This window comes from Monodelphis domestica, chromosome 2 (genome assembly GCF_027887165.1).
Source record: "Monodelphis domestica isolate mMonDom1 chromosome 2, mMonDom1.pri, whole genome shotgun sequence".
Classification (NCBI taxonomy): domain Eukaryota; kingdom Metazoa; phylum Chordata; class Mammalia; order Didelphimorphia; family Didelphidae; genus Monodelphis; species Monodelphis domestica.
Genome location: NC_077228.1, coordinates 104792260 through 105247259, shown reverse-complemented (window position 1 = coordinate 105247259; position 455000 = coordinate 104792260). Strand labels below are relative to the sequence as shown.

The 455000-nt window shown below is 39.0% G+C and overlaps 4 protein-coding genes and 2 long non-coding RNA genes across 17 annotated transcripts in view; 4 read left to right on the top strand and 2 right to left on the bottom strand.

Annotated features, from left to right (window-relative positions):
- Positions 1-16209, top strand: part of SYT2 (synaptotagmin 2) — a 190831-nt gene extending 174622 nt beyond the window's left edge. For all 3 annotated transcript variants that reach the window (XM_007481157.3, XM_056815734.1, XM_001364066.3), the window contains exons 9-10: positions 7032-7165; positions 9839-16209. In XM_007481157.3, the coding sequence (XP_007481219.1) occupies positions 7032-7165; positions 9839-10045 (341 nt within the window). In that variant the 3' untranslated portion in view covers positions 10046-16209. The remainder of the gene's footprint in view (positions 1-7031; positions 7166-9838) is intronic.
- Positions 16210-19004: 2795 nt separating this feature from the next.
- On the bottom strand, positions 19005-335467 carry PPP1R12B (protein phosphatase 1 regulatory subunit 12B). 6 transcript variants are annotated; one of them, XM_007481151.3, is made up of 26 exons: positions 334982-335467; positions 245152-245282; positions 232558-232676; positions 228689-228848; positions 221983-222127; positions 221398-221472; positions 217843-217922; positions 216842-216978; positions 208414-208526; positions 202942-203145; positions 196625-196707; positions 187200-187325; positions 184011-184193; positions 178309-178491; positions 134447-134537; positions 118781-118987; positions 117489-117672; positions 117278-117390; positions 114902-114943; positions 48238-48254; positions 43447-43582; positions 41945-42049; positions 38799-38849; positions 37516-37566; positions 31164-31344; positions 25767-25903 (listed from the first exon to the last, which is right to left on the bottom strand). In XM_007481151.3, the coding sequence occupies exons 1-25, from the start codon at positions 335273-335275 to the stop codon at positions 31210-31212; spliced, it is 3165 nt and encodes a 1054-aa protein (XP_007481213.1). In that variant the 5' UTR covers positions 335276-335467; the 3' UTR covers positions 25767-25903; positions 31164-31209. The 6 variants fall into 6 exon arrangements, with proteins under 6 accessions (XP_007481214.1, XP_001364022.1, XP_007481218.1 ...); XM_007481153.3 differs by lacking the exon at positions 31164-31344 and adding an exon at positions 37268-37300 and having other exon boundaries at positions 25787-25903; XM_007481152.3 differs by lacking the exon at positions 31164-31344 and having other exon boundaries at positions 19005-25903.
- On the top strand, positions 139989-274674 carry LOC103098735 (uncharacterized). Of its 2 annotated transcripts, XR_461510.3 has the most exons (5): positions 139989-140131; positions 174035-174163; positions 254008-254189; positions 261360-261461; positions 274358-274674. It is a non-coding gene; the product is annotated as an uncharacterized LOC103098735 (long non-coding RNA). The 2 variants fall into 2 exon arrangements; XR_008916157.1 differs by lacking the exons at positions 254008-254189; positions 261360-261461; positions 274358-274674 and adding an exon at positions 202963-203098 and having other exon boundaries at positions 139992-140131.
- A 44383-nt stretch (positions 335468-379850) lies between the features above and the next one.
- UBE2T (ubiquitin conjugating enzyme E2 T) lies at positions 379851-392383 on the top strand. Its single transcript, XM_016430072.2, has 7 exons — positions 379851-379993; positions 387416-387578; positions 388950-389019; positions 389750-389855; positions 389941-390039; positions 390144-390227; positions 392004-392383. The coding sequence occupies exons 2-7, from the start codon at positions 387470-387472 to the stop codon at positions 392127-392129; spliced, it is 594 nt and encodes a 197-aa protein (XP_016285558.1). The 5' UTR covers positions 379851-379993; positions 387416-387469; the 3' UTR covers positions 392130-392383.
- Positions 392384-399637: 7254 nt separating this feature from the next.
- The window catches only part of LGR6 (leucine rich repeat containing G protein-coupled receptor 6), a 167799-nt gene continuing 112436 nt past the window's right edge, over positions 399638-455000 (bottom strand). For 3 of the 4 annotated variants that reach the window (XM_001368959.3, XM_007481145.3, XM_056815733.1), the window contains exons 5-18: positions 452706-452921; positions 449003-449074; positions 426872-426940; positions 425165-425236; positions 424829-424900; positions 421561-421629; positions 418880-418951; positions 418000-418065; positions 415781-415852; positions 415010-415081; positions 411757-411882; positions 409509-409669; positions 403811-403891; positions 399638-400977 (exon numbers count right to left, since the gene is read on the bottom strand). In XM_001368959.3, coding sequence (XP_001368996.1) covers positions 399737-400977; positions 403811-403891; positions 409509-409669; positions 411757-411882; positions 415010-415081; positions 415781-415852; positions 418000-418065; positions 418880-418951; positions 421561-421629; positions 424829-424900; positions 425165-425236; positions 426872-426940; positions 449003-449074; positions 452706-452921 — 2461 coding nt within the window. In that variant the 3' untranslated portion in view covers positions 399638-399736. The remainder of the gene's footprint in view (positions 400978-403810; positions 403892-409508; positions 409670-411756; positions 411883-415009; positions 415082-415780; positions 415853-417999; positions 418066-418879; positions 418952-421560; positions 421630-424828; positions 424901-425164; positions 425237-426871; positions 426941-449002; positions 449075-452705; positions 452922-455000) is intronic. The other variant, XM_007481144.2, reaches the window with a different exon arrangement.
- LOC103096813 (uncharacterized) overlaps positions 400876-455000 on the top strand; it is a 100299-nt gene continuing 46174 nt past the window's right edge. The window contains exons 1-2 of the long non-coding RNA XR_001627830.2: positions 400876-401008; positions 405460-405715. This is a non-coding gene — a long non-coding RNA (uncharacterized LOC103096813). The remainder of the gene's footprint in view (positions 401009-405459; positions 405716-455000) is intronic.

Below are 455000 nucleotides of genomic sequence, written 5' to 3'. Positions count from 1 at the left end.
ATTAAAATTGATGGGAAAGGTCTTAGGACATCACAGTTGGGTAAAATGAGGTCCTACTCTACCAAGAAATGGCCTGGAAGAGCAGGATGAGACTGGGTGGGAGTGGGGGGGAGTCAGTGGTCCAGTCTGACTAGTTTACTGAATAAAAGAAAAAGAATGGAATGAAAGAAGACCAGTGGGAGCCAATTTGTGGAAGGGATTGAATGCCAGGAAAGAAGTGTGTAGTTGTCAGTTCTTTTACCCCATTATGTCTGGGAAGCCATGGCAGAATTTTAGCGTGGAAGTGATGTGGTTGGGTTTATGCCTTGTTAGAAATATTTTGACAGTTGTGTAAAGAATGGATTGGAAGTGGGAAGAGACTAGAGGCAGGGAGACCACTTAGGCTATTCTAATTGTTCAGGTAGGAGAAATAAAACATGGATGAGGACAGTAGGTGAGTGAGTGGGACAAGGAGATGAACAAATGTATGAGAGGTTGTAGAGGTAAAATCCACAAGATGGATGAGATGTAGAGGGATTCTGGGAGGGCAGGGTTAAAGGGAATATGCACTTAGTCTCAGACATATTAAGTTTGAGGTCCTGGTGGACAACCACAGCTGCCATTACTACAAACACCTGTGGGTAGACTGAGTTCTGCCAATGTGAAGCAACTATGGGCAAAGTGGTTTCCCTAGGAGAAAATGCTGATACTAGGTGGGACAATGGGAAAGCTCCTGCTCACCCTATAGTGCATATTAGCCCCCAAACCAGCATTTATTAGGCACCTCTTGTGTGCCAAGCACTGGGGCTACAGAGAAGCATGACAGTCCTTGGGCTCAAGGAGTTCAAGTTTAATGGGAAATACAACAGGTAAACAACTGTGTACAGACAAAGTATACAAACAGGAGAAGTTGGGGGTAGTCTCAGAAAGAGGGCACTAGGATTAAGGATGGAGCAGTTAGTTAGGTGGCACAGTGGACAGGACACTGGATTTGGAGTCAGGAAGACACATCTCCCTGATTTCAAATCTGGCCTCAGATACTTCCTAGCTATGTGAGCCTGAGCAAGGCACTTCACCCTGTTTGCCTCAGTTTCCTCATCTGCCAAATGAGCCGGAGAAGGACATGGAAAACCATTCCAATATTTTTGCTAAGAAAATTCTAAATGGGGTCACAAAGAATCAGACACAACTGAAACAACTGAACAACAATCACAGTCACAAGAATTAAGGGGCTGGGGAAAGTTTCTTGTAGGAGGTAAGATTTTAACTGTGACTTAAAGAAAGTCAGGGAATTCAGGAAGAGAAGATGAGGAGGGAGGACATTCCAGGGATGGAGGAGAGCCAGAGAAAGTGGCCCAAGCCAGAAGATGGAGTGCCACGTGTGGGGAAACAGAAAGGAGGCCAGTGGATCACAGAGTACACAGAGGGGAGTAAGCTATAGAAGATGAAGAAGAGGAGGCAGGTGGCGGAGGGTTTTGAATTCCTAACAGATTTAAATTGATCCTGGAGATAATGGGGAGCCACTATAATTTATTGGACGGAAGGAGGTGATGGGGTCAGATCTATATTTTAGGAGAATCATTTTGACACCTAAGTGAAGGATAGAATGGAGTGAAGAAAGTTTGAGGCATGGAGACTAGCCAGCATGCCATTTGCAATTGTCCAGGTGAGGGCTGCTGTGTCATAGGAGACAAAGGAGTGGACACAAGAGACCCTGCCCTGGGGGGGTGGGGAGGCTTCCATACAGCCTAGCAGGGGAAACAACAGGTGCACACCTGAGTCAGAGCTACAACATCTAGACAAAGAATATATAAGGTGATTTCAGAAGGATGGAGGCAGCTGGGGCTGGAGGCAGGAGGTGGCATTTGATTGGAACTTTTGGGTGAGATTTCCTCAGTGGGCAATTTCTTCCCTTTCCATAAATGAATTCATTTTCTACTCTGACCAAGACAGTCACGTCCTGACTCTAACTGGCTATCAGGGTCCCTGGAGGTGGTTCATGTTGTTAGTCTGTCTTATTTTGTTTCTAGAAAAATGGACATTGCTGGAGAGGCCTATGGGTAGACTAGGTCCTGCCAAAATGAAGAAACTATAGGGAAGGGGGTTCCCCAAAGAAAGCATGCTGCCATTGGGTGGGACAAAGGAAAGCACCTGCTCAACCTGTAGGACATGTTTCCAGGATGCTCCAATCACAATTGGGTTAGTCCATCCTACTGGCCATGTCGCCATGTCAGCCTCCTGACTTTTAAGTACTTCCTCCTCTCAGCATTGTACTACTCCACTCCCAACCGCACCCCCCTTCGGTCTATTCTTTGTCTCCTCAACCTAGTTGTAGAGCTATTAATTGGTCAGCCACACTCCACTTTGTGGGAGAACATGGCTGTGAGATCTGTTTGTGTGTCACTGGGCTTCCCTTGTGTATATAAGTAATTAAAAGGATTTGGCCAAACCAGGAGAATGTAAAGTGCTGAATTAATTATTTGACTTTTGGAAGGGACTTAAGCAATTATCTGGCCGAACCTATAGCTGAAATGAATTGTGACTGCAATCTAAATGACAAGTGATCACGTAGTCTTTGCCTGAAGACCCCAATGAGAAGAAATCCACTGGTTAGAGACACAACTCATGCTCTTTGGGGGGAGTTATAATTGTTAGGAAGCTTTTCATGACACGAAATCCAAATTTGCCTTTTTGCAGTTTCCACCCATAACTCCCTTTTCTGCTTTTCAGGGTCAAACTGAACATCAAGCAGGCCAGTTTGATTGGAAAGGAGAATATGCAAAGAGGAGCAATATAGAATAAGAGTAGAATATTCGATGGAAATCAGCTAGAGAAAATTTGAAACTTTCCAGGCTAAGTTTGCATATTGTTCCAGAGGCATTAGGGAGCCATTGAAGATTTTTGAGTATGGGTGTGATAAGGGTCAGATCTGTTTTGGTCAGATCTGAGGAATATTAACTTGACAGCTGCATGGAGGATAAATTGGAAAGAGGGACTAACAATGTTACAAGCTGGAGAAAAGTTAAGAGGGATGAAGATTGAGAAAAGACCATTTTACTTGGCAATTAAGAGATGACTCTAGAGAAAGTAATTTCAGTAGGGTAGTGGGGTCAAAAACCAATTTGTAGGGGGCAGCAGGGTAGCTCAGGGTATTGAAAAAGATGGGAGGTCCTAGGTTCAAATCTGATCTCAGACACTTCCCAGCTGTGTGACCCCAGGCAAGTCACTTAACCCCCATTGCCTACATACAGCTCTTCTGCCTTGGAACCAATACACAGTATTGATTCCAAGATAGAAGGTAAGGTTTTTTTTTAATTAAAAAAAAAAACAATTTGCAAGGGGAAGAAGGTGTGGATAGTAAAGAAATGGGCATGAGGCAGTGAATGTAGATGAAACTTATCATTGAGGGGGTGGAGAAATATAGGTCAACAACTTAATCTGAAATATCACTGAGTCATAGAAAATGATGAAATGGACTGTTTCAGAGGAAACTGGGATAACCCATGTGAACTGGCACTGTACAAATTGAACGGAGACAGGAGAACAGTTTGTACAATAATATTATATAGAAAAGCAATTTGGAAAGACTTTAGATCTCTGATCAGCTGATGATAAATCATGAGTCTGGAAACATTAAGATGAAATATGCTACTTATCTTTATGAGATAGGTAGTGCAGTGATTAGAGTGCCAGGCTTGAAGTTAGGAAGATTCATCTTTCTGAGTTCAAGTCCAGTTTTGGACACTTACTAGTTGCATAACCCTAGGAATATCACCTAACCCTGTTTGCCTCAGTTTCCTCATCTGTAAGATGAGCTGGAGAAGGAAATGGCAAATCACTTCAGTATCTCTGCCAAGAAAATCCCAAATTGGGTCGCAAAGAGCCAGATATGACTGAAAAGGACTGAACAACAACAAACATCTTCAAACAAGAGGAGGCTGTGAAAAAAGACCCCCCCAAAGGAGGTATCTATGTTACTAACTTAGCAAAAGATGACATACAGCAAGCATACACACATCCATAAAATTATGGGGCATGATTTTAGCTCAGTGTGGGGAGGAGTCATCCAGGAATGGCATTGGTTCTCTTGGGAGGTGGTGGGTTCTCCCTTGCTAGAGGCTTACAAAAAAGGGTTCAGTAATAACTTGTTGGGCATGGGAGAGAAAAGATTGAATTGAATAGCCTTCAAGGTTCCTTTGAGCCCTGGGACGCTAATTCAATTCTATCTGATGATGGATTCTAGCCATTTTATCTCTTTTCTAATCCACTCTGTCCTTGTAAGGTAGCCACAGAGTTCTCCTTTTCAATAGGCTTGCTTAGGAGCATATGAAGCCACTTCTAGGAGTTGGGTTTAGACTCTACAGACCTTTGCTCCTTTATACCCAACAGAACAATGCATACGTAACAATTAGAGCTGTCCTTTCAGAGGTAGGGGCTTCCCTCTTCTTAGAGGTCTTCAAGTAGAAACAAAACAACAACCACTTGTTGGGTATGTTATGGTAAAGAATACTTTCATGCATGGATTGGACTAATGACTAATGAGATCCTTTTCAGCTCTCAGATTCTGTGATTCTGTAAACCTTAGCTCAATTGTATATCCAGTGGCCAAGGAATTGTTCTTCAGTGTTTCAAGGAGAATTTGAGACAAGCTACAGAGGCAGGAGACAGTGAAGAGAGGGGGAAAGAGAAGGGGGTTGTAATATCTGGTTTTCCTCCAATTTTTCTCTTCTTCCTGTTTTTTACTTTTAATTTAAAAAAATTATATAATGTATGGCACTTTGGGAAGAAGAAGGGTACAGAAGGAAATCTGGGAGATATGAAAACCAAAAATATAAATAAAAATCTATATGGTGTGTCCCAAAGATCTTAAGTGCAGTTGTAAGCTTTATTAGCTTCATTAATTTAATTATGTTAGCAGTGCAGTAAGACTTTTGAGACACTATGTTTTTAAAAAGACAGAATATGCAATACTTCACGCCCATAAGATCTCACCTCTGCAAAGAAGAGAGATCTATTTTCTCATATCTTCTTCAAGGATAAACTTGGTTATTATAATTCTATGGCATTCAGTTTCTTTTGTTTGTTGTTATTTACTTTATCATGGTTATTCTATAGATTGTTTTCCCTGGTTCTGTTTAATTCACTTTGCAACGGTTCATAAAAGTTTTCCTAAGGTTCTTTGAATTTCCTGTGGCTTCATGTGAAAGGTTTGGACTAAATGGCCACTAAGGTCTGTCAAGGGGTCCCAGAGGGGTAAGAAGAATGAGGTGGTAGGAAGGATGAGATGAAACACCTCTGCGGGGTCAGAAGGACTGGAGGTGCTGATAGCAACCAAAAGCAATTTATTGAAATTTACATCTACTTTTATATGGGGAGAAAAACAAACTGGGGATTTTGCACAAGTTTCCACTTACACAATGAGAGTAAATGATAACGTGGCACAATGGGATCTCCTTTACCTCACTGAGTCTACACAATAATTTCTATAGGTCATAAAATCAATATATTACAACCTGGCTTAGATTCCCAAGGAAATACATACATCAGTGATTTTTGTAGGTATATTGGGTACAGAGAGGGGGGAAGAGCTGGAGGCCACATGCCTCAGGGTGAAAAGGTAAGATACATGCCAAACTTCAGCTGCCTTATGGCTCAATAGGAGTTCAGACTTTTGCCTTCTATAGCTCCAGGGCTTTGCTCCACGGAGTTCCAGGATTTTTGCCATCTATGGAGGTCTCTCACAGCTTTAAATCTATGATCCTAAGCTTCATTTCCCTTAATGGGTAAGCTCATATTGGAAAAAAGGCAGATGGCTTGTAGTTCAAATTCTAGTCTCTATAGTTATTTCCTGGGCGACATTGGGAAAGTTTCCTAGATGATAGATTTGAACTTCCTCAGTGGTTTTTTACCTTTTGGGGGGCCCTTGACCCCTTTGGTACTCTAGTGAAGCCTAGCAACCCCTTCTCTGAATAATGTTTGTAAATGCATTAAATAAAATACATAGAATTACAAAGGAAAGAAATTCTGTTTAAATATAGTTATCCAAATAATAATAATTTTTTTAATGTTTTGGAAACTTGTTTTCTCAGTTACATGTAGAAACAATTTTTGACAATTGTTTTCTGACATTTTGTGAGTCAGATTCTCTCCCTCCCTTTCCTTTCCACCCAATTTCATTTTTCATTATGTTCTCTATGTCTTGTTTGGGCATAAATTCTTCCCTTATCCATAAGTCGGACAAGTAAACTTTTCCATACTTCCCTAATTTGTTTATGGTATTATCTTTTATTTTTAGATACAATTTCCAATTTGACTTTATCTTGGTGTATGGTGTGAGATGTTGTTCTATGTATTTTCTGCCATAAATAATAAAAAAAATTTAAAGTTCATAGTCCTGAGTTAAGAATTTGTAACAGAATGAAGTTGTCTCATTTTTCATCACCCCATTTGGAATTTTCTTGACATTCTATCCACTGCTTCACCTAGCTTTTATGATCTCTTTGTTTTCATTGTGCTAGGTGAATGTGTATATAAATGGATCGGAAAATATGGAGTTAGAAGGGACCTCAGAGACCATCTAGGCTAGAGGAATATTTTTTGTGTTAAATACAATTTTATTTTTCAGTTTCCTATTTCTCCCCTCACCCCCAATGAGAAAGCAAGGAAAACAAAACAGAAACCCAATACAAATATGTATAGTCATTAGTTAGCTAGGTGGCATAGTGGATAGAGCATTGGGCCTAAAGTCAGGAAAACTCCTTTTCCTGGGTTCAAGTCTGGCCTCAGACATTTCCTAGCTATGTGACCTTGGGCAAGTCATTTAATTCCTGTTTGCCTAGCTCTTACCAGTCTCCTGCCTTAGAACTTATACTTAGAATCAATTCTAAGACAGAAGGTACAGATTATTTGAAAAAGAAAGAAAGAAGGAAAAGAGAAAGGAAGGAAGGAAAGAAGGAAGAAAGAAAGGAAGGAAAGAAGGAAGGAAGGATATTTAAACAGTTCCTACAGAAGTTTGGGAAGCTTTGGGTAATGACGGGCTTTTCCTTCTATAGATCCCTATGTGAAGATTCATTTGATGCAGAATGGCAAGAGACTGAAGAAGAAGAAGACCACAGTGAAGAAGAAGACCCTGAACCCCTACTTCAATGAATCGTTCAGCTTTGAGATCCCCTTTGAGCAGATCCAGGTTATCTTGGTTCCATCTGGACTTTGGGTCGGCAGTATTGGGTGGGGGTAGTCACAAAAGGAAATTGGGTACAGTTCAAGGGAAATGACTCTGTAGACCAGTGACCAACTTTCCTAAAGCTTTTAATGGAAACAGGGATGAGGGAGAGAAAGGGAGGTGCCATTCAGTATATCTGAAGTGACAAGGAGATGAAGAGATAAAGTTCAATAAAAGAATTATCTCCAAATCATTTCAGTGGGGTTTTGGGACACTATGTGCAAGGGGTTGGGTTTGATGATCTCTTTTGGATTTCACAACCCTTCTTCCCCCAAAACACAGCAGACTCAAGAGGAGGACCTAGAGAACTGGTTGATCTGGATTTGAGTCTGGCCTCAGAAACTAGCAGTGTGACCCTGAACAAGTCATTTAATTAATTTAAGTTTCAGTTTTCTCATCAGTCAAATATGAAGCACTGTGTAAACCTCAACATACTATATAAATGTTATCAAATTAGCATCTTGTCCCAAGCTGCATCTACCCTGCCCAGCCTCAGCATATCTCTTCCTGCTTTACTTTCCCTGCCAGGAATAGACAGATAGCATCCCTCTTAAAACTATCATAGAAAACCATCCTGGCTTGCCAATTTGCCTTCTCTTCATCCTTCCCCTTCCCTTTTCCCCTTATTTCTTTGCTTTTACTCCTGCCCTTCTTCCTTCCTTTCTTGTTTTTCCTCTTCTCATCCATGTTTCTTCCCATGCTGTTTCCCTTCCTGTGCTCTTTTTTCTTCTCTCTCTTTCTTGGATTCTATCTCTGTCTCTCCTTTCCACCTTTCCTCCCCTTTCAGTTTACTGCCTAGCTAGCTTACATGTGGTGACTTGAGAAGAACCAAGAGATTTGGGTTTGTATTCCTGGCCCTGATCTTTATTAACTTTTGTGACCACAGGGCAAATTATGACATCTCTTTGAGCCTCAGTTTCCTCACCTATAAAGTGAGTGTAATACTACTAGCACTACCTAACTCACAGGACTATTGTGAGGGGAAGACTTTGTAAAACCTTTCAGGGCTATATCCATGTGAGCGATTATAACTGTACCTTCTCTAGGTGTGGGGAGCTGGGATGGAGAAGGAGGGGAAGAGATCATCAAATGTTTGGGTTTTTAAATCTCTTGTTGGGCTACAGGTTGCAAGTTATAAATGAAGAATGAAGGTAAATGAGGTCAGTGATATATCAACTGAGCATTTTAATTAAGCAGAGCAGGTAGGATGCCAACCAGAACTTAAAGGCAGGATGTGACCTGACTAAACTCTAGTGTTTTGGGGCCAGCAATGAGCTGACCTCACTTCGCTGGTGGACAGATGCTCATGTCAGGGGATGGGCTTGGTCACCAATGATCGCTCTAGAGATTTGAAATGAATTTACTCCTCTTCTGGGAAGAACTAAGTTTTATTTTTGGCACTGGGTGATCCAAGGAATACCAACAAGGTCAGAAATGCACAATAAACACCAGACTGGGAGTTGAGATGCCAGGAATGTCCCCCATGCCATGACAGTAATCTCAGACATGACTTAAAATCAGTCCTTCTTCCTTGTCTCTCATTATCCTGTCCTTCTCATCTTCATGGTCCCAGGAACTTGAATAAAAGGTCCAAATGAGAATCTGAAGAGAGAATCTGTTTGTGTAAAGGAATTGTAGCTCTCTCTAAAGAGAATAATAAAGAGGCAGGGGGACAGAGTCCTTTTTGCCTCTAGAAGAGTCAGAACAATTGATGAATAAATATTTATTAAGCACCAACTGTGTGCCAGGCAATATGATGGGCACTAAGGCTATAAAACAACTAAAACCATCACTACCACCAACAACACTAGCAGCTGGGGGGGGATCAGGAAAGACCCCATGGAGACAGTATCCCTTAAGTTGGACTTTGTAGGAAACTAGGGCTGCTAAGAGGCAGAGATGAAGAAGGAATGTAGTCTGAGCATTCCAAGAAGAAAAGGAAACAATGCCATTTCTGAGCTGTAGATTAAAAGGCCTTCTTCACTATAAGAATAGCTAGAATGGGTTAAATGAAAAGAAGAGACACTGCTTCCTTCTTTTCTCCATCCCTCTCCCTTCTTCCAAATGATTGGGGTTGTGTTAGATTCAACACTACCTAGAGGAAAGGAAGAAAGGAAAGAAGGAAAGAAAGAAGGAAGGAATAGAGGAAGGAAGGAGGGAGGGAAAGAGAGAAAGAAGGAAGAAAGGAAGGAAAGAAGGAAGGAAGGGAGAGAGGAAGGAAGGAGGGAAAGAAGGACAGAAGGAGGGAAGGAAGGAGGGAAGGAAGGAAGGAGGAAAAGAAAGGAAGGAAAGAAGGAAGGAAAGATTCATTAAGTGCCTATTATGGACCAGACTCTTTACAAATATTATCTTATTTGATCCATTCAACAACCATGATAGGTAGGTATTATTATTATACCTGTTTTGTGATGGAAAAAGTGATTTGCCCAGTCACCCCACTAGTAAATATCTAAGGACAGATTTGAACTGAGGTTTTCCTGACTCCAAGCCCATCACTCTATCTACTTGTCATATAGCTCCCTCATATAGAGAACTTTAGTAGAACCTTTGGACCTGGTAACTTAGAGACAGAGAATCAGATGGACAAATGGCTACTGTTTTCTGGCCCTCAAATTCCTCTCTTTGTTTCTCTTGCAGAAAGTCCAGGTTGTGGTCACAGTGCTGGACTATGACAAACTGGGTAAGAATGAAGCCATCGGCAAGATCTTCGTAGGCTGCAATGCCACAGGCACGGAGCTCCGGCACTGGTCTGACATGTTGGCCAATCCGAGGAGGCCAATTGCCCAGTGGCACTCTCTCAAACCTGAGGAGGAGGTGGATGCCCTCCTGGGCAAGAACAAATAGGTGGCCTCTGAGCCTGGGTTCATCTTACGAACACTGACAAGACCCAGAGCTCTCAATACCTCAGTTATGCAACTCTAGAGTATTCTTTTGGTTTGTTGCCATCTCCTTTCTTTCCCTCTTTTCTTTGTCTCTTTTTTTTAAAAGACAAATTTCCCTCTGTTGGCTGTGCAAGGAGAATCCCCTAATAGGAGAAAGAGAAAGCTGGCTCTTATCATTCTTCCTCATAGCTGCCCTGTGCTGCATGCCCTCTCTGTTTTCTCCCTTGCTTTTTCAAGGCTTCACTCAAATTCTACCTTTGGGGCCTCTTATGGTGGACCCACAAAGGGTAGCATTTCCCATTTCATGAATGTTTGGGACCAACAAAATGGTGGCACTTCCTGTTTCTTAAATGTTCTGGACCAACACAATGATAAAACATGTAGTTTCCTGAATCATGACTTAAGGAGAGGGCCCTACCTGCCAGCGGAATCTTGGGATAGCCCAGGTACATCTGTATGAGGAGCTCAGCTTTGGAGTGAACCAGCTGAATGACCTTGAGCTTCTCCATTGTTTCTGGAACAAGCAAGGACATTGAAAGGAATGGAGAGGGAAGATCCTTCAGGGACAATGAAACTCAGAGAGTCAAGGACCCAGAACCCCAAATATCCAAATATTTGATGTGGGTAGTTATTTGGGAAATGTCAAGTTGAGAAGATTGGATTTGGCCAGAGCCTGGACCAAACCCCACCCCTGCCCCCATGCCACCATGGACCTTTGCCAGCTATGCTCTCTTCCAAACAGCAGCCTCTTGGCGTAGTCATGCAAGTAACCCACTCTGTGAAACTTGCCTTGGCTTGGGGCAAGGGGGATCCACCAATGTGGGGAACTCACTCCCATATTAGCAGCAGCAACAAATCAAGAGATGGAGGCTCTGTTTCCCAGAAAGATTTAAAAAAACAAACAAGACAAAGTCCATCATTCTCCATTCCCTGGAGAAGAAAGCAGGTATTGGCCCTCCTTCTAGGAAAGGCACACACTTTGCTTTGACTCAATTTTCCATAATGCTTTGCCTTTTTAAAAGGACACAACTTTGGAGTGGAGACATGTCATTGATACAGTCAGAGAACTTTAGCCATAAAAAGGTTAGAGTGATCTTAGGTCTCTGAAGTCCAGCTAAGAACTGGAAGTAGGTAAGAAAGACATGGGGAGTGGACACTTTTGATCTGAGTAGCAGAGACATTTCTTGGTGAGAGACAAAAGCCAGCAGTGGGATTTTTTTTTCCTTTTCAGTTCCTTAGGTTATCTCCTTCATTCCTCATTTCTGTGCTGGAGGAAGGGAGAGGTTATTTTCAGATGGAGGGACTGCAGAGAGGCTTGCGAGGACGTCCCCTGACGTATTTTTCTATAAGGAGTTGCCTCTCTGGATTCCAAGAAGCATAGAATATCCATTCCAAATGGGCCATTGGAAGCCTGTTGGGGGAACTGCCCCATTGCCTAGCCCTGGCCCTGATCCTGTTAATCCCTTACCCACAGCATTGATAAAAGCCATATATTTGTTATCCAAGATTGCACTGAGTCCCCTTCCAGGCCCTCCAGCCCATTCTCCCACCTACCAAATGAAGCACAGGGACCTCATATCCTTGTTGCCTCATCTCCTTTCCAACCCCAAGCCTTTTTTTTTTTTTAAAGCAGGAGAAAGCCACTGTTGGCCCAGGAAGCATGCCCTCTGATGAGCACAAAATGGCAGAACTTCCTGTCTCACCTGATCATGGCCACAACTGTTTTCCCTGGTCTACAAAACTAGGTGGGGGAGAACTAGAAGGAATCGAGACATAGTGGTGGGGGTGGGGTGAGGAAAGGGCAGGTCACATCTCTAGGTTTCACTGAAGATGGACATAAAGTTACTTTTTAGGTTAAGCAAATGAGGAGGGATACTTCCTAAGAAGCAGGACCGAAGCCTGCTGGCCTTGAAAAGTGCATCAGGCTTTCTGCTAGTGTTCCCTGGTGGCTAGGAGGCTATTTTTATACTAGAGATTATTTTTTTTAAATGAAGGAAGAGTTGGACTGTAATAAGAATAATGGTTTTTAGTCTTTGCTGACCAGAACTGTGATCTTGGAAGCAATGGTGGGAGAATTAGGGTTCTTTAGATAGGGCACATTGTTTGATGGGAAGGACCATGGTACTCTTCCCCTCTTGCAGAAAGACATTTGCAGTTTTTAGTGCTTTCTAAGCATCTCTTTCCCTCCCTTCCACTGTTCCCATTTCTCTCTAAACATAAGCCCATTGATCAGCTCTTCTTTTAGCTTTCAGGTTTTCTTCTATTCTTTTCTCTTCATCTTCCCCTCCTATCTGGACTTTTCTTCCCTGAGAAATCCAGTCTCCTTACAGTACCTTCCATTACGATCTTCCCCTTTCCCCCCAGTTTCAATAGTGCTGCCACATAGGAAGCCTAGATAAAACAGGCATGTTGGCTACTCTGGCTATGTACCCACTCAGAGGCCAAGCAACTAGACTGGAGCCCTTGGAGTCCCTTCCTGTGCCCTTAGAGGGGCTCCATACTTCAGTGAGAATCAAGTGAATTTGAAATTTGGCCCAAAGCCAGATCTGATCCTGTTAGATAAAAGGAATGGGCAGTCAGGGGTCAACTAGCCCCTGAAGAGCCAGGGAGGCTCCTGAAGTGGGAGGGGGATGGAAGGGGTTGTAATTCTCTCTGGTTGGACAAGCCAACCAAGCAGATTAGCACCTCCTGCTGGCCTTGAGTTTTTGGAGAGGTTCAAGAGATCAGAGTATGGAGTCTCTCCACACAAGCGAAGGTTACTGTTTTTTCAGTCCATGGGACACTATTGGAAACCCTCGTTTCCATTAAGATCTGATTCTGGGGATCCCCAATCTCACAGTATTGCCTGTGACTGGTGTTGGGTTCATAGCTAGAGAAAGGCCGTGTGGGCCCAATGGGACCTCTGTTCATTTGAGGGACAGCTGAAGCTCCCACCCTCTCTTCCTCTTAGGGATTCAATAAACCTGACCCTCCCCCCTTGTTTCCTTATTCTCAAAGCCCTTGCCATCCCCGCCCCAATTCCACAGGGAACCCTTAGTTCCATATCCTAACCCAAAGAACCATTTTTTAAATCAGAAAAGTAAGATGCTAATTACTTCCCCAGTCTAGAGCTTTGGAAGGCCGAGGCCATGAAACCACAAATCTGGTCAGTCTGGGAGATGGGGCAGAACTCGATGCCCTCTTTTCCTCCCTCGGCCAACAAGGAAAAATGGAAATAACGGGAAGTCCCAGACTACCCTTTCCAAAGGAAGTTAGAGGGCGGGGAGAGATGACTGATTGGACCTTCGGAAGGTTCCGTTAGGGCAGAATCTCCGAGGGAAGAGAGTCAGATACCACAGTCCGTTGCCTTATGGTTTTCTGAAAGAGTTCCTTTGCCTCTATTGAGTGGGGAAACACGGGATTCTTAGAGTGGTGATAGAGATATTTGGAGGAAGGTTAGAGATTTCCTACGACGACAGTTCATGGTCTGTAAGTGGTCTTGTAGCCAATTCGATTCCCATTTACCGAAGGTTCCCCATATTCGAACCCAGGAACAACCCTCTGCGATTCAACCTCCCGCAGTCCATATTAGGACCCGAGTGCCATCTGCTAGGTTCCGTGGGCCCTGACCCTAGAGCGTTGGGCGGGCTGGGAGAGACGGTGAGGCCACTCTGTCCCGAGGGAGATGCCGTAGAAGAGTCCTGGTGTCTGGCTGTGTGGGGAGAGGGTGGCTAAGTTCCCTCCGTACCTTTCTCTCTCCGCCTTCTCCACCACCCTCTCCCCTGGAGGGCCAGAGACTGCACACAAAGAATTTCACTTCCGGTGTTTTTCAAACTGCAATATTAAGAAGGGGACACTGTGATTGAAGACACATGAATATAATTCATTTTTTTAAGGGACAAAAAAAAATTTGAACCAACTGAAGCCATTCGAGCCTCATCTGATGCCCTTTCTGTTTGTGGTTAGTAATATATATATATATATATATATATATATATAAAAGAAGATTATATATATAATATACATCTGAACAAGACATTTAATTAAGGTGCATGTTAATAAGCCTTCTGTACATAGCCGCATGACAATGCTGAGATTTTCTCCCTCCTGATCCACAGCCCATTTTACAGAACCCATCAAGGCTCTGACGTCATTTTTTTATGTGGTATGAATGAGTCCTGTCTTCCCCACCCAAAAAGAGAAAACCCTCCATCGGTGGCCATCATGTGACTGAGAGCTCCTCCAATAGGGGAGTTGGCCTTTTGCGCATGCGGTCTGTCTACGCTGTAAGAAAATCAGGACCCACCTCCCTCCCTGGCCCCTGCCCCGTGCCGTCGCCCCCAGCCCCTTGTCTGTCTTTGTTGGGTTTTGTAGAACCAAATGTATCCTGTTGCACTGTACCCTAATCTGATATTTAGTGTAAATGTGGCTTCTGTGTTTCCTGTGTAACGTATCTGTCCCTCCCGAAGTCTGAATTAACTGATAAGCCATAATAGGGCCGGCCTGTCAGACACCTGCCCTCTAGCCCCAAACTTGTCCCTTCCAGTGAGTTTCCTGAGGATACTCGTGAAGGGCTCACCTATTGCCTCCATCCCCTCTCCTACACCTTCCTTCCTTAGAGGTAGTCTCGCTCTCTTTCCTTGGGGTCCTCAGGAGATGATCTCTGGCGAGCTTCGGCATAAGCTTGAAACCATTGCTATGGTTTCAAGGTTTGGGGTTCTCGTCTTCCTTGACGTTGGATCTCCATCCCTTTCGGGATCAAGATCAGTTCTTCCGGAGCAGCAAGCCAGTTGTTCTGGTCCTACCTGCCCCAGTTTCCCCCCCTGTAAAAATGTGTGTGCGTGCGTGTGTGTGTGTGTGTGTGTGTGTGTGTGTGTGTGTGCAAATCCCTGCTTTGCTGTCCTTGGAGGGTGAGTATGAGGATTGGATGGACTTGGGTGAAGTACTGGATGAGAAAACATCTGGTAAAACATTGCCAAGAACACGCTTCAAAGGGCAGGGATTAGCGCGACTCTTTTGCCCTCTCCTGCCCTGCTAGTCGGGGCAGCTCTGGTTGAGAGGGGCTTAGAATAGGAGTCAGAACCGGGAACTTCCCTTTGGTTAAACCTCTGCCATGGAAACCTCCATCCTGGAGAAGGTATGAAGAGGGAGAGATGGAAGGAAGGACTTGGATGCTCGGGCTGGAAAACTCTTGGCATGATGGATGGCTTCGTGGGCTTCCCAGCTCAGGGTTCAGCAACTTCCTCCTGTAGGGCCACTATTAGAGCAGGGTTACGGCATGGCATATAAGTGGCATTAGGGAGTGGCTGAGATCCATCCAGTTAGTTCACACTCCCATATGCCCTCACTCAGCCCATCCCTGATAGATAGGCACATGGAAGAAAAGGGAATCCCCACTGAGGGAGAGCTCAGGACCTGTCTCAAGAATGGGATATGGCAGAAGTTGGGGGGTAATTATCATTCTAGAGAAGGCTGAGGACAGCCCCCCATCCTGAGATACAAGGCTTGGGGAAGATGGCATGGGGATGGTATGGAAGAGTAGAGAGTGGGGAGAAGAGAGGAGGGAAGCCTGGTTCCTCTCTAGTCCAGGCTGGGTGGATGTGGAGAATGTTCACACTTCTCAAATCCAGAGCCAATTGGCAATTGAACTAGTCGAGTTACAGAGAAGGCCAACGCATTGGACTGGATGAAAGGAGGGGTGAGTGGTCAGGGAATAGGTGAGCAGCTCCATCCAATCTGCCTTGAGGGTTAGGGTTCTGGAGCTTCTAGAAATGATTCCTTACACAACTCTGAACCACTGTTTCCAACCCCCAATCCAGAACACTGGCTTGCTTCTTCCCGAATATCCTGGGACCTACAGAACCAGAGCTGGGGTGGACCTAAGGATACCTCATTGTCCACCCCTACCCCAGCTGGTCACTAGACATCCTCCTTGTCAGATATCTCCCCAACCTTGTCTCACATGAAATGCACAGATGCTGTCCCTTGCCCTATCAGATCCCAGTTCCTTCTCTTCCCTACCTGCCTTTCCCAAGCTTGGCGCGATCCTCCTACCCTAGTGTGGACTCTTGTTTTTGTCTGATTTCTTGTCAAATTGTTATTTTGTAAAGAGCTGCGTCTCCTTATTAAAGAAATGAGCTGAAAGAATGCTGGGGGTGGGGGGAGCCTCTGGTCTGTTTTTGCTGGGTTGGGAGGGGAAGGGATGGGGTGCTGAGGTTCTGGGGTGTATTGTCTACTCCTTGGCACCCTGTGGAAGGCAGCCACACAAGGCCCATTCCCCACTGATGAGGGAAGGGGAATAGATGCCCATGCTGGAAGGTAGAACTGAAGAACTCTACTCTAGATGTCAGGACAACTAGCGTAGCATTCTGGCATTTTCTTGGTGGCCCAAACTTTTCCTTGAGGGTTTAGGGGTGGTGGGCTGGGGATGAATGATGACACTCACGGGCAGTGCCTTCCAGCAGGCCAGGGCAGAGTGTGTGGCCAGGCAGCCAAGGATCAAACCAAGGGAAGCAGTACCTGGTTCAGGGTCTAGGCATTGAAGCTGAGGATTTTCCCCCCCAAACCCTCAGTTGCAAAGGGGTTCAGATTATTCTGCAGGTAGCTGTGAGAGGTGCCTTATGCAAGAGTCAGGGCTCATTGGGGGAAGCCAGGTGGCTCAGTGGATTGAGAGCCAAGCCTAAAGATGAGAGGTCCTAGGTTCAAATCTTGGCCTCAGACACTTCCGAGCTGTGAGACTCTGGGCAAGTCACTTCACCCTCATTCATTCAGCCCATACCACTCTTCTGCAGTGGAATTGATACACAGAAGGTAAGGTTTAAGGGAAAGAAAAAAAAAGTCGGGTCTCAGGCACAGGATCTCAAAAGCGATTCAGAGAAATGGTTAAATCCTTGCTCAGCTCCCTTTTTGGCCTTCCTCCTTTTTCACTTTGAGGACGAGTCATTGCAGTAATTTACATCGAATGTCTTCTGTGCCCCCAGTCCTGGAATGGGGCTGTGAGATTCCAATTATCTTGAAATGGCAGAATTGCTCTCCAGCTGAGAAAGAGCCAGCAAGGGAGAGGGGGAGGGCAAAGGAGGGGGGTCCATGATGATGACAATGAGGCTGCCTCAGCTGTTCGAAGAACCACTTGTCCCCAGGAGACCAACCGGCTTCTGGATTCTGTCTTTACCCTCCATCCCCAGCCCAGTCAAGTGAGAGTTTGTGTTTGGGTATGACAAGGACAAGGCATCAGGGAGGGGGCAACTGAGGAAGGACACAGGACTCTAAGGGCTTCCTAGGAGTTCAGGAAACTGGCTTTGCTTCCAATTCATTGGCTAAAAAAAGGAAGAGGGATTATGGGGAGAACCAAGCATCATGAGACAGAATATGGGGCGGATGAGAAATGAATGCTATAAAGGGATAGTCTGCCGACAGTCCCTGGGGTTGGGCCAAAAAAGTCTGAATGATGGGAAGGCCAGGTGGAATGAGCTTAAATACCAGCACAGGGACTGAGAAGAAATTTCCTGCCTACAAATTGTCATTGGGGGAGGCGGGGAAATCCCCCACCATGGGGAGGTTTTAAGAGAAGGTATTCTTCTGGTGAGAGGCAGGTGGCTGAATGGTATGGTCCTTCCTGAGCCTCTGCCATATTCCTGTGAAGTACATTATAAGAAAAGCACTCAGATCATTCTTATATGAAGGAGGGGACACAGAGGCCCAGAGGTGAAGCAACTCCCCAGACCCCCAATATCATAGGCTAGGAGGGAAAGTTAAAACTGCAGGCTCCAAGGGGGCTCAGTGGATTGAGAGCTAGGTCCAGAAATGAGAAGTCCTGGGTTCATATTTGGCCTCAGACACTTCCCAGCTGTGTGACCCTGGGCAAGTCACTTGACCCCATTGCCTAGCCCTGACTACTCTTCTGCCTTGGAACCGATATCCAGTATTGATTCTAAGACAGGAGGTTAGGGTTTAAAGAAACAAACAACCCCCAAACTCCAGGCTCCCAAGTTTCCCTCAGGGACTTGGGCTGCACCCATTATAACATCCCAAGATCCTTCTACCCCTGCCTCCATCCTTGAACTCCCCGTTTTGTCTCCAAGGATCCCCTTTTCTGACCAGACCTGAACTTTTCAACTATGACATCATGTGTGTGAAGCAGGCTGCTACATTGGCCCCAAGCAGCATGACTGCAGGGGAAAGGAATTCTTCCTCTTTGTCCAAGTGCTGTTTGCTCCAAGGCAGTGACCAAGGATTTCCACTTGGGAGAAAGGAACAGGCTGAATAAAGCCAGAGATGGTGCTGGAAGTAAATTCCTGTCGAGGCAGGGCAAATCCTGGCCGCCTTCACCTTGGTAGTAGCCACCCCTAAAGTGGAAGACTGGAGCTTGGGGGGAGGGCGAGATGCAGCAGTTTGTTTTCAGTGGAGCATTCCTTCCTCCCACTGCTCTCGGCTCTGCCACCTCTTCTCCCCAGCTATTTTTGCAGTATAGACAGCTTTAGGGCATCAGGAACTCCTAAATCAAGCGAAGGGCTCATGGAAGAGAATGCAAACTGCTTGAGGTCAGGGGCCCGCTTCTCCACTTTGCCTTTGTGTCCCCAGCACCTAGCAGATGCCAGCTGACCAACAGACTGGTCAAAGCTTGCTGGGTAAGCTGGGAAGGCAAGTCCTTGACCCTGCCCTTCGGGCCCCATGCTGCCCAGCTACAATTCATCTCTTCTGCCTGATCGACCTAGTCTTGGTCTCATTCTCCCTTTTGGTCTTTCTCTCATGCACAGGACCCAATCCTGGCATTTTTATTGCCTGGGCTCCTACCTGAGCTTGGGAAAGCCCTGTAAAACTAGATGGGAGGGTGACACTTCTCAGTCCCAATCTGTCAGGAGGAGCCTCGATTGGAGGCCCATGGATGAATGAAATAATTCTGAGAAAGCAGCACGGGTGCGAGATCCCAACAGATACACATGCAAAGTTAAAACACAGTTTTATTTACTCATTTATAAATACTGTTGTGTTTACAGGCATCATATAGATGTGAATATTATTATCTCAAACTTTCAAACACACAATAATAATACTATATAGTGACAACCAGTAAAACAAAATCATTCATCTCAGGGTTGAAAGGCCACTCAAATTTGCATAAAAATACATTCGGGTCACAAGAGTCCCACATCCCCACTCATTCCCTCCCCCCTCCCCCAGTGTATTTACAGTTGACTGAAGTTAGTCCATACAATTCAGCTGAAAAAAAAAAATGGTTATATCCAGTGCTTTAATAGTGGTGGAAGTAGGGTTAAGGGATGAAAATATGCAGAAGACAGAGTGCTACCCTCCCAGGGGGAAGGCAGTGCAGCTGTCCAAGTGATTCTGGCCATCTCCATCAATTTAGTCTAGGTAGGGCAAGAAGGAAAGAAGCCACAAAGCCCATCTCTAAAGCATTCAGGAAGAATGGGATTGTGTTCTCCCCACATAGCAAAATGGGCAGGGGGGAAGAAAGCGCACTCCAACCAGTCTGGGGAATCAGCCACCAGCTAAGGACAGAGCTACTAGCTACTGGCAAGCAAAGGAAGATTAGGGCGACTCAGACAGTACTCTAGACCTTCCAGAGACTTATTTCTCTACCCCGATTACCCTTGGTGTCCTGTTCAAGAGCAGCTTCAGATCTTTCCTGTTCTCCATTAGATGCTTATTTGGCCTTCCTATTCCCAGGCTTAGTATTTTGTGAGGAGGAGACAAGGAAGTCTTAATAAAAGTGGGGGTCTGGCTTAGTAAGGAAGACCGTTCCAGCCCAAGTCTGGTCCAAGCCTCTCCCAAGATAACCGGAGAGATCCTCTTAGTCCTCCCCTGATACTTGAAATTCATTAAAAACAGGCTCCCCCTAACAACAGCTCCTGGAATACTCTTGTTATAACAGATATTCACCAAGTGACTGACAAGAGACATGTCCAGCCCTCGGTAAGATTTCTATTAGTTGAATTGGAAAATGTCAACCAAATCCAGATATGTTTGTGACCAAGTGAGAAATACTTGAGTCGCCAAGGACAAAACCTTGATGAATTGGAGAATGATCTTTATTTCCCCACCAGCCAGAATTCTGAAGAGCTGGTTACCAATGAAAACCCTCACTGGCTTCACTAAAGGAGAGGCAGGGAAATTAAGGGCCTTCCAGGACATATTCATCACTGATCCCAGGAAAAACTGTCTGGAACATAATCCTGTGCCTTCCTACATGTAACAGAAGGATATTCTGAACAAAATCCCTATAGGTTAAATCTATCTTGTTAGGACTTCAGGGGCTCCTGAAGCTCAGGGAGTTCTCTGGGGAAGCCTCCCAGCAAACATCTTCCACACAGAGGCATTCTTGGAAGTTTCCTTCCTAAAGTAACATCCGCTCTAAAAGGCTTGCAACAGGAGGAATCAATGTGGGAAAGAAAAAGGAGAGGTAGTAATTTCTGAAGGATATAAGGGTATCCTGATTCCTGATGTAACCCTTATGTGACACTGCAAAAAGGAAAATGGCTTTCATGGGGGAATCAAGATTTGAGAAGAGATAATCCAAATGACATCACTTCCAGGGTCCAAAGTGGGTGAAGAGATTATCAGAGGTGGGGAGGGAGGGTCCCAAGATAGTTCCTTGAAGGGGTGAGGTTCAGAAGGGATAACCTGTTGAAATCATTGAAGACAATGGTGTCCTATGATGGTATTTCCAATTGTGTCCCACATCTTTGCAGTGTTGATATCAGTTTAGCAATTCCCAAACCCCTGTGTTGCGAATAAAAGAACAATCTGAAAATCATTCATATATCTTAGATGAAGTCAGAACAATTATCAATGGAAAAATAAGATCTCTGTCTCCTCAACCAGATTTTATCTGCAGCTCTTTTTTGAGAATGGAAGAGCTATAAATTCTAAGTGACCTGCAGAATGCCCAGGGAGCGTTCTTTGACTCCCACTCCTTGAGGATGGGTAACAGTTCCTCTCATGTGGGCAGACAGGTTTCCTAGCTGAATTTTTCTGCAGTAAACCGCTTTATTCATTGATAGCTGTGATACTAACACATCCTTGGCTGCAGGAAGAAGTTGGTCTGTTTTTCCAAAGTAATCAGAGTGCAGGTGATCAATACCAGCCACATCGTTGGGCTGAAGCTCCTAGAGGGTCAATAGCCATTAAGAATGTTGATTAAAATCTGAAACAATGCTTTTGGACTGCAGGCTGAAGATTCTATGTCTCACTTTCTCCCTCAATGTCAGCCCCAGCCTCTATTTACTATAGTACTCAGTCCCACTGTTTAGGTCTTTTTTCCTTCCACTTATATATGTCATCCTCCCATTCTGGGCCTCCAACCTGCAATCCTACTCCAATTTCTCTCTCTTACTCACATGGGGCAATTTGCTCAGTCAGATAGGGCCCAGCCTGCCTGTTTGCAAATTCCTTACTGACCAAGTGGTCCCTTCTACAAACCTTTTACTCTCATGGGAAATGGCTTTGAACAAAATCTCAGCTCCTCTTTTCTCATATCAAACAGTCCTATCTCTACAGAAGCTCTAAGAAACCCAACTTGGGGGTCTCTGCAAAAGGAAATTGTTCTCTTTTTGCTATAAAACTTGGGTCCATCTGCGAAAGAGCTGGTGCATGGAGAATACAACTAGACTATGGGCCTGGAGTTAAGAACAGTGGAAAGGGCAACTAGGTAGCTCAGTGGATAGAGAACCAGATCTAGAGAAGGGAGATTCTGGGTTCAAATCTGGCCTCAGAAACTTCCTAGCTGTGTGACCCTGGGCAAGTCACTTAAGCCCCTTTGTCTAGCCCTTACCACTCTTCTGCCTTGGAACCAATACTCAGTATTAATTCTGAGATGGAAGGTAAGGGCTTAAAACAAAACAAACAAACAAACAAAAAAAAAACAGTGGAAACCAAGCAAGAGGCCTTGGATCAGGCCTACAAAGCGCTCCCCCCATTTCCCATTAAAACCATCTCTCCCAAAGCTACTTGCCACAAATTGCTTTCTGCCCATCTCTCCATGAGCTTCAATTCACACCTCTGCAGGCTGTAATACTTACTGAGCCATTTGGAGGAAGAGCGATTGCAATACCATTCCATCACCCTTGGTATTAAAATCACTTTCCAACAAGGCTGACAAGCTGACCCTGACACCAATGCTGAAAACTCACATTCAGAAAACAATGATGCTCTTGTGCTAGAATTTTCCAAGTAACAAACAGCAGTGGTTCTGCTGAGGGTGGAAAAATTCTTGAATCTTCTAAAAATTGTCATAGAATCTTGGTGATCATCTAGTCAGCCTCCCTCATCTTACAGATAAGAGAACAGGTCCAGAAGGATTACATGCCCAAGGTCACACAGGTGGTTACAAAATGGATAACCCCTTCTATGGGGTTTTCTTTTGATGATGCTTTTTTGGTGGGGAGGGGTACAAAGGGACTCTCTGTGCTAACATGTGACCATTTCTGCAAGGCTCCTGCATGGGGATTACTAGCTGGAGTTGGGACCAAGAATTTCATGAAATCTTGGTATCCCCTTTATGCTAAAGCTAACCTAGCAGAGATGTAAGACAAGGGAAGACCCCAGGGTTAATAACCAGGACATCTCCCAACTTGCTCCTCTTCACAGTTTTTGTTTCCTTTTAATTGCACCTGGGAGGCTGACCAAAGCTAAGGGCTAGTCAGTAGGCAAATATGTTTAGGGAGGCAGTATTCTGAGATGTAGCAAGATAGTGAGGATGTAGAATTTAGGAATGAAGAATTAGTAAGACCCAAAGAAATGCTCTCTCCCTACAGTGTACTAGTCCAGGGGCCCTCTCATTCTGTCTTTGTCTATTTGGCCCTCAGCACAGTCCCTTGTGCATGGACTTAACATTTGCTGAAATGTTCATTTACTTGCCAAGGGATGGCTTAAGGAGCCTTTTGATACATTGGCATCACCTTTAAAGTCCAATTTGCAGCAAGAAGTGACCTTGAGTGAAATGCTGCCACTTCTGAGTAGAGACTGTGATGGGATCCAGAAGCACTGCTCCACAATTCTGGAACAATGGTGGTGGTAGTCACTGAGAGGGTTCACAATAGTCTGAGGTAATGCAGTGGAGCGTATGGTATTCATGAGCCCCCCTCGCTTACCTTCATTTCAGTAGTTTTTCATTCAAATAAGGAAGATTCTTTCCTAGCTCTGGGTGCAATGGAGTCTGTCTCACTCCCTGGAGGACAATGTAGCCTAGGTAAGCATGTGTATTCTGGGGACTCAGGGTATGGTAGTGAGCTGTATGAAAAGTTGAAAATTCATCAGTGGTTTCAGAAACCAAGTAAGCCCTCGTGCATCTCCTCAACAAAGTAGGCTAGAAGTTGGAAATAGGGGTCAGAAGGTCAAAGAGGGAATCAGACATAGCCTCCAGTCAGAACGAGGAGAGGGAGAATTTCTGGAAATGGCAGTTGAAGGAGACTGCCCCAAAATAAGAAAATCTAAGCAGTCCTTTTTGACCTCACTCTATTGAGATGGTCAGATGAAGAATTTGATTTTTTCTTCTAGGAAGAATTCCCCAAATAACTAAAATATGGCTAGATAATCCTCCAGTGTCTTATATAGTGATAGACGGTCTCATTGATTAGAATAAGGTAAATGCTTACAGTACAAGTCATCTTCACACTCATTACCCTGAAGGGAGTACTTTCACAATTCTGAAAGGCCATCCAAGTTATGATAGAGGAATGGCTTCCCGTGACATGTTGTTAGAAAAGGAATCACTTTGCAGACTATAAAAGTGAGTTTTGGCAAGGAAGACAAGTTTGCAACCCTTGAAGTGTTGATTGCCTGTTAACTCCTGATTGCCCTTGATTGCTTGATGCTTCAGACACCAATGAAGAATTTCTCTACTTTCATGAAAAGAGAAGAGATTCACAATGGATAGAGGTGGTGTGTGTGTGAAAACCGATCACTGGACTTCAATGCAAACTTAATGAATTTTATATACCAAGATTACCCCCAGTCATGCCTGTGAAGAAGACCAGGGGTGGTCTTAGTCACCTGAAAACTCAATATGAGCCAATAGTGTAGTGCAGCTGCTCGAAAAGCTAATGCTATCTCAGGCTACATTAATAAGGACACAGTGTCCTGATCAAGGGAGGTAAGTTTTACCTTATGTTTCAATAGTCACCCTACAGCTAGGGCTAGAGTATTATGCCTAGGAGATGGTGACCAGGATAGTGGAGAGCCTGGAAACTGTCATGAGGAACAGTTGGAGTTGGGGATATTTGGCAGATAGAAGACACTGCAGGGGGTTTGTATAATTGTCTTGAAATATTTAGTTGTAATGAAGCATCAGAATGTGTGGCTCCAGAGGGCAGATATAGTATCAATGAGTGAAATAGTGTTAGGTTTAGGAAGAACTTCTTAAAAATTCAAGCTAGCTAATAATGGAACATACATTTTTAGAGTGAGCTTCCTGTCACTGAAGTGTTCAAGTAGAGGATAATGGATCATCTGTCCTGTCCAGGATGTTGAAGCATTAGCTGGTCGAACTAAATGACCTCTGGCCTTTCTCAGCTCTAAGACTCTTACGATGTCATAACTCCCTTAGTTTGAAGATACTCCATCTTTCCTTGTTTCTTTCCTAAGTGACTTTTCCATTGATTTTAAAGGTGAAAAATGCCTCTAAGAGCTGACCACCAGGTCTTTCCAATTCTTAAGTTCCTTTAGTCCTCATTCTGGTAGCACAATGAGTTACTTTTAGTCTTGTGCCATTCACCTGCAACCTGCTCCTGGAGTCTCCTTGCATTGTGCTCATTTCCCACCAGAGACGTACAGGAAGGCTGAGAAGAAAAAAACTAAAATATCTTCCCTGGAATGGAAGTAGAGTGGGGCTTTCACAGCCTAGATAGCATCTAGACTGATGTGTTGGGTGCTCGTGTGTGCCTTGCATGGTATGTTGCCACCCTTGGACAGGGAACAGGTGCTGCTGGCAGACACGGTAATTCTTTTTCCTTGACAGCTTCAGAAAATACTTTTCTAAGTAGCTGAGGCCAATGGAGCTCAGATGCTGCAATATGGATTCTAGATAGGTGGCAAGTGAGAAGGGAAAAGGGGAAGAAGAAAATACCAAGTAAAGCAAGGCCCCCTGGGCTCTGGGGAGATGACCAGACAAGGCAGAGTGGAGGCTGAGGCTTTTCTGCAATGTTACCAGACAGACGTAAAAACCATGTAGGTACACCATGAAAAGATGGTTCCTGGGAGGCTGGGAACAGAGCCTCACCGTGAAACAACTGTCACTCAACTCTATAAAAACATGACCTGGTGGATGTCTGGAGATTAAATCATAGTCCAGTTCTCCTTGGGGGCATAGCACTCCATGGGATCCATGGGCCAGGCCAGCAGATGGCAGCCTCCACACTGGTCCACTGTCCTCTCCCCAAAACATCCAGGGCCAATGGACCATTGTGTTGGTGCTGTGTATGAGCCTTTCAGATCTGGCCTGAGTCTAATGTGAACAAAGTGGTAGAGCAACTAGGAGTGCCAGGGACCCACTTCTTGGCTCTGGGCACTGCCCCTTGCCCTCGATGGCCATCTCTCATTGCCACCATTATGTTTCCATGAAATATCTCCTAAAACATGGGAGTAGATGAGATCTGGGATGTGCAGGGAAAAGAAATGCTTGGGGTAGTGGGGCAGGGAGGGATCCTTCAGTCACAAACACTGACACTTTTTGGTTGGAAGGAGGCAGAGGGGAATGGGTGCTGGGGACAGCAAGTGCTTTCCCTTCCAAAAAATTAGTCTATTTGGACAGCTTGCTGATAACTCTGATGAGGGCACCATTTTCATCTTTCAGCCTCTGGTTGTCGGACTTCAGCTCTGTCAAAACCTGCAAAGATAACAAAGGTGTTGGAGTTTCTAATCAGTGTTCTCCCCTCCTACATTAACATCCCTGAGCAGCCTTAGGCCAGCTCCCTGAGTTCCACATGTCTCACCTCCTTAGGAGTCACCCCAATAGAAGAAACTCTCATCCCCCATAAGTAGTAGAAGTATAGCCTCTTTGTAGTTTCTGATTAGCCTGGTGACAATAATATTTAGGGACAAGTCAAACATAGCACTCCTGCCTTGTTATTATGGACCAGCACTGTCACTACCACTTTAGACTCAGCATGGTATAGTAAATAGAGATGTTGGACTTGTGGCTAGGAAGACCTCAGGTCAAATCCTACCTCAGACACTCCCAACTGTGTGACCATTTTACCTCCCTGAGACTGTTTCTTTCACCTGTAAAATGAGAATTGTAAGTTACACTACATAGTCCCTGACTCACTGTAAGCCTTTGTATGCCAAAATGTTGGCTATTATTTTTAGATTCCATGGACTTCATGACTCCTTTCTAGTTGCTGATGATTTGCACATCTCCAGCCTAGAGGGATGAAGAAATAGGAGGAACAACAATAAGGAGGGACAGGGGAGGAGAGAAGGGATAGGAAGGGAAGTTAGTCAGGATCTGGGATTTAAGAAAAGCATCGAGAAAGTAACTGACAGGTTTCCTGTTCACAGTGAAGGTAGCTGCTATTCCAGGACCTTAGAGGCTAGAGAACCTTCAGTAATATGACTGAAGAAAATGACATCTACTCACATGGCACATATTAATTTCTAACTGTTAAATCCAAGGGTATATCACAGGTGAGAGTTGGCCAAGTACTCTGGTAGGGAGATCAAAAACTCAGCACAGAATTAGTTGTATGCGATTCTTGCAGAGGGTCCCTCACTTCTACTCCACTGATGGCCATCAAGGAATATCAACATCTCCTTGGTATCAGGAACACAGGCTCCATGGCTATTTATTTATGTTTTTGGTCCAAAGACTGATGCTCTAAGGTTCACTAACTTGGAACTTGGCCCTACAGAACAAGTTCTGTTACTCTGGTTTAGGTGGTGATGGAAAAACAATAGTTTGAAACTGGTGAGTGCATGAGAGAGAGAGAGAGAGAGAGAGAGAGAGAGACAGAGAGACAGAGAGAGAGAGAGACAGAGACAGAGAGAGAGACAGAGAGAGAGAGAGAGAGACAGAGAGAGAGAGAGAGAGACAGAGACAGAGAGACAGAGAGATAGATAGAGAGAGACAGAGAAAGAGAGAGAGAAAAAGAGCGAGAGAGAGCGAGAGAGCGAGAGAGAGCGAGAGAGCGAGAGCGTGAGAGCGAGAGCGAGAGCGAGAGCGAGAGCGAGAGCGAGAGCGAGAGAGAGAGAGAGAGAGAGAGAGAGAGAGAGAACTGTCCCAAGGCATAATGATGAGATGGCAAACCCTAATAGGTCATTTGGGAAATACTTACTTTACATAAGGGCCTTGGCTATCTCGGAAGACATTTGGATGAGAGTTGAAAGCTTGTGAAGGGTATAAAAGAATGGATTTAGACTATAGTTGGGTAATATTATAAGGTTGATAACCATGATGACACAGCCTTCTAATTCCAAAGGACACATCCAGATGCTGCTGCCTTCCATACATGGCCCAGTCTGCTTCACATCTGGGTTCCAGCACTGTCTCTCATACTGACCAGCTGTATGAGTCTCTATGAGGGCCTCAGTTTCTCTATCTGTACAACGGAAAACAATGTTTTCCTTCCCTAACAGAGTTGAAGATAACAGCTAACATGATAACCCATTGAAAAGTACAAACATAAGATTATAGAAAAAACAAGAGGCTGTTATTAATGTTACTGTTATTCAGCATGGAATTTAGGAAAGAGCCCTGCCCTAAGATTTATGTAGAGGCCATTTTAATTCTGGCTTTGTCACTCCCTACTGATGTGATCCTGGGTGAATCACTTCACCTTTTTCAATTCCCTTGTTTGTAAAATGAGGGGAATTCCTATACTATCAATTTCCTCAAGACAACATGAGAATCGCATGAGCTAACAAATATGAATGTGTGTCAAAACAATGAAACACTTTACAAATTCAAGGGATTCAGCAGAAGCATTATTTTTGAGTTCTTCCTTGAGTAGAGGCAGCTAAACACTGCCCAAGAATTCAGAAAGCTTTTGTGAAATATCCTCATTCCAATAACATTTTTTAAAAGTACAAACTCTACTCTTTGGTTTAGTCTGAACCCAACTAAGAGCAGACCTGGACGCCATCTATTTTTATACCTTTGCCACTTGACCAGGCTATCTTCCTGGCCAGAATTTGGTATTTAGACTCCATTCTAAGCATGTTTTTATAATAGCCAGCTCTCCAGCTCTCTTGCAAGGTGGCCTTGTACCTCTGAACTTTGTGTCTGCTAGTGTCTGACATCTCATCCTCCAGCCTGACTCTGTGTGAGTTTGAAAGGTGTTCTTGCATCATGGAATTATTCTATAGGTAGTAGAGAAGTTATGGATAGTAGTGAACTATATTGTACTGCTAGCTGCTCATAGCCAAGCCCTGATGGCTGTGTGTGTTTTAGGGGTGGGGTTGTTTTTAATGGACATTCTGCCAAGTCTCAATAACTTATTTTCATATCAAGAACCCATTTTCTCTCTCTCTCTTTCATTGGAAAGCTAATTTCTCTGCTGTAACATGCTACAGCTGACATCCAAGAGTGGTATGCTTAAGTACATTAACTGGAATGCAGGATGGAGGAAAAAAATATGGCCACTTGGCCTCCCCCAATTTCATTTTCAAGAGAAAGGAAGGAAGAAGACAATGCTTTTTTTTTTTTAAACCCTTACCTTCTGTCTTGAAGTCAATACTGTGTATTGGCTCCAAGGCAGAAGAGTGGTAAGGGCTAGGCAATGGGGGTCAAGTGACTTGCCCAGGGTCACACAGCTGGGAAGTGTCTGAGGCCAGATTTGAACCTAGGACCTCCCATCTCTAGGCCTGGCTCTCAATCCACTGAGCTACCCAGCTGCCCCTGACAATGCTTTTTTAATGCTTGTTTGGAGTTAAGACACCTACAGCAAAGGGGAAAAAAAAAGAGCAAAAAAAATATTTTTTCCAAGTGTTGTCACAAGCTCCTGTTCAGTAGTAATTTAAAGGGAAATGTTCCAGGCTTTATTTGCTGCAAAGTTATGGGATGGGACATTTACAAGGAATGTAGCAAAGTGCTACATCTCCCATTTCTTAAAGTGTTCAGAGGAAAGGGTGCATACAGCCTTGAGGCAGTATGGGGGTGATGTACAGAGTGTTGGACTTGGGAGTCAAGAAGATCTGGGCTTTAATTCTACTTCTACCACTTTCTAGTGGTGTGACCCTGGGCAAGTCACTTAACCATTTTGGGAGTCAGCTTCCTCATGGGAGGGATTGGACTCAATGATTCTAAGGGCCCTTCCACAACTAAATCCATGAACCTCTGACTTATGTTTTCTGGGCTCATGGCCCATGAAATAAATGGAGAGGAGAAATAGATGTCAACAAATCAGGGCAGAATCAGGTTATCACTTTATTAGTTTGGTTTCACTTCTACGATGACTTTTCCCACCCAAATTAATGAGTAATGAGTGGCACTGTGCCCTAGAAGAGTTGTACCATGGTCACAATGGCATTGTGTTAACCTTCAAAGGGTAGTCTATAAGTAGCAGCTTCTTCTATAACTATATGTGTATTTAAATATGGCAGGTAAATAGCTCTCAATAAATGGTACTTGAGAGCAGAAATCATATCTTGCTTGTCTTTGTATAGTCACCTGGACTTAGCAGATTGCATGGGACATTATAGAAATGTTTGTTAAATGAATGAAATGAACCTTCAGTGTAGTGAAAGCAGAGAGCTGAACTTTAGTCTTCAGTCATAGTGCTGGCATATGGTAGACACTTTCTGAATGGAATTAGATGAGCCAGTTTATATAAGATAACAGATAAGAACAACCACTGGAAGCATGAGAACCAGCTTTGTCCCTTATCTTGTAGTACCTGAAATACATGAGGGAAAACACTTGGCACTCTTCTTGGGATCCACACTCATCAACTGGACCTACCATCTTGAGGTTTAGCACTTGTGGTATTATATGGATACTTAGCAGAGAGATGAATACTTAAGGGGAGTAACTAGGCAGCTCAGGGTTAGGCTGTGCAAACCCTTCTGTTTCAATTTCCTTTAATCTGTGATGGTATCTCACAAAAAATAATAACTCAGCCCTTAGGATAATTTGGGTGCTTCAGAGATTGTGGGTATAAGTTGTTAGCCATTTACCCCGATGGCAAAAGCAAATGGAAGGAAGCAAAAGATTGGCTCTGACAGGGTCTAATTATATAGGGAACAAAAATGAAATGGTTTTTTTCTGAGTAGGCTGGTTTTTTGGCAGCAGAGACCCCCATCATGCCAGCTTGGGAGATGAAAAAGAGTCCTTGTGAACATGTTCTTCAATTGTGCTAGTCACTGGTCATCAATATCAACTCTTTTTTGCAAGGCTGAGGCCCTTAAAAGGGGAGGAATATGGAAGGTCTTTCACATATTTGGACCACAGACAGATCCTGAGAGATTTGGATTGGGGATGAGAAGTAAGCAGTGGCCCCTTGCAAAGAAAACAAGGGTCAAGAGCTGACTGAATAGGCTGGCACATTGCATTCTTCATGCTAGTCCATCTTGACTTGTGGTTACATGGAATTGGCTAGAGGGTGAGGAGGTTGCACTGGTCCTAGAACATCTAGACTCCCACTCTTCAATAGATTCATGAATTGGGTTCATTTTGGAATACCACAGAGTCTCTCAGACCACTAAAAAAAAATCCCAATACTCGGGATCTAAATCCACCTCTTTGAGGGCTGGGCATTTGGTCCCTTCTCTGGGCTACTACTCACTGGAGAGTCAACCAAAGGGATGCACACACATGTATGAGCATGTGTTTGAGTGTGTATGTGCACACACAGTATATGTGTGTGTGTGCACGTGTATGTGTGTGTGTGTGTGTGTGTGTGTGTGTGTGTGTGTGATGGACCAAGTGCAAATCCATTTGTTTTGTGTTGATCTGATCACTCAGTTCAAATACACAGCCTTCTGGGTCTTTGACATCATTTTACTTGGCTTCCTGTTAGTCCACTTCTTGCTCCTCTTTATGGCCCCTTCTGCCCCAAGATTACCATATTTATTAGGCATTCATGTGGAGAGGCTCCAAAGTCACAGAGGTGTACAATGCACCCCCAGACCAATAAGAAGAGTAAACCTGCCTGGAGTGGTGGAAGAGGGAGGTGAGGTGGAGAGGAAGGGATAGAGCTAGAGCTCTTGGGTCTCCGAGGACTCCATGGACACTGAGAGTCTGGCCACCACCCGAGTCAGGGCCCTGTTCTCAGCCTGCAGCTGTTCATTCATCTGCTTCAGGGTTTGAATCTGTTTAAGCTGGTGGAGGTTCTGCAGAGAGTGAGACATGGAGGGGACACACACAGACAGACAAAACAGACCAAAGGAGATAAAAAGTAGGACAAGGAAATCATGTGACTTTTTGTTTTTTTAGTTTGCATGCAAGAAAGGAAAGAAAAAGAGGAAAATGGTTTGAATGAGAGCAAAATGGAATAGAGTAGAAAGTTAAGAGAGATCAGAGCTGTGCCAAGTGACTCTTAGCTAACACAAACACAATAAAGACTCTTTTAATAAAACCAGAGACCACCTCAAAGAGCACATGTGGACTGTAGTTCTGGACAGTAGCTCCACTGTGTGGTTCTCAGGTTTTCTGAAGATGTATAGGGTAAGTTAACCTCTTGATAATCCCTATTCACTCAGACCTTCCTTCATCCACCTCTGCATCTCAACAAAGTTAGTTTTCTATCCAGACTAACTGCTCTGCCTGTGCCTAAGGGAAAGGATTACTCTTTGCTTCTCTTTCTTTCTTCCACCTTTTCCTTTTGTGATCATCCTTCATTATCTCTTTGTTAAACAGAGCCACGAGCTGAATGATGGAAAGGAGCTATGATATGCCAAAATGACAAAGAACTGGCACTTTTTTTTTTAAACCCTTACCTTCTGTCTTGGAATCAATACTGTATATTGGTTCCAAGGCAGAAGAGTGGTAAGGGTTAGGCAATGGGGGTTAAGTGACTTGCCCAGGGTCACCCAGCTGGGAAGTGTCTGAGGCCAGATTTGAACTTAGGACCTCCCATCTCTAGGTCTGGCTCTCAATCCACTGAGTTACTACCCAGCTGCCCCCAGAACTGGCACTTCTGCAGGTGGTTCTCCAACTCTTCATAGGAACCAATATGAACACTATTAGTTCTATTCTGAAGTTCAGGCTTTACTGACCTATTGTGTATCTGTATCACCAAATTAACCACTAATGGTTGCGCTCCTTGCTCCCCATTCATTCAGAGGCTTGGGCTCATTAAAACTATTTGTAAAGATACTAATGCTCTGAAAAATATAGCCACATTCTAGGGCACTCATAAATATTTAGCAATAACAGAGAAACAGCACTAGCTGACGTAAGTGCTAGGGCATCCCCAGACATGTGGGGCCATGGTCTGGGATGGCACCCGAAGCTATGTTAACTACAGGTTCCTGTTTCTTCTTTCTATTCTGGGTCTTTTCTGAGACAATGCTGCCAGAAGTACTATTCTGGGAATCCACTGATTGACTCACATGGAAGGAAAGGCATTTTTCTACCTTGGTTCCAAACTAGTACTTGGGATACTTTTGTTCAGTCTGTTGGGGAGTCAACATTTTAACAGTCCACAAAATTCCCATGATACCTCTTACCGTAGCAGGGAACTAAGGGCCACAAAACAAACAAAATCCAATGCCCGCACTGAATCCAGTGAGCCTAAACTACACAGTTGCTTTTCTTAGGTGAGTGGTAACATATAAGGCTAGTGTAGCCTTGGCCAATCAGCTCTGTGTAAGTAGGCAGAATGCTTTTGCAATGCAAACAGCAAGAGTAGATGAGCAGGTACACATCTGTTAAGGTTTCAACAAGCACTGGAAAGTCATAGGGTAGAGAATGGGAGAGAATTTTGCCTAAAACCAGCATGGGCATGAATGGATTAAATGAAAGATTAGAGGAGTGACAATTAATCAGGGGTGAAGAAGAGGAGGACTAAAAAGACAGTGGGAAGTAAGAAATACAGGAAGGGGAAGAGACGAACAGACATAACTGTTGAGCATCCCTTTCCCCAAAAAGGGAAACTCGTTATCCTGAAGGGGAAGGTAGGGCAGCGAAAAGGATGGCAGGGCCTGGGCTAGCCTTTTTACTCACTTCAAGCAGTTCAGCCAGGGGCACAAGAAGGGTATTCATGAGGTGTCGTGCACAAAATTAAGAGGATAGGAATAGGGGTTGAATCCAAGAACCAATGGAAAATTCCCTACTTTGATCCAACATTTGAGCACAAGGCACAATCAATGCCATTGTACCAAGTGGTACCTGCTCACATGCTAATGTTTTGAATTACACAAGATGCCTAATTCAGTGTGCCAGTGTTTGCAGAGTGAGATGTAGTCGAAGGCACTGGAAGGAGAGATTCTGATGAGGGAAGATCTAGCTGAATGTTCTAAAGGAAGCAGCACCAGGGGTAGGTAATAGGGAGCTAGGAAGGAGGAGGAGGAGGAGGAGGAGGAGGAGGAGGAGGAGGAGGAGGAGGAGGAGGAGGAGGAGGAGGAGGAAGAGAGGGGGAACAGAGACAAAATGAGGACCAGAGCTGAAAAGAGGCTGGAGCTCAGACAGGATCAGGCTGGAGAGATTCTAAAGCAAGTGGAATAAAGTGATTTAAGACCATCCATTCTCTGGCAGTATTGGATGGGTTGCTGGGGGGGGGGGGGAGGAGGGAGAAGAGAGGTATCAAACCCTTCAAGGAAGCATATGAGTGCAGGGCAGAAAACCAATCAATTATTGTTGATATAGTGCAATACAAATGCTCCAGCACTGCTTAGGCAGACATGCAGACCTGCCTGAAAAGCTCACAACCCTAACTCAGGCCAGGCTCTGGGGAACAAATTATACAGGAATGAATCACTTACCTTTCCAGATTGTGGTCAGCAATAGTTCAATCAAGGTCACAAAGGACCGGACTTACATCCTTATGTGGGAAATACCTAGTGTATGCCTCCTTCCCCTTGGTTTTTTAATCACCATTAAAAAACAGCTACCATATCTTTCCATTGTCTTCAAGCATACCTGGAAGGTATGATCCTGGGCAACTTTAATATTTTTCTCCCAATGACTTGTCTTAGGATGTTTGGATGTATGTTTAGAAACTGGAGATGTATGCTCATTAGACATGGGCACTGCTGGATTCCTGCTTTGACCAAAAAAATTTTTTTTAAATGTCCCTTAAAGGGAGGAATGAAACTGCATGCACTGGGTGACCCAGATATCTCATCTTTGGCTACCAACTCTTCTGTGATGTTGAAAGGGCCCAGTATTAGGCACCATTATCATCTGGAAGAGCAGTTTCAATTGCTAATAATAATTTTTAAAAAAGCATTAGCCTTAAATTCAGGAACACCAGGCAGGATCCCAATCTTTCTTCAGATGCCTTCTAGCTGGGCAGCTCTACGCAGGTCATTTAGCCTCTCTAGACCTCAGGTTCCTCTGGATGGCTTCAAAGGTCCCCTGTAGCTTTAAATCCATGTTCCTATGAACCTTACTGGGCTCTTTTAGGCAAGGAACTAGATCGGTTGTATGTCTGGACTTTAAAATTGTTGTTGCTGTTTGCCTAATGTCAAACTTGGCACCATGGCCATAAGGAAACCTATGAGGGCAGCATCCTCAGGAACATCGGGAGTCAGAGGATCCCCATTTCTCTGAGGGGGAGACCTGAAGCTTTCTTGGTCTGCTAATAGGATCTCCTCTTTAGGTTTTAGCAAATAGAATTTGAGAATTTTAAGGTAAGATCCTTTTTTCTTTGTTGTGATTTAAGGAAGTCTCTGGGCAGGATTTTGCTTCATTAAGGCAGTAAGGTGGGACAGTGGGTAGAGCATCAAGCTTAGAGTCAGGAAACCTTGAGTTTAAATTTAGTCTTGGACATTTATTGGTTGTGTGACCTTGAGAAAGTTGTTTAATCTATGCCTGCCTCTGTTTCCTCAACTGTAAATGGAGATAATAATGGGACCTACTTCCCAGAGTGAGGATCAATTTAGATAACATTTGATAAGTGCTTAGCACAATGTCTGGTGTATATATCTACTTAAGTGTTTATTCCCTTTCCTTTTTCCCTCTTCCCTTCCTTTAACTGATAATTCCATTTCAAACAGGTTTGAAAATTTTTTTTTGGTTTAGAAATAAATTGAATACTTACTCTAAGGCTATATTTGGCTACTTAAAATTTGTATATGTGCACTTATATGTATATGAGTACATTTCTCAAGGCTCTTCTCTAATTCATGAAAGAGAAGGTCTTTCCTTCTACAGTCTTTGGGGAGGACCTGAGAGAACAAGTTCCGTATTTTAGTCAGCTGTTTGGAAAAGAAGGAAGAGGAGGAAGCACCCAAACTTCAACCTTGGTGCACAGAATTAGGGCAAATTCGATGACTAAATAGGCTCCCACACCAGTTGACTGTGCTCCTGTTACACTGACCTCTTCATCAGAGTATCCTATAAGGCTATTTCTTCAAAGGCAGTGCATGAGCCCCTTCTTCCCTACTTGTCTGCTTGGCCCTGTGGGTAATTCCAAATTCAGGCCATTCTCTATGTGAGAACAGCAACATTTCTAATTTCAGGTCCTTGTCAGTGTGGAGATAAACCCATTTGACTGGGAATCGACAACTACCATACTTGAGTGGGCTGCCCCCTGTTCCGAGGGCACTCCTCAGAGGCACCAGCATTAGACCCCCTTCTCTAGTTCAGCACTTGACAACAGAAAAAACAAACAAACAGAAAAAATAAACCTTATGCCCTAACAACAGAGTATAGATGACGCAGCTGGGGGTATTTCAAATACAGGCAGAGTCTGTGGGGCACTGTGGGACAGAAGAGATCCCTTCATCACAGATCAGGAATGGGATACCACGGTTCTTACCAATGCAGAGTTCCTGATTGAAAACAGTAGCTTTGGGAACACAGTAGGGTCTGACCTTGTTGAGCCACAATGGATCATGATTTCAAAGGAGGTAATTATTATTTTAGTTTCTATTGTTTTGAGTGAACCAAAAAGACCTGGTGTGGCATTCTATGGATTCAATCAATGAGATGTAAGTGGCTGTATCTGAGACTAAGTTTGGGTGTTGTAGATGTTACAGACCAAGGGAGATAGAAATTAGTTTCTCCCCCATTCTCTGAAAAATGAAAACTGAGTGGAACATTGAATAATAATGCCAAAGCACTGGAGCTAGTGAATAAGTTGTGAGCTGGGGCCAGAAGAATCCTTTAGATTGTCCAAGAAACATTTGACAAACTGATAGGCAGTATGGTATTTTGGAAAGAGCACAGAACTTGAAGGCAGAGGATCCAGACCCAAGTTCTGGCTCCACTATTTAATATCTAAGTGACCTTGAACAAGTCATTTAGCTTCTTCTCTGCTTCAGTTTACTCAGTTGTAAAGTAGAGATGAAAATAGTAACTGTCCTGTGTTACTGTGAGGAATGGGAGTCATTCTTATTCCTGTACCAGTATCCTGAAAGGTCAAGCCAAATTCTCTCCTCATAGGGGTGGTAATATGCTCATTCAATTTTACTTGAATCAATGAATCTCCACTTTTTCTAGCTTGATATTCCTGTTCTCTAGGTGAAAAAACCCCTACACATCACAAAGTTGCCTCTAGGTGTCATAACCAATAAGAAAACAAATTATGAATAGAAAGAACAAAGCCAAGCACTGGGTGGCCAAGGGCATGCAGCATATTGTGGGACCAGGCACTCCCCAAACCAAATCTTAGGGGCCTCTTACTTTCTCCTTCTGGGGGTGATGACTTCTTTAGAGGTAGTACACCAGCCTCTAGAGCTCAAAACAGCCCAGAAGTACAGCTCTCCATCAGGGTGGCTGATGACCATATGGGGCCAGGGAAGGATAAGGAAGGACAAAGAGAAAATGCAGTAAAGCCAAGAAGTGTTTCTGGTGGCCTGAGCTTGCTGCATTGGGAGAGTGCCAAGCATTCCTGAATATTTCAGGGAAATGGTCTGGGACAGGAAATCGATATGGGAATTCATCTCTATTCTGTTTCAGAATGACTCCTCTGTGTTTCCTCTAGCATGTGCTGAAATGGGGAAGGGATGTGAAGAAAGCTCATGGCCTCTGCCAGGTTGTCAGGCTTGGAGCATGCTGCCACACTGAGTCAGAAGACCAGCCCTGGCCCTACTGCCCAGTCCTGTGAGGGTGAAGCCATTGCCTATGGAGCCTAAAAGTTCAACTCACGTCTGTCTGTCTCCTGCCTGCGGGAGATCACCCCTTCAAAACAAAGGCAGTATTAGTTCCAAGAAACACTTGGGGGTGGTCACAATGGGTGCAGTTTGACAAGTCTTTGTAAAATATCCTGATGGGAGGAGCATCCTCCTTACCTCAGAAGATCTTTCTCAAGGATGATGAGTAAACAAATCAAATTTGTTAGGCTTTTAAAAAATCAGAAATACAGAAGGGAGAAAAAACCATAAAATCTTCTGTACCTTCATCTCCTCCTCCATTTCTGACATTTTCCTCTCCAGGGCTCGTCTTTCCTGTTTAAAGAAACAGTGAGTTTGTTTTAGGAGGGGGTCAAACTATTCTTTCTTCTAGCTGGTCTCTTCTTGTGTGACTTGTAAATAGCACTTTCCTTTAATTCACACTCAAAGGGTTCACCTGCCTGTTTGGGCACTCATACCGCAGGTTCAGGATTCAGGGTTCTGTGGCAGTCGATCTCTCTGAGCATAGGTTCTTCACTGAGGAAGCCAACATTATGGAACAGCAGAAAGTTGTATAGGGAAACTGCATGTAATTATATGAATACAGCAGTGCCAAAGTAATCTTAAGTCACAATACATATGTCAAAAATGTCCTCAAATTTAAAATAATTTTAGGTGATCAGCACTCTGTTTTTCCTTTTACCTGAGGAATAATAACCACTTCAATAATGCTCCTTCTTCATACTGTCCCTCATGATAGGGAACAAGTATAAAGTTTGCCCTTGATAGATAACTCCACCCCACCCACATATCTTGTTTCTTTTCATTCTGAAGATGAATCCCTACTGATCCCAGTAAAAGAACCCTCACTGGGATCAAATCAGATAAAATATCAAAGAGGTCTGCATACAAGGGGAATAATATAAATTAGTCAGTTTCCAAATATAAATTAATAGAAGAATTGGGGGAAAAAAGATAGTCAAAAGCTAGCTGAACTTATCTATTTAAGTCAATCATAATTCAGGTCTCTTATACAGAAATTCCAAGTTCAAGGAATGTCCTCAAATTTTTTAAGCAAGTGCCTCAGTTAACCCAGAGGAAGGGCAGCAACTAAGCCAGAGATTTTTCAATCAGTTTCAGGGAATGGAGGGCTCTGCTGGCTCATATCATCAATATGTGACTATTTGACAGAATCCTGACAAATGCCTCTTTTCTGTTTATGAGGCTGAGAAGGGACTAGAGGCCTTGGATGGGGTGTGGGTGTGAGAATATTTTCAGCTACATGAAATGCATTTTTTACAGGATGATGTGGCAGAGTGGAGCCTGGAAGCAGGGTCATTATGAGGTGGCCAAGAAAGGCACAACTGGAAAGTTTTGGCCAATCTGGGGATCCCTTAAAGATTAGAAATTAAACTCAAGCAAAAAGAATTTCTCATCAAGTTGAAGATAGAATATGGCAGGACTGATAATGCCTTTTTAAGATGAACTTTTTCTGTTGGCAAGAACAACAAAGCCAGGGAGAGTAAAAAGAGAAAGAGAGAGAGCAGAGGTGAAAGGAATATACATACCCTTTTCTCCATCTCCAGCATTGTTGATCGGTCAGAGGTTTTTTCTTGTTTCTGTTGATACAAATGAAAAACCCAGATATTACTGTTGAAAAAATAAGACACATAGAAAGTACAGTCTACCCTCACCTCTGAACTCAGTCTGATATTCAGAGACAGGAAGTAGTGCTTCAGAGGTTCCCCAGAGCAGGGGTCCCCTAAATGATACAAAGAGACTATCTGGAAGAGGGTTAAGGCCAATACAGCACATCTAAGTCAGTTGCCCTCACACCATCCTGCTTCTTTCTCCCTTTGATGTGGTTTATTAGGATTCCCAGAGATATTTATCATGAAGGGAGGATGCATAGCCAGGAGTGGGAACCATCTCTTTCCTGCTTTACTTCAGCACCTCCCCATCCAGTACTCCTGGTTCTTTCCCAACTCTCCACCTGTATCCTTCAGTATGGGACCTTGTGAGTCTCAAAATGAGAAAATAGCTTTGAAGTCTATTCTTTGCCCTAAACATCCCCTCCCAGTCTCTTTGCTTCTAGTATTCAAAGGCATTTTAGATAAACTCTGCCTTACACTCTAAAGTATATCATGCAAGAGGCCTAAAAGGAACCTTTTTATAAGCAAAACTGAACATCCTTATTTTTTGAAGACTGCTCAGTTGTAAGGGAGGGACTAATCAAAGTCTCAAGCTCCCTTTAGTGCCACTCAGTCTAGTAAGGTGTCATTATATTGGTGGTCCACAAAAAGTATCTGTTAATTGATTTTACTCCTGAACCATGCCATGTTCAGGCAGAACTCAGACAATATGGAGGCTACTCAGCCAGAGTGAGGCTCCTAAGTTAACATCCAATGCTAGCTAGTTGGGGGCTTCCAGGGTTTTACCATTATCCTTTCATCAAGTCCTTCTTGGGAAGGAGGGTAATGGGAAAGCAGAAGTGGATCTTTCCTCTGTGGTGGTTTACTAAGGTAGATCTTGTGAAATAGGAAAAATACTGGCAGATGGAGGACACTGATTCTGGTCTTGGCCTTGCCACTGATCAGCATGCTCAGGGCATTTCCCTTCTTTGGGCCTTAACTTTGGGATATAAGCCCCTCCCTTAGCCTCATCTGTACATGAAGGATTTGGATTAGATGATTTCTAGGGTCTGGTCCAACTCTTACATACTCTGATCTGAATTCTCACTCTCCCAAGTTTCACACTTAAATCACATCATCTCATAAGACAGCATCTACAATGAGAAGTAATAACATTGGCTTTGTCGATAAATGCCTCTGTTTTGCTTTGAAAGCCCTCCTCCTTTTCTGATTCTAGCCTTTCTTTTAGGCATTGTATACACATGTTCCAGCCCCACTCAAGACATTACATCTCCTGCCTTTTGCACAGGCATTCTCCCCTGCTTGAGATACCCTTCCTAGTCACCTCCACCTCTGGGCATCCCAAGCTTCTTTCAAAGCTTCACTTAAGTGTCACTTCTTACAGGAAGCATATCCTGATTTCCCACCGATGTTACTGTCTTCCCTAGAAGTTACTTTGTATTTCTCTCTGTCTCTGTCTCTATATGTATATATATGTATGTGTGTGTGTGTATATACACACACACACATACATATATATACACATACACACACACATTTATATATGTATGCTGTTCCCAAAGAACAGAAATAGTTTTGTTTTTCTATTTGTATCTCCAGCACCTGGGTGCAATGCCTGGCATATAACTGGTGCTCAACTGTTTGTTGAATGAATGGATACAGGGCTGTTGGATACTTAATCAGGACATGCTGTTTCTTTTGAAAATGGCAAACCCTATTTTTAAAAAAATTGCAGGTTTGATTAAAATTTCACAAGAAGAGTTTATAGTTTCACTGTCTCTCCAGCATTTTAGTCGTTTTGTGGATTTGGCAAAAAACACTTACAGCAAGCAGCCCATCAAAGAGCATGGGCTTTCTCTCAGGGATCAGACAGGGTGAGGCACTTTATAGCACCCACCTTGTAAGTCCACATGTGATGCTGGCTAGACTGCTTGTCAGATGTGAAACACAGACTGGAAGAGAAACCAAAGGCCACAAGAAGTGCTATTTTTTATTTCTTAAGGGGAGCTGGGTCTCTCCACTGTGAGGTTTAAGCTTTTCTTTTGAGTCTGAATCACCATTACATCCCACTCTATGTCCATGCTGGGGGCAAGATCTCTGACAAGGACAAAGATTATTGCCAGAAAAAAAAAAACAGTTTCTAGCAGGGCTGCAGGCACATTTCTTGGGAGCCGGTAGTCTTTCTCTCTTTGGCAGTGGTCAAGGTGCTATGCCTAAACCATGAAGCCTGCTTGGGTTCTCTCTCCTGGACTAGGATTTCTACCCTTTCTCTTTTGGGGGTAGCTCCAAGCAATAAGTTGAATGAGCATTTAATAAAAACCAACCTCTACTAACTGACAATATATATTGCTAGAATTCTGACCACTGCCCTTTATCCACTGCCCAGACCTACTAAGCCTATTTATTATTTTTATTTTTTCATCTTCCAGATTCATTTTCAAATCAGTTCAGCTTTCTAAATCCTTAGCCTCTAGACATTTCAGGGAGGGCAGTAACTCCATGGGCTTCCTGTTAAGTCTACAATAACCCAGGGCAGTACATGCTTCAGCTTTCAGCTGCAGGATTTGTTTCACTGGGAATGAGGCTACTACCTCCAGCACCTTTAAAAAGCATCATCTAATTAAACCAGGCTTAGCTCTAAGAGGAGAGTGGTTTACTCTAGTGGGCTGCTTAGTTTATGGGACAGAACCTTGGCTTCAGGTGAAAAGGGCCTCATAGCAATAAAGGTCTTTGCCCTTAATCTGCTTCATGGCCTTGGCTGAAAACATCCCTTATCTCTGGGCCTCAGCCTCTCTATCTGTCTCAAATATATGGTGAGAAGGTGGATAGAGGATGAGTCACCAATGGGATGAAAACTATACAGAACCAATGCGGCAGTGGAGGGGGCAGCAGTGTTAATAGTACATGGATAATCAGAGAGAGATATTTGCTTAATATTTCATTTTTCCATTTTAGGCAAAGCACTAAGTCTGCACATCAGATAAGGATCTCCATGGATTATCTTCATCCCTTCCCACTGGTCTGACCCCTTTGTTCCCACTCCTTGCCCTTTCCCACATTACCTGGGCTACTTTTTCTAATTTAGATTTGACTTCTGCCAGTTCCTGCTGGGCCTCCTGAAGTTTGGTTTTCAGCTTCTGGTTTTCTGTCAGAGCACTCTCATAGAGCTTGGGAAAGAGAAAAAGAGTATTGGCTACCCACTCATTAACACTGCTGGGAGGAGAGGGTATAGTGGACCTTTGATTCAACTAGTAGAGTCCCCTGCAGATACAAGGAAATTTTCTCCCCAGCGCAGACCAACACCTTCTCTGCAAGTGCAACTTTGGGGAGGGCCAGAGGCCTTTAGAGGCTAAAGGACTTATCCAACATCACACAATGCCAGTGTGTGTCAGAGGTAGGACTGGAACCCGGATCTTCTTGACACCAAGGCCATGTCTCTGTCCATTAGGCCATGTTTCATCTAGCAAAAATACATGGGAGAGAATAAAAAACTTCAGGGAACAAAACAGATGAAGTTTTTTTTTCTTTTTGAAAGTTATAGAGATCTAAATGATGAACACACAGGAAAGGGAAGATGATATTCTAACATCAACCAAATTATAAAAAATTTTAAAAATATACTACTTGGAACATAGTAAGTTTGTAATCCTTTTTCCTTCCCTCCCTCCTTTTCTCCTTGCCTTCCTTCCTCCAGGGACAGCTAACAAATAAATCAATCTTGAGGCAAAATATTTCTTTTGCTTCTTTCTAGAATATTTGTATCCCCTGGTACCAATGACCCTTTTTTACCCATACCAAAGAGAATGTTTCAGAACCAGCTTCAAGGGTATGTGTATTCCAGCCAGGGGTTAAAAGGAAAATATCACTTTGCTTTGTATTAGTATTTTTTTAACCCTTACCTTCTGTCTAGAATTAATACTAATAAGTATCTACTGCAAGACAGAAGAATGATAAGAGCCTGGTAAACAGGGTTAAGTGACTTGCCCAGGGTCACACAGCTAGGAAGGATCTGAGATGAGATTAGAAACCCAGATCCTCCCAACTCCAGACCTAGTACTCTATATTCACTCTACCACCTAGCTGCTCCTAAGCAGTACTTATCAACACTTGAGCTAGGGAGGTATCACCAATCTCATTTTACAGATGAAAGGTGGGGGCAGACAGAGAATTCAAGAGGTGGGAAGGGTCTGAGATGGGACTCTGCCTCCAAGTTGAGCCTTCTATCCACTGGGTCCTACTACTTCTTTTATACTACTTAGAAAACATCTAAGCTTGTTGAAAAACATCAGGGCCAATCAAGGAACTTCAGGGGCTTTCTTATGTTTCTTGACATTTCTTAAATCCCTGAAGACCTGATACCAGAGCACATATTGCATGGAAAGGTGTAGACAGGGACCTCCTTAAACCTTATAGAGAATTAAAGAAGACCAATGAAGGCCCCCAGAAATGACTCTTTCTTCTCTGAACCTCAAATCCCTTCCCTTCTCTTCCAGCTCACCTATATTTCACTTGGGAGGTTTAGTCCTTATAACCCAAAAAGGAGAGTGATTGAAAAGGAGCCTACCCTTTTATAATCCCTTTGGCTGTCTTCTTCCACACGACTTGTCAAAGAAGCTATTCGGGCTTCCCTTCGGGCCTTGGCTGAAGCTCGGTCACTGTAAGTATCAGTGGAGGTGAGGCTACTGCTTCCTGATTCCAACCTATGGAGAAACAAAATCAAAGGCACAATTTGATTTTGAGAACAAAGAAAAGAGGGGAGAAAGGGGTACTCTTTAAGGGCTGTCCTTTATTCCTCTAAGGAGCACTTAAAAGAATTGGCCAGAAACAAGGCAAAGCTTTCTTCCCCTTTAATCTCTTGCTGCTACATTCCACAGGCCTCACAGAAAAGCTTCAGGAGCTTCTTGGGAGGATGGGGGTGGGGACATTGGAGTAGCTTGCCAAGTTTGGAGCCTACTTGAAAAATTGGTGGTTTGGAGTTTTGTACTAAACTTGAATTTTCAGGGCTTTTCAAATTAGTTTAACTTTGAGCTGCTTTCCACACTAGTGAGAGCTTTAAAAGGAAAAGTTTTTTTGGATGCCAGTGACTCTTGCAAAATCTGACTCCAATGAAGTGTCAATGAAATAGAAACATATGTGCTTAGAGATCTGGCCTGGAGGTTTCAGGGTGTGGAGCTTGGCAGAAGGTGGCCAAACTGTTTAGTAAGTTGCTTCATAGGTTTGTTTGAACTACAAACATTTAGAGGTGCTCCCAGAACACAAACACAGATGCCCCTCTTACTCTATATGGCATGCATGGGTTGTTATGCTGGGGTCATACCCTCTAGCAACCCAGCAGTAATATCCAGAAACTCAAGATGTTTTAGAGTTGGTGTTGATTTTCTGTTCCGAGTATCTCTGGTCAGTCTGAGCCCAATGAAAGAATGTTAGAAACAAGAACAGCTGCAACACCTGGAACCTGAGATCCTACACCTTCTTCCTTAATAAAAGTGTTCACACCCACCCCAGACTAAAAGGTTGCCAATTGTTTAAAATGCTGGGGAAAACCCAACCCAAGCAACTCACTCCTAGCCTCATTCAAAGTTCATCATCAAGTGGCTCTGTCTTGGAATATGCAGAGCATATGTATACATTTCTGCATATTTTGAGGTTGTCACATCTTGAGGAAAAGTTGAGAAAAATCCAGAAAAGGGAGACAAGAACTTGGGGAAGCGATTGTCGAAGAGGACACGGGCCCATGATACCATTTTAGTTTATTTATTTACTTGTTTGTTTGTTTTAATTTTTAGTGGCAAATTTCCACATCAGTTCTCCAAAGTTATATGCTCTACATTGTCTGACATCATGTTAAACCTTAATGCTCCTTTAGGATTATAAGGGAGTCACTACTCCATAACTCCACTACTCCAAAACACTACTCCATAAGACAGCTTCTTTCCAACTAAGTGAGGAGTAAAGAATGTTTACTTTATTTGGTTTCTTCCCTGTCAGTACCTGTTAGGATGGTAATCTGGGCTAATGTGTGGACTGGTACATTTTAAAAATAAATCTTCAAGGCAGGGAACTAATCCCAACTTTCTCTTGAGGTTGACCTGTTGATATAGCTTTTTGGGGGGAGGAAACACTGGGAAATTCGAGTTTTCCAAGGTCTTTCTTCCTTATGGTTTGGGCTGTTGCTTCTTAATGCTACTACTCTCCCCCACCACATCCTGAGTACCTTTAGATATTAGATTAGATTAATGTTGTCTAAGTCTTAAATAAACATTATCAGGAAAGAATTTGTTTTTATTTCTCTCCATAACTCTTTAGGAATTTGAAATTTTTCAAATTTGCTGAAAGTTTATTCAGTGTAAGGCACTGTGCTAGAAACACTGAGGGTGGGGTGGGGAAGTGAGAGATATGGCAAGGAATATATAAGATTATTTAAGAAAGTCTCTGTTTTCAAGAAATTAACAATCTACAAAGGATTATAAAACCCTAGATTTAGGCCTAGAAAGGACCTGGGAGGTCATCTAGTTCATCCCATTCCCATATTACAGATAAGGAAATTGAGGCCCAGAAAGGGGCAATGATTGGCCCAAGGTAATCCAGAATAAGGAGGAGAGTCAGGATCTGAATCAATATCTTCTAACTCCTAGTCCATTTTTCCATTATGCCATAATGCCTCTCAACACTTCATGGATTGGTGATTTCTTTAGTATAATAATTATAATACCTCTGAGGAATGCACCCCAAAATTATAAGAGAGGGGTGTGAGATTTGTGCTTTAGTAGTATGTAGAAGAAAAGGTTTCATTTTGGCCTGGGAGGAAAAGGAGGTAAGATGGCAGCTTCTGTAAAAGAAGTGCCTTTGAAATGAGTTAGAGATGTGGGGTGACATTTTGATAAACAAAGTTGGAGTAGGGGGAGAGAATAAATCAACAAACAAGCATTTATTAAATTCCTACTGTGTACCTACGGGCCAGGGAATACAAAGACAATAATCAAACCATCCCTGTCTATAGAGAGGTTGCATTTATTGGAGGAGTCAATATATGTATGTGGGTATACATAATTATATAACATTATATGCATAATTATATACATACAAATTAAATATAAGATAAATTTTCAAGGGAGAGAACAATTTGGGGTGTGTGTGTGTCAGGAAGGGCTTCATAAAGATGTGGCCTAAGCTGAGCTTTGAAAGAGGCTGAGGTGAGCTGGCCAGTATAGCGGGTACAAAAGCTTGGGGACAGGCATTTACTGAGGATCCATATACACCAGGCGCACTGTACTAGGCACTTAAATGAAAAGAAAGCACAGTTCCTGTTCTCAAGCTCTTGCACTTTAAATTTGACCACATAAACATTCTCTGTGTGCCCTATTAGATCAAGAACTCCTCCATGGCAAGGGGTATCTTTTGCCTCTTTTGAACTCCTAGTGCATAACCCAGGGTCTGAGGGCACATAGTAGGGGATTAATAAAAGTTTGTTGACTGACATATAAGATACAAAGGTTGTTTTAGTGGAAAGGTATTACCACTGGAGGGGGCTGGGAAAGGCCTCCTGCAGAAAGTGGAGTTTGGACAAAGTCCTGAAGGAGGCCAGGGAAACCAGGGGTCAGAGGTAAGGAGGGACAGCATTCCAGGCTTTCTGAACAGCTGGAAAGAGGGTCTGATGTAAAGACTGCATGTCATGGGCACTGAGAGCTAGACTGGATAAAGAAGAGAGTAAAGTTGAGGCATGCTGAAAATGCAGGAAAGCAGGTGAGGAGCTTTCCCTGTCAAACAGGGCATTTTCTATTTGAGTGGATGTGGGCATATGGCACAGTTAGACTCGTGCTCCAGGTTATAAAGGGCTTTAAAGCTAACTAGAGAAGCTTATATTTGACCACAGAAGGGAAGTGATGTGATCTAAGTTGTGCTTTGGGAATATTAATCTGAAAGAAACTCCTATTATATGATTTTCTCCATTTCTATTCTAGAACTGTTATGTATCACTGAAAAAAAAATCATTTAGGGTCCATAACCTCAACTAGGTCTCACTGTTATCTGATAATCCGTCTATTGGATCAGATTCTTATCAACTTTCTACCTCACTCCTTATATATTTCTTCTTTCCCCTACAAAGGTCCTGGTCCTACAATTCTAGCAGATGACCATATCTAGTTCCCAAATTGAATGAGAGAGTGTAGCCATCTATCTTGAGGTCTTCTTGGCTCGTCTTTTCATTTCATAAAACTCAGTATCATCACTCACTTTCTCCTCATTTCTCCTAATCATAGATGAGATGATCTCTTCAAGGTCACCACTGACTCCCCCAACTGTTTCCCAGTCTTTATCCTACTTAATCTTTTGTGGAGCTTTTGACATTGTGGATCCGACCCTCCTAAAGGAGCTCTTTCAGCTCTCCTAGAGTTCTTCCTCTGTCTTCAACTGCTCCTCTTCTCCTTTATAGGTTCTTCTATTTGTGATTCTTTTATTTGGACATTCCTCTTGGGACTGCCCTTGATCTTCTTAGTCTTTCCAACTTACCCTTTCTCCCTTAGCAATCTCATTCACTCCCATAGCTTCAATTACAACCACTCGTCAAATGACTTCTAAATGTTCATTTCCCATCCTGACTTTTCTTCTGAACTTCAGACACAGACACCCCCCCCCCCCAACACACACCCAAGCTGTCTACTGGATGTTTCTATTTATATTTTTCCACTGGCAATTTAAGTCCAACATGCCCCAAACTGGTCATCAGTTTTGGCTCTAAAGCTGCTTCTTTTTTTTTTTTATGACTGTGCTATTTCTGTCATAAATACCATTTCTGAGCCATGCTCTTATGTGTGTAATCTTTGTCTCTTTTCCCTTCATTTTTCATATCCAATCAGTTCCTGGGCACTGATTAAATGTCTACTATGTGACACACTTATGCTAGGTGCTAGAGTCATAAAATCCAAAACAAAATAGCTTCTGACCTCAAGAAGCTTACATTCTATCAGGGGAGATAACATGTACACATATAAGTAGATACAAAATAACAGGGGTAGGGAGTTAAATAAGGCACTTGTAACTAGGAAGATCACAAGAGGTCTCTGTGTAGAAGGTGGAACTGGAGTTAAGGTCTTGAAATTACATATGCAATGGATTTAGGAAAAGGGAAGGGAGAGGGAGGAAAGGAGAGTGGAGAGAGAAAGGGGGGGATCAGCTAGGAGAGTATCACACCAGTTGAGGTGAGAATTAATAAGGGTCTACAGTAGAGTAGTGTCAGTAGGAATAAGTGGCACATTAGGGAAACATTACTAAACTGTGTGAAAGAAAAAGATCAAGGCAAAGCATTCTCACACATAAGTATTAAGCATGCATATAAAATAGGGAAAATTCTTACCTAGAAAGCCTTTCATGCTAGAGAAAGAGGGAGACAAAAGAAAAAAAACCATATTAGCAAGGAATGGATTCATTATTTTCATTTATACAATTGTACCCTTGACAAAAGATCCATCTACTTCACAACTGCATTTGAGAATAAATTTGACAACAGCAAACACTTAACTAACTTTTTAAAAGGTATGATGCTCAGGTCTGTTCCCAATGCTCTTTGTGGCATTTATTTTTCTGTGATACCCTAAATTTGGGACCTTCTGGGCAGCATTTTCTAGCTAGCAGGGTGTTAGACCAAAAGCAATAAAATACCCTACCAGGATTCTAGTAATGTTTCTACCATTGACAGTTCTACTATAGCTGGTTACTGACCCTGGGTAAATTACTCAAGTTCTTGGGGATGAGGAACCTACTTGTCTTTCTTGAAATCTTTGGGATGTTACAAGATTAAATGAGTTCTGAGAAGAAAAATACTCTATAAATCCATGGGACAACTGGTCAATTATTTGTGGTCATTAGAAACGTTTTATAGATATCAGTAAGGTTTTCAATGTTTTCAGCAATGAGGTAAATTTTATTTGGTTATAGCTCTATGTGTGTGTGTGTGTACACACAGACACAGACACACATACATGAGTTTCAGTTACCTCTGCCATTACTTTTACCAGTCAAATAAAAAGTTCCAGTGATTTGAATTTCACTTCTTTATTCTGACTCTGTTCAGGTGCTACTAAGTAGCAAATTTGTAAGAAGTAAAACTAAGTGCTAGAATAGTCTATAAATGGGGAAGATCAATCCCTAAATAACTGAGAGCTGGTTGTTTCTGAGGGTTTGATGATTTTTCTAAGTGATGAACCAAATTGCTTTGTTACAACCTTTTAATTGTGTCTATGCTCACAAGTGATTTGATATTTCTAGAACAAACATCCCTCCTCCCCTTCTGAAGAAGTCTCTTGCCAACACTAGGAAAACCATATACCAAAGTATGTGCAGCATTATAGTTCTTTAGGGTTTTGCTAAAGTATATACAGAATTACTCCCAGAAACAGAATCTCAGAATAGGAAGGTTTCTATGACGCCATCAAGTCTATCCCCTTTCTATATAAGAATGCCCTCTAGAGGGCAGCTGGATAGCTCAGTGGTTGAGATCCAGGCCCAAAGATGGGAAGTCCTGGGTTCAAATTTGACCTCAGACACCTCCTAGCTGTATGACCCTGGGCAAGTCACTTGACCCCCATTGCCTAGCCCTTACCACTCTTCTGCCTTGGAACCAATACACAGTATTGATTCTAAGATGGAAGGTAAGGGTTTTTTAAAAAAAAAATAATGCCCTCTACAACATTCTTAAGTAATTACTCAGGCTTTGCTTGAAAAAATCCAATGAGGGAAAACTCATTACTTTGTGAGAAGCATCTCATTGCACTTTTTGGATAGCTCTAATTTTTAAGGGCTTCTTGATTTCAAACCTAAACCCATTTCCCTAAAACTTCTACCTACTGTTCTAGCTTGGCCTTTTGGTGCCAAGCAGAAGAATACTAACCCCTTTTTCATATGACAACCTTTCAGATATCTGAAGATGGGTGTTAGATCCCCAAAGTTTCTTCTACAGGATAAAGATCCTCAGATCCTTATTCACCATGACCTTGAGGTTCTCCCTCATCCTGGCTGACCTCTTTTATACACAGTCTGGTTTATCCAAGTGGTGCCCCAATGGACTATATCATTCTAGATATGGTATGAAGAGGGCAATTTGATGAACTCAAGGTGGGTGTTCAATGCCTTCCTGGCTTTCCTTGATCCATCTTGCCTTACCGTTTCCTCAGGATGAGTATGGGTAAAGGCCTGTCTACTGTAAAAGATAATCTAATTAAGCAACATTGGTTTATATTCATTGTTTTATGACTATAACTATATATTCTCTGCATGTAATCCTATTAGATAATCAGTATTTTAGTGCTAAGTTGTAAGGAATAATCTCAATTATTAATTGATTGAATAATTATATATAAAATCAGTAATCAGTAATCAATAATCAGATTGTGAGTAAAATAACAAGGAGAATCTCTTGAAGCACCTTACAAAATGCCTTTACTAAGATGAGTTGTGCACAACCTTGGCTATTTTTTATATTACCATGTATGAGACAAAGGCTATGTAATATCCTCCCATAAGAAGATGAGAAGATAAACTTTACTTTCTAGAAAAAACCTTTTAGAAAGGGAAATTTTGGTTTTCTGACTTAGGAGAAATATTCAACTGACCATGCCCCCCATTTGTATTATCTGACTCTCTTGCATAATGTATATAATAAACCAGTCATTTCCTCATCTCTGGGTCTCAGATGATACGTACTGGGCGAATGCCTTTGACCCTACCATTTGTGATTTACAGCTTCTATGATATAAATGTCAGTTTGAGTTGCTACCCAGTATTTATTTTTCTACTACCCTTTAAGAGCTAAACACCATTTTCAATTTCACTGACTTTGCTTCTATAATATTGTTACTTCACATATAAGGTTTTTTAGTTTTCCTTTCCAGCTTAATCACTTATATTTTCTGGTAAGGTCTTAGCTAAATCTGTATTAATGTATTATATTAAGCTTTCTTCATAGGATCTGGCAGTATCTTCTACAGTCAAGAAGTAATCTTTTCTTTTCACCAAGACAGGGGAATTAGGAAGGGATTAGCAGTTCTCTTGATGGATATTAATTCTTGAAGTTTATGTATCAAAGCTATGCTAATCCTTTCTACTGACAGTCTTTTTTATGAGAATAAATTATTATGATAATAACCCACTTAATATATAGTTGCACAGGTAGCATAACAGGCTATTTGGATCTTATAATCACATAGAAGAAAGTCTTCAGACAGACATCAAGTCATATAGTAAAGAAAATGTGAGAGGCAGCTGTGAGCCACCAATGGAATTGGTATGAAATACAAAGATGAGCTGGCACAACTATGTAGCAATGAGAGCCTGGCAAATCTGGGTTTCTGGATGAAGAGTCGCAAAATAATTTTTCATAAATGAGTCAGTGTTAGCATGAGGCAGGAAGGCAAAGTGTCAATAAAACAAATCTTGGTATGCCACCACAGTTACTCCATTAGATTTACTGTATTAGGCATTTCAGAAAGGCAGAAGTCAAAATGGCTGTTTACAAATTTTCTAATTTTTACTTGCTTTGAGTCATTATGGACAATTAATACTCCTGAAGAAGTGAAATGGCAAGTGTGATAATATCCTTTGACATCAGCTGGTTTTCGAGAAACATAAGTTTTCAGAAAAATATTTATGTATGGAGTGATACAGAAAATAAGAGAAATCAGAGAAACAGTTCTAGATACAGAAACAAGATTAAGATTGAGCATTCAAAGCTGTGCCAAGAATTCATACTCTCTCCTATCTAGCTCTTGCCCCAAATTTTTACCCAGGCCCTTCTTCACTTCCTTCAACTCCCCAAGAATGTGGACTTGCTTCCTTTCAGCCTTTCTTTGTTATTTGTGGTGGGCTCTTGAAGTTCAACTCAATTCACCAGAGAGTTTCACTATATAAAAAGTTGGGGGTCAACCAGGGGAGAAGATTAATGATTTATCACAGTGTAAATATCTACTTTTCAAGAAAGGCAGAAATTTCATGTTTCTAAAGGGAGGAAAAATGTCTTCCCATGCTATGAATGTTTCTCTTAACCCTTGGCATGGCCTAAGGAAAATTTACTGTCAGTGTGGGAAGCAAGAGAGCCTGACACTGAGCAGGGATTTGGGTTCAATTCCCTAGTTTTTAGCAAAACAGGCTCAAGTTTATAATACATCAAATGCATCTTCTGAGCTGCTTCTTTCCTTGGTGCAATGTCTCTGAAAATTCCTCTTTTTTCTGGATTTCCTGATATACTAGATAAGCTGGGGGGTTGATGACAGAGTGCTAATTCATTTTATTGATCCATCCTTCTATCTCTTAGTCAATACCATATTGTTTTAATGATCACCACTTTAGAGTACAATTTGAGATCTGGTACTGCTAGGCTTCCATCCTTCACATTTTTTTTTGCAATAGTTCCCTTAATATTCTTGATCGTTTGTTAATTCAATTTAGACAGAAAAGTTAAGGAGAACAGATGAATTGTCACAAGAGATTTACTTTAAAATTTTCCTTTCTATCCTTTGGTGACTGAGAACATGTTCTAGTTCTGCTGGAGGCCATCATACCCTCACTGGCTGACAAGGTCACAGTCTGGGGAAATGGGGTCTGCAAGGCAGCCCTCAGAGAATGAGGTCCCCACTGTCACTCTGTGACTTCTCTCTCTCCAACTTTCCTAACTAATGGAATTGTTATAATTATTATTCTCTCCCCAATACAGGAGAAATATGAGAGCAAATACTTATAGGATGAATACATATATATCCCACTTTAATCCCCCTAGGTTATTACCCCAAAAGATTGCATTTACAGAATTAAAGTCCAAAGATTATTGCCCATTACCCCTCCTTTCTCTCACTCAAGCACAGATTCACTTCAAGGCCCCACAATAAACACTGGCCAATACTTGAACACTATAATAAATCCCTTACAGTTATCACACTCCAATGAATTTGTTTGGACAGAAAACAGGACAGAAAACAACATTGCCAGATGCTTTAAAGTAACACAAGAAAAACAGAACTTGTAAATTGAGGAAAACTACAAATTTGGTCTGTCATTAAACTGCCCTCTAACCTTGTACCTAGCTATGAAATGTTTTGTTGCCCATCTCCTAAGTTATTGTGATTGTGAAAGCTGATCAAAAGTAACAATGATTCTCCTTAAGTCAGGGAGAACTAACCTCTAGATCACCCTGTTTATGTCATTCATCTATAGCAACAATGTTTCATTGACTATCTCCTTAGGCTATGTGTCTTGTTGTTAAGTTCCATGGAAACATATATGTAGAAAATTGATTGTGTGCCAAAGAAGTATGTAATCACCAGCCTATATAATAAACGAACCTCCATGCTATGGCAGAACACTGTGTGACACCTAAGCACGTGGGCCTGAGCACACAGTGTCTCTCATCTCCATTACTCGACCAGATCGTCACATTTAGATGGAGCAAGCCCTCACCCTCAGGGAGACCTCTGGATGGCTCCCAAAGAAGTTCATGGCATATGTAGACAGTGTCATTCTTTAAATGCCCTGGCAATGGGACTACTGAGAGAAGCCCATGGAGCGATATAAAGCAGAGCATGAGAAAAAGCATTCCTAAGTAGCTCTACGGGGGGCAATGGCAATTGAAAATGGTGAGTTAGAAAGCAAAATAATAAAGAGGAGACCTCGGGATGGTGAATTTATTTATACCAGTAACTGAAACTCACATAACTAAAGCTAATCTCTTTCTCTTTCCTTCCTTCTGAATTTTTCTGGCAGCCTACTCCTCATGCTCAAAACCACCTTTTGATTAATTACCACTGCCTGTTAATTTTCCCTCCAAATCCCTTCTATTTTTACCCTCGTTCAGAATCTCATCACTTTTCACTTGGACAAGAGCTTCCAAACTGATATTTTCTACTCATATCTTCTTCCCCTTCAATTCATCCTACACACTATTAATATATTAATCTGAAAGTCATGGGCCTTAGAACTGGAAACCTCAGGGATCACTTTAATCTAAGCAAGGTCATGAAGCAATAGAATCTTGACACCCAATGCAGAACTCTCCATTGTACCACATTGCTCAAAAACAAACTGCTTTTCTATTAACCTGCCCAAGTCAGCCTGCCATTAAACACCTTTTACAATAGACTTCCCATCTTTATTCTTTCCAAGCTTATCTTATACTAAATTATATATAAACTTAAGAGTATCACATTTTAGCACAACTGGCATATTTACCCTTTTCTGAACACATTCTGTTTTCCTTCCTTAGTGCCTTTGCTTATGGCCCTTTTTTGCCTAGAGTGCTTTGTTCCATGATTGTCACTTGCAGAAACTTACTTTAAAGATCCACCTCAGATGGTATCTTTACCATGAAATTACTCAGATCCTTAGCTACAAATGATTCTTTCCTTCTATGAACTCAGAGTATTTTGTACCTGTCGCCCTCTCTTTTGTAATGGAGTTATTTTTCTACCTTGCTAAATTTCTATTATGTGACCCAGGGTCAGTCCTATTTAACCTCTCAATGCTCTGGGAAATTGTAAGATGATCAGTTATAGGAGGTGCTGCCCTATGGAGGCAAAGGAGTTTTCTTTTCCTGAGAGTTCCATATATGAACGAAATCACAGGTTCAGTCCTTCTCCCTAAATTTCCACATTATATTTACATAAATTCCTTCAGGTCAGGGACTCTGTTGTTTAAATAGTTATCTTTGTGTTCCTTTTAGCACTTCAATTATAGTAGGTACCGGATGTTTACTGAATTCTTCAGGAAAACTGATTCCACATAATCCAGAAAGAGGATAGATTATCCAAGGGTGATATCCTAGAAAATAAACCCAGGCTCTCCTAATACTTTTAGGAGATTTTGGTGATGCTGAGGAGTCAATCCCAACAATGATCAGTCTAAAACTACTCCCCCAGTGGGTCCCATTTTAAATCAGACCTGGTATATCAGTCACACCAGTGCTGTCATGCAAAACATACATATTTATTTTCACTAACCTCTAACTGAAATTTAATTTTGCCTTCAATTATGAAATAATATTTTTCTGAGAAGGCGTCCATGGACTATCACTTGATTGCCAGGTAAAAAAGATTAAGAACTCATAGTTATTGAGCATCTTCTCAACTATGAAATTCTATGATTCTGACATCTCTTTAAAGAAGATATTTGATCAAATATGACAGACTGCTACTAACAACAATACAATGATCCAGGACAATTCTGAGGACTTATGAAAAAGAAAGCTATCCACATCCAGAGAAAGAACTGTGGGAGTAGAAATGCAGATGAAAGCATATGATTGATCACTTATTTATTTGGGTATATGTTTGGGAGATTTTGGTTCTATAAGATTATTCACTTACAAAATTGAATAATATGGAAATATGTTTTGTATTATTAAAGAGATTTTCTTAATCTCTCCCACTGGTGAAGTAGTTGGAAAGCATGTCATCTCTGAGAAGAGGTAGTAATATTCCTCTGCAAAATACTGGAATGCTAAGTAGTGATTGATCACAACCAACAGCATGATAATACATGTATAATCCAGATTGAATTGCTTGTTAACTCTGGGAGGGGAGAAGGAAAAAGGGAGGGAGACAATATGGATCATAGGACTTTGGAAAACTTATGTGGAAATTTATTATTAAAATAAAAAAAATTTAAAAAGAAGGCATTTGAGCTTCTAGCCAATATATGTACTTATACAGATGCCTCCAATATTTGCTGCAAAAAGAAATACAGTTGCTGAAGGGACTTTCTCGAGTGTATAATCTAGAGGTCATCATTAAGATTCCAATAGAAAACAATACATTATCACCTTAAAAACTAGGTTCTCTAATTGTGTGACCCTGGGCAAGTCATTTAACTCCCACTGCCTAGTCCTTACTGCTTTTCTGCTTTGGAACCAATATATCCTGGAAAGTAAGAGTTTAATAAAAAAAACCCAACAACCCCAAACTAGGTTCTATTATTTCTCTGATGGGATTAAAGGAAGTTTAGAGAAAGAATCATTCTCTCTGTTCTTAACAGTTCAAATAGGGACAATGTATATATGTATTGAGTATAGCAGAACAAGATCTCACCATTAGTTCCAATGGCAAAACTGAAAAAAGGTAGGAACTATGGCTGGTTTTGATTTGTAAAATGTGTAGAGCTTACAAAACAGTATAGACAGACTTAGGAGAGAAACCCATAAAAGCTTTTAACTTGAAAGTTATCAGAAGTTCAGGAAAGCACATAATTAAAACCAAACTCTTTCAATAAAGTTTAAAATAAAATTGTGACTCTGGAAGGTTGGGGAGGAGGGAACTGCTGAAATTGGTTTAACTTGTGTTCTTCTGGAGCCAAAGCTTGGCCCCACAAGGATGGGGAGGGAAAAAAAAAACCCAAACAACTCATATTTACATTTCCCCTGAAGAGAAACTAAGCAGCAGGAACATTTTATATCATGTTCTGGTGCATTAGCTAAGCCTGGGGAAATAATCTGAACTATTCTGGGATGAGTTAAGGAGAACTATTTTTTTTTCAGATTATTTATTCATTCACTAATGACTGATGATGACCAAGTAAATGATCTGAGCATGGCTGCTGCCAAAATTTTGCTAAGGTCAAGTGTAAACAATATAAACCTGAGTTAATCACCTGCCTTTTGGAGGCTTAACAGTATTTCTTCTACTAAGTATCAGCCTGCTGCCTCTAGAGCAGGGGTCCCCAAACTGTGGCCCCTTGAGGCCATGTATCCAGCCCCCACTGCACTTCTGGAAGGAGCACCTCTTTCGTTGGTGGTCAGTGAGAGAAGCACTATATATGACAGCGCCACAAAGTGCAGCATCGCTCACGTATAGTACTACTTCTAGTGATATAATCCTTTGTGTGGCACCTTGGAACAAGGCACTGCTCAAAGGATTATGTGGCTACACAATGGAAGATGTCAGCACGGTGAGCCGCGATCTGGGGGAGAGGATTTTGCACTGTGTATACTGCTGCCTGGTAAGGGTTAGGGTTAGATTTTTATAGTCCGGCCTTCCAATGGTCTGAGGGACAGTGAACTGGCCCCCCTGTACAAAAAGTTTGGGGACCCCTGCTCTAGAGTCTTCCTCTAATCTAATCAAACAAACAGAATCTTTCCTTTAACTGAAAAACTTCAGGGAAGGCTATTCTACCAATTCCCTCAACTCCCTAATTCAGAGTTTCTTATTTTGTTCTGAACTGCTCTTTCTGGGCTCTGGATGTTTTCTAATGAATATAAATGGTAATGGTAAAAAATTATAATGATAAGTTATTTTTTAAAACTTCATATTTTGAAAATGCTTTGAGGCTTATCAAGCACTTTTTTCACAATCCTGTGAGGATAGTACAATGTAATTATTCCTCTTTTACAAAAAATCCTGTATCTCAAAGAAGTACCATGATGAAAAATAGGAAATGCAGGGTTGAGAATAAGCTTTTTGTTAGCTATGAAGTCATGTAAAGGTAAGGCCACTGAAGGACGCTACAAGAACACCTAAATTAGCCACAGGATCTTGGGAGTAAACAACACATGCTCTGTATTCCTCTTATGATGCACAGGGGTTGGTCTCAGTTACTCATAACTCAAAGGGATGGGATGGCGGATGGAAATTGTACCTTTCAAGCCGGTTCAACCTTAAAGGAAACCTAAGTAGAATAAACATCCAGGAACAAATGACTTTTCAGTTTCATTTTCTCGTTTTGGTCATTATTATTATTTAGTCTACACAGAATTTCATTAGCTGATCAGGAGGCACAGGAAGTCCAAAACTTGAGAGGTTAATAACATAAATATTTGTGAAGCTTCTCATCTGTTAAGGCTAGGCCATTTGTGCCAACTAAGTGAAGCCCATAAGATCTAAGGGCAGAAAATCCTTTAAAGATCATCTTGTCTAAAGTTCTCATTTCACAGATGAGTACACTGAAAGGTAGGGAGGCAAATTAATTTGCTCCAGATTATACAAGTGATCAAGCAGATTTAAGATTTGCCACTAAGTCTTCTGATCTCAAATCTAGTATTTCTACCACCACACTATTTTGTTTCCTCTTAACATTTTATGTAAAAAGAAGTTATTTTTACTGCATGTCATAAATTCTGGTACATCTTCCTCTCACCATTATTAGGGCAGGCCAAATGGAAGCTAAGATTGTTTCCTTTCTTCCTCTTTACAAATGAGGAAACTGAGATACAAAAGTATCTTTAAAGTTTGTTCATACGGAGGTGGGGCCACAACTACGATCCAGTCTCCAGACATGTACCATTTACTGTATTCCTTATATCTTGTTGCTCTCCAGCGTTTATTTTCAATCCAGAAATTGCTTTGAGAAATCTCACAGGCCCCAAGAGAATTTCAAGCTCTCTTGAAGACTCAGAAACTCTGTGTGTGACAGTGGTAAATCTGAGAAGAGGTTAAGAGTCTCTCAAAGCATCTGAAGCAAAGGCCATATTACACTGATAGTTCAGAAGCTCTGCTTTTGGGTCCAACCTAAACATCTGCCTTCAGACCCTCTTTAGGCTATACTGCTGTTGTCCCCACAAGAAGTTCCTGTACTATGCCCCATAGCCAGGTGCTTTCTTTTGGTGGGCTCTTCCCCTATTAGAATGTTGGCCATCTGCTCATATTTGTATTTTTGGTGCTCAATAAATGCTTGTTGACTCAACTGGTTAGTCTGACAGACTCTAGTCACTAACCTTTCCTATAATTGACCTAGATAAGATTAAAGCAGTAGCTTAAAAATTCAGTACATTTCTGAAGTCACATCTCTAATGTTCATGCTCTTTTCCCTTTTTCTTCCCTGTTCTGCCTCCAGTCTGATTTATTTGGAGACACAGCCATATTTTGGGCAAATATTGATTTGCATGGTTTTTGTTTTTAACTTTACAACAGCCAATGAAATTTGCTCTCAGGAACATAAAAACAAAAACAAAAAATCTAGTTGCCATATCTCTCAAGAGATCATTGCCTCCAAAAAGGTTGACAGATAGATGCACAAACTGCTAGCAAAGGTTTCAATTCCACTGCCTGAATGAATTTACAATTTTCATTCCTACCTTGATTTTATAGTCTTTTGCCTCTCCTCCTGGACATGACTCTTGGACTCTGCAACAGCTGCTGTTGGTTACTACCACCACCACAGCCTTAGGCATTAAACTTTCCATGTCCACAGTGGTGGTGGTGGTATAGTTTTAATATCATAAAGGCCAAAATCCAGAAACCTGCTTGGGTCATAGTTATTTTAATTTTCTTTGGATTAGCTTGTGAATCAAAACCCTTGCAAAGAGGTTAAAGAGTCTCTGCTGAAGTCCTGACAGATTTCAAATGGAAGTAAATGGCAGGTACTTCAATAAAATAAGGGAATCTTTTCATTTATAAGGCACTACAGGAGATCAGGCTCCCTCCTTCTCCCCTCCCCCCCTCACTTCTTTCCTCTCCTACAGAAACTTAAACAAAACACTACTCTTAGGGCTCTATTAGTGACAGGTAGAAAACTGGACTAAGCTAGTCTTCTTTTAGAGGTAGCAAAAACTCTTTGGCCCTAAACCAAGGGGTTTTAGACCAAAGGATATCATGTCTTGGTCAGATAATAGTGTTAACTCTGGTTGGGTATATTCCAAAAGATGTTAGTGAAAGGAGCACTGGCAAATTATGACACATGATAATTTGTCATTTGATAAAATATTTTCCTAATCTATAAAATGGGTATGACAACAGTACCTCCCTTCCAGGGTTGTTGTTAGGATCAAATGAGATAATAATTGTAAAAGTGCTTAGCAGTGCCTGGCACATAGTAGGGATTATATAAATGTTAGCTTATATGTAATCATAATTATTACTATTGTTGTTATAAGGAAAAGACTAGTCATAAAGAAGCAAAACAATGTAACCATTTAAACAAAACTGGGTTCAGAGAAACAGATTTTTATGCTTTTTGTGTTGCATTTTAAAAGGACAATGGTGAGCATTTGAAGCTTAAAGCCAGTAAAACCACATGGTTTTTCAGCATTAATCAGGTGGGTAATCAGTAGGAAGCCAGGGCTTAAAGAAACAGGATTCTTGGCTCTCAGTTCTTTCAAATGCTATGAGAGCTCAAGACTAATACATGATTTTTTTAGGAAGTCTGTTTTTGCCTCTTTCATTCTCATCTTTTTTTTTTTTTGGTCACAGGCCCCTTTTTGGTAGTCTGGTGAAGCTTATGGAACCCTTCTCACAATTATGTTTTTAAATATATAAAATAAAATGCATAGGATTACAAAAAAAATCAATTACAATTAAAATGTAATATTCTCCCCACCCAAGTTCATGAACTTCCTGAAATCTATTGATCCATGAACCCCAGGCTAAATACCTCTGCCTTAAATATTTGTGTAATTTAATACTAGAGTCATCTCAAGCTGTTAGGAAGAGATCAGAAACAGAACCTTTAACAATTTTCCAGACTAGTTTCCTTGTTCAACATATGGCATAATATGCAGTCCAAGAAGAATTTGTAATTTGCATGATGCTTTTTTTGTAAATAGAGAATTTATAACATCTCCCTTTAAATCTTAATAACAGTTCTCATCTTTGACATGGAATATTTGTGTCTTTCATATCAGTCAAAATTCAGAAAATAATATACATATATATAGTATAAAATAATCCTAGTGACTGAGAATGTCACATATGACTTGTGCATATTATGTGATGCTCACTACTTCAAAATGATCTCATTTGTTAATAATAGTTCTACTTTGTTTGGAAGTTTGATATTTTTTCTGGTGAATAAATAATTGACCACTTGTTTGAATTTAAATATGTAGAATGAGACTAAATAAAATTTGCCCATATTAGATTTTTAAAAATTCTCCCTATAATTCCCCATCCACAGTATATTCCTTTCCAATGTGAACAGAAGAAACTCTCCAAATAGGTTTAAAAGAGAGACAAATACATTGTAGAGTCTGAAAATGACAGTGGAAAAGTCTAAACTGTCTCTGCAGGTCAGGCCCTGTGATGAAAAGTTGTAGATGTGAGACAATTATCAATTCCTCCCAACATATATTTATTCTGTGTCTATAATGTTCAACGTTCTGTCCTAGGGACCATGGAAAATATAGCAGAAACAGGAGACAAATCCTATGCTCATGAGCTTATATTTGAAGAGAAGACAAATGGATAAAGCAATCAGTCTAATTCAGGTCCTCATACGGGACAAACAAAAAGAATACAGTAAAGCAACAATAAGAATAGAATCTAAAATGTGTGGTATAAACAACAGATACTTCTTATGGGCTATTAGGAAAGGGAAAATAATTGCCGGAGTTATTAGAAGGACTTCATGGAAGAAACTGGATAATTTCTATGTGATGTATAAAAGACCCAAATAGGCCTCATCAAGAGTGAGCAAAGTCAGGCTGTATGGCTTGGTTTTGATTTACATTATGAAAAGCATGGGAAGAACTTGGAAGGAATGAATGCAAGATACCTTCTTCAGGACTTTACTAACTATAAAGTATTATGAGCTCTAAGCAGACCTGGGAATATTCAAAGCTGAGGTTCTGTGTGTTTTAGTTTCTCATTAAACCCTCAGCCCTTTTCGTCTCCATATATGCGAATCTTGTACTTTCAGATCCTGGAAGGAATAATTTGGATTTAGGAATTTCCTTTCAGTTCAACAGTAAGACAGTGTAAAAATGTTGATAAGGCATCCAACCTGGAGTCAGGTTCAAATCCTTCCTGAGACATGAACTCCCTTCATGATCTGGCAGTCACTAACCCCTCTGGATCTGTTTCTGTTTTCTCATCTGTAACATAAGGGCACTGGGACCTGATGGTCTCTGTGATCCCTTTCAGATCTAACTCCGATCCTATAATGCTGTGGATGGTTTAAGAATCACAGGAAAACACCTGGGAGATCATCATTATCCAAACTTATTTTATCGATGAGGAAACTGAAATGCTAAGTTTGTAATATATAGGTTTTCTGACTCCACATTTAATACTTTCTACTATAGCACGGGCCATTAAATAAGTATTAATTCAAAATTCCCTAATTTAGAATTCATAATAAAACGGAATAGGTATCGGTTTGAAATATGCAGTTCTGTGAGAATAAGGTCTGACAAGTAAACTAGTAGGGTAAACAAAATGATTTCCTTAAAAAAAAAAAACTGCTTCAAGGTCTTAAAAATCAGGAGCAACACCATTTACATATACAACTCCTACACTAATTTCAAATGGTACATATGTACTTACTAATTAATAAGCATGGACAAAGAAGGCCCTCAACTTGGAAAGACCCTGTTAGTTATTATTTCTATAACTATACATTTATTTTAAAAATAATACAACTAATAAAAACTAAATTTGCCTTTTCAACTACCTTTTGGCCAGATAAAAATTTTAAACAGGTTTGCTTTACTAGATTTTCCCAAGATATCACAACATACACATGGACATATATACATTCTGCTCCTAGTTAGATTTAATACTCAAAATAATACATTATAGCCCACAATTCAGTTAATTCTAAAATTATCAAGATAAGGGTTTTTGCAAGGCTATCAAGAGATTCTTCCTTTTTATTTACTTATTTTATTTTGTGCTTATAGTCTTTGTACTGAGCACAGTGCCCTAAAAAGCACTTAATAAATGCTTGTTAGAAATTCTAGAAGCAGAGGCCCAAATCAATTTGTTAGCATTTTGAGAAAAAGATTTGGTCAAGGGCTAAATGGCCAGAATGAGATGTTAGGATCACTTTCAGATTTTGTTTAGTTAATTCTTTCTCCCTATTTCCTTGGATAAATATTCAAGAGCTCTACTGTCTCATTTGGCCAGAGAATGAGAATTTGTTTTCCTACCACATAAGCCTTTCAAACAAGTTTATATTCACATATATATAAAAAAGCAAACCATTAGAGTGAGGGAGATTGCAGATATGAGATTTTGTACAATAGTTTTAGTTCAAATATGGCAATGGTATACATTTTTATAATCCTATATAATGGGTAAAGTTCATCATAAGAAGAGCCATCAGTCACTAGGTGCATGACTACAGCCACCAGACTTCAACTGCATTGTTTCCCTTAACTATTGCTGTTCAGTCATTTCAATCATATCCCACTCTTGTGACCCCATTTGGGGTTTTCTTGGCAAAGGTCATATGGTTTGTCATTTACTTCTGCAGCTCATTTTACAGATGAAGAAACTGAGACAAAGAGGTTAAGTGACGTGTCCAGGATTACACTGTTAATATCTGAGATCAGATTTGAACTTAGATTTTCCTTACCCCACCCAGTCCTATTATTCTACATTATACTGCATTGCCTAACTGGCCATCCCTGGCTATGACTATGCTAATTAAAAATTAGAAGATTCTTTGGTAAAACTTGTAAAATGAAAGATATGATAGCTTTTACATCAAAAAAGGTATTTCCTAGAACAATGGCAATGCTAGAAAGCTCCCTGACACAGTAATCAATCTGATATATCTAGTATCTACTTTTTGGCTGTTTTACTGGTACCTGAGTGTTGTAACTTTTAAAGAACACTGCTGGGTTTCCTGGCTGAGCTATGGAGCCAACACTAGGCAATGAACAGGTCAAATTCACAGCCAAAGAGCAGGGGTTGAGTCCTTCTGTAGAGGCCATCTCTGATCATTAAACCTTTTGTCTTAAAGCTATTCTGCAGATCTGTTTTTAATTGTGTTAATCCAATGAAAGATACTGGCATTTAGAATAGATAAGAAATAGGATTTTTAAAAAATTTTTGATGAGTTTTCATTTTTTGTTACTTTTTTCAATTATCAAGCATTTATTTTTCTCCCTCTCAGCCTCACCCAGGGGTGTGCTGTAGCCAGCTAGATAAAAACTAGCTCTTGGAAGAACATCATTAAGTTTTCAGTGTGAACATTTATACTTCATAAATAGGAAAACACTAGAAATTTGAGCTTTTTTTTGTTGTTGATTGTCTCGGTTTAATAAAGTGATAGAGAAAATGTTACAGTGCAGATTAAACTTAAAACTGTGTCAAACACATATCCCTGCTCCTTCCAGTTTGATTGCTAAACATTTTACAGCATATCCTTGCTCCTAGTCCACTGAGGAAAAAAAAACCCTTTTCTAACAAATATATACACTCACATACACACAGACACACACATGCAGTCAAGCAAAATAAATTCTCATATTGACTGTGTCCAAAAGTGTGTGTCTCACTCTACATACTTGGCCTGTATATTTTTTTTGTTGTAATTGTAATCTTTTACAATTCTTTTCTAGCATGTTTACTTCTTTCGAAATATTTCCATATCATGTTCACATTTTATTTTCTTAATAGCTCTCCAAGTTGTACATAAGCAAAAAGATCATATAGTGCCTAAGTAAAAAGCAGGACTCAAGATTTTGAGCCTGAAGTTTCTTCTAATAAGCTATACACATGCACATGAATAGATACAATTAATAACTTGTTTATACTTTGAAAACTAGAGCTAAAGAAATGACTACATTCTATAACATATAACTAAAGCAATATGTGACATATATGTTATACTTAACATAACTAAAGAAACAAGGAAACAAAAAGGCATAGGATTTCCTGATCATCCCATCTCACCTGATTTTAAGAGGGAAGATTTTTCTTGATGATAACTGGAGGAAAGAGGAAAGCTCCATCTACCTCACTTTTTACACAGTTCTGTTTTTCCCCAGACTGGGAAATCACTCTAAATTTGATAGAGAGGATCAAAGAAAGGAAGTGTCTGCAGGATTTTCTTTCCCTTAAAGAGTGCAGCTCATACAAGGTCCAAGCTTTTTTAATTATAGGAGATCTCCCATTTAAAGGGAATAAGGACAGGGTCTCTTAAACCTGTCATGAAAGAAAAAAAAACCCAACCCAAACTCTGGGGAAGTAGCTGCTGTCTTCATAAACTTTTCCTGTGTCTCAATGGAACATAAGTTTGGCTTCTACCTAGTCCAGCTCTATATGGAACTATGTGTTTTTTGTCCCTCTTTCCTGGAATGTTTTCTTCCTCATTTTCACATAGAATCCCTAGCTTTCTTCAAAGCTCAGCTCAAAGGCCACTTTCTACATAAGGTCTTCCCTGAATCTTACCATATATTAGTGCCTCCTCCCCACTCTAAAGTACTGAGTACTTACTTGGTATATGTTCTGTATTTACTCATATATATTAATACATACTCTTTCTGCAATAGAATATAATCTCCTTAAAGGCAGAGACTATTTTGTCTTTGTACCCCTGGTGAATAGAATAATGCTCAGAACATAGTAGATACTTAAATAAATGCTTGTTATTTGATGGACAGATGTTAATGCTAGCAGTTACAAAATCATTCTTGCCTATGAAACTGTCCTTGGTTTAAAGAGTTATTGCATGTTTAATTTTCTTGACTGGAGTTAAAAATGAGGTCCACAGTGGTTTAATTAGAGAGAAAACGGTTAACAGATTGCATCCCTCATTAGCATTTATTCAACCAGACAAATGTTTCTCCACATATGACAATAGATTATAAAGCGGGGGGGGGGGGAATGAATTCCAGATTAGTGTTGCCCCAGATATAATGTTCAGAGGTTCAAAGGATAAGATAATAAGTTGTGAAATGCTTTATGTTTTCCAGAGGGGAGATATATTGCATGCTCAAAGAATGATCATCAACACTGAACATCTGAAAAGATGATAGCTAGGATCTAGTGACACTGAAGTCCCTCAGTATGGATGAGTTCTCATGGAATTATCACCCAAATGTTTATCAAATATATTTTTGTTGACTTTAGGGTTACAAAAATAACACAAAATGATTCATGGTTCCTCATTTTAGAAATTTTATGGTTTTTATGAAAAGAAGGGGGACAGCTAGATGGCACAGTGAATAGCACTCGGGGCCAAGAGAGTCAAGGAGATTTCTCTTCATGAGTTCAAACCTGGCCGTGGGCACTCTTGAACGTGTGGCCCTGGGCAAATCACTTCATCCTATTTACCTCAGTTTCCTTATACATAAAATACACTGGAGAAGGAAATGGCAAATGACTCTACCATTTTTGCCAAGGAAAACCCAAATGGAATCATGAAGAGTTGGACACAATTAAAACATCTGAATGACAACAGGAAAAGACACTCACTGATACCTACATCTTGGCATTTTTTGTTAAGAATATTGGCCATGAATGGTAGCAATTTTAATTGAAAGGAAAAAATGTCATTCCTCTTGGCTTTAAGATACAGGTCAAATCCTATTGCTACAAATAAGTTTACAATGAAAACTCAGAACTTATGCAAAGCTTTTAAATGCCCATTTTTTCCCACAATTTTCGAGAACGATATTGATATTTGTGAATTTCATGTTAGTGAACTTAGAATATAAGGCTACCCCTTCAAATTCTCATTAGCAACTATCTTGTATGTTTTTGCACAGAAATTTGCAAAGAATCTTAAATCCATTCTGATTTTCTGGGCTACTCTTTGCAACAGCTCTAAGATAAAATCAAACTTTATCCTTCCCCCATCCTTATCTCTGCCCCATCCCCATCTCCTCCCCCACCCCCCCAAATAGAAACCTAAGAAACTGCCATCCCTAGATTGAGGGCCACCTGGACACAGTTTAAAAGAATTGGTAGAAAACTATGATTACTGGAGACCAACACTAGAATATCAATCAAAAACACAAAGTACCCAGCATTTCTATATCTTTGTATAAAATGTTAGATACTTCAAGGGATTTTACAAAGAAAGAAAAGGCAGCCTCTGTTTCTAAGGTACTGACCTAATGCTAGTTTTAATGTCACCCACATTGTTTCTGCCCTTGGTTTGTTTATGATTTTATTATTTAAAGTTCAAAATAAAATCTTTTGTAGTTTAAGTTACAGTTATTCTGAAAAATGTATTAAAATATTGGCTATGTGAATGTACATTGTTTTCTAATTCTCTTTCAAAATATTTTCCTTATAAGGAAAGAAGCTTTTCCTTTGAGTATAAGGGACTTTGAAAAACAACTTAAGAAAGTTTAACTAATATTAACCGGAAAACACAGTCAGGAATGTCAATATCATAAGTTCTTTATTTCTCTCATATTCGAATATGCAGGGGGTATACTCATTTACCTCTTTCTATACAATGACTAAGCTGGAATAGAATATTTACTACAGGCTTTGGATGACACTAATGAGGGACTCTGTCTATGTTTTGATCCTAAAAACTGATGAATTCACCTTCAGAATAATACACCTCTACTATGAACTCTCTAAAATTCAGTCTTTGGAATTTGTAGACTGAGGAATACAGGTGGGAATCTCATGTGAATCTTATAAAGTTCAACCTGGATGTGTTAGTCCCCTTGACCCATTTGGTGACAAACAGAGGGTCCAAACACTGCCCTTGGGCTGTAAATCCAGGCCTTCCCTGAAACCCTCAGCTCTAGCTTCCAGAGCTTCTCACATTGTCTGGGCTTTGAACTCCCATGGCCAACTCTGAAGCTTTTACTTTCCACCTTCACCCTTAAAATGAATTTAACCTTGACCTACATATGATGTAAATGTTTTACTGCCCATTTGTGACTGATTTTATAGCTTTACTTTGTTGCCTCTGATAAATTCACCGTTTATATCAGTGTGCTAAGTTTGTTTAGTCCCTGCGGTGGTGCTTGTACAATATTGCTAATGTACTAACTTCTGTAACTCTATGCTAGGCTACTCATGGCACCTCTATGGTAGCAGCAGGCAACATAAGCACAGGAATAACCAAAAAAAGTGCTTGCATTTGTAGAATATCTTTGTTCTTACAAGCTGAAAGTCCTAGACGTGGGGTGGGATGATCCAAGCCTACTAAGGAACCTAAATAGTGAAATCCTGATCTTCTAACTAGTCTTTGATAAACATTTATTTTCAATAGCCCTAATCTTGCAAACCTTTCACTTAATCAGACAAAAATAAACAATGAACACAGAAGATAAGGGGTAGGAAAAAAAAATTCTTACCTAGTCTAAAGCAACATTGGCCATAAAAAACTTATTATAGTACATTGCTATTTCTGTGGTTCGCCATAGCCGCTATTAACTATCAGAAGTGGGGATCAGGAGTAATAATACATTTTTAGCAAACCTATCAATTGTTATGGTTTTTATAATGCACTACTTTTAATTTTTTCTACCACTATTCACGCCACCTAAAAAGATGTCCGAAAAAGATAATGGTGGCAGTAGGTAAAAGGAAGGTTTGCATCTAATGGAGAATCAATATGTGCTAATAACCTTTAGAATTGTAAAGGGGATAAAAGTGATCATTATTTTTCTTTAAAAAGGGTATTAGATGTTTTGTGATTAGCAAGCAGTAGCTATACCAAATATGCCCAAGTATTCTTTGTCTCCTTCAGAAAGTAGAGAATAAACTAATACTATCGAGAAATATCTCGGATTCAATCAAAGCAATTTTCTACACTGGAACTTCATTATAATATTTCCAAGTACAAGGTATCCCAAAAGTCTTAGTAGAGTTTTATGCCATTAAAGCTTAGAGGGCTAGTCCACAGCTAGGCAGAGCCTGGAAGCTTCATTCCATCAATGCTTCCAAATCAGCCCACGGGTGCCCAGGACTGGCAAGCACTTTAAGCTTTTAAAGTTTACAACTGCATCAAAACTATTGGGGCTCCCTGTATATACTACAGTTCAGCAATATGGGTGAGACTGACTTATACAAATGGGTTCTTTTGCTATTTTAGTAACTAAGCATCAAGATGGGATCAAAGACCAATGTCCCTTATATAAAATTCTACTGTACACGCAATACTGTATTATAGGAAATGAAACAGAAAATAAATGATGCTTGGTAAACATTTCAAAAGTAATAGGCCATGGTGAATTCTTCTTGCTACTCACAGATCAATCAATTTCCCTAGAGATTCCAAAAGAAAGAAACAATGACCTTTCCCTTTCTTCTTCTGATGTAAGTCAAGTTAGTTCTTTAAAGAAAGGATTACTACTGCCTCTAAAGTTCACCACAGTTTTATATCTCTTAGGATAATTAGTAGTTTTTTAATTTGTTGGAATTGGAAACTCCTAAATTAGCTACAAATCCTAAAGTATGATTTATTTTAATAGTAACATCCAGAAGAAAATGTAAAGTCATATTAATGTGCATTTCTTTGGGATGTCAGTCACTACTAAACTTTAGATAGACTACTTTTCCAAGCTGCCTTGCCTCTGCCTAAGGGTCTATTTTAGTATAAAAACCTTCTAGAGACTGATTCTTGGTAGGTTGAGGATCAAAGTTAGAGTCCCATAGCTCACTTCTCTTCTCTGTCTCTCTCTCTCACACACTCTTAATTATTAATTTCATAATCAGAAAAGGTTCAGCTTCCTTTCCATTTGGAGACCTCTCCTGGAACATGTTCTCTTCCACATAATATTCAGAAAAGACAAAACTAAGGAAAATGTAAATGTCTCACAAAATACAGTGACAAGTGATTAACAATCCTGCTGCTAAACAAATCATGAAAAGGTACAAGATAGTACTTGAATTCTGATGTAGCTAAAACCTGCTTTTACTTAGGACTTTATTAAATATTTTGAACTATAACTTCTTGAAGAGAAGCTAATAGGGACTTTATTTACAAAGTCAACCAGTTGTTTTTTTCCTTCCCTATTGACTTCATGTGCCCTGGAAATTCTAATTTCTGGAGAGAAAACAAGCACAAACAAGCACACACATACATATACTCCACTTCTGATACAACTATGAACATACAGTAAATAAAAATGCTGCTTACTCGGAGTGTCTTGGCAATTGGGGAGGGAGATGCCGGAGGAGAATCAGACTGAGACTTCCTATTTCTGGTGAACTCTTTGCTTCGAGTATATAAGGAAGACATAGTTCCTCAGGATTTGGAGAGACACCCAACCTTTTCAATCTTCACTCAAGGCTGGGAAATCAGCCCTGGGAGCTGCCCTTCCAAAACCCCTCCTTCTGATACAACTAAATAAAGGATGCAAACTGCCTGGTAATTATAGTCTTGAGCTCTGAACCAGTCGACAGCTAGGCAGAGTCTGTAAACTGTGCTCCATCAATGCTTCCAATTTAGCTTTGACCACGGGTGTCCAGGACCGGCAGGTACCTTTATGGTGTAGGATACTGTGCTGAGACACCTCCCTGTGCCCAGGGGTGGTTCCTTGATCTTCCACAAAAGGATAGTTCTTAATGAGGCTTTAAGATGCTCGCCCTTTAATAAAGCCTGACCTAGGCTCCCAAAGAGCCTAGATGAAAGCACAGCAGAACAGCCTCTGTCCTTGCCGAAGAGAAATCTGGGGAACAACTATTGTCGCTTTTTCCAGAGGGAAGAGAAACTCCCTTGGACTCCAAAAGTACATGGAGCTGCTGTGACAAGCTCAGGCTGGGCAACGTGAAGAAACCCAAAAAAGTACAAATAAGGAACCAAGATTTTACCAAAAAAAAAGAGGCCGCCCCAAGGAAGTTAAGTTTCTCTTAGTCCTTCCAGCCGGAGCTGCTTTCACATATAAACACACACACACACACACACACACACACACACACACACACACACACACACACACACACACACACACACACACACATCTTTTCCCCTCCCTTTTGCTATTTTCTGACATTCCAAATCCCTATTCGCTTAGAGAGAGGAATGCTGGAGTGGGGCCAAGGGCAAAGATTCACTTTCAACTTGGGATTCGGGTTGCCACTTGTAGGAGGAAAAGAAAAACCCTCTAGCTCTCAGGATCTAAGGGGGTTATGGGGGAGATTTTAGGGGAAAAACTATAGCCAAACTCCACCTCACTGGCGTACTGGCTGGCTTGGTCAGGGATTAAATGGCAGACTTGTGTCTCAAGACATTTCTCTTAAGACATCAACAAAGGGATTTTAAACTAATGGAACATTTTCCTAATAATAAAACACTACACAGAAAGGCATCAGCCAAAGCACCTTTGAGTTCATGATGTTCATTTTTTAATGGCATGGTTGCTGCTTTACTAATGCCCAACTAGAAAAGAAGCCAGTCTGCCTGTCAGGGGTTTTCTTGGCTGTGTCGTCAAGTGAGGAGTTTGCTAGGCTCTGTAGTCCAGGAGGCTGTGACCAGGAAGGAACAGGATAGGGGAGAGGAGATAGGAAAAAGAGAAGCAGAGAAAGGACGAGGATCACAACCATTGGGCTCAGAGAACCAAAGGGAAGTCAGATGATTAAAATGAAATACATTTCTTTCCTTGGTGTGGAAGGATTCTGGATATGACTTTAATGACACATTGCACTGTGCTGATCTTTTGAACTCTGTTGTCAACACTACATCACTTAAGAGTTCCTGTGTCGGAATTTTTCCAAGGAAGGGGGTTTGTACTCAAACTGACAGTTCACTTTTTTTAAAAAAACCCATACCTTCTGTCTTAGTATCAATTCTAAGACAGATGAGTGGTAAGGGTTAGGCAAACATGTTTAAATGACTTGCCCAGAGTCACAAAACTGAGGAATGTCTGAGGCCATATTTGAACCCAGGACCTACTAGTCCTGGTGACCTATCCTCTATACTAGTTATCTGCCCCCAGTTAGTTCACTTTTGACTGGATTCTTGGTACCTTTGTATTGTCTTCTATTTTTTCCACATAATTAAAAATATTTTTCCATTCAAAATCTCGAACCACTAGGTCCTCCCCACCCCCCACTAAAATAGATCCATTATTTCCTTCTTTCTTATGACCTTCTTGGTAAAATCAGATTGAAGGAGGTGACCAGATGCATCTTTAGTTCCCTACCTCCTCAAACCAAAATTTCTAGAATGATTTGGGAGATTGGTGGTTTCAAAAGAAATTAGGCATCCTAATCTGGCAATAGATTATCCCTAGTCTGAAATTTTCTAGGGAGATTCAGTCTGATCTGGGTCAATTTCTAAATGAGAAGACATGTTGGAGCTGTGAGAAAGACCACAACATTAAAGCAAAAAATTCAAATTAAGCCTGGAATGAAACTGGCAAGTTCTGGCTACCCATGTGATTCTAGTTAATGGGTGATACTACTAAGTTACTATGTCTAACTATATAGTTATCATCATTTGATCTAAACCAAATCACTGTTAATTGCTTATTTTCATTAAAAATTATATATTTATGAGTTCAGAGAATAAATACTATCTCTAGAGGGGACAATAATAGCATAGGTGGTTCATACAAAGACCAAAGTCAGTATGTCTGACTGATGCAGAATTAGGGATACATTTTCAAAATGATCAATCCAGATGGAAAACAGGTTACTAAATTCCTAAAAGAGAAGGCAAGAGTAATCTTGATAAGCAACAGACTTCCTGTCAAGGTTTTTATATCCAATTCACATCGATAATTTAGATGAAAATGTGAGTCTTTGTTTCCCTTGATTTGTCTTTTAGTCTCTCCCCCCTCCTCTCACACTCCAGTCTCTGCATGAATGCTGCCTGAGAAAAGAAACTTTGGCACTAAAGATCTGAATTCATCTGCTGTCCCAAGGTCTCTAAGAAGATTCTTGGAAATGAAGTAGTTAATAGAAACATGACAGAGGTGTGGGAACATAGACAAGCTCTCTGAATATGTGGTTTTAATTATTTTTTTCATTTGATCTTTTAAAACATATTAGGGACTTAGTACATATCTACCACTCCCTTGGTGGTTTTGTTATAACTACTTCTTTTATTCCATTTGTTCAGGGAGACAATATAAAATTATTACTCAGTAATGAAAAGGAAAGAATTGAATAAACCTTAAAATACTGTTTGCAAACATTTGGCATAGATAGAAAGTTTTATTAAATAATAATCAATGGGACTCTGGGCATGAGTTTTCCAGGTAGCATACCATATTTAATAATTCACCTTTCAGAGTAAAATAAATTACCTTCATGCATCTACCTTCATGGCATCACTGGCCAAGAACAAATGATTATGTACTTGACAAATGGGCAGGTAAACACTTAGAATTCAATTCAGTAAATATTTATTAAAAGTATACTATTTATAAGACTAATCAGCTATAGGCTAGGTTTGTACCAAAAATTCAGGAGAAAAATGTCTACATGTAGGACTCCTTAGAAACAGACACTTCTGCCTCTTCAGAGGCATCTTCTTGCTCCTTGATAACAGGAGTTTCTTAAATCAACACTCAGCAACAAAGGGGCTTTGGTAGAGCAACAGACCTTAGTGAGATGACTTTGAAATCTGCAGACCTGAAGCAATTAGCCTTACAAACTGCCAGTTGTTGGGGAAAGGATTTATTCTAGATAAGCAGCATAGAAGGCTGGTTCCATATGTTTTATTCCTCTTGGGGGAGGCAGATTGGGGAAAAATATTTGTAAACTTTTGGGGTTCATTTGTGAGCAATGAATTAAAGTACTAGGCTGATCCTCTAATTCTAGGATACAAAGTAAATATGAAAGTCAAATGAATGGGCCACAAATGTTTATTTGGCTCTTAAATTTCATACACAAAATGTGCAAGCATGCCAATAAAATGCATCATGAATCGAATAATGTGCCCAGACCACTGAATCTCACTGGAATGTCTCAATGTTATATCAGGGGAAACAATGCCAAACAAGAATGGGGAAATTCTTTTAACATTCTTGAATAATCATTATGCCACCAAATTGTATATATTCAGACAGTTCTTACTTTAAGTAAGTAGGCCATTCCTCAGATTTCTATATAATGTGTTTTTTATGAAATGAGAATTTGCCCAGTAACTGAAGAGAGATGGTACATGGTTCAAGGATATGTGGAACTGGTGACAGAGGAGGATGAACATATGAGGAGGAAGCCAAGGGGGTTTGGGGAATGGACATGTGACACACAATAAGAGAGGACAGGCTACAGAAGTGGGGCCAGACAGATGTGCAATGCTCCAGCACAGAGGGATTGAAGACAGACACAGCAGGAGTGAAGGGAGAGAAAGATCTCCTTTCTGGTCTTCGAGGTCTCAGGCCAAGCCCAAACACCAGGCAGCAATATCCATTCTTCTGTATTTTACTTGAAGGTTTTTTGGTTTTGGGTTTTTTTTTTTTTTTTTGTTTGCTGGGGGACGGAGGGTTGTGGAAGGGTCTGGAACAGAGAGAGTCCAGTACTGTACAGTAAAGTTAACATAGGTGTTTTTTGCAATATGGATTTCTTTTGCAATTCTTTTCTAAAGTTAAATATGCATTATGTGAATTTTATGTAAAGTGAGAACTGTCTGCAATTTGGTTTCTTGTTCATCATATAAAGTACAAAATACACACAAAGGGCCAACAAAATGGAAACAAAATAATGCACCTAAGACTAGATTTAACATTCTTAACTACAAAGGGAATGAGAAAATAGAAGGCATGAAGAAAGAGGTTCTGGTCTCTTTTAATTAAGAGAACGTTAAACAAAAAAGACTAGTATCTAGGTGTTTAAGGGACAGTGCAGAATGGGAATGAATAAGGTTTTCTTGCTTCATGTATAATAATGATAACTTACTGATACTCCATAAAAGCCTAGCTTTAACCTCATGAGAGCTAGAGTTTTCAAAGGCTATACCAATGGAATCCAAGCTCTAACAGATTTTGGCATGCTGGAATTATTCTGAATACAGTTCTAGTGACAGACTACATGTGTTTTTGAGGAACACCCCAGCTGAATGCAAAAAATCTCATTACCACTATCACCATGCTGGCCACAAGGTGATGAATTCTTTGATCTTAACCCATATACAATTTGTTCTTAGTCTTATGTTTCTCAGCTTCTACAGCAGGGGTCCCCAAACTTTTTACAGAAGGGGCCAGTTCACTGTCCCTCAGACAGTTGGAGGGCTGGACTATACAAAAAACTATGAACAAATACATTGGGATTCTGTCAAATCTTACATAGGCCCATCACCACCACCACTATACTGGGCAGCAGTATACACAGTGTGGAATCCCCTCCCCCAGATTGCCACTTACCATGCTGACATCTTCCATTGTGCAGCCACATAATCCTTTGCGTGGTGCCTCATTCTCATTCAGAACAAGGTGCCACGCAAAGGATTATGTCACCAGAAGTAGCAATGTCGCCACATACAGTACTCCAGGAGCACAGGATGCAACCTGTGCTCCTCTCACTGACCACCAATGAAAGAGGTGCCCCTTCTGGAAGTGTGGTGGGGCTGGATAAATGGCCTCAGGGGGCCACATGTGGCCTGTGGGCTATAGTTTGGGGACCCCTGTTCTACAAAGTAGAAGAGGAAAAGAGGGTGGAGTGTAGAAATATTCAAACAGTTTTTACACTAAGAACATTAACTCAACTGTTATGAGATTGCTTGTCCAGTGACCAGTGAGTGGACTTACTACTGGAGGAATCAAACCATATAAATATAGATATTTTTACTAAAACTTAAATGAAGAACCAAAGGTTGTAGCTAAAAAGAAGGATGCTCATATGTTTTCCTCAGAGACAAGAAAAGAAATTGGCTTTGTTGGGCATTTAAACGAAATAAAAAAAGACTTCATTTAGTATTCATCTTTTATCAATGTTCAAGATCATAGTTTTCAAAAAAAAGTACAGGGGGCAGCTGGGTGGCTCAGTAGATTGAGATTCAGGCCTAGAAATGGGAAGTCCTAGATTCAAATCTGGTCTAAGATATTTCCTAGCTAGGTGACCCTGAGAAGGTCACTTAACTCCCATTGCCTAGCCTTTACTGCTCTTCTGCCTTGTAACCAATATATAATATTGATTCTAAGACAGAAGGTATGGGTTAAAGAAAAAAGTCCACTAAGAAGATAATGAAGTCTTGTTGCATAAGTTGAAGAAGGAGAGGAATTTACAAAGAATCTTATAAGGCATCTCATAACAAATTCCATAAACTTTAATAGTGAATGACTTAAATAAGTGAGCATTGGGAGATCTGCAAAATATATGTTGGAAAAAATAACATAGGATTAATAGAGATAAGAGGACAAAAGCTTGTAGACCAAGAGATTATAAACCTTGTGGTTATAGATCATGGACACTTTCTTTAAGAAAGGGAAGAAGAGAGTTGGAAGGGTCAAGATATCACAAAGTATAAATGACAAGCTGGGAAATGACTGATTACTTACAGGGAAGAGTCACTTACAAATCATCTATTCATGGATGTCAGAGCACTGATTTTTATTAGAGTAAAAATTAAAATCAATACCAAGTTAGAATAAAAATGAGATGGTAATAATAGTTGATACTGACATAGCACTTTAATGTTTACAAAGCACTTAATATATCATCTTAATTGATCCACACTATAATCCTGTGAAATACTACATTTATTATCCCCATTTTACAGATGAGGAAATGGAAGTCAGAGGTTTCATAATTTTTTATTGCCACATAACTAGTAATTGCTAGAACTTATTTTCAAATCCAGATCTCTTATTCCAAGCCTAGTTCTCTTACCATAATATATGCTACCTTGTAATCAAGTGGTATACAATTAAAATGACTCCAAGCTGATTATTATTTAAAGCTGTTGTTTAATTTAAATGGAAAAACCCAACAAAATAATAAAAATGGAATGCCTTAGAATTATAGAGACCAAGCTTGGCCCCAAAGAAAATAAATAAGTAAATACCTCCCTTCTTTCCAGAGGTGGGGATTATGGATATGAAACAAAACAATTAATGTCAGATTTTTTTTTTAATGAGTTGGTTAGTTTTATAGAATTTTCCCTCTTGTTTATTCTTTTTATTAATGTAAATCTTAAAAACTACTCAGACTCTACTTTAGAAGATTTGGTTTTAGGTATTCTCTTATTACAACAATATAGATACTTGATCAGGAATGTATTGGGAACTTTTAAATTACTCCACCCCACTCAGACAGTGCCTTAGGGGAAGATAAAGTTGTAAACTCCTGATTGAACAATGAAAGTCCCCAACTCATACCTTATAGTAAAGCTAGAACCTTAAGCTAGGTCTATTTTTAGATCTAATATAAAAAGGTGTTAAGCACCTGTAAAGGTTAAATTAGTACTAAAAGGTCAAATAACTTACAAAAGGCAAGTTTAACAAAGAGGTGTGAAGTACTCAGAAGATTTAATCTAACCAGAGAAGGTAAAAACCAAAGAAGGTGAAAACTAAGAATGGGCAGTCTTGGAAAAAAGTGTCTACTGTGATTGGTAGATGTGAAAATTTAGGGGAGGTGACATAAGAGAAAAATCTCTTTAAAAGGAGGTAAAGGAACAATTCAGGGAGAATTGAATTGAGTTCACAATTGAATTCAGTTTGGAGAATAATTTCAGTTCAGAGTGGAAGAACCCAGCTTGGAGACGATCTTGTGGTGAGTGATAAAGACTTGCTCTCCCTTAGGCTCAGGCCTAGGCCATTTTGGCCTAGGCCCTTTTATTATTGCTTGGCTCAGCTTGAGACAAAGCAGTTCAAATTAATTCTCTCTCTCTCTTTCTCTCTCTCCTTCCCTTAATTCCTTCTCTCTTTATTAATTAAAATCTCCAGAAATCCCAGCTGACTTGGGTATTTTCATATTTGGGAATTTCCCATGGCGACCAATTATTTAGAATTTAAGTCAAAACTAAATTTATCCTTTACAGTTTTGGCATTTACATTAAGGATGGCTCTCTAAGAAGAACAGAAGACACATTAGGAAATGTAGAAACAAAATAAATAAATAAAATAAAAAAGATATTGATACTGAAAAATGGGAAATGAACAAAAATTGACTACCACAAAGAGAGACCAAATGAGTTTAGAATCTACTTTAACCAGAAAAACCTTTGATTTTTTTTTTACCAAGAAGAGATGCAAACCAAGAGCAATATCACTTTAGAATAGGCACTCATTTGTAAAATCTTGTGGAAGAGGAAGGTAGAAGGTTGTGAGCAATATCATTTCACATAAAAGTGAGAAGTGGTGGAATGAGAACACTTTTACAAAAAAGCTTGGTAAGAAATCAATTAGATGAAATGAGATGTTTGTGCACAATGATGTTCCAAGGAACTCATGCTAGAAATTCTTCAATAATGCTTTAAACAGTAAATGATTGGCAATTATATTGAAAATATATTTTCCTCTGTGATAATAAGCATATGCATATTTGAAGAATGATAGCTTTGTTTCTACAGTGATTAAAAATTGTCAAAAATGTGTGTACAGTGATTTTTGTAGTTCTCATGGCAATTACATCAAGCTCTGACCTCTTCTGACTAGTTATGATGCATTCATGCAGTTTCTCAATCTATTATCAAGGTTTCTAAACAGTCATAAGAATTTGATTTTTGGAACATAAATCATTCCCAATGGATGCTCAGATGCACATGAACATCATTCTGTGAGTTCTATGCACCACACTAGAGTATGCCTTCATTCCTCTGTTTCCCTACAATTGTACTTTATCAATTGTACAACCACATGATCCAGATGTTTTCATTCTCTGAAGAGCATATGTCTAGCTGTTCGAAAACTATGATTGTTGGGCATTGTGTCAAGAAAGTTCATTCCCTCCCCCTCCTGGAGGGCCAACTGATTGATCTACATTCTCCCCTTGCCAGAGTTTGTGTCTGTGAACGTCCTGTATGTCAATAAAAGAAAGGGGGCAGGAAATCACCAGGGCTTTTTGGGATGGATGGCTGGCAGAGAGAGACAGGTGAGGAGGAGAGCAGAAAATGCTTGCAGACTAGGCAACGTGGTCTGAGAACTTAAGAGTAAGGATGAGATTTAACTCTGTTCTTATTTACCTTTTCTATTAATAAACTTTATGAAAAATAATAACTGGTAGATATATTAATTTTAATTTTAACATCATGTACACAAGTCATCTTCAAATCAACATATAGCATTTGTTATTAGTAGAAAACTATTTTATACTGTAACTAGTTATTGAAAGATGTGGCTTAGTAGCAGTAATTGTCAACTCTGACAATTCTTCCAAACCAATCTTTAAAAAGTGCTTCAAAACCACAGGAATCATAAACCAAGATGAACCAGGAACCATAAACTCCAAGATGGAGTGAGGGGATACTCCTGCTGAATACAACTTGAAAGGTAAGCAGAGAGAGTCAATTTTCACAGAGTAAGGGGGAACTAGAAGCAAAACTGCACACAGAGGAATGTAGCTGACCCCCATCCCAACCCCCACCCACTGTGTCAGGTTCCAAGACTGGAGATAGGTCAACTTTGGGATCCTAGGGCCTTGACTACACAAGCAACAGAGTACCACACACCCCATCCCACCCCTTGAAGTCTTAGGCCTTGGCACCACCCCTGTAGTGAGACCCAGAAATCCATAGCACTTGGATCTTTCAAGTCAGAGCTGCTATGGTGAAGACATATCTCCAGGGTAAAATAGCTGACAGGAAGCCATCAGCAGAGGGGACAGAACCAGCAACTTTCAGAATTCCCAGTCCACAGGCAAAAAAAAAAAAAGCTGGGAAAATGAGTCAACAGAAAAAGATACATCTAACCCCAGAAAATTTCTATGGAGACAAAGAATGAAACACAGAGCCAATAGGGGACAATAGCGATCTAAGCAACCACATGTAAAACTTCAAAGAAAAACAGAAATTGGTCTCAAGTGCTGGAAGAACTCAAAAAGGAATTAAAAAATCAAATAAGACTGGTCAAAGAAAAATGGGAAAAAGAAAATAAAAGTAACACAAAAAAAGAAAATAGCTTAAAAAACGGAATTGGCCTACTGGAAAAAGCAAAAAAAAAAAGTGAAGAAAAGAGTTCTATGAAAAGTAGAATGGACCAAATGAAAAAGGAAGATCAAAAGGTCATGGAAGAAATTCATTCTTTAAAAATTAGAATTGGGCTAACAGAAGTTAATTATTTCATAAGACATCAAGAAACAATAAAACAAAATAAAAAATATGATAAAATAGAAGAAAATAAGAAATATACCATTGAAAAGCTGACCTGGAAAACAGATCCAGAAGAGACAATTTAAGAATCACTGGACTACCTGAAAGTCATTATCAAAAAAAAAAAAAAGGGGGCCTAGATATCATATTATGAGAAATTATCCAAGAAAACTGCCCTGATATTCTTGAACAAGAGGGTAAAAAAAGAAATGGAAAGAATTCACAGATCATCTCCTGCAATAAATCCCCAAACGACAACTCCCAGGAATGTTATTGCCAAGTTCAAGAGCTCCCAGGCCAAGGAGAAAATACTGTAAACATCCAGAAAGATACATTTCAAATATCATGGAGCCTCAGTCAGGATTATACAGGATATGGAAGCTTCCCCAATGAAGAACCAGAAGGCTTGGAATATGATATTCTGGAAAGCAAGGAAACTAGGTTTACAACCAAGAATCACTTACCCATTAAAATGGATTATATTTTCAGAGAATAGTTATTTAATAAAATAGAAGATTTCTAAGCATTCCTGAAGAAAAGATCAGACTTAAACAGAAAATCTGATATCCAAAAACAAAATTCAACAGAAGCATAAAAAGGTAAATAAGAAAGAAAAGAAATTTAAGGATTTCAGTAAGGTCAAATTGTTTATATTCCTATATGAAAAGACATCTATAACTCTTAAAAATTGTTATCATTATCATAGTAATTAGAAGTATACATAGACAGAGGGTGTGGTAATAAGTTATTTAGGATATGTAATTAGCTATTCCCTTTTGCTGACTGATTAGGTGGCTAAAATGAAAAATGAATTTCCATTTCTCAGAAAGAAAGGTCATAAAATTTTTCTATCATTTTCTATCATGTATTTGTGAGCAAGTATTATCACTTTGCCTTTGTTTTAAATTTGAATACAGAAATAAACTTGATATGGAATCAAATTTAAAACTGTTTCTGGTGGTGAAGCAAACATATATATTTTAAATTTATTTATTTGTTAAAGCTTTTTTTCCCAATGTTTACATAATTCATTTTCTTTCCCTTCCCTCTTACCTCACCTCTCCCAGAGCCAACAAGCAATTTCACTGGGTTGTACAAATATTGTCACTTGATACCTGTTTATTGATATTATTGATATTTTTTATATTATTCATTTATGCTATAGAGCGATTTTTTAAAAGTCTAAACCCCAAATCACACACCCATATATACACGTGACAAGTGATGTCATATGCTTTGCTTTTGCATACTCCCATAGTTCTTTCTCTCAATGTGGGATAGCACTCTTTTACATAAGTCCTTCAGGAGTATATTGGTTTGTTGCACTGCTACTAGTAGCAAAGTCCATTACATTGGATTGTTCCACAATGTTTTACTTTCTGTATACAATGTTCTTCTGGTTCTGCTGCATCAGTTCACTGTTCTCCCAGTGTTGAAGCAAATATTGAAAAATTTTGTTTAAATAAAAAAGTCTAACACTGAAATTAAGTTTACATGTCATTATTATGCTATATTAAACATCTTCTAAGTTGTCATTAAAATTATTTATCTTCAACAAAATTTGGAAAAGAAATTAAATATGAAGTCTTGTAGAAGCAGAATGTCCTATATAAAATATGCATTTATTTTTATAACTAGTTTTAAGTTATATTAATAGTTTTCATAATAAGAGGTAGATTGAAATTTTTAATTTGGAGTTCTTCTGGACAAAAGTTTTTACCAGTTATTTTAAGCATTTAATGAATAAATCTAAAATAATATTAGTAGCAGTCTATTAAATTATCCTAGGGATTCACCATACATTTCTTGTTGTTGAAAGAGATTCAAAGAACAAAAAAAAATGGAAACAACAAGCTTGTTCAATTTGAGAACATTTAAGGATGAAACTGGAGGGACAAGAAAGAGATAAAAATGGAAAAGATCTGCCAAGATTTTTATAACAAATTATTTTCTTTTTTAATGGGAGTCAAGTTCCATTTAGCTTTTAATATCCCACTCTCTGAAGTGTTGTTATGAGGAAGCAGACATATCAGGAAAGACCCTAAAAATGTAAAGAACATTAGCACCAAACCATAAACACACTGAGAAGGTCTGTCTTGGTGATGACACACTTTGACAATATTGAAAAACTGATTGTCAAGACATATGAAAGAAAGGAGGATATAAAACACTTATAAAGACTTATGAGCATTATTATTACTGATAAAGGTAATCAAGAAAATCATTAATACATCTATGAAATCTTCATGAGAATAACCTATAAACACATCAAGGATGTATTTATGAAGTTATAAGAAGGAAAAAGTTTTTTTCTATAGTAGGTTACATCTTCATTGTCATACAATTGACTGAAGGATGTGAGAAGTACAAACTCCTATTCTGCTTACTGTTTGTTAACTATAATATTTTTTTGATTTGGAGATAAAACATCATTTTAAAGGTTCTCCTCTAATAACAAGGTAATTCATGGTCTTTTTTTCCCTTTCAGTCTGTGTCTGACTGTTTGTGACTCCTTTTGGGGGTTTTCTTGGCAGAGATACTAGAGTAGTTTGCCATTTCCTTCTCCAGTTCATTTTACAGATGAGGAAATTAAAGCAAACAACGTTAAATGACTTGCTCAGGGTCACAAAACTAGTTAGTTGTCTGAGGCCAGATTTGAACTTGGGTCTTTTTGACTCTGGACTCTGTGCTCTATCCTTTGCAATATTTTCTTATTTGATTCATACAACAATACTGGAAGATAAATGATTTATCATCGACTCCCTTTTGCAAACTGAGACAAAAAGACTGTAAGTGACTTGCCAAGGGTCACAGCTAGTAAGTGTCTATGACAGGATCTGAAATTCTTGTCTTTTATATTTTGAGTCCAGGATTTTCTAACCACTGTACCATTTAGCTGCTAATATATAAAACTATAAATAGATACTGTGTATGTAGGTATATGTATATGCATATACACATATTATGTCTATATAATCCCTATTCATAAGGAGCTCACATTCTAGTGAGGGGGGTGACAAGGAGTATGAGTATATATAGAGTAGAAAATAAATACAAATAAACACAAAGTAATTAACTAGCAAATTGTTAGGGGTGTAGTATGCTAGCAGTAAAGAGGAAGAGGAAATCAGGAATAGGTGGTGATGCCTGAGCTGTGTCTTCCTTCAGGAAGAGAAAGACACCATGCCGCAGAAGTAAGTTAAAAGTGATTCTAGGGATGAGGGATGGTTAGTGCAAAAGCAAAGATGGGAGAAGTAGTGTTGTGTTGAGGGACAAAGAGCCAACTCAGGATTGTTAATTGCAGAAGGGGAAGTGAAATCTGAGGAGCTGGAAAGATAGGTTGGAGCTGGGTTGTGAAAGGCTTTAAAAGGTGACCAGGAATTAAATTTTACCTGAGAGGCAACAGGGTATTATTGGAGGATTCCACACTAGAGTCCAAATAGAAAAGGAATTCCTTAAAATGGTAATAGTAGTGGTAGTCTCTCGGTGACCGAGGATCCCCAAATGTTCTTATTTGTCAATGATTTTGTGATGATTATATCAATACTCTGGAATACTGCTAGGTCTCTGAAATGGCTCCATAATCACTCAAGAGATTTAACTGCTCTAAGGAAAGGCCACAGGGTTGGAAAATACCAATTTTCCAGGCTATGACATGAAATGGGATAGACAGTCCATAGAGCAGGCCCAGGTGAGCTTATTCACTATATAGACATTTTAGCTGGCCCCAGAACTGAACATAAGGAAGACAACAACTGAATTACTGGCATATTTAAGAAATGTAGTATTTCCTGTGACTCCTATGGAGGATTTATGAGGAAATGGGCAAACACTGCCAAGGATGAGGTGCTGAGTAGCTGTGACCTGCGCTATTGGAGCTCAGGCCCACTTGGAGGAGATTACAAACCTATCAAAGCACTGGCAATCCAAGAAAGTACTATTTATAGAAGCCTTTGAGGTCTCAAGGTATTAGATGGCTTTAAATTCTGAATTTATATTTACAAGCACTCTTTCCCACTGCCCTCTAAATGAACAACTGAAAAATTGAAAAAATAAAGCCATCCTACATATATGCATAGTCCAGCAAAACAAATTCTTACAGTAGGCACTGTTTAATATTCTGAATTTTAAGTCCATTGTCTCCCTGGCAAGAGCTGGGTTAAGTGGAATATTTCATTTTCCAGATGAAAGTCCAGAGAACTTAGGGTTCATCATTGCAAGGATTGAGTTTTAAAGTCTTTCAAAAGTTGTCTCCAAAATGTTATCGTTTTATAATTGCTCCCTAATTCTGTTATTTCATTCTGAATGAGATTAGGGAAAGGAAAGGGGATAAGAATTTATATAGTACCTTATATCCCAGGCACTGTGCTAAGTACTTTACAAACATCTCATTTGATCCTTATAACAACTCTATGGGGAAGTAGTACTGTTACTATCCCTATTGAGTTGAGGAAACTGAGACCAATAGCAGTTAAGTGACTTGCTCAGTTAGCCAGCTTGAAAGTGGTCTTCTCAATTCCAGTCCAAGCATTCTATATACTGTGGCCCAATTTCCTCAGAAACTGTCCATTTCATAGAGATTTTTTATGACACTATCCCATTATATTCATATTCCATAGACCCAATAGGAGGGTACACCCTCAGTTTCTATTTTGGATTATTAGGAAAAGAGTTGTTATAAATATTTTGGTACATATAGGTCCTCTTCCTCTTTCCCTGATCTAAAACTAAACATTCAACTAGGATTTTACTTTGCAAATGGCACATATTGCAGTACCCTCAGATGGTTAGGTAGGGCTGGCCTTGTTCATCTAGTTTGAGTTCTTCACTGATATTTTTGGAAACTCCAATCATAACACAGATTAGCCAAAGAATTTACAGTATGCATTTGGATTATCTGAATATATACATGGAAGACTGTGAAAGTGAGATTTGTGATGCTTTTAGTGATTCATTAATGCTGAAAATCCAATTTGTATTGTGTATCATGTTGTTTATCTACCAGACCATAAGATTACAATAAGCTTTCCAAATGGACAGTCAGTAATGTTGTTCATCACTTCTAAGTTCACTTGGTGGCCAATCAATTTTGTTTCTGACTGAGTAACATTTGGCAGTATTATTGACTCATATCAATCAGGTTGAATAAAGATCAAGTCCAGCTTAGACCACTAGGCATTATTCACCTAAAAGATTCATTTATTATACCCACACAGAAGCAAATATTACCATTACTTTACCCATCAATGGAGGAATGGTGTTCATTTCCTCAGTTCCAGGTTCTCACAAATGACTCAAACATTTTTCACAGAGCCTTCCATCACAGTGTCTTCCACTGCCATAGTTATATTCTTTGTGCAATTGTCAGAAGTCCAAATTAGCCAATATTCCTCTGAACAAAAGAATGTTAGGAATTGCATGCCAATTATTTACCAAATTAACAGCTAGGCATTCCAAACAAAGTGGCAATTCAGGATTAGCAGTGATCACTGCCACATGAAGGAAAGAGGGACAGTTGTGAGGACCTACTTCAGAAGGTCCAAGCATATTAATTTAATGGTATCATTCATAGTATGTATAATGATTAAATTTCTAAAAAAAAACACAACACACTAAAACCAAACTTTACTTCACTGAAGAACACAGTGCTTGCCTTACTTTACACAAGTGTGGGATCTACCTCTCAGCTGAGGACAAGACAGTAATGCACAGCAAGGAAACTGTGATAGAGGCTGGCACTAGAGAAAAAGTGCCAGACTGAAGAGTATATGAAATTGATCACCTCGACGGGGGAGGGGCCCCAGGAGTGGAATTCGGAGGAGAGAAGACTCTGACAGGAGAGCAGTGAGGGTCTCTCTGTCTTGAGACAAGAGAAGGTAGATAAGACTTTCTCCTGAGGGTTACCCACTTTTCCTGCTGGTGAATGGAAATCTTTCCCCTCAACGCTTCCCAATTGAAGGGACTTTCTGAAGAGAAACCTAAGCAGACTTTACCTCAGCTCCTGTTGCCCAGGGGTGAGTCAACCTGACTTTCTCTCATGGGGTTCAGGCTGCCAAGGCCTGAGTTTCCCCCAAACTCAAGGAGGGGGGGGAAAGGGCTTTAGATAGAGACAGGGACCCCCTTTTCCCACATTCCTTTTCCCATTCTTCCCTGCCCATTATTATATATACCTGATTGAGTTAACATTAAAAGCTATCTGTTCCCCAAGCTGAGTGTGAGTGAACGGATCAAGGGGAGACCTTTTGGTCTTGAGTAGTAGAGGGGGGACAAGAGGGACAAGAGCAAATTGGGGAGAGCACCTTTAGCTAAAGAGGGAAGGCAGAAAGGGGGAAATCTTCAAACCCCCTCTCCTCTCTCTGAGCTGACCTGTTGCATCTGCTATCTCCCTTGAACCCTGTTTTTTGAGGGGGTTCTCCTCTCATTCTCTTTCTCTCTCTTTATACTGAAAGCCCAAGCCTCCCCTTGGGGATACATTCCCTTCTCTTTTTTCTTTTTTTAAAACAAAACAGAATGTAATGCCAATCAATATGTTTTTTGAAAATAGCATCCAATAAGAATGAAATATTTGAGGAAGTTAATGACAGGGAGGGGAATTTGGGGGAAGGTAAGGTGTAGGCAAAGTGATAGGCTGATTATGAAAGTTCATACTGGTTTATTAGCTTAAAATCAATTCGATTTTTTTAAGTGAACAAGGACAGGATACATAACTATGGCCATATATGAGGAGAGTGGGCTAGACAATATGTATAGGTACAACAGATGAATACTTTTCACTACTGTAGGATTTTAATGCTGATACACTGATTTTCTCTAAAATGCATACAAAACCCAAATTCTCTTGGAATTAGGTATTCTTAAATCATGCCTCTTATCTGTGAGAAATTTCCCTATTGTAGATAGAGTTGGACCATATACCCAGCCCTGCAAATTTATATACTATAGAAGAAACAAGAGCTGGAGAGTAGAATAAAATTTTGATGTGAAAGTAAGCCTATATGCTTTTGGTCAAAGGAGATAGTTCGAATGTCTCCTCAGGATTTGTGAATGCAAGCTTGAGCCTGTTTAAATTATAATTGTCAGTAGATGTTTAAGTTAATACCCAAAACAAACACTAGATGAATAAAGTCAGACATTTCAGCATTAATAAAATCCAAAGGACCTCCAACTTGAAATCCATTCAGTGGGAACTGCAATGTCTAAGATTCCAATCTCAATAGTGCCAAGAGAATGTTCTACTCTTCCTTAATCTATCTTGGCTATTGGAAATGAAACGGAATAGAAAATTCCTTTGTGAAAGGTGAGATTTACTTTCCATGCCATAGAGTTTTGGGAACCCAATCAAACAAAAACTTAAAAGTGCAGCAGAGCATTTTCTTCCAGAAAGCAAGACCACCAATTGTCTGGCTTTCCCTTGGTATCTGCAACATATATTGTTTTGTTCAGACTTAAGTAGAAGAACAAGAAGGTGATGGACAAAGTGATTTGCACTCTGTTCAACAAGAAATTTCTGCCACTGAAGAAAGGGATGGTGGAAGTTCAATTCCAAATCTGTCTGAGCTACTTAAAATTTTGATTGCCATGACATGGCTAAAAGAACTAACAGAGGATGAGGTCCCAAGGAAAGAATTTTCAAAACTCCCTAGCTTCCTTAAATTTTAGCGAAAATCTCGTATTTTGCAAGAAGCTTTTCTAAATCTCCATTAAGGCTAGTACCTTCCTTCTATTGACTATCACCAATTTATTCTGTCTATATCCTGATATGTACATAATCATTCATATATCATCTCTCCTATTAGGTCTTGAGCTCCTTGAAGGAAGAGAGTATTTTTGCCTTTTTAAAAAATATCTCCGGGGTTTAACATGGTGCCTGAAATATAGTAAAGGCTTCATAAATGCTTGCTTACATTAAGTATATCTATACTGATTAGGTTCACTATCAATTTGTTACAAAATCCCAAATAGGCCCTCACTGCAGCAAAGAAATCCTTTTACATCTCCTTTATGATTCACTATCCTACTTACCAGAGTAGCTTTCCCAAAACTTTTCAACTCTTCTAACCCTAGGTCTCTCCCTTTCCCACCTTCTTATATGAGACCCTTGTCCATATATTTCATTGAAAAAATAGGTAATTTGCCAGGAGTTCCCTCTTCTTTCCTCCTCCTCATTTCAAATCACTCAAATGATTTCCGCCACTCTCTCCTTCATATTTGTCTGCCCTAAGGTGGCCCTTCTTGTCAGTAAATCTCTCTACATACACAAGGGATCCCAATCACCAGCAGCCTTCTCTACCTATCATGCCTATCTTAGTCATCTTCAATTTCTCCCTGTGTACTAGCCTTTTCCCTGTTGCCTATGTGTACTCCCATGTCTTCCTCACCTTCAAAAAATTCTCACTTGACCCATCTATCCTCAGAAGCTATTATCCTATGTCTCTCCCTCCTCCCTTTCATGGCTACACTCTTTGAAAAGAACATCTACAGTCAGGGCCTCCATTTCCTTTCCTCTTGTTCCCTTATTAATTCTAGGCAATCTGGCTTCTGATCTTATCATTCAACTGAAACAAAATACCCTCCTTTTATCTTTTCAGGCTTATTTCAAGCTATTTCTTAAATGTTCCATTTATGAATATTACCCTACTCCTGGTCTCCCAAGTCCACTCTATCCCTTACTCTTGGAATGTTCTCTTTCCACAGTCCCCTGCTGAAACTCTTCCCTCTTCCTTCAAAGAAGGAAGGTTCAATTCAAATGGTGCTCCTTCATGAAGAGATTCCTTAATCAACCATAATCCTAGTTCCCTCTCTAAATCTCTGGGGTCTTTCTGGGTATGTCCTATAAATTTAGCCAACCCCAAATACATGTAGCTCATTCTCTATTAACCTGTAAATTGCCCTGGGCACAGGACAATACTGCTTTTCATTTTTGTATCCCTGGCACTCACAGGCACATAATCAATGTAGGATGGATTAAATTGAATGTGAATAAGGGACATGATTGTCCTTCAACTATCTGAAAAGCTTTGTTTCCACAGTGTTTCTTGAGGCAGCTAGATAGCGGAGGGGATAATGTTAGAGCAGAAGTCAAGGAATTCAAATCCAGCCTTAGACACTTACTAGCTCTGTGAAGGCACTGAACCTATCTGCCTTAGTTTCTACATCTGTAGTGAGGATCAAGTGAGATAATTGTAAAGGGCTTAGCAAACTTTAAAGTGCTTATCATTATAATTTCACTCCAGAGGACACAAGAAGGGAGTAATGAGTAGAAGTTACTGGAAGGGAGATTTTGGCTCAATATAAAAAAGATCTAACAATTTAGAACTGTCCAAAAATAGAATGCACTTCTGCCTCAGAATTCAGTGAGTTCATTACTAAAAATGATCAAAGATAGGCTGGATTACCATTTCTCAGGGATAATGTCAAGGATTCATACTTCAAAGAAGATCTGTAATTTTTTTTGAAATCCAAGACTCTATTAACTTTATTTGAATAACCTTAGAAATATGTTATTAGTTGCCGAGTTTCTCCTTTAAGAGCTAAGAACACAAAATAGACTAGCAATTTGTAAGCATAGCTCTCAAATTTTCAATTACATGAAGTATCTACTATCTAGAAAGCAGTGGGATACAGAGTTGGAAAAGATGCAGGAACTGGAGTTTATAATCTGAGAAGTGTTTACGAGTTATTTATGTCACCTATCCTGTCATGAAAAATTAATTTGATTTCTTTCTGTGTACTTCCTAAACAAGATGAGTTTAACTTGTGACCCCCCCCCCCATGTATATTCCACCATTGTTTTTATTAGTAATCAAAATACTTATAAGGGGTTGATTGTAGTAGGATGAAATTTTCCACTACTTGCCCTTTGCCTTTAATTTCTACACCATAATAATTTATTTTTACTTTGTGTGAATTTGAAGATCTCTCCTTCTTAAGGGGAATTTAAATATGATACTTAGAAAGTGGTTTTCAGGGACCAGAGAATGTACATTTCCATTTAGTAAGAACTACAGTGTAGATTCCAATTTGAAGAAAGAGTTGCTAGTAACCTGACACAAAAAGAATCCCTTCCATCCTTCAAATTGGTCACTTCTTTGAAATGAATCATCCCAAGATAAAGAATTAGTAATACCAAGAAATGAGGAATGGCTGGAATCGTGTGACTATGTAACTAAGAGAATACCTCTGACATGTACTCTTTTTAACAAGCAATAAAAAGTGAAAATTGAAGCAATACCTATCATTCATTAAAGGTATGGGGGTGGGGATGATACTCAACAGAAAAGTTAATAACAGGTGGGGCAAGACTTTTCTAAAAGAGACATAGCTATTTTCCAAAAATCTAAATGCTCAGCAAACTTTTATCAGCCAATAAAATGTTCCTATCCTTTTTACACATGTTTATGGGACTTTGTTCCTTAATGGCAGTGTCACAGCACATGTGAAAATTCCAGTTTATAAGCTATGTTCTGTGCAAAAAATATAAGATCTTTACAAAAAAATCTATGGAAAGAACTTTTTATCTCAATGAATTAGGGAGTCCCAAGTATTGCTATAAGAAGTGGCATTATTTAAATGTGCAGTTTAGTTGAGCTCTAGTTAAAGAAGAAAATAGCAGGTGAGTAAGGGCTAATTCATTCTACTCTTTCCCAAAAGAGTAAAGAGGAAAATTATCTTTTCATAATTGGGGGGGGGAACCTTATTAGGAAGTTAATGTGCCACTAAGTAGCTTCTTTTTTGGAGGTGTGGAAGGAAGATACTAGAGTCAAAAAGAGCATTCTGATTTCTGATTAGTTTGGAAGTAGTGAAAAGAGACCCATTACTCAAAATATATTCAAATGGATCTCTGATCTCGTTGATATGATTGTTCTCTTCAATGATACAGATTCCAATTCATCAATGTCTGTCTGTTCTATGTGACTGTTATCTATATCCCCCAAGAACAGTGGGTCCACACATTGTGCTGGGTGCCTTCCTTAATTTCTCCTGATATCAAAAGGATACCAGTAGAACAAATAGGTCAACTACAAGTTTATACTTCACTCTTGCCATGTGACTAGCATATTTCCTTCTTATCATACTTTGATGGCACTTTTACTCCAATTCATCTTTGGAGTTCCCTATTTGTTACGGTGGTCTGTTCACATTTACCATGCACTAACAGTGGTGTTCATTTTTAATTATAATGAAAATGCAATATTTTGTAAGTAAAACATAGGTATTCTTAAAAGATAAACTTTGTTTATTGGAGAATTTGAAGGCTATTAAAGGAGCTTTGCCATCTCCCCAAATTAATTCAGGTTGCTCCTCTCTAATTGTTTAATTCTGGGACCAATACATTGCATTGTCTATCCAATATGTATGTTTTGAAAGAAAAACCTATGGGTTTTCCATTTAACTGTATGTCAATAGACATTTTTATAAACTTGTTTTTTCCCTGTTTGTTATAGTCAAGTCAAACTCTCAAGTGGTTACATAGCTCTTTGAAGAGGCTCTACTAAGGGGCTTGCCTTGCCAGCATGATATCATCTGTAAACAGGAGTAGCATATGGAAGAATTCACCTAAAAGATAAGATTCTCATTAAATTAGTTAAGGGTTCAAATACTGAGGAACAAGCAGCATAGAGTACCTGATCAAAGTAAAGTCAAAACTTAAAGGCAAAATATAAAAGACCTTTGATCATAAGTTAAGAATTCAGGTTAAACTAATAAAAGAAAAGGTAAGTATTAGTGAAAAAAGTTCATATTAAGTTGTACTTTAAAGACATTTCTTTAAAAGTTGTCTTTAAACATAACATTTTTAAACAAAGTCTGTTCATTAAGCTCAGCTGTTTAAAAGACAGAAAATTTCCCCTAAAGATTGCTTTGGCTGAACCCCATAAATTTTAGTATATTGTCTCACTGTTGTCATTACATTTACTGAAATTATCATTGGTATGATTTGTTCTTTGACCTAATAATGCTGTATGATTAAATTATTTAGCTTTTAATTTTTAATCCAATGGTTCCTTAATAAATATATTTTATAATTACATTGAGGTTATGAAATGATGTGCTTAAAATTATTGCTTTTCTGAATTTGTAAGGTTTTTATGCTGCATGGTAAATTTTAATAAAGGTACCACATATAGCTAAGAATATTAATCTTTCTTTGCTTCCATTCAATAATCCTCAGAGATCTATAATATTGAATTTTTCTAAAATTCTACTCAGGACTTTAACCTCTTTCTTGTTTATTTTTTGTTTAGAGTTGTTAACTCTGAGGCATACACTGAGGTAGCCCATTATTATAATTTGATTATTTCTCATAAATCATCTACCTTTTTCTTAAAGTATTTAGGTGCTATGCAATTTAGTACAAATATGTAAAGTATTTAAATTAATCCACTATGGCACCTTTCAGCAAAACGTAGTTTTCCTATTTTATCTCTTTTCATTAAATTAATTTTTGCTATTGTCTTGCCTAAGATCATGATTACTATCCATGCCTTTTTGAGTTCAGCCGAAACATAAACTTTTTTCCAGCCTCTTACTTTAACTTTATATAAGATTTTATGTTTTAAGTGTGTTTCTTATAAACAGCATATTGTTAGATTTTGCTTTCTATACACTCTGTTAGACATTTCTGTTTTAAAGGTGAATTAATTCAATTCACAATGACAGTCATGATTGTTATGTATCTCTCTCTCTCTCTCTCTCTCTCTCTCTCTCTCTCTCTCTCTCTCTCTCACTCATACTCTTTCACTCTTTCTTCCCCACCTCCTTGCTATCCCAGGTTATTAAACTCTCTTTCTTTCCTTTCATGACTCTCTAAGTTTAGAGTTTATTTTGCTTTTGACTAATCCTTCCCTGAATCTACCCTCCCTATTATTTCCCCCTTTCTATTTTCCCTCTTTGCTCCCACTTCCCCTCCCTTTCAGTTTCTGTCTTGAGTTAAACATATTTCTGTACTAAACTTATATTTTATTATTTTAAATTTATATTTATATTTAACTTTATATGTGTGTATTTTGCCATTCATTGATCAGTTCAGTGAAGTTCAAATCATGTCCACTTCCCCTATCTCCCTCTCATTTCTTGTCTGTATAGATTTCTACCTGAACATCCTGACTATGTGAAGTAATAAGTTTGCCCACCCTTAGATTTCTTTATCAGTACTTGGTACTTTATACAGCACTCTTCTCTAATTGTGTCAGAGAAATTGAAGAGAAAAGTTTGGATAAACCTTTTCTTCCTACTCTACTATCTTGAATAGCCTCTTAAGTTTAACTATTTTAAAGAGTTATTTCTGATAGGCAATTTCTGTAAAATTTGTGTATGAAAGTCAAATCAACATCTTTGAAACTAAGGAGAAAGGGGGGGAAAACCCTATGTCATCTATTGCCACCTAGTGGAAGCACATCTAAATTGCAGGCCCAAAGGTCAAGAGAGCTACTTGAATGGAGGCAAAGTTCAGCTCTCACATACCAACAAAAACCTGAAATTCATACCAGATTGAGTAACTACCAAGAAATCCAATGAGAAACTATCAAAAATGACTTCTTTCACATTATCTGAAAGGTTCTGTTTCCAGAGGCAAGAAGGGTAAAGAAGAGAAGTCAGAAATTCTGAGGGTTACCAAAAAGAGCAGGGATCTTTGAAGTCACCAAGAGTAGCAATAACCAATATAGTTTGCCAGCACTCAGGCTAGGAAATTCCAGGTACCCAGAGTCTCTAAGGTCCCTAGTACTCTGTTCTGAAATTTTATAGAGAACTCAGAACCTCAATGATCCAGAGAATATTGACCCTGGATCCCACTAGCTCTAGTTAATAGAAGTCAGTGTAGAAATCCAGATGACATGGAACAAGACTAAATAAGGCCATTCAAAAATGCAAAAGGGTTAAAAGCCTGGTTCTATACAAAGCCCCAGTTTTAGAACTAAGACTGCAAAGGTGAGTAAACCAAAGACATCTATCACTCTATAGAATTACTGTAGATCAGAGCAGTCTAGAAGTTGGGAGGAACTGGGTTCAAATCTGAACTCAAGACATTTCCTAGCTGTGTGACCCTTAGCAAATCACTTAACCCCAACTGGATAGTTCTTACTTCTCTTCTGCCTTACTATTAGTTGTATACTATTTTTTTTTTATAGATTCTAAGACAGAAAGTAATGGTTAAGAAAAGAATTATTGTAGATTCAGTGATATTTAAAAATTCAAAGTAGGAAAAAGTAACTTTATAACAACTGCAAACAGAAATCCAAAGGAAAAAATGAGCATCAGATGAAACAGACAGTGGAGGTTTGAACATACACAATCGAAAATGCAAATAATTTGGTAAAGAAATATATTAAACACAAAAAAGGAAACAAAACAGAAAAGTTTTAGAGGGAGGACAATATTAGGTAAGAAAAAGTAAAACAAACTTACAGGTCCCAATCATTTGCAAGGAGTGGGGGAGAGTTTGGGAGAGTATGGAGGATTAGAAGGGGGAGGAAAGTAAAGAAAAATGAAGAACTAGAACCCGTGGATGTGCTTATCAATTAGGGAACAGGTGAACAAACCACAAAGTTTAATAGAACAATGTATACTATTCTATAGAATATTACTGTACCCAAAGAAGTGATAAAAGGGATGAAAATTCTGGTAGCTGTAGAATGAAATAAGCAGAATCAGGTGAATAATTTATAGATAAACAACATTATAACAAAAAACAACTCTGAAAGACTTATGAGAACCTATGACAAAGTATGTTATCCACCAGCTTATAGAGAGGTAATAGACTCAAGGTTTAGAAAGATGATCTTGAGAATATGACCATTGCATAGATTAATTCTGCTTGACTATGCTTATTTGTTATAAAGAGTTTTCCATCTTTTTTCCCTTTTTCTTTTTTCATTCATTCATTCTATTTATCTATTCATTCTATCTCTTTTTAAATTGAAGACTCTGTTCTGATTAAACTTGTCTTAGTTTTTAGATTTCCTGGGTTATAGGGTAGAGGAGGTTAACAATAGTGATGGGAAAAAAAGAGAGCTGCTGAATGAAACATTTAAAAAATGCTCAGAAGACAACAACAGGAAGTTCAAAAGGAAATATAGATAAAGCAGGATAGTTTTGAACATAATGTATAGAAACATGTTTTTATAAAAAATGAAGCTATCTGAAATGGAGGTTCACTGTTTCACATACAATCCATTTTGGGGTTCTGTATATATGGAAATGCTCTTCTTTTGGTGTTTAAATTCAGACTTTTTAAGAGGTAAATTAGTTATAAGCTCAAGGTTTGTGAAATGATTAAGCCCCATGAAAGCTGAATCTTATAAACCTACAATGAAAAGGTAAGAATATCAGAAGCCTACAAAAGCATTAACATTATCATAGATCATATGTTTTACTTCAATTTTATATTAATTTCAATAAATTTCTATTAGGTACTGCACAAAAGTTTCTCTGATTGTACCAGACGTTGAAAGAAGTTCTAATTCTCATGATTTCAAAATGTATAGAGGATAAAGAAAAAGGTCTCTTTTGGCAAAAACAAAACAATGAACTAACTAGACAATTTAGTTCTACTTTGCACTTTCAAATTTCCACAAATTAAATAATTATTAAATCCACTCTTCTAAAAGAGATCCAGAAGTGTTATACTTTAAAAATGGCAGAAATTTTTGGGATCCTCTGCTTTCAAATACTAATAAGCATATCATCTGCTTTCTCCACCTTTCATCACTGCTCCCTGAACATGAGAGTCACTGTGGCTCTGCCAAGATAGAAAAGTCTCTATGTACTGATGAACTGAAGGTATCTTCAAGAAATGACTGAGTAGGTGGCAGAAACAGAAAAAAGTCAAAAGTATAGGAAAGCCCTAAATAAACAGCCAGCATAAAAGAAGAAATCCCCAAGGAAGACAGCTATGGCATACCACAGGTCTTCAAGGATCCATGATTTTATCAGTGTGGAGACTGCTTCCATTTACAGATTACCTCACCTCCAAGTCTTAGCAAATGGTTACTGTGAACAGTTGTGGCTTAAAATATGTCAAATGATTGCTCACTCTCATTAGGCAGGTTAGTCCATGGATGACAGTTCATCAGGTCTATACTCAGTATCTGCACAAAGACCTTGTTTAGAAGAGCCAATCACATTTATGATCCTTGTTTGCTCTGCTGCTCTATATATCATTTCCCACTGGTTAATATCTGCATTGCTTTGCCAGATGAGCTCTTTCTTAAAAGATTCTTTTTTTTATTTTTATAACCCTTGCTTTCTGTCTTAGAATGGGCATTAAGTATTGGTTCTAAGGCAGAAGAACAGTAAGGGCTAGGCAAATGGGGTTAAGTGACTTGCCCAGGGTGACATAGTGAGAAAGTATCTGAGATCAGATTTAAACCCAGGACCTCCAAACCTGGCTTCCTATTCGCTGTGCTACCTAGCTGTCCTCTTCAGTGATTCTTTATAAGGCATCTTCTGCTTCCATCTATACTTCACCCTCTGGGAGGGGTCTTGTTGCCTCTCTCATTGTGGGGAATACAATCATCAGGGCTCCAAGGCTTTGTGGGTAAGGAGACTATCTTGCTATTTGATGCCTGCCCCTTTCTGCCATTAGTGCAAGTGACCAAGGTGCTTAGTAAGGCATCAGAATAGTTTTCAATTTCACCACCTGCCAAAGTTTCTACTTTTGAGTTCTAAGCAGTTGCTCTTAAGTTTAATATAACTAATGCCACTCCATCTCCCAAATAATGTATTAGGATTCTAGGAAACAATACCAATAAGGTGGTCATGTGTATTAGGGGTGAGAAGAAAAGTGATAGGTACTTCGTAGCTACTTCTTTCCTTAAAGGGTACTTGAGAAATACAAGGCTCCAAATCAACAGCAGTCAATAGGATTTGTGCCTTACTCTACAAAGTATTTCTTGTCAATAAATAGTCTATGAGAATTTATGAATCACTGTTCCATAGCATAAAGGTAGGAAGACTTTTCTTTTCAGCTTCAATAAATCTACCCAGGATGTTCTGAGAAATTCAACCAAGACAGAGAAGACAAGAGATTCTTGGAACGTTAAGAATCCTCAAATCATTACCAAAATGATCTGTATTTTCATGAACTTTCATTGTTTTCTGAACTTTTCCTACCCCATAACAGTTCCTAGAGATCAATACACTAATAATAAATAACATCTTATGACCTAAGTAACTTCATAGAACATATATGTATCTTCCTCTTACTGTCTGTATTTTCAGGATACATTTATGATACTAAACACTAGAATCTAGCATTTCTAATGCCACACAAATCCCAGTAAGATTTTACATCTGAAAGCTTTTTAATACAAAACAGATATAGTAAAATTTCAAAAATGGAGAAGAGAAGGAAAAAAGAAGGTGAGGTCTTTGAATTGGCAACAGACTATGTAAAGAATATGATGTACATTATTCCCTATTGCCATTTTACATAAATGGAAGATAGACTGTTCAAATGAGGAATTTGCTGTCTGAGGAAGCAGAGGTCAGGCCTTTCTGACTACATGAATTAGAAAGAAAAGGAAAACTGTCAAATGTGGTAATACAAAGGGGAAAAGATGAGGCAAACCTACAGCATGGCTCTCCTTCAATCCTAGAAACATATCCTATTGGGAATTTAGTATAATGAATTTGAAAGATTAAAAAAAATTGAGGAAGGTAAGGCCTAGAGTGAGAATTTTATCGAACTGAAATGGAAGTTGAAGGAAAAAAGGTACAAGGGTGAAATATGGGGTTTTTAGAAGTTGGCTATAGGATGAACATTGGGTACAATGTGAACCTTTGGAGATAAAAATCTGAACATTCTAAAAATTTTGTTTTTATTATCATGCAAAACACTTTCTTATTGGTCATTGTTGTGAGACAGCACAAACATTTTATACCCAATTAGTTTATTCTAGATAGGTCTATGGAATGAATGAGGGATTGGCAAAACCCAGTCTGTAATCCTGTGAGGCCTGAAGATTCTTTTCCAGCAGCACGCTACTTACTTCTCTGGGGAGGTTGGGGAGGTTTTCTTAAGACAATAAAATCCCCCAAGCAAACTGTCCCAATTCTAAAATCTATGGAACCCTGCTAGGCTTGTATTCCAAAGAGATAATAAGGAAAAAAAAACTTATACAAAAAATATTTATAGCCATACTCTTCATGGTGGTAAAAAACTGGAAAATGAGGGGATGTCCATCAATTGGGAAATGACTCAATAAATTGTGGTATATGTTGGTGATGGAATACTATTGTGCTGAAAGGAATAAAGAACTGGAGGAATTCCATCTGAACTGGAATGATCTCCAGGAATTGATGCAGAGCAAAAGGAGCAGAATCGAATGTAATAGACTTTTCTACTAGCAGCAATGCAAAGATCTAAAACAATCCAGAAAAACTTATAAGAAAGAACACTATCCACATCCAGAGAAAGAACTGTGGAAATGGAAATGCATCAGAAAAATATGTGATCAATCATATAATATGATAGGGATATGATTGGCATTTTGATGTTAAAAGATCGTGCTACTGCAGATATGAATAACACGAAAATAGGTTTTGAAGAATGATACATGTATACATGTATAACTTGGTGGAACTGCTTGTCAGCTTTGGGAAGGGGAAGGAAAGAGCCCAGGGGCAGGGGGGGGGGACAGAGAATCATGAACCATGTAACCATGGAAAAATATTCTAAATAAAAAAATAAAAAATAAAAAAATAAAGTATATGGTACCATTTGTGGGACTCAAAAGGCACATTTGCTCTATGTAGAAGGGCAAATAGTCTTCATGCTTCTGTTGTGAGTGACCCACTGCTGGAGGTCTTTAAGTGGAGAGTAGGGGTCCATTGATTTTGGACATCATAGAGGGGTTTCTTGCTAAGACTAACTAATCTTTGAGACCTCTTTCAACTTCCAGATTCTAAGGTTTTAAAAATATTTCATTCTTCAACATCTGCTATAAGAGTCTAGGATGACATCCATTGGCAGGGGAAAATAGTTCTCTGAACAAGACCTTTGTGAATTTCCTGCAAGGCATCTGTTTAGAGATGCAGACTTTATTTCATAGATCCTTGCTCTACCACTGCAGTATTTTAAAGTATGGTCCCATCATCTTTCACAAACACACTTCTTTCTTGGTGTTCAAAAGCACCTTTCATCAAAAGAACTCAAAGCACTTCAAAATGCAAATAAAATAAGTAGAAGCTAGAGACCATTAGCCTCATCATCCATATCTGAAACACATCACATCCACAAAACAGAATCTGGCTCTGCCTCACTGAAATATATCATTTCAATCTTAATAAGGGCTATAAGAGTTGGAATAGGGTACATCCTTTAAATTTAGGCTAATGAAGCCCAGAGAAGTTAGGTGATTTCCTCAAGGTCAAGAAGTGAATCAGTTATTCATCTCAGATCAGAACCACGAGTTTCTGTTTTCTTTTCCATGCTCAAAAGAATATTTGCTCTAAAAAAAAATTTTTTTAAGAGTGTGTGTGTGTGAGGAAAAAAGACAGATGGAGCAATTCTCCTGAGAGAGAAACCTCTCTTCTAAAACCTGATTTTTTTAAAAGGAAACTATTACTGCTTATTCAAAGTCTATCATCTCTGGAGAACATTTTTCCAAAGTTCAGTCCAATTGTTTTACTAATGCATTCTAGGGAAACTTCCTGGGCTGATATCATCTGGAGTGACTTATTAACAAAATTTTGCTTACCCCCAAACTAAAGACTCCTACCTGAAAAATGTCTATAACCAAATAAAGGAAATTTGGAAAGGAAAGAGAAAGGTCAAGGCAGGCTAGGACAGACTGCAAGATGAGAACTGAACAATGGCTCTCACATCACTGTCTTATCCATGATCTGTGTCCAACAGACCTTTTATAACACATCCTCCTCTAGGATGGAGGTGAATGTGATTCAGTCCCTCTCTAATATTTGAATAAAAGTAGACACAGAATGAAGGCCTTCTAGGGGGAAAAGCAGAATTGTGGGGAAGAACTGTTTGGGGAAGAGGTGCTTAAAGTGCAGAATCAAATTGACAGCATAATTTGTAATCTAACAAAATGTTGAGGTCTGTACTCTTCAAGGCTTTGCATGGAAATAAATGGCAAACTGACTTGGAGCTAAGCCTACAAAGCAAACCACAATTAACAAGAGACTCACAATACTTTTAACCAAAGAATATCCATCAAAATATAAAAGGTTGATGAGCCACAAAGAGAGAATAAAATTCCATAGAGAGCTGAGTACCATTCTTGTGTAACTTCTATCACTTTTCTGATAAACTCCCACAACCAAAATCCCATTCTTTTTTAAAAGAATGGGAAAGGCAACTAGTCAGTCAACAAACAATATTAAGTACCTACTATGTGTCCAGCACCAGGCTAAGTAGGTATTAGGGATATAAAGAAAGATAAGACAGTCCCTGCTCTCAGGGAACTCACAGTCTAATGGAGAAGACATTGAAAACAACTTGAAATTGAAAGTTGAAAACAGCTACATTAAAAACACCACATATACAGGATAAACTGGAGCTAACCAACTAAGGGGAGGCACCAGAATTAAGTGGAATAAGAAAAGGCATCCTGCAGAAAGTAGATTTAAGCTGGGACTTAAAAGAATTGAGGGAAACCAAGAGGTGGAAATGGGAATGAAGAGAATTTTAGACTTAGAAGGATAGACAGTAAAAATGCAGAATTGGAAAATAGAATGTCTAGTTTGAAGAACTGCAAGGAGGCCAGTGTATATGCACTGCAGAGTTCATGGAAGAGGTGGTGTGTAAGAAATAATAAGACTGGAAAGCCTGGAAGAAGCATGGTTATAAACAGCTTTAAAAAGCAAACAGAGGATTTTCTATTTGACTCTGGAGGCAGTATAAAGTTAATGGAATTTATTGAGTGAGGTAGGGGGAGGGAGAATAAAGTAAAATTTGTGCTTTAGGTAGACCATTTTGACAACTGGGTGGAGGAGGGTTTGGAGTAGGGAGATAATTGGGGTAGGCAGACCCAAAATCAATATCCAATCGCAGGCTATTGCAATGCCCAAGAATGAGAGGACTGTATCAGGGTGGTGGTAGTGTCAGAGGAGATAAGGGAGAGTATCAAGAGATAAGAATAAATGAATAAACAAAATAAATGAAGATAAAAATGACAGTTTGGGGAACAAATTGGATATAGAGGGTGAGATAGAATGAGGATTTCAGGATGACACCTCAATTGTGGGCTTGGATGACTGAGAGGATAGACAGTGATGCCCTCAATAGTAACAGGGAAGTTAAGAAAATGAGAGGGTTTGGGGAAAAGATCTAGGACATGTTAAGTTTAAAAATCAAACATTTTTGTGCCAACACCAACAAATTTAGTTTTGCTAGGGAAATGACAAAACCAGAAAAACAGTTCTAATTTTGGAAATAACCTACCATTTACTAGAACCAATCAATTTGGTTTCTGCTACATTCCTGATGCTCCTAGAAATACAGGAACACAGGGTAAAAATGCATTTTTTAATTTTCTATGAAAATTACTGCTATTACTAGGTGTCCAATTCAGGAGTCAGTATGAATCATAGTCCACATTAACTTCAGTCTCGGCTTAAATTTTACAACCTATTCTTATTTGTTTAATCACTGTAGACAGAGCTGGACTTAGAATCAGGAAACCCTGGGTTTGAGTCTGACATCAAGTGTTGCATAATCCTGGGTAAGTCATTTACATTATCAGAGCCTCAATATATATAAATCTATAAATGAGGATAGTGATGAAATAAACCTTACAGGGATTTCCATATCAAATGAGAAAATATATATAAAGTGCTTTGCAAACCTTAAAATGCTAAATAAATGCAAACTGTTATTATTATAGCAAAATAAGGTAGATCCTACTGTGTAATACTAGAGCTACTCCTAAAAGAATACCACACATTTTTGGAGGAGAGCCAAAAGTGGCAGTAGCTAATTATTGAGCTCCAATCCTATCCCAGTGCAAATCCTGCTTCTTTGATGAGGTCATTAAGGACATCCCCAATACCACAAAAATCTATATCCAGAAGCTCTGCCTCCTAGTATGGTATCAAGGGAAATGGTTTAGAGCCTACTAGATTCAGGGAAACTAAGCCTTTTTCTAGGTTGAAGTCAGGTATTTGGGGAAGGGCATATAAACTTCTCAGATGCCAATACATTTTTATTTTTAAAAGTTAAATGTTACCAGAGTAACCTAAAGGAGTCTCTACAAAACTGTCTACTTCATATCAGAGACCAGGAAGAATCTGGTCTGGTCTCTTCTGGAAATGAACACTCTGTGCTTAATTTCTACTTTGAAATGGGTTATATCACTGTGACAACAGTTACCATGGAGGAATGAGACTAAGGGACTACTCCTGGAGTCTGCACTTCAGGAGAGGGCCCAGGCTAGTCATCGATTCATCCCCCACTCAGCTGTGTTCCCCCATTCTTATTCAGGGACCTCCATTCCATTCTCCATCTTAGCAGCTTTTCAGTTCTATTTATTTGGGGCCTTTTTTAGTATTCTCAGTGCTCAGTGCAATGCCTAGCTTGTAGCAAGTACTTAATAAATGTTAAAAACTGACTGACAAAAACAATGAATGACTTCTCCCCACTGAAAAAAATCAAGTTAAAATTAAGCCAATAAATATTGTTTAAGGTCTAAATATGTTCAAGGTCTGGTTCCAGGTGCTAAAAAAGATCCAAAGAAATAGAAGGCAGGGTTCTGCCTTTCAGGAACTTCTACTTAGATACTAACCATCTAGTTCAGCAGGAAAGCCAGAGGTGAAAATCTATCTTCTCCTTCCCCTTTCTGTATGGGGGACCTCCCTCCAAAGAAGTTCTCATATTTGGGACAGAGAAAGCTGACGAAGAAAAAAATTAACCATGTAAATATCCTTCTGACTTACGAATTTGAATGACAGCCCAGCAACTACAGTGAATGACAGCAATGAATAGCACTCTGTCAGGTGCCCTTCCAGGAAGCTACAAAACTTAAGTGTAAAATGTCATAGAATCCTTAGTGCTACAGTTTCAGCCTGCCTAGAAGACAGACCTTTGGGAAGGGGTGGGGGCAGATGAAGAAACAGAGTGAGGCACTAAGGGCCACTTCTGATTTTTCTCTTCAAAGGGTAATGAGCCAAACAGAATAGAGGGATTTCATCTAAAATGACAGGAGACTACAGTCATAAAGAACATATAGCAGCAACACCCTGCCCCCCACCCCCTCACACACCACACACCACACACACACACACACACACACACACACACACACACACACACACACCAAGCTTGAAAGTTTGTTTCTTGCCTCAAATAGCATGACCAAAACTCATCAAGGTTTCCCCAAGTGTGAACAAATGCCATGTAACCTCAACAGCTGGCTTTACCTTACCTCCTCCAGACTGTCAGTAATCAAGTTAACAGAAACAACTGTAAAGATGTTCCATTACTAGGCCAAAAGAAAACTAAAATGTTGGCCAGTGATCTCAAACTCAACAACCCAACAGGGACACATGAGTCAAAGATGGCAGTGGCAAAGGGGCTGATTGCTACTCCCATGTTCTACTTTGAGTGTTGCTGCTTACAGAACTGATTCAGATATCTCTTGTTACTAGAGAGAATTAGAGTATGGTCGACCTCTTCTCTTCCCTCCAGTTAACAGGACACATATATTCTATTCCTTTGCCTGCCCATGTGTCAGTGGATCGCCACAGATAACCCCCATATAATACCAGAACAGGGTTCCCAGTGGGACACAACAGTCCTGAAATGCTGTTGACCTAATTCTAAACAAGGCATTTTCTTTGAGCTTAAAATGTTTTATTTGCTAGCATGTTATTTTCATTTAAAAATTTTTTATCATTTGGAATCATTCTGGAAATGTAAGCTAGTGCTGAAAACACCATAGGTATTGTAAAAATTCTGTCTTAAACTGTCAAGTTACTAAAGCCCCTTTAAAAAATGTCTTTATTTTTCTTTCAGTTCACAGAACATAGACTACCTTCAAGTAGATCCAGTAGCAAAGTAGAGAAGCATTTATGAAGCATCTACCATGTGCCAAGCACAAAGAAAGGCAAGAGGTTCACAGGGCTCACAGACTAAGGAGGGAGACAACATAGAAACAATTATGTTCCAAAAAGATATGTTTAGGATACGCTGGAGGCAGTCTTAGAGGGATAGCACTGAAGTTAAGAAGGCAAGATCTTAGCTTAAACCTAAAGGAAGCCAGGGAAGCAGGGAGGAGTAATGAGGAGGGAGAGCATTCCAGGCAAAGGGAAGAGCCCACGATAATGCGCAGTCAGACACCCAGGAGCTGGACAGTCTCGTGTGAGGAATGGCAAGGTCTTTGTTACTAGATTACAAAAAAAGGGGAGTAAAATGTAAGAAGGCTGGAAAGTCAGGATGGGGTCAGATGATCCAAATAGATCTTATATGTGATCTTGGATGTGTCAGGGAGCCTTTGGAGAGATGTGTGTGTATAGAGAGGTGAGACCAGCTCTGGCTACACTACCACAATAGTCCAGGTGTGGTGTGATGAGGTCCCAGCATCAGGGTGGTGGCAGTGTCTAAGGTGAAAAGGGGGTGTGTAGTGAGATCTGTGAAGGAAAAAACAACAGGCCTGGCAAAAGCCTGGAAAGTCAAATGTGATGGACTTCTCTACTAGCAGCAATGCAATGACCCAGTACAATTATGAGAGACTTACGAGAAAGAACACTATCCACATTCAGAGGAAGAATTGTGGGAATAGAAACAGAAGAAAAACAACTCCTTGATCATATGGGTTGATGGGGATATGATTGGGGATATAGACTCTAAATGATCACACTAGTGCAAATATCAATAATATGGAAATAGTTTTTGACCAATGATACATGTAAAACCCAGTGGAATTGTGCATTGGCTATGGGAGGGAGATGGGGGAGGGGAGGGAAAGAATAAGAATCTTGTAACCATGGAAAAATATCCTAAATTAATTAATTAAATAAAATTCCCCAAACTTACAAAAATAAAAACACACATTTAAGTTGGTTATATTTGTGTAAACATTTATGAGCCATAAATGAATAAATGTACATTCTCTTGGGCTATTAATAACATAGACACACAGTCAAAGCTGATATACTGATGATATCATTTTCACTAAATAGCTACAAATCTTACTCTTCCACTTGAATAAATCCCGAGCTGCTGCATAATGAAGATTGGTAAGATGTAACAGAGACTCATTTTTCCCATAGCTATTCCACCATTTAATGTCTCAAGCCTAACAGTCTTACTGGTGGCAAAAACTTGTCTGAGGACTCTGAATATACCACACCTTATTCGCTGTCTGTATCACTTATCAGAACCTCATTATTGGCCAAACCCACACTATCATTGCTAAGTCTCTTCAGGGATGGTGACAACATGAGAAGCTGTAACTCTTAAAAATCAAACAAATTCTCCAATTCATATGAAAGGGAAACCGTTATTGCTAAAGACCTACTTCATTAAGGTCCCTGCCAGGCTACTCTATAAAATAACTCCATTCTTTTACAAACAAATTTGTTAAAATGTCATCATGGTAATAATAGAGTCCCAGAAATGTTCAAAGACAGATATGTCTGACTCTTTTTTAAGAATACCATCTCACTAGGCACAGCAAAACTAGCTCATTTCTGTCTGTCTCGAGATGGCTTAGGAGAGGTTAACTGTTATAGGAGGTCACAGATACTATGGTAAGTAACTACAGACCTGAGATGAGAAAAGTCAAAAGAAAGAAGTTCAAGAAAAAAAGCTATACAGTCTTTAAGACAGTGGTTCTCAACCTTTCTAATGCCATGACCCCGCAATACAGTTCCTCATGTTTCAGTGACCCCAAACCAAAAACTTATTTTGGTGGCTACTTCAAAACTGTAATTTTGCTACAGTTATTTGGAATGTAAATACCTGATATGTATTATGTAGTCTCATTGCTACAAATTGAGAGGTTGAGAACCGCTGCTTTAAGAGATCAATCTTTTTACTTATGGATGAAAATGACCCCAAACAGTTACTCTGGAGTCCAGATTACATAATCTTTATTAATTTTGATTCTTTACTGAAGAGAATTGCTTTATGTAACAATCAATTGAAATGATTAGTTGTGCCAATAGGTGATTGTGCCTCATATCAAGTAAATCTGAGCTTTGGTTACCTGGCTGTTCTTAGCAACCACAAATCACAAAAGCTTTGAAAGGGATTATGCCCAAAACAACTTTGTTCTTGCAACAGTTTACAGAACTCATGGCTAGAAGGAGACACAAGTATGACCCATATATAGAAAATCAGAACATGCTGGAGTATTTTAAGAAACTCACTGTTCCAACAGAGTGAGTCTATGGAGAGAGGAATGACCTTTCTGGGCCAATGTGGAGTCAAGAAGTACAGAAGAGTGTTCATTGCCCCCTGGCTAGATTGTAGCTTTTCCCACAATAAACTGGTTTGCTGCATTTCTCAGCCTCTTCTGTTTCCCACTACTCATAATTCTTAACTGTAGTCCCATCCTAAATTCCAACAGGTAGAATATCTGCACAAAAGGATTGTTTATAAATGTCATTGCTTACTAAATCTATTCTTATCCTGCATATCATTAAAGTCCAATCATTTTAAGGAATGTCTCCAACTTTTCCCAATAGTCCTCTTTTTCTTTTTTTTTTAAAGAGATAGCCTGGGCTTGCCTCTCCCTGGAGCATACTGACTGATCTGTTTAAAACTAAAGAAAAAAGAGCCATTGTTTTGTAATCTTTTCCCTCCATTTACTAGCAAGAAAAATTTCCACTTTTAAAAAAGATCATAACAGTTAACAGAAAACTTTGGGAGGAATAAAATTTTACCAAAAACAATCTAAACAAACCATTTTCCCTTAACAAGCACCTCATTTCCCCTTGTCTTTTTCCTTAGTGAAGTTGTTTCCCTATCTCAACAGAGCAGGCTATGGCTTGGGCATACCTTACCATATTAGGCAAGCAGGCCCAGGCAAACACAAAGCAGTCACAGAATTTACCTAAAAGAGTGCAAGCAAAGATGTTTTCCAAAGTGAGAAGGTTGCTGGGAAATAACTAGGTGCACTTTAGGGGAAAAGAGGCAGCCACAGAAAATGCTGCTTAATTTTCAGATGAAGAAATCAAAACTATAAATAATCACATGAAAAAGTGTTCTAAATCCCTCCTGATTAAAGAAATGCAAATCAAAACAACTTTGAGGTATCACTTCACACCTAGCAGATTGGCCAATATGACAATAAAGGAAAGTAATGAAAGTTAGAGGGGATGTGGCAAAATTGGGACACTAATGCATTACTGGTGGAGGTGTGAATTGATTAAACTATTCTGGAGAGCAATTTGGAACTATGCCCAAAGGGCATCAAAACACTGCCTGACCTTTGATCCAGCTCATACCACTGCTAGGTTTGTACCCCAAAGAGATTTTTTAAAAGTTTGTGCAAAAATATTTGTAGCTGTGCTTTCTGTGGTGGCAAAAAATTAAAAAACAAGGGGATGTCTCTCGATTGGGGAATGGCTGAACAAATTGTGGTATATGATGCTGATGGAATACTATTGTGCTATAAGGAATGATGAACCGCTTGATTTCTACATGAACTGGAAAGGAATTGATGTGGAGTGAAATGAGCAGAACCAGGAGAACACTATACAGAGAAAGTGAAACATTGTGGAATGATCAAATGTAATAGACTCTGCTACTAATAGCAATGAAATGATCAAAAACAATTCCGTGGAACTTATGAAAAAGAATGTTATCTATATCTAGAGAAAGAACCATGGGAATGGAAATGTAGAAGAAAAGCATATGATTTATCACTCAGTTATATGGGTATAGAATTGGGGTTGGGGTTTTTAAAAGGTTACTCTATTACAAATATGAATAATATGGAAATAGGTTTTGAGTAATAAGATATGTATAAAACAGTAGAATTGCTTGTCAGTTCCGAAAAGAGGAAGGGAAAAGGGAAGGAAGAAAACATGAATCACGGAACCATGGAAAAATATTCTAATAAAAAAAAATTTAAATGCTGCTGAAGAAAGGGAAAAGAAACCAGACTAAGAAGAATGTCAGAAAAAGTTGCAGTTCTCAGAGGTAATGAGGACAATGCTTTTTTCAGTATGGAAAGACGTGAAAAGCTCCAGCCAAAGGTCAAAGTGCCCTGTGGTTTCAAGAGCAATTGAGTTGGGAATCAGAGGTTTGGATACTAACTTGCTCTAGGTGAAAGTTTCTGGGCAAGTCATTTAACCTTTATGTGCCTATGTTTCTCCATCTATAAAATGAAAGATTAGGAATAGAGGGGGAAATGGAGAAATAGTAACAGGAAGGGCAAAAGAAGACTGAAAAGTGTAGTTAGTAGTTTAGACATTCCATTTGGTCATAGGCTCAAGAGATCTAGAGAAAAGCAGAATCCTTTGGGTCCTGTTTCTTCTCTGCTCTTTCATTCCTTTTGCCTATTTCAGCATCTCAATGAACTTGAGACCTTTGTGAACAATAATCAAGATTCCTAAGGTATCCATCAAAAAAAGGCATGTGGAAATGAGAGATTGTTGTTCTACCTCCCAAATGTGCCAATCTACAAGGTAAAGGAGCTTTGGACTTAAGAGTCAGGAGACCTGGGACTGAGTTCTAACTCTGCTACTTGTGGCTATTAGCAAGTCTACTTACTCTCTATTCATTTTAAGGCTACATGATTTGGAGCTAGAAGGGACTCCAGGAGCCATCTAGTTCAACCTCCTCATCTCAAGTGAGGGAGGTTCAGTGACTTACTAAACGTTGAGCAGACACTTGGGATCAGAAGTAGGAATGAAACCCAGATCCTCTAACTCTAGAACCAATATACTTTCTATATTATGCTGCTTCCTTAGATTTCCCATCTGTCAAGTGGGGATGATGATATGTTTTTTTTCCTGCTTTACTAGACTATTGTACAGAAAATGTTTTGTAGATTCTAAGGTACTATATAAATGTGGGTTACTATTAAAAAAACACCTATGAAGTAAAAAACCAAGGTTAATAGAATCCCAAATACTTTCATCCTCATGATAAGATGAAGAATGAGGTACTGTAGATTTATAAAGACATCAAAACAGGTTTATAAAGATATCAGAATTACAAAATGACTACTATGCAGAACGAAACATACAGTTTTGGACCTGATCAGGTGATGAAATAAAAATCCTTCCTAGAATCAGTTGTGTTTGACCACACTAATTTGTTACAAGGGTTTCACATTTCTTTTTTTTTTCTGGGTGAGAGAAAAAATAGATGCTAATAATTGAAAATATATAAATATAAAAATGTTTAAAATGGTGTATAGGAAATAGGAAGGATGGGACTGAAAAGAATTAATGACTGGGTGTATTGTCATGGGGGAAAAAAGGATCCTCAGTTATTCAGGTGACAGAAACAGAAAAACTACACAGGCTTGGTACACATTGATGTAGCTAACACAATCTTTTTATACAACTTTAATTGTCTATCCTTATATACTCATATTTTATACAGTTTTACTGTTTTTCTTCCCTTGTGAATAGCCCTTAGTGACAAAAAAAGCATTTAGTGTTTAACTGAAATGAAATCTACACATAAAACACATGAAAGGTATGAAGTCGAAGATGAGATGGCAGAAAATGTAGTGTAGTTGGTCATGGGGGAAATGTCACTATAATGTATACAAGAAGACCTGCCACCCTAGGTATCTAGGAGATAGATCCAACTGGGGTACAGTGACTAAAGATAAGAATTTTCAAAGGAAGTACCTTCTTGACTAAAACAGCAGTACTCCCTGTTCCCAAGCTGAAATAGAACTGAAGATAAATTGGGCAAGGCAAGAGGAACAAAGAAGAGAGACCACTTAAAAAACATTTGCAGCTACAGTTTAATCAATGGAATCCCTCTGATGCAGCAGGCAGGAGTATAGTCTCATTACACCCTTGGACTTCAAAGGCAGTCTGGACATGGTCTGAGGAGCAGAAGGGAGCAGGAGATGAATATTTCACCGGGTACTAAACAATGCACAGGGACACTGGGCTCCCTGACACCCAAGTATCTCTTTTGTAGATAGGATTAACAGATCTTGAGGGTACCATTTCTACAATGAGTCAAGGTCAAAAGTTATAAAGGGTAATTTAGTTGATATAGGAAGATAGGAGGAGGTGAGTAAGAGTGATGGTGATTAAAAACAGAGGGAAAAATCTCTTCTAGAGTCAAGTTCAAGGACTGAAGAAGAGATGAAGCAACAAAAACTCATGAATATGTTTATCCTCTATTCCTATGACTTAACTCAGTTTTATAAAATCACTCTGACTGGGAAGTAAAGGTACTGCAAGATTAGTAGGAAATAGGTCTACCAACTCAAAAATGCCAGTCTACCAAATCTAATTTGTAGACTTAGGAGTCAGAAGAAACTTAAAGGTCAACTTTTCCAATATCCTTAGAGGGAAGAATATCCCTAGTAGTGGTTTAGGTCTTTACAAAATTATTTCAGTGACCAACTAGCTCTAATTACATATTACTCTCCCCCTCAAAACTATTTCTTAGAACCAAGTTTTATTTTTGTTCTTTTCTTTCATTCAGTTTGAATTTTAAACATTTTTAATATTCACCTTTTGGGGCATGCATTTTTCTTGAAGGGTCCTTCTCAGATCAACTTATGGCTTAAACTCAGAATCCATTTAGATTCAAGAAGGGCAGGTGTCCTGGATATCAGTGAAAAGATGCATTCTTTGCCAACATCTACGATCTATATAAAATGTGGGGAGCGTTAGCAGCCCAGAGATAAGCCAAAGGGACATATTAGTTCCCTTTGAAGTCCTGTTTTGAAACTTTGGAGCTGATCTGTCTGAACATGATGCTGATTTTTGAAACTTTGTCCGGGTCCAGAATGACAAGGATTTGCCTAAAAGCAACAGAAATTTCAGAAATAAGGAATAGGTTTCCCTATTAAGGCATGAAAATACTGAATTTTTAACACATGTAATTCTAAACCTCCCTCAAAAAAAAGCATGATAATACTGATGCCACATGAGGAGGCTTTCGGTATTCTTAGGGAGAAAATGCTGATATTCAATTGCTGAGCAATTTTAGAGGCAGCCCTTAGATAGCTCAATGGAGAGAGCACTGGTCCTGGAGTAAGAAGGATTTGAGTTCAAGTTCAGCCTCAGACAGTGACCAGTTGTGTGACCCTGGACAAGTCACTTACCCTTTGACTATACCTTAGCTATATAATGTACCTCCCATGATTGTTATGAGGATCAAATGAGATAATTCTGGTAACGTACTTAACACAATGCCTGTCACATAGCAAGTTCTAGAGAATGCTAGCTTTTCTTCTGTTGATAATGATGATAAAAAAAATCAAATAATATTGGGGACTAAGTTCTATGTGAGTTCTAATTTAGGATCTGTATCCTTAAGTCTAAATAAAAAGGGAAAGGTGGTAGAATACTGAACTGGAAGTGAGGAGATCTGAGATCTAATAGTAACAATAACAATAGCTCACATTTCTACAGAACTTAAAGGTTTGCAGAGCACTTAACATACATTCTCTCAGTTGATTCTCACAGTAAGTCCATGACGTGAGTGCTATTACTTTTCCCAGGTTATGCCTAAAGTAGGCAAGGCCTAGAGTTATAGACATCTTATTCAAGATGAGAACCCTGTCTTCCCAACTCTGAACCCACTTTTCTCAATATTGCTGCCTTCTACTCTGGGTTCTGCTTGCTACAAGTGAGTCATGTGATCTGGAGGAAGTTACTTAAGGTTTTGGGCTTGATTTTTCCTGTTCTAAAAAGCGAAGGGTCAGACTGGATGATCTCGAAAGTCCTATGGAACTCTAATACTTTATAAGGTAGGAAACAGTCTGATATCTCTTGGTAGTAATGTTCTTCAGCAATTCCTTTGAAATAAAAGCAGTTTTACCTCCACTCAAGTTCCCGAAGGCACCTTTCTGCTTTCACCAACATCTTTTCTCTTAAGCACTTATGCCCTCTAGTGAAGAATTCAAGTATGCAACCCACATTGGCTAGAAATGGTATACCCAGGAGTAAATCCTTAAGGTGGGGAGAAAAGGCAGAAGAAATACCACAAACTTTTTTAAAAAGAAATTTTTAAAAAGATTAAAGGCAGGTAAAAAAACAGGGAAAATCTAAATAGTCACTTTCTGGAAGTATTTTTAAGGCTGTATCTACACTAGATATTCAGATATCAGATACTCAAATAAGTATCCTGATTTCTTTAAGACTGATAGAGAAAACACTATAAATGAGCAAAATTTTATCCCTGTACATTTTCATGCATAATTGAGACTAGTGTCCTCTTCTAATGCTGTAGATCTAATTTCTACTTTACCAAATTTGACACAGGAATAGAGCTGGCTGGAGAAAACTCTTGTCACAGATGAATTGCCAATGTAGATGATGAAGCAGAATTGCTGTAAGAAAGGGCTCTATTATGGAGTCAGCACTTCCTAGAACAAATATGCTTATCTTTAGTAAGCAATTCAAGATTTTATAAACGGGGACATATTTAGATGAGAATTATGTGGTTTACTGAATTTGAACAAAGTCCAGCTCTCAGTAGTAATGTGCTTTAACATCTACATTAAGTAATACATGACTGTAGCCCTGCACATTCTGACTTAGATAATTTTTTTGATGACAACCAGTGGTCACACTGTCATCCCTGAAGGATGGTGCAGATGTGAAAAATTATAACATTAAACAAACCCTGAGCAAGACTGAGGCCCAGAGAGTTACTATGCAGAGGATATGAATTAGTTACTCGCTACTTGAGCACAGAGAAAAGAAACAGGCTTAAATGATACCATTCAGGATACAAATTAGTTAAAAAGAAGGATTTGAATGTTAGAGGTAGAAATAAGTGGCAGACAGCAAATGTTCTTAGGAGAGTTTCTAAAATAGGGAACACCTCCAAGTATACAGGATAGTGGGGCTAGGTCTAACCCTGGCTGGGTGCAGAGGATTATGAAGGCTGGAAGGGAGGACACTTGCGATGTGACTCCAGAGCCAGCATTCTATCTCTTGTGCCACCTAGAGCCTTAATGAAAATAAGTAATCCCAATACCTAATCTAAGACAGGCCAGGGAAAGGGAATGGGAAGTGCACTTGCCTCAATAGCAGCTACAGTTTTTCTGAATTAAAAAAAAAAAGATTAGAGAGGAAAGAACAATGCTCATTTTGATCAGCCAAAAGGTCATTTCCATCCAAGCCTAGCACTTGGCATGCCCAGTTGCCAGGCTTCTCTTCTTCTTGACAGAACAAAGCTGGGGAGCGGCCAACACTGACACTTTGATGGATAGACATGCAGTAAGGGAGGGAGCAGTTTTAAGATGCTGCTGGCTACTTGTCTTAGAGTAGAACTGAGGTAATTTAACCTGGGCTGTGACCAGGCATGCAGGCTGGGAGAGTGGCTTCATACCTGCCAGCACTGGAAGGGAAGAGAAATGGGAATAGAGGAACCAATAATTAATACTTTTACTAGAATGCACTGTCTCAAAGACAGGGGTGAATGTAGGGTGGATAAAAACATTTTTTTAAGGACTGTGTTTTTAATTTGTTGAAATAACAACAACTTCACAGGGGTTGATTCTCTGAGACCTAAACCATGTCCATTTTCACCTATCATAATACTGGCACTCAAAAGTAAACAACTGAGAGACTATCCTAATTAATTTGAACTTCCCTTAAAAGGTATATGGGGCAAACATTTGGCATTTGTTGGCAAGTGCTCCAGGGAACTGGGTGAGTGCACTCTTTTCCAGGTTGTCAAATAACTTTCCTCCAGTCCATGCTTGTCTTCACCAGCTAGATCAATTCTTTAGTTTTAAGCCAACAAACCTAAAACGAAGCTTCTTAAGGCCATCACTATACCCAGTTTTTTTCAATTCTGCTTATGTGGAAGTCCAGGCAAGGGCATCTTGGAATGCATGGATTATACTATCTGGTTACTTCTAATGCCAAGAAGTGCAGAAAAGTTAAGTAGGAAAAACCAGAATGTCACTGAAAACAGACTTGTCCCATGACACCAAAGCCTTCACCCACTGGACTGGGTTCACTCTCAATTCTCTTCATGGACTTAGACTTTGGTGCCATTGGCTCTGTCACTCTATTAGGGTATTGTATCTCTTCCCAGAAAAATTTCCAATATATCACATTCCCTTTACCACCCCTAAGCCCCTTAATCTAAACCAAGAGGGATTTTCACTAGCATGCTACAGCATCAAAAAGTTGTTGGCAACCTGACATTCACTGCTTGCTTCCATTGTCCTATACTCCATCAATACAAGTAAGAAGGTTGCTGCCAGTTGTGGAGATGGCATTGGAGCTACCTTTTTGTAACCTAGGCTTAAATATATTAGTAAAAGTATAAGGCATCTGTTCCACTTGCTTCTACATTTGTTCACATTGACTCAGATGCTGATTTTCCATGTGGGATTCTAAAGAACTTCTGAGACTATGATTTGGTTGTGAAAACAAACAAAACGGATAACAATAAATCTCCATTACACACTATTTTTCATAAAAAGAACTTGTGTGGTAGTCTTTAAGTCTTTTAGCCAACATACAAATCCTTCTTTTTCCAAAGAATGACTGCAAGAACAATATAGCTAATTCCCTATTATACTCAAGAAAATTATACCCTTTGTGGTTTATGTGTGGTGAGCTGGGGTTTTCCCTATCCTCTAACTAGCCGGGAGACCTCTAGACCTCTAACTATAATGTCAGAAGGTCATGTTTCTTGAGTGTCTGATTATATTTTCAAAGTCAAGTAGGAATGGCTTTGGAGTTATCTGAAGCTTTTCATTATTTCTTCCTCCTCTCCAATAGTATAGTTAAAAAGGAATTTACCACATTATTTTTCTCCCAAAGAGTTAAAGAATTTCACATGATCTAATAATATTTCTTTGAGAAAGAGAGAAGACAGGTATTATCATACTGTTGCTGAAGGACATAAATCTAATTCAAGGTCATAGCTTTGGAGATCTTCTTAAGAACAGAGAATAACTAATCTATAATGTCTCTTAGTGAGATGGCTGTTTCCAAACCCCCATGGATAGCTACCTTGAACCTAGACATTTTCATTATCCAACTAAACTACATGGGACTCATTGCTCCCTCAATTAAAACTTCCTGCTTATGAGTATAGCTGACCTTGGAGGGACATGCCTCACTGGCCTGTCACTTACCCATGACTCTTTTAAGTCTTCTGTGCCATCAGCTTCATCTCCCTGAAAAGGAAGGGAGGAGAAAGAGAGGACAGTCATTGTCAGCACTCATGGCAGCAATGAAGAGCCCATCACTTACACAGTCCAGCGTTCCTAGCAGGAAGTAGCTTGATGGACATCAAAATGATGCTTTGCTGCCACTGCTCCCTTTCAATAGCCCCAAGGTTTGGAAGGTAAGGAATATTAACTACAGACAAGCACTTTAAATGATTTTTGTGCAGAAGATAGGTCTTGTCAAGCAAGAATCATCAGCTAACAAAGAATAACAACTCACTCTTCCCGTACCATTCCTTATATCATCTTTGGAAAGAATAAGAACTGTAGAAGCATTATCATTTATAAATAGCTATCTCACAATACCCTTGTGAATTAGGCAAAGCAAATAAGATTATACTCATTTTACAAATGAGGAAACTGAGGTTCAAAAGTTAAAAACTTTCATAGTTAACCAAAGTAGCCATCACCAGAGCTCAGGTTTTTTGACTCCTGGTCCAGTTCTCTTTCCTCCAAAGCAAATAAAGATCTCTAACCAGAGAATAGCTTTTAATAGATGAGTATTTTATCACTGTCATCTTCTTATCCATTAATGGAGTGATTTTAGCTTATTTTCCATGGTAACCAGGAATCATTGTCCACCCTGATTCCACAGGACCAAGACAGGAAAATGTTTGAGTATAGTCTGCCTCCTAGAGCTTGCTTATATCTATTCTCAAAATGACTCTGTAATCATCCATGCTTTTATTTATTTATTTTATTTCCTATGCATCATAGGGAGTAGTGGAGTGGAAGGGACACTACAGAATATAAAGGGATCCTGAGTGTTATTTCCAACTCTACCACAATCTGTGGAACAGTAGGCAAGTACTTCACTTGTCTGAGGCTTCAGTTTCTTCATCTGTAATCTGAGGGTGTTGGACCAGATGATCTCTAAGTTCTCTTCCAGCTCTCACAGTCTATGACTAGGAATATTTGAATTGATTGTATTCATATGAATCCATGCTTATGCAGTCCCTCCTTTCTCCCCACCATAAGTTCCTTATGGCCTGTGTATTTCTTTACAAGATCTAGTACAGGGTTCTGTATGTATAAATGTGGTTTCCTGAGAAGTGTATATAATCTGAGGGAGGGGGAATGAACTAAGCATTTATATAGTATATATTTTGTGCCAGGCACTGTGCTAAGTGCTTTAAAAATATTTCCTTTGAACTTCACAATAACTTTTCAAGGTTAGCTGTTATCCCTACTTTACTGCTGAGGAAACCAAGGCAAACAAAGGTTAAGTGAACTTGCCTGGAGTCACACAGCTAATAAGTATCTGAGGTAAAATTTGAACTCAGATCTTCTTGGCTCCAGGTCCTGGGATTTGTCCATTGCATCACCTATCTGGCTGATCTAGTAGAAAAAGCACTAGTCTTAGAGTTAGATGATCTGGGTTTAGGTCCCAGCTCAAATATTTATTAGCTGGGCAAGTCACTTAAACACTTCTGAGTCTGAGTTTCTTTAACTAAAAAAAGAACTTACAACATTTATTACTCTGCCCTCTCTTTTGGGGTAAACACTTTGTAGACCCTCAAGTGATACAGAAAAGCCAACTGTTATTATTTCATTGGATTCTTGTGAGGAAATGTGGTGAGGGAAGTTCATTCCCTCCCCACCTTGTGGAGGGCTGGCTGATTGACCAACATTCCACAAATACCACAATTATGCCAGAGCTGCATCCTGAATGTAAATAAAAGAAAGGGGGCAAAGCTCACCTGGGCTTTTTTTTTTTTTTTGCACAGACACAGGGTTGAAGAAACAGGTGAGGGAGAGAAAAAAAAGATGCTAAGAGAATAGGCGACACATGGTCTGAGAACTTGGAGGATGAGATTTAACTCTGTGCTTATCTACCTTTTCTATTAATAAACTTTCTGAAAAATAATAACTGGTAGACATATTAATTTTAATTATAACAGAAAGCATAATGAAAACTTTAAAGAACAATATAATGGGTGAATTATAATTATTTTAAATATCCAAAGAGAAGCAGACTATAGATAGTTAAAATCAAGTGAGTCAGCTACCTCTCTGCACTAATCCCTAAATTCCCAGAATGATTTTCTATAGTTTTGCTTTAGAGGCATGGAATTTTCTTCTTCATGGATATTTTCTAAGCGACAACTGAATGTATGATATCAAACTGAAGCTAATCACAGAACACAACCTGTCATTGTAGATACCATTGCTTCTATAAAGAACATCAAGGAAGAGAGCTAAGTGGTATTGTGACATGTACTTCCTTAAACACACACACACACACACACACACACACACACACACACACACACATCTACTTACATCCTTTGTCCAAAAGTTTATGCCTGTCCCTCTTCGCCTTTCCTTGGGTCGGCGCCTCTCTCGGATGGATGTCTTATTGGAGGATTGGTCATCCAAATCTGGATCTTCACTTTCTAACCACCAAAAACAAAAGATATGGTGGGCCTTTAGAACATACGTTTGTGAGGACTGGAAAGGGTTAGCCTTATTTATTTTGTAACAGTCTACATACCATTTTTTTCCATATCCTTTGTGGTGCTTGTAGCAGTTTCTGAACTCTCAGAGTCTAAGCCAGAGGACCTACTTGCCCGGAGGAGATGGGATCCAATAGAAAGGGAAGATCTTGATTCAGAAGGAGAAACTGGTATTGTGGATTTATCTTGCTGGGTTAGGTTTCTCAGTCGTCCATAAGAAGGCTACAAATAATCCATAGGGTTGGATATTAGAAGTCAATTCTCAATACACAAAAGTACTGTAGATTTTTCCCAAATGAGCTTCTCTAAGGCTTTTACTGAAATGAGAGGTTCTCTCTACCAAGGACATTTATATAAACTGAAAATCATAATGTTAACTGCTCTAAACAAGTACAATCTTAGGATTCACATATGGTTTGTATCAACCTCATATTGAAAGCAGTCCAAGAATATTTTTCTTGAGCAAGATAAGGGACAATTAAATTGTATTTGCCTAAAGTTCTTTTGGTGAAAGAGTTAAAATGATAGGGAAGATGGTACTTTGGAGTTGGGAAAATGGTCAGAAAATTAATATTTAGGAAAATTAAAAGATCAATAGGTATGTGAAGCCAGATGCATGAAAACATGAGTATAGAACCCAGCAGCTATATCTGAGCATTCTACCAATTTTCAAGAGTTAAGTTTTTACAGTATTTTTCCAGCTCTCCTTTTTCTTTCCCATTTGGTTTCTTACCCTAATGAATAAGGCAAAAAACTGAAACCTAAATTTGTTCATTTAGTAAAATCTTTGCCACAGGAGACTCTAGCTTCCTGCTATGTACAAGGTAGTATTTCACAAAGGAAGAACACTTTTTAACAAAGTGCTCCCAAGAACTGGCCCTGAACTGGCCAGGCCCAGTCACTCAGGATTGGAGAAAGAAGTGGAAAAGTTATTTCCAACCCTAGTCCTCTATTCATTTCACCTCAGTAGAAAGTAGCAGTGCATGAAGAATGTCTTACTAGTGAGTGGCTTTTCGTGCTCTCTGGAACAAAAGCTGATCTTTAAATTCTTGGATTTGCTAATTTTATTATACTGTGAGGAACATCTCTCCTTTGGAGGACTGGACATTGTACAAAAAGTATTAATAACCCCAAAGAGAAGAAATTGCTCATAATTGGTAGACATTTATCTTGCTAAATCTTTCAGAAACAAAGGTTTATCCACAGAAGTATATCTTCTTCAACTACTGTTCCTTCCAGGTATAAATTAGCACTCTGCAGTGGGGGAGCAAATACCCCAACTTCATTATCACTATTTCAAGAGAACCTAGATCAACCCAGATGAGTTTACCTCTTCATCCAAGTTCCTCCTCCCACGTTGCCGGGTTTCCCCAGTTTCTTTTGTCAGTGCTGTGGGTGGCTCCTGTTTTTCACTGCCACTTTCAAGATGCTCAGGACCACTTTCAGTCTTTTCACTTAGCTGTTCTTGAGATTGCCTTTCTGCTCGGGATCGGCTAAAAGTTCTCTCTGCTTCCTGAAGATCAGTCAGAGTGACACCCTGGGAGAAGACAAGGAAACCTTATTAGATTCAGGGAGAGTAAATCTGACCTTTAAATCAAAGCTTTCCTGCCTTAACTTATGGAAAGTGAGACCAGAAACAAAATTCAGATCTTTGAAATCTAGCATTCTGGCTATTGTCTCAAGTCCACAAAAAATATCCCTCCAACAAAGATGGTTGGCTTTTGGCTGCTGAAAAGCAAAACTCAACTAGAGTTAACAACAGGCTCCGATAAAAGGCAAATGGCTCCTAAAATGAAAACCAATAAGCTGAGAAGGGCTGACCAGAGACATGACCTTGAGGTGAGAGCACGAAGCCCAATTTACCAATCATTCAGGTCTGTGTTCTAAACAATTCGGAATCCATACCCTGGCTTTTCACACTCTCATTCATAGGAAATAGGTTACCATGGGGAATTGCCTGTCTTAACAATACCTGATCCATGGTTAGTTTCTCTCAGAACCATCACTAGAACAGCCCTAGAGATCCGAGAGGTCAAAGAGATACTGTGACTGTAGCTGCCAGGATGAAGTAGAAACAGGAGCTTAATTTTCGTCCTAGCAAGAAAGTCAGGCTTAAGGAAGAAAAAATCAGACTCAAGGCTTAAATAGAAAAATGGCCAAGATTTCAAATGGAGGTTTTCAATGGCACCTTCAGATATTTGTTAATCAGTCAATAATCATTTATTAAATGCCTACCATGTGTGAAGCATTTTGCTAGTTACTGAGGAAACATATTAAAAAAATGAAACTGTCATGGAATTTACATTCAACTGGAAAAAACAAAAACACATATAATTACAAATAGAATAAGCATAAAGAGAATAAATATAGGGTATTTTGAGAGGAATAGGACTAAAAAACAGGAGGATCAGGAAAGGAATCAGATAGATGATGATGCTTTAACAGTATCCTGAAAGAAGATAGGAATTTTCTTTCAAAGGAGGAGCTGAAGAATTAGTGCATTCCAGGCATGGTGAATAGCCACTTCAGAGGCACAGAGACAGGAGATGGAACTGCATGTGTGAAGAATAAACAAAAGATCAGTTTGACTGGATTGAAATATATGAGGAGAAAATATACAAGATGTTCCAAAAGCTTTAGTGTAATTTTAAGTTGGTAAAGTGATCAAAACAGCACCAAGACTTTTATGGCATCCTATAAGATGAAGCTGAAAAGAGGTTGGGATCAGGTTGAAAATGGTTTTAAAAACTAAACAAAAGAGCATATTTTAGCTAGAAGCAATAGGGAGTCACTGGGGCTTATTGAGAAGGAACATCCCATAATCAGACTTGTGTTTTAGGATTATCACCTTGGCAACTGTGTGGTGGACATACTGTAGTAAAGAATGACTTGGGACAGAAAGATCAATTAAAAAGCCAAAGTAATTGTCTAGGCAAGAGAAGATAAGAGACTGACCTAAAGAAGTGGTCCTGGGAGTAAAGAGAAGAGTTAAGATTCGATGGGGGCAGCTGGGTGGCTCAGTGGATTAAGAGCCAGGCCTGGAGACAGGAGGTCCTGGGTTCAGTGTGACCCTGGGCAAACCACTTAAACCCCATTGCCTAGCTCTTACCACTCTTCTGTCTTGGAGCCAATACACAGTACTGACTCCAAGACAGAAGATAAGTGTTTAAAAAAAAAAGATTTGAGGCATGTTGTGGCAGCAGAAATAGCAAGTTTGGGCATTTTAAATGTGGAGTAAGAGGAGTGAGGCAAACATATAATACATAGTTTCAAAATTGAGAGACTAGCTGAATTGTGGTATATTTGATAGAAAAAGGTAAAATCTGGAAAAAGGGGCAGACTTGAGGAAAAAGTAAAAAAGGTTTGATATTGAGCTAGTAAACTAGGAGGTCCAATGGGTAGTTGATGATGAAGCTCAAGGAAGAGACTAGGCTTAATATATAAAACTGGGCATCATCTGCTTGAAGATGATGATTAAGTGCTTGGGCTTTAACGAGATCTGAAAGCAGGTAAGTACAGAGAGAAAAAAGGGTCCAGGATAGAACCTTTGGCTTCCATTTAGGAGGTATGATATATAAAAAGTCAGCAAAGGAGATTGAGAAAGAGCAGTCAGGCAGATGGGAAAACCAGCAGAGAACAATAAATGTTTTTAAAACTCCAAAAGAATATCCAAGAGGAGAGAGTGGTCAAAAATGTTAAATGCCACACACACACACAAAGCCAAGAAAGAATGAAAAAGAGACTATCACATTAGGCAATTAAGAGACCATGGGAAACTTTGGAAAGGACAATTTCAGTTGAGTGTTAAGTTGAAAAGTCAAATTGCAGAGGACTGAGGCAGCACTAAAGGCAATGGATATAAATAGCTTTTCCTTGAGTTTGGCTGTGAAAGAAAAGAGACAAATAGGATGATTGAGAGAAGGGGAGAAGGACTGTTAAAGATGGAAGAGGCTTAGATGCATTTAGAGCAGTGGTTCTCAACTTTTCTAATGCCGTGACCCTGCAATACAGTTCCTCATGTTGTGGTGACCCCAAACAAAAAATTTATTTTGGTGGCTACTTCAAAACTAATTTTGCTACAGTTATGATTCAGAATGTAAATACCTGATACGCATTATGTATTCTCATTGCTACAAATCAAACATAATTTAAATATAGTGATTAATCACAAAAACAATATTTAATTATATGTTAAGAAATATTAATCCAGCAGGACGCAGCCTGAGTGCTGGGACTGGACATAAGTCCTGCCTGGGGAAGGGGTCCGCAGACGCTTCCTTCTTCTTCCTGTCATCTCCCTCCAGCTCGAGCTGAGGCTTCACTTTGCTGGGGTTACTCTGCTCCGTTATCCGCTCCAGGACTCGTTCTTAAGCCCTCCAGAGCCAGCGCCCAGGTGCTCTCTCTGGTCTCTGTTTGAGTCCGGTCTCCAGGCAACAGGGTAAATCCATCCCCCCTCATAGGGGGAGGGCTGCTGATAGGTAACTAATATTAGAACAAGGTGCGGGCACAGCAGGGTCCCCATTATTTCCAAGATCTTGCTATAAAGTAGCATGATTTCTTAGCAGCTAAAGCCATCGGAAATATGCATTTTCTGATAGCTTTAGGCGATCCCTGTGTTTTGGTCGTTGCGACCCACAGGTTGAGAACCGCTGATTTAGAGGATGCTACTTTTCTCCTCAAAAGTCTTTAGCAGCTCCCTATTGATTCAGGAATAAAGGACTAGCTCCTTAGCCTTCCACAACCCTGCTTTAATTTTCCTTTCTGACTTTCTTACTTCATTTCATGTGCTTTATGTCCTGCCTAGACTATTGTCTAGATTAGCATTTGATCTTCCACCTGTCTTAGAATAGTAAATACTCCTTGCTACAAATATGCTTTCTCCTCCTCATCACCACTTGGAATCCTTGTTTCCTTCAAGTACCAGCTCAGGTACTACTTCCTACTCACTGATCCCCTTCACTGATCCCCTAAATTCTAGTCCTCTCTCCCTCTCTTCAGATTATATTATTTTTATGTATCTCATGTTCTCATATTAGGGAACTTAAACATGAATATCGACTCTGCCTCAAACTCCTTAATCATTCAGTTCTGAAAATTCATTTCCTACAACCTACTTCTCCACTTCACTTGTCACCCACAAATGTACCACTTCCATGCTCAAAATTCCAATATTCTCTCATCTGACCACAATCTATTGGCTTTCTACTTCTGCCTCTGCCTTCCCTTACGAAACTCAACTCTTCATCTATCCTATGACCTATAATACCTTAAATCCTTAGGTCTTTCACAAATCATTTAATTTATACTCACAACTCTCTCCTTTTTTCTCTGTCTTGAACAAGTTTAACTTAACCCTATCTTCTTCTCTTGAGTCCCTGGCTCCCTTATTATATTGCAGATTTTGCCTTGCCAAGCCTCAGTCTTGGAAAGCTTCTGCTATCTACCATCTTCAGTTTTATACATGTCCTGCTGAATGTAGGTAGAGAAAAATCACACAAATGATGGTCCACACCAAATTTATACAATCTACATGTTGTATAACATATAGCACACATTGTATAACACATATGTTATGTAACAACATATATGTTGTGTAACCTCATCTGGGCCTACTGCTACTAAACAATCCTACTTTACTTAGCTTATCAATTCCCAGTCTCCAAAGTAGCTCTTCCAAACCTTTACATCCTTCCCCCAAACCTACTATGGTTCCCTCTGTCCCCAACCTCTCAACTGAGAATTTGCCTCATGTTTTATGGAAAAAAAATCGAAGTCATTTGCCTTGAGCTCCCCCTTTTCCACACTTCTTCAACTCATATCACTCAGGTGCCTACTGCCACTATCTCCTCATCTCATGTCTCAAGAGGTAATCTTATGCCTTACCAAGACCCATCCCTCCATCTGCACACTCAATTTCATTCCACTCTGTTTTCTCACTTTCTTTTTTATTTTTTTAAAACGTTATTTTATTTGCTAATTTCCAAACATATTCATTGGAAACAAAGATCATTTTCATCCCCCCCCCCCATAGCCGATGTGCAATTCCACTGGGTATCACATGTGTCCTTGATTCGAACCCATTTCCATGTTGTTGGTATTTGCATTAGAGTGTTCATTTAGAGTCTCTCCTCAGTCATATCCCCTCCACCCCTGTAGTCAAGCAGTTGCTTTTCCTCGTGTTTTTACTCCCACAGTTTGTCCTCTGCTTCTGGATAGTATTTTCCCTCCTAGATCCCTGCAGATTGTTCAGTGACATTGCACTGACATTAATGGAGAAGTCCATTCCATTTGATTGTACCACAGCATGTCAGTTTCTGTGGACAATGTTCTCCTGGTTCTGCTCCTTTCGCTCTGCATCACTTCCTGGAGGTTGTTCCAGTTCCCATAGAATTCCTTCAGTTTATTATTCCTTTGAGCACAGTAGTATTCCATCACCAACATATACCACAATTTGTTCAGCCATTCCTCAATTGAAGGGCATCCCCTCATTTTCCAATTTTTGGCCACCACAAAGAGTGCAGCTATGAATATTCTTGTACAAGTCTTTTTCCTTATTATCTCTTTGGGGTACAAACCCAGCAGTGCTATGGCTGGATCAAAGGGCAGACAGTCTTTTATCGCCCTTTGGGCATAGTTCCAAATTGCCCTCCAGAATGGTTGGATCAATTCACAATTCCACCAGCAATGAATTAGTGTCCCTACTTTGCCACATCCCCTCCAGCATTCATTACTTTCCTTTGCTATCATGTTAGCCAATCTGCTAGGTGTGAGGTGATACCTCAGAGTTGTTTTGATTTGCATCTCACTGATTATAAGAGATGTAGAACACTTTTTCATGTACTTATTAATAGTTTTTATTTCTTTGGCTGAAAACTGCCTGTTCATGTCCCTTGCCCATTTATCAATTGGAGAATGGCTTGATTTTTTGTACAACTGATTTAGCTCTTTGTAAATCTGAGTAATTGAAACTTTGTCAGAGGTTTTTATGAAGATTGTTTCCCAATTTCTTGCTTCCCTTCTGATTTTAGTTACATTGGTTTTGTTTGTACAAAACCTTTTTAATTTGATGTAGTCAAAATTATTTATTTTACATTTTGTGATTCTTTCTATGTCTTGCTTGGTTTTAAAGTCTTTCCCCTCCCAAAGGTCTGACATGTATACTATTCTGTGTTTACCCAATTTATTTATGGTTACCTTCTTTATGTTTAAGTCACTCACCCATTTTGAATTTATCTTGGTGTAGGGTGTGAGGTGTTGATCTATTCCTAATCTCTCCCACACTGTCTTCCAATTTTCCCAGCAGTTTTTATCAAATAATGGATTTTTGTCCCAAAAGCTGGAGTCTTTGGGTTTGTCATAAACTGTCTTGCTGAGATCATTTACGCCAAGTCTATTCCACTGATCCTCCTTTCTGTTTCTTAGCCAGTACCAAATTGTTTTGATAACCACTGCTTTATAGTATAGTTTGAGATCTGGGACTGCAAGTCCTCCTTCCTTTGCATTTTTTTTCATGATTTCCCAGGATATCCTTGATCTTTTGTTCTTCCAAATGAACTTAGTTATGGTTTTTTTCTAATTCAGTAAAGAAGTTTTTTGGTAGTTCAATGGGTATGGCACTAAACACGTAAATTAATTTGGGTAGGATTGTCATTTTTATTATGTTAGCTTGTCCCTCCATAAGCAATCAATGTTTTTCCAATTGTTTAGATCTAGTTTTAACTGTGTGGAAAGTGTTTTGTAGTTGTGTTCATATAGTTCCTGTGTTTGTTTCGGCAGATAGATTCCTAAGTATTTTATATTGTCTAGGGTGATTTTAAATGGTATTTCTCTTTCTAATTCTTGCTGATGAAATGGGTTAGAAATCTATAGAAATGCTGATGACTTATGTGGGTTTATTTTGTATCCTGAAACTTTGCTAAAGTTATTGATTATTTTGAGTAACTTTTTGGTTGATTCTCTAGGATTCCTTAAGTAAACCATCATATCATCTGCAAAGAGTGATAGCTTGGTCTCCTCATTGCCAATTTTAATACCTTCAATTTATTTTTTTTTCTCTAATTGCTACTTCTAGTGTTTCTAGTACAATGTTAAATAATAGAGGTGATAATGGGCATCCTTGCTTTACTCCTGATCTTATTGGGAAGGCTTCTAGTTTATCCCCATTGCAGATGATGTTTGCTGATGGTTTTAGATATATACTGTTTATTATTTTTAGGAAAGGCCCTTCTATTCCTATATTTTCTAGTGTTTTCAATAGGAATGGGTCTTGTATTTTATCAAAGGCTTTTTCTTCATCTATTGAGATAATCATGTGATTTTTGTCAGTTTCCTTGTTAATATGGTCAATTATGTGGATGGTTTTCCTAATATTGAACCATCCTTGCATTCCTGGTATGAATCCTGCCGGGTCATAGTGGATGACCCTTGTGATGACTTGCTGGAGTCTTTTTGCTAGTATCTTATTTAAGATTTTTGCATCTATATTAATTAAGGACATTGGTCTATAGTTTTCTTTACGTTTTTGACCTGTCTGGCTTTGGGATCAGTATCATGTTTGTGTCGTAAAATGAATTTGGTAGAACTCCTTCTTGGTTTATTCTGTCAAATAGTTTGTTTAATATTGGGATTAGTTGTTCTTGGAATGTTTGATAGAATTCATTTGTGAATCCATCTGGATCTGGGGATTTTTTCTTAGGGAGTTCTTTGATGGCTTGTTCAATTTCTTTTTCTGATATGGAGTTGTTTAGGTAATTTATTTCTTCCTTTTTTAGTCCAGGCAATTTATATTTTTGTAAGTATTCATCCATATCACCTAGATTGCCATATTTGTTGCCATATAATTGGATATAGTAGTTTTTAATGATTGCCTTAATTTCCTCTTCATTAGAGGTGAGGTCTCCTTTTTCATCTTGGATAGTGTCAATTTGGTTTTTTTCTTTCCTTTTTTTAATTAGACTGACTAGTACTTTGTCTATTTTATTTGTTTTTTCAAAGTACCAGCTTCTAGTCTTATTTATTAAATCAATAGTTCTTTGACTTTCAATTTTATTAATTTCTCCTTTGAGTTTTAGGATCTCTAATTTAGTCTTCATCTGAGGATTTTTAATTTGTTCACTTTCTAATTTTTTAATTTGCATGACCAATTCATTGACCTCTGCCCTTCTTAATTTGTTAATATATGAACTCAAGGATATAAATTTCCCCCTGAGTACTGCTTTGGCTGCATCCCATAGGTTTTGAAAGGATGTCTCATCATTGTCATTTTCTTCAATGAAGTTATTGTTTCTACGATTTGTTCTTTAACTAACTGGTTTTGGAGAATTGTATTGTTTAATTTCCAATTAATTTTCGATTTACCTCTCCATGTTCCCTTACTAATTATTATTTTCATTGCATTGTGATCTGAGAAAGTTGCATTTATTATTTCTGCTCTTTTGCACTTCTTTGCAATGTTTTTATGCCCTAATACATGGTCAATTTTTGTAAATGCACCATGTGCTGCAGAAAAGAAGGTATATTCCTTTTTGTCCCTATTTATTTTTCTCCACATGTCTACTAACTCTAATTTTTCTAATATTTCATTCACTTCTCTTACCTCTTTCTTATTTACTTTTTGGTTTGATTTATCTAGTTCTGATAGGGGAAGGTTCAGGTCTCCCACTAGTATAGTTTTTCTATCTATTTCGTCCTTGAGCTCCTCTAGTTTCTCCTTTAGAAAATTGAATGCTATGCCACTTGGTGCATACATGTTGAGTACAGATATTTCCTCACTGTCTATACTGCTTCTTATCAGGATGTAATTACCTTCCCTATCTTTTTTAACTAGATTTATTTTTACTTTGGCTTTGTCGGATAGCATGATTGCGACTCCTGCCTTCTTTTTGTCAGTTGATGCCCAATAGATTTGGCTCCACCCTCTTACTTTCATCCTATGCGTATCTACCTTCCTCATGTGTGTTTCTTGTAGACAGCATATGTTAGGGTTTTGGATTCTAATCCACTCTGCTATTCGCTTGCGTTTTATGGGTGAGTTCATTCCATTCACATTCAGAGTTGTGATTACTAGCTGTGTATTTCCCAGCATTTTGATTTCTGCTCCTGTTCCTGCCTTTTCTTCTTTCACTATTTCCTTCTACACCAATGTTTGCTTTTAAACAGTCCCCCTTGTTCCCACCCTTATTTTACTTCCCTTTCTATCCCCCTCCCTTCTTATCCCCCCCTTATTTTCTCTGTAGTCTTTCTAAAATTAACCCCCTGCCCCCTCCCTCCCTTGTATTGCTTCCCTCCCCACCAGACCATTTGTTACCCTTCTACTCCCTTATAGGGCGCAAATCTATTCTCTGCCCCCAGTGGATTGGAATGTTTTTCTCTCTTTGAGTCAATTTCAAAGCACATAAAAGTTGAGTATTTCTTGTCTCCAACCTCTTTACCCTTCCAGTGTATTGAGGTTTCCCCCCTCCCAACATGAGCTTCTTTGTGACATATAAATTTACCCCCATTTGTTTCTTTACCCATTTATTTTAATATTAACCTATTTTTAAGCTCTAGTTATATATATGAATATATATATATGCATACTCATGTGTATGTATTTATGCATGTATATATATATATATATACCTATTTATGTCTTGTCCCTTCATCCTATACAGTTTGTCACTGTTCCCTCTAAGTGTACTTCTTTTTGCTGCCCAGGTAATAACAACAGTTTTTAAGAGTTACAAATGACCTCTTTTCTTATAGGGATACATATCATTTTAACTTATTGAGTCTCTTAAAAATTTTTTTGTTTTGTTTTTCTTTTTTCCCTCTTTTTAAATTAATTAATAATTAATAAATTATTATCTATATGTTATATATTATTTATATATATAAATATAATATATAAAAATAATAAATTAAATAAAAATTTTGATGATTCTCTTGAGTTCTGTGTTTGGACATCAAATTTTCTATTCAGGTCTGGTCTTTTCTTTACGAATTCTTGAAATTCTTCTATTTTGTTGAATGACCATACTTTCCCCTGTAAGAATGTAGTCAGTTTTGTTGGGTAGTTGATTCTTGGTTGTAGACCTAGTTCCCTTGCTTTCCGGAATATCATATTCCATGCCTTTCTTTTTTCCAGTGTGGATGCAGCCAGATCCTGCTTTATCCTTACTGTGGTTCCATGGTATCTGAATGACTTCTTTTTGGCAGTTGTAATATCTTTTCTTTGGTCTGATAGTTCTTGAATTTGGCTATAACATTCCTGGGTGTTGTCAGTTGGGGATTAAGTACAGGAGGTGATCTGTGGATTCTTTCAATCTCCACTTTTCCCTCTTGTTCTAGGATATCGGGGCAGTTTTCTTTAATAATTTCCTGTAATATAATGTCCAGGCTTTTTCTTTTGTCATGGTCTTCTGGTAGACCAATGATTCTTAAATTGCCTCTCCTTGAACGATTTTCTAAATCCTCCATTTTGTGAATGAGATGCTTCATATTTTCCTCAATTTTTTCATTCTTTTGGTTTTGTTTTATAGTGTCCTGCTGCCTTGTGAGCTCACTTGATTCTAGTTGTTGTATTTTGGTTCTTAAAGACTGGATTTCATCCTTAGCTTTTTCATTGTCCTTTTCCTTTTGGTCTGATTTTCTTTGGAGGTCATCTTTCATCCTCTTTACCTCGTCTTTCATCTCCTTTTTCTCATCTTTCATCTTCTTCACCTTATCTTTCATCTGCTTTGCCTCATCTTTCACCTCCTTTGCCTCATTTTCCAGCTGGCTGATTTTGGCTTTCAAGACACTATTTTCTTGTTTTAGTTCAAGTGCCTCTGTTTCCAGATGACTTATCTTAGTTTTTAAGTTCTTTTCCCAATTGTCTTCAGCCTCTCTTAATTGTGTTTTGAATTGAATTTTGAGTTCTTCCAAAGCCTGTATCCAATTCGCTGGGATTTCTGATTTTTCCTTTGCTGATCTCTCCCCCTCTGTTTCGTTCGCTCTTTGCTCTACCTGTGCAGAAGCTGTCTGTTGTAATTTCTTTCTTCTTTTTCTGTTGTTTGCTCGAGTTTACCCCTTCTTTGCTCCCTGTAATTGTCTGTGCTCTTGCTCCTCTCATTTTTTTTGGTTTTGGGGCTGTCAGTCTCCCCTCTTGGAGGTTTGTCAGATCTCTTGGTACAGTCTCTAGGGGAGGAATGTTAGCTTCCCTGTCCTCTGGAGGCTTTTGATCAGATTAAGTTCAACTGGGTTGGGCTGTATGTGCTGTGAGGCCGAAGACTCCTGGAAGGCTGGGCTGCTCAGGCTCTCTCCAGTTCTCTCCAGCTGCTTCTCTGCTGTCTGCAAGGTTCCCCAGTGCCTTTGCCCACCCCGAGGTTCCTGTCCTTGCCAGAGGCCTTGCACTCTAGGGGGGGAGGGGTCCTGGTCTCCCTGAGCTCTGAGGAGTCCTGATAGGATTAGGTTCAACTGGATTGGTATGGATATGCCCCAAGGCAAAAACCTCCCAGTGAGACTGGAGCCAGATGGAAGGACTCAGCCATGGCCCGGTCTCTCCCTGGCTTCCTTCCCACTGTCCACGCTGGACGCTTCGAGCCCGGTGCCCTGCTGCTCACAAGGTAAACCCTCCAAACCAGCACCTTTGCCTGCCCAGAGGTTCCCGCTGCTGCTGGGGGATCAGCCCTCTGGGTTGGGGGGGGAGGGGTCCTGGGACCTTCCCTCTTCCTTCCCCTTAGACCCAAGTGTTCTCAGATTCCGGCTTTTGGGGAGCATACCTTTTGATTTGAGTCCAGAAGGAGGGTTCCCCGCCTCTGTCCTATTGTTAAGTTTGAATTTCAATCCCCTAGGAGCATTCAGTTTGTGATCGGTAAGGAAGGGTTTTCAGAGGTCTGAACTTTTGCTGCTTCTAAGCCGCCATCTTGACTCTGCCCCTGTTTTCTCACTTTCTGATTGCCCACTCTGTCATCCCCATATGTCACTTGTTTCAATCTCTCCTTGCCTACTAGTTCCTTTTCTACTATCTATAAACATGTTTATGACGTTTCCCATCCTCAAATACTTTCCACTCAGTCCTTCTTTTCTCAATATCATCTCTATTTCTTCTGCCCTTTGTGGCCAAATTCCTTGAGAAAATCATCTACAATAGGTGAATTTGTTTTATCTCCTATCATCCTCTTCTTAACTCCTTATAATCTGGTTTCTGATCTCATCACTCCACCAAAACTGCACCCTCAAAAGTTACTAGTAATCTCTCTTTTTTTCTAAATTAAAACTCTTACCTTCTGTATTAGAATCAATACTGTTAACGATTCCAAGGTAGAAGAGTGGTAAGAGCTAGGCAGTTAAATGGCTTGCCCAGGGTCACACAGCTAGGAAGTGTCTATGGTCACACTTTAATCCAGCACCCCGTCTTGAGGACTGATTCTTAATCCATCAGGTGTCCCCCAATTATCATTTATCAAATCCAGTGGCCTTTCCTTGATCTTCATTTCTACTGACCTCTCTGCAACCTTTGACACTCTTGATCACCCTCTTTTTCTTGATACTCTCTTCTCTCTACATTTTTAGAACATCATTCTCTCTTGGTTTTCCTGTTACCTACATGATCACTCATTTTCTGTCTCCTTCGCTATATCCTCATCCAAGTCATTCCCTCTTAACTCTAGCTATTCCTTAGGGTTTTGTCCTGGGCCTTCCCCTCTTCTCTCCATACTATTTCAACCTCTATATCCAATCTGCTATCAAAGTCAGACTTCACCTTTGAAGCATCTCTCAAACATGCCTCCTTCTCTTCTATGACACTGCCACTACTCTGGTGTGGGCTCTTACCTCACACCCGAACTACTGCAAGAGCTCGCTGGTGGGTCTGCCTCATCAAGTCTCTCCCCCTCCAATCTGACACCAAAGTGCAGATCTTACCATATCACTGTCCTACTCAATAAACTCCAGGGGCTCCCTATCAACACAAGGATCAAACATAAAATCTTGTGGCATTCAAAGGCTTCACAACCCATAGATCCCCATCCTACCTACCTCAATCATTCTAATCTGTATTCTTTGATCCAGTGATGTTGGATCCAGGCTGTGTCTCACAAGATACTCCATCTCTTGGTTCTGAGCATTTTTTCTGACTGTCCCCTGTGCTTGGAATGGTCTCCCTTCTTGTCTCCACCTATTTGCTTTCTTTTGAGTCCCATCCTCTATAGAACGCCTTTCCCAGCTTCCCTACTCCTAGTGCCTTTCTTTTACTTAGCTCCTAGTAATCCTGTATAGAGCTTGTCCATGCACATTTGCTAGCTTGCTGTCTCCCTCATTAAACTGTGAACCTCTGGAGGGTAGGAACTATTTTTCCTCCTTTTTCTATCCCCAGTTGTGACAGATGCTGGCACTAAAGAAAAAGTGCCAGGTTGAAGAGTATGTGAAATTGATCACCTCAATGGGGGAGGGGCCCCACGGGATTGGAATCTGGAGGAGGAGAAGACTCTGGCTGGTAGAGGAGTTGGTCGCTCTTGGTCTTGATAAACCAAAGACAGAAGGTGAGAAAAAGATTTTCTCCTGAGGGTTACCCACTTTTTCTGCTGGTGACTGGAAATCTTTCCCCCCAACATTTCCCAATTGAAGGCTGAAGAGAAACCTGAGCAGACTTTACCTCAGCTCCTGTTGCCCAGGGGTGAGTCAACCTGACTTTCTCTCAGGGAGCTCAGGCTGCCAAGGCATGAGCTCCCCCCAAAACTCGAGGAGGGAGGGGAAAGGGTTTAGAGAGAGACAGGGACCCCCTTTCCCCACTTTCATTTTCCCATTCTTCCCTGCCCATTATTATATATACCTGATTGAGTTAACATTAAAAGTTATTTGTTCCCCAAGCTGAGTGTGAGTAAACAGATCAAAGGGTCTTTGGTCTCGAGTAGTAGAGGGGGGACAAGAGGGACAAGAGTGAATCTGGGAGAGCAGCTTTAGCTACGGAGGGAAGGAAGAAGGGGGGAAAACTTCAAACCCCTTCTCCTCTCTCTGAGCCAACCCTAAACATCAGCTGTCTCCCTTGTACCTTTGTATGCTTTGAGAAGGGAGGTTCTCCTCTCTTCCCCCCCATACTGAAAGACTGAATCCCTTGAGTACAACTTAACCTCCCTTTATAATACACAGTGCTTCACACAGCATCTGGTACATGACAGATACTTAATAAACGGTCACTGACTAGTTATGTACATGCTGCATTCCAAATAGAACATACTACATGTATAGAAATTAGTAAACACAAAATAAATAGAAGGGCTTAGAAAACACTTACTGGAAGGAGGAAGATAGCAATAATGATTATAATAATAGCACTTTAAGGTTTGCACAGCATTTAAAAATATTACTTGATTTGATTCTCACAATAACTCTTCAAGGTAGGTACTATTATTATCTCCATTTTACACTCAAGGAAATCAAGGCAGACATAGTTTAAATGCATAGCCAAGAGTCACACAGCTACTAAGCATATGTGATAGAATTTGAACCCAGATTTTCCTGACTCAGGTCTAGTGTTCTATCTATCTTACCATGCAGGTGCACCATCTGGGGAGGCTTCCTGGAGGAGACTGAACTTGAAATGAACCTTAAAGGAAGATAAGGACTCTGAGAGGCAGAGTAAGTTATACCACATGCCAGCCATGGGGGACAGCCTGAGCAAATGCAGGAAGGCAGGAGATAAAAGTATTGGGTTCTAAGATTAGTCAGCAGTCCAGTTTGACCGGAACATAAAGTATGTAGAGGGAAGTTGCATAAAATAAGGTTAAATGGTAGGTAGGCTGGAGTAAGATCACAAAGAGCTTTAACTGCTAGGATGAAAACTTTTAGACAATGGAAAGCCACTGAAAATTTCTGAGGAGAGCTACATAAAATTTAGGGTGAATATGTGGAAGATTATTGGAGAAAGGAGAGACCAAGGGTAAGAAGATCAATTAGGAGGTGATATTTGTCAATAGGCTCTGAACAAGAGTGGTGGCCATGTGACTAGAGAAGAGGATGGATCTAAAAATTACTGTAAAGGGGCAACTAGGTGGCTCAGTGGATAGAGCACCAGGCTAAAGATGAGAGGTCCTGGATTCAAATATGGCTTCAGATGCTGTGTAACCCCGGGTAAGTCACTTAACTCCAATTGCCTAGACCTTATAGCTCTTCTGCCTTGGAACTAATAATTAATATCAATTCTAAGACAGAAGGTAAGAGTTTAAAAAATTATTTCAGTTAGAATTACTAAAAGTTAGCAACGATTTGATATGGAAAGTGCAGGGGAAGGGAAGAATCAGACATGGCTCAGACTGCCAAACTGGGTTACTGAGGTAATGGTACAATTTCAACAGAAATAGGAAATGTCTTTAGTAGCTGCCTATTGCTTCTAGGACAAAATATAAACTTCTAAGCCTGGTATCTAAAGCCCTGTGCAATCTGTCTTCCACTTCCCTTTACATAACATACTACTCCCATTAGCACTATCTACAATTTAGCCAAAATGATGCATTAGCCATTCTAAGGTCTCATCTCCATCCTTTTGGCACAGGTTGTCTTCCATGTCTGGAAAACAATTCTTCTTCACCTGTCTCTCAGAAGTCCTAGCTTCCTTTCCTCTTGTGAGAAGCCTTTCCTGAGCTCCTGACCCAGTTCTCAATGCTCTCTTTCTTCTTTAATTTGTTTGTATCTAGGTGCATATATTGTAAGCCCTCCTGGAAAGCAGGAAGTCTCCTTTTTTGTCTTTTTAGTTTTATAACATAGTACAGTACCTTGAACATATCAGACATTCACTACATAGCTGCATAATTGAATTCCAGTGGTCATATACCAATGGTCAGATCCTCAAACCACACTGAAATGTAACAGCTCCTAGATAGTAAGGAGGTTTTATGAAGTGCCTACTTGACAATTTGCTACTTTGCTTACAGACAGTACAAACTAATCACCATAGATGGACTAAGAAACAAAGGTATGGAAATGAGGTGAGAGACAGATGAGTTTTTATGCTCTTGCTTGTTGATTTGACTTGATTCACCTGTGTAGATCTTCGAGTCTGCCGAGCTTGTCTAGAACGGGCTTTCCGCTGGGACTCTGCTTCCTCGTCCCGTACAGGTGTTAGATAAGACCTGATAGGGAATTAAAAATCAACATTAGAATAACAGCAACTTGCTATATACATACAGAATCTCTTATATTTCACTATCAAATAATCAAGCATCTACTACCTTCCAGGCAATGGGCTGGGTCAGTGATGGAAAACCTATGGCATGGGTGGCCAAAGATGGCACTCAGAGCACTCTCTGTGGGCACCTATGCCATCACCTGCCAGAGTTAATTACTAGAAAGGTAGAGGGGGTAGGGGAAGCTGCTCCCCTCCCCCTCTCCACCATGCCTGAAGACATTTTTTCAAATCCTCCACCCCTCTGCCCAGCAGCTCAATGGAAGCACACAGGGGTGAGGTAAGCAGCTCACAGGTGACAGAGTTAGAGGGGAGTGGAGTGCTCACTATCTGAGGACATTCCTCACTTCACCCACCTCTCCTCCCAGTGCCCAATGGGAGCACTTTCTGCCTCCCCTGTGTGGGGTGGGGATGGGGGCAAAGTGAGACTGACACTCAGTGGGGGGGAGGGGGAAGTGCGGCACTTGGTCTGAAGGGTGGGACCCAACACCCCATTTCTAAAAGGTTCACCACCACTGGACTAGGTGCTGAGGACACAAAGACAAAAATGAAATAGATTCTGGTCAAGAGAAGCTTACATTCTTCTGGGGAAGACAATGTGTACATATATAAAAGTATGTAGACAATCTACACAAAATTAATTTAATTAATCTGCAGGGCGAAGGTACTAATAACTAGGAGAGAGGGGGAAGATGAGGAAAAGGTTCTCTTAGAAAACTGGTATTTTAGGTCAAGTTTCAAGGAAATAAATGCTTCTAAGAGGTGAAAGTGAGGAAGGAGTAAATTCCCAAGCATGGGAGAAACAAAGGCATGATGATAGGAAATGTATTAACAGTGCTGAGTTGTGTCTAACTGGACCAAAGACTGCAGGAAGTGGGGTAATGTATAACAAGGCTAGAAAGGTATGATAGCTCCAGGTTGTGAATGGCTTGAGGAGTTGAAGAAGAGTTTAATCCTAAAGACAATAGGGAGTCACTGGAACTTAATGAGGAGAGTTACTTGGTCAGATTTATCCTCTAGGCCAGTTATGGCAAACCTTTTAGAGACTGAGTGCCCAAACTGCAACCTTTATGCTGCATGCCTTACCCCAGACAGGGAAAGGAGGAAACATTCCCATTGGGCTGCTGGGCAGAGGGGCAGATGAGAGAAATGTCCTCAGGCAGACATGGAGAGGGGAAGGGAGCAGCCCCATCCAGCACACTCCAGTATGAATGCCATAGGTTCATCAACATAGCTCTAGGCTATAGAGTGTAGAGGACAGAGTGGGGAGAAACTTGAGGCAGAGGCAACACTCTTCAGAGATGATTGCAATAATCCAGGCAAGGACTTCCGGTTAAGATGGCGGCTTAGAGAAAGCTGAAGTTCAGATCTCCGGAAAACCCTTCCCGACCGATCTCAAACTAGAAGCTCCTAAGGCGCCGAAATTCAAAACGATCAACAGCACAGACCCTGGGAACCCTCCTCCTGGACCTGGACCCGGTTCAAAAGGTACGGCTCCCCTTAAAAGCCAGAACCCGAGATCCCTCGGACCTCAGGGGTAGGAGCGCAGAGTCCAAGGCTCCCGGAAGCGGCAGCCGCGCCGGGCTCAGAGAGCAGGGTCTGAGGAACAACAACCCTCAGGGTCTTCTACCCAAGTCCCAGTCCGGGTGAAAGTTACTGCCTGGGGCTTCCGCTGCAAAGAGCCGGTCGGTCAAAGAGCCGGTTGGTCCGGGTGAAAGTTACTGCCTGGGGCCTCTGCTGCAAAGAGCCGCTCGGTCCGGGTGAAAGTTACTGCCTGGAGCCTCCGCTGCAGAGAGCTGGTCAAAACAACAGCAACCCTCAGGGCGGGCAAGACAGCCTCACGGGCTGGATCCTGCTATCCAAGTCTCAGTGAAAGTCTGTGCTCTCGGAGCTTGGGGAAGCGGCAGCCCATCCCCCCGCAGGCCGACGAAACAGCCTCACAGCCAGGGATTCTGAAGGCAACTTCCGGAAATCGAGCCAGGGGGAGAGTGTGGCCTCGTGGTCCGACCCTTCCCAGTTCCAGTGAGGCATATTCAGTTTAACCCAGGGAACGCTCATAGAACCAACATCTGCCCAGGACTAAAGCCTCTGATCACCAGACAAAGACAAGAAAAGCCAATCCTCCACATTCAGAGATGACAAACTCCACAGAAGCACAGAAGCCCCAAAATACCAAGAAAAATAAGAAGAAAGGGGCGACTCTGGACACATTCTATGGAGCCAAAATACAAAATACAGAGCAGATAGAAGAAGATATACAAGAAAATTCTCCAAAATCTTCCAAAGGAAATAGAAACTCTCCACAAACCCATGAAGAATTTGAATCAGAAAGGACCAAAAAGATGGAAGCCCTCTGGGAGGAAAAGTGGGAAATGATGCAAAAGAAATTCACGCATCTACAAAACCAGTTTGACCAAACTGTAAAAGAAAACCAGGCTTTAAAGCAAGAACTAATAAAGCAAAGCCAAAACACCAAGAAATTAGAAGAGAACATAAAATATCTCACCGACAAGGTGATAGATCTGGAAAACAGGGGGAGAAGAGAAAACTTAAGAATAATTGGACTCCCAGAAAAGCCAGAAATAAACACCAAACTGGACATGGTGATACAAGATATAATCAAAGAAAATTGCCCAGAGATTCTAGAACAAGGGGGCAATACATCCACTGACAGAGCTCACAGAACACCTTCTACACTAAACCCCCAAAAGACAACTCCCAGGAATGTAATTGCCAAATTCCAAAGCTATCAAACAAAAGAAAAAATCCTACAGGAAGCCAGAAAAAGACAATTTAGATATAAAGGAATGCCAATCAGGGTCACACAAGACCTTGCAAGTTCTACGCTGAATGATCGTAAGGCATGGAACATGATCTTCAGAAAGGCAAGAGAGCTGGGTCTCCAACCAAGAATCAGCTACCCAGCAAAACTGACTATATACTTCCAAGGGAAAGTATGGGCATTCAACAAAATAGAAGACTTCCAACTTTTTGCAAAGAAAAGACCAGAGCTCTGTGGAAAGTTTGATACCGAAAATCAAAGAGCAAGGAATACCTGAAAAGGTAAATATTAAGGAAAGGGGAAAAATGTTATCTTCTTTTACTCAAACTCTCTTCTATAAGGACTACATTTATATCAACCTATGTATACTAATATGTGGGGAAAATGTAATGTATAAATAGGGGGTAAAGAAAGACCAAATAGAATAATGGTTCTCACACAAAGATTCACAGGGGAAGGGGAGGGGAAGAAAACTCCTATAAGAAGGAGAGGAAGAGAGGGGGGGGGTTACTTAAACCTCAATCTCAGGGAAATCAACTCTGAGAGGGAAAAACATCCAGATCCATTGGGATCTTGAATTCTATCTTACCCAACAAGGGTAAGGAGAAGGGAAAACCAAGGGGGGGAGGGGGAGAGGGAGAACAAAAAGGGAGGGAAAGAGAGGGGGGAGGGGGAGGGAACAAAAAGGGAGGGACTAAAAAGGGAAACATCAAGGGAGGGGACAAGGGGGACTGATTCAAAGTAAATCACTGGACTAAAAGGTAGAGCCGAAGAAGAAAAGGTTAGAATTAGGGAAGGCAATCAAAATGCCAGGGAGTCCACAAATGACAATCATAACTTTGAACGTGAATGGGATGAACTCACCCATAAAACGTAGACGAATAGCTGAATGGATTAGAATCCAAAACCCTACCATATGTTGTCTTCAAGAAACACACATGAGGCGGGTTGACACCCACAAGGTCAGAATTAAAGGATGGAGTAAGACCTTCTGGGCCTCAACTGATAGAAAGAAGGCAGGAGTGGTAATCATGATATCTGATAAAGCCAATGCAAAAATAGACCTGATCAAAAGGGATAGGGAAGGTAATTATATTTTGTTAAAAGGGACTCTAGACAATGAGGAAATATCATTAATCAACATGTATGCACCAAATAATATAGCACCCAAATTTCTAATGGAGAAACTAGGAGAATTGAAGGAAGAAATAGACAATAAAACCATACTAGTGGGAGACTTAAACCAACCATTATCAAATTTAGATAAATCAAATCAAAAAATAAATAAAAAAGAGGTAAAAGAAGTGAATGAAATCTTAGAAAAATTAGAATTAATAGACATATGGAGAAAAATAAATAGGGATAAAAAGGAATACACCTTCTTCTCAGCACCACATGGCACATTCACAAAAATTGACCATACATTAGGTCACAGAAACATAGCACACAAATGCAAAAAAGCAGAAATAATGAATGCAGCCTTCTCAGATCACAAGGCAATAAAAATAATGATTAGTAATGGTACATGGAAAACCAAATCTAAAACCAATTGGAAATTAAACAATATGATACTCCAAAACCGTTTAGCTAAAGAAGAAATCATAGAAACAATTAATAATTTCATCAAGGAAAATGACAATGGCGAAACATCCTTTCAAACCTTTTGGGATGCAGCCAAAGCGGTAATCAGAGGCAAATTCATATCCCTGAAAGCTCATATTAACAAACAAGGGAGAGCAGAGATCAATCAATTGGAAATGCAATTGAAAAAACTCGAAAGCGATCAAATTAAAAACCCCCAGCAGAAAACCAAATTAGAAATCCTAAAAATTAAGGGAGAAATTAATAAAATCGAAAGTGATAGAACTATTGATTTAATAAATAAGACAAGAAGCTGGTACTTTGAAAAAACAAACAAAATAGACAAAGTACTGGTCAATCTAATTAAAAAAAGGAAGGAAGAAAAGCAAATTCACAGCATTAAAGATGAAAAGGGGGACAGCACCTCCAATGAGGAGGAAATTAAGGCAATCAATAATCCAGGCAAAAAGCGAGGCCTACTTGAGTAGACAGAAGGAGATGTATGTGGGAGCTGTTGTAGAGGTAAAGATGATGAAATTTAACAATTGACTTTACATATGGAATAAAGGAGAGTAAAAAATTAAAAATAATGCTGAGATTGTGGACTTGGGTAATTGTGAGGATGGTGGTGTCCTTGACAAAGATAGGGATTTTGGAAGAGGGAGGAGTTTGGGGGAAAAATAAAGAGTTCTATCTTGATATGCTGAATTTGAGATGCCTAGGGGGCATCCAGTTTTAAAAGTAGGAGATATAGAACTTTGCTCAGGGAAGAGACCAGGGTTAATATATAGATCTGGAGTTATCTTCATTGAGATAATAATTAAACTCATGGGAGCTGATGAGATCACTAAGTGAGAGAACATAGAGAACTCTATGGGCCTGAGGGCAATTAGTTCATTGAGGAACATCCACAGTTAGGGGTATGACATGAATGATTCTCTAGTAAAGGGTAACTAAATAAATAAATAAAAGTCAAGAGGGGCTGAAAAAGGATGAGTCATAATGAAAAGCAGGGAACATAGCAATGTCACAAAGACTGGAGAGAAGAGAAGGTAGCCAATAGTGTAAGTGTTACAGAGAGATCAAGAAAAATTCAGAGAAAAAGCCCATCAGATTTAGCATTGAAGAGATGATTACTAGTTTTGGAGAAGGCAATTTCAATTTCAACAAGTGATGAGGTAAGAAGCCAGATTATTACTGGTTGATAAAAGAGTGAGCAGAAAGGAAGTAGAAACATAAATGTAGGCAACTTTATTTAAGAGCTTGGCTAGGAAAAGGAAGAAGGATATAGAATGTTTGTGAAGAGTGTGAAGGTATAATGGGGTCAGCTATGGGTTTTTAAAGATGAAAACAGGAGTGTCCATAGACAGCAGAAAAGAATTTTAAAAAAAGAGTATTGACTCCAGGGCAACTGCTGAAGAAGATGGAAAAGAAACAAGGGTACATGTAGAGTAGAATAGATGGCCTTAGCACGCAGAAGAGTCACCCCTTCATCAGAAACTGGGATAAAGTAGAAGAGAATGAAAGGTAATGTAAAGAGATGAATAGAAAGGAAGAGGGGGAGCTCATGGGAAATGGTTTCTCTTTTCTCAGTAAGTATGAGGCTAGATCCTCAAATGGAAGGATATAAGATGCTCAAATTAAGAAGGTTTGGAATAATTTTTAAAAGGAGTGGGATATTAGCAACTCTCAGCAAGACAATGATCTAGGACAATTCTGAGGGACTTATGACAAAGAATGCTATCCACCTCCAGAGAAAAAATTATTAGAATAGGAATATGATTTTTCACTTGTTTACTTGGGTATATGTTTTGGGGTTTTTCTATTATAGGATTTGTGATTCACAAAAATGAACAATATGGAAATATGTTTTGCATGATAATACATGTATAACCCAAATTGAACTGCTTGCCAGCTTGGGGGGGGCGGGGCAATTTGGATCGTATAACTTCATAACATTCATTTGGAAATTTATTATTGGATGTAATTGGTAAAAAAAAAATTTAGAGGAGTGGAATATAGAAATAAGTTTTAAACAATGATATATGTATAACCCAGTGGAACTGCTTGTCGGATTTGGGAGGGGGAAAAACACTGTGTGTGTGTGTGTGGGGGGGGAGATCATGAGTCGTAACCATGGAAAAATATTCTAAATTTTAAAAAAGGAAAGTTCAGGAACAGCAAGCATAGGTTTCTATTTTTTTGCTTGTAGGTTTATTTTTCATATTAATTTTATTTTGTTTTACTTCTTTTGGATTAAAAAACATAGAAACAGCTTAAAAAAAAGAAGTGGAATAGAGAATCAATTGAGGAAGAGAAGTACAGTTGGTTCTAATGTTTGTTTTTAAAACTCAAATCTGTTCCAAAGTGACATATATTACATATTTTTATAGATGTTTTCTATTAGGGAATATTTTCATCATAATATGAATTTCAAGTTTACTTCTAGGTAATTTATTTCTTGAAAAACTGCAAATATTCAGAAAACTGCACACTGCCCAATAATTCACAAGCTGCAACCCTTCCAACACCCACTTCCAGAAACAAATTTCCAGGTCTTTGTCAAGGCAAAGTACTATATTTAATGCATATCTTCTGGTGCTAGGAGCTATGTGTGCAGGAAGGCCCCAAACCACCCCCACTTCCTTCCACCACAGCCTCAGGCACAAGCTTTAGCCTGCCCAATTTGCTCCTGAGACTCACCTAGGGACACAGGCTGAGCAGCAGCTCTAAACTAAGCTCCAGGCCATGACAAGTCATTATTTATTGTAGTACTTTAGATAGTCCATAACTATTTAACATGTATAAAATTATGTTACCAGTTCCTTAAAAATTAAATTTATTTTTTATTTAATGCATCACTAATAAAGTTTTCAGAGTTTGTACTCCCATCCCCATTTTCCTCATAAGTTCGGAGGTTTTTGCCATGAGATTTTTAAATGGTGTGCTGCTTTTTTGGGAAGGTGTATGTTGTGTTTATAGCAAAACTGCCTGTATTATCTTGTTATGGTTAAGGACAATTGAAATTAAATTACATGAATTTGCAGTGGTCCTAGTAAAGTTGCATGGTTTTTCCCAGCTTTGTTCAACCAGACATTAGTAGGAGTAAAGGAAGCAGATGGTGAGAGTCATACAGGGTTAGAGTCTGGTATGGTATAAAATTGAGAAAGAAGGAAAGTGAAATTTGATTTAGGGTCATGATCTGGGGCAATACTGAGGCACAGAGGGACTTTTATGGTGAAGACAAAAGATAGCTGGATATGATCTGATAAAGGAATGTTCAAGTTTCTGACTGTGAAAGTGGAACACTTAAGAATGAGCTAAAGGGCATGACCATCCCTATAATTGAGAATGAAATAGTAGAATGGTGGGAGATGAGAAAAAAAAATTTTAATGGGTAGATTATGGTGTTTGAGTAAAAAACAATATGCATTTGGATGTTTACTGGGAGAAGGGTAAAAGTTAGGATGGAAAACTGTAAAGGATATACTAAACTCCTTGGGAAAGGAGGTAGAATGATCTGTGATTGATAACCAGAATGAGAAGTGGGTGAAAAATTTGGATAAAGTAAACATTAAAGAAAAGGAGGTTCCTGAATGACAGAGCCAAAAAGAGATTATGGAAGTGGCAGTAAAGAGCAAGGAGTAGTATTCCAATTTCTTCCACTAGGACTAGTTGGGAAGGAGGCATGATAGAAAGGACAGCCAGTGTTAAAGAGGGCAGGTAGGACTGCACTATCATTTGAGGGAAGGCAGGTCTGTGTGAGTGCCAGGAAGAAGGAACATGAGAGAAAAAGAAGTCCACAAATGATGAGAAGCTTGTTAATTTTACACCAAGAATTCCAAAGGCACAATGGAAGGGTCGAAGAATATATGTAAGGGGCAAAACAAAAGGAATAATAGGAGCTTATGATCCAATAAAGGAATTTCAAGCTGTAGAAGTAGAAACCTTGTGGGTGACAGCAATACCCAGGGTTCACTCCCATCTAAAATTATCATCCAATCCAGATCCTAATGACAGTTATTTAGAAACATTTGATTGCTATTTTTAATTCAAGAGGGAGTTATCTATTTACTTTATATGCGGTATGAAAGCAATAGTGGAGATAGTTGTTGGTCAGTCATTTTCCGTCATGTCCAATTCTTTGTGATCCCATTTTTTTTATTGTTGTTATTTTGGGGGTTTTTTTGGGCAAAGATCTTGGAATGGTTTGCCATTTCCTTTTCCAGCTCATTTTATAGATGAGAAAACTGAGACAAACAGGGTTAAGTGACTTGTGGAAGTGTCTCAAGCCACATTTGAACTCAGGAAGATGAGCCTTCCTGACCCCAGGTCCAGTACTCTAACCACTGTGTCACCTAGTTGAGGAGAGAGATGCAAACAGAAAAGGAAAAACATTGTACCCCCCACCCACCCACCACTCAACCCTCTAACCCCATTCCTAACAGTTTCCTGTTCAATTCATACTCCTTCTGTCTCATCTAGAGGACTCTAATGGAGTTCTAAAAGGATAAAGAGAGGGCAGCTGGGTAGTGTAAACCTTGAAATTTCCCAGACCCTACTTCATAAGATTGGATTAAGACCATTCCCCATTTGGGCAGTGAACTCTACTTAAAGCAGGAATGTGAGAATTCTACTTTACCTACTTGGGTCTGCCCTAGGGGAAGATAAAGTTGTAAACTCTTTTCTGAACAATGAAAAGTACTTAAACCCATACTTTTCTTAAGCTAAGTACCTATAAAGGTCAAGCAACTTGTGAATTTACAAGGAACAAAGAACTGGAAAACTTACTCAGAGCTTTCCTGGTGTGAGTTACTCAAAAATCCACACCTTCTTAGGTGTGGACTAAGAATGGGCGGTCCTTTAGAAACATCTACAGTGATTGGTTGATGTAAGGACTTAGGGGAGGTGACATAGGAGATTTTGCCCTTAAAAATAAGAGCTCAGGGAAGAGCTGGGAAGTCATTCTGAAACATTCAGATTGGAGAGACTCATTCTGAGAAGTCTGATTCTGAAACATTCAGATGGAGGAGGGAGCTGGTGAAAGCAGCTGAGATGCTGCTGGCCTGGTGTCATTAGAAATCCTTACTTAGACAGATCTTATGGTGAGTTATAAAAAACTGACTGATTTCTCTTTTAAGACTCAGGTCTAGGCCATATTGGCTTTGAGGCCCTTCATATTTATTCCTTTCTTACTCTCTCTCTCTCTTTCTTTGATTACTCATTGTATTGTTAATTAAAATCTCTATAAAACCCAATTGACTTGGGTATTTGAATAATTGGTAATATTTCCCTGGCGACCACCTTATATTTGATTTTTGAAACATATTTCTGCGGTCAAATTTTACTCACCCTCTCTTATATCTATCACAATTTATATCTTCCACTATTTTAAATCACTACAGTTTAAGACCTCAACCATTTTAAATCTCACAGTAGTTCAGTGGATTGAGAGTCAGGCCTAGAGATGGGAGGTCCTAATTTTAAATCTTGGCCTCAGATACTTCCTAGTTATGTGAACCTGGGCAAATTATTTAATCCCCATTGCCTAGCTCTTACCTCTCTTCTGTCTTGGGACCAATAGATAGTATTGATTCTAAGATGGAAGGTAAGGGTTTTTTAAAAAATTAAATAAAAAAAAAGGATAAAGAAAATTAGTATGCACTAGACTATAGATGTAAATCTGGAAGAAACCTTAGAGGTCATATTGTTCAAACCCCCTCATTTTACAAATGAAGACACTGAAATGCAGAAGTTGAATGACTGAACTAAGGACACAGTACTAAGAGGAAGTACTCTGAATAAGAATATAACTTTTATTTTCCCACTGTAACACATATCTAAGGGATAACTATAAGGAAGAACTGGTTTGTTTTTGAAGATTTCAAAGCATGTTACTCATTTAAAAAATGCCACCAATATGCTATGAATCCAGATATCTCAGAAATGTAGGGAAAAGGTCTATTTAGTAATCCTTCTTTTCTTGGTACTCTATGAGAATAATAAAAGGGAAAGAATAGGCATTATATCACAGCACTGCCAACAGAATTGGAAGTCAAGGTCCTGGAAGTCAAGCACTATCTTTCCTAGATAGGCTCTATTTCACAAACCAATCACTCCTCCTGGAAGGAAACCCAACAGATGGGGAATATTGTCCTGAATTTCCTTCCAGACACAAAATCTGTCCATTTCATGTATAACTGTCATGGTTTCTATTACCACATGGTAATAGAGAGACACCTATAATTCCCCCATTTATCTGTATATTTCATTGTTTCTCAGTGCTAAGAAGTAGAATGTATCTTTGTTCACGATACAGAAGCAAAAACTTCTAAATTATGCCAGAGTTATTAACAACTCATCCCTAAACCTTCTGGCATATAGATGAAACTATTTCCAGGCAACTCCTTTAAGTTTACCATTAAACAATTACATAGGAAGAGACTGACGAGATTTCAAATCTGAAATCTACTGGTCCTTCTCCTGTTCTCTCTTTGACTCCTTCCTTTCACACACATGCATACCAATATTTTCTTACTTCCTTGTCTTAGTGATGCTTACACCTGACTAAATTCCACCCCTGAATTATTCTCACCATCTGCTCCCTCTATTCTTATTCACGTGCAGCTGAATGGTACTAGAGAAAGTAATGCAAGTTGGTTGATTGAGATCAGAGCATATACACATACATATGACAGTGTATATCTGGGTTTTTTTTTCTTTGTAGGAGGCCAGGAATATATCTTCTCGCATTGGCTATGATTCTAACCTCTATTTAGACAGTGGATATTCAACATGTATCTTTAAAAAATTAAGTCTGTCCTCAAAGTCTAACACTCTTTTCTTTCTACAAACAATGGTCATCTTTAATATATCAGAAGCACAGGGAAAAGGTAGAGCAACTCAATACAGTTTTAAGAGGCTGAATACAATATTTCTGAACTTAAGAAATAAATATTAACAATAAGTAAGAGGACACAGCTTTTTTTTATTAGAGGACATAGCTTTTAGGACTCTGTTGTGATGACTTGAGCAAAGACTTACTGTACTATATAATACTTAGTGTACCTTAATTCCATTTAGATGAAAAACTTTCAAAAACCTTTAAATTTGGAAAAGTTTCCCTTTCCAAGAAAATGTTTTCTAACCTGGTTCAAAAGATCTAAGTAAGAATATTCTGAGGAAAGAAGAAAAGAGGGAAAATAATACTAGGGAAGGTTAAGGTTGCCTCATAGGAATATAAAAGGAGAAAATGTTTTCTATGGAGACAAAGGCATTGTGTTTTTATAATGCTGGTCAAGGAATCCTATAACATTTTTCTCTCATACAAAGAAAGGAAGAAACACTTTAAGTACCAGTTATTAGAAGACTAGGAACACATAAGAAATAAGACAAGGGCAGGCAATAGGAGGGAGGAAGAAGTAGAGGGTGGTGATTAAAAGCAAAACATTTGTGAGGTGGGACAGTGAAAGTAGAAAGAGTAGGATCAAAAGGGGAAAATAAGATGGAGGGGAATACACAGTTGGTAATCATAACTTGGAATGTGAACAGGATGAATTCACCCATAAAAAGGAAGCAGAGAGCAGAGTGTATTAAAAACCAGAATCCTATGATATGTTGTTTACAAGAAAGACATTTGAGGCAGAGACACACACAGAGAAAAGATAAGGGACTGAAGCAGAATTTATTGTAGCATCATCTGAAGTAAAAAGAAGTAGGGGTAGCCCTTATGACCTGACAAAACTAAAGTAAAAATAGATCTAATTAAAAGAGATAAGGAAGCAAATTATATTTTGCTAAAAGGTACCATAGACAATGAAGTAATATCAATACTAAACACATATACACCAAATGGTATAGCCTCCAAAATTTTAAAGGAGAAATTAAATGAACTTCAAGAAGAAATAGTAAAACTATACTAGTAGGGGATCTCAATCTTCTCCTTTCAGATCTAGATAAATTGAACCAAAAATTAAAGAAAAGAAAAGGAAAGGAAATGAATAAGAAATCTTAGAAAAGTTAGAACTAATAGATCTCTAGAGAAAACTGAATGGGTATAGTCAGCAGTACATGGCACATACACAAAAACTGACCATATATTAAGGCATAAGAACTTCACAACCAAATGCACAAAAGCAGAAATAACAAATGCGTCACTTTCAGATCATAATGCATAAAAATTATAATCAATAAAGGTCCAGAGAAAGACAAATAAAAATTAACTAGAAAGTAATATAGTGCTAAATAAAGGGTGGATTTTAAACAAATTTTAAAACAATTTTATTAATGAGAATGACAATGAAGAGAAAACATATCAAAATTTATGGGATATAGCCAAAGCAGTACTTAGGGGAAATTCTCATCTCTAAACACATATATCAATAAAACAGAGAAAAAAGCAGACCAATGAATTAGGTATACAACTAAAAAAACAAAACTAGAAAAAGAACAAATTCTCTAATTAAAGACTAAATTGGAAATCCTAAAAATCAAAGGAGAAATTAATAAAATTGAAAGTAAGAGGACTATTGAACTAATCAATAAGATTAGGAGTTGGTTTTATGGGGAAAAATAGAATATTTGTTAATTTGATTTAAAAAAGGAAAATAGGAAAGCAAATAACCAGTATCAAAAAAGAAACTAAAGAATAAATTAAAGCAATCATTGGGAGTTATTTTGTCCAATTATATGTCAATAAATCTGACAATGTAAGTGAAATGAATATCTACAAAAACATAAATTGCTGAGATTAACAGAAGAGGAAATAGAATTCTTAAATAATTCCATCTCAGAAAATGAAACTGGACAAGTCATCAATGAACTCCCTAAGAAAAATTCCCCAAGGCCAGATGGATTCACAAGTGAATTCTATCAAACATTTAAAGAACAATCAATCCTAATATTAGATAAACTATCTGAGAAAATAGATGGAGAAAGAATCCTACCAAATTCTTTTTATGACACAAATATGGTACTGTAACCTAAGCCAAGATAAGAAAAAGCAGAGAGAAAATCATAGGTCATTATCATTAATGAATATAGATGCAAAATTTTTAAGCAAAATACTAGCAAGGAGACTGCAGTAATTATCACTAGGATCATTCACTATGACCAGGTGGGATTTATACCAGGAATATAGAACTATCAGCATAACCATATCGATAACCAAACCAAATCACAAGATTATCTCAATAGATGCAGAAAAAGCCTTCAACAAAATACAACACCCCTTCCAATTAAAAACTAGAAAGCATACAAATAAATGGGCCATTTCTTAAAATGATAAATAGTATCACTTCAAATCATCAGGAAAGTATCATCTGTAATAATAAGTTAGAGCCTTCCTACTAAGATGAGGGGTGAAGAAAAGATGTCCATTATCATCACTATTATTTAATAGTGTACTAGAAATACTAGTGTTAGCAATAAGAAAAAGAAATTGAAGGAATTAAACTAGACGAGGAAACAAAATTATCATTCTTTGTAGATAATATGATGGTTTATTTTGAATATCCTAGAGAATCAACTAAAAAACTAGTTAAAATAATAACTTCAGCAAAGTTGCAGGATACAAAATAAACACAAATAAATTACTGGCTTTTTTATATATTACCAACAAAGTTCAGCAGGAAGAGACATTGAGAGATTCTATTTAAAATAATCCTAGACAATATAAAATACCTGGGAATCTATTGCCAAGACAAACACATAACAAACATTTTCACACATTAAATAATGTCAAACCTAAACACATGGAAAAATATTAATTGCTAATGAGTGAGCTGAACTAATATAATAAAAATGACAATTCTACTTTAATTAATTTACTTATTCGGTGCCATACAAAATTACCAAATAATTATTTTATAGAACTAGGGAAAATAATAACAAAATTCATCTGGAAGAACAAAATGTCAAAAATATCAAGGGAATTCATGAAAAAAAAGTGAAGGTGGACTAGCAGTACCAGATCTCAAAAAAAATAAAGCAGTAATCATCAAAACAATCTGGCATTGGCTAAAGAATATAATGTTGGCTCAATGGAATAGATTAGATACACAATATTCAGAGGTAAATTACCTTAGCAACCTACTGTTTGATAATCCTAAAAACCCCAGCTTTGGGGATAAGTACTCACTGCTAGAAAAAATTGGAAAACAGTATGTCATAAACTAAGTACAGACCAATATCTTACTTCCTATACCAAGATAAGGTCAAAATGGGTATATGATTTAGCTATAATGATACCATAAGTAAATTAGGGGAACATTGAATAGTTTGCCTATCAGATCAATGAAGAAGAGAAGAATTTATGACCAAACAAGAGGTAGAAAGCATTATAAGATATAAAATGAGTAATTTTGATTATATTAAATTTAAAAGCTTTTATTTAAAAAAAAGTAACCAAAATTAGAAGGGAAACATTAAACTGGGGAAATATTTTTATAACATTTCTCTGATAAAAAGTTTAATTTCTTAAATTTATAGAGAACTAAGTCAAATTTATAAGACTACAAGTCATTCACCAACTGACAAATGGTCAAAGGATATGAATAAACAACTTGCAGATGAAGAAATCGAAGCTATCAATAATCATATGAAAAATTATTTCTAATCACTTTTGATTAGGGAAATGCAAAACAACTCTGAGGTACCACCTCACACCTATCAGATTGACCAATTTGACAGTAAAGGAAAGTGATAAATGTTGGAGGGGATGTGGCAAAATTGGGACACTCATGCATTATTGGTGGAGTTGTGAACTGATCCAATCATTCTAGAGAACAATCTGGAACTATGCTCAAAGAGCTATAAAACTGGACATATCCTGTGATCCTATAATACCACTACTGGGTCTATACAGACTAAAAGATCATAAAAAAAGAAGAAAGGATCTGCTTATACATAAATATTTGTAGCATTTCTTTTTGTGGTGGCAGAATTGGAAATTGAGGGGATGTCCATCAATTGGGCAATGACTGAACAAACTGTGATACATGTTGGTGATAGAAGACTATTTTGCTATATAAGAAATGACAAGCAAGATGATTTCAGAAAAAGCTGGGAAGATCTTCATGAAATGATGCAGAGCAAAATAAGCAGAACTGGGAGAACAGGGTACACAGTAACAGCAATATTGTATGACGATCCACTATGAAAGATAGCTACTCTCAGCAATACAATGATCTGAGACAATTCTGAAAGACTTATTACAAAGAATGCTATCCACCACAAAGAAAGAACTGCTGGAGTTAGATGTAGATCAAAACATACTACCTTTCACATCAGGCTATTTACAATTTTACTTTGGGGTTATGATTTTCTATATGAGTATTCTCTTACAACAATGACCAATATGGAAGTTAGTTTTGCATGATAATACATGTATAATCTAGATGAAATTGCTTTATCATTTCTGAAAGGGAGGAGGGAAAGGAGAGAGGGAGACAATTTGGATATTATAATTTCAGAAAAAAACGTGTTGAAAATTATTACATGTAATTTGGAAAATAAAATATTTTTGAAATTAAAAAAGATGAGGAACACATCACATAGTGTGCAAAATACTGCACACAACAAATGACTCTACAAGATTACATTCTTGAAAGTAATTTGGAATTAGGCCCTCCTAAATTACTAAATTGTGCATATCCTTAGACTCAGTGATACTTCTACTTTGCCTATAAAGAGATCAAGGAAAGAGAAAAAAGTTCTTTATACATAAAAACATTTACCACTACTCTTTTTGTAGTGGCAAAGAACTAGGGAGTGCTTCTTAATTGAGGAATGTCTAAACGAATTATGGTTTATGAATGTCAAGGAACAATACTATTGTGTTATAAGAAATGACAAAAAGACAGTTTTAGAGAAATCTGGGAAACCTTGTAAAAAGTAATGCAGAGTAAGAAGTTCACATTATTGTGAAAAACATTTATACTATATCAACACTATAAAATGAATAGTTTTGAAAGACTTAACTCTAATCCAATGCAATGTTGAACCATGATTCTAGAGGAATAATAATCAAACTGTTGTCCACTTCCTAACAGAGAGATAATAAATTATGCAGAATAAGATAAATAGTTATTGACAAGGCCAATGTGGAGATGTTTTGTATGACTATGCATATCTGTTTTGTTTTACTTTTTTCCATGAGGGTAGGAGGGAGGAAAAAATTGAAAATAAAATAAAATAAGTAATTGTCAATTGGAAAAATTAAATTTAAAAAGATTCTATAACATTTTATATTGCATAATATATATAACTATATATATAATTTATATATGTAATAATTTAATTCTATTCTAATAAATCCTAAATGAGATATAAAGGATAATATAGTTTAAAATATAAGATAGTACCTACCCTCATAGAGCTGAATTATCAAAGACAGACTCAAATACATACCCACCATTACCCTATAACAATCCTATAATGTACAATACTATATGTGATGCGGGTTAAAGAGGTGGCAACAAAAAAGCTAGAAGAAGGTTTCCCAGAGGGGGCAGTATTGATTTTGATTTATTCAGCCATTGCCCAATTGATGGACATCCCCTCAATTTCCAATTCTGCCACCACAAAAAAAAAAAATGCTACAAGAATGATTAGAAATTCAACTGGAAATCAGGAAAAGGACATTTCAGAGAAAGAGAATAGTGTGAGCAAAGACAAAAAAGTTAGGAAATCCCAGAATCTACAAGTTGAAGGGAAATTCAGAGATCTTCTGGTTCAAATAGTACATCTCTAAACAAGATTGGTAGGGGCAGTTAGGTGCTCATTTGATCAAGAGTTAGGCCTGGAATCAGGAAGTCTTTGGTTCAAATCTGGCCTCAGACATTTCCAAGCTGTGTCAATCCCTATTGCCTAGTCCTTAACTCTCTTCTAACTTGGAACCCATGCTTAGTATTGATTCTAAGATGAAGGGTAAGGGTTTGTTTGGTTGATTTTTTAAGTCCCTAATGGACAATCAACTCATCTTCACTTGAAGATCTCTAGTGAGGAAAAACCCACTACTTTTTTAAAAAATGACTTTTATTTTTTGTATCATTTAAAAATAAATAGTGTTTCTCCATACCACACCAAATTTGAACCCAACCTCATAATTAAGGAAACCAGTTCAGCAAAGGTAATGATATAGTGACTGTGTTTGACAATATATGCAATATTCTATCCCTAGAGTCTTCATTACATTACATTATCTGTTTTCCTTCAATGAGATTGGTTACTAGAATTACTTTTGGTATTCTTTCCATTTATGACATGGTAAAATAAATACAGGTCCTGCTCTTGTGATTTCATTCATTTAGGGAACTCCTAGACAACTTGAAAGTTTTAGAGAGTTGCCTAGAACAATGAGAGGTTACATGACTTGCCCAGGGTTACACAAACTATTTCTTACTGCACAATAAATATTTAATTCATCCAAACACTACAGTTTGCTTAGCCAGCCATTTCCCAATCAAGAGCAACTACTTTGTTTTCAATTCCTGGCTACCACAAAAAGTATACACCTGGTGTGTGTATTAGATTTCTGTGTTTTTGATGTGCTAGGGGCACATGCACAGTAGCAAGATTACTAGAGCAAGAAGTATGAGCAATTTTAATCTTTTTTTTCCAGAGATGTGCTGCAGCCAGCTTAAATTGGTTCTCAAGAAGTGATTGTTAAATTATCAATATGAGCATTTACATTTGAAAAATTGGCAAGTGCTACAAATCAAAACTTTATAATAATTTTATTGATCATCTATACTTAAGAAATTGACAGAAAATGTTAATAATGCAGATTAATCTTTAAAGTATGTTGTGCATACATTTTTTTCTCATGGACAATTGGTTGTTAAACATTTACCAAGATACTGACACTTTTCTCCCACAATTTCAGAATGACAGCTCACCAACAATATATTATTGGTATTCTATTCCCCATAGACCCTTCAACCTTGCTTAATATCAGTTTCTATCTTGGATTTATCAATCAATAAGCATTTATTAGGTATTTTCTATGTGCAAATTTTATTGATATCTTTTTTAAAATATCCTATTATGCCCCATTCCCAGTAAATTCCCTTTAATAAAGAAAAAGAATTATTCAATAAAACTAGACAGACATCTTTTTAAAGAAGTGAATTTCTACCAGAGTGTTTCTTTATCATCATAGCTGGCATGTTTCTAATAATTTAAGGCTGGCAAAGTGCATTAAATATGCTATCACATCTGAAAAACTCCATGAGCTTCTCCTGAAGACTTCCCCTTCTTCCAATCCCTATTTTTGTTGAGGGCACCATCCTTCCAGTCTCAGGTTCATAGCCTTGGCATTATTCCAGATTCTTCACTCTACCTCCCTTCTGGAATCCAATTAATTGACAAATGTTGCCATTTCTACCTTCACATCATCTCTCACACACATTTACCATTTGAGGTCAGGCCCTCATCATCTGTTCCCTAGGTTCTAGACTATTACAATAGCCTCTTAATTAGAGTCCACGCATCAAGTCTCTCACTACTCCAGTCCTTCATCCACATGGATACCAAAGTAATTCTCCCATGAGTGCAGTTCTGACCATGTGACTTCCCTACTCAACCAACTCCAGGGATTTCCTATTACCTCAGGAATAATATAAACCCCACTGTTAGCTTTAAAAACCCTATACAATCACCTTCCAGCCTCACTGGATACCAATCCCACTCTAGCACTCTGTGATCCAACCAAACTGGCCTTTTCTTTGTTTCTGTGCATAGCACTCCTTTGTTTATTTCTGTGCCTTTTCTGTTCTCTACTCCACCCCACCCTTCTCCCTCCCTCCCTCTCCTTATTCCTCTTTCTATTCCTCTTTTCTCTCTTTTAGAAACCCTTACCTTCTGTCTTAGAATCAAGAAAAGTAGTCTAAGCTGTCAGAGTTAAGTAATTTGGCCAGGGTCACAAAACTAGGAAGGGTCTCGGGCCCTATTTGAACCCAGGTCCTCTGAACTCCAGGCCTGGTGCTCCATCTCTGTGCTATCTAACTGCCCCTACCACTACCTTTCTTAAGGATGCAACTCAACACCACTTTCTGAATGAAACCCTTCCTAATTACATTAACTGTTGATGTTCTTCCCTCACAAACTACCTTAAATTTAACTACCTTGTGTTTGTATTTATTAACTTTATGTATATATGCATATATTTATATATACATATATGTGTGTATACATTTGTATATGCATTTATTTTCTCTCCTATCATAATGCAAAATCATTGCAGATAGAGGTTATTTGACTGTTGTATTTGGATCTCAGGCATTCAGCACAATGCCTGATCCACAGAAGACTAATAAATGCTTGCTGATTAACTGATTTATTGACTGATTTCATCTTCATAACAACCCTGTGAGGCAGGTGTTACTATTGCCATCATTTTACAAATGAAGAAACTGAGGCTGGATCTGGATCTACCCAGAGACACATAACTAGTAAGTGACTAAGGCAGTAGTCCTACTCCAAGTCCAGTACTCTATTAACTATACTGCTTAGCTGCCTCATCTGTCTTATAATTTTTCCAGATACATTTAAAGAGTAGAGATTTATTTAAAGTTAATTTGTGTGAATAAGTTTTGTTGTTGTTGTTTAGTCACCTCAATCATGTCTGACTCTTTGTGACCCTTTTGGGGTTTTCTTGGCAAAGATACTGGAGTGATTTGCCATTTCCTTTTCCAGTATGAATATATGGATGGTCGTAAAAAAAAACCCTGGAATAAAAAGAATATTCTATCTTAAATCTAAAATGGATCTCAAAAGGTAATCTGGAACACCCCCCAGCCTTCAAGCAGCCAAGTATTATTTATAGTTCACAGATGAAGCAACTGGGGTCCAAAGTCACACAATGTGAGTTTTAGAATGGGGATTCTTGCTTTCCTGCTACTGGCTCTGTGGTTTTATGATGTAAGATACCAAACATAGGTACAGTAGAAGTATGTTATAAAGTTAACTCAAACTGCTCTGGCTTCTTGCATCTTCCTCTGTTCATTTCCCTGTCATAGATGAAACCTGGCAATCACATCTCCAAGTGCCATCACTAATACTATATGGAAGGGATGATAAAGAAAACAAGATTTTTATTTGTAGAACACAATTTGCTGTTGTATCCTTCTACCAAGGCTTTATCAGAAAGATTTTGGTCTTAATTCCTCTCTGGTGCTTTTCTTAGTGGGCATTAAATACAAATACTCCATATACTGACATGGAACACACTGCAGTTTTTGTGTCCCATCATAAAGTTAGTATCACTTAAGGAGGTTGATTAAGTGCTGGTGAAGCAAGAAACCTTGATATTCAGGAGTCACTTCTCTAGAATGCTAAAAACCTGATCAAAAGATACTGTTTCAAGCCCTCCTCTTAAACAAGAAGACCAGAGAGTTCATTTAAACTTATTAGAATTTTGTTAAGTTTGCTACAGTGGCCAAGTTACAAAGTGATTGAATTTATTTTTTCTTCATAGTAAATAAAGTTTTTCTTGCTTTCCTGCCTTTGCCCCTCAAAAGTTTCACCTCACTTCTAGTAATTTTAAGGGTGGCACTTTTAAGTCATATGAGGTAGTTAATACTGGGCTCCATACTTTCCAAGATATTTATAGTCATAACAATAGGCACAAATTTAGAGAACAATATCCTGAACAAAGCACTTTCTTCCCAAATGTGACTTATGCAGTCTGCAGCCCCTTATCCCTTCCTTACCCCACCTACCCCAGTGTGTCCTCTGTCTGTTGACAAACTATCTCTGATAAAATGCATTCAGTTACCTCCTTGTGTAGGCCTGCATAGCAGAATGAAGGTCAAGAGAACCGTAGAGATGGATAGGGAAGAAAGGTAAGCAGCTGCCGGCAGCAAAGACTGCAATCTCAGCACCCAGTTTCCCTTGGAAACTAGGGAAGGCTTGTACTGTCACCACTACCCAGAAAGCCTGAGGTAAAGCTTTGCAATTTGCTAAGAAGCTGTCTACAAAAGAGGGGGAGGAGAAGAAAGGGGGGGGGGGAGCCGGTGTAATCTTAGGGCGGTGCAGAGCCAATGATGGTAACAGTTGCCCAAATAAGATTCCATTAAATGCATATTTTATACACTGTACCAAGCAAATCAATATTTCTGATTTGGTATAGAGGAAAGGGATCTATATTATTTCCCTTCATTGTAAGAGAGTACAGGACAGGCCAGGCCAGATTCAGCTTTTTCTAAGCATCATTTCCTCTGCCCTTGGGCTAACCCCTGTTACTATATCCTTTCAAGTAAGCTATAAGTACTGTCTCAATTGAGACTGAGGAAAAGCCAGCTGGCAAACCCCAAGGGTAGCATGGAAGTAAGTAAGCAGACACCCAAGAGACAGAAATTCAGAGATATGATTTCAGATTTGGTGTAAATGTGTTAGACAAAGAAGGAGGGAGCCTGCAAATACTGCCCAATTTGATAATCTTTTTACAAGCCAGCAAGATTTCTGGAACATAAACACTTATTTCTGTATGCAATTTGATTTTTAGAGAATTTAAGGTCAAAATACAGCTAGGTCCCAATTAGTATGAATGACAACTCCTGAAAGTAGTTGCAGACATTCATATTCATACTATGCAAAATTATAATTAAATAAAACATGGTGATTGCTTCTAGCCTAATGGAAACATGCAGTTCGAATTTGAATAGTGCGACCACTTTGGGGGGAAGCATAACTATTATTCCATACTCATGGTGACTTGGCTGTACTTTTAAATAATATACCTTTCCTATTAACATTGAGTCTGAAGCTAAGAGTTAAATTATTATTTATGAAAGGAAGCTGTCACAGACCAAACCCTCAAACACCTCTGAGCTCACATATAGGGTAAGTCAAATGTCTCTTTGACCTACCTTACTTAAGTGACAGGATGCTGGAGCATCTGCTCTGCTTCTCCTGTGGGTGTCTTTGGGAAGGCTGCTTACCACTCCAGTTTCTTCACCTGCCCCACGAGGGAGATGCACTGGAAGATCTCTCTCTACATTCTCTGCTAGCTCCTGAATCTGCAAGTACTTCTTTACTAGGGGACCCTTGAGCAACACTATGCAATCATCATACCAAAACATTCCAGCCACAAGTGATTTTCATTTAAGACAATGATTTTGTTATCAAGGTCATGGCATGTTTGGGTCAATACTAATTTCAAGTTTGCAAGTCCCACTTGGCAAAAGGGAAGGAGAGCCTTTGCTTACTTCCATGGCCATAGACTATACCAATTAAGGAAATCCAAATGTGTGCTTTTGGTTATACTAGATAAAGCATATAGCAGAGGTGGTAGGAATTCACCCATTTTTTATCAGGAGAAAATAAAGCCACCCAGAGAATCTAATTATGAAAACACTAAGTGATACAGTACGGCAAATAGGTGACACTATGGATAGAGCTCTGTCTGGGCCTGGAGTCAGGAAGATTCATCTTTCTGAGTTCAAATCTAGCCTCAGATACGAGTTATGTGACTCACAGAAAGTCACTTAACATTGTTTGCTGCAGTTTCCTCACCTGTAAAATGAACTGGAGAAGGAAATGGCATACAATTATAGTTTATTTGCCAAGAAAACTCCAAATGGAGTCATGAAGAGTTATGCATGAATGAAAAACAACAATAAGTGGTAGAGTGGAAAGAGTGCTACAGTTATAATCAGGAAGACTTGAGTTTGAACCCAAACTCAGACACTTAATAATTTGATGTTCCTCAGTAAGTTACTGAATAATAGTTCTACCTCTCCTGGTTGTAGCAAGTTGAACCCCAAGAGTACCCCCCTAAGCCTCCTTCTCTCTTTACACTCTTTGGGTGACCTCACACGCTCCCATAGATTTAATTATCATCTCTACACAAATAGCTACCACATCTATATATCCAGCTCTAGTCTCTCTCCTTGGTTACGATCTTACATCAACAACTGTTTATTGGGCATTTTGAACTGGCTGTCTCATAAGTATTCCAAATTCAACATGTCCAAAACAGAACTCATTATCTTGCTCCACATCCATCTCTCTACTAAATTTCCTTATTTTCTTTTAAGGGCAATACCCAGCTTCACAACTTTAGAATTGCCCTTAACTTTTCACTTTCACTTGCCATGCTGCAAGACTGGTTATTTCTACCCCAATAACATTTTTCTTCATTCTCTTCTATCTTCCCACATATCCATCAGCCTAATTCAAGCTCCTGCCACCTATTCCTAGAATCCTGCTATAGTCTCCAAATTGGTCTCCCTAACATAAGTCTTTCCCTACTCTAGTTTATCCTTCCCACAATCACCAATAGGATAATCCTAAAGCACACGATCTGTTCATGTTCCTCCCCTACTCAAGAAAATCCTGTGGCTCCCCATTAACCTTAGAATTAAATATAAACCCCTTTGGATTTTTTAAAAATCCTTCACAACTTGGCCCCAGCTTTTTTTGTTTTTATTGCATATTACTCAGTTCTACTCACATTGAAATTCCACCAAACTGGACTTGGACACTATTTCCTATGCCCATGCCTTTGAGAAGGCTAACATTCTCTGTGCTTGTAGTGCACTTCTTTCTTACCTCCATCTTTGAAAATCTTTAGTTTTCTTCAGGGCTTTATTCAAGAACCACCATCTTTGGTTGGTGCTCCTGATCCCCCAAATAGCAGTGCCATTCTTTCCATAATCACCTTGGATCAACTTTGATATTTCTAGATATGACCATGTTGTCTCCCCTCAGTAAAATGTAAGCACCTCATGGCCAAAATCTGTTTATCTTTTGTCTTTGTAACTTCATTACCTTAGAACAATACCCAGCACTAAATATGTGTTCTTGATTGACAGGGTCATAACAATTAAGTGTTCCAAGTAGAATTTGAATCCAAATCCATCCAACTCTGAGAAACAGAATTTAAGAGTTGAAAAAGACCTCAATAACCACCTAGTCCAACTAATCCAAAAAATGTATTTATATTAAAACATACCCCCAAAGGTGACCATCCAGGCCCTCCTTGGAGTCCTCCAAGAAAGGTAAAAATCAGCTTTTAAGAAAGCCTATTCCACTTATGGACCATTCTAAATTCTAGGAAGTTTTTCCTGACTTCAAGCCAAGTCATCTTTACTTCTCCCCGACCTTCTACTACTGCCACCCCTACACACATATATCTTATTTATCATTTTAATCTTATAATCCCCTGGTTCTGCCCCAATCCCACTCACAGACAATTTCAGATCTCAAAACCAGCTGGGATAATTTCACACTCAAGGATGTGAAGAAAGATCAACCAACTGGGTCTCAGTAGTCAGGCTCTGCTCCATGAAGAGAAGGGGCTCCTGGAAAAGGCCACATGGTGAAACTCTCAAGAAGAATGTCCAGAAACCTGGGACCTGGCGTACCTCTGCTGCCACCTTATGGGCATGAGAAGTTCAACATAAATATGAAAAGTAAAGAACTTTTCAAGAAGTCTCTGACTCACTGAGAAAGCAAGAATGATGGAAATCAAATGACCTGAGTTCAGATCCTGTCTCTGATGTGCACTACCTTTGCAACCTTGAATAAGTCACTTAATTTCATCTGTAAAATGTGGGGTTCAAGCTAAATAATCTCGGAGGTTTCTTCTGCCTCTAGATCTAGGAACCCTGTGATACACAGATTGTGTGCCTTGCTGGTCATTACTAGGATTCTCCTAAAGCTTCACATCTGACTTTCATCCAGTACATTTGGCTTTTATCAGATGGTACCACTTTAAAACTGTTCATCTTATATTCAAAATAGCATTTCTTTCCAGAAAGGTAGAACCAAACCCTACAGGTTATAATGGCTAATAGCCTCTGACTCAAAGAGCTCTGAAGTATCTTTATTACAGTGTGCAATTTCTTACTCAAATGCTAAGCCAAAAGCATTCTACCTCTCCACCAAATTCCTGCCACACAAACATGCACTCATAGTTTTTCCCCAAAGAGGAGATACCAGGAAAAGCTGGTATCAGAAAGACTTCAAACTTTTCATCTTGTATACTTTTTACCCTGATTTTTTCCCCTTATAGAACTTGAACAATCAAGCCACAAACCATCACAAAAGGAAGGGATAAAAGATAATTACAGAAGGATTAAGTGTCTTACATTAAAGGAGTTTTACCTGATGTTACTGACTCCTCTTGTCTGGCTCTCAGCATACCTGAGTAACTGGTTTACCCTAAGGAGCTTCTTGAGCACAAAAGGTGCTGATGTGCCATGGCAGCAATTTGTTGGGTACCTGCCTGGCATACAATAAGCCAATCCCCTCCAAGCAAACCCTGGCTTCTTTGCTTTCTACAGAATCAGCACAGGAAGAGGACCAAGTGTTGGCTCCAATCTTCACCTCAGCATACCCCAGAACACTTCTATCTGCACGATATACTTTGCGTATTGTGGATTTCCAGGAAGCACAGCTATCAATAGCCAGAGTGCCCCACACCTGACTTTTCCCTATCCCTAATAAAATACTGGACCCCTCTCTCTTTCTGATAAAGCCACTGGTAACCTTCTCAACTCAACATAGGAAAATCAGCTGTGGGAAGAAGGCAGAAAGAAAAAAAACATTTTGGGCCCTCCCACATTACACTAACAGTCACTGCTCTGAAAAAAGGATCAACTATCTATAAGTAGATTAGCTACAAAAACATGGCTGATAGGAGCTTTGAGTAGTAGGTGTTAGTAAATTGCTCACTTTTCTCTGAAGTGCTCAGGAACCTGAGGATGGAGCTACCAGAAGTTAACTTACCCTGAAGAAATATTTCCCTCTCTCTTCTAAACAGGAAAGCCCTAAACAACAGAATTTCAAAAGAAAACTGCAAGGTCTCTTTCTCTCTGAAGTCTCAAGCATTCTTACTTTCTTGGAGAAATACATTGGGGTCATTTTGTTATGCTTTTCTTTTCAGAGAAATATAGATGTTTGTTTCTTCTAAAATTTCAATGAAAAAAATTTAAAAATATTACACTTTTTAAAATTTCAAAGCCTTGGTTCATGCAGATTTAACCTCTGACAATCCAAGTTTTAGGTACTCCAGGTCACCTTTGTTAAAATTCTTCAATCCAGCCTAAGAGGTAGTTTTGTGATTGTTTTAATGTATGAAGCCTGTCTTATGAAGCAGGGTGAACAGGAAGGAGAAGTCAAGCTCAAACCAAACCTCCCCATCAAGGTCAGCTGTTCCCATATTGAACTTGCTAAATATAGCCCCAAGTAGATTACAAAGTGTTTAGATTCTTGGAAACATCTTATCACTGAGATAGATGGAAAGTATCAGAAGGTAGTTGCCTATAACTGTCATTTACTATTTCACCCTTACAAAAATTTCCCTTTCAGTCCACACCCTACTTAAAAAGGAGACTGATCCAGTGTCCCTAAAACCAGAACATTCTAAAGTATAGGAAGGAAAAAAACTAGGAAACCCAAATAGATTGAAAAACAAGAATTTGGCCTTAGAGTCAGGAAGGCCATCTTCTTTAAATATCACCTTTAACACTTCCTAGCTATCTGACCATAGGCAAGAAATTTGAACTTACTGAGCCTCAGTTTCTTCATCTGAAAACTGTAGATAATAACACATTTAATATCTATACCAGGGAATTGGTGAAGTTTAAATGAGATAATGAATGTAAAATATTTGAAAGTACTATGAAAATGACACCTATTATTTTTATCCCTGAAACAAAATCCCTACAACTCCTGGATATACTTTACAAAAATAACTTAATATTTAGCATTCTTTGTCCCTTTATCTTATTTTAAATGAACTATCTGTGAGCAACAGATTCTATTGAAAATACCACATATACCAAAATATTTTTTAAAGCATTGAAGGTTTTATAGGGTAGCAAAGAAATGGAAATAAAGTGATTATTAATTAGGGAATGACTAAACAAATTGTGATACACAAATAGAATGGAATACAAATGAACCACAGTAAACAAGGAAAATGATGAATTCAGAGAAGCATGGGAAGACTTAGATTAACTGATTCTGAGTGAAAAAAAGTAGAACCAGAAAAACAACACACATGATAACTACAAAATGTTACTAGAAGAAACAATATAATGAAACTGAATGCTTAATTGTAATTTTAACGTTTATACCTGGAGAAAAGTTGAAAAATGTTATTTTCTTCCCTTTGTTGCAGAGATGGGATATTATGGGTATTCAGTATCATATATGCTGTCAGATATAACTGATGTATCAGTTAGTTTCCCTAAATTATTTTTATTTTTTAAACCTTTACCTTCCATTCTGGAATCAACACTACGTATAGGTTTTAAAACATAAGAATACCTTGCATGGAATAGGCAATTAGAATAAGTGACTTGCCCAAGGCCAATCAATTAAGAAATGTCTGAGGCCACATTTGAATCCAAGACATTCCATCTCTGGGTCTGGCTCTCTATCCACTGAGCCTCCTAAATTATTTTTTAAAAGGATGACACATCCCCCAAGTGGTAACTGTGCAAGAGATATGAATAGGCAGTTTTCAGATAAAGAAATCAAACCCATATACATGAAAAAATTCTCTAAATCACTACTTTTTAGAGAAATCTGAGATATCACCTCACACTCATCAAAATAGCTAAAATGACAAAAGGGCAAAATGACAAATGTTGGAGGGGATGTGGAAAAATAGGGACACTAATACACTTTTGGTGGAGCTGTGAAATTACCCAACTATTTTGGGAAGCAATTTAGAATTACACCTAAAGAGTTATATTATAAAATTGTAGACCCTTCAACTCAGCAATACTATTGCTAGGTCTGTTTCCTAAGGAGATCAGAGAAAAAGGAAAAGAATCCTTATGTTCCAAAATATTTATAACAGTTCTCTTTGTGGTGGCAAAGAATTGGAAACTGAGGGGTTGCCCATTGATTGGGGAATGGCTGAACAAATTGTGGTATATGGTTATGATGAAATATGACTGTGCCATAAGAAGCAATGAGTAGACTAAGCAAAAATCTTGGAAAGAATTACATGGAATAATGAACAGTAAAATGAATAGAACCAAGAGAACATTACACACAGCAACAGAATTAATACTGGAATAATAAATTGTGAATGTTACCTCCAGAGAGTGAACTGAAAGGTGATAACATGAAAGACTTAATTTGTATCCCCAACTCTGTGATACAGGCTGGGACTTATGTGGAAATTATTTTTACATAGACATAAAGAAAAGTAAGCTAAACATATAAGATTTTTGTGATTTGATTCACATATAATCCGCTTTTTCTTTACATATGGAAATGCTTGTTTTATTTGGTTTTGTAAAATTTGGATTAAAAAATAAATAAATTTTAAATAAAAGATTTGGCACACTAGGTTTTGTGGGGGAAGGACAAGAGGGATAAAAGAAGTATTGTCAGAAAAAATATGATATAAACTGAAAGACATCAATAAAAAAGGTTTGGTTTTGTTTAAAAAAAAAAACGAATGGGTGGCAGCTCTGTGGCACAGTGGATAGATCATTGGTCCTGGAACCAGGAAGACATCTTCATAAGTTCAAATCTGGCCTTAGAAACTTTTAGCTATGGGCTATCACTTAACTCAGCTTTAGCTTCTCATCTGTAAAATGAGCTGGAGAAGGACATGGCAAACCATTCTAATATTTTTGCCAAGAAAACTTCAAATGGGGTCATGAAGAATCAAACAAGACTGATACAACTCAACAGCAATGATAAAAGAACAGTTTAATAACTTAGCATCAGGAAAAAGAAATCAACTAAGTCATGAAGGAACTCCCAAAGGAAAAAAGCTTCAGAACAGATGTGAATTTTATCAAACATTCAAGGAATAATAAATGCAAATACCACACAAACTGTATATAATAATAAGAAAAGAAGACACTTCTGATTTTTTCTATAATATAACTATAATCTGAATATCTAAACCAAGACAAAAGATAAAGAAACCTATTAATATCTCTAATGAACATTAATATAAAATATAATATTAGCAAGTAAACTACAGTCATGTTTGAAAAATTATACACTATGACTAGATTGGGTTTATGCCAGGAGTATAAGGGTTGGTTCAACATAAGGAAGGTTACAGATATTTTTTAAACCATGTTAATACAAATAATAAAAACTATATAATTATGTCAATAGATGTTTTCAAAGGGTTTTTAACAGAATCCAACATTCATTTTTATTTTTTAAAAGCTCTAGAAATCACAAGAATAACTGCAGCTTTCCCTAATATGGTAAATCATTTTAAATCTAAATCCAAGAGCAAACATTATATGTAATAGAAAAATGTCAGAGGACTTTCCAATAAGATCAGAGGTAAGGCAAGAATATCCATTTATCACCACTATTATTTAACAGTGCTTAAAATAAGACAAGAACAAAGACAATATAGCTATAACAATAAGACAATAAAAAGAAATTAAGGTAATGGCATCAGCAAAGAGAAAACAAAAGCACTGTTTTTTTTTTTTTTTTGCAGAAGGCATAATGATATACTTTGAAAATCTAAGAGAATCAAAGAAAAATTAACTGAAATGATTTAATAACCTCAGCAAAGTTGCATGATAGAAGTTTGGGCATACACAGGCACACACACACACACACACATTCTAGTCAAGCAAAAAGAGAAATTCCTTTAAAAATAACTACAGAAGCTATAAAATACTTGGGAGTGTATCTTCCAATATTCACCGAAAGACTATGTAACTCTAACTATAAAGTATTCTTTGCAGAAATAAAGACATACTTTAATAATTGAAGAAACATTAATTCCTCATGGGTAAAGCAAACCAATATAATAAAAATAACAATGCTACCTAAATTAATTTGCTCATTCAATGCTGAATGAAACTCCCAAGTGTATTTTATAATACCTAAAACAAACAAACAAAAAAAAGGAATCTTACATGGCAGAATAAAAGGTTAAAGATCTCAAGAATAAAAGTGAAAAAAGTGAAAAGGAAACATATCAAGACCAAATTTCAAATTGGGCTAAAAAAAAAATCCCAATAATCATTAAAATTATTTGATACAGGTTTAAAAAAAAAAGAGGTTGGCCAGTAGGACAAATTAAGTTGACAAAACCTGAAGCAATCACAGTAACAGATGTTTAACAAAACCAAGGACCCCTATAACTGAGGAAAGAACTATTGGAAAAACTGGGCAGCAGTTCAGCAGAATTAGGTTTAAACCATAACTTTACAACAAACACCAAGATAAGATCTAAATGAATATGTGACCTAGATACTAAAAATCATCATAAACAAATTAGAGGAGGAAGGAAAAAATATTTTTGGTATGAATAGGGAAGAATTAATAACTAAATGACAAATATGATCATACAAAATAAAATGCATAATTTTGATTATATAAAATTAAAGTTATGCACAAATCTAATACAATGAGAATTAGAAGGGAAATGGATTAACTAGGGGGAAAAGTCTTTGCAACAAGTTTCTCTGACCTTGTACTCTATCCACTGTGCCACCTTGCTGCCCCATATTTGTGTGTATACATATGTGAATCTAGATGTATGTAATATAAACAAATACACATTTATGCATATGTATGGGGGGATTGTATGGATGTATATGTGTGTATATCCATGTATTTTCATGTGAATATGAGTGTGTTAATTCCTCTTTGTTGAAAGAGTGCTGACTGTTACCTGTAAATGACCACTATAGCTTTCTGGCTTGGAAGTAGTAAGAATGATACTCTAGTTGTATTCAGAACTCATCATATTGTACAGGAATAAAATTGGGGATTTTCTCTGGCAAAAATAAATAATAAAAAAGAAGTCTCTCTGATAAAGATCTCCTTGCCAAAATTTAAAAGGAATCAATTCAAATGTCTAAAACTAAGATCCATTACCAAATAAACAATTAAGAGATGAAGAGATTGTTTCCTTTTTTAAAATTTTTATTTAGTTAGTAAGTTAGTTTAGAGTATTTTTCCATGGTTACAAGATTCATGTTCTTTCCCTCCTCCCCTCCTTCCCCACTCTGGAGTCAACTAGGAATTCCACTGGGTTTTACATGTATCATTGTTCAGAACCCAGTTCCATATTATTCTTATTTGCAATAGAGTGAAAGATAGTTCTTTCACTCACACAATAGAAAGAACACTATCCCCATCAAACCATATGATCAAGGAAATGTTTTTCTTCTGTGTTTCTATTCCCACAGTTCTATCTCTGGATGTGGATAGTGTTCTTTCTCCTAAGTCCCTCAGAATTGTTCTGGATCATTGCTTTGCTGCTAGTAGAGAAGTCCATTACATTCGACTGTACCACAGTGTATCAGTCTCTGTGTACAATGTTCTCCTGGTTCTGCTTCTTTCGCTCCTCTTCCTAGAGGTCTTTCCAGTTCACACGGAATTCCTCCAGTTCATTATTCCTTTCAGCATAATAATATTCCATCACTATCAGACACTACAATTTGTTCAACGATTCCCCAATTGATGGACATCCTCTCAATTTCCAGTTTTTTGCCACCACAAAGAGCGAGGCTATGAATATTTTTGGACAAGTATTTTTCCTTATTATCTCTTTGGGGTACAAAACCAGCAATGGTATGGCGGGATTAAAGGGCAGGCAGTATTTTAAAAAAGCCCTTTGGGCATAGTTCCAAATTGCCTTCCAGAATGGTTGGATCAATTCGCAACTCCACCAGCAAGGCATTAGCGTTCCAATTTTGCCATATCTCCTCCAACTTTCCTTTCCTTTTCTGTCATATTGGCCAATCTGCTAGGTGTGAGGTGATACCTCAGAGTTGTTTTGATTTGAATCTTCTAATTATGAGAGATTTAGAACACTTGTTCATGTGCTTATTAATAGTTTTGATTGAAGAATGTTTTCTAAAACTCTAATTTGTTAATAATTAAAGAAGTACAAATTAAAACAACTTAGATGTTCCACACAACACCTATTCTATAGGTAAAGATGATAAAAGAAAAAAAATTATATATGTTAGGGGGGTTGTGGAAAACAGATACACTACTACCTTGTTGGTGGAGCTCTGACTTGGTCCAGTACTTCTGGAAAGTAATTTGGAACAATTCCCATAAAATTACCAAAATGTTTACACTCTTAGACCCAGGCACACCACTACTAGGTTTAAACCCTAAAGAAGTCAAACTAAAAGGAAATGGGTCTAAAAAAATAAAATATTTATAAAATCTATAGGTATTAATTATTTTTTAAATAATCTATATTTACAAAAATATTTATAGCAGCTCTTTGCAGTAAACAGAAAATGAAATTAGAAGGAAGTCTTCCTGTGTGGAAATGACTAAACAAATGAAGTAGATGAAGATAATGGAATATTATTAAGCTCTAAGAAATGATGAAATGGACAATTTCAAGAGGAGAAACTGGGAAGACCTTTATGAACTCAGATCAAAGTGAGCAGAACTAAGCAAACAATTTATACAATGACAACATTATAGAGAAGAAAAACTTTAAAAGACTAGAACCTAAATTAATAAATTTATCTTTTTGTTTTTAAGCTAAGTTTTGGAGTCTTGCATTCTTGCAAAAGGTTCTTCCCAAACTGAAGGGGTACACATCTGAACTTCATAACAGGTTGAAGGGATGTGGTTGGGGATGTAGACTCTAAATGAACATCCTAATGCAAATACCAACAACATGAAATGGGTTATGATCAAGGACACATGTAAAAACCCAGTGGAACTGCACATCAGCTATGGGAAGGGGTAGGGGAAGGGAAGGAAAAGAATAGGATTCTTATAACCAAGGAATAAAGTTCTAAATTGACTAAATTAAAAAAAAAATTTAATCTTTAAAAATTTAAAGTAAAATAAGTAAAAAAAAATTTTAAATAAATTCCTCCTGGGCAAGGCTTGTTTTTATTTTTATATGCTCAGCACCTCAGCAGTGCCTTTAACATAGCAGGTACTTCATAAATGATCAATACAATAATAAAAGAATGAAGATGAAGCATAATAATCACTTCCTAAAGAGAGAAGTGAAGTTAAAATGCAGAAAGAGACATTTTTTGAACATGGCTAATACTTTGCTGTATAACATAAATATGCATTATTAAGAGATTTGTCAGATTTTTAAAAAATTTGCTCAATTAGGGAAAGGAGAGCAATGAGTGAGACAGATTAATTAAAAAAATACTTGTTGGGCAATTTGGAACTATGCCCAAAGGGCGACAAAAGAATGTCTACCCTTTGATCCAGCCATAGCACTGCTGGGTCTGTACCCCAAAGAGACAATGGACAAAAAGACTTGTACAAAAATATTCATAGCTGCGCTCTTTGTGGTGGCCAAAAACTGGAAAACGAGGGGATGCCCATCAATTGGGGAATGACTGAGCAAATTGTGGTATATGTTGGTGATGGAATACTATTGTGCTAAAAGGAATAATAAAGTGGAGGAATTCCATGGAGACTCGAACAACCTCCAGGAAGTGATGCAGAGCGAGAGGAGCAGAACCAGAAGAACAATGTACACAGAGACTAATACACTGTGGTATAATCAAACATAATGGACTTCTCCATTGGTGGTGGTGTAATGCCCCAGAACAATCTGCAGGGATCTAGGAGAAAAAACACTATTCATAAGCAAAGGATAAACTATGGGAGTGGAAACACCGAGGAAAAGCAACTTCCTGACTACAGCGGTTGAGGGGACATGACAGAGGAGAGACTCTAAACGAAACTCTAATGCAAATATTGACAACATAGAAATGGTTTCGAATCAAGAACACATGTGACACCCAGTGGAATCATGCATTGGCTATGGGGGGTGGGGGGTGGGGAAAAAATGATCTCTGTCTTTAATGAATAATGCTTGGAAATGATCAAATAAAATATTATTTAAAAAAATACTTGTTACTTGGAAAGTAAAAATAAGCTATTAGAAAATAAAGAAGATTTAGCATATATTTTCCTAGAAAGTTGAGTATTTGATTGGTAGCATAATATTCAGAAACAACAAAAATTACTATCCCTACATTTTTCAAAGAAGATGCAAATATGAGATAAAAAACAAAATAAAAAATAAAACAAAAACCCTTGAAACACTGACACATCACTGATTTCGATTTTACTTGAATGTATTCACTAAGCCTGCTGATACTTGCTGTCACTTAGCTTACATGAGATTCTGTGTTACCATTTATACTCAAGGAGGTAACAGGATTTTTCTTTCAGATCACAGGATTGGGAACTTGATTCTGTATTACCCAAAGAACATGGGAACTTCTAAAGCTAGAATGATGAGAAATATGGCTTCTGCTATACATAGTGATCATAGTATTTAGAGCTGAAAGAGACCTTAGATGTCATCTAAGACCAACTTCCAATCTTCACTCTCAATTTAAAAGACAGTCCCAAAGAAGTTAATGGACTTGTTCAAGGTCATATGAAAAACAGCAGAGACAGGATCTGAAACTAGGTTCTCTGGGGGCAGCTAGGTGGCTCAGTGGATAGAGAGCTGGATCTGGAGATAAAAGGTTCTGGGTTCAAATGTGGTTTCAGATACTTCCTACCTGTGTGACCCTGGACAAATCACTTAATCCCAACTTACTGGCTCTTACCACTCTTTTGCCTTGGAACCAATACATAGTATTAATTTTGAGACAGGAAGTCAGGATTTTAATTTTTAAAAAGAAGAAATTAGGTTCTCTTACTCTAAACCCAGTGTTCTTAATAAACCACCTGTCTCTCATTCCCATCTTCTTTCTGTTTACAAACCTCATACAGCTACCAAAATACTTCTTCTTAGACATTTTGAAAGAATCAGTAACTGCCTTTAACTAGTCTCGCTCTAACAAATCAACTAATTTTTTGCTCCCTTCACTCAAATAGACTAACTTCTTCAAGCTTAACATAAAGTATATGTTCTGCCTCTATTTCTTTTATCCCTTCTATACTATACACACATATTCCTTCTAAGGGCAGGGGATGAACATGGGTGAGTGGAAATGAATTTTTTCCCCTAAAATATTACACTTTATAGCAAATACACAAAACTACACACTTCACTGCTTTACTGTGACATGGAAAGTTTTCTGGGACCTCAGATTGTAGGCTCTATAAACACCAGAGAGAAATAGATGGTGCAGCATTACCATTAGACTTTTATGTAAAAAATGAAAATCTTTGTTTTAGAATAAGAATAAATCTGGAGAGAGTGAGTTTGTGGAATTTCTTTTCACGTTCCCTCATTTGAACCAGGCTTGCATGGCCAAATTTATTCCTCCCCCCCTTAAATTTACTTTCTTTAACTTTGCATTTCTTCTAATGGAAGTTTGGTCCCCACATCCAAAACCTTGGTGTTAATTACCTGTCTAACTTTTCCTTCTCATCTGCATCTTAGATTGAAATAGTTAACACATCTTATTAATAAACTAATATGCATTTATTAACTGTATAACATATATTTCAATCCACATAGTAGACCATGAAGTATCTTATTTTAACTTTGTATTTCCCTTAGCTGATTCAGCATAGTGGTCGGTACAATTTAACTATTGTGGCTTGAATGAGACCACGATGTAGTAGCAAAGGAACTAAGTTGTGTCAGAGAGAAACATACTGAATGTGAACTCCAATTCAGTTTACTTCCTGCACAATGGCTTCTCTTGATGTCAGTTACCTCAATTTGTAAAATGTATTAGATGGTTCCTTCTTGGATCCAATGACTTTGATACATAAGTATTCTTTCCAAAGTTCATGACTTAACAATGTAATTTAATTTTTAACAACGGAAAGTATTCTGAGAAGGGGAGGGGAGAACTATATTTAGAATTGAAGGTGATATAAAAACCAAAGATATTTTTTAAAATATGCAACTGAATTTTTTCTGGCAACCAAAACAATGGTCTCATCATCATATGGCATGATGGAATTAGAATTTCAATGTTTTCCACTCAACTCCATTAGAAGACATTTGCATTGATTGAAGCTATATTGATACGGTGTCCATTTCAGTCACTGATTAAATACTGACTTGGCAATGCTAACACAACAGCATGTGGTAGCTGTCAGGGAGCCAGCAAAGGTCAGAGGAAAAGAATTGTCTCATCCATTCATTTCTCATGAGCCTATCATTACCAGTATCCAGCATAATTTCACCATAGAGCTGAACTTCAATTCAATTCAAGAAGTGTTTGCCACATACAAGTCACTCTGCTAGGTACAAGAAACATGAAGAAAAACTAAATGTCCTTGCTTTCTTAGGAGACAAAACAAAGAATACTCACAAGAAAGAAGCAGAGAAGTAGGAAGGAAAAGAAAGTGGGGAGAAAGGAAGGAGGGAGAGAAGAGGAGAGAGAAGTAGGAAGAAGAGAGAGGTGGAAATGAAGAAAAGGAAGAGAGGAAAAGAGAGGTAGGCAAGGATGTGTATACAAAGAGCAGAAGGGGACAGAGTGGAAAAACAGCAAGAGACTCAAATGCTGTTACAGACTAATATTAGCTGAGGGCCTGTTTATAGTTTGTTGCTAAGGAAAACTTCAGGCTTTGGAAAGTGAACCAGCCCACTACACCATCATAACAGCTGCTGTTCAGACTTGATATCCATATAGGCTTATCTTCCAACTGGTCACCACTTGCCATTTCCAACCTACTGTCAGCTAGCCAAATCAATCCCTCTACAATCGAATGACTACACTGGTTTTTGTAATCTCCCTAAGAACTATGACATTTGTGTGACAGCCATTAGAATAGAGGGTTCAGTTAAAGGTTAAATAACAGGTAGTCCAACAACCAGAACTTACCTTCTGAATTTAACAGTAACTATATCTAAAGGAAGAAAGAGTTAAACAATTCAGTGTAGAATCTGAGGAGAACCAAGGTGTTTAGTTAATCCTTTGTCTGTTACTAACTCACTATGAAACCTTAAAAAAAAATTGCTTCCCTCTTTTAGGGCTCATTTTTCTTATATGTAACATAGAGAGAACAGCACCTACCTCTCTCTACTTCAAACAAACATAATGAATAAATAAAACATAACAGTATTTTAAATGCTTCCTAACCTAAGGTGGTAAATGTTACAGCTAGTGGAGCAGTGGATAGAAAGCCAGGCCTAGAGAGAGAGGAGAAGGTTCTGGGCTCAAATCTGGCTTCAGACACTTCCTAGCTATGTGACCTTCAGCAAGTCACTTAACCGCAACTGCCCTTCTTGTTTTCTATCTTCGAACCAATATTGGTTCTAAGACAGAGACGGTAAGGGTTTTAAAACCTCAAGTAATAAAATAATGGACCTGTTTCAAAAGTTTGAACTCTGGGTTACATTATCTACTCAGTAGAGTAAATCATCTAGATTCCCATGAGATTTAAAACCAGTCATTTGATTCAGTTTATATTCATGAATGCTAAAGAAGCTGAGAGGTCATCTTAAAACTTTGCACAAAAGATATTTTAGTTCCAGTAGTCAGCAAAACAAATAAAATTATCACCAATACTAAAAGTATAAGCTAATGGCTATCTATATTCACACATAGATTCAGACTGCTTCTCTAATCCAATATTTTATCTCACTCCTAGTGAAAATGAGATTGCTCTAATAAAGCCCATGTTTCTGATATTTAGGAAGCATAACATATTCTCCCTTCTAAAAAAAATAGAATTACACTAATTACAATTAGAGCCAATTATTTCAGGAATGCCTTCCACTGACCATATATCTTGCCCTTACTAGAGATATAGTCTCTTCAAAGCCAGTTTTAAAGTCCCATTTCCCCAATCATTATGAGCTTCATATTAGATATTTTGAAAATAGACTCTATGTCTGCACTGGGTCCAGCAGAAGCTAAAATGAGGCCTTTTATAGTACAACAAAAGGCTGATTACAGAGAATGTTGCAGTTTTAAGGAAATAATTAAGCAGCAGCACATCCTCTTAGAGAGAAGAACAGGTTGCATACAAAACATTTGATTGGGGGGGGAGGGAGGGAGGGAGTGCAAAATCATGTTTGGGTGAAAAGAGAAAACAAATTGACTTTATCTTATCAAAAGCCAAAATAAAAATGTTTTAGGAGTACAGGTTTTTCATTCCCAAGAAGGTAGGCCTTCTCAAGAGATAGCATACTTGCAATATCCTAAAAACATAAGCCACATTTGATCCATTTAGCATAATGTTCTTAGGAATAATGTCACTCATATCCTTAGTGCTACTGGGTAGACTAATAGCATCATTATTCAAATCATGATTTCATGTTTCTATTCTATTCCAGAGAATACCTGTCTTATACATACATACATATATATGTATATATGTCTTTTATGTGTTCTTCTGTGTCTTGTCTGCTTTAGAATATGAGTGCCTATAAAATATAAAGCATTCCCACCCAGAACCACATTAAATTAAACACTAAAGAAAGATTTGTGTGAAAGGGTTTGAAAAGAGGAGGCTGAGGATGATGGAAATGTTTACTCAAAGACATCAAATAAAAGTCCCTTCAGTTTTCTCACTTTCAAACTCCAAGTCCTATTCAAAATCTCCTTCTTGTACTCACCTCATTGCAACTGAAACATCTCCTCACCCCTAACCTCTCTAGCAACTGATTTTCCACAACCAAAAAAAGTCCTAAAACTTTCATGAAGACTTTCTCGCTTTTTCAGACAACAAGATGACACTTGTCCCTCTCAATCGAAGGTAGAATGTTCTACTTTCTCTCCTTCCAAAATGCAATTCATTAAAAAGGTGGTAGAGGGGGCAGCTGGGTGGCTCAGTGAATTGAGAACCAGGCCCTGGGATGGGAGGTCCTGGGTCCAAATTTGGCCTCAGATACTTCCTAGCTGTGTGACCTTGGGCAAGTCACTTAACCCCCATTGCCTAGCCCTTACCACTCTTCTGCCTTGGTACCAATACACAGTATTGATTCTAAGATGGAAGGTAAGGGTTTAAAAAAAAGGGGGGTGGTAGAATATAGATACAGAATTATCAGATATGATCAATGCGTTGAGGTGTTTTAACTATTTAACCTTATAATAAAGGAGGTCTCTTCTGGGGTAAAGGGAAATAACATATTTTTAAAAAGCATTAATAAGATTTCATTAAAAATAAAACATAATTCAAAATTATGTTTTGTACCTTTCAGAGACACTTATTAACTAGTCACACCTTGTTCTACATCTTTTCAGGATATAACCAGTCTATATACCAGTGATGGCGACCCTTTTGGAGGTGGAGGGCCAGGACCCTCCCCATCCCCAGACTGAGACAAAGAAGGGAAGAAGCACTCCTATTGGGCTCCTGGGCAGAGGGACGGGGTGAGTGAGGAATGTCCTTGGGCACATGGAGAGGGAGAGGGGAACAGCTCCACCCTGAGTCCCTCTGGCTTTCTAACAATGAACTCTGTTGGGTAACTGTAGGTGTACCCACAAAGAGGGCTCTGTGTGACCTTTTTGAATAACGAGCTGTGTTTACCATCACTGCTATATAAAATATAAATATAAAATATATAAAAATCTGTACTCAAAACTTCACTTTCATCTTTTAAAAGATAATTCCTATGTGCTATATTTCTCTAGCTTGACTGCAAACTCCTTGAGGGCATCTTCATCATTCATTTCCCAATCCATTGAGCCACCTAGCTGTGCCCTCTAACACCTTTTTAAAGAATTGCATTTTGGAAGGAGAGAAAGTAGAACATTCTACCTCAGATTGAGAGGGACAATGAGAAGGACATCTTCATGATTCATTTCCCAATTCCTCAGCATCTACTATCCCCATTTCTGACATGCAGCACTGTGTAGAACATACAGCCCACCAGAAGTGCTAGCATATGCTGAACCATTCCTACAACTACTCTCCACATATTTGCTTCCACTTACCTCCCACCCCTAAAATGCTCTTACAAATCATTCATGCCTGGATTGAATGTTCTTTTTCTAAAATCTCTACATCTGATATATGTATACCTGAATGTGTTGTTAGTCTTGGGCTAACTAAATTATGATTTCCCAAAAGGCAAAAAATGGTCTTATTATTCCCTATAATAACTCAGGGTATCAACTTCCCTCCCTTTCCATTTTCAACTCTTATAGTTAATCAGTTCAATATTATACTGTTCTCTATTTTTGTAACCTTTGTCTCTCATGTCCTATCTCCATTCATTTGTAGCCAAAACCCAAAACAAGGTAACTACTACAGTCCTGTCTCTTCGGCTACTACTCTCTTGCTGCTAGAATCTTGCTAATTGGGTCTACCACAAATTTATATTATCTAACCTCAAACGAGACCTCACAGATGCAAGAAAATAATTTTATTCTTCCTTAATTGGTTTTCCATTGTACTTTCAACAGTCTGCTCTTCCAAACTTTCTCATCTCTCAAATCTCCCTCACTACTCTATCACTGTCTTCTCAGCTGGGGAATTCAGTTCACATTTTAATGAAGAAATAGCCAAGCTTACTCTTCTTTCCTTCTCTACATTTCAAAACCTCAGACATCATTTGCCCTTCTCTCTTCCATTATTCCAAACCTTGCTGAAGAAGTGGTCCTTTCTCCTTGCCAAAATCAAAATCTTTACACTTGCCCTACCTCTCATCTCCACTTGTCATCTCCAATAGACTACTCCCCACTCTAATCTTTAACCTCTGTCAACTTATTCCTTTCCTGCTGGCTTACAAGCATGTATAGGTCTTCATTGTGAGCACCCACACCCAAAATATATTGTGCCTTTCCTCCCTTTTACAGGCAAAATCTTAAGAAAAAGTAGTCTCTTGTTGCCTCCAATTTTCTTTGCTCAATCATTCCTCGACCCTTTGAAAATTGAATTTCCAACCTCATTATCCAACTGAAGATCTTCAGGAAACTAATCTGCTCTCCACAAAGTCACCAATGATGGTTTACCTGCCAGATGTAATGGTTTTTCTGTCATCCTCATCATTCTTGACACAGTTCAATATTCTCTTTTCCTGGAAACTTCTTCCTTTCTACTTTGTAATACTATTTTTTCCTGGTTCTCCTACCACCTGTCTGGCCATTCCTTCTCATTGTCCCTTTCTAGATCATCATCCATATCATGTTCTCTAATTTGGAGTGTGATACTAAGCCTCTCTGGGCCACCTCCTTTTCTTTCTCTATATTCTCCCATTTGGTAGATAATTTGTCAACTTCCATGGGACTAATTACCATCCCAATGTAACGCTACTCAGTTTCCTAAGCTCCAGTTCTACAACATGAAATAACTATTGGAAATTTCAAACCGAATGTTCTATATCCCATCTTAAACTCACCAAGTCCAAAATTGAACTGATTCTTATTCCAAATTTTCCTATTTCTTAGGAAAATTAGTTAAGAACACCATCATCCTTCTAGTCAACCAAATTCAGAACCTAGGCCACCTAGACTCATCTCTCTAACTCATCTCATATATCCAATCAGTTGCCAAACCATTTATCTAGACAACATCTCTCCCAACCATTTCCACTCCCAATCATCTCTAATGATATAGTCACCATTCTAGCTCAGGTCCTTATCATCTCTCACCTGGACTAAAAAAACCTTCCAACTGGTCTCCCTGCTTTAATCTCCCTTTTCTAATTTCATCCTCCAGATAGTTTTGCCTTCTAGATTCCTTCAAAACTCAGCTCAAATCCCACTTTCCATAAGAGGCCTTTTCTGGTCCCCACCCCACTTCAGCCACTTGTGCCTCTCCCCTGAGATTTCCTTTCCTTTACATTGTTTATCTCTTGAATTTTTACTGAGGTTTTTTTTTCCCCACATTACCTCCCTGCCAAGAACATGAGCACCGTCAAGTCAGGGATTGTGGCTTTCCCCCCCTTTTTATGTATTCTCAGTGTTTAACACAGTAGTGACTTACAATAGATACTTATGACAAGGAGAAGGTCCTTCTTGATCCTAGTTAGCTTCTCATTCCTCTTCCCTTTATCCCTTGCCAGATCCCCTTGAATTTGCTTTTAGACACTTGTACATACTTATATTGCCATCTAGGAATTTCTCTTATGTGGAAATATCATCATTTTATTTATCAAGTTTTCACCTAAAAACTGTCTAAATTATATCTGGACTAACATTTAGACATATGTGGCATATCCAACATTGATTTATTAATATTTGCAGGGAGGGGGGCAAACCAACGTATAAGAAGAAATGATAGTTACTAAAATAAGTGTGTTTACCAAGAAAATGAACCTTCTTCATTTAATATGTTTTCTGAAATGACTGGTAAAGAGAAAATATCTATTTCCTAATTCCATATTACATCTGCTTTTGTCTCCTTTCTCATGCTAAACTATCTATTTCATTCCCCCTATAGTTTCAGATATCATTTAAGAAACAGAACAAAATGAAAATGTCCAAAATAATCTTCTTTCTAAATTATTAAAATCTACACCAGTGCTGCTATTCCATCACAGTGAAAACCACCTTTTGGAAACGGAAGATAGGCAAAATTCAAATGTTGGAAAAAGTTAGTCACCCTTTTTGTTTATGTTATGAGGTTAATAATTAGTAAGGGTCTTGGAGATCAGCAGATCTGTCTTTGAGCCTTCAAGTAGAGTTACACATGCTCCTGGAAAAGTAGAAAGCTCTTCTTTCTCCATGACCTATTCTATGGAATTTCAATTCTCACTTGCAAGAAATTCTTAGTGTATACCCTAAATCTTTCCTTCTGCAGTCTATAATAATTTTCTCTTATGTTACCTCCAGTGGAAAAGCAAAACAACTCATCAAAATAGCTTATATTTATTAGTATAATACTTTTAAGTTTAAAGTGCTTTCGCATATAGGATTTCATTTGACATTCCTAACAATCTTATGAGTTAGTATTATTTTACAGATAAAAACTATAAGCAAATTAGGTGAACACAGAATAGTATACGTGTCTATTATACAGATAAGAAAATAAGACTCAGAGAGTCTAAATAACTTAGCCAAGGACATATGGCTCCTAAGTTATAGAACTCGGGCTAGGACCTAAAACTTATTGTTCTTTCTACTATAGCATACTGCTTCATATCCTACTATGTCTTGCTCTGTCCATACCTTTTTTGTATGGAACAATCAAAACTTTTCTTCATTGTTCTTATTCTCTAACTCCTCTATTTTAATGTACTCCTTTCAACTTGTTCCCAATTTGTTGTGTGATCTTGAAAAGATCACATTTTGGGGTTTCTGCTATTTTAAAAACAGGTAAAATATCACCTTCCATTTATTTGGTTCATATACCAGAAAGATAATAGGGTATATATAGATCACAGCACTTTCTAATGTATTACGGTCTCAATCTTCCACTCCTCACCTCCCAAATCCCCAAACTTCCCTGAGCCTGAAGACAAGCCCTAGACTATATGTAGTCATTCAACATAAATCATCCTAAAGGTGGATGCCATGTCCCTCTCCTGTCTCAAAGCAATATTCAATAGATGAAAATAAAAATTGTCACCCACCGCCTCCTTTCCCTGGCTTCTGTGGAGGAGTCTGTCCCAGTAGTTGAGAGCACATTGGCAGCTGTAACTCCGTTGGCAGTGCTAGGCGGGGGTCGATTGGTGATCACACACAGTGGGGTGCTAGAGGACACATTGTCTGCAGCTTTTTCCACAGCCGGATCTGTATGGAGCTTGTAAGGAGTTCTGAAACCAGAGAAGATGCAACATAAAGAACACTTAGGCATCTCCCCCAATAGACCCCTGAGAGAATATAGAGTCAAGTCAGATTTCACCACAAAACCTTCTGGCTCTACTTTAATTCTGAGCTTTTTAAGTTTAAAAAGCTTATCTACTTGGGAACACTATCGCTGTGCCTATGCACCCCTACTTCCCCACCCGCCATCCAAGGGGCTACATTTAATGAAATTCCTTGTCTGAAATAAAAGATGTTAGTTATGGCACAGCCAAGAGACTGACATATGTAATCATATTTTGAAGAATTTCTTGCTGCCATCTGTACCCCACACATGCACTCGTAAGCTGGTTTTGGACACACGTGAAAGGGACAGTAAAGTCACTTACAATTCCAGTTTCCATCTACCCCACTCCCCACCTCCAATCAATACCTGGGAAAGGGAGTCTTCATGGGAGTCTTGAGCCAGGATATGATGGTGAGTTCCTTGTATAAATATTTAGTATATTTAGCAAATCTTTGGCATATTTAATTCTCCCTCTCCTAGTTCCTTCTTTGCATTTGAGCCAATTACCTTGCTGTTTCCATTCAGGTTAGGATAATATATTTCTGATAAAAAAGGGAATCAGAGGACAAATAATATTTGGCTTAAAACGGGAGCCTAGTAGGATTTAACTACAGATTTTGTAACTACAAGATGTATAATTAAAGTCATTTGCATGAGAACTGGATCTTTGTTTCTTAAAGGGATGGGCTCTAATTACAGGCTCTCTCCCCAAAAAGCTATTATTTGTGACATCACAGCTTGTTGCTAGGGTAACAAAAACCCAAAATTGAAAACCACACTTATCAAAGAAGCATTTAGGGGCATGAAAACTCCTAAATACCTGATTTTCACTATATGCTTATAAATCCAAGGGAAATTTACAAGTGATTACAAATTCATTGTCAAATATATCACATTGGATGAATAATAAACTTCAAAGAAAAAATGCAAATTTTAAAAATATGAATACATTTCTAGATCCACTCCAGCTCTTCAGCAAACATTCATTATGCAACTACTATATGCCCAAGTACTGTGCCAGGTTTTGAGGTTACAAAGACAAAAAATGGAAAAATCCCTGACCTCAAACATCTGACATCCTATTGGGGGGAGATAAAGATTATACAAAATGAATGAATAGAAAGCAAATTTTAGGGGAGGACATTGCTAGCTTCTGGAATCAAGGAAAGCAGATATAATTCTCTCCCCCTCCCCTTTTTTTCCCCTTTAGAATATTTTTCCATGGTTGCATGATTCATTATTCCCTCCCCACTTCCCTGCCCACTCTTGGAGCTGACAAGCAGTCCCAGTGGATTATACATGTATCATTGTTCAAAGCCAATTTCCATGTTATTCATATTTACAGTAGAGTGATCTTTTAACATCAAAACCCTAATCATATCCCTATCAAACTATGTGATCGATCACAAGTTTTTCTTCTGCGTTTTAGTTCCCACAGTTCTTTCTCTGGATGTGGATAGCGTTCTTTCTCATAAATTCCTCTGGATTGTCCTGGGTCATTACACTACTACTATTAGAAAAGTCTATTACATTTGACTGTGCCATTATGTTTCGGTCTCTGTGTACAATGTTCTCCTGGTTCTTCTCCTTTCACCGGCAGATATGATTTTTTAATATGAGGAATGCCACACAAATATCTTCCCATGAAAGGCAAGTAGTGTGAGTCATTGAAAACATAAGCGATTTAATTCAATATTTTAAGACCTACATGGGAAGTGAGTCCACAAGAACTAGAACCTAGGGTCCATGTTTTACTTTTAAAAATAGATATTCTTCCTACTTATATATTTTACCAAATCCAACTATTCTTCTTGATCATCTTCTTAGGCATCATTGTCATTTTCTCAAATAGTACACTTGATATTGAAATAAAAGACTTTATATATAGTGGTTTCACTGCTATCATTGAAGAGGATATAAGGAAAATCTTCTCTACAACTAGAATTGTTTCCAAAGTAGAATAGATTCCTTAATAAAAAAGTGGAGCCCCCATCAGTGGAGGTCTCCAAGTGGAAACACAAAGGTTGAACAAGAAGAATTTTGAAGATCCTTCTAATTTAAAGATTCTATCATTCTTGGTAACATTATTATTATCATCACAATTTCAAAAATTAGATTTAAAAAGTAACCCAAGCCAGGAATGTCATTTAAGTTTGTATTCAATATAATTTAAATGTAAACAATAATTTAAATGTAAACTAAGACAGCTATGTGGCTTAGTTAGTTGGTAAGAGTACTGGGCCAGGAGTTACAAGACTTGAGCTCAAATCCAACCTCAGGTACTCACTGGCTGTGTGATCCTTAACAAGTTACTTAACCTATGGGCCTCAGTAGAGAAAAAAATAACACCTACCTCCTAGGGTTGGTGTGAGGATCAAATGAGAATATATGAATAAAACACTGAGCATAGTACCTGGCACATAATAGGCACTTAATAAAATGTTTGTTTCCTTCTCTTCCCTCTAATTCAAACCTCTTCACTATTACACTCCTAGTACTAATATAAGCATAAAATCAAATAAAAGAGGTAGAACTGCTAAAAGCTATACCTATAGAAATGTTATTTTTTTAAGTAATACTGGAATTTAAACACTAGAAGGGATCAGGAGCATCAATTTATGCAAAATAATTACAATTTTACTTTGAAATAAAACTTTTGATTTACAATATCTGTTTTCTTTTCCTTATAGATTTAAAAATGTGCTCTATGAATTAACAATTTTGAGGTATTCTTAAATTCTTGTCTTTCTAGTATTAAAATTATTATTCTTTTCTAATATCATATGGATCTTATATGAGCTGGAAGGTAGTACAATATCAAATGCTTGCAACTCTAGGTCAGAAACAAATGACCTGGGTTCTAGCCCTGATTATGGTGCCCAGTTCCTGTCCACACCATGGGATCTCTCTGACTCTCAATGTTCTCAAGTGTCAGATGCGTTTGAGCATACCTACCCCCTGCCTCCCTGCAGAGGAAGGCTCAAACCAAAGGAGGATCACAGGATCCACTCTAGATTTTAAAACTGTAAAAGTTCATACCCTTTCAAATAAGAAAGCTGAGATTCAGAAAGGAAGGGCCTTGCCCAGCGTCATGCCAGGTGGGATTCAAACCTCAGTTTTCTTGACTTTCAATTCTACACATTTATCTACTCTACAATGACACTTCTCAGGAATAACAGAGCTACAAAGATGATCACTCTTGATAGTAATAATTATTAATAATATTGCTATTAATAATAGTATATCAAGAGAGACTTCATCTTAAATAATAATCACCTACATGGGAAAGTAATCTCCTAGTGACTCAGCAGGTGTCAAGAATAGTATAACAGGAAAATGCTGAGCTGGGAGCTGGGAGTCTTAGGACCTACTTATAAATGATAGATTAAGAGAAGTTATAAATTATAGATTAAGAGAAGTCAGAGTCCAAATGTCTCATTTTATAGATGAAGACAGTGAGGTCCAGAGAGGAAATGGGATTTGTCCAAGACATTTCTTGACATAGTAAGTGGCAAAGTCAGGATTTGAACCCAGACCTATAAACTCTCAATCTAATGCTCTTTCTACTGTACCACGCTGCCTCACCTTCTCGCTCTGCTAACAACTAGCTATCGGACCAATGGTGAGATACTTTACCTCTCTGAGTAGAGACTATAACTCAACCACAAAATATGTGGGCTACTGAGTTATTTCCTAACATCTTATAACCTGCCCACCATCATCAGTATTGCCCCAGTGTTAGAATTATTACTATCATCATTTTCCTATTTTCTCTTAGTTATTTGTAAAACCCAGGCCATAAAAAGTAAGTATCCACTGTACTAACGAATAAGATCATCTCTAGAACAAAATCATAAATATCAACGCTCTAAAGAAGTATTGGGCCTATGAGTGTGGAACACCAAAGAATTCAGAGTTTTTCAAAAGGGCTGGTTAGTTTTATTGAACTGCTTTTTTCCCCTTTTTTTCTTCTATTATAAGGGAAGACTCCCTGGAAGGGAGAGAGAAGAAGGATACATTGGGAAATGTAGGTAACATAAAAATCAACTTTTTTTAAAAGTCACTGCTGGGATTGGCTAACCTGACAGCAAAGGAAAGTAATGAATGCTGGAGGGGATGTGGCAAAGTTGGGGCATTAATGCATTGCTGGGGGAGTTGTGAATTGATCCAACCATTCTGGAGGGCAATTTGGAACTATGCCCAAAGGATGCTAAAAGACTATCTGCCCTTTGATCCAGCCATAGCACTGCTAGGTTTGTACCCCAAAGAGATAATAAGGAAAAGGATTTGTACAAGAATATTCATAGATGCACTCTTTGTGGTGGCAAAAAATTGGAAAATGAGGGGATGCCCTTCAATTGGGGAATGGCTGAACAAATTGTGGTATCTGATGGTGATAGAATACTATTGTGCTCAAAGGAATAATAAACTGGAGAAATTCCATGTGAACTGGAATGACCTCCAGGAATTGATGCAGTGAGAGGAGCAGAACCAGGTGAACATTGTCCACAGAGACTGACACACTGTGGTACAATCGGATATAATGGATTTCTCCATTAGTGACAATGCAGCAATCCTGAACAACTCGGAGGGATTTGTGAGAAAGAACATTATCCATATTCAGAGGAAGAACTGTGGGAATAGAAACACAGAAGAAAAACAACTGCTTGATCACATGGGTCGAGGGGGATATGATTGGGGATGTAGACTCTAAATGATTATCCTAGTGCAAACATCAACATGGAAATAGGTTTTGATCAAGGACACAAGTAAAACCCAGTGGAATTGCGTGTTGGCTATGGGAAGGGGTGGGGGGAAGGGAGGGTAAGAATATGATTCTTGTAACCAAGGAATAATGTTCTAAATTGACTAAATAAATTTTTAACAAAAAGTCACTGCTGGACTTTCACACAATCATCCTTATCTTGCTGCCTTTGGACTTACAACAAGCCAAGAAGAGATTACATGGAAATAAACTTCAAATGAACTACAACATTCTCCTTCCCATATTATTTCCTAGTAATTCCCTGTCTCTATCCAGAAAACAGAAGCCTTTTTGCTAGAGGCTGCCTTTTAGAATAGGGTGGCACTTTTCATCCTGACTGAGTTCACATTCCATCTTCCATCAAGACTGAAGAAAGGGTATTTCAACTTTTATGTATCTGCAAGAAAATTCATACCTTGCAAATGGGGTAGAGACATCATTTTAATATTTAATCTAACACATACTGGGAGTATACCCTTGAATTCCAATTACAAATGACAAGAGAATCAGGTGCAAAAGTCAATGATGTTAATCAAACATTTTCCCCAGATGTTTTATATATATAGCCATATACCCTGGGAGTATATCTAACTTTGCAGATAATTTCCATCAAGTTTGAGGGCTAAGTACAATTTTCATCTGGGTTTCAACAGCAAAAATTTGTTAAACCTAATACAAATGGCTCCAGTAAACCTTACCTGCCATGGTGAACAGATGCAGTAGTATTTGCACTGATTGGTGTAGGGCAGGAAGAGGCTGGTTGCCACTGGCTGCCTCGAGAGGTAGATGAACCAATGGTAGTGGGTGAGGTAGCAGGAGATGAATTGCGATTGGCTGAAATGTAGGGACTGGTGGGGTCACTACTTCTACCAAATGAAGCACTGCAAAACAGCATACAGGGTCACTTTGTCACTTCCCCTTAGGGCATGCTATGCACACAACAATTCCCAGCCCTAGCCCCCACTCAGGTTGAGTGCTTTGCATAAACATGAGCCAATAAAGAAAGGTTAAGGCAATGAAGAAATGATCAAATTGGGCTAGTACTTAAACACTGGTAGGGGATGTTATAGGTCAGTTCCTACTGAAGAGAAGAGGAATACATGGGGCAATGAGAAGACAAGTAAGTTAAGACAGAAGGAAAATGGAACATATGGCTAGAGGAGTATAAGAAAAAGAAAATTATTGTATTCATAGAGAGACCTATCTTATTAGACTCCAAGGCAAGAAATATTCCTTCCCCAAAAGCTCATGTGAAATAGAAGTGACAGAACAGAAGAATACACTGGGCAATGAAAAAGAAGATGGATAATATGGGGAGAAGTGGGAGATATGACCAGTACAGAGGCTAAGAAAGGAAAAGGAAATGACGATACTAAAATAGGCCAACCCTATTAGACCCCATGGTTAGAAATAGTGCTTTCTCAAGAGTTTAAAAGAAATTGAGTTAGCCCTGTAGAAAGCCCGTGACAGAGAAAATAATTTGGAAAGGTTCCAAAGAACAAACACTAAAATTATTAAAGTACTGGCAGATAAAAACAAAGAAAAGCCCAGAGCACAGGGAATTGGGATAATTTAGTATAAAGAAGTGTTGTCAAGGGGACTTAAGCACATTTCCACCTAAGATGCAATGAACAAGGTAAAAGTTAGCTTTTCTTTGTTTTCATTAAATATAGGAATCAGCTTAAATTTCAGCAAGAAGAGTCTGGATTAGACTCATAAGAGTTGTAGAGACATTGGATTGTATTAAAAAAGCAGTGGAAAACAATAAAGAAAGGGGAAGACAGGTATTTTTCTGGGGGATATGAATACATCCTGACTGCAGGGAGGTGTTTCCCCCCCCCCAAAAAAAATCTCCTCATTAGTCCCAGGATGTCTTGAATTGTGACCTAACTTTTCCTTTTAAATCAGGATTCCACATATATCCTCCTGATTGAAAATTATATCATATAAAAGAAAACAGCATGGGCTTAAAAGTCAAGAGGCTTATTCCGTAATTCTAGCTTCACTGCTCTGTAACCTAGAACAAGTCACAATTTCTTTGGGCCTCATTTTATAAAATTAAGAATACTATTTTCCTATTTACCTCCAGGCCAGGTTTTGAGAATAAATGAAATCACAAAGAAAGTACTGTGAGGTCTTACAACTAGAAAAGCTATAAAAATCCAATTTCTGATGAATCTTGAATATATTTTCTTTCAAAATGCTCATTAATAAGCATGCTTTCCATCTTGATCTGACAAAGCCTTTCTCCCTGCTGCTCACAAGAACTATGCCAAATAAATTTACTGCATCTGTCAAACCAAATGGCATTCATTTAACCTATTTAGAAAGAGTCAAGTTCATAAAATCAACATCCCATAATGCAGTTTCATGTACCTAGGCAAAAAAAATCATTATTGCTGTTTTACATTAAAAAATATTGACTTCTAACATACCAAATAAGGTGCACCAAGCCCTTGATAAATAAAATAATAAAATAAAAAAATTCTTGTATCATATGTGTCATATCTTAAAGCATGTATCTGCAGAAATGAAAACCATTAAAAAGCTAAAGAGGCTATTTATTTCTTAAGCTTATAATTCTAATGAAATATTCAAATATTCTTCAGCAGGTGGAACTCCTCACTCCATATTAGACAGTATAATGAGTGAGAGATAGAGTGGAGATACTTGCTACCAAACAAATATGGTCTGTCCTGCCTGGGTAAGCTACCCACACAGAATCTCTCTTTCTAAATCTGAGATGTTCCTAAGTCAGAGATGGCCCATCAGTCAACTAATACATTAGACTATGATGGTGACAGTATAAAATGGGAGTTGTGAATAAAAAGAAAAGAAACTCTCTAAGAAGTCAGAAAAAGAATGAAAAGCAGACAAACCAGAGAGAAGGAATCTTCTAAATCAGCGGTTCTCAACCTCTCAATTTGTAGCAATGAGAATACATAATGCATATCAGGTATTTACATTCCGAATCATAACTGTAGCAAAATCACAGTTTTGAAGTAGCCACCAAAATAATTTTTTGGTTTGGGGTCACTGCAACATGAGGAACTGTATTGAGGGGTCATGGCACTAGAAAGGTTGAGAACCACTGTTCTAAATCAACAACTCTCAAGGGCCAAAACACAGCACTAGTCAAGCATTCTCCATAGGCTAAGCTAGAAGCAATTTTGCCAAAGAAGTTTCTTCACTCGCTAACAGTAGCAATTAAAGTAACTATGGAAAAGGGATTGTGAGAGCTAGAAGATAAAAGAAAATACAAATATTCACTAAATTGGTGAGTTCCATAATTCTGAAGAGTCTAAAACTACCAAACAAAATAAGTAATTTGCCTATCAAACTGCTTGTTCTAAAAATATCTTTTTTTTAAATGAAAAAATAAAAGCCCCAAACATTTAAATTAAAGATGCCTTTTGAGGGCTCTATAGGAGTGAAGGGATGGAAATGGGGGCAAAGGTATGGGAATGAGAGGATGAGAAAAAGGATATAAGAAGAAAAATTAAATTCTGTGGCAAAGGATTGAAAGTAGTTTAATTTCATTCAGCTAATGTCAATTGCTTTTCACTTAAATTAGCCAAAATATCCCTACATTTTAGTGATGCTCCATTCCACATAATGAAGTAGTCACTCTTTTCTCTGCAGTTCAGGGAAGTCAAACATGCAGTTTAACTTCTCCAGGCAGACCACAACACTCCTGAGTACAGTTTGAGTCAAATAAAAATGTAACCGGGAAATATTTAATAAAATAAGAAAAGACAAACTTGATAACACATTCTAACACTAAGTCAATATGCAGCCAGCAGAGATCCTCACATAGAGTTTAGTGGCCCTGTTTGTCTTTGACACCACTGCTATAGTCACTATGAATTCCTCCCCAAGGCCTCTACCTTTTCAAGTAGGTTGATACATAGGTGGAAGGAGCACCAGTCTGAGAAGGTTCATTTCCCTTTGCTTCATCCCTCCAAAGCTGCCGAGTGTAGGAGCCACTTCGAACTAGATTAACAGCAGATTCTCTGTAGAAGCAAAAGAGAAAAGAAAAATACTTTTGGCTTGGGAAAATCTTCAACCTTTCAGACTCCTAATCCTGTGCTGCCATAGTCTTCTGACTAAAATGCAATACAAATTGGGAAGGAGAAGCAAGAATGAGAGTCCTAGGACAATAACTAAAGGCAGGAAAACAGCAATGAGGCCACTAGGTGATAAAATAGATGAAAGGCATGGAGTCAGAAAGACCCAAATTCAAAGGTAACGCCAGACACTTAAATAGCTGTGTGATCCTAGGAAAATCACTTAGCCTGTTCCTGCTTCAATTTCTTCAACTGTAAAATGAGAATAATAACAACACCTAACTTTCAGAGCTGTTTTGAGGATCAAATGCTCAATGCCTGGCATGTAATAGGCACTTAATAAATATTTGTTCCCTTTTCAATTTCAAATGTCTTTCAACCTTGCGTGACTATCTCCTGGATATATAAAGGAAATCACTAGATACTGTTATGTGCTTTCATCTGACTTCTGAATTGACTGGCCAGCACCAAATCCTTAGAACAGAGTTCTCTAAATATTTTGTTTATTCTCACTTTCCAAGAAGCCTTTCCCTGAAGATCAAAACATGTGATTTTTCACTTTAGTTCATTTGGGTTTGGGTTTGGGTTTTACATGATTATTCTCTTACAAAATTGATCAAATGGAAATATGTTTTGCATGATAATACATATATAACCCAGACTGAATTGTTTGCCAGCTCCAGGAGGGAGGCAGGAAGGGAAGAAGAGAGAAGATTTGGATCATATAACTTCAGAAAATTTATGTGGAAATTTGTTATTACATGTAATTGATAAAATATCTTTATAATTTTTAAGAAGTTTTTTATAAAGCCTTTCCTTGTCTCCCTCAGTGCTAGTAGAATCTTCCTTCTGAAATTAATCTGCAATTTACACTGTATACACCTTAAATTATTTCAAGAGTTGCTTGCATGCTATCTCTCATTAGCATGTGAGATCCTTGACAGCAAGGACTGGTTTGCATTTCTTTTTGTATCTTCAATGCTCAGTATCCTCCAGTTCAGAGTGAACTTCATAACAGACTCTAGGCTTGAATTGATATGGCTTGTAGTAAGGAGAGAAGACAGAGAAATTAAGGATTAGGAGGAAGAGGTACTTATGGGGAAGTTCGTGCACTGCAACTGACAGAGAAGTCCTGGAGACCAAGGGAATATATTTCTGGCTTTCTGAATTTAGCAGCTTATCATTTCATATCTCTTCTCTATGAATAATAATAATAATAGTAAAAACAAAAGCTGCATTTATATAGTACTTTAAGGTATACAAAGTGCTTAAAAATATTATCACATTTGATCTTCACAACAGCCCTGGGAATTAGATGCAATTATTATGATCCCTATTTTACAAATGAGGAATCTAAGCCAAAGATGAAATGACCTGCCCAGGCCCAGCAATCTATCCAGCGGACAACCTAGCTGCCCAACTGTCAGGAAGACTTGAGTTCAAATCTAACCTCAGACACATTAGCTTTGTGACCCTGGGCAAGTCATTTCACTTCTGCCTGACTCAGTTTCTTCATCTGTAAAGTGGGGGTCATCATAGCACCTACCTCCCCCAAGCTGTTGTGAGGAACAAATGGAATAACATCTGTTAAGTACTTACATGGTGTCTGGAACAGAGAAGGCCCTATATAAATGCTGTTATTATTATTATCTCCAGGTCCAGGGTTCTTTCTACCTAAGAAAGGGGATGAGGACAAGTAATGGAAAGCTTCATACCCGTGAGAGACTCTTACTAACCAGATGAGAGTCCAAAACATTTTTTTTAGTTTGGTCTTTGAAATCATTTAACCCAGGTAAAGAATTCCACCAGATCAGGTTTTCCTCTGAGATATAGTACCTCGGGTTAAATATAATTGAATAATCAATATGAAAAATCATGATAATTCTGAATTTTGTTCATTTTTTAACTAATTGATACATATAGAGGGAGTAGTATATTGTGAATATACTACAAAAACTGTAAAATTCCAGATCAATGTTTTAAAAATAAAAAATCCATTTAAAGACCTCAGATAAATTTTCTAGCACTTTTGTTCTACCCCTCATCAACTAAGAGATGCTTTTGCAAGTAAAAATAAAAATCTTAGTGGATACTCTGAAAGAGGAGTTTGAAATTCAAAAATATTCATTAGTCTGACAATTTAAAGCCTACATTTTAACAGCCAATTTTTATTGCTCTTTAGCTTTAAATTAATGGTTTTTAACCCACTGAATTTCTAATCATCTGTAGTGTACTTATAAGAATATATTTATCCAAGATAAACATTAGACCCAAATCAATATGACTCAGTGAAAAGTGACTCTCTAGCCTGAGAGAAGGTCTAGTCCTGGCTCTGCCATTTCATAACTATGTGACTTTGAGGAAATTATGTCTCCTCTCTAAGCCTTTATTCATCTATAAAATGAAAGGACTGTAATGGATAATCTTTAGTCCCTTTCAGTTCTAAAGCTGACTCCCTAGCTTCTTTCAAAGCCCAGTTCATATGCTACCTTATATAAGGTCTTTCCTGATCCCCCAATGGCTAATAACCTCCATTAACTCTGAAATTACCTTGTTTTCACTTTCACTTATATATATATATATATATATATATATATATATATATTAGTTCCCCGAAATAAAACATAAGCTCTTTGAGGTCAGGGACTGTTTCTTTTTGTCCTTGTATCCTGAGTACCTGGCACATGGTAAGTTGTTAATGAATGCTTATTGATTCTTAGGATGATATGGATCTATGAAACTTCCCTACCTATACTGCTATTATTCTTGCTCTAAATTCCTCCAAACCTTAAGTGAATAATCTGTAGCAAGGTATCTTCACTTGATTATATGAGCAGTTCAAACCCAAGAGGGTTGTGTTCTAAAAATTCAATTGTAAATTGGCTGTTTAGATGAAAAAATCCCATAGGAGGGAAAAATTATGATTAATAGTAGTCAAATTCCCAGATAAAATATTATAAAAAGTGGTTAAATTCCCAGGGCAGCTCACAGAGGTCCATTTCATTCATAATATAGCTAAACTAATAATGCTAGTCTAAATTTTAGAAAAATGGAATCATGCAAGTCATGCAGATGTGAGGAAAATTAGGAAGAAGAATATCCTCTCTTTCCTTAGCAGAAGGCTGGCACTGGACAAATACTGAAACAAGGAATTAGATCTTTTAGATCTTCCTCACTCTACTTTCAACTCTTTCTGCTTCACTGACAAGATATTCAGGACCTCCATGTTTTTCTGGATACTTCAATCTTTCACACACTTACATTCAAACCCAGGATTGTTCTAACTGCCAAAGTACTCCATACTTCAAAAGTACTGACTTCAATCAAGATTCTGAGCTCTCACCTATGTATTACCAACCAATTAATCATTGCTTATTACTTCCATGAACTGGGCTCAATACTCAAGATTGAAAGAAGAGTGGCTGATTGAATCTTTTTTGTTTTTATTCTTACCTTCTACCTTTTTAACAACTCTAAGACAGAAGGGCAAAAGCTAAGCAAACCGGGTTAAGTAACTTGCCCAAGGTCACACAACTACGAAGTGTCTGAGGTCAAATTTGAACAAAAGTTTTCTTGACCTCAGGCCTGGCATTCTATCCTTTGTGCCACTTAGTTGCTCCTTGATTGAATTAATTCTTATTGTGAATGACAGATCCTTAACCCTCTGAGAAATACTTATATTTTGTAGAAGAGGATATTTATTAGAATTTCAGGCAATATGACAAAACTTTGTAAAAATTTTTGGCAAGTCTGGGGAAAAAAATTTAGGGTTATTGTTTTTGGGTAGCAGAGGGTTAGAATTTCAGTAAGTAAGCTAACACTACCTGGAGATTTGACATCTACTACAGTCCAAGCTATTCTTCCTCCTTTCTCAAGAAATTCAATTTCTAGATTAGTTTTCATCTCTATCATGAACCCAAACCTTTTCACCTCTCTTGTTTCCTATATATCACCTCCTACTTCACTGAGACAAAAAAATAAAATAAAAAGTAGGAATACCACTTGAATTCCCTCTTCTCTCTTAATCCATCCCTGAAAATGCGTCCTTATCATCCTCCATTATCTCCTCTTTTGCTATAGGCTCTGATGAAGAGGTGGTCCTTCACTTTGCCAATGTCAATGCCCTCTCTATTCCCATCCATTCTATTCTCTTCTAAAAACTTGATCCTTCAAACATCACCTCTTTCATTTTTAATATCTCCATTTCAATTGGTTCTCTTCTGTGCTCCCAACTCCTCAATCCTTCAAAAATAGAAAAGCCCTTCACTTGACTCTGCCATCTCCCCAAGCTATAGCACTATATATCTTTTCTCTTACATAATAAAACTCCTAGAAAGTATCACCTATAATCTGTTTCTATTTTTTCAAGACCATGTAATTTGATTTTCAACTCCAACACTTGATGCTTCCAAAGTTATCAACCACCTCAAAATTGCTTCATATGATCTGATCAGTTCCCAGATGTTCAATTATTGCTGGTGGGAAGATGGCTATAAGATCAATATACCCAGCCCTTACCTCCTTCACTTTCAGTGCTGCATCTCTAACTGCATCATGGCCACATCCACTTAGGTATTCTATAAACCTGTCAAATTCAAAAAACCCCAAAGATGATCTACTCATCTTATCTCCTAAACTGTCCTTCCTCTAAACTTCCTTAATTCTGTCAGGAGCATCACCATCCTTCTAGGTGCCCAGGTCTCAACACCTCGGTGTCATTCTTGACTCTTCCCTCTCCCTCAAACCTGATGTTCAATCAGTTGCCAAGTCCTGTCACCTCCACACAATGACTTGTATTCATCCCCTTCTTTCACCTGCATACCCACCTTCTGACTTCAGATTCCCTCTACCTCTTCTAAGGACTATTAAACCAACCTCCTTATTGCTGTCCCTATTTCGAGGATCCTCGCCATGCCATTCTCCATAGTTACCAAAATCATCTTTCAAAGGTACAGATCTGAGCCACTTACTATCCTGCTCAAAAATCTTCAATGCTTCTTTTGCCTCTAGGATAAAAAATAAACTTTAAAGCCCAACAAAACTAGGGTGTCACCTGCCTTTCCAGACTTGTTTCATATCACTCCTTCTTCATGTTAACTGTATTCCAGTCAAACTAGCCTCCTCGTTCTCCAGACTTGGCATTCTGTCTTCCATCTCTCTGCCTACATATAATCCCTAGAATAAACTCCCTCTTCACTTCCAAACCTCTTTTTATTCAACCTTTTAGTTCTTCCTGATTCCCCAGTTATGAGGATTCTTTCCATCCTCAAATTATTTTGCATTTACCTATCTGTATATTTGTATACAAGTTGTGTCCCTCCTGTACATAAGCACTTTGAAAGCAGGGGCTGATTTGTTTTGTCTTGTGTCCTGAGCACTAAGCATGGTGGTTTACACATGAATGGGATCTATGATTTCATTCATATAGGGAAATTTCCTTTCCCTATGCAGACTGGCATCTACTCTGCAACTAATAATCTTAGATAATTGCCTGGGGCTAAGCAACTTGCCCAGAGTCACCTGGACAATATATGTGTGAGAAGGAGGTCTTCTTGACTGACTCAACTACATCATACTGCCTTCTCACCCTCTGTACACAATACTTGCTAGCTACATATTGAACTGAGTTTGTCCGTTTGGATTCAGCTCACCTCTGGGATTCTTGCTTCTCTGACACTCAAAGTCTATCACAACTTAGTTCCTACCTAATTCCTCTCTTTATTATATTGTATTCTATTTTCTGTTTCCTAAATGATTATCCTGGCTGGCCTCCCCTATAAGCTGGACCTTCTTCTCTTCTCCCTTGATTAACGATCCCATCAGCTACCCAATTAGTATCTCCAGGCAGATGTTTCTAAGAATCATATATATCCAGTCTAAACCTCTCTCCTGGGTTCCAGTCTCCCATTATCGATCTCCTTTTGCATATCTTCAGGTTATCAGTGATCTCCAATGTCAAGGTCACTTTGTCTATATCCTGTATTAACTTATCAGTAAATAGGCTTTACCACCCCCAACCCCTGCTCTTGATAAATGTTTGTTGATTGATCATCCTCTTTTCATGCTTAGATTATTGTAGCAATTTCCCTGTATCTAGTTTGTCCACATTCTTATACTGAATAATAAGTCCACCAGATGACTACTAGTAGTTGTTTTTTTAATCCTCATCTTCTGTCTTAAAATTGATACTAAGTATCAGTTGTGAGGCAGAAAAGCAGTAAGATCGAGGCAATTGGGGTTAAGTGACTTGCCCAGGATCAGTAATATGTGAGGCCAAATTTGAACCCAGGGCCTCCTATCCCTAGGCCTGGCATTCTATCCACCAAGTCACCTACCTGGCCATGCCTATCATTTTCTATCACATGAATTCTGAGCCCAACTGGGCTCTCACTGAAGCAAGGACAACTTTTTATTCCTTCCTGACTCTCTATTACTATCCCCACAGGGTTGTTATTCAGGTATTTATTAAGCACCTACTGTGTGCTAAATCCTAGGGGCACAAAGCATGGTAAAACACAATCCCTGTCTTCCAGTAGCTCACAATGGAGTATTTGTTCCACAGATTTTCTTCTCTCTTTGAGCTTCCACAATATCTCCTTCATCAATCTTTCAAAAAAAAAAAATAAGAGACCATTTTCCACAACCAGCTCTTCTCCACTTGCAAGAGATTTGTAGCTGGTCTCCCTGTCTTTTCTTTTCCTGTTTTCCTTTCTCTTATTCACACTCCACACCACTGCCAAAATAATTTTCCTAAAATCTAAGGCCTATCATATTATTCCCATAATCAATCAATTCCAGTGGCTCCCAATGACCTCCAGTTAATCAAGACAAACTCCAATTTGGTGTTTAAAGCCCTTTACATATTGGTCCCAACCCTACCTTTCCAGACTTATTATACATTACTTCCTTCATGCAAGCCACACTCCACTCAAACTGGTCTTCAAATATAACATTCTACTGACTGTTGATTTAATCAGCTACTGATTTTGTTATAGCCCTACTCAAAAACATTTAATATGTTCTGAAAACTCAAAAGACAAAGATTAAGTTCCAGGACATGGCTTTTGAAAGTCTTCAAGAAGTAGTTTCTCCACTCCTGGCCTGAATAAAAAATTTGAGTTCTGGATTTGAAAATAGCCTAAAGAAGTAAATCAATATTTAAACATCTCCAATAACAAGAAACTAAATACCTTATAAGGTAGCCTATTCCATTTTTAGAAAATTCATAATTATTAGGAAGTTATTTTTAATACCACCTAAAATTTACCTTCCAGGAACTTCCATTGGTCCTTCTTCTTTCTGCAGGGTTTCAGGGTAGAAGAAAACTAGACCCAATTGGCAGAAGTTACAGTAAGGAAGATATTGGGTCAATCTAAGAAAATAATTGCTAGCTCTACTCCAATGAGGCCAGTTTAACTTCTCTGCCTCTAAAGATATCACATTTATTGAGGGTTCATACTATTCTTCCTACCTGAACAGTCCACTTGGAAATACAGCTCAAGTTCTTCTGCCTCCTTTCTGCAATCACCTCAACATACAGTGCTCCTTCTGTATTATGAACCTGCTTGTCTGTACCAATCACTGTAGTACTTAGTCACATACTTCCTTTTTTTTCCCCCTTTAAAAAATTTTTCCCAACTACATGTAAAAACAATCTTTATCATTTTATGCGGTTTTTTTTTGAGTTCCAAATTCTCTCCCTTTCTTTTCCCCTCTCTCTCACTGAGAAGGCAAGCAATTTGATATGGCTTATCCATAAATCATATACTTTCTTGCAACAGTTATCTGTGTTAATGTATTAGTAGTCTTGTATCCCTTGTAAGCTCCTGAGGGGTTCAGATCATAGTATCATACATCTTTGTATCATCCCTTTGAGCTTTGTGTTTGTGGAACTAAAACTAAAGATGACTAACAAAATTCTGTGGTTTCCCCATGACATAGTAAGTGGAATAATACAAGAGGAGGTTAGTGAGCTCCCAAAACATGAAAAGAGTTCTACCCAATTAAAATAATCATATAAAGAATTTCAGACATTGCATTTCCTAGCAATAGCATTCCCAAACTCACAGGAAAGTAGATCTAATAAAGGAACGTTAACAATCCCTAGGTTGAAATCTTTGTTTAACATATGAGAAAATGAAACCTTGGGAAGGGGACTTGCTCACAGTCATACACTAGGAAACAACAGGGGGCCATATTCAAACCCAGATCTTCTGATACCAAATCCAGAGCTCTCCACTTCCCCATGTGTTCACTTCTTGGGCCTTTCTGCAATTTGGTTATTAGGGGGCCATGAATCAGAAGTCACTTTGGCTGGGATCTAGATCTGGAGGTACACAGCAGTCACGTGCAGATGATTTATAATTGCACAGACCTTCATATGGAGGAAATAATTTGTTTTATAGTAGTAACAAGGACCATTTTTAACCAATGTGCTAAAATGCCTTTTTAAAGATCTGTACTAATATTTCACATATATGAAAGTACTGAGGTTATCTGATATAAAGTAAGAATCAAAATCCTTCAGAGACTGTAAGTCTGGAACCAATTCAACAAACATTCATTAAGTATCTTCTACATGCAAGACAAACCTAGAACGCAAATCACACCTCTAAATCTAGAATACAAATATAGTGGTTTTAAGAAGGGAGAGAAGGAAAGGAAAGGCAAAGGAAGGGCAAGGCAGGACTTACTAAGTTCCTACTGTGTGCCAGGAATTGTGCTAGGTACTTAAAAATATTATTTTATTCTCACAATAACTCTGGGAGGTAGATACAATCATTATCCTCATTTTACAGTTGAGGAAACTGAGACAAACTGGGTTGACTTTTCCAGGGTTACATAATGAGTCAGTATCTAAAGCAGGATATGAATTCAGGTTTTCCTAATTCTGGGTCCAGCACTCCATCCACTGTGCCACCTAGCTGCAGAATGGGAGTTATTTATCATACTAGAAAAGAAAAGTTACTCAGAGGAAGAAAGTGAACCAGATGCAGGGCATGGTGAGATAAACATAAAAACTAAAAGAAAATTTTCACAAAAAAAGGTGAGAAAAGTGAAGAGAAGCAAGGACCAGGAGCACATGTGATATATATATATATACTGTGCAGTGGGATGCTGCCAAGAAGACATTCAAAATAGATGACAGATATCTAACTACTTAGGGCAAAGAAAGAAGAACTTAGGACACCTTGCTGAACAATAGCATTAAATCAGGGCAATCTGTTAGCCTGACACAACCATACCTGTTTTCCTTTTCTTCAATATCACTTGCAGTGTTGAGCCTCCGCGGTGTTAGTGAAGAAAAATAGCTTTTATTTTCCCTTTCCTGCAAAACCAAAATAAGGAAAGTGTTGGACAGGTATAGTATTGATATGGGAGATAAAGCCTGAGACTAAATACACCACTTCAGAACATAACCCAACTATATACTGCTCAGATAGCAATTCCATTTGCAGGAATACATGAGAATGGTAAGTTTTCAGTGGTTCAGAAATTCCTGGATCCTTTCAAAAAGAAATCAGTAGCTATGGAGCAAATCACTAAAAGGGAGGGATGATCAGCACATGGATAAAAGCATCCCAAACTGCCCATCTCTGGCAGTAAAGTAGCTATGTCAGAGGGGGGAGAGGAGGGGGAAAAGGACTGTTCAGAAGCTAAATTCCAAATAGTTCTAAATACCAGAGGAGCTAGTAATATACCTCTCCTCCACCCCCATCTTAACTGTTTTTGAACAATTAGACCTCAAATATAAAGGACAGATAAGCTAGGTCGTCCTTGGAGAGTCATCCTGTAATTAAAAAAAAATGTAGATGCTCTTTTGGAGGAAAAAAAAATATTACTGCAGAGACAACCAAGTCAGCACACCTCCTTCTATCTCAATGTTCTCAGATGATTAAAAAACCATTCAAGTTAACTGAAATAACAGTTGGTCATGAACTCAGAGAGAAAGAATATCAAGTGAGCCCATTTAAGATCTGGGATAGGGCAATTTAAAATGAACAATTTTTACTCATCTTGGGTGAGGAGCTCCTTGTTTTTTGTTTTTTTCTCTTTTCTTTTCATCTATTCATGTATTTCTCTTATTTTCTTTATATTTCTAATATTTTTCATTTCAGTAACACAATACAATCCATTATATCCAAATATCACAATCTATTCAGTCATTTCTCCCATTCATTGCATTTGTGTTATTTCCAGTTATTTTGTCATAACAAATAGTTTCCAAGAATTTTCATAAAAATTTTGTTATAGCAAATAGTTTCCAAGAATTTTCATAAAAACACAGTTTTTTACCCTCTAAATAATGCCCTGAGGTCCTAATCCTAATCATGGGGTCTCTAGGTCAATGAGCACAAACAGCTTTAAAGCTCTTAATGTATAAATTCCATCTTGTGTTCTTAAAAAAAAAAAATTCACAGGAGTTAAGATGGCGGCATAGAAGCACCAAAAGTTCAAACTTCTGAAAACCCTTCCTTACCGATTACAAACTAAATGCTCCTAGGGTACTGAAAATCAAACCTAACAACAAGACAGAGCCAAGGAAGCCTCCTGCTGGATTCAACTTAAAAGGTACTATTATGTCCAATTATATGGCAATAAAGATGGCAATCTAGGTGATATGGATGAACATTTACAAAAATACAAATTGCCTAGACTAACAGAGGAAGAAATAGACTACCTAAACAACCCCATATCAGAAAAAGAAATTGAACAAGCCATCAAAGAACTACCTCAGAAAAAATCCCCAAATCCAGATGGATTCACAAATGAATTCTATCAAACATTTAAAGAACAACTAATCCCAATATTATACAAACTATTTGACAGAATAAGCAAAGAAGGAATTCTACCAAATTCCTTTTATAACACAAATAAGGTACTGATTCCAAAGCGACCAATCTCCTTAATGAATATAGATGCAAAAATTTTAAATAGTGTCAAGGATAATTTTAGCACTGTGACTTAAAATCTAAATAAATTATTGGTCGCCAGGGAAAATCCTAAATACTAAAATACCCAAGTCAGCTGGAATTATGGTGATTTTAATTAATATAGAGAGAAGGAATTAAGGAGAAGAGAGAGAGGGAAAGAAAGAGTTAATTTAAATTGCTCTGGCTCAGGCTGAGCCAGGCAGGAGTTAAAGACCTTGGTCAAAGGGGCTTCCCTGAGCCCAAGGGAAAAGGAAGTCAGTCTTACCCAAGTCACCACGAAACTGTCTCAAGGAAGCTGTCTGAGGGAGCTCCTCCAGGCTGAGTTCCACCATTGAACTGGCATCCAGGTTCCTCATATAGACCTTTTCACCCTTCTGTCTCCTCTAAATTTTCACATCTATCAATCACATCAAAAGCTTTCTCCAGGACTGCCCATACTTTAAATTCTCACCTTCTTTAATTAGAATATATCTTTAGAGTTACTTCACACTTATTTGTTAAGTTTACCTTTTGTTAGTTACTTGACATTTTTGTGATTGATTTAACTTTTATAGATACTTAACATCTTTTGTATTAAGATACTAAAATTAGACTTAGCTTAAAGTTCTAGCTTCACTATAAGGTGAGAACTAAGTACCTTCATTGTTCAATCAGGAGATTACAACTTTATCTTCCCCTAAAGTACGTCTAAGTAGGGTGGAGTAATTTTTAAAGTTCGCAATAGGATACAAGCAAAAAGACTCCAACAAGTGATCACGAAAGTTATTCACTATGACAAGGTAGGATTCATACCAGGAATGCAAGGATGGTTTAGTATTAGGAAAACCATCCACATAATTGACCATATTAACAAGCAAACTGAGAAAAATCAGAAAAAGCTTTTGACAAAATGCAATACCCATTCCTATTGAAAACACTAGAAAGCATAGGAATAGAAGGGTCTTTCCTAAAAATAATAAACTATATATATACATATATATAAAACCATCAGCAAACATCATCTACAATGGGGATAAACTAGAAGCCTTCCCAATAAGATCAGGAGTGAAACAAGGATGCCCATGATCACCTCTATTATTTAACATTGTACTAGAAACACTAGCTGTAGCAATTAGAGAAGAAAAAGAAATTGAAGGTATCGAAATACGCAATGAGGAGACCAAGCTATCATTATTTGCAGATGATATGATGGTCTACTTAAAGAATGCTAGAGAATCCACCAAAAAACTAATGGAAATAATCAACAACTTTAGCAAAGTTTCAGAATACAAAATAAACCCACATAAGTCATCAGCATTTCTATATATCTCCAACACAAGAATTAGAAAGAGAAATTACATTTAAAATCACCATAGACAATATAAAATACTTAGGAATCTATCTGCCAAGACAAACACAGGAACTATATGAACACAACTACAAAACACTCTCCACACAATTAAAACTAGATCTAAATAATTGGAAAAACATTAATTGCTCATGAGTAGGATGAGTTAACATAATAAAAATGACCATCCTACCCAAACTTATTTACTTATTTAGTGCATACCCATCAAACTACAGAGAAACTTTTTTACTGAATTAGAAAAAACCCATAACAAAGTTCATTTGGAAGAACCAAAGATCAAGGATATCTAGGGAAATCATGAAAAAAAAAATGCAAAGGAAGGTGGCCTTGCAATCCCAGATCTCAAACTATACTAAAAGCAGTGGTCATCAAAACAATTTGGTACTGGCTAAGAGACAGAAAGGACGATCAGTGAAATAGACTTGGGGTAAGTGACCTCAGCAAGACAGTCTACAATAAGCCCAAAGATCCCAGCTTTTGGGACCATAATCTACTATTTGATAAAAACTGCTGGAAAAATTGGAAGACGGTATGGGAGAGATTAGGCTTGGATCAACATCTCACACCCTACACCAAGATAAACTCAGAATGGGTGAATGACTTGAATATAAAGAAGGAAACTATAAGCAAATTAGGTGAACACAGAATAGTACACATGTCAGATCTCTGGGAAAGGAAAGACTTTAAAACCAAGCAAGAGCTAGAAAATATCACAACATGTAAAATCAATAAGTTTGATTACATCAAATTAAAAAGCTTTTGTGCAAACAAAACCAATGCAACCAAAATTAGAAAGGAAGCAACAAATTGAGAAACAAACTTCATAACAAAAACCTCTGACAAAGGTTTAATTACTCAAATTTATAAAAAGCTAAACCAATTGTACAAAAAATTAAGCCATTCTCCAATTGAGAAATGGACAAGGGACATGAATAGGCAATTTTTAGTTAAAGAAATCAAAACGATTAGTAAGCACATGAAAAAGTATTCTAAATCTCTTATAATTGGAGAGATGCAAATCAAAACAACTCTGAGGTATCATCTCATACCTAGCAGATTGGCTAACATGACAGCAAAGGAAAGTAATGAATGCTGGAGGGGATGTGGCAAAGTTGGGACATTAATGCATTGCTGGTGGAGTTGTGAATTGATCCAACCATTCTGGAGGGCAATTTGGAACTATGCCCAAAGGATGCTAAAAGACTGTCTGCCCTTTAATCCAGCCATAGCACTGCTAGTCTTGTACCCTAAAGAGATAATAAAGAAAAAGACTTGTACAAGAATATTCATAGATGTGCTCTTTTTGGTGGCAAAAAAATTGGAAAATGAGGGGATGCCCTTCAATTGGGAAATGGCTGAACAAATTGTGGTATATGTTGGTGATGGAATACTATTGTGCTCAAAGGAATAATAAACAGGAGGAATTCCATGGGAACTGGAATGACCTCCAGGAATTGATGCAGAATGAAAGGAGCAAAACCATGAGAACATTGTACACAGAGACTGACATACTGTGGTACAATCGAATGGAATGGACTTCTCCATTAGTGGCAATGCAGTGATCCTGAACAACCAGCAGGGATCTATGAGAAAAAACACTATCCACAATCAGGGGAAAAACTGTGGGAGTAGAAACACAGAAGAAAAACATCTGCTTGAAGACATGGACCCGAGACGATATGGTTGGGGATGTAGACTCTAAATAAACATCCTAATGCAAACACCAACAACATGTAAATAGGTTTTGATCAAGGACACATGTAATACCCAGTGAAATTGCACATCAGCTATGGGAAGGTTGTGGGGAGAGGAGGGAGGGAAATATATGATTCTTGTAACCAAGGAATAATGTTCTAAATTGACTAAATAAATTAATTTAAATTTTTAAAAAATTCACAGCTACTCTTAACAGTGCAACACTAGACCTGTTTCTCCACGTTCCTACCAATATTCAGTTTGATCACTCCCCTCCATCTGGTTCCCAGCCAACACACATCACCAAGACCATATCTCACTATATTGGTCCCTATGCAGCAGACATAATCCACCACCAGAACCATACTCCCTCCAAAACAAGCACCTCTAGCTTGGTTGTACCTAGTAGAATCCCTTTTCCAGTGCCGCAACCCCTTAGAAATGCAGGACCAGCTCCATAGTATGATGAGTGCTAAGACAAGACCTCTGCAGAATATCCATACTTTCTAAGCCATTGCTGTCCCAACACTTGGACCATGCATACGGTCCACCATATTATCTCCACCAACAACCTCAGGCAGATGTGGTTGTCATCCTCATACAGGGGACTCTCTAGATATCCATTTTATTTATCTTATCTAAGGTGCTATTCATCTCCCTAACCTCCTTCCTATTTATCCTCTAGTTAGATCTATCTATTTCTGAGAGAGGAAAATCAAAGTCCACCCTTATTATTATTTTGTTATTTATTTCCCTCTATATCTCACTTAGTTTTTCCTTTAAAAATCTGGATTCTCTAACAACTTGATCAATATAAGTGCAATATTGATAATGTTTCATTATCCGTAGTAACCCCTACTCCCAACATAATATATAATTAGCCTGTTCTTCCCTTTCAATTATATTCATCCTAGTCCCAACTCTATCAGACATCATGGCCATCAGCCCTGCCCCCTCTGGATCAGCTGAGGCACAGTATATTCTGCTCTGGCCCCTCACCTTCATTCCATGTTTGACTCTCGTTTTCAGCATGTTTCTTATAAACCCCATATTGTCAGGTCCTGGTCTTTGATCTGTGAGGAGTTATCTGTGAGGCCTGCCTAAGCACTACAAAACAGATTTTTCTTTACCTTTATCTTTTATAAGTGAAAGTTTCTGGAGCATTTTCTTCTCAAAATTCTACTCCTACTAAGATCTTTGGGCTTGGGAGCCTAAACTAAGAGATTATGTCCAAATATAGTACAACTGTTTTGCTCTCAAGTCCTAAAAAGATAGGCAAGTGGTATTTTTCCAGTAAAACCTTTCAGGCCATACCTAATCCTGGATACACCTCATACTGTTATTGTCCTAAGTGGAGAAGGTTAAATATAAGTAAAGTCAGGAGGAGAAGATATGCAATTTGTAGAGCAAGAACTACTGCAGCTCTTGCCAACAATTACTTATCTACTGTAAGTTATGATTTATCTCAAATGTTAAGATGCTAATCTGTTTTCAATACCTGTGACTTTTTGGGGCCAGCAAAGGTTTTCTATTTACCCACAGGCTAGATTTTCACAGAAGGACCTCAACCCTCTCCAAACAGCACCTTTTCTTTGTTGTCCAGCAGGGCAGAAATCCGAGGGCTCGATGATGAGCGGTAGATGGAGGAGCCTCGATCCCTTAAAGCCTCACGAGGACTGGCCACCTCACTGAGCATGTTGTGGCTGCCAGTCTTCCGGAGTCCAAGTCGCCACGAGGCAGGTGATTCATCCTTAGGTTCCTCTGCCTTACTGAAGAAACTAGAGGAGAACTACAAGGAAAGGAAGTAATAAGGAGAGAGTTGTTAAAAATATTTTTGTACAGACAGATCCTTTTCCCCGATCACTGATCTCTTTGGGATATAAACCCAGTAATAGTATTTCTGACCCTAAGTTCTTGAAGGCTGTGTAATTCCAAGTTCTATCAACTGAAAAGATAAAGAATATAGGCTCACCAACAGACCATATATCTATCAGCTAGGATCATTGTAGACTAGTTCAGATGGCTCATACCATCAGAAATTTGGTTAGTATATGACAAAAATTTTTCCCCAATGATAGCACCTGAAGAAAAGTCAATTAAATGGATGTTAGATTAGATGGCCTATAAGATCCCTTCTAACTCTAAATCATGATCCTTCCTGTGTAGGTCAAGAATCTAAGAAGTATCAAAGTATTATATTTTTTTAAATGAGTAATGCAGGGATCCCCAAACTGTGGCCCCCAGAGGCCATTTATCTGGCCTCTACTGCACTTCTGGAAGAGGCACCTCTTTCATTGGTGGTCAGTGAGAGGCGCACAGGAGTATGGCATCACTCACATACAGTACTACTTCCAGTGACATAATCCTTTGCTTGGTGCCTTGTTCTGAGAATGAGACGCCAAGCAAAGGATTATGTGGCTGCACAATGGAAGACGTCATGGTGAGTGGCGATCTGGGGGAGGGAATTCCGCACTGTGTATACTGCTACCCGGTATAGTGGTGGCAGTGATGGGCCTGTGCAAGGTGTGACAGGCTCATCACAACCAGTGCTGCAGCCTCTGCTATCCCAGACAGCGGTATACAGTGTCACAGTCCAGCACCGCCTCCGGTACTGTATACAGGCATCGGATAGCGGTGATCTGGCCTGTGACATCAGCGATGGGCCTCTTCTGTGAGAAGCCCACCACTGCCACTAGGTGTTTTATAAGACATCTGACAGATGTAGCAGAGCTACTCAACAGTTTCAATGTACAACTTCAAGGAAAAGGGAAGTTCATCTGTGATATGCAATCATATGAGAAAGAATCTGAAGTAAAATTAGGCCTCCTTATCAAACAAGTGAAGGAGGAAAATTTCTGTTTTTTGGGGGGTCAAGTTAATATAAGATAGCGTCTTATTTTCAGGGAAACACAGTAGTACAATGGCCCCCATACTCCTCTAGATGTACAACATAATGGCATTATTTGTGCATCTAGGGGAGTATGGGGGCCATTGTACTGTGTAGTAATGTGCAGAGAGACTTTTGGGCAAAGGGAGGTTATAGGTGAAATAGAATATAAATTGAGGCAAATCTGGGGTGCCACTCTTCATGCCTCTTCCACATAGGGGCCATTATGTTGTGCATCTGGGGGAGTAAGGTTGCCATTTTACTATGTGGGGGAAGTGAGGCATGCGTTTTTCATTTTACGGTCTATAATTACAGATCCATAAATACGGACCGCAAGAGGACACACACTAGTGTCATGCCTTCTTTTTTCCTGCTGTGGAATCTGATCGCATGGGTTTTACCCATGCAATCAGATTTCTCTGTGAGTTCACAGATAGAAGTGCGGTTTGCACAGGGTAGTATGAACTGGAAAGGTGGTGGAGGAACCGGCTTTGTAATCGTGCTGGTTCCCAGTGTGAGCCTGGTTCCCAGTGTGAACTCTAAGTGGAGTTCTACCAATATGGCCACTGTTGAGGTTGAAATGATGTGGGCTGAGAAGGCTGCATTGATGGACACAGATCAGACTGCATTGATGGGCAGTGCAGTCTGTATACCTCTGTATGGGAAAAATTATTGTTGGTATATTGTTTTGGTAGGGATATATATATGTGTATATATACATATACACACACATATATACACATATTGGAATTTTACTAATAGCAATTTGGAATCCCTAGGAAACTGACATCAAGAAAGAGAAAAATTGATTCAGAGCGTAGGATATTCAAAGAACAGTGGACTTATGATTACTTTTTCATACAGTACAAGGAAAGAGCTGTGTGCTTGATAGGCCAGAATATAGTGTCTGTGTTCAAAGAATACAATTTGCGTCGACACTATCAAACTCAACATAAAGATAAATATGGTTGTTTGGTTGGAGATGTGAGAAAAGATAAAATATTAAAACTGAAAAATACATTGACAACTCAGCAAAATACTTTTGTGAAACAGAAACAGCTAAATGTTTCATCACTATGAGCAACTGCACTGGCAGACCGCTCGTGGAGAGAGAATTTGTTAAAAAGTGCCTTCTTTCTGTTGTCAAAGAGATGTGTCCAGAAAAGGCAGACTTATTTAGTACAGTTAGTCGTTCAGGATCTTCAATTACATGAAGGATTGAAGAAATGGGAGACAATTTGCATCAGCATTTGCAAAACTCCACAAGAAAACTTTCCTATTTTTCCTTGGCACTTGAGGAGAGCAATGATGTTCATGATTCTGCATAACTTCGAATTTTTATTCATGGGACAAATGACAATTTCAAAGTCACAGAAGAGCATGCTGCACTGCAAAGCGTCAAAGGAACAACTATGGGAAAGGGTATCTATGAAAAGGTTTCCCAAACTGTGAAGGATTTGGAGCTGGCCTGGGCTAAACTAGCCAGTGTGACAACTGATGGTGTTCCTAGCATAGTGAGGTCTAAGAAAGGAGTAACTGCTCACATTAACCAAGAGATGGACAAACATAACCATTCTCATCCAATAGCCATACACTGCCTCATCTACCAACAAGCACTGCTATGTAGTAAATCACTGAAGTGGGACTCTTATGAAAATTGTGGTATTTTGTGTTAACTTCATTAGAGCTAATGCACTAAACCACAGACAATTTCAGGAATTTCTGTCTGAGCTAAATGTTGCCTAAGAAGATGTTCTGTACCACACAGAAGTCCGTTGGCTGAGTTGAGGGAGAGTTCTGAGACATTTCTATGACTTACTTTTACAGATTATAGCTCTTATGCTTTCAAAAAACAAAGAAGTACCAGAGCTCAATGATACAGAATGGAAATAGCACTTCGCCTTTCTGACAGATGTAGCAGAGCTACTCAACAGTTTCAATGTACAACTTCAAGGAAAAGGGAAGCTCATCTGTGATATGCAATCATATAAGAAAGAATCTGAAGTAAAATTGGGCCTCCTTATCAAACAAGTGAAGGAGGAAAATTTCTGCCATCTCCCCTTAACTCAAAATCTGTGAGCAGAAAAACCCTTGATTGCATTCCCAAAAGAAACATGTGTAGATTCACTGGAAACATTGCAAAAGGAGTTCCAAATAAGATTTAAATAGCTTCATCTCCATGAACGGGACATACAGCTTTTTCATAACCCATTTTCTATTGACACTGAAAATGTGGATACAATTTACCAAAGGGAAATAGCTGAACTGCAGAATTGTGACTCTCTGAAAGATGCATTCAAGTCAAGCAGCTTGCCTAATTTCTATGCATCTCTCCCCTCTGAGACATATCCTAATCTCAGGAACCATGCACTCAAAATGGCAACCATATTGGCAGCACTTATGCCTGTGAACAGACTTTTTCCAGAATGAAACATTTGAAATCTCCAACCAGATCTAGACTAACTGATGCATACTTGCATCACTTGTTACAGCTAGCAGTGACAAATATGGAACTGGATATTGCCCATCTTATTAGCCAAACGCAGGCCCATAGTTCCCATTGAAATACAGGTCAGTTTGTTAATTTAAATTTACTTATTCTTCATTTTAAATATTGTATTTGTTCCTGGTTTTTTTTTTTTTTGCTTTAAAATAAGATATGTGCAGTGTGCATAGGGATTTTTTTTATAGTTTTTTTTTTTTGTAGTCCGACCCTCCAACAGTCTGAGAGACAGTAAACTGGCCCCCTGTGTAAAAAGTCTGGGGACCCCTGGAGTAAGTAGTAAAATATGTAAAAATGTGCAATCTTCACAAAAATCCATTCAAAATTCTCACTGCTAAACATCTCTCAGAGGACTTAGATATACCTTTTGCAAAATGCCTTGGGCTCCCATCTGTAATAAAGGATTATTTGAGTGATAAAAGATAACTAAAGATCAGATCTGCTAATCTCCTCCCTTCCTCCCTCTTTCCCTTCAACCACTATTTACCTCCGTCCTCCCTTCTTGTCCCTCCTCTCTTCATCCCTCCTATTTCCCGTTGATTCCTGTTGGTCTCTCTCAATCAACTCAAAGTAATGTATCAAATAAATCACTCTTTTTTCTTCTCTAAGATAGGTAAGGGATTTATTGGAGAGAAAGGTAAAGATAAGAAAATGGAGGGAAAGAGGGGTTGGAGTTTCCCTAATACTAGGATAGTTCCTAGGTAGGAAGATGGTGGAATATAATTCAGATTGGGAAAATGGGTTAACAGATCTAGAAATTCAGTCACTGTAACACACCAGAGAAAATCAGAGAGCTGGACTTTGACTTCTTTCTTTCTGTCCCCAAGCCAAGAGACGTCTTCTCCTTTCTGTCTCCAAGACCCCTTCTCTGTTCTGTCTCAAAGGCAAAGAGGACCCCTTCTTACTTTCTGTCTTTAAGGCAAAGAGACCCAGATTTCAGTTTATTCTCATCCTTCTCAACAGTTTTTTCTGGTCCCCATTCTAATTAGAGTGTTCTCCTTGAGTGACAGCTCTGGAGTCTTTGCTTTTCCAGCCTTTTCTGCAGACTTCTTTTTCTCTCCTCCACACATCCCTGCCAAGCTATCCTTACCTCTCTATCAGATAGAGTATGGGTGCCATAGAGTGCCATGGATGTCATGTTTAGTCTCCAAGGTTCCCAGGGAACTAAAGGTATATGAAGCAATTGGTACTTAACATTTCCATAAGTTTTTTCTTATCTTCCCATATTACCTTATTATCTTCTTATTAACTTCCCGTAAAGCACAAAGATGGAAGTCTCATCAAAGAAACTTTAAAGCATGGGCAAAAAGCACATAATGGCTATCAAAAGAGTCAATACTGGAAATCTTGATCTCCTCTAGACTACTGCCCATAATTATTTATAGGAAAAACTAACTTTATCTTAAACAATAGGTAACAAGCAATTTCCCACAACAAAGGCTCCTTTGGTTCAGAATACTAATACTACTATCTAGTAGTCAGCTCTATGGTTTTACAGACTTAAACTCAAGAGCATTTATATAAACCCTAAATCATCATAAATACAGTATCTATCAGAGGTTACATTAATATTATTTTATAAAACTTCATTCTAAAGCTTTCCTCGTGGTCTTACACAAAATTACACAATGTTGGAGCTGATTTTATGGTTTTCTCAAAGTACTCACCCTTCTGGCAGGAGAAGCAGAGAAGATATTCTGAGATGGTGGTGGTATCTGCTCCATGATGCTGCTCTTTGATTCAGAACTAGAATGGTTGACAACAGCCTCCAGCTTTTTATCTAACGTTTGACAATGGAGAAGAAATAAAAATATTAGAATTTTGCTTCTCTCAAGCCATTCTCTGTTAACTGAAAGGGCAATTATCCAACAAAGCAGTTAAAGCGAGAATCCAAACAAATCCCTGAACTCAAAACAAATAAAAAAAACACTAATGGAGTGCTAGAAATAGAAGATAATCAAATTGGTGTTCCATGAGCTTTAATCTAACTTTTTATGTATAGAAAGTATTAAAAAAATTTCATTTTATCTGATGGGTTAGTTATTGAGCAATACAATTATTAAGCATCTACTAATGCTTAGCCTATGTGCTAAGCAATATGGGAGAGACAAAAGTATAAGACAGTCTTTGACCTCAACAAATTTATAATCTGGCCAAGGAGACAAAATTAGCATAAGTAAAATAATAACAAAGCAAAATTTCAAAATCCCAAAGTACAACATAATTAAATAATTGGTTTGACCAGAAAGAATGGGATAATGTGCGGGCAGCACGGGATTTGAAGGCCTCTTCACCCAAAGAACCTACTGGCTCAGGTAAAGGCGATGTTCTGAGTCATCACAACAAAACTGAAGCCCCTCACTACCACTAAGCACCAGCAGAAGGGGTTTCCACAAACACCAAAGAACTGGCCCTAAGATTAGCACAAAAGAGGAATGGGTACCCTCACTGGGTAATGAACTTCTACTTCCTGAAGGTTTCCAACCAGAGGTTGAATGACTGCTTATTGAATATGTTTTGGTAGGGATTCTTTCAGGTAATCAACTGGATTAGATCAGAAGTCATTAACTTGAAGTTGCAATGCTCCCCCCCTAAGGGACACAGATATATTTTAGGGGATCCATAAACTTGGATGGTAAATAATGTTTAGAAAACTGTATTTCAATAGTACTGAATTATTTTGCAATCTCATATATTTTATCTAATATATGTAAAGAAGCTATAGGAGGAGGTCATAGGCAGCCAAGGAATTCATGGCAAAAAAAAAAAAAGGTAAGGAACTCCTGGCCTGGACAAAGACTGAGGCTCCTTCTAACTCTAAATTCTATGACTCTGTAATCTCCTCCTGAAACTATCACCCAGAATGATATTTTGAAGTCTCCTTACCACAGAAGGGATGGGTTGTCATTTCAAAGAAAAGCTTATAATCATTGAAAGAATCAACTTCCCAAAGTTAATTTTCAGTGTCTGTTCCATTTACATTAAATGAGGGGTAAGCTCAATAGTTTGGCCATACAATAGCATGTCATAATTTAGACAAAGGAGGAACATGGAGGAAGCTAAATGGTACAGTGGATAGCACTGTTAGTCAGGAAGACTTGAGTTCAAATACTGTCTCAGAAACTCTGTAGCATCTGGGTAAGTCACTTAATCCTCTAAAGATTGTTGTGAGGATCAAATGAGATAACCTGTATTCAGCACTAGGCAAACCCTGAAGTGCTATATAAATGCTAGGGTTATTTTTATCTCGGTTATATAATTTTTTCTTCAACTTGACTTTTCTTGCATGGACAGTCATGTCAAAACTCTCTCAAGCTATTGTAAACTTCATATGGGAAGCTCTGCATTGCTCCAAGGCTTGAATCAATAGGCACAATGTCATCCACAAAAAAGATCAGAAGGAGATTGGCTAACATAACAGCAAAGGAAAGTAATGAATGCTGGAGGGGATGTGGCAAAATAGGGACATTAATTCATTGCTGGTGGAGCTGTGAACTGATCCAACCATTCTGGAGGGCAATTTGGAACTATGCCCAAAGGGTGCTAAAAGAATATCTACCCTTTGACCCAGCCATAGCACTGCTGGGTCTGTACCCCAAAGAGATAATGGACACAAAGACTTGTACAAAAATATTCATAGCTGCGCTCTTTGTGGTGGCCCAAAACTGGAAAATGAGGGGATGCCCATCAATTGGGGAATGGCTGAACAAACTGTGGTATATGTTGGTGATGGAGTACTATTGTGCTAAAAGGAATAATAAAGTGGAGAAGTTCCATGGAGACTGGAACAACCTCCAGGAAGTGATGCAGAGCGAGAGGAGCAGAACCAGGAGAACATTGTACACAGAGACTAATACACTGTGGTATAATCGAACGTAATGGATTTCTCCATAAATGGTGGTGTAATGTCCCTGAACAACTTGCAGGGACCCAGGAGAAAAAAACACCATTCATAAGCAAAGGATAAACTATGGGAGTGGAAACACCGAGGAAAAGCAACTGCCTGAATACAGAGGTTGAGGGGACATGACAGAGGAGAGACTCTAGATGAACACTCTAATGCAAACACTATCAACAAAGCAATGGGTTCAAATCAAGAAAACATCTAATGCCCAGTGGACTTACGCGTTGGCTATGGGGGGTAGGGGGGGGGGAGGAAAAGAAAATGATCTATGTCTTTAACGAATAATGCTTGGAAATGATCAAATAAAATATATTTTAAAAAAAAAACAAAAAAAAAGATCAGAAGGACCTCAGGGATCCTTCTCCAACTTGAACTCTGTGCTTCTATGTCTGCAAAAAAAAACTCTTCTATGATTTCTTTATAATTCATTTGGTAGTAATAACCAGAAAATCACAAAAAAGGTTCTCTGTTACATCTTTTATATATCAAAAATTTTGTATAATCTATATATATAAGAGGCATCTTTTTGGAGGAGAGCCTTTAAGGCAGAATTTTGTTCTACTGAATTTAAATGCTTTTATAAGAACTCAATAAATAGTAAGCACACTAGGATCTTATAGCCTTTAAACCTTTCAAAAAAACTATATGATTATAAAGATGGGGTCTACTGTGAAATATTTTCTATGAAAATCTGTTTGTTCTATTCTAATAAAAATTCTAATCCAATAAACATTTATTAAGTGCCTACAATATACCAGGCACTGTAGTAAGCCCTGGGGATACAATTAATAAGACATTTTCTGCCCCCCAACATGCTCATAATGTAAAGAAAAAGAAGAGATAACATACAAAAAGAAAGGGGAGGAAGAGATACCAAAGGCAGGGCCATCCTATTCTGGGAGTTGAAACTAGCCATGGCAACAGATGCAAAGTAGAGTATGTGTATACAAGTCCAATTTTTGACTTCTATAAGGAAAGGCATTGGGAGGAGTTTGATTCTCTGCTCTCCAATCAGAAGGGGGAGAAGGCTGAGGGAGGTAGAGTCAATCAAATCTTGAGTTAGCAGTATGATGATAAGTTTATAAATGATTAACTTATCCAGGAAGGGTATCTTGTTATGGGGAGCTGAAACTGAGCATAGCAGCAAATATGAAATGGGGTACAATACTCTTATTAAAGATGCTCTTAATCTGTGTTTAGATTTATCTTCATAAAAATATGTATAGGCATATGGATAAGCACTTACTGGTATCACTTAGTCACTTCTGGGGGAAGGGGGGTAATATGTAGGTCAGACTTCTTCCATGACTTTGAAATTATTCTCTATTTGTTTTCCTTAAGAACTGATCCCTCAATGCCATCAAAGCTATCATCTTCTGTTTAGATCTCTTCTGGGCGTCCTAGGTCTAGACCTATGTTGGCAAACCTATGGCACATGTGCCAGGGTGGGGGAATATATGCTCCCCTCCCCCTCTCCACACATGCCTGAGGACATTTCTCACTCCATCTGCCCCTCTGGCCAGCAGCCCAAAGGGAGTGCTTCCTCCCTCCCCATCTGGGGTAAAACAAGCAGCTCATGTGCAAAATGAGGGTTGCAGTTTGGGTACTTGATCTCATCACTACTCTAGATAATGGCTTTCTTCAGGGCCATTCATTTCTTGTTTTGCCAATAGCATGTGTAGAATAATAATGTTAGGAGTCCAAATATGGAGGCTCTACCATAATTAATAGCTAAAAGAGCTTTTGGGCTCTTTTAATTTAAATTTTTTTATTATCATATAAAACATACTTCTATATTGGTCACTGTTGTAAGAGCATAGTCATACAAAACCAAAACCCCAAAACAAAACCATAAATACAATGATGTGAGAGATAATATGCTTTGACCCATATCCACCTGACTCTAACAATTCCTTTTCTGGAGGTAGATGGCATTTCTCATCATGAGTCTTTCAGGATTATCTCAGATCACTGCATTGCTGAGAGTAGTCAAGTTTTTACAGTTGATCACTGTACAATATTGCTGTTACTATGTACAATATTCTCCCAGTTGTTATTTCACTCTAAATCAGTTCATGCAGCTCTTTCCAGCTTTTTCTGAAATCGTCTTGCTTATCATTTTTTATAGCACAATAGTATTCCATCACCAACATGTACCACAATTTGTTTAACTATTCCACAACTGATGAACATCCCCATAATTTCCAATTTAAGGAGTTTGTTTTTTAAAAGTACTGATGAAAAATCAAATGAGAAGAACCAGGGAAACAACTTATATAATAAGAACAATTTTATAAAGAAAAGAAACTCTAAAAGCCTGATCAATGTAGGGACCAACTACACAGTTCCAGAGGATGGAAGATGAAGCATGCACCCACTTTCTGACAGAGAAGTGATGGATCCAAGATGTAGAATAAGAGAAACATATTTAGATATGGCCAGTGTGGGAATTTGTTTTGCCTATGTTTATTCATAAATTCTTGTTGACTTGACTTTGGTTTTCCACCCTTTTTTTCTTTCAATGCCAAGGGGAAGGAGAAGAGAGAGTAGGAAAAATATTTTTTAAATGTAAGAGAACAGAAGGAAGATAAGGAAGGAACAGACAAGTAGGATAGCTTTGAAAGTTAATTGTTAAATTTATTATATATGTTAAAATAAATGCACGTCATATGTAATAAAAGTGATAGTTTTTAAATGAAATGTTCCTTTTCTGTTCTACTATGTATAAGGAAATATCCATTCTATTTGATGTTTAATTTCAGAGGCAAAATGTTTTGTTTTGTTTTTTAATTGAGAGGGCTTATCAAGTTCTTTTCAAATTTGTCTACTTCCTCATCTTCTGCAACGAATGCTCAAACATATTATTCTTACTGTAAATTTTTTTGCAAATGATTATCATAAACATTGTAGTATAAGGTGAGTATCCCATGAAATGTTATTTCTTGTTGTCTTTGGATTCACAATAACTCCTTTATTTGCCTTTCCAAAGATAGCCTATGACCTATCTTTCCTTTTATCTACAACTTCCTTTTGTTTTCTGGATTGCTTTACATAGCAACTCATAAATAGAGTAAAGAAGATAAAACATGCTATATGCAACTAATTACAACATAGAGCTTATTGATAAGTATCATAAGAATAGTACTATAAGAAGTTTACAAGAATAAAGGTTTACATCCAGTTTTGGTTTATCAGGAAAAGTTTTGCAGAGGAAGTGGCCTTGAAAATGTTTAAGATTTGAAAAGCCATTGAAGGGGGTTGTGTGAATCTTAAAAACTACTCAGACTGTACTTTAGAAGATTTGTTCTAGCTATTCCCTTATTGTAACAATGGAGATACTTGGTCTAACAAGAATCAGGAATGTATTAGGAACTTTTAAAATTACTCCACCCTAATTAGACATACTTTAGGGGAAGATAAAAGTTGTAAACTCCTGTTTGAACAATGAAGGTACTTAACTCATACCTTATAGTGAAGCTAGAACCTTAAGATAGGTCTATTTTTAGATCTAATACAAAAAGGTGTTAAGTACATGTAAAGGTTAAATTAATCACAAAAAGGTCAAGTAACTTACAAAAGGCAAGCTTAACAAAGAGGTGTGAAGTATTCAGAAGATATAATCTAACCAGAGAAGGTAAGAACCAAAGAAGATGAGAACTAAGAATGGGCAGTCCTGGAAAAAAGTATCTACTGTGATTGGTAGATGTGAAAATTTAGGGGAGGGGACATGAGAGAAAATTTTCTTTAAAAGGAAGGGGTAAAAAGTCAGGAGGCAATTCAGTTCAGAGTAGAGTTAGATTCTGAAGTCAGTTCAGGATATTCAGTGGAGGACTGGAGCTTGCTCGGAGACGGTCTTATGGTGAGTAATAAGACTGACTCCTCTTTCCCTTAGGCTCAGCCTGAGCCAGAGCAGTTTAGATTAATTTTCTTTCTCTCTCTCTCTCTCTCTCTCTCTCTCTCTCTCTCTCTCTCTCTCTCTCTCTCTCTCTCTCTCTCTCTCTCTCTCTCCCCCCTTAATTCCTTCTCTCTTTATTAATTAAAATCTCCATAAATCCCCAGATGACTTGGGTATTTTCATATTTGGGAATTCCCCATGGCAACCACTTATTTAGATTTTAAGTCAAAACACTAAAATTATCCTTATGGGGGGAGTGGGAGTCAAAGGGTTACAGTATTCCAAGTTGAAGGAACAGAATGAGGAGAAGCACAGAGTTAAGAATATGCAAAAGACACACTCTGGTACAAGAGAACGCAATGGACTTCTCCATTAATGGCTTTACAATGTCCCTGAACAATGTGCAGGGATCTACGAGAAAAAACACTATCCTCAAACAGAGGACAAACTGAGGGAGTAAAAACACCGAAGAAAAGCAACTGCTTGACTACAGAGGTTGAGGGGACATGATCGAGGAGAGATGCTAAATGAGCACCCTAATGCAAATACCAACAACAAGGAAATGGGTTCAGAGCAAGGACACATGTGATACCCAGGGGGGGCGGGGGGATCTGTTTCCAATGAATAATGTATGAAAATGACCAAATAAAATAATGTTTTAAAAACTTAAAAAAAAAAAGAATATGCAAAATATGTTCAAGGAGTCTGAAGCATAGGATATATGGAGGAAAGTGCTATAAAATAAGGTTGTCAAGGTTGCTAAGGACAGATTATAGAGGGCTGTGATTACTAAGCTAAAGAGGATGAACTTCATTTCATAGAGAGAGAGGAACCATTGACCATTTTCTAGCAGAAGAGAGATGTAAATGAAGCAGTATTATAGGAAGAATAAGCTGATAGAATTGTGCAAAGTAGACTGGAGATAGAGAAGAGACTAAAGCCATGAAGATCAGTTAAGGGATTATTGCAGTAGTCTAGAGAGGCCCTTCTATTCTTCTAATTCTAGAATTGTAAGTATATCTTAACATGTAAGCTACCAGAAGACTGTTCTAGATAGATAGTGCCTAAGACATTGCAGATACTGAATAAATATTAATGTATGCATATATTAGAGTCATTTGGGTCAGCATTTGACTAGCATTTCTCAGCACGCTATCCTTCCATCTGAGTGAGCAAAAAGAAATCTGATGTGCCATAAATTTAGCTACCATTTATGTCCTTCTCAGGCCTTCAACTGTTCAACTTCCTGCACTGAAATTTAATGGGCCACAGAGAATCAGGCAGGGAGAGAGAAGAGAGTGCCTTATTTCAAAGTTGCAGGGTCTCTAAGCCAAAAATGAGTAGGACATGATCCTCAGCAAAGGGCCAATGATTTTCAGACTTCAACATCATTATTATGGGTAACCTGGCAAAATTAGTATTTAGGAGAAAACAAGTTCCATCATAAGCTACCAAAAGGCCTTTTCCCCTCCAACTCAGTGCTTCTGGTCAGAAATGCTATGCATACATTGGAATTATTCTGCATTCACGATTCTGTAGTGTTCCAATGCATGCCCTCACAGAGAAATGCAGTCTGATGATGAAATACTAAGTGTATCAAGTTAATGGTCTCATTTTATTGGATGAAATATAAGAACTTTTTCTGTTTTATGAATCTTCTACACTATTCAAAAAGATCCTTAGACCCACAGGAGTGGGCAAAATGAAATTAAAGTATGTGTGAACGAGTCTCTCCAAATGTATGCCTGACTGCATAACAAAACTGCACATAAATTATTTTTCAATTAACCTACTGATCTTTTTATTAAAGATGAAAAACACACTATCTCTTTCTTCCTCCATGTGACACTTGCCTTTCCCATCTTACCAATCACAGAATTGAGGGAAACCAAAATGCTGAAGTAAGATTTCAGCTGCATTTAAGGAATCATATAGATCAAAATATTAAAGCAATTTTATTCACAGGAGAAACAAGAAGTATTTGCCCCAAGGTGTACTTGCAAGCTCTCTTTTCCTCCATCTTCCAATTTGGAATTTGATCTTCACATCATCCACCAACTCAAGATCAGGACATTTGGTTTCCTCATGTAAGAACCCTACCTACCTACAAATGACTAAATATACTCTGACAGACACCAGGGCTCTAACAGCAAGTTTCTGCTATGAAGTCCACAGAATTGTAAGCCAAAACATAAAAGTTTCTTTGGGAGTACTTAAAAGTCTGACAGCTTTCAAAAAAGAAGAGGTCTCTCAGCTTCCCCATTTGAGTACAATATTCTTAACATTGCTGTATTACCTGACTCCTTCTCAGTGTCTGACTCAGAAGCTTCCTCTTCACCTTCTTCTTCTGAGCTAGAGCTGCTAGAATCCTTAATCTCTTCCTCTGCTTCCTGAGACTTCAGTGTTTCCTCATCATAAAGAATCTTCTCTTTGCTAAATCAGAAATGAGACTAAATGATGTTAACAAGGCAAGCGATTTCTGAGATTTACTTTAATTCAAGATTAACAAGGGTACTGACACTTCAAGACACTTTGCTTTCCTATTTCCTTCTTCTGAAACATTAGCTCAAGTCTGCCTTATTTAACTCCCTTATCCAAGCACATTTAGCTTAACTAGCTCTGGGACAAAACCAGCATCTTGATGATAAATATCACCATCATCAATGTAAATGGGCCAAGATCTCTTCCTCAGAGAAGAAAAATACTAATAGGCCCAACTAATTTCAAAGCCTCAAACATTTCACTCATTCTCAATGACTCCCTCATTATTAAATAAATAATTCAAATAGCTCTAAATAATCCAAAATCAAGTATCTGTAGTCAATCACTGAGTATATGCCAACCTCAGAAGGTTCCTGTAAGGAAAACACTTGCAAATAATATGTGTGTTATATTTATTATTCTTAGTGATTATTGTGATGATGATGATGATAATAATAATAATAAAAAGAAATTCCCACAAAAATATTCCTAAGAGGTCACAGAAAATTAGTAGAACTTGTTATAATTCTCTTAGGCCCTATGTAGGGCTGTGGGCATGCAAAAAGGTATAAGGATTAATCTTTGCTTTACTGTGCTTTTAATTAATCTCATTTTTCCCTTATATGACATAATATGCTATATAGAAGAACTAAAAGGGTAAGGAGCATAAGTCATGCTGAAGTCCCATAATCTCACATCACTCAAAAATATGCATTTTCAGTGTCTAGGAAGGAGTTGCTACTCTAAGTGCCTCCTAAACCTAGTCAGATCAAATCCCATTCCTCCCATTTCTATCCCTTTTGTAGAATTCCTTACTTTTTAAAGAGTCCACTCTGCAACTTTCCATTCAGGTCTGCTTCAATAAGTTTATTTCTTGTCTCTTTCTCACTTCGAAGCTAACAGAAAAAAAAAAAAGAAAAATAGCTTGTTGATTATTAAACATCAGCAGCAATGGGAGGCTCTCAAAATGGCAAGACTATCCTGAAGATGATCATTAGAACTGAAGGGGAAATGTTGGAGAGATGCTGACAGGAGTTAGGTATTTTTAAAGGATCTCACTATAGAGTCACTTTTTAGGATAGGAAGGTAAAGGACAGCTATGCAAAAAAAAAGATGGATGGAGTTGAAGCTTTGACTCAAGAAAGGCACAAAAGTTTAAAGCTAACCCTGCCAATTTGCCAGACATTTTTTTAATTAAAAAAAATAAGAATCTGGAAAGGGCTAAGTAGATAAAAGTAAAATTAATCACAGAATTATATCATATAAAATATTAAAGTGTCCTCTAGTCCAACTCTCTCATTTTAGAGATGAAGAAACTGAAACCCAAAAAGGGGAAGTGACTTGCTCCCAGTTATACAAGTAACAAGTGACAGTCAAAATTGGAACCCAGATCTTGTAGACTCCAATTTCTTGCCTCTGACTCAAAGAGATCATGCCACTATAGGTTAATTATTATGAAAAAGCAGATTCGATATATTAATTCACTTATTCCAAAAAGAAAAAAGTTAAGAAGGCTCAGCATCTAAGACAAAAATAAAAGGCCTTGACCAAAGGATATTCATAGACCTACTAGCTAATTCAGCAAATACTACTGGAGGATGCAAAGAAACCAAAAGGAAACCTCAATTTACCAGTGAAGAAATTTAAATTTAATTATAATGTATAGCTCTATGTGGCTATCCAGTTATACCCAAACCCAACCATACAAATTACACATCTGTTTTAGGAATACTATTGTGGTTATAGTATTAGTATTTGTTATTTAGGAAACAGAGGAATTTAGTGACCTGTTATATGACAAGAGAGAAAAAGAGTTAGCAATTAATTCTTCTGCTTAGAGCATAATTTGGCATAATATTGCTACTATGTCTTAAAGCAAACTGAAACACAAGAATCACTAGTAAGAAGAAATGCACCAAAGGGGCAGCATAGGTATCAGTGGACAGAGAGAGTGGACAGTGTCCTGGAGATAGGAGGTCCTGGATTCAAATCTGGATTCAGACATTTCCTACCTGTGTAACCCTGGGCAAGTCACATAATCCTGACTACCTAGCCCTTACTATTCTTCTGCCCTAGAACTGATACTAAGACAGAAGATATGGGTTGTTTTTTTAAGTAATACATTATAAAGGGGAATACATACTCCTTAGAGCTCCCACAATAATATATGTATGTGTACATATCCCAATATCACTAGCAAAGGAGAATGAGGCAAAGAGAATCTCTCCATTGAGATGTTTTCTCTTCTTTCCAGCTAAAAAAAAGGAAGAGGACCTCACTGAAAATACTTATTAAGTATTGCACTAGATATCTTATATTTTATTTATTTATATTTTATATTATATATATATTTATATTTTATAAGGCACATATCCCAATGTACATTAGTCTAAATTCTAGACCTTGCTCTATTATTTAAAAAATATGGGGGGGGGGGGGGCCGCAGCTAGGTAGCTCAGTGGATTGAGAGCCAGGCCTGGAGATGGGAGGTCCTAGGTTCAAATCTGGCCTCAGACACTTCCCAGCTGTGTGACCCTGGACAAGTCACTTTACCCCCATTGTCTAGCCCTTACCACTCTTCTGCCTTGGAGCCAATACACAGTATTGACTCCAAGACGGAAGGTAAGGGTTTAAAAAAAAAATATGGAAGATATTTAAAATGAGGAACATGGCTCAGAGCAGGATATCTTAATCTTTCTTGTATCATAGACCTGTCTGACAGTCTAGTGAGCCATTTGGATCTGTTCTTAGAATAATATTGTAAAAGACATAAAATAAAATAGATAGAATCACAAAGGAAGCCAGTTATGCTGAAATAGTTCTCAAAATTTTCTTTTAAATTTTCTTTTAAAAATCCATAGGTTCCAGTTTAAGAAACACTGATTTAGAGGAAGCCTTATGACCTTCCCAGTTTTAAAAATCGATGTTCTTTGAGACTTAACCATCTATATTTATTTGTTTAGTTACTCTTTTTTTGTGAGTCTTTTCCCTCTCCACTCAATAAATATCAATAGCAGGACTCAATACTGTCTAAACACCCAAAAACAAATCCTTCTTTTCTTACTTCTGGAGGTCTCAGGATCTTGGAATACATTTGCTAACCACTCCAAATATGTATTTCTATTTGAACTCTCACCTATATTTCTTTTATCCATACTTGCTCTAAGCTCAATTCAACTATGTTGATTATATATACATAAACAGGTTTGTGTGTATGCTCATGTATGTGTGTGTATACATGTGTGTGTGAGAGTGGAATTTAGTGTTTGTCCTAAAATTCTGAACAGTTTACTCCCTACCTGACACTAATTAGAAGGTAAAAAAAAAAATATCCCAAGATGGACAAGAAGAAAGCCAGTAGTTTTTTTGACCCCTACTTTTTTTATTTGGAACACCCATGGCTACTACCCTTGTTCTTCATTCCAATTATACAATGATCATTATTCTCTTTTCCCAAACCATCCAAAATCTTCATATGTATACAATGTCAATTATCTACTGTTTATTCACAAATAATTTTGTAGCTTTTATTCTGCCATCATTATGCACCAGGCATATGTTTATGCACTGCTTTTACTGGTTTTGTGAGGGGCAGAGTGAAATCAGAAAAGATTTGATTTCAAATCCCACAACACATGTTCCCTAGTGGTATATGTCCATTAGCAGGTTATATACTATAGTGGAGCCCCTCTGTAAAATGGGGATAATCATACTTACTTCACAACATTGTGATGAGGATGAAAGAGACAAGGAATATAAAACTGTTGGAAAACACTAAAATCCTTTATAAAGAGTATTGCTTGGCATGTTTATGTTATTTTTGCAGAGCAGGAGCAAAGTAACACACATAGTTAAATACTTAGAGCAATAGGATAATTATGATGATGATAAAAAAAAATCTTCAAAGGGTATAGTTAAAGTTTCTGAAATAAATGTTTCCAGCTCTCTAGTGCCCATGATCTAAAATGCAGTGCTTCTTTTTTTAATTTCAAGTAACAAAAGCTTCCAGATCTTTTCACTTTTTACAACAATGACATCCAACTTGTGAGGTACTTAGGTACTTTCTGTGGGAAAACTATGATTTTGATATATCATAACCATTGTTTAAAATTCAGGGACCATCAAAAGCTTAAAAACTCTAGCAGTTACATTATATTGCTATAATGAACAAAGTTCAACATTAGGGGTTTCTGGCATACTTTTCTATAACAGGCTGTCTGATAGTCCCTGAAGAGACCAAATACCATCTCAGGAATGCATATTTGTTCATTTTTCATTCTCAGTAGAGACATAACTAAAGTAAGTGGCTAAGATGCCCAAAGTAGATAACAAACAGCAACTTAAATAAAAAGGCACTAGCTCTAGACTCACCACATTCTGTTTCTTCTGGAGCATCTCCAAGTGTTCCACAAGTCCTTCATCTGCCACATCAAAGGGTGTTTGGCCCTGGCAGTGAGAAGGGGCATCAAGACCAGCAGGAATCAAAACAACAACAAAATCAGTGGTCCCTAGACCAAACTCAGTTTACATGTTCTGCTTGCCCATAGAATCCCTATTTTATGATACTGTCCTTTCTAATACAGAGAAGCACATAAATGATAGTCCCTTTAATATGTTACAAGATTTGGTTTTGGTCCTTCCCCCCACTTCTGTCAAAGGTAGGGAACCATGGGTGAGGAAACACTATATAATTGATATGCTTGTTAGTTTTTGCTGAACTATTTTTCCTACTCTTTTTTTAAATTCTCTGTTATAAGGAATGGCTCTCTGGGAGGGAAAGAAGAGATATAATGAAAAGCATAAGTGATGTAAAAATAAAATACATCTGTGAAAGTTAATTTTTAAAAAAAGATTTATTCTTACTCCCATAATGTGATGCTCTAACTACTCACAGCTTCCTGACATGTTTCTGATCACTATGCCCACTACTGACTACTATATGTCTGTTTCACTGACCAGTTTGTTCCTGATATCCATGTCACAGAGTGCTTCTGCCAGAATGGAACAGGCCTCTTTCACCCCCCAGTGTGCAGCAGCATGAAGGGGAGTCCAGCCATCATAATCCTGAACATTCAGTTCATAGCCAGCCTGAATCAAAAGCCTAAAAAGAAAAACCAAATGTGAAATGCTTAACACTGTAGTTGTGTGCAGAATGATTCCTAGCTCATTTCTAGATTGATTTTGGGTGCTGAAATTCTACACATCCCTAGGGCCTACCAAGTACCTAACTTATAAAAGAAAGGTGTTTAATAAGCATTCAACTAAAATGAACTGAATGATGTCCTCCACTCTATAAGGCAAAGTTCAGGTATCAAATTCTATTCTGTAGGGGCCCATCATAAGCTCTATTGGCCAAAGAAGTACCTACTAAATGCTACCTGCCATTTTCCTGGCATACTCATGTTGTTCCTATAAACAGAAAACGTTGGAAAAGTGAATCCCTACAATATGTATGCGAACTCAAGACTGATTCAACTAGCTATAAACATACCAGAAGAATGAGTTTTCTTTTTTCTCAAGCAAGGAAAAGAGATAATATAAACTACAAATCCAATTACCTTTTTTAAATTTTTCTGAAATTTTGACTTTAAATTCTTGTCAATATGCTAACCCAAAAACATTCTAAAAAGCTCAGTTAGGATACAGCAAAGAATTTAGAATATTGACAAATCCACTTAGAATACAATGGATAAGATAAATAGTATGTTGTGGAAATAAAAAATTATAGACTTTTTCTCCATGCAGAGAAAAAGAAAAGAGAATTATTTCTTTTTTTCCCACAATGTGGCTTGTCTTTTGCACACTAATGATTAAAATTCAACCAGGAAAACAACAATCCCAGTTTTTTTAAATTTTTTAAATATATTTAGTAACCACCACCACCAAAAAAAAAAACCACATATAAATAACAAATGCAAAAAAACCCCAAAAGTACGTACAAAACCAAACTCCACATCCTATATAATTTGTTTTAAAATATGAAAATTTTATGTGTATGCTAATATAACCATCCTCTGCTTCTGAGTTCTCTTTGGATTTGTTTTATTTCAATACTTTTCTCTTGATTTTGTAGCTGTTATTTTTTTAATGTAATTATAGTATATACCATTTTTATTCTTTTTTTATCCCTTCATATATTTTCCTTACTTTATATTTCTAATATTTGTCATTTCTAACAACATAATACAATCCATTACATCTACATCACAATCTATTCAGCCATTTCTCCTAATCATTGCATTTGTGTTGTTTCCAGTTATTTTGTCATTACAAACAAAGCTTCTATGAATATTTTCATACATACAAAGCTTTTTACCCTCTCAATAATGCCATTGGGGCCTAATCCTAGTAACTGGGTCCCTAGGTTAATGAACATGAACAGCTTAACAGCTCTTAATGTATTTTTTTGTTTTCTAAAAAACAGTTCACAGCTGGTCTAGTAATATAATATTAGATCTGTTTCTCCATGTTCCTATCTATTACCATTTAATTTGATCAACTTAACCAGTCTGGTTCTCAGTTAATATACATTACCAGAACCATATTCACCTAGACTGGTCCTTAGGCAGCAGACACAATCTATTGCCAGGGCTATACTATACTCTTTCCAAAGCCAATTCTTTCCAGGTTGGTCATACCCAATGGTATGTTTTTTTTTGTTCCAATGCTTCAACCCCTCAGGAATGCAGAATTACCTCCACAGTATGATGAGTGTTAAAATAAGACTTTTGCAAAATATTATGCTCTTAAACCATTGTTATCCCACCAGAAACTGTTTTGACATGTGTATGCTCAGGGTTAGATATACTGCTAACCTCATGCAGCTATTTGGGGGCTCTCCAGATATCTACTATATTTAACTCATTTAAGATTCTATCCATTTCTTTAATTTCTATTTTTTATTAGATTTATAGTTGAGAGGGAAAATTTAAAGTCTCCCACTATTATTATTTTTTTTATCTATTTCCATGTGTGTCTCATTTAATTTTTCCTTTAAAAAGCTGGATGCTATTTGGTGCATAGAGATCCAATATTCAAAATGCTTCATTATCCATAGTAACTCCACCCTTCAACATAATACAGTTACCCTATTCATCCCTTATGATTATATCCATTTTAGTCCCAACTCTGTCAGAGATCATAACTGCTACCCCTCCCCTCTCTGGGTCAGCAGAGGAATAGTATATTCTGCTCCAGCCCCTCACCATTATTCAATACGTATCTTTCTTTCATTTTCAGTGTATTTCTTGTGGACATCACATTGTTAAGTCCTAGTTTTTGATCCCTGCTACTATTTTCTTCCCATGGGAGAATTCACCCCATTTATACTCAATATCATAGTTACTAGCTGTGCATTTCTCTCTACTCCATTCCTCCTCACTGTTGGTTTCCCTCTTCTCTTTTTTCCACCATATCCCTCCTGAAATATCCAATTCCCTTTGATTAATTCCTCTCCAATTCACACACTTTCCCCAAAATTCTCCTTTATCCTCTTCCAAATTAGCCCACTTTTACAAAGCATCCCTCACTTTCCCCTTCTGCCTTACCTTTAATTCTTATTCTATTCACCTTTCCAAAAATCCCTTCCACATCCCTTCCAACCATGCCCTCCTACTTCTTGATATAAGTTTGATTCTAAAAATCCTTCCCTGTTTTGTACTAAAAGTTTCTCACTTATCCCCTCATCTTACCACCCTACCTCTTGATATGTATTCCCTTCTAGGTATCCCTTCTTTCCCTCCTTTTTTTTATTCCCTTGCCCTTTTTTCTCTTGGTCCCTTCCTTATCCCGTCTTCCTTTACTCCTGTTTCTCTATATGTTAAGAAAAATTTTATCTTTCTAATTGTGTATCTTTATCCCAGGTATGATGATAGCAGAGTTCTAATACTATCAACCCTCTACTCCTTCATGGTATTTCCTCCATCTATTCCTATATCCATATGAGATTCCATCCTACCTCCTACTGTTCTACTCCACTACCATTTCAGCTCATTCCATTCCATTCACTTGAGTCTTCCATCCATATGTATCCCTTCAAAATACCCAGGCAATAATGCCATTCCCGGGAACCATAGATGACATTTTCCCACATAGGAATCAATGTGACTTTTTTGGATTGCTTATGATTAGTCTTTTGTTACCTTTACATATTTCTTACAGATAGGTTTTTGTCCAGGACTAGTTGAAATTCCTTTAGTTTGTTAAATATCCATTTTTACCTTTTATAATTATGCTCAGTTTTGCTAGATATGTTATTCTGGTTGTAAGCCGTTTTTTTGCTCTACAAAATACTGCGTACCGTGCCCTGTGATGTTTTAGTGTTTCAGCTGCTAAGTCTTGTGTTATTCTGACTGTACCTTGACAATATTTAAATTGTTTTTTTCCTAATACTTTTAGTATTTTCTCTTTAACCTAGGTACAGAACATAGCAATGATGTTCCTGTGCATTTTCATTTTGGAGCCTTTTTGAGGTGATAATTGGTGGTTTCTTTCAATTTCTATTTTACTCTCCAGTTCTAGAATATCTAGACAATTTTCCTTTAATCATAACTTTCTGGGAGTCCAATTATTCTTATACTCTCTCTCCTTAATCCATTTTTCAAATCGGTTGTTTTTATGACAAGATGTTTCATGTTCTCTTCTATTATTTTACTCCTTTAATTTTGTTTTATTATTTCTTCTTGTTTTCAGAAACTGTTAGCTTCCCCTTGTTTAATCCGAGTTCTTGATAAATTCTTTTCTTCCATGAATTTCTAGATCTTTTCTCCATTTGATGATCTTTCTTTCATAATTTTCTTTGCTTTCTTGCATTGCTTTTTTTCCCCTAATTTTTCCTCAACCTCTCTCATTTGGTTTTTGAGGTCTTTTTTAAGATCTTCCAAAAGCTCTTTTTGCACTTGTAGTGATTTATTACATTTGCTATTTTTGAAGTAGATGTTTTTACTTCACTGTCCTCTGAGTTTGAGACAAGGTCTTCTCTGTCCCCATAATAGCAATTAATAGTTGGGTTCTTCCTCCTTTGCTTGCTCTTTTTTTAAATTATTATTTTAGTGGCCAGGTCAATAGACTTAATTATTGGCCTTTTGCTGGAGTCCCAGGATTTCTACTATGCTGGCAGATGTTTTAACAGGTTTCAGGATTTTTGTGTGTTTATTTTTTTCAGAGTTCCATTTAATTATTCCAGGTTTTATAATCCAGGGTCTGATGTATTTCCCAGGTCCTCCACTGAAGCCCCAGTCCATGATTTACCTCAGGTGTTCCAATATGAGCCTATAGGTAGTTCTGCCACTGCAACTGCAAGCAGTCCATTTCCCTCTTTGGCAGGAACCAGGGATTCAACTCTCCTGGGAGTGGCCACAGTTGAGAGGGCTATAGGCCTTCAGCAGCTATTCTCGCAGGTGCACACTCCTTCCTTACTCCTCCTCTCCTACTGCCCAAGATACAGCAGGTATCTAGTTTTCATTTCTTGGAACTCCAAAGTCCCTCCTTTGTTAGCACTGAGACTTGAGTACCCATCATTAGGGCCTGGTGCCTGGAGACTTTGTGGTTTCTTTCCACTCCAATACCCAGGTGTGAGCCAGTGGAAGTCTCCAAAGTTAAGGTCACAGCAGACACAGCTGCTCCCAGGACCCTCCATCTGGGGATTCCAGTATATCCTCAGGGATGCAAGCAAAGAAGGTGTGGTTTCTTTGTTGATTGCATACTATTCATTCTGGTCCTATCCCCAGGACCTGAAGCAATGGGGTTGAGGCCAGGGAAGTTAGAAACCTTTCTCCCTAGTTATCCCTAGCTGTTCAGCTTCACTCCTAACTCCCATTTGTTTTTGCTGCTTTTAGCACAGATTCTGTGGAATTGGTTTTGATTGTTTAAGGAGATTAGGAGGTCAAGGATAGTTCACATCCTACACTGCCATCTTCCCTCAGTGTATACTCCCAGCAGAATATTTTCTAAAAAATTTCTCATATATTTTAATATAAGATGTATGACACTCAAATACCCTTACTCTACAAATGGATCTACCAAAAAATCCTGAACAACCAAAATCTACAATCCAAACTTGGGTGGCAGGGAAATCCTAAAGTCCAAAATTATTAGAGGGTAGCTGAAGATCTCTGGCTCCCATCTTTAACCCATGAATCACAGAATTTGGATTTGGAAGCATTCCAAGAAGCATAACCAAGAATTCCCTCTACAACACAACTGACAAGTAGACATTCAATCTCAGCTTGAGCCCACTGCCTCAGAAAGCAGCTCATCACAATGTCAAGAATGATTTTCTTAAATGCAATTTAAAAACTTGACAAGTATTTATTACATATATTCTGTAAGCCAGGAATTTTGCTGGGTAAAGGAAACAGAACAACAAAAATGAAACTTCATGCCTTCAAAAACCTTGATTTCAACTAGGGGGAGAGAGAATAGCATGAACACCAACATAAATATGCAGAATCTCTCCATGTAAATAATAAGTAATTGGTGAAAAGGATCACAGTAAGCCAAAATTTGCTTCTCTGCAACTTGCACCTATTGTTCCTATTTGGTCCTTTGGTGCCAAAGGTAACAAATTTAATGTCCCTTCCAAGAATCCTACCCAAGAACTAAGCAAGTTATGCTTGTTATCTCCACAGAATGACAGAGAGTCCCCACTTTACTATAAATCACCTGCCTCATAGGCGGCAATCTATGGAATTCATGGTCCAACCATTTAAATTTTTAGGGAAGCTTACCTAATATCAAACATCAAAAAGATACATCTATTGTGTAGAGATGAAAGGATCAGGAGGACAGGTAAAATTTTAAAGCCCTAATGTATTACATAAAAAGAGTCTTTAAAGAAATTTTATACTTGTATCTAATTGGAAGTCAGGCAATACAGTGAATAGCAGTTCACCCATATCTATATAATTAAATCTCTCAAAGTCATTACCAGAGATAACAACCAAAATGGTCACAGATTTATACTCTGTTATGTATAAATGGAGATTTTGAAACTTTGACTTCATTCCCCAGAAGTCCTTAGTATTTCCCAAAATTCCCTATAATCTCTCCTGTATCTCCACATTGGCAGGATCATGTTATTGGTATTTAATTGGCAGTAACTCCTCCCACAGGCACTCTTTGGGTATACAGCAATCAGCAGTGATGCTGGTAAGTGGGGATTTTGAAAATGGCTAATCAGTCATGAGCACATGGTATTTTTATTGTGTATCCTCTTTATTCCTTGATTTCTAATGATCATTTAATAAACCTCATAAAATATAATATTTTCATTATTTGAGATATAATTTTAAATTTTACAGTTACAGGATACAAGAAGTAGTAGTTAGATGTTTTTATTTGTGATGAATGTATGAAAGGGGTCTTGTGGGGTCTACGAGGCTAATACTTCCCAATATTTTTTAATATTCCTTAACATACTCATTATATAACATGCTTATGAAAATGCATGCCAAGGGATGCTTTGGAAGAAGAAAAAAAGAAGAAATTTCATGAATAATGGCAGACGGTAGAGAGTATATTCTGATGCAGCCTAGTGAGGGGGCAAACACACACCAACTGAGAAATAAGGGCATCTTCATCCTCCTTTCAGAAGTGTCAGTCAAAAGAATCATTGTTCTATTTTTAGCTGACAAAGCTTGCTCAAGGTGACAAAGGATCCTACCTGAGAACTTCAGAGTAGCCCTTGGCAGCAGCCACATGGAGGGCAGTGGCCCCTGAGCGAGCTTGTCTCACATCTTCAATTTTTCCGCTATTGAGCCACTGACGAGCATCCTGCAACATCTGCTGCTCCTCTTCTTTTCTTGACTGCTCCAGATCAACCCCTGCAGAAACCATCAGAGAATGAAACCCCGCAATTCAGGCTGATGTGATATTTTCTTTGTCTAGATCCTAAACATAACACAAAACACTAGCTAAGTCTTCAAGCTTTGAATTTTTCAATTTTACTCCTAGCTAAGAATGTAAATGACACTGAAACACATGCACACACACACACATACGTATGGTATGGTATGGTGTAAAATGCACTGAACTAGAGTCAAGAGATCTTTTCCATTTAGTAATTATTTTCTTCAGCAAGTCTCTTCATCCCTCTCATTTCTTTTTCCTCATTGGGGAAGCATGTAATAGTTGGTGAATACTAATTCTGATACTTTCTAGTTGTGTGATTTAGACAAGTCATTTGTTATGAGAATAATACTTGCATGTGCCTACCTTAAAGGACTATTGTGAGACTCAAATGAAATAATATATATATATATATGTGAAGCACTTTGAAAATCTCAAAATGGTATACAAATTATAGTTATTATTACTATTACTTGTAAAATCAAAGTAAGACTATATGATCACTAAGATTACTGTTCTAGAATCCTTGTGTGTGTGTGTGTGTGTGTATGTGTGTGCATGTGTGTGTGCATACACATAACTGTTAGCATTTAAACTGATGGATAACTTCTGCTTCAGGAACTAAAATTTGACATAAAAGAGGATTAATTGGGAAAACTATGTTACTCATAAGAGAAAAACAGCCTATACACCCAATGCCATTCATTTCCACAATATTTTCCAAAATATATTTTTCTATACATTGTTAGCCTCACAACACAGCTCTCTGATAGGCATGACAGAGGTTATTATCCTCATTTCATAGGATGAGAGAAATATGAAATCAGGTGTTTTCCTGTCACATAATTTGTTAGTGGCATAGAACCAGGTTTTCCTGAATTCTAGTCTAGTGTTCATTCCTCTACAGCTCAAGAAATATAACACATTTAGTCTCAAGTATAACTTACAAACTAAAAATGGAAACAAAATGTCCTTAAATAAAACAATTTCCCAAAAGCTATACCTTAACATAAGGAATATGACTTTGGGCTGGAAAATCTCTAGGAGCCAAAGACTGCTTACTCAAATATTATTAGTAAGTAATACAGTGGCTACTGGAGTTAAATGTGTCTTACTTCTGAAGAAATGCAATCAAACTACAGAAAATCCATATGCCATTTAAAAATAGTGTGGGGACACCTGATTGGGAAATTCTTATAAGTTACTTAATTTTATATTACATGCTTTTGCAGAGGCATTTTCCCTCAGCACAGTAAAATTCAATATTCATGCACACAAATCTAGACACATTCATTCTGTTTGGTCTGACATCCTCCCAGCTCAGTTATACTACTGGCAATCTGCAATGCAGCTCAACTTGAGTAGGAAGGGAGTGATTTATTGTAGAGATCCTAGATACAATAAATGATCAGTCACTGACAGGAACTCAAACCTAATATGAGCAAATCATCTCTCAAAATGCTCAGGACAGTGGACATATACTGAGATTTTGCCTTCACTCATACTTGAGACAACAAAAGGCAAACATTTCAATCACAGATAGACTCATCATCCAAAACAATATCTTCTTCCTCTACCTTATCTCAGAAAAAAGGACCCATTTTCCAAAACTAGCCTCTCTAACTGGTCCTTCTTTTCCATTCTCATTCTCTCTCTCAACCCTGGCCCTTCTGTCACCCACCCTTGTCTCTTATCCTTCTGACCTGGTCAGTTTGCCTTTGGTCAAAACTATTCCTTCTAATCTGAATGCTTATCATATGACATAGGCTCTTCCTATACAATTCCTACCCAACCTTACAAGACACAAGGCATAAACACAGACTCCCTCAACAAATTTCTGATTCGCCCTCAGTATTCCCTGGTTTACAAATCTGCAGGGCTTACCATTGCTTTTAAAATAAAGTATAAACTCTTTGGCCTATCATTTCAAACCATCCACCATCTGGTTCCAGACTAGGATTCCAGCCTTCTTTCCTATCACTCTCCTTTATACACCTTATCTTCCAGCAAAACTAAACTACTTGCTGCCCCTGACCTTGGCATTCCATCTCTTGTCTCCATGCATCCACACAAGTTGTGCCCCAGTCTAGAAAAATCTTCCTCCTCACCGCCAACTCTTAGAATCTCTTAGAAGATCTTACAATCTTCCTTTAAGACTCCATTTGGGAGCTGTCTCTCCACAAAAGCTAGACCTTCTCTTTCACTAGATGCATGTTCTCTCTTGCTGGACTATTAGTCAGTGTTTACTCATTTATGTACTCATTGTATCCTCTCAGTTGGATGATGCAAACTCCCAAGAAGAAAGAACCATTTTTATCTTTGTTTCTATATCCCCTACTCAAAACATAATGCTTTGGGCATTGCAGACAATAAAAAAAAAATTATTTTCAGTCTGGACTTAATTAGGGGAGTACTTGTTTGGGAATTACTCTGCCAATGCCATCTAGAAACTTCACTGTAACTGGCAAAGTTAGAGAACTACCTAGGGCACTGAGATGTTAAGGGACCTATCCATGGTCACACAGCTAATATGTAATGGGGTCAAAATCTGAAGGCTTTCCAACTTCAGTATTGGCTGTACCAGACTGCTCCTCAATAACTGTCCAATAAGTATTTATTAAAAAATGAAAAAAATGCTCCTTTTCATTAAATGAAGCAAAGCATGTCTCAATATCCAAAACTGTGTTTGTGCATTAAGATAGGAAAAGAATCAACTTGGGACACAGCTAATGAATATTAACAGGATCTTCTGAAGTAGAATGTCCATTCATTAAGATACTTTGCTGGCCAAAGTATGAATAAAGTCTAATTGAAGCATTCTAAAACTATTCTAAACAAGGAGTATAAAGAATTAGCAATAGTCTCACCCATATTTTTCAAAGCTGTCCTTCCCTTTGTTACTTCCACAAAACAAGTTTTAAAAAGCTAAATGACTTAGGATTATCTCAAGTGGATAAGGTCATTCATGATCATTAAATCTAACCCCCTCATTTTAGAGATGAGGAAATTGAGGCCCATAAAGACTGAGTGACTTGCCCAAAGTAAAACAGTTAGAGATGAAACCAGAAGCCAAAATCTCCTACACCAAATATAGCACTCCTCTCTCTGTGTGGAGCAGAAATATCCCCAGATGCTGGCTTTCCTGAACATCTAAAGTGAGGTAAAGAAGTAAAATTTATTCTCTGCCTCTTCAATCTACTATCTTATTTCTTTGTGTTTCCAAGCATTTGACCTGACAAGTGTGACTATTTCAAGATCATCCTAGAAGTGAGAAATAAATGGCTTGTCCAGGATTATTCAAAGCTCTCATTAATGGAAAAAAAGAGAAATCATAAGTGTCCCTAACTTGCATTAGGAGAATCTGCCTTATCAAAGAATAAATCAGTTCATACAATAAGGTTTGTGTCTAACCTTAAGAAGAGACACAAAGACTGATCATATTTGTGGCATTTGGTCTTCTCCTGCCTGAGTTATTAAGAGGATCCAGGATGCTGGTAATTGGTATCTAATGCCATGCAGACAGAGCTAACCCGTCCCCTCCCATCACACATTAATGAAAGGCTCCCATAAGATGAAAGGATCACTTTTAAAGTGTTAATGTGTTCCAGTGGCAGCTGCTGCTTTCTCTCACACCTCTCACTAGGAGAGGGCATTGGATTTCCCACAGTTCCCCAGATGTGTTACCTTGTTTCTTCACCTGCTCCAGGAGCAGGTCCTTCATTGCCGCCTCTTCTGCAAGGTCGGAGGGGACTTCACCTTCACTATTCACTGTAGCCACACTGGCTCCATGGTTAATGAAATACCTGCACAGACAAGACCCAGGAGTAACGTTATCTATCCCAGGTTGGGGTCAATTTACACTCATGCACCAAAGGTTAGAGGAGCTTGAAAAACTAAAAAGGCATCTGGTCTGGGATTCTAAACTAGTCTCAGATAAGGCTTAACCCTTTGGATCGCCAAGAATTTCAATAGCTCAGGCTCAATCAAGATTTTTTCCTTCCTTTCTAGATTCCATGGCAACAAGTAGGGGGTTTACAAATTGAGAAAAGGAAGTAAGGGAAGAAGGCAGGAAGGGAGGGAGGAAGCAAAAGAGGGAGGGAGGGAGGGAAAAACTTCTAAGGTTGGATAAGCAGCTTTCTGAAGACAATATGAAATAAAATCATATTCCCCTCCAAAAAGCAAGTTTCCAAAAGGAAAATTCCTTGCGACATCTTAGAATAATTTTGGCACATAAGTCAAATGAGATATTTTTTCATTTCAAGTATGTATATTTAAGGTATCTATTCAAATCTGGACATACTGCTACGGCTACCACCACCACCATCGCTACCACTACCACTATCATTGTCAACCATCCACAAAGTCTTTTACACACTCCAGAAGAAAATTATCATTTCAAACATTAATATGCTATGGCCCCATCTGGACTGTGTGAAGGAAAAACCATCAGTAGAGATTTCCTTCTACCAAATTTCCCTTTGCCTCTCCCATGAGAGATGTCCTGACCTCATTGGACAGCTAGGTAAGAAGAACTTCCAGAGGAGGGTCTGCCCTCCTCTGAGGCTGCCCAAATCCTCTGGGGCAGCCAGGTAAAATAGTAAGTTGACTGCTCACACCACTTAGGTGAGCTTGGAGTCACAAGACAAAAGCTTATCAGACCCTATCATCTACCTTGCCCTTCTTCCCTCCAGGCCCCTGGGCACTATCATTAAACCTTCAGATACACAATAAAGTACCTTAGGCCTCACAATGCAATCCAGAACCATATTCAGGACTTTAAGGCATTTCAACCTACCCTATGGCTGAACTATCTTCTGTGTTTCATTTCCCCAGATATATAAGCTTCTAGAGAGCAGAGACTGTCATTTTTTCTGTTTGTATCCCCAGCATTGAACACAGAGTTTGGCACATAATAAATGCTTTTTCTTTCATTAATATGTAATTGTGTAATTCAAAGTCTGTGAGGAATTTAATTAGCCTCAAGAATTAGATTCCGAATCAACAAGAGGTCCAATAATGGCTGGAGTTAGCAATTTGGTACTTAGAAACATCTGAAAGAAAAAAGGACTTTTCGGTTTGGGTTTTCCCTCTACAGTCCTCATAAAGATATTTGGACATCTAGAAGTACTGACACATCCCTATTAGCATAATATGCTCTTTTGAAAATAAGAGCCACATTCTTATTACTAACATGTCATTTTGGTTACTATTGCTTTAAAATAATGAAGAAAAATTAATTATATTTAAGAGTTCAAACTGAATTAACATTCCATTCATGAAGACAAGCTATTAGGTGTACCCTTGGGCTGGTCTTCTTGGTATGGGTTAAATTCTTTATTTGGAATGAGAATGTTTTCCTTTCAGCTATCCAGTATTAATCCTGAACTCTAATGAGAGAGAGCAGAGACAGCACACATGAAGGACAAAGACAAGAAATATAACTAAAGCCAAGCCTTTCTTCCTGTCTTAATATTCTTCTCCAGTGTAAAGATAAGAAGATAGGAACACACCATTTAAAATGGACATGAACTTGAAATGGAAAGCACTTGAACACAAAATTTTCTTGGAAACATAAAACAGATTTGTTTCTCATTTTCTTCTCCCTTGAAAATAAGGGTTCATCGGTATCTTTTCCAGCAAAATTACCAAGTCCAGCATCATTAAAATATGAAGAACAAAATAAATACAAGTAGCTAATCAAGAGCTGACAAGTTCTGAGAGAGTTTATGTAATTCTAGGCCTAAAGCAAAAGCACAACTTTTTATAAATGAAGTTTTCCATTTTTTGAAAAATGACTATATACAATGGAAAAGGAATAATAGCAGTGAAATTCAAAGTCCCTCATAAGAATAAGTCTAATAAAAATGAATTACAGCCTAACCACAAAGAACTATCTAAGTAAATTTTATGTGAAGTCAGCTCATCATAATTGGTCTTACAATGATACACTGGCCGAGGGTTTATCCTTGAAATGGTAAATTAAGTAATTCACTTCACTCCAGGCAATCATTCTGAGGGGAAAAGGGTTTCATAGTTATTTCTAAGAAATAAGTGTGTTTACCCAAAATATCAAGTTAAAGAAATCATTGTGCCTGGTTCGTGTGAAATCCAACATGTAGAACAAGAGTTCTGATTTAAAATTATTATCCTCTGTGCACTGATTCCTAAAGGAAAGAAGAAGAAAAAAGGAGAGTCCATGAATGATGCCAACAGGCATGTTCCTGATTCAGAGCACGGACTCCACTTGTTACTTCATTCTGGCTCCACTCTTGGCTCTCTGGACTTTTCCACCTGCTACTTAGTAGCCTGGAGATATCTGTAATGTAAGAAAGAGAGATCCAGGGGGTTGCAATGAGAAGCCAGGCTGAAGGAGAGATCAACTGAAGAGCATCGGAGGAGGGGCAGAGAGAGAAGCCAGGAGTACTAAAGGGGTTAAAACTCTGAAGCCAAGAGTCAAAGGTCTTCCAGCCTGGGAGGTGGAGGAGAAAGTTGGTTTTCCTGGAAGCTGAGAAAGAGCCCATCCATTTGGAACCTGTTATTCCTTCTGGGATCCCAAAAATACCTCTACTAAGGCTCTTCAAGAATAGCTACCTGAATTCTCAAGGGGGTTTTGGATTTGGACTCACTCTGGTCAGAACCATCCAGATCTTTCCCTGAGATTTCTCTCTCCCTGACCTGTTCCTGGACTCCTGAATTAAAAGCTAGTTAGCTGAGGGATAGGGATCAACCAGCATCTGGCCAGAAGAGGGTTCAAGGTGCTCAGTCTTGAACCCCAAGAATTTGGGGGGCCAGTCTGCCAGAGAAGTTAGGGTTTCTTACACCCTACTTTCCTTGCCTGACACTTCTATCTCTCCTTCCCTGTGTGAACCCAAATAAATTGTTTACTACTTTAGAATTAGGTCTGGCTGGTTTCTGACTCTAGGAAAGGGGACAGAAGATTTGGGGAGAATCACATCTCTCCCCAAAAGGGGAAGGTTAGCTCAGGATTTCAGTAATCCCAACTGCCTAACCCAAAGAACAACATCTCTCCTTGATAGTGAGGTGACCCCAGGTTTCTGAATGGAAGGAACAGTGGGTGTCCCTAAGGAGGCCAGAGGCAGAAGAATCCATCCTGCCTCTCAACAATAGCTGCGACCAAAGGGGAGGCAGCGGGTCATCTTACCAAAGCCAATCTCTCTAGGTCTTGTCTTCCATCTCCCAGAACTATTCTCTGAGGAGACATATTCCCTCTGTCAGGGATACAAGACTTTACTACCTCTCCCAGAAAAGAGAGGGGAAGAAGAATTTCTTCACTCTCTCCCCATTTCTCTCCTTCCATTCCCCCTGTTCCTCTCTCAATCCTTCTATTACATATCTCTACCACTGGGGCCCTCTCTTCTGATGAGTGAATCCTTAGCCCTGGTGGCCATGTCATACAGGGCCTTGGCCATCCACACTCACTTCACTCTGGCCTTGACCCTGACTTCAATCAATAAATATTCCCCAAGTGCATATCATTCTCTGTCCACCTGTCTCTCCTTCCACCTTGCTTTTATATGTTGTCCTCTCCTATTAGAATGTAAAGTTCTCCTGTGCAGGGGCTGTCTTTTTTTGCTTATATCTATATGCTTTATATTTAGCATAGTGTCTGGCACATCAGAAGTGCTTAATCTATGTGCCATATATCCATCTATCTATAGAAAGGTAAAAAAGGTGCTAAATTTAATAAGATTCTATAGCCCAATATCATAGATATAGTCTCTGACCAAATTAAAATGCCAGCAGTAAGAGTTTGGGTTTTTTTGTTTTGTTTTTTAAACCCTAATTTTTCATTTTAACATCAATACTATGTAATGATTCTAAGGCAGAAGAGCGGCAAGGGCTAGGCAATAGGGGTCAAGTGACTTGCCCAGGATCTACATGGTTAGGAAGAGTCTGAGGCCACATTTGAACCCAGGACCTCCTGTCTCGAGGTTTAGCTCTCAAACCACTGAGCCACCTCACTGCCCCCAAGGAGTATATTCCATAAATTTATCAAATTTTTACTAAAAGCATCCGCCAAGAGGAAATCACCTTCCCTCTTAAACACCAAAAGCTAGCATACTTGAGCACACTAGAAATTCAGAGCCGTTTCTGTGAGTCTCTAAAAGGGAAGCAGCCTGAGTGATGAAGAGGTTGCCAATTTTCATGAAACTGAAACAAAGGGAAGGATCCAAGAGTGAATAAAACTATACTGTTCGTTTCTGTTTGCTTTGGAGCCAATCTAGGCTGCTTTTCAGAAAAAGCAGCCCAGCCAAACACCAATGCCACTGCTCAATATTTTGCTGACTGACTCTTCTTTTGTTCAACTTCTCCCACAAAGTATCACAATAACCCTTCAGGGCTCAGAGGTGAATCCAATGCTACAGGATCTACAAGATAAACCTAAGATAATCAGATTTGGTGGGAAGGGAGTCCCCTGGTCTCCACACAGCTGTCTACAGCACTTTCACAAAAAAGGTATAAGAAGCTCTAATCACATTAGAAAAAACTTCCAATAAACAATCTTAATCAATATTCCTGTTCTCTTTTTCATTATAAAATATACCTAATCATGATCTGAATTTATATTTACCTAAGATAAACCCAAGCATCTTATTTTGAAGGTGATTTTCAACTATACTGTTCTCCTCTAAAAAACAAAACAAAACAAAAACTATTCTTCTAGTGATCCCTCCTTGCCTAAGGAAGGCCAGGAGGTATCTCAGAAGTTAATCCTTGCTCTTCTTCATGAAACACAATTATGTGACTAACACAGAAAATATCTGTTACTGCCTTGTCTTTTGCTCCCTATGTTTAGGATTATTTCTTTTAATAATGACAACTCTGACTTTTATGATATTTAGGCAGCTGTCTTCACATCTTGAGACCTACTTCTTTTGCTTTAAAACATAATTATCCAAGGGGCAGCTAGGCATAGTGGATACAGCACCAGGTCTGGAGTCAGAAGGAATTGGGTTTGAATTTGACCTTAGACAGTTCCTAGCTGTGAGATCCTGGGCGAGTCACTTACCCCCAAGTGCCTAGCCTTTGTTGCTCTTCTGTCTTAGAATTGATACTGAGACAGAAGATAAAAGTTATAAAAGCAAAATAAAACATAGCATAATTATCTAAGCTTATCTCCACAAAATCCTATTCTGAGGTTTCATGGTGGGATAAAGGTATCCCTTAGTTTGGGTTTTTTTTTTCCTCTCCCCAGATGAGTAAGCTAAGGCTGAAAAATCAGATTGAATGACTTGCCCAAGATCTAATATCTAGTAGACAGGAGAGAAGGAATTTGAGCTCAGATCTCTTGGTTCCTTGTCAAGATTCCTTCCACAAAACCCACACTGCCTCTCTGATCCACTCCAATTCAATATCCCTCCCTTAAGGTATTACAGTCCCAAAACTGGAAATAATACTGGGTTTTTTTTTTATTATTATCCCAGCAGCAACTATGACCTTGCTAGAAAGACTCTAGCTCCAATATAAGCAAAAGACTTAATCTACTTTCCAAGGACCAGTCTAGCTAATTACGAAGTGGCCTTATTAGCAATAAAATGAGCCAAGCTGGACACTTAGTTATGATTTTTTGTGGGGCCATGGCAACCCATGAAACAAGAGAAAAAACAAAATGGTCTTCAGTTGTCAATAATCCACTTCTACTTCTATAGTTAAGAGCGGGGGGGGGGGGGGGGGGCGGAGATTAAATAGGCAATGCTAAGAATAACAGTTTTTTGACTCTATAAGCATTAACTTAGCGCTTAGTACTCTAAATACAAGATCCTTATTCAATGACCAAAGAAACGACATACACGAGGAAAGGAATCATCTGTCTTTATTTTCTTGTGATAAACAAAACCAGAACACAGAAGCGAGTTGCAATTAAATAAAAGGACATATCACAAAATCTCCAGGGAGAGGTAAAGTCTCTAGTTTTATTATATAGCCAAAGGCAACAAGAAAAACTTTTCCTGGGACATTTGATCATCTCTTATTACAATGCTCACCATAAATATTTGCAAAAAGATCACCATAAAAATAGCTGAATTTATTTTCCAACATTGGCTGCAAGAGAAATACTACTAAAACTCAGAAAGACCCTCCAATCTAAATCAACATATGCTTTGATACATAATGACTTCAATGTTAAGGTAAAAATTAGCAAGAGTGAAGAAAAATATGTTGAGGGTAAAGAAACAAAAGAGGTCAAAGACTTTTCTACTACAAAGTAGCCTCATTCTTAACTGTCATGAATAACTTCATTAAAAATTGAGAAAGTTCACAAAAAAAGGAAATTGATTATATTTTAACTGGCAGCAGGAAATGACTCATTACTAATATGGAAGTTATTCCTAAATCAACTGTCTCTGTGTAAAGATCAAAATTAGTTGAAACAAGAAAAGGCTGTGGTATTCAAAATTAACTGAACTCCAACTTGCTACTTAAAACAAGTTACAGATGTTAAAAGAAATAGGAAAGAAAGAAAAACAGTATTAATTAAAGCAATTTATAGTGAATTTTATCAAAGAAATCTAGGAAGTATGGTAGATAAAGCACTTGATATGACCTATGTTCAAATCAATCCTGGCACATTATTAGCAATGTGACTCTGGGGAAGGCCTTAACTTCTGCCAGCCTCAGTTTCCTAATCTAAAATGTATAATAATAGCACATATAGTATGAGGATTAAATAAGATGATATTTTAAGTGCTTTGCAATCCTTTAAGTGCTAGGAAAATGCTTGCTATTAATTAGTATAACAGAGTCCAAAAGAGCCTAAAAGTCTTAGTCAGTAAATACTTGATCCATTTTCCAACTGGGAAGATATGGAAGCCATGGTCAACACTGGTTTAGAACATAAACTAGTTTGTAAAAATTTATAGAGGACAGTGAAATACTATAGGCAGCTGCCAAAACCTTATTATCACATAAAAAATAAAAAATAGTGGAAGGAAAAATAAGTTGAAAGAAAGTATAATGGGAACCATAAGAAGAACAAAAGTAGGAGGGACAGCAGAATAAAAGAGCTGATCAGACCATCAACAAACTCTCTTCAGCAGTGAGGCCAGGGGACCCAGCACATATGGGTTCTAATAGTAGTTCTGATGTGTAGGAACATTTCCTGGGATGATGATGTATCTCCTTCCTTTGTTAGACTGAACACAATATTAAAGTCACTGAGGGATTGCTTCTTTAAATATCTGAAGGTAAAGGGAAGGAAGGGATAGTTCTTAGTCTTATTTTTTTAACAAGTGACTTAAGAGTCCATCAATAATTAATAACCCATAGCTACTTTCCTAGCTATTTAAAATTTTTATGAAGATAATCACAGATTATTACAAAGGCATTCTCGATAGGGGTGTTAGAAGGTAATCAGCAATCTTTGACACAATCTTTCACACTCCACAGTAAAGCACACCTTAACCATAACACAAATAATTAGTCTTAAGGATGGAAAAAATATAAGATCACATTGGATATGTCTGTTTATTATTATTATTTTTTAAACCCTTACCTTCCATCTTAAAATCAATATTGTGTATTGGTCCCAAGGAAGAAGAATGGTAAGGGCTAGGCAATGAGGGTTAAGTGACTTGCCCAGGGTCACACAGCTAGGCAGTGTCTAAGGCCACATTTGAACCTAGGACCTACTGTCTCTGGGTCTGGCTTTCAATCCACTGAGCCACCCAGCTGTCCCCTGTTTATTAATTTTTTAAACAGTTTAATGTGGTACAGCACAATATTACATTCTACTCCAACAAGATGTTTCCTGTGCATGTCAAAATTATAGATTACTCACTGAACAATATATATTCAACCTCTGATATTAATATTAAAAAATAAAACAGGGATGCATACTTGCTAGGAGAAGTATTTCTACTTATAAAAGACATTGTGCTGATTGTATGAAGCCCTAGAAATTGCAGAGCCATGAAAACAAGATCCATAATCACTCTAAAGAGTTTGTTCTTACTATCCACAAAAGGAAAACAAAATGGATGAAAACTGCTTAGTGGTTAGTCTACAAGATCCAATTAAATGGAAAATCAGAGACTTCATCTAATAGTACAGGTAAATTGAATGGATGTAAATGGACAAAGAACTGGGCCCAGAATAGAATGAATAGAGCATACGTCACTGTTTTTGGGAAATTATAAAATTCTTTAAATGACGCAAGTTTCTCCCTCAAATAAATGCTCAGCATTCTTCTGGTGTTTTTATATGACTAAAAGCCACACAATATTACAGTCTCCAAAGAACTGAAATTGAAGTATAACCAAAGTTCAACAACCCAGTTACATGGTTAAGGTAAGCAGGCTGAAATACATGGCAAACACTGAAATACAGAGGATCAGTATAAAGGACAAAGATGTACACCAGAAAAGAAGATGTAGTGGTCACGTGACAAGAGCAAGACATTACCAATGGACTGCAGTCCATGCTCTCTACAGGTATTCTCACAAATGGGGGGGGGGGGGCAGTGAGGGGGATGTCAAACTGGCAAAAATGTATAAAAAAGGAAATCTCAGCATTGAAGGGGTTATAGAATCTAGACAGGTATAGTCATACACTGTTGGTAGAATTATGAATTGAAACAATCATCACTGAAATGTAATTTGGAATTATACAAAGAAAATACCTAAAATGTCTATAACCTGTGACCCAGATATTTCTTTGCTAGGCACACACTTCCAAAAAGGACAATGGCAAAAAGGAAGTCTCCATACATGCCAAAATCTTTATAGCAGTACTTTTTGTGGTAGCCAAAAACAATAAAGTAAATGCTCATAATGAAGGCAATTCAAGAGGAAACACAGATAAGCAAAACAGCTTTAAAAATGTTAAATTCATTATTAAAATTTTTTAAGCAAAAAGGTAACAGATTTGTGGTTTTATGAATCTTCCTCTTTTTCTATTCAATTTTACATATGAAAATGTTTCTTCATTGGTGTTTGTTAAATTCAGAACAAAGCAGATGCCCATCATTTGAGGAATAGTAAAACAAAATGTGATGCAAGAATTAAAGAAATATTGTGCTATAAGAAATGACTAATTCAAAGCAGCATAAAATTTATACGAACAGAGGCAAAATGAACAAAGACAATAAGGAAAACAATATATACAATGACTATAGCTATATAAATGGAAAAAAACAAAAAAATTGAAATTGAATGTTTAAGAAAAAGAAAATTTAAATGAAATGTTTTATTAGTATCACTAATAATAATAATGACTCACACATAGTTCTTTAAGGTTTGCAAAGTGCTTTACAAATACTATCTCATTTTATCCTCTCAACAACCCTGAGAGATAAGTGTTATCTTTATCACCATTTTGCAGCAGAGAAAACTGAGAAAGATAGAGGTTAAATGATTTGCCCAAGGTCATATACATATGAGGTGAGATTTGGACTCAGGTCTTCAGATCCAGATCTATAATCACTGTGAAATTTAGCTGACCTAGATGTTGGGCATGACTCCAAAGAAGAGATTTGTGAAGATAAATTCTTTCCACTCCTTTGCAAAAAATGGTCTACCTGTGTAAAATGTTGTATATAAGGTGAGATTTTTATGCATTTTAGAACATATGAAATGGGTCTCTGGGAGAGAAAGGAGGAGGGATAAGTAGGGATACAAGGGGAAATGTAAGTGATGTAAAAACAAAAGATATCGATATAATAGGGGAAATATTTCAAATGAAAAACTATGGAATCATTAGCTGTCTATAAATTGAGTCTCACAATTTGGAACTATACCCAAAGGGCCTGCCCTTTGACCCAACCATACCACTGATAATAGGGGAAAATACTTGTACAGAAATATTTATAGCTGCTCTCTTTGTGGTGACAAAAAACTGGAAAATAAGGGGATATCCATCAATTGGGGAATGACTGAATAAATTGTGGTATCTGATGGTGATAGAATACTATTGTGCTAAAAGGAATAATGAACTGAAGGAATTCCATGTGAACTGGAAAGAATTCCATGAACTGATGCAGAGTGAAAGGAGCAGAACCAGGAGAACATTGTACACTGTGAAAGGAAATTCTTGGTTCTCTTTGTCTATTCTGAGTTTGCACTTGTGAAAAGGGAATCCTTTGTTCTCTTTGCCTAGTTGGAGTTAACACTTTGGAATAACAATAACTTAAGTACCTTTACTTAGTACCTCATTAGACTGAAGACAGGATTAACTCTCTTTTGTCCACTTTTTAATTAATCAACAAAAGCAAACACACCCATACTTCACCCTAAAGAAAGGGAAGTCCACAAACTCTTACTCCCAGGAGGAGAGTTAACACCTTTAGAGGTAAGAAGCCAGCAAGATACTTGGAAGAGCTCTACACTTTTTTCTAACTCAAACAGTTAGAATCTTTTGAATTCTTTTAAGAGTTCACACACTCAACTATTGTGCTAAAAGGAATAATAAAGTGGAGAAGTTCCATGGAGACTGGAACAACCTCCAGGAAGTGATGCAGAGCGAGAGGAGCAGAACCAGGAGAACATTGTACACAGAGACTAATACACTGTGGTATAATCGAACGTAATGGACTTCTCCATTAGTGGCGGTGTAATGTCCCTGAACAACTTACAGGGATCCAGGAGAAAAAAACACCATTCATAAGCAAAGGATAAACTATGGGAGTGGAAACACCGAGAAAAAGCAACTGCCTGAATACAGAGGTTGAGGGGACATGACAGAGGATAGACTCTAAATGAACACTCTAATGCAAATACTATCAACAAAGCAATGGGTTCAAATCAAGAAAACATCTAATGCCCAGTGGACTTACGCGTCGGCTATGGGGGGTGGGGGGGGAGGAAAAGAAAATGATCTATGTCTTTAACGAATAATGCTTGGAAATGATCAAATAAAATATATTTTAAAAAAAAAAAAGAGTTCACACACTCAGAAATGTGTGGTTACAAAGGTGTGAATCCTAGGAGAAGAGTTGCTTCCTTCAGGAGATGAGAGGTATGACAAATTTGGAAAACTGTGATTGGTCCCCATGAAGAGCGGTGAGGATAGGAAACCACCATAAAAGCCACAAAATACTTGGGCTGGCAGTCTGGTGAAGTTGAGTCTTGTGGAAAGTTTCTCCTGGAGATAGCCATTGAGAAAACCTCAATGGAGACTGCAGCATGGATCCTGACTTCAATTTAGACTTTAACTCCTGAACTACTTGATTGGGTGAGTGAAAAGGCTGACTCCTTTCCTAGTTTCCTAAAAGACTAGCTTCCATCTTGGAGGAGGCCATGTGATTACTCACTACTGGCCCTCCTGGCTGAGGACTAGTATAGATATTTTCTGTAACCTCTTTCACATTTCTCTACTTTATTGTTACCCCTCTATTTTGGTAAATAAACTGCATCCAAACATTAAATTTAACATTTACAACACAGAGACTGATACACTGTGGCACAATCAAACATAATAGATTTCTCTACTAGCATCAATGCAATGATACAGGACAATTCTGAGGGACTTATGGAAAAAGAACACTACCCACATCCAGAAAAAGAATTGTGGGAGTAGAAACACAGAAGAAAAAACATCTCCTTGATCACATGGGTCAATGGGGATATGATTGGGGATATAGACTCTAAATGATCACCCTAGTATAAATATCAATAATATGGAACTAAGTCTTGATCAATGATACATGTAAAACCCAGTTGAATTGCTCATTCGCTATGGGAGGTGTAAAAATAGACTCAAACTCTGGACTTCAACCCCAGAAGCCCTTGCTCCACTTCCCCAGAATGCTTTGAATTCTCACGTGGGCCGAGATCGAGAAGGGATTTAACCTGATTGCAAAGTTTTTTTTTTTCTTTTGGACTTCAGCTTTGGGGCAGACGCAGCTCTTCCATGATGTGAGATTATCTTGTCTAGGCCTCTTTGGCCTAGGCACATTTTTCTTATCCTGTATTTTCTTTAATCCTTAACTTTTAATAAACCTCTAAAAAATATAATACTCCTTACAGAGAGAAACTAATTTCTACCTGCCTCAGTCTCCCCTAAATTTTAATCTTTACAGAGGGGGAGGAAAGAGGGGAAGGAAAGAACATGAATCATATAACCATGGAAAAATATTCTAAATTAATTAAATAAATAAATTTTTAAAAAATTTAATTGCGCCTCAATAATTCCTATTTACTTTTGTTACTTGTGAATGATAACGGTTGAGTCCATTAATGATTCTAAAGTTCTGGAAACAAAGCAAAATAAAAGAGAATATATAATACTACAAAGAACCAGGACCCATTGAAACTCACTCACTCTGCTATGTTAAGATAGCCACAGGAAGCTGCTGCATGAAGAGGAGTCCAGCCCTCGTTGTCCTGCTGGTTTACATTGGCTCTGTTCTCCACTAGGAACTTCACCATGTCCAAGTTTTCATCAATACAGGCCTGAAAAGAGGTCAAAGCAAAAAATCAATTTTGGTTTCCAAATATTGCTTAAAACACTAAAATTCTCCTTACCCTCCCCAATTTGCTGATCTCTGTCTCCCACTTATGCCTCAGATGCAACCAATCTAATTTTATTCCCATTCCATTTTCAAGGATGAATATATCATCTTACATTTCAGATTCCTCCAAAGATTCACATAAATTCTGGTATGTTAAATTTTGGTGACTATGAAATCCTGTAGATAGTCAAAAAGCATTCTGTATTCCAGAAAATACTTCTGGAAAACTCAGTGACTAATAATAATAGTAATTGGCATTAGTAACACTTCAAGATTTATAAAGCATTTTAATACTTTATCTCATTTGATCTTTACAATAATCCTGTGAGGCATTACAGTTATTATTATCCTCATTATATAAATAAGGAAAATGTATCTTAGAGAGATTAATATATAAGTTTTTTACTTGCTCAATCACAAAGTTGTTGTCAAAAGTGGGATTTGCACTCAAGTCTTTCCTAACTCTTAACCCAAGCTTCCTCCAGCAAAGCACAGAGAATAAAAACTAAAATTCCCTCAAACAATCAACACTTTTTTAGCTATCTTATATGATGTACAGAATCACCCAGTGCTGATTCCTACCAAGATAAAAAGCAGTTTAATTCCAATATCCAGCTCAATCCAACATACTTTAGCACTCACTCCATCCAAAATTTGTATATGAGACCAATATAACTAGGAATCATCCAAGGATGGAGGGTGAGGGGTGTGAGTGGGGTTCCCCTCTTGGTTTTGTACTTGAGGCCATTTCTGTCTATGTAGGATACGGATTGGGTGGGAAGGATCAGGCTATAAATCTCCCACCTATCCCAAGATTTAAGCCTCACCAAAGTAACTCAACTAAGGACATGAAATTTGAAGAAAGTTAAGTACAGAACTCAGAATGTGTTATATTATCAAGGCTGACATTATGGTTAATAGAATTTAGTGTTTGTGGAAGATATATTGATCTTATCATCTTACCTTTAGTCAAGAGACCTAGTGCTCTTGATTGAGAGGTTATATGATTTGCTTTGTTAATATCTGAGGTGGAACTTGTATCCCACACATTCTATCTTTAAGACTTATAATATACAAGTCCCACATCAGATACTGAACAAAGCAAATCATGTAACTTCTCTGAGCCTCAGATGATCATAGCACATAGCTCAGAGGATCAAATGAGATCATGTATATAAAGAACTCTGCAGATCTTAAAGCACTATAAATGTATATGCTAGTATCATTATTATTAATCCTAGATCTATTACTAACAAGTTGTGTAACTTTAAGCAAGTTTCTCATTTATAAAGTAGGAATGCTATCATGTGCTCTTCTTCTCAGAGTTGTGTAGGAATAAAATGAGATGAGAGGTGTGAAAAGTTTTTGAAATTTTCAAGTGCTGGACACATGGCAAGGTACTGTTTCAAAAGCTCTAGGATATTCAAACTTTGGCTCAGATTTGTCTGATTTTTTTTTTTAAGAAAATACATAAGGAATCAAATACAGATTTCCTCAGTGGGAAGTTTCAATTGTAAAATAATAAGTCATCTAAGGGAGATCTTGATTTGAAGAAATACTTTAAGGATGTCCTGGAATATGACTTTAAATGATGCCACCAAAGATGTTTATTTATAGCCATAGATGGCTAAGAAAACCTGGCAAACTACAATCACAGATAGAGAAATTTTTTGAATAATGGTTCTGTTACCGAATGGTTCTGTTATGCCAGACTCACAAGGAACAGAATCTTGGGGGGAACATTCATGGCTCTAAAGAAGAATGGTACAGAAAAACATGATTAGAAAATCTGCACTGATCTTTTCAGTGATAGGTGAACATATGGGAACCCACCACCATGAGTTGTGCCACACACAGTTGTGCTATTTTGAAATATAGGTTTGTGGATATACATGGGGGGGGGGGGGCAGGGATAACAGAGAAAAAGAAGAGAGAAGAAGAGAGAGGAGGCAGATGGTGAGGGCAGAAGCAATTTTTCCTCTGAAAAATCTGCCTGTCTATAGGTAATGATATCTAAGCTGGTTCTATAGTGATTGGGAGAATCAGTCTAAAAATGCAGCTGGGAAAAGTGCTGGTGAATTTGGAAAGAAAAATGCCTGAATAAGCCTCAGGTATCCCAAGAAATATTACAGTCATAAAAAAAAAGTTCTCTTCCATACTCCCATCCCAGAAAAAAAAAGATTAAGAGGCCAAAAATGTCTTTATTCCTCTCCATTTTGTACACCTGACTCTCCTGACTTTCTTTACCATGCCACAAAAACCTTTAACCTTTTATTTTATTCCTGAACTTCACACACTGTAAGTACCCTCTTCCCCACAGTCTCTCTCTGATTAGTTGGTCCTTCCCATTATGTCTATTTTAAGAAAGATGTCCAGGCCAATCAAGTTTTTATTTCTCTCCAGGCTGTACTCCTGACTCTACCAGATTTTTTCTCTGATGTTTCTATGTCAGGCACTCTCATCTCTTCCTCCAGTGAACTTTTTATGTGTTGTATGCCTCTATTAAAATGTAAGCTCCTTCAATTCTGAGGGACTTATGAGAAAGAACACTATCCACACTCAGAGGAAGAACTGTAAGAGTAAAAACACAGAAGAAAAACAACTGCTTGATCACATGGGTCAATGGGGATATGATTGGGGATATAGACTCCAAATGATCACCTTAGTGCAATTATCAATAATATGGAAATAGGTTTTTTGGTTTTGTTTTTTTTTTTTGCACATAGGCTGGGGAGGAGGGGACATGAATCATATAAGAATAGAAAAATATTCTAAATTAATTAATTAAATTAAAATTGTTCAATTAAGAAAAATAAAATAAAATGTAAGCTCCTTGAGGTCAGACACGCTTTCTTCCTGTTATCTATATTGCCAGTGCTTAGCACAGTGTCTGGCACATAGTAAGTGCTGAAATAAATAGCTGTTTACACACACACACACACACACACACACACAAGTACAGAAGGGATTCCTGTTAGGCCTCCAGTAGACCAATCTTCCTGACCGTAGGAGTTCAAAGACAGATGGGATATGTAATAAAAGGGATTTCTTGGAAGCTCCATCTTGGGATGGCTTAGTGCAAGTACTTCCTGGAAACAGGAATGATGAATCTTCAGTTCAGTAAAGATCAGAGCTAAATCAAGAACCACAAACCATCTATAACAAATAGATTAGAGAATAGTCAGCATTCACTTTCACATATTACTGAAAAGAGCTAAAGTCCTTTCAACTAGCTACTGTGTACTTAGTCTGATACTTCAGCATTAATTCATTCATTCTCAATGATTTCTCACAATATCTTGTTCTCCTTCAAATAACTGCCAAAATCTCAATTCCTTCATGAAGAATTCATGCAAATATATCACTCCCTCCAAAGATATCTAATTCTCCCAAAGGGCACCTGACTTTTACATTTCTGCAACATAAACATTTCTTCTCATTTAATTTGTTTCTTCACTCACTTGTTACTCGATTGTCTGTATGCTTTATGTTCTTATTTTAGAAAGACTGTAACTTGAAGAGAACAACTACTCTATGACTTATTTCATAAACCACCAAACAAAATCAGTAATGAAAACTTTTAGGTGAGAATGGCTACAATGGGTACTGGCCCCAAAAGAAGAAAGTCCTTCTGGAACTACAACTAAGAAAGATACAAGTAAAACTCACAAACTTTCTCTGTCCATGAATATGCCTCCAATATCACAGAGGTCAAGTGTACAAACTCCTTCCAAGTAACTGCAGGCCAGAATGGTCATTAATGGCATCAGTTGCCATTTGCTGGCCTCTGACACAGTCACAAAATTTCCTTCTTGGCTTTCAATAGAGAGCTTCAAATACTTAGTTTCAAATGGCCATAATAATGTCAGACAGGCTTTTAAGAAGTAATACTATCAGGATCTTCACTGCCCTTTGGAAATGACAGCTTCCAAGGTTCAAAGTAATGAAGACATAATACCCTATCATTACAAGTATAATACAAAGGAAAAATATATCATCCTATCTTTCCCCTTTCCTCTTTCACTCATTCTCTGAGTGTGTCCCTCACCCACTCCCCTTCTTGAGGAAATGTGCAATGGAATTAATAAGTACTGAGTTCACTGGGAAGAATATTAATATTATATGGGCAGGAAAAAAAAAGGACTCATCTTGGAGAAAATGAAGGGCCAAATGCTTTAGTCACTACCCATATACTTTCCACAAACTAAAATGAAATCTGTTATAGTCGTTCCAACAGTCCTGTACATAACCATTTGCACTGAGACAATTGATTTTATTTTTTATTTCCTGGGCATCTCTTCCAGAATATTGAATTCAAAATGTCTTTGGGCTGGTACGTTTTTCAGTGTTTATTTTCAAGGAAATGCCCTAACTTGTTAAGATGTTGTATGTTTTCAAGTGAGTTCACCTACTATGATGGTTAAGAGAATAATAGTTGTATGACACTCTCATGAAATACCATAGAAAATATATTGTCCTCCTGTTTCTCCTCTATCCAGAAAGAGGAACATGACTAAAGCCATTGGGAAGAAAGGAATGGTTCCCTGAAAACCTTCTCAAATGAATAACTCCTAAATTTAGATGCCCTTCCACCCACTCTATTCACAGCTGTCCTGCTAACTCACTGACTGACTGAAGCATGGCAAAGTAAGCAGCCTTGCCCAATCTACAAAATCAGACTGAAAAAGACAGTTTAGTGGCATGTAGTTTGATCTCTTGCCTTCACACAGGGCTATTCTGAACCATTAAAAACAAATGGATGTCTTGTATTTATTAAAAATCTCCAGCAAAGGAGATGCAACAATTTCTATTACTAGTTAAGCATCTTATCTTGCCTGCTTCTCAATACTGAGCAAATCCTTCCTTGAATTTGAACCAAATTCCTCTGGCTGAGGGTTTAAATCTATTTCCTCATTTTCTGCCACACTAAGGATTACTAACTGACACCCAGAAGAAGAATCTCTTACCTTCAATTTTCTTTAACTTCCTTTAAGAATCCAATCACTAATTCTGAAGAGCTTGCTAAGTCAGAGAAGTGTTAACTGTCTATAATTCCCAAATTAACTTCTCTAGCCCTAGCCCCTCTTCTAAACTCTCTGGATCTCCAAAAACCACTTCCAGATCGCTAATGGATATCTCCACCAATCAGATGCCCCGTCAACATCTTGAAGTCATCACATCCAAAAGTGAATTTGTTATCTTTACCATGAGTTCTTGATTTCTACCATTTGTAATACAATCTTTCCAGTTACTGAGGTTGGAAAAGTCCTCTTCAGCTCCAATGATCATATTTTAATCTTTGTATTAAATTCACCACCTTGCATGTAATCGATTTTCAAATTAGTAAAGTAATAGTTTAATCTTCCTAATTAATATGACACATTTTTCCTGTCGATGACAAACTATTTTCTCCAAGGAAAAACGTTGACATTAAACACAGAACAGGTATCAAGCCACATCTACTGTACCTGGTACACACTTCTACAACCAAAGGCAAAGCTGCTGACAATTAATCAGTGCCAGGGTTAAATCTAGGAGTGCAAAGGAAAAGTCTGCACAGAACAAAGCCTCCTACTTTCTCAAAATAGCCTGCAACTGTCACCACCAACAAGTGCTGGCCTGAGAAGCTGACCTTGTCATTGTGTCTCAGGGCATTGCTTGTCCTACCTGCTTCTGCCACAAAATCTATCTCCTCTTTCCACCAATCACTGCTCCAAGGTGCTAAGACATTGCTAGTCATGGCTTGGCATAAGAGAAGCTGCTTTATGTAAAAAAGGAAGCCATCATTTTCCTTACTCTGACTTCTCTGATTAGAATTGTCTCAGTATCAGCAGATTATATGGCTAAAAGGCCTTGGGAGAAAATGCTTCCTACATGTCACCTTTCTCACATCTTTCTACTATTCCATCCTATACTCTGGGAAAATTCAAAAGTTTCACTGCATTACCACAATCTTAAAAAAGCATATAAACGAAGAAGAAAATATAATTCCTTTCATTAGCCAGACACAGAATTCCTGAGCCAAGTTAGTAAAATCAACAGGATAACCAGTGCCTAATTAAGATAAGACATACCTTGAACTTCTGGTCAATGACCCATCCTGTTCAACCAATTCTATCCATGTGGACGGCAAGGCCAGGGCTAACAGAACATGAATTTTATGTGTTTTCAATCTATCCTAACTTTTCATGATCCATGCTTTTTCCCCATCACTTCATGCATCAATATAGAAGAGAGGTCTGCAACCTACAGCAAATTTAATTTTCACATTGTTTGCTGTTTTCACATCCCATTTCCTGCTGACCAAGTTGGTAATGATACATTCCTTGACTCTTCCCCATCCCTACTCATGTATATCAGAAAGAAAGAGATCAGTGCCTTGACATATCATTTTAAAAAAGCTACCAACTCCTGGCACTGACAATCAAAAGATTATAATTTTACCAGAAGACTGTGGGAAGTTTGGGGTCAAACTGAAACCCAAATGGTACCCTGAAAATCAACAATTAATCAAAAACTACATTTCAATATAACTCGTTCCCTTTGCACTACTATGTACTTTATTTCATGTACTTCTGAGAGGAAGCCCATAGACTGCACTAGACCACCAAAGTTGTTCATGACAAAAAAAAAAAAGATGAAGAACCTCTGTTCCAGGAAAATCTGGTCCTAGTTCTTCAAATATGTCCTTCTCTGAAGGCATTCTGGCTAAAGCTGGGCAAAACAAATGAGTGAGATTGTTCTTACTAATGATGAGTAAGCTGTGAAACTCAACACCAATGAACCCAAAGACTCCTTGTTTCAAGTCTAACAAAGTCTTCTATTCTCTAGTTTTCATAAGCCATGGAAGTTTCCAGCCCCAAAGCATATTTGTCAGTCATTAAACATTTAAGTGCCTATCATGGGCCAAGCACTATGTTAAAGAGCAGAAACAAAGAAAGGGAAAGATAGTTCCTTCTCTTGGAGAATCCACAATTTAAAAGAAGTCAGCATGCAAACAAGTATATACAAACAAGCTAAATACAGGATAAATTCAGAGATAATCAAGATAAGGAAGGCAATAGCATTAAAAGGTAGCACAAAAGGTGTATTATAGAATGCAGGATCTTAGCTGGGACTTGAAGGAAGTCAGGAGGAGAAATGAGGAGGAAAAGCATTTCAAGCATGGGAGAGAGCCAGTAAAAATGCTCAGTAAAGAGATGGAATGCCTTATGAAAAGAATGATAGGGGGCAGTTAGGTGGCTAAATGAATTGAGAGTCAAGCACAGAGACCAGAGGCCCCAGGTTCAAATCTGGCCTCAGACACTTCCTAATTGTGTTACCCTGGGCAAGTGACTTGCCCCATTACCTAGCCCTTACTGCTCTTCTGCCTTGGAACCAATATACAGTATTGATTCTAAGACAGAAGGTAAGGAAAAGAAAGAAAGGGAAGGAGGGAAGGCAAGTGTCACTGGATCACAAAGGTGGTAGAAGAGGGAGAGTGGGGAAAAAAGTGGAAAGGGGAGCAGAGGGCTGGAGAATTTGCACTTCAAATAGAGAATTTTATATTTGATTCTAGGAGAAATGGGGAATCAGAGTGAATGAAGGGCAGGAAAAGCATGGTCAGATTTGAACTTTATGAAGATTTCTATGGCAGCTGAGTGGAAGATGAACTAGAATGGGGAGGTCTTATGGCAGGAAGACCAATCAGTAGGCTACTACTACAATAGTTCAAGTGTGAGGTGATGAGAGTATGTTGAATTCCCCTCATATAAGGGCAAAAGTTAGGGTGGAGAGAAAAACTGTGGATAAAATAAAGATGTTAGCAAGTTGCAAGGCTTTCACTGAGAGAAGTTAGCACACATGCTGCTATCCAAAGCCACATTCTTTACCAGCTGATCTCTTCTTCAAGTTGTAAAATACTGCAACGATAGCTTAACCCATACATAACATCAGTGCTCCTCATCTATGGCAAGGGCTTCTCCCCATATGAGAAACCCACAAGCTATGTGTGGCCACAATGAAATACTCTGCAAATGAGTCAATAAGTCAATCAAGAAGCATTTAAGTGTTTAGGCACTGCATTGAGCACTTGTGATATAAAGAAAGGCAAAGCCTGCCCTGCCACCCTGGCCTGGAAGAGCTCAGGAACTATAGGAAGAGGCAACATACATAAAAACTGTATTTTTGTATGCAAAATCTCCATGATGTAAATGGAAAGTCATCTCACAGAAAAGGCACAGCGGGGCAATAATGGTTGGGGCAGCAGGACAAAACACAGAAACAGGGCTGTGCTTGAGAAACATCAAGGACAGTGTCACTAGATCATGGAGTCCACAGAAAGAAGTAAAAGCCTGTTTGGTTTCCAGATGGAAAGCACTACATCTGATCACGCATGTAGTGGTCAGGCAGGCTCCGGACACAGGAGAGAGAGAGGGCCAAAAGATACACAGAGAGGAAAGAATTTTCCAGATAACGTCACTATGACTAGGATTTCTGTTTCCAGTTAGCACTCTACCCCAAGGCTACCTCAGAAAATACCACTCTAGTCTTAGGGACAGTAGGTATTTGCATTCCCCTAAGTAAAGGCACAGATATCATCTGCATAGAGTGTCACATAATAGTCTGATGTTTCAAATGTTCAGTTAACATCCTGCTAACTTTTTTACTTTGTGATCTTTCTCTAGGGACTCCATGGCTGACTCTTGCTGACCATATTTGTGAAGATCAAATGAAAGCATATTTATCAAGAACTTAGAACAGAGCCTGGCATACAATTGACATTTAAAATACTTGTTACCTTTCTTCTCTCCTTCTGTACTTTCCATTTTGTCCACCTAAACCAAATGAAGCCTGTATATTTCATCTGGTAAGCACCACTCCCAAATTACTTCATCTTACTATTTAGTTAGGGTCTTCCCTAAGGGGAATCAAAAGAGAACTCAAAGAGAGAATAGGGGAAAACAGGGAAGGAAAGGGAAAGAGGAGGGAGAAAAATGTGAACTTCATTAAGAGGAAACTGCAACCCAGTATATTTCACCATCAAAGAGCCAATCAATGTCTTCAATCCTAATCTCAATCACCTTGCTATTCATCTACCACCCTCATTCTTAAGAATAATAATGAAGTACATGTGCATCTATGAAAATGCCTTATGTATCAGGCACTAGTGTGTATATAAAGATATCAATGAAACAGTTCCTACCCTCAAAGAACATACATTCTACAAGAGGAAAGACCACAGTAAGCACTCCCATTTACATAAAACTATAAGGTTAACATAGAACTTGACCTATAAAAAATGAGATACAAGAGTATTATTATTCTAATAATAACTAGAATTTATTTAATACTTGAGGTTTTGCAAAGTGTTCTGCAGATAATATTTTATGGGGGCAGCTAGGTAGCACAGTGGATAGAGAGCCAGGTCTAGAGTTGGGAGATCCTAAATTCAAATCTGGCCTCAGGCACTACCTAGCTGTGTGACCCTTGACAAGTCACTTAACCCCATTTGCCTAGCCTTGCCTTTTTGTTGTCTTAGAGTTGTTTCTAAAACAGAAAGTAAGGGTTTAAAAAAATAGCTCATTTCATTCTCATAACAACACTGAGAGGTAGGTGCTATTACTAGCCCCATTTTCACAGATGAAGAAACTAAGGCAGACACTAAGTTACTTGCCCAGAGTCTTGTTATAACAGTTATATAGTTATAAACAGGTCTTCCTGACTCCAGGTCCAGCACTCTCTCCCCTAGCTGCCTCATTATTCCCATTCTATGTATGAGGAAATTGAAGCCTGGAAATAGAAATTACCTGCCCAAGGTCCAACAATTCACACATATCACAGCTAAGACTCAAGTCTATATCTTTTGACTTGAACTCTCACCCTCTAACAGTCAAAATACTAAAACCCAGTTCTGAAGGTAACAAGCCCTGGGAAAGGGGACAAAGGGAAAAGAGAGAAAGAACTTGTTCTGTTTGGCCAAAGGGGATGGAACTAGTCACAATGGATAAAAGGTAGAGATTTAGATATTGGTTCAATGTCAGGACAAACAAATTGTCCAAAAGGAGATAACATTGCCTCCTTCCTGTCGCTTCTTTTGCACTGGCTGCTTCCCATGCCTGGGATATTTTCCTTCATCACCCCCTCCTCTCAGAATTCCTGGCTCCCTCAAGGCGCAGATTAAATGCCATCTTTTCAAAGAGATGTTTTCCAATATTACAGCTTCAAGTAGTGCCTTTCACTGTCAGATCTTTTATCTCTTCTGAATGGATCTTGTATATAGCAGTTTATGGCATGGAATCTACTCCATTAGAATGTAAGCTCTTTGAGGGAAGGGTCTGTTTTTGCTATTTCTTTGTATTTCCAAAGTTTAGTGCAGTGCCTGGCACTGCAAATGCTCCATAAATGCTTATTGATGAACTGACAAAATGGGCCACCTCAAGAGGTCATGGGTTCACCATCATGAGAATTCTTTAAGTGGAGGCTAAACTTCCTTGCTGGTGAAGCAATAGATAGTTCTATATAAATGTCAACTGTTAGCAGCTATTACCATGAACGACTCTGTTGGAGATGATGTAGAAGAAAATGCCACAGGTTGAACTAAATGATCTCAGAGGTACCTTCTTACCCTGAGCCTTGAGGTGATTCTGTGGAATGTGTGCATAGCTCGTTTCCTTTTTTATTATTTAAATTAATTTATTTAGTCAATTTAGAACATTCTTCCTTGGTTACAAGAATCATATATTTCCCTCCCTCCTCTCCCCCCAACCTTCCCATAGCTGATGTGCAATTTCACTGGGTATTACATGTATCCTTGATCAAAACCTATTTACATGTTGTTGGTATCTGCATTAGGATGTTCATTTAGAGTCTACAACCCCAACCATATCGCCTTGGGTCCATGTCTTCAAGCAGTTGTTTTTCTTCTGTGTTTCTACTCCCACAGTTTTTCCCCTGATTGTGGATAGTGTTTTTTCTCATAGATCCCTGCTGGTTGTTCAAGATCACTGCATTGCCACTAATGGATAAGTCCATTCCATTCGATTGTAACACAGTGTATCAGTCTCTGTGTATAATGTTCTCCTGGTTCTGCTTCTTTCACTCTGCATAAATTCCTGGAGGTTATTCCAGTTCACATGGAATTCCTCCAGTTTATTATTCCTTTGAGCACAATAGTATTCCATCACCAACATATAACACAATTTGTTCAGTCATTCCCCAATTGAAGCACATCCCATCATTTTCCAATTTTTTGCCACCACAAAGAGCACAGCTACGAATATTCTTGTACATGTATTTTTCTTTATTATCTCTTTGGGGTACAAGCCCAGCAGTGCTATGGATCAAAGGGCAGACAGTCTTTTAGTGCCCTTTGGCCATAGTTCCAAATTGTCCTCCAGAATGGTTGGATCAATTCACAACTCCACCAGCAATGCATTAATGTCTCAACTTTGCCACATTCCCTCCAGCATTCATTACTTTCTGTTGATGTCATGTTAGTAAATCTGCTAGGTGTTAGGTGGTACCTCAGAGTTGTTTTGATTTGCATCTCTTTGATTATAAGAGATTTAGAACACTTTTTCAAGTGCTTATAGTTTTTGTTTCTTTACCTGAAAATTGCCTATTCATGTCCCTTGCCCATTTATCAATTGGAGAATGACTTGATTTTTTTATACAATTGGCTTAGCTCTTTATAAATTTGAGTAATTAGACCTTTGTCAGAGGTTTTTGTTATGAAGATTGTTTCCCAATTTGTTACCTCACTTCTAATTTTGGTTGCATTGGTTTTGTTTGTACAAAAACTTTTCAATTTGATGTAATCAAAACTATTTATTTTACATTTTGTGATTTTTTTCCTAACTCTTGCTTGGTTTTAAAATCTTTTCTTTCCCAAAGATATATACTCTTTTGTGTTCACCTAATTTACTTAGAGTTTCCTTCTTTATATTCAAGTCATTCACCCATTCTGAGTTTATCTTGGTTCAGGGTGTAAGATGTTGATCCAAACCTAATCTCTCCCATACTGTCTTCCAATTTTCCCAGCAGTTTTTATCAAATAGTGGATTTGGGTCCCAAAAGCTAGACAGTCTTGCTGAGGTCACTTACCCCAAGTCTATTCCACTGATCCTCCTTTCTGTCTCTTAGCCAGTACCATATTGTTTTGATGACCACTGCTTTATAGTACAGTTTGAGATCTGGTACTGCAAGGCCACCTTCCTTCACATTTTTTTCCATGATTTCCCTGCAAGGCCACCTTCCTTCACATTTTTTTCCATGATTTCCCTGGATATCCTTGATCTTTGTTCTTCCAAATGAACTTTGTTATGGTTTTTTCTAATTCAGTAAAAAAGTTTTTTGGTAATTTGATGGGTATGAAAGTAAATAAGTTTGGGTAGGATGGTAATTTTTATTATGTTAGCTCATGCTACCCATAAGTAGCTAAAGTTTTACCAATTGTTTAGATCTAGTTTTAATTGTGTGGAGAATGTTTTGTAGTTGTGTTCATATAGTTCCTGTGTTTGTCTCAGCAGATAGATTCCCAAGTATTTATATTGTCTAAGATGGTTTTAAATGGAATTTCTCTTTCTAATTCTTGCTGCTGAGGTGTGTTGGAGATATATAGAAATGCTGATAACTTATGTGGGTTTATTTTGTATCCTGCAACTTTACTAAAGATGTTAATTATTTCAATTAGCTTTTTGGTTGAATCTCTAGGATTCTTTAAGTAGACCATCATATCATCTGCAAAGAGTGATAACTTGGTCTCCTCATTGCCCATTTTGATACCTTCAATTTCTTTTTCTTCTCTGATTGCTGCTGCTAGTGTTTCTAGTACAATGTTAAATAAAAGAGATGATAATGGGCATCCTTGTTTCACTCCTGATCTTATTGGGAAGGCTTCTAGTTTATGCATAGCTAAGCAAAATACTTGTCTATAAAATAAATGAGGAAATCTCTGCAGCTACATCATGGGAAACAGCATACATGTATTAAATATTGAATTATGCCAAAAGACAGCAGGTGAGTGAGATTGGGGGAGGAATACTTTCTATGTTCTAGGCACTGTGCTTATTAGCTAAGCACTTTACAAATATCTTGTTTGTTTTAAGGTAATTAGGAAAGGTTTCATAAGGATATTTTATGAATAAATTTTTTTAAAATAAAAGGGACATATATGGTGACTTAAAAAAGGGTACAGGGACAGCTAGCTGGTTCACTGGATTGAGAGTCAGGCCTCTTAGAGTTGGGACAATCTGGGTTCAAATCTGAGTTTAGACATCTCACAGCTTGGGTTGGGTAAGTCACTTAACCCTAATTGCCTAGCCCTTGCCATTTTTCATCTTAGAACTGAAATTAAGAAAGGAAGGGTGTGTGGGTGGGTGTGTGGGTGTGGAGAGAGAGAGAAAGGAGAGACAGAGAGAGAGAGAAAGGAGAGACAGAGAGAAGAGAGAGAGGAGAGACAGAGAGACAGAGAGAGAGAATTCAATTCACTAAGCCTAAGGTCACAAAATGAATCAGTACAAAGCTACTCAACCCAATGCCCACTGTCTACTAGACCAGAGATATCCAACACATGGCCCATGGGTCAGGGGCAGATTATTATCTGGCTTGTGGAATTTAAAAAAAAATTTTAAGCACTTAACATCATTTCATTAAAAGCAGCTTTGGTTTTTTATATAAAAAAGAGCCCAGTACACCAGCATTTTTATAAAAGGAATGAAGTCCATCTATCAAATTGGGTTGGCCACTCCTGTCTTAACTAAACACCAAACACAAAGCCTTCCTGCTGCCCTTATGAAGAGTGCTTTGGTTACCAACCTGTTCACTAACACAAATCTGCCTTACAGAATGCCTTCACATTTGGCTACCTGGCTCAACCTCAGCTTCCCCACCCCCCCCACCCCCCACCCCCCCACCCCCCACCCCCCCACCCCCGCAAAAGGCTATAGTGCTGCCAAAATGGCATTTGAAACAAATTGCTATCCCATGGAGAAGGCTTTTTCAATTTAACTTCAGGTCACTCTGTGCCCATAAACAAGTGTGTCACACACCACAAAGGACAGCTTGAAAACTATAAGATGAGTATTGTGGGACCGCTGCCTCAGGGAAAAAAAAGGTCAGCGACAGAGGGTCCCAGAGTGTGTAAAAAGTGAAAGTCAATTTCAATTAGAGATAGAAAAGAATAATTTTTTTAAATGTTTATGGCATTTTATAGCTTACAAAGCTTTTCCCACATTTATCATTTCATTTGACTAGAATACTTTTTTGTAAATTTGACTGTAGTGAACAGAAAGCACTTTCTTCATTCTCCTGACAGTGCTCCTTTTCTGTACTGGCTCCTCTTGTCCTCCACACCTCCCTAAATGTTGGCGTCAACAAGCATTTCTGATTACCTAGCTTATTTCCAGTACTGTACACAGCCCAATTGTTACCTTTTATCCAGAATCCAAGTCCTACATTTACAACTGTCTCTTAAAAACTTCTACCTGAACTGTCTTACGGATACATCAAATTCACCATATCTAAAATTATAAAGTATTATCTTCTACTCCACTTTCTGTTTCCTTATTTTTGTTTTTAACTTTGGTGTCACCTAATTGCAAATACTGATCCTTCTAGCTGCCCCTCTCATTTTCAATTACTGCTGTCACCAGACCAGTTTGGACCCTCATGTCCAACTGCCAGAACTTGTGTTAGAGCCTCTTAAATGATACTTGTTCTCCAGCTGTCTTTTCTTTCCTATTTAAAAACTTTTTATACACGTTACACTCAAATAAAACCCTATTACTATATTTGCTGTTGCCCAAATACATCCTAATATTTCTGCCCCTAGGTCTTTGTTCATACATTCTCTTTCTGTCTAAAAGTTCCTCCCTTGTCCCCCAACCAACAATACTTGCCCAATTCCTATTCTTCAAGGTCTATCTCAAATGCGTCCTTTATGAAGCCTTCCCAGATCTCCAAATCCCAAGTGATCTCTATCTCTCTCTTCTTGGAACTCTCCCAGCATTCTTCACTTCTGCTATGTAATTATGATGTACTTTGAGTTAGTTATTTATATAGAGCACTAGGTCTTGTTTTTGTATCTCCTGAAGAACCTAACAAAGTGTTTAGTAATAACTCACATTTCACACCTTGAAGTATACAAAACACTTTACCCACAAGAAAGAATCATCATCCCATTTTGCAGAAGAAATTGAGGTTCAGAAAGACTGAAGGATGTGTCCAGGGTCACAAAGGTCATATTGGAGCTAAGGTTCAAACCCAGTTCTCTTGACTCCATGGACTGCCTCATTTGAAGGAAAGTTTCCAAATTTGCTCCTCCAAAGATTTCAATAACAGAAGGAACTCTAATGACAATCATAACATCTACCCAGAAGACCTTTTCAACTCAATGATTTCCTAAAAGTTCATAACAATTTCAATCAATTAAATGAAAAGGGAACTTATCTTAACTTAGAGCAGCCCAATAGCTGCATAAAAGTCAACATATCACCTGTTCAGAATTAAAGAATCCTAGTATTAGACTCTGCCAACCATCCAACCTCCCAGCTGGTCACCAGCCAGAGCAAAGCCCCTAACCAGGTCTGGGTGTCTTGGACCAAGCAGTCCTGGCAAGCATTCTTCTCTCACAAACCACAGCCCGGAAGCTGGAGTTGGTCTAACCTGAACCAAGACCTTCTGATCAGTTGTCACTGCAGATTCTGGCTCCCAAATACTTACAAAGGGAGTGGTTACATTTCCATTCAGACCACTTCCCAGCTAAGGTCTGGTTTTGCTCAGTTGCTATATCACTGTTAGAGAATTGTCACACTTTAAGAAGCATCTTAACTCCGCTAAGTCACTGAATTCACTCTAAGCCTCAGCTTCTTCATCTGCAAAGTGGGGATGATCTCTCTCCCTTTTAATAGGGTTAAAGGACTGAAATCAATTCAACAAATACCTCTAAGTGCCAATGTCAAATGAAAATGTAGATGAAAACTGCTTTGAATATTGCAAAGTATTATAGAAATAAATTTTTATTGTCCTTGTTTTACAGAGTCCTATAGCAGTTGAAGTCTGGTTAATTCAAGATGTCTTCTCAGTTCATTCTTTCCCTTGTGAATATACTCCATGGCTAAGACTCTCTGTGAAGATGCAAGTATGTATACCAAAGCTTTCAGAAGTTAAAAAAAAATTATCCTGCAGGCCCTGAGCTCAGTGGCAAAAAAGCAAAATATGACAACCCATGAAAATTACAGTTAATTATTAATTATCAATGCTAACAGAAAGGATCAATGGTGTAGATAAATCCAAACAGCAGATAATACCAAAAACCATTTTCTGTAGATTAACACACAGTTGCACACTATCTTCCACACCCAAGTCTAAGTGACAAGGGAAGCTTCTAAAAGTAGGGAGAAGTAGCCCAAAGACCTGGTGGCCAGGGCAGCAAAGAGGTAGAAACCTCATGTCCAATGGATATTGGAGAGCTTACTACCTGAAAAAGAATTAAAAGTTTTCTTAAGAAAATGGATTTTCTGAGGGGATGCCCCTCAATTGGGGAATGGCTGAACAAATTGTGGTATATGTTGGTAATGGAATACTATTGCACCCAAAGGAATAATGAACTGAAGGAATTCCAGGTGAACTGGAATGACCTCCAGGAATTGATGCAGAGTGAAAGGAGCAGAAGCAGGAGAACATTATACACAGAGACTGATACATTGTGGTACAATTGAATGTAATGGACTTCACTATTAGTAGCAATGATCCAGAACAATTCAGAGGGATTTACGATAAAGAACACTATCCACATTCAGAGGAAAAACTGTGGGAGTAGAAACACAGAAGAAAAACAACTGCTTGATTACATGGGTCAAAGGGGATATGACTGGAGATGTAGACTCTAAATGATCCCCCTAGTGCAAACATCAATAATATAGAAATAAGTTTTGATCAAGGACACATGTAAAACCCAGTGGAATTATGCATTGGCTATGGGAGAGGGTTAGGAAAAGAACGAGATTCTTATAACCATGGAAAAACATTCTAAATTGACTAAATAAATTTTTAAATGGATTTTCCTATTTGGCTATTCTCAGCAATGATCTGGGACAATCCTGAAAGACTTATGACAGGGAATGCTATCCATCTCCAGAGAAAGAACTGTTGGAGTCATTTTCACTTGAGAGTTTTTATAGTTTTATTTGCGGTTTTGGGTTATATATGACTTCACTCTTACAACAATGAGCAATAAGGAAGCATGCTTTGCATGGCAATAAGAATATGAAAAAATTAAAAGGGAGGAAAAGAAAAAGAAAATGGATTTTCCTAAAACCTGAAAGGAAAATAGGAAACTTTCCTATCACCTCCAAAATTGAATGTTTGTCTTCAATGAAATCCAAACCACTTAATGCCCAAACTACTGATGGCATAATCAGGATGAGGAGAAGTTTTCCAGAACTGGGAATTACAGACATTACTGCAAAGGTATTGAGGGAACAGGAAAGGGTATATGTCACCTTGCCCTTCTGAGGAGCTTCTACTGCACAAACAGCTCTCCATATAGATCAGAGATAACAAGCCAGCACCAGAAGCTGGTCATTTTGGAAGCAGGGAAGCAGAAAATGTCTTCAGCTGGAAGTCAGGCCACTCAGGTGCTCAGGCACCTCTACCTGAATAACCACAGTCTAAAAGGCACTTCATCTCCACAAGGTTTTCATCTTTTTCACTCTGCACCCATTGTTGTCCTTCTCTCCTTTCACATAGGCCTAGATTTCCCTGAGATATGAAACTCCTGGAGGAAAAGATCCTTTTACCAATGCAGCACAACATCTGGTCTGTATCCTAGAGTTTGAAAATTGCCCAGAGCTCAGTGAAAGAGCTAACAAATAGTCCCACAGCCTATTTAAGCCACTTCTACTATCACATTCTGCCAGATGAGAACAAATAATCCAGATGTGCATACTTTGTATTCTCTCTTATATTAACATGATTGCAACCATGACCATCAATTTAAAATACAAATATGAGTTAAGTTAATAAGTTTAAGGAGTTAAATCAGCAATATGTGACATAAGAATATTTGGCTTATGTGGCAGATGTATCTTGTCCCACAATAATAATTTTAAAATACTAGTATGTCACTGAATCATCAAATTTTAAAACTATAAGGGGGCTGAGCTTACCTAATCTAAATTCTCATTTTATAGATGAGGAAACTAAAAATCAGAAAATTAACAGTGACTGACTGTTACCAAGGTCCCAGAGACAGGGTCAGGCTAAGACTAAATTGAGGACCTAATCCAGGGGTCTCACCACTATACCTCTACTGCATCTAGTACTACTATCACAGTTAATGGTATTAATAAACACTTTCTGACTTCTCCAGAGAATTGGTTTGTCCAAACACCACAGAAAACAGAGAGGCCAAAATCCACAAGGAGAGTGACAATTCCAATATTGAATAGTACAAATACCACCCTCAGATCTCTTTTCACACCAAAGAGTCTGTGGCCTAGGATGGGAAACTAATGAAAAAAATTCAATGCATAAGCATTGAATTCTCATATAGCATAAGTTTAAAAAAGAAAAAAAAAGTCAAAGAGAATTCTTTGTCTGGCCCACCTTTCTATACTCTCCAGGGAACATGAATCAATGTATCAAGAGAATTTTCCTGGGCCAATGGCAACAGGAAGAAATGTTTTCTCAGGAAGGCAAATACTTAATTAACCAATTTAGAGTTATCTGCACAACACAATAAACCGCCCTTACCATTCTTGGACTGCTGGTCTCTGCAGGGCAATAGAGTTCTACCCCTCTGAAGAGCACTTTGAAGGCCATCTATGACATCGTGCCCAATTGACAATATGCCACACACAACATTTTCTCCACTAACAGAAGGTTCCTTGTACCAAGTAATGCTATGCTAACTGGAGCCTGGCACACCACCACCAAAAAAACCAGTGGGTTCCTGAGAGAGGACAAGGAGGGAGAGGGAATTGTTAACCTTTAAAAACAGCTGAAAGAGCTCCCAGAGTGAAAATTTTTCAAACAGTGATCTATATGTGACTGTAGTTCTCCAGGCACACAGTAAAAGCTGTTAAACAACCCCATGTAAGAGCTTAAATCCTGGATGATCAAGTACTAACACAAAAGTAAGGCTGAAGCAGAAATCTAAGTGCCCAGTGATTAGAGATATTTCACAAACTTGAACTGGCTGCTATGAAAATGATGATGTCAACAGTATGATCTCAAACTGTCTTTCCTTCAAAAGTTAATTTCTATCCTTTAGGAAATGGTAACATCAGAATTGGTAGAAGATATAATAGCTATAAGAAGGAAATCAAGTCTCCCTGAAGTTTATTTTTTTAAGAATGTTATTTTTTTCTCAATGACATGTAAAAACAATTTAACACTTTAAAAAATAATTTGAGTTCCAAATTCCCTCCCTCCTCATCCTCTCCCCTCCTTGAAAAAGCAAGCACTTTACTATATAGATTATACATGTGCAGCCATGCAAAACATATTTCCATATTAGCCACATACAAAAGAGAACACAGACAAAAACAAAGCAAAATCAAGAAATATAAAGAAAGCCAACAAAGTTTGCTTCAATCTTCACTCAATCCATCAATTATCTTTCTGGAGATGGATAACATTTTTCATTAAGGGTCCTTCAAGATTATCTTGGATCATTGTATTGGTCAGAATAGCTAAATTATTCACAATTGATCATTATACAATAGTGCTGTTACTGTGTACCTTGTTCCCCTGGTTCTGCTCACTTCACTTTGAATCAGTTCATATAAGTCTTCCTAGGTATTTTTGTCCATGAAGTTTAAAAAGCAGAAGGTTTTATTTACATCAAGGCTGTGGCCACCGTGAGAAAATGCTACATCATTACGTCAGTATATCAAAGGCCTGAGACCTACCCACTGGAGACACTGCCTCCAACTACAAGGATTCTGGCCTTTCGACAGCTCAGGAAATCATCTTCCAAATGCTGAGGCAGAAATACTCAACTCTGGCAGTCAAGCTGGTGATGAGCCTTTTCTGATTTAGCTAAGTTAGTCATTAGACAACATACATAGATCATCACAGATCCCATATTCAAACCTTTGGTAGGGTATGCCAGGGCTCACAAGTCATTAGCACGGCCTCCTACAACTCAGTCACCTCTATGTTACAACAAGGCATTAGTGGAGAACATGAGTAGAAGTGAAGGTAGCAAGCTGGCAAAGTGGATAGAGCACTGGGCCTAGAATCAAAAATTCATATCCAGCCTCAAACATTTACTAGCTGTGTGACCCTGGGCAAGTCATTTAGCATCTCTAAGATTCAATGTCTTCATTTGTGAAATGAGAATAATAATAGCACTGACCTCCTAGGGTAATTATGAGCATCAAATAAGATGGCATATGTAAAGTGCTTTAATAACCCTAAAACATTTATATATGTGTATACATATACACACATATATGTTATTTATTATTATTACTATTACTCTTAGGCTGCAATGCTTTCACATAAACTAACTGGTTATCTTACAGAATAGTTAGCATTTTTTCAGACTTTAGTGCCAATAAGGAAGATACTTGACCTTTCAGCAACCAACTATCACCTGTACTATTACATATGAGGGCCAGATTCACTGTTCCTTCTCTATAGTCATAGCTAAATGTATACTCTATTCTTCTGCTTCTGCTCTTTTTGCTTTGGATGCTGTTTAAAAGTCTTTCCATATTTCCTTTTATTCTTCATATTTACCAAGTGAATTATAGGATTCCATAAGATCAAGTCAACAAGCAGAGTAAGAAAGACCTGTTGGTTTGAATTCTACCACCAACACTTGATGGCAATTTGATCTTCAGAAAATCACTTAATTTTCTAGTGATCTAGACAATGCTTTTAGACTACAGCTAGGTTGGTAATTGAAATAATGTGAAATTTGCTTTAGTACAAATTACAAAATGATACCAAGTTGCATTTGATGCCAGTAGAAAATGCAGGTGCAAACTAGTTGAGGGCATTACCCAGTCAGTCTGCACTTGCCTGTCAAAGTTGTCAACTTTGTTGTCGAAAGTCAAAGATATAGGGGGCAGCTGGGTGGCTCAGTGGATTGAGAGCCAGGCCTAGAGATGGGAGGTCCTAGGTTCAAATCTGGCCTCAGACACTTCCTAGCTGTGTGACCCTGGGCAAGTCACTTAACCCCAATGCCTAGCCCTTACCACTCTTCTGCCTTGGAGCCAATATTGGCTCCAAGACGGAAGGTAAGGTTTGGTTTGGTTTGGTTTGGTTTGGTTTGGTTTAAAAAAAAAAAAGGTCAATGATATACCAGCACAACTACAAGAAACAGATATGTTATAATGTCAGAAATAGCTTTATGGGCTAAAGACAACAATCAAAAATGTTTTCATATTAGCAAAACAACCCTTCAAACAAAAGCTTCAAATTTACAGTATTCAGAGCAGTAAATAGAAAATGGGAATGAATAGTGAAGAAATTTTTATTTTGAACAATGGTTGGCTCAATGGCTTTAAAAATCTAGTTCAACTGCATAATGTTAAAATGAGCAAACTAGCAGCCAATGCAGATGAGGATATGATAACTAAATATTGTTTGGAAGAAAATAATCAAAGAAAGTATATACACTGATCAACAGATTTTTGATGTGGATGAAATAGCCTTATTCTGGAAATGGATGTGTTCCAGAATTTACATTTTCTAAAGAAAAAAAAAACAACTTGGATTTAAAGTATCTAAGAATCATTTAACACTGGAATTTTAAATTAAAATCAATGCTTTTCAGTCAAAATAAAAAAAGTATTAGTCACTAAAGCTGTTTTTGAGGACAAGTTTTCAAGTTATTTTGGCCAAGCTATTCAAAAATATTGCAAAGACAATAATAATATGTTTAAAGCAATACTGGTTTTAAATAATGCCCCAGATCATCAAACTACATTTATTTCATTAAGGGAGAATGTAAGTATGCAAATTCTTAGAGATGTGGATAAAACTATTTACAATTATCAGAGTATGTAATGAATAAAGAGAAGACTATTAAGTCTACATTGCCAAAATATTTTAAACAGTAAGAACATTTTCATCATCTCATCAGTATCAGGTTTGCCTTTAAGTACCATATATAGTATTATTTAAAAATCTTTCTTTAACAATTCTATTACTGTGTGAAGTATGCAGGATGTTCACAGATAACTAGAACCTCTGGTGTGAGGGTTTGCCAAGCCCTTTCCAGAAAGGACCGTTTTCCTCCTTTGGTGTCTACCAGCCACCCAAGAAGCTATAAGTGCAGCCTCCCAGTAAACCATCTCAGCAGGCAGGCCATACCACATTGAAGGTAACTGACAAGCCTCAAACCCATATGTTAGTTAGGGAGGTATCTAACCCAGGAATGGAAAGACTTCCCCTGGCAGAAAGAGCAGCTGAGAACTATATGTTTCAATAGGCATGAAGAAAGTGGGTGCTGTTGAGGGTTTAGAGCTGTGATGGCAAACCTTTAAAGACCAAGTATCCAAACTAAACCCTCACACTGCATGTGAGCCACCCCCTTACCCTAGACAGGGGAAGGAGGAACCTCCCCCATTGGGCTGCTGGGCAGAGGAGTGGGTCATAAGAGAAATGTCCTCAGGTGCAGGTGGAGATGGGGAAGGTGTAGCACCCTCTGGCATGCATGCCATAAGTTTGTCAACATGGGCTTAGAGCTTGGTTGGACATCAAAAAAGTCAAAATAAATTCACTGCACCTCAAACCATCACCAGTTGTCTTGACTTTGTCTTGCCCCTGGACTTGGATAGACTCAAGAAGAAAAAGTAAGGCTTTGTGCAAATCTGCCTCACTTCAATCTAATTTATGTATGAATCAAAAGATATCACCAGTGATGTCATTCTGGTCCTGTTCAAGCACAAAGGACAACAACCAATTCTGTGTAGTAAATAATAATCAGAAATATATTTTTCTTATCCTTTGCTGGTATGTTATGTTAATAAACAAATAAAAAAATTGTTCTTAAATCTTTCATTGCATATTTCCATGGCTAGAACCAATTAACATATTTTACATATAATGTCAACTAGTACAAATTTGAAAAATGTGAACTGAGTATTTATGGGGTCTAGCTGCACAAAGGACAGAGAATCTTTATTGGTATAGATTTCCTCACACTGCTGAAATCAGCAGTCCAATCATCATCATCACTAATATTGATATAGTGCTGTAAGCTTTGCAAAATGCTTTACAAATATGAGTTATTTGTGAAGATAGAATTAACTCTCCCCTTGTCTATTTTTAGCTAAACAAATCAAGAACTTAAAGTACCTCTACTTGACACTAAGTAAGAGAGTTTGCAAGTCACTTACTAGAATGAGCTCACACCTCCAAAGGTCACTGCCCCCCTTGGGCAGTACTAGGCAAATTGAAAGATTACAATTGGTTCCTGTAAAGTGGGGGAACAACAGGAAGTAAAGTGGAGAAAACTGCTTTAAAAAGGCTAGCTCAAGGATTCAGTCTTTCTCTCTGAATTAGTGAGCCGAGATGGAGATGGAGACTCTTTCCCTGGATCCTGCGTCCATGTGCAGTGGTGAGTGGAGTGATTCCTTCCTTGGTTCTTCAGTGAGGAGACCCTCTCTGCTTATTGGCACTTTGGTGGAACTTCAGTGTGAGTTCTGGTGAGATTCTTGGTGGTCTTAGCCTCATGTTCACTGAAGGTTCTCGGAGGATTCTTCAGCATCTCCTGGTTTTTCCGATTTCAGTTTTCTAATTAGGACTTTGTATTCTAGTGAGATTCGCTTTCAGATTCACATTTGTGGTCTGGAGACAATAGGATTAAACTTAGGGTATTTGTAGCTAGGAAGTACTTTCTGTCTCTATCTACATTTCCCCACTTTTACTCTTTCCACCTCTTTGTAAATAAAGTTGCTAAAAGTCATTTTGACTTAAGCTGTAATATTTTTAAGTCGGCGACCACAATGTTAGTTTAGAATTCTCATATGAGCATAAAAATCAAAATTTAAATCCTTACCTATCTCAATTAAGAATAACCCTGCTCTGAACAGAGGCTATTATTGTCTTCATCTTATAAGTGAGGAAGCTGAAATACAGAGAGGTTAGGTAAGCTACCCAGAGTCAGAGCCTGAAAGTGTCCATGATGGATCTGAACGCATGTCTTCCTGACTCCACAACTTGCAAAGTCCAGCTTATATGCCACTTACTCCATGACAGGTTTCCTGATCTTTCTACTCACAGGATTCTCTATGATTTTCATGGTGCTTATATCTTGTCTTATAGTATGGTTATTTGTGTATAGGTATTATCCATTCTACTAGACTACAGATTCTATCAGGGGAAGGATCATGGGGAAAGACCCTAAGAACAGAAGAAAGAGGAATGAAGTTAGAGTCAAAAAAACAGAGTTAAAATACTTACTGTGTCAACTTGGGCAAGTCACAGTTAACTTTTGGGGGCCTAAATTTCCTTACCCTTAAAAGGAAAATGTTGGAGTAGATGGCCTCTGATGTCTAAATTCAGGATCCTGTTCCTTTCTGTGCAATTAAACACCAAACATAGCATTTCACACAGAGAAGATATGCAGTAAATGCTTAGAAGAAAGATAGGTTGATATCAGCAAAGATCTAAGACCCATATTTCACTAACTGAAGCACAGAAAAGTCTAGTCCAAATGGATAAGGCAGTAAGAATCCAAAGTGTTTTTTCTGTTTTTGTTTTTAACAGCCTAACAACCACTGACCTTTAGAGAAATCATTGAGGAATCCTTTTCTAGGTAGATGAGAGTCAGAGAAAATCCCAGCACAGCTGAAGTATTAACCAGGACAAGCTGGAGGCACAGGCACATAGCAGACAAACTTCCACTCTCTTGGTGTTACAGGTTAACACTTTCAAATACCATCCTACATGATCCAATACAGTAATGGGTAGGTGGGTCAGAAACTGGCTTAAAATAGCAGTAAAGACACTCAGATTTCATTCTCTAGGCTTAGAGAACCCTAAGGCTTTTCTTCAGTACTAAATTAATTATATCCCTGGTCTATTCCCCCAGGCCAAGGTTTACTTTTAACAAAACTACAAAGAAAACTTAACTAACCATACTACTAGCCTTTTCTTTATAGTAGAATTCACATTACTAATGAACACTGACCCTTTAAGTGATTATAGCAGCTTTGATATTTAAACAGTCAGATTTAAAGAAGTTGTGGTTAATATAGTTATCTAATTCCAGGAGAAAAAAAAAGGCCAGAGGGAAAGGAAAGTAGCCAAACCATGTTTTAAAAAGCCTAAATTAAAACTGGGGGAGGGAGGGGGGGAGTAAAGGATGGAGTGGGAGGAAGCAAAAAGTCTGGTCAAGAGATGTAGAGAGCTTTGAACTAGTGTGGTAAATAAATGAATAGCATGAAGGGGGCAGATATAAAAGATGTTGTGAAGATAAAAATCAATAAGATTTTGCAACTAATTGGATGCACAAGAATAAAGAAAGTAATAATTACACAATAAATAATGTAGATAGATTACTTATAGATCTATATATTTCATCTACAGCTATAAGAGATTCTGTGTGTTTACTTTAAGGTCTGAAAAGTGCTTTTATACATAATCTCCTTTGACCTACATAACAGCTCTATGAGGTAGGTGCTATTATTAACCCCCATTTTGCAGGTGAGAAAACTAAAGCTGAGAAGTTAGACTTGACCAGGGTAACATGGTCAGAATGTGTCTAAGGACTGAAATCCAGCGCTCTTACTGAATGCACCACCTAGCTGCCTGTGTGAAAAAAACAGATGTAATCAAATTCCCTGACTGCTCTTAGAAGTCCCATGGCCTGCTCCTAGATCACTGAATTTATAGACCCTTTCAGGAAGTTGTCAGTCCTCTGTGTATTCTCTTGGTGTATCAGCTCACGTGGCCTTAATTATCATCTCAATGCTAATAACTCTCAGATTTATAAATCTAATCCTATTCTCTTTCTTATAACCCAGTCTTGCTCTGTCTTTTAGATAGTTCAACCTGGATATTCTACAAGCATCTTAAATAAACATGTCCAAAAGAACTCACTAGTCTATCATTCAAACTGACCTCTCTTCCAAACTTTATGTTTAAGGCACTACTTTCTTTTCACTTTCCTAGGTTCAGGAGCTTGATTCCTCACCCTCACTCACCCCAGATATCCGACAAGTTGCCAAATCTTAACATTTCTATCTACACATTTTACACATATATTCCCTTCAATTCTCCTCATTTGGCCACCACTCAACTGAATTATTGAAATTGTTTCCTAATAGTTATCCTACTTCAAGTCTCTCAACACTCCAATTCATCCTCTATACAAGTGCCAAAATGATTTTCAAAGAATACAGGTCTGACCATGTCACCTCCCCCATTAAATAAATTCTATCAATTGACATTTCCTGTTTGGCATATAAAACTCTTTACAATATGATCACAACCTTCTTCTAGAGCCTGATTATAAATGTCTTCCCTTCGTGCTATGTACAAATTGGTATGGTCAAACTGATTCTTCTACTGCTGCTCACACAAAGCAGCACTCCATCTTCCTGCCTTTGGACCAGCTTCCCCCATGCCAGGAATGCTCTCCCTCCTCATCTCGGTCACCTTCCTTCAAAATTCACCTCAAAGTATCACTTTCTACTTGAAGTCTTTCCTGATCCCCCAACTATTAATAGTACCTTCCCTCCAAAACTGTATATTTTGTCTATTGTTTTTCAGTTGTTTCTCACTCTTCATGATCCCATTTGGGTTCTTCTTGTCAAGGATAATGGAATGGTTTGCCATGTTTTTCTACAGCTCATTTTATACATAAGAAAACTGAGGCAAGGAGGGATAGGTGACAGGGTCACATAGCTAGTGTTTAAAGCCCGATTTGAACTTATTAAGATGAGTCTTCTTAATTCTAAGCCCAGTGTTCTATTTCCTGTGCCACCTAGCTGTCCCAATATTATACATACTTATTCACATATTCAATTTCTCCCCTCCCTAGACTGTAAATTCTTCAAGGGCAGGACTTTTTTTGGTAAACTCTTGTCTTTGTATACCCATCTCCTAGCACAGAGAAATCACTTCCTATTTATCAATTTGATTAAATGATTTTTAAAAAACCATCACAAAACCATCATTGTGATTATCATTATACCATACTGTATGTAAAGCCTAAGCTTTTTATTCCAATGACTGATGATAGTGACACATAAAATCTGCCAGTTTATCTAGTTTCTTTTATTTAATTATGAAGTCCTTGAGAGAGGGAACTTGGCTTCTCATGGCATCTAATTCTGCCCACAGCTCAATACATGATCTCCTACACTACCAATTACCCAAGAATCAACAAAGGCCAATAACTGTCCTTTAAAAGAGCTGTATCCAATCAACTGATTCAGATCTTGCAGTATCTCTTCCTTGGTTGGACACTTATTATTCCTTTATCTGTCGGGAAGCAAAAAGGGTGGGTACATCAAATGGACATTTTGTTCTGTCCTCTCTCCTGACAGTGTTATGTTGTGTAACTACCTGCAACTCTCAGTGAATCAAAACAAAGTACCTCCACTCCCTGCCAGCACCAAGATGTTGGTTTGTTTTCTTAACAGACTGGTCAGAAACAAGAAGAGAAACTAGGAATCCAGCCCAGAGAGAGGTTTCTGAGCACTGGACTTGGACTCAAAAAAAATCAAGGAAACCAAATAGTATCCCCACTTCCCATTAGGGCAAAAATTAAATTTATCAATTTTCTACACCCGTTCTATTACACAGTCCAAACCAGTCTAACATGATTTTACTGCTATGCATTAAGCAATCCAGATAGCAGTAGTCAACAATCCTTTATAAATAGCATCAGCCTGCTGGCAAAGTCCGGAAATGGACAGTAAGTGATCAGAGTCACATCTAAGAATATGAGCAGAGAGAGAACCAAGCTTAGTTTTGGCCTGAAAAGGCAATGACATACAAAAGGCTGGCCAGGGCAGGTGGCTATTCTGCATACTGTACATTGCTGGAAACTTTGCAACCAAGGTTAAAGGCTGGGAAGCTACAACCTAGAGAGATTGCTTCTCCCTGCGACTGCTCAACAAGATCAGTTCATTAGAGTGAGAAAGAACAAGTTTAGAAAATCAGATAAGACTCCCTGCACTCCTAGCTTTTCAAGATTTCAAGGAAGCTGCAAGCCCAGAGTTATTTGTTTTAAAGGATTGGTCATACAAGTAGTCTACCTGGATCATGCAACAGGAAGAAACAATCTTGCAAATTTCAAATATTCAGAAGTTTGACCATTGAAGCTAACAGTCAAATACCTAACAGCCCAATATGGTATAGTAGAAGGAATAGTGGATTTGGAATCCATTTTGAGTCCCAGCTCTTATATTTACTTGCTCTTTTTCCATTAATATGTTTCTTAAACTCTCTAAGCCTCAGTTTTCTCTTCTGCAAAATAACAATGGTTGTAGTGTCAACATGAAATCTAGAAACCTCAAACTTGTAGCCTAGTAAGATGATGATGATGAACCCCAAGTTTTAGAACTAGCTTGTAAGTTGGAGACCCCAAAGCTTGTACTTGTTCACTGTTATCGTGAGAATCCATCCTGAAGGGAACAGGGTACAAATACAACTTACAAGCTAGTCCTAAAACTTGGGGCTCATCAGATCTTATTAGGCTACAAGTTTGGGGTTTCTAGATTCCATGCTGACACTCCCTACCTTGGACGTTCTTTTGGAAGGAAGTACTTTGTAAAATATTTTCATTTCACTGATAAAGGGAACTCCCTGTGAGGATATTTGTCCTACCAATGCTGACTGGAGTCTATTCAATAACTTATAATCTTAGACTTATGAATTCTGATCAATGCAATGGCCAAGCCCAACTCCAAAGGTCCATTAATGAAGAACACTCCCCACCTCCTGGCAGAGGGGATGAACCAAAGATATATAACGAGACATACATTTTTGTGTATGGCTAATGTGGGCATGTTTTGCTTGACTATGCATATTTGTTATGAGGGTTTTTGATCTTTTTTTCAGTGAGGAAGAGAGAAAGAACATAAATGTTGGCTGAAATAATGAAAAGAATTCTTTGAAAATCTTACAGACTCAAGAGAATTAACTACAATACTGCAAGGGTAAGGGCCTTACCCAGAGTCAGTCAGTCAATAAATCTTAAACACCTACTGTGTGCTAGATACTATGCTAAACACAGGAGATACAAAGGGGGAAGGCAGTCCCAGAGATTAAGGAGCTCCCAGTCTAATGGAGGATATGATATGCAAAAACTATCTACAATCAATATTCAAGGTAAATAGGAAACAATTAACAAAGGGAAGAAACTTAAGAAGGGTTGTGGAAGTCTTCCTGTAGGAAGGGGTATTTTATCTGGGTACTTGGAAAGCCAGGGAAGCAAGGAGACAGAGATGAAGAGGGAGAACAGTCTAATATAGTCACCTATCAGAGTCACAACATGACAATGCAACTATTCTTGGGTTCCAAGCATAGCTCTTTATCCACACCATGCTGCCTCTCATAAAACGTTTAAAAAACCTCCAGTATTCCATACTGCCCTCCTACCTCACCTTCTCAGCTGAGGAGATCACCACATGCTGCACCAAAAAATTAAGTCATTTACCAAAGGCTCCCTTTTCTCCCCTCCTCCTAATCCACCCCACATCACTCAGACATCTCCCTCTGACCCCTTTAATGCATTATCTGATATATAAAACAGTCTATTTGCCAATTTGCCAAAGTCAATCTACATTGCACCTTTGATCCCACCCCTTCTCATTGTCTCCAGAAGACTGTTTCTACTATCACCCCACTCTCTAGTTTCAATATCTCCATGTATACCAGCTTATTCTCTGTTGCTATGTTCCCTCTCTTTAAAAAAGTTTTTTTTTAAACAACACACACCATTCATTTGATCCTACTATCTCTATGAGTTATCATCCTTTATTTCTCCTCTCCTACTTGACTAAACTCTTTGAGAAAGCCATTCACAATTGGTGGCTCTACTTCCTCTCTCCTCCCTAACTTCTAAACCACCTATAACTGTGATAGTGAACTTATGGCACACATGTCAGCAATGACACATGTAGCCATTTTTGGTGACATGTGGCCACATGTGGGCTCAACGCACCTCGGGGCTTGCCCAGGGTACAGCATGCCCACAGCCCTGGACATGGCCATAGCCCAGCCCAGGGGGGGGGGGGGGAACTGCTCCACATCTGGCCATGGGGGCGGGCGGAGTGAGCCAGGCCACTGGGGTGCATGGGGCTCCCACTGGAGTGGGGACAAGGAAAAGGAGCCTGGAAGGAGCATGCGCAGGCAGGCAACTAATGCTCTCCAGGCACCCACCCACCAGCCAGCTGGGGAGGAGTGGGGTGGTACCAGACCAGTGGAAGACTGAGCAGGGCTCTGGCCCACATGCAGTAGAGGAGTGCCTGGAACCAATTACCACATGCTTTTAGCACCCTGAAAAATATAGTAATGGCTTTACTCACAATTTTTCCCTCTACATACTTTAGTGAGACCTTATTCTCAGCGTTAAATAATATCAAAACCTACAAAAGAAACAGATTTGACAGATGAAGTTAGTAGTGCTTGCTTAGGCTTGAAGTGTACAAAATACCAACCTTCAATTGGAGATTTAGCCAATGAAATTCAGCAACAAAAAAGTCACTAATAGGCAGGTAAGTTAAAGAATTTCCCCTCCCCTTCACTTATCTTAGTTCACAGAACCCCACACAAGTTAAATAATATCAAGACCAACAAAAGAAACCGACTGACAGATGAACAAAGAAGTCACTAAACAGGTAAGTTAAATAATTAGTTTTGGGTTTATTAAATACAGTTATATATTACAATTATACATTTTTGTTATTTAAACTATAACTATCGTGAAATTATGGGGTTTTTTTCCAAAGTGACACACCATCTGACTTATGCTTGGTTTTTTGTCAAATTTTGACACAACAAGCTCAAAAGGTTGCCCATCACTGACCTATAATCTGGATTCCATTGTTATCATTCAATAAAAACTGCTTTCTCCAAAGTTATCACTGATCTCAATGGCCAAATATAATGGCCTTTTTATGAATCCTCTTTTCTCGACTTTACTGAAGCATTTGACACTGTTGCTCACCTTCCCTTCCTTGATATTCTCTCGTCTCAAGGTTGCTGTGACACTGCTCTCTCTCTCAGGTTCCCCTTCTACTTGTCCAAGAGGTTGGTATACTTTGCTAGGTTTTCATCTATGACACATTCACTAAGTATGGGTGTTCCCCAAGACTCTATCCTAGACCATCTTCTCTTTTCTCTCTGTTTTGTCTTATTTGGTGATCCCATGGATTCAATTATTTCTATGCAGATAATTCTCACATCTAAATATCTAGTCTAGTCTAATCTCTTGAGCCACAATCATCCATTATCCTAAATAAAATTTGTTAGTACATAGTTGTTTATATATTATCTCCCTCATTAGACTATGTACTTCTTGAGACCAAGTACTGTCTCTTGAATCCTTAGTGGCATGATACCTGCCACAGAGAGAGGTGCTTAATAAATGTTTTTTGATGTAATGACTTTTTGCATAACAAATGTCTTTTGGACATTTCAAACAGAAAAATGTATAAAACAGAACTTTTTTCCTAACACCCTCCCCTTTTAAAACTTTCCTATAACAGTGAAGGGCACCACTATCTTCCCAGTACAGGTTCACAACATTGGCATCATTCTCAATTTCTCACTCTCACTCACCCCACATATCCAATCTGTTGCCAAATCTCATCATTTCTACTTTTACAACTTTCTTCTATATTACTTTCTCTCCTCCATCAGTTGCCAATCAAGTTCAGATCCTAATCATCTCTCCTCCACACCATATTGAAATCACCTTCTAATTTGTCTTTCCGCTTTAGCCCTCTCCCCTCTCTAATCCATCCTCCTTTCAGCTGCTAAAGCAATTTTCCTAAAATGCAGATTGACCATTTTACTCCTTTATTCAATGATCTCCAGTAGTTCTCTATTGTCTCCAAGATCAAATACAAACCACTGTGTTCAATAGCTCATCATTACCTGACCTCTTCCTATCTTTTAGGCTTAACTTCCCTCAACTAGCTCTGTACTCCAGTTCCACAGGTCTACTTGCAGGTCATCTGAATCTCTGGTCTCTTGGGCCTCAACCAACTGTCCTCATGCCTGGCATCTTCTCCCTGCTCATCTCTTTCTCCTCACTTCCCTGCACTTCCTTTAAAACTCACTCAAATCCCCGCTTCTGCAGGAGCCCATTGTGGATTCCCAGCTATCTGTGCCTTTTCTTCTATCTATGTCCCTGGGTATGTGTCTGCTTACTGTCTTCCCAACTAGCATGTATATTCCTAAAGGGCAGGGACTGTTTTTGCTTTTCTTTGTATTCTCAGCATTTAGCACTGTGCCTGGTACTTTTAAAAAGTTTAATAAATTTGTACTTGTAACTTCACTTCCCAAAACCTACTTTTGACCTTTGAATTATTTTATCAGTCCTTCTACTAGAATATAGGCAGAAGCCAGAAAGTAAAATTCAAACTGGTCCAGTAAGTGATTTAATAACGGAAATCGTTAAAAAAGTCTTAGTGAATACCCAAAGGGTAAAAGACTTCCTGTCCTTTGATACAGCCATATCACTGCTGGATTTGTACCCCAAAGAGATTTAAAAAAAATATATATATATATATATATTCATAGCCACACTCTTTGTGGTGGCAAATGAAGAAATACTAGTGGAATCTTATTAACCACAGCTGAAAACATGGCAGTTGCAACATTGCTACCACTACCTACTATGGATAGAACTCTGGTTAGACACCACTATCTCACATTTCTGGACAAAGGCCAAAAGCAGCAGCTGGGGAAATCACAAAGAGCCTCACTAAAATGGGTCTCATCTTTCATTCTGATGTAGCTTCCTCTCCTTCCCATCATCCATAGTCACACCTCCATAGACTTATACAAAATGCCCAGGTCAGATGTGCAGCTTCAAAAGAAATTTTTCTTTGTCCCTTGACTAGGGGGAAAGTTTGCTGCAGGAAGAGGACAAGATAGCATCTTCTAGTTCACTGAAGTGGCCAAGAAATGGAAAAAGTTTGAGAGCCCTTGTTCCTATATTATGTAACTATAAATATGATGGTAGTTCATTGCCCTATTAGTAAATTTGAGTTATCTGGGCTAAAATATTCAGATTGAAAAATGAGTCTTTTTAATGGCAGTGGTGACAAAAATTTTACCCATTGGACAGACCTAACTGTGAATTAAGACATGCTTATTCACCTACAATTAAACAATTTTCTACTTCTTTATAAATCATCACTTATCTTAATTCACAGCAAGCATTCGGAGGGTTCCCTTAAGTAAATAAAGTCAGTTATTACTAGACAAACTAGAAGTATTGTTTGATTCAATAGTAAGAAAGTGTGTGTTCATTGCCTTTCAAAAACTACATCCTAAACATCAGTGGACTAAGCCCTTGAGTTGCTTAGAGCAAAAGATGAATCAAACTGATACTGTTAACAGCATTCAATTCTTGCCCCAGGGATCCACAAATGCTATTCCCATAAACTTCTATATTTCCTTCAAAAAGGAAGAAGTTGTCAACAAAGCCCAGAAGGAACATAGAAGAAAAGAGAGTCCTATGGGGCAACTCAAGCAGCTATGAATATTTGCTAGCATTCTGAGGACAATCCCAGAGGAAACAAAGACAAAAGGAAAGAAGGAATAGAATAAAGATTTGGAGCTACAGAGCTCCATTGCTAAGCTAACACATAGGAAAAGTGGATACTTTCTCAAAAGGAAAGATAAGAATTGTGATTATCCGAATCTCAAACCATGTTCAATGAACTTTTTAAAAACCCATTTCCCCATCATCTGCAATGGGGATAAACTAGAAGCCTTCCCAATAAGATCAGGAGTGAAACAAGGATGCCCATCATAACATCTATTATTTAACATTGTACTAGAAACACTAGCAGTAGCAATTAGAGAAGAAAAAGAAATTGAAGGTATTAAAATGAGCAATGAGGAGACCAAGTTATCACTTTTTGCAGATGATATGATGGTCTACTTAAAGAATCCTAGAGAATCAACCAAAAAGCTATTGGAAATAATCAACATCTTTAGTAAAGTTGCAGGATACAAATTAAACCCACATAAGTTATCAGCATTTCTATATATCTCCAACACATCTCAGCAGCAAAAATTAGAAAGAGAAATTCCATTTAAAATCACCCTATATAGACAATATAAAATACTTAGGAATCTATCTGCCGAGACAAACACAGGAACTATATGAACACAACTACAAAACACTGTCCACATAATTAAAACTAAATCTAAACAACTGGAAAAACATCGAATGCTCATAGGTAGGATGAGCTAACATAATAAAAATGACAGTCCTACCCAAATTAATTTACTTATTTAGTGCCATACCCATTGAACTACCAAAAAACTTTTTTACTGAATTAGAAAAAACCATAACAAAGTTCATTTGGAGGAACAAAAGATCAAGGATATCCTGGGAAATAACTTTTTAAAAATGCAAAGGAAGGTGGCCTTGCAAAGTGCCAGACCTCAAACTATACTATAAAGCAACAAAACAATATTGTACTGGCTAAGAGACAGAAGGGAGGATCAGTGGAATAGACTTGGGGTAAATGACCTCGGCAAGACTGTCTATGATAAGCCCAAAGATCCCAGCTTTTGGGACCAAAATCCACTATTTGATAAAAACTGCTGGGAAAATTGGAAGACAGTATGGGAGAGATTAGGTTTGGATCAACATCTCACACCCTACACCAAGATAAACTCAGAATGGGTGAATGACTTGAATATAAAGAAGGAAACTATAAGTAAATTAGGTGAACATAGAAAAGTATACACGTCAGATCTTTGGGAAAGGAAAGATTTTAAGACCAAGCAACAGTTAGGAAAAAATCACAAAATGTAAAATAAATAATTTTGATTACATTAAAAAAGTTTTGTACAAACAAAACCAATGCAACCAAAATTAGAAGGGAAGCAACAAACTGGGAAAAAATCTTTATAACAAAACCTCTGACAAAGGTCTAATTACTCAAACTTATAAAGAGTTAAACCAATTATACAAAAAGTCAAGTCATTCTCCAATTGACAAATGGGCAAGGGACATGAAGAGGCAGTTTTCAGATAAAGAAATCAAAACTATTAATAAGCACATGAAAAAGTGTTCTAAATCTCTAATAATCAAAGAGTTGAGAATCAAAACAACTCTGAGGAATCACTTCACACCTAGCAGATTGGCTAACATGACAGCAAAGGAAAGTAATGAATGCTGGAGGGGATGTGGCAAAGTTGGGGCATTAATGCACTGCTGGTGAGGTTGTGAACTGATCCAATCATTCTGGAGGGCAATTTGGAACTATGCACAAAGGGTGCTAAAAGACTGTCTGTCTGCCCTTTGATCCAGCCATAACACTGCTGAGCTTGTATCCCAAAGAGATAATAAGGAAAAAGACTTGTACAAGAATATTCATAGTTGTGCTCTTTGTGGTGGCAAAAAAATTGGAAAATATGGGGATGCCCTTCAATTGGAGAATGGCTGAACAAATTGCGGTATATGTTGGTGATGGAATACTACTGTGCTCAAAGGAAAAATAAACTGGAGGAATTCCATGTGAACTGGAACAACCTCCAGGAACTGATGCAGAGTGAAAGGAGCAGAACCAGGAGAACATTGTACACAGAGACTGATGCACTATGGTAAATTCAAATGTAATGGACTTCTCTACTAGTAGCAATGCAATGATCCAGAACCATTTGGAGGGATCTAAGAGAAAGAATGCTATCCACATTCAGAGGAAGAACTGTGGTAAAAGAAACACAGAACAAAAACAACCACTTGATCACATGGGTCGGTGGGCTATGACTGGGAGAGTGGACTCTAAAAGATCACCTTAGTGCAAATACTAATAATAAGGAAATAGGTCTTGATCGATGGCACATGTTAAACCCAGTGGAATTGTGCGTCATATATGGGAGGGGGTGGGAGGAAGGGAAGAAAGGAACATGAATCTTGTAACCATGGAAAATTATTCTAAATCATCTAATTAAATAAAATTTAAAAATAAAAATAAAAAAGTTTTTGTACAAACAAAACCAATGCAACCAAAATTAGAAGAGAAGCAACAAACTAGGAAAAAATCTTCATAACAAAAACCTCTGAAAAATTCCAATTACTCAAACTTATAAAGAGTTAAATTAATTGTACAAAAAATCAAGTCATTCTCCAATTGACAAATGGGCAAGGGACATGAAGAGGCAGTTTTCAGTTAAAGAAATCAAAACTATTAATAAGCACATGAAAAAATATTCTAAATCTCTTATAATTAGAGAGATGCAAATCAAAACAACTCTGAGGTATCACCTCACACCTAGCAGATTGGCTAGGGATAGATAGATAGACTTCTCCATTAGTGGCAATGCAGTGATCCTGAACAACTCCCAGAGATCTATGAGAAAAAACACTATCCACATCCAGAGGAAAAACTGTGGGAGTAGAAACACCAAGGAAAAACAACTGCTTGACTACATGGGTCGAGGGGGATATGATAGGGGATGTAGACTCTAAATGATCATCCTAATGCAAACACCAACAACATGGAAAAAGGTTCTGATCAAGAACACATGTAAAACCCAATGGAATTGTGCACTGGCTATGGGAAAGGGTTGGAGGAGGGGAAGGGCGGGAAAGAAATATGATTCTTATAACCAAGGAATCATGTTTTAAATTGACTAAATAAAATTAAAAACAAAAAACAAAAACCTATTTCCCATTTACAGGCCAAACCACAATAGTTTGATTGATGTCTCCTCTGGGGAAGAGGTCCTAGGCTTAAGATGATATAGTTAAATAATGAGGCTCCTTTCTCTCCAGAGCTTTATATTTGGCTTCCCTAAACAGATTTAACAAATAGCCTGTGGAGCTGAAGGACTCCATTTGTCTCCAGGATTCAATTCTGGTTCGTGGGGAGTTAAAGAAAATTTATAATAATTAAATCTACTGAATGTCCAAGTTGAAGTCTTAGACTAGATCTTCTCTCAAACTGTTACCCCACCCCCATGTTTAAAACAGTCTTTCAGTTGTATCAAAACCAATGAGACCTGGAAAACAAGCCAAGTAATAAATCACCCCCTCTTTGCCAACCTGGGGTAAATATAACATCCCCTCAACAAGAGGTTGAACATATGCAAAATTTTAGTCTGCTAAAGGGATTATTGGTGACTCATTAAAAGCAGAGTAAATGAGAAAAAGACATGGGAAACCCTGCCCATACCCAGCAACAGTAACAACAAACAACAAGAAGAATTTGGATCAGGGATTCATTCCATAAATCAGAATTTAGAACTAGAAGGGACTTTAGATTCATCTAGTTCAGCAGTTTTCAAACTTTTTGGTGTCAGGATCCTTTTCCACTCTTAAAAATTACAAAGGATTCTCCCCCCCCCCAAAAAAAAGAACTTTATTGACATCATACACATACACACACACATATGCATACACACCTTACTTACTATATTAGAAATTTAAATGTCTTTGTGTTATTATGAACATGGTGTTAACCTCATAGACTCTAAGAGTGATCCCAGACCATATGTTGAGGACTCTGATCTAACCCAACTCCAAACTATTTAAATCAAAATTCTATTTAAATTACAATCCTCAATGGACTGAGTAGAGCATTGTCCCTCTTCCCCTTAGTAAAAATCCTCCACAGTCCTGGACTTAGTGATTAAGTCCTTCAAGACTTCTATTTTTCAGGAGAAAAGGATGCCTCACCAATAGAGTAGAAGTGTTTATTCCAGATCTCTCTGGGAAAACTTTTTGGCAAAACATTTTGTTATCATTTAAGAATTCTTATTTCCTTTTTTACCATTTTAGAAATATGTATGTTTTTAGGTTCTCAGTATTTTATATTTTCCAATTTTCATTTCCAAGTAATGATACATTATTCTGTTTCTCCTAGCTTTATAATCATTGTTCTTTTTCTTCTTCCTTCTCCCTATATATGGCATTCCTAAAGCTTCAGTCCCTGGTCCTTTGTTCTCTTCTTTTGAGATCACATGGATTCATTTATCACCTCTAAGTGGATGATTCCCAATTCTAAACTTTAAACCCCAAATTTCTCTTAAAAAAAAAAAAGTGCTGGACACTTCTATTTGGATGTCTGTCATTTCAAATTCAACAAACTAGCCTATTAACTATCCCCAAGATAATTCTTTCTCTTTTCTTCATCTATATTCATGGCATCTACATTTTCCCAGAGTTTTCTTGGGTTTCCCCCCACCCTATTTTTATTCTGCAAAGCCAGCCCCCAAATCCTGGTGATTCTTCTTTCACACTTCCTCTAGCATACATTCTCTCTTTACCATTTTTTGCCACCACCTTAATTTAGGCCCTTATTGCCTCATATCTAGGATATTGCAAAAGTATCTCTTTGGCTCCCTTTTTACAAACATTTCTTCCTTTGATCTATCCAACACACTTCCAGCATATTTCTTTTGAAAAAATCATGCTCAAAAATGTTTAGTACCTCCTGAATGCACACCATTGTATCTAAATTCTTTAACCTATCATTCTGGGTCCTGCACAAACTGGCCTTAATCCTAACACCCTTATTTCTACTACATGAACCATTCATATAGTATCTCCAAGACATGTCTTATTGAGTCATTATTTGGTATAGCTTGGCAGAAAGTATTCTGGACTTGGAGTCAGGAGTTCTGGGTTCAAATTCTGCTTCAGATATTTAATGATTATGGGTCTAGAGGCAAGTCATTTAACCCTTCAGAATCTCATCTGCCAAATAGAGATAATGTTTGTACTGCTTCTTGGGGCTATGAAGAAAGTACTCAGTAAATCTTAAGTTCTATATCAATCAGTCATGCCACTCCCTCTTCCTGAAATGCTCTCTTCCTCTCCATCAGTTTAAATCCTACCCTTCATCTTTCAAGGTCAACTCAGATTCCACCTTTTTTTTACTCCCTTCCTAATTCCTGTCTTCTCTCCAATGATAGGATTGTCCTCTCCTTTTTATTTCAGAATTATTTTATTATTTATTTTATTCACAGAGCATTTATTTATTGCATATTATTAGTAGGGTTTTTTTTCTTCCATATGTACATTATATCTTACTAGATAGACTGCAGGATCCCTGGGGACAGAGGCTAAGACTTTGAGCTTTTTGTATTATTTGTGCCTAACAAATAATAGGAAATTATTGAATATTTTATTATTATCCTAGCACCAAAAAATGGAAAAGCAGCAGGATTAGGGAGAGGAAATAAGCACCATCTGACTCTAGTTCTATCAATTATCATATTATTTAATATTTATGATCTATTGAACTCTAAGGGTCTTTTCTTTAGCTTTGAAGAAAGTAATCCACGGGGATAATAATCTATGTCAGGTAAATGGTAAAAAAAAAAAGATTGAGCTCATTTTTTCTTTGAACACTAAGTAGCAGAAAAAAGGAACTGAATTTCTGTGGGCTAGTAAAGTTTTTATCCTTATATATAAAGCAATTTTACACATGAAGCCATTGTCCATACTCAAAACCTAACTTACTTTAAACTGAGTGACTTAAATCGCAACCTCCTGGTATCATTCAGTTACAGTGCAGTTTGCTGTATTCAAATCTATAATACTTAGGAAAAAGCATCAAGGAGTCTGCAAAAACTTTCAATACCATTATTATTATGAAAACTATTCATAATTGGAATGTTCTTCAACCCATATTCTCTGAGGCCAAGGATCAAAATTTTAAACATTGTTCTATCTTAAATCCTGGTTCTCTCTCTTCCCAGATTTCTTATTCTTTAAAAGGTAAAAGAACATGTCATGCAATCCTTAACATCTATACTATGCACCTAGATGAAAGATGACTAGTGAAAAATCACAAACAAGAATTAGAAATTTAAAAAAAAAGAAAAACATACTTTACATACAAGAAGTCTGTGATAATTTAGACAGAAATTAAACTAAAAATGCCTTCCACCTGGATACCGTCATGAAAAGATCAGGTGGTATGACCAACAGTACTTCTTTTCTTAACTCAATTTACATCATTATTCCATGCAAAAGCAACCTTGGGGAAAGCTATACTGGAATAACTTGGCTCTGCTTTCAGGAATACTTTTTCACTCCTTAATCCTCTCAACCTTTTCAGAGACAGGGAGGAAGATTCACCTTTGCTCTTGTCAAGTATAAATACTTCTTTGGACTTTTTGTTCCTTAATTTGGGTTTCTAAGATGGTCATTTCTTCACAGTAGCTCTATCACATTAAAATTAGCTTTGAGGAAGTAAAAGCGGGGAAGAGCCTTGGTAAAAAAAAAAATATATATATATATATACATATATATATTTTGTAATATGACCTTGAATTTAATGTTTATCGCAAAAAAAGCCTCAAAGTACTTTTATCTAAATCTAATATTCATTCAAGAAACTATGTTACTATTGAACACCTACCTTATAATCCTTTATATCAGTATAATGTTTCATCATCATAAAGTGTTTAATACCTATTATGAGGGAAGTAGTACAAGAATTATCATCCTCACTAAACATGAGGAAACTGAGGCTCTAAGAACCTAAAAACTTGCCCAGGCAGGTTGAAACAGATATCATCAGGCTCAGAACCAGGTCTTCAGACTCAAATGCAGAGCTCTTTCTACTCAGCCACTACTCCCATGCAAGCCACTTCACATGGAACTGTTGGAACACATAAGGAATGAGATTCAGTCCTAACTCCCAGTTTTGAATATGAGAGGGAAGCATACAAAATACGATAACGGGCATAAACAAAGCAGTAAGCAATAGAATTGGGCTTCACTGTCTATAATGAAAGAATCTCTAACAATTAGAGCTGTCCAATTGTGAAATATGTTGTTCCTAGAAGTAATAAATTCACTATCTCTGGAAAGCTTCAGGCAGAAATTGGTAACCACTTGTCAGGGATATTGTAGGAGGGATTCCTACTGTTAGATGCCATATAAATGTACGCTTTTATCACTAAGCCTGAATGGACTAAATCACTCTCTGAGGTCCCTTCTAACTCTGAGATTCTAAGTACATGATGAATGGTACAGATAATATGTACTACAGGAGTTAAAGTGAGAAGATCACTTACATTTTTGAATTACAGAGTTGATAAAAGCCAGTTCTATCAGTACCTTCCCCCAATGGAGAAAGAGATGGAAGAAGAGAAAGAACCTGAAGACAGAAGCAGCTATAATGACTGAGAAATATCCATGAATATGCAGCCCTTGCCTCCAAAGGAATTCTACTTGCCCTAGATTGAGACATACTTTTCTCTACCTCAGCATAAGCACTCTTCAGGTCCTGCAGTTTTTACACTACTTTTTTTTTAATTCTTACCTTCCATCTCAGAATCAATACTGTGTATTGGTTCCAAGGCAAAAGAGTGGTAAGGATGAGGCAAGGGGGGTTAAGTGATTTGCCCAGGGTCACACAGCTAAGAAGTGTCTGAGGTCACATTTGAACCCAGGACCTCCTGTCTCTTGGCCTGACTTTCAATCCACTGAGCCACCCAGCTGTCCCCTGGTTTTTACACTATTAATATGCTCTATGGGTAGATCAACTTGGTATGAAGCTTGTTCCATATTATCTGAAATCTTCCAACCTAGCATAGAGTCACTTAATGTCAGAGCTGGAAGACACATGAGAAAATCATCAAGTCTTATGAACTGATACACACTAGAATAAGGAGAAGCAGGAAAATAATTTACACAATAACTACAACAATGTAAATGGAAAGAAAATAACAAAAAATAATGCTGTGTGATTAGAATGAAAGAGCCCTGTCCCAAAGAGTTTGAAAAAAGAAAACTGTAGTTCCTCCCTTCTTTAGGAGAGGGAGGGGAAATGAGCAAGGGAAGACTATGAGGTATGAAATAACATAGCCTTCATCATCAGATTCAGTTGCTATTTTAGTTAATTTTGCTGAACTTCTTTTTTATTCCTAATTATAAGGAATAACTGTTGAACAGGAGAGGAGAGGAATATATTCAGAAATGAAAGTGTTGTGAAAACAAAAATATGAATTTAAAAAAAAAGGTTAAAAGAAATCACTTAGAAGGCAACTAGGTAGCACCAGACCTAGAGTCTGGAAGACTTGGGTTCAAATCTAGCCTCAGACACTTCCTAGCTGTGTGACCCTGGGCAAGTTACTTAACCCTAACTGCCTACTTACCCATTGCCACCCTAAGACCAAAGGTATGGGGTTTGGTGTGTTTTTTTTTTTAATCATCTAGTTTAAACCATACCCTTCCCCATTTTTAAGATAAACAAAGTGAGGCTCAGTGGGGTTAAGGGAATAGCTCATGGTCAACTCCTGAAGGGCAGACCAGGACTTGATCCCACATCAAGTTCAAGGCTCTTTCCACTACAGTTTGTTGGCTCCCACTTGAGACAACCTTCGTCACTTCACAAAATTCAGTGGAATACTTAAAATAAAAGGGTTTTGGGGAAGGGAAAGAAAAGAGAATGAATATAAAGGTTAGAAAAAGAGAAAGGTTTTTAAAAAGTATTTCAAAAACAAAAGAATATCCTATTTGTCATTATGATTATATTTAGATTAAAAAAACAGCTAGCATCTACTTGTGAGATTATAAACACACAACCTAACCTTGGTAGATAAATATGATCTGCCTTTTACAAATGAGGAAACTGAGATCTGGCAAAGACAAGCTCCTGACTCAAGCTAACCCATTAACAAGAATAAGAGTTGTGAGTAGAATTCTGATCTTTCTGCCTCTCCAACTCAGTATACTCTACTATACCACAATGCTTTGTTTAGATTAAATCTGCAAAGAAAAGGGAGATAAGGAGTAGTCTGAGCAGATGCCTGGAATCTCCAGATATTACTTAATATTACTCATTGCAATTCCCCTAGAAATCCTTTGCTAAGCTAATTCTAAACCTTTAGAAAACTGAGATCCAATTTCTATTGGATTATCATCAACTAGTTTTTCCAGATATAGTCTCCCTTAATATCACAGATTACTATTTTAAAATGTCATCTCCATCACCTGTCCTTCAAACATATGGCAATTGTATTATGGTTACTTGTTTATTTATTACACATCCCTAGTGGCCTGTAAACTCCTAGAGAGCAGGGACTATGCCTCCTTATACCCCAGAATGTCTTGCACAATGCTTTACATATAAAAGTATTCAATAAATATTTGAATTAAAATGAGTATCCCTATATAGACTCTAAATGATCACCCTAGTACAAATATCAGTAATATAGAAATAGATCTTGAACAATGACATACATAAAATCCAGTGGAATTGTGCGTTGGCTATGGGAAGGGTGGGGGGAAGGGAGGGAAAGAATATGATTCTTGTAACCATAGAAAAAATATTCTAAATTAACTAATTAAATAAAAATTTCCAAAAATAAAATAAAATGAGTATCCCTAGAAATAAAAGAAATGAAGGCCTAGGTAGAGAAAGAGATTTTTTCCAAGGTTTCCTTCCTGCAGTAAACTTCAACTTAACTATGTTTAATCTCTTTGAGCTACAATGTCTTTATTCATAAAATGGGGATAATAATAGCTGTACTGTCTATCTCCTATAGAAAGGCAGTGGAGTATAGTAAACAGAGAACTGGCCCTGGAGTCAGGAAGTCCTGGATTCAAGACCCATTTCTGACACTGCACCTGTGTGACCCTGGAAAGTCACTTATTTAATCTCAGTATACAGGCAGTAAAGATTAAACTGCAGAGAAGTCAATCTGCTGCCTCGGTAGAGGGAGCTTCCTTATCTGGGATTTCCCTATATCAGTGAAATCACAGGTCCAATCCCTATCAACTACCCATTCCACAGGATTGCTGTGAGGAATATTATTCAATAAACATTAAAGTGCTCCATGATTGTGAGTTAATATTATTCCTTATAAGAATATGGACACAAGTAAAATCAGTCTTTCTATGATACCAAAGACTAGAAGGTAGCAATTACTTACAATATACAATGTCATCTTTACTTTTCAGGATCAAGTAAAAAAATAAGCCAAAAAACATAATAAGAAAGGAAATATTTCCAACAAGAAATATTATCTCAACCTAGATACTTATATTAATTCCATATTACCAATGTTGGCACAATATTGGCCTAAAATATTTTTATTTATTACTAACAAGATGCTTCTTGCTATGCTATCCTATAAATAATAAAAGACTCTAAATTCAAATCTTACCTTTTTTTCTTCCTCACTCAATTGCTAAATATGGCAAGATTATATTCACAATCTAGAAACACTAAAATTTTAGCAAAAGAGACAGCTGAATAGCTTGGTGGACAAAAGCCAGTTCTGGAATCAGGAAGTCCTGGGCTCAAATCTGAGCTCAGGCATTTCTTACCTGTGTGACCCTAAGCAAGTCACTTAACTCCAATTGCCTAAACTTTACTGCTCCTCTGCCTTGGAACAAATACTTAGTATGGATTCTAAAATAAAAGAGAGAGATTTTAGAAGTGGGAAAAAATTTCAGACATCTAAGTTTTACTTCATGTGTTCACTCTTTGTTCACTGGGGGGAGGTAATTCTTTTTATTAAATGTCTACAAATAATGGTCTAATATTCAAAATACACAAGAAACTAACACAAACCTACAAGTTCATAAGCCATTCTCCAATAAGTAAAGGATAAAGGAAAAGGAACTCAAAAGAAAATCTGCAAACTAACAACTATATGAAAACTGCTCCAAATTCCCACCTAGAAAAATACCAATCAAAACAAATCTAATGTTTTACTTTGTGTCCAAAAAATTGGCAAAAGTTTTTTGGTTTTTTTAATGGGCAAAGACAATGCTAATTACAGACTAACAGTCCTGATAAGATTACTTTTGCTGGAGCTCTGAATTGGTCCAACCACACCAGAAAGAAATCTGGGATTATACTGTGAATTTTAAAACTACTCCACCCTACTCTGACGTACTTTAGAAGATCTGATTTAGCTATTTCCTGATTAGTAACAATGAAGATACTTGGTTTAATAGAATCAGGTCTTGGGAGCTCTACATTTGCTCCACCCTACTTAGTTTAACAAGGTCAAGAATGTCTGCACCATACTCAAGGATTAAGTATCTGAGGAAATGGCCTTCAAAAGACATGTGCAGAAACAGCGGACATACCCCTGGGCTGTCCTAAGTCAAGCTAAGCTATCATTGGTATAGATGGACTCAGGAAAGTGACGTAAAACATCTATATAAGACACATCACTTCCTCTCTCTCCCTCTTTCCACAGAGAGGTGACTCTGGCTGGAAGCATGCTAAGCGTTCTGACATCTTGGCATGGTGGCAACTATTTGTCTGGGTTTGGCGGTGAGTTTGCCCTTGAGCTGATTCAGGTTCAGGCATCTTGGCTGAGCCCTTTTGGAGTTCAGGCTGATTCCTTCATCCTTACTCACCAATACCTTACCTTCCTAGAGCCTCTGGTCTTCCTCCTGGCACTAGCCAGGCAGGAGAAATCCTACAACCCTTTCCTTCTTCCTTCTTAATTTCTTTCCACTATATCAATTAAATCACCATAAATTTCCAGCTGACTTGGTTATATTTCTTTTATATTTGGGATATTCATGGCGACAAAATAATTAATATAGTTTAGGTCACAACGCTAAAATTATCCTTTACAATACTAACAAAAGAGACTAGAATGTTCATACCCTTTGACCAAAAAAGTTCTGATACTGAGCATATGCCTAAATATGCTCAACCTAAAATATGCTTCAATCTAAAGGTTGAAGACAAAATGAAAGGTTCACATATAAACTGAAATAATTGTCATAGCATTTTTTTTGTGTTAACAAATGCCAAACTAATTAAGGTTTTCGTTAATTTACCGAAGAAATTGTTGCCTACCCAAATAAAATTGTTGCCTACCCAAAACACACACACACACACACACACACACACAACACATACACACACGAGTTTTGTGTTTCCAAGACTCATTATGGATCTGAACCCTAGTCTAGAGCTTTTTTCCACTTTTTCCTTTTCACAAACTCTTCTAAACCTTCTAGCAGTTGAGCCTCCAACATCATCATTCAACTGAAAGTATTATTTCTAAAGTTATCAGTGATCTCTCACTTGCCAAATTTAATGACCTTTTCTGAAAACTGTCTTCCCCAAGGGTCTGTCCTGAGCCCTTTTCTTTCAATTTTATCCCACTTGATAATCTAATCAATTTCTATGGTGTGGTAAAATTAATATCTAACAAAGTTTCTCCATAACCCTGGAAAGGCCGATGTCTCCACCTTCCCCATCTTCCATTCTCTCCCCAACAAGCATTAGTTTTCTCCAAAAGAAAAAGTTGTCCCCCACATGTAAATGATCCCTGCCTCCCTTGACAGCACTTCCTGGTCACCTAAGGGGGGAAAAATGGCCCAAAAGTCCAGGCCTCTCAGACTTGATGGGTGTTTCAAGACTACATGAGTCACTGTATCTTGTCCTAAGAGACAAATTTCCATGAGGAGATGAGGGACTAACACTGAAGCTGTTTTACTGTATCCATGCTGATCTCCTTTTACCCTACAGTAATGTAAATCCTTTTTTTATTAACTGTTCAATGACCTATATATGTTTTATTTCCTCCCAAAATCAAATCTCAACAGGGGTATAGACATTAGATCAATTCCTAACACATGGTTTCAATGATCATCTCCATGCAGATGATTTCTGGAGCTATATTCCCAAGCCACAATCTCCTTCCTGGGCTACAGTCATGCATCACCAACTACCTTTGGAAACTTCAAACTGGATGCCCCAGAGACATCTCAAACTCAATTTATTCAAAAAGGAACTCATTTTTCTCCCCAAACTTTCTCCTCTTCTGAATTTCCCTATGGCTGGCCAGGGCTCTACAATCCTCATGGTAACCCAGGCTCACAACCTCAAGGTCATTCTCAAATCCTCTCTCTCATTCACCCTATATAACCAAACTAAATCTTGTCATTTCTTCTTTCATAATGTCTCTTTTATATCCACTTCTCCCCATTCACACAGTAACCACCATAGTTCAGAACTTCATTATCTATCACCTTTCTGTACAAGTAAAAACTGGTCTCACCATCTCAAGTCTCTTCCCACTGAGCAGCCAAGGTGGCTTTTCTTAAACATAGATGGATCATGCCACCCCCTAGTCAAGAAGCTCCAAACATCCTCTCTTGGCTCCAGGACCAAATACAAACTCCTGTATTTGTCATGGCCTTTTCTTACCTCCCCATTTTTCTTGTACTGCTCTCCACACTCCCTGTGTCCCAGCTTCACTGTCCTCCTTTGTTCCAGTAATTCAAAGAGATAGCAAATATTTATAGAGCATCTTTAGGCTTACAAGGGCTGTATCTCATCTGATCTCATCACCACTGAGAAAATAACAAAAATATTCAATCCCAGAATTTCTCATATAGTAATTCATCTTTCCTACAGGGCATAATTTTCTCCTATTGCTTTTCAGGATTGTATCTCATCAGTCCCTTTATCTCCACACAGCTCCAATCCTAATCACTTCTCCAAAGGATTATTGCAGTGGCCTCCCTAATTGGTCTCTCTGTAGTTAAATAACTTCCTTCTCCAATCTATCTTCCTTCACCCAGTTGCCCAAATGATATCTGTAAAGCTCAAGTCTGGCCATGTCATTTCCCTAATCAATAAACTTCAGTTACTCCCAAATACAAAATCCTCTATTGGGTATTTAAAAGCCTTCAAGAACAGTCTCTAACCTCTTTCCAGGTTTATTATAGATTACTCTCCTCACACCATAGTCACACAATTGTCCCTGCCATTAGCATATAACCTTCTTGAGGACAGAGTCTGTTTTAGCATTTTCTTTCCATCACAGTATCTAGCACATAGTAAGCATTTAATAAATTCTTTCTGACTAAAAAATTTTTTTTTTACTTTTGACTGAATGGCTTAAGTCACTTTTGTTGGAGGGATACCAATAAGAAGTCTAAATAATCCAACATTCCCCTCCAAAGTTCACAAAGTAGTCCTCTTCTAACCAAGGGGAAAGACCAAGAGGAGAGGTCAAGGCAGAGACAACTGCCACTCATACTGTATATTAGAATTAAAAAACAAAAGACTGATACAAATTGGTGTGTTTTATTATTATTACTTCTTGCCCAGTTCTTATTTGTATCATTAGGCCTTGAGGAAAATACCTCTTAAATTCATACTTGCCCAGGATAGCTACAACATAAAAGGATATCAGTACAAGTAAAGTAACACTTAACTTCAGCGTTAGTTCCTTATATTGGTCCCATATCTGCCAAGTAAAGTTCATCTCAACAAAATTTCTGTGCTTAGCAACTGTATTTCTACATGCCAACCTCAGACCTCCCCAGTAAGAAAAGAGGAAAGGGCCAAAGGCATCTGAAGAAGACTCAGAGAGACAAAGAAGTGCCTGTTAGGACATCTGGCTTTAAATAACTCTGAGATAAGTGTTTCTAATACCACTTGGTACTTCATCCTGGATTTCCACTTTCTAAATATCTGCAAAGAAGGCTTTGCCTGAAATATCACAGTCGAGTTTGCCAATGTAGTGTGTGCTCTCTTCAACCATCATTTGGCACTGCTTGACTGGCTCTAGAGAACTCTTGAGGTCTGGCTAGGGCGTGGGGGGAGAGGGAAAGTGTCTTTCTACTGATATTGGTCATGAGTCCCTACTGGTGTGTCATCATATTCCCTTCCAACACTGTGCCCCTCTTTTATATTTTTTGTATTTCTCCTTTATATAGTTTCCTTAAAAAAAACAAAACAAAAAAAAACCTTACCTTCCATCTTGGAATCAATACTGTGTATTGGTTCTAAGGCAAAAGACTGGTAAGGGTTAGGCGATAGGGGTTAAGTGACTCACCCAGGATCACACAGCTGGGACGTGTCTGAGGCCAGATTTGAACCTAGGATCTCCCATCTTTAGGCCTGGCACTCAATCCACTTAGCTACCCAGCTGCCCCCTATAGTTTTCTTTTGAAGTAACAAATTGGGGGAAAAAAATCTTTATAACAAAAACCTCTAACAAAGGTCTAATTACTCAGATTTACAAGGAGCTAAATCAATTGTACAAAAAAAATCAAGTCATTCCCCAGTTGATAAATGGGCAAGGGACATGAAGAGGCAACTTTCAGATAAAGAAATCAAAACTAGCAATAAGCACAGAAAAAGTGTTCTAAATCTCTTGGACTTGTACAAGAATATTTATAGTTGTGCTCTTTGTGGTGGCAAAAAATTGGAAAATGGGGGGTTGCCCTTCGGTTGGGGAATAGCTGAACAAATTGTGGTATCTGATGGTGATAGAATACTATTGTACTCAAAGGAATAATAAACTGGAGAAATTCCATGTGAACTGGAATGACCTCCAGGAATTGATGCAGAGTGAAAGGAGCAAAACCAGGAGAACACTTTACACAGAGACTGATACACTGTGGCACAATTGAACATAATGAACTTCTCTACTAGCAGCAGTGCAATAATCCAGGACAATTCTGAGGGACATATGAGAAGGAAAGCTATTCATATCTGGAGAAAGAACTGTGGAAGTAGAAACACAGAAGAAAAACAACTGCTCAATTACTTGAGTAGATGGGGATATGTTTAGGGATGTAGACTCTAAGAGATCAAACTAATGCAAATAATAATATAGAAATAGGTCTTGATCAATGACAAATGCAAAACCCAGTGGAATTACTCATTGGCTACAGGAAGGGGGGAGGGAAGAGGGGAGGAAAAGATCATGAATCATGTAACCATAGAAAAATACTCTAAATCAATTAAATAAAATTTTTCAATTCTGAAAAAATATATGCATATATATAGTTCCCTTTTGTAATCATCAATCCAGAAGCACTCATTTAGCACCTACTATTTGCCTGGAAATATCAGATTCCAAAGATACAAAGATAAAAATTAAATCACTCAAGAAGTCCAAGTGATATATAAGTACATAAAAATTAATAAAAATTAATTAATAATTCTTTAAAATTTAAAATAAGATATTGGGCCAAATTCACTGACCTATAATTTTTTTGAGATATTTTATTTTCCCAATTACATGTAATAACAATTTTCAACATACATTTTCTGAAATTTTAAGATCCAAATTGTCTCCTTCCCTCCCCTATCCCAGATTGATGTGAGTTATATATGCATTATCATGCAAAACATACTTTCATGGTGGCCATTACTATAAGAGAATATGCATATAAAATAAAAACACCAAAATAAAAACACAAATAAACTAAAATGAAAAATAGTATGCTTTGATTTGCATTTTGACTCCCAACAATCCTTTCTCTGGGGTCTCCTGATTTCTAAAATCTCCTTTCCTTTTTTTTTAAAAACTTAGAACATTTCTCCACTCCAGTCAGGTAGCATCGATATTATTCTCAATGGCTTTTCAGAAGCTCAGGAATCACTATCACCAGTTCTCGTGATACCTGAGTATCCATAAGTATCTTAATTCACCTGAGTTCACTGAGAAATTATGTGCTCCCTTACCATATAAATCTTCCTCTTAATCATTTCCCTCTATACCTTCCAATACAAGATAGTTCTCCTTGATAGTGACAACAGAAGCAAATAAAAAAATTCAGTAGGTAAGACATCTCTCTTATTGGATATCATCCTTCTCACCCCAAACATGAAGTATTCATCTTCCTCTTGTGCCAACTAAAAAGTTCCCTTTTAGCATTCAACACCAGCCCCAATTCCTTCTGATCATTAACTTTCCTGAAACTATACATACAGGATAGTGCCACTGCTTTGAATTCATCTTTAGTTCCTGATCTGGCTAAACTAGCCAGTAAGTTCTGATTCTATATGGAAGGAGAGATACCTGGAAATACTGACAACCACAACAGTTTTATTAGCCTTACAGAGAAAGAGCTCAGTCCAGAAGTAGAGAGCAGGGTCATCTGAAACAACAGCAACCCTCAGGGCTGGCAAGACAGCCTCACCAGCTAGATCCTTCTATCCAAGTCCCAGTGAAAGTCACTGCCCTCGGAGCTCCGGGAAGCCGCGGCCCATCCCCCAGCAGAGAGCAGGGTCCTCTGAAACAACAGCAAACCTCAGGGCCGACAAACAGCCTCACGGCCAGCTATTCTGAAGGCAACTTCCGGAAAGCAACCCGACCCAGTCCAGTCGACGGGGCACCTTAGCAGCAGGGAAACAGAGAGAACCGGGGGAGAGTGTGGCCCCCTGGTCCAACCCTTCCATTCCAGTTCCAGTGAAAGTCATTGCCTTAAGGCATACTCAGTTTAACCCAGGGAAAGCTCATAGAACCGACAATCTGCCCAGGACTAAAGCCTCTGAACACCAGGCAGAGATAAGAAAAGCTAATCCTCCACATTCAGAGATGGCAAACTCCACAGAAGCACAGAAGCCCCAAAATCCCAAGAAAACTAAGAAGAAAGGAGCGACTTTGGACACATTCTACAGAGCCAAAATACAAAATACAGTGGAGATAGAAGACGATACACAAGAAAATGCTCCGAAACCTTCGAAAGGAGATGGAAACTCTCTACAAACCCATGAAGAATTTGAATCAGAAATGACCAAAAAGATGGAAGCCTTCTGGGAGGAAAAGTGGGAAATAATGCAAAAGAAATTCACGCATCTACAAAACCTGTGTGACCAAACTGAAAAGGAAAACCAGGCTTTCAAGGCCAGAATCAGGCAAATGGAAGACAACGATCGTGTAAAAGAGCAAGAATTAATAAAGCAAAGCCAAAATACCAAGAAATTAGAAGAGAACATAAAATATCTCACCAACAAGGTGACAGGCTTGGAAAATAGAGGGAGAAGAGATAATTTAAGAATAATTGGACTTCCAGAAAAGCCAGAAATAAACACCAAACTCGACATCGTGATACAAGATATAATAAAAGAAAATTGCCCAGAGATTCCAGAACAAGGGGGCAATACAGCCACTGACAGAGCTCACAGAACACCTTCTACACTAAACCCCCAAAAGACAACTCCCAGGAATGTAATTGCCAAATTCCAAAGATCTCAAACAAAAGAAAAAATCCTACAGGAAGCCAGAAAAAGACAATTTAGATATAAAGGAATGCCAATCAGGGTCACACAAGACCTTGCAAGTTCTACTCTGAATGATCGTAAGGCATGGAACATGATCTTCAGAAAGGCAAAAGAGCTGGGTCTTCAACCAAGAATCAGCTACCCAGCAAAACTGACTATATACTTCCAAGGGAAAGTATGGGCATTCAACAAAATACAAGACTTCCAACTTTTTGCAAAGAAAAGACCAGAGCTCTGTGGAAAGTTTGATACCGAAAAACAAAGAGCAAGGAATACCTGAAAAGGTAAATATTAAGGAAAGGGGAAAAATGTTATCTTCTTCTTTTACTCAAACTCTCTTCTATAAGGACTACATTTCTATCAATCTATGTATACTAACATGTGCGGGAAATGTAATGTATAAATAGGGGGTAAAGAAAGACCAAATAGAATAATCTTTCTCACACAAAGATTCACATGGGAAGGGGAGGGGAAGAAAACTCCTATAAGAAGGAGAGGAAGAGAGGGTGTTTTTTACTTAAACCTTAATCTCAGGGAAATCAACTCTGAGAGGAAAAAACATCCAGATCCATTGGGATCTTGAATTCTATCTTACCCAACAAGGGTAGGGAGAAGGGAAAACCAAGGGGGGGAGGGGGAGAGGGAAAACAAAAAGGGAGAGAAAGAGAGGGGGGAGGGGGAGGGAACCAAAAGGGAGGGACTAGAAAGGGAAACATCAAGGGAGGGGACAAGGGGGACTGATTCAAAGTAAATCACTGGACTAAAAGGTAGAGCCGAAGAAGAAAAGGTTAGAATTAGGGAAGGCTATCAAAATGCCAGGGAGTCCACAAATGACAATCATAACTTTGAACGTGAATGGGATGAACTCACCCATAAAACGTAGACGAATAGCAGAATGGATTAGAATCCAAAACCCTACCATATGTTGTCTTCAAGAAACACACATGAGGCGGGTTGACACCCACAGGGTCAGAATTAAAGGATGGAGTAAGACCTTCTGGGCTTCAACTGACAGAAAGAAGGCAGGAGTGGTAATCATGATATCTGATAAAGCCAAAGCAAAAATAGACCTGATCAAAAGGGATAGGGAAGGTAATTATATTTTGTTAAAAGGGACTTTAGACAATGAGGAAATATCATTAATCAACATGTATGCACCAAATAATATAGCACCCAAATTTCTAATGGAGAAACTAGGAGAATTGAAGGAAGAAATAGACAGTAAAACCATATTAGTGGGAGACTTAAACCAACCACTATCAAATTTAGATAAATCAAATCAAAAAATAAATAAGAAAGAGGTAAAAGAAGTGAATGAAATCTTAGAAAAATTAGAATTAATAGACATATGGAGAAAAATAAATAGGAATAAAAAGGAATACACCTTCTTCTCAGCACCACATGGCACATTCACAAAAATTGACCATACATTAGGTCACAGAAACATAGCACACAAATACAGAAAAGCAGAAATAATGAATGCAGCCTTCTCAGATCACAAGGCAATAAAAATAATGATTAGTAATGGTACATGGAAAACCAAATCTAAAACCAATTGGAAATTAAACAATATGATACTCCAAAATCGTTTAGTTAAAGAAGAAATCATAGAAACAATTAATAATTTCATCGAGGAAAATGACAATGGCGAGACATCCTTTCAAACCTTTTGGGATGCAGCCAAAACAGTAATCAGAGGTAAATTCATATCCCTGAATGCTTATATTAACAAACTAGGGAGACCAGAGATCAATCAATTGGAAATGCAAATGAAAAAACTCGAAAGCGATCAAATTAAAACCCCCCAACAGAAAACTAAACTAGAAATCCTAAAAATTAAGGGAGAAATTAATAAAATTGAAAGTGATAGAACTATTGATTTAATAAATAAGACAAGAAGCTGGTACTTTGAAAAAAACAAACAAAATAGACGAAGTACTGGTCAATCTAATTAAAAAAGGAAGGAAGAAAAGCAAATTAACAGCATTAAAGATGAAAAGGGGGACATCACCTCCAATGAAGAGGAAATTAAGGCAATCATTAGAAATTACTTTGCCCAATTATATGGCAATAAATACACCAATTTAGGGGATATGGATGAATTTATACAAAAATACAAACTGCCTAGACTAACAGAAGAGGAAATAGAATTCTTAAATAATCCCATATCAGTAAATGAAATCCAACAAGCCATCAAAGAACTTCCTAAGAAAAAATCCCCAGGGCCCGATGGATTCACCAGTGAATTCTATCAAACATTCAGAGAACAGTTAATCCCAATACTATACAAACTATTTGACATAATAAGCAAAGAGGGAGTTCTACCAAACTCCTTTTACAACACAAACATGGTACTGATTCCAAAACCAGGCAGGTCAAAAACAGAGAAAGAAAACTATAGACCAATCTCCCTAATGAATATAGATGCAAAAATCTTAAATAGGATACTAGCAAAAAGACTCCAGCAAGTGATCAGAAGGATCATTCACCATGATCAAGTAGGATTTATACCAGGGATGCAGGGCTGGTTCAATATTAGGAAAACCATCCACATAATTGACCACATCAACAAGCAAACCAGCAAGAACCACATGATTATCTCAATAGACACAGAAAAAGCATTTGATAAAATACAACACCCATTCCTATTAAAAACACTAGAAAGCATAGGAATAGAAGGGTCATTCCTAAAAATAATAAACAGTATATATCTAAAACCATCACCTAATATTATCTGCAATGAGGATAAACTAAATCCATTCCCATTAAGATCAGGAGTGAAACAAGGATGCCCATTATCACCTCTACTATTTGACATTGTACTAGAAACACTAGCAGTAGCAATTAGAGAAGAAAAAGAAATTGAAGGCATTAAAATAGGCAAGGAGGAGACCAAATTATCGCTCTTTGCAGATGACATGATGGTCTACTTAAAGAATCCTAGAGATTCAACCAAAAAGCTAATTGAAATAATCAACAACTTTAGCAAAGTTGCAGGATACAAAATAAACCCACACAAATCATCAGCTTTTCTATATATCTCCAACACAGCTCAGCAGCAAGAACTAGAAAGAGAAATCCCATTCAAAATCACCTTAGACAAAATAAAATACCTAGGAATCTACCTCCTGAGAGAAACACAGGAACTATATGAACACAACTACAAAACACTCTCCACACAACTAAAACTAGACTTTAGCAATTGGAAAAACATTAACTGCTCATGGATAGGACGAGCCAATATAATAAAAATGACCATCCTACCCAAACTTATTCATCTATTTAGTGCCATACCCATTGAACTACCAAAATACTTCTTCACTGATTTAGAAAAAACCATAACAAAGTTCATTTGGAAGAACAAAAGATCAAGGATATCCAGGGAAATCATGAAAAAAAACACATATGATGGGGGCCTTGCAGTCCCTGACCTTAAACTATATTACAAAGCAGCAGTCATCAAAACAATTTGGTACTGGCTAAGAAACAGAAAGGAAGATCAGTGGAATAGACCGGGGGAAAGCGACCTCAGCAAGACAGTATACGATAAACCCAAAGATCCCAGCTTTTGGGACAAAAATCCACTATTCGATAAAAACTGTTGGGAAAATTGGAAGACAGTGTGGGAGAGACTAGGAATAGATCAACACCTCACACCCTACACCAAGATAAATTCAAAATGGGTGAGTGACTTAAACATAAAGAAGGAAACCATAAGTAAATTGGGTAAACACAGAATAGTATACATGTCAGACCTTTGGGAGGGGAAAGACTTTAAAACCAAGCAAGACATAGAAAGAATCACAAAATGTAAAATAAATAATTTTGACTACATCAAATTAAAAAGCTTTTGCACAAACAAAACCAATGTAACTAAAATCAGAAGGGAAACAACAAACTGGGAAAAAATCTTCATAGAAACCTCTGACAAAGGTTTAAATACTCAAATTTATAAAGAGCTAAATCAACTGTACAAAAAATCAAGCCATTCTCCAATTGATAAATGGGCAAAGGACATGGATAGGCAGTTCTCAGATAAAGAAATCAAAACTATTAATAAGCACATGAAGAAGTGTTCTAAATCTCTTATAATCAGAGAGATGCAAATCAAAACAACTCTGAGGTATCACCTCACACCTAGCAGATTGGCTAACATAACAGCAAAGGAAAGCAATGAATGCTGGAGGGGATTGGCAAAGTAGGGACATTAATTCATTGCTGGTGGAGTTGTGAACTGATCCAACCATTCTGGAGGGCAATTTGGAACTATGCCCAAAGGGCGACAAAATCTACCCTTTGATCCAGCCATAGCACTGCTGGGTCTGTACCCCAAAGAGATAATGGACAAAAAGACTTGTACAAAAATATTCATAGCTGCGCTCTTTGTGGTGGCCAAAAACTGGAAAATGAGGGGATGCCCATCAATTGGGGAATGTCTGAGCAAATTGTGGTATATGTTGGTGATGGAATACTATTGTGCTCAAAGGAATAATAAAGTGGAGGAATTCCATGGAAACTGGAATGACCTCCAGGAAGTGATGCAGAGCAAGAGGAGCAGAACCAGGAGAACATTGTACACAGAGACTGATACACTGTGGTATAATCGAACGTAATGGACTTCTCCATTCGTGGCAGTGTAATGTCCCTGAACAATTTACAGGGATCTAGGAGAAAAAAACACTATTCATAAGCAAAGGATAAACTATGGGAGTAGAAACACTGAGGAAAAGCAACTGCCTGAATACAGCGGTTGAGGGGACATGACAGAAGAGAGACTCTAAATGAACACTCTAATGCAAATATTATCAACATAGCAATGGGTTCAAATCAAGAAAACATGTAAAGCCCAGTGGATTTATGCGTCGGCTATGGTGGTGGAGGGGAGGAAAAGAAAATGATCTATGTCTTTAATGAATAATGCTTGGAAATGATCAAATAAAATATAAAAAATATATATATTAAAAAAAAAAGTCAAGCCTAAAGAAAGGAGGTTCTGGGTTCAAATATGGCCTCAGACACTTCTTAGCTGTGTGACCTTGGGCAAGTTGGTTGACTCATTGCCTAGCCTTTACCCCTTTTCTGCCTTGAAAATTTCGAGATGAAAGGAAATGGTTGGGTTCTTCATTTTTTCATTTTTTAAGAGAAAGTCTTTCCTTTGATAAAGGCAGGCTGACGGCTATTTAGTTGTCAGTCTGCCTTTATCAAAGGAAAGGCTTTCTCTTAAAAAAGAATGACCCCAAGATTAGATGTATTCTTTCTTTATTGATTTAAAGGTTTATGACAGATGGCACAACAGTCTGTCCCAGGCAACTCTGTGACTTAAAGTTAACAATATCCAAGATCCTCTGCAAATGAATTTGAGCTAGAACAAAAAAGAAACAGTCATATCTGTCAACTAGTCAGGAAACATTTATTCCAGGACCTACTATGTGTCAGGCACTGTGCTTATTATCTCATTTGATCCTCACATCAACTCTGGTAGGTAGTTGCTATTATCATCTGCCTTTTTTAGTAATAGAAATTGAGGTAAATAGAGGTTAAATAATTTATCCAAGGTTATGCAACTGGTAAATGTCTACGGTCATATTTCAATTCAAGCCTTTCTGTCTCCAAACCTAGCCCTCTATGCACGGTATCACCTACCTTCAATACAAAATGCAGAAAGGCAAAAATAAAAATGGCTATTTTCAAGGAATTCACAGTCTGGTGGAGAGTACTCCAAATGACTAAGTACAAGCAAGATTCATACAGGATAAATTGAAGATATTCAGTAATGGGAAGATATCAGTGTTAAGGGGGATCAGAAAGAGCTCTTATTAAAGGTGAGATTTTAGCTAAGACTTGGGAGGAATCCAGGAGACAGAGATGAAGGAGAGAACTCCAAGCATTAGAAGATAATTGACTTATACTTAGTTTCTGCCCAACTACTTTCCAATTATACAAGCAATTTTTAAATAACGACTTCTTATCTCAAAAATTTAGATTTATACTTTTGTCGAATACAAAGTTACTATAATCTTTTACTACTGTTTGTTGTATGCCTATCTCATTCCACTGACCTTCCTTTCTATTTCTTAGCCTGTACTCTTTACATTTTTTATTAATTAATTTTTATATTCTTAATTTTTTATTCTTCCATTTTTTATTTTTTCTAGCACAATAAATACATGTTTGGTGATTTAGTTGGGATTGCATTGAATAAAAAAAAAAAAGAAGAAAGATCATCTCTAAAGTTTCTGCTGATTCCAAAATTTTAGGAATAAACAAAAATGTCCTTAAACCTATAAGGAAAACCAATTAGTCAAAAGGTATTACTTAACCTAAATGATATTACTCCAAGCTAAAGATATTGTTGACCCCTGAAACTGTGCTAAGTAGCCATATACATGGAAGAGACCTCACTATTTTCAATCTCTACCTACTGAAATATTACCCTTCCTTCCAGGTTCATTTCAAGTGCCATCTTTTCCTTGAAGGCTTCCCTAAATTGCCGTAAATGCAGTTCTCTTTAAGTACTCTATCCATTATCCAGCTAGAAGTAATCTCTCCCTCCTCAAATAAATCATGGCACCTTATATTCTTCCATTCTATTCACATTCTAATTTGAACAATGCTTAATTTGTTCATATTTCATTCAGTCTATTAAAACATAAATTCTTTGAGAAATGGAACTGTTTTACTTCATCTTAGAAATATCCTAGCAGAGAATCTTAAATATAAACAATGTACTGAGGCATAAAAAAGCAGCTATAAAGTAGTCTTATTAGTCTATTCAACATTGGCCTAAACTGTATCTAGATTTTAGATTTGTAACTTAAGAGATCTGAAAAACTTGGAATTCAGAAAAGGGCAACATTGTTAAAGGATTTAGATACTGGCTTTATAGCAAGAAATTAAAGAAACATTAATTTAATTTGGAGAATAAAAGGTTGGGGGGAAAATACTCATTTATTTCAGAATGCATAAACAGAAATTATAAAGCTGATTGCCAGTACCTTTTTGTTCCATTTCTGCTAAAGACAGAACAAAAGGATGAAATTAAATTGCAAGAGAATGAAGAACTTCTTAATTATTAGGCTTTAAAACATCAAAAAGTATTATCAAGACAAGGCAGAAAAAATATTTCCCCAGAAGATGAGGGATAGATAGGACCTTTCTAAAATTATTCAGGTGCTCTGGAAGCTGAAGAATCAAGTCTATTAATCCTCACAGAATCACAAAGTTACAAGGGATTTCAGAGGTCCTTTAGCCCAAAACTCTTCTTTAAAAAAGAGCATATCCACAAGTGATTCTCCAATAATTGGAGTCAGTGAAATGAGTGTGAACCCCAGTTCTGCTTCCCTTATGACTTCCAGGAAGTCCCTTAACTGCCCGGACTTTAGTTTCCTCATCTAAAAAATGAAGAGATGGATCTAGATGGTCTCAAAGGACACTCCCACCTCTTAACCCTCTGACTCTATGACTTGTTTTCAAACAGAATGTGTGCTGGCTTAATATCTCAGACCTTAGTCCTAAGCCAATACACAGCAGAATCCTGGGTTACATTAGACTCTAGGTATGAATTTGGAAGTCTTTTGCTGCCAAAAGCAGAATAGTTAACATTATATAGCTACTATATAGGAGGTGGGGATAGTTAGCTTAGGGAATGAAGTTCTCTCTCACTAGGAGAAGGATCAGAGATGTCTTCAAGTATTTAAAGGACTGTCACATTACAGGGATTTGACTTTTACTCCTTGGCTTCAGATAATAGTCAATAAACTTAGAAACAGTATTGAGCACATACTATGTACAAAGTACTGTGTGCTAAGCCCTAGGAATACAAAGAAAGGTAAAAGACAATTGCTTCTCAAAGACCTTACAGTCTACAACTATGAACAAATTAACTCTCTCTCTCTCTCTCTCAATATATATGTATATATACATGTATGTATATGCATATATGCATGTATACATGTGTGTACATACATATACACACATATACACACAGGAAAGAATTTAAATAATATCTTTAAACCACTAGAATTAAGGGGCATCAAGAAAGACTTTCCGGGGGCAGCTGGGTAGCTCAGTGGATTGAGGGCCAGGCCTAGAGATGGGAGGTCCTAGGTTCAAATCTGGCCTCAGAAACTTCCCAGCTGTGTGACCCTGGGCAAGTCACTTAACCCCCATTGCCTAGCCCTTACCACTCTTCTGCCTTGGAGCCAATACACAGGAAAGAAAGAAAGAAAGAAAGAAAGAAAGAAAGAAAGAAAGAAAGAAAGAAAGAAAGAAAGAAAGAAAGAAAGAAAGAAAGAAAAGAAAGAAAGAAAGAAAGAAAGAAAGAAAGAAAGAAAGAAAGAAAGAAAGAAAGAAGAAAGAAAGAAAAGAAAGAAAGAAAGAAAGAAAGAAAGAAAGAAAGAAAGAAAGAAAGAAAGAAAGAAAGAAAGAAAGAAAGAAAGAAAGAAAGAAAGAAAGAAAGAAAGAAAGAAAGAAAGAAAGAAAGAGAAGAAAGAAAGAAAGAAAGAAAGAAAGAAAGAAAGAAAGAAAGAAAGAAAGAAAGAAAGAAAGAAAGAAAGAAAGAAAGAAAGAAAGAAAGAAAGAAAGAAAGAAAGAAAGAAAGAAAGAAAGAAAGAAAGAAAGAAAGAAAGAAAGAAAGAAAGAAAGAAAGAAAGAAAGAAAGAAAGAAAGAAAGAAAGAAAGAAAGAAAGAAAGAAAGAAAGAAGAGAAAGAAAGAAAGAAAGAAAGAAAGAAAGAAAGAAAGAAAGAAAGAAAAGAAAGAAAGAAAGAAAGAGAGAAAGAAGAGAGAAAGAAAGAGAGAGAAGAAAGAGAGAAAGAAAGAGAGAAAGAAAGAGAGGAAGAAAGAGAGGAAGAAAGAGAGAAAGAAAGAAAGAAAGAAAGAAAGAAAGAAAGAAGAAAGAAAGAAAGAAAGAAAGAAAGAAAGAAAGAAAGAAAGAAAGAAAGAAAAGAAAGAAAGAAAGAAAGAAAAGAAGAAAGAAAGAGAGGAAGGGAAGGGAAGGGGAAGGAAGGGGAAGGGAAGGGGAGGGGAGGGGAGGAGGGGAGGGGAGGGGAGGGAGGGGAGGGGGGGGAGGGGAGGGAAGGGGTGGGGAGGGAAGGGAAGGGGAAGGGAAGGAAGGGAAGGGAAGGGAAGGGAAGGGAAGGGAAGGGAAGGGAAGGAAGGGAAGGGAAGGGAAGGGAAGGGAAGGGAAGGGAAGGAAGGGAAGGGAAGGAAGGGAAGGGAAGGGAAGGGAAGGGAAGGGAAGAAGGAAGAAAGAAAGAAAGAAGAAAGACTTTCTGTAGAAGGTGAGACTTTGGCTGGAGCTCCAGAAGACATGAGGGAGAGCATTCTGGGTATAAGAGACATTCAGTGAAAATACCAAGTCAAGAGATGGAGTGTCCTGTGCAAGGGACAACAAAGAAATTTGTGTTACTGGATCACTGATAGCAGATGGAAAGGAAAAGAGGGAAGATATAAAAATACTAGAAGCAAGGAGGGGGAAGGTTATGAAGGGCTTTAAATGCCAAATAGAGAATTTTCTATTTGATGCTATAAGTGATAGACAGTCACTGGCATTTACTGAAAAGGTGGGGGTGGGGTGGGGGTAACATGATCAGACCCAAGCTTTAAAATCTTTGACAGCTAAGTAACATGGAATGGCATAGGGAGAGACTTGTGGTAGGCAGATCAACCAACAGGATATTTTAACAGTCCAGGCATGAGGTGAAGAAGGCTTGAACCAGAGTAACAAAAGTATCAGAGGAGAGAAGGGAGTACATACATGAGACATGTTGTGAAAGTAAAATCAACAAGCTTTGACAGTGGATTGGTTGAAGAGAGGGAGAAAGAATGAAGCATCAAGGATGACAACTAAATTGCAAGCCTGGTAGACTGGAAGGATGGTGGTGTCCAATGAAGAGGAGAGGGAAAAGTTAATGAGTTCAGTTTTGGACATATTGACCTTAACAGGTCTATGGAACATCCAATTCAAGATTTCTAATAGACAGTTGGAGATGTGAGACTAGAGGATGGCAAAGAGGTTAGGGCCACATAAATATATATGAGAGTTAACAGCATACAGATAATAATTTAAGCCTATGGGAGTTGATGAGATCACAAAATAAAATAGTAGAGGATAAAGAGAAAAATGATGAAGAAAGGGCTGTTTCAGTACCTACAGTTGATGGGTGTGCCCTGGATGAAGAGTCAACAAAGGAGACTAAGATGTAATAGTCAGACAACTAGTAGAATTAGGAAAAAGTGGTCAAAACCTAGACAGAAGAGAGTATCATGGAGAAGAGTAATCAACAGAGATCAAGAAGGAAAGAGACTGAGAAAAGGCTATTAGATTTGACAATTAAGAGATGATTAGTAACTTGGGGAAAGTTGAATGATAAGGTCAGAAGCCAGAGAGTTAAAATGAGAGTGAGAGAAAAGGAAGAGGAAATACCTATTGTAAGCAGGCTTCTCATGCATTTTAGCCACAAAAGGAAGCAAAAGCTAACAGGTATGGATGGGTAAAGATAGACCTTTTTGACTATAGGGAAGATATGGGCAGATTTGTAGGCAAGTAGCAAAGCAGTCGGTACATAAAGAGAGAGTAAAGAAAATTTAACCATCAACTTCTGGTGAAGATGGCAGCTTAGAAGCTGCGAAAGTTCAGACCTCGGAAACCCTTCCTTACCGATCGCAAACTGAGTGCTCCTAGGACACCGAAATTCAAGCTGAACAACAGGACAGACCCGAGGAACCCTCCTCCCGGACCTGGATCAAAAGGTACGGCCCCCCAAAAGTCAGAACCCTAGATCACTCGGATCTAAGGGGCAGGCAGAAGGAAGGTCCCAGGACTCATCCCCCCCAACCCAGAGTGCTGAGTCCATGGCAGCAGCGGGAACCTCAGGGCTAGCAAAAGGGCCTCAAGGCTGGCTATTCTGAAGGACTCACCTTGAAAGTAACCTGAGCCAGTCTCCGGGGCGCCCAACACAGATGGCAGGGAAACATAGAAAGAAGGGGGAAGCCAGTAGCCCCCTGGCTGGGTCCTTCCATCTGAGTCTCAAGGGAGGTTCCAGCTTTAGGGCACCAGCTGAACACAATCCTATCAGGAGTCCTCAGAGCTACTGAAAGGACAGAAACCTCAGGGCCGGCAAAGGGATTGCTCTGAAGAGCTTACCTTGAAAGTAACCTGGGCCAGTCTCCAGGCATTCAACACAGACCTTAGAGGAGAAAGATTTTTTGTTTGTTTGTTTGTTTGTTTGTTTTGGTTCGGGGATCATTCCGCCCACACCAGCTGAACTTAATCCCATCAGGAGCCCTCAGAACCCAGGGAGGCCAGGATCCCTCCCCACTTAGAGAGCAGGGTCTTTGGAAAGAACAGGGCAGGCAAAGGGGTTGCTCCAAATGGCATTCCTTGAAAGCAGCCTGGGCCAGTCTCCGGGCATTCAAAACAGATTGTGGAGGAGGAGGTTTTCTGCTTCAGGGCTCATTCGGCCCAAACCAGCTGAACATAATCCCATCAGGAGCCCTCAGAACCCAGGGAGGCCACAACCCCTCCCCTCTTAAAGAGCAGGGTCTTCTGAAAAAAACAGAAACCTAGAGGCGAAGTCAAGATGGCAGCCTAGAAGGAGCATAGACCTGGCAGCCTGGCCAGAGCTTTGGAGATCCTCCATATTTGCTCCAGCCGTCCAGGAAGTTTAAAACTCAGAGTAAACCCAGCCCAACTAAGCTGAACTCAATCCCAATCCCATCAAAAGTCTCCAGAATGCAGGGAAGCCCAGGCTCCCCATCCATCCTCATTGCCTGCTGGACTTTAAGCCAATCAAAAGCCTCCAGAGGACAGGAAAGCTCAAACCCCCAACAACCCTCCCCCCAGAGATTACACCAAAAGATCTTCTGTTAAAGCTCCAAGAGGGGAGACCGATAGAAGTCCCCAAAAAACAAAAAAATGAGAGGAACAAGAGCACAGACAAATACAGGGAGTAAAGAGGGGGTGAATTTGAAAAACAACAGAAACAGAAGAAAGAAACTACAATAGACAGCTACTACTCAGCAAATGGAACAGAGGGAGAGAGATCAGCAAAGGAAAAATCAGAAATCCCAGCGAATTGGATACAGGCTTTGGAAGAACTCAAAACACAACTAAGAGAGGCTGAAGACAATTGGGAAAAGAACTTAAAATCTAAGATGTCATCTGGAAACAGAGGCACTTGAACTAAAACGAGAAAATAGTGTCTTGAAAGCCAAAATCAACCAGCTGGAAAATGAGGCAAAGGAGATGAAAGATGAGGCAAAAGAGATGAAAGACGTGGTAAAGAGGATGAAAGACGATCTTCAAAGAAAATCAGACCAAAAGGAAAAAGACAACCAAAAAGCCAGAAATGAAATCCAATTTTTAAGAACCAGAATAAAACAATTAGAATCAAGTGACCTCACAAGGCAGCAGGACACTACAAAACAAAACAAAAAGAATGAAAAAATTGAGGAAAATGTGAAGCATCTCATTCACAAAACGGACGATTTAGAAAATCGTTTAAGAAGAGACAATTTAAGAATAATTGGACTACCAGAAGACCACAACAAAAGAACATAATGGACATAATACTAGAGGAAATTATCCAGGAAAACTGTCCCGAGATCCTAGAACAAGAGGGGAAAGTGGAGATTGAAAGAATCCACAGATCACCTCCTGTATTTAATCCCCAACTGACAACACCAAGAAATGTTATAGCCAAATTAAAAAACAATCAGATGAAAGAAAAGATATTACAAGCTGCCAAGAAGAAGCCATTCAGATACCATGGAAACACGGTGAAGTTAACACAGGATCTGGCTGCATCCACACTGAAGGACCGAAAGGCAAGGAATACGATATTCCGGAAAGCAAGGGAACTAGGTCTACAACCAAGAATAAAATACCCATCAAAACTGACTATATTCTTACAGGGGAAAGTATGGTCATTCAACACAACAGAAGAGTTCCAAGCATTCATAAATAAAAGACCAGACTTGAACAGAAAATTTGATGTCCAACCACAGAACTCAAGAGAATCATCAAAAGGTAATTTAAAAAGAGGAGAAAAAACAAACAAACAAAATAACAACAAAAATTTTTTAAGAGACTCAATAACTTAAAATGATATGTATCCATATAAGAAAAGAGGTCATTGTAACTCTTAAAAACTGTTGCTATCACCTGAGCAGCTAGAAGAATTACACTCAGAGGGAACAGTGACAAACTGTATAGGATGAAAGGACAAGACATAAATAGGTATATAGATATACGTATGCATAAATACATATATACATGACTAGAGCTAAAAAAGAAAAGAGGTTATGACTAAAAGAAATGGGAAAAGAAACAAATGGGGGTAAATTTATATGTCACAAAGAAGCTCATGGCGGGAGGGGGGAGAACATCGATACACTGGAAGGGTAAAGAGGATGGAGACAGGAAATATTCAACTCTTACATACTTTGAAACTGACCCAAAGAGGGAAGAACAATCCAATCCATTGGGGAAGAGAATAGATTTGCGCCCTATAGGGGAGTAGAAGGGTAAAAAACGGACTGGTGGGGAGGGAAGCAGTACAAGGGAGGGGGGGGTGGATTTTAAAAAGACTACAGGGGAAAATAAGGGAGGGAATAAGAAGGGAGGGGGGTAGAAAGGGAAGTAAAATAAGGGAGGGAATGGGGAGGACTGACTATAAACAAACATTGGTATAGAAGGAAATACTAAAAGAAGAAAAGGCAGGACCAGGAGTAGAAATCAAAATGCTGGGAAATACACAGCCAGTAATCACAACTCTGAATGTGAATGGAATGAACTCACCCATAAAATGCAAGCGAATAGCAGAGTGGATCCAAAACCCTACCATATGCTGTCTGCAAGAAACACACATGAGGAAGGTAGATACGCATAGGGTAAAATTAAGAGGATGGAGCCAAACCTATTGGGAATCAAATGATAAAAAGAAGGCAGGAGTAGCAATCATGATATCAGACAAAGCCAAAGTAAAAATAAATCTAGTTAAAAGAGATAGGGAAGGTAATTACATCCTGATAAAAGGCAGTATAGACAACGAGAAAATATCTGTACTCAATATGTATGCACCAAATGGCAGAGCATCCAAATTTTTAAAGGAGAAACTAGAGGAGCTCGAGGATGAAATAGATAGAAAAACTATACGAGTGGGAGATCTGAACCTTCCCCTATCTGAACTAGATAAATCAAACCAAAAAATAAATAAGAAAGAGGTGAGAGAAGCAAATGAAATCTTAGAAAAATTAGAGTTAATAGACATATCAAGAAAAATAAATAGGGACAAAAAGGAATATACCTTCTTTTCAGCAGTACATGGTTCATTCACAAAAATTGACCATGTACTAGGGCACAAAGTCATTGCAAGCAAGTGCAAAAGGGCAGAAATAATAAATGCAACCTTCTCAGACCACAGTGCAATAAAAATAATAATTAGTAAGGGTACATGGAGAGGCAAATAAAAAATTAACTGGAAATTAAACAATATGATACTCCAAAACCAGCTAAAGAACAAATCATAGAAACAATTAATAATTTCATTGAAGAAAATGACAATGATGAGACATCCTTTCAAAACCTATGGGATGCAGCCAAAGCAGTAATCAGGGGGAAATTTATATCCTTGAGTTCATATATAAACAAATTAAGAAGGGCAGAGGTCAATGAATTGGGCATGCAAATTAAAAAACTATTAAAAGTGAACAAATTAAAAATCCTCAGATGAAGACTAAATTAGAGATCCTAAAAATCAAAGGAGAAATTAATAAAATTGAAAGTCAAAGAACTATTGATTTAATAAATAAGACTAGAAGCTGGTACTTTGAAAAAAGCAAATAAAATTGACAAAGTACTAGTCAGTCTAATTAAAAAAAGGAAAGAAAAAAACCAAATTGACAGTAACCAAGATGAAAAGGGAGACCTCACCTCTAATGAAGAGGAAATCAAGGCAATCATTAAAAACTACTATGCCCAATTATATGGCAACAAATATGGCAATCTAAGTGAAATGGATGAATACTTACAAAAATATAAATTGCCTAGACTAAAAGAAGAAGAAATAAATTACCTAAACAACCCCATATCAGAAAAAGATATTGAACAAGCCATCAAAGAACTCCCTAAGAAAAAATCCCCAGGTCCAGATGGATTCACAAATGAATTCTATCAAACATTCAAAGAACAGCTAACCCCAATACTATACAAACTATTTGACAGAATAAGCCAAGAAGGGGTTCTACCAAATTCTTTTTACGACACAAACATGGTACTGATCCCAAAGCCAGGCAGGTTAAAAACAGAGAAAGAAAACTATAGGCCAATCTCCCTAATGAATATAGATGCAAAAATCTTAAATAGGATACTAGTAAAAAGACTCCAGCAAGTCATCACAAGGGTTATCCACTACGATCAGGTAGGATTCATACCAGGAATGCAAGGATGGTTCAATATTAGGAAAACCATCCACATAATTGAGCATATAAGCAAGCAAACTGACAAAAATCACATGATTATCTCAATAGATGCAGAAAAAGCCTTTGACAAAATACAACACCCATTCCTATTGAAAACACTAGAAAGTATAGGAATAGAGGGGCCTTTCCTAAAAATAATAAACAGTATATACCTAAAACCATCAGCAAACATCATCTGCAATGGGGAAAAACTCAAAGCCTTCCCAATAAGATCAGGAGTCAAACAAGGATGCCCATTATCACCTTTATTATTTAAAATTGTACTAGAAACACTAGCAGTAGCAATTAGAAAAGAAAAAGAAATTGAAGGTATTAAAATTGGCAATGAGGAGACCAAGCTGTCACTCTTTGCAGATGATATGATGATTTACTTAAAGAAACCCAGGGAATCAAACAAAAAGCTAATCGAAATAATCAACAACTTTAGCAAAGTTGCAGGATACAAAATAAACCCACATAAGTCATCAGCATTTCTATATATTTCCAACCTAGTTCAGCAGCAAGAATTAGAAAAAGAAATTCCATTTAAAGTCACCCGAGACAATATAAAATACTTAGGAATCTATCTGCCGAGACAAACACAGGAACTATATTAACACAACTACAAAACACTCTCCACACAATTAAAACTAGATCTAAACAATTGGAAAAACATTGATTGCTCATGGGTGGGACTAGCTAACATAATAAAAATGACCATCCTACCCAAACTTATCTATCTATTTAGTTCCATATCCATTGAACTACCAAAAAACTATTTTACTGAATTAGATAAAACCATAACTAAGTTCATTTGGAAGAATAAAGGATCAAGGATATCCTGGGAAATAATGAAAAAAAAATACAAAGGAAGGTGGCCTTGCAGTCCCAGATCTCAAACTATATTACAAAGCAGCGGTCATCAAAACAATTTGGTACAGGCTAAGAGACAGAAAGGAGGATCAGTGGAATAGACTTGGGGTAAATGACCTCAGTAAGATAGTCTTTGACAAACCCAAAGACCCCAGCTTTTGGGGCAAAAATCCAGTATTTGATAAAAACTGCTGGGAAAATTGGAAGACAGTGTGGGAGAGATTAGGTTTGGATCAATACCTCACACCCTACACCAAGATAAACTCAGAATGTGTGAATGACCTGAATATAAAGAAGGAAACTATAAGTAAATTAGGTGAACACAGAATAGTATACATGTCAGACCTTTGGGAAGGGAAAGATTTTAAAACCAAGCAAGAGCTAGAAAAAAAATCACAAAATGTAAAATAACTAATTTTGACTACATCAAATTAAAAAGGTTTTGTTTGTACAAAACCAATGTAACTAAAATTACAAGGAAAGCAACAAATTGGGAAATAATCTTCATAACAAAAACCTCTGACAAAGGTCTAATTACTCAAATCTATAAAGAGCTAAACCAGTTGTACAAAAAATCAAGCCATTCTCCAATTGAAAAATGGGAAAGGGACATGAATAGATAATTTTCAGTTAAAGAAATCAAGACTATTAATAAGCACATGAAAAAGTGTTCTAGATCTCTTATAATCAGAGATGCAAATCAAAACAACTTTGAGGTATCACCTCACACCTAGCAGATTGTTCAACATGACAGCAAAGGAAAGTAATGAATGCTGGAGGGGATGTAGCAAAGTAGGGACATTAATGCATTGCTGGTGGAGTTCTGAATTGATCCAACCATTTTGGAGGGCAATTTGGAACTATGTCCAAAGGGCGATAAGAGACTGTCTGCCCTTTGATCCAGCCATAGCACTTCAGGGTTTGTACCCCAAAGAGATAATAAGGAAAAAGACTTGTACAAGAATATTCACGGCAGTACTCTTTGTGGTGGCCAAAAATTGGAAAATGAAGGGATGCCCTTCAATTGGGGAATGGCTGAACAAATTGTGGTATATGTTGGTGATGGAATACTATTGTGCTAAAAGGAATTCCACGGAGACTGGAACAACCTCCAGGAGGTGATGCAGAGTGAGAGGAGCAGAACCAGGAGAACATTGTACACAGAGACTGACACATTGTGGTACAAAAGAACGTAATGGACTTCTCCAGTAATGGCTTTACAATGTCCCTGAACAACCTGCAGCAATCTACGAGAAAAAAAAAGAGAAAAAAAAAACTATCCTCAAGCAGAGGGCAAACTGAGGGAGTGAAAACACCGAGGAAAAGCAACTGCTTGACTACAGAGGTTGAGGGGACATGATTGAGGAGAGATGCTAAATGAGCGCCCTAATGCAAATACCAGCCACAAGGAAATGGGTTCAGAGCAAGGACACATGTGATACCCAGACGAATCGCGCGTCGGCTAGGAAAGGGGTGGTGGGGGGTTGGGGGGAAGGAAAAGAAAATGATCTGTTTCCAATGAACAATGTATGAAAATGACCAAATAAAATAATGTTTTTTAAAAAAAGAGAGAGAGAGACTAAAGATAAGTGAGAGAGTGGGGGACAGCAGAGAGGACAACCTTTATGAGATGGGATGCAATGGAATCATTTATACAAGTAAAAGAGTTTGCACTGGCAAGATCATCTACCTTATTATGTAGAATACAGGCAGAGAAGATAGTGGCAGAAAGCATCTGAGTGAGTGATATGAGATGAGGAGGAGGGAAAAAAGAGGGGGCTCTCAATGAATAGATTCAATTTCTTCAGCAAAATGTAAAGCAAGGTTCTCAGCTGAGAGGGAGTAGGAACATCTTGGAGGTTTGAGAAGGAATGAAAAGATTTGTAAGAACCACTATGGAAAACTATATAGTAGGTTAATTAGACAATAGGTTCCAGGGCTCTTTTCATTATTCTCATTCCTGAACTACATTACAAATGCTTGTTGGACAATGCTGCTTGAATGTCCTATAGGCACTTAAAACTCAATGTGTCCAAAATAGAGCTCATTATCTGTCCCCCTTAAATCCATCATTCCTCAAAACTTCCTTATTTCTGTTGAGGGTACCATTCTTCTAGTGACCCAAAGTTTCCCAACATGAGTTATTCACAGTTTTCCCATATCCCTCACCTGGTATACTCACAGTTAAAAATGTATTGTCAAATATTCATAGCTGAGCTCTTTGTGGTGGCAAAAAAATTGGAAAATTAGGGAATACCCTTCAATTGGGGAATGGCTGAACACATTGTGGTATATGTTGGTGATGGAATACTATTGTGCTCAAAGGAATAATAAAGTGGAGGAATTCCATGGAGACTGGAACGACCTCCAAGAAGTGATGCAGAGCAAAGGAGCAGAACCAGGAGAACATTGTACACAGAGACTGATACACTGTGGTACAATTGAATACAATGGACTTCTCCATTAGTGGCAATGCAGTGATCCTGAACAACTTGGAGGGATCTATGAGAAAGAACACTAAGATGGGTGAGAATAATGTTTTTATTTCCTTTTTTCATCTTTGTTTCCTCAGTGTTTACTTTCAGTACCTTGTACATAGCAGGCACTTATACAATTAGGCATTAGGCGGTCATTACAACCCATATTTAGATGCAGTATTATTGCTTTTATAGGAAAGTTCTCCTAACACTGCCATACTATGGTACCTGGCAAAATATGAAGCAGACTTCTGTGTTCACAAACTGCCCAGAACTTCATGCTGGTAAGATGACTCTGAGCTGTGGAATTCAACCCAACATTCCTTCAAACATATACTTCAATGTTCCTTTCCATTTAGATTATATATATGTATATATACACATATATATATGTAATATATATATATTTATATATTGTTAACTGAGTCATGTTCTTCCAAGCTCATTTATCATGTTGTTACTTAAGTGTCAAACAGGATAATCTGAACATAAGAAAAGTATGAGAAGTTGATTTAAAAGTAATAGGACTATTTCCACCTATCACAGAAAAATAATTTTATTTTATAGCTGTACCAAAAAGGAATGGCAAGATGAGGTCCAGGAACAAGTGAAAAGTGATATTATTCCCAAGAAAATGTTCATATATATTTATATATGTATATTTTTTAACCTACAGTTCACAAAACTCACATACCCTACTAAGAAATCCACAGTGACCAGAATGGCAGACATCACCAGAGCCTCAAAGTTCAGCCCAGAGCCAGGGAATTCAGTCTCCATTTGAGTGTTCCAAATGTCACTTTCATTTCCCAAGAAAAGCCTATCACTTGCCCACACCTGAATGTTGCATTAAGGAATGGAAAATCTTCTCTTTCTTTGTTATTATTCAATCATTTTTCAGACATGCCTGACTCTTCATGACCCCATCTGGGGTTTTCTTGGCAAGGATACATGGTTTGTCATTTCCTTCTCCATCTCATTTTCCAGATGAGGAAACTGAGGCACTAGGAAAGATTTTAGTAAAAGATAATGTTCTGAAGTAAACCTTAAAGGAAATGACAGAAGGAAACTAAGAAAAGAGTGTGAGTAACTGGCACATTCAAAGCAACATCAGTCTATGCAAAGAAAGACACAAAGGAAAGATAGAATAGCCAGTTCACGGAATCAGAAATAGGCCAATTTAGATGGAAAATTGAATGTGTATGAAGGGGAGTAAAAAGAACTATATCTAGAAAAGTAGGCTAGTACCAAACTGTGAAGAGATTTAAATGCTAAACTGAAGAGTTTATATCTTATTCTAGAGGTGATAAAGCACTTCTAAAGATTCCTGAGCAGGGGAGTGATATGGTAAGATTTGTTTTTTAGGAATAGCAAATTTTGGCAACAGTGGAAATGATAGGATGGAGAGAAGGGGCTTGGGAGCTCATTTGAAAGGCTATTGTCCAAGAAAGGTTGAAATGGAGGAGTCACCAAGAGAGCAAGGATTTGAAAATTGCTCTAGGCATAGAATCATCAAAATTTGGCAACTAATTGGACATGGGGGAAAGAAGGAGTGAAGGAGTTAAAAACCAGTCCAAGGGGGCAGCTGGGTAGCTCAGTAGATTGAGAGCCAGGTCTAAAGACAGGAGGTCCTAGGTTCAAATCTGGCCTCAGACACTTCCCAGCTGTGTGACCCTGGGCAAGTAACTTGACCCCCATTGCCTAGCCCTTACCACTCTTCTGCCTTGGAACCAATACCCAGTAATGATTCCAAGATGGAAGGTAAGGGTTTAAAAAAAAAAACCATAACCATTTCAAAATTGCAAATTTGGGTGCCCTAAAGATGTTTCCCTCAAAAAAATTAAAAAGAATAGGTATGCTTGAGAAAAAGCAAATTAAGGGGTGGGATGGGGGATAATGAGTTGTTTTAGGCATGCTGAATTTGAGATATCTAAAGGACTTCCAGATGAATTTCATGTTGAAAAGATGAATTCCAGCTTTCTTTTGTTCTCTATTACAAATCTATACCTAGGTTTCACTGCAGAAAGAATTATCTCTGAATGTAATAAAAATAATTTTTAAATCACATTTTTGGAAACTTTCTGTTAAAAAATAATGATATTTAAAATATTAGCAAAACTTATGAGAACTTAAAAAGCTAGATAACACCTTAAAGGTAATCTCACCCAGCCCCTATTCAGAGTATGACTACCTCAAAAAAAAACTTCACAACTATTCATTTGAATAATATAAGTAATAAGAAAGTGCCTATTGCATGTGATAGGCCCTTCCATTTTCAGAAAGCATCGATTATATTGGGGGCAACTGGGTATCGGATTGAGAGCCAGGCCTAGAGACTGGAAGTCATAGGTCCTAAGCTCAAATCTGGCCTCAGACACTTCCTAGCTGTGTGACCCTGGGCAAGTCATTTAATCCCCATTGCCTAGCCCTTACTACTCTTCTGCCTTGGAACCAATACCCAGTATTGATTCCAAGATGGAAGATAAGGGTTTAAAAAAAAGGAAGAAAGAAAGCATCAATTATAAAGAAGTTCCTCCTCATACTGAGGGGAAATCTGCCTCTCTGCAAATTGAACACATTCATCTAGTACTGTCCTCTCAAGACACACAGAAAAAGTAAAATATTTCTTTCATATCATAGACTTTCATACATTTGAAGATGGTGACTATGTTCCCTCTAAGTTTTCTCTAGGCTAAATATGCCAAGTTTTTTCAGCCATTCCACACATTACCTAATTCTTAGTGCCTCATGACTCCTATTATAGGCCAAGTAAAATGCTCCAATTTGTCAACAAGCTTCCTAAAAGGTAGTCCCTAAACCACAGGGATCTGATTAGCTTAAAATCCTCAGCAGGTCCCCCACATCCAATCAGTGGCCAAGTTTTGTTGATTCTACATCCACATCCTTCAAAATCCAGCTCACTTGGTGTCTGTCCACTCCAGTTTAAAATCTGATCAGCTTTCCTGGACAAAGGCCTTCCAAATAAGTCCCCTTACTTTTGACATTCAAGTTCTAAGAGTACAATGAGGCAGACAAGTGGCAGAGTGAAGAAGTCTTGGATTCTTCTTTAAAAAGGCCTTGATTCAAATCCTGCCAAATTGTTGTTGAGTCATTTCAATTGTATCTGATTCTTCATGACCCATTTTTGGAGTTTTATTGGCAAAGATATTAAGTAGTTTGCCATTTCCTTACCTAGTTTATTTCTACAGATAAGGAACTGAGGCAATGGGGGTCAAGTGACTTGCCCAGAGTCTAGTAATCTAGTAAGCTAGTAAGTGTTTGAGGCAGGGTTTAAACTATTTAAGGTAAATCTTTCCAAGTTCAAGCCCAGGGTTCCATTCACTGCGCCACCTAGCTGCCCATAGTAATTAAATAGACATGTCATTTAACCTCTGTTAGCCTTTCAGTTTGTCTGTAAAATGGGAACAATAATAGCAACTACCTTACAGGTCTGCAGTGAGCATCAAATGAAGTAGCATATATAAAGCATTTTGCAAATCTTAAAGTGTGGGACAGCTAGATGGCTCAGTGGATTGAGAGTCAGGCCTAGAGATGAGAGGTCCTTGGTCCAAATCTGGCCTCAGACACTTCCTAGCTGTGTGACCCCTGGGCAAATCATTTAATATTATTTGTCTAGCCCTCTCTTCTGCCTTAGAAATAATACTTAGTATTGATTCTAAGACAGAAGATAAGAGTTAAAAAAAAAAACAACCTTAAAGTGTTATGTAAATGCTGGCTATTTATTACCGTAAACAAAGTTTAAGAGTACATTAGAGTTTTTGCAGCTAAATTACTACCAATATGCTCATATTGTGGCAGTCAACTAAGGCCCCCACGGTCTTTTTCACATGAACAATTGATGAGGCCAATCTTTCCCATCATATATGTGTGCAGTTGGTTTTGGACACCATCAGACTTTACACAGCATTATTATAGCATGGCAGAATCTCAGAACTGAAAAGGACCTCATAGGCCATCTAGTTAAAATCCCATAAACAAATAAGAATTCTGCTGCAATATCCACTGGTCAATCAGTCTTTACTGGAAGAACTTTGGTAAGTAGGAACCCATCGCCTCCCACAAAGCAGCCCATTCTATGTCAGAATAGCTCTATTTAATTTAAGAAAAGGCTCTTGAATAAGCTCAAATTATTGATTTTTTAAAACCCTTACCTTCTGTCTTAGATCAATTTTATGTATTGGTTCCAGGGCAGAAGAGTGGTAAGGGCTAGGCAATGGGGGTTAAGTGGCTTACCCAGGACCACACAGCTGGGAAGTGTCTGAGGTGAGATTTGAACCTAGGACCTCCTGTCTCTAGGCCTGGCTCTCAATCCACTGAGCCACCCAGCTGCCCCCAGTTCAATTTATTTTTAAAACTTCTCTGCAACTTCTACCCAACTGGTTCTGGTTGCGGGTTCTTAGTTCTGCTGGGTAGTACAATGGAGAGGGCACTGGGTCTGAAATCAAGAAAACCTGAGTTCAAATCTTAAGATGCTCACTAGCTATGTGACCTTACACAAGTCATTTAACCTCTGCTTGTCTCAGTTTCCTCAACTGCAAAGTAGGGATAACAACAGCTGTGACTCTAGCAGGTTCGGAATGAGATCAAATGAAATATCTATAAAGTCTTTAGCACAGGAGCTGGTGCACAGTAGGTGCCATATACTTGTTCCTTTCCCCTTTCTCCTTCCCCAAACAGAACAAGAACACTTAAATGTAGTTATCTTGTTCTTTACCCTCAAGTCCTCTCTAGTTTCTTCAATCGATCCAGAATTATAGAATGATCTCAAAGCTTCAATTCCTAGACACTCTTCAAAATACTCACCAACCAAGCCTGTCCTTCCCAAAATGTGACTCCCTAATCTCAACACAATAGCCTAGAAGTGACCTGATCAGTACTATCAAGAGAACTATTCCCTCTCTCATTCGGAACACCATGCCTCTCCTAAAGCAATGTTAGATATTAACTTTTTTATCTGCAACGTTACACTACTGACTCCAATTAATCTTGCAATTCACTAAAAACCTCTTTTCTCTTTCACATAAACTTGTCCTAGTTATGTCTTATATTATAGTGAAGAAGTTCATTCTTTTTTAAACACATGTACAGGACTCTGCATTTAGCCCCATGACTTTTAACATTATTAGGTTCAGCTCATCATTCAAATCTACAAGATGTTTTTGCATCCTGAGTCTGTAATCCAACATATTGCCTTTCTTCTAGCCTTGCATCAACCCTAAATTTGACAGGCAAGACTTCTAATCTTCCATTCAAATCAAGAGATAAAAATATTAAAAACAGTGCAAAGTCAAGGGCAGTTTCCTAGAGCACACCACTAAAGAGCTCCCTCCAGTGATAGTAATCCATTAAATGACTACTCTTTGGTCCCAGTTGTTCAAGCAGTTTTGGATCTACTTAAACTCTACTATCATCTAATCTACATCTCTCTCATCTACAAAACAAGCATGACTTTGTCAGCTGCTTCCCTAAAATCAATAAAAATGATATCTACAATATTCCCCTTATCTATCGATAGCCTAGTAATCCTATTAAAAAAAAATAAGGTTAGTCCAATTCTCAAAAACATGTTAGTTCTTTGGGATACCCATTTCCTTTCTTATATGTTTACAAACCATACCTATTATATACCATACATTCTATGATTTTACCAGGAAGTAAAGTCATTTATTGGGCTATAGTTTACACATTCCATTTTCTTCCCTTTTTTAACGCCTAGGACATTTGCCCTAAGACCTTTGGTACTTAACCTCATTCTTCATCAAAAATGGCTGACAAGGGCTCAGCAATCTCATCCATTTATTTTTTCAGTATTCTGAGATGTATTCATGGGCAACATGGCAAACATATTAAAGACAACTTAGTATTCTCTTTCTAGCTTCTTATTTATCAGGACTTTAAATTCTTTATTAAACATTTTTGTTCTCTCCAAAAATCATTCCCCTTGAGAGAAAACAGAAGCAATACTATAGTTGAATAGTTCTGGTTTTTCTCCATTATTCATTATCATCATCATCCCTTCGGACAAAACTGCACTTCTATCTTTTCCCTAAAAACAGATTTTAAAGAGAAGACAAAGAAAAAAGGAAGTTGCTGTTGGAGATAAGAAGATTTCCATTCAAGTTCTAACTCTAATACATATTGGCTGTATGAACTTGGGTAAATCACCATTTCTTAGTGCTACCAAGATAACAACAAAAATTAAAGGATAGGTACTGATCTGTACTGGTAGGCATTACTCACTGAAGTTCCTTACACCAATGAAATTACAGGTCCAGAACAACTACAAGAAGTGAAAAATATGTTTTGATAACCTCAGCTTCCAAAAATGTTCAGTGAATTTTGAACTTTGACATAATTTTAGAATTCTTGATGATTTTCTAACAGCACCATATCAGACTTTCAAATATATCTTCAATTACCTTGGACTTTAGGTCTTCACTTTTATATGAAGTTCCTGTACATGAACATTGGTCTCTTTTCTTTTTTCATTCAAATTGTTTGTGGTTTCTTGAAAGTTTCATTATTCTTATTCTTTGTGGACTGCTTTTCCTGTAGAATTTTAGGCTATTAGATTCTACCTATCCTTTCTCTGAACCCTGTGAAATCTGCTCTCTCAAAAATCTAGAGTGTATTGTATGTCAGATTATGCCCAAATGATTGTAATTATATTCCTCAAAGGAATCAAAACATTACCCCTCCTCCTCTGTGCTCCTTTATACCACAAATACCTAGTTTAGAAAAATAGCCTTAGAAAAGGAGTCAATCCAGGGAGCCTATACAGATGACTATACCATGAGGCTTGATTGCAGGTACCTCTTGTTACCTAGTTACTATAACCACACCATTGGATAGTCATAGGATCATAGATCAAGAACTGGGAGTGACCTCAGAGGTCAAAGAGTCCAATCTCCTCATTTTAAAAATTAGGAAACTGAGATCTAGAAGTGTTAAGTGATTTGCTCAAAGTCATACAAGTACTAAGTGTCAAAGTAGGATCTGGACCCAGCTCCTTTAAATCTGGAACAAGAGCTTTTTCCACTACTCTACACATTTTAATGGGCACTATTTTACTCCAACTTATTAGCCATATTTTAAACATTTGAGTATAAAGATCAGAAACCAATGATTGCATTGCTGGAGATAGACAGACACATACACACACGTGTGCACACACACACAGTTTTCTTCCATCAGACTCAGTCATGTCAAAATTTTCCAGGATCCTGATTCTATCACTCAATATCTTGGCCATTCCTTCTACCTTTATGTCACCAATAAATATAATAAGCATGCCATTTATTTCTTCATCTAAGCCACTGATTAAAATGTTCAACATAACTAAAAAAACCTTCTAGTTTGAACATTAAGAATGATACTATACCACAAACACAAATTGGAATGTTCATGATGAAAATCAAAATGCTGGTAATGAGATTATCTTAGCTCACAAAACATCTCAAATGAGAGTGGTGGCAATTATTAAAGTCAAATTTTATATCTAAAACAAAATTTTTCCCTTTTAAAAAGATCAATTTCATCAATGATACTCAATTTTATGATTTTCATTTAACAGAATCTAACCTGGAACAAAGAGATTATAATCATATTTAGCCTCCTACTATCATCCTTACATACTAAATGTCTGATTTTTATTCACTTAGATTGGTATTAAATAGTTATTAAACTGAGGCAAAGAGAGTTTGATATTTAAATTCTATCAGAAGGCTTAATACACAAAAGGAAAACCCAATCATCATCATTTTATAACAACTTTGTTAATAATTTTAACCATATGGAAAATAAATTAAGCAGAACCAGGAGAACAATTGTATACAGTTAACAGCAATATGGTATAATGATCAACTGTGGATGATTTAGCTATTCTCAGCAATACAATGATCCAAACCAATTTTGAAGGACTTAACCATGAAAAATGCTATCTATTTCCAGAGAAAGAACTGATAGCATATGAGTGAAGATTGAAGTATACTTTTTTAAAATTATTCTTATTTTTTATCCATGTTTTCTTTTATAACATAACTAATGGAAATGTTTTACATATCTACACATCTATATCAAACTCCTTGCCTTCTGGGAGCGGGAAGGATGGATAGAATTTAGAACTCAATATTTTTGTAAATGAATGTAAAGTTTTTTACTAACATGTAACAGATGAAAATATTTAAATTAAATTTAAAAAATAATAAATTTAATCACACTCAAGAACAAATATATGATATCCCTCTATAAAAATCATTCAGCTATAAAAGCTCCCTCAATACATTAATAACACTGTTCTGGGACAAACTGTCTCCTATAATGTCTCTTCACCTAACATCATGTGTTCGTGAAACTAATTAATAATATTGAGTGGGTATGCCTTATTAAAACCCATTAAAAAGTAACTCACTACAAATTCAATTATATGAGGAGGCTTACTTACCAAGATGTCAGTATAGTTCCAAATAACATGGGCAATATCTAAGACAGCATCAGTTTCTAATGATATTCTAAGATCACAGATTTAGATCTCAAAGGAACCTTAGGAGGTGCCTTAGGCCAATCTATTTATTTTGCAGATAAACTGAACCTCAAAGAAGTTATGTGTCTGTCCAAGATTACCCAAGCAGTATAGTAAAGCCAGAATATGAACCTGTGTCTTCTGACTCCAAATCTACTGCTCTTTTCCATAGTTCGCACTGCATTAAGGGTCTATGAAAGCACCATAGAAACAGAAGGTATTCTGAAAAGTATAATAAAAAGAATATAAACCTAGGAGTTTGAAAACCCGAGCTCTAGACCCAGATATGCCACTAACTGGCTACCTAACGGTCCTTAAGGATACTACAAATCTTTCTAAGCCTCAGTTTTCCTCTTTTGTAAAATATAAATAACAATACCCACTCTACTTTACAGTCCAAGTATATAGTTTGAGGATATAATCCCATCTCTTCTACAGGAAGTCTTTCCCAACACCTCTTAATTCTATTGTTTTCCCTCTCTTAATTCCCTCTTTATTCTTTAAAGAGAGGATATGTTCGTATATATAATATATACTTTTATGTATTTGTTTGCATACTGTCACCCTATTAGATTGTATGGCCCTTGAAGGAAGAGATTACTTTTTGCTTCTTTTTGTAACCCTGGTACATAGTACACAGTGTCTGTACAAAGGATTTTAATAAATGTTTATTGATTGATTGATGTGAAAACTATAATATTCAAATGTAAGATACTGTTACTGATATTTACCCAAACTTTTATTCAAAGATTACAATATTTTGCATTGTCATATTAAAAACTTTAACACCAACAAGATACAACTATTATCAAAATTCTGCACATCCTTATACCACAAATTACATATAAGTAATACATTAAATAAGAGGTTAACATACATATGAAATTTAAATAGAAAAAACTAAAATAATGAAGAATTAGTCTGTCTCACAAAACTAAAAGCAAACCATAAATTTCTGTTTAAAATCCATACCAAAAAACAATATGTAAAACTCCACAAAAGTATCCCATCTACTATTGATCATTCTTGTTTTTAATCTAAAAATCTAAGAAAAATGTTTTAAAAGACAAATAAAACAAACCATATTTATAGCCAAAGCCAACAGAATAAGTATTCTTTCAATTCAAAGTCTCAATTTTTTTTTTAACCCTTACCTTCCATCTTAGAATCAGTACTGTGTATTGGTTCCAAGACAGAAGAGTGGTAAGGGCTAGGCAATGGGGGTTAAGTGACTTGCCCAGGGTCACATAAGCCAGAAAATGTTTGAGGTCACATTTGAACCCAGGACCTCCCCCCAGCCAGGCCTGGCTCTATCCACTGAGTCACCCAGCTGCCCCCTCAATTCTATTTCTTAAATTATATAGGTATCAGATATCATCAGATATACATATTAAGATCTGATGATATCTGATATATAACCTACCTATTACTATTAAAACATGAATCTTTTCAATACTATAAATTGTTACTGATACCTAATTCTTCTCTCATTATATACATATGTGTGTTTATAATTGCAAATTCTGTGAGAACAAAGGCTAATCCATTTACCTATTTATTTTAGCCCCAAAGCATGCAGAATATTTTTGAACACAGAAGCTTGCTTGATTTTTTTTTTTTTAATTAAAACCCTTACCTTCCATCTTGGAGTCATTACTGTGTATTGGCTCCAAGGCAGAAGAGTGGTAAGGGCTAGGCAATGGGGGTCAAGTGACTTGCACAGGGTCACACAGCTGGGAAGTGTCTGAGGTCAAATTTGAACCTAGGACCTCCTGTCTCTAGGACTGTCTCAATCCACTGAGCCACCCAGCTGCCCCCAAGCTTGCTTGATTTTTTTACTATAAATGCTACTTTATCACTTTTATGCTAATGTTGCCTAACAACAAAGAGAAGCATTCCCACATCTTTAAATTAAACCTTGGCCATAAATTTCAAGTAACTCACAATCCAGAAGGTATGATTCTCAAGATGTTCCTTATCTTTTCTGGATAGGTCCCAACCATTAAGCAAATTGCACAAGGCAGTTATTTAATAAGCATTGGGGGGGGGAAGGGGGGATTGATCAACTGGAATGAAAAAAGAGTGAAGATTAAAAATACAGTCTGGAAGCATCCTAGTCCAATCTTTAACAAACAGTAATCTAGACCCATTGTCTTGAACAATCCCCATGGGGTTAGTCACCTTTATTCTATCCCATAAGTACTCATCATTCAGTTCATTAGGTGGCACTAGTCACTTAAGAACTAGATGAAAGGAGATCATTACAACCTATTATTACAACTGGGAAAACAGCTCAAACAGCATCTCTTCCCTCCTGGGTGCTCACCTGGACACCATCATTGTCTCCAAAAACTACTTTTCATGCAAGACCACAACCCGGATATTCATACCTTCTCACCCTCGGCTCCCAGGCCTCCTCTTTCCCTCTAGATAGAATGGGTGGAGATGAATGTAGACCATCTCCTCCCAAATTCTCCATTTAAGGAGGGCCTCAGGGCAGCCACTTCACTTCCAAAATGGCTTCAAACTTTATCATGCCCCTCCACTGAGGCACCCCTAAACAGTTCTCCTTCTCTTCAGCTTTTTTCTTTGTTGTCTTCCCCATTAAATTGGGAGCTCGTTGAGAGCAGGACCTGTCTTTTACCTTCTTTATATCCACAATTCTTAGCCCAGAGCCTGGCACATAGGAAGCATTAATACATGTTTACTGACTGAAATAGCAGTCAGTGCAACTATAGTGTCATTAGGGAAGATGAACAAGTAAAAGGAGAAAAATTGAAAGGAAGGATCTGAACACAGATCCAGAGTTAATCATTAAAGGGGTCAACAGCGATTTTTAAATATACATTAAAAAAACTAATATCTCATTTTTTGGTTAAAGATTCAATAAGAAAAGTTGTTTCCCAATCCTAGATCAATCTGATCAAGGAAATCTAGGAAAGTCATCTAAGCCCAAACCCCTATCAGAATTAAAATTAAACTATCTAAAAAAAAGTCATACTATTTTTAAGAAGTTCCAAAAAAAAAAAAAATCCCATAAATCAGTATGAAAATATACAGCCATTTGGCAGAACTTTACTAATAAAGCAAGAATTTGGCTAGAAAGAAAATGCAAGCATAAAGAGTCGCTTATAACTATCTCCTCAAAAACAAAATGCCCTATTCCCAATGTTAGCTGTGCTCTAATGTCAAAGATCTGGAAACATGGAGTTTTATCATCTAACAAAAAAAGGAGCCAGACATTCAATATGGTACCCCCCAAAATCATAAAAACCAAAGTGGAGAGATATACTGAATAAATTACTTTTCTGGCCCCACCATAAGAAAACAGCAGAAAGATTTTCACTTAGAACATTTACTTTTCCTATGCCCTGACATTAAAGGAAAATGTTAGAGTGAGGTAAAATTCATTATTGTTACAAGTATATGTTTACAAGACAGAAATGCTGTTTAGGAGAAAGGATACCAGTCAGGGCTAAAGAAGGAATTTATTTTGCTTAATTATACATGTCTGTTATGGGCATCAATTCTCTGGTTTTCTCAATGGGGGGACATGGAAGTGGGTGAAAATTCAAAACTAAAAACAAAATTAAATTTAATTTAAAAAGAGAGAGAAAGGATATGCAAGAACCCGAGTTTGCATTCTGTCTTGAACACTTTCCTAGCTATGTCAGCAGGGGCAAGTCACTTAACCCTTCTATTTCCAAGAGTCAATTCACTTCTAAATTAATTAAGAAGCAGCATGGCATATAAAATGACAAGATCCCTGGATTCAAATACCAGTTCTGACATTCATTAACTATATGAGACTGAACAAATCACTTCAACCTCTCTAGGGTCAAGTTTCCTCATTTGCAAAATGAGGATCATACCACAAGAGACAAATGGTCAAAGAATATAAAGATTATTTTGCTACAGGAACCTAAAACTGCTTATTGGTAATGGAAGTAGGAATGAGAAATGCTGAACTACTCTGGGGAATGCTCTGGGATTTGCCTACTGATCCCTACTGATGGCTGATGGATCAGTATATCTTTCTAAACCTCCTCCCCACTTCACTCCCTCCCTTCTCCAACCCTCTCCTCCCTTGCCTCCCCCACCTCCCAATTCTTCTTGAAGCCTTTGGCTTCTTCCCTCCCCCCTGAGTGAACTATAAAATACTCTAATTTTCTTTCTCAGGTAAGGAGTTTATTAGAATAACAGGATGGGAAACTGAGGTGAAAGGGATGAGGATGTCTCTAATCTAAAATGAGGATTATGAGGGCTTGGGAAAGGAGTCTAGTCACAAGCTGTGATTCTAAGACATTTAGGGAGATGGAGGACAACAGCTTTTTAAATCTTCTTTCTTCTTCTTCACAAAATCAGCAAGGTCTCTCAGCTTAAACTCTGAAGACCACCCCCCCCAAGGGTCCTTCAGTCTGAGACAATTCTCTCAAAAGAGAAAACAAAGTTCAAAGTCTCTCAGTTTCTCCTGACCAGCTCAACTCTTAAAAAGACCACCAACTCAAAAGTCAAGTTTCTCCTTCTTGTCAACTTCAACTGTCCAAAGCCAGAGAACTCCAAAACCAAGTCACCCCACCAGGGTCTTTCAGCCAGGTTCCAACCTCCAGAGAGAGTGACTCCAAGTCAAGTCCCCTCCTCTTGGTCAGCTCAACTGCCAACTCCTGGGAACATTCCATTTGGAACCCTGGTTCTTGATTGACAGGCACTCTACTACAAGAAGAATGGTCAAAGATCATACACCATTCTCAAAAGAAGAAATGATAACCATCAACAACCATATAAAAAAGCTCCAAATCCCTAATAAGAAAAAGTCTAATTAATATAACTCTATTTCTCCCCCACACTCATCAAATTTGCAATGATAAAAGATGGAAATCATTTATTTTGGAGGATCCTACAGACCCCAGGATTCTTAATCTGGGGAAAATGAACTTGTTTCTTAAAACATTTGAATATATTTGGTTTTCTATATGTAATATATGTAAGATATGATTTATATGATATGTATGGTATTTTATATAATTGGATTCTTTGGTAATCAGATATTTTATGTAATGCATTTAAAAATACTGTTCTAAGAAAGGGCACATAATGCAAAAAGTGTTAAGACCTCATAGTCTACAGAAAGACTAATACATATTAATATAATGTTGGTAGAGCTGTTAGTCTATCCTTCTGGAAAAGTCATTTGCAATTATCTAAGAAAAGTGGGTACTCTGTTCATATTGTTTTATCCAGCAATCCTGCTCCTAGATGTTTAACTCAAAGAAGTTAAAGACAAAAATAAAAGTATTAAATATATCAAAATATTAATAGCAGCACTATGTATTGGTTCCAAGGCAGAAGAGCTAGGCAATGAAGATTAAGTGATTTGCCCAGGATCACACAGCTAGGAAATGTCTAAGGCCAAATTTGAACCCAGGACCTCCAATTTCCAGGCCTGAATCTAGGTGGCCCTTGTAGTAGAACTGCTTTGTTTGTTGTTGTTGTTTTTTTAAACCCTTACCTTCCGTCTTGGAATCAATGCTGTATATTGGTTCCAAGGCAGAAGAGGCTAGGTAATGGGGGTCAAGTGACTTGCCCAGGTCACACAGCTGGGAAGTATCTGAGGCCAGATTTGAACCTATGACCTCCTGTCTCTAAGCCTGGCTCTCAATCCACTGAGCTACCCAGCTGCCCCTAGTAGCAGCACTTTTGCAATAGTAAAAACTAGAAACAAAGGGAAGTGTACATCAATTACAGAATGGCAAGGCAAGCTAGTGTATGAATGCAATGGAATATTACTGTACCATTTTAAGTGGCAAATATGAGGAGGTTAGAATAAAGCAGGAAGACCTATATGAACTGACAAAGTCCTAAAGAGAGTAGAACCAGAACAGGAACTTAATCTAACTAAATGACAAACTGATTACCCAACATGACAGTAGATGAAGAGAAATTTCTATAAGAAGTAACTGGCTTGCATTCCAAGAAAAAAAAAAGATGAAGAAGGTTATGATAAAGCCTCTATAAATGCCAGAAAATAAAATAAATATTTCTACATGTTATAAAATGAAACATTATCCAGACTATACTGCCAATGCCACACCTGCCTTCTGTTTCCATTCTCGTGAGTTTTTACTAGAATCTCCACTTTGGGGAAGAGTCCTAAACCAGTCATTCCTCATTGTCCAAACAGCCAACATTCCCCAATACCAAGACTACCTCTTTCCTCATCACAGCCAATTATCAAATTCTCTTTTATGTATTGGTTTCCCCCATTAGAATGTAAGGTCCTTGAGGGTTACGAACTATCTTTCTTTAGTACTTGGCATAATGTAAATACTTAAGAAATGCCAACAAGCAAGCAAAATGACTAAAACAATGTAAACGAAAACAACTTTAAAAGGCAGCTGATCTTAGATTAAATATAATGATCAATCTTAGTGCTGGAGGCCAGATCGATGACATTCACTTCTGTACTCTACACAGAAAGGTAGAGGGCTAAGAATGCTATATATTCTAACAAACAGCTCTGTATGTCAGTTTTGCCAAATTGTTTTTTTATTTCAATGATTCAAAAAGTATTAATAAAACAGAAAAAAAAATAGAAAGGAAGGTATAGATTCAATGATCTCTAAGATCTCTTTCAACTCTAAATCAATAATCCTATGAACCAGGGGGCTCTGGGCTCAAATTAGAATAAGTCTAGTAGGCTAAGCACTGATAAAGGAACAGGGTCCATTTAAAGGTAGGGTTAATTGAAGGGTCTGTAGTTGATCCCAGAAGTAATAGAGAGTTATTGGGAATTGAACAGAGAAGTAATGAGGCTAGATCTGCCATTCAGGAAAAAATTGTGTCCTGAATCGCCTTGTGGTTCTACGGATGAGTTGGGGTTATTGCAGGTAGTCATTTGCTTCCTACAGGTCCAACACCTTCTAGAAACAGGAAAGAACTCTGTCCTTCACCTTAATCTGGCATACAGTAGAATTTACTCTCTTTTTTTCCAGTAAAATCACCTGCCCAGTCACAGCAGACTGATAATTTAACAAATACAGTCTCCAAGGGACTGTATCCTAATATCCCCAAACTCACATCTTCTAGAGCCACAATATGAAGGTTTTCACATAAGATATTGCATGTTAGTCACAAAGAAATACTCCAAATTTACCAACCCATAAAGAATTATCAGCCCAATCTCCCCTAGGAAATAAATAAATAATTAAACTAATGAAAAAGACCCTCTTTTGCATGTACCCAGCATGAACTATGTGTTTATCTTAGGCAAGTGGTTATCTGTAACACCTATTATCAAGTTTTTAACCCAATTTTTTAAAAGACATTTATAAGGGGCAGCTGAGTGGCTCAATGGATTGAGAGTCAGACCTAGAGACAGGAGGTCCTGGGTTCAAATGTGGCCTCAGACACTTCCTAGCTGTGTGACCCTGGGCAAGTCACTTAACCCCCACTGTCTAGCCCTTACCACTCTTCTGCCTTGGAACCAATACACAGTACTGATTCCAAGAAGGAAGATAGGGTTTTTTTTTTTTAAATAAATAAATAAAAAGACATTTATAGATACAAAGAAAAATGACAATCCATATCATCTTAGGTAAAGCTGTGAGTTTCTTGGCTTTTGATGATATAGTTAAGGTGTTTTCCATCCACACCCATTTCAAGTTATATTAATAGTTTCCCTAGTACTTGTTATCTTGGACTCAGGCACCTTTGGGCCTTAGTAAAGACTGCCAAGAAAAGTATGTCAGAAGTACAAGGACAACACCTACAAAGAATTACTAGCATGGAGAATAAAAAAGTTTGCTATGACCTTGTGGGACAAGATGGAAACACAGTAAAGGAATTTCAAAATTAAGTGATTCTTTAAGGTGTCTTCCTTCTAACCTACCAAGAGGAGAAGCCACAGATGCTACATTTGGCCAGAGCTCTATGGCAAAAAAAGTAGGAAGAGAAGCAATTATCTAGATAATTAAAGTCAAATCTGCTGCATAACCAAAGAATAAACAGGGCTTTTAAAACCTGAATTATCCAGATAATTATAACCATTCTCCACTTCATCAAAAAAGGATCAGTCTATAAGGCAAATTGTTCAATTTCTGGCTGCCCTTGACCTTCATTTTGAAAATAATCTTCTGTTTACCTTGAGAGTGATTCAGACCATGGAGAGACATAAAGTCACTTTGCCGGAAACTGACTTACAAATAGGTTCCTGTGCCAATAAAGGCCCCTTGTCTAGATGTTAACAAAGAGAAGGGCTCCTCAATAGAAGGCTGTTTTGACCTCAAAGCCTTGAGCCGCTCTAACTTATTAGCTGAGTTCTTTCCAATATAAACTGGTGCTACTACCTACTTAGTTGGGCTTGCTATTGGCCCTGTTGATAATACAAGAAATGCCCACTTTGAATTAATAGATATGAGGAAAACAAAATCCCATTCACCCATAGTCATATTTCTAGAGTACACTAAATGTTAAGAGCTATTGATCAGTAATGAGAAGGATTATACTGCTGAATGTATATAAAGGAGTTATAAAGAAATAGGGATATATAATCATTAGAGAGTTGAGTTATCAAGCAAAGAGAAGGGACATTATTAACTTATAAAATTAAGTACAATGTTAAGTATGGGGCAATGTGACTGGTTGTTACTTTATAAGAAACATTATATTACACTGAGAAAACTTTCTGCCATAGTGATCCAACCAATTATGTACTGGAAAGAATATAGGAAAAGTTTAGAGATCACTGGATGATTCCTTCCCAAATAAATCTACTAAACAACAGTCCTCCTGGAAACCAAATATCTCCCAAGGAATTCCAAAGACAAAGAAATTGAAACATTTTTGCCCATCTGAGCTACCAGCTCAAATTGCACATTCTTTCATATATAGACTAGTAGGTGTAAATATGGGTAAATGTATATTCTTCTAACCAGACTACAACAGCTATATAAGGGGTAAAATGGCACCAAGTAACGTAAGTTATTAGATGATATTATTTAGGGAATTGTAATGTAAAGCAGTATTTTCACAATAAATACTTGTTTGAATCATGTGTATGTAAACACTTATGAAAACCATATTAAGCAAAGGCTAGATAATGATTATTAGAGAATGGTATGGATGAGATTCCTGTTCAAGTATATCCAAATTTTCCATGGTGGTAGGAAGAAGAGAAATGAGAAAGACACAGTGGATGAGATACAGGCTCACCAAACTGCCTGGTTAAGAAACATCTGAAAAGGTGGAATTAGTTATCCTCAGCATTATATAGAAGCCTGGCATAAGGAGGAAGGAAGGGTGCTATCCCCAAGAACCTGTCAGTGCATCTAAATGCCACATAACTAGACTGAAATATAGAAATCTATTTCTATGGTAGGCCTTACACAGTATTAAGAACTCTGAGGTTCACAAAATGAGAATAAGAGAGGTCATTTTATATGTCACAGAGGACACAAGTGACAGAGTAAGGTCTCCCTGATGGACAGCACCCAGGTCACCTACTGGTTGTGCCAGGGAGGAAACAAAGCATTAAAAACAATGAGTTCAGGGATGAAAAGAAAGGGCTCTGTGCAAGATAAAGTTTGGTGACAGTAACCGAGGCGGACTTTTGGGTCCTAGCGATGTTCTACGGGCTACTGATCTGGTGGAACACTGTGGGTGACCACATTACGAGCCAGCTAAACCACAGAAGTTTCAGCAGGGCTACTGGAAGGCAGGTAAGGCTGTCCTGAGGGGCTTACCCCTGAAATGATCTCAATTATTCTATAGGGGGCAGCACAGACAGGAAGCTTTTCTATAAATGTGCATCAGACAAGTGACATTGACTCGGCACCTATATGACACTGCTCCTTGGAACAGTAACAAAAACAAAAACAAATGAAATGTTGTCAACGAAAGGCTGGCTCCACAGGCAGAAATATCGGTGCCCCTGACAACTTTGCGGGGAGAGGAGAGGGCTGTCGAGGAGCACGGAGCAATAAGCAAAGACCAGACACACCTGAGCAGTGAATGACACTGGTCCCAAGGGTGGTGGATGTGGGACTGGGGAGATCCTTGGCTGCCAAGAGGTGATTGCTCAAAGGTGAGGCAGATAGAGCAGCCCCAAGGGGATCCTCCTGCCTGCTCCGCTCCCTCGGGGGGTGGCGGCTCGCAGGTGCCCCGGGTTACCTGGTGCAGGGCTGTCAGCCCGTCGACGTTGACCGTGTTGATGTCGGCTCCCCTAGCGAGCAGCCTCTTCACCTCGTCGGTGTCCCCGCTCGAGCAGGCTGCCAGGAAGACGGCCCCGTCCTCAAAGCGGACCCGAGGCCCCCCACGGCGGGACGACTGCAGCTGCCGCCCGGAGCCCCGCCGCTCCGCCGGCTCCTGTTCAGTCAGCGAGCCCCGCCAGCGCCGCAGCTGCTCAGCCCGCCGCACCCGCGCCGACTCGGCCCGCTTTCCACCCAGGTGCTCCAACTCCGCCATGGCCCGGGTCCCGGCTGCCGCCGCTGCCGCTAGCCTGATCGCCGCCGCCCTCCCAGCGATTCAACCGGGAGCAGAAGGCGGAGACCCCCGCGCAGCCATCTTTACTCCTCCCGCCGTCACCGCCGACCGCTCTTCCCCCAACTTCGACGCAGGCGCTGCCCAGACCGCAGGGCATCATGGAATGTGTAGTATTCTGTGGCTCACCTATGAAACCTTTGAGGCTGGACTGAGAACTACAAATCCCTGGATGCATCACAAAAGAGGCGGTAACCGGTTGGCTCCTTTCCTCGCCGAGGTACCCAACAGGGTCACCTTTGCCCTGAAGTGTTCCAAAAGCTCCAACAGTCTCTGGGACTGGAGGTAGGGAGAGAATGTGCCAGCCTTTCCCTCGATGTATTTTGGGAGTTGTAGTTTATTGGGAGTGTTATTTTACTACCAATTCTATCACTTTTCTATTCTCGCTTGGAAGTGGGAAAGAGGCAATCGTTTTCCCCCTTATGTAGGATGAGAAAGTAAGACATTAAAATACGTAAAAGAATAGAGGTGTCCTGAATAATGCTTTAATATTATTCAATAGATATCATAGTAGGTATGCGTGTTTACCCTTAGTAGGGAAACGGCCTGTAATTGCACTGACATAGGGTACTGTAGAACAAAGATGATCTCTCTACGAATGCAGGTCAGCTCTATCTCTGAATTAACAATCTGGTAGTTTCCGCCGTCCTGGAGAGGTGAAGTGACTTTTACCCAGGTTCAGATGGCTAGTATGTGTCAAAAAGACTTGATCTGAACCCAGGTGTTCCCGGCTGCCCTAAAAGAAAGCAGCTCTCTAGCCACTGCAACTCGTAATATCCATCTGTTTAGCTATCCATCCATCCATCATAATACATAAATGTATATTTTCAACATAATGGTAAATGTCTAAAAAAAAAAACGCTGGAAATGTGACAGCAGAGAAAATATAACATCCTTTGATTTATTTTGAAAGTCTATGGTGTATATATGGCAAAATAAACATTCCCAATAATCAGGGAGGCTATTTTCAAGTGCATATTATGTCAGTTATAATATACATAGTGAACTTGACAGTCTATGTATATTTCATTTATTAAAAATGCAGTACCCTCAAAGTCCTAGTTCTTTTATTAAATATAGTTAAATGTTTTCCTAGAGTCAGAAAGCATCTAATGATTAGAGCACTGGACAGGAAGTAAGGAAGCCTTAAGACTGTTCACTAGATATGTAACCTTTCACAAGTCATCTTATACCTCAGTTTTCCCTAATATAAAGTAATAACCTAATTCAATCTCTGCCTCAATTATATGAATTATCAAATTTAGATCTCACTTGGAAAGTTATAACATGATTGCAAAATGATAATTTTATTTAATAATGTGCTTTCCTACAATGTGCATTTCAAAAGTATTTTTATTACTTCAAAAACACTAATTAACCTTTACAACATCTTGGTCAAGTATCAATAAACATATGTAAAAAAATGCATCTCTAATAATATATGCTGCTCATACTGATTATTATGAGCAGCATATATTATTAGAGATGCATTTTACATAGTCTTGTACATCCCTGCTGTATGTGCTGCTTTATTTGTCATATCAGTTAATTATTATGATTAAAATTCTTTATGATATTTACCTTATGACTTTATCAACATAGCATCTCCTGTCATTCTATCTTGGGATCTTGCTAGAGATTAAATTGTCACAGAAACATAAAATCTCAGATTTGGAAAAGAATTCAGAGCCATCTAGTCTAACCTGTACTTGAACAGAAATACCATCCAAAGCATACCCCCAAAAAGTCATCTCTAGCTTTTCCTTAGATTTCTGTTGAAAGAGATCCACTCCCTCCAAACACAGCCAATTCTGCTTTTTTATGTCACTGATTCATAGGAATGTTTTCCTCCAGAGAAATCTAAACAGAATTGCTACCTTTAAAGAATAACACCTTTTAAAAAGAAGAAAAGAGACTTCCGGTCAAGATGGCGGCTTAGAGAAAGCTAAAGTTCAGATCTCCGGAAAGCCTTCCCTACCAAACTCAAACTATATGCTCCTAGGGCACCGAAATTCAAAACAATCAACAGCATAGACCCCGGGAATCCTCCTCCTGGACCTGGATCAAAAGGTACGCCCCCCCCCCAAAGACAGAACCCGAGATCACTCAGACCTAAGGGGTAGGCAGAAGGAAGGTCCCAGGACCCATCCCCCCCAACCCAGAGTGCCAGAGTCCAAGGCAGCAGAGGGAACCTCAGAGCCTCAGGGCCAGCTATTCTGAAGACCTCTTCCTGAAAACAACCTGACTCAGACGAGGGAGCACCCAGACAGCAGGGAAACACCTTCTGGCTGGATCCTTCCATCCAGTCTCAGGGAAGGTCCCTGCCTCAGGGCATACTCAGTTCAACCCAGAGAAAGCTAATCCTATCAGGAGCCCTCTGAGCTCCAGGAAGCCACGGCCCCTCCCCCCTCAGAGTGCTGGCTCTCCTGGCCCACTAAGGCACAGAAACAAACACCCCGTGGAAAGGGTCGGGCCAGGCTCAGAGCTTGGAAGTAAGGCAACGGAGAAGCATCGGGAGGGAACGGAGGAGGGCAGTAACACCGAAACACCAGCAATTCCTGGCTTCCCCAGGAAGACAGAACAACAACTGCATAGAACAGACAATCTGCCTAGGGCTAAAACCTCTGAACACCAGTCATAGATAAGAAAAGCTAGTCCTCCCCCTCAGATAGATATGGCAAACTCCACAGAAGCACAAAAGCCCCAAAATTCCAAGAAAAACAAGAAGAAGGGGTTAATTTGGACACATTTTATGGAGCAAAAATACAAAATACAGAGGAGATAGGAGAGGAAACACAAGCAAATGCTCCGAAACCTTCCAAAGGAAATGGAAACTCTCCACAAACCCATGAAGAATTTGAATTGGAAAGGATCAAAAAGATGGAAGCCCTCTGGGAGGAAAAGTGGGAAATAATGCAAAAGAAATTCACATCTACAAAACCAGTTTGACTAAAGTGAAAAGGAAAACCAGGCTTTAAAAGTCAGAATCAGGCACTCGAAGACAATGAGCAAGAATTAATAAAGCAAAGCCAAAAGACCAAGAAATTAGAAGAGAACATAAAATATCTCACTGACAAGGTGACAGACTTGGAAAATAGAGGGAGAAAAGATAATTTAAGAATAATTGGACTACCAGAAAAGCCAGAAATAAACAGCAAACTCAACATCGTAATACAAGATATAATCAAAGAAAATTGCCCAGAGATCCTAGAACAAGGGGGCCGCGGCTTCCCGGAGCTCTGAGGGCTGGTGATAGGATTAACCTCAGACTGAGTATGCCCTCAGGCAAGGACCTTCAGTGAGACTCAGATGGAAGGATCTGGTCAGGGGGCTACAGGCTCCTCCTGTCTCTCTCTGTTTTCCTGCTGTCTGGGTGCCCCCTCGACTGGGTCAGGTTGTTTTCAGGATTGGGCCTTCAGCTCCGAGTCCCTTTTGCCAGCCCTGAGGGTTACTGTTGTTTCAGACGACCCTGTACTCTGAGGGGGGAGGTGCCGTGGCTTCCTGGAGCTCTGAGGGCTGGTGATAGGATTAACCTCAGACTGAGTATGCCCTCAGGCAGCGACCTTCAGTGAGACCCTGGTGGAAGGTTCTGGTCAGGGGGCTACAGGCTCCCCCCACCCCCCATCTCTCTCTGCCTCCCTGCTGTCTGGGTGCCCCCGCGACTGGCTCAGGTCATTTTCAGGGGGCAGTCCTCAGAACAGCCGGCTCCCGAAGCCCCCCTGCCTTCCCTGAGTTTCCTGCTGCTGCCTCGGACTCAGCACTCTGGGTTGGGGGGGATGGGTCCTGGGACCTTCCCTTTGCCTTCCCCTTAGATCTGAGTGATCTCGGGCTCTGACTCTTGGGGGGCCGTACCTTTTGATCCAGGTCCAGGAGGAGTGTTTCTGGGGTCTATTCTGCTGTTTGTTTTGAATTTTGATGCCCTAGGAGCATTCCGTTTGAGATCGGTAAGGAAGGGTTTCTGGAGCTCCGAACTTTAGCTTTCTCTAAGCTGCCATCTTGACCCCTAACACTTATTTTTAAAGATAGCAGAATAGAAGCCTGGAATGCTTCAACCACTATGAGAATGTTATTCAACACAACCTTAAAATAACACCTCAAAACAAATAGTAGAATGGAAAAACAAATGAGACAAGAGTAAAGCAATTTTCATGCAGAGAATAACTTGAAAAATAGACAGAGAGGGTCTTATTCACTGGGGTGAGAAGGGAGCATAACCATCAAGAGGTTGCACCAAAGAGTTCTAGAACAAACCAACAGCAACCCTGCCTCTCCCTCCATCTACTGTTTCAGGTTCTGCACCTGAGACCCTGAAACCCTGCCTAAACCAACAGCAGTGAAAATCCATACCCATCCCTTAAAGTTCCAAGCTCCAGGCCAAGCCTATAAGGAGGCCCCAAGCCTGAGGACTGGGCAGTCTGTGGTGTGTCTGGCGGCACAGACCCAAAAAGAGGCTCTGAACCCCAACCCAAGTCTAAACTGAAGACCCAAGTCCCAGGACAAGACAATTGGCAAGGCACCTAGCTGATGAGAGCCCAAGGGGAGGCCCAGAGCCCTTGCCCAAGCCTTCAATGAGGCGGTCCACATGGCATTCCTGGTCTGTATAAGTTCAGAGTGAGGCCAGGAGCCCCAGACCAAAACTGCAGTGAGGACCTGAATCCCAACACAAGGCAGGCCATAGCTTGCCTGGCCTGTGTAAACCCAGACTGAGCCAGGAGTTAGCCCCTAACCAAGCTCAAGGTGAAGTTACAAGGCCCAGGGCAAGGTAGTCTAAAGTGTTTGCCTGTTCTGATTAAGCCCCTGTCCAGCCTGAGGCTAGAACCTGATTCCAAGCAAAGGGTAACTCTCAGTGCTCTGGGCTCTACAAGCCTTCAACAGTCCCAGGGATGATTGAATAAGTAGTGGCTCTCAGGTCACAGGCTATCATACCACCTTGGAAAAACTGAAACTTGCAGAAACCCAGGAATACAGCTAGCATCAAAGAACTGAAGTTTAAGAAAGTGCCTTCTCTGCCTGGTGAACAGAGCCTGCCTTTAAGATAAAAGTAAAAGTCAAGGAAAAGACTGAGAAAATGAGCAAACAAACAAAAAAAAATACCTAACCATAGAAAAATGTTATGGAGACAAAGAAGATCAAGGAACACACACAGAAGGGGACAATGATAGCAAAATAAACACACACAGAATTTCAAAGAGAATATGAATTGGTCTTGGGCTCTGCAAGAGCTCAAAAAGGATTTCAAAAATCAATTAATAGAGGCAGAGAAGGATGTAGGTAGGAGGCTCAGTGGATTGAGAGCCAAGCCTAGAGATAGGAGGTCCTAGATTCAAATTTGGATTCAGACACTTTCTAGCTGTGTGACCTTGGTTCACTTAACTCCCATTGCTTAACTCTGACCACTCTTCTGCCTTGGAACCAATGCACAGTATTAATTCCAAGATGGAACGTAAAGGTTTTTAATTTTTTTTAATTTATTTATTTAGTCAATTTAGAACATTATTCCTTGGTTACAATAATCACATTATTTCCCTCCCTCCCCTCCACCCACCCTTCCCACAGCTCATGTGCAATTTCATTGGGTATTACTTGTGTCCTTCATCAGAACCTATTTCCATGTTGTTGGTGTTTGCATTAGGATGTTCATTTAGAGTCTATATCCCCAGTCATATCCCTTCAACCCATGTATTCAAGCAGTTGTTTTTCCTTGGTGTTTCTACTCCCACAGTTTTTCCTCTGAATGTGGATAGTGGTTTTTCTCATAGATTTCTCCAAGTTGTTCAGGATCACTGCATTGCCACTAATGGAGAAGTCCATTACATTCGATTGTACCATAGTGTATCAGTCTCTGTGTACAATGTTCTTCTGGTTCTACTCCTTTCACTCTGCATCAATTCCTGGAGGTTGTTCCAGTCCCCATGGAATTCCTCCAGTTTATTATTCCTTTGACCACAATAGTATTCCATCACCAACATATACCACAATTTGTTCAGCCATTCCCCAATTGAAGGGCATCCCCTCATTTTCCAATTTTTGGCCACCACAAAGAGTGCAGTTATGAATATTTTTGTACATGTCTTTTTCCTTATCTCTTTAAGGTACAAACCCAGCAGTGCTATGGCTGGATGAAAAGGCAGGCAGTCTTTTAGTGCCCTTTGGGCATAGTTCCAAATTGCCCTCCAGAATGGTTGGATCAATTCACAACTCCACCAGCAATGTCCCAACTTTGCCACATCCCCTCCAGCATTCATTACTTTCCATTGCTGTCATGTTAGCCAATCTGCTAGGTGTGAGGTGGTACCTCAGAGTTGTTTTTATTTGCATTTCTCTGATAATAAGAGATTTAGAACACTTTTTCATGTGCTTATTAATAGTTTTGATTTCTTTAACTGAAAATTGCCTATTCATGTCCCTTGCCCATTTATCAATTGGAGAATGGCTTGATTTTTTTGTACAATTGGTTTAGTTCTTTATAAATTTGGGTAATTAGACCTTTGTCAGAAGTTTTTGTTATGAAGATTGTTTCCCAATTTGTTACTTCCCTTCTAATTTTGGATTCATTTGTTTTGTTTGTACAAAGACTTTTTAATTTAATGTAATCACACTTATTGATTTTATATTTTGTGATTTTTTTTCTAGCTCTTGCTTGGTTTTAAAATCTTTCCTTTCCCAAAGATCTGACATGTATAATATAATATTAATGTTCATTTACTTTGCTTATAGTTTCCTTCTTTATATTCAGGTCATTCACACATTCTGAGTTTATTTTGGTGTAGGGTGTGAGATGTTGATCCAAGCCTAATCTCTACCATACTGTCTTTCAATTTTCCCAGCAGTTTTTATCAAATAGTGGATTTTGGTCCCAAAAGCTGGGATCTTTGGGTTTATCATAGACAGTCTTTCTGAGGTCATTTTCCCCAAGTGTATTCCACTGATTCTCTTTTCTGTCTCTTAGCCAGTACCAAATTGCTTTAATGATCACTGCTTTAAAGTATAGTTTGAGATCTGGGACTGCAACTCCTCCTTCCTTCACATTTTTTTTCATGATTTCCCTGGATATCCATGATCTTTTGTTCCTCCAAATGAACTTAGTTATGGTTTTATCTAATTCAGTAAAATAGTTTTTTGGTAGTTCAATGGGTATGGAACTAAATAGATAGATAAGTTTGGGTAGGATGGTCATTTTTATTATGTTAGCTCGTCCCACCCATGAGCAATCAATGTTTTTCCAATTGTTTAGATCTAGTTTTAATTGTGTGGAGAGTGTTTTGTAGTTGGGTTCATATAGTTCCTGTGTTTGTCTCGGCAGATAGATTCCCAAGTATTTTATATTGTCTAGGATGATTTTAAATGGAATTTCTCTTTCTAATTCTTGCTGCTGAGATGTGTTGGAGATATATAGAAATGCTGATGACTTATGTGGGTTTATTTTGTATCCTGCAACTTTGCTAAAGTTGTTGATTATTTCACCTAGCTTTTTGGTTGATTCTCTAGGACTCTTTAAGTAGAACATCATATCATCTGCAAAGAGTGATAGCTTGGTCTCCTCATTGCCTATTTTAATACTTTCAATTTCTTTTTCTTCTCTAATTGCTACTGCTAGTGTTTCTAGTACAATGTTAAATAATAGAGGTGATAATGGGCATCCTTGCTTCACTCCTGATCTTATTGGGAAGGCTTCTACTTTATCCCCATTGCAGATGATGCTTGCTGATGGTTTTAGATACAAACTGTTAGATTTAAAATAGTTTTGAGTGTTAAGTAGTTGTAGATAAGAGAGTGGGAGCCATAAACTGTGATAATTAAAATGTTTGGGAGCAAGGAAAATATATATATATCAATTACGACTGCTGAAATATGTTTTCTACTGTGTCTTGGTTTTATATAAATATAAGATGGTCTCCAGGGAATATATTCCCAATTTATGAATATGCCCAAGCCAACTGGGTTTTATAGAGAAATTTAATTTATAATACACTGATTAATCAATAGAAAAAGAGAGAAAGTAAGAAAGGAATAAGAATGAATAAATCAGTCAGTTGGTTTTATCACTCACCCCAAGATCTCTCTAGGTAAGGCTTCTCATGCCAACCTCAGGCTCCACCTTCAAGAGAGCCTCCTTTCAAGAAATGTTTCCAGAGAATTCTCCTCCTTCAGAGCCAGCCTTCTCTCCTGGTCCTCCCACAGAGCAAAACCTCCTCAGAGCCCTCTCTCCTCAGACCCCGCTATCTTTAAGGAAACCATCTAAGTTCCCTCCCCTCAGTTTTCACATCTACCAATCACTGTCGATGTCTCCCCTGTGCCAATGGTGGTTCTAGTTTAACCCAGGACCGCCCAGAGGTCTGTGGCTTTGCACATGTCTGTTGAAGGTCATACTCTCAAATAATTAAATCTTGATCCTTTGCTGCAGCCCTTCCTAAATCCTGTTACTCTAAGTAGGGTGGAAATTGTATTTTCCAAGACCTGATTCTGTCATTCCAAGTATCTCTATTGTATCAATTCTAAAATCAATCATGACTCAAAGAACTTCCTGTTCTATGCTTAAGCATAGATCAAAGCCCTTTCCATTGTTTAGCAAAAGGTTTCTGTCCTAAAGTAATCTTAAGTAGGGAGGAGAAGGACCATCCCATGCCAAGGGTTTTCACATTCCAATAGAGTTCTTACTATCAGTAGGAAATTTTTTCCAAGTATGAAATTTTCCAATGGTGAAATTTCCAACATTCATAAATCTAAGAAATTTTAAGGTTTGCAATACTGTTTATTATTTTTAGGAAAGGCCCTTCTATTCCTATACTTTCTAATGTTTTCAATAGGAATGAGTGTTGTATTTTATCAAAGGCTTTTTCTGCATCTATTAAGATTATCATGTGATTTTTGTTGGTTTGCTTGTTAATATGGTCAATTATGTGGATGGTTTTCCTAATATTGAAACATCCTTGCATTCCTGGTATGAATCCTACCTGATCATAGTGAATAACCCTTGTGATGATTTGCTGGAGTCTTTTTGCTAGTATCCTCTTTAAGATTTTTGCATATATATTCATTAAGGAGATTGGTCTATAGTTTTCTTTCTGTTTTTGACCTGCCTGACTTTGGAATCAGAGCCATATTTGTGTCGTAAAAGGAATTTGGTAGATCTCCTTCTTTGCTTATTCTGTCAAATAGTTTGTATAATATTGGGATTAGTTGTTTGTTTGATAGAATTCATTTGCTCATCCATATGGACCTGGGGATTTTTTCTTAAGGAGTTCTTTGATGGCTTGTTCAATTTCTTTTTCTGATATGGGGTTGTTTAGGTAATCTATTTCTTCCTCTGTTAGTCTAGGCAATTTATATTTTTGTAAATATTCATCCAGATCACCTCGATTGCCATATTTGTTGCCATATAATTGGGCATAATAGTTTTTAATGATTGCCTTAATTTCTTCTTCATTAGAGGTGAGATCTCTCTTTTCATCTTGGATACTGTCAATTTGGTTTTCTTCTTTCCTTTTTTAAATTAGATTGACAGTACTTTGTCTATTTTATTTGTTTTTTCAACGTACCAGCTTCTAGTCTTATTTATTAAATCAATAGTTCTTTGACTTTCAATTTTATTAATTTCTCCTTTGATTTTTAGGATCTCTAATTTAGTCTTCATCTGAAGATTTTTAATTTGTTCACTTTCTAGTTTTTTAATTTGTATGCCCAATTCATTGACCTTTGCCCTCTCTAATTTGTTAATGTGTGAACTTAAGGATATACATTTCCCCCTGATTACTGCTTTGACTGCATCCCATAGGTTTTGAAAGAATGTCTCATCATTGTCATTTTCTTCAATGAAATTATTGTTTCTATGATTTGTTCTTTAATCGATTTTGGAGAATCGTATTGTTTAATTTCCAGTTAATTTTTTATTTGCCTCTCCATGTACCCTTACTAATTAGTATTTTCATTGCATTATGATCTGAGAAGTTTGCATTTATTATTTCTGCTCTATTGCACGTTTGCAATATTTTTATGTCCTAATACATGGTCAATTTTTGTGAATGTACCATGTACTGCTGAAAAGAAGATGTATTCCTTTTTGTCCCTATTATTTTTCTCCACATATCTACTAACTCTAATTTTTCTAAGATTTCATTCACTTCCCTTACCTCTTTCTTATTATTTTTTTATTTGATTTATCTAGTTCTGATAGAGGAAGTTTCAGGTCTCCCACTAGTATAGTTTTTCTATCTATTTCATACTTGAGCTCCACTAGTTCCTCATTTAGAAATCTGGATGCTATGCCATTTGGTGAATACATGCTGAGTACTGATATTTCTTCATTGTCTATACTGCCTTTTATCAGGATGTAATTACCATCCCTATCCCTTTTAATCAGATCTATTTTTACTTTGGCTTTGTCAGATATCATGATTGTGACTCCTGCCTTCTTTTTTTTCAGTTGATGCCCAATAGATATGGCTCCATCCTCTTAGTTTGACCCTATGCATATCTACCTTCCTCATGTGTGTTTCTTATTGACAGCATATGGTAGGGTTTTGGATTCTAGTCCACTCTGCTATTCATTTGCTTTTTATGGGTGAGTTCATTCCATTCACATTCAGAGTTATGATTACCAGCTGTGTATTTCCCAGCATTTTGATTTCTACTTCTAGTCCTGCCTTTTCTTCTTTCACTATTTCCTTCCACACCAATGTTTTGTTTTTTAATCAGTTCCCCTAATTCCCACACTTATTTTACTTCCCTTTCTACTCCCCTCCTGTCTTATTCCCCCATTATTTCCTTTACAGTCCTTTTAAAATACCCCCCCACCCTCTCCCTCCCTTGTACTACTTCCCTCCCCACCAGTCTGCTTGTTACTCTTCTACTTCCCTAATTCTCTGCCCTAATGGATTGGATTGTTCTTCCCTTCTTGGGTCAATTTCAATGCATGTAAGAGTTGAGTATTTCCTATCTCCAACCTCTTTACCCTTCCATGTATTGATGTTCTCCCCCCTCCCACCACATGCTTCTTTGTCACATATAAATCTACGTAAATTTATATGTCACAAAGAATTTTTTAAATAAATAAAAAAGGGAGCAACATAGGAAAAATGAAGGAGATAAATGAAAGCAATACAAGATAAAAGTAACAACAGAATTGGCCAAATGAAAAGGGTGGCGCAATAACTCACAGAAGGAAATCATTCCTTCATCATGAACATGATGATTTCAGAAAGATCTGGAAAGACCTACATGAACTGATGGAGAGTGAAATAAGCAGAACAAGAAGACTATTATACATATTATTGCAATATTGTGGAATGACCAAATGTGATAGACTTTGCTGCTAACAGCAATACAATGACCCAAGACAATTCTGAGGGACTTATGAAAAAGAATGTTATCTACCTCCAGGGGAAAAAAAACTGTTGGAGTAGAAATGCAGATGAAAACATGTGATTTATCACTTGTTTATTTTGGTATATGTTTCGGAGGTTTTGTTTTATTATTCACTTATAAAAATGAATAATACAGAAATATGTTTTGTATGATAATACATGTATAACCCAGAAAAAAAGGAAATTATTCCTTAAAAAGTAAAATTGGGCACTTAGAAATGAGACATCAAGAAACAATAAAACAAGATTAAAAGAATAAAAAAAACAGAATAAAAAACATGAAATAGCTCATTAAAAATACAATTTAAGAATTATTGGACTACCTGAAATCCATGGTCAAAAAAAAGCCTATATAGTTGTTCCTCACAATATCATGGTTCACTTATTGTGGCTTCACTGTATCACAGATTAAAAAAAAAAAAATATATATATATATATATATATATATACACACATATATATATAATTCTGTATTGCAGAGTTTTCACTAAACTGTGGGATTTTTTTTTTGTAAGAAACCAGCAGTTTATTGAATGTAAAATCCAACAGCAACTCCCCCCCCACACCTATGGCCCAACCAAGGGAGCAGTTGAGCCCAGGCAAGGTGCTTTGAACAGCAGGATTGAATAATAGGACCTGGGGACATAGGAGGGCTAAGAAGGGAGAATATTTTTCTGTACAAACCTCTGGAATGGTGATAAGCTCAGGGGCAGAAAGGGGATCTCAGTGGACAGAACACTGACTGGAGGGCTGAGGCCTGTAGCCCTAGCACCTAGTGTTCAATCCCCACCATCTTCAGGGTAGGAAAGGGGAGAACTAGGGCTCAGATGTGCATTTGCCACAAAGAAGAATGAGGCCTGTGGACACACAGCCAGGCTGGGGCAAGAACAAAGGGTGGAGGGATCCTGGCAGGGGCTTGCCTGATCTGGGAGGCTGCCCACAGAGGGAGAAGAGGTGGGAAGGAATAGGTGCTGGGGTAGGAGCCTGGAGGAGGCAGGACTAGGCCAGAATGTGGGTGAGCAGGAGTGTTGGGAGCAGAGAAGCTGGAGGCGGCAGGGCCTGGCACACAAGGGAGTTACACCAAACAAAGAGAAGAGAGCAGACCAGAGCAGGGTGGTGGGAACAGAAGTCAATAAGTTCTCAAAGACATATGTGCAATATACACAGGACACTTCTGAGGACACTGGGGATACTGGGCAGGACCCCTAGAAGTGGGACCCAAGGACAGGAGCCTTTCCCTATCCTGCCCAGTTAGCCAGAAGATGGAGAGGCTTGATCACCCTGACTGCCCCTTTCATGCTGAGTTGCTGGCTGGCTCCATCCCTTTGACCTTAAGCCACCTCTTCTAGCCCCCTCGGGAAAGCTGAGCTGACTTGAGATGGAGATGACTTTCCTGGGGTGGGGGTTGAGGCAACTCCTAACCAACAGCTGGGGACCCATGGGTGCCCCTCACCAGTGCTGTGTTTTGTATCCTGGCCACTGATTGGCTCAGTGACTATAGCATCAGTCTGTTTGCTCTCCCACTAATTCACAGGGATGTCTGAAATGTAATTCCCGCGATAGGTGAGGGATCACTGTACATTATAATACAAGTAATTATCCAAGAAAAATACCCTGATATTCTTGAACAAGAAAGTAAAATAGAAATTGAAAGAATCCACAGGTCAGCTCTGGAAATAAATCCCCAAATGACAGCTCCCAGAAATATTATAGCTAAATTCAAGAGCACCCAAGCCAAAGAGAAAATACTGCAAACAGCCAGAAAGAAACTATTCAAATATCAGGGAACTACACTCAGGATTACACAGAACTTAGTAGCTTCTACATTAAAGAAATAGACAGCTTGGAATATGATATTCTAGAAGGCAAAAATCTATGTTTACAACCCAGAATCACCTACCCAGCAAAACTGAGTATATTCCTTCGGGGGGGGGGGGGGAGGGCCTTTAATAAAATAAAAGATTTCTGAGCATTACTGATGAAGAGACCAGATCCAAACAGAAAATTCGATGTCCTAACATAAGATTCAAGAGAAGCCTAAAAAGAGTCATCAAAGTCCAGTGGCAAGACAAAACTTAGGATGACTGGTGATGGTCTGGGATGCAGTGGATGACCTTGGCATCTTCCATGTCTGTCTAAACTCTAAGCACTCCACAGTGCCTGTCAACATATTTTATCATGAACAAATTGTTCTAATCTGCCTATTTGGTCAGAGAGTCTTTACATACTTGGAGTAGATATACCCCTAACTCACTAACAGGTCTGAAGCCTGTCTCTTATGCTAAACCTGGTTTAGCCCATATGTCTAGATGGTTTTAATGGGATGTGGCTACTATTCAGGCCTGTTGAAGCCAACAATAAATGTCGGGAAAAAGGTGGAGACCAAAGGTTCGAGCAGCCATGAAAAAGACCATTAAGCCCTCACACCAGAGATGTTAGTGTTCCCTGAACTACACACACAGATTCTCACATGCACACATATGCACATACATATATAAGAATATGTACACATATGTGCATGTGTATATTCTATATATATATGTGTGTGTGTGTGTATAGCCATTCTCCAATTCATAAATGGCGAGCAGAATAAAATGAGCAGAAAAGGCACAATTTATACAATAACAGCAGAGCTGTAAAAACAATTATGAAAGCTGTAAGAACTATGATCAATATTATATAATCAAATTCAAGGATGGAAATTACTAAAGATAAAATAAGCTATCCATGACACATATCTACTTATATAATTCTATTCAGCTATTGAAGGAAATTATTTTGCTTGACTATACATATTTGCTATAATTTTTTATCTTTGCAATTTTCCAGTGGAATAAGAATGAAAGGAAGAGAAAAAAAATTAAATACAAAGGTAAGGAAGTATTACAGCTGTGATATATTGCAGGCACTTTAAAATAAAGTCATTGAATTATAAGCCATTTTTGTTATTTTGGGGAAATGATGAAATAGAAATAGTATTTTGGATTGATGGGACAATAATAATTGATAAAAGAGAAAAAAAGTTATTTTAACATAGTATTACAAGTTGTCAGAGCACTTTTTCCAGCTTTTAAAGTCTTTTTGATACTGGTATGCTCTCTTCCTGATTGATTTTATCAATATTTTCTACATCTTGTGCACATTACACTTCTTCTACATATACTTTAAAAGTAGGTGCTATGTACAACTATAAAAACTGATATATTTGAATTTGAAAGATTTACAAAGAAATATATTAATTTTGTGGAATTTAAATTTTAGAAGAGTCATACATACCTCTAAGAGTTAAATGATTAAAGGTATGAATGGGCAGTGTCAAAGGAAGAAAATCAAGCTATATCCATAGCTACATGACTATGCCAAATTACCAAGAGAATACTTTACAAAACTTGCTGAAATCATAAAAAAATTCATTTGAAAAAACAAAAGATCTGGAATATCAAGGAAATTTTTTAAAAGAAGATAAGAGGAATCTTACTTTCTGATCTCAAACTACATTTTAAAGTAGTAGTCATCAAAATCATGATATTGGTTAAAGATTAGAGTGAACACTGAGAGGAACAGATTAAGGAAGAGAGATTGAGAAACAATAGAATTCAATAACCCAGGGTTTAATAAAGTAGAAAAACATAAATTTTCTAGGGAAAAGCCTATCTGATAAAAAAAAAAAAACTTCTGGGAAAACTAGAAAGCAACCTCTCAGAAATTAGCCTTAGACCAATGCTTTACACCACACTACACTACACAATATATTCTAAATATATTGAATATATTCAAAAGGAGGGAGGGAGGGAGGAAGGAAGGAAGAAATGGAAAATAGTAAATGTTGAAGGAATAACAGAAAAATTTGTTCATTGTTAGTGGAGCTGTGAATTGGACAAACCATTCTGGAAAGCTGTTTGGAACTTTGCCCCCAAACTGTGTGTATCCATTGACTTCACCACTGCTAGCCTCATGCCTTTAGTTCAAAGAAAGATGAAAAGGGTCTGTACAAAAAATGAAAAAGATATATACAAAAATATTTATAATAGCTCTTTTCAGAGTAGCCCCCAAACTGGAACCTCTTGGGGTGCCCTTCTATTGAAGAATCATTAAATAAATTGTGGTAAATGAATATAATAAAATATTATTGACCCATAAGAAATGATGAAATGGATATTTTGGGGGGAAACTTGGAAGTCCTCAAAGAACTGAAAAAGAGTGAAATGAACAGAACTAGAACTATTTAGACAATAACAACATTAGCAAGAAAGGCAACTTTGAAAGACTTTAAAACTCTGTTTAATTCAATGATGAACCATGAGCCATACCACTTCCCTCTGTAAGAGTTAAAATAGTTGAGGTCTTAAACTGTAGTGATTAAATAGTGGAAGATATAAATTTGTGTAGATATAAGAGTGGGTGAGTAAATTATGACCGCAGAAAATATGTTTTCACTACAGTGTCTTGTTTTAAATCAAATATAAGGTGGTCACCAGGGAAATATTCCCAATTATGAATATACCCAAGTCAACTGGGTTTTATAAAGAATTTAATTAATAATACAATGAGGAATCAAAGAAAGAGAGAGAGGGGAAAAAAAGGAAATAAATGAGAAAAGAACAGGCCGGCCCAGGCAGCCCTGGCCAACCCAGGCCTAAGCCCTAAAAGAAAGATCAGTCAGTCCTTATATCTTAATCACTCACCATAAGATCTGTTCAAGCGAGAATTCAGAGAGACAAAGTCTCCCCAAAGGGAGTTCCAGCCAGAGTCAGCCTCCCTTGAGAGACCTCCTTAGAGATTGTCCTTCTCTCAACAACCTCCTTAGAGACTGTCTTTGAGAGATCCAGAGATCCTGTTTTTCAGCTTTTCCTTTCCTTATAAAGGGAAATTTTCCTTTGTCACTTCCCCTAAATTCTTACATCTACCAATCACAGTAGACGTTTTTCAAAGGACAGACCATTCTTAGTCCACACCTAAGAAGGTGTGGATTTTTGAGTAATTCACACCAGGAAAGCTCTGAGTAAGTATCCCAGTTCTTTGTTCCTTGTAAGTTCACAAGTTGCCTGACCTTTATAGGTACTTAGCACCCCTTTGTATTAATTCTAAAAATAGGCATGGCTTAAGTATGGGTTTAAGAATTTTTCATTGTTCAGCAAGGAGTTTTCTCCCCTAAAGCAGTCTTAAGTACGGGTGGAGTAGAGGTCTTCCCGTTTTTGATCTAAGTAGAGTTCTCACATTTTAGATCAAAGTAGCTTCACTGTTTAAAATGGGGAATAGTTCCAATAGGGAATTGTCCCAATAAAAAATTCCCCAACGGGGAATTTTTTAACATTCACAAGTCTGAGAAATTTCAAGATTCACACCTCCTGCTAGAGAAGTGAAAGATTTAAAATGAAGAAAGAGATATACATTTTTGGACCCAGTCAATGGGAAAATTGTCTTGCTATTCTATAAAATTTTTGAACCCTTTCTTTCTGTCTTAGTAACAACTCTAAGAGGGGCAAGGGCTAGGCAATTAGGGTTAAGTAACTTGCCTTGGGTCACACTAAAAAATATCTGAGGCCAGATCTAAACCCTGGTCCTCCCAACTCCAGGCCTGTGGCTCTATCCACTGAGACACCTAGCTGTCCCAATACATATTTGTTATAAGGCTTTTTTCCCTAGTTTTTAAAAATTCTTCATTTGGTAGCAAGGAAATGAGAGGGAATTATTGTATCTAAAATAAATATTTATATAATAAATTTAAATTATGTAATTATATTTTAATTTTTTTAGTCTTTGTTCTGATGACTTTAAATAAGATTGATCCAGTAATCAGTGATGGGAAATCCTCCACTCCTCCCAAAGGAAAAAGGAAAGGAAAAAAGAAAGGAGCCAGGACAGCCACACAGTTCAAGGACACAGAGGGGCCAGGGACAGAGAAATGAGAGCAAGGAGGAAAACACTAAGTAATGACAGCCACACAGGGGACTGGACAGAACTGAGAGGAGGAAAGGACCAGGGCAGTTATGTAGGGGTCAGACACAAGAGTAGGTGGGCTAGAGCTGGGCAAAGGTCTCCTCTCTTAGCTCCAAAGGTCTCAAGCCAAGTCCCTGGTCTAGCAACTACAGCAGAGTTCTCTCCTGGGTCTCTTCTGCTTTTACTTGGAGGATGTTTTTTAGGGATGTTTGGGGAGGAGATGGTAAGGCAGATCACACAGTTAGTGCCTGTCTGAGGCTAAATTTGAACTCAGATCTTCTGACTCTGGGCCCAGTGCTCCATCCACTGAGCCATCTAGCTGCCTCCAGAGAGAGCTCAGTACTATACAGTAAAGTTAACATAGATGGGTTTCTTTTAGAAAGCAGATCCTTTCCATAAAGTCAAATTTGCCTAATTAAAATTTATATAAAGTAAAAATTCTCTCTCTCTCTCTCTCTCTCTCTCTCTCTCTCTCTCTCTCTCTCTATATATATATATATATATATATATATATACACACACACACACATACACATAGATATATAGAAATCACATCTATTATATATAGTATACACACATACATTAAATTATATACATACACATATAATATAAAAATATAAAATAAAATATAAAAATACAAAAACAAAGTACACTATCAGGTCAGTCGACAGTGCCTAGCAGTGTGGTATATGTAGCAGCAGGGCTAAAGGTAAGGCTAGGTGACCCTCCATCCTTCTTACAAAGGCTTTGTAGCTGGTCACTCCCACTTGATTCCAAGTGGTATAGATGGTCATGCTGCTTTTCCTGCCCTGCTCAAGGGGAAAGGTCTGAAACTAGAATAGAGTGGGGAGGGAAGAGAATCCTTGAAGGGACAAAGGCAGGCAAGGGCATGCTGACAAAAAACACATGACCCACTTTTAAATTAAATCTGTAGAATTAACATTTTCTCCATTACTTTCTCAATAAACAATATAACACATTGAGGCTTCATCAATTTCTGACACTGAAAATTTAACAATTGGCTCTTAAGCTCTAGAGGTTCAAAATGGCTCCAGAATGAAGGCCCTTGGATGAAGAAGGAGCAAGGGGAAAGGAAGCCCTTGATGGCTATTCTTCCTGTCTGGAGAACCAAGATGAAATAAAAAATCTTTTCTGCAGAGACCCCACAAAGTGACCATCCAGCCTTTGCTCAAGGACCTCCAGTGATGGGAAATCCCCCACTCCTCCCAAAGTAGTTCATTCCATTTGGGAACTACCCAAAATTACTTGAAAATGGGAAATTCCATCAAGCTTGGATCTGTTTCTCTACAACTTCCACCAAAGCTCCTGAATTTTCCCTTGGGGATGAAGCAGAGAAAGTCCATTTCCAGGACTGCTAGATGGTTCAGTGGGTAGAGAACCAGGCCTGGAAAAGGGAGATCCATAATTCAATTACTTCCTAGCTATGTGACCTTGGCCAAGTCACTTAACCACATCTGCCTAGTCTTTACCACTCTTCTGTCCTGGAATGGATGCTTAGTAATGATTATATGAACTCCAGGATTCTTTCCAGATATAAAGCTATAATCCTTTAAAAAAAATGAGAGAAGGGTGCTCCATTTGGGGTGGTCTGTGGGGTTTGTAACTTTGTTTTGTTGCTGAGTACTAAGGCTGGCTAATTCAAATATCATTATTATCAAGTTGGAAGAGAACCTGAGAGATCATATTGTGGATAAGGGGAGGGAATAGTCATTCACATAGTGACATAGTGTGTCAGGCACCTTGATAAGCACTTTACAAATATATCATTTGATCTTCACAACCCTGTGAAGTAGGTACTGCCAGGTACCCCATTTTATAATTGGGGAAACTGAGGCAGATACTTAATGGTTTTCCAAATATAATAAAAGAAAGATAATAGAAATAAATATTAAGTCTTACATTTGAGATAAAAAAGAAAACAACTTTACTTGTGAAGGGAAGGATGTAAGTCAGAGGAGTTACAGCTAGAAATAGTTTCTATGGAAAAGATCTGGGGCATCTAGGAAGTGAATAAGATCGCTATCTCTGGAAGCAGGAAGACAAATTCAAATCCATCTTCAGAAAACTATTAGCTAAATGACCATGGGAAGTTCCTTTAACTTCTCCCTCAATTTACAAATGAGAAAACTAAAAAGCTCAATAAGCAAATAAGGAACTTAGCTTTAATAAAAATCTGAAGTTTATTCACTTTGGATGGTCCCAATTCTCCAAGATCTCTGAGAGTACAAAAAGCATATTTTTATAAGATATCCATACCCTTTGAACTAGAGAGTCCAGTCCTGGATTGGTACTCCATGAAAGCTATCACTACGAAGAAAGTCCCCACATACAACAGCATATTTCATTAATTTATTTTTAGTTATTTTTTCTCCTCTTTAAAAAATACTATTTGTTATCTCTCTGAAAGGGGAAGGGATAATTATGAGGATGTAAGAAATAGAAGACATCAATAAAAACTCATTTAAAAAATATAGTTAGTACTTTTAGCAATGACATTAGCTAAAATTCCCTTAATTAGAGATTCTATCCTCAGGAAAGTATCACTGTTTTTTAAAATTTATTTATGTGATAGCAATGGGATCTTTAAAAGAAACCCATCATAAGCCCTTTAGTAAAGTGTAAAATTCTTTTGTAAAGTAAACAATAATCTAATGTGTTGATTTTTCAGATTCCTAGTCGGGTAGTATAAAGACCATTTTGGCAATTGCTTAAAAGCTGGAGTAAAGAGGATCATGGCAAACATGCCATAAGGGTGTAGTGAATGAGACAAGAAATCTACACAAACCTGATAGCTATCATCAAGAGTAAAAAGGATTTCATGTAGAAAAGCCATTAGACTTATTTTGCTAGGTCCCTGGGGAAAGACTCACTATGTGAAATTTGCAGGGAAACAGAAATAAGTTAATTTTTAAAAATATTTTCTATAATAAGAGCAAAATCCAAAAGCAAAATGGGCTGCCTCAGGCCTTCAGGAGAAGCTGGATGGTCACTTACATACATCCCTGTATAATGAATTCCTGTTCTGATATGAAAGAGACAGCCGGGCATCAAATTGTCTTTCAGTGCCACAATTTTATAATCCAGGGAGATTAGTTAGGCAGATATTAAAAATAGTTACAATAGGAAAGAGGGAAAGAGGGAAATGAACTAGATTCAGGCATTGTGAGCAGAGAGTAGGAAAAAGAAGCAATTCATGTGGGGACAAAACTGACTGGACTTGATAACTGAGGAAGACAGAAGAGTTCAAGAAAACTCTAAGGTTTTGATACAAGTTTTTAAAAGTGAGCAAATATTGGCACTATCAACAGGAAAAATGAAGCAAGATCATGGAAAGACTGAGGGTAAAGAGAAATAAAACACTTGAGGGACACCCACACTAAGGAGCAAGAAAGGGAGGAAGAAACAGCAAAAGTAATGGCAAAAAAAAGGGGGAGAGGAAGAAAGGAAGGCAGGAAGGAAGGAAGGAAGGAAGGCAGGAAGGAAGGAAGGAAGGAAGGAAGGAAGGAAGGAAGAAGAGAGGGAGGGAGGAAGGGAGGGAGGAAGGGAGGAAGGAGAGAAAGAAAAAAGGAAGGAAGACAGAAAAAAGAAGAAAAGAAACAAGTCAAAGCAATATCACCAAGATCAAGCAATGAGAAGAAGATTCAGTTGTTAACAGTATCAAAAACTGCAAAAAAGATTAAGGAGAATAAAGACCAAGATCAATGTGTTCAGTAGTCAGGAGGTCAACTGGATTACTAGCTGAAAACTAGTTTCAATAGAATAAAAGGGTCAGAAGCCAGTTTTGTTAGGGGTAAATTTAGGGGTTATTGACTGAATATATTATACTAGTGGTCACCAGGGATTAATTCAAATCCCAATAAAAATACTCAAGTCAGTTTGGGAATTTTATGGTGGTTTAATTAATCTAGAGGGAAGAAATTAAGAAGAAGAGAGAGAGAAAAGGGTATAAGATTTCTCCAGCCTAGCCTAAGCCAAGGGAAGTTCAGAGAACTCAGAGAATGAGGCCTCCTCAAAAGATTAAACTAGCTTGGCTTCTGGCCACGAGGTCTACTCCGAGATGAGGGGCCTCCTATGAGGATAGTGCTTTTAGGAGATAAAGGAAAAAGGAATTAGCCTAAACACTTATGCAGGTTGCTCAGGGAAGACGCCTCACCTAATCCACACTAAAGAGCTTCTCCCAGTTACCTCACCGGCAAGCTGCAACCCGCCAAACTGCCAGGATGCCCAGCATGCTGCCACGAGCCACACCAGCCAGAACGAGAGCCATGTCTCCACAAAAGAGAGCCAGAAAGAGGAAGAGATGTGAAATATATAGACTCGTTTTTTACATCACTTCCTGCATCTCTCATGTACCAATGGTAGCTTACGCTTGACTTAGGACAGCCCGGGGGTCTGTCAGCTGTTTCTTATTTGTCACTTGCTAGCACATGTTGGTCATAGGCCATCCTCCTCAACACTTAATCCTTAAGTAGGGCTGTAGACATTCCTGTTTGTTAGGATTTTAAAAACTAATCAGGGAATAGAAAATCTAAAATTCACAGTTTGGAGAGTTGAAATATAGGTGGGGAGGAAACAGAAACAGGAAAGTATCTTTTTTTCCCGTAAGTTTAGCAATTCATAGATTTAAAGCTCAAGTTCAAACCCTTCACATTACAAATAGGGAAACCACTGAGATCAAGAGAGCTTAAGGGATTTGTTCAAGGTCACACAGATATTCAATGGCAGACCTGAATTTGAACATAGGTTCCCTAACTCTAAATGCAGAGCTCTGGAAGACTTCTGGTCAAGATGGTGGCTTAGAGAAAGCTAAAGTTCAGATCTCCAGAAACCCTTCCTTACCGATCTCAAACTATATGCTCCTAGGGCACTGAAATTCAAAACGAACAATAGCATAGACCCCAGGAACCCTCCTCCTGGACCTTGATCAAAAGGTATGGCCCCCCCAAAAGCCAGAACCCAAGATCACTTGGACCTAAGGGGTAGGCAGAAGGAAGGTCCCAGGACCCATCCCCCCCAACCCAGAGCACTAAGTCCGAGGCAGCAGAGGAAACCTCAGAGCCTCAGGGCCGGCTATTCTGAAGGCCACTTCCTGAAAACAACCTGACTCAGTCGTGGGGGCACCCAACACAGACAGCAGGGAAACAGAGAGAGACGGGGGGAGCCTGTAGCCCCCTGGCTGAATCCTTCCATCCGAGTTTCACGGAAGGTCCCTGCCTCAGGGCATACTCAGTTCAACCCAGGGGAAGTTAATCCTATCAGGAGCTCCCGGGAAGCCACGACCCCTCCCCCCTCAGAGTGCAGGTTCTTCTGGCCGGCAAAGGCATAGAAACACCTCGTGGAGAGTGCCAAGCCAGCCTCAGCATGGAAGTAAGGCAACGGAGAAGCATCAGGAGGGAACTGAGGAGGGCAGTAACACCAAAACACCAGCAATTCCTGGCTTCCCCCGGAAGGCAGAACAACAACTGCATAGAATGGACAATTTGCCTAGGGCTAAAGCCTCTGAACACCAGGCAGAGATAAGAAAAGCTAGTCCTCCCCACTCAGATAGATATGGCAAACTCCACAGAAGCACAAAAGCCTCAAAACTCCAAGAAAAACAAGAAGAAGGGGGCAACTTTGGACACATTTTATAGAGCAAAAATACAAAATACAGAGGAGATAGGAGAGGAAACACAAGCAAATGCTCCGAAACCTTCCAAAGGAAATGGAAACTCTCCACAATCCCATGAAGAATTTGAATCAGAAATGACCAAAAAGATGAAAGCCTTCTGGGAGGAAAAGTGGGAAATAATGCAAAAGAAATTCACGCATCTACAAAACCGGTTTGACCAAAGTAAAAGGAAAACAAGGCTTTAAAGGTCAGAATTAGGCAACTAGAAGACGAGCAAGAATTAATAAAGCAAAGCCAAAAGACCAAGAAATTAGAAGAGAACATAAAATATCTCACTGACAAGGTCATAGACTTGGAAAATAGAGGGAGAAGAGACAATTTAAGAATAATTGGACTTCCAGAAAAGCCAGAAATAAACAGCAAACTCAACATCGTAATACAAGATATAATCAAAGAAAATTGCCCAGAGATCCTAGAACAAGAGGGCAATACAGACACTGACAGAGTTCACAGAACACCCTCTACACTAAATCCCCAAAAGACAACTCCCAGGAATGTAATTGCCAAATTCCAAAGCTTTCAAGCAAAAGAAAAAATCTTACAAGAAGGCAGAAAAGAGACAATTTAGATATAAAGGAATGCCAATCAGGGTCACATAAGACCTTGCAAGTTCCACTCTGAATGACCATAAGGCATAGAACATGATTTTCAGAAAGGCAAGAGAGCTGGGCCTTCAACCAAGAATCAGCTATCCATCAAAACTGACTATATACTTCCAAGGGAAAGTATGGGCATTCAACAAAATAGAAGACTTCCAAGTTTTTGCAAAGAAAAGACCAGAGCTCTGTGGAAAGTTCAATATCGAAAAACAAAGAGCATGGAATACCTGAAAAGGTAAATATGAAGGAAAGGGAAAAGGAGAAAAATGTTATCTTCTTCTTTTACTCAAACTCTCTTCTATAAGGACTATATTTATATCAATCTATGTATACTAACATGTGGGGAAAACATAATGTGTAAATAGGAAGAAAAGAAAAACCAAATAGAATAGTCTTTCTCACACAAAGATTCACACAGGAAGGAGAGGGGAAGAAAACTCCTATAAGAAGGAGAGGAAGAGAGTTTTTACTTAAACCTTACTCTCAGGGAAATCAACTCTGAGAGGGAAGAACATCCAGATCCATTGGGATCTTGAATTCTATCTTACCCAACAAGGGTAGGGAGAAGGGAAAACCAAGGAGGGTAGAGGGGGAGGGAACACAAAAAAGGGAGGAAAGAAGAGGGGGGTAGGGGGGAGGGAACAAAAAGGGAGGGACTAGAAAGGGAAACATATCAAGGGAGGGGACAAGGGGGACTGATTTAAAGTAAATCACTGGATTAAAAGGTAGAGCGGAAGAAGAAAGTTAGAATTAGGGAAGGATATCAAAATGCCAGGAAGTCCACAAGTGACAATCATAACTTTAACCGTGAATGGGATGAACTCACCCATAAAATGTAGAGGAATAGCAGAATGGATTAGAATCCAAAACCCTACCATATGTTGTCTTCAAGAAACACACATGAGGCAGGTAGACACCCACAAGGTCAGAATTAAAGGATGGAGTAAGACCTTCTGGGCCTCAACTGACAGAAAGAAGGCAGGAGTGGCAATCATGATATCTGATAAAACCAAAGCAAAAATAGACCTGATCAAAAGGGATAGGGAAGGTAATTATATTTTGTTAAAAGGGACTTTAGATAATGAGGAAATATCACTAATCAACATGTATGCACCAAATAATATAGCACCCAAATTTCTAATGGAGAAACTAGGAGAATTGAAGGAAGAAATAGACAGTAAAACCATATTAGTGGGAGTCTTGAACCAACCATTATAAAATTTAGATAAATCAAATCAAAAAATAAATAAGAAAGAGGTAAAAGAAGTGAATGAAATCTTAGAAAAATTAGAATTAATAGACATATGGAGAAAAATAAACAGGGACATAAAGGAATACACCTTCTTCTTAGCACCACATGGCACATTCACAAAGATTGACCATACATTAGGTCACAGAAACATGGCATACAAATGCAGAAAAGCAGAAATAATAAATGTGGCCTTTTCAGATCACAAGGCAATAAATATAATGATCAGTAATGGTACATGGAAAACCAAATCAAAAACTAATTGGAAATTAAACAATATGATACTCCAAAATCGTTTAGTTAGAAAAGAAATCATAGAAACAATTAATAATTTCATTGAGGAAAATGACAATGGCGAGACATCCTTTCAAACCTTTTGGGATGCAGCCAGAGCAATAATCAGAGATAAATTCATATCCCTGAGTGCATATATTAACAAACTAGGGAGAGCAGAGATCAATCAATTGGAAATGCAAATTAAAAAAACTCAAAAGCGATCAAATTAAAAAACCCCAGCAGAAAACCAAACTAGAAATCCTAAAAATTAAGGGAGAAATTAATAAAATTGAAAGTGATAGAACTATTAATTTAATAAATAAGGCAAGAATCTGGTACTTTGAAAAAACAAATAAAATAGACAAAGTACTGGTCAATCTAATTTAAAAAAAGAAAGAAGAAAAGCAAATTAACAGCATCAAAGATGAAAAGGGGGACATCACCTCCAATGAAGAGGAAATTAAGGCACTCATTAGATATTACTTTGCCCAATTATATGGCAATAAATACACCAATTTAGGGGATATGGATGAATATATACAAAAATACAAACTGCCTAGACTAACAGAAGAAGAAATAGAATTCTTAAATAATCCCATATCAGAAAATGAAATCCAACAGGCCATCAAAGAACTCCCAAAGAAAAAATCCCCAGGACCCAACGGATTCACCAGTGAATTCTATCAAACATTCAGAGAACAGTTAATCCCAATACTATACAAACTATTTGACATAATAAGCAAAGAGGGAGTTCTACCAAACTCCTTTTATGACACAAACATGGTACTGATTCCAAAACCAGGCAGGTCAAAAACAGAGAAAGTAAACTATAGACCAATCTCCCTAATGAATATAGATGCAAAAATCTTAAATAGGATACTAGCAAAAAGACTCCAGCAAGTGATCAGAAGGGTCATCCACCATGATCAAGTAGGATTTATACCAGGGATGCAGGGCTGGTTCAATATTAGGAAAACCATCCACATAATTGACCACATCAACAAGCAAACCAGCAAGAACCACATGATTATCTCAATAGACGCAGAAAAAGCCTTTGATAAAATACAACATCCATTCCTCTTAAAAACACTAGAAAGCATAGGAATAGAAGGATCGTTCCTAAAAATAATAAACAGTATATATCTAAAACCATCAGCTAATATTATCTGCAATGGGGATAAACTAGATGCATTCCCAATAAGATCAGGAGTGAAACAAGGATGCCCATTATCACCTCTACTATTTGACATTGTACTAGAAACACTAGCAGTAGCAATTAGAGAAGAAAAAGAAATTGAAGGCATCAAAATAGGCAAGGAGGAGACCAAGTTATTGCTCTTTGCAGATGACATAATGGTCTACTTAAAGAATCCTAGAGATTCAACCAAAAAGGTAATTGAAATAATCAACAACTTTAGCAAAGTTGCAGGATACAAAATAAACCCGCATAAGTCATCAGCTTTTCTATATATCTCCAACACAGCTCAGCAGCAAGAACTAGAAAGAGAAATCCCATTCAAAATCACCTTAGACAAAATAAAATACCTAAATGCAGAGCTCTGTTCACTGCACAGAAGAAACATATGATGATAACTTGAATGTCAGGGTAAAGTGAGTACATTCTTAAACATAGTGAATGTACCAGCAGAGAAGAAGAAATTTAAAATGAAAGCACAGCTGTGGTATGTCAGCAATGTTTGATAGACAGGTAAAGTTACTCAGGAGAGGGAAAGGATGAGCTACCTTGACACAAGCACCCCTGTGATCCTTTGGGAGACCCTTCTCTCCAATAGATCATTTAAATATAACTATTGTATAACTCTAAATACCATCTAGCTTAAAAGTACATACAAAATTGCATTTTTTAAAGAGGGAGTTACAATAGGTAGAGATGGGAGTAAAATACAAAAACTGATTGATTGACACATTGACAAAATGCCAACTAGGGGGCAGTGCCCATTGGCATAAGAGTTTACATTCAGAATAAGTATGTTCAACTCCCTTCAATTTAGTTCTTTATATCTCAAAGTTCAGTCTGGATCTTTTGATGCAGTGTGTAGCTTCTTCAGGCAACTTTATAGCACCTCCAAAAGGATCCACTTTCTTGATTTGGGGTGTTGGCTAGTTGCTTTTCCTGAAATTTCTCCAAAAATTTTTTAAACCTTGAATTTTTAGGATAATTACACAATCCCCCCTGAAGAGGGTGTTAACCAACACTAGAATTACACTGGGATACATGACTGAGTTATGAGGAATATGAGACAATTGTCAAAAGAAAAAACAAAACAAAAACAAACCACCCCCCCCCCAAAAATCCCAAAATAAAAGAGCAAAAATTAAATCCTGTATAAAAATAAGAAATACAGAAATGTTAAAAATAAAATAAAAATCTTATGTGTATAAAATTCTGAGTAAAAAATAAAAACAACTAAACCTGTAGTGGGTTCTTGAATCACAGGCAAGGCCCTATTAAAGTGGCTTATGTTTCAGGGACAATAGCAGCAATACAGCACTTTACCCATTTGCAGTCAGGACTACAGAAAATTGCCAAACTATAAGAAAGAAAGGACTAAGTTTCAGCAGCAAATGTGAAAAATCATTCTCTGGTCTGATTGTACCTTCACTGTCAGAGACAGGGGGAGCCAGGATGATAGCCAAACTGAGGTACTTGAGTCAGAATATATAGGATCAGCCAGCAGCTCCTATATAATGAACCTGTGGGTGGTGACCTGAGAAGGAAATTGAAGGCTAGAGGAATATGGATGTAGGATAGATAAGGCAGTCAGAGGAAGAGACACAGGAATAAAGACTCGGAGACCACAAGTTAAAACACATGGGGAGTCGTGATCTCTGTAATTACCTCTCTAGAAAAGAAAGCAAGTGGAGAAATTACAAGTATAAGAAGCAAGAGAACATGCATGGAGCTTAGAACTCTGGGATATCTCCCATGGACCAGGTGGTCAAGAGATTAATAGGAAATATGCGGGGCAGCTGCGCTGCGTAAATTAGTCAGACATGAGGAACATTATAGGCAATATCAAAATCAAGATTGTAAGAGGCAAGGGAGAAAGCAAGGGCAAGGGAGGCAAGGCAAGAGATGTAAGAGCAAGAGGAGTAAGAGAAGAGGAGGCTTGCACATGTTCCCCAGTTTTTATTGGAAAATTTAGGAATGTCAAGTGGGAGATGATTAATGAATATGTGACATGATATAGGGTTTGACATTGGTTGATTTGACAATGACAGAATCAAATAGGAGGAGATTAATTCAACCAGCACTTTGTAAAGGAATGTAGTCTGAGCCAGGGCACTGTGGCTGTCAATGCCCAGCCCAGGAATTTGCTAGTCCTTTGCGCTAGTCCTTTGGACTGTCCCTTTCCATACAATGAACATTAAGTGATCTGACCATGTGTCTGGTAAATGAATATATAGGATACAATATCAATACATCAATCATACTTCCAAGATGCTAACATGCCTGGTATGCTACAGAATATTGCACATGGAGTGTGGTACAAGGAGTCCTGCATCTTAACATATGTCAAGCTGCAATCTCGATTCTCACACTAGGTTCAAGTCCTTTCATATTGACCTAGAAGTTCAACAATCCTCCCTGGATTGGGTTTGGTCCGTTTTGACCTCATGTTACTTGGCACTTGGCTCTTTTGTTCCCTTCTCTTGAAATCAGACAATCATTAAACAAAGTCCCATAACATTTATCAATAAATGGCAGGTTTCCATAAAAGCCTTTTGGTATGCATATTACTAGGGCAAATAGATACTGTAAACTTTATCCTTCAAGTAAAAAAACCATTAATAATAATTCCATGTACTTCAAGCATCACCAATGTTAGAAAAAAGAAAAGAAATCAAATATCCTATTACAAACATAAAAAGAAAAAATAATTTTAAAAACCCATAATTTTACAGCTCACATTCCATGTGACAATGTGTTAGTGAAGCAGAAGCACATCACAAAAGTTGCTCACTCAAAAATGAAATATCATTCTTAACTTGGCCAGGATCCACAGTGTGAATATACATAATTTTTTCACCAGGTAAAAACCTTTTAGAAACAGTAGTACAACAACTAATACAGATTCTAAAAAATACCAAAATCCCCAAAATTATAAGAGCCCATTTAAGGATAACTGCAAATAAGCCCATTCCTTGCAGCCATGAGAGGTTCCACCAGCTATCATTAGGATTCACATGAGACTCTATAGCTACTTGCTGTGTGTCATTAAAAAGCTTATGAAGCTCATGGATATTTGCCACAAGTTTTAACCAATCTTTCAATGTTGGCAAAGATATTTTTAACAAAGTCTATTATTACCATCATCCCAAAATTTTGTGGGAGAGAAACCCAGAAAAAACTTTTGCACAGTTAATGAAGAATTATAAAATATAATAAATCCATTTAAAAGCTACAAGGCCTCACAGGAAAAATCATTCCCACCTACTGGATGAGATTATAACACATCACAAGTTACTAAGCCACTTGGGCACCTCCCTCCCTCTTGGTATGATACTGTAACAGTGTAACAGAACTGTTTCTAATATGTCCCACCCATTTTCATGTGGAACCAGGGACTAAAAAAAATCATTTCAGGCATGTCATCCATTACATTTACAATAAATGCTGAGATGGGAAAATACAATAATGCCAATGCACCTTACTTCAACTACAAATGGATCCTTACCTCTTGTTACAAACAACTCAAGAGGCAGGCAAATAAATGATCAGAGGTAGGGATGTTCCCAGATATCTGAAAACCATGTCTGAATACCCATTAAAATAAATTTAAATCATTAGACAAATAAATTCTCCAAAACTTGTATACAGGTTGAAACAAATGTAATGTAGTCCATCCATCATCTCTGTGTGACAAAAGGCAAAAAAGAAACAAAATGCTGTTTATGGGCTTTTACAATAATATTCTTCTACAGTACAATCACAGTCATAGGGGAGTTACAAATTAAGACAATTTAACAGGATATGTCAATTTTGATAGCTTATGAAGTGGTTAACATTAAATTATATACATCTTGTATTTAGAAATGAGTTACAGAGACTTCTTCATTCTGGGGAGGGGAACAAACTGAAACAGTTAACATCAATAAGTCAATTAGGTCTGAAGAGGCTTAAAATTCACCTCCAGACTCTGAGGTTCCTTCCCCTCCCAAGTACCATCATGCATCACAATCCCTTAGTCCAAACCTCTGGGGTCCTCCTTACTAAGGGGACTTCCCACATTGAGTACAGGTGTTTGGGTGTGAGGTTTGATTTTCCTCATTGGAATAACTATTCCTCCTATTAATATCATTATACCTGAAACTACTAATCCAATTTTCCTGATTCTTCTTCTTACAATTCAAAATTACATGACCCACTTTTCCACAGAAGTAACATGTTAGTGGTTGTTTTGTGGATTCATGTAAGGGAGCTATGATCTCTCCTTGCTTTATCTTTACAACTGTTTTAGTTAATTCTTTTATTTCCTTTCTCAGTGTCTCTACTAAAGTAGCATTCTCTTTACCCTTCTCACCCTGTTTAGAAGTTAAGTCCTTTATTTCCTTCCTTAATGCTTCCACTAAATCAGTGTTCTTTTCCTTTTCCTTATGTCCCTCAAAAAGCATAAACTGACCCTTTTCAATTTTTCAAGGTCCATAGTAGGCCAATTTGGACAGCTAGTCATAAAATAATTCCTAACTACCTTACAACTGTTTTTTACAAATTGTATTCTGATTTGTCTAAGGCCCCATTCTCTATCAAGATCAAGCTCAATATATCTTCCTCCCAGATCAATAAGCCTATTCATAAACTGGGTGGGATTTTCGCTATCTTCTTGCTTAAAATTTTCAAATTTAGTCCATGTACCAAGCCTATCAGAATAGGCTTTCATAGCTTTTATCAATGCATTCCTAGCCTGGCACAGTTGTAAGTAATCTTGCTCTGAATTTGGGTCCCATTTGGGATCTTCAGTTGGCCAATGAGCTGTTCCCTCTACTTGGACCTAATTAACAAGAGGAAGAATTTTATTTCTTTCCCTTTCTGTTAGCAAAGCCTGGAGCAAATCTTCTACATCAAACCATGTGGGATTATATGTGTGAAAAATGCTTTCAAACTTATTTATCACCACCACAGGTTCAGCTTTATATGAAGGTGTTTTTTCTTTGAATCTCTCAATATCCTGTGGAGAAGAAGGTATATGATGTCTAATGCTTACTAAATCACCACATCTGTTATATGTAGGGACAACTCTTAGAGGGAAAAGACCTTTATTTGAATCATCTGTGGCAACTGCTGTTTGGCCTGTATTCTGGAGTTAAATGGAGTGGTTTGTAGTGAGGCTTGTAGGGAAAGGGAGTGGGGTAGTTGAATGGAGCTGGTCAGCAGGTGGGGAGGCAGAGCAAAAAGATCGGGGGTAGGACTGGGGGCAGAGTGGAGAGGAAGGGGGGTGGAACCGGGTACAGGTGTTGTAATAAAAGGATACTTCAGGGTGTAATTGATCAATACTAGAGGGGATACTAGAGTTTCTATTGATTATGCTGGATGGCTAATGGATCAAGATTTTGCCTACTCTCTTCCCTTAATATCTCCCAGTTTCCACCCTCTCCCTCCTGCCTCCCTTCCTCTCCCTCCTCTTAATCAGCCACCTTCTAAGTAACTCAAGGTGAACTATGAGGTTTAGAGAAGATACTCTTTCCTCTTGATATCTCAAGTAAGGGGTTTATTTGAGGAAGACAGGACAAGGATAGAGGATGAGGTAATAGGGATGGGTTTTCTCTAGTCTATACAAGGAGGGTTAAGAGAATATTGGGGAAATGGCAATCAGTCACTAGCAGGGACAGTCAGAAAGTTTGGAAGACAAATATTTTTCTTCTTTCTTCTTTTAACTAGCCAGATAAACATCAGTCAGTCAGCAAAAGCTTCAGGTCACAAGCAGCTACAACTTAGTCCAACAGCCAGAAACCCCAGCTTCTTCTCCACCACTCTGTCAGAAGCCAAAGAGGGGTCTCTCTCAGCTTAGGTCAGAAATCTCTCTGACTAGGTCAGAAGTAAATTCAGCCCAGTTCAGCCTGGCTTGGCTCCAACTGTCTCCCCCCCCCCCAACATTCCAAATGGAATGTTACCTTTTGATTGACAGATGATGTCCTTTGCATGCATTACAGATTCTCTCTTTTACAACTCCTCCCTTTTTTGTCTTAATTTTGCAACCAGCAAAGACCTTGCTGGTGACAAAAGAAACATTTCCTAATTTCTCTCTGCACTGGTTTTGGTTTTGTGAATCTTAAAAACTGTTCAGACTCTACCTTAGAACATTTGGCTAAGGCTATTCCCTTATTGTAACAAATGAAGGTACTTGATCAGGAATGTATTGGGAATTTTAACATTACTCCACCCATACTTAGACAGTGCCTTAGGAGAAGATAAAGTTGTAAACTCCTTACTGAACAATGAAAAGTCCCCAACTCATACTTATAGTGAAGCTAAAACCTTAAGCTAGGTCTATTTTTAGATCTAATACAAAAGGGTGCTAAGTATCTATAAAGGTTAAATTAATCACTAAAAGGTCAAGCAACTTACAAAAGGCAAGCTTAACAAAAGAGGGGTGAAGTTTTAGTCTACCCAGAGAAGGTGAGAACTAAAGAGTGGTGAGAACTAAGAATGGGCAGTCCTGGGAAAAAGGGTCTACTGTGATTAGTAGATGTGAAAATTTAGGGGAGGTGACATAAGAGAAAATTTCTTTAAAAGGAAGGAACTTATTGAATTTGAGTAGTTGGAGTTCATAGCTCAGTTTGGAAGTTCGCAGTAGTGGGACAAATCTTGTGGTGAGTGATTAAAGACTGACTAGTCTCTCTTAAGGCTCAGGCCTAGGCCATTTGGCCTGGGCCCTTCATACTATTTACTCTCTACTCTCTCTCTTCCTTTCCTTAATTCCTTCATTTGTATTAATTAAAAATCTCCATAAAACCCAGCTGACTTGGGTATTTTCATATTTGGGAATTTTTCCCATAGCGACCACTTATTTTTGATTTAAAACAAGACACTAAAAATTATCTTTACAATTTTTGGCAATTCACAGTCTTGAAACCCACATTTTCATGGTTACAGTTTGTAACTTGGTTTTGTGTAACTAGATCTTGTGTAAGTCTTAACCATGTTTAGTTTCTTGATTTCTTCTATCTCCTTTTTCTTTAGATTTTTCTCTGTCTTCTCTAATTTGTCTCTTAGGTCTTGTACTTGTTTGATTTGTTCTGACTGATTATCATGCAAGTAACTTGATGTCTCACATAATTCTATGAGGCTAACCATATCATACTTAGGGAAATAATGCCTAAAGAAGTTCTTTAAATGAGGTGTGCAACCCCTTAAAAATTGCCTTCTTACATGACTTGCAGATTCCTCACTATTTGTCTCTATACCCAATATTGATTCTGCCATTTCTGATAGTGGGTCATGTTTGTGGCAGGATGTTACCTGCTGCTCTACATGATCTTATCAAATCTAGCCCATGCATTTGGCTTTGAGCAGCACAGTTTAATCGCTTGAATTAAGTCTTCCCTGCATTTCCTTAGGTAGGACATGCTAGTAGGGTTTTCAAAGTCTAGATCTGCCCTTTGCTCCACAGTGGGCCAACTAGTCAGGTTACTATCAGTCCTGGTCTTTTCTAGGAATTGTCTTTGTTCATGGGGGCTGAACAGTTCTGAGAGGAGAAACTCAACATCCTCAAAATCAGGATCAAAAATCCTAAAAGCTTCTTTCAGTTCCTTTGAGATTTGAAAGGATGTTATACAAAATTTGGGAAACATCTTTTTAGGGATTCAAGTTCCTGTGAGGTGAATTTCCTGTGAACCTTAGACTGGAATATATCAGTTGTACTGGATAGCTTGGTGACCTCCTTTAATGGACAAATTTTCTCTGGTTCAGTCAGGCTTGTTGTCATTGTCACCTTCATTTCCCTTATGTACACTATCTACCTGTCCATAGTCCTTGCCCTCAAACTTGTCTAGCCCTTTTTCCTTAATCAATTCCTCAAACAAGTTCTTTACCACAGTTTCCAAGTTATTATTATCAATAACCAGTATCTTTTCTGCCTTTAGGGGAATCACAAATCTAAAGATCTTCTTTAATTGGGTCAGAGTCTGAAGGGCTGCCATTAAAATCACATAAACTTGAGCCAGGATTTGCCAGAGTATTAATTCAATTTGAAAGGGTAACTACAATATAGACATGGTTTTGTTGCCAATGTAATCAATAGAGTCAAAGTTCATATGGGTCATTTTACTGTAGATTGTTGTAGACCCAGAAACAAGCAATGGCTGCTATAACCACAAATCCATAGACAACCTGCTTAAACATGTCTTCTACTTCTCTGCCTTTCTAAGGATTGTGGGGTTCAGTCTGTCTTAAAGGTGCCAGTTGTAATAGATGGATACTTCAGGGTGTAATTGATCAATACTAGAGGGGATACTAGGGTTTCTATTGATTATGCTGGATGGCTAATGGATCAAGATTTTGCCTACCCTTCTCCCTCAATACCTCCCGGTTTCCACCCTCTCCCTCCTGCCTCCCTTCCTCTCCCCCCTCTTAGTCAGCCACCTTCTAAGTAACTCAAGGTGAACTATGAGGTTTAGAGAAGATACTCTTTTCTCTCTTTTCTCAAGAAAGAAGGTTTATTGGGGAAGACAGGACAAGGATAGAGAATGAGGTAAGAGGGATGGGGGTATCCCTAGTCTAAACAAGGAGTTAGGAGGGGATTGGGAGTATGGCAATCAGAGACAGTCAGAGAGTTTGGAGGACAAATATTTTCCCTCTTTCTTCTTTTCCAAACAGCCAGATAATCTCAGCTTAATTAATTCAAGTCCAGAGACACAATTAGCTCTTCAGGTTCAGTCACCACCCTCAGCCACACAAAAACTTCTTCCCTCCTCTCTCAGAAGCCAAGAGAGGCCAGTTCAGTTCAGCTGTGGGGTTAGCTTCAACTGTTTTTCCCAGTAACATTCCAAATGGAATGTTGCCTCTTAATTGACAGATGATGTTCTTTGCATGCATTGCAGATTCTCTCTTTTACAGTGGAGAAGAGTAAGATGGGTGAGGTCTAGAGGGGTCACAGTAAGATGGGTAGGAAGGAGGGTACAGAAAAGGATTGAAGTAGGGATGGTATAGGTGGGGATGTGGCAGATGGGTGGGCACAGGAGGGTAGTTAGGGTAGAAAGGTAGATTGGGGGGAAAGGGGGAAAGGAAAGATGGGAGGAGTAGGGGATGAGTGAGGTCTGACAGGGAGAGGAGCTGAGGGGCTCAAGTCTTGGTTTGGGTCAGTATGAGGAGAAACCTCCTCACAGGCCAGGTGGGATGATAGAACAGGTTTTTTTAAGTCTTACACTTCCCCTAGCTGAGAGTATGAGCAAAGGAAGTGGATTGTTGGGATGTTCCAAGACTAACCATTCAGTACATGACCAGTGAAGAGGAAAAGGAAGAAGAGATCAAATGATTGATGAATGAATGTATGGAAGTCCCAGTCATGCTTTTTAGACAGGCTTGTCCACTTACCTGTTAAATCCACAGTATATAACTACCTCCCTCTGGTGGATAAATGGGTACTTTACATTTTGTTTATTAACTTATTGGTGTTTCTGCCATCAACCTAATTGCCACTAAACAAACGATGTGCTGGGGTTACAGCCACACCTTTGTTTTCAGATGAATTGTACATATTCAGAAGGAAAAAATAAACTTTACTAGCAGTGTGCTAGCCTAAAGGAAGATCGATTCTCCTTTTGAAGCCAAAAAGACTAAAAGAAGCTATGAGACATATGGGAAAATGAGAAGGGTGTAGATTGGAGGGGGAAGACAAAGAAAAAATCGTAAGTGAGATCAGGAACAAGCCTCCATAAACTGGAAACATTTCAACACAAATGACTAAATAGTAACAAAAGCTTATTCCACAAGCTGGTTGAGAAGGCCTAAGCCAGTTCTGACTGAAATGCCCACCCTGTCCTAATTGGTTGGCTTACCTTTTTGCTAGTGATTATTGACAGGTATTCCTTGGAGCATTGGATGCCATCCTAAAGAGTACATGCCTCTCCTAGAAGATTAGACAAAAATAGCACATTTCTACACTAGGCAGAGATCATAGCTACAAAGTCAACAGGCTGGCAGGCAGGCGTGTCAGATTAAAAGAAAAAGAAAAAGAAAGGACCTATTATTTCATCAGGTTTGGATAGAGATCCTTGGAACAGGAATTCCCTCCAGCAGCACAGATTGTAACCAATGTCTCTCCCTGAAGGGAAAACTTGGAGAATCTCCAAAGGAGAGGTTAAGTACCCTGTCCAGGGTTACCCAGGTAAGAAATGTCAGAGAAAGTATTTGACCCCCCAGTCTTTCTGATTCTAAGTCCAGGATGCTATCCATTATGCCATTTTCTCTCTTTTCCTACCATAAAGCGTAAATCTGATTTTCTTTAGCTTTTCCTCATTGCTTCTAGTTCTATCCTGTAGAGTCAAGCAAGAAGAATCTCTGATCCTTTCCCAGGTCTTCTTTTTTTTCTAAGTTAAACACCCCTACATTCCTTCTGATCATGTTATGACATGATTTGGAGGCCTTTACCAATGTGATGTCCAGAATGTGGCACTATTCCAGATATGGTCCAACATCTAGATATGGTGGCAGCTGGTGTCACATAGTCATCTGTAGCGCCAGACCTGGAATCAGGAAGAGTACAAATTTGACTTCAGATACTTATTAGCTGGGTGTCCCTGGGCAAGTCACTTACCTTCTACTTAACTCACTTTCCTTAACTGTAAAATGAGAATAATCTACCTCACAAGGTTCTAAGATCAAATGAAATATTTATATGGTACTTTGCACAGTGTTTGGTGTGTAGTAGGGGATTAATAAATAAATGCTTGTTTCCTTCCTTCCTTCCTGAGTGGGCAGAGAAGAGTGGGACTACAAATGCCCTCCCTAGTCCTGGACTGTATGCCATTGCTAATTCTGCTTGAGATCACATTACTTTTTTTGACTGGCATGATGCATTGCTGACTCACTAAAAATCACGGGATCTTTTCAAGACTAGCTGCTATTAACCAATCATTGAGCATTTATTATGTGGATTAAGTAGAGCAAAAAATGAAACAGTATCTGACCTCAAGAAGTTTACATTCTATAAGGCTGACAATAAGTACATATGCATAAACAATTAAATGCAGAATGAACAGCTATAGTTAGGGAGTTAAATGGTGCCCAAGTTCAAATCTGGACTCAAATACTTACCAACTGTATGACCCTGGGCAAGTCACATTTTGCCTTAGTTTCCTCATCTGTAAAATGAGCTGAAGAGGAAAATGACAAACCACTTCAGTATTCTTGCCAAGAAAATCTCAAATATGGTCAGGAAGTGTAGGATGTGATTGAAACATCTGAAACAACAACAAAAATTACAAAATGGCATTTGGGGGGGATTGGGAAAGAATTATGTAAAAACAGCTAGAGCAAAACTTTGAAAAAAAGATTCTAAGAAGTTGAAGTGAGAATGAATGGGCTACCTTCCAGGCACAGGGGTGTGTGTGGGTGGGGGCAACCAATACAAAGGAGAAGAAAAGGGAGATGGAGTAGCATTTCTAAGGAACAGTTAGGCCAATGGACTGGATTTGAGAGTCTAGGAAGAGGAATAATATAAAATAAAGATTGAAATGTAGTTTGGGGGCAGGTTGTTAAGAGCCTTAAAAGCCCAATAGGGAAATTTCTATATGATCCCAAAGGCATTAGGAAGTCATTGAAGATTTTTGAGTAGGAGAGTGGCATGGTAAGACCTTTACTTTAAGAAATTCACATTGGCTATGATGTGGAGGTTACAATGGAAAAAGAGAGAGATTTATTTCAGGGAAGCTAATAGGTAGACTATTGCAATAGTGCAGATAAAAAGGATAAAAGCTTGAACTAGGATGGTACCCATGTGAGTAGAATGAAGGAAATGGATGGGAGAGATCTTATGAAAGACAAAATTTGACCACTGATTGGAGATGTGGGATGAGAGATAGGAGTTGAAGATGACACTAAGATTACAAACCTGAGTTATGAGAAGGGGGCACCCTCTTCAAAAATAGGAAATTCAGGAAAGGATTGGGATTAGGGAAAAAGATAATGAATTTAATTTTGGACAGGTTGAGTTTTAGAGGTCAACAGGACATTAGGTTTGAAATTTCCAACAGATAGTTGGAAATTCAGAATTAGAGCTCAGGAGAAAGACTAGGACTGGACATGTAGGCTTATATAATCAATAAAAAATATACCATATCTTTACATGTGATATAGATAGCCATCTGCATAGATTTGCTAAATAAACCCACAGGATCTAACAAAGTTGCCAAGTGGAAGAGTATAAAGAATGAATAGAAAAGAGACTGGGACAGTTTTGGGGTACACACATAGTTAGGGAGGTAATGATCCAGCAAGAGATAGAGGAGTAGGAGGAGAATCAAGAGAAAGCAATGGCACAAACAACCAGAAAGTATATAGGAGAAATGCTGGTCGATACTGTCAAATGTAACAGAAGTCAAGAAAGATGAGAATTGAGAAAAGGTTATAAGAATGGGCAATTAATAGATCATTGCTGGTCATATACATAAAATTATTTATTGCAATACTTTTGTAACAACAAAGAACTGAAAGTGGGTGTAAAAAGAGAAGTAAAATCCCTTATAGATGATGTTATTTGTTAGCTAGCCTTGATGGTGTTTAAATCTAGCTGGGTTATCTTCCTTCTTAATCAGAAGGTCTGAAGAGATTTGTCCCTGTGATGAAACTTCAGTACAGGGAGAGACAGGATCCAGTATTCAGATAAGAAACAACTATGGGGTAAAGTATTGGTGGTTTGCCAGGACTTAGCAGAATACCTGACACCCCTAGATATCTTTTCTGATTACAGACCCCATCAGGATGTCAGTAATTGTGGCCGACCTCGGGTTTGACTTAACCAATGTCTCTTAGAACTGACACCCTATCACCCTCTCTCTTTGATATATTCTAAAAACTTATCTGACTTCTATATAAATTAACAGTGGTTTATTAATGTGACAAGTAAGGGAAAGGTTTAGGAAAGTGGGATTCAGGAGATCCTTATGCTAATCTATTCAGACTGATCTTGAGTCCTTGGCTGTGACCACCAGCTAGGATCAGTCCAAAAGAAATTCTTCTTTTCCCCTAATCTATATTTAACATAACTAAACTCCTAAGTATAAGTTTGAGTCTTGACAGGTGGCAGAGATAGATGATTCTTCTGGTCAGACACACAGACTGCCCTCTTAGGATAAATCCTTCTTGGGTCAATCTCAAATGTCCTGCCTGGCTATCAAAGTTTCACAAGATGATCTTAAAGATGACTGATTCGCACCAGAGGCACAGCACTGTATTTGGGACACTTCAGGCTATTCGATGCGATAAGATTTCCCAAATCAGAGCTCAGGATCCTCCTTCACTCTCTCAGGGCTCAGGAATCCACTCCCCTCTGTGTCAACTGAAACCTCCCCAGCATCCCTCTGTGCATTCCGACTCTCCATCCATCAATCATCTCTTCTCCTGTGTTCTATCTCCCCTCTCCATTTACACCTATTCCTACATGGGGGAAGAATTTGATTGGAAAAACTAAACAAATTGTAGTCCGTGAATATTATGGAATATGACTGTGTTTTCATAAAGGATGAATAAAATACAGAGAAGTACGGGAATATATATGAGTTGATGCAAAACAAGAAGGAAAACAACATATTCAATGACTATAACAAAGTGAAAGGAAATAATAAAACAATAAAAAATGAATGTGAAATTATAATGTACAAGTTTAGCCTCACAGAAGAGAGATGAGAAAGTATGTCCCCCACTTTTTTAGAGGTGTGGCATGTTATATAAAATATCAGATTTCTTCAATGAGTTCATTTTGCCAGGATAATTTCCTTTACTTTTTTTTTTATTATAGGACCTAACTCTTAGGGAGAGGCAAGAGAATAGACACACTGGAAAAGCTGGGTGATGTGAAAAAAATGTGTAAAAATTATTTTTAAAAAATGATAGTTCATTGGCAACTCTGATTATTATTATCTTGGTAGAGTTATGAAATCAAAAGCCAGATTACAAAGAATTGAAGAGTGAGAGTAGAGGAAGTAGAGACAATGGATGTGGGCAGCTTGACGGGTCCCTAGACCACGAGATTAATGCCAGGATCCAAAAGGCCAGCCAGGCACTCGGGCGGCTGCGCTGCAAAGTCCTCCAACACAGCGGTGTAAGCCCTGCGACGAAGCTCAAAGTGTACAACGCAGTGGTCCTCAGCTCGCTCCTGTACGGTTGTGAGACATGGACACTGTACTGGAAGCACATGAAACAGCTGGAGCAATTCCACCAACGCTCTCTCCGGTCAATCATAAGGATCCGATGGCAGGACCGAATCACCAACCAGGACGTCCTCGACAGAGCCAACTCCACCAGCATCGAAGTCCTGGTCCTCAAAACCCAGCTACGATGGTCTGGACACGTCATCCACATGGACCCACAGCGAATACCAAGACAGGTATTCTATGGTGAACTGTCAGCTGGACTCAGGAAACAAGGCCGACCAAAGAAAAGATTCAAGGAGCAGCTAAAGTCCAACTTGAAGTGGGCTGGCATGACACCAAAGCAACTAGAACTCGCTGCCTCTGACAGAAGCAGCTGGCGAACCCACATTCACCATGCCGCCACCACCTTTGAAGATGAGCGATGTCGACGTCTTGCCGCTGCGCATGAACGCCGACACCAGGCCACAACCGCACCTCCTGTAACAACTGGCATCCCAGGCCCCATGTGCCACAGACTCTGCGCCTCAGCCTTTGGACTCCAAAGCCACATGAGGGTACACCGTAGATGAAACTGCACAAAGACAATCATCATTCTCTGTCACCGAGAGACTACCACTGACTGACTAACTGAGTTGTAAAAATAAGGAGAAATATAGTTTGAGAGGGTGGTAGAATACCGTGACGGATTTTTTCCCCCATAATAATGGAGACTTTTTTTTCTTAATAATAGAGACTTGGGTGTATAGGGACAATTTGCTGGAGATGGGACAATATGGGATCAAGGGTACCCAGAGGGGAGTTGACCCTTGTAGAAGAAAAGAATCACTTCTTCTTGAGAGACTAAATTAAAGGAAAGGAAAATCAGAGATAATGTCAAAGAATTTTTGAGGTGTAGAGAAGATGGAACTTAAGCAAATTATCTTTATTTTCTTAGTATGAGACAAAGTTCTTGGCTAAGAGGGAAGATAAAGAAGATTGTATGGGAAGCTTGAGAAGAGATGTTTGGAATAGCCTCTGTAAAGAGTAGAGAATAGATTAGGTAGGAGAAATGCATTGCCTAAGAGCCCATTTGAGATTAATGCTATCCCTACCTTGTACTTAGGATATTCCTTTTTTAACCCAAATACATGATTTTGCATTTATCCCAGTTAAATTTGATTTAGACTTGTGTTATCTTTTTAGCTTCTCAAATTCTTTTGGAATCCTGACTTGTCATCAAATATGTTACTTATGCTTCCTTACTTAGTGCCAACTGAAGCTTCAATAAGGAATTCATTTTCGCCTTTGTCCAAATCAATGATAAAAAGTAAAACATGGGACAAAGGAGAGAAATACTCCACTAGAGCTCTCTCTGAAAGAAAGGAAGGAGGGAGGGAAGTAAGGAAGGAAAGAAGGAAGGAAGGGAAAAAAAGGAAGGAAGGAAGAAAGGAAAGAAGGAAAGACATTTATTAAGTGCCTACTATGTTTCAGGCACTATGCTAAGTGCTTTATAAATATTATTTCATTTGATTTTTCCAACAACCCTGAGAGGTAGGTACTATTATCTTCATTTTATAGCTGAGGAAATTGAGGCAAAAGTAGTTAAGTGACTTGTCCAAGATTACACAACTAGTAAATGTCTAGACTGGATTTAACCTCAGATCTTTCAGTTCAATGGACCACCTATCAGTTATATCCCCTTGTCAATATCACTTCAATTACTTCATCCATCTTGCTTTCCACAGCTGTTCACCTCTCCAATACCTGCATTTATTTACATGAACGTTTTTTAAATGTTTATTTATTTATTTAATTAATTTAGAATATTTTTCATGTTCTTTCCCTCCCACTCTCTCCCATAGCCAACAAGCAATTCCACTGAGTTTTACATGTGTCATTGATCAAGACCTATTTCTATATTATTATTTGCACTAGAGTAATCATTTAGAGTCTCCATCCCCAATCATATTCCCATTGAACAGAGATGGCATGGGCGTTGTACCCCCAGAAACTCAGGCAAACTATTAGCACAGAAATTCCCTTACACTCTAGTGACTCCCAACTCAAAACATCTGACCTTGAGAGGATTATCCTTTGATTGTCCCATTGACTTAAAATGGTCAAAGAGACACACCTCATCCATCTGCCCTTCAAATTGTGAGGACCACCCCCTATGTCTTTAGGCAAACCTCCCCCCACCACTTGCTTCAGTGCATACCACTCTAGAGTCAAGTCTTCACTGTTGTAAAGAATATAAAAACCCCAGAATTGATATCTGGGACAGCTTTTCCATTCATGCAGTCCTCCCAAGGAACAACTTTCCATCTATACTGTTCTACTTAGGAGGTAGGTTTCCACCTATGCTGTCCTCCTGGCCAGATTCAACATTACCTTCCAAATTGATACATTTCTCTTTTTATTTTTAAGATAAGTTTCGGAGTCTTGCATTCTTGCAAAACCCCAGGAGCTTACCTCTAGCACCCCAAATGTAATCAAGCAGTTGTTTTTCTTCTGTGTTTCTACTCCTTCAGTTCTTTCTCTGGATGTGGATATCATTCTTTCTCATAAGTCCCTCAGAATTGTCCTGGATCATTGCATTGCTGCAAGTAGAGAAGTCCATTTCATTAGATCAGTGATGGGCAATCTTTTGAGCTTGGTGTGTCAAAATTCGACAAAAGCCTGAGCATAACTCAGATGGTGTGTCACTTCAAGGAAAAAAAAACATAATCTCAGGATATTTATAGTTTAAGTAACAAAAATGTATAATTGTAATATGTAACTATTTAATAAACCAAAAACTATTTAACTTACCTGCTTAATGACTTCTTTGTTCATGTCAGTCAGTTTCTTTTGTTGGTCTTGATATTATTTAACTTGTGTGGATGCTGTGAACTAAGATAAGTGAGGGGGAGGGGAAATTCTTTAACTTACCTGCCTATTAGTGACTTTTTTGTTGCTGACTTTCATTGGCTAAATCTTTAGTTGAAGCTTGGTATTTTGTACACTTCAAGCCCAAGCAAGCACTACTAACTTCATCTTTCAATCTGTTTCTTTTGTAGGTTTTGATATTATTTAACGCTAATGCTGAGAATAAGATCTCATAAAAATACCTGGATGGAAAAATTGTCAGTAAAGCCATTGCTATATTTTTCAGGGTACTAAAAGTGTCTTTTAATCAGTTCTAGGCACTCCTCTCCAATCTTCCCCTGGCCCTGCCCCACTCTGCCCCTCCCCAGCCTCCTGGTCTGAAGGCACCACAAGAGCAGTGGCTGCCACCCCCTCAGCCTGCCTGCCTATGCCCTCCTCCTCCCTGCCCCCTCTTGAGCTCATGCATCCCACGGCTTGCCTTCCACCCCAGCTGCCAAGGCATGGAACAGCTCCTCACCCCCACCCCTGGGCATGGTGGGTGTGTAGCTCCCTCATGGCTCCCAGGCCCAGTGGCGAGTTGAGCCCACACTCCGTGCACACACTGATCCAAGTTATAGGTTTGCCATCACGGCATTAGATTGTGTCACAGTGTATCTCTCTCTCTGTATAATGTTCTACTGGTTCTGCTCCTTACAGAAACATATTTTAATAATAAATGCTATTCCATTATTCCCTTACACTTTATTTCTTTTTAATAAAGTCCCAATCTTCTATATCCATAGCTATATTATAATACTATTTTTATAATCATTAGTCCCATCAAACCAGGTCATAGTGCCGTCAATCTGCATCCTTGCTAAAGGGTCTAAGATTCAATTTGTTGAGTAGCCTTATCTGGTGCACTTGTGCAAAACCAAATGAAGTCATCAATTTTATTTAGTCTATTTTATAACATTTTGCCAACGAACTGGATCCAGCATTATTAAATGAACAATTAGTCTTCCCTAACCTAAAGGGAAGCTAGACCTTGTCACACCTTAAGGTCATTCTTCCCAGGTAAACTAGTGGGATATTCTCGTGGGAAAAGATAGTAACAGGTTTCGGAAGCCCAGCTCCTTTCTCGAACTGTTTGCACCTCCCCCCCGCCCCTAGCGCGAGCTGTTTCGCACTGCAGCTGCGCAGATAGTGGCCCAAACGCGTGAGCCAATAGCTGGCCGCGCTTCCTCCCTGGGCTGCTCACTTGGAACCAATCCGGTTAGCTCTTTAGGTTTTACAAATTGGCGCCCTCGTGGAACTCCGCTACTCCTCGCAGAAGAGCTCGCGAACTTCGTTCTGGTAGTTCAGGTAAGACAGACACACTTTTTTCGAACCTCTACGAACGGGCCATTCCTACACCTCCCTGCCTTGCCTTGTGAGAATGAGCCCTGGAAGAGACCACTGTGGAAGATGGGGGCGGGAGGGGCGTCCGCTTCTTTCACGGACTTGAAGTGTAGTTTCTGGCGTCCCCTGGGGAATTTGGATTCTCTCAGGAATGAGGCTGACCCAGGGAAACGTTACTGCCGGGGTCTTTTTGAGCTTCGCTGTGGTTTTTGAATTGTCCCAGGAAAGTTTCTATTGGGTGGAGAAGTTGTCAATCAGTAGTTTCTACCAATCAGTGACGCCGCTGGGACCATAGGTTCTTAGGTTCAAAGATGGAAAACTTGGGAACGGAAGGGTTCTAGTACCTTTCTCTCTTGGATCTCCCTTACGCTTTCTCCAGAAAAATAAGAGCTTGCTCCGTCTCCCTCCCCTCTGCAACCCACTCTGTTTATTTTCTCATTTGCATATTTATTAGCGCTTGCCGCTTTAGGATACTTTTCCTGTTTTCCAGCCTTATGATTAAGAGTGCTTCACAGGCTATGCTCCAGGCAGTGGAGATCTTTTTAAAATGTAGGTCTGACCACTTCACTTCTCCATTGTAGAAGCATCTTCGGCTTCCTTTTTGCCTCAGATATTGAAACACCTTTTTGCACAGCATTTAAAGCCTTTCAGGATCCTATTTCAAACTGTCATGCCAGACTGATCTCACATCATTCACCCCTCACACTCTATTATGTTCCAGCCAAATTGATGGTATTTGCTGCTTCTTGGATGTGTTATTCCATCTCCATATCTTTGCCTTCACACATTCTGCCTCTGTCAGTGACTAGAATGTTCTCTTTCCTTACTGTCAACTCATAGAAACGTTGTGTTATGAAAAACACAGCTTAGGGTATATATCTTGTATGATCTTCAAAGTTCTTGGTGTTCTCTAACACCCCCAATTTGTTTAATACTTATAGGTAAATATATGTGTATAAAATATATTTATCTTCATACATATTGTTTTCCTCTAGTAGAATATAAACCCAAGGAAGACAAAACCTGCTGGGAGTTGGGGAATGGTAATCGTTTATACCCCCAGGAACCTGCCTAGTGGCTTGTACATAGTTGGCACCTAATAAATGCTGAATGAATTGCACGGAAGGTTTTTGAACAGAAGAGTAATATGCAGTCAGACCTCCCCAGAAAGTTTATTTTGGCGGCTGTGTAGAGAATAGATTGGAGAAGGCAAAGTCTGGAAGCCAAAGACAAATTAGAAGGCTATCCAAGCAAGAGGTGTTGAAGACTTCCACTCAGGTGCAAACAGAGAAAAAAGAGGAAGCAAGGAAAGATGGATGGGAAAACTGAGAAAACCTTGTAAGTGATTAAAGGTGGACAGTAGGAGATGACCTAAAGGACTTGGGTAGGATAGTAATCCTGTCAAGAAAAATAAGAAAGTTCCTACAAGTGATAGGAGACAATTTAACTTTGGACACTGAATTAGAGATGCCTTTGATTCAGAGATATAGCAGGTCTGTACTGGGTTAAGTTTAAAAATTCAGCTTTCCTGCCTAATGTAATATAGGGCCCTTATTCCTCTCTCTTACATTAATCAGGGAATTTAGCTGATGTTGGGGAATGCCTGTTAAAGTGAGGGAGACCCTTCAAATACCTTTATATCCTCAAGCTACCCTTGAAGGGTGTCTGATTTGTTATCTTGCACTTGAACTAAAATAATTAAATATTTCTTAGGCACAGAAGGGAAAGGAGGGGGTTGTTGCTAGCCCCCATTACCAATCTTTCAGCCTCAGCTCTGCAAAGAGTCCTGTACCTCAGGCTCACGGTGTCACCTACCTGTTCTGTTCTTTGTTCTGAATTCCCCAAAACCTAGAAAGGGGGAACTGTGCTTTTATTTGGGGTCTTTGAAATAAATGGAAGCAAACCATTGACCCATTTATTGACAGGAAACATGTCCCTGCTAATAAACATTATCTTGCTCAATGAATTGCCCCAATTTATTTATTTATTGTTATATTTTACGGAGATAGGAGGGACATCAACAAAGATGGCTGTAATACTCAGTAGGATATGATATGTGAATTAGAAATTTACAAAACAAAAATAGTGAGCAAAGGAACACATTTGAGACATGCTTTAAAGATAGTTGGAAGTTCGATGTGTAAAAAATGGAGAGGGACAACTAGGTGGCTTAGAGGATAGAGCACTAGGTGTGGAGTTGAGAGGACTTAGATTTGAATCTGACCTCAGATACTTCCTAACTGTGTGGCCCTGGGTAAGTCACTTAAATCAAATTGCCTAGTCTTTGCTGCTCTTCTCTCTTAGATTTGATATCAAGACAGAAGGTACGGGTTTAAAAGAAAAGAAAAATAGAGAGGAAACACATTCCATGGCCTAGGGAAAGGCCTGGGATCAAAGGATTGGATCTAGAAAAGTTCATTACTTATTAGATTTGGGGGTATGGTGTAGGAACCTGAAAATCTTCCAGTTTGCCTAGAACATTGAGTGTGCAGAGAGGAGTAATATGAGAGAAAGCTGGAAGGAAACACAGTGCCAGGTTGTGAAGGTGCTAGAATGCCAGCAGAGGGATTGAGACGTGAAGATCATGGCTGCAGCAGGCTCTCCAGATTTTTGAGCAGAAGAGTGATCCTACTAGATCTGAGGGTGTGAAAGATTACTCTGGCAGCAGTGTGAACTGCAGGGAGGAGATGAAAAGTAGGAAGACCTGGTAAGATATTACTACTGCAGGAGCCAAAGTGGCTGGTGATGAAGGCTTATACTCTCATGCTTGCTTTGGGAATTGATAGGGGATGGATACAGAAGAAGTTAGAAACGGAACTGCCAAGATCTGTTGCCTAGATTGACATGTGAGAAAAAGATTTATAACCCAAGGTTATAAGTACGAAAGACTGGGCACCCAGTGACAGAAATTGTAGAGTCAGAAGGAGAGACAGGTTTATGGAGAATGATAATGAATTCAGTTTTAAATATGTTTAGTGTTATGTGGGAGTAATACAGCCAAGTAAAATTCCCCTCCTAACTGAAGTCTATGAACTTGTGTTTGTTTCTAATTACACCCTTACTTTCTGTCTTAGAATTGATACCAAGGCAGAAGAGTGAGATGGACCTAGGCAATAGGGGTTAAATGATTTGCCCAGGTTCATATTTGAACCCAGGACCTTCTGTCTCCAAGTCTGCATCTCTAACCACTGAGTGACCTAGCTGCCCACATGAACTTGATTTTTAAAAAAATATTTTGATAACTGCATTTCAGTATAACTTGTTTCCACCATAATGTTATATATCTTATTTCCATTATGATTTGTTTACTTTGTAATCCTGTGTATTTTATTTGTGGATTTAAAAACATTTTTCTGAAAAGTGTAAGCTTCACTAGGCAGCCACAGAGAGAGGTCCAAAATACAAAACTAGTTAAGACCCCTCATGGAGCTTAGAAGATAAATCAGGGTAAGAATCACTAACAGAAGGGAAGTGGCCAAAGCCATAGAAGTAAATAAGATTGCTGAGGAAGAAAGTACATACTAGATAGAGACTGAAAGGGGGCTAAGTGTGGAACACCCACACTAAAGGGAACTGAAGAAAATGAAAAGCCAATGAAGAAATTACTGTAAGTATGAGGAGAGCTATAAAAGATGATATCTCTGAAGTTTGGGGAGAAAAGGGTAGGATAGAAGGGAAGGAGTAACACTATAGAGAGGTCTAGAACAGTAAAGATTGTGGGGTGGAAGGGGAATCATCAGAGTGGAAATTGGTAGAAAACAGGGCTAGTGCTTAATAAATCTCAGAAACATAAATTACTGAGGGAAGAACCCCTTCTGATAAGAAGCACAAGTATCCCACGTTGAGGTGTACTCTTCCTCCCCCTACCCCAAGATCTGGAAAATCTGCACAAGATATTTTGACCCTCTCTTTTGTGTTTGTGATTTGAATTTTTTTTATTTAATTAATTTAGAATATTTTTATTTAATTAATTAATTTGGGATATTTTTCCCATGGTTACATGATTCATGTTCTTTCCCTCCTCTCCTCCCAATCCCCCCCCCCCATAGTCAATGAGCAATGTCACTGGGTTTTACACGTGTCATTGATCAAGACCTATTTCTATATTATTAATATTTGTACTAGGGTGATCGCTTAGAGTCTACATCCGCAATCATATCCCCATCGACCTATGTGATCAAGCAGTTGTTTTTCTTCTGTGTTTCTACTCCCACAGTTCTTTCTCTGGATATGGATAGTGTTCTTTCTCATAAATCCCTCAGAATTGTCCTGGATTATTGCATTGCTACTAGTAGAGAAGTCCATTCCAATCGATTGTGCCACAGTCTGTCTCTGTGTATAATGTTCTCCTGGTTCTGTTCCTTTCACTCTGCATCAGTTCCTGGAGGTTATTCCAATTCACATGTGTAAAAATAGACTTGAATCCAGGACTTCAATCCCCAGAAGTCCTTGCTCTACTTCCCCAAAATGCTTTGTAATCTCACTGAATTCTCACCTGGGCTGAGAGCAAAATCATTATTTAAAGGGTCTCCGCCCACGGCAGGGTCTCTTCTCTTTCTGGCTCCGCTGGCAAACAGATGAGTCTCATGATGTGAGTGAAATTTGGGTGGGCCTCATGGCCCACCTAGCACATGCTTCTCTTGCTTGCATTTTTTTTAACCCTTGACCTTTAATAAACCTCATAAAATAATACTTCTTGCAGAGAGAAACTAATTTCTACCTGCCTCAGCTTTCATGGAATTCCTCCAGTTCATTTTTCCTTTCAGCACGATAGTATTCCATCACCAACAAATACCACAATTTGTTCAACCATTCCCCAATTGAAGGGCATCCCCTCATTTTCCAATTTTTTGCCACCACAAAGAGTGAGGCTATAAATATTTTTGTACACATATTTTTCCCTATTATCTCTTTGAGGTATAAACGCACCAGTGGTATGGCTAGATCAAAAGGCAGACATTGACCCTCCCTTCTTACCAGAGAAGAAGTCTGAATTTTTTTCTTATTCTTTTATGTGGTGTTTACTGTGAAATTTGGATGAAGTATTTGGTCATAGACTAAATTTTTTGTGTGTTGTCTGTGGCTTCCACAAAACTCAAAATTTCAATATATCAGAACTGTACTAGAGAAAGTTGCAATGTGGAAGGGATACATGAACTAGAAAATCACAGGCTCCATTGACCAGAAATTACGGTTAGCCCAGTACCATATAGCATAATATGCTTAAGTGCCTATTCAATACCGATATAAAAGATTACAACACTTTTAAAGATTATAAGGATAAAATCATGTTCCTTTCACAACTGTCTAAGAGGAAAATTTGTAGCCAAATAAATGATATCATTATTTTCAAAATATAAAATAGATATTCTCAGTTACATGAAATCAAAAGGTTTTTGCACAAATAAAATCAGTACAGTTAAGATAAGAATGGAAACTGCTGTTTGAGGAAAAAAATATTTGCATTGACAACATGTGAAAAGATCTGATATCCAAGCTATTGGGGAATCAACACAAACATATACTAAGAATCATTCCTCAGTGTATAAGTTGTCAGGATATGAACAAACAGTTCTAAGAAGGAGAAATGCAAACTATTAACAGCTATATGAGAGATTTACACATCACTGAAGAGAGGTGCAAATCAAAACAATTCTGATGTTTCACCTCACCTTCAAGAAACTGGTGAAGAAGGCAATGATACATAGAATGTAAGTTCCTCAAGGACAGGAGTTGTCTCCTTTTAGTATTCCTAGAACAGAGCCTGGCATGGAAGAGGGAAGCTGGCATGATTCACAGCTCTTCATTCAGCATTCTTTATGCTGCATGCTATGTGCAAAGCACTTTTAGGTGGAGGATCTACAAAGACATATACTAAAATAGAGCCTTGCCTTCAGGGGATTTATGTTCTCCATCTAATGGCTTAAATCTTAGAGAAAAAGAAGTCCAGATCTTGTGCTTTTGCTAGGTTAAGAAGGGAGACAAAAAAGTAAAAAGGTTGTTGAGATTTCTGAATGAGAATTTAGGTGAGATTGGATATTATAAAGTTTTAGTAGATAAAATCAGCCCAGTTTTGTAGTCTTCAGGATGCCTTGCATCTACCAGAGTATGCAGGGATTATAATCTGTATCTGCAGTGACTACATGGATGCAATTGCTGGTCCTTTGAAGGATTAAAGGGATGCTTTCTTCAAGTCTTTGACAAAATTCAGACAAGTGAAAAAACTTCATACCAGTTAGAACAGTGGGGAAATTGGAATAATGTACCCCAAAGTTCTATCCTGGCCCCTTTTTTTTTCTATCTGTCTCTCTTTCCACATACCTTCCTCTCTCCCTTCCCCCAGTCTTTGTCTTCCTTTTTCCCTCTATTTATCAGTTCCGTGCATTCATTCATCATCTCAATGAGATGATTCCCACATCTATGTGTCTAGACTTCATCTCTCCAGGGTTCCAGGCTAGCATCACCAGCTGCCAGTGATGTGGATGCCTCATAAAGATATCAAACCTACCATCTTTGAAATGGAACCTCTTATCTTTGCCATAAAAACCTATTCCTCTTCCAGTCATCCATGCTTACAATCTGGTAGTCCTTTTAACTCCTCCCTCTCACTTCTCACCTCCTGTCCATCTGGTCTCTCACCAATTCTTATTGATTTCCCTCCCACAACATCTTTCACCTCCATCTGAATCTCTCTATCCACAACAATTGCCTGGACAATGACCCTCCTGATTGAAGTCACTTCCCTTCTCAATCTGTCCCCCCCACTGCCACCAAATTGCCATTCCTAAAGAACAGATTTGATGATGTCTTCCCCTGCTTAAAAATCTTCCAGAGCTCCCTCTGGCCCCTGGGGTTAAATTCAGACTCCTTCGATAGTTAAAGTCCTAACAATTCTAGCTCCAGTCTGCCTTTCACAATTCACCTTCTCAAAAGCATACTTTCTAGCCAAACTAACCTGCTTGCTATTCTCTGTCAATGGCATGGGTCTCCCATTTCAAAGCCCATATTCCTGAAATGCTCCCCCTCCTCATCCAGTCTGCCTTTTGACATGCCTGTGTCCCTTAAGACTTAGTTCCTACATGAGCCATTTCCAGATCCCCCTAATTATTGTTAGCATTCCCTTCCCCTGAATTTCCTTTGTATTTGTTTTGCATTTAGTTAAGTGTGTACATGCTGTTTCCTCCAATCATCTTTAAGCTCTTTGAGGACAGGCAGCATTTTCATTTGTCTTTTTACCCCTAACACTTAGCCCAGTATGACAGCAGGTGGAGATTCTGGTTCCATGGGTTCTTATGCCAAACACTCTACAAGAAAGATTGCTGATTGTTTATTTCTTGACTCTTCCTTTTCCTTTATTTCTTGACTCTTCCTTTTCCCTCCCCGTAGATCTTCCCCCTCAACACTTCTGTCATAAAGTGCGCCACCTTCACTCAGAAGACCATGCAGAGAGCCTCACGCTTAAAGCGGGAATTGCACCTGTTAGCCACAGAGCCACCCCCAGGCATAACTTGCTGGCAGAATGCAAGCCAAATGGATGATCTCCGGGCCCGTAAGTATGCCCCTCTCGCAGTAAGAGCTTGCAGATGTTGTGCCAAATTTCAGGAGTTGGTCTTCTCTTCAGAATTTAGCAAGAAAGACATCTTAGTCCCCTGATAGGCTAAAGTTTTGTTTTCATCAAAAGGATGACATTCCCTCCTATTTTTCTGGATATGAGAACAGCAACTTTTGCTTGTTTTCCTTTGTTGATTAAGAAATTAACAAAAGCACTTGGGCATTAGCTCTAAGGCACATTTCTTTTTTTCTTTCTTTTTTTTTTGGAAAATTTTATTTAGTCAATTTAGAACATTATTCCTTGGTTACAAGAATCATATTCTTTCCCTCCCTCCCCTCCCCGCACCCTTTCCCAGAGCCGACTGCGCAACTGCACTGGATATTACATGTGTCCTTGATCAGAACCTATTTCCATGTTGTTGATATTTGCACTAGGGTGATCATTTAGAATCTACATCCCCAGCCATGTCCCCTCAACCCATGTGATCAAGCAGTTGTTTTCTTCGGTGTTTCTACTCCCACAGTTTTTCCTCTGAGTGTGGATAGTGTTTTTTCTCGTAGATCCCTCCAAGTTGTTCAGGATCACTGCATTGCCACTAATGGAGAAGTCCATTACTTTCTATTGTACCACAGTGTATCAGTCTCTGTGTACAATGTTCTCCTGGTTCTGCTCCTTTGCTCTGCATCACTTCTTGGAGGTCGTTCCAGTCTCCATGGAATTCCTCTACTTTATTATTCCTTTGAGCACAATAGTATTCCATCACCAACATAAACCGCAATTTGTTCAGCCATTCCCCAATTGAAGCGCATTCCCTAATTTTCCAATTTTTTGCCACCACAAAGAGTGCAGCTTTGAATATTCTTGCACAGGTCTTTTTCCTTATTATCTCTTTGGGGTACAAACCCAGCAGTGCTATGGCTGGATCAAAGGACAGACAGTCTTTTAGCACCCTTTGGGCATAGTTCCAAATTGCTCTCCAGTATAGTTGGATCAATTCACAACTCCACCAACAATGCATTAATGTCACATTCCCTCCAACATTCATTATTTTCTTTTGCTGTCATATTAGCCAATCTGCTAGGTGTGAGGTACATATTAACTGAGGCACATATTAACTGAGACTGGTTACTGCAATAGACAGAGAACCTGGTTTAGAGTCAGGAAGAAATGGGTTCAAATTCTATCTCATCCACTTAATAGCTATGTTGCCTGGGGCAAATCACTTTGCCTTATTTTCTTTATCTGTAAAATGAGGAGGATCATCACAGGAATAGTTTCTCTAGCTTTGGAATTTTAGATTTACAGTGTTGAGTGGCACTAAAACTATATAATTCATATCTTTTCCCTTTTATTTTTTTTCCTTTTAAGAGATCTTAGGTGGGACCAACACACCCTATGAAAGGGGCATTTTCAAGCTGGAAGTCTCCATTCCAGAAAGGTCAGTGCAAATTTGATTCCAGACCTTCAGGGTGAGAGACCCTTTGGGAAGGCAGCTGTGGGTAGTAAGCAGAGCACTGGACTGGGAGCCAAGGGAATGAAATTCTAAAGTCTGCCCTGCTACTATTTATCTATCTATGTGGTCTTCAGAAAGTCAAGATTTCTCTGGATCTCATTTCTTTCTCTACATAATGAGATTAGACTAGAACATCTCTAAGGCTCTTTCCAGCTCTTTAAGCCTTCTAAATAACTGCTTTATCAGGTAAACAGTGATAGTAAACAGGATAGGAGGGGAGGTTCTGAGGATCCAAATAATTATTCAAGATCTCACCAAGCTAGACCTTGCACACTTCCTACCCAATATCCTGGGAAGAGGAGATTCACCATATGATACTTCATCATTAGTGAGATTCTAGGTAAGAAGCAAAGATGTATCATTTCCATTCTAAAGATTATGTTTTCCAGAAATTTCTGAGCCAGAACTGAATGCTGGTCTTTCTGCAGGCCCACTTTTACTTGTGCAGATATGAACAAAAGGTGATCCACCTCTTCAGAATTCAATACATTTGTCAAATTGAGAGGCTGGATGGTGTGCTCTCTTAGGGCCCTTCTTGAGCCTGTAGTCCCCTCCTTTTGGGATGGTGTTAATGGGAAAACTTTGGATACTGCCACAATTTATAGCAGCAGCAGCCGTAGCAAAGTCCTGAACTTCCTGTCCTGTGCTTTCAAAGGTACCCATTTGAACCTCCAAAAATACGCTTTTTGACTCCGATCTATCACCCTAACATTGACTCTGCAGGGAGGATCTGCCTAGATGTTCTTAAACTGCCCCCAAAGGTAAGTGAGGTGTGGATAGGAGGCACCTACTTTCCTATCAGAGACCTTGTCTTGTAAATGTGATTTATTTTCCATCCTCATGCAGGGAGCTTGGAGACCGTCCCTGAACATTTCCACTGTGTTGACCTCCATCCAGCTCCTCATGTCTGAGCCCAACCCTGATGACCCCCTCATGGCTGACATAGTAAGAGTTTCCTCATCTCTGGGGCATCAGACACTCACCCCAAAGCTGCAGTAATTGCAGAGGTAGGACACTCCCATTCATTGTCTTCTTGGCTTCCTTCCTAGTCTTCTGAGTTTAAGTACAACAAACCAACCTTCCTCAAGAATGCCAGACAGTGGACTGAGAAGCATGCTCGTCAGAGACAACAGGTAATTCTCTGAATGGCTTTCTATTCTCTTTCTGTTCAACAATGGATTTATCTTATCTGACATGTCTGAATTCAGGAAATGTTCAGCTTTTCTCCCACTTTTTTATTTTGCCTCTTGCCCAGAGTAAGATGGGAGGAAGGGAAGGGCTCCTTCCCTTAAAGACCACCATGATAGTACATTGTATATTCTGGGTGAGGAATGAGAGGGCCCAACCATCTGTTGACGAAGGGGAATCGCTCATTAAGTTCTCCATTGTCCTGTGTGGCACTCTTCTCCAGGCCCATGGTGAGGATGCAAGTTTGATAAAAATCATAGATTTAAAGCTAGAAGGGACCTTAGAGTCCATCCTGTCCCCTCATTTTACAAATGAGGAAATTGAGACACAGAGGGACTTATCCAAAGTCACACAGCTGTTGATACAAATTCAGGCCTTCTTGTTTCCAAATGCAATGCTTTATCTATGTTACCTACTGGTGGAACAGGAAAGTGTCATCAGAAAGTCTTAGAGGTCAGGAATGTTTGGGTCAGGAAAGGAAGGACACCCTCCACAAAAAGGTGTTGGGGTTCATCAGTGTAATCTATTCCATGGAGGCCTCAACATAGTGCCCTCTCTAGAATGACTAGATGACCTTTTTTCTAGCTGATTTTTAACTCATCATGAGCTATGGAGACCATCGCCTTGGCCTTCACTTGCGTGGCTAATACTTACCAGTCACGCTCCATCAACAACACTAGAGGGCAGGCAGCTTCTGCTTACCAGGATGCCTCACTTGGGATGGGGTAAAGATTATTTTTTTTTCCCAATTCCCTTAACACTGGTGGTATAGAGGTAGGGGAGGGGAGTTGGTTTGGGCTTGACAGCTTCTTTTGAAATAGTCTGGCTGAGAAAGAAGCGAACCCCTGGCAGAATTCTCTAAATTCACCCCATTAGTTTCAATTAGTAACAAAGTTCTTTTTAACACGTGAAAATTCAAATTGCTGAACTACAGGACCCTGCAGAATAAAAGTTCACTACAGCCTCTGGTTTTATCCCTACTTCACAAGCTTGTTACAGGAAGTACACCATAAAGCATGACTTGAATTTGGGCTGCTGGGTTGGACTTTCATTTATTTATTTATTTGTTTGTTTGTTTATTCATTTATTTACTTATTATTTTTTTTATGCAGCAGTTTGGGGGAATGAATGAATGAATGAAAAAGCCTTTTCTATATGTGGAGCACTATTCTAAGCATTAGGGATAGAGACAAAAGGGGACAGTTCTTGCTTCTAAGGCACTCACACTCTGTTTTTAGCATAAGACAACACCAAAAAGAAGATTGATTCCCCCAAGGCTGATGACAAAACTCAGGAATCCTTTGTTTGCATTAGTAGATCAGGTGGCAATACCCCAGAGCCTTCAAGTGATAGAGGCAGGGTGGATGATAAAATCTGCTATTTCTTATCTCACTGGAAGAAGTATACTTGGTGGCTGCCATCTCATCCAAGTGGTATGAGTAGCCCAGATAGCTTCTGTCTCCCCTTGACACAGGGGTGTGGGGGTAGCAGGAGGGGTAGGAGGTGAAGGGGAGTGCAAAGAGAGAGCACCCCAATGATGAAGGGGTCTTTTGCAGAGAGGCCTGCCTACATAGGGAAAGAAAAGGTGAGAGGGGCACTCTCTACCAGTGAGAATTTGTGAAAGGAAAGCAAAGGGAAGAGAGCACTCTGAGTCATGCCATTCTGTTCTTTGTTTACCCCAATATCTCTGTTCGTTCCTCTTCTCTGCGTTTTTTTTTTAGGCTGAAGAAGATGAGGAGATAGAGAATCGACCAGAGCCCAGTAACACCAAAATTGCAGAAGCACCACAGAAAAGAAAAGGCACCAAGCTGGGGGGCCTGGAGAAGAGACTTTGCCCGGATGCTTAGGGGAAACCCATTATTAGCTGTCTCAGTTGATATCTTTTTGTTTCTGTCAAGGGTTCTGATCAGGCCTGGTCCTTTGGAATGTTTTTCTTGGCCTTTGATGAGAGTGGCATGGTTTTTCCTGCATAAAACAGGCCTTGTATATTTATGTTTACTGCAGTAGAATAATTCTCTGAATGTAATTTGTTATATTTATCTTGTACATATGTATTTTGAAACCTTTTAACCCAAAAAATAAATAATCATTAAACATTGGATATGTGTTTCTATTGTGTGTATATTTATGAGTGAGCTGGTATAAGAGAATAAATAATCAGAATGTTAAAATAGTTAGCTTTGTTGTCACTGCCTCCTACTTTCCACTCTTTTCACTATCATCAAGGAAACTTTGTCATAGCTACAGGATGGCTGTAACAAACAGTTCAGTTATCACTGGATTCCAACATAGTGTGGGAATGGTGATACTGAGGCTATTTTCTTCCTTATTTGCTCCTGTCAGCTTCTTAGAGATTTTTGCATAGCTAGTAATCAGTTCAGTGAGGGGGGGGGTGCAGTGAATAGAGTGCCAGGCCTGGAGTCAAAGAGAATCGTCAGCCAGAGTCCAAATCTAGCCTCAGTTACTTAGTAGCTGTGTGGCCCTGGGCAAACCACCCCAGTGTCTCTGCCAAGAAAACCCTAAATGGAGCCCCCCAAACTCAGAAATTCCTGAACAACAATTTCAAAATTAAAATGAAACTACTTCAAAACTTGCTGTTGTCTGAGAACAATCAGAGCAAACTATCATGGAGTCAGCTGCTTTAAAGCTGAATTCAAGAAACTTAAGGTTTCTAAACATGGAAAAGTTTATCTTTCAGACTTACAGATAAGGGAAGAATTCGACCGAACAAGCTATAGAGAACATCATGAAAATTTTTATAAATAATTTTGATTAAATTAAAATGGTTTTGAACAAATAAAACCAAAGCAACCAAGTTCAGAAGGGAAATAACGTATTTGGGGGGAAAAGTTTATAGCAAGTGTCTCTAACAAAAGGCTCATTTCTCAAATATATAGATAACCAAGTTAAATTTATAAGAATATAAAACATTCCTCAGTTGAAAAATGGTCAAAGGATATGAACAAGTAGTTGTCAGAGGAAGAAATTAAACCTATTCAGTCATATGCAAAAATGCTGCAAATCACTATTGATTAGAGCAAATTAAAACAACTCTGAAATACTACCTTACTATCAGATTCATTAAAGTGACCAAAAAAGGAAAATGATAAAAAAAAATTGGTGAGGATGTGGGAAAATGAAAAATACACTAATAATTAAAATTAATTAACATGCTATTGGTGGAACTGTAAACTCACACAACCATTCTGGAGAGCAATGTGGAGCAAGGCTCAAAGGGTCACAAAACTATGCATACCCTTTGACCCAACAATACTAGCTAGTGGGTCAATATCCCAAAGGGATCAAAGATAAGGGGAAAAGACCTACCTATACCAAAACATTTTTAGTAGCTATTTTTGTAGTGGCAAAAAATTGGAAATTGAGGGGTTGTCAATCACTTGGTGACTGGATGAACAAGTTGTGGTATATGATTGTAGTGGAATACTATTGTACCATAAGGAATGATTAACAGGATGAGTTCAGAAAGACCTGGACTTATACGAACTGATGCAAAGTGAAGTGGGCAGAACCAGAATAATGTATACAGTAACAGAAATATACAATGATTAACTGTGAAGGACTAAACCCATTCTTCATCTCATTTCCTTCATGAGTTTTTTCTTGCATGTGCAATATATGTCTTGCTACATGAGAAATATGAAAATATGTATTGCATGCCAGAACTGAAATAATCTATATCAGATTGTTTACCATCTCAGGGAAGGGGAAAGGGAGAGAGGCAAAGAGGGAGAAAATTTGGATCACAAAGGGCAAGAGGACAATTTAAAAAATTGTTTGTGTAATTGAAAACAATTTAAAAGGAATAGCCCCCCAAATTATATTTTAATCTGGTTGTCAAGGGAGTATTGCAGGCCAGCAATAGGGTCTTGACCCTTCTGGACTAGAGCATAAGTATATAGATATAGATAACAGTTTAAGCAGAGATTTTGTTTTGGATGCATAAAAGGGATGGTAGACAAAAACTTTTTAAAAAATTTAACATTCTTAAAAAAATTTTTTTTGCATTCCAAACCTCTCCCCCTCCATCCTCCCATTGAGATGGCAAGCAATGTGGTATCATTTATACATGATGGAGGCAGCTGGGTGACTCAGTAGGTTAAGAGCCAAGTCTAGTGATAGGAGGTCCTGGTTTCATATCTAGCCTCAGACACTTCCTAGTTTGTGTTATACTGGGCAAGTCACACAATCCCCATTGGCTAGCCACATAATCTCCATTGGCTAGCCCTTACTTCTATTCTGCCGTGGAACCAACACACAATAATGATTCAAAGGTGGAAGGTGAGGGTTATAAAAAAAATCATAATATGAAATAATGCAAAACATTTCTATATAAGCCATGTTACAAAATAAAGTGAAAAATGTATGTTTCAAGTTGTACTCAGATAATCTCTGGATATGGATAGTATTTTTCATCCTATTCCTTTGGAATTGTTGTGAATCATTGCATTGATCAGAGTAGATAAGTTGCTCACAATTAATCATCCTTACAATATTGCTGTCACAGTGTATAATATTCCTTTGGTTCTGCTCACATCCTTTTGCATCAGTTCATGTAAGTCTTTACAGGTTTTTCTGAAGTCATCCTGCTTGTCATTTCTTCTAGCACAATAGTATTCCATCACAATCATATATCACAACTTGTTCAGACATTCTCCAGCTGAAGATCATACCCACAAAATGGATTTTAAAGTTCTCTTCCTGTTTTTCTGCTTCCTTGATGTAAATTTACTGATTAAGAGTTAGCTTCAGGAACTTTAAGGTTTGCAAAGCACTTTTCAAATAAATCATTTGACCCTCACAACAGCCCTGAGAGGGAAATGGTATTATTATTCCCATTTTACAGATGAGGAAACCAAGGTACCAAGAAGTTAAGTGACACACTCAGAGTCATAGCTAATAAGTAATGGTGGATTGGAACTCAGAACTTCTTCATTCCAAGTCCAACATTATCACCTAGCTGCCTCCAAAGAGCTTAAAGTCTCAAACGAGGAATAAGATATACCAAAACAAACAAACAAAAAAACAAGCAGAATGTGATAAATTCTGTAAGTTATAAAATGGGAGTACGGAAAAAGAGAAAGTATGCATCTGCTTGGAAGGGAGATATGTCAGACTTTTTCAGTGGATTGGGTTTTTTGTTGAATTTTTCTCTACGTGATAAAGGAGGAGAAGAAAGAAAGCCAAAAACATCAATAAAAATAAATTCTAAAACAAAACAAAGATGGTAACCTCTTTCCTTGACCTTTCCTTTTTTGGTTAGAGGAGTGGGTTGGAGTAAGATCCGAAAAGTGAGAAGAGGGGTAAGGATTAGCATTTTCCCTTCCCCCTCCTTTACCTCCCATCCAGGCACGGAAACTAGCCGTCCCTCAGCCCTAACCCCCGGAGCTGTCCATCCAGCACCTCTAAGGCCTTTTCCAGTCTCTAATAATGAAGGCACCTCCTAGTTCTCTTATCTGGAGTGAGGGAGGGAGATAGGGGAGGGGAGGGAGTAACTGCAGGAGAGCTCCAGAGAACTGTTTCATCTCCCTCCCCAGTAGGCATTTGGTTCTACTACCCTTAAACTGTAAGCTGAGGGTTTCCTAGCCTAGGGAAAAGTTTCTCATCTCGAAAGCCCCTAATTAAAGAGGAAAGATGACATCCATGACTGATCTTATAAACACTGTGGATTCGAAGCTCCCCTCTCCAGCTGCCCCACTCCCTTCACTGCCTTTCCCCGCCACTCCCCCAAACTAGCTAAATAAGAACAGATTTTACCACCCACCTTGTGGGCAGTCGCTGAGCTGAGCCTGGGCACTGGCTATTTATCCTTCAGCTGCTGAGAGAATTCAACACACACAAATAAAACTCTTTTTCCAGCCCTAGTGTGTATTTTTCCATCAGCATGCTCCCTCCCCCTCCCAGGTTGGCTTGTTTGGGTTGAGGAAGCCTGAGGGAGGTGGGAAGAAGGAAGGAAGAGGGGGAGAGGGAGGGATGGTGGGGAGACGTGGAGGACCTGCTCACCACTATGGCTAGGATGCAGTTGACAGTGTTGAAAGGCCAGTCCAGGAGGAGGCTGCTAGAAGGATTCTTGGTGAAGCCTCTAGAGACTCCAGGCTGACTACATACTCTCCATAGCGTTTAGAAACCTTACCCACCTCGCCCCAAGCCCCCTGACCAGCTGGGTTCTGTCTTCTTACCAGGGGCCTCATATTCCTAAGTCCTGAGATGAGGTGGAGTGTCTAAGATAGACTTTCAGGGTTATCTGTGTGTTGGCTTGAATTATTCCGATTGAGGGATTATGGGGAAGAGCTTCTTTTTTTCCTTTTTATAGTGATTTATTAATTTTTTCTCATTCTTACATCATTATCACTTTTCAATGACTCACCTCTCTCCCAGTGGAACTCTCTCATGTAATAAATAAATGGAAATGACCCATTTACTAGTTTATATTCCCTTTTTTTCCCATGAAGAGAAGTGGAGCTACAGTTATATTACATAACAAGCTAAATAAGGGAGTATCTTTGATGGCTTTGATCCAGGATCACCTAAGAAATTTAGCCTCATTTTATTCTGGGACTAGCTAGATTTCTCTTCTACTCCTTTCTAATGACTTTACTATGGTGTATTATTTCTGAGTGTGGAAATTCTCTTTTTCCATATTAATAGTTTCTGAAAGACAGCCTTGTGTCTGAGGTTTTAGAAACCAAAGATAGAAAAGAAAGAGGGAATGCAGTCCCAGGAAGGGCACCTGGAAACAGTGGCATCAGCAGAAAATGGGAATGCATGTAACTAGGGTGGTTGTTCAGTTGTCCTCTGAATTTCAGGAACCACTTCAGCTCAGGGACCAGGCAGGGCTGCTGGATTTGAGATTCAGATTGGTCTGAGACACATTGGTCAAATAATCAACAGTCAGTCATCAATCATTTATTTAGCATGGTGGTAGGTTCCGGGGCTACAAAGACAGAAGAGAATAGTCCTTCCCTTTAAGAAGTTTACATTCTAACAAGGGAAGCCATGTATATACATAAAGATATCTATGAAATGTTACAGGGGAGCTCACATGCACACAAACATCTCTCTCTCTCTCTCTCTCTATATATATATATATACACATATGTATATATATTTATGTGTGTGTATGTGTGTGTGTGTGTGTGTGTGTGCAAAATATGTGCAGATCGATGGTAAGATTGTAGGGGAAAAGCAAGAGAAGCTAGGAAAAGCAGGAAAAGTCTCATGAACTAAATCCTGAAGGAAACCAGGGACTGGAAGGTGCAGAGGAAATAATTCTAAGCACAACCAGTGCAAAACCACAGAGATAGAAGATAGAATATCATGTGTGAAGTAACCAATCAGTCTCTGCCCTCAAGGAGCTTACATTCACCTGGGAAGTGATGGAAGATGGAATATAACATACAAAAATATGTAAATAAAAATATTATACAAAGTAACTTCGAGAGAGAGAGAGAAGGGAGTGGAAGGGAACAAAAGATAGTACCAGAGTCCTGTGCTTTGAAAGCAGATTGAGATTGTACAAGGTAGAGTCAGGAAGAAAAAGGAACAAACAGCTCCTAGGCAGAGATACAGAATTGAAAGACAGAAGCTCTTGGGCAGGGAATAAATAATAGTCTGAAATGAAGAGTCTGAAAGGTAGACGGGCTAGGGGGGTGGACTGTCAAGTGCTTTATATGTCAAGGTGAGGATTTTGTATTTTATTCTGAAAAAAGGTAGAAAGAATTGGAAGCATCAAGGTTAGATCTGTGTTTCAGAAATATTAATTTGACAGTCTTTTGTCACATAGAATCCAAGTTCAAATCCCCGCTCAACTGCTCACTACTCTCTGGGCCTCGGTTTCCCTTTCTGTACAACAAAGGGGTTGAATCAGATAGTTTCTAGGATTCCTTCTAGCTCTAACTCTATAATCCTCTGACCTTGGGTCCAGGGTTCTTTCTTATTCTTCCTTTCAATAGTAAATGTTGTCTGGGATTGGCTAGGTCATCACAGGTTGGACTGGATCTGGCCCGAGACAAGTCTGGACCAGCTTGGCATTTTCTCCAGGCAGCATAGAGAGGCCACTCATTCCCAGGTGAATTTTCTCCCTGTCCTGACTGGCACCTTTTAACATTTACCTTGTTCTTACCTTATTCTCCACCCTTGTTGAATATTACCTCAACTTTTAACCTGAGGTCTGGGCTTCTTAAAAAGGCTGAGCTCTCGCAAGTTGGGAGGAGAGAACCGATTTCCCTCTCAGCTTTGATATTGTGATTTGAGGCTTGGCATGACCAGTTGGTATGCTTTATCTCAGCCTGGGTAGAGAAGGGAAACCTTGGGTACCATGGTAATAGACAGATACCTTCTGGAGACAGGTAAAGGTAGTTCTTCAAACACAGATATGGTAATGGGTCTGAGAAGGAGGATTTTCTATGCAACAGTTGATTACTTAGGATGGTAAGGCAACTTGTACCTAAGGGGATGGCCTACCCAGAGCATAGGGCAGCTGCCGTATTTAAAAAAAAATGTATTTTCTTATACTGCATATGGATAATAATTTGAAGAGGCAGAAGAGTGGTCAGGGCTAGGCAATGGGGGTCAAGTGAGGAACCTAGGACCTCCCATCTCTAGGCCTGACTCTCAATCCACTGAGTCACCCAGCTGCCCCCTCCTTTTTTTTTTAAACCTTGGGAAGTGAAAGCTGGAAAGTGTTCTGAGGTCAGATTTGAATCTAGGTCCTCTTGTTTTCAGGCATGGCTCTAAATCCACTGAGTGACCCATCTGCCCCGCCTTTGTCTTATTTTTTTAAATTGCTCCAGCCACACCAACCTTTAGCAACTACCACCCTGAACAGCATAGGCCCCCTCACTGTTATTCCTGTCTGGGACTCCTCATTTTACCATTGTAAGGTCAATCAACTATCCCTCTCATCCTCAACCCCCATGTTTCACCTAGAAAGGTATTTAAGTTTCCCAACTTTAAGGGCTCCTTGGAATTGTCCAATCTAGCCTGGTTGGCTTTCCCAGGGGTCAGTGTCTAGAGCAACCAGAGTTCAGTCCTGGGACTCTGCTAGGCATAGGCCTGTGGCGAGCAGCTCTGTGTAGAGGCCTACTGTCACACTGACCCCCTTTTCCTTGATTAAAGAGTGAGTTTTCTGACTATTTAATAGTTCTGTGCTTTTCATCCTTTCCCCAGCGCCCACTCTCCTCAGTTCTTTCCAGGAGGCACATTGCCCCACCTCTGAGGTTGTTCTCCAAAACTGCAGGTGGGATGAGGAGAGCCAATAAGTCAAGATGGCCCTGGGAGGGAAGGCGATCACTCAAGCCAAGGCCTGGGGTATCCTGATATGGATCACATGATTTACTTTTGTTTTGGATTTATTTATTTAATAAGCAGCAATTGTACATGGAGAGATGGTGATAAAGGGATGGAGAGGGAAGAAAAGGGGAAGGGCCCTGGGCAGTTATAGGTGGGAGGCAAAGGCTGGGAGGGAAGGCCGGAAGCTCCCCGCCGGTGTGACCCCTTCTGCCCCCAGCAGCAGTTCTCCATCAGTGGCGTGGGCCTGAGGCCCCCCGAGACAGCCATTCTCAGGCCCTACGAAATGGTCACCCTCTAACCTGGGGCCCCCAGGCTGCTGACGGGAGACAAAAGCGACCGAGGGAAAACCATAGGCCTCCAGCCCCGGGGGATGGCCCGCCCCAGAGGCCTCAAGGACGAGGTCCACATCGGAAAAGGCAACCAGGGCCTGGGTGGAATCGCAGGAGCTCTTTTCTAGCTCGTCAGCTACGCCATAGGCCAGCGGCCCCGGAAGCCTCCGCTGAGGGCGCAGGCGCCGGAAGTCCTCCCGGAAGTGGGGATTGAAGAGCAGGTATAGGAGGGGGTTGAGGCAGGCGGGTAGGGGCAGCACCACGAGCAGGACGGACTTGACAGCCTCCGGGGTGACTGGGAAGAGGCTGAGCATGGAGGCAAAACTAAGGAAGGCCACGGGGCAATAGAGGAGGCCGTCGGTGAGGATGAGCCAGGCTACGTGCCGCACCATGGCGCAGTCCCACACAGCATCGAAGTAGTCTCCCCTGGGCAGGTGGCAGTACAGTCTGATATATGCCCCCGTGACCACCAGGAAGCACAGAGAGTTCATCATCACCAAGGCCACAGAGAAGCCCAGGGCTACAGGTCGCCCCTCGGGAGGCGGGTAGGGCAGGCAGAGAGGAGAGGCCCCATACTCCCCCACTGAGGCCAGGGGCAACGCCGCTGCCAGCCCGGCCACGATCACGCAGCCCAGCGCCCCAGCTTGGACGCTGCTCAGGGAGGGAGATTTCCCGAACGCCCGGACGCAGGAAATGGAGACGCTACACTGGACAGCGGCCAGAGTGAGCAACAGCACCGAGGCCTCGGAGCCAAAGACGGCCAGGAAGCCCGTGGCTCGGCAACCTAGCCCCGTCTCCCACCGGGCCCCGTACTGGGCAAACTGGCCAAACGTCAGTGCGTCCACACAGGCCAGGAGGCCGCAGGAAATGCCCGTGAGGATGTTGGCTCCCGCGATGGCTCCCACCACAAACTTAACAGGGGACAGCGGGGCAGGCCCGCCCACGAAGATGGCCAGAAGGACCAGCCCATTGCACAGCAGAGAAAGGAGGACGATGACCCACATGGCCAGCCGGATGCCCCAGCTCTCCAACAGGTGTTCACATGGCTTGAAGGGGCCTGTGGGGAGAATCAGGTCGTCAGCTTCCAGGTCTCAGCCCCATTGTACATTCAAAAGGCATTAGATCCAGCTGGGTGGCTCAGAGATGGGAGGTCCTGGGTTCAAATGTGACCTCAGACACTTCCTAGTTGTGTGACCCTGATAAGTCACTTAACCCCCATTGCCTAGCTCTTACCACTCCTCTGCTAAGGAACCAATACACAATATTGATTCTAAGAGGGAAGGTGGGGGTAAAAAACCCACATTTATTAGATACTATGTGTTTAAGGCAATCATTTAGTACAAATAACTCCCAAGTACAACTCCCCTCTTCTGATAGCCTTGCAGGACACTAGGAGTGGATGTGGGGTGGGGTTGCCCTGAGGAGAAGCCCCCAGTATGAAGGGGAGAAACTGTCTTGGCCCTCAGGGATCTCCTAGTCTCCAGGTAGGAGAGAGAGGTCAGCCTCTGCCCTTAGGATAACCTAAGACTTAGAATCATAGACTTGGAGCTGGAGGTCATCTAGTCCATCCTCAAAACAAGGGGCAGCTAGGTGACTCAGTGGAGCTAGTCAGGTCTGAAGATGGGAGCTCTTGGGTTCAAATGTGGCCTCAGACACTTCCTAGCTATGTGACCCTGGGCAAGTCATTGAGCACTCATTGTTGAGTTCTTTCCACTCCTCTGCCTTGGAACCAATACACAGTATTGACTCTGAGATGGAAAGTAAGGGCTTAAAAAATTTTAAAAAAGGTCCTATGGGGGAAGTTAGGTGGCTCAGAGGATAGAATACCAGGCCTGGTGTCAGTAGGACTTGGGTTTAAATTTGGCCTCAGACACTTCTAGCGTTGTGCCCTTGGGCAAGTCCCCTGACTCCCTTTGCCAAGCCTTTGCCCTCTGTCTTAGAATTGATACTGAGCCAGAAGATAAGGGTTTAAGAAGGAAAAAAAAAGATCCTTTGAGATTAAATGACTTGCCCAAGGACACACCAGTATTAAATGATAGTGGCAAGTTCTGAACCCAGGCCCTCTTACTCCAAACATGGTACTGAATTTTATCCTGCAGTGCTTGGCACACAGTGGGTGCTATATAAATGCTTTCACCACCTCCTCCTACTGTTCCAAGCTACTATGGGAGCCATTTAAAATAGCAAGTTGGGAATCTCTTTTTTCCTTCCTCCTCCATAGCTGGGACAAGGCAGGAAGAGTACTGAGGTGGCAGCTGTGTGAAACCACTCGCCCAGGAGCTCCTCCACTGGGGCCCATGTCCTGGCCCCTCACCAGCGCTAGGAGGCGCTGTTCTGCTAAAGCTTGGGAGCTGGAGGCTGCAAAGGCTTAACCCACAGCCGTGCTGGAAATTCCGGAGAGACGTCTGCCCAGGAGAGTTTAAGGGACGACAGGAGATGGCATGGGGTGGACGGGAAGTGACATGGGGTCTGGCACTTCGAGGATTCTCCACCTCCAGAGAAAGAGCTGGTGGAGTGGGATGGATGGGGATGGAGGCCGACTCTTTCACGTCTAGGCATTAACGGTTTTATCTGGGGGGTTGGTTAGGTATGAGGGGCTCTTACAACAAGGACCCACATAATAAAGATAAAACAATGACCAAAAGGTCATCCTGTAACTGGCTCCAGACAGCAGGTGCTCATCTGGGTGGGCAATTGGTACTGATTCCCCCAAAGGAGGCCCTTTCCTGGCCTTTGAACCTCTTAAATGAATTGCAGTGGGCAGAGAAAAAGAGGTTTGAATTGCAGCAGGAATGATTTGGGCTAGATTTAAGAAGAGTTGAAGATGCAGTATGGTAGAACAGACATTTAACTTGGAGATGGCTTTGGGTTTGATTCCCAAGCCTGCCACTTATTACCTGAGTGACCTTTCTGTGGACCTCAGTCTTCTCATCTGTAAAAAGAGGGAGTTGTAATTGGGAGGTATTTATACTAATCGCCCTTTGAGGATCCTTTGATGCCGTATGTTACCCAGGGAGAGCTTTTGGAAAGGAGCTGACTGAACTCTTTCCAGGTTTAAATGTCATGTAACATGGATGTAAGGGAATGGACTTGGTGGCATTTAAAAAATGTCTTTAAATTCCATTCTTTTTTTTTTAATCCTTACCTCCTGGTTTAGGATTGATACTAATATTCCAAGGCAGATGAACAGTAAGGATTAGGCAATTGGAGTTAAGTGATTTGCCCAGGGTTACCTAGGTAGAAAGTCTCTGAGGCTAGATTTGAACCTAGGATCTCCCATCTCTAGGCCTGGCACTCTGTCTACTGAACCATCTAATTGCCCCTCCCCCCTTATTCTTTTTTACTAAAAACATAGACAAAAATTCTTGCTTTAGACCACCTTTCCTGGTCCCCAAAGCTGCTTTCAGATTACCTTCCATCTTCTTTGTATCTATCTTGAATGTACCTAATTATTTAACTGTTACTCCCCCTGTTAGAACCTATACTCCTTGGGGCAGCTGGGTAGCTCTCAGAGAGCCAGGCCTGAAGATGTTCAAATGTGACCTCAGACACAGTCTAGCTGTGAGACCCTGGGCAAGTCACTTAACCCCAACCACATTGCCCTTTATAGCTCTTCTGTCTTAGAACTGTTACCAAGTATCTCTATTCTAAGACAGAAGGTAAGAGTTATTTTAAAACATTATATACATTTATTGAATGTTACAGTGCTGCTGGGTACCATGTTTTCCCCAGGTACCATATTTAAAGAAAAGCAAAAATACAAAAAATAATCCCTGCCCTCATATTATATATTTACATATAACATATATTGACCTGTTACATAATTGCATATTAGGTGTACAATTTCCTTTCACCCCTCTCTTACTACCATGACCAGTTTCTTGTCTCACCTGGGCTAGGACTGCACTGGATGCTCGAGTGTGGCTTGGAGTCCTCCATCTCCAGCTGGAACTCATCCAGGTCAAGATCATCTGGGATTGGAAATGAAGGGGTATATTAGAGTCCTAGGCATTAGCATTAGTTGAACCTTTTCTCTTTCTCCCTTCTTGCCTCTAAAGATTTCTCTGATTAATTCCACCCAAGCAAAATAGCATCCTCTCTCATTCATTTCTATCTCCAGACAAATCAGCCTCTCTCCCTGCAAATGATCTTTAATTCCAATTCATCAAATGATTCTTCTTCAAAGCCTCTCATTTCTGTCCTCCTTTTCTCCTCTCCTCTGATTCATGCTCTCATCACCTTTTGCGTGGACTACTGCTGTAGCATCCTAACAGGTCTCCCTGGTTCCAGTCCCTCCCTTTTCCATCCATTCGACATACCACTGCCAAAACAATGTTCCTAAAACAGATCTGACCAAGTTACTCCCCTTCTGAATCCTCCAGGTCCCACTTTTGCTTTAAGGATGAAACACAAACTCCTCAACCCAGTATTGAAGCACTCCACTATCTGGCTCTCACTTGTCAGTCTATTCCTAGCTCATCTTATACCTCTCTTTGGGTCCTCTCCATGCATGTCAAAATGACCTTGAAACATACTATTTCATTTCCCACCTCCATGTCTTTGTATAGGTGGTCCCCCATGGCTGGAGTTCACTTTGACCTCACCTCTGCCTCCTAGAATCCCTAGCTTCCTTCAGAACTTGGCTCAGGTGCTCCTTTCTATTCAAAGTCTTTTCTTGACATAACATTCATCTCCACCCCCATTCCCAGGTGCTAGTTCTTTTTGCCTCTTCAAATGACTTGGTGTATAGATTTTGCATTTATCATTTATTTGAGGTCATACCACAAACTCCCTGAAGGAGGGACTTTACTTTGATTATTTTGTGTATTAATTTTTAAAAATGTGTGTGTGTTTTTCCAGGGCCTACCAAAGTGCTTGGCAGAATTTCTATTGTTGTTGTTGTCCGGCTATAGTATTACATTGGTATGGGAAACTTCCTCTCCTAAATCGAATCAGCAATTTATAGTCTTAGAGAGTTGCCAGGGGATTGAGAGGTAAAGTGACTTCTAATCATTTAAGTCTGCTTTTCCGAGGCAAGACATGTAGCCAAGACTTCCTGATGCCAAGCCTCGGGTTCTATCCACTATGTCCTCTCTACCCACAATGCCACAGCTGATTAAAAATAATGATAATAATAATAATGTTCAGTGCTGTCTGACTCTTCATGACCCTATTCGGGTTTTTTTTTTTTTTTAGCAAAGATACTGGTTTGGTTTGCCATTTCCTCCTCCAGCTCATTTGACAGATGAAGAACTGAGGCAAACAGGGTTAAGTGACTTGCCCAGGATCACACAGGTAGTAAATGCCTATGGCCAGGTTTTCCTGACTTCAGGCCCAGTGCTGTATCCACTGAGGCACCTCGCTGCCCTGATAATAATAATAGCTAGCATTTCTACAAAACCTATGTACGGTTTAAGTTATTAAAGCTTTTGGGACACCTTGTATAGAATTTTAAAGTTTAAAAAATACATAGGTTATCTCATTTTGCTTTCCATAGAAACTCTGTAAGGTAACTGTTATTATTCTCTCCATTTTACAGATGAGAAAACTATGATTGAGAGAAATTCGGTGACTTGGCCAAGGCCACACACCTTATAGGCACCTGAGGCAAAATTTGAACTCAGTCTTTCTGACTCCAGGTCAACACCACCTAGCTGCCTCTAGTTGAGAGGAAATGAGTTGGCCAGACTTCATCCAGGAGACATCTTTATTCCTCTCAATGAAGTTTCAGTGAGCAAGTCTACACCCTCCTTAGGGAGATCCTCAGGGAATCCCAAACAAAAGTTCAGCACCTGGTATGTAACTTGTTAAGTTTTTGATCAGGGAAATAATATTGGAAGTCACTGTGCAGGAGCACCTCAGGGGAATGAAGGCTGCTTTTAATAAAGGAAGCGATGGTCTCTGGCCTCCTTGTCCGTCAGACCACATCTGGAGTATTTGGCTGACAGTATCCTATTTTATAAGGAACACTGACCGACAAACTGGAGTGTATTTAGAGGGGGGTGACAGATTGAGGAAGGAATTGAAAACCATTCCATGTAAGAGATGGCTGAAGGAGCTGGATGTTTAGCCTGAAGAAGAGAGGGCTGCAGGGAGAGATGATCTGCTATCTAAAAATGTTTGAAGGGCTGCCATGCGGGTATTTTAATGTTGTTTTAGAGGGCAAAACCAAGACCAATGGTTAGTAGTTCAGGGGAGACATACCTCAGCTCAGTCTTTTCGAGCAATTTAAACTGTCAGAAAATTTTAAATGCTGCTTTTTGTTTTGTTTTCCTAAGCAGTGCTTTTTCTGTTGCTAAAGGGGTCATGCATATACTGGATGGACCTCTGTCAGGAGTGTTGTGGAGGGGACTTGTACATTAGGTGGGAAGTTGGTAAACTCTCAATCCACTGAGCTACCCAGCTGCCCTTTTTTTTTTTAAACCCTTACCTTCCATCTTGGAGTCAATACTGTGTATTGATGCAGAAGAGTGGTAAGGGCTAGGCAATGGGGGTTAAGTGACTTGCCCAGGGCCACACAGCTGGGAAGTGTCTGAGGCCAGATGTGAATCTAGGACCTCCCGTCTCTAGGGCTAGCTCTCAATCCACTGAGCCACCCAGCTGCCCCCAGTCTTTACATTTCCTTCCAACTCTTAAGACTCAGCAATTGAATAGTATTGTCAACCCGTGTGAAATATCTGTAGGAAGGTAAATCTGCTGCAAACCTAAATACATAATGTGTCTGAATGTTTAAAAAAAGGGGATTTAATACTATCCACCTCCAGAGAAAGAACTGGTGGAGTCTGAATGCAGATTGAAGCAGACTCTTTTCCACTTTATTTTATTTGTGTGTGTTTTTGTTTTGGGGTTTTGGTTTTATGTGAGCATTCTTTCACAATATAACCAATGTGGAAATATGAAAAAAGTTGGGGAACAGGATAAATCCTATAGCTAGGGACTGCTAGGTAGCATGGTGGATTAAGAGCTAACCCCTAAGACAGGAGGTCCTAGGTGCAAATCTGGCCTTAGACACTTCCTAGCTAGGTGAACCTGGGCAAGTCACTTAACCCTCATTGCTTAGCCTTTACTGCACTTCTGCCTGGGAACCAATACACAATATTGATTCTAAGACAGAAGGTAAGGGGTTTTATAAGAACAAAACTCCCAAAACATCAATAGCTGCAGATTTCGATGTTAGGGCCCCCTGTCCACCTGGGCAGATAATTAAGAGTATATTGTTTTTATTTTGGGTCTCGTGTCTCTTATATAAGTAAGTTCAGTCTTTCCCATTTGAAGCCAACCTCCCTTCCCCACTTCTTCCCAAGGAGAAAGTGGTAACTAGAGTTAGGGGAAAATTTCCAGAGCTATTCCTAGTTCCTGATCTTCTCTCCGGATGCATCTATCAATAACCCACCAAGGGACCCCAAAGATCTCTCTTTGTTGAGGAGGCTTAGCAGTTCAGGCAAAGAATATTGCCTAGAGGCCTTACCCACCCTCTTTTTTTCTTCTCTTCCCTCTCCCTGTCTGTCCTCACTCCCTCCTTGGGCTCAGTAATCCTTTGAAGCCAAAATGCATGAATGAAACACAAGTGAGTGTAATAGACTCATTCTGAAGCTGGGAAAGTCACAGCCTAGGTGTTAAGTAACCATTCCTGCAACAGGAAGGAAATCGAACCGGGCTGCAGTGATAGTTTCTGGCTTTTCTTCCAGGGGCTCATTAGCTCTCACAGGAAGCTCCAGGCCTCTGCCTCAGCTCCCGTTACAGGCAGCAGGGAGCCCAGGAACCTGAAGCTCCACCGTTCTACTACAGAGCTTAGAACTGGTGGAAAGTTTCCCTTAGGGAAGGAAAGTTTCCACTCCTCCTTCCAGCCCCCAGAGGGAGTGTATACCAGACATCCGGAAAATCCTCCCATGGACAGCCGTCTGCTGGGACTAGAGCCAGACAGGCTGGGCCCCTGCCTGACAAGGGTCCTGCCCCCCTCCCTCCAATGCTGCCCAGGGAGGAACTCTGAACGATCAGCAAAGGACATTTGGGGCCCATGGCCATTTTAAAGTGCTTTCCACACCCTCCCTCCTTTTCTTCTTCCTCCTCCTTCTTCTCCCTCCGCCTTTCTCTTTCCCTCTCCTTCCTCTCCCTCTTTTCATAAGTTATGCACCAGTCTATCCTCTTTCATTAAAAGGTATGTTTTTCTTAAATCACCTTAAATTACATTTGTTCTGCACTGAGCCTCTGTGTGTGTGTGTGAGAGAGAGAGAGACACAGAGAGAGAGAGAGAGAGAGAGAGAGAGAGAGAGAGAGAGAGAGAGAGAGAGAGAGAGAGAGAGAGAGAGAGAGAGAGAGAGAGAGAGAGAGAGAGAGAGAGAGAGAGAGAGAGAGAGAGAGAGAGAGAGAGGGAGAGAGAAAGAGAAAAAACCGTTTCCCCTCCATCCTGAAGCTGCTGGCCTTGGAGCATCACTTACCTCCCAAGGGAGAACACTTTCTCAAATCATTGAACAACTGGCTGAAAAGGCTGTCTTTGATCTCAGAGCCCAATCAATGAAAAGGTTCTGAGCCATTCTCTTTTCCCTAGCCCCACCCAACTTTTCCTTTCATCTCAACTACTCCAAAGGCTACTCTAACTTGACCCAAAAGATTCGCACTATGATCACCATCCATGCCATTATCACTGTTCTCTCTGGTAAGAATAGTGACTATACAGTAAAGTCAACTCCAGACGATGTTTGATAAGGAATAGAAAGGAGGGGCACAAATCATCCCAAAGAGCAAACCCTAGGCCTTTTTTTCCTTCTCTATTTAGCTCTACAATGTATTCTATGGGATTGGAGCTTGTTGTTTGGGTTTTACCCTTTTGGGGAGGAGGGGCAAGTAGCTGTAACATAATTCTGATTGACTCGGGTTGAGGCTACAATGAGTGTATTTTCCTTAAGTCTACAGATCAACAGTGGAAGGAAAAGAAGAGGCAGTATAGTAGGAAAGGCTTTGGGTCTGGAATCAGGAGATCTGGGTACAAATACTGGTTCTGCTATTAAGTACCTGTGTGACCTTCCCTTGTCCTTTCTATTTCCACATCTGTAAAATGAGGGAATTGGACCGAAGCAAGGCTTATAACATGGACACCTTGGATATACTGGGAAGTTTATGGACCCCCTTCTCAGAATATCTTGAATGCATAAAATAAAAAACAGGATTACAAAGGAAATCAATTATCTTGAAATACAGATATCAAAATATTAAATAGAAAAGTTTACAGACTTTTAAAGGTTAAGGATCCCTGATATACTTGGTTTCTAGCTCCTCTAAAATCCTTTGCAGTGAAAGGCAGGCACCCTGGCATTCAGCATTGGCAGCAGATAAGTCACAAGTGGATAACTGAGACCATCATGTTGCTTGTCTCCTTTGGGGTAAGGAAGGGGAGGGGCACCGATATTCTTTCCCCAACTGGACAAAGTCCAATGATTCCTCCCCAGATTGTAGAACAGCACTTCCCGAATAGCCCTCCTTTGGCAGGAGCCTCCCTCTTTCCCTCCCTTTAGCTTGTACCCTGACTCATTCTCCCACAGTCACTTTCCTACAAGTCCCATATCCAGCCACCCAGCTCACTTCACTCACAGTGACTTTCTGTATGACTGCCAAGGAGACCAGGGGGCTTCTTCATGGCCTCTTCCTCATCCACGTGACTGTCCTCAGCCTCCCACTGGCCAGAAGCTTTGAAGAAGCCAGCACAGGTGCTATACGCACAGCACTGATAGGCATAGGGCACCTCTAGGATCCTGAGGAGGAAACATTGGGAACCTTGGAAAAACCTGGGTCAGTCTGGATCAAGAGTCTTCTAGCTCAAGTACCAAGCACCCATGACTCTCCATCTCAAATCTTACACCGTTCAGAACACCTTGTTCATGGTATATGTTTATAGGGATCATTTTGGAGCTGAGCTGATAGCCATTACAGGGTATTGGGTTTCCAATATAGTAGAAAGAATTCTGGATTTGGAATTAAGGAAGTGGAATTCAAATCTCAGCCCTGCCATTCGAGATCACTATGTCCTAGGGCAATTCATTTCTCCCCTCCAGTTTCTCTGTTGTATAATAAAACATTGGACTAGATGACCTCTAAGATCCTTTCCCTTTCTCAGTTAATGATCCTAGAATTTGGATAGCTCAAAAGTCCTTCTGTTCCTTTTTTGTTGTTGGTGGTGGTGATGTTTTTTAAACCTTTGCTTTCTGTCTTAGAGTCAATACTAAGTATCAGGCCCAAGGCAGAAGAGTGGTAAGGGTTAGGCAGATGGAAATTCAGTGTTTTAGTCAAGGTCACAAGCTAGGAAGTGTCTGAGACCACTTTAGAACCCCAAACCTCCCAACTCCAGGCCTGACTCTCAATCTACTGAGCCACCTAACTGCCCCAGTCCTTCTGTTCTTTTCTCCCTCTCTTCTTAGAGATGAGACAGGGAACGAGGAATGGCTCTGATTATTATCTATAGAAATAGGCCTAGAGGGAAGAAGCAATTAACCAATAGTCATATAGCATCTCAAGGAAACCACTAGGAAGCATCCTCAGGAACTCTCACCATCCTACCTCCCAGACTAAAACTCCTTCATGGTATTTGAGTATGGCTGAGATGGAGGGTATGGTATTCTCTATCTTCTCCCTTAGAAACCTCACCTTTCCAACTCTGCCCTGCTGGGCACCCCGGAACTGGACTTTGTCCCCTCTGCAGGCAGCATTGTTTGGCTTCACTGTTTAATTAGTGCCCAGCAGGCACCTCATTAATCTGTAGCAGACAAGACCTGGGCCACACAGACTGCACTGTCCTGAATGGAGGAGGCCTGGATGTCATTAGCAGAAAGGGACTGGTTTTTTTTTAGCATGTTTTCCACTCATCCATTCCCTGGGCTCTCACCCTGGTTCCAGGTACTCAGCCACGGCCAGGGTGAGGATGGGAAGCATGAGGGCACAGAGCTGATGAGAGACTCAGGAAAGGTCCCCTGGGATTCCTAATTAGGGCAGCTCTGGACCACCCAACACAGATGAGTGCCATCATCTCTAAACCATTAATCAATGGGTAGGTTGGAATGGTAAAGAGATAGGAAGGAGAAAAGGCAGCAGGCCTTAAATGGATCGTATTTTTTTTTAATTCTTACTTTTCTTCTTAGTATCAATACTATGTATTGCTTCCAAAGCAGAAGAGCAGGAAGGATGAGGCAATGAGGGTTAAGGGACTTGCCCAGCTAGGAAATATCTGAGGCCAAATCTGAACCTAGAACCTCCCATCTCCATTACCTGACTTTCAATCCACTGACCTACCAAGTTGCTCCACCCCCCTTAAATGGGTCTTAAGGAGAAATTATCAAAAACAATAAATCTTGACTTATCCCATCTCACACAAGCTCAACCAAGACCCAAGAGGTGACCAAGATCACTTACTTAATCCTTCTCAGTGTCTTTGCTTATGAAATAATGCTAGTAATATTTGTACTACAAACCTCATAGAGATGAAACAGGATGTAAATGTTATTAATATCAATAACAAAAGGCATATTTTAAGCTCCCATCGTCCTCCCCACCAAACTTCCAAGCCTCAGAAAAGGATGGGATAGTAAAAAGAGATCTAGACAGGAAGAAACTCCTCTGGTATGGATTCTACTGAGTTCCAACACCATTACACTAGCAGTGGGACCTTGGCCAAAACACTTTCCCCTTGTAGGCCTCAGTTTACTTGCTTGTAAAATGAACTAGATGGGGCCCAAGAATCCTTTCAGCTCTGATGGCCTAGTTTTCTATAGCTTTGACACTTAGTGGACATTCTGGATGTCCTTGAGGGAAATCCCTTCCAGACTGGGAAAGAAGTAGGGCCTCTCACCTCAGCTGCGGGAAACTGTCCTTGGAGAAGGCCTCAGAGAGAGATGGGTTGCCTTTGAGCTTGAGATGTACCAGTCCCCCAAGTCCAGCCAGTGGGAGCGTGGTCAGTCGATTGTGCGTCAGGTCCCTATCATAGGCAGAAGGAAAAACAAATAGTATGACAGGACTGTTCCTTCAGCTGTAAGGTGGAAGAGGCTGGTTATCAGCAATACGATGATCCAAGACAATTCCAAAGGACTCAAGAAGAAAAATACTATCCATCTCCAGAGAAAGAAGTGATAGAGTCTGAATATAGGTCAAAGCAGACCATTTTTCACTTTATTTTCTTCATGACTTTTTTTAGTGATATATGACTTCTACAACATGATGAGTATGGAGATATGTGTAGCAAATTGCTTGCTATCTCCAGGAGGGGAGAAGGAAGGGAGAGAATTTGGAATTTAGGGTGGGAGAAAATGAATGTTAAAAATTGTTTTTACATGTAATTGGGGGGAAAAGAAAATATTTGTTTAAAAAAAAGTGGAGACAGCTTTTAATGAACCTGGGAAGAAGGGCAAGGTTAGGGTTATCATGGGTCCTTCCCTGGGGTAAGTGCCAGGGAGAGGGCTTTGAAAATGTGAATAAGGATTTATTCTGAGTCCTATGTGGTCCTCACTGAAAGCAATTTAAAATGTCCCCTGACTCCACAAAGGCAGCAGTAGGGATTGAGAGACTAGGAACTGAAAATAAGAGGAAGCTAAGGTGCTTGGAGAAATCTAGTCAGGAATCTAGTCCCTTCTAAAACTTCAGAATCTTTGGGCCTGGGACACACAAACTGATTTATATCGTCAGATGCTGTAAGTCCCCCATCTGGTGTTGCCAATCCTCAGGGCCCAGATCCCATTGGAGGTTTCCTGTCCTTCCTAGGAGAGCATATGCTAATTGGAAATGTTCCTATTTGTGTTATAAAATATGTTATTTTTCCATCCCATCCTCCTGTCAGAACAAGAGGTCACTGTCTGTGGTCTCATTGGAAGCCCTGATCTGAAGTAAATGGTCTGGGAATCCTTGTGCAATGCAGTCACTTTCAGAGGCAAATAGCATCAAAAGCCAGGAACACCCATGTTATTCTACCGGAGGAACATAGGGGGCCAATGCTCCAAAGCAAACACCACATCCACAGACTCTGTCTGAGAGGCAGGCTGGAATTATGGGTAGAGCCCCAGGCTCAAGAACCTAGTGGCCTGGGTTTTGATGCTGCTTCTGCCACTGATTTGTGGCACATGTATCCTTGGATACTTTACATTATTTAAAAGCTTTAAGGGGGCAGTTGGGTGGCTCAGTGGATTGAGAGTCAGGCCTAGAGACAGGAGATCCTGGGTTCATATCTGACCTTTGACACTTCCTAGCTGTGTGACTCTAGGCAAGTCCCTTAACCCCCATTGCCTGGCCCTTACCACTCTTATGCCTTGGAACCAACACTTAGTATTGAATCTAAGACAGAAAGTAAGGGTTTTTATTAAAAAACAACAATAACAACCTTAGCTCCTCATCTACAACAGGAAAAAATGTAATACCTACTATGGCCACCATAGGATGATGCTTGTGAAAGCACTTTGAGATGTAGAAAGCATCTTAAAACTCTAAGGTAGGGGGAAGCTGGGTAGCTCAGTGGATTGAGAGCCAGGCCTAGAGAAGGGAGGTCTGAGGTTCAAATATGACTTCAGACCCATTGCCTAGCCCTTACCACTCTTCTGCCTTGGAACCAATACACAGTATTGATGCTAAGATGGAAGGTAAGGGTTAAAAAAAACACTAAGGGATTTCATTTGTCCTTGGTTCAGAAAGTCACTTCACCTCAGCCAGGAAGAGCATCAGTTTATAAGTAATACCCAGAAACCTTTCCATTTCCATAGAAGGTATTATCTCTAGTGGCAAGATGGTACAGCGGAGAGGTCAGCCTTGGCTTCAGGAAGTACTGCCCTGGCACACAATGGCTAAGTGCACCTGGTCAGTCAATCAATAAATGTTAAATGCCTACCATGTGCTCTGGGGGATGCTATAAGTGACTGAGCCATTGCTGAGCAGCAGTATGGAGGGAATTTTCACACTCTTATCTATATAGATGAAGTCCTGGGTCTAGACCAGAGAATGAGATAGTGACTCAAATAGACAAAGACAGAGAAACACAAAGAAAGTTAGTATGAGGGAGGGAGGGAGGGAGGGAGAGAGAGAGAGAGAGAGAGAGAGAGAGAGAGAGAAAGGGAGGGAGGGAGGGAGGGAGGGAGGGAGGATAAGAGAGGAAGTCAGGAGACAGAAAGAAAGGAGAAAGGAGAGAAGAAAGGAAGAGGAGAGGGAAAGAAGGGAAAAGAGGGGGGAGACAGAGAAAGAGAGAGAAATGATGTGGCATAGTGGATTTGGCAACAGAAAGCTCTTAGTTCAAATCCTACCTTGTATACTAATGAGCTGTGTGATCCTAATTAAGTCATTTAACTTTCCCAGCCTTAATTTACATAACCCTAAGGTGGTGGTGGTGGTGGTGGTAGGATGGGGTGTTGAATTCAGCTAAGGCTTGTAAGCTCCTTTCCTGCTCTAAACCTATGATCCTATGATCTTTGTAAAAATGTAAATTCCTTACAAGTAGGGACTATTGTCTTTATCTCCCCATAATCTAGCACAGTTCTTGGGACATAGGGCACTTAATAAATGTTTGTTGATGAACTGACTCTTTCTACTTTAGAACGCACAGTTTATCAGGATGGTAGCCTCCAGGCAGTCCTCTCCTAAAATGGCACACACTAAACAAACAGTGGGCCCCTGGCTACTTTGGGGACCGGTTGGCTTAGCTCCCATATAGGTCAAAATGTTTCCATCTCTGTGAAGAAATCCTACTAGGAGGAATCCCAAGTGTACTGAGATTCTTTTTGGTGAGGGAATGGCAGGAGAATAGTTAGTGAGAGGGGGTAGATGTGTACAAGGAGGGCTGGTAGTGTGGAAATGTTAGAAAATGTTTATAGATAATGTTCCTAGCTTTACAGGAGGTCATCCCACTGTTTATCTTGCCTTCTGGACTATCCGAGGGTCTGGCCAAATGAAGGATTGGGCAAAGAGTCCACCACTCAGTGATCATGATCCAACATTTACAAGTACTCCCTCCTTGGGGCATGTATCCCTCCCTACCCTGCCCCCCATACCCCCCACCTGATTGACTGGCTTTAAGTCCTAGCTCCTACCCCAGGTAACCAGAGAAAGAGGAAGGCAAGCTGAGTACTTACAACTTGATGAGGGAGTGGAGAGTTACAAAAGCTTCAGGGTGAATGAATTGGATGGCATTCCAGCTCAGGTCCCTATAGTATCAGAAGGAAACAGTGGAGGTGAAGTTAAGAAAGTGATTGAGGCTGCTATCCAGCTGACTCAGTTTTCCTATCTGCTATCCTCAGGGCTCTTCATAAGACTAACTATAACTTATTCAAGCAGGTTCATATCTGGTGCCTCAAGGGACAGAGGAGGCAATAGCTGGTCTCAAAGGCCCGCAGACCTTTGGGCGCTAGCCCAAGAAACCGAGAAATCATCTCTGTGGTTAGCACAGACAAGTGGTTCAGGACCAGATGGGTAGAAGAACACGTGAGGCAGTCTAAATCGTTGTCTCAGTCTCTAGAAGCAAGAGAAAGTATGTGTGTATTCCCTGCTTAGATATAGGTGTCTATATGCACATGTGTGTCTATAGGAGTGTATTGTATGTATACAGATTTTATCTGGCTATGCATGTCCCCATATATGTAGTGACCATCTGATTATCCATATGTGTATAAGCATCTGTATATAGAAGTGGGTATATGCATCTGTGTGTGCACCTGTATATATGGGTATATGTACTTTGAATGTTTATGTGGTCATTAGGGAGGGGTGCCTTCTTATGCTATGCATGTGTATGCTGGGGGCATGGGGAGAGCAGTACCTGCTGCCAGAAGCATATTGCCCTTCCTGAGAACTCCCCAGAGCATCCTAGGCTATAATCAAGGCACAGGGAATTATCTAGTACTCACAGGGCTCGAAGGGCACTCAGCTGGCTGAATGTGTCAGCACCAATTTCCCACATCTGATTGTGCTGGAGGCCACTAGGGCAGCAAGAGAAAACAGGGTGAGAAAAGAAAGGAGACACTGGGGACACTCAGGCTCTGGTCCCCACTCTAAGAGGAGGGAGGAAGCTCCCCATTTCTCTTGGCATAGGAAGAAAGGGCCCAGCCCAAGGAAGTCACCAGGATTAAGTGGAGCAGATGGGTATCCGGTTGCCTTGAGTAAGTGGGTCAAGAAACAAAGCCACAAAAACCACCAGTGTGGCCCCGAGGAGTCAGTTTTCAGAGCTCCCACTGGTTCTGGCTCCCAGCCCCATCCCTTCTCTGTCACTAGACCCTCCTACTCTCTGGACAAGGTATCCTCCCTAGATCCCCCACTTAGGATTTGACTGAAGTAGGGGTTCCCTGAATTAATCCATCAATTAAAATGTCCCTTAGATTATAACAATCTTTCCCACTTTCAAGGATTTGTTTGTCCTTGGATCACTAGTGTGATTCCTAGGCTCCTTGAATAGCTGGGTTCTACCGTCCCATAGACAAATTAGTGCCCCTTCACAAGCCTTGAGCTTTAGGGAAGTTGTCTTCAAAGCATGGACCAGGGAACCCTGGGGAGGGCAGGACCTCAAGGGAGCCCTGATATGAACCCAAGGGACATGTAATTACCTCCCACTCTTCTGGAAAGAGTCAATTGTGAGATTGGTCTTCAGCTTGACTATACCTGTTCTTCATTCATGGTAGTCTAACACGTTACCACTTTGTCCCTTTCTACTTCAATACAATCTACCAATCTGCCCTTTTCTGAACTAGGCTTTAGCCTTTCTGTGAAGTTATTAAACTAACCCCAATCTGAACAGTCATGGTAGTTGCACAGTAGCCACTGGAAAAATCCCCTTGTCACGAGCCACCTTCTCCCCTCAGCATACTCATGAGGAAAAAAGAATACATTTTACTTGTAAGGGTCATGATCAAAAAGTTTGGGAACCACAGTTCTAAAGGAACAGTGGCCAGCACTGGAGAAAAGCATCCTGGTCTTGGGTGAGAGAACAGAGCTAGCCCTGGTTTTTCTCTCTATCTCTATTGGATTTGTTCAATTCTTCCTTGAAACCTAAAAGTCCTGAAGAAGTCCTTGGATGTAATATGAGGAAAGCCTCAGGAATGTTAGGCAGTCTCCTTTCCTAGGAATTTTTAAGGATAGGGTATACTTTAAGGGCAGTGGATAGAGAACCAGGCCTAGAATTGGGAGGACCCAGGTTCAGATCTGGCCTCAGTCCCTTCCTAGCTTGTGACCCTGGGCAAGTTGCTTAACCCCAATTGCCTAGCCCTTATCACGCTTCTGTTTTAAAATCAATATACTTAGTATGGATTCTAAGACAGAAGGTAAGGACTTAAGGAAAACAAGAACAAGATATACTCTGTCCTTCATAACCCACCCTCTTCTCCAATGAAATTCTGATATGGCGGCCACATAGGGCAGGGATGGCTCAGGCCTGAATGGAAGTAGAGAGGGTAGAAATGGTCAGGCCCAGGCCTGTCTACCCCAAGTCAACTTTGTGCCTGCAGAGTCCAAAAAGTAACTCTTTAAAGAAAAAAGGACCATTTCTCAATGTAATTTCAGGCTGTTTCCTAGATTTGGCCTGGCCCTGCTGTAATCTAACCTTATGGAGCTATCTATATATACACTCTCTCCCCCGCTTCCCCCACTTCTCCAATAGCACCCCCCTATCCCTACCTATCCTTGCAGGGGTGAGAATGTTCCAAAGCTGAGCTTCTAACCAAGCTCCTCAAGAAAATCTTCCCCCCTACTTTTCAGCTGACAGAGTAGCTCTTCCATCTCAACTCACTCCCTATTATTGCATTTACAGATTTCTGTTGATGCCATGTGTGTATTTGCCTTGTCCCTTTCACCCTCCACTGCTCCAGAGCCATCATGGACAAGGTCCATGCCTGCCTCCTCCAGTGCCCTGGACCCTGTGTGCACCAAAATGACAGCAGAGAACAATGATAATACCTCCCACTTCTCCAGGGCTTGAAGGCTTGGAAAATACAGTTCTGAGAACCCTGGAATAGGTGGCATAAATCTCCACACCAGCAAAAAGCCAATGTTCATTTTTGTCCCTTTCTGCCCCGTTCCTCCAGACTGGCTCTGGGAAGCCAGCTTGGCCTCCCCAGCCTCCCTCCTTCTGACTCACATTTCTTCCAGTTTCTGACACCTGCGTAGGCTGGGCAGATCCTCAATATGATTATGAGAGAGTTCACTGCAGGGAAGAAGGGAAAAGCCAAGACAGGAGATGAAGCAGCAGGCTGTGTGGAGGGGGAGCAGTGTGATAGGGATGGAGAAGGCTGATCTGGGGGAAGGGGAGGGGAGGGGTGCCATGGGGAAGGCAAAAGGTCCCAGAGGTACTTCCTAGAGGCTGACATGACTTACTACTCCCTCCCAGCCCTCTTACCTCTACTAAGCCTTCACACCTACAGCTTGGCCAGGAGAGTCCAGCATGGCATTTCTCCTGGGAGACCTGGCCCAGCTTCATTGACTAAGGGCTGGGAAACACTGGTTAAGGGGAAGGAATAGGGGCTTGAGAGAAGACCTGTGAGGGGAGCAGAGGATGGAGAAGCACTGAGAAATGGAGGGAAAGAGTCTAGGGGGAATAGTGGACAGAGTCAGGGACTACTCAGGATGGAAGCAAATGAGCAGAATTCAAATTATGTCAACTGATGCAGATTTGTGCAAATGATCATTCCAGTGAAGAGTTCTGGAGCCATCTACTCAGACATCTTTGCTAATAGGGAACCTCAGAGCCAAAATCAGAACAAAGGAGAAAGCACGACTCCTTTTGGCTTCCCAGATAACAGGGCTGCACAAGTTCCCCTGAGGTCTCATAGGAGTTTTATTTCCCTGGTATAAACCCAGCTAAGGAGGAAGGCCCTTCTTTGGCAAGGCTAGGATCTGTCTCTCCATCCAGGGCTCCATGTGATTTAGTGAGATAGGAAGGAGTAAGATGGGTATTTCTAGGGCCACGGAGAAAAGGGGACTATGAGGTCAGGACTGGGGCAGATCAAGGAGCTACTCACAGGACTCGGAGTCTGGGGAGCTGTTGGCACATCCCCAAGGGGAGCAGCCGGATGCCTGCCCTTGTCAGGGTCCTGGGGAGAGAGGACAAATAGTGTTGGCACTTAGCCTGCAGCCCATGACCCCCCTCTCCCTCCAACCTTACCCTCCAACTCCCCCTCTCTGGATCTCTGGGTCTGATGCTGATGTGGGAGGACAGAGCCAACAGTAGAATCAGGCAACAGGCAACAAGCAAGAGAAAGACAAAAGTCTGGGGGTCTAGTTGGGGGAGAAGAAGTACAGACATATTTGTTTGGGTAAGGGGTGAGAATGATTCCAGGTTTGGCTTTCAACCAAGTTCTTCAAGAAAGCCTTCCCACCCATTTCTCAACTGATAGAATAGCTTTTTTCCTGTCTCTCTGTGTTCTTTTGTTGCATTTATGGATTTCTGTTGACTATATATTTGTCTTGTCTCCTCCATCCCCCACTGCCATTGAACAATTAGGTCCCTTGGGTCAGGGACCATTCAGGACTGGAGCTGGCTAGGGTGGGGAGTTGAGGTGTGAAGCAAGGGACTAGAGGAAGAGGGAGCATGCAATCCACTGGTCATGGGGAATGGTCCCTGAATATCCAGGATCCTCAGGGAGCATTAACTCCTCTCTCTATCCTATCTCAGGGCCCAGTCTTCCCCAAGAATGGTGGGCAAAGTAGAGGACGACAGGCATACATCCTTGTCAGAACTTTTACTTCTCTCAGGGAAGGCAGGTGAGAGCATTCCTGTCTGAGCTCCATTGGAAGTCTTCGCATCCTGAAATATTTCTCCACCCTTCGGACCCCCTCCTCCCATCAGTACTTTCTTCCTAGGACCATGATTTTGAGGAAGGGCCCAGGCCAGGCATCTTTCATTCCTTTCCTGGCTCTGATTCTCTCTAGACTTCATCAACATTTGTCCTCCTTCCCTTTCTCATCTTTCTGGTATGTGTTGTCTTTTAGAAAATAAATTCCCCGAGACCAAGCACTATTTAGTTTTTGCTTATATTCATAAATCCAGTGCTCAGCAAAGTGCCTAGCACATTGTAGGTGCTTAATAAATGCTCACTGGCATGACTTAACAAGGAGTGGAAGAAGATGTAGATATCAGAATAAGGACTGTTAAGAGGCAGTAGGAAAGGAAGGTTACCCGCATAGAGAGAAGGCACGGTGGGGTAAAAGAGGACTAGATTAGAGGATGGGTGTTGGTGCAAGGAATATTGTATGTATCAGCAGAGAACTGAGACCAAGGACATCGATTTTAGTTTTCCATTTGGGAAGCTTTCAAGTAGAGAACAGAGCAGAAGAAGCCTTCCTGTTATCTCTTCTCTCTGCCAATTATTTCCTATTTATCTTGTAGCTTGCTTTGTAAATATTTGTCTTCCCCATTGGATTGTAAGCTCCTTGAGGGCAAGGACTGTCTTTTGTCTCTTTCTGAATCCCTAGCACTTAGCACAGTGCCTGGTATGTAGAAGGTACTTAATTAATGCTTATTGGTTTATTGGATAATTGAGAGAAGAGACAGGATAGTCTAGCAAAAAGATCTTTGAAATTGCTTTTTTTTTTTTAGTTTAAGTCTTTTATAGACAAACTATTTGAGTTTGGGCAAATCACCTTATCTTTCTGGTTCTTATTTTTCCCCCAATCATATTACAAATTCCCAAATGTACACAAGAATTGTATTATTCCTAAGAGGCTATTATAAGAAAAATAGAATCAATCCATCAATAATTCATATTTATTAAGCATCTACCATAAGCTAGGCATTGTGTTATGCATTGGTGGGAGCTAAAGCCTTAGAAACAAAAGCTCTCCAGAAATAGAAAGAAGCTGGTCTGGATAATTGTTTGCCTTCTCTGGCACCAGTGCTTCCCCATGGCTTTAAAAAAAAAAACAGCAAAAAACCTTACCTTCTGTCTTAGAATTGATTGTTCTAAGACATGAGAGCGATAAGGGCTAGAAAATTGGGGCCAGGTGACTTGCCCAAAGTCACACAGCTAGAAAGTGACAGAGGCCAAATTTGAACTCTGGTCTTCCGAACTCCAAGCCTGACTCTCTGGGCCTGCTAGCTTCCCCCTTTTCCCATGGCTTTTAAGCAGAGGAAGTTTAAAGATCAAACTAAAAAATTTATCACATGTAGCTAAGCCAAAGAACAGAAAAGAAGCCCTAAGCACCACATCCTCCCTTGTGCTGTGACTAATATTGGCAAGCTACTAGAGAAAACCCCTGAATGCGGAAAGTTGTGCCCCATGGAGCCAAGCCTCACCAAGAGGACTCTTCTAGCTCAACTACCTTCCCAGGCCCACTGAATGACAAGAATCAGGACTAGAAGTCAAGGGAGTATAGGTCTGGGAGGGACCAGGTACAGAATCAAGGCCAAATGGCAGGAAGTGACTTTATCATAGAATCCTAGATTGAGAGATCCTTTCATTTAAATCCCTCATTTTATATATGTAGCAGGCCCAAAGAGGGCAAGTAGTTCTTCCAAGATTCCGCAGCTAATAAGTGGCAAAGCTGAGATTGGAACTCGTCTTTGGATTGAAACGTGCTTTTCCTTTGCACCCTGACACCTCAGAAAGAGATCTCCTTTGAGCAAACCAAGGAGGGTGATGGTGGGGAGAGAGAGATAGGAGCATAAGAAAGGTCCTCCAAGTGGGTAGACATTGCTACTCACAGGATCTCCAAGCTGGTGGTGCCTTTGAGATCAGGGAGCTCTGTGATATCAGTTGCACCATTCAGTGACCTAAGAATGAAGAGCAGAAACCTGTAAGGAGATGGTTTGGTGTTCTGGGAGGTTGAAGTCAAAGTGCATTCTCTGCTAAAGAAAAGTTTGAGAATCCTCATTGCCAGTCCCTCAGACCTTGACTTTCTTCCTCCAAGGACCCATCTTCTAACGTTCCCATGGGATCTCCCTACGATCTCTCCTAAGTCAACCATAGTCAGGAGAGTTGGACTCAGAAGTCAGCTGCAAGGGAAGCTGGACACATTTGAACAAAATATATTCATTGTGGTCAACCCACCCTACCTATCATAGAGACAAGAAGAACAAATAGGAATAAAGCAAATGCTAGAGGAATTCCTTTGCATTTTGACTATAAAAAAAGATAAACAAGCAATGTGTCTATTAGAATTCTTTAAAGTCAGGAACTCAGATACTTCTGACCAAACGGCTGCAACACTGACACCAAGAACAGTGCTTGGAAGGGTGGTTATCCAAATACCCGGTACAAACTGGGGGTCCTGACAAGTATTCATTTAAGCCAAGACAGTTTAAAACTTCTCTGTACATTGTGTCTTCCTGCCCACACTCTATAGCATTCAGATGTATTCATTCATGTATGCATGTATGCATGCAAAGAGCATGGATCAACGACATACTACATGTAAGACACTTTACTAAGTGCTTTGAGAAATACAAAGGAAGACAGATATGGTTCAGACCCCCAGGGAGCTTACAATCTAATATGGGAAGATAAGACATGTTCACAGATAACCATAATAAAAAATAGAGCATGGCAAATTCTTATAAGTGAAAGATAAAGTACTGTGAGATCGATTCCTTGAGAGCAAGGACTACCTCATTTTTGTATTTGTAGCCTCAACATAAGGCCTGGCACAAAGTAGGCCTTATTAGATGTCTGTTGATTAATTAATATATGAGTAAAAACTCATGGCAAATGATTTATAAAAGAATTCTAGAGTTTCATTTATTTTATGATTTGAGTACCACCTAGAACCAGGGAAATCCAGTGTAAGGTTTCATTAGCTAAATAGTAGCACCTTGAAAGCTTATATTGTTCTGATCAGCCAGTCAGACATACTGTGCATTGACTCCAACATAGTATTATTATTTTGGTCCTCTTCAAGAATAAATCAACTGGGGGCAGATGGGTGGCTCAGTGGATTGAGAGCCAGGCTTAGAGACAGGAGGTCCTGGGTTCAAATGTGGCCTCAGACACTTCCTAGCTGGGTGACCCTGGGCAAGTCACTTAACCCCCATTGTTTAGTCCTTACCACTCTTCTGCCTTGGAACCAAAACATAGTATTGATGCTAAGATGGAAGGTAAGGGTTAAAAAAAAAAACAACTACGCACCAAGTTTTCTGTAATTATCTTCAAGGCATGTCCCCCTTTCCTGACACAATGATAATTGTAATCAACATTTATATGTCAATTTAAAATTTGTAAAGCACTTTCTATATATCTCCTCTGATCATCACAAGAAGTCTGTGAGGTAGTTGCCATTATTCCCATTTTTTTGATAAGGAAACTAAGGTTGACAGAGATGAAGTATCTCACCCACAGTGATAGAATGCTAGGAGGTTATGTCTGAAGAGAGATTTGAACCAAGGTCCTCCTGACTCCAAGTTCTACTCTTTTAGCTACTACATTAAGCTGCCTCTGCTGTGATCTAAGTGGCTTCCAGGCACTGATCTTTCCCTCAGCCTGCTCTTCCCAAGGACTGGTGCTCCCCTGGCATGTAGAGCAGCTCCCCTGATTCATGAACCTTTAGGGAATTTCATGAGATGATGGCACACTGCCTAGAATGACGAGTCTTTTTCCATGAATAGTGGATGCTCTTGTCTCCCCATCTAAAACTTAAAGAGTTTAAGAGTAGGGTCCCTCTACTTATTTTGTCCTTTTTAGCACTGTTTCAAAATTATTGTCTATAGACCAGCTGTTCAATAAAAGTTTGTTGGTCATGATTCTAACATGATGAACCAAGCCGTATGGAGCTAGAGAGAGTGGGAGCTGAGCTAGGTTTTAGAGAAAGAGAGTGGCTAAAGTCACAATGGGCCTTTTCCCTGGAGGCTACCTAATGTGGGAAAAGAGAACAAACTTTCTTCCAAAGACATTGGATGATCATTGGCTTGGAGGAAGCTATTCCTTGCCTGGCCAATCCAACCCACTGAACCAAGCAAAGAATATATTTGTGGATACCCTATATGACTAGGGGCATGCTGGTAAAGTTTTAACAGTCATGACTCAGTTTAATATATATATATATATATATATATATATATAAATCTCTATCTTTGCTTTTATATACATATATAAAATCTCAATCTCTTTCTTAAGTCTAGACAATCAACAGAACAATAAGTCAAGCTCTATTTGTTGCAGTTGCTGATTTCTGAGGTGTAAATACTCATGATGAAAATTTAACAGTGGGCTTAGGTGACTGGTAAGAACTAGTCCCAGCATACCCCTGTTATGACCCACCAGAAAAGACAAATCTGGAGCATGCTCCAAGGACTTGGCTTTCAATTAATGACAACAATAATGATGATAACTAACATTTATATAACACTTACTATGTGGCAGGTACTATGCTAAGTACTTTACAATTATTATCTCATTTAATCCTCGCATTAACCTGGGAAGTGGGTGCTATGATTATCCACATTTTATAGGTGAGGAAACTGAGGCAAACAGAAGTTGTGATTTGCCCAAGGTTAATCTAGCAAGCTAGTGTCTGAGGCTAGATTTGAACTCAGGATTTTTTGACTTCAGGTCCCATACTCTATTCACTGCAGAACCTAGCTGCCTCCCCCATCCCTCTCATATTGGCCAGCCCCTCTCATTTTACCAGTATACATGGGACACATCATACATAAGAGGATTTTGATGAAAACTGGTGAAAATTCTCTTAATGGAAATATTCCCTTTTCTTGAAGAGAGGAGCTCGTTTTACCCATTTTAAGATCTGGGGAAACCTAATGAAGTCCCCAGTGGTAGGGTTGACTCTGGAATGAGAGACTTATCTTGGAATGAAATTTGCTCATTCTACAGGGACATTCTCATGTCAACTAAGGACTTTAATCACTAGAACTTTTGTCAGGGAGAATAAGGAAATCTTGGAGAAAGCTGAGGTTGGGAAAGGGGTTGAAGAAGGGTAAAGATAAGAAATCCTAGCTATCCCACCTACTTATTCCAACTTACAATGTATGAAGCTTTGGCAGGTACTGAAATGCTGACCGTCCCACAAACTGGATTGGGTTGTCATAAAAGTGGCTGGAATGAGAAGACCCAAACTCCCAGAGTTCAGCTATACAGATAAACCAATTCTCCCCAAGCCCTTTTACCCAACACCAACTTAGTTCTCCCAATTTTTTCTCCTACCAATGGGAAATGAGTTCAGAGAGACTGTGAAACTCCTTGTTTCTCTTTAGGATCTCTGGAATGGTAGTTCCAATCAACCCCCACCCCACTCCCACTCCCAGAAAAAAAACCAAAAACAACAAATCCCTTACTGCCCAGGAGAGTGCTGGCCCTTACATAGTCTGTAGTAATGGGTTCCCCACAAATGCCTTCTCAGGAATGGCCTTGATGTTATTGTTATGGAACCCCCTAAGAGAAAATAAACCACAGACAGTGAAGAAATGAAAGAGAGAATTAGTACAATGAAAGAAATGGACAGTCCATTTAGCTTTGTCTTTCTGGAGCAAAGCACTGGCTTTGGTACCCTTTTATTGTCTCTTCCAGCCTTAAATCTATAAGCCTAAGGTCCTGTGACCTGTTTCTGAGCCTAAAGGCCTGAAGTTCAAATCTTGCCTGAAGCTATTCTTTGTAAAAAACAAGGGACTTCTTTTACTTTGGAGATATGAGAGAAATAGGTTTGAAGTGCCTCAAAGCTTAGGTAGGCCACCAAGAACTTGTAGGTTATGCAGACTTTTCCAGACCTGGAGGTTGAATGCTGCATTCAGCTCCCATATTCGGAGATCTGGATAGACACATCTATTGAAGGGGTGGATAAAAAGAGTAGGAGCCCAGAGCGGAAACATCGCTTCAGGAACACTCTGGTCCAGGGGAACTGAAGAGAAACATTTTCTAACAATGATTGAAAACGCTGTCTGAGGACACTTAAGAACCTGCATCTTCATGAAGCAGAGGACACCAGGCTAAATTATCATTTGTATGTATACTTATGGATAGATTTATGGATTTAAATGAGTTCAATGGTCCCAAGATACCTAATTTACTGAGCCTGAGGCCATCCAAAATGAATTCCCTCAGCTTTCCCCTGAAATTATTTGGCTCATGTATCTATTTTTAAAATGCTCTTCTAAAACGAATGTCTTTACGTGTACTCTTGATCCAATTACCTTCTTTCCTAAAGGGCCTTGCTTCACAAGTCATCCCCAATGTATCCCTCTCTAATAGCTCCTTCCTCTCTGCCTATTCTCTTGGAGATTTCCTATCTTTCAAAACAAAACAAATTCCCTTCTCCTTTGGCTTTGGGGATACTACTCTCTCCAATTTTTCTTGTCTGACTGACCATTTCTTCTCTGTCTCTCTCAGAGACTCTTCCACTTTCGAAATATATGTCCCCCAAGATACTGCCCTGAGCCTCCTTGTGTCTATGCTCATTCTTTGAGAGAATTCATCAGCTCGTATGGCTTCTCTTCTCATTTTTAGAGCAATGATTCTCAAATCTTCATTTCTACCTTGTGTTGCTCCCTTACTCTTTATGGTATATTGCTACCTAGATGCCCTGATAGTGCCTCAAATTCAAAATGTCTCTAACTGAAATAAATTCTTATGGATTGGTTGGCCAATAGTTTCATTTCCTTTCTCTCCTAAACCAGTCCCTCCTCTTGAATTCCCTCACTAGAACCTTTCCAACGCTCTCAAGATTCATCTTTGACCTCTGACAGCATGAGGTCCAGCTGTGGTGAGAACCCTGAGGCAAAGGCCTTGCCATGTATCTGGGGGGAGAAGGAATCCTGGACCAGGAAAGGCTAAGAGTCATTTCTCTTGATGACAAAGCCAGTAGAAATGCTTCAAGCCAAGTTAATGAGGTCTGTGAACACTTATTCCTAAATTCTGAGGGAGCTGAAGCAACTTCAAAGGAATGTGAATGGGGAGGAAAAATGAAGAAGACTCCTAAGCTGGAGCTCCCTCTGCCTCCATCCCAGACCCTCCAACACAGCTGACCTCTCTCCTAAGAAGACAAGACCCATGGAAACCTACAGAGGCTCTTACAATTCCTGGAGTCTGCCAAGGGTCCGGATGGCCACAGGAAACTCCAGCAACTCATTATAATTCAGATCTCTGGAAGGCAAAAGCAGAGTAGTTATTAGAGGGGAGGCTTAATAGGGCATGTCAGGGTCCTGGAGAATGGAAACTTGGCCCTGGGTTCAACCAGAAAGATGGGTTTTCCAACCTTGAAGATACAGCTGCCAATGTCTGGAAACAAATTTTAAAAATATTCACACTCCATCCTGCTGCCCAAATCACCAGGCATGCATTTTTTTTCTTGTAAAGAGAGACCATCTTTGGGGGAAGAATTTAATGAGAGAAACTAGACCTATTTCTGGAGATAGAAAAATGGAGAAGAGCTTGCCACTGTCTTCCATCTTAATGCCCTGTCACCAGATATACCAGGCATTCTCAGGCTATGCTATAGTCCTGTTATAGAAAGTGACCATGTTTGGGCTTATAAAATTTCTGTTTGCCTTCGTGTGCATGCAGTTCATCTTGTTACTAAGTGTCCTTACTCTGATCCCTAGCCTGGTGCCTCCTCAGTAATTAGAGTGCCCGTCCCCTTTCCTTCTTCTCTTTTCCTACCCAGCATCTCTCCCCTCCCTTCTCCCCATCCCCTCATCCCTTTCCCAGCATGCCTTGCAGGAGACAGTGAGGCAGAGGTCTCCAGTGAAGTCCAGGTGCTCAGAGCTGACTCTCAGGAGTGAGTCACGAATGGTGAGAGGTGAAGGAGAACCAGTGCCAGTGGCTGTCTTGAGCCCTCAGGATGGCACCCTTCTTCACCTTCTCAGGTCAGCCTCCTAAAGCCACACCTACCCTGACAACTGGAAAAATGCTAGAGCCTAGGGACCACGTGGAGGCCCTTTAATTACAGGGCACCTTAGCAGATTCTGTGGGTATAAATACCATGTTAACACGGCGATAATGACAGACTCCTCCAGATTGCTGGGTCATTACATTTAATAGTCTCACAGGTAATTCATGGCAACTCTGCACCAAGGCTGAGAGAACCCAGACAAACGTCTGACTGCCAGCCAAAGGCTGCATCATTGTCCCCTGACTACCCCCTCACTAATTAACCTGTTACCTCCAGAGTCCCTCCCCTGCCATGCATGCCTCCATTCTCCACCGAGACCAGCTCCTTGCCACACTACATTCTGAACTTCATTTCCAAGTGGAATATTCCTCTATCATACAGCAGATGATGGCAGGCTCAAGGAATGTTAGAGCCAGAGGGGACCTTCAAGGTTATCTAATCCAGTTTAATAATTTTCCCCTAAATTAAGGCCTTAGGGAAATTAAATGACTACCCCAAGGTAACACCAACTATAAGTAGAATAGCTTCCCTGATTCCAAAGAAATCCACGGTCTTTTCCATTACATCACACCCATTCTCAGCCAGAATAAAGGAGTTCTCATTGAAGAAGAGAGATTAATATGAGGCAACTGAGGGGGCAGTTAGGTGGCTCAGTGGATAGAAAGTCAGAACTGGAGATGGGAAATCCTGGGTTCCAATCTGGCCTTAGACACTTCCTAGCTGGTGACACTGGGTAAGTCATTTAACCCTTGATTCTAGGACTGAAGATACGAGTTTTAAAAAATATTAGACCATAGACAAGGACTTTTCAGACTATTATTATGGTTGGAGACTAGATTGGGCAGTTGGGTTACAGGCATTGAGAAGATGAGGTACAGGAAATCCCTTTTCTTGGACATTGGTATTCATTGGGTTGAGGGGAATTGAACCTAGAGACAGAGACCTGGGGAAATAGTGACTTTTATTGGCAGCCAGGTGACACAGATTCAAGCTCAACTCTGCTCACTGTGTAATCATGTTCTTTCACCCTGAAGTTTCTTGCCCGCCCCCTACCCCTTTAAAATGGGAAACAGCTCTTCTTCTCTCTCTCTATACCTGCAACAGGTTCACAGGTTTGTTCTTAAAAAATGCTTTATTAAGAACTATATAAATTATTATTAGGGCCCCTTCTCTGAAATTGTGATTCTTTGATCCTAAAGTAAGACTCATTTAATAGCAGCTTCCAGAAAGATTTTTGTGAAGATGGCTCTTCATGTTTCCTCCTAAAAATGATAGGACAAGAAAAAAACAAAATTGCTGGAATTCTCACAAGAAAATTTAAACTCACCCAAAAAAAGATAATGAATGAATGGGAAAAGAGATGGTACAAAAAACTGAAGTTAAAAAAAACAATTACCCCAAGTAAGCTGGAAAATCTAAATAAATTCAAAGAAGCTTTAGTTAAATTCATGTGTGATAGATTAAAAATGTATAACGAGAATTTGAGAGGTTTTGAAAGGGTTGTCCCTAAACTTTGAAATGTACATCAACGAGAACAGCCATGCTCTCCCTCATATAACCTGGGCCTAAATAGAAGCCCTGGCACCCCAATGGTGGTAGAACCCAATGTTGAGGGACCATAGGACCAACTCAAGGGGGCAGGGACTGATGGCCCTTTTTCTTATTCATTTTATCAAATCTTTGGTACAGTAACCAAATCAGATAATTCACTTGCCTAAGCAGGTACATTTCCAGAAGTAGTTTTATAGATTATGGAGGGGAAAGAGAAGACTAAAGAAACAACTCAACAGAGGGTTGGAATGGGCAAAGAGCACATAGAGGGTGGATTTGATATTCAGTTGCCCCTTAGAATATAAACTTCTTGAGAATGGGACCTATTTTATGAGTTGGTTTTGTATCCCTTGCACAGTACCTGACACCTAGTAGATGCTTAATAAAATCTGATGATTGATTGAATGTGCCAACTGCAAACAAATGAGACAGCCTGAATCAGCCCATCCAACTATCTATACTGGTTCATTGACCTAGATTGTTTGAAAAACTCTCCTTTTCTTGGTGTCAAATATGCATAATTTCAGATAAAGCTGGTTTTTCTAGGCAGCATTTCCTAATATATATACCCACATCTTTGCTTAAGGCTTCTCCCCTATCTCTCTACCCAGCCAAAGTACATCTTTCCAAGCAGAGAATCAAGATGAGAGTGACCAGTTCTTTTCCAGGTGGAGTATTATATGGAACCTACTTTGGAATACAACCAGAGATACCTTGACTCCTCTTGTTGGTAGCTTTGGTTTAAACAAAACTGCCCTTCTTGGGGAAAACTGCAACACACTACTAGAAGCAGCCTGAGGAATGGCCCTTTCTGGCAAATGATAGAGCTACTTGTCTCTTTTCTGGACTGTTTTATAATGCTCTTACCACCAACTAGAAAACCGATTCATGATTTTATAGTCTATAATCTCTAATTACTGAGAATCAGCCCAAATATGGTGAAGAGTTAATTGTTTTGTTCATTTCCCAGTGCAAACAGGGAAGGGTCCAGACCAGGAGAGTCTGGCTCTAGAGAGAAGCCAGTCTTTGGACCCCCCGAAAGAACCATATCCTGCACCTTATCGCCATTTACTGCTAACCTTTTGCATGTGTGTATATTGGGGTCATTTTGCATCACATTCAATCAAAATGATTCTAAGTCTATATCCTATGAAAATAATAGGAAGATATAATAAAAGCACATCCTGAAAATAAAACATTAAACAAAAATAAAATAAAATATTGCATATGATTGGGAAAAGAATAAAATATTAAACAAAAAATATTATATGGAATTGGGGAAAATGAAATACTAAACAAAAATAAAATATGCAATTGAGGAAAAATAAAATTAAAAAATAATAAAATCAAAGCATATCTGAGACTCACTTAAGGCAAAGAAACAAAAACCCTTATTCCTCTGGCTATGCAGAAATTGGTTGTGGTCCAGGCCTGCCTTTCCATTGGGATTAAGGAATTAACTCCTATTGAGGAAACTCCCACTTGCAAATAAGATTATCAACTCTTCTGTATCTAAGAGTCTTAGAAAGTTGCCCAATACACTGAGAACTTAATTGATTTGCAGTGAGTCACACAACCAAATGGAGCTGGCACCAGGGGCATCCTGATTCCAAGGCCTGCTCGCTATCCACTGTCTCTCTCTTTCTGTAGAACTTGATTTTTTTTTAAACCCTCTGGATTAGTTGTAGAAAATTTGAAAGGAATAGAATGTCAGAGTTGGAAGGGTCATAGGTCCAACTCCTTCATTTTTAAAAAATTTAATTTAATTTATTTTTTTAAAAATTTTATTTAGTCAATTTAGAATATTTTTCCTTGGTTACAAGTCATGTTCTTTCCCTCCCCTCCCCCAACCCCTTCCCGTAGCCGATGAGCAATTCCATTGGGCTTTACATGTGTCATTGATCAAGACCTATTTCCATATTATTAATATTTGCACTATGGTGATCGTTTAGAGTCTGCATCCCCAATCATATCCCCATCAAACCATGTAATCAAACAGTTGTTTTTCTTCGGTGTTTCTACTCCCACAGTTTTTCCTCTGGATGTGGACAGTGTTCTTTCTCATTTTTTTTAAATGAAAGTAATTAAGCTTAGAAAAACTGACTTTCTCAAGATTAAACAGCAAGGTGGCAGCTAGGCAACTCAGTGGATAAAGAGCCCAAACTGAAGATGGAAGGTCCTGCATTCAAATTTGGCCTTAGATGTTTCTTAGCTGTGTAATCCTGGGCAAGTCACTTGAACCCCATTGCCTAGCCATTATCACTCTTCTGCCTTGGAAGTAATATCTAATATTGATTTTAAGATAGAAGGTAAAGGGTTATTTTGCCCAATTATATGCCAACAAAATAAATAATTGAAATGAAAGAATATCTATAAAAATATGATCTGCCTAGACTATCAGAGGAGAGAATAGAATATCTAGATAAACCTATTTTCAAAAAAGAAATTGAACAGGCCATAAGAGGACTTCCTAAGTAAAAAGCAGCTGGACCAGATGGATTTAATAGTGAATTTTACCAAATATTTAAAGATCAACTAATTCTAATAAAAACATTCCTGATGAAGAGCTAAAGAGATGAAGGCCAGTACAATGGATAGAGATGACCTCATAGTTAGTTGGATCTGGGTTCAAGTTCTGCCTTTAACAATACTGACTATGTAACCCTAGGAAAGTCATTTATAACCTCTCACTATACCTGGCTGACTCTAAAACTAGGCAGTGCAGAGCAGATGCCCATGTGTATTGGAGTTCCTTTTTGGGTTCACTCAAGTTCATTCCCTAGGAAATCACAGACAGATCTAGTGAAAAAATAAAGTGGAAATCAGCCTCCCTTTAAATTCCAATCATTGATCTTAATTGTTCTTTCTGAAGAATCACAGAATGAATTTTCTATATAGACAATCAGGAAAGGATCCAGCTTGTAGTTCTCCCAAACCCAGTCAGCTTTCTAGATAGCCAGTTTCTTTTTCTTTTTCTTTTTTAACACTTACTTTCAGTCCTAATAATAATTCTAAGACAGAAGGACAAGGGATAGGCAATTGGGGTTAAGAGACTGGCCCAAGGTCACATAGCTCATAAGCACCTTAGATCAGATTTGAATGTAGGTCCTCCTAACTCTAAGCCTGACTCTATCCATTATGCTACCTGACTGACCCTCAGCTTTTTTTTTTAGAACTGTTTCAAGGGACCTTTGTCTTCATTCCTAGAATTTTCACTTTGTTTTAGAGTAAATTTTTTTCCTGAGCTCTACTTTATAAGGCTATTGGTAAAAAGCTTTGTAAACCTCAAAGCACTTATAAATATGAGTTATTGTTATAAAAGCTGACATTTATATGTTGCCTTAAGGTGTGTGGCAGGTTTTAGATACAATATCTCATTTGATGTTCACTTCTCTGAGATAGGCATTTATTCCCATTTTACAGATTAGGTAAGTAAATTTAAGAGGGAGATACATTATCTCATTTGATGTTTACTTCTCTGAGTTAGGCATTTTATTATTCCCATTTTACAGATTAGGTAAGTAAATTTAAGAGGTTAAGTGATCTAACTAGAATCACACAATTAACCATTGACAGAGGCAGAATTTAAACTCATGTTTTCCTTACTCCAAATCCAGCATTCTATCATTGCTATTGTTGTTGTTCAGTTGGTTTCAGTCCTATCATGCTGGTTGTGACCCCATTTGGGTTTTCTTGGCAAAGATACTAGAATGGTTTGCCATTTCCTTCTCCAACTCATTTTACAGACAAGGAAACTGAAGCAAACAGGGTTAAGTGACTTGCCCAGGGTCATACAACCAGTAAGTATCTGAGGCTGGACCTAACCTCAAGAAAATGAGTCTTCCTGACTCCAGGACCATGGAATAGTTTAGTTGCCGAATGGGAGAAAACAAAAGAGCATATGTGTGAGAAGACTGATAAAATTGGCTTGAGAAGAAACACAGGCCTTTGGAGAAAAATGTTTGAGAAGTGACTGTGCTAAGAGGACTGGTTTGAAGGAAGCATTGCCTACTTTCAAGATGGTACAGTGCATTGTGGTTTAGCAGCCTATCTATAGGTGAATGTTTTCAGAATTGTGAAGGTTATAACTGAGAAATTATCAATCAAATAACTGCTGAGGACTATGGGACAATTAAACAAAGATTTCTGGCATTAGACCTGACAAAAAGGTATATTTAACAAAATTCACATCATACAGGAGCAGCTAGCTGGCTCTGGATGGATCCAGGTCTGGAGATAGAAGGTCTTGGTCTCAAATCTGGCCTCAGACACTTCCCAGCTGTGTGACCCTGGGCAAGTCATTTGACTCCCATTGCCTAGCCCTTACCACTCTTCTTCCTTAGAACCAGTGCACAGTATTGATTCTAAGATGGAAGGTATGAGTGTTAAAAAAATTCACAGCATAAGTGAAAGATAAGCTTCTGTCTATGAGGAGGATCTGATTTGAAGCATTAAAAAGCAGAAGAGAAGTTGACCAGATGAAGGTAGAAGCTCATCTCTGTCTCATCCCTTTGTTTTACAGAAGAGGATCCAAGTTCAATGACTTACTTAAAGTGACACAGATCACAAATTGCCAGATTCAAATCTGGGACCTCTGATTCCAAAATCCAGAATCCATTCCACTACCCACATGCAAGACAGTGCAGTGAATAGTAAGTGCCTTGGACTTGAAGTCAGATTTGGTTTGATCCCAGGCTTCATTGCTTACCCACTTGGATCTTGGACAAGGGATTGGATCCTTCTAGATCTCAGTTTTCCTCATCTCTAAAATAGGTACAACAAAATTTGGATGAAGATATAGATGGCATAGTTAAGGAATTTGCACCTCACATCAAGATAATAGGATTAGCTAGTACATTGGATGACAAAGTCAAAATCCAAAAAAACCTTGACAGACTAGAACAATGGGCTATCCCAATACTTCAGTGGAGCTGTGATCTCATTAATATGACCACTCTCTCCAATAGGGCAGAGCAGGACCCACTGATACCATCTCCTCCCATGCAACTCTGTCCAAGTCCTGCATATTCTCCTCAGCGAACAGTATGTTCATTAACGGTCTCTTAAAGGACTCAACTCTTGAGCGATTGTGTTTGAGACACTCTACAATGTTTAGATGTGATTGGTGTAATTAATGCAATTGTCATCTGATCAAGCAGAAATAATGTCTTTGAAATACTTTAAACTTTAAAACATTATATTCATGTGAACAATTATTTTGTTGTTCCATTGTTTCAGGGTTCAGCTGTGCCTGATTCTTTGTGACCCCATTTGGGGTTTTCTTGGACATATACTGGAGGGGTTTGCCATTTCCTTCTCCAGCTCATTTTATAGATGACAAAACTGAGGCAAATAGGTTAAGTGACTTGCCTAAGGCCACACAGCTAGTAAGTGTCTGTGGCCAGATTTAAGCTCAGGAAGCTTGAGTCTTCCCTGACTCCAAGACCAGTGTTTTTTCCACTATACCACCTAGCTGCTATTATTATTACTACCTGAAAACAGGAGCAACTGGAGGTACTCTCATCTCTAGGGAATGCCTCTTCCATTTGGCCTTTACATTGGACTTTCTATCCAAAAGTGGCAAACAGTTTTGACAATCACAGTCTCCCTGGTTTATGACTCTCTTGATGGTAATAATCAAAGGATTCCAGAACAAAATTATCTTTCTGTTGCCTTTAGCAAGAAATATTTTAAGATCTTCATTCATGGGCTGGAGACATCTTGCTACATTTTGTTCTTCCCAAGCAAATGCTTTTTAAATAGTCAACAAAAAACAAGCACTTTGGGGCTCATATAGTCACTTACCCCTTCAGTCAACTATGTAATTGTAAAAATGTAGACTGCTTTAGAATGGCATTTGCAAAAGCTCACCTGGATCTGTTCAGATGAAATTTAAGAGAGATAAATATAAAGTTCAACATGTTTTAAAAAATCAATCTCCTACATACAAAATGGGGAGCAATTGGCTAGACAATAATTCCTGAGAAAAAAGTCTAAGAATTTAGTAGAATTTAAGTTTAATATGAGTCAACACCAAACATTTTTTTTTATTTTGGGAGTTTGGATTTTCTTTTAAACGAGGCCTCCTTATTTTGCCCATGTGGATGTACAGAGGCCATTCATAGGTCCATTCTGGTAAAGATTCAGCTCTGAAGCTTTGACCTGCTCTGTTTGTGACTTGAGCTAGTTCCCTTGTTCTGTGGCCTCCAGGCTCTTAGAGGCTAACCATATTGGCACCCAACTTCAGAACCCCAGAGCTCTGTGATCCACCAATTTCTGTGCCTGTCTGGCTCACTCCTCCTGCTATACCAAAAGCAAGGTTAGCACTGAAAGAGATACCAGAATGAGAGAGACGATAGTTCCACTATCCTCTGCTGTGGTTGGATCATAGATGAAATCAACACCCTGTCCAGTTGGGAATGCCACATTTTACACAGATGAGCTAGAGACCCTGCAGAGGAGAATAAGTAGGACAGTAGAGGTCTCCTGACTCGATGCCTTGCCACACCAGGATCCAGTGAGAGAACTTGGGATATTTAATTCGGGGAAGAGAAGACTTAAGTACTATCTTGAAGCCTTTGAAGCGTTGGCCTTTGGAATAGGAATTAGACATGTTGTAGAGGAGTTGCAGAAATGGAGGGAGTTGACTCAAGGTAAGGAAAAACTTCCTTACAATTAAAGCTATCTCAAAGCTTGGGAGCAAGGAGAGACTGGATGATCTGACCAGGCATTTTATAAAGAGGGTCTCTGCACTGGGTTGGATTGGATTAGCAGGTCTGGAAATTCTAGAAATTCTCTTTTACTTCCTAATTCACAGGGTGGTGGTAAGGATCAGACGAGATAATGGTTAAAAAGGACTTTTAAATAATAAAGTATTAAGGGGCAGTTGGATAGCTCAGTGGATTGAGAGTCAGGCCTAGAGATGGGAGGTCCAAAGTTCAAATCTGGCCTCAGACCCTTCTTAGCTGTGTTACCCTGGGCAAGTCACTTAACCCCCATTGCCTAGCCCTTACCACTCTTCTGCCTTGGAACCAGTACACAGTATTGATTCCAAGATGGAAGATAAGGGTTTCAAAAATAATAATAATAAAGTATTACATAATGGAAGCTATTATTATTATTAAGTTAATTATTAACATATTAATTATTAAACTAAATGTTTTTGTGGTAAGGAAATACTGATAAGGAGATTTGACTGGGCATTCTTTCTGGCTGTCCCCCATGCCTAGAAATCTTGCCCTCCTCTGCCCTGACCACTGACCTCCCTAGCTTCTTTTAAGTCCCATCTAAAATCCTACCTTCTATAGGAAGCCTTCCCCAACCTTTCTTAATTCCGATGCCTCCCCTCTATTAATTATTTCCTATTTCTCCAGTATATAGTTTGCTGTGTGTATATTTATTTACATATAGGCATACAGAGAGTAAATTTATATACTTATTTATATATGCTATTTCTATAGAGAAAAAGAGAAGAGTTTATATATTTGTTTAAACATGCTATTTCCCTCATTAAATTATAAGCAAATTGAGGGCAGAGACTGTCTTGATTTTTTTTTTGTATGCCTGGCACACAGTAGACACTTATTGATTGAGATCATAGCTTCAGGGTCTTTTTCATAGCATAAATATTATTGACTCTAAAGTCACAGCAAACTTGCATTAGATCTCTTTGGGTTGTCATTGATGTGGCCTTATGATGAAGGAGTTCCCTCTAGGATGGGATCAGCAACAAGTGTGGCAAAATGTCCCCCAATACCTGAATACTGTGATACATGAATTCTGACACAGCAGAATCCCAAAGCCAGAAAGAAATTATTTCCCAGAACACCGAGATGAAGCCTGAAGGAGAAAAGCACAGAGTATTGAGCGTTGTTATTTGTCCTTCATTTTCTAAGAGAACCAATGACATTGTGTGGTCATTTCTTGACTTGTGCATGATTTGGATCTAGGCGAGGCAGGGTTGCACAAAGCTGTGAGCCTCACTCTCTCCCCCAGTCATCCAAGTCTAGAGGTGAGACAAAAGCCAGGACGACTGGTAATGGGCCAGGATGAAATGGATGACCATGGCATCCTTGATGTCTGGCCAACCTCCAGTCATTCCACAGTGCCTGCTTCAGTCACCTTCATGGCCATTGGAGCAAAATGTTCTCATCTACCCATTCTGCCAAGGAAAGTCTTCACATGCTTGGGGTAGAAACCCCAAGTGTGCCAACATGTTTTGTGCCCCATCAGATCCCCTCAACTTGGTTTAGCCCCTCTGCCAGAAGTTTACTGCAATGTGGCTACTGCGATGCTACAGCTTCTTGAAGCCGCAGGTGAGAGTAGAGTGCCGGGTGGATACCAAAGGTGATGAACAGCTCTGGAAAGGGCTCAGCAAGCCCCCATCCCCAGGTGCTGGTCCTCCTTGAGCACTCCCTACGCCTTTCTAGAGTGGAGAACTCTAGAGATGGAAGGAACTCTAGAGATTTTCTAGCCCAACATCTTCATTTTACAGATAACCAGAAAACGGAGACATTGAGAGTTTCGGAGGCTTGTCCAAGGCCACTGTTGCCAGACTTGGAACTAGATCAGATGTCCTCTGACTCCCGATGTAGAGGCTCCTTGAGGGGCTGGATCATTCTTGCCTTTGTTTCCTCACATGTAGTTGTGAGTAGTGAGCTGACCTTGAACCCAAGAAGACCCAAGTTCAAGTCCTACCTTTGACAATACTCAATGTGTGACCCTCAACAAGTCATTTAACCTCTCAAGGTGATTGACTGATCATGGCTCCGAGCAACTCTTTAAGGATCTAAATTGCAGAGTAAGCCATGATTGGCATTGGTAGTAGGATGTTTCCAATGCCAGTGAAATCAAAGGTCCAGCCCCCATCATGTCTCTGTGTGTCTTCAAGAAACAAAAAACACAGAGAGAAGAACCTTGAGAAGAGTTCTTCCAAGTCAGGCAAGAAACCAACTAGTCATTTTTGACAAAAGTCTCTTTGCTTAGAGCTACACCTGAGGGAAGTGTCTCCAGCTATCCTTCCTGCCTCTCAGTCTCATTTCCTGTCTTCTCTGAACCAGCTGGATGAGATGTCTTTGAGGTAGGAGAGTTCCTAATAAAAGCTGTAGACCCTCTAGTCAGTAGGGGAGGACAGGATGGTGGGCACTAGAGCGGTGACCTTGGCTCCCCCTGGAGCCAGCAGGATGAGAAAGGGAATGTCCTGTTGACTGTAACTATTAATAACTCGTCATGGTCACAAAGCACAAGGCAAACTCAATGGGTGGCTTAATTTTCTGCCTGTTAAAAGTCATTAGCGGTTCCTTGAGGGAAGCCAGAAAAAAAGGGCTTTATATGGAACAATAAATTCCTCCATTGACCACAAAAACCCCACAGATTTGCAGCTAATAAACCCACAAAGGCAAGATGATTAGGAACTGGAAGAGAAACAGTTTCTCATGATTTCAGTTGAAGCAGAAGGCTAGAGCAGCATGGTCAGAAAGGTTTGAGTGCTCTGGCTGGGAGAAAGGGGACTTGAGTTCGAATCCTGGCTCTTTTACATACATATGACCATGTATGTGTACATCTCACATATATAGTATATCATCTTGTATATGTAGGTACCTATTCTGTGGCCCAAATGTAAATGTTTGTAAACTGAGGATTCAAATCACTACTTTGGAGTTTACATACTAAGAAGACTTGCAGTTGAAAGATCTGTACATCTCCCATATGTGTTGTCTCTCCTCCTTCCCCTGTCCCACCTAGAATGTGAACTCCCTGAGAGCGGGAGACATCTTCCTTTTTGACTCTCATTTGTATCTCCAGATCTCAGCATAGTGCTTCACATATAAATGTTTCTCATTAAAGAATATAATCTCAGATGCTTATGATATTACAAATAGTTACAGTTAATTAGAGATAATTAACTCATATCCAGGTTAGAAATACATGTAGCACTCAAAGGAAATAAAAATACATTTTGAGAAAATTTCAATGAAAATGTATTATATGGGTTCAAATCTAGCCTCAGATACTTTCTAGTTGTATGACCCTGGGCAAGTTACTTAACCCCCATTGGCTAACGAAGGAAGGAAGGAAGGGAGGGAGGAAGGAAGGAAGGAAGGAAGGAAGGAAGGAAGGAAGGAAGGAAGGAAGGAAGGAAGGAAGGAAGGAAAGAAGGAAGCCAATGTATTATAGAAAGCACTATCTTAAATGCATGGCTAAATATTTTTCTGAACTTAGTAAATTCTAACATATATACATTATCAAAAGCTGACAATCATCAGGGAGAAATATATTAGTCTAATATGTATCTCAGGGTGGCCGGGTGGCACAGGTTTGCCAGGTTTGAAGTCAGAAAGACTCCTCTTCCCGAGTCCAAATCTGGACGCAGACACTAGCTATGTGATCTTAAACAGGTCACTTCACCCTGTTCGCCTCTGTTTCCTCATCTGTAAAATGAGATGGAGAAGGGAAAGGCAAACCACTCTAGTATCTCTGCCAAGAAAACCCCAATGGGGTCGCAAAGGAGTCAGACTTGATTGAAGACAACAAAATGTACCTCACATAATCAGTAAAGCATGAATATGAGGCATCATGGTATAGTGGATAGAATTGACCTTGGAGGCAGGAAGATCTGAGTTCAAGTCTCACCTAAAGGTGACTCTGTGATTACTAATTGCAAAGAAAGTGTGTCAGTCTTCAGTTGTGGAAGGAGTTTCCTAATCCAGGAATTCCCTATGCCAATTAAATCACAGACTCAGTCTTCATCCCTAGATAAAAAGGCCACAAATGTGATGGAATGGAAAGAGCTTTGCCCTAGGAGGCAGGAGACTTGGTTTCTACTCCCTAGTCTGCATTCCTCAGGAAGTGGTTAAGAAGATAAATGAGGCAAGAGATGTAACTGCAGTTGGAGAAAAAGATTGGGGGAGGGTTGTTTCTTTTAAGTTCATTACAAACACAAATGGTAACTAATTGCTCATTGACTTGCCTCCTGGAATGGGCTACACTGAACTTGAAGTGAAAAGAGGAACCCAAGAGCTCAAGATTCATAGAAAGAGAACCTGGATTCAGATCCCAACATTGCTCCCTTTGTGATCTTGGGAGAAATCACTTCAACTCTCTTGGCTTTACTTTCCTCGTCTGTAAAATGAAGATTCTGTTTAGGAAAAGAAATTAAGAGATGGCTCAGCTGGGTGGCTCACTGGATTGAGAGCTAGGTCTGGGTCCTGGTTTCAAATTTGAGAGGTCCTGGGTTCAAATATGGTCTCAGACGTTTCTAGTTATGTGACCCTGGGCAAATCACTTAACCCCAATTGACTAACCCTTATCACTCTTCTGTCTTGCAATCAATACTCAGTACTGATTCTAAAATGGGAGGTAAGGGTTTAAAAAACATCAAAAGGGCAGCTAGGTGGTTCAGTAGATAGAGAGCCAGGCCTAGAGATAGGTGATCTGAGTGCAAATTTGACCTCAGACACTTTCTAGCTATGTGACCCTGGGCAAGTCACTTAACTCCCATTGCCTATCCTTTACCACTCTTCTGCTTTAGAATCAATATGCAGAATTGATTCTAAGACAGATGATAAAGGTTGTTTTTATTTTAAACAAACAAACGAAAAAGAAAAGGCAAGGAACAGAAATACATCTCTAAAAAGATGTCTATAGAAGGATCCTTACAATTTCAAATTAAATGATCTATTTTCTTCAAACCACAGGAGAGGGGTGGGAGGAGGGGAGGGAAAGAACATGAATCATGAGAAAATATTCTAAATTAATTAATTAAATAAATAAACTTTAAAAATATATATAAGTACCCACAGTGGAAAAAAAAAAGATTTCTGTAAGGAGTGTGAAATTAGGTCAATTGTATGTACAGCACTTAAATCTGTACATTGTTCCTTTCTCTTAGCCTATTTCTCTTAGTCTCCTAAATCAAATGGAACTGCTGAAGGGGCAGGATAGAAAATACCCCCAAGGAAATGGGGAAAAGCCTGAAAAAGCCAAATACTAAAGCAAAAAAGCTAGGAGAGAGAGAGGTTGGTCTCAAGTGTGGATATAAGGCCAAGGGTTCAGTGTTGGTGAGGAACTAGCCAATATTTTGAAGGAAAGGTGGAGGACAGTGGGTGATGAAGGTCAGGCCCTGGGAGGAATGGAAGGCAACATCATTCTCTTCACTATGTCTCTGATTTCCCATCTGAAAAGTGGGTAAAGCTTTCTGGAAGAAAAGTGTCTGAGAGTCCCAGATAAAAGGAGTCAGAATGGGTGAATGACTTGAATATAAAGAAGGAAACTCTAAGTAAATTAGGTGAACACAGAATAGTATACATGTCAGATCTTTGGGAAAGAAAAGATTTTAAAACCAAGAAAGAGCTAGAAAAATCACAAAATGCAAAATCAATAATTTTGCTTACATCAAATTTAAAAGTCTTTGTACAAACAAAACTAATGCAACCAAAATCAGAAGGGAAGCAACAAATTGGGAAACAATCTTCATAATAAAAACCTCTGACAAAGGTCTAATTACTCAAATTTGTAAAGAACCAAGTCAAATGTACAAAAAATTAAGCCATTCTCCAATTGATAAATAGCAAGGGACATGAATAGGCAATTTTCGGTTAAATCAAAACTATTAATAAGCACATGAAAAAGTGTTCTAAATCTCTTATAATCAGAGAGATGCAAATCAAAACAACTCTGAGGTATCACCTCACACCTAGCAGATTGGCTAACATGACAGCAAAGGAAAGTAATGCATGCTGGAGGGGATGTGGCAAAGTAGGGACATTAATTCATTGCTGGTGGAGTTGTGAACTGATCCAACCATTCTGGAGGGCAATTTGGAACTATGTCCAAAGGGCGATAAAGGAATGTCTGCCCTTTGATCCAGCCATAGCACTGCTGGACTTGTACCCCAAAGAGATAATAAGGAAAAAAGACTTGTACAAGAATATTCATAGATGTGCTCTTTGTGGTGGCCAAAAATTGGAAAACGAGGGGATGCCCTTCAATTGGGGAATGGCTGAACAAATTGTGGTATATGTTGGTGATGGAGTACTATTGTGCTAAAAGGAATAATAAAGTGGAGGAATTCTATGGGAACTGGAATGACCTCCAGGAAGTCATGCAGAATGAGAGGAGCAGAACCAGGAAAACATTGTACACAGAGACTGATACACTGTGGCACAATCGAACATAATGGACTTCTCCATTAGTGGCAATGCAGTGATCTTGAACAACTCAGAGGGATCTACGAGAAAAACTACTCTCCACATTCAGAGGAAAAACTGTGGGAGTAGAAACACAGAAGAAAAACAACTGCTTGAATACATGGGTCCAGGGGATATGGTTGGGGATGTAGACTCTAAATGATCACCCTAGTACAAACATCAACAACATGGAAATGGGTTCTGATCAAGGACACAATACCCAGTGGAATTGTGTGTTGGCTACAGGAAGGGGGGAGGGGAGGGAGGAATAGAATATGATTCTTGTAACCAAGGAATAATGTTCTAAATTGACTAAATAAATAACTTACAATGAAAAAAAAAAGGAGTGGTAGGTAGTGAAGTCGATGGAGTGCCAGGCTTAGAGTCAGGAAGACTCACTTTCCTGACTTTAAAAATGTCCTCAGACATTTACTAGTAGTGTGACCCTGGGCAAGTCACTTCACCCTGTTGGCCTCAGTTTTCTCATCTGTAAATGAGATAGAGAAGGAATGGCAAACCAGTCCGATATCTGTGCCAAGAAAATCCCACATGATGTCATCAAGAATTAGATAAGACCGAAAAATGACTGAACAACAACAAAGATGACTGGCACCACGACAGCTCTGTGATTAAGTAATCTAGAGATCCTCATTGCTAGACGGTTCTGGGATTCAGATAGAATAAGGTGAAGTCTGTTGAAGGGAATGTTCCCATCAGAGCCATTTGGTTTCGTGGAAATGGATCACTGGGTGAAGAAGGTGGCACTTGTGCCATGGGAGGTTGCGCGTGGAATTCGCATTATTATATTGTTAAGAGAGAAATCTATAAACTCCTGCCCAGCCATTCTTTCTCCCCAGGGCTCTCACAGAAACACTGCTCCCAATTTAGCAAGGGAGCTGGAGCCGGGCTTCCTCTGTTCTCGCTGGGGCTGCGGGCTTATTCTCTGCCCAGGGCAGGCTCCACAGCCAATGTGGTTCCAACTGGGCTGGATTTGTTGAACGAGGCTATAACAAGGCACTAAATGACAGTCTGAGCAGGGAAGAAGGTTGATGAGAGAAGATCCATCCATCCCTAGACAGAGAGTGGAGAAATGGCCATCAACCTCCAATCTCGAGGCCGAGGAATGGGCCCTGTGGAATGGACGGAGGATCTTTGGGAGGCTCAGGGAGAGCACGGTGGGGCAGGAAGGCCCTCCGAGACCTTTCGCTACTTCCTCTGCTTCTACACAGTTCTCCTCACACAGATAAATCGGGAGTGGGAGAGCCTCCAGAGGACTTGCTGGACAGCAGCTTCCTGGAGGGACGGTGCTAGTATCTTTCTTTAACCATTCTTTCTCTGATGTTTACAGATGGAGGTTACCAAGAAGTGATGGATCTAATCCAATAGTCATCAAATACTCACTCTTTGAACATTTATTAAGCACCTGCTGGGCACAGAGCACCACACTAGGTGCCAGGGAAGGGTTAGATAAAAGATGGTGCCTATCTGCTAAGAGTTAAAGCCAAGTAGGGAGATAAGATATAAATATAGATAAATCTTGCCTATGGATTTTTTATGTTATTCATGTATTAATTAAAATATTTATTAAATGCCTACTATGTGTAAAATGGCTGGGTATAGTGGAAGGAACACTGCTTTTCAAGTCTGAAGAAATAGGTTTATATCTTGGCTACTAAGAAAAAATATTTTTAAATTTATTTTTAACATTCTTTTTTTTCTTTAAACCCTTACCTTCTGTCTTGGAGTCAATATTGTGTATTGGCTCCAAGGCAGAAGAGTGGTAAGGGCTAGACAATGGGGGTCAAGTGACTTGCCAGGGTCACACAGCTGGGAAGTGTCTGAGGCCAGATTTGAACCTAGGACCTCCCGTCTCTAGTCCTGGCTCCCCATCCACTGAGCTACCCAGCTGCCCCCTTAACATTCTTTTTCTAAATTTTGAGTTACAGATTCTCTTCCCTCTAGCCCCTCCTTCATCCACTGAGAAGGCAAGCAATACATGTGAAACCAATGCATGTGGATTTTAAAAAACGACTATACTACTAAGCATTGGTTCTAAGACAGAAAGAAGAATGGTAAGGGTACTGGGGTTAGGTGACTTGCTCAGGGTCACCCAGCTAGGCAGTGTCTGAGGGCAGATTTGAACCCAGGACTCCCCTCCCCCCAATCCAGACCTGGCTCTTCTACCTACCTAGCTGCTCCTCCTCATATACAATATTACATAATAAGTGTTTACTGTCAAGAAGGTCAGAATGTCATATTGGGGGGAAACATTTCACTTACCAACAATCAGCCCTTCAGCAAGTATTAAGTGTAGGCTATGTTCCAGCCATTGTGCTAGGTGTTGGGGATATAAATATAAAGAATTATAGTCCCTCCATCTAGTGAGCTTATGTTCTAATGGGGGAGACAACTATATGCAAATATGTAGCACAAATAGAAAAATAAATGAAATAATTTATAATGATTAATAACCAATTATTAATATAACTTATTGTAACACATAACTAATAATAAATCAATAATTTCCCATTTTATTGCTGATTAACTGTGTCATCTAGGGCAAGACATTTAAAATGTCTGGGCCTCAATTTCTTCATCTAGAGGCAGCTAGGGAGCCCTATAGAGAGTGCTGGGTTTGGAATTAGAAAGATGGGAGTTCAAATTCATCAGCTACTTGCAGGTTGTATGACCCTGGAGAAGCCATTTAAGGCCTGTTTGCTTCCCTTTCCTTAACTGTAAAATGGGATTATAATAGCACCTATCTCCTAGAGTTGATAAGAGGAACAAATAAAATAAAATTTATAAAAAGCTTAGTGAACACAGCTAGATGACTCTGTGGATCCAGAGCCAGGGCTAGAGGCAAGAGGTCCTGGGTTCAAATCAAGCCTCAGATACTTTCTAGCTGTGTGACCCTGGGCAAGTCACTTCATCCCCAATGCCTAGCCCTTACTGCTCTTCTGCTTTGGAACCCATAATCAGTACTGAAGGGTAAAAAAAAAAAAGCTGATTTAAATAATTCTCTTTCAAAAATTTGGTCATTTTTGAATCTGACAATTATCAAGCATGGAGATGGGTAGATAAAAAGGCTTAGACAAGATAGGCGCCCCCATGGAGCTTTCCGCTTAATAACGAGGTCCTGGGTCTCCCCTGCCTTCAGAGGAAAGGGCTGTGGCTCCTGGCTGCTCACTCCCTTCCCAGTTACTTCCCAAACAGAAGAGGTCCTAGCCGTGTTCTGGGCTGAGAGCAGAGGTGGATTGTCCCCTGGGCAGTGTGGTCAGCACAGATTTCTTGGGCAGAAATGCTTGCTCAGCCCCAGCCCCAGCTAGGAAGTCCTTCAGAGCTGTCTTTTTCAGTCCCTAAGAGGGCAATTGGGCTCCTGCCTAAAAGTCTTTGGGAAGCCGAAGCTGCCTCCTGTCAGAGGAACACAAGAACACTGGCGTCCTTAGCCCCTGCTGGAAGGGGGTGGGGTGGGCCTATCTATCGATGTTGTAGGCATGCTGTTATTACGTGGGTGTCCTCTGAATGGGGAGTGGTACGTGGTAGGCATGTGTGTGGTATGTGTTTCTGGGAGTCTGTGTGTGTTGGGCGTGTATGGTTTGTGTGTGTGTGGGTGAGTGTATATATGCATGTGGGGGGGGGTGTGCATAAGCAGAGGACCCCTTCCTGCCTCCCCCACCCTACCTGGAGGTGGAATAGCTGGTGGGTGCCTGCTCTGGCTCCTAGGAGGAGACTGGAAGAGAAGCCAAACCACAGCTCAGGCCTCAGGGTTTTGATCCTCCCCACTTGTAGTTGGAGGGAGAGATGTGTGAGTGGGAGATGTATCAGAACCTAGGCCAGAAGGGGAAGAAATGAGGTGCTGAGGGGAAGGGGAGGGGAGGGAAGGAGAGAGAAAGAGACAGAGAGAGACAGGAAGGAAGGAAGGAAGGAAGGAAGGAAGGAAGGAAGGAAGGAAGGAAGGAAGGAAGGAAGGAAGGAAGGAAGGAAGGAAGGAAGGAAGGAAGGAAGGAAGGAAGGAAGGAAGGAAGGAAGGAAGGAAGCAAGGAAGGAAGCAAGGAAGCAAGGAAGCAAGGAAGGAAGCAAGGAAGCAAGGAAAAGAGAGAGAAAGAGAAAAGAAAAAATGAAAGAGGAAGGAATTGGGCCAATTGGGCAATAATTAAAAAGCATGAACATTGTTTCTCCCTTTCAATCTCTGCTCCCTCCCCATATCTTCTGGAGCTGCTAAGGGCCCCAGCAAATGCCCCAAGCAACCTGGAAATGGTAGTAAACTTTTCCCTTTTTTCTTGGAGATCAAAAGCATGGAAGCCTCCAAGGCTCAGAGAGAGACTGGCCCCTTAAATCAGTGTGGTTTGGGGTTGGGGTGGGAGTAGGGTAGAAGGTTTGGTGAGGTTGATGGATTGAAAAATTTAGAGGAAGGATGGAAGAGATGGTTAGGTCCATTTGGAGGCACTTGTAGTGATGGGAAAGAACATCATTCACCTGAAAAGTGGGTTCAGTACTTGAATTTTGTGGTGGAGGGGAGGGGACTCATCTGAGCGGCCCAGATGAAAGGAGCAGTAGGTTGATTGCTCTGTAATTAAACTAGCATCAGCCAACCAGGAGCAGCAATCTAAAGGCTAATTGGAAGAGAATTAGGCAGTGGGCCCCAGATGTTAAGAAACAGCTGCTGTGGGTGGCTTTCTGAAGTTGCTGTCCCACGTCCAATATATCCTTATATAGCCCTCCACTTTTCTTGGCCCCCTTCCCTCCCAACCCCCCCAGCAAATCCTCAAGACAACAGAGAAACTGGAACTGGAATCCTTCCTACTTGACTAATGTCAAATGGTCCCTAAGCACTTTATTCTAAGGAATTATTCTGTTCTGAGAGCCAAGGTGGCTATTTGAGGAAATAGAGGCACAAGACCTCTGGCAAGGAAACAAAGAAGCTCTGATGCTGTTCCCCTGACACTGGTCTCAATCAGGGGTTTCTTACTATCCAAAGCTGTCCTGGACCCATTCAATCCTAAAGGTTCTGTAATGAAAGAGGAATTGAGGGCAGCTTCTTCTGGCTCTTCAGCTTGGGGCAGAGGATTCAGAATTCCAAGATTTCAAGCTGGAAAGGCCCATGGAGATAACTGCACACATTCTCCTTATCTTCCAGATGAAGATGCTGAGGCCCAGGGAGATTAAGCAAATATTCTAGGGTCATGCTTTTTTTTTTTTGAACCCTCACCTTCCATCTTGGAGTCAATCCTGTGTATTGGCTCCAAGGCAGAAGAGTAATAAGAGCTAGGCAATGGGGGTCAAGTGACTTGCCCAGGGTCACACAGCTGGGAAGTGTCTGAGGCCAGATTTGAATCCAGGACCTCCAGTCTCTAGGTCTGGCTCTCAATCCACTGAGCCACCCAGCTGTCCCTAGGGTCACACTTGTTAGAAGTAGCAAAACTGGGCTATTGTCACTCTTTGGGGTTTCTATGCCCAAGGCTTTTCCCACCTGCAGGAAAAGGGTACATGAAATTGGGACTCAGTCTCTCAGCTCTTCTTTTCTCTATCCCCAAGGTAGAGACAAAGTACAAAATGGGCCTGGCCAAAGAAAACTTCCCTGACTTGTTGAAGCTTGTCATTTGGCCTTTACTGTTTCGAAATTCCTGAAAAAACCTCACTTGACCAGTAGAGTTTACATCACTGGGGAGATTAGGAACTCAACTTCTGTCTTGGGAGGAAGACTGACTGACATCACTCTAGGATGAAGAAAAGACTATTGCTTTGTGTCTCAGTCCAGCTTCAAAACACTCACTCAGGGTGGGGGAACCTGAGGTTCCCTCCTCCCCTCCTCTTTCTCCCAGGGAGATTTCTAGTTATGGGGTGGTATCCAGACTCCCACATGGGAACAAATGAGAGACCCAGATGAGGTTGGGGGGAAGGGCTGCTCAAAGAAATCCAACCACTTTTTTTTCCCCTAAGCATGGCAAGCCCAGCCTGGTTCCATGGGGGCTGGCGGACACCCAGAGGAAAGGATGGGAAGATTAGGGTTTATTTTGACCTTAAGTGAATCCCATGCAGATGATGTGCAAATAATAGTTATTTTAAGAGTCAACAGCTCAGGCACTTTTTATAGCTAAGCTACAGGACTGAATGGGCTATCTTTCATTCATCACTTTATCTGTTCTCTTAGCATTAGTGCTGGCCAACCGTCCTGGGTCTTTATGGTTATTCCTCCCACCAGCAGCCATGCTGAGTAGAACTCTTCTCAGACTTGCAATTATTGACCACTCCCTCCCTCCTGCTTCTCAGGGCAGATAATCTCAATTATCCCAATTCTTGGAGCTTCTCCTTGCCACGCCCTTTCTTTGGTAGAAATAGTTTCCATTATTTCAGCTGGTTTTGGCTGGAATTGGGAATAACCCAGGTGTACCAAGCTTCTGGTTCCCCCTGCCATGCCATCTGAAGATGGAACCAACTCCCTGTTTCCAATGGCCTTCCAGAGAGGGTAATGGCAAGGGTTTATGAGTGGAGCCCCAATGCTCCTTACTTTCCCCACTCTCTCTTCCCCTAGCCCTTGGCATGGGCTAGAGCCCAGCCCTCTGCCCAGGCACTCACAGTGTCTCCAGGTTGTGCAGTCCCTCAAAACTGTTGGTACCCAAATGCTGGATTTGATTGTTGTGAAGATGCCTACAGACAGGAAGGAAAGAGAGATGTCAACATGAAGCATGAAGTCCCATTTACCTAGGGGTATTCTCAAGCTCAGAGAATGAAAAAAAAAGATGAGATAATGGTGTGATGGATATATCAGGATCCCTCCTCTAACTGTACCAAATTGGGGGGGGGGAGGAGTTCTTAAGCAGGAGGGACAGCTAGGTGGCTCAGTGGATTGAGAGCCAGGTGTAGAGACAAGAAGTCTTAGGTTCAAACCTGGTCTCAGACATTTCTTAGCTGTGTGACCCTGGGCAAGTCATTTAACCCCATTGCCTAGCCCTTATTGCTCTTCTGCCTTGAGACCAATATACAACATTGATTCTAAGATGTAAAGCAAGGAAAGCAAGGAAGGAAGGAAGGAAGGAAGCAAGGAAGCAAGGAAGCAAGGAAGCAAAAGAAAGAACACTGACTTTGGACTCAGTAAACCTGCATTCAAATCCTGTCTTTGTCAGTCACTCCCTGTGTAACACTGACTACTCTTGAGACCTCTCTGAGTCTTAGTTTTTTCATTGATAAAATACAATTTAGGTTCAATGGCCTTTAAGGTTCCTCTCAGTTCTGAATCTATGATGTTATGGCCTCTCCTACATCCCTAACCATTCCTTTAATGGTTCTTCTTTCTCTCCTGTCTATATAGGAGCACCCCCCCCCCAAGGCTCTGCCCTCGATCCTCTCCTCCCCACTGTCCACAATCCTTCTGCTTGTCTACTCATAACTTCAACTATTGCCTCTACGAGGATGACTTGGGAATCTCTGGTCCAATCCTGACTTTTGACCCACTGTATGACCCTCTATTCTTCAACTCTCTAGAGGATATTGCTATTTCGCTTGGATGTTCATCATCTCAAACTTGACATGTCCAAACTTTAACTCCTCATTTCCCAAAGTGGTTCTCTTTTACTTAGTAACTCTACCATGGGTTGGTTGGTTTGTTTTTTTTCCTCCTCTAGGAGACTCCGGATTAATTAAATGTGCCTCATACTTTCAGTCTTTCAGATGGGTCCAGGGTCCAAGATCCAGATGTCACTCCCAGGCTATGAGCCAATCCTGAACTTGGTCATAGACATTGGTTCCGCCAAGTCAGGCACCACCAGAGAAGTGTGTGGTCATTGGAACGAGCCACTAATGGCAGTTCACTGGGCCATGTTCCTTCAACAATTAGCATGTATGGGGAAGCAATTATCCATGACCTCCAAGCCCTGAGTAATTGCTCTATGAACTTACCAATCACTCAGAGCAATTAGCTGGGAACTAATTTGCACTCTAAAGTTCCCATTGAGAAGACAAAATTAACCCTGAGTCCCCAATTCCTGCCAGGGATGCTATCTCCCAGGTAATTACTCTGACGGGCTTTGCCATGTAATTATGAAGGATGACTTTGCATTGCTTCTCTAGACTTAGTAAATAAAGAAGATGAGTTTGCCTGATCTCTGGGACAGAGCTTTGTAAGCCTTATTTCTGATTAAACATTGTTGGGATGTAGTATTTTGTTGGGGGGGGGAGGATGTTTTCCCCACCATAAAGCCTTACTTTGAGGCAGCTAGGTGATCCACTGGATAAATCACTGGGCCTAGAGTTAGGAAAAGCTGAGTTCAAATCCTCCAATTCTTAATAACTATTTAAGTCAGGGGTCATCTAAGTGACTCAGTGGATTAAGAGCCAGGTCTAAATACAGGAGGTACTTGGTTCAAATCTGACCTCAGACACTTCCTAGCTGTGTGACCCTGGACAAGTCATTTAACCCCCATTGCCTAGCCCTTACTGCTCTTTTGCCTTAGAACCAATACACTGTATTGATTTTTTTTTTTAATAGCTATATGTCACTTATCATCTGTCTCAGTTTCTTCAACTGTAATTTGGGGCTAATAATAGCACCTCTTTCCCAGGATTGTTGAGAATTAAATGACAATATTTGTAAAGCATTTAGTATAGTGCTTGACACATAGTAGGGTTGTTGTTCAGTTGTTTTAAGTCATGTCCATCTCTTTGTGATCTCATGGATATCTGACCATGGGATTTTCTTGGCAGATACATGAGTACTTTGCTGGTTCCTTCTCCACTGGCAAACAGAGGTTAAGTGATTTGCTCAAGATCACATAGCTAAGAAGTTTCTAAGGCTAAACTTGAACTCAGGTCTTCCTTACTCTAAGTCCAGCATTCTATTCACTATGCTACCTGGTGGCACGTAGTAAGGAGTTGGAAAACATCAACTTCATCTATACACTCCAGGTAGGAATCTATTACTTCCTTGTCCCCCTAACTTCCCCAACAGATGGTCATCTGGCCTTTGCTCAAACCACTCCAGAGACTGAGGCACCGGAGAGGGGCAAGTTTTATTTTTTAATTTTTCTCAAATCAGTTTAGTGCATTTATTCTTTTTCCTCAGGAGCTGAATTAGATTCTTTAGGAGCCAAATGTTGGTTTAATGCTACTCTTCGTGTCTTTAAGGGCAGCTCAAAGAACTTCTGTCTTAGAATTAATACTGTGTATTGAGGCAGAAGAGTAGTAAGGGCTGGGTAATGGCAGTTAAACGACTTTTCCAGGATCACAAAGCTAGGAAGTGTCTGAGGGCAGATTTGAACCCAGGATCTTTCATCTCTAGGCCTAGCTCTCCATCCTTTGAGCCATCCAGCTGCTGCCTCAAAACACTTTTGAAGCTTTCCTTTCATTTGTCCTCCTAAAACCTCTCATTTGTCTTCACAAAAACCTGGAGGTAGATAAGGAAGGTGATTATTCTCATTTAACTGAGGGGAAATCAAGGTTCATACAGCTTAACTGACTTACACAAAGTCATAACATGATGCAATAATTGAGCTAAGTTTGATGTCTCTGAACAGGCCAAAAAATCCAGACTTCTGTTATCTGGCCAGAAAACAAGACTTAAAACAAGACTCTAGAACAGAGGTTCTTCACTTGGGATCTGTGGGCTTTTCAAAATATATTGATAACTACTTTTCAGTATAATTGCTTTCCTTTGTTATCATATAGATTTTATTTTGAGCATTTAAAAACATTATTCTGATGCAAAAGAAAAACATATAATTGATCATGTAGTTCACTAGGGATATGATTAGGGTTTTGATGTTAAAAGATCACTCTACCACAAATACGAATAAAATGGGAATAGATTTTGAACATGTATAACCCAGTGGAGCAGCTTGTCAGCTCCTGGAGGGGAGAAGGAATGGGGCTGGGGGTGGGGAATCCTGAATCCTGAATCATGTAACCATGGAAAAATATTCTAAAGGAAAAAGAGAAAAGAAATATTATTCTGGGGGCAGGTAGGTCATTTGGTCAGTGGATTGAGAGCCAGGCCTAGAGAACCCAGAAACTTCCCAGCTGGGTGATCTGGGCAAGCCACTTAACCCTGAATGCCTACAGCTTGCCATACCTCTGTGTCTTAGCCTTGATACTAAGGCACATAAGGTAAGGAATTTTTAAAAAACCAAACAGCATTATTTTGAGAAGTGCCTAGGCTTCTCCAGTCTACCAAAGGGGTCCATGCCACAGAAAGAGGGAAGAAGCCCTGCAGACGCTAGAGCAAACACCCATGCCCCAGCCCAAGAACAGTTATTCAGGCTACTAGGGGATGAATGGCACCACTTACAGCACCACAAGGCTGGTGAGATTCTGGAAGGCATAGTCAGGAATGAGGCGGATTCGATTGAGGGCCAAGGTCATGGCCTGTAGAGAGGGAAGGTTGTTGAGCGCCCTGATGGGGATCTCCGAGAGCACGTTGTCATCTAGCCACAGATGGCGGAGGGAGGAGAGCCCCTCGAAGCTCCTCTCAGGGACCAGGGAGATGAGATTGGCATCCAGACGCCTGGGAAGAAGAAGATGGAGGAGCATCAGTAAAACTGAAATTGATGGGATCACATGGTACTACTGGGTGAAACTCTGGGTCTCAGCCATTGGATAAACCCAGCGGATGCCCCCTAGAAGCTTTCAGCCCAAGACAGGCCTGCACCAGAATATCAGAAACCTGAAACTTTTTGGTGAAGACTAGATGGCTCCTTCCAATTCTGATGGAGGCTGCTCAGTGGATAGAATTCCAGGCCCAAAGTCAGGAAGACCTGAGTTCAAATCCAGTTGCATATCCGTACTAAGTGTGTGACCCTGGACAAATTGTTTAACTTCTGTTTGCCCAAGTTTCTTCATATGTAAAATGATAATAATAATAGCACCTTCCTACCTCCCAGGGTTGTTGTGAAGAACAGATGAGATAATAATTGTAAAGCACTTAGCACAGTGCCTGGCACATAGTACATGCTATATAAATGGTAGTTATTATTATTACTAGCTGTGTGACCTTGGATAAGCCATGTAAGCTTATCCATGTAAGCCTGTTCCTCTCTTGGAAAATGAGGATAATCATAGTATTTATCCCACAGGGTTGCTGTAAGAATCAAATGAGATAATAATTGTAAAATGCTTAGCACAAGGCTTGGCCCAGAATAAGCACGATATAAAGATTAACTATTATTATTATGAAATTCTGTGATCTGAGTCCCAGGAAGGAGCGGGTAGAAGAGAAGCATCAGACATTGTTTCAACTGTCTAAATCCAGAAAGTGGGGGATAAGAGATGGGAAGGTTGGCTGTTGTATCTCAGTGTCCCAAACAGAAGAGGCCTGCTTATTGACAAAAGTTCTTTTTTTAAAAATTTTTTTATTTTATTTTATTTTTTGGGGTTACAATAATCACATTGTTTCCCTCCCTCCCCTCTACCCACCCTTCCCACAGACGCGCAATTTCATTGGGTATTACTTGTGTCCTTGATCAGAACCTATTTCCATGTTGTTGTTTGCACTAGGATGTTCATTTAGATATTGACAAAAGTTCTAAAGATGCTTCTGTTTTCAGATGGTTCCATCAACCCCTGAAACAATTTAGAGCTCATTAAATGCCATCCAGAATCACTCAGAAGATAACGGCCAGTCAACCTCCATAGGGAAAGCCAAGTAGAAAAAGAATCCACATTCCCCAGTGTGTGGCAGGCAGGTAGATGGACAGCTCACTGAGTTATCCCATCAGTACATTTCTCTTGGGTAGATGGTACACATGGATAATGAACTGGGAACATAATGGAATAGGATTAAGAGATCACCATACCTTGGAAGAGACACAAAGAATGGGCTGTGGTTGGCTTTAGCACTTGACTTGAGTGTCAAAAATAGTATAAAAGACATCATCCATGGTATGGGAGATCAGAGAAGGAGGTGGGTTAACATATAGCAAGGGTGAAAGATTACAGGTGGGCAGCTCTGATGCTAAGCTGGCATCCATAAAACAGTAAATGAACCACAGCAAAAATGAACAGTGAGTGAATTGAGTGGAATAAAGTGAACAGAAATCCCACTACAAACAAAGGTGTGGATGGTTTGCAACTTGCACCAAAAATTAATTCCTTTATTGATCAAATCCCAAATCCATCAAAGAATATGTTGAAAGCTTAAATCCTGAGAGTTTTGTTGCCAGGCACTTAAGCACTCCAGATTGGGGGTTGAGGAAGCCGCTGGGTGATTCAGTGGATTGAGAGTCAAGCCTAGAGATGGGAGATCCTAGGTTCAAACCTAGCCTCAGACATTTCTTAGCTGTGTGACCCTGGGCAAATCACTTCATCCCCAACTGCCTAGCCTTTTACCTCTCTTCTGCCTTGGAACCAATACCTAGTATTTCTTCTAAGACAGAAGGTAAGAATTTTCTTTAAAAACAGTTTAAAGGCCACCTCTCCTTCCTTGTGTGGCAGTTCCCTTTCCAAGATGCAGTGGTTGCTCAAGGGTCACGGGAGGCTGGATTATGTTGAGGGCAATGGGGATGGGGAAATCAGTTGGTTAAATATTAAAATGAAACCCTCTTGAGAGCAGGGCTGTTTTGGCATTTTATCTTTGTATGCCCAGCTA

Coding starts and splice junctions, on each gene's coding strand:
- PPP1R12B (XM_007481151.3), bottom strand. CDS start 335,275: ATGGCGGAGTTGGAGCACCTGGGTGGAAAGCGGGCCGAGTCGGCGCGG. Junction 222,128..228,688: donor GGCTACTCTGAAGTTCTCAG/GTAGGATCCTTT, acceptor TTTTCTTTTTAG/GCTTTTGATTCAGGCTGGCT. Junction 38,850..41,944: donor AATTAGAAAAAGTAGCCCAG/GTAATGTGGGAA, acceptor TTGTATCAACAG/AAACAAGAAAAAACCTCTGA.
- UBE2T (XM_016430072.2), top strand. CDS start 387,470: ATGCAGAGAGCCTCACGCTTAAAGCGGGAATTGCACCTGTTAGCCACA. Junction 387,579..388,949: donor AATGGATGATCTCCGGGCCC/GTAAGTATGCCC, acceptor TTTCCTTTTAAG/AGATCTTAGGTGGGACCAAC. Junction 389,856..389,940: donor TTCTTAAACTGCCCCCAAAG/GTAAGTGAGGTG, acceptor ATCCTCATGCAG/GGAGCTTGGAGACCGTCCCT.